The sequence below is a fragment of the Mustela putorius genome, unplaced genomic scaffold (assembly GCF_011764305.1).
Source record: "Mustela putorius furo isolate JIRA1106 unplaced genomic scaffold, ASM1176430v1.1 tig00003845_pilon_pilon_pilon, whole genome shotgun sequence".
NCBI classification, from domain to species: Eukaryota; Metazoa; Chordata; class Mammalia; order Carnivora; family Mustelidae; genus Mustela; species Mustela putorius.
In genome coordinates this window covers 44,007,085-44,583,800 of record NW_025421998.1, presented here as the reverse complement: position 1 = coordinate 44,583,800, position 576,716 = coordinate 44,007,085, and the positions used below count along the sequence as shown (strand labels likewise).

At 36.5% G+C, this 576,716-nt stretch overlaps 2 protein-coding genes across 4 annotated transcripts; both read left to right on the top strand.

Annotated features, from left to right (window-relative positions):
* The first annotated feature begins 49,121 nt into the window (after positions 1-49,121).
* On the top strand, positions 49,122-51,544 carry LOC101693987 (Golgi SNAP receptor complex member 1). The gene has a single exon (XM_004743429.2). The coding sequence runs from the start codon at positions 49,130-49,132 to the stop codon at positions 49,880-49,882; it is 753 nt and encodes a 250-aa protein (XP_004743486.1). The 5' UTR covers positions 49,122-49,129; the 3' UTR covers positions 49,883-51,544.
* Positions 51,545-109,364: 57,820 nt separating this feature from the next.
* Positions 109,365-574,642, top strand: THSD7A (thrombospondin type 1 domain containing 7A). 3 transcript variants are annotated; one of them, XM_004743430.3, is made up of 29 exons: positions 109,365-110,003; positions 309,161-309,992; positions 366,017-366,265; positions 368,999-369,180; positions 373,333-373,401; positions 404,882-405,037; positions 406,310-406,522; positions 469,728-469,922; positions 480,138-480,372; positions 484,728-484,843; positions 494,366-494,498; positions 495,771-495,874; positions 512,141-512,335; positions 513,766-514,029; positions 531,783-531,961; positions 534,839-534,844; positions 536,446-536,579; positions 540,979-541,132; positions 542,682-542,826; positions 544,200-544,315; positions 547,673-547,790; positions 548,237-548,382; positions 548,802-548,976; positions 553,249-553,422; positions 562,393-562,488; positions 565,399-565,481; positions 565,831-566,041; positions 568,521-568,608; positions 569,302-574,642. In XM_004743430.3, exons 1-29 carry the CDS (start codon positions 109,835-109,837, stop codon positions 569,384-569,386), a joined length of 5,022 nt encoding a protein of 1,673 aa, XP_004743487.1. In that variant the 5' UTR covers positions 109,365-109,834; the 3' UTR covers positions 569,387-574,642. The 3 variants fall into 3 exon arrangements, with proteins under 3 accessions (XP_004743487.1, XP_004743488.1, XP_004743489.1); XM_004743431.3 differs by lacking the exon at positions 373,333-373,401; XM_004743432.3 differs by lacking the exon at positions 568,521-568,608.
* Positions 574,643-576,716: the final 2,074 nt, after the last annotated feature.

Here is a 576,716-nt window from a genome sequence, read left to right as displayed (position 1 = left end):
TTTATTCTTTTAATATCTATGATTTAAAAATAATTATTCAGCACTTTAATCCATCTGGACTTTATTGTAGGATGCTATGAGAGCTGAAAACCCAAATCAATTCTTTTCCTTAACCACCTTTTATTTCCCTATTAGTGTTTACTAAACAACCTATTTTTTTAATTGACTTACACCTATAATATGTTATATTTTTTAAAACCTGCATTTCCAAGTTATATCTTGCCTTCTGTTTGTATTGATATGCTTCAATACTTACTGCACTATTACAATTTGCATGTTTTTAATTTAAATGTGACAATACAGTTCCTTTGTAATTAATTCTTATAGAATATTCTTGACTATTTATGTTAACTTTTCTGGTTGAACTTCTCTGTAATTTCACTGGATTTATTTTAAACCCCAGTCCTACTGGGGTGTTATTCTCAAAAAAATAAACATCTTTACAATTTGTTCTCATTCAATAATAGGGTATTTTTTTTTGTCTCTGTTTAATTAGGTTTTCTACTTGCATTTCCATAAAAATGTGTAGTTATCTACTTAGAAGCAGATTCCAAGCTAGCTATTATTTGCTTTTCTTTGGTTACTATTGTTAATAGTTTGGTTAATGATTTTCTTATCTGTTAAATAATCTGTTACTTTGGTACTTAAAAGCAGGCAGGCATTTAGCAAACTTACTAATAATTATGTAAATATTTTTCAGTTAATTCTCATCTGCTTTTACTTTCTAACTGAATTAAAGAAAATTTTTTTTATAAACATATAATGTATTATTAGCCCCAGGGGTACAGGTCTGTGAATCACCAGGTTTACACAATTCACAGCACTCATCATAGCACATACCCTCCCCAATGTCCATAACCCAGCTACCCTCTCCCTACCCTCCTCCCCCTGGTCATCCTCAGTTTGTTTTGTGACAGTAAGAGTCTCTCATGGTTTGTCACCCTCCCGATCCCATCTTGTTTCATTTATTCTTTTCCTACCCCCAAACCCCCCACGTTGCATCTCCACTTCCTCATATCAGGGAGATCATGTGATAGTTGTCTTTCTCTGACTGACTTATTGCACTAAGCATAATACCCTCTAGTTCTATCCATGTCACAAATGGCAAGATTTCATTTCTTTTGATGGCTTCATAGTATTCTATTCTATATATATACCACATCTTCTTTATCCATTAACTGAATATTTTATTGTGTTGTTTACTAATGATATAAATATTTTTCAGTTAGTTCTCTTCTGCTTTTACTTTCTAACTGAATTTTTTTTATTGTGTTGTTAGTCACAGTACTTCAATACTGTAGAAATTAAGTAGATCATCATTTGTATATTTTAGGACTTGGAGAGTCTTTGTATATGAGCCATTTCAGAAAAATATGAGGGAACCAGTAGTTCCTAAAGGAAATTTTCATAACACCTTCTACCTCATTTCTTTGCTGTGCCTGAGGTCATCTCTCCTTTGGAACATTTTTCATTTTTTAAATCCAAAATAGTCCAGTAGAGAGAGAGAGAGTGAGAGAGAGAGTGTGTGTATGAACCTGGAGGGCATTATACTAAGTGAAGTAAAGCAGGTGAAGACAAATACTGTATGATCTCGCTTATGTGGAGTATAAAAAAAAAAAAAATCAAACTTGGGGCACCTAGGTTGTTCAGTTGGTTAAGTGTCTGACTTTTGAGTTTGGCTCAGGTCATGACCTCAGGGTACTGGGATCAAGCCCTGAGCCTGGGCTCCCCACTCAGTGGAGAGTCTGCTTGTCTCTCTCTCCATTTGCCCCTTCCCATGCTCTCTCTCTTTCTCTAATAAATAAATGAATGTTTTTAAAAAATCAAACTCACAGAAACAAAGTAGAATTTAGGTTGCCAGGGGCTGGCGGTGGGGTAAATGGGGAAGATACTGGTCAAAGTGTACAAGCTTTCATTTATAGATGACCTAGTTCTGAGCATGTTAGGTATAGCATGGTGACTATTCTAATACTGCATTGTGTAATTGAAATTTGGTAAGGAAGAGATGCAAAGTATTCTTACAACACACACAGTAACTATGTGAGATGAGGGATGTGTTAATTAGCTTGCTTGTGGTAATCTATTAAAAATGTATACAAATATTAAATCATGTTTGTACTTCTGAAATATATTTTATTTTTGTCAGTTATGCCTAATAAGGCTGGGTGGGGGGCGAACCCACATCACCTAATTGAAGAGTTCTAAAGGAATAAAAACAAAAACAATGAACCGTAGCTTTTTCTTCAATGTAATAGAAGTAACCCACAGGAGCAGTAATAGGTCGACACAGTATCTGGGATTTTGTCTTGAGATTTGAAGATGGTGGTATAAGTTTTATGCCATGCTTGCTTTTCCTTGGCTAACTGTAAAGATGGTCATGCCTTTTTGATGGTTCTTTCTCCTTAAGGAGAAACTTGATAAAATGATACGATATCTAAAATAGTGGGGATGCCAGGGTACATCAATTGGTTAAGCCTCTGACTCTTGATGTCAGCTCATGTCTTGATCTCAGTCTGTCTGGGTCATGAGTTCAAGCCCCACATTGGGCTCCATGCTGGGCATGGAGCCTACTTTAAAAAAAGAGAGAGAGAGAGAGAGAAAGCCATCGAACATGTGATGTTTGTTTAATTTTTTAAACAGTCCTTCAGACATTTAAACAAATTTTTTAAGTGCTTTAGACTTGCATACCAATCAGATTATGGTAGAGTCCACTCTTATAATATTCTAGAGAAAGATATTATAACCTCTGCACTGAAATATAAGGGTCTCTTATAAAAAGAGAGAGTTCTGATGTCCTCATGCTAAAAGGAAATAGAGTAAGAGATTGAGTCAAACAAATGACAAAAAACTTGCTTGATCCCACAAACCAGAAGGTACTTATTGATGTGATCAAGAGTTGAACATGTTCCAAAGGTACCTAAATAGTACACACATATAATTATTTCAAGGTCATTCTTTTTTTTTTTTTTAAGATTTTATTTATTTGACAGAAATCACAAGTAGGCAGAGAGAAAGAAGGGGAAGCAGGCTCCCTGCTGAACAGAGAGCCCAGTGTGAGGCTCAATCCCAGAACCCTTAGATCATGACCTGAGCCGAGGGCAGAGGCTCAACACACTGAGCCATCCAGGTACCCCTCAACGTTTTTCTAACTTACTGTTGTGACTGGCCCAGAATCATCTTTTTAATTTCTGCACTTCCATAGTTAATAAACAGAATATGTCTATGACATGTTTTTATCCTTTGTGTGAGCGGGCATTGTGAAAGTGGAAAGAGATAAAAGCAGCTTGCAGGACACTGTCACAAAATAGGATTTTCCTAATATTAATGGTCTTTACACTGGCCCCCCAGTTATAGCACAGTAAGCTAGGAGGGACTAAATATCGTCAGTTTCTTTTTAAAGTGTGGCACTTGTCATATGTCTAATTTAGGCATTGGGATTGTTGCTTTCTTTTATAAGATAACAATTAGTGCAATAATGAATCACATTAGTGCCTCACCCAGGACCCTGGGACCATGACCTGAGCTGAAGGCAGAGGCTTTAACCCACTGAGCCACCCTGGTGCCCCCAAGAAACTGATATTAGATGAAAGGTAGGAGGTCTGCCTAAGAAGGGCTTTCCCATTGGGTATCCCAGGGAATAAGGCAGATTAAACAATGGAGAATTTTAACTGAGATGGAGTTGAGAAAAGTGGTTTTGCTCATATTATATATACCATTACCTCTTCATATTTTTTTAATTAAATTTTTAATGAACATGTAATGTATTATTTGTTTCAGGGGTACAGTGTAAGACTGATTCATCAACACCCAGTGCTCAACCCAATACATATTCTCCCCAATGTCCATCACCCAGCCTTCCCATCCCCCCACTCTCTTCCCCTCCAGCAACCCTCAGTTTGTTTCCCAAGATTAGGAGTCTCACATGGTTTGTTTCCTTCTCTGGCCTCAATTTGTTTCATTTTTCCTCTCTTCCCCTATGATCCTCTGCCTTGTTTCCTAAATTCTGTATATCAGTGAGATCATATGATAATTGTCTTTCTCTGATTGGCATATTTTGCTTAGCATGAGGCCCTCTAGTTCCATCCACATCATTGCAAATAGCAAATTTTCTTTTTTAATGGCTGCATTATATTCCACTGTGTGTGTGTGTGTGTGTGTGTGTGTGTGTATATATATATATATATACATATCTATATGTATATGTATATCTATATATACATATATAGATATGTATATATATATATATACCACATACCACATCTTTATCCATTCATCTGTCGATGGACATCTGGGTTCTTTCCAAAGTTTGGCTATTGTGGACATGAATTTTACCGCTAGTGACTCATTTCTAAATACTTGTGTTGCTTTGATATAAAAAGTCAGGACTTCTCTTAATAGTATTTTGACTGTGGTTAATTTGTTTTAAGCTTTCAAGCCGTTATTGTTTCATATGTAAAATGAGGATTAAAATATCTTTGTGTATTTAAAAGGCTATGAATGTGAAGTTAGGTGATGTAATAGAAGTGTTTTATAGACCGAAAGGCACTGTACATGTGTTAAGTCATAGGGTTCATGTGTAGCCAAAAGGATTTAAGCATACCATACTTCTTAAAATCTCTATCCAAATGTGATGTAGGGAATGATGATTCTACCTCCATTTGAAACTTGTCTGTGAACTTAGATTAAAATCAACAGTAGTTACTTGTCATGTGATTCTCTGCCTAAGAAGCCACAGTAAGTGGGAAGAATCACAGTTTTGTAGGTGGCCCCCAAGCCCTGTGTGTGCATCTGTCCACACTCATTTTCTGTCTTGTGGCTATCGACCACTGCCGGTAAGCCACACTGGCCTTTGTCTAGGTAGTCACAACTAGGTCGTTCCCACTTCAGAAAGGGTTTTTAGTTGGAACGTCCTCATGACTTGCCGGATTGTCACATGACTTGCTCTTCACTTGATTTACAACCTTTATGAAATGCCACCTCTTTGGACAAGTCTTCCATTGTCATTCAGCTTAAGTTTTCCCCTCCCAACCCATGCACTTCACTCTCTTTTCTTGCTCTGCTGTATCTTACTCATAACCTGTATCCTTATCAGGCATCACATCTATTTCTTAAACCTTAAGCATTGTTTTGTTTTGTTTTGGACTTCTTGAGGGTCCTTTTCCTCTCTAGAAGGGAGTCATTAGAAGCCACCCCCTGCCATTTTCAGAATGTATCCCAGGATCCTGAACAGGGCATAGCACAAAGAAGGGGCATGATAAGTGTTGAAAGAAAGCAATAAAGAAGAAGAAGGGAAAAAGGGAGGGCAGGAGAAAGGGATGGACAGATTCCAGCTACACAACTTAGTCATCATTGCTAGTATTTCCCTGTAGCCTGAAATACTGCTTTAGTATTTGGATACTATTTTTGGAGAATCTAAAGCTCATAAATATACTCTGATTTTGAAGATTGCCTTACATATACCTATTTACCCAGACCTCTAAAAATATAGATTTATAGAGATATATAATGTTTTTCTGTTATATATGACTTCATGTTTGTGGTAGCTATCTTTTATTTATTTTTATTGAAAAATAATTTTGGTGAAATTATTTTATATTTTCATTGCACATCAATAAGAGCCAAAAAAAATTGTCAACAGTACAACAAAAAGCTGTACTCTATTGGGCATTTTCCCCTCAGTATGTTAGTGATGGGTGATTTTTATTGCTGGCACTGCTGCTTTTCTACATATCCTTTGGTAGGACTAGCAGGCAGCATTATTTTAGCTGCCTATAGAAGCTGATTGTGATATTGATGGTAATGTGCACCTTAGTGAAACAATCAATGGAGATCCATTTCTATTAAATTTACTGGATATGTTCCATTGCAAATACATTTTTATAGTGAATTAATAAGTTGGCAACTAATAGATAGATTATTAGCATTGCTATTTAGGTTTAAAATAATTAGCCTGGAAACCACAGTGGTAATTATTGCCAGCCAATGTTCCCATAGCTCTGTTCTTCTCTAGAGATAAAGATTTCATTTGTGAGGATCAATCACTAGACTTATCTACTGCAGTCTAATGCAGTAAGTATTAAATAATTACAATATCTCATCATTTGCTGAGGTTGAGAGCTGGTTTGGAGTTGAAAGTACTTTCCAATTTGCACTAAGCATTGGTCTCAGTTATGGGAGAGTTGAAATCTCATTATCCCTTGCTGCATAAAAGGAAACACGTCTTAGCACTTACTCTTCTTTTCTTGTGGCATATGTTAACCTGTCATGCATCTTGTTTGTGTGCCATGCTTCCCCTGCCTTCATACCCCTTGAGTCACTTCATTAAAAAATAAAAATCTTATTTTCTAGACGTCTCCCCAATACCATATTGAAAACTTGAATCCACTTGAAAATTTTAAAACAAATGATACGAGTCTTGAATTTTTGTTAGCTTTCTACTGTTAAAAGAAAATTCAGAGAGCTTTACTTGATATGAATGTTTTATTGAGTGAGTGAGAAACTACTCAAGAGCCAGGATCCTTCAGACTCCAAACTGGTATGAAGCTCAGGCATGATGTTACTGGATAGCTTATAAAGTGGAAATGAGGAAGGTGTTTAACCTTTACAAGGATTTGTTGTTGCAGTGGTGGTTTCCAGACAGCAGGGTATTGGTTAAAAGTGATTATCTTGTACCACTTTGGGAAGATGACTTGTTACGTTTATGATTATCAGAGGCATTTATTATTTTTTTATTCTATTTTTTTATTAACATATAATGTATTATTAGCCCTAGGGGTACAGGTCTGTGAATCTCCAGGTTTACACACTTCACAGCAGTCATCATAGCACATACCCCCCTCCCCAATGTCCATAACCCCACCCCCCTCTCCCGACCCGCCCCCACCCCAGCAACCCTCCCTCGGTTTCATGAGATTCACGGTCTCTCATGGTTTGTCTCCCTCCTCATCCCACCTTGTTTCATTTATTATCAGAGGCATTTATAAGAAATAACATAAGTTTTCCTTAGATTCCTAAAATAAGCTGGACTTAATTTTGCTTACATGGCTTAAATGTTCTGTCTGCTTGGTGGATTGTCAAGCCTGGTTTCCATTTTATTTTAAAACTACTAAATGTGTATTTTTGTTTCCTCACTTATCTGTAAGATCTACAGTAAAACAATTTTGTTAAGTCAAGCGACATAGGTTTTCTTTTCTTTTTTTTTTTTTTTAAGGATTTTATTTGACAGAGTCACAATGAGAGAGGGAACACAAGCAGGGGGAGTGGGAGCTGGTGAAGCAGGCTTCCCGCTGAGCAGAGAGCCCGATGCAGGGCTCGATCCCAGGACCCTGGGATCATGAGCTGAGCTGAACGGTTAATGACTAAGCCACCCAGGGGCCCGTTTTTCTGAATTATATTGTTGTAAAGATCAAAGCAATACTTGAAATTACTCAGTCTAAGTTTTCACATTAGATGTAAAATTCTAAGTATAAATTTCTTATTTTTTTTAAGGATGTTGTTTTACTAATGCTGTGATGTTAATGATTCTCTAGTGATTTTTGTAGGGAAAGTGTTTCTTATGTATGTCTACTAGCACAAGTAATGAATTTTTATTTGTAAACTTTTTAATTTACTGAGAAGCATTTGAAGTACCAATATTTTCCACTGGGGTTCATTTTGTGTCAAAGTGGAACAATTTGATCCACATATGAAGGTACTTTAAAAGTTTTCTTTAGATCTTAGAGCTTAAATTTAGTATTCTCTTTCCACAGAAATATATTGCCAAAGTAAATCCATGGAATTAGATGATACTGAAATATAACTAACAGAAGTAATATTTTCTTAGCTGAAACCCCATTCTGATTTATGAGAATATGCTGTTTTAATATTTTTCTATTCCTCCTCAAGTGTTATGATGTGTGCTCTCTCTTTTATCTGTTTTATCCTGGGATAACATTTCCAACTGAAAGCAAGGCAATGAAGTCCATCTATACTAGAGAAAATTTATGTGCCTGTCCATGGATTTCATCACCCTCTCAGAGTATCATGACTCCACAAAATGTAAAAGCCATCACTTTAGATGGTATATAGGATTTGGTGTATGATTTAGGGGTTTACTTATTTGCCAGAGCCCATTTATATTTAGGTATATTTTTATTTGATCATATGAAATTTTTCAGTGTTATGTCATCCATATAAAAACTCAAGATTATAACATAATTTTTCTTGCTGACTGGAAAGAAGATTGCATTTAACTTCAGTTTAGAATCCCACTTTTGTTCTACACAGCTATTGATTATTAATACCTTGTCATTCCTCCAAAAACGGCAAGCTCACTATTGGGCAACAAGAGAGTTCATGTAATTTCTAAAGTTATCAGTTGTGGGTCTTTTTCTTGAATATCTCAAAATAATGTAGTAAAACATAAGTCATCAACAAGATAATGATACTAACAAAACTTTAGTTGAAAACACTTCCATATGAAGCTATAAAAAAGCAGGTTCCCTCTGATGCCAGACCTCTTTCCTAGTGGAAATTAATTTTTTTTTGAATTATTAATTTTTTATTTTTTATAAACATATATTTTTATCCCCAGGGGTACAGGTCTGTGAATCACCAGGTTTACACACTTCACAGCACTCACCAAAGCACATACCCTCCCCAATGTCCATAATCCCACCCCCTTCTCCCAAACCCCCTCCCCCCAGCAACCCTCAGTTTGTTTTGTGAGATTAAGAGTCACTTATGGTTTGTCTCCCTCCCATAATGGACATTTGTTTATTTTTATTCTGATAGGCTGTGCTACAAAAATGTTTGTTGATTTCTCTATTCTTATGGTCCCAGTGGAAGAGAATCTCTCGTTGTCCACCTCTAAAAAGGCACCCTGAGCCCAATCCTCTGACTCTTGCTGGAAGACTTTGTTTCCTTGATTATCTCCACCTTCTCTGTATCCTACTCCTCTTACTTTTTTTTTTTTTTTTTTGGATTATAAAATGCTTTTCTTCTATCATTAAAATGTATATTCATTCTGTAGCCCCACATTCTCTCTAGTTCTCAGCCATCATCTCCTCACACTTGAGTTTCTGGAAGATGTAATTTATTATCTTTAATTTTTCATCTGAATTCACTCCTCACATTAACGAACCAGGAGAGCCTTAAAGATCCTCTCATCTTAACTAAACTGCACACAGGTTTCTTCCTGACTCTAGGACCCTAACTTCCCTTTTCTTAGAACATTTACTTCAGAAAAATTGTAATTGTAATTATCTCCCCTTTGAGATGTGAATATTTTCTTTCTTTTTTTTTTTAAAGCTCTCACTTTACAACCCAGGATTCTCTGGGAGCCATCCCTCTGAAATTTAATCATAAAGGATGATAGAACTCCTGTCCACCAATTTCTGCAGAAGAATGGGAAACCAGCTTTGGTAGGTTCCTTGCTACAAGTTGTAAAACTTGGAGAGGAGAAAATTTACTTTTTCTTTGGGCAAAGCCAGTTGGCAAACACAGGTGGCCTAAGATCACTGACCCTACCTCTTAAAACTCTTCAGTCCTTAGTTTCAGGGGAACTGAACTTGGACTGCGTGTGGCCCTTCTTTCCTTAATGCAATAGCATTGAATAAAGTCTTTCTTATCTGTTTAACTTTGCCCAGTATGATTTTTGTTTTGATGTAGTATAATTTATTTTCTTCTCCAAGCAACTCTCTTTACCTTCTTTCACTAAGATTACAAATTTTCTCTTAATGAAGACGCTTTTTTAAACCTTTCATTGACTGATGTCTCCAGAACTATTGACTATTGATAGCCATGACTTCTTTCTTAAAATTAGATCAAAGCTCTTTCACCTGTCCCAATGCTGTTACTGATTTGGTAGCTCTTCACCGACCTCATGGCTGTGGGTAATCCCTGTGTATTAATCTTCCATTCTCTGTACATCTCTCTTTGGTTGATGTCAAGCGTATTTTAGCTTCCAAATACAAACTTGTGATTCTGCAGTGTAATTCTTCAGAGCATACTCCTCTTGAGTTGTTACACTATATTTAAGCTGCTTTCATGTATCTCCACCTCATGCCTCATAAGTATCATAGAACCTTAATTCATGTTGAAACTTCACTTCATAGCCTTCTTAATGTTCTTTTGCTGGATGAATGCACAGCTCTGCACACAACTGGCTAAGCCTGTAACCTGGGTGTTGACCTAGAGGACATTAATTAATTTATTCAAGTATAGAGGAGATGGCTAATACATTCGGTTGACTAAAACAATGTGTGGGTACTATTTTATAAAGTCTTGCAGGTTTTTTATCTGATTTCATATATTCCCTCTGAATGATTGGTCAGGAAGTAAGATAGAACCAGATGAGCACAACTTTAAAAAAATTTTGCCTGGGGAGGAGAAACTTGGTGATGATCAGTTGGTTTTTGAACTATGAAGAGTTTAGCTCAAAATATGACAGTGATTATAACATTTTAATTTATTAACTGGTATAGTATACTCAGTATTAGGACAAACATTTTCTGTAAAGAGACAGATAATAAATATTTTAGGTTTTGTATGCCAAGAGGCAACACTGAAAATATGATGTTGGTCCTTCTATCATTATTTAAAATGTAATCATATAACAATGTAAAAAAATACTTTAATCCCACCAATCATGTAAAAACAGGAATCAGATTCATCCCATAAGCCATAGCTTGCAAACCCGTACTCTGTAACATTATGAATTAGAAAATCAAATTCATGGGGCAGTGAGCCTGACTAAACTTAAAAAAAATTAATTCCCAAATTATATGCCAAGTAACCACCAATTGTGTGTGTGTGTGTGTGTATTATTTGCTGTGTTTAGAATTTTTCCTTGGGACCTAATAGTTTGAGTGTCTAACTTCATTTTTAGTCCTTTCAGTGTTATAGTTTCTTGGTAGATGTAATTGGTAAGGGACTAAGTAAATTATTTAATTGCATTTTCCCTGTAATTACATGTGAGCAGCTGATCATTAGATGGAAATGAGATGACTTATATTTATTTCTTGTCATTTAGAGAGAAGGTAGTGCAGTCTGATTGGTAGATGGTAGGAAAAATGGCTATATTTGCATTTACCACATCATTTTATTTATAATATAAGTGTCATTCAGAAGAGGTGTTTCCAAATCATCTGTGTTTCTTTTTAGTTGTAAGGAACTCAGGCATGCATAATTTTTAAAATTTTTTAGTTAATGGTTCTTTATTGTAAGGATACCTTGGGAAACAGGAAAAGGGGAACTTTGTTTATCCTTGTAGAGGATAAATCAGTAGTTCTTTTTTTTTAAATTTTGTTTTAAAAGATTTTATTTATTTGCTTGACAGAGATTACAAGTGGGTAGAGAGGCAGGCTGAGACAGAGAGAGGGGGAAGCAGGGAGCCAGATGCTGGTCTCTATCCCAAGACCCCAGGATCATGACCTGAGCTGAAGGCAGAGGCTTTAGCCCACTGAGCCACCCAGGCACCCCTAAATCAGTAGTTCTTGAAGTCTGTCATGAAACTCTACATTCTCTGGTCAGTGTTGTGACTTTCATTCCAAAGAGATTTTGCTTTTTTCTTTGTTTTTAATTAAAGAGTTTGCTTGTCAGAGAAAGAGTACACAAGCTGGAGGAGCAGCAGGCAGACAGAGAAGCAGGAGCCAAGCTGAGCAAGGAGCCCGATGCAGGACTCAATCCCAACACCCTGGGATCATGACCTGAGCTGAAGACAGACACTTAACCAACTGAGCCATGAAGGCATCCTGCTTGATTACTTCTTAATGTATATGTGTGTTTGGTGGCTTTAGTTTTATTTTTCAGTTGCTAGACATACCAGCCTCTAAAGGGTGTTTCATCAAAAAGGTAGACATACCTTCCAGGTGCTAAGGAATTGGGGTATGGTTAAAGAGTCTGACCCATTTCCTCTCTTCCAAGCCACGTGTGTTGAATTGACTTCTTTCATTTTAGAGGAAGTCAGAATCAGATTTGACAGTCTGAAACCCTGTCATTTAAACAAGAGAATAGGCAAACCTTAACTGGACACATTATGATTTGAATATCATCCTCATCGAGAGAAAATTAAGTCTGATTTGTGGGCATGATAGAGAATCACAGATTGCCCCAGAATGTCTTTTTTGACTACTGTTTGGTTGATGCACAACTACCATTTGGCCAAAAAACAAAGAGTAAAGCTGGGTTCCTAATTTTTGATTCCATGACTTCAACCAATTTCTTTATATCCATTTTACTATTTTGAGTAGTCACTCAAAATGGCTTTTGGCTACATAGTAGTTCAGTCCAGGCATATTACATGGTTAATCCAATAAGCACACATAAAAGGAAGATAACTGGATACAGCAAGCATGGGATTAAACTGCTGCCATCCAGCAGAGGTGGCACCAGTAGCACTTATATCCTTCAAAGAACAGAAAGGCGAAAAATACATGTTGATATTCATAAATTTGCAGATGACAAGCATTACAGCAGGGATCCAATATGACTGTTGTCCTTCTAAAAAGGGAAATTTGGGCATAGAGGTATACATAGAAAAAAAGAGGCTGTCTCTGAGATAAGAAGAGAAGCCTGGAACAAATCCTTCCTCACAGCCCTCAGAAGGAGGAGCTAACCCTGCCAAAACCGAGATTCTAGACTCCTAACCTTATTTCTGACCCAGTAAATTTCAGTTGTTAAAGACATTGAGTTTGTGATACTTTGTTATGAGGGTCCTTTCAAGCTAACACAAAAGAGTCTTCCTGGTGACAAATATTGGTAAACCAATGAATTTAAAAAACTGAAACCAAATCTTACCTTCTTCCTTAATCTCTTTTGACTCAGTTGCAGTCTGTTTTTAAATGATTTTCCCATCAAAGGCAAAGGGCCTAGATATGTTCTAGATATGTAAAATGATAGTTGGATGTTTGACTATATGCATATATTTTGGGGCATTTGTTTGAAACACTATTGCTGGACAAGAAGCCTTGCTAATGATTTCTAGTTCTTCCTTTATATCTCAAATTCAGTTAATCCAAGAGAGGATCCATTCAGTTGGTTGAAAAATCATCATATTGGATCAAATATTTTTATTAAAGTTTAACCCTCCTCTTCTTTAAAAAAAAAAAAAAAAGATCAGGGGCGCCTGGGTGGCTCAGTGGGTTAAAGCCTTTGCCTTCGGCTTGGGTCATGATCCCAGGGTCCTGGGGTCGAGCCCCACGTCAGGCTCTCTGCTCTGTGGGGAGCCTGCTTCCTCCTTTCTCTCTCTCTGCCTGCCTCCCTGCCTACTTGTGATTTCTCTCTCGCTGTCAAATAAATAAAATCCTTAAAAAAAAAAAATCATCCCCCAAATCTAATGCTGGCTCTAGTCCAGCATTTATAATCAGGGGCAGGTCCTGACTGATCACTGTTCATAACTACCCACCAGTGGTTGTTAGTGTAGCAGGTATTTAGGCTTTTGTAGTTCAGATCAGTGAAAAATACACAGAAGATTTGGCCCAAATAAGGCTTGTCCGCAAGCCTCACTGAGTTATTGAAGAGAGAGAAATGAAACTCACTGAGGTATTGAAGAGAGAAATGAAACTCAATCTTTATGATTGTTCAAGTCTTAAAACAACTGTGTTCATTAAAAATTCATCCAAATCTGGTGCAATAATCAGGAGAGTTGTAGATACAGAACCGAATGATTCAGAAATAGGCCATCACTTAACATAATATCACTCTCAACTTGGCTTAATTTTGGTTTGAATTCCAAATCATTTAACAACATAGTCTTGTTGGTTCTCTTACTTGAGTGCAAACTGAGACCCACTGATCCATGCTGCTAACAATTTTAAATATTTCATATTCACACATGAACCTCTTGGTTAAAAAGTTGTTTTTTCTTCCTATTTTAGACTGAACGGACTCTTAAATCAGCATATATATGCTGATAATATATATGCTATAATAATATAATAAAATTTAGAAAATCAAGAATGTATGTGTTTCATATGCAAAGAAAGTTTCTTTTTGCATCAGTTATTTTGAGGAGAGGTGACCAAGTTAAGTAGATAAAACATTATTTCAGATGCCTACCTCGTTTTCTTAATCTACAAAATCAGGAAGTTGAACTATATGAATTAGAAGTTTCATTCTAATAAACAAAAATGGAAAGGGGTACAGTTTGCTCCCCCCAGCTGTCCAAAATAAATTTTATTTGATAGAAAAAAGAAATATTATGGAAATTAACATGAATACCAGTGTTCTTTGGTATAGGTTTGTTCTTTTCCCCCCTTCTTTATGGCCTTTTTGCTAATGGAAAAATTGTCTAGGGCATACATTAAAAGAAGTTACTGCCTGTTTTTCCCTTTATTTTGGATTAATGACCTGTATGGAGGAATTTTTTTTTGGTAAAGAAAACTGCCAGCCAACTTCAGTCACTCAGAAGACGCTGGTGTCAGGGCAAGGATATGCCACTTGCAAAACAAAGCCTTCTAACTTTACTATTTTTATCCATTGATAAAAGAGGGACATCCTCAAATACACATAACTCATGACACAGGCATTAGGAAGTTGTATGAGGATATGAGAGGGCAGTACAAAATTTATTCTGATTTGAAAACGTTGAAACTCAGGAAATGCATGAAGCAAATATGACTTTGGGGATACAAACATAAACGTTTTAGTTACAATTATCTAGACTGAAAGCACTCAGACTTCTTTTTTAACAGTTTATTTTTTATTAACATATGTATTATTAGCCCCAGGGGTACAGGTCTGTGAATCGCCAGGTATACACACTTCACAGCACTCACCATAGCACATACCTTTCCCAGTATCCATAACCCTGCTACCCTCTCCCAACCCTCCTCCTCCTGGCAACCCTCAGTTTGTTTTGGGAGATTAAGAGTCTCTTATTGTTTGTTGGATCCCATCTTACTTCATCTATTCCTTCATTTATTCTTACTTCATCCCATCTTACTTCATCTTACTTCATTTATTCCTTTCCTACCCTCCAAATCCCCATGTTGCCTCTCAACTTCCTCATATCAGGGTGATCATATGATAATTGTCTTTCTCTGATTGACTTATTTCCCTCAACATAATACCCTCTAGTTCCATCCAAGTCCTTGCAAATGACAAGATTTTATTTCTTTTGATGGCTGCATAGTATTCCATTGTGTATATATACCACCTCTTCTTGATCCATTCATCTGTTGATGGACATCTAGGTTCTTTCCATAGTTTAGCTATTGTGGACATTGCTGCTATAAACTTTTTGGTGCACATGCCCCTTCGGATCACTACATTTGCATCTTTAGGGTAAATACCCAGTAGTGCGATTGCTGGGTCATTAGGTAGCTCTATTTTCAGCATTTTGAGGAACCTCCATGCTGTTTTCCAGAGCAGTTGCACCAGCTTGCATTCCCACCAAGTCTGTAGGAAAGTTCCCCTTTCTCCACATCCTCGCCAGCATCTGTGATTCCCTGACTTGTTAATATTAGCCATTCTGACTGGTGAGAGGCGGTATCTCATTGTGGTTTTTATTTGTATTTCCCTGATATTGAGTGATGTGGAGCAATTTTTCATGGGTCCGTTGGCCATCTGGATGTCTTCTTTGCAGAAATGTCTGTTCATGTCCTCTGCCCATTTCTTGATTGGATGATTTGTTCTTTGGGTGTTGGGTTTGCTAAGCTCTTTCTAGATTTTGGATACTAGCCCTTCATCTGATATGTTGTTTGCAAATATATTCTCCCATTCTGTCAGTTGTCTTTTGGTTTTGTTGACTGTTTCCTTTGCCGTGTAAAAGCTTTTGATCTTGATGAAGTCCCAGTAGTTCATTTTGCCCATGCTTCCCTTGCCTTTTGTGATGTTCCTAGGAAGACGTTGCTATGGCTGAAGTCGAAGAGGTTAACACTCTGACTTTTAAAGAAAGATGCCCCTCAAGTTTTCTAGATAGTTCCTGCAAATGGCTGCCATATCCATGGCAACCCATGGAGAGTTATGTTCTGCTGGGTAGAACTCCTGGTGACAGACTCATGGTTTTTCTCTCAGTGCCACCTGGTATGGACTTTAAACAATATATAACTTCAAATTCTAAGCTGTATATTTGCCGTTAACTTTATAGGATGAACATATATCAGAACAAGGAGAAGAAACAGGGGTTTAGACAGCATGATTTATTTGTGAGTTTTGCAACTCAGTTGTGATTAATATATGTGCAGCAGCTGGCTTTTAATGTAAAATACAATTTAAACTTTAGAGATCTATTAACCAAAGAGCCATGATTGGCATTAAATATAGTTAGTCCATTCCAGGAAATGAAGTCATGGTTACAGAATACAACAGATCACTTCTGAATGTATGTTGTAAACTTCTGGTCAACATATTAAGGTTACCCATTTTTTATAAGCCACTTTGATGCCCATTGTCATGGTACTGTTTATCTTCAAATGATAAATTAGTTGAAAATAAATATGAACTCTGTTATAGAATTGCTTCATCTCATTTACAGAGTGCTCTTAACAACTGGATTGTAGAAGTCCCAAGTCATTCTCACAATATGGCAGGTTACAGCCCCAGGAATTTCAGAAGTATCCTGAGTAATGACAGCCTTAACCAACACTTATAACCGTCAAGGGTATTAAGCTCTAATTATGGGGAGTTCATCTTTCCAAGTGCAACATAAACTACTTAATACTTTGCCAGATGATCAGATCAGTGATGGTTGAGTTTTATTGTGATCTACAATATGTATTGACACTGTGAACTTTGTTTTCTCATATTAATTTTTGAAACATATTTGTTTTTGGTTTTTTTTTTTTTTGAGTGTGTTAGTCATGAAGAGATGATGTCAGCTGTGCTGATTTTTTTTTTGCACAGAGAAACACTTGGTAAAAAAAATAGTAAAACTCCAGGAAGAGTAATTTGTTACTGTGCCTTTTTTTTTTTTTTTGACTGTCAAACCTCCATCTTATTTTTGAGATCTTTTGCTTCTGTGACTCAGACAGTAAAAGATGGAAAGAAAAGTTGTTTTCTGGGATTTATAACTTGCAGGAAAAAAGTCTCTAATTTTTTCCAGAAGAGTTACACATAAGAGTTTCTTTAGAACCTTTTAAAAAGGTAACCTGGGAAAGCTCATCCATAGATACTCAGTTTTAGTGGATCTAGCTGAAGTGAACCCAAGAAGCTGACCAGTGACATCTTTTTTCCTCAGAGTGATTCTAATGAAAATGTGACTGAGGGGGAAAAATGTGCAAAATTCTAGAAGCAATAATACTTAATCTAATCAAATAATTCAGTCATTAATTTATTCTTCCAACCATTAATTTAGTAGATATTTATTAAATGCCGGGGGATCAGTAGCCTAGTATAAGTTTATATCATCTTTATCTTGGAAGATATCAAAGGGTACAATCTCCTTATTCTTTGATTCAAGGGTAAGATGAAGTGGACTTAACTGAAATACACTAGTTAGCCCCAAACCCTCAAAGGCAAATTTAGTTAATAAATGTCTGCCTTTACTCCAAATTTAGTGGTTATAAAACACAAATTTTCCTCCCACACCCATAGATATATCCTAAGACCCAGAATATTAAATTAAGCATTAGACTCAATAAACCTTGAAGGTACATTGTTTAGCTTTGGCCTGAGATACAGGTCTTGTTATTATAAGGAAGCCTCTTTCACTCAGGAGAACAGGTGGTAAACACCAGAGATTTGCATATTCTTAGGAGTTCTTTTTCAGCCTTTTCCGTATTTTGAAAAACTTTAAATTTTTAGATCTCATTTTTAAAGTTCTAACTATGGTCCCCATGATAGACTAGGAAAGTCAATATGATTTTCTTTATACAAGTAGAGTAATATCCTGAAGAACAGAAGGGAAAGACTTGGGTTGTTTTTGCAGGCAAGCAAGCAAACAAAAATAGACAAAAACAAAAACCCAAATTTTGTACCTGTTCTAACTATGTTAAGTAAGTAAATTCTAAAGTGGCCAGTTAGCTCAGTTGGTTAGAGTGTGGTGCTAGTAAGTAAATTCTATTAATCTTCTGTTTAATAAAAGTTCACTTAGTAAGTCTAATCACAAGAAATGTATGCAAAAGTCATGTGTCTTGTTAAGCAATCATAGTTTCCTTTACTGTGACATTCAGAAAACTGTTCTCTCCCACCTATAACAGGACCATTTCTGTTGTTTTTGATCTTAACATTGTAAGAATTTTCTGGTTTCAGGCCAGTTGATCATTTTTTTTAAACAACCAGTTTAATACATTATTTCTTGTCAGAGCATCAGAAGATAATATGTATATGTGCAGATACATGGAATTATCCAACCGATAATGTTTATCAAAGATGTAAAAGCACAGGTGGGAGCTAATTGAATACATGCTGAGTAATTATCAGTGGAAATGAATTTGACCATTTTCTTTTTGCACTGGGAAATTTAAACAGTATTGTTGAGTAAATATTAATACTGTATTTGTGCATTCATTAAAGTGCAAAAGCTTCTCATTTTAATTCTGAGGGCATGGATTAGAAGGAAGGGATTAGATAGAAGCACCCTGCAGCATAAATGTGTTCATGGGTTGAATAAACTTTTTAAGATGGATCTGATTTGCAAAGGAATCCCTATATACTCTTCTTGAACCTAAGATGATTTGACTATCTGGGGATGAGAAAACCAATCCCTGGTTGAATATGAGTAGAAATAACATCAGCTAGTAATTTTTTTAATAAATGGAACTTTTTCACGCATTATTTGCAGATGATGACTTGTCAATTGATTATTTGTCTTTTAGATAGATAGCTACAATAATTACCCATTCTTATATTGATAGCCATTGTAAGTTTTGCTCTAGGTCTTAAAAATAGTAATTGCTCTTCAAATCTAAAACTACAGTATTACAGTTGCTTTGCAAAATGTGGCCCTCTACTAGCACGAAATCTTACAGTACATTGTTAATATTGCATGAGCATATTTAGATTTATTTTAAAATATATTTGAAATAAAATGCATAATACATTTCTCTTTTTAGAGGAAAAGGTAGGTACTGCCAAAGATAGGGTTCAACAAAGAGCACCTTTCTCAGAAAATTGTTTTGAAGTGCATCAATAAAGACAATATCACAATGAGGAAAATTATGTGCTTAGAATAATATATCCTAAACCGACTGTTACCTTCAAAATGAATGGGACTGCAGAGATGGCAGTCTTTTTTTTTTTTTTAAGGGGAGATGTTTTAATATTTGCAAAGTGAGCAAGGTGACATAAGGATTATTAAAATTATGCAAATATTTAAAGAGCTGAAGCAAGGACAGGAAACATACAAAGAAATTGATAGTATGGTTATTACTTATGTACTTGGTTTTCCATCATTCAGTGGCTTGGGCCCTGGACTATGGTATCAGACATGATTCCCCATGCTATATTTTACCTCTGCCTGTGCCAAAGATTCATTTCCATATCTAGCCTTGTTAGAAGAGCTAGGGTAAAGTGTTTCTCAGTGAGAAGTAGCAGCGTACATGAATTTATTCCCTGTACCATCACCTGTCAGTGCAGATTTGGGGGTCAGGTCCAGGTTGTTTGGTTGGCACTACCCTTTTCTGAAGTTGAGTCTACAAGGTGACCACACATCTTGGGGAAGTATATTGCTCTTCTTGACAAACAAATGAAGAAAAAGAATCTTAATGTTTGAGGGCAAATGTGAGCAGTAGGTGGGTTCATGAGCAAATAATAAAGGAGGCAAAAGAAGGATTCTGAACATCTTCACTTTCAAGGATCTTTCCAAGTCTCATCACTTTGTAATACTTTTTTATGAAGGGAAACCTTTCTTTCTGTGGGTATCATCTCTTTATTTTTCAGTGTAAAGGTTCTAGGCACATACCTTTGTAAAACCAGCTCTAGTTCACAAATGACCAGCAGTATCACTCCTCTCTTTCCCTTTACATATCTCATATAAATGGTTAAATTCTAGTCTTAAATTGCAGCCACATAAGTTGTCACTGTGATTCAGTTTTAATTCAGCTAACATTTACCACTTGCCAGCTAATTTGTCAAGTTCTGTATTGGACCCAAGCAGAAAATTTTCCTCTTCAAGGCTTTTGTAGCCCCAAATAGGGCTATAAGACAAGTCCTAAGTAACCGTAACAAAAATGAAAATGTAATCAGCCATTCCCCAAACATATTGGAAATACAAAGGTGCAGAGCTTTGAGTCTATGGGGGAAAGTATACTTAGAACCAAAGACAATAACCTAACTGCCTTGGGGCCAAAGCATTATTATAAAACAAGGATTTTTAATGAAATTTTATACATAATATAAAAGAAATATAACTATTTGAACAGAATCTTGAAGGATAGAAAGGATATGGGCAGGATGTTATAAAATGGGGGAGCCTTGGAGGAGGAGTCAAGATGGCGGAGAAGTAGCAGGCCGAGACTACTTCAGCTAGCCGGAGATCAGCTAGATAGCTTATCTAAAGATTGCAAACACCTGAAAATCCATCGGCAGATCGAAGAGAAGAAGAACAGCAATTCTGGAAACAGAAAAACAACCACTTTCTGAAAGGTAGGACCGGCGGAGAAGTGAATCCAAAGCGACGGGAAGATAGACCCCAAGGGGAGGGGCCGGCTCCCGGCAAGCGGCGGAGCAACCGCGCACAAAATCAGGACTTTTAAAAGTCTGTTCCGCTGAGGGACATCGCTCCAGAGGCTAAACCGGGGTGAAGCCCACGCGGGGTCAGCGTGGCCTCAGGTCCCGCAGGGTCACAGAAGGATCGGGGGTGTCTGAGTGTCGCAGAGCTTGCGGGTATTGGAATGGGAAAGCCGGCTACAGAGACAGAGCCGACAGTAAGCTCGCAGCTCGGGGTGACCTTGAACCGGTCGCAGGCTCGGTGAGCTCGGAGCGCGGCCGGAGGTCAGGCAGACGGGAGTAACTGGGCGCGGTTCTCTGAGCGCGCACTGAGGAGTGCGGCCCTGGGCTCTCAGCTCCTCCGGGCCGGAGACCAGGAGGCCGCCATTTGTATTCCCGTCCTCCGGAACTCTACAGAAAGCGCTTAGGGAACAAAAGCTCCTGAAAGCAAACCCGAGCGGATTACTCACCCCGGCCCCGGGTAAGGGCGGTGCAATTCCGCCTGGGGCAAAGACACTTGAGAATCACTACAACAGGCCCCTCCCCAGAAGATCAACAAGAAATCCAGCCAAGACCAAGTTCACCTACCAAAGAGTGCGGTTTCAATACCAAGGAGAGCAGCAGAATTCTAGAGGAGGAGAAAGCAAAGCACGGAACTCATGGCTTTTGCCCTGTGATTTTTTTTAGTCTTGCGGTTAATTTAATTTTTTTCTTTTTCATTTTTTGTTTTTTTTTTCTCGCCTTCGGGTAAAATTTTTTTTTTAACTGTTGCCTTTTTCTTTTTTAACGATTTTTTACTAGTTTATCTAATACATATATTTTTTCTTTTTTATATTTTTCTTAGGTGTTTTCTTTTTTTTTAAATTCTTTTCTTTTTTTTTCTTTCTTTTTTCTTTTTTTTTTTCTTTTTTTTCTTTCTTCCTTTTTGAACCTCTTTTTATCCCCTTTCTCCCCCCTCACGATTTGGGATCTCTTCTAATTTGGTTAAAGCATATTTTCCTGGGGTTGTTGCCACCCTTTTAGTATTTTACTTGCCCCCTCATATACTCTTCTCTGGACAAAATGACAAGACGGAAAAATTCAACACAAAAAAAAGAACAAGAGGCAGTACCGAAGGCTAGGGACCTAATCAATACAGACATTGGTAATATGTCAGATCTAGACTTCAGAATGACAATTCTCAAGGTTCTAGCCGGGCTCGAAAAAGGCATGGAAGATATGAGAGAAACCCTCTCGAGAGATATAAAAGCCCTTTCTGGAGAAATAAAAGAACTAAAATCTAACCAAGTTGAAATCAAAAAAGCTATTAATGAGGTGCAATAAAAAATGGAGGCTCTCACTGCTAGGATAAATTAGGCAGAAGAAAGAATTAGTGATATAGAAGACCAAATGACAGAGAATAAAGAAGCTGAGCAAAAGAGGGACAAACAGATACTGGACCACGAGGGGAGAATTCGAGAGATAAGTGACACCATAAGACAAAACAACATTAGAATAATTGGGATTCCAGAAGAAGAAGAAAGAGAGAGGGGAGCAGAAGGTATACTAGAGAGAATTATTGGGGAGAATTTCCCCAATATGGCAAAGGGAACGAGCATCAAAATTCAGGAGGTTCAGAGAACACCTCTCAAAATCAATAAGAATAGGCCCACACCCCGTCACCTAATAGTAAAATTTACAAGTCTCAGTGACAAAGAGAAAATCCTGAAAGCAGCCCGGGAAAAGAAGTCTGTAACATACAATGGTAAAAATATTAGATTGGCAGCTGACTTATCCACAGAGACCTGGCAGGCCAGAAAGAGCTGGCATGATATTTTCAGAGCACTAAATGAGAAAAACATGCAGCCCAGAATACTGTATCCAGCTAGGCTATCATTGAAAATAGAAGGAGAGATTAAAAGCTTTCAGGACAAACAACAACTGGAAGAATTTGCAAACACCAAACCAGCTCTACAGGAAATCTTGAAAGGGGTCCTCTAAGCAAAGAGAGAGCCTACAAGTGGTAGATCAGAAAGGAACAGAGACCATATACAGTAACAGTCACCTTACAGGCAAAACAATGGCACTAAATTCATATCTCTCAATAGTTACCCTGAATGTTAATGGGCTAAATGCCCCTGTCAAAAGACACAGGGTATCAGAATGGATAAAAAAACAAAACCCATCTATATGTTGCCTCCAAGAAACTCATTTTAAACCCGAAGACACCTCCAGATTTAAAGTGAGGGGGTGGAAAAGAATTTACCATGCTAATGGACATCAGAAGAAAGCAGGAGTGGCAATCCTTATATCAGATCAATTAGATTTTAAGCCAAAGACTATAATAAGAGATGAGGAAGGACACTATATCATACTCAAAGGGTCTGTCCAAGAAGAAGATTTAACAATTTTAAATATCTATGCCCCCAACGTGGGAGCAGCCAACTATATAAACCAATTAATAACAAAATCAAAGAAACACATCAACAATAATACAATAATAGTAGGGGACTTTAACACTCCCCTCACTGAAATGGACAGATCATCCAAGCAAAAGATCAGCAAGGAAATAAAGGCCTTAAATGACACTCTGGACCAGATGGACATTACAGATATATTCAGAACATTTCATCCCAAAGCAACAGAATACACATTCTTCTCTAGTGCACATGGAACATTCTCCAGAATAGATCACATCCTCGGTCCTAAATCAGGACTCAACCGGTATCAAAAGATTGGGATCATTCCCTGCATATTTTCAGACCACAATGCTCTAAAGCTAGAACTCAACCACAAAAGGAAGTTTGAAAAGAACCAAAATACATGGAGACTAAACAGTATCCTTCTAAAGAATGAATGGGTCAACCGGAAATTAAAGAAGAATTGAAAAAAATCATGGAAACAAATGATAATGAAAATACAACGGTTCAAAATCTGTGGGACACAACAAAGGCAGTCCTGAGAGGAAAATATATAGCGGTACAAGCCTTTCTCAAGAAACAAGAAAGGTCTCAGGTACACAATCTAACCCTACACCTAAAGGAGCTGGAGAAAGAACAAGAAAGAAACCCTAAGCCCAGCAGGAGAAGAGAAATCATAAAGATCAGAGCAGAAATCAATGAAATAGAAACCAAAAAAACAATAGAACAAATCAACGAAAGTAGGAGCTGGTTCTTTGAAAGAATTAATAAAATTGATAAACCCCTGGCCAGACTTATCAAAAAGAAAAGAGAAAGGACCCAAATAAATAAAATCATGAATGAAAGAGGAGAGATCACAACTAACACCAAAGAAATACAAACTATTATAAGAACATACTATGAGCAACTCTATGGCAATAAATTTGACAATCTGGAAGAAATGGATGCATTCCTAGAAACATATAAACTACCACAACTGAACCAGGAAGAAATAGAAAGCCTGAACAGACCCATAACCAGTAAGGAGATTGAAACAGTCATTAAAAATCTCCAAACAAACAAAAGCCCAGGGCCAGACGGCTTCCCGGGGGAATTCTACCAAACATTTAAAGAAGAACTAATTCCTATTCTCCTAAAACTGTTCCAAAAAATAGAAATGGAAGGAAAACTTCCAAACTCATTTTATGAGGCCAGCATCACCGGGATCCCCAAACCAGACAAGGATCCCACCAAAAAAGAGAGCTATAGACCAATATCCTTGATGAACACAGATGCGAAAATACTCAACAAAATACTAGCCAATAGGATTCAACAGTACATTAAAAAGATTATTCACCACGACCAAGTGGGATTTATTCCAGGGCTGCAAGGTTGGTTCAACATCCGCAAATCAGTCAATGTGATACAACACATCAATAAAAGTAAGAACAAGAACCATATGATACTCTCAATAGATGCTGAAAAAGCATTTGACAAAGTACAGCATCCCTTCCTGATCAAAACTCTTCAAAGTGTAGGGATAGAGGGCACATACCTCAATATCATCAAAGCCATCTATGAAAAACCCACCGCAAATATCATTCTCAATGGAGAAAAACTGAAAGCTTTTTCACTAAGGTTAGGAACACGGCAGGGATGTCCATTATCACCACTGCTATTCAACATAGTACTAGAGGTCCTAGCCTCAGCAATCAGACAACAAAAGGAAATTAAAGGCATCCAAATCGGCAAAGAAGAAGTCAAATTATCACTCTTCGCAGATGATATGATACTATATGTGGAAAACCCAAAAGTCTCCAGTCCAAAACTGCTAGAACTTATACAGGAATTCAGTAAAGTGTCAGGATATAAAATCAATGCACAGAAATCAGTTGCATTTCTCTACACCAACAGCAAGACAGAAGAAACAGAAATTAATGAGTCAATCCCATTTACAATTGCACCCAAAACCATAAGATACCTAGGAATAAACCTAACCAAAGAGACACAGAATCTATACTCAGAAAACTATAAAGTACTCATGAAAGAAATTGAGGAAGACACAAAGAAATGGAAAAATGTTCCATGCTCCTGGATTGGAAGAATAAATATTGTGAAAATGTCTATGCTACCTAAAGCAATCTACACATTTGATGCAATTCCTATCAAAGTACCATCCATCTTTTTCAAAGAAATGGAACAAATAATTCTAAAATTTATATGGAACCAGAAAAGACCTCGAATAGCTAAAGGGATATTGAAAAAGAAAGCCAACGTTGGTGGCATCACAATCCCGGACTTCAAGCTCTATTACAAAGCTGTCATCATCAAGACAGCATGGTACTGGCACAAAAACAGACACATAGATCAATGGAACAGAATAGAGAGCCCAGAAATAGACTCTCAACTCTATGGTCAACTAATCTTCGACAAAGCAGGAAAGAATGTCCAATGGAAAAAAGACAGCCTCTTCAATAAATGGTGCTGGGAAAATTGGACAGCCACATGCAGAAAAATGAAATTGGACCATTTCCTTACACCACACACAAAAATAGACTCAAAATGGATGAAGGACCTCAATGTGAGAAAGGAATCCATCAAAATCCTTGAGGAGAACACAGGCAGCAACCTCTTTGACCTCAGCCGCAGCAACATCTTCCTAGGAACAACGCCAAAGGCAAGGGAAGCAAGGGCAAAAATGAACTATTGGGATTTCATCAAGATCAAAAGCTTTTGCCCAGCAAAGGAAACAGTTAACAAAATCAAAAGACAACTGACAGAATGGGAGAAGATATTTGCAAACGACATATCAGATAAAGGACTAGTGTCCAGAATCTATAAAGAACTTAGCAAACTCAACACCCAAAGAACAAATAATCCAATCAAGAAATGGGCGGAGGACATGAGCAGACATTTCTGCAAAGAAGACATCCAGATGGCCAACAGACACATGAAAAAGTGCTCCATATCACTCGGCATCAGGGAAATACAAATCAAAACCACAATGCGATATCACCTCACACCAGTCAGAATGGCTAAAATCAACAAGTCAGGAAATGACAGATGCTGGCGAGGATGCGGAGAAAGGGGAACCCTCCTACACTGTTGGTGGGAATGCAAGCTGGTGCAACCTCTCTGGAAAACAGCATGGAGGTTCCTCAAAATGTTGAAAATAGAACTGCCCTATGACCCAGCAATTGCACTATTGGGCATTTACCCTAAAGATACAAACGTAGTGATCCAAAGGGGCACGTGTACTCGTTTGTTTATAGCAGCAATGTCCACAATAGCCAAACTATGGAAAGAACCTAGATGTCCATCAACAGATGAATGGATCAAGAAGATGTGGTATATATACACAATGGAATACTATGCAGCCATCAAAAGAAATGAAATCTTGTCATTTGCGACAACATGGATGGAACTAGAGCGTATCATGCTTAGTGAAATAAGTCAAGAAGAGAAAGACAACTATCATATGATCTCCCTGATATGAGGAAGTGGTGATGCAACATGGGGGCTTAAGTGGGTACGAGAAGAATAAATGAAAGAAGATGGGATTGGGAGGGAGACAAACCATAAGTGACTCTTAATCTCACAAAACAAACTGAGGGTTGCTGGGGGGAGGGGGTTTGGGAGAAGGGGGTGGTATTATGGACATTGGGGAGGGTATGTGTTTTGGTGAGTGCTGTGAAGTGTGTAAACCTGGTGATTCACAGACCTGTACCCCTGGGGATAAAAATATATGTTTATAAAAAATAAAAAATTATATTAAAAAAAATAATAATAAAAATAAAAATAGTGAAACCCAATGCATAAAAAAAAAATGGGGGAGCCTCTTCCTGATGAAGTGAAGCACATTGATAGTGTAGAATTCCAAATAATAAGGAACTATCAGACAAAATAATTTTCTGGCAGTGTGAACAAGGAGTATAAATCTAATAGATAGTAGATAATATCTAACGGTTATTGGGTATTTGCTGTGTGCAGTTAAGTGTGCCAAGAACTTCTATGGCTATTAGATTATTTTATCCTCATATGAATATTATGAACTAAGTATTACAGAAATTTTACTGTTGAAGTTGACAAACAAGCTGAGAGGGGTTGGATACGGCAAGCGTTTAATGCCATTTTAAGGATCTGCTACTTTTTTCTTTAGACAGTGTCATTTTTTCCCAAGATTTTATTTTTTAAAATTATTTTTAAATTTAAATTCAGTTAATTAACAGTGCATTCCTAGAAACATATAAACTACCAAAACTGAAACAGGAAAAACAGAAAACCTAAACAGACCCATAACCTGGAAGGAAACTGAAACAGATTGCTGGTCATCCCAACCACAGTTACGAAATAAGCCACTCTTTTCCCATTCAGTTGAATGTACATTAATTTACTCAATTAATTGTACATTAATTTACTTTAGATACTTAGATCTGTTTTCTGACCTTTTTCCCCCCCTCATCTGGTATCATTCTATTTTGTTTTTGCAGTAATGTTTCTGATTGTGGTATCAACATTTAAAGTGATTCTCTGGTAACTCTCACCCTTATGTAACACCCTCCCTTTGCGTATGGATGTAATCTGTGAAGATGCTGACATATTATTCTGTAACTATCTCACCTTACACAGCACAGTTGATTTTAAGAAAGGGACCTTATTCAGATGAACATAACCTTATCAAATGAGACTGTTAAAAGCAAAGTTTTCTCTGTTAGGAAAAAAAAAAAATCATGAGAATGTTTGCACTCCATTACTTAGATAGGCTAAGAGCCCAAGAGAGGCCTGTAGGAATTGAAAGTGGTTCCCTGGCTGGCAGTCAGCAAACAAAGGGGCATTTCAGTTCTCTATATAACTATAAAAACTGGTTTCTGCCAATAACAGGAATGCGTTTGGAAAAAACCCAGTCTCCAGATGAGAATCCAGCCAGCTGACTCTTTGATTTTAGCCTTGTAGTACTCTGAGCAGAGAACCCGCCAATGCAGTGCTGAATTTCTAACTTAAGGAGGTATAAGATAATAAATGGGCACTGTATTAAGCAGCTAATTTTGTGATAATTTGTAGCACAGTGGTAGTAAACTACTACACTGGCAGAACAAGTTTCCTTTGTGCTATGGATTTTTTTTTTCAGAAATTTGTCAGCTTTTTTTTGGAATGTGTTCTTCTGTACTCATTTTAAAATTTTCTGACGCCCAAAACAAATGCAATAAAAAATGCCACGTGTTAACATTTCATCATGTATTTATTTTCAGTTATATGCCTTTATTATAATAATTTCAAGAAAATAGGATTTATCTCCACTTACTCAGATCTTTTTATGTTATTGATTTTGATTTTCTCATGGTGTTATTTAAGTTTGTATACTTCATTTTTGTGTACTTCATTTACATTTCTTTTCTTTTTTCCCTGCTGCCCCCCCAGCTGCAAGTTTCTTTTCTTTTTTTTTTTTGACTTTTTTATTTTATTTTATTTTATTTTTCAATATAATTTTTTATTTTTTTTATAAACATATATTTTTAGCCCCAGGGGTACAGGTCTGTGAATCGCCAGGTTTACACACTTCACAGCACTCACCAAAACACATACCCTCCCCAATGTCCATAATCCCACCCCTCTCTCCCAAACCCCCTCCCCCCAGCAACCCTCAGTTTGTTTTGTGAGATTAAGAGTCACTTATGGTTTATCTCCCTCCCAATCCCATCTTCTTTCATTTATTCTTCTACCCACTTAAGCCCCCATGTTACATCACCACTTCCTCATATCAGGGAGATCATATGATAGTTGTCTTTCTCCGCTTGACTTATTTCGCTAAGCATGATACGCTCTAGTTCCATCCATGTCCCTAAAACTGTTCCAAAAAATAGAAATGGAAGGAAAACTTCCAAACTCATTTTATGAGGCCAGCATCACCTTGATCCCCAAACCAGACAAGGATCCCACCAAAAAACAAGTTTATTTTCATTAAAAAATCTTTTTTTATGATTATCAGGTACTCAATAAGTTTGCAAATTATACTACTAAGAATGGGATATATTGTTTTAAAAATATGCCCCCCAAATATATTGTGTCTTTTTCAATATGTATTTTCAAATATTTACTTTTCTTGACTAATTGTATTAGCTAAACACTTCAAAATGTGTTCAGGGGCATTGAAACTTTATTTTACCATTGCAGTGGCTTGGCTAACATTATACTTCATGAAGTTGTGTTTGTCAATGTGTATAGTATACATTGGATGAGGAATGAGTTTAATGGCAGTAGGAACAACAGGATCTTATTTCAAAAGTCCAGTATATAGTAAAATGGAACGAAGAGGCACCACAGAAGTAAAATTGATAAAACCTGGGGAATAAGTGAACTCCTAGATAAAAGTGGATGGAGGCAGATAAATTCAAGCTGACTCTGAGGTTTTAAATCTAGACAGTTGTGTCATTGGCTATTTAATTAACAGATACTGGTAAGAGCATGTAAGGTAGGAAATATTGAGAAGTTCATTAATTTGGATCTGACTCTGTTTAGTTTATAATATCAGAGGAACATCCATGTGGAAGTAAATTGACTAAAATTAAGAGTCTCTGGAGCACCTGGGGGACTCAATTGGTTATGTGTCTCACGCTTGATTTTGGCTCGACTCAGGATCGCAGGGTCATGAGATGAAGCCCTATGTTGGGGCTCTCCACTCAGGATGGAGTCTGCTGGAGATTCTCTTCCTCTCCTACTGCCCTTCTCCTCCCACTTGTGCTTACTCTTGCTCTTAAAAAAAAATCATATATATATATATATACACATAAAAGAATCCCATAGTATGTAAAATAGTAAAATTAAGAATCCCATAGTATGTTTGAAAAAGAGGTAGCCTGAAAATTTCATCTTGGAGTGACTCTGACTTTGCCCTGACCTGGTTCTTTTATTCCGGATAAACATGTAAACTATTCTGAGTTTCTGTTTTCTCATATACTGAAGCAAGAGAGTTGGTTTAAATTTATGCATCTGATTCTTGCATCTGATTCTTGATTTCATCTCAGGTCATGATCGCATGGTCGGAGATCAAGCCTGTGTTGGGCTCTGTGCTCAGCAGGGATTCTGCTAAAGATTCCTTCTCTCACTAACCCTCTACCCCTCACCCTGTCCCCATCTCTCTTAAAAAATAAATAAATACATCTTAAAAAAAATACCAAATTTTTATTGAGAGTCTACCATGTGGAAGATATTGTTCTAGGAATTAACAGAGGATAAAACAGAGGAAGTATTCTGAAAGGCATTAAAAAAGAACTGTAATTAATTTTTCTGGATAAAGATGAGTGAAAAGTTTAGGAGACATGGATATGGGAAAGATCAGATTTCTTTTTTTTAAGATTTTATTTATTTATTTATTTATTTGAGAGAGAGAGAGAGAGAGTGTTCAAATGGGGAAGGGGGAGAAGAAGGCTTCCCACTGAGCAGGGAGTGCAACACAAGGCTGATCCCAGGACTCTAGGATCATGACCTGAGCCAAAGGCAGCAGCTTAACTGTCTGAGTAACCCAGGTGGCCCCAGATCTTATTTTTGAACAGTGATCTAGTCCAGTGTATTGAAATGGAGTTGGTATGGGAACAGAGATGGAAATAAGCTAATAATTTAAAAAGTAAGAAAATTGCTTCAAATTTATGAAAAACTTGGAGCTCAGAATAAGAGGTCTGACTTCATTTAGGGTCAGTGAAGAGACATAGATTTGCCTAGTAAGGAAATGGCCTCCATTCTCAATGCATTATTTCAAATAGTCACCTTTTCTCATTTGGATGACTTCAGTGTCTTAACAACCATAGCTCCAGTGAATTCACCTTCTCTTTCATTCTCAGTACAGTGAAATGAGGGAATTTTACATTACTAATATGAAAAATCCAACACATGTTCCTCCACCTCTCAAAAAAATTTAAGTGGATTTCCTTTGTTTAAAGGCTATTATATGAGCTCCATAGCGTAGTGTATGGTGTCCATGATATCCCTTGTCTTTCACCCTACACTGTTGCTTCTCTTTTCCACCTTGTATTTCACTCACTCCATACCTATTTACTATGCTTCTTCAACTACCTGACCTTAAACAGAATATTCCTTCTGACTAGACTACTTCCCCCTACTAGTATACTGCGTACTCCGTGAACGTCTCTTGAGACCACTTTGATCATCAACATCTTTTTTTTTTTTTAAGATTTATTTAGTTATTTATTTATTTGACAGAGGTCACAAGTAGGCAGAGAGGCAGGCAGAGAGAGAAGGAGAGGAGAAAGCAGGCTCCCCACTGAGCAGAGAGACCTATTCAGGGCTCTATCTCAGGTCCCTGGGATCATGACCTGAGCTGAAGGCAGAGGCTTTAACCCACTGAGCCACCCAGGTGCCTTGATCATCAACTTCTTGATGGAGAGTTTCTCTGATGCTCTGCCTTGCTCATCATGGTGTTACTTATCTGTGCTACTGTTGTTTCTTGAATACTCTTCACTTGTTGTGGTTGAAATATTGTTACTTGGTCAAATCTGTATTCCTCATTAGGTGAACATTTTTGAGGACAGGACTTGTATCCTATTTTTATGTTTACATTAAATTTTTGGTTGGAAATTTTGCATCTTGGTATTTACCAGTAGTTCTAGGTTCAAACAGGTCCTCATCTAAATCACTGTAGGCAGATCAGTGTCAATGGTCTGAATTGCTTTTACTCTAGGTTTTAAGCACTGTTCTGAATTGGAAAAAAACACATTCTCCTGCAAGGATAGAGATGAAAGAACTTATATAAAACAAAAAAATAAGCATAGTGATCAGTCCACTCTTTTGAGGTTATAGGATATTTTCATATCTTTCATCATCATTTTGCTTGATGTCTACAGAAATTTTTAGGAAAAAAGCGTCATTTCTATAATCCAGTGTTCACTTGTAGGATTGCATCATAATTTGTTTTAATCTCAATTTAGGACCTTCCTCTATGAGCACATTTATAAAACTGGGACATCTGCTACTGTTGGACACTCGGGCCTATGTAAGAGCCAGCTGCGGCATACATTATTTATCTGAACAGCTGGTTGATTTGTTAAGTCTTTAAAAATTTTCCCTGCAAAGGCGTAATAGGATGGGTTTTTTTGTTTTATATTCTCCTTTTTTTTGGTAATTGATTTCCTATGTATACAAGTTTCTATGAAAAAGACCTGGATAATTAAAACAGTAACAGTAAGAAATCTGAGAAACAATGATATCCCTGCTAAACATAAATTGAATAAAGGAAAGGCATAGCATTGTTTTATGTTCCAGAAGACATTTATTAAAATATTTAATTTAGAGATAAACAAAAAAACCTTGGAATATTTTTATTCACAAAAGTCTTAAAACTGATATACTAAAAATATGCATAGCCAAATAGCAAGCAAAATTTTAACAGGTAAGCTTTGAACATTTATTATTATTTTTTATTTTTTAATGGGTTTCTCCACATTTTACCAAAAACTGGATCATTCTTAAATCCTACATATTTTAAATCCTAAAATTCAAGGAACTCTAGAATCAACAATGTTTTTCAAACTGGATATATTCCTCTTTCTGAAATGGTCATTTTTTTCTTTGTTTGGAGGTAAAGGATAATGTTAAAAACAAATTTCTAGTAAAGTGGTTTGTGTACATATTTATCCTGCATAATTTTTCAGAATGTTCATTGAGACACAGAAGATGAGAAAAGCTTTTGGAGAATTTCTTCTAAAAATTCACACACAAAAAACAAACCACATAAAAAGCACTAGTAAGGGCTTTCACTACACTGTATTGTCATATAAACAGTTATTTATGGCACATTTATTAATATTATTAATTAGCTGAAGCTTAGATCCTCAAACAGTGGCCTTGATGGTTGATTTATGTGGATCACACACCAAAATTATGGGTTATTTTATTAGAGTAAGTGTCATATTGGAACACCTGAGTGGCTCAGTCTGTTGAGCATCTGAATCTCAGTTTTGGCTCAGTTTGTGTTCTCAGGGTTGTGAGGTCAAGCCCCGTGTCCAGCTCCGTGCTCATCGCCGAGTCACTTGAGATTCTCTGCCTCTCCCTTTGTCCTTCTACCCACTCTGTTTCTCTCAAAGTTTTTTAAACCATGGACTTCTGATTATATGCACAAAATGGAAATTTTATTAACATTAATACTGTTTACTCAGTGGCATATACTGTATAGTCAAATTATGGATTATTCTATTTTGTAATTATCTCCTAAGAGCAACACATGATTATTATAGATTTAGAAAATAGGGAATTCTTAAATGAAAACACCGTCACTTTTTGTCTTGTGATCTATGTGTCTTTAATAAAGTATCATGCTGTATGCTCTTAAGAAGACTTTCATTTAACATATATCAAGCATTTTCCCATACCACTGATAACTTCCTATAATATATTTCTAATGTGTGCGTAGTATTGGATCATAAAAATAATCAGGCTACTTAGATACGTATATTTAAATAGTTACTGTTTATAGACACGTGCTGTTATAAATAACAGTAGAAACATTGTTAAAAATCTCTCCTTCCATGATAAAATCCTCATACATTGCTGTAAAGGACAAAGGGAACATCCATTTTAATGAGAACCACAAATTATCACATACTTTTGTAATTCCTTTAGTAAACGAATATATGTTGACAGCATAACAATTTTCTCAAGAATAGAAATCACATAAACATAAAAACCAGAACTCCCCAAGTCTCACTACTTCGGTATATAAACAAGAAACTCATGAGTAGTTAAAGACCCTACTAGAGGTATAAGGTAGTATTTTGTTCCCAGACTCCCTCATACCTTGAAGTGTTGTTTTTTCCCCTGGTCTTTTTTTTTTTTTTTTTTTTTTTTTTTATTAATTGAATATACTTTCCCATTCATTCCTTCTTTCCCCTCAGGTAACTTTGAAGGTCCATACTTTATTTTTGCTCCTTTAATGTTTGCTGCTGAAACATGTATTACTAATCTGAGTCTACATTCGATTAACAACTTGACTGGTTTCCCAAAGAATGCAGGTATTCTACAGGACAGTAAAACTGATTACCCCTCTTCTGACACAAATGTTTTTGTCCAGCATTTTATTTTCAGTGTTCCACATGGCAAAAATTGATTTAGGTTTGCATATATATTTTCCATTTTTCTCAATATTTTGCTTGCATCTCCAACATTTCTTTTCCTCATTCTTGAAATTTCCATTTCAAATATGCATGTATTCTGTGTCTTTTAAGTACTACTCCTGACGCCTATATTCTGCAAGTATTGCAGGATTTCCTTTGGCATAGCTATATTTTTTCAGTGGCTTTATCATTCTCTACAAGGTAAGAGCTGTGCAGACCCAGTGTTTCTCAGAAAGTATGGTTAATTAATTGTCAGTGTCCCTCAGTTTCAGCCTATTTTTGTGAAGGTCATATCTTTTCAGCTATCCAGAGGGGATAAGCTTTCTTGACAGAGCTCTCAGTCACATTCTGTCTTTAAGATTTCTTTAGTCCATACTGAATCAACTAAAATCATGTTTTGTTTTGTTTTCTCCCCAGGCCTTAATCTGTCTGCCACCTCTCGCCCCCAGCAAATTATTGAATGGAATACATGTGAAATAAAAATTTCTAGAGTTTAATTCTATCAGAATTCTTTTTTATGTGGCTCATTCTCTTTCAGGCAATAATGGCGTTCTTCAGTGTTTTGTTTTTCCAAATCATAAAACCTGATTCAGAACGTAACAGTATGAAACACCTTTGTGTATTTTCCCATTATTCTTTTTGTTTCACTGGATATTTTCATGATGTTGTGGCGGAATGTAGCAGTAAAGGGAGCAGCTCCCTTGGAAGCTCCAAACTGAAATTCTGTGGATAGCCTCTGAAACATTGTACTAGTGGAGCTTCCAAAATAAATAGCCTTTTGATTTTTATCTCTGTTTTGTCTTCCTCTCTTCTAATCTGGCAGGCTTGTGGATATGGCATTCTTCATAAATCTCCCATTTATGCATTCCATTAACATTTTAAATTCCAGTGCCTACCTCTTTCTGAATAAGACGCTAAGTTTTGTAGTCCACCCATGATATCTATTCTGAAATTCAGTCTTACCTGTCTGGAATTTTGTTGAAGATCTACATCTCCTTATTTTACGGTTTCCCACCCTTGGTATACTCAAATTCTAATTCTCATTTTTCGGGGGCCTATTTCTGTCTTTTTTTTTTAAAGACTTTATTTATTTATTTGACAGAGATTACAAGTAAGCAGAGAGGCAGGCAGAGAGAGAGAGAGGAAGAAGCAGGCTCCCTGCTGAGCAGAGAGCCCAATGTGGGACTCGATCCCAGGACCCTGGGATCATGACCTGAGCGGAAGGCAGAGGCTTAACCCACTGAGCCACCCAGGTGCCCCAAGGGGGCCTATTTCAATTGACTTTCCTTCTTGCCATTTCCAATCTGATAGGTATTCCTTCTTTTGTGCTTTCACAAGGTCACAATACCAGAATCAGTTTTGTAGTGAATTTTGTTTGGGTTCCAAGACCTGCTAATTCTGTATTTTCAATGTCTCCTTTTCTTCTGTACAGTCTGCTTTCCAGATGTCATCACCTCTGTTCCATTTATCACTATATTTAACTTATTAAGGAATAAAAGCCTTCAGTCTAGTTTCCACATACCTGACTGTCCCCTTCAGGTCACCTCCAGACATGCTAAAATAATTCTCTTCTTAATATACACTTTATTTTCCACTTCGAATTTTTATGTGTCTTTAGCCTTAACAAATCCAGCATCTTACATTCTTCGCTGTTAAAACTATGGCCAGATAGATAATAATCACAGCACAGCAAATGTAGTTCCGAACTATCCCAATCCTCCAGGTGGAACACTTTTTACTTTTTTTTTTTTTTTTTTTAATTCCAAGAGCATTTTAGAGTTTTTGGCGCATAAGTATATATTATGCTTTTTATGCATTTAGCTTTATCTGTAAGGTTCTAGAATACTGCTCTCCAGTTTCAGCTTGCCACATTTGTTTTTTGAGCACTTGAAATATAAGTCTGACTTGAGATGTGCTGCAAGTGTAAAATGTGGACCAGACTTTGATGACTTCGTATGGAAAAAAAAAAATGTAAAATCTTAGTAACCTTTTATAGGACCCATAACAGCTTCAAGTATGCTGCAGCCTGTAGCCCGTACATAGAAATGTTTGTAGACATGTTTACTCCATTAATACTGAACCCACTCTGAAGTCACATAATTTCTAGCAAAATGGCCTAGTTGAAAGGATACTTAGGGGCATCTGGGTGGCTCAGTCAGTTAAGTGTCCAACTTTTGATTTTGGCTCAGGTCATGATCTCAGGATTATGAGATTGAACCCCGCATTGGGTTGTGCACTGGGCATGGAGCCTGCTTAAGAATCTCTCTTCCTCCTCAACCTGACCCCTCCCTTCCCTCTCACTCTAAAAAAGAAAAAAAAAAAATATATATATATATATAGATCATCCTGGAAAACAGACACTCTTGTTTACTGTTTTCCCTTCTATGTACACAATACACCAACTGAAGCATACTTCCAAGCCTGAGATCCTCCCTAGTTTCTCATAACCTTTAGAATGGCCTTGAGGTGGAGCAGTATTTAAGAGCAGTGACTAGTTACATCATATTTTGAGGCCTGAGGAAACGGTGCAGCTTCTTACGTAACAGTCAGGAATTAACTGAGACCCCAAGATTATTTAGGTAAGCAAGTGTTATCTGATAATGATCCATTTTGGTTGCTTTGTGCTGCATGAAGTCATGGCTTTAGTTTATGATGCAAGGAATGTTGACAACGGGACAGAGAAGACTTGTGTCTTTTCTGGTATAAATGACCTTGCAGCACAGTTGATAGACTTTTTTCCCTCCTCTAAAGCCGGGAGCACAGCAGTGTCCACTTGAATGGCAAATTGTGATAAAGTAGCAGGAGCAAAATTGCATAGCATAATCACTGCAATTTTTTATTGAATTGAGCCCTTTGCTCTTTCTCTTGACAGAACCGCTTATTGAATGTGTGTGTGGAAAACAAAGGCAGTGAAGAGAAATACCTTTTCCTTTTCCTTTTCTTTCTCTTTTCTTTTTCTGTTCTGTTTTTTGGTGGTTTTTTTTTTTTTTTTTTGCCTGAGAATAGAATAGAAAATATGTCCACTTCCAGTAGTGCATTTCTTAAGTGGAAGAACATTTTCAGGTACAAACAGACTCTTTAGAAATATCATAAAACTGTGCCGCTCAAGGGCAATTCAGTGACTGATGAGTCTTCTTTCTGACAGTCCAGTCAGCTTGAACAATGGAAGTTTCTTGTGTCCTTTATTTCTGTAAAATGGAGAAATTCCACAAACTAATACATTTTTTTCACTAAAGGTAGAAAGATTATTTTAACAGATGGCTAATGTTTTATTTTGTACGTTTAATAATGGAAGGCCTGTCAGCTGTAGGTTTAAGTTTTATAATGAACCTGGTTTAAGAGAAAATCAGTTGTTCAGAATTTAAGATAGAAATGGACGTTGGCAATTTCTGGGTTTGAATCATCACTTCAGCAGGGACAGGATTGAGAATGAGGCTTCCTGACTTTTCTTAGCCCTCTCAAATGTAATAATCTTGGAAAGTAAAATCCTGAGTTGTTTTATTTCCTAGACTCTTCATTTTAAAACAGGGAAATGTTTTGGTGAAATTTATTGATGGAATAAATGCCTCAGTTTTTAGTTACTGAGTTTTAACATTTGGTGTTTGTTACTACCCATTGCAGTAGATGATATATTCTGATATAATTGATATTTTCATTTATATTAAATTTCAGCTCATCCTAATTATGAAGACTAGGCCCCTATTCATTCATTTTAAAACAGGGAAATGTTTTGGTGAAATTTATTGATGGAATAAATGCCTCAGTTTATAGTTACTGAGTTTTAACATTTGGTGTTTGTTACTACCCATTGCAGTAGATGATATATTCTGATATAATTGATATTTTCATTTATATTAAATTTCAGCTCATCCTAATTATGAAGACTAGGCCCCTATTCATATATTTTAAATATTCTTAAAAAGAGTGCAAAATTGAAGTGATTATCAAGGACCTTGGACTTCTACCCTTTTGTAAAATTTTATTTCCTCCTAAGTATGTTTTTTGTTAAGAAAAATTAGAAACATATTTTGGATTTATATATAATGCCCTTTTAACACTAAATACCTCAATCATGATATTAAGTGGTTTTTCAGAAGTTATTTAGCATGAATACCATTTTACAAAGCATCTTATTCTGGAATCTTTTCCGAGGCATAGAGTAGAAATTTTATTACACTTGGCAAAGTCTTAGCAAGTATGTTTTATAGAAAAATCCCTTATTTGGCAGGATATCTTGAAAAGTCTGGCAGATATTTTGTCTTCCTATTCTCTTGGAATTCCCTACTATCCATTTGACCTTCCTTTATTACTGATAAATCTTAAATGCCAGTTGATAAGGTCTTATCTCAAAGGGAGTTGGACTTAGAACAGTTGGAGCTACTAAGAAACTAAAATTGAAATAAACCTAACCAAAGAGGCTAAGAATCTACACTCAGAAAACTATAAAGTACTCATGAAAGAAATTGAGGAAGACACAAAGAAATGGAAAAATGTTCCATGCTCCTGGATTGGAAGAATAAATATTGTGAAAATGTCTATGCTACCTAAAGCAATCTGCACATTTAATGTAATTCCTATCAAAATACCATCCATTTTTTTCAAAGAAATGGAACAAATCATCCTAAAATTTATATGGAACCAGAAAAGACCTCGAATAGCCAAAGGAATATGGAAAAAGAAAGCCAAAGTTGGTGGCATCACAATTCCGGACTTCAAGCTCTATTACAAAGCTGTCATCATCAAGACAGCATGTTACTGGCACAAAAACAGACACATAGATCAATGGAACAGAATAGAGAGCCCAGAAATAGAACCTCAATTCTATGGTCAACTAATCTTCGACAAAGCAGGAATGAATGTCCAATGGAAAAAAGACAGCCCCTCTTCAATAAATGGTGTTGGGAAAATTGGAAGCCATGTGCATAAAAATGAAATTGCACCATTTCCTTACACCACACATGAAAATAGACTCAAAATGGATGAAGGACCTCAATGTGAGAAAGGAATCCATCAAAATCCTTGAGGAGAACACAGGCAGCAACCTCTTCGACCTCAGCTGCAGCAACATCTTCCTAGGAAGATTGCCAAAGGTAAGGGAAGCAAGGGCAAAAATGAACTATTGGGATTTCATCAAGATCAAAAGCTTTTGCACGGCAAAGGAAACAGTCAGCAAAACCAAAAGACAGCTGACAGAATGGGATAAGATATTTGCAAACAACATATCAGATGAAGGGCTAGTATCCAAAATCTATAAAGAACTTAGCAAACTCAACACCCAAAGAACAAATCATCCAATCAAGAAATGGGCAGAAGACATGAACAGACATTTCTGCAAAGAAGACATCCAGATGGCCAACAGACACATGAAAAAATGCTCCATATCATTCGGCGTCAGGGAAATACAAATCAAAACCACAATGAGATATCACCTCACACCAGTCAGAATGGCTAAAATTAACAAGTCAGGAAATGATAGATGCTGGCAACGATGTGGAGAGAGGGGAACCCTCCTACACTGTTGATGGGAATGCAAGCTGGTGCAACCACTGGAAAACAGTATGGAGGTTCCTCAAAATGTTGAAAATAGAACTACCCTATGACCCAGCAATTGCACTACTTGGTATTTACCCCAAAGACACAAACATAGTGATCCAAAGGGGGCACGTGCTCCTGAATGTTTATAGCAGCAATGTCTACAATAGCCAAACTATGGAAAGAACCTAGATGTCCATCAACAGATGAATGGATAAAGAAGATGTGGTATATATACACAGTGGGATACTATGCAGCCATCAAAAGAAATGAAATCTTGCCATTTGCAACGACATGGATGGAACTAGAGGGTATCATGCTTAGTGAAATAAGTCAATCGGAGAAAGACAACTATCATATGATCTCCCTGATATGAGGAAGTGGAGATGCAACATGGGGGGTTAAGGGGGTAGGAGAAGAATAAATGAAACATGATGGGATTGGGAAGGAGACAAACCATAAGTGACTCTTAATCTCACAAAACAAACTGAGGGTTGCTGGGAGGAGGAGGGTTGGGAGAAGGGGGGGTGGGGTTATGGACATTGGGAAGGGTATGTGCTATGTTGAGTGCTGTGAAGTGTGTAAACCTGGCGATTCACAGACCTGTACCCCTGTGGATAAAAATCTATGTTTATAAAAAATAAAAATTAATAAAAGAAACTAAAATTAAACCACTCTTAAAAACCCATTAGCTATCTTCTACATTTCTCTTTTATTGGCCCTCTAATATATACTTGCTAATTATTATTGAGCATTGATATAGAATTAAGAGTTTAAAAGGAAGGATCAGGAGGAAGAGCAAAGGTATGAATTTCACATCTCCCTTTCATTGCATCCCTGAAGCCTTTTGCTTTATATATTTACATATTATATGAAATTATAAGTAATTTCATCTTTCAGTGTTCAGGATGAAGATTTTAGTCGCAGCTAGGAATGCTATAGTAAGTTACAGCATTTTGGAGTATCTTCCTTTGTGTTCTTTAATTCAATTAAGTGAGTAACTTGTAGAGAATAATTGAAAGGTATTAAAAAATTTATCACAAAAATAACATTGCTGAACTTTTGATAGGGTTCACATCATATAGAGAAAAGTTAAAATGCCAACTTATTTTATCTGATTTACTAATGCATAAAGTACCACCAATTTTAATAACTACTGTATTTTATGTTTCTTAGGCTCAAATTTTATTAAGTTATGCATTATCCAAGCAAAATTGTAAACACTTTTTTTTTTAAGATTTTATTTATTTGACAGAGAGAGAGAGACCGCCAGAGGGGGAACACAGCAGGGGGAGGGGGAGAGAGAGAACAGGCTTCCTGCTGAGCAGAGGTCTTAATCCTAGGACCCTGGGACCATGACCCAAGCTGAAGGCAGATGCTTAACAACTGAGCCACCCCGACGCCCCCCAAATCACTTTTTTTTTTAAATGGAAAGTGTATAAATAACTTAAAGTTTTAAATGGGCTATCAAACAAAAAAGTGAAATTAATGTTATTTGAGTTAGTATATCCCTATGTAGCAGTTACTTGTACCTGATTTTGTACCATCTGTTTGGTGTATTAAAACTCCCTACTGGGTTACAAATTCTAATTTGAAGAAGAAATACTAATAGATAATTTCTTCATGATTCTCACCTCTTATAAATCCTGGTGAATGAACAGAAAACCATGTTTTACTGTCCATCTGTGTCTTTTGTATCGAAAGTGCCAGTTCCTGATGGTCCAGATCACAGAGGATTCTTAATCCTCTGGTACTTTGTTTCTCTAGTGCTGTCCTTAAGCTTGCTTCCTTACTGGCTGAAGCATGTTTCCTTTCCTGGAAGCTCAGTTCCATTCCCATCCTGGAAGGATACAGTTGCTGCAGATGCCCCTGCTGCTAATGTTTTGGCACTGGTGGGCTCCTGCTGTTTTGGCATAAATGTTGCACTTACAGGGAGCATAGTTGGCATTTTGGAGAACTGTTATCATGACAATGATGAATCCGTGAACTGGCGTGTGTTTTTGTGCTCTGTCTTCTATTTTTCATTTATTTAGCATCTGTTGTTATGGTGCCTCAAAGAAGCATGATTTATTTTCACACTTTTATTTATAGAGCACAAGGCAGTTTCAGGTATGCATACCAGCAGATTATATTTTCCTGTGTGGTTGTGTTTTGTCTAGTATACATTTGTCGTTTTTCTACCATTTTTGTTCATGTTTAGATTTCTTCTCATTTAGAGGACGTATGTGCAGGTGAAAAGATCATGACCTACCTGGATTTTAAACCGAGTACCATTCTTTTGTCTGTGATATTGGAAAAGTTATTCCATACTTAAAGTCTTATTTTACCATGTAGAAATGAGAATAGTGCTACCTTGTCTTTATAAAAATATTATGATGACTACATTGAATAATGCATTTAATATATACAGCACTAGGAAGCTGTTGAACAGGTTTTAATATCCCTTCTATTCCAGAATTTCATTAAATTTTCCAAATTAATAAGTGATGGGGATAAAATAAAGCCTATCGAAGTTGGTCTTTGGTAGGTTTGGTAAATAAATTCTGCATAGGACTCTCATTTGAAACTGATTCTCTTTGCATTAAAAGATTTTTTTTTTATTATAGTTGACATAAGAGGGTACATTAGTTTTGGATGTACAACAGAATGATGTAACTTCTCTGTATGTAGTACTATGCCTGCCACAAGTATAGCTACCATCTGTCACCATAGAGGGCTATCACAATGCCATCAGCTATATTCTCTATGCTCTGCCTTTCATTCCAGTGAGTTACACATTGAGTAACTGGATGCCTTTATCTCCCTCTCTCCTTCATTCATTTTCCCAAGTTCCACAGCATGAGCTAAGAACCCAGATAAGTGGAAGTTATAAGACTCTGGAATTTGTCTAAAGTAGGGTTAAATTTGACCAAGACAAGTTTGGTATTAAAAAAAAATCTTACAGTGAGCCCTTTGTTTCACAGCATATTTTAAAGGGACCAAGAAATCTGTCCTGTACACAAGATATTCTTTCCAATAAATATGCCTGATTCTCATTCATTTCCCTAAAATTTTTTGTAAGTTGTCCTTGCTTTTATAGGCATATTTTCTCAATAGATGATATTAGGATATTATTAGTAATTCATAGCACAATGTGAATTATTTTATTAGAATGTTCAGTGGGGGGAGATTTGGGTAACAGTTTTGATTAAAGTTCAGGGCAGAGATGAGCCATAACACATTTTGGTGATTTTGTAACTTTTCCTAGCCTCAGAAATAACAGATAAATATGACCCCAATATGACCCCAATTAAGAAAATATACTAAAGTTGATCAGAAGACTGATTCATCCTAAAGCAATTCTAAAGACAGTAGTAGTTGTTGCTGTACCATTTAGCCCCAATCTTACAGATATTTAGTGATATTAAGGGTCCTTTTCTTTGTACATAAGAAGTTGTATCTTTGTTTTCAAAATCTTTATTTTGTGCTCTACCTTTTAGGCAATAGATAATCCTATGAGAACACTGACAATTGGTTAAGGACCCCACTCCATTATATACATGTAAGAGGATGAGGCTTTACTCTTCATTATAGAGGAATAGAGAAAGGCTTTGGAAGTAATGGGGAAGGTCTTTCCTCCAGTCTCAAAACCAGTTTGCAGATTTTGAGAATTGGGTCTATCGAGGCCGAATGGGTGTCTGTCATGGGGTTACTCTCAGCTACCCTAGTACTTTATTAAGATAAAATCTCTCTCTCTCTCTGTGTGTGTGTGTGTGTGTGTGTGTGTGAGAGAGAGAGAGAGAGAGAGAGAGAGAGAGAATGAATGTGTGAGTGTGTAAGCCTAATGAGTTTGACCAGCTTGAATAAGACAAATTATAGTGAAAGGTGATTGGAGCTCTTACACATACACATTTGACACATTTCCATAGTTCTTGGCTGCTTTCAGGAAATATCTTTGATTTTTTTTTCTCAGATTTGACAGATTTACTAGGTGATTAATTCGGGAGGTATTTTATCCATCCTCGCCTTTAGTAAATATCTTGTGCCTTGGACTCTTGCTTTTGGATTAAAAATGAATTTCTAATGTTTGTATGGGTGGAATTACTTGAAAGGAGGAAGATATTTATGAGAGGTGTATAAGTGTCTCCCAGATAAATAGAACATACATATGTGATATATGTGTGTAGATATATGTAAATTTGAATAATATATGGAGATGAGCAGAGGGACAGAGGGAGAGGTGGAAGGGGAAGTGTGGGGCGTAGGAATAGAAAGAGAGAGAGAGAGATAGGGGTAGGGAAAGAGGGAGGAAGAGAGAGAGACTGTATTATGAGGAATTGACTCACACAGCTATGAAGGCTGACAAGTTCCCAAGCAGTTGGAAAACTGGACCAGAGGAGAGCTGATGTGTAGTTCTATTCTGAAGGACTACAGCCTTGAGACCTGGAAGAGCCATTCTTTCAATTCAAGTCCAAAGCCATTGTTTAAATTTGAGCTGGTATTCCCAGCTCAAGGCAGTGAGGCAGGAGGAGTTCCTTGGTACTCTGAGAAGGAGAATAAAAACATAAGCCATAGATTGGAAGAAAATACTTGCAAGTCACATTTCTGGTGATTTGTAACTAGATGTATAAAGAACTTCTAAAACTCAGTAATAAATTTTTTTTTTTAAATAGGCTAGAGGATTTGTATTTATAGACAGGTGGAGGAAACAGTTTTTTAAATTCTTTCTATGCAGTGAAACTAAAAATCCTAGAGATTATATATAGAAAATGTACAGAGAGAAGATAACTGTATATGGTGGAGAGAGCACATACACTCTGAGAATCTCAGGACCCAAGAAACAACATGGTGGTCAATTTCTTGAGTTTTCATTTTTCCTTTTATATCCTGACATAGGACCTAAAGTTGGAAATGTAGAAACACCAGTAGGCACAGACAAAAGAGAAAAAGTATTAACAAAAGCTTGCCCTATCCAGTCAAAGGACCAGATGAGGGCATCCTAGCAAGACAGAAAATAACCACTCCATGCAAGCTATATGTCACAGAAGACAAACGTGGTCCCTTCCCCCATCTCTTCTTCTGACCATGGTGTGGCAAGACACCCACTGCATTGGTGTCACACAAGGTCAAATAGAGAGCCAGGACTTTTATCTCTACCATCCAGTAACTGAACCCCTCTGTAGTCTCAATCAAGGCCAGTTAAAGTGCTTGGATTTACTTGCTGGTGAGGATGAATGAGGTGTCCCACCTTTCCCTCACTGGAATATTGTCAGAGGAGGAACAGTAAGAAAGGGAAATAAAATTACATGATTAGAGTGATATGTAAATCATTGTCCTTGGAAAAAATTGACTAATGCCTGCTAGAACTAGCAAGTATAAAATAGATGGGCATGGGATACTTACATAGTCTCCAAGTGTCCTCCCTCTAAAAATGGATTTAGTAATTAAATAGGGAAAATAGTTAAGCATGGAACACAGAGTCCTAGCAGTACCACTCTAACCAAGCTATCAACATTAACAAGGCAATAATACATATCAGCCTCAAAGACTCCCTAATAAGAAGCACTCACTGAGAAGAACATATCATCTCTGTATGATTCATTAAAGTCATGCAAAATCTAAGCCAAATTGAAAGCAAACATCAGATACTCTAAATTGAAGGATATTCTAAAAAATAACAGTATCATGAAAGACAAGGGAAGACTGAGGAAATCGACAGGAAATGAAAGAAATCCGAGAACCAAATGTCATGTGGAATCCTGAATTGGATCATGGAACATACGAGACAATAGAGGAAAACTAAATGTTGAAGAAGTTCAATATATTAGTTAGAAGTATCCTAATAAAGTTAATTTCTTAGTTTTGATAAGTATTCTGTGGTTAAGCAAAAAACAGAAACTGGTGGACGGATTTTGTTGGTTTATAATCTATAGTATTTTCAAACTCCTACATGTCTAAAATTATCGCAAAAGTCAATTTTAGACACTTGCACCGTAAGCTGGAGAATAGAACATAATGATTGCGTTCAATAAATTATTTTCTCTACTCATGTCCCATTTCACTGTTTGGTCTCTTTTTTCACTGAGTTTTCCTACTCTCTTTATGTCATTATTTCCTAGAAATAGTTTTGCTTCACTCTGTTAACTGTCATAGATGTATACTGGACTCCTGAAGTTTGCAGAGAAGTATTTGAGTGACATTATTCTCAAAGGTCATCCAGTTTTTAAAAAGTGTTCCATCAATACCAAAAGTATGTCATGTAACTTTAATGCTTCTCAAAAGCATTTCGTTTCTAGGAAAATTGCAAAGATACAAAACAATACCTGCCTCAGAGGTGTTTTGTGGGCATTAATTTTAATTCTTTTCATTTATTACTTTGAAGAAATATTTGTATCTTTTCTTCTGTGGCTTCTTTAAGTGAAGTGATGTGAGGTGGACATTTCAGAGAAAAATTAACAGCCATCAAGGGCTGGATTCCATGGTATTAATATAAAAAGAAGTTAACATTTCCCTTGCAGTATAAAAAGTTGTGTTTGTAATATCTGAGAGTTTCTTTTATTTTAAGCAGGTCCAGGAAATGATCAGAGCTCGTCTTGCAGACTCAGCTACAGCTCAGCTTGCCGATGTCATTGGCACAACTAAAGGTAATTTTAAGTGATAACACCGTAGTGACAGTTTCTGGTTTACCTTATATTTTTATATTCACTTCATTTAATTCTCATGGCTCTTCTCTGAGTAGCTTAAAAGTGTGAAAAAATGTGAACCCTCAAGAAAAATCTGGAACCCACAAATGCAGTACCAAGACTGCTATCACTTAAAAAAAATGGAATTTAAAAAATGATATTTATCATATTGGTGTGAAGGTGGGAGAGAAAATACTATCTATTTGCTAGGAAAAGAATCTTTTGACCTCTAAGTAATATCAAGGGAGTAAAGTGAGTCATGTTAAGGAGCTAAGTAAAATGGAGAGTTTGTTTGGAGGTTCTAGCAAGGGAGCACAGATATACTTTTGGCTGAGGAACAGTCCTCCTCTATCAGGTAAGGTCGTTCTGAGATCACAGCTTAGGGAGGGAAGTACCTCTAGCGGTGAGGGAGGAAGTGGATCCGGCCAGCCAGATAAGCTGAATCAACCCTGGCGATCAGTGATGTGACAGATGTCTTAGCCAGATCGCCCTCACATATGGAGCTAAGTAAAATTAAGGAGCAAAGTAAAGATTTTCCTTGAAATTCTTCCTTTGCAATAAAGGGAAGAAAAAAAATAATAATTCAGGTGAAACCTTACTTTTTATACCTTACACCTATTTGTTGATTTACCTTCTTTTTCCTCAGCATTTTGTCTATCACTTTGCACTGTTGTCGGAGTTTTCTATTAGGATGTGGAAAACAACCAGTGCAATTATTTTAAGCCACGAAAAACCTGTGTCAGATTTTGAGTATATTGAGTTAGGCTAGGGAGTTGGTTTTATTATGCTGCTGCCCAGCTGAGGTAAAAATTTAAGGAATTTTGAGGCTTTTTAATTTTAGCCACTCTAATTAGTAGAATCTCATTTGGGGTTTAATTTGCATTTTTCTAATGACCAATGATGTTGAGCAAAATTGCATGTGCTTGTCATTTGTGTCTCTTTGTGAAGGGTCTTATCAGATAGAGTGCCTATTTTTAATGGGTATATTTATTTATTTTTTGAGATCTAAGAGTTCATAATTGCTATATGTTCTTTGACAGTGCATTGCAAATATTTTCTGTTATGTGTGAATTGATTTTTATTTTCTTAGTAGTGTTTTAAAAAGAGCAAAGTTTTAAATTTTGATATGCAGTTTAGACCTTTTGTGTTTTTAGTTTATATTTCTTATTACCTTAGAAACCTTTGCCTACACCGCAGTGGCAAAGATATTTGTTTTCCTTGGGACTTTGTATAAATTTAGCTTTTATTTTTAGTTGTGTAATTCACTTTGAGTTAATTTTGTATGTGGTGGAATTTTGGGGTCAATATTTTTTTTTCCTTACTGGAAAACCTGTTGTTGCAGCATCTTTGTTGATCATTTCTATCACTTAACTGCTTTTTTAGCTCTTCTGAAAGTCAAATAGGCATGCGTATGCGAGTTCATTTCCGGACTTTTCTTTTGATTCCACTGAACTCTTTGTCCAGCCTTTAGCAAATCCCAGACAATGTAGCTGTATAGTCACTTTTACAAGCAAGTAGTGTAAGACCTCTTTATCTTTATTTTTTTTCTTTTAATATTTTATTTATTTATTTGACACAGAGAAAGAGATCACAAGTAGGCAGAACAGTTCACAGAGAGAGAGAGCGAGGGGGAAGAAGGCTCCCCGCTGAGCAGAGATCCAGATGTAGGGTTTGATTCCAGGACCCTGGGATCATGACCTGAGCTGAAGGCAGAGGCTTAACCCACTGAGCCACCCAGGTGCCCCTCTTTATCTTTCTTTTTAAAAGAATTGGTTTATTTTTTCTAGATCCTTTTATTTATATACGTATTTTAGAATTAGCCTTTCAATTTCTAAAAGAACAAAAAAAAAACCCCTAAGCCTATGTTTTTGGATGAGATTGTGTTGAATATACATATCCATTTGTAGACAATTTACATAATTATATTTTCATAATTTCAAGTAACATGTGTACACAAGCATCCATATGTATGTATATGGTATGTATAAATTGACATTGTATATGTATATATTATGCTTATGGTGTATGGTATTTTATATGATTGTGTGTAGTAGCATACTGTATATATATACAATCTCTATTTAGAACTTAAGTTCTTAAAACAAATTTTGAGAAAATAGTTGAGGAAATTTAACTGAAATTCAATAGAGAGCAAATCCACAAGCTATGCCCCATGTCATTGACATTTCATAATTTTTTAAAAGTCGCTTTTGAGGTTTATGATGCCGGTGAGAAAATATGTTCCAAAAAGAAGAAAGAATGCTTTCTTAGTAGAGGCTAGGCCTGAAAAGAATGAGGGAACAAGGAAGATAGGCATTCTCAGAACATGTCCCTAAACTCCATTCTGGCCTTTCATTCCAAGGACTTCCCTACTTCTGTCTTTTGTCAGTAAGTAAAACATACTTTTTGTCAGCAAGTAAAACATGCTGTTTTACTTGAAGTCTTCTGGAAATATTTTTATTTTTCTCCTTCCACATCTTTTTTGTTGCTTTGTGTGACATAGGTGGGCTATCTGGCTGTTTTCAGTCTATTTAAATAGGGCTTCCAGATCCGTACTATGTTTAACCCTTGACCGCTCCATTCTGAAGCTGATCTTTATGTTCCCATAATCATATTTTTGCATTTTCACAGTATCATGAACTGTGAGTTATTTGGCTCAGAGATAGATGTTCATCCATACTAATTTAGTTATTCCATTATATCTTTTCACTTAAGTTTGTTGTACGCTGTCATGTACATATGTTTAAGTGTAAAGACAAAGAAAATAGCAGATCTTTCTATTCTTGTCATTTTTCATTTCTCTCCATGGTAGACCTGTCTTAGGTAGACTTGGTCAGTTAGAAGTGGCTGTCTGGGTTGGACAACAAAGATGGCTGCAGGAACCAGCAATTATTGGGAAGATCTCAGGAAACAGGCTCGACAGCTGGAAAATGAACTTGACCTGAAACTAGTTTCCTTCAGTAAACTATGTACAAGTTACAGTCACAGCAGTGCCCGAGATGGAAGACGCGACAGGTATAGCTCTGACACAACACCCCTTTTAAATGGATCAAGCCAAGACAGAATGTTTGAAACAATGGCAATTGAGATTGAACAGCTTTTGGCAAGGCTTACAGGAGTAAATGATAAAATGGCAGAATATACCAACAGTGCAGGTGTCCCATCTTTGAATGCTGCACTGATGCATACATTACAGAGACATAGAGATATTTTGCAGGATTATACACATGAATTTCATAAAACCAAAGCAAACTTTATGGCAATACGGGAAAGGGAGAATCTCATGGGATCAGTACGAAAGGATATTGAGTCATATAAAAGTGGGTCTGGAGTAAACAACAGAAGAACTGAACTATTTTTGAAAGAACATGATCACCTTCGAAACTCAGATCGTCTGATAGAAGAGACAATAAGCATTGCTATGGCAACAAAAGAAAATATGACTTCCCAAAGAGGAATGTTGAAGTCGATTCAGAGCAAAATGAATACTTTGGCCAATCGTTTTCCTGCTGTGAACAGCCTGATCCAGCGGATCAATCTTAGGAAGCGGCGAGACTCCCTCATCCTGGGTGGGGTCATTGGCATCTGTACCATCCTGTTGCTGCTGTATGCTTTCCATTGATGGAACACCTTGGGGGACTCTTGGCGGCCTCCACTTTCACACCCTGATCTGGAATAAAGAAACGTAGGAAGGAGAAGTTGATTGTCCTGATGATTAGCCTGACCAGCAGGAGTAATTCAGGACTGACAGCGGTGGACTCTGTGTTGTGGTCAGGGTGAGCTGAAGCCACAGTTTCTCTGTGCTGTCTTTTCTAACACACATTTCCTTCTGTTATGAGTTAAAAAAAAAAAAAGTGTCAGTTGCTTTTGTCTTCCCAGGAGGTAAGTAAACCAATCAGAAACAGAGTTTCTGTGCTTCAGTAATAGTATGGAAGGCGGATGACAAGCCAGATCTTACAGCTGGACTCCAGAAAACCAGGTTTCTCTGTATCCAAAGACTGCTTTCCTTTTAGCCCCCAGACTGGCTTGTGAATAAAAATAGTTCTTGTGCTTTTATTTTACACTCATGATGAGAAACCACAAGTCATTTCCTGATAAGCTGTACTATAAATTTCTACTCTGTGTCCCTGTTTTGGTATTCAAGGAAAATTACATTTTTCACAGATTCTTTGAGATGCCAACAGGTCAACTTCCACACAGTTGTGGTTGTCTGAAACAGAAGACAAACAGTGCAAAAAACCTTTTTTTTTTTTCCCTTTCTTTTTGTAAATTGTATGCACACTGGGGTTGACTATATTACTGGAAAAGCATCAAGAATAACAGGCTTTTTTGTCAGTCATTTTTTGATTTTTTTTTATTTCTTTCATTGGATTAATATTTGCTACTACAAGTCAATGAAATTCCAGTTCTACCGTGATAAAAGTAACTAATAGCCAGTGTCTGTCATTGCCCTCACCAGTTCCTCAGAGTGAGCGGACTGCTCAGTTTTCAACTGATTATTCAACAAGCCTCATGTAAAAAGACATTGACTGAGGGGTCACCATCCAAATGATTCCATTTGTAAATGCTCCATGGTCTAGGAGCAGAAGTTTGAGAACTGCTGCCTGATGTACTAGGAATTCTGGGTTTTATGAAAACCTGTTCATTCCAAATCTGTTCATCCAGAGAACGGTTTTACTGTTAAAGGTGTATGTAACAGAATCTGTCTCCGTCTGCACCTGTCTTCTACTACCATCCCTGGACAGTGACAAAATTTTTAAACTACCACCAGAATTCTTTTCAGGTTTAACCATTTCTCCATTTCTGCAAATGTATGACTTGTCTAACTGAACTACCACAGACAGCTTGAAGCTTCAGCATCTGCACTCCTCACCAAGAAAGTTGCTCCTCACCATTTGCAGTTGACTCTGGTATTGATAGTATTGGCTTCAGACTGTGCCACAGGGAATAAAAGGATATTAGTGTGTAGTTCTTAACTGCATCACAGTGCGTGGGTGAGGACATTCAGGTGAACTGAATCACAGGCTGATGTTATGCTAACCCCTGGTCTGGTACAGAAACAAAGGTTTTTCCTTCTGGTGTCAAAGTTTTATTATGTCCTGGGTATGAAAGGCATTTGATACTTTTTTTTTTTTAAACTTACGGGGTTTATTTTTCTAAATATGGGTTGATCGATCAGTTACTTGATTGGGGATGCCCTTAAAAGAAAGTCTGAGTTTTCCCAACATGAACCTTAAAGGATCAGAGAAGTTCATTTATTAAATTCTCTGTTGGGAGAACAAAACTTCTCTCCCCTGACACTTTATTATTATCTTTGATTTTTCAAAGGGCCTTGATTGGTGATTGTGCCTCAGCTAGAATTTATTGGGACTTTCATTGCTATATGGTTGGCATTTATAAAATCTGAAGTATCATAAATAAAGTTATTTATTTAATTATTAAAAAAAAAAAAAAGAAGTGGCTGTCTGGAGTGCTGTATGGGCAAGGATGAGAGAAACCACATCTCTATTTCATAGTTTAAAAGGGGCATAATCAGATAGTGATGTCGATCAGTGGCTTGGGAAGGAGTTGCTTATGTGTTAAACCTACTTTATATTATTTACCCCAAATGTGGGACTATTGCTTTACTTATCTTCCTGTTATAAACATGGTTCAAAAAATAACTGTAGTGTTATTAGCCCTTCTAGGTTTAGCATTCATTATATTCTTAGAGTATGTAACAATGTAGTCATTAATTTTGGTTTCATGTGAGCATGTTTTAATCATGGCATTTCCAAATGATTTAAAACCAAGCTGAATATATGTATTTATATAGTTGGTCTGAAATAGATAGGAAAATAAAAAGATCAATATTTTATCACAGAGAGTTTGGAAAGCCCTGGGCCAAAGAGCTTTGATTAACTTAAATGGTGTCCCACATTTTGAAGAGGGTTATAAGCTGAATATGACATCCCTGAAACAGGATTCTTAGTTAGCACCAATTATATTGTGTTAAATTTTTGATGTTATATGGAAATCGTTGTTAGGGACTTGCTTTTCCCCTTACCTTCTTAATAGCCACATTGTTTCAGGTCTAATGACATTTCTGGATTTGCTCTGTTGTTTCCATGCAAAGATACCTCAATTAGTTTAAGACTTGACTGCAGATTTTAAATGAATTGTTAAAAGAAAATGGTCTGTCCTAAAGCAAAAGCTTTTATCATCAAAGTTTTAGTAGATTACTAGATCCTAGGTATAAAATCGTTGCTACATCATTTAAAAATTAAAAATAAAACTACGGGAGAGCTCTTCAGTGGCTACAGCATATTTATGGTTCATATTTGCCTAGTTAAAAAACATGTTATCTGTCTGAATAATTTTTATGACAGGTGAACTATGTGGCAGGTTTATGAATAGCTTTCAATTGCTTTGGCATATCTGATAATTACTGATTACTAGTTTCATATCTTATACATTGTTTTATCTTTATGTTGTTAAGATGACTGAAAAAGTAAGTATATTTAAACACCCCTAGGGAAATACATTACCACATTTTATTGCTATGCAGGACAGTTTGGGATTAAGCATTTGATGATTTTCTCACTTTAAAACACTGCTGTAATTTGCTATTCAAATAAGTAAGGACAGAGGTTGTACTGCATAGGGCTTTTCTTACTGTCACTTCCATATAAAATTCAGCTATAAAATAAGTGCTGTGTGGAAACTACTTTTTATTTATGAACCCATTTTATTGGGAGCAATGTCCTTTCTATCATGAAGTGCTTTTAGGTGATAGTGTTATTAAATTTTCAATTTTCTAGGTTTCTCACTAAAATATTAAAAAAAAATCTGTCAAATATTTTGATTCATTTCAATCTCAACTGAAGAAAAACTGGGCAAGTTGGTCTGTATGTTCTTACCCCTTTTAAAAATCATATTTAGTGTGATTTAGTTCATTCTAATTTTTTTCTCTTGAATAGAATTTGATCTTTTAGCTACATTTTCTCATTTCGTTCATTAAATAAGACATATTTATCAACTCTTTTTTTAGATTTTCTCTTATCCTACTTGAATTTTCAACTAACATAGATTCCATTTGTTACTCAATTATTAATGTATTAATTACTTTTAAATTCCATAAATGCTTTTAATTCTGTGAATGCTCTCAAGATTAATCTATATTTTTAAAAAAGATTTTATTTATTTATTTATTTAGAGTGTGAATGAGGGGAGGGGCAGAGGGAGAGAGAGAATCTGAAGCAGATTCTGTGCTGAGCATAGAGCCCGACACGGGGATCGATTGCATGACAACAAAATCATGACCTGAGCCAAAATCAAGAGTTGAACACTCAACTGACTGAACCACCCACATGCCCCAGTTCTGCATTTTGAAGTTTAAATTTCTGTGCTATAATTCTTTCTAGTATTGAACATAAATTCTACACTATTCTTAGAGCTTTATGATGATGTATTCCCAAATGTATTTTTCTGAAAATTTTTTGATATGTATATTCAACAAACTTTATGGCATATCTTTTGTATCCCAGTCACTGTTTTCTGCATTGAGGGTTTAAGATGTACTTGGTTACATGTACATAAGATGTACATGTCTGTCTCTTTTCCTTGTATACTTGTATTCTAGATGAGAAAGTGGTTCATGGCAGTTCTCCCCCAATGCAGATTAAGCACTGAAGTAAGAGGAGAGCCACACTGCTTTATTTTGTAGTCTACCTTCCAAACACCGATGATGGTTAATGTGGTTTGATAAGTATTGGCAGAAAGAATGAATTTTCTTTTGTTTGCTCTTTAGGTGACTATACCATGCCCATATTTGGTAATGGTATTTCATTAACTTTCAGCTTTGAAATTAAGAAATAATATTAAAGTAGAAAAAGAGATGACCTAAAATCATCTCTGGTTTTGCTCAGGTTAGAGAAGAGCCTTGCTTTCTTTGGAAAGGAATGGATTTTCCCCTTCTGCTACATGGTAACATAGGAACCATTTTTTGAAGTGTAAACTATTTAGTATCAGTATTCGAGTTTCTTCAGTCATATTTCAAGGAGAAACAGACTCTGAGAAAAGACTACCATATGGGAAATTTATTGGGGAGTGCTCTCAGCAATAACATCTCTTATGAACTGAAGAAAGAGGGATTGGGCACAGGTAGAGGTTGGACTGAAAGTACATTTGTAGCTGATTTGAAAAACTGGATCTGGGATGATCCTTCAGTGGTATAGTAAATTGAGGTAAGGTCATAGGATATATGCTGTTCTTAGGAAGGGACCTACCCTTTGTTAGGCACTTCAGCAGAAAGCTACTTCAGGAGAGAGATTCACCTCTGAGCTATCAGCAAGCCAGCAGGTGGAGGAATGAGTTCATGGATCCTGAACAGGAGTTTTGGATGGTACACCACAATGTTCACTACATCTGTCCTCTTTGTTTAAAGTCTGTTTCTAGTATGTGAACAATGATGAAAGACTTAGAGGTGTTCTTCAGTATTTTTAGCTCTTTTAAGAAAAATGTTGAAATACGTCATGAGTTTTGTTTGCAAATCTAGCTTTGGTCCTTCTTCCTAACCAGCTTAACTTTTTTAGTACAAACTTCTTAAGCTTGTGTGTATGTATATACATATAAATATATGTTGTAGTTATTAAAGCAAGAACTTATGATAGGAATTTATTACAACATAAGGGATAAACTTTAACTTGCTCTTAACCATATAGAAATTACTGGCATCTTACAGTAAAAACTAATTAAAAATAATGTTGCCTGAATTATCCAAATTGAAGCAGAATCTAGCAGACTCCATGAAGTTTTGCTTAACTTCTCAGTGGATTACTTATGAAGATAGAGAGCAGAAGACTGATAACTTTGATAGCAAAGATTGAACAGAAACCTTAATGGCAAATTCTGATTTATTATGAATAAATGGAAGTAATTAAGTAAAGTCTTCCCAGACTCAGAATGTGATATATCTTCGTTTCTTTTTTATGGAACAAAATACCTGAAGAAAATCAAGGATAGGTTTTCTAATTTCTTCCTTTAAAAATCTGTACCTTGTTTCACAAACTTAGAGCACAAATAAAACATAATTTGTCATTTATTCCTTTGTAGCTATTCAGACTACTTCATGAGGCAATTAGAATTCTTGATTTTTTTTTCTCATTTTTTCAGTTATCATCTTTCTTTATCTGGGCAAAGACTGCCACACTCAGAAAACAACTTAAAAATAAAGAAAAGGTTTACTGGTAGAGCTAGAGAAAGTAGCAGGCCAACCAGTGGTATAGATATCTTCCAAGATATATTATCAAGGAGGGGTAAGTTTATAAGATCTTAGAGAAGAGGAAAGTATATGCCTCAGAAGGATTGAAATACTAGGTGATACCTAAGACTAAAGCTCAACTAGTCTACTTTGTAATATCTGGTACCCTAAATCCTTGGAATATTCGAAAGATCCTCTAAACGGAAAGATACTGTCATCCATATCTCAAACATTTTGACTTTTTTGGGTTAATTTTTAGGTTTTTAGGTAATGTGGGAAAATTTTCTCAATTTATTCTTACTGAAAAATTCAATTAAAAACAATGATTTTATTCACTGTCACTATCAGTTCTTCCTTTTATTCACTGTCATATTCTCCCCCTTCTGTTCTATTCATATATATAGTTTATTCTTTTTTTTTTAAGTTTTTTATTTATTTGACATAGAGATCGAGAGTACAAGTAGGCAGAGCAGCAGGCAGAGGAAGAGGGAGAAGCAGGCTTCCCGCTGAGCAGAGCCCAATGTGGGGCTAGATCCCAGGACCCCGAGATCATGACCCGAGCCGAAGGCAGCCACTTAACCGACTGAGCCACCCAGGTGCCCCTAGTTTATTCTTTTTGTTATATTTATTGAATAATTGAATTAGGGACAATTATTAATTTTATTTACTATAACTACTCCTGGGATGAGTGCTCAAGAGACAGGAGTGGGGGAGCTGAGTGTTATCAGCATACAGGTGATAAAAGAAAACTTGAGAAGAACACATTTTTCACAGAAAAAGTGCAGAGGAAGAAACAGATTGAAATAGTCTCTATCCCAGAGAGTGGATTTCTTCCCGAGTCACAAATATATTATGTAGATTGACAGAAGGGTAAATCTATACAGTCTTTTTCAGAAGATCCATCAAAGCCAGTTTGCTAATTTAACTTAAAACTTGTGATGAGCAATCCACCCCAATTTTATCTGGTGTCAGGAGGCCATAAAACAAGTACATTTCTTAATGAAAAGATTGTAAGTTTCAAGGTAATTCCCTGCTGAGGAGCACATATATTCTTTTGAACTTTCATATCGCTTGACTGAATATGACTGTTATTTTCTTATTTTTCCAGATTTCAAATAGCTTATTATAAACTTTAGAAACCATAATAAACCTGCCATTCTGGTGCTACCTCTTTCATTACCTGAGTTTTATGTATGTGGGGGAAACCTATTAATTTCACTATTTCAAATCACTTATTAAACCTTCCTCCCATGATGTGCTCTGTATAATCAAAAAGCCAGTGATGCCACAACAGTTAAGTCAAAGAAATGAGATAAAAGTGGAAAATACAATTCGAATTCCTTATTCTTCTATCGTACTATCAGTTTATGTCTAAAGGTACATTACCCACTAGGGCCTGTTTGTAGAAGCAATTGTGTACTTTATGTTTCCTATTTGGTCATTAAAACTTCTGTTTAAGTACATAAGGATCTTTTGGGAACTGTATTTGTCTCTCTGGCTTCCTTTGACTTTTTTTATTTTCCATGAAAAAATATTGTCGAAGGGAAGCAGCTGTCCAAATTGCCATTGGGGGCTCATTCCCAAAGATTTCTTCCTTGAGCAAAGGAAGCCTCTGCAGGTGTTGTTCACCCTAGGGATTTGTGCCTTGAAGGACTGGTGTCAGATGTGAAATTAACTGACAGGATAAAGTGTAGTGAACTCCAGTAGTACCAGATCAACAAAAATCACAGCATGCTTTTAGGTAAACTTCTTCTTCTTCTTCTTTTTAAATTCAAAACAGAGAAGTTCAAAATTAGTACCCAGGACCCTAAATTTAGAATCCAGTTTTTTTCTGTGAATTTTCTAATAGTTTCACTTGTATTACTCATACTATTTCATTTCAGATACCAGAGTCGAAAAAAAGAAAGGAAAATGATAAACCCAAGCTTTATCAATTTGTTTAGTTTCTTTAGTAATAAAATTTTTATAAAGATCTAAAATCATTATTTCAATGCTACCAACACCTAGTTTCTTTTTATCATATTAGCTAGTTTCATGGTATTTTTTTCCTACAGATCTCTTTATTGCACCTTTTAAACATGACATTTATGTAGAAGTTATGTAAAACATTTAAGCTAGGTTTAAAACAGTCAATATGACTAATACAATAGTTGATTCATTAAAACTAGTAGATCTAACAGTGGCAGACTGGTGGTTCATGCACTGAATTATTGAAGACTATTAATGTTTTGGGATTTCACCTCTGGGTACTTGGTCATATCTCTGTCCAGACAGCAATGTTTGCAAGCTTTCTTAGCCAGATGGTACAACAAAGAATTTCAGAGGGGATAAAACAACAGCAGACACAAGCTTTCTGTTTTATTCTTGTTAATTTAATTAGAAGAATACAAATTACAAACTGTTAAGTACAATTAGATTTACCTGATCTCCACAGATTGCCATTAAAAAAAAAAACCTTGATAAATTAGATTAGATTAGATTAGAATATGTAAGAAAAATTAAAGTATTCATGATTATCTCTTTTTTTTAAGTTAGGTTGTTACTTAGAACATACAAAATAAGATAATGTTTAAATGAGTTTTAGGAGTTGCATCTCAACACTTTACATTGTGTTTTTAAATGAAAGAAATTTAACAATAAATGATAGCTAAGTAAATAGAATCTAGCTTTTTTAGATCACTTACCCTTTAGTCTAGAAAGAGTGCTGAACTGAGAATCAGTTGACCAGTTATGCTCCCAGCTTTGCTTCTGAATTAATCACTTCTTTATCAAGTATATTATCAAATTATTAGGCAGAGATATTAAATCTCTAAAATTTCATAAAGATATACTATGATGCAAAGATTACAAAGTCAAGGCTTTATTTAGCATCTTAGTTTTGAACAGTTGTTACTGGAGTATACTGCAAATACCTTGCTTAAAAAAAAAACCAATGTGGCTTGTTTAAATATAAAATTTATTTTCAGTTGTCAGTATTTAAAACATATTAATTATAAAGTGATGTTTGGAAGGCAGAATTTAATTTTTTAAATTAAAAATGTTATCTATTATAGTAAGCTCTTATTTTAAATAAATTTCTTTGATAAATTGTAATTTCATCTAGAGTTTATGTTTTAAGAAAGATAAATGCAAAGACAAAATGGTAAATTTTATTAAAACTTTGAGATTCTAAAGATGAAGTAATATAAAAATAGAAGCTGACACTACTGGCATAAATTTTCAGTGCTAATTAAGTTGTGGTCTGTTGGTTCCCATATGGTTTGTTTGGCTGCCATGATCTCTGTTCTGTTATCTCCAGGGCTTTGAAGGAGGCATGAAAATAAGTGGAAGCCCATGTGCCGATGGCCTAATTAGAATTGGGCAGTTAGCCTGCGCAAAAATTAAGTACTCTACTTCTGCTTTTTATTTCTCTACATCAGATTATTTTTAAACTCTGTTTTGAGTGAACAGTCAAGTGTTCCTTCTTCAAGCAAATATCTTTGCCTATTGGTAAAAATAATTAAGCTCAGGAAATATTGATAAGGATTTGTTATGTATAATGTACTGTGCAACGTAATGGGGAAACAACTGATATAGTCCCTTTTTTCAGGATGCTCTCATAATGTGGGAAGTATAGGGATCTAAACAGATAATTATTATAGATGTGTATTAGATCATAGTTGTTTTCAAATTGGGGAAAATAATGTTTGCCTAGCAAGTCAAGTAATAAATGGAAAGATTTCAATAGATATGTAATCCATGTCCACTCATTATCTCTTGGGTAATAGGTAAATTGTTAGTCATTGGTAATACACTGTCAGTATTTTGCAGAAGTGAAAAAGCCTTGGAAAATTGTTGGAAAACAAATAAAAATGAGGAAACATCTAGTTATTACTTGAAGTCCTAATAGGAATGCTGTGGTTTCCATATTTGTTAATACTGTTGTCCTATAACCACCATATCAAAGGTATCTATTTTAGAAATGCAACATCATAGATAGTATCACATGAGATTCAGACAAAAAAATAAGATTGGTGATCACTGATATCTAAGTTATAAGATGTAAAATCTATGATGTATTTGTTTTCAAATGCTTACTTTGAAAAGATGCTACATTCCTGCACAGTGTATCATCTTTCTTTGGAGAATCATACTAATTATTTCTGTGACAACTGCTTTGACACTATCAAATATGTATCCTGTTTTCTTTATTGTTTTTTTAAGACTTCTATATTTGTAGTTTTTTTTCAATAATTTTTTTCAATAAATTTGAAAAAGAATGACAAGTATGAATCAGTTTTATATTATAGATTAGTTTTAATATATTTTGTCTTATGTCACTTATGTTTTTGCTTTATAAATGTTGGCCTCATGGGGTGCGTGGGTGGCTCAGTTGGTTAAATGTCTGCCTTCAGCTCATGTCATGTTCCCAGGGTCCTGGGATTGAGGCTCCTGGCTCCATGGGGAGCCTGCTTCTCCCTCTCACTCTGCCTGCCACTCCCCCTGTTTGTGCTCTCTTCTCTCTCTCTCTTTCTGTCAAATGGATAAATAAAACCTTTAAAAAAAAAAAAGGTGGCCTCCTATTTTTAAGCTTTATTTTATTTATGGTATGTTCCCATGCTCTACTAAGACTAATGGTAAAACACCTCTTCTCCCCCATCCCATCTCCTTTCATATATATCCACATATTGTCCATCATATTGTTTCTTAGAATCTGCCTGTAAATTCTTTAATAAGCTTGTATTACTGTTCTTGATTTGTAACCTTTTTATGTATTTATTGATAAATTTTGACTAAGTACAAGTGATACAGCTAATACATTATCTTCATCTTTTTACACTCTTCCCTTTTAACTTTCTACTTTCATAAATTCTGTCGCATTTCTTCTCATCAGAATACCCATTTGCTTCAGATGTATTATGGGAACGTAGTACTGTTAAATAGATTTGATGTTTACCAATAATCCTATTGCTTTACTTTTCCCAGTTATCTTTTCGTTGACTCACATTGTTCCACGCAAAGTTTATGGGAACATTATTCTCAAAGCTTTTACATGTTTAAAACTCTTGTGTGTTGCTTGGGGGCAAATTCTTGGGTCATGCTTTGTTTCATTTAGGTTTTTGAGGAAATTATTCCACTGTTTCTAGATGTTCAAGTTTGAAATGAGTATGTCTTTATCAAAAATTTCCATAATTTGTTGTTTGATCTTTTATGTAGCTGTACAAATGGATTTCTTTTATTTACTGATAATTTTAAGTGGGGCATATTTGCATGTTGCCCATTTTGGCTGTTTTTCCCCAGCATTGAATTTTTCTATCAAAGTTTAGATTTAAATGTACTTGCATTTTAAGACTTTACTTATTTGTAGATCTGTAAATACTAATAATGTTCTATTATTTTCCAACTTAGCAGTTTCCTGTTTGCATGTTTTTGTTTCTGTCAAACTTATTTCAATTTTGCCTTAATTTCTGTGATATTTTAATTTTAGTGTCATATCTTCCCTAACACTACATTTTACCTCTGTCTTCTCACTATCTTTTCCTGTACTTCTGCTCAATTGATGGAAGTAATATCTTTATTCAGTTTTACAAATTCATAGAGAAGTTTTTGAACAAAATTTCTATGTATTCCTTGTATTCTGAATGTAAGGGTTTTTTGGGGAACATCGGTCTTTGCATATGTAATTAGCTAAGATGTGGTCATAAGGAATTAGGGCAAGTCCTAAACCCAACAACTCATGTCCTTACAAGAAGCCACGTAAGACACACTGGGAAAATACACCTGACATGTGGAGGCAGATATGGGAGTCATGGGAATACAAGCCAAAGAACGTAAAAGATTGTTGGTATTGGGAGGAAGAATTTTCCTCTGTCCTTCAAGGTTATTCTGGCTGTAGGAATTAAATTGTTTTGAGAAAGATTAACAGAAGAAAATCACATGTAATTACATACAGATGGGGAAACCAAAGTGATTCCAAAGACAGTTGTCCAAATGTGGTATAAATGTTATTCTGAACTAAGGAGAATGGATTAGGAGTTTGGGCTTGAAAGGGAAGGAAAGCAATTTACAGGAGGATGGAAAAGAGTAAATGTTTGGTAAACAAAAGTTTTTTGAGCCATACAGAAGCAATGAGAGGAATTTTAACAAAGATAGTGCTAGGTTTCCCCTTCTCTAGCATACCTGGTTTATACTATGCTATACTTATCTGTGGTCTTAGCTCCCTTTCTGGAGCAGCTCTTTTATCTAAATCCTTTCAGGCATTGCAGCTGGGGGAAAAGTCAAAGGTTCTTCCTCAGCCTCCTGTTTCTCAAAAAAATACTCAATCTAAAATAATGCACATGGCAAAGAGACACACTTTGGATTGACAAATTTTGCTCACCTGCCTTGGCAGCCACCAGAAGTTAGAGGCAAGGAAGGATTCTTCTTTGGAAACTTCAAAGAGAGCATGGCACTGGTGACAACTTACTTTTAGACTTTTAGAGTCCAGATCTGTGAGAGAATAAATTGACATTGTATTAAGCCAACTGCTTTTTGGTAAATTCTTAGGACAGACCTAGGAAGCTAATGTATTCGGGAACTGTTTTGTAGTGAGTTTTCTTCATCTACCGCTGTTCTTTTTCGCCTTGCAGTATCTTTGTATCTTTACAAAGTGTCTTTAAAGAAGCAGTTTTCTGTTCATTTTTTATTTGTAAATTATGGAGGATCAGGGGAATTTTCCAGCCAAACAGATTTTTTCTGGTGACCTAGGGTTGTATATTTATATTTATCTGTATCTTAAGCCAATGAAGATGTGCAACTGTAGTTGTGCATACAATAAAAGATTTCCTTCATTCCTAGTGCCATAGGGCCATAATAATGCTTTTAGACATGGTTTGCATATATTCTCAGCCTGTGCATACCATTACTGCCACTGTAAACATAGGGTTTTGCACCGTGGTTTGGTTTGTGCCTTTTTACCTGGTCTGTGCTTTTACAGTTATCAAAGCTAGTAGTTACATTTCTGTATATTATTTTTTTTCCTTTTTCATGAGGTGATTTTGAGAAAAATAAAGGGTGATGCTACTATTGTACCACTATTTTCATGTGGGAGGTTCTTTGGTTATTTTGTCTGATGGTTGTCCAAGTTGAATTTGGTTCAAATTATCCTAGTGGGAGAGAGTTTGTATAGGGGGTTGAGCTTACAGAATCCAGAATCTTGTTGCTCAGATGTGAATTTCAGCTGTACTTCTTTTTGTATCTTTGGGACAGTGATTTAACTTTCCCCTGCCTCAGTTTGCTCATCTATAAATTATAGTAATAAATAGTTGTACTTCAGGTATTTAAAGCACAAAGTGAGTTATCTCTGTAAAAGTGCTCAAGATCAGAACCTAACATGTAGTAGGTGATATTCACCATTATTATTTCCCAGCACAAATAAACACAATATTGTAACATTTCTTAAAAAAAAAAAAAAGAATTCATTCAAATGTATAGACTTCATACCATCTTTTGGAATTTCATTTTTATTGAAGATAAAAAATAATTGCTGTATTCTAGATGACTTAAAAGGACGTCAGGCCACTAAATTAACTTTTGTTCATTTTTCATCAGTAATGAAAGTAAAGTGTCAAAATTGGATCCATTTTTTAAAAATAAAAACATGATGTTTTGTCTGTGGGTATGTTAATTTAAAATTGCTTTAGTTTATCTTTTTCATGCAATGAAAGTCTAATTCTTCTAAATTCTATACACTTTGAAGATTTCTTCATGATAAAAAGATTGTGGTTTTAGATTCATAATCAAATGATGTTTTTCACTCAAATGTATATCATTTAGCTCACCATCTAGTGTAATTTTAATTCTTAAGCAGATTTCATTTTTTTAAAAGATTTTATTTATTTACTTGATAGAGAGAGATCACAAGTAGGCAGAGAGGCAGGCAGAGAGAGAGGAGGAAGCAGGCACCCCGCTGAGCAGAGAGCCCGATGTGGGACTCAATCCCAGGACTCTGAGATCACGACCCGAGCCGAAGGCAGCGGCTTAACCCACTGAGCTACCCAGGCGCCCCAGATTTCATTTTTTTTACAGCATCACATCTTTAAAATTTTTAGTGTTTATTAGCTTAATTTCCTATAGTATATTGTTCTTATTCACATATAGGTGTGCTTAGAATTGTTTAGTGGGTTAAGCCTCTGCCTCTGGCTTAGGTCATGATCTCAGGACCTGGGATCGAGCCCTCAGCGGGCTCTCTGCTCAGTGGGGAGCCTGCTTCCCCCTCTCTCTCTGCCTGCCTCTCTGCCTACTTGTGATCTCTGTCAAATAAATAAAGTCTTTAAAAAAATAAACAAAACTTTTCTCTGGAAACCACCCAGGTATTTGGAAAAAAGGTTATAATTTATCTGTCTTCACTCAGTAAATCATACTAGTTTTAATATATTAAGATTACTTGTATGTGATTCCTTTGTTCATTCATTAGGTTCTCTGAATCCTTACAATTATTTTAATCTTTCCATTAAAAAGACACCCTGAGATTATAGAAAAGGGAGAAATAAAATTTGGTAAGTCAAGTAGTGTTTTTATAACTTCCTCGAGGGCAATAAAACATTGTGAAAAGGCTAAAATAGTAAATACTCCGTTATCCCTGCACTTTCAGAGAATGTATTTCAGAGTGTTGAGTCAGGGGAGCCATTGATTGTACCTCACACACCCATACATGTAAGTATAATTGCCAGATATTTTCAAAATCATCAAGCCATTCAAATAATATGTAATTAATTGAAAAAATCTTGGAAAACAATTTTTATTTTGGAAATGTACTGGGAGAATAGTCACTAGTGCAACTTCATTTCTTACTAAAACTGAAGCATGCTTTTGTTTGGGTACTTTACATGACATTTTAAAAATCTAGTGTATTTTTCCTTTTTTTTTTTTTTAAAGGATTTATTTACTTATTTTGAGAGAGACAGAGAGAATGAGTGGGAGGGGCAGAGGGGGAGAGAGAGGTAGAGAGAGAATCTCAAGCTGACTGTACACTGACCACAGTGCAGAGCTCAGTCTCATGACCCTGAGATTGATTCTGAATCTTTAGGCATTTTTTAGCATGAGATTTTGATGTTAAACCCGAATCCTCTTGGTACTAGATGGAAAAAAAATACTACTAAACATTTTAGAAGAAAAAGCAAACTGCTGTGTTGAAATTAGGGTCCCAAACTTGAAGTGAAAATTTAGTAGTATTAGGATTTTTTTTTTTTTTTTAGTATTAGGATTTTTTAAAAAAGATTTTATCTATTTATTTGAGAGATAGAATGAGAGGAGAGAGCATGAGAGGGGAGAGGTCAGAGGGAGAAGCAGACCCCCTGCCGAGCAGGGAGCCTGATGTGGGACTAGATCCTGGGACTCTAGGATCATAACCTGAGCCGAAGGCAGTTGCTTAACCAACTGAGCCACCCAGGCACCCCAGTATTAGGAATTTTTATCTATTTCTCGGACTCACTTCAGACTGAATGTTAAATCTCAACAGACTGTCCTCTCAGAATCAGAATTCTAGAAACACGAACTGTGTTCTGGACAAGAACACTTCTGCTTCCTGGGCAGTCATTCTTCTTTCTAATAAATGAAGGGATAATGTCAGTCTTGATCCCTTTCACTGAATGCATGTATGTTCGACCTGATGAAGGCTAGGTTAATCCTGATAACTTCAAACTGTACTAATGTGATTGAAGAATCTGTATAATGATGATTGAGCAATATTATGCATTGATGCTAATATTAATGTGAGCACTCCAAACATTTTGGCTGATGGCTTATAAATTGGTGTGCTTTAGGGAGAAAATTCGCTATTTTATTGATTCTCTTTAACTTACATATATTGCCTAAACCATATGTATCCATGTGTAAGTGGTTATGCAGTAGTACATTTTAAATTTTCTATTTAATTGATTAGATTCCATATATTTAGGAGAATGCCTTGGGACTTTGCATTTCATTGATGAGAGAATCTATTATTTTAAATATTTCTTTGAAAAGTCTTGAAAATCTGCAAGAGAATCTGGAGGCAAATATAGTACCTAGTTTTAACTTTATCTTGTATATCTTGTTGTCCTTTTACTCGCTTAAATGGTCTGTGATCTAGTTTATCCATGTATCAGTGTGTTTTCCACCACTGTTAAACTTCTAACCTCCTTAAAATAGTTCTTGGAAGTAAATGAACATTGTGGCCCCAGGATGGCTTGGTCAATTGGTGTCCAACTCTTGATTTCAGCCCAGGTAATGATCTCAGGGTTGTACGATCAGGCCATGGTAGGGCTTGGACAGGGTCCATGCTCTGTGTGGATGCTGGTTAAGATTCTTTCCCTCTCCCCCCATTTCCTCCTCTATGGAAAAGGGAAAAAAAAAAAGGAAAAAAAGTAGATGAACATGAATGAATAAAGGATAACCTTGACAAACTTATGTTTTTATGGGACATTCTGTTTAAAATTTTCCTCTGTAAGTATTCTCAACCCTTGCTACATCTTGATTATTCTCGAACTTAGAATAATGAAGTGTTTATGCATGTATGTTAATATAAATGATAACAAATCTTTTGTCCTGACCTACTTAAATTGAATTTTAGTCTCAAAGCGAAACTCACAGGTGAAGTTGTGATTAATGCTTGCATAAATGATGTTTAGCCCTTGAATAAGTGAGTGCTATTGAAGATGCACCCCAAATACTGTAACTTATGTAAGACAGAAGGTTTTTCTTTTTCACATACCGTCCTGGGTTTAGGGGACCACCCACAGGTTTCCAGAATGTCTAGATACAGGTTTTGAAGAAATGTTATCTTTATGTACATCACTTAATTCATTGGTTATCCTCTGGGTTGTCTTCAAACTTCGCTGTATAATGAGCAATGTCATTGAAAAGGAAATAACTCTTTTTTTTTTTTTTAAGATTTTATTTATTTATTTGACAGACAGAGATCACAAGCAGGCAGAGAGGCAGGCAGAGAGAGAGGAGGAAGCAGGCTCTCTGCTGAGCAAAGAGCCCGATGTGGGGCTCAATCCCAGGACCCCAGGATCATGACCTGAGCCGAAGGCAGAGGCTTTAACCCACTGAGCCACCCAGGTACCCCAGAATCCTTGAAGTTTAACTTGACGAATTCTCTTTGACATTTCTTCTAGGAGGTCCAATGGTGATGAACTTCTTAGCTTTTGATTGTCTTGGAATGTCTTTATCTCTCCTTCATTTTGGAAAATCATTTTTGTTGGGTATAGTATTCTTGAATGGCAATATTTTTCTTTCAACACTTTAATATGTCAAACATCTCTCTTCCACTTTGGTAGTATCATATTTTCCTGATTTATTTATTTATTTTTTGATCTGTTTGCCCTTGTTTTGGAGACTGTACATTTGAAGGAGCAAACCAACTCTTAACAGACTGGTTTTTTCTGGTAAAGACATTCTCCTATTGGTTCCCCCAGGCTGATGGAATTACCTCTAGACTTGCAGTTGAGCTAGATTGGAGGCAGGTCACATGGTGCTACTGGGTCTGCTGTGGGATCCACAGTTGACAAACCTATACAAGGGTCTCGGGCAGACTTAGATCCTGTATGGACCCTGGTTGGATGGCAGTGACTCTAATAACTTGTTCAGTAGGGTTAACACTGGGCAAGGGTCAGCTTTAGAGTCCGCAGTTGTGTTCACAGGTATGGAGCCTATTGCCAAATACACAGATGACTGTGTCTCCCACCAGTTACCCTGAGAGATCTCTTCCTGGATCATTTGGTGAGTTGTTAGATAGTCACAGTTGGTCCCCGACTTTGGCTGAGGCTGGAACCAAGTTCCATTGATGTTTTGGGGGTCCATAGCCAGGACTTGAGGTCTTCAGACCTCCTTTCTGAGGCATGTGCACATATGATCCCTCTTAGATTACTTGTATATGATGAGCTAGTGACAGGACCAAGGCCTAACAGGGCTATAGCATGGGGACAGAGCTGTTTCTAGGTTTGAAGCCATGACCGCAGTGTCCAAGTCAGCCACTTGAATTTGGGCCTGACTTCTTAAAACAATCCTACTCAGTCTTGGACTTCACTGAGGTTTCAGTTTCCTGTTTGATCCCAAAGTTCCTGCAGAACACTTTTCCATGGATGGCTGCCAAATTGTTGTTGTTGTTGAGAGGAAATAAAGTGGGGATCTTCTCTTCTGCTCTCTTGCTAGCTATTTTTTTTTTGCTTTTGCAAGACAAGTTATTCTTCATGTTTTTGCTGCCCCCCCCTTCTCTCTTGCCCCTAGAATTTCCCATGTACATAGAAGGAATTTCTTGGAAATAGTTAATTTGTCTCTTACGGTTTCATGTCTTCACTAGTTTCTTTCTGAAACCAGATAATTTCTTGAACTTCATTTTAACTTTATACATTTCATTTTATGTAAATAGTTTAATACATCTGTTTTTCATTCTCTTTACTATAGATTATAACTCAGCAACCATGTGTTAAGTCTCCATTTCTTGATCTCAGGTTTTTCTTTTTTGTGAATGCTCCCTCTGTTTTTACAGAGGCAGTATATTCTCAGATCTTATTAAGATCATAGATATGTTTTTAAGAATTCCTTGGTCTTTTGGGAGAGGGTAATTCTGTTCATTTAGAATTATGTGTTAGAAAACATATGTAATGGCATGTCCCCCCTTTGTTTAATAATTCTAGTGTGTATTATGTTTTCACAGTCTGTTAATTTTTCTTTGTTGATATTTATGGGTAAAGCCTTAATTACAATTGATAAATGAGGTGAGTCCTATTAACAGCTTTTTTGGATTCCTCTTCAAAGTTCAGACGTAAATGACAGACAATAGGTGAGCTTTTTCTGTGGTGGCTTTACTTTGTCTGACTTATGATCCAGCTGTCTGGTCAAAGTAGAAAGAGAATTTAAACAAATGTGGCAGGAAATAGCACAATTTCTCCCTTGTTTTCTGTGTTACTGTCAGAGCAAAATCTCTGTTCTATGTGCTCTACAGAATGTAAGTAGAAAGTAAGTACAATTCAGTGTTACTTCCATTCAGGATTATGTTTGACAGTTTGTGTCAAGAGGATTTGATGAGATGCAGGTGTGTTTCTCCAGGAGCCTTAGTCCTCCAGGTTAGGGGATATCAGTGGGGTTCAGTAGTGATATCTTCTTTTTTTTTCTCCAAGTAGCCTCTTTCATCACTAAAGAATCCATCAAGTCGCTCTTCCTTCATTTTCTGTCCTCACATATGGAGAAAGAATTCTTCAAAGTTTCAAGTATGTTCCTCTTACTCTTCTCTCATTTCCAGGTCTTATGTGAATATTACCTAGTGATAATTTCATTTATCCCTCTAGTTGAAATTTATGAAGAGAGAGAGTTAGAAGTGTTGAATGAAATCTCACTCAGAAATGGAGGTGATTGTTTTTTAATAAAGCCAAAAACTTATTCCCCCTTTAACTGGATCTTATCACATTCATCTGATTTAAGTCTTTTAGTATTTTTGTAATATTTTTGTCTGTAATATAATGTGTGTTTGATATCCCTCCCAGTTTAGTTTTATCAGTGTGATGAACATCTATCCATATATTCATCTGAATTTTTTAAAAGATTTTATTTATTTATTTGACAGTCAGAAATCACAAGTAGGCAGAGAGGCAGGCCGAGAGAGAGGGGGAAGCAGGCTCCCTACTGAGCAGAGAGCCCGAAGTGGGGGCTCTATCCCAGGACCCTGAGATTATGACCTGAGCCGAAGGCAGAGGCTTAACCCACTGAGCCACCCAGGCACGCCATATACATCTAAATTTTTAATAGAAGTATTAAAAGGAATAGATACGCATTTTATCTTTAGAGTCTTTATTGAGCTTGTCAGCTCTCCTATTATTAGTAATTTTCTTAGTCGACTCTGTTCTCACCTCATAATTTACCATATCATTCTTAAGAGCAGGTGGAGGGACAGTGTAACTGTTTTGTTCAGGTTTTAGTACATTATATATACCCCAAATTCCTTAAATTGTAAGACTAAAATCTTTAGAGAGGAAGTGAGGATAGTGTAGGATATACCTAATGAATTCCTGCTATTTTTAATGATTATTTCTTCCTCTTTTAGGTGACCACAATCCATGCTCTTAATTCACTTTTGCTTCTTGACCAAAATTGACATTAGGTTCACCCTTCTGGAGTGTTGAGAATTAAATTATGTACTTTTATGAAAATCCACATGTTTTTTTATATTAAATTGCAAATTAAAAAAATAGGGACACAAATAATCTCTAAAATGCAAATTCAGTCTTAACTGCTTTAGATATTCCTTGAAGGTAGGATTTTAGAATACTAAAGCTGAAATACTGTTTTCATATTTTTAGCTCATATTTGCCATTGTACAAATATATCCATACCCTACAATTATACAGATACCACAGAATTTTATCCCTGATCATATTTATTTCTTTGCATGTTTGAGGAGTTAGGTGGCCCAGAATACTTGTAAGCATCCGGTATGACTATATCATAAACTTTGTGCATGGAATGTTGCCTTAGTTTATGTAAATATCTTACCCTCCTTTTCATTTTGACTCGATTTCCTCAGCCTTCCTTAAAAAAAAAAAAAAATCCTGTTACCCTGACCACCTATATAACTTCAATACATCTCAAATTATTGGTGGAATATGAAGGAAATGACTAGGTAGGTAGGTAGGTAGGTAGATAATATGAGTCATTCATTGTTTTAGGTTTGGAGACCATTTCCCAAGATTCCATGTATACAGAAAAAATTAAGTGAAGATACTAACAAGTACATATACGACATTAGCTTGGAAAAGAGCAATAAAATGAGAAAGAACAAAGGTAGTATTTGGTAACAAAGGACCTATGAATTGTGAACTCAGATTTCATTTACCCATTCATTCTGTTGTCCTTTTTTTGTTGTTGTTTTTAATAGGCAAGCTACCCTCAGTGAGATGGATAAATAGAATTAATTGCAAATATAAGTCCTAGTATGTCTTAAATCTGAAAATACTTTAATACTTTCCACTTTGAGGATGATAAGTCTTGATATGTTTGTTGACATTTCAAACACTCTGCTTAGGATGGACCAGCTAAATAGTTAAGCTTAGACACCGTTTGGACCCTGTGTATGGATCCTCAATCAAATGACTGTCACATAATTACTGCTCTGCTTGAACAAATCAGTGTCTAAAAAGGGATCTATGACTAACCTGGGATAATGACACTGTTTTTTAAGACTGTTTCCTTTGCTCTTTCCTGTTGTTTCCTAGTGTAATTATTTGTTATAAAGACAAAGCCTGACAGATTGCACTCTCAAATATGTATTCATTTTTTAAAGGCACTTTTGAAAATTGTGGAACTGAGGACCTTTGTTATGAAAAATAAATTCATCAGGATTTTAAAAATATCAATTTCAATTTTTATAAAAACTCATAAAAAGATATTAGGTGATTTAGAAATAAGAATAGACCAGTTCTCTAGGCAGTTTGGGTTTGGTGATAAAAAGCTCATCCCCTTCACTTTGTATAAGACGCTAAAACCCGTAGTGCATGCTAACGTGTGTTTTGTTCCCTCTCTGTGCCCAGAAGAATCATTATATTCAGTAACTGAAGTCTCATACACCCTTGCTCCTGTTTACCCCATCTTGTACCACAGATGGAGTAAATGGGCCTGCAATTCCTTAGGGTTTTAAAAAATTCACTATCATAGTCTAGAAATTGTGGCTGCACCATTGACTTCCTACTATAACAGGCTGGTTTAGTGTGTCATCTTAGATGTAAAGCTTGCATAGATTAAACCCGTAGCTTTGCTTAAAATCTCTTTATGGACTGTTAATCACCGTAGCAGAGAATATAATGGATTGCAAATATTTACTAGATTTACACTTCTTTATACAGCTGTGCTAGATAATTTAATCAAGGTTTGCAAGGCAATTTCTCCCAAAGAGTTTTGTAATTCTGAATTTAAATAAGAAAAAAATACATGGAAAACTATGATGCATTAGAATGGTTTGGACGCTGTCCATTAAATGAAAAGTTTTTCATTTATGACATAATAGAAAAAACTGTAAAAACAGACTTAGTATTATCTATTAACTGCATGTCATTGCTTGCTTATTATTATTATTTTTTTAATGTGTGTCTACAAAACTCACTGAAATCCTTCCCGTGGGAAAGCAGGAAATTGACAATTCTCTTCAGAGGGCAGAAGAACAGAATAAAGTGAATGCAGATCGTAGGGAAAGGAATGCCACAGTTTCATTGATAATATTTTACTTGGTTTATGAACAGAATATTCATTTAGAGTGCATATAACATATACCATATCTAGTTAATAAAAACATATCTCCTAGATGAGCTTCTTCTTCCCAAGTATACATTGCTTTATTTAATGTTTTTAAAGTGCTTGGTGAGAATCTTTACACGGGAATATTTAGACAGTTGATGATGTCCTGATTTGTCTTTTTTATTGAATTTGCTTCTTTCTTCAGCTAGTCTGTTTTGAAAATGCACAGCCTCAAACCCTAACCAGCTATGAAAGTGAATCCTATAGGAGAATCCATATGAGGAAGCAAAAGGCTCTAACAATAAGTCACATGTAAAAACATTTACCAGTGATGATGATTAAAATGAAGTCTGTAGGGAGAGGATTATTTTCATAAAATGTCATTAAGATAAAAATCAGTGTTAGCAAACAATTGTTAGAATAAACCCTAAAATCTTCACAGAGGGAAAGAAACTTTGTATTTCAAAGTATAAAAAGCCATATGACTTTTAGGATGAAAATTACAATGTTTGGAATCAAAACAGTGTGAGTGAAGGATTCAAATATAAGGGGAAATAAATTGAAAAGAATACAAACTATTATAGCAGATTTGTGAGACAGTAAATACTGAATGATCCCATTTATATATCTATAGAAGGATCTAAATGTCCAGTTGAAGGTCCTTGTAATGGACATGTCTTGAATAAAATGTAAGAACCAATTACACAACTTTGTGGCATATACACCAATAAATGTGCTAAATCGATAAGAAAAAGTCAGGTTAATTTGAGCTAATAATCTGTTCTTATACTCCAGCTATTTATTTAAAGTATACTTCAGAAGAATAGAGGCATAATAGCTATTTTACAAAGGTTCTTCACATGGAAAGAAAAAAGAGTCTGTATAATTAAGGTCCAAGAGCACTGTTAGGGCCTTGAGGGATGAGATAATCATGGGAGCAGGGAGGCTTTTATGCCATTTCCAAAGGAACAGCATGTGGTGTAGTAAGCCCCCGAGATTACTGGTGGTAAGTACAAAATGAAACCCCCCAGATATTATGGGGAGGGATAGGAAACTGTTTGGGGACTGTTGGATGCTTCTCTAATATTCCTGCACATCTATAAGCCCAGCTTTATTTTATAACCTGTAAATTTACTTTCCCTACCTCTGGGAGAGACACACATTCCTGCTTAAGAAGGCATGGATTTGGAAAAAAAAAAAAAAAAAAAAAAAAAAAAGAAAGAAAGAAAGAAAAATCTCAGAGCATATCTAAAGCAAATTTAAAGCCTGCCTATGAAAAATAAGGAGAGCTTTGAAACAATACCTGAAATCTGGAGAAAAGTATGTTATTTTTAAATGTAGTATGATGCGATTGCAACAGTATTTGGGTGTCTATTTTGAGATCTTGGAAAGCAGTCTTTATTCTGACATATTACCGTGTTAACCATGATTCATAGATTCTCTTGGACAGTCACAGATATCCCATTGTATTTGTGTTTTCATTAGAGTTGTCAAGTCATGTGTCCAATTATTTGGCTGGATATATATCTTATTCTGGGTATTGGTAAGGGGACTTAATTTTTGTTTTCATTATCCCTCTGCAGGTTGCTTTAATCCCAAACTGTTATGCCCATCTAACTTACTCTTGTGTATTTAAGTAGATTAAAGACTATTTAAAACGAGTATTTGGAACAAGGACGTAACACTTTTTTTAGCATTCTAATTAATCTGCCCTTGGCAGTGCTTCCACCAACGTGGTGTGAAACCTCCTTCTGATGGCTGTGAGTAGGGCAGACTACATTGTAACACTAAAAGGATTAAGGCTCATGTTAACTCTTTTGTTCCACTCTTTAAGCTCATGAGAACTTTCTGTTTTTCATACAGCCTATTGATTGTCCTTGAATTAAATCCTGTCTTAGTTTTAACCTTGTTTGTAATACTGAGAAACTTATTTTGCCAAGATTACACATTGTAACAGACACACAACTGTATTGCATCTGTGTTCTCGGGGTGGGGGAAGGGTAATAATTTTAAGGAACACTGGATAATATAAAGATTATCATCCCACTATCAGAAATCAGAAGTGTTATTGTTTAGATAGAATGCAGATGAGGCTATCATTGACTTGCAGCTCTTGTGAGCTTTTCTGAGGATTAAGAGGAACTCACACTGATGAGGCATTTGAAAACAAACATCAAATAGTAGACCCTAAAAGACAGTTGGCTTTCTTCCAGGACTGTAAAAATTGGCAGCCGGGATTCTTTCTTAGCAAATTAACAGGAGAAAAAGAAAAAAGAAAAAAACAAAAACGCTTACCAATAAAAAGATGTGTCAGATCTGGAGGAGACCACCCAAAGAGGGTGAGGTGTGGTAAGTTGTAAAGGCCAAAGAGGCCAGATCCTTGGTTGGGTCCATGTTAAAAAAATGAAACAATCAAGTGCCTTTTTGTTGTTGTTCAGTTGATGAAATTTGAGTATGGGTTGGTAATTAGATGATAACAGAGAATTTAAAAATGTGAGATGTCATACATTTATGTAGGAGATTGTCTTTCTTATTGTTAGGAGTTGAATCCTGAAGTATTTCGGGTTAAGTTCCTGTAAATTACCACATAGTAGTTAAACAAGAAAAAAATAATACATACATATTGCAAGAAATCAGCAGATATGGTAAAATAGTAAAAAATTGTTGAGCTGATTCTCGGCAATGGATAGAGATGTCCATTGTTATTTGTTCAGCAGTCTTGTATGTTTAAGGTTATAATAAAATACTGAATAAACTCTTTAGACTTTAGAAAGAAGCATAGGAGCCAACTGAAAAAGATTCAAAAGGCCAACAACACCAGCACAGTCTGAGAAATAAAGTAATATCAGATTATAATCCAAAGCATAAAATGTGGACACAAATAAATGTTTGGAAATATTAATGAATAGGGGACAAGAGACAAATATCCCATACAGAAGAATTATGAATGATTTATATAGATACTCAACCCTCAAGGTGAAGAAGTAGAACTCCCCACTCCTTAAGAGTGGGCCACACAGGGATTTTCTTAAAAAGAGTACAGTATGTAAAGGGGGAGGAATAAAGTCTGTCCTAGAACCTGAGAAACACTACCTCAACCAGGTGGTCAGGGTCAATATCAGCATTCACAAATTATATGGATGAGAGGTACTCTTGGTGTGATGTAATAAAAATGGTACTTTACCTCTGTGATCTTAATTCAGAAACTACTGCTATGAGAAAAACACCGGGCACATTCTAATAGTGGCACAGCCCACAAAATATGTGATGAAAACAGAAAAACTTTATTAGAACTGAGAAAGTTCATTAAGGAAGAACTAACGGACATTAATAATAATTCAGGAGTGTTGGTCCATTAATTATATAATACTAATATACAACGTTAAAAGGGGAAACTGCATATAGGATAAATGAGAACGCTCTTTACTATCTGCTCAATATTTCTGGACATCTAAAAACTTCTGAAGAGTGATCTTTTTAAAAATTACGATTCATTTGTATGAATTTGCCTTAAGTGCTCGCTTCAGCAGCACATATACTAAAATTGAATTTACCTTAAAATTATACAAATTATTTTAAAAGTGAAATATTAGAAAAAATTAAACATGATAGTTGAATAAATTGCAAGGCAATTATGCTGTGTTGCAATCAAAATGTGGTTGGAGGAGAACTTTAAAATAGTAAAACGTCCATGAGGGAGAAATGGATTGCTTCAACTTGAGTAGTATGATTCCAAATTTCATTAAAGATATTATTTTAAAATTTTGCCTTGAGAAGTTATATAATTAGTTTTCTTCTCTTGCATGCTGTTCCATAAATTTGATCCTGGAACATCAGTTTTTTTTTGTGCTGTTGGCATTATATATTCTTCATGTTCTTTATTTGATGTGGGTGGCTGGATGGAATGTTAAAGACTTTTAAGTATTTGAAAAATTAAAAACAAAATGAGTTTGGATTTTATTTGTATTTTGTCATGATTCACATTTTAAGTGATATTGCTTAAAATTTATTTTGCTTTATGGATACTTTTAATGGAGGTGTGTACTTGTATATGTTTATGTTTTTAAATTTTACGTAAAGTGAATCCTGCTGTTAGTATCCTCTCATGACTTAACCCATTTATTTTTGAGATTTATCCATGTTTGTAAATATAATTGAAATTAATTGAAGTATATTGAATGTATAAATATACTACAATACTTTTTATCCCTATTCTTGTAGAGAAACATAAAATGCATTACCTCATTTAACCTGAAAAATTATAATAAATTCTTCTGTTTTCTAATGTAGCCCTTATCCCATGCTAGAGATAGGAAAACTGAGGCATAAATCATTTAATTGGCCCGCATTTGAGCTCATGAGTGTTGAAGCTGAGGTGTGAACCATGTAGCAACCCAAGGTAATACACTGTTAAGTGACTTATTGCAGTGTCCTCCTTCACTGCTGCTTTGGTTAAGTAAGGTTTGGGATATTCCAGTAACGGGTATTGCTATTTTATGGATTTCAAAGGAGTGAAAAGAGAATTGAGGGTTATAACACAATAGTTTAGGTAAAACTAAGTTAGAAGGTGATTGGAAATAAGTTATAAATGTAGTAACAAACTGGATTCTTTTCCGTATTCAAAATGTTTATTTCCTAACCACGGATTTATCAGCTGAACATTCAAAGTGAAAATCCAAATTCACCTGAGTTCAACAAATACCCAAATACCCAGAGTGCTGCTTCTGTGCAGACCTCTCCCTAGGAGCTGTGAATTGGAATGTGAAAAATCTAACAGCTCCCAGAGTCACAAGTGACAATGGAGACAGATGGTAGAGGTCAGACCTGGACAGCCATGACCTACATGACCTATAGGGGTCATGTAGAGGACCCACCCACTATGGGCATGTAACTCAGCCTAAAGTTTAGGAAGGAACCCCTAGAGGAGAAAAATTGATAGAATTTTACAGTATAAGTAGAGGAAAGCCAGATAAGGAAGTTGAGGTGATAGGATATTTTCAGAAGAGGAGGTGTCATGAACAAAGACAAAGGAGGTCTCAGTTTGACCATTGTGCTTGAGGGACCATAGTGTCTTGAGGGCAGAGTCATTAGTGTTGCAGGGAAGATAAGGGGAATGGTTTTCTACAAGTGGATGAGAATAACATGATAAAGATATTAAAATGTTGAGATATTTCCCTAAAGACAAAAAGAAATTGTGAGGTGTACATGGTTTTGATAGACACATTGACAGTATGTTTTCTGAGGCTACCAAGTCCAAAGTCAAGTTAATGGAAGTTGGCTTGGAGAAGGGAGGACAAGCTTAAGAAATAGAAAATCAATAGCTTCTTTCCTTATTGAACTTTATACTGCATAGGGGAAAAAAATGAGCATGAACTTCTTGAAAATACATTTTTCCAATTTCAAAATCTTTAATTTTCATGTCTATTTTGAATTACAGAGCTGTATATCCAGTTGTCCACTTATGTTATTCTCCCACATTTCTACATTTTATACATAGCCATAATGGCCCTCCTGTCCTTGCTCCTGTTCTTCTTCCTATGTTTTCCATCTTGGATAAACGTAGAGGGAAATGAGTATGATTGAGTCCACAACAAAAGTAATACCACTTTTAGAAAATTTCATTGTCTTGTCTACTGAATGAGGCATAGTCTTATTTAAATTATTTCTGTGTGGAAATTGTATTGACAGAAATTTTAGTAGAAGTGAGAAGAGAAACATTAGTATGAGGGCAGATACACAGTTTGTCTTAATAGTGAGAAAAAAAGGTTTCTCTAAAAATATGACTTACAGATAGATCTAAACCCAAAAGTCTTTTTCTTAAAATGATTTTTCAAAGCTCATTAGCTAAATTGATGAAACCTTCTTTGAATATAATATCTTTCTGTAAGTTATCTTGTTAATTGAAAAATCTAGTTCTCATTCCAAAGTGTAACTTTTTATCAGACTCATCATATTTCTTACATAGAACAATGGTATTCTTTTCTTCCAAGGACTCTCTTTGTCTCTTCCCTCCAAAATATGTCATATGTTAACCAGTTAATTACCACTTAAGGTTTTCCCTCTTTTGGGAGAGAGTGTCTTCCGTAATATATTTGTCTCTTCCTAATAAAGCAATTTGATATTTTAAGATACAAAAGTACAGTTGAAAATTGAAAGGGACCAATGGATAGGATAAAATGTTGTAAATGTTGAAGTGGACAATAGGGGAATGTTTTTATTAGGTTAGAAATATTATATCTTACAAACAAAAATGCAAATTGTGCTGTACCATAATGTCCCTTTTGAGCACACAAGATAAAATTTGCATATCTAAATTGGATCAGGCTGAATGGGTTTCCCTAGTCTCTCTCCCTTGAGCAGCAATCAGCCTGAAAAAGCCTGCAGGTGATCCCAATAGTGAGTTAAAGTCAAGAGTCTTCATGTGTGTGTATGTATACATGTATACACACACAAGCATATGTGCCTATAGGTATGTATGTCTAACTATAAATATTTAATTTTATTTTCACTCTAATTTCTTAGTAGCTGAAAAAATTCTTCAACTCCTTTTGATAATTATTTCCTTACATGTTATTTCATTTTTGTATGTTTTTCAAATTCATCTTTGTATGCAATGTTCACATTGCTGTTCTTTCACTGATATTTTTCTGTTGGTTGACTCAGAGTGTGATAAATATTTGAAACTTTGAGTTCCAAATGAAATTGTGTTTGTGTATTAATAGTCTATCCTCTCTCTTCACTCGTCTGTAAGGAAATACCTGAAGTAGCTAAAGAGGATGAACTATATTTTACTGGGCTATTTATTATCCAAAAGTATCTACATAATATTTTTAAGTTGACATCCTACACTCTTCATTTTTTTTGGTATCTTTATTCATAGATATATGCTTGCAACTAAATTTTGCAAATAATCCACTATTCAACATAGACAAAGTTGATTTAGCAATGGAATATGCTTAAATTTCTGCATTTGCAGATATATTTGTCTTATTTTGATTTTTTGAGTGGAATTAAAATTATATTAGATAAAATGAGTATAATATAGAAGATTTTAGGTTACTAGAACATTACCACATCATCAGAACATGAACAAACATTTCAGATCAAACCGTCTGACTGTAGGTACTAATAAAAATCAGCTCTAGATATATTTTAGGGTTAAAATGAACCCAAAGTCTTCGTAAGCCAATGGCAGTCTTATACCCATTTAGTGGCTTCCCCCCCTCATTTAGTGTTTCTAAAACTTGGATGTTTCTATTATTTATATAATATATAAGATGCATCTCACATCTATTGTATTTGTGTATAGGGATTGTATGTTTTACCCAAATGTCATTGTAATCTTCCTATCATGTCCATTCTTTTTTATTTTTATTTTTTTCTCTTTTTTAAGGGAGCAAGCGAGCAGGAGGAAGGTGAGGGGCAGAGGGAGAGAGAAATCCCAAGCTATGCAGGGAGCCAGACACTTGATTGGCACAACCCCAAAGATCATGACCTGAGCCAAAATCAACAGTTGGACACGGAACTAACTGAGCCACCCAAGTGCCCCTTACCATTCATCCATTCTTGATTATTCGTGGATAAAACATCCAGTTTGTAGGCAGTCCATACCCCAAGTTTCTCAGGTTTCATTCTAGTTTGCCTTTGCCAAACTTACTTTTATGTGGAATATCACTGAAATATTTGAAGATTAGGACTGGATGGAGTATCTGTTTTATTTTATTTTATTTTAATTTTTTTAAAAAGATTTTATTTATTTATCTGACGGAGAGAGAGAGATCACAAGTAGGCAGAGAGGCAGGCGGGGGGCGGAGCAGAGCCCGATGTGGGGCTCGATCCCAGGACCCTGAGATCATGACCTGAGCGGAAGGCAGAGGCTTAACCCACTGAGCCACCCAGGCGCCCCTGTTTTATTTTAAATGGTCATGTGTATATGTGAAGAATAAGTTAATAAAAATATTATCTAAAAACATGTTTTGGAGGGCGCCTGGGTGGCTCAGTTGGTTAAGTGTCTGCCTTCAGCTGAGGTCATGATCCTGGGTTCCTGGGATTGAGCCCAACATCACACTACCTGTTCAGTTTGGAGCCTGCATCTGCTTTTGCCTGCCTCATGCTCTTTTTGACAAATAAATAAAGCCTTTTAAAAGTTTTATTTTTTTTAAACAGGTTTTAGAAAGCAAGAATTTCATAATTTGTAGAAGGTTTCCAGGAAATAAAAAACATGAAATGCAGGACTACACCAGTACTATTGTTAACATTAGTTAAGGTGGAGTTGACCCTGAACAAAGCTTCATGTTTTGTTTTTTGAGTCCATTCACCAGTGTTTTTGTGCCCTTTTATAGTTAATGGTTTTATAGTGCCTTTTACTGCTGCTGCCTACCCTCAAGTTCCTCAGTTTTAGTTCCTTTCTTTTTACACTTCTCTCCCCACTAGTGAGACGCATTAACAGGAGTCTTTTTTTTTTTTATAACCTTCTTAGTTTTCTTTCTTTCTTTCTTTCTTTTTTTAGATTTTGTTTATTTATTTGACAGAGATCACAGGTAGGCAGAGAGGCAGGCAGAGAGAGAAGAGGAAGCAGGCCCCCTGCTGAGCAGAGAGCCTGATGTGGGGCTTCATCCCAGGACCCTGAGATCATGACTTGAGCTGAAGGCAGAGGCTTTAACCCACTGAGCCACCCAGGCGCCCCTAACAAGAGTCTTTACATAAACAAATGAGTCACAATTCGAAGATATTTAGGCCTTTAAAAGAGCAATATTTTGGGAAAATCGAGATTTCAAATCATATTACATACTTGGTTCCCAACTATGAGGCATATTTGGTAGATACTGTTCATGACCAAGGCTTGTAATTTATATAGATACATTGATTGTTGACCGTGACATAGACATACATTCATATATATATATATATATCGCCTTAATTATAGAACATTACTTCATTATACTTAATTATACTACAAAAACTACTTAAATATAATTAAAATAATGTAAGTATGTGTAATTATGAACGTATATTTTTCATATCCATTTGTATGTTTGTATCTATTGATGGGTTTGTAACTATTAATGTGGGTACTTTTTAATTGAGATCTAGGTTTTTTTGGCACACAGAACTCTCTATTTTCTCTACTCTCCAGCTTGGTTCCAAATTCTGAACAAATGGTTAGTATCATTTGCTGATTATTTGGAGAAATATGTAGAAGCAAAATGAAATTGACAAAATTTAAAAATCTTATGAAATCAGCCTTTGCTGAAGTAAGATTTTGTTAAATATTTTGGTGTACAATTTGGTAATATCTGATAAAATGAAGCTATGTATGTTTGTAACTAAGGAATGATACCACATAGGAATGTTTAGTGGAAGAAACTTGCATGTTTGCACAAGGAGGGTATATAAAGTTGTTTATGGTAGCCTTTTAATAGCAAAATAGCTGACTCAGTCTAAACGACCACCAAAAGGAAAACGTAGAAATAAAGTATATGTTTGTTCCGTAGATTTTAAAATGAATAAGCTTTATTTTTCAGCTCTATTAACACACGAAAGCATACCTTGAGACAAAGCTTTTAAAGTGCAGGTAGTTTATTTGGGAGGTGGTCTCAAAGAACATCAAGAGGGGGAATGGAGAAATGAAACAAGAAAAAGTATGTGTTACCAAGTGAACTGTAACTGTGAGTAACTGGGCAGAGTAGCGTCCTGCGGTAGAACTTCTGATATCTCAGTTGAGGGATAAGACATACCAACTTCCATCCATTGCTTGCTAAGGGCTGCTTGCGGGGAGGAAGTGGTGTAGTTCTTGAGACTTCTGGCCAACTGCACAAGGGTAGGTAGGTAGATTCTAGTGGTCAAAGAGAGCCATAGGCAAAGAGATGCAAATGCTGCCAGTTCTGAGTCCTGGCCGTGGTGCGTGTCTGGGGGATATGGGAAGAATCTGATTCCCATTAAATTGATGACAGTACTTGCTGGTAGGGGTTAATGGGTAGAAAGGAATGGAATTGGGTCTGCGAAACAAATTCCATGTATATGATTTTCTTTCTTGCTGAAGTTTTTGATGTAAATATGACATCTTAATTTCATTCTGGTACATATGCACAGCTGTTTGTGATGGCATTTTAAAAATAGTTTCCTAAAATTAAAAAAAATCTGTAAATAAAATAGGATAAAAAAAAAACCATCCAGTTTTTCATTATTCCATACACACTGAAAGGCTGAGAGTACAGATATGAATTATGTACTCCTTGAGATCTGGTAACATACAATTTTGTTTACCAGGAGCTTACACAGAATCTTGGAGGAAGTTTGTAAAATAAATGACAGAATTCATTAATTATGATTCTAGTCGACAAAGCCATGTTTCTGTAGGCATTCTAGGCCAGCAATGAGTCCACCTTTTTTGTTTTAGTCATCATCAGTGTCATTGTCTAATTTTTCTCACATACTTCGGAATTGACTAGTGAGAGATGTAATGTCCAGTCTTAGTATATAATACGCGCACCTAAAACGTATATTCCTGGATCATTACAGACATCTTCTAGTGGGTGTAAATAAACAAGATTGCAGAAGATTTAGGAAGCCAGTTATATGAGAATCTTGTTAGAGCCCCCTGTAGATGACAGTATATCTGTGAAGAGAAATTTTTCATTTTTCACTTCTTTGAGAAAATCGTCTTAGATGCAATTGTGAAGACACTATAATCTCAGTCCTTATGCAAAAATTGGCAACAAACAATAAGATACGCGTCATCTTCCCCTTTATTGCTTGTCTTACCAAGGTAATATCACTGGCAAACATTTCCTCTGAATATTAAAATAGTATGCCAGGAGACAAGTAATGTCTATTTGTCTGATGGCTAGCCCCATTCCAAAATACAACCAGGAGATATCCCAACAACCCATGAAACTCTTTAAAGCCACCCTTGGTGGGGCGCCTGGGTGGCTCAGTCATTAAGCGTCTGCCTTGGGCTCACTCATGAGCAACAGGGTCCTGGGATTGAGCCCCACGTTGGTCTCCCTGATGGCGGGAAGCCTGCTTCTCCCTCTCCCTCTCCCATTCCCCCTGCTTATGTTCCCTCTCTCACTGTCTGTCTGTCAAATAATAAATAAATAAAAATCTTTAAAGCCACCCTTGTCAAACCCTACTTTGGATGAACTGGTCCTTGTTACATTGTCTAACCAGCACGCACTGAGTTTTACCAGCCTTAACGTCTAACTCTTCTCCCAGTAACCAAAGGCTATAACAGTATTTGGTAAATACTATGATAATTGTTTTATTTGTACTTTGGGAGGGAACAAGAGCTGCTAAGGCCAAAATGAAAGAGCAGGAAGTTGGAAATGCTTAATGTTACGTAGATACTTTCATGGAAAACATTGTTGGAACTGAAATTTAGAAATACTGATTGAATAAAAAAAAAAACTGTCTCTTCTTTCACCTGTAATTATGTGAAGAGATGTAGTTTTTCCTCTTTTAGAAAGAAAATTCCTTTGTGGTATTAATACCAGGAGGATTTTTTTTTTTAAGAGTTGTAAAGATTCAGCGCATTTGAAGCTACTCTGCAAATATAAAGTAGAGCAAAATAAAATTTCAAAAGTCCACAAGACCTATAACTATTTTTTTTTTGTTATTTGTATGTCTAGAAATTCACTGGTTGATTTGCTTAGGTCCTAGGCAGCAAGATAGTCTGCAAAAGTAAATGAGCAAATACTAACCCCAGACTTCTTAGGGGTTTAGCTTGTCTTAGGTAGAATGTACTGCCAGTGTGTTCAGATTTTGCTTTTGAAAGTGGATGTTTCAGTGTTGTCCTTCTTCGGCTGTGTATTTTGTGAGTTCTGCCTAATTAGTGACTGTGAGAAATTCTAAAATACAAATGCTGCCTCTTTCTATCATGTACAACTTTACCTCAGAGTCTTTTGATAGGAAAACCCTGATCAAAGGATGGTTTGTATTTGTCAACTGGTGGGGCTTCATTTCTGCCTGTTTGTGATAGGCTTGTAGCACGTGACTTAAAGCTGCTAAAGCATTGGAATAAAGGTATGAATAGAAAAATCTCTTAAAAAAATGTAGAAACTCAGGCTTCATATATTTTATGTGTTTATGTAGGTTGTAACTGCAAGTACCTATTACAAACTCCATTCCAAAGTGTGGAGTTTATCTTGTGCAACATTTTTGGAGTTTAGTAACACTAATGACTTGAGTTTGGAGAACATGACATTGATTGCTATAGCTTAACAGCAAGGGACCTAGACAAAGAGTCACAGAATCCTGTCACATAAAAGCTAAATTTTCTTTAAAAGTTTATTGAGGAGGAATTGTATGATCTCTCAGTAAAACTTTTCATCAGAATTGGAGTTTGATTTTCACATTTTTAAATTTTCTCTGAAAGAGAAATAAAATTCAATGCCTATGTATTTTTTCAACTTCCTAATTTCCATTCTTTCTTTTCAGACATTGTTTTTTGTAGAACTATATGAAATCATCATGCTGTATATCTAAAATTAGTATAATGTATGCAATTATGTCTCAGTAAAACTGGGAAAAATGTTTAGGATGAACATTCAAAAAAAATTTTTTATCCTTACTTGTTAGTTTTTGAGGACTTTTGTACTTGGTAAAACTAATCACAATTTCTTAGACTAAATAAGAACTATCCTATTTAGTAAAGTGCCAGTTACAACCTAAATTTTTCATCTTTATTTTACTTTACTTTTTTGGCAATTCCATAGTCTTGTAAAACTTATGTTGACATTTTTCTTTATTTTTACTACCGTATTCTTAAATTTGAAGTGTTATTTCGTGTGCATTGATTTTTTTTTTCCCGTTTTGTAACCTCTTGTTTCTGTCACAGAAATCCTGTGACACATTTTTCTATCTCTGTTATCGACTTTATTTTTTTGCTTCTTTCATTTTAGCTGCCCCTCCCCCTTTTTATTATGTGTGTATATTTCATTAAAGAGGCTTTCTATGATTTATGTGTTGACATTTAAGAATAAGGTTCTGAAAATCAAACCAGATACTACAGGAACTCTATAAGTGGGGTTCATTAAAAATCTCTTGTTCTTTTCTTTGGCAGGATTCTTCAGAGAAGCGGTATCCTCAAGTCTCCTTCACGCGTGAGTGTATACCCTGTTTTCTAGCATTCCGACAGCTGCTCCGACAGGAAGGTGTTGAATGTTTCCCCATTCGGTATGCAGCTATCTGTTTAACTTCCCTGTTTCAGTACAGTTCCTCACTCCCACACTTCGCTTTGCCTGCCTATCCACCTCTCTGGTTTAACTTCTCTGGAGGGCAGTTTCCTGGAGACTGGGAGAATAGTAATAGGAATATGGTTCTGTCATCAAAACTTGGAATGTATTTCTCAAAAAATATTTTTCTATAGGGTACAAAGTTCACTCCATGGTTAATGAATCTACACTTTATAATCAATATGTGTTGTGTAGTACATTTTCCTTCATTTCAGTGGCAAAGCTGAGAGGGTTGATTTGTTTGTTTTTTCTTCTTGATCTTAATTATGTGTCTGATTTCTGAATGGACCACATTTCAGTAATCATAGAGAAATTATAATTAGACTTTCAATGTGAAGACTCCTTTTTTCAATTATGGGAGATTTTCTTTTCCTTTTTAAAATATGATTTGTTGTTACTGTTCCAGTTATGTATTTCCTCCTTAAGAAAGTTCTACTGGGTCTGTACCATGAAGCTACCATACTTCTCAATTTGTGGTTATTGTATCTCAGGGCACTTTTTGTGGTATTATCTGTATGTTTGTATCATTTGTATCTTTACCACTATTTTTATGTTTTTATTTTAAGTGCTACCTACTGCTCCAATATGAATTTTTCATTCCATTAGTCATTTAGTTTTACATTTTTCTTTTTAATAGATTTTTATCATACAAATAGTATGTACTTATTTTGAAATAAAATTCAAATATCACTGGAGCACAAACAATAAAAAGGAAATGTCCCCTTTATCTTCTGTCTTAAGGATCTTACACCTAAGTCTCTGAAAAGGGTGCTAAAAGATGTATTGTCCTTTTAATTTTGGTAGATATTGTCAAACTGTGAAGAGGGTGTACCTAACCAGGATCTAATCTACGGAGTGTGACAGGACAGGAGGGTCTACAGCATCACATTCAGCAGCTCCTGGAATGGGGGGAAGGTAGAAATAGCTAACTATTTCCTGGGAAGATAGGAGCAGTTAACTATTATATGGGGCAGGCATAATGGTTACTATAAAATGGGAAGAGGGTGCTTCTTCACCAGAAGGATTGCGAGAGGGACACAATGTAGGTACTCTTTTAAATATGAAACACTTGAATTTTGGCTGATATGATAAGTGAATAACTGACTTTTCCTTCCTGCTTTATTTTTTTAATTATAAGGTTGAATTATGTCTCTGGGCCAACTGTCTGTCAGTTTCAGCAAACTGCCTCTTAATGCTTTATCCACATTCTGGTAGTACCATTAACCATTTTCTCTTAATTTGTTAGAGGTTTTATTAAAAATGAAAACGAGTACAGGAAAAGCTTTTTCCAGTTTTTCTTTGTCATGTCATCTTATTTTTGGTGGGTTATTTTATTTTATTTTATTTGCCATTTGAGACAATTAATTATGAGGAAGCCATATGACATCTTTATGGCTTTTGAGTTTTTGACTTTTTAAGAAAAATCTCTTCACCCCAAATATGTAAAAATATTCTCCCACATTCTATTTTTGCACCTATACAGATTCATTTTTATTCACAATATATCCTTGAATCATCTGTAGTTTAAAGTGTGAAGAGAAATAATTATTTGTGATTTCCAAGTGCCCAGTGATTTGTCCCAACAACATCTCCTATTTTCTTCAATGTTTCTTCTTTGATTGGAAATACCCCTTTTATCATACTCTAAACTATCACTTAACTTTTGGTTTCACAACAACTGTCCAGTGATTTGTCTGCAGGTGCACAGTTTGCATGTATCCAATTGCTGCACAGTCATGTTGTTTTCATTTTTATTTATTTATTTTTAATTTTTTAATTTTTCAAATTTTTTTTATAAACATATAATGTATTTTTAGCCCCAGGGGTACAGGTCTGTGAATTGCCAGGTTTACACACTTCACAGCGCTCACCACAGCACACCCCCCACCAATGTCCATAACCCCACCCCCCTCTGCTGACCCCCTCCCCCCAGCAACCCTCAGTTTGTTCTGCAAGATTGAGAGTCTCTTATGGTTTGTCTCCCTCCCAATCCCATCTTGTTTCATTTATTCTTTTTCTATCCCCCATGTTGCATCTCCACTTCCTCATATCAGGGAGATTATATGATAGTTGTCATGTTGTTTTTAAAATGATACATTTATCTAGTAGACGCAGATTCCCTTTTCATTACAATGACTGTTTCACACAGCTGTATATTTCCGTATAAATGCTAGATTCCCTTTGTCGGTTTTAGGAACATCCTGCTGCATATTTTACTATTCAATAATTATATAGATTAAAGTAAAAAGTGATATAAAATTTAGGGAAAATTACATGTTTGCATTTAAGTAGGTAAATAAGTGGGTTTTATTTTGCCTTTTTTTCTTTTTAGGAAACCTCTCAAGAAAATTCAAGTTTTATATATATATTTTTTTAATTTTAAATTTTATCTATTTATTTGACAGAGACACAGTGAGAGAAGGAACATAAGCAGGGGGAGTGGGAGAGGTAGAAGCAGGCTTCCCGCTGATCAGGGACCCCAATGTGGGGCTTGATCTCAGGACCCTGGTACCATGACCGGAGCTGAAGGCAGATGCTTAATGATTGAGCCACCCAGGTGCCCCATCATATTACATTTTTATATACATCCTGTATATCCCTTATTAATTCCTAAATTCTTTTAGCTTCTCTCATTTTATTCTAAATCAGAATCCTTTTTTTTTTTAAGATTTTATTTATTTGACAGACAGAGATCACAAGTAGGTAGAGAGGCAGGCAGAGAGAGAGAGGGGGATACAGGCTCCCCACTGAGCAGAGAGCCCGATGCGGGGCTCAATCCCAGGACCTTGAGATCATGACCTGAGCTGAAAGCAGAGCCTTAACCCACTGAACGACCCAGGCATCCCTAAATGAGAATCCTTTTAGTTATATTTTCTGATTAAACTTTCTTAATTTTCAAAAACTTAATGACCATTTAATATATAAACATTTAATCTTCTGATTTTTCTGACTTTTTTTTAAGATTATTTATTTATTTATTTGACAGAGATCACAAGTAGGCAGAAAGGCAGGCAGAGAGAGAGGAAGGGAAGCAGGCTCCCTGCTGAGGAGAGAGCCCAATGTGGGGCTCAATCCCAGGACCCTGGGATCATGACCTGAGCCGGAGGCAGTGGCTTAATCCACTGAGCCACCCAGGCGCCCCTGATTTTTCTGATTTTTCAAGATTTTTCATTTCTTAACTTTGGATTTCTCTGATATATAATATTGTAGCTTTTAGTTAACCACTTTAACTTTTTTAAATAGTTATCTATTTTTTTCTTTTGTCTAATTATATTTTCTTATGCTACTAGAATAATATAGAACTTTAGTGGTAATAATGGCATTTGTATCTTGTTTACTAATTTAGTGAGAATATATTAAATATTTAATGAAGAATAGAATTGCTTTGTGGTAAGAGCCATGCATGTTTTATCAGGAGAACATTTATCCATTCTTACTTTCTTTTCATAAGAAATTTTATCAGGTTTCTTTTTAGTATATTATGATCACAAAGTATATATCTTTCTCCCTGTGAATATGAAGAAATATAGAATATAAATCCTAATCTTAAACCATTCTTGCATTCTGGACATGACTCTAAGTAATAATACGGTATTCTGTTGCTGTGCCAGGAAACACAATTTGCCGATTTTTATTTATTTTTTATTTTAAGATTCTATTTATTTATTTGAGAGAGAGGGGAGAGAGCATGAAAGTAGAGAGGGTTAGAGGAAGAAGCAGACTCCCTGCTGAGTCGGGACCACCCCCCACTTCAGCCCCCCACCATGCAGGACTCACCCCTTGGGACTGCCTTTGGCTAGTCACTTAACCAACTGAGCACCTAGGTACCCTAATTTGCTGATTTTTAGTTCACAACTTTGCATCAATATTTCTTAGTGAAATTTCCATGCATTTATTGTTGGTTGTATTTTAATTTTTATTGTTATGCCTTTGTATTGTGGTAGGTTCAAAGAAAAAACCATACAATGTTAAGTTACATATTAATAACTGTCAGGCTGTTTTTTGTGGTTAGTATGATTTGTCTGTATTTTATACAGAACAAAACTTCTTTCTTTCTTTTTTTTTCTTAGAATTTTATTTATTAGAGAGAGAGAGAGCGAGAACACAGAGGGAAAGTGAGAGGGATAAGCAGGCTCCTTGCTGAGCAGAGAGCCTGATGTGGGACTTGATCCCAGGACCCTGGGGTCATGACCTGAGCTGAAGGCAAATGCTTAACCAACTGAGCCAACCAGGTACCCCAACAAAACTTATTTCTTTGAGTCAGGTGGACGGGGTGGGAAGAGTATGATTATATAATTTTTGTCGGTTCATTTAATTTCAAATGGTAGAAAGACAGGATACCTTAAAGACTCCATAAAAAGTAAATGAGGTTGGTGATATTTATTGCTTTATAGAGGATAAAATGATAATTCTTAGAATACTGCTGATCCTTGAACAATACAGGGATTAGGTTTGTCAAAGCCCCACCACGGCTGAAAATTTGTGTATAACTTCGACTCCCCCGAAACTTATTTACTAATAGTATACTGTTGACTGGAAGCCTTACCAATGACATGAGTAATTGATTAATATGTATTTGGAATGTTTTCTGTAGGACATACGGTATTCTTACAATAAAGTAGAGAAAAGAAAACATTAAGAAAATGAAAAGGAAGAGAAAATACAGTACTGCCTGCTCTGTATTATCAAAGTCTGTGTGTAAGGAGTCCTGTTTACAGTCCAAACGCATGTTATTCATGGGTCAGTTTACTTTATCCTTTCACTTGTGCACAGTCAGATCTACCTTCTTTACCCACTTAAAACAAAAACAAAAACACAAACAAAAACACAGTCCTTCATTTGTTGTCACGTAAGTACTTCTGAACAGGAGCCATCACCCTTTTGTATGAAACATTAGTAATTTGTCACTGGTTAAACTGTTGAAACACCATGGTACTCTCAGTAAATTTTTTATGGTTTTCTAATTATATTCTTTTTTTTTTGTTGACTCCTTTTTTAATTGACATAAATATTAGTTCTAAGTGTACAACATAGTGACTTGACATTTATGTACATTACAAAATGAGCACATGGTAGGTAAGTCTAGTTATTACTGGTCATCATAAATAGTTGTTATAATATTATTGGCTTTGTTCCCAGTGCTGTGCTTTATTTTTATTTTTTATTTTTTTAAATATTTTATTTATATTTGACAGAGACCCAGGTAGGCAAAGAGGCAGGCAGAGAGAGAGAGAGAGAAAGAGGAGGAAGCAGGCTCTCTATGGAGCAGACAGCCCAATGTGAGGCTCGATCCCAGGACCTTGGGATCATGACCTGAGCCAAAGGCAGAAGCTTTAACCCACTGAGCCACCCAGGTGCCCCCCAGTGCTGTGCTTTATAGCTTCATGACTAATTTATAACTAAAAGTTAGAATTTCCTTCACCTGTTTGGCCCGTCTATCTACTACCCTCACCCCTGGCAATCACCAGATGTTTTTCTGAATTTCTGAGTCTGTTTCTGTTTTGTTGTTGTTGTTGTTCATTTGTTATTTAGATTACACATGTAAGTGAAGTCATAGAGTTTTGGCTTTTTTTTGACTTACTTCACTTAGCGTAATACCCTCTAGTTCCAACCATGTTGTCACAAATGGCAAGATGTTATTCTTTTTATAGCTGAATAGTTTTTCATAGTATATATACACCATGTCTTCTTTATTCCTCTACTGATAGACCCTTAGGTCAGATCTGTATTTTAGATAAAGGAAATATGCTGCAATGAACATTAGGGGTGCATATATTTCCTTGAATTAATGTATTTGGGTTTTCTTTGGGGAGGGCGGTAAACATCCAGAACTGAAATTGCTGGATTGTATGCTATTTCTGTTTTTAGGTTTTTGGGGAAACTCCATACTATTTTCCATAATGGTTGCAACAACTTAGATTCACACCAGTGATGCATAAGGACTCCCTCTTCACACATCCTCCCCAACACTTGTTATTTTTTGTCTCTTTGATACTAGCCATTCTGACTGGTATAAAGTGATAGCTCATTGTGGTTCTGATTTGCATTTCCCCAATAATTAATGACGAACATCTTTTCATATGTTTGTTGGCTGTCTGTATATTATCTTCAGAAAAATATCTATTCAGGTTTTCTGCCCATTTCTTAATTTCTTAATAGCATTTTTGTTGGTGGTAGTATATGAGAGGTGTGTGTGTGTGTATACACACATTTACATTTACATACATACACACACTTGGAATGGTAACCATTTATCAGATACATGATTTGCAAATATCCTCTTTTATTCAGTAGATTGTCTTTGGATTCTGTTGGATAGGTTCCAACACATGCAAAAACTTTTTGCTTTGATATAGTACCAGTTGTTTGTATTCGTTGTTTTTGCTATCTTTGCCTCAGACGGGAGATCCAAAAAATATATTAGTAAGGCCAATGTCCAAGAGCTTACTATTTATGGGATTTGTTTTGTTTTTTAGGAGTTTTATGATTTTAGGTCTTATATGTTGCTCTTGAACCTATTTTGAGTTTATTTTCGTATATAGTGTATAAAAGTGGTCCAGTTTCATTCTTTTCCATGTCGCTGCCCACTTTCCTAACACCACTTATTGAAGAACTTGTCTTTTCCCCATTGTATATTCTTACCTCCTTTGTTGTAGATTAACTGACCATGTAAGTATGGGTTTATTTCTGGGCTATATCCTGTTTTGCACATGTGTGTGTTCTTGTGCCAATACCATATTGTTTTGATCATTATAGCTTTGTAGTGTATTTTGAAATCTAGGGTCACAATATCTCCAGCTTTGTTCATTTTCAAGATTGTTTCAGTTGTTTGGGGTTCTTTGTAGTTCCATACAAATTTTAGAATTGTCTTAGTTTTGTGAAAATGCTGTTGGTATTTTTATAGAGATTGCATTGAATCTATAGATTACTTTGGGTGGTATGGACATTTTAACAATATTAATTCTTCCATTTCATAGAAGAATATGTTTTTGTTAGTTTTATTTATGTAAACAATAGAAAATGTCAATGAAACTAAGAGCTGGTTCTTTGAAAAGATAAACAAAATTGAAAAACCTTAGCCAGACTCATTAAGAAAGAGAGGGGACTCCAGTAAGTAAAAATCAGAAATGAAATAGAAGTTAAAACCAACACCACTGAAATACAAAAGATTTTAAGAGAATACAATGAACAATTATGCCAACAAACTGGATGATCTAGAAGGAATAGATAAATTCCTAGAAACATACAGTCTTCTAAGGCTAAATCAGGAAGAAATAGAAAATCTGAATAGACTGATCACTACTAATGAAATTGAATCAATAATCAAAAAACTCCCAACAACCAATTATATTCTCTTAATAGACTTCAGTTGACTTTTACCTTTTGAAATGAAAGGATTGATAAAGCAACTAAAGTTGAGTTGCAACAAAGATTTATTCTTACTCTAATGGGCATTTCAATAAATACTTTCTGTTTTTGAACCTCTTTTGAATTCACATTTATTAAATAAGTGTGCCTTTGATCCTCATCTAACCGGTATAAGGCAGAGATGGACTTTAGTAAAGGGGGCAAAAAATGTCAAGGTCACATTCTTTTTTTTTTTTTTTGCATTATTAATTTTTTATTTTTTATAAACATATATTTTTATCCCCAGGGGTACAGGTCTGTGAATCACCAGGTTTACACACTTCACAGCACTCACCAAAGCACATACCCTCCCCAATGTCCATAATACCACCCCCTTCTCCCAAACCCCCTCCCCCCAGCAACCCTCAGTTTGTTTTGTGAGATTAAGAGTCACTTATGGTTTGTCTCCCTCCCAATCCCATCTTCTTTCATTTATTCTTCTCGTACCCACTTAAGCCCCCATGTTGCATCACCACTTCCTCATATCAGGGAGATCATATGATAGTTGTCTTTCTCTGCTTGACTTATTTCGCTAAGCATGATACGCTCTAGTTCCATCCATGTTGTCACAAATGGCAAGATTTCATTTCTTTTGATGGCTGCATAGTATTCCATTGTGTATATATACCACATCTTCTTGATCCATTCATCTGTTGATGGACATCTAGGTTCTTTCCATAGTTTGGCTATTGTGGACATTGCTGCTATAAACATTCGGGTACACGTGCCTCAAGGTCACATTCTTGCCAGAAAAAAAGAACTTTACTTGGTAGCTATTACTAGAAGGAAGTAAGTTTTATAGATTTTTTAAGGATTTTACTTTAAAGATTTTATTTATTTATTTGACAGAGATCACAAGTAGGCAGAGAGGCAGGCAGAGAGAGAAGAGGAAGCAGGCTCCCTGCTGAGCAGAGAGCCTGATGTGGGGCTCGATCCAAGGACCCTGAGATCATGACCTGAGCCAAAGGCAGAGGCTTTAACCCACTGAGCCACCCAGGCGCCCCAGTTTTATAGTTTTCTGTGTCTATATCTATATAAACTATGAGTTTTTAAAAATATTCCAAGATAAATCACTTTGACCCTTATCTAAGTCATTTATTGAGAAAAACAATTTAGAAGCCTCCTTAGGTGCTTGAGGGGTGTAAAGAATACACATTATTCGATAAATTGGATTTCTAAAAACTTGAATAAAAATAAAGCAGAATAGCGAAATAAGTCAATCAGAGAAAGACAATTGTCATATGATCTCCCTGATATGAGGAAGTGGAGATGCAATGTGGGGGGTTTAGGGGGTAGGAAAAGAAAAAATGAAAGAAGATGGGATCGGGAGGGAGACAAACCATAAAAGACTCAATCTCAAAAAACAGACTGAAGGTTGCTGGGGGGAGGGGGCATGGGAGAGGGTGGTGGGGTTATGGACATTGGGGAGGGTGTGTGCTATGATGAGTGCTGTGAAATGTATAAACCTGGCGATTCACAGACCTGTACCCCTGGGGATAAAAATACATTATATATTTATTTAAAAATTTAAAAATTAAAAAAAACACAAAACATCAAAAACACGCACACACAAAATAAATCAAAGTTTCTTTGGCAAATTTTTAATACTCTTGGAATTTCATACTCTTTGAATTCAGTTTTGCTTTTGTTAAATTCTCTTTAGTATAGCTTCAATAGTTCTCAAGGAATTTTCATTACCTTTACTGCATTTGCTAACTGGGCTGATCATTATAATTTAATAATGTGTAGATACATGAAGAGCATCTATACAGCAAAGTCAGTTAGCACTTCAGAAACTACATTTAGAATCACAACTCTGAAGATCAAACTCACTTTCCAAGAAGTACTAAACTTTTTGGTGTTTCAGAGTTTCAAAATGAGGAAAGGAGGATATTTCTTATGTTTTAAATACGTTCTTCCTTTTTTAAAAAAAGTCAATAAATTATATAATTTTAGAAAATAAAACACATTAATATGTTGTCATAGTGAAATGTCACTTTTCGGAGTTTTTTGGAATCTTGAAGAATAGGTCTTGGGAATTGAAAATAGGTCTGTAACATTGTTTAGCCAGACTCCTATAAAAAAGAGATTCTTGGGGCAATTAGGTGGCTCAGCCAGTTAAGTGTCTAACTCTTGAGATCATGATCTCGGGGTCCTGGGATCAAGATAGCACAGGGCTCTGCGATCAGTGTGCAGTCTGCTTCAGAGTCTCTCTCCGTCTCCTTCTGCCCCCTGCTTGTGCTCCCTGTCTCTCAAATAAATAAATACATGAATCTTTAAATAAATAAATAAATAAATAAATGAGAGGTTCTCTGTCGCAGACATGACTATCCACTTCTCTTTAAAAGTATTCTTTTCAGGGGACCCGTAAACATGTTCTTCCTATCTCAGTCACACAAATGGCAGAAACCTGTTAACATACAGAATTGAAATTGTAGATATAAAATGGAAGTTAATTTGATAACTTTATTATCTATCAGTGATGTCATAGATATAAATACAGACTGTAAAGTTTAAAACTCTTATGGTTGTCTTTACTGGATTATTCCAGAGACATTTTAGAAAATGAATTTGTTCGTAGCAGTCTTACATGAATTGGACTTGTCAAACCATTGGCGTCTGGAACTGTGAGGTGCTAGATGGTTCTCTGTAAGGCAGCAACATCTTAAGTATCCTCTAGATATGCAGGGATATGAAAGTAAGGCTTAATTTCAGAACAGTATGCACTCATGACCTTTTTGCTGTATAATAAACTGATTAATATTTCCACTCAAGGTGGTGCAATAATCATTACCGCAACAAGATTCTTAAATATTAACAATCGAATGAACATTTTACTACAGATTTTACTGGTTTAAAGATTAGTCCCTTCATTATAAAGATATTGTAGTCTTTTTGTTGTTATTACTAAGTGACTTCTCTTTAGTACAGTTTGGTGGAATTTAATTATCATACTCATAATATCTCAGTAAAAAATGTGGAAGAAATTAATCCGGCTTCTTACAAATATTCCGCTATTAGATTAATAAAAGATCTTTAAAATTTCAATGTGAACAGGGCAGGAAGAACTGTCCACTGCCATTCTCGTAGCGACAGCCAAGAATAAAATGATTTTTCTTAAATTATGATTAGAAACAAGTAATTTTTGAATGAAAAATCAACATACAATAAATATTTTAATGGAAACTGACAAATCAAATGAACCAATTCAAAAAAGAAAGTCAGCCCACCTGCAGATTTCAAAAGCAACATTCCTTATGATAATCTCTGGGTCACTATACTTATTAGGGAATTAAGATTACAGAAATGTTAATTAAACTCAAAGTAACCACTATACAGGAAGACCCCAGATAACTTGGGTATTATGCAATTATCTTTGTTGAAACACAGACTTGGTGTTTTGCAAAGAAATCATTTGTTCTGCCTTAGTGAAGCTAATTATTCTCAGCATGCAACCACTGTTTCAAATTGCAAAAGACACATCAGCCTTTGCTGTATGTTGCAGGAATTAAAACCCAATCAAATGAGATAATGAAGTGCATACAAAGAATATGATTCCACTTTTGCAATGCAATAAAAGTGAAAGCCATTTAAAGAAATGTTGCAAAAATCATAGTTTAGAGAGGAAAAACATGCTGTAAAGCAAATGCTTACTATTAATTTTAATTACTTTGTTGCTTAGAGGTGAACATTAGGTTTATTTATCGTGTGGCTAAGACTTTTCTTTTTAATGACCGAAGAAGATGGTGGCTAACAGTCCAATATGAAGCAACCTAATGCAGGAACTTTTTTAATTTCATGGAATACCAAGGAAATAACCCATGTTATGTTAGAGATGAACTGAGGCTTGTTGGAATTTTATGAGAATATATTACGAAAATATTTATGAGAAGTAGACTAGCATTGGTGCTCCTCTGTACTTGTATGTTCTGAAATAATGAGATATATTAGTGCTCTTATTCATTAAAAAAGTATCATCGGTGCTTTTATCAGCAACACATTACCCATTTAAAATAAAGTCTCTACTTATTCTGTCTTTATCTGTGAATCTATTTTTTCTAAGAACACTAAACCATCAGAAGCCCCTATAATTGCATAATGAGCTAATGAAATGTGATTGGGTCTGGGTCTGTGCTCCATTTCACTACAGAGAAATCTCTTGTGGTTTAAGTCCATTGAGTTAATATTTTTTTATCGTTTGTTTTCTTTCACACTGGCCATTGTCAGTGATGTTTTCTGCTCCCACCAGCGCTGCCTTTTCAATTCACATGGGGTGAAATTAAGATGGATTATGGGTTTTGTTGCTTGCTTGTTATGGGGGAAACCAGAGCAAGGTTTCCTTTCAGCTGCCAAGAAAGCGCAGGCGTCTCAGCAGCCCAGAATGTGAGAACAGCAGGACTCAAACATCAGCAGCGGCAACAGAGAGAGCAGGAAGTTTCTGCTCATTACACACTGTAGGGGCTGCCTGTCTGGAGCAGTTTACTCCGCAAAGTATCGATTGAGGATAATACCCACTGTTAGGTATTTATATGCCAATACTATACCCTGGCTAGTATTATATTAATGGGTTTTTTCCTTGTTTTTTTTTTCTCCATATTACATTTCATTTTTGTTTACATAATGCCAGTCATATCTATTACGTTACTCTAGAGTCAAAAAACGCGACTCTTTAACTTAGCATGTACAAGTCCCTGCTCAATGTCATGGATACATGAAGGCTCAGTGAGTGATGCAAGCTGTTGAAGTCACAGTATTTCCAGAGCTCGCTTGACACAGTGCTCATCACAGGGTAGGCTCTCACTAAACTTTGTCCCTTTTTTTGTTGAATTAAGGGGTGAATTTTCCTTGATTTGGGAGACCTTGCAGAGATTGTGTAAGAGTTGTGGTGAGATGAACGGGGCTCGAAACTTTTCTACCACCACACCTGGGTCATGCCTCAACAGGTGCTGGGAAGAGCTTAGATCTAGAACCTTTGCTTTGTATGATTTTGAGGGTATTGCTCTTAAGTCACTATTATATCCCTATTTTGAATTTGGACTCAAAACGTAAGAATTTCAGAGTATTCAAAGAGCTGCAAAATGTGGTTTCTATCGCTTTTCATTTAGTGAAACTTGTGTTTATAAAGGCAGTTTGCCACAATACCAGCTCTCCTGTGTTGAGGGCTCACAGCAATTTGATAGATGAAATACGTTGTGGCTTATATAGTTTTACTTGCTGGCAGAGTTTTGAAGAACTGCTTTATTCATACCCAGCTTAATTGCTTAGCTTTATCTCTCTTTAGTTGAGTGAAGTAAAATTGGATGGTGAGCTATTGTTCAGCCAAAACTTGACAGCTCTCAACCCATTATTCAAGTTAGAAAAGAAAATAATTAAAAAATAATACTTTTTATCATCTGGGGCCTATTGGAGCATTCTCTGTGCCATCGATTAGCAAATAAAAGAAAAATATTTTCTTTGTAAATTATAAAAGGATGCAATTGTCATACGCTATGACAGGTTAGCATCTGTTTCTCAAGGGAAAAACTTTTGGAAGTAGCAGATCTGCCAGTAGCAATTAATTAGAAGGCTTTTAATACTGTTTTCAGTTACAGATGTGTACCAGCAGCTTGAGAAAATTGGTAGTGACGTCTGCTGTCACCACAGGGTAGTACAATGGGATGGAGCTAATTTAGTGACATTTGCTTTTTTTCCCCCTCAAAGTGTCATCTCTTCATCTTACGCTGAGCTTGATTTTCATTGCCAAATGAATTCAGCATAAGTATCGTTTTTTATTGCATTATAATGCAAGCTGTGAGATGTAAGCTTATCTTAGTCTATAAAAATGAATGCATCTCTACCTAGGAATGCCAAGATGTGTTAAACAGCTGGTCTCTCCTCCCCACCTACTCAGCAGAAGTATAAAATATCAATATCAAAACTAAAAAATTGTCCATTTTTCTAAAAGAACCATAACTATTGTGTTGGAAGTTAGATTTTATCCAAAAGACATGCTTCAGCCTTTTAATTTGTTAATGGTGCTCTTGTGAGCCAAGATTCATTCATTCTTAGCAAAAGTATTGTTCTTGAGTTCATTCTGTAGTTCCAGTCCTGGAACACTTAGGCACAGTTGTTACTCCTCCTTTCTGATTACTAAAACCAACAAAATAGTTCTTTTTAAATTTTAGACATGTGCATTATTTATTTAAATGATTTCCCTCTTGTCATGGATATTGTTGTGCATCCGTTATGAACCTTATACTACTTGGAATGAATTTGGATTAGACATATGTTTGTGCTTTACATTTTTCAGTGCAGGCAGTCTTAATCACTGATTTTTAAAAAGCTGTCTCTCATTCGGACAACACAGTGTATAGGGAAATCATGACATCCTACTACTTTCACCCATACCACTAACTATATGTGAAAATTGTTAAACCTCTGTGTTATTTTTTCTTTGGCCATGTAATAGTATCTTTACCATCTATTTCATCTGATGTGAAAGCTTTAAATGACATTTAACTTGTGAAGGTAATGAGCATCACTCAATTAAATGTTAAGGTCTTGTTTTAATAGCTGATGAGAAAATATAAAGGAAATAGAAACATAGAAAATAAAATAATGATTCCCAGTGAAACTTGAGGGTTGAGCTTACAAGTTTTTCTGCTTCATCCCCAAACCATACAAAAACATCAACAGTAGAACTTAAAATGTATGAATAAGGCCAAGTACGGAAGGAGAGGAGGTAACCCAACAAAATGGGTTGTGTGAGAAAACTTTGAGGAGGGTACCTGGCTGGCTCAATTGGTAGAGCTTACGACTCTTGATCTTGGGGTTGTGAGTTTGAGCCCCCATGATAGGTGTAGAGATTACTTCTAAAAATTTTGAAAAAAAAATCAAGAAAAATTCAGTGAGAAGAAAACTTTAAAAATAACTCCCCTTCATGGAGGAAGTTGATACCTTATTTGTATCAGAGAGTAAAGCAAAAAGTGTTTATCAGCCAAGGTCAGAAGTATCACGTATTCTGAAGGTGAGGTAAAGAAAGGCTGTCATAGGAGAGAGCCCAGAGAGAGCCATTCGCATCACAGTTTATGAGAGTCCTGAGGGACTGTGGAGTTTGATAACCTGTATCAAAATCTGTGCAAATATAGAGCTAAAAGGGGTAGTGCAACATAGGAAACTACTGTCTGTTCACCTCTTTTTATCAAATACAGGGTTTTTTTCCCCTCTCCTATTCTGTTTGGCCTTACGCATTCATATATTTTAAATTCTGCTATTGATTGTTATGTAGGGTTTGGGAAATGAATCAGAGAGACCTTTTCTATTAAACACATTATGGAGTAATCACTCTCAACCTGCCTCCAATGTGAAGTTCTTTTTCTTATTTGATTAGAGCTGAACCCTAAGAGAGGTCTACCAATGCCAACTTAATCACTGCCAGCTCTCTAGAGAACATACTCCAGTCTTTACATTTTAGTGATTATTAATCCACTGTTTGCCATGATGTGCCCAACAGTTTGACCTGAAAATATGTAAGTCAGGATACCTTCGTAGGGAGACAACAACAACAACAACAAAAAATTGCAAGATTTCGAAGTGACACAATTGCCTGATATAGGCATGGAGGAATATGGCATATGTATTGCTATGTACTTACTAAACACATTCTATTTCCTTCGTCTTTGTCATACAGAGAGACATATTTCCCAACTTCCCTTGCAAACAGATTGTGGCTGTATGGTGAAATTTTGCCTAGTGGTATGTAGAGTGTAGTGATATAAACATCTCATAGTACTTTAGAACTCTCTTTCTTTCTTCTTTCCTGCAGAGGCAATCATGTAGGCCACACATTTTGAGACATTGAGTGAAAAGATAGAAGTAGCTTAAGACCCTGGAGAGTTAAACAGTTGAATCACTAAACTTGATCACAGATTAGCAGAAATTACCTGATCTGATGAATAGAGAGAAAAAAATAAAATGAGCAAAGCCTTAAAGACATGTAAACTAAATCAGGCATGCAAACCAATTTTTCCTGGAAGTTCCAGGAAGAAAATGAGAAGGGAGAAGAAAAACAGGTTGAAGAAATAGTGCTCAGAAACTTCCCAAATTTGGTGAGAAACATTAAATGCTTAAGGAATTCAACAAACCCTAAGTATAATAAAATATAAAGCATCAGAGGAAAGAGATTTCCTCAAATACAAAGAAACCACAACAAAATCAATAGCTAACTTTTCATCGGGAACAGTGGCTTCCAGAAGACATTGTAATGCCATCTTCAAAGCATTGAAAGAAAATAAAAGTGTAGACCAAGAAATCTTTATCTGACAAAACCACCCTTCAGAAATGAATATGGAGTAAAGATGGTGACAGATGAACAGACTCTGAGAAGATTGCTTAACAGGCCTGCCTTACAGGAAAACTAATGGAAGGTCATCAGTCTGAAAGAAAATTAACTAGACAGTAACTCCAACCACATAAAGAAATGAAAAGTGTCAGAAATGGTAAACGTATGATTAAATATAAAAGAGTCTATAAATATATTCATATTCTTCTGACCTCTAAAATATATAAAATTTTATACAAGATTTATAACACTGTTCTGTTGGTTTTATAACATATATAGATCACATAAGGAGGATATAGGCAAGATATATTGGAAAATTCTATTTTATAGGAGTAGTTCTGAAGTAGGTGGTGAAAAAGATACTGTAGTCTTAGAGCAACCATTAAATTAAAAAAATTATTTTAAAAAATCCAGAGGGATTAAATAGTATTCTAAAACACACAAAAGAAGGCATAAAGGAAGAACCAAGGAATAGAGAGAAGATGTATGTAAGTAGACATAGCAGTACTATTTTTGATAGCCAAAAGGTGGAAACAATGCAGATGTCCATCAACTGATTAAAAGATAAAAGAAAATGTAGTATATCCACCCAAAATACTATTCAACCATGAAATACAATGGAATAGTGATTCATGATATACCATGAAGGAACCTTGAAAACTTACACTAAGTGAAAGCAACCATTCACAAAAGGCCACGTGCTTTTGATTTCATTAACATGAAATGTCCAGAATAGGTCAACTCATAGATAAGTTAGTGGTTGCCAGAGTCTGGGGGAAGGGAAGAATGGGAGTAATTGACAATGGGGTTGGGATTTCTTTTCGGCTTAATGAGAATATTCTAAAACTACATGACAGTGATAACACTAAAACTGTGTGGACAAACCTGTACATTGTACACTCTAAATGGGCACTTTATATGGCCTATAATCTATGTTTCAAAGCTGTTATTAAAAAATAAAAAATAATAGCAAAATGACAGTGTAAATATAACCATTTGAGTAATTACATTATATGTGAATAAACAAAAAACCTCAATCCCAAGGCAAACATTCATTGGACTAGATTAAAAACAGACTAAGCTTACATTCTATCTGTAAGCGATATTCCCTCAATTGAAATATAAAAATTGAAGGCTATAGGACAGAAAAAAAACATATGCTATGAAAACAACAAAAAAAGGGGAGCTAAAGTAACTATGCTGTCAAAAATAAACAAATAAAAAAACTTCACAATAAGAAAAATTGGTGGAACCAATAAAGGATATCTCCTAATGATAGAAAGGTCAATTCATGAAGAAAATATAATAGTGTATATATGCACACCTACCAACAGAGCTCCCAAATATATAGGAAAAATAGACAATTTAACAGTTGTACCTGGAGATAACAATAATCCACTCTCAATAATTGATAAAACAACTACATAGAAAGACAGCCAGGATATAGAAATTTAAACAGCACTATCAATCAACTTGAATTTAATAGAAAACTCCAATGTCTGAAGGATACATTTTATTCTTAAGTGCTGGTGAAACTTTCTTCAATATAAACCATAAACTGGATCATAAGACAAGGCCAGACAAAGGTTATAAACAAACTAGGAAACAAACAAACAGTAACAACATCGAATGAAACAAAATGTGGAAACCGTGCAAAGTAGGTCTTCTTACTACAAATACATTAGACTTCCACACCATAGATCTGGAAAACCTTCAAATATATGGAAATCATATAGTATGTTTAGAAATAACTTCTAGTTCAAGGAGTAAATCGTAAAGGAAATTAAGACTATATTTGAATTGAATGCAAATAAAACCCAACATATTGAAATGTATGTATTGTAGATAAGCAATGCTTAGGAGGAAATTTTTGGTTTTATGTTTTATATCAAAAAATGTGAAAGGCCTCAGTAACTTACATAAGGAAATGTCCTGGGTAATTACTTTTAAGTAATCCAAGGGCTCAGTAACCTAAGTATCTGCCTTAAGAAATGAGGGAAAAAGAGCGATTAAACCTAAAGCAAGCAGAAGAAAGAAAATTATAAAATTAGAGTGTAAATCAATGAATTAAAACACAAAATCAATAGAGAAAATTAAAAAAAAGAAAACTATGTTCTGTTGAAAGTTAATTTTTTAAAAAGACCTTTAGCTAGACCAAGGAAAAAAGAAGAGACTTGAATTTCCGAAGTCAAGGATGAAAGAGGAGAAATCAGTACTAGCTCTCTATAAATTTAAAGGATTTTAATTGAATATTATAAACAAATTTTGCCATTGACTTTAACAGCTTGGATAACATGAATAAATTCCTAGAACACAAGTAACCAAAACTTAGGGAAGAAGAAACTGAAAACCTGAGGAGATCTATAACAAGTAAAGAAATTGAAACTGTAATGAAATATTTTTTTCATAGAGACAATGTCCAGGCCCAGCTGGTGTCAAGTGGTAAATACTAAGTGTTTCAAGGAGAAGTCATACAGTCCTTCACAAACTTTGAAAATAGAAGAGGAAGGAACACACCTCAATGTATTAGTGTGAGCTACCCTGATACCAAAGCCAGCTAGCATCACAAGGAACAGCAACAACAAAAAATAAATTCAAAATCAGTGTTCTTAATGAGTAGCAGGAGAAACCTAAACTGAATCTGAAAATCAAATTCAGTGACATACATAAAGGATTTACACCCTGACCAAGTGTGATTTATTCCAAGAACACAAGGTTGATTTAGCATGAGAAAATCAATTAATACACTATATCGATCATTTAAATAAAATGAAACAGTTAAAGCATGTAGAACAATCATTCAGGAAAATCCAACACCCATTCATGATAAAAACTTTCAATAGTCTGAGAATTAATGTCAATTTCCCAATTTAGGCGTGGAAATGGCATTTTTGAAAAAAATCTACTGCTCACATCATACTTCATAGTGAAAGACTGTGTATTTTCTTTTTAAGATCAGTCACAAAGCCAGGATTCCACTTGTATTTAACATCATGCTGGAAGTCTTAGCCCTGATAATAGGCAAGATAATAATTATAATAACATCATAATAACAAGGCTTTCAGTTTAAAAAGGCAGGAACAAAGAATGTCTACCTGCAGTTAACTTATATACTGAAAAATTTGAAATTTAGAAAATATTTATTAGAAGTTAGAGAAGAGTTAAGCAAGATTGTAGGGTATAAAATCGATATGTAAAAAATCAACTTGACTTCTTTGTCTTGGCAATGAACAATCTGAAATGAAGTTCAGAAAATGATTCTGCTCACAAGTACATCAAAACCAGTAAAACTCTTGTCAAAGTTTAGCAAAATAAGTGCAGTCTGTGCCCTAGAAAGTATAATATATTCTTTTTTTTTTTTTTAAGATTTTATTTATTTACTTGACAGAGGGAGCACAAGTAGGCAGAGAAGCAGGCAGAGGGAGAGGGAAAAGCAGGCTTCTGCTGAGCAAGGAGCCCGATGCGGGGCTTAATCCCAGAACCCTGAGATCATGACCCTAGCTGAAGGCAGACATCTAACTGAATGAGCCAGAGAGGCACCCCAAAATTGAAAATAATTTATGAAGAGCTAAGTAAAAGAAGAGATGTTCCATGTTCATGAGTTGGAAGACAGTACCCCTTCACACTGATAAATAGATTGATTGCAATGTCTGTGGAAATCTCAGCAGAACTGACAACTGCAAAGATCACTGATAAACCCAGGCAAGTTTGTTATGCTGAGATCAGGGTTCTGCTTGAGAACACCTAAAACCTGATGGGAGGCAGGGGTCTGTCAGGGATGGACATCTCAAAATCTTTGTCTCCAGACTCCTCTGAGTTCCCAAAGCCTTCCCAGCTGGAACACCACTCCCCCGCCCCCATGAAAAGCAAGCGCATCACATCATCTTTCTAGAAGTACATCTCCACTTGTAGAAATGGAGAGGTTGATTCTTAAATAAGGGTGGTTATGCAAAGGACTGTGAATACGCAAAGTGTTCTTGAGAAAGAAAAAAGTTGCTGGTCTTAAGATTTTTAAATTTCAAAATTTATAAGCTGTGGTAATCAAGATAGGCCTGTCTTTATGCTCATATGACATAATCTATCAATAGGGCAGAGATAAACCTTTTCATTTAGGGTCAAATGATTTTTGGTAAAAAGCCTCGACACAATTCAGTAAGAAAAATAATCCTTTAAATGGTGGTGGGACAATTGGATATCAGTGTGGGAAATATTAAATTTAGAACCTTATTTCATAACCAGGTACACACATTAACCCCAACAGATCAGAGACTTAAACCTTTGTGGCCGCCTCTCCTTCAGTGGCGTGCAAAGACCCACCAAGGAATTTTATGACACTGTTGTCTCTCTCACCAGCACATTCCTGATGTTTTTGGTGATTCGTGTGCCCTCTGCATGTCCCCTTGGAGGAGCATGATCCACTCTTGGGTCTTCCTTGTCCTTTCATGATGTTTTGTCCTGGCCTGTCCCTTCCTTCACTGTCTGCCTTGATAATTCAGGTGTTTCAGTTTCTGTCAGGAACCACTGGTTTGCACTGCCCTTTCAGTTCGTGGCAGGGTGTCAAATTCCATCTCCTTGAAGTGTTCTATAAGTTAATAAACTCCTTCTTACCCTATCTTAAGTTCTGGCCTCTCATCAGATATTTTCAAAATCTAGGCCTGTGAACATTCTTTTGGCTCCTACCAGTACATGCTGACTAATTCTTGTAGCTTCTTTTATACTCTGAACAAGCCCAGCATATTCTATGGTGACTTAATGTAACCCTAGTGAGTTATCAGCCTCCAGACTAGCAGAGGGGGTCGAGCCCGGAACACGGAAGTCTTGCAGGGAAGAGGATGTGCTCGCTTTTCAGGGGGGGGGAGGGGGAGGGGGTTCCGGTTGGAAAAGCTTTGGGAACTCAGAGGAGTCTGGAGACAAAGATTTTGAGACATCGATCCCCGACAGACCCCTCCCCCTCATCAGGTTTTAGGTGTTCTCAAGCAGAAAACCCTGATCTCAGCATAACAAACTTGCCTGTTTATCAGTCATCTTTGCAGTTGTCAGCTCTTAACTGTTAAATTTCCAGTTTGAACTTTGGCTTTTTTTCTACTGTACTGCAACAGGAGACAGGAGTCTCTCTTTAAGGACTCTTGACTTTCATGTTTAGTTTTCAGTAGTTTGTTTAAGGCCAGTACCTTTTAATTATCTGTAGGACATCAGCCCAATTGGTGATAACTAGTCAATTCTATTGCTTTAAATATGTTGTTCCTCTGTACTTTTCAAATGCCTGAATCACTGTATTGGCCAGGTTGTTCTATACAGAAACATCTTCTTAAGTCACTCTCACTGGTGAATTTTTTTAAACAATTTGGGTACTACCTTGTGTCCAGGACTATTGATGTTCACAGATGGCTTAGGATGGGATCCTGAGAAGGATGCAAACCAAATTTTGTACATTGTCCACCTGATATTCAAAACAAAGGATCTCACTATTTGTGGCATATCCATATTGTTTCCAAACAGGTTTAGTTTTGAGTAAAATGGAGAAACTATGGGACTAATTATCTTTCTGTAAAACTAGCTGAAATTTAGAATCTGCCTCCCTCCACACAAACCAGCAAAAACCAATCAACCAAGCAACAAGTGAAATAAAAGAGGTTATGAAGAAAAGGTGAATGCTAGGGTCAGCATTGGTAAAGAAAGCAAAATCTGTGGCTCCTTATTACAAAAATCAAAAGTGAAATGGTGGGTGTGGCAAAGAGGGAATTGAAAGAAGCCCAAAATTAATTTTGTCTACCCCAAATCTTGGTCTAGTATGACACCTAGAGGCCACAGGAACAGAATTCCTTTGGGTGATTTTTTTTTTTTAAATATGGCAAGATGCGTTTATATAAAAAAAATTATTTAAAGTTTTTATTTCACAGTGGATACTCCTAGATACTTCCCTGTAACCCCCAATCAGTGAGCAGTTTCGTGAATATTCCTTCATTTACACGTGTAGATATGTACTCATCCTCACTCTCTGGAGTTTGGAAATGGCAACAGAAATAATAAAGACAGACGAAAGGACACCACTTGAGGGGGGATAGGTTCAGCATTGTCTCATTTCTAAACATTAAAAAAACATGCTTTTCATTTTTCATCCACTGGTTTGGAAAACTTTTGTAGCCCTGGCTCATTAATACTTGAACGGTTCTTCATGAAAAATGATGAATGAGTTACTTCATGGCAGGCTGTACAGATGGTCAATTTAATCTGCATCCCTGAGACTTCTCATGACTAAATTTTGACATCATGTCATTAAACATTTGTGTATTATTTATATCATATTCTAGAAAACAAAGATTGCTATGTCTTGCTATGTTTTGCCGTCCATCAGTTTTATTGATAGGATTTATCCAACTGGACATGATAGCTCTCACGAAGGAACATGTATCTGAATATATATTTCACATTTGTCTCCTCGGAGACCCATATTTTTTTGTCCTCAAGTGCAATAATGGCCTTGTTACAGAACAGATATGTGGCAGTTGTGGAGACAAATGCTTGTGTGACTCAGTTTCTGTAACCTTGTCCAGAGATGTCTTTGCCGCTAACAGATGGGGCATATGTATGTGTTTGTGTGTGACCCTTAAGCCTCGTATAAATTGAAATTAGAGGAGGAAACAAATTGTTGGCTATTTTCAAACACCGCTGCAGAACACTCACCTTAGTCGTGTATTTTAAATTGCAGTAAATTTTTGACTTCAAAGTGGTTCCTGGCTCTTAATACATAATGCTTGAACTTGTAGCTATAATGTTTAAACTCTTGACCAGATGAGTAATTACTATACAATCATGGTTGAATATAAACATCAGACTCTTAAATTTTCTTTTGACAGTAAGCTATTAAGTATAGCATCTGATGGCTTCTTGAAGGGCTAATTACCTTGCACATTAAATTGTGCTAACTTGACTCTTTAGATTCTCTGTCTTCTATTATATAATGAGTTTCTACTTGGTGAATTGGTTTGGGACTCCCTAAGAATGCTTAAATTGGGCTGTTATGAACACAGCACTTCAGTTTGAAATCTTCCTTGCGCTGGAGTTCGAGGGTTTCAGGGCAAACTGGAAAGGTCCTAACTGAAAAAGAAACACAGGCAGGATAGGAAAGCAGTGCCATTGCGGAGGGATCCTTAGGAGTTTGCCCTAAAAAGACAGAACTGAGGAAACCATGGCAGGTTCTATGTTCTTCTTTGGTCTAACTGCTGAAACATGCTCCTTTAGGGAACCATACATTTGTTAAGATCAGGCTTCCTTTGTATGCCTTATCAATCTGTAATCTTTTCATTGTTGCCCCCCTTTTTTTAAAACCAGTAAAGGAATAGTAATCCACACTAGTTTATCTCTCTTAATCACAGACTCACAGAGCTAGGACTCTCTGAGCTTTTAATTCCCTCTTAGAGGCCTAACAGAGTGGAAAGTAAACAAAGACCAAATTTACAACCTTAAACATTGCTAATTTCCTCTGATGTCAGAATACTTAAACAGGCAGGACCTGGGAATTATTTGATCAAACCTGCTTTTAATCTAATGCATGCAGAAGGGCTATGTCTGGAATGATCTATAAAACGGCAGACGTCCCCAGAGAGCTTTATGGAAGATTTCCTCTTTCAGAAACAGTAGTTTCCTCATTTTAAGCTCTTGAGTTGGCTGTGCTGTTGGAGTAAGTCATGAAGAGCAGTTTTCCTGCTTTGTAAATTTTATTTGGCCAAGTATTGCTGACCGGATGTGGATAGTTTTCTTTGGCTTTCTGTTTGCTGACTTTTTAATTGGCTACATGCCTTATTATTTTAGCTTCACTAGAAAATGAATTAATAAAAGGTTATTATTGAGGGAAAGAGAGAAAGGGCAAAAAGCATTATCTGATTTCTCACACATTCTTTTATTGTGTATGGTTTAAGAAAGTAAAAACACAAAGAACAAAAGACCCCTAAACATTAGATTATTTAGATTCTGAAAGGCATTTTTCTACAGCAGGAGTTCATAGAAATTAGTGTCCAGGATTTTTAAGTAAAGAGTGTACTAATTTGGAGATACCCAAATTATGAAAACTCATTTTCCCCTTTAATTTTACTCACAACTGTGTGGGTATTTAAAGGAGCATATTTTTTTGACGGAAGTAGATAAAGGGATAGCACTTTTATTTACTGCGTGTTTGAAATAAAATTCTACGGTTAGTTTTTGTAAAATTTTATCCACCTAACTAGCTAATAAAGTCCCATTTCAATTTTAAAGACCTTAAAAGACAATGTACTTCGATTTGTCCCAGTAGGATCCGTACTGTGCATATTTCTATTGAGAACAGATTATGTTAAAAAGAAACCCAACATTTAGGAAAGTGTTCAAATGCATTTCAACAGCAAGTAAACAACTCCACTCCTCTCCTATGTTTTTCACAACCTGATCATAAATACTGCTCCCCACATAAAGTCATTCGGAAGCCATCGCTTAAAAATAAATGATAAACACTGATGCTTTGTGTAAATACACACTAAGAACAGCATGCCTCTAGATCCAGCGCGTGACTCCTTGGATGACGATGAATTTCAATGCCTGTTATTTGTCATGCCGAAGCCTGTCGGGTGATGATTCTTTATTGGTGTATCCTTCCAAACATATTTCATCGCACCATGTGCAAGGGAGTTCTTTGGGCGGGCGTGTTGGATCGAGGTGCCCCCTCTCCCCTCCGCTCCTTCCTTTCTTGCCCTGGCGCGCTCGCCCGCCTCCTGCCTCCAGCCCCCTTCGCTCCTTTTCGGCTCACGCCCCCCTCCTCTCCCTCCAGCTGGCGACGGCAGGGTTGCGCTGCCTCCCAGACCTCGAGGACCTGCTCAGTCAGCTGGGGCCCCCTGCGGACGGCTGCCTCCCTCTCCGCTAGGACCTGCCACTCTGCGCGGAATGGCAGCCGCAGCAGCATCCCCGCCAGCGGCGGCGGCGGCTGCAGCCACGGCCACCGCGGACGCTATTGTTCCCTGGTGTTAAACGCGCTTTCCCTCCTTTTCATCTGAAACGAACAATAGCAGGAAAGAGCTTTGCTTTCTGGACTCCTTGGGAAGACGGTGTGAGGGCAAAGAGAAATTCCCTGCCAACCGCGTTCCGGATCCGGACCCTGGAGCGGCTGCGGGCGGCATGGGGCTGCCAGCGAGGCGCTCTGCGTCCGGGAGCCCGGGCGCTGCGGGCCGGCGCCGGGGGGTCCTGCAGCTGCTGCCGCTGCTCCTGCTGCTGCTGCGCCCGGGAGCCTGCGGGGCTGCGGCTCAGGGCGAGGCGGAGGCGCCCACCTTGTATCTCTGGAAGACGGGTAAGTGGGACAGAGTTGGCCCTTCTTCGCAGCTTCGCGTCCGGGTCCGTGTTACAAAACTGCTGGGCTTCAGGAGGGACCCCTGCACCCCTTGAGAGCCTGGGTGTCCTGGGACCTTAAGGGGAAAAGTATGATTACTAGGAAGCAAATTAGGTCATGTCCGATGCTATTAGGAAAGAAAAACCTAACAATTGAGAGGCATTAGTGAGTCACCGGAATGATATTTCTCTCGCAGCTCTGTGGTTAATGAGGACAACCAACACCGCACTTTCATAACGAAGTGCATTTTTGACCTCTGGATTTTTGTTCTACTAGGAGTTTCTTGAATATATTTCCAGCAAAGAGTGGGCACACAGCTTAGAGCCGGTCTTTATTCCGTCTTGCAGTTTGCTCAATGCCATGATATATGTGGGTATGGAGTTGAATTTGTTAAGTATAGCTTTGTGATATGTGGGACACGTGGAAACAAGCCAAGCCAGGGTAGTTCTAACAGTTAAAGGCGAATGGGGCTCCACTGAGCTCGGGAGAGGGTGCAAAGACCACTTCTTAATGAGTGAATTGCGCGATTTTTTTTCAAAGTGCACAATTGTAAGGATGTTTAGGTTTAAACTTTTCCTGCCTTGAGAATTGTCCTGCTTTGTTTCCAACCAACTAACAAAAGCAGCAACTAATAGTGCCTCAGAACCTCCAGGCAAAGTGCTGACTAGAGGTCCTGGTGGGACAGTGACAGGCAGGAAAACAATACCAAGTGAGGAATTACTCCCTTTTCTCCAATGGCTCTTCTCCAACCACCCCCGCCTCCACCCCACAAAGGATGAGGAGAATTCTTCAGCAGACCTGAAACTTGACATGTTCATAGGAATGAAGTAAGAAGAATTATTCCTGTTGCTTAGGGGTAAGGATATATTAAGAGTTTCTTGGCAATGCCTAAACATTAAGAGAAGGCTGCAATAGAAGGGAGAGAAAAGATGTATTTGTTATGGGATTGCAAACAAGTTACAGAATGGATATCTTTCCTGGCTTCAACTGTCTGTAGCCCCCTGCTGCAGACAGATTATAGTTTGCTCTACAATTACACTGATATTCTGAAATTTTAAAGAAGTAGCATCTATCTGGCAACTTAGCAGCTTGAACAGCAATTTATTACAAGCCAAAGTACCTAATTTGTCCCCAAATGTTGCAAGAAAAATCACACACACTTTTAGAAAAGCCATTTGCAATGTTAGCATTAGCCATTCTTGTTAACACTTGGAGTTTAAATATTAGTTGATTGGTGGATGCAGATGAAATCATATTAATTTGTTTCAGCTTAAAACAAAGAGTTGAAGACCTGCTCTGATTTAGCTAAACCCATGATCTTACTTTTCAAAAGCTTGGTCATAACAACAAGCAGTAATCAAACTGTAATTTACCATTAAATGGTATTATTTAAATGCTTGGTAAGAGCTTCTTAGGTAAGTGTTGGGAGAAATAGTACTTGGCTTGGTTGAAATTTGTGCTATTAAAGTAAGAAAAGCCAAGCAGTAATTCAGATCAAAAAAGAGTCTAGGCAGCATTCACTGTGCAGCATCTGAGGTGCCAATATATGTCAACATAAATGTCATGGTGGGAACACAAGCCAATAAACTGTTTAAAATAGTGGAAAACTCTCAGGAGCAAGGGTATGGAGACCTTGGTTCTGGTGCCAGTTCCAGCTCTTGCTAGCTTTAGGAATGTTGGCAGTTCACTTAACTTTTGACCCCTAGTTTTCTCAGCAGCATATAAATGTGATGATACTTTCTTCAGACTATTCACAGTATTAAGAAGATTGAATGAGTGAGTTATAAGAAAGTGATCTGTACATTTCAAAGTCATGTGCGTGTGCAGATATCAACTAGCATGGTGAGGATGATAATGACAGTCTTCTGATGGTGGTCCTTGGTTTGGTGGGAAAAAATGAAATAAGTTGGAGAGAAAAATAACGACCTCTTTATTTTTTTTTTCTGGGGATGAAGGAAAATCTCTTTATTTGTATAAAGGGATTGAGAGTTGTTATCAGAAGAACAAGGGAATATTTAAAGGAGAGGGATATACTGGAAATGAAAATGTAGAGATGAAAGAATCATAAGCATGTATCACTTGATGAAAATAAAGAGTCAGGAAGAGAATTGGGAGAGAAAATGAGGTGAGACCATCCAGGATGTCTATTTCAGTGGAATACACTTGGTCTTCGTATAGCAGATTATAGGGAGTCACACTATTGGTCAGATCATTGAATTGAAGGGAAGTAGTAAAAGGTTTACTGGAAGAGGAGCTAGAGTTCCTAGACAGTTCTTAACACTGTGTCTATCGCTAACAAACTACAGAGCATTGGCAAAGTCATTTAATGTCTTTGGTTCTTCGCTTCAGATTTTGTAATATTCATTGGTTAGAAAAGATGATATCTAAGGGCCTTTCATTGATTTTGATATGTTTAATATGTATGTATACATCTGCACATACCTACACCATAAATACACATATGCATATGTATATATAGTTTATTAACCAGTATGTATTCATGTAATATATATGTATATGATACATAAGGTCTATAATACATGATATGTGATATCTGATGTATAGAATATGAAAATTTGAAGTGTATATTATATGAAAGTTTTTTCAAGTCAACTCAAAACAAGGAGTTATGAGGACTCATTGTGTGCGTTACAGGAAGTCAGTGAGGTAGAGGCTGCCTAGGATATTGTCATCCTTTCCTTCAAGAAATTCACAACTGGGGACGCCTGGGTGGCTCAGTTGGTTAAGCGGCTGCCTTTGGCTCAGGTCATGATCCCAGCATCCTTGGATCAAGTCTCACATCGGGCTCCTTGCTCGGCAGGGAGCCTCCTTCTCCCTATGCCTCTGCTTGCCACTCTGTCTGCCTGTGCTTGCTCTCTCCCCCTCTCTCTCTGACAAATAAATAAATAAATCTTTAAAAAAAAAAAAAGAAATTCACAACTGAACAATACTGTAAATACCCAACAATTACAACCTGGTGTACCATACTCATGAACAAAACACTAGGACAACAGGGATGTCGTGTAGCTGATAAAGGGGGTTGTGGAGAGTTTTAAAGAGGAGTTAATGTTGATTGGGGTTTTGAAGGGCGAGAGCTGAATTTTTTTTCTCTGGGAGTCATGGAGGTACATTGCAAACAGAAGGAAGAGAGAAAATGAAAATGAAAGGCATTTTCAAGTCAACTCAACAACAACATTCTTAGGTTTTCAAAGTACTGCAATTCAGGTCTAGGATCTTTGGTGGGAATGAATGCCAATTTGATGGGTTGGGAAAGATTGTAAGAAAGATTGTAAGAAAACCTTCAAACTTTGGTAAAGAGTCTGGAGCTTAACCTCTAAGCAAGTGGAAGCTGTTGGAAGCTTTGCGTCTCTGTCCAGGACGGAGAGAGAAGTGAAGAGGCTGGGAGGTCGGTAAGGAGAGGGGCTGAAGGGCAAAGGGGAATAGATGTGAAGAGTGAGTAGAGGCGGGCTGGGGGTCCCACGACAGGAAGGATTATTCTGCTTTAGGGTGTAGGGAGCTCTTCGCCAAGGAGAGGAGGAACTCATCCCATGAAGATCTCCATCATATCTGCACCCAGTTACTTAAAACCAAGAATGTGAAAGATGAGCAGGTTTCCTGGGGTTAGAGAAGAATATCAATTTAATTTAGCTATGCTAAACTTGAGGTAAGAATCCATTCAGATGAATAAATCTAATGGGAAAACTAGTGATTGGATGGGTTGCTTAGGAGAAAGAGGCTGAAAGTATAGGCTTGGAACTGAGCATGGTAGTTGGAGGGATCCTTAAAAGAAGAAAAATACTGAAAAGAAGGGCCAGGATACTTCACAGAGAATATTGAAATTGTTAGTGGGAGACGAGTGGAAGAGTCAGAGAAAGTATGGTCAGAAAAGGTCTGAGTAAAGTGGCAATATGCGCTAATGGAACATGTTTTATGAAGGGGATGGTGGCAAAAAGAGAAACACTTCTGAAAGACTGGAAAGGTATTAAGAAATATTTCAGAAATGATCAAGTAGAAGGGAGAATTGATAAGATACCTAACAGTGTTTTGGGAAAGGATGTTTTAACTGGATTGGTGGAGCTATAAACCTATTTGAATAATAAACAAGGTAATGGAAAATGTATAATATTGATAAAGTGAAATAACTCAGGGATATTTAAATCAGTACTCTACTGTTTTTTAATAGTTTAAACCCCAGAATATCAGATATTTAAAATATTTATTTAAATACGAAAGTTAAATGTTTTAACACTTCTTTGTCACATTTATTTGAAAGGTAACTTGTCTTTGTGTGAATAGTTGAAAAACTTATTTCATACACCCAGAGGTAAAGCACTTATTATTGGAAGATAGTTACTGATAAGTGCTTTTCATTCTTTAATATTCTAGAGTATGGAATTTTTCAATAATAATTATGGCTAATAATATTCACCTGGCAATTCTAAATTGAGATTATCAATGCACTGAATAAAATGTGATTGACTAACAGGAGTAGGACAGAAAATTGTGAATACCTCCACTTCTATCAATTTCTGTCACAGACATATTTTCAGAAAGGTCTTAATGAAGTAATTGAATTTATTATTTTTTAATTGATGTATAGTTGATGTATAGTGTTACATTAGTTTCAGGTATATAATATTAGTGATTTGACAGATTTATACATTAAGCTATGCTCACCACAAGTGTAGCTACCATCTGTACCATACGCCATTACGATACCATTGACTCTACTTCCTATGCTGTACCTTTTATTCTTGTGATGTTTTCATTCCAGAACTAGAAGCTTGTATCTCCCACTCTCCTTCACCATTTTGTCCATACATTTACCCCCTCCCTTCTGGCAACCATCATTTTGTTCTCTGTATTTATGGGTATTTATGTTTTTGCTTTCTGTTTTTGTTTATTCACTTGTTTTGTTTTTTTAAGATTTCACATATAAGTGAAATCATAGGGTATTTGTCTTTCTCTGTCTGACTTATTTCACTTAGCATATTACCTTCTAGGTCCATCCATGTTTTGGCATATGGCAAGATCTCATCCTTTTTTTTTTTGGCTCAGTAATATTCCATTATGTGTGTGTCTATGTACACATACATATTACATACACACCTACACACACCTTCTTTACTTATAGACACTTGAGTTGCTTCCATCTTTTGGGTATTGTAAATAATGCTGCAGTAAACACAGGGATTCCTATCTGATTTAATGTTACTGTATTCTTTGGGTAAATACCCAGTAGGGGAGTTGCCAGATCATGTGGTAGTTCTATTTTTAATTTTTTGAAGAATCTCCATACTGTTTTCCATAGTAGCTACACCAATTTAGATTTCTATCAGCAGTGCATAAGGGTTCCTTTTTATCTCCCTTCTCACTACTACTCATTTTTTCTTGTCTTTTTGATTCTGGCCAATCTGTCAGGTATAAAATGGCATCTCATTGTAGTTTTGATTTGCATTTCCTTGATGATTAGTGGTTTTGAGCATCTTTTCATGTGTCTGTTTGCCATCTTGATAAGTCTTTGGAAAAATCTTTATTCAGATTGTCTGCCCATTTCAATCAGTTATTTGTGGGTTTTTGGTGTTGAGTTATGTAAGTTCTTTATGTATTTTGGTTATTAACTTCTTATCAGATGTATCATTTGCAAATATCTTCTGTGATTCAAAGTTTGGCTTTTCATTTTGCTGATGATTTCCTTCACTATGCAAAAGATTTTAACTTTGGTTTAGTCCCTAATTGAGTTAATTTTTATAACAGAGAAATTACATTGAAATGCAAGAAACAAGTATACATTAGCCCTTGTTCAGAATTCAGGGGATTAGGATATTTATAGTTGTGTGTTTTTCCTCAAGGAGATTACTTCTCACATTAATCACTTTTGAAATAAGTTCATCCAATACAAGGCAATACTTTAAATCACTGTGTCCTTTACATAGTTAATTGTATGTAAAATAATCCCTTACTTCTTCAATATAAAATAAAAATAAGTATTATCCTTTTATTTTCTTTCATGTACTTGTCCTAATATAAAATATTCTGTAATGCATATGAAAATATATTAATCCTAATCCTACCATTCATTAAATAAGAAAGGAGAGAGGGATGTCATTCCAGGTAGTAGTAACATGAGGGTTGCATTATCCTAGTAAGTGTTCTTTACTTCAGTTGTACTTAATTTGGAATGTAGTTTGCTCATTAAATGAAAGATAGGGATGGAGCAGAGTGGACAGAGTATGGGCATCAGTGTCAACCCAGAGTCACATGGATCACAGTGTTGTATTTTATCAATATAATCAAATTAGTTCATCTCCCTGAATCTTTTTCTTTCATCTCTAACATGGATAAATAATATGTATTATATAGAGGTTTTCTGAGGTTTAATTAAATATGGTAGCATATGGAATGTTCTAGTGCAGTGTTTGATATATATGGGAACTTCGGTAAATGACAGTTTTTATTATTGCTGTTATTCTGTTGTGTAACACAATGGTTATTTAATTATAATGACTGGAGCAAGTCCAGTAATATGCTTTCTTGAAATCATTTTTTTTTGTAAATACAATAGAAATTACAAATTGATACATTTATAATGCTAGATACTCCAACAAATTATAAGGGAGGCAGCATTGGGGAATGGAAGGAACACAGACTTTGGAATCAGAAACTGTTGTTTAAATCTGCCTCTACCTAACTGGTCAAGTTACTTAAACTCTGATTTTGTTTTTTCACCTTTGAAATGGTGGCAGAAATTCTGAAGTATGAAGCCATTTGCAAAGTTTTAACAGGTAGGATGTAGAAAGGGTCTAGTACACTGTCCTAAATATAGTAGATACTCAGAAAATGTTCTCCTCCCATTCTTTTATCTTTCCTGCCCTAAAAATGACATAACAAGCAGGAATTTTATAGATTCAGCACATTTATCTGTCTTTTCCAACCAAGGGGCTCCATGAAAAACGAATAAAACAAGTCCAGGAAGAGAAGTTGTTTTATAACAGTCTCATCTTTCTTATTAGTTTGACACTTAAATGTAGACAGCATGGACCAAATACCATAAAAATATTTTGAGCAGCAAGTTCATACTGAATTATATAAATAGAATTTTTATACTTTATTTTGTGCTGTATTTCAGGGGATTTCTCAAGAATCTGAAATTTTAGGTTCTTGAAATTGTCTTGTCAGCAGTGCTTTCCAAATTAAATGTTTCATAGAATTGTTTTTATATAATTTTTAATTTTACATATTAGATGATTATTTAAATATATTTTTAAAAACTACTGTGTATATCGTGTTCCCCTGCCCTTCTTTCTTAGCATATATAACACAGTGTTCAAAATTCATTAAGAGCATATTGATTATTTGCATCAAAAAATGAAACGCCCAGGTGGTTTTTTGAAGCTTTAATATCTTAACAGACTGTGGTAACTCAGGTCACTCGTTATGCAAATTATAGTTAGCAACCTGGTTTGCAAAATAAGAGAAGCCCCAGTCAGGGCTGAGGTTGAGTGCTATGGAGTATAGCACATACTCAGACTCTTCCCTGCCTATGACTACAATATAAAAAACCAGCCTAATGGCAGTCGGATGAGATGCTGATATTCTAACTAGATTATTGGGGAAGCATGGTGTGCTTGAGCTCCTTTTCTAAGGAAATGAAACCTCTTAACCTCTCATGTAAGTCAGATTGGTGACAGTGGACACTGAGTTGTCTCTGGGAAGAGGAGAGCAAAGGCCTCTGTCTGGTAAATATATAGAACAGGCTCTCTTAGAATTTCAAGAGAGCCTTGGAATTCATAGAAAATCACATTAGAATGGTCCTTAATGAAAGAAAGACTGGGGAAGTGGCATCTGGAAAATATCACAAGAACATCATAGAGTGTGAGTTAGAGGTGCCAATGAGTCATAAGGTAGAGATTTTTTTTTCCATTTTTTTTAAAATCAGCACTTTATATTTGACACTTTAGAATTCATTGAAATGATGAAAAATAAAGGAATTTGCATTTAATCCTAGGGTACACAAGCAATAAGAAAAACAATATTTAGGGGAAGTGATAGAACAATTAAAAACATGTTAGGAAAGAACAGAGGCAACATGGCAGGACTGAAAACAGTGACACTAAAAAGTAATCCATCTACTGCTTCTGATATATAACTGGACCTAACCAAAAGGATGTCCTTTCATCTTCCAGAAGTACTAGGGAGCTAACTGATATTTTGCATAGTCTACCAGGTAAAATCATGAACTCTAGGGTATCATTTTTGCTGTACCAAAGTTATGCTATGAGGAAATAAATGAAATAAGGAGATATGGGGGAAAGGCACAAATGGGCTTCTTTATATAGATAGTAATTTTCAAATGTCCATGTATGTGCGTAATATTGGAGAGAGGACTCTATAAAGGCCGTCAGAGAGAGAGAGTCCATATAGAACTTACTGAGTGATGTCTCTAACTTCAGAAGAAGCTATGCATGGCTATAAAGGCATGGGGAGGATGTAAGACATAAGAGAGAGCAGCACAGCAAGGGAAGAAAGGTAAAACAGGCAAGTCATCTTTTAAGAATTAGTTTTGATAGGCTTGACTTTTTAACAGTTGTAGGTTTATAAAAAATTAAGCACAAAGCACAGAGTTGCCATGTATCTCTCATTCTTCCTCCCATTTCTCCCTAATACTGACATTTTGCATCAGTGTGGCACATGTGTATCATTGATGAGCTGATATTGATACACTGTTGTACTTAAAATCCATAGTTTATATTAGGCTTCAACTACTCTCATACATTCTATTGTTTTGGACAAATACACAAAGGTATATATACACTAATACGTGTATCTGCCATCACAGTATTATACAGAGTAGTTTCACAGCCCTAAAAATCCTCTGTGCTTCACCTGTTTGTCCCTCACCCCATTCCTTGATCCTTCCAAATCTCTGGTAACCTCTCATCTTTTTACCTTATGTCTCCATGCTTGTTCTGTTTTTGGAACCTCCTATAGTTGGAACCATATAGTATGTAGCCTTTTCTTCCACTTAATAATTGTGAGTTTAAGTTTCTTCTGTGTCTTTTCATGGCTTGCAATCTCATTTCTTTTTATCAGTGAATAATAAACTGATTGATGGACATAAAGTTGTTTTATCCATTTACATATTGAAGGACATCTCAGTTGCTTCCAAGATGTAAACATCTGTGTGCCGGTTTTTGTGTGGATGTGTTTTTGTCTCCGTTGTGTAAATTCCAAGGAGTGCAGTTGCTGGATCATATGGTAAAGAGAATGTTTAATTTTGGGAGGAAACCATCTTTCAGAGCGGCTGTACCATTTGCATTCCCACCACGAATGAAGGAGAGTGGCTGTTGCTCTAGGTCTCTGCTGGTGATGTCAGTATTTTGAATTCTAGGCATTTTAATGTGTGTAGTTGTATCTCACTGTTGTTTGTGTTTCCTTCTCTCTGATGACCTATGATGTTGAACATCATCTTTTCATCTGCTTGTCATCTGTATGTTTTCTCCAGTAAGGGATCCGCAGTCTTTCCATCCTATGAGTCGCAGCAAGCGCAGGCAGAACCCTCAGGTGACAGTTCGCAGCCTCAGTCTAACCTGTGCTGCATGTGTTCCACTACTTGTTGACCTGATGAAAGGATTCCTACTCAAAACAAGTATTTTATGAAGAGAAAGTACACATGGAAATGGAGTAGATAATAAGCCATAGGTGAAGATGGGTCTACACTTTGTCTTTTGTTCCACCTAGAGGGGAACACCTTGGGACCAAGTTTGGAAGTGATAACAGTCTCTTGAAGAGGAAGACAATGGTATAATATATTCAAGGTTCAACGGAGCCGTCCAGCTTCTGAGATTTTCAGGTGCGCTCTACATGTACAGGGTCTCTGGCTGACTTGGGTCTAGTGAAGCATGTAGTTGCATATCTGCTTTTCCTTGCTCTTCCCTGGAGGCTAGCGGAAAATTGATGTGCAGTATCCTCCTGAACTTCTGGGAAACGGTGCAAGTCTCGTATTCTGAATTCCTGCTAAGTTGACCAAGTTGTCAAGGCAGCCTCCTGTTTATTAGCTTGCCCCCCCCACCAAACCGTTCCACCGACAGTGTTGAGCATCCCCAGGATGGGAGGAATAGAAGAGTGGCTCAAAAGTGGATAGTGTGTGTGTACATAAATACAGTATACTACCCGGTAGTTAACCTAGCACTCTCTAGAGAGCTTGATGGAAAATTAATTTACCAAGCAAATGTATGGAGCATGGGCATTGATGTGGGACCCATGGGCATTAGTGGGACTCATTTAACTCATGGTGTATGGTGAATGCAGGACTTTCTAATTGTGCCACACTGTCTGGATAAAAAGTTATCCCTTGGGTTGTAATAGTGGTAGCAATAACAGTACATACTGAGTATTATAGATGGGAGTGTTTGCAAGTATGTGCTGTAATATGCCTGCTGAAGAATGGCATTGAACACTTATATTGCCTCTTTGGTTGCTGATTATTTTTCTTTTCTTTCTCAAATTTGGGTTGTACTATTTAAAGATGATTTTTGTTTACTCTGTCCAAACTACAGAGTGTAACTAAGCACATCAGAGGGGTCAATTACTTCCCCGTGATGGTGAATGAGATTAGTTGAATTGAAGCTGTAGCTCGAAATGGAAGTAGTACTGGTTGCTAAGTAGTAAAATGTTTATTTATGCACATTTGTGTGTGTAATAAATAAATGTTCCAAAATGAACTTGTGAGCCACATATGAAACTTGACCTCATTTTGTAATTTACTGAGAGAGTGAACTCTAATCTCAGCGTCTTTAGTTATCTCCTGTTTACGTGATTTTCAAGGGATCTTGAGACAAAACTGCAGAGCCCTTCGATGGTGTCTGGCTGGTGTCAGTACTCAGTAGCTGTCATCTTTTACTATAGGTGTGAACCACAAAGGCCTTCTCGCAGAGCTGGTTTGTCTCTGGATCTGAGTCTTTTTTTCTCTTCATTTTCACTCTTCTTCCTTGGATCCACACACGCATATCAAGCTTCTCGGTATCCGGCCTTGTTCTCCTTGCCCCTGCTGTCCGGACCAAGCCCTCAGCTCTGCTGCCTGCCGAGTTGTTCAAAGTCTAGTTTTAAGATACACAGACATTTTGCCTCAGTGTTTTATTTTTACTTGTGATTGTGCATATTTTTGCCATGCAGGAAGTGCAGAAGGTGTGACTCTTTAAGTGGGTCTGTGCGTCCCAAAATTCCTTTGTGTGGAAACACCTGAGATTATTCTTGGCAAGACTTCCTTGTTCTGTGATGGTGTGAGTGAGAGGGTGTAGGAAGTGTACAGTGAGTGCTGAGGTATCCTCTCTCACAGTCCTCTTTCCTCTCCCAAAGTACATATGCTGGTGTGTGTGTGTGTGTGTGTGTGTGTGTGTGTGTGTGTGACTGATGTATATGCTCTGCATATGTATATGCATATATGTAAATATCCTACTTATACAACTCCAGATTTCAGTATCCTCTGTAAGAAACTAAAATGTTTCTCAGCTTGGAGGAGTGCTATTCAACTCTCCTATGCCCATTACAACCTGTTTTAAGTGTACATTTTCTAAAGTTTGTGAGCTTCTGATAGGATTGCAATAATGATTCAGTGCATCATTCCAGGCGTACTCGTGCACACACATGCATCCATGCCTAGATGCATAAATAGCTGCAGCGTAGCATGCACGTGCTGGTGGCACAGTCCTGCATGGCTGAATGACTACACAGGACTTCATAACGTGCCCAGCACTATGGATGTTATTAGACTACCTCAAATGTTATAGGCATACCAAAGTGACGATATTTAAAAAATGTGCACAATTAGGGATACTTTTTGCTAAATATTAATTATAAGTAAAGTTATGTTAACATTTTTATTTTGGAAAATTTCATTTCAAGCTTTATGTGCATCGAGATCTCGCTCATATAAAATGCCTTTTAATATTTAAGTCCTTGTATTACCTTCCACCAATTTGCAACTTCAGTTTAAGATCCTTTTATGTCTAACTGTCTTCCTGTGTTTGCCACTTTGGTGCCTAAACAATATCCTCAAACTGCAGTGCCTGCACAAATTTCCAAGAAGTACTTTTCTTCTAAGAGCATCTGTGTGCCAGCATATCTGCGAACATCATTTTTATAAAATACTCATTGTGGATTGTTTACATTGATTATACTGTCATTAAGGCAGTGCTGGTAACAGACCCAGATGGAATAATGGTATGAACTGTTGTTTTTTTTCTATATATGTGGGTTCAGTGTATTGGATGTGGTTTCAACTTATAGTATTTTCAACTTAGGATAGATTTTTTGAGGTGTAACCCCATCATAAAGGGAGGAAGATCTTTATATACATGTGTTTGTGCATAGATTATGCACACTTATGTAAGCCATATATTTTGTACTGTCGATATTGTATTATATATAATGTATATATTTTTTTCCTGTGGGAAATGTAGTTCACTCAGAGCCACTCCGTCATTGCCACGTCAGGGACTCCAGTCACAGAGTTAGTTACTTTTTTCTTCATGTTTGTGACGATCAATTCACTTATGCAAAACTCTAAGCCCTTAGTGCTTTTTTTGCCACCAAACTTGGTGCTGGGGAGTAAATGTGAATATCACACGGACCCCACTCCTGAAGTTCTCTGTCACGCGTAAATAAGTAATTCTTGTCTAGGTAATGTATTGCAAAAATAAGAAACATATATATGCAGAACAGAAAAAGGGATTACTATTTTGCAGAAGGAGCCTGGAAAGGGAAGATTTCCTAAAACATGAGTTTGACAAATAAACAGCTTATGGAATGGACAAAGGCTGTAGCGAGGTGGAATTCTAGACTGAGTGGAGCTGGTATGAAGAAATTAAATGGAATGTGGTTCAGAGTCAGTAAGAAGTTCTGAGGCATAGAAAACGGGATGAGGTAGGATAGGAAGAAGGGTGTGTGTATGGAGAGCCCATAGGAGCCCATAGGAGAACAGCACTGACTGGGACACAGTAAGGAGCCTGTTTGATGTATGAAATCTAGGAGCCCAAGTCTGTTTAGTTGGATAAAACGATGCAACATATTTGCAAATGTTAAGTCATATGCGAATTGATAAATTTTAGAAGATTGTTAGTTTTGTAAATGAATTATTATAATTCTTGAAAATTTTCTATTAGAAAGCTGTCTTTAGGTAATGATAGTTAAACAGAATTATTTCAAAGGTAGAGTTTCCTTTCAGGTGTACATATAAGGGTGAGTTGATGTATTTTTTTTTTCTCTACTGTTTTGATTAGGCCAATGTGTGAAGAAGTAAACCTTACATCTGTGTAGTATGTCTCTGGCAGGGTGAGTGACAGAGAACGTGCATGACTGAAGTGGATGAGGCAGGGTGTAGAGGCTGGTTGTGCTCACTCTTCTTTATGTAGGTTTGGCTCACCAAAGACGCAACACCACTCCTTTGCCCTTCTCTGGGGCTGTTATTTGCCGTCATTTAGAGACGGGATTCACTTTTTGAAAAATGTCGTTAGGGACAACCCTCTGGACCACATAGAAGATCCAGTGAGTCCCAGTCAGATTGTGGGGCCCTAGTTTACAGCCTTTCCTTTGGCAATCCTACGAGGTTTCCCAAAAGCTGATGCTTAAATAGAGGGATGGAAAATATTAAAAAGAGACTTTTTTTGAGGTTTAGAGAATGACTGCATGAGAAAATATGGAATGCCAAAATGAAACGGAAGTGTCTGAACAGTCCTGTTTCCGGACAACATTGACATTTCCCTCCACTTCCTCCATGCTGTGCTTCGCTAGTTCTCATTAGTTACGGGGCCTTGTGGAATGAGCATAGCCAGCAGAGAGAGGCATCTGCTGCCCTGGGCTGGTGCAGGTAATCACAGAAGTGCAGCAAAAGATCATAGGGCTCAATCGCTCTATAAAACAGCTTCTGACACTTTGCAGTGGTGACTACACGTCTCTAATGGGAGAGTCATCAAAATGGATCTGGATCTATGGCATCAAATAATCCATAAGGAAAGCTTTGACTGTTGCTAAGATCCATTTCACTTCCTGTCTCTCACTGCAAGATGTAATGTAACTTCTTCAGTTCCCTTGGTTTGTTTTATAAAAGGATGGGCTTGGAACTGCTTCCGCTGTGAAAATTCCACAAGAAGAGCATACATGGTATGAAGCGGTCATGGTGGGTTTTCCAACTTCGTTGATCAAGCACTGTGGCACCATGAACATCATGATGTCTCAGATCATGATGGGAGTTCTCAGAGATTTCAAGAACATTCTTTAAATAATATTCTGTCCTGATTGAATCATCCAGAAGCTAAATTAATTTAATGAAAAATGTGGAAATTAAAGAAGCAATTCTTGCACTCTCATTGTAAGTAAGATTAAGTTTTGTTGGCCATATGCCGAATATTGGAATTGCTATCACAGAGCCATGTGTTTAGCAGCTTGATTGGTTTTAAGACTTGTGTGTCCATCATCACAGTCAATTTAGAACATTCTCATTACCCCCAGAATATTCCAAACCCTATAGTCTCTCACACTTGAATTCTCCAATTCTTCCCTATCAGGCCTAGTCCTAGGCAGGTACTGATCTGATCTACTTACGGTCTTTACAGATTAGCCTATTCTGGACATTCCTTGCAAATGGAATTAAACCTTGTTTGGTTTTTTGTTACTGGTTCATTTTACTTACCATGTTTTCAGGGTTCATCTGTGTGGTATTGTGTGTCAGTATTTCCTTTCCTTTTACTGGTGAATAATATTCCATTTTGTAGATATGCCACATTTTATTCATCACTTGATGGATATTTGGGCTGTTTCCTCTCTTTTGGCTATAATGTGTAATGCTGCTGTGAATACTCATGTACACGTTTCTATGTAGGCATGTATTTTCATTTCCCTTAAATATATACTTAGGAATGGAATTGCTAGGTCTTATGGTAGCTTTATATTTTATGATTTGAGGAACCACTAGACTGATCCATATTTTTTTTTAAGTTCAGGACAGTACAATGCACATTGTGTTTTCCAGTAACTTCAATTACGATGTAATTGCTATTCAAGAAACCCATTGAATGTACAATGCACATTGTGTTTTCCAGTAACTTCAATTATGATGTAATTGTCATTCAAGAAACCCATTGAAGTTTCCATAAAGATATCATTGTGCAATTAGAAGGTAAGTAGTTAGAAAATAGAGGAAAGTAATTTCAGGGACCCAGTTTATAGGAATAAAAGCACATTTAGGAGGAAAATATGCTGACATAGTCCTGAGCATACTTCTTAGGATACCTACAAGGGGCTCATTTTGTTTTTGTTTTTGTTTTGTTTTGTTTTTTAAATATTTATCTATTTATTTTAGAGAGGGAGAGCACGCAAGCACACCAGCGGGGAAGGGGAGGGAAAGAGAGAGAAAAGCAGACTCCCCACTGAGCGCAAAGCCTGAGGTAGGACTCCATCTCATAACTCATAACTCATCTCAGCTCATGACTTGAGCTGAACTCAAGAGTCAGATGCTTAACTGACTGAGCCACCCATGTGCCCTCCTTTTGGGTTTTCAGTCTGATCATACAGTGAAATTTTTAGTAAAAGGAATACAGGTAGTAAGGATGAAGGAGGTGTGATGACTTAGGCTGATTTAATCATTTAACATGCACAGAGAAATCAAAGTGATACTAATGAAAAATTCAGACATTAATGCATTCAGCAGTTGCCCATTTGGTTTCTACAGCTTAGTGGATATAGTAACAATACCTGCTTATGTTTCTGTGGTACTCTACAGTTCTCCAAGCACTCAGATCTCATGTTCTTTTACTAAATTCTCACAAGTTCTTAAATATAGGATAAGAAGTAATGCACTTTTTGTTTAATGGAAGAGTAAACTCAGGTACCTAAAGCTAAGGGATTTGACCTCAACCACACTCTTATTGTAAGACTAGCAGCCAGGACAAACATCTTAGTATCCTAAGTATATTAGTATACTTAGTATATTTATACTAGTATTTTAACTGAAGAGGGTAAAATAGGGAAAGCTCAGAGAAATTAATCTTTGGTTGTATAGATTAAGGTTCAGATATTTCAATTAGCATTATATGGAAGAGATAATAGGTAATAAAAGAAATTTTGTTTTAATACTTTCAGACAAACATAGGTAGATAAAAATTACATATTTTTGTTTTGATAAATATTTTGACTCTGGTATCTTGACTGAGCATTTGACAGTGGTTTTGAGATTTTAACATTGATTTTCATAGCTTTCTTCAATTTTGTGACATAGAATAACATTTTATCTAAACAATTTATGGCCTATAATCAAATAAAAATACATTTTCATATTCCATGATGCAATGAATCTTAACATTGAAAACTATAAAGAGCTGCTTCAAGTCTTAACTCACTATTTAGTTTCAGTATAATGATATTCTTCTTTTTCACCCCTTTAAAAAAAAAAGTGTTATATAGATTTAAACTGTGGATTATCATGGCAGTGTAATACAGGAGTTTATACTGAACACTGCATAACAAACATCATAAATCTTTCTTTACTATTCCCAAAATATCCTACTCCCGTGCTTTCTCTGTCTTGCACGCACACTTACACATCTCATTTATTTCTCCTATGTAGCCTCAAATTTCTTTTTCACTCTCAAAGTTCTCTTTGCTCCACTCTTTCCCACCTTCCAGGCCTGGCTATCTGTGCTGTGCTAACTGCAACATTGCAGTTTACCTTTAATTTCAAGGGATCATTTTCCAAGTTTATAAACTGACAAAATTTCTCAAATAGGAGTATTATCGACAGTAGAAGTGCTGACTTTTGCAGTGTCCTGGACAGGGAGACTTGCATTCCAGCTGTAGTTTTCCCTGAAAGAGACAAAGTAAACACCTGCTGACATCATTATATTTGTCTACAGGCAGCGAAACTATGATATATTCAGTGTGGACTGCTGTAAGGGATACAGCTGTGAAATGAGCTAAAATTTATTATTGAAAGTAAAAGAACTAGTGTAAATTTATTCTAATGAGATTCTTTGCAAACATTACAGTAAATAGGTTCTGGAAACATTTTCATTCTGTCTCTTGTCCTTTAAAAATGACTTTTCTGAAGATACTATATATCTTAGGGCACATGGTGAAAGAGATGAAAATTAGGACTGTCAGTGTTCAGAGATTTATGTGGCTAAGTTTTTTCTACCATGGATGTGATAAGATTTTTAATCTGAGTTCAGATCTAAGTTCATTTCTTCCTAAATATTGGGCCTATATCAAAAGTCCCTCTTGACAAGTTACTCTTAAAGTCACAAAGGGGATGACAAGTTACTCCTAAATGCATCATGAAAGCATTATAGAACCATTTTGCGCTGTAAGTATGCAGTATACCAGCAGACAGCAATTTTACCCCTGAGGAGAACTGGGGTAATTTTTTTAAAGTTTTTTTTTTAAGTTTTCCTATAACTGTTATATACAGTGCATGCCCTTATTTTAAATCGCCACGTGTGTATGTTTGTGTGTATGCACGTGTGTGTGCATGTGTACATGCACATGTGCACATTTGTGATTAATGTGCACAGGAAATTTGGCATCTTAACCAAAGTCTGCTTAATGGACAGAAGAGACATTACACAAAGTTTTAAAATCTTATAAACCAATAAAATGTACTTAATACTAACATCATACTGCACATAATTTAATCTGTAGTTTATCATGACGTGTAAATGTCTTCAAAACGTTGAAGTGCACCAGGGTCTTGATTATGAACAAAAACATATTGCTGTAATAGAGCTATGAGGAAGTACTGCAAGAAATTTTATTTGGTAGGATGCTGAATTAAACCATATTTGTTGAGTGTTCTAGTCTTTCTCATTTAATTTTGCACTTCTAAGGTATATTTAAAAATATTTTTCTGAATGACTTTCTATATTCAAAAGTTTACAGAGGCTCATATATCCTTCTCACATTCACACTTTTGAGAGTTGGAATTAAACCATTCTAGGGGTATGCTAATATCTTCAGTGATTTTGCCTTCATGTACATGTATTTGGTATATATCTTATTTTTTATGTCATATTAATGGGTCTAGAATGGAAAGATAAATTTGAGGTGGAGATAAAGTATGATATCATCTTTCCAGCAAAGCTTTTCTCCTCCCTTCTTTTCCATTCTATTTTTTTAAAAGATTTATTTATTTTAGAGAGAGAGCTCGAACAGGGGGAGGGGCAGAAGCAGAGAGAGAATCCTAAGCAGACTCCACACTGAGTGGGAAGCCTGATGCAGAGCTCAAGTTCACGACCCATGAGATTATGATCTTGAGCTGAAACCAAGAGTCAGATGCTTAACTGACTGAGCCACCCAGGCGACCCTCCTCATTCCCATTTTAGAAGACATCTTAGTGACATCAGCATAAGACGTGGTATGCCTTAGATCCTCTTCTGCTATAAGGAAACATAGACACATATGACTGGGTCCTTCAGTCACTCACAAGCTCCTATCTTTGAAAGAGGTACACATATGTAACTGTAAGTCAGTGTGATTGGGGCTACTAAGCAGGTGTGTTTGAAGTGCTCTAAGGACACTGAAGATGAACAGATCCATTCATCTGGGCTGGAGAAGGAGAGGGACCAGGAAAGGCCTGCCAGAAGTATGGACAATTGAGTTAGTCTGGAAAGCATGAGTAAAACTGTAAGAGATGAGAGATGATGGGATGCACATGGTTAAGCCACAAAACTGTGAATTAACAACCTAAATGTCTTTTAGAATCTAAAAAGCTCTCTCCATATCTATGAAGACTACAACAGCTCCCTATTGGTATTCTCCCCAATTTCCATGATTGCTTTCAGTTTTAACTCTTGTCCTCTGTCAGGTGAACGTTAACAGAGAGTGACCTGCTGGGACCAACCCTTAGGTGTTATACATCTTTTCTTGAAAAATAAAAAGCATACTGTATTAATCCTTTTCATAAAGTAATGTGAATAATTCAAATCACATTTAAAATGGTTTATTCAAAATAAATTTGTGTTTGGGTGGGGCTAAAAATTATAATATTTAATGTTATTCCAAGTTGTTTTATAGTATTATAAATCTTCAAATGTTAAAAGTGGTAAAATTGATAACTTGCTTCAGACTTTTACCTTCTTTTATTATTTCTTTCCATATCTATATATGTAAGAAAGCAGACTTCTACTTGATAAAAAATGTAGCAAATAATTATGGTCCTCTTGATAGCCAAAATAAGCAGTATGTGGGAATAGCTTTCCCTCAGACACTTATTTGAGGCTATAATCTTGATCCATAGCTGAAGGCCAACCTGAAATATTTATGTACATAAGTTCCTGGTTTGCTCTTTCGCCAGCTCACCCCCGCATACTTCCTAAACCAGGCTTGTGGCATGTGATGAGTGTGGCATCTACCCACGTCACTACAGCCAGCTACCATGTGCAATTTAGAAGGCTTGAGGGTGTAGCACAGAGATCTCACACATCCAGCTTAGAAAAAATGTAAAAGTTGGGGGGTGCCTGTGTGGCTTAGTTGGTTAAGCTTTGGACTTTTGATTTTGGCTCAGGTCACAATCTTGGGGGTCATGAGTTCGAGCCCTATGCTGAGCTCTGCACTGGGCGTGGAGCCTATTTAAGATTCTCTCTTGCCCTCTTCCTCTGTCTACACCCCCCTCCCCCTTAAAGAAAAGTGAGAGATACATCTAAGAAGCATTGCTTTTATTAAAACACTTCAGAATAAAAAGGCATTTTGTAGTGGTCGCTTGGGTTTATATCATGTCAACATAAAACCTTGAAGAAAACAAATTTGAAGAAGGTGTCTTTTTAATGTGTGTTCGAGGGAGAGGAAAAGCGGGGGAGAGAGCGTGCAAGCGAGCAACAGCGCTTGAGCTCACACCTGAGAAAGTGTGAATGGAACTAAGACCAAGAGAGACAGACTGAGGGGGATGAAGCGGGGAGGAGGAACAGAGAGAGAGAGAGAGGGAAGGAGGGACACTACTTGATTTCAGTCTTTTAAAAATAATACCGCATTGAGTATTAGTGCTGGTGAAGACTTACGGCAGAGGCCTTAGATTGGCCGTTGAAAGGACATATAAAGACCCAAGGCGATTGGAATGGAAAAGTAGAAAATGTAAGATGCAAATAGACAGCTGGAAGAAGAGTACTTGGGGGTGGCACCTGCATTCTCCTAGCTGCATCCTGGGCACCTCTTCTCTGCCAGCTCTCCAGTCACCACCTCATGCCCATGTGCCTTTCAGCTTGCTTACCTTCAGGTTCTGAATGCTGTTCTGTTCGTCCTGAATGACCAGTGGTGAGCTGATCACGAAGAACCGTTTGGCAGATCCCTTCTTTTTTTTTTTTTTTTTGGCAGATCCCTTCTGTAGCAGCACTCCACCTCTCACTCAGTCATGCAGCCCTAGTCTTTATATAAGAAACCCCACTGTGCCCTCTAATTTATTTTTTTAAAAATGATTATACAAATAAAAAAGTGATTATATATTGATAACCATTTGTAAACCCTTTGGACTAAAATTGAAGTTCTCTATTTATAAATCCTAATATATTTCTTTTTGGCCCTTTCTTTGGAAAGGTGAACTGTATAGTCTGTGTTCCAGAAGCTCTATATTTTGCATATGGAGTGTTTTAAATTCCTGGTGACTTCTAATACAAAGTGAGATTTAGGTTTAACGTACCCTTTGAAATTGAGGTAAGGTTTTTTACTGTTTAGGCATTTTTGAGTTATTTTCCTGAAATTAAAACAAAATGCATTTGTGGAATTTACTGCATGAATTGACGTTTGAACATAATTAAAAATAAATGTCTTGAAGATGTGGAGTGCTGCCACAGTTCTTGACCTGCAGAGTGCTGGTCAGCACTGTAAGGAAGACATGCATGAGCATTCAGGTGATCATAGAGTGTTATTAGATTCATTTTTTTTTTCTTAAAAAAATTAAATGCGCTCTAGTTATCACAAAGGAAACCTAAATAGCTGGTGTTGTGGATCACTAAAGTGTGACAGTTAGCACTACTTTTGATTTTTGAATGAAGGTCATAATAAAAATAGTGACTGAATAGTTGGCCATTTTACCCTTGCAACCATGTGAAATCATCCTGTAAGGCAACTGTAATTCATATTAACCTTTTACAAAATAAATTATTAATTACAGTCTAAACAAGTGAAATTTTCAGACCTATACATTTTATAAGTGCACCATATTTTAAAAATAGCAATATATAAATGATGACAAATGTAAGCAGATAACTATTTATGAATAAAATGATTATAGCTTTTGAAATTTTAAATAGTTTAAAATTGCATATGACTTTAAATTTGTCTTAAGCTTGAAATCACAATGATTTATTTTGCATTATAAATTGCTAGTTCTCATTGAATACTACATCAAAAACTAATGATGTAGTATATGTTGGCTAACTGAACATAATAAAAAAACAAGAAAGTAAAAATACATAGTTAAATTACTAGTTCACATTTTCAAACCACACACTCAAATGTGAATTGGTAAAAGTTATCAACAAATCTTTTCAGCTATGCATGATACAAGGAAATTGTGTTCTCTAAAGACCCTTTAGAGAGGTGTGTAAAGACTTTCCAAATGAGAATATTAGTCACAATATAGAGAACACTAGAAGTCTTTGGAGATTTTTGTTCATATAAATATTTTGTCTGAAAACATTGCATTAACCAGATAAAGAATTGTAGCCACCAGTGAAATACCAAGTATATACACTTTTATTGAGTAAATGAAGGTAATATTATATCATTACTTTATGGTGGTGCTTCTGTTGGTGCTAGTAATAATAAATACAACATAATGTTTCAGTTAATATTTTGATAACTGTAGGTTGGTTCAGTTAAAGGAATACAGAAAAAAAAAAAAGACCATCTCCATTTTCTTCAAATCCCTTTTGGAATGAGAAGGGATCTGTCTATTCTTGAGTTGGGAACATGAATGGAGAAGGCTTCGGCAGTAAATAAGAGGAAAAAGTCGGTATATATGGGCAAAGGTTAGGAGACTTGAGGACGTGAGTAGAAGTGCAGACAAGTAGTAGAAGAAGATGCGATGACTAAGAGAGAGGCGTTGGCTTATTTATAGAAATCTATGACAGAAAACCACTGTGGGGTTTCAACTCTTTACCTAATTCCCAGGCCTGGGAAAAAGAGGAGGGCTTGAAGATAGTGAACAATGAAAATGTCATTACTGGAATTAATGCTGACTCTTTATGGAGTCACTAAATGTAGGTAGATCTTCTGACTCTTCTTTTTCCACCATCCTAGGCAAATGGTTCTATTAATAGAGTGGGCTCAGCCTGCAGATGGGGACTTACAAGTACCTAGCAGTTAATTAAGCAAACAATGGAAGTGTTTAAAATTCAGTCACAATATTTAAGGCGTTAAAGGTGGTACAATCTTGGTTTCTCTTTCCTTTGGGAGAGAGAGAGATTAATTTTAATCATGAAGAACTAGAGATCACGTGATATCATAAAAGTATAATTTATCAGCTTATAAGCATTATTTTGGTCAATTTAATTGGTGAATTTTTGTAAAAGATGTATTTATTTGAGAGAGAGAGAGTCGGGGGAGGGGTAGATGAAGAGGGAGAGAATCTCAAGCAGACTCTGTGCTAAGCACAGAGCCCCATGTGGGGCTTGATCTTACCACCCTGAGATCATGACCTGAACAGAAACCAAAAGTCAGGTGCTTAACCTACTAAACCATCCAGGCTTAAAACCCAGATGCCCTTAATCCATGCATATTGAAACACTATATGTATCCCTTTGTGTAGCGTGTTTAACAAATCTCCAGGAGCATTTTAAGTAACCTACATTTCAGTCATGTTGGGTTTATAGTTTATACTTAGGTCTATGTTTATTTGTTCACTTTTGCATCCATGGATGTGAGGAAGCTTGTTTTTCATGTGGTTGTTTACAGAAAACTACTAATTTTGAAATATACTAAATCTAGCTGAACATGTTTTCTGAAAAATAGAAATCTTTTTCTTAATACTTAGTGTTTAAACCCAAGAACCCATAAAAAGAGAACTCTCTTAATACAATACTGTGCCTAAAGATCTTGTTTAAAAGAAAGAATACTCAAACATATATTTTTATAATTTAATTTAACTAATTTAAACTTATGAGTGATAATAAAATGATAATTTCAAATAAATTGTATTTAATAATAGAACATTCTTGGGGCACCTGGGTGGCTCAGGGGGTTAAAGCCTCTGCCTTCGGCTCAGGTCATGTTGGGATCGAGCCCCACATTGGGCTCTCTGCTCAGCAGGGAGCCTGCTTCCCTTCCTCTCCCTCTGCCTGTCTCTCTGCCTGCTTGTGATCTCTGTCTTTCAAATAAATAAATATAATCTTAAAAAAAATAGAAAATTCTTAAATGGCAAAGAGATGTGTTGTAAAAAGTCATTATATATTCATTTAGATTTCTGAAATAGAAAATGTAAACCAAAATAATTTTAATAATTTTCAGTATCTTTAATTGCGTCCTGGATAAGATAATTATCCCCCAGTTGCTCTGCATACAATATCTCTAAACTGAAACTGTCATCTTGGTATTATTGATATTTAAAAAGCCATATTCCACTTCATTCCTATCTCCCAGTGTAATGGACCTAGTCCCTTTCTGATATCTAATTTACCTTCCGTTAATTCTACAGAGGCATTTTTGCATCTTCTACACTTTGAAATACATTTAAGCCAAAATGGAGATAGGATTCATAGACTTTGAAACCAAGCTGATTAGAATTTCTACTTTTAGGTATCTTACTTGCTGTAGTTCATGTGACTTTGCTTAAGTAATTAATCTTTTAAGGTTCACTTTTCTCAGCTAAAAAAACATTGATCAAAATCCTTGATGTAAAGAGTGGTAATGATTTAAGATACAGTACCTATCCAACAGGGCCACCAAAATGAATAGGCATTTATTGTAGACCCAAGATCAATTTGCCTCTTCTAAAATGTACCCCCATCCCTAGTCTCTTGATTTCTACTTTTCCTCAGATTTCTGAGGAAAACACTTACTGCACTCTCTGTAGGTTATCTTTATTATGTATTCTTTTAGCTCCATCGAATTATCCTTTTCTAGATTTATAATAGTTGTTTAATATCTGAGCAATTAATATATGTGTTCTTCACAATACTAAAGTTTCTAAAGGGAGAGAGAGGTCACCTCTCGATTTTCTCTTTACTTTTTTATAGCATAGTACAGAGCTTAGCACATTTTAGGAGGCAGATAGTAATCAAATAGATGGAGGAATGAATGAATGAATGAATGAATGAGTGAATGAATGAATGAATGATTGAATACATACTGTTGGAAATACTTAATAAACATAATCGTAGAAAGGTTGACTACCTTACCGAAGTGTACATAGATTGGGAGAAGCAGAACTGGAAAAAATAAACTCCCACTCCAGTCTTAACTGAGCTTCTTTCCCTCTATTCTTCTCGATTATATTTTATTCACTACTCAATCCAAATAGGCTTTCTCACTATTAACACAAGTACTGGACCCAGAGAACCCTTTTACTCTGTCCCTGCTTGGCTTCTCCCACAGTGTAGGGATCGCACAGTCAAGATACCAGGTTGACTAGTCTCAAGACCTCCAACACACATGTGGTGTTTGTCAAACTTCTGTTTCTGCATCAGAAGCACATGAGAAAATGTTCAAAATGCACATCCCCTTTCCCTCCTCCAAGATTTTAATTCAACAATACAGTGGTAAGGTCAAATAGGTCCATTTATTTGAAATCCCCAAGTGATGATAATGCTGACTCCATGTCTGTATCAGTGTTGGAGAAGGTTAAGCCCAACAAATTCTGATTTGGGGAAGGATATGTGTTTTGAAGGGCTCTTTAGGGATAGAGCAAGAAACTGCTACAGTTGAGAAGGTTCCTCTACTCAAAAATAAGGTGTTTCAGGCTTGGAAAAATGAACTGTTATATCGGAGACAAAAAGTTTTGCAAAAAAACATAGCTCTGTGGTTAGAGAGAACTACATCATGCTTGGTAGATAGCAAAAGCAGTATTTAAATTACTTTTAAAAATCATACTGAAATACTGTCTTTGAAATGAGAAATCTTTATTTTGTAAAAATAACACTAGAATCATTTATGTGAACTGATTTAAATGTATTCCTATTAGCTATGCAGTATAAGAGTATGCATGTATATTCTGAAATATGTGTCATTATAATTTTGTAAGTTTTGCCTAATTAGAATAATATACTGTGTGCATAATATCACAGACTTTTGAAATGCTTGCTCTTGAGCAAATTAGAACAGCATGATTATAACCTACAGATTTTTGTGGTTATTTTTGTCACTGCTTTTGTTGTCATTTGATTTTTTTTTTTTCTGGTACAAAAGAAAAATCTTATTGCTACTCACTTGTCCAAATCTAAACAGAATTTATACCTTCCTTCCCACCCCACCCCTGAGTTCTTTAGGAAAATCTTTTTACCTATTTGAAGTTATATGTGTTAAACTTTTATATGAATAGACATGACTATTTAAAATTATAATTCACTCAGTAATGTAGACTGCATTAATTTAGAATCTGTGATACTTTGAGGGGTGATGAAAGTTCTGAACTCAAATGCAGCTGGTTTAAAATCTGCTTTGGCACTTTCTAGCATTGTTACCAGACAGTCTTCTTTTTCTTTTTCTTTTTTCTTTCTTTCTTTCTTTTTTTTTTTTTTTTTAGATTTTATTTATTTATTTAAGAGAGAGGGGATGAGAGGTCAGAGGTCAGAGGGAGAAGCAGACTCCCTGCTGAGCAGGGAGCCCCATGTGGGACTGGATCCCAGGACCCCAGGATCATAACCTGAACGGAAGGCAGTTATTTAACCAACTGAGCCACCCAGGCGCCCACCAGACAGTTTTCTTACTTCATTATGCCTCAGTTCACTCATCTATACCTCATAGATTTTCTGTCAGCATTATGCGAAATAATGTATGTGAAAGATTAGTTCTGGTTCTTAAAAAGAGTAGATCTCAGTAAAAAAGGAAAGGCGGTGGGTGATGACTCAGTATACAGACTATCACTTCCAGCAACATAACTTCTTTCTTCTTTTTTGAGTTTTTATTTAAATTCCTGGTAGTTAACACTTACTGTAATATTAGTTTCAGTAGTAGAATTTTGTGATTCATCACTTACATACAATACACAGTGCTCCTCACAGCAAGTACCTTCCTTAATCCACGTCACCATGTAACCATTCCCTTTACAAGCCTCCCCTCCAGGAGCCCTCAGTTTGTTCTCTATAGTTAAGAGTCTGTTTTATGGTTTGCTTCTCTCTATTTTTTCCCCATGTTCATCTGTTTTTTGTTTCTTAAATTCCACATATGAGTGAAATCATATGGTACTTGTCTTTCTCTGACTTTTTTAGCTTAGCATAATACACTCACTCCATTCACACCATTGCAAATAGCAAGATTTCATTCTTTTTTTATGGCTGAGTAATATTCCATCATATATCAGAATCATAACTTTTTGAACCTCTGCAGGACAGTGTCCTCTTTTGATACCTTTTCTGTCTTTACTCCTAAGTCAGTCACATGTACTCCTCACTCCTCTCCCACTGGGATTCCAGCTCTCCTATGTGTGGTCTAGACACTTAGTGGAACTAGTATCTTACACTCTTATGGGTAATTAGCCATCTTCAAAAGGTTTTCATATTTCAAAATAAGCCCATGACAGCTTCACTCAATGTTATTTCTATATTGTATGCTATAGTATCAAAATTTTTAATTCTGCTAATTCTCTATTGTGTAGTCTTCAGCTCCAAACAGTTGTAACAAGTGAATTGTATATTTCTCTATACTCATACCCAGCTTTTAAAATCTCTGATTCTGTAATGTTCCCTTAGGTAACAAGCACTATTCCTATATTGAACCAATTTGGATCTCATTTTGTATAAAACAACTGATTATTAAATGAAAAGTAATTGTTTTTAGTATGCATAGGAACTTAGAATATGTGAAAGAAAACCCATAGGTAAGCTTGTTTCTTCTACTTCCAATCATAATGCAGTTGAATGTTTTAGGATGACAACAAGGAATATGATCTAAGGTATGAGTGCATTTATACTGTAGACATGCTTAAGATTGGTGATGCCTCTTAGAATAAAAAGTTATTTTCTAATTAAACACATTATTAGTTTCTCTTGTTATTCAAAATGGAATAGCTTTATTAACTGAGTGCTAATATTTTCCTGATGCACTTACAATGTAGTTTAAAAGCAGTGTAAATAAAAACAACTTAGTCATGTATCATACTAAGTCATTTCAAATAAAAAGGACATCTGTGCTGTAGAATTTTTTCCATGCAAAACTAAAGAACTTACCTGGTTAAATCCATATGCCTATTCTAACCATTCTTACAGCTTAAAAAAAAAAATGATCCTTTTTTGACTGTGATCATAACAGTTGTTCAATTAGGATCTCAAATTTAGACCAGAATATAGATGTATACTAAATAGAGAAATGGGAAGGGTGGTTTTTTTTAATATCATTTGCTGATATGTTTAGTATTATTTATTTCATATAGCATTATTTCCCTAAATTACAGATGTCATAATATGTGTACGTAGTGTTCTTGATTTGCTACAATGAATGATTTTAAGAGGATCATCTGATTTTTCAGTTGTATACTGACTTCACACGTTGATAATATAAATATATATTCATATTTGTCAGTCCCATCCTTGTTGTATTAAAAAAAAACATGAAAATTTACTCAAATCACCTAAATAATGGTGATACAGGTGTGCTCAGTTAATAAATATTTAAGAACACATGGTTTATATACATTTTTGTATGTGTTTTAGTTCTACAAAGCCAAGAAAATATAACAGATATTTCTATGTTAGTAGTAACATGATGGTGCTAATACTTAAACCCTCTTTGTTTATCTTAATAAGACAAAAAAGGTTAAATGAATATTATGCAAATTTTTAATCATAATTTTGCATTTGATCTGATAAATGTCTCTGCTGTTAGCAGATATTTGGTTTAAGAAGGAGGTCTAGATGGTTGAATTAAATTTTCTCTGATAAGTTATTAAAAATACTATTAGTCTCTTCAGCAACATTATAAATTAAATACAAGTGGATTACAGTATGTTAATTGAGTTTAATTTTAAATTACATTAAAAGTTATTTTTCAGCATTATTCAGAGAGTGATACATGCTTAAGTATTGAGATGATGTACTATTTTTATTTATAAAGTAATTTAGTATTTTAATTAAAGTGAAATTCCACAAGCATCTGCTATTAGTAAAGTTGAGAAAGCACAATGAATGATGTGGAAATGAGATTGCCACAGATAACATGTGATTTAATTGCGTCACCATAAATAATGTCAACGTGCATTATTAAAAATGAGCCAGTTAAACTTCAGAGCAGAATTTTGTTCTCCTGGAGAAAAAAGTAAGAAAATAAAAATAAAAACATATATGAGGTATAAATATTTAGTCAGAGAGTTGCTGTGACTGGCACAAAAGTTCCAACTGAGGTTTCCAAGTTGTCTTTGAAGTTTAACTAGAGTTTTCCTTAAACAGTTTGCCACCACTAATGTCACTTATTAGATGGTTCCTTCTGGATATGTTTTTAGACTCTGAAGTTAAAAAAAAAAAAATTCTGCCATTCATTGGAGTTGTTACTTACATTGAAATAACATCTTGTGTGGAAACTCAGCAGTGTTGTTTCAGGATACATTTTAAACCATATTACAAGTGCTTTGACTATATACTTGCATAACCTAACATAGTTTAGCAAAATATTAACATTAATGGGAAAGTTTACTAAGTACCTAGATGCAAGATAAATATATACAAATTAATAATTATTTTTTAAAGTAGCAGGGCAAACCTAGAAAAGGGAAAAATGCCTTTTTATGTATGAAGATAACAAAATAACAATAACAACAAACACATCAAATATATATGGATAAATTTAACAAGGAGAAAGCAAGACCTAATGAAAAAAATGTGATTATGTGATTACATTCCATTGAAAACCATTAAGCACAACTTGAATAAGTAGGAAAATATACCATATATATTTTTAAAGATTTTATTTATTTATTTGACAGAGAGAGAGGTCACAGGTAGGCAGAGAGGCAGGCAGGGGGTGGGGAAGCAGGCTCCCCAGTGAGCAGAGAGCCTGATGCGGGGCTTGATCCCAGAACCCTGAGATCATGACCTGAGCCAAAAGCAGAGGCTTAACCCACTGAGCCACCCAGTTGACATATAAAACTTTGAATTTGAAGTCTTGGTTATCTGGTTGCTGACTCTTCTTTTCAGTTTGTTTTTTACTTTTCTCTCCTTCTCAAATGAATTTCGTATTTCCTAGAGCTTCTCATTCCATCAGGTCATTGCATACTCTAGGAAGGAAACAAGGAAGGAAAGTAGAGAACACTTTAACAAATTTATTATTTATTGTATTTATTTGTAAATTAGATAGCCATTCTTTCTGTAATAATAGGACATATTTTGGAATTATAAATATAACCATATTCAAGTCCAAGTTTCTAAAACAAACCTATGGACTAAGAAGATGTGCTATAATGGCTAGAGCTTATACATTGTGTTAGATTTATTTCCTTTTTTTCCTTTTTTTAAATCAGGACACTTCCAGAAATGTAATGAAGGCCATCTGGGATTTGTAAAGCATGAATTTAATTATGATTTCTTATGTATAGAGTAGCATCATTTTCCGGCAAATTGTAAATGACTTGTTAATGATAATGGGGTTTGAGTTTAGGATTTTTAGAATATTACTGTGGCTCTTGAACATTTACTATTATTTTTTTTCTTTCCTTCCTAGGGACAAAAATTTTGTGGATGTGCATGTATGTGGATGTGCATGTGTGTGTATGCAAACATTTAAATATATTTTTAAAATTTAAAGTGTAATTTCTTGAAACTATTTTAATTCCTTAATTATCTTTATGATGTTTTGCAAAACTCAAGGTTGGGCATTGCAGCAGTAAGAACAAACAATGAAAAACCCTTGCAACATTTTGTTGACGTATAATCTATTTAAAAAACAGCACACTGCGGGAAGGCTCCTGGCTCAGTTGGTTGGCATCAGCCTCCCCCCCCCACCCTCCAGGTCATGATCCCAGATTGTTGGGATGGAGTCCCATATTGGTCTCCTTGCTCAGTGGGGAGCCTGCTTCTCACTGTGCCTGCTGTTCCCTCCGCCTGTGCTCTCTCTGTCTCTGGCAAATAAATAAATGAAATTAAAACAAACAAACAAACAACAAAAAACCCCCAGCACACTGCTAAATCCTCTCACTTCTAGATATAACAATGATTTACTTGTGGTGTACCTATTTGAAACTGTTCTAAAGGACAGAGAACTCCAAAGGCAGTGATAGTATTCATGAAGTATATAATTCACTTCATTATTCTTGATACACAGAAAAGTGAAATCCTGTTTCTATTCCATTTCTGTTTTATTGTCCCTAAATATAACATTTTTTTAAAAGTAAACTTCTAGGGCACAGTGCTCTGACATAAAGAATTTGCTTCTGTTTCGAAGAAGTCAGAGATGTCGTTTGTGTTTTTATGTGATAGTAGAGTGAGTGGGATGGATATTGAAAAATATCTCCCTGGTAGAGACTTATGTTTCAAGTGATTTTATGAAGATGAGCCCCTCATTATTGATTCTTAGGTCTTAAGCAATGATCTTAAAGCTTACTGGAAAATTAAGCAAGCTTAAATACTGGTACAGACCCCTTAGCAATGCTGCTTTTCAGTTCATGCTGTGGATTAGTAAGAGATTGACCTGAATTAAATCCTTATTTAGTATTGCCTGATATAAAAGAAGCAGGCAGGAAAGAAGCAAGTGAATATGTACAAGAGAAGTGATTTTCACCTTTCTTTTTATCTGGTCTGAAAGACATCACTAATGATCATTAGTTCCTGAGCAAAAGTTCAGTAGGTATATGATTCTAGGCCAAGAGGATGCCATTCCATTTGACGTCATAAGAAATTATCAAATTATTCTGGGCAACAATGACAAGTGACTGGATAAGCTCTGAAGTGATGACTGTAATTTTTCAGGTTCTGAGTAAAATTGTTTTTTATGCACCTGTGTAGTATATCCGTTATATTGAAGAAGAAAATGGTAGGAGTTATACCCGTGTATCTTGATCTCACAGGCTTCTTTATCGTTTACTCTCTGTGTTTTACTGGTTTTATGGAAGTGATGTATGTTAGAATTTAGTTAAGTAAATGAAAACGTAACTTAAATCTTCATACACTTGAAAATTCCTGTTTCTTCCAGTTCCCTTCTTTTTCTACCGTATTTCATACTGGTTTTTGAAACCAAAATCTAAAATTCATTGTGTTTTTCTTCAGGAACTTTCAAAATTTGAAGTCATTGTTCATTGGATAATATCATCACCAGATTGAAAAATTATCTGCATGTTTTGTTAGTTTTCATTTATTTCAGTTCTTCAAAAATTTGAAAAAGAAAGGAATACATAATGAAAAAAACAACAAACCTGTATTAGAAATTCAAGGCAATCTGGTTAACATTAAGTGTGAGTCTTTTCACACTTTGGGTTTTTTGTTTTTGTTTTTGTTTTTGAAGTGGGCTTTGTGCTGAGCATGCAGCCCCGTGTGGGGCTTGAACTCATGACCCTGAGATCAAGACTCTGAGATCAAGACCTCAGCTGAGATTGAGAGTCGGATACCTAATTGACTGAGCCACCCCGGCATCCCTTGATTCTGTTTTATTTAAAATGAATAAATGAAGAAAAATAGTTGGAATTTTCTTTTTATGAATTTTTATGTCTAATTTTTTTACTCAAAACGTGCAGTGTAGCCTCGTTGTCTTATTTAACAACTATGTAATATTCCCTTTTGATTTTTATAATTATTGACATTTTTCTTTATTTTTAATGTTAAAATATTTTTATCTTTGATTTTATTTTATCAGACGATTTCATTAGGTTTCTAGAAAGAAGAAAATGGAGTCCACAGTCTTATCACGATTTCTGTGTTCTTCAGTTTTCACTTATTTATTTTTTTAAATCTAAATTGCATTTTTGTGGAACTTTTTCTGATTTGTTCCTCAGAGGCAGAAATTTTTTTCAAAATAATTTTTTTTTAACAAACTAGTAAGATATTTTTAATGTAGCTATACTGTGTTTTTTTTTTTAATATAATTTTTTATTTTTTATAAACATATATTTTTATCCCCAGGGGTACAGGTCTGTGAATCACCAGGTTTACACACTTCACAGCACTCACCAAAGCACATACCCTCCCCAATGTCCATAATACCACCCCCTTCTCACAAACCCCCTCCCCCCAGCAACCCTCAGTTTGTTTTGTGAGATTAAGAGTCACTTATGGTTTGTCTCCCTCCCAATCCCATCTTCTTTCATTTATTCTTCTCATACCCACTTAAGCCCCCATGTTGCAACACCACTTCTCATATCAGGGAGATCATATGATAGTTGTCTTTCTCCGCCTGACTTATTTCGCTAAGCATGATACGCTCTAGTTCCATCCATGTTGTCGCAAATGGCAAGATTTCATTTCTTTTGATGGCTGCATAGTATTCCATTGTGTATATATACCACATCTTCTTGATCCATTTATCTGTTGATGGACATCTAGGTTCTTTCCATAGTTTGGCTATTGTGGACATTGCTGCTATAAACATTCGGGTGCACGTGCCCCTTTGGATCACTACGTTTGTATCTTTAGGGTAAATACCCAATAGTGCAGTTGCTGGGTCATAGGGCAGTTCTATTTTCAACATTTTGAGGAACCTCCATGCTGTTTTCCAGAGAGGTTGCACCAGCTTGCATTCCCACCAACAGTGTAGGAGGGTTCCCCTTTCTCCGCATCCTCGCCAGCATCTGTCATTTCCTGACTTGTTGATTTTAGCCATTCTGACTGGTGTGAGGTGATATCGCATTGTGGTTTTGATTTGTATTTCCCTGATGCCGAGTGATATGGAGCACTTTTTCATGTGTCTGTTGGCCATCTGGATGTCTTCTTTGCAGAAATGTCTGTTCATGTCCTCTGCCCATTTCTTGATTGGATTATTTGTTCTTTGGGTGTTGAGTTTGCTAAGTTCTTTATAGATTCTGGACACTAGTCCTTTATCTGATATGTCGTTTGCAAATATCTTCTCCCATTCTGTCAGTTGTCTTTTGATTTTGTTAACTGTTTCCTTTGCTGTGCAAAAGCTTTTGATCTTGATGAAATCCCAATAGTTCATTTTTGCCCTTGCTTCCCTTGCCTTTTGCGTTGTTCCTAGGAAGATGTTGCTGGGGCTGAGGTCGAAGAGGTTGCTGCCTGTGTTCTCCTCAAGGATTTTGATGGATTCCTTTCTCACATTGAGGTCCTTCATCCATTTTGAGTCTATTTTCGTGTGTGGTGTAAGGAAATGGTCCAATTTCATTTTTCTGCATGTGGCTGTCCAATTTTCCCAGCACCATTTATTGAAGAGGCTGTCTTTTTTCCATTGGACATTCTTTCCTGCTTTGTCGAAGATGAGTTGACCATAGAGTTGAGAGTCTATTTCTGGGCTCTCTATTCTGTTCCATTGATCTATGGGTCTGTTTTTGTGCCAGTACCATGCTGTCTTGATGATGACAGCTTTGTAATAGAGCTTGAAGTCCGGGATTGTGATGCCACCAACGTTGGCTTTCTTTTTCAATATCCCTTTGGCTATTCGAGGTCTTTTCTGGTTCCATATAAATTTTAGAATTATTTGTTCCATTTCTTTGAAAAAGATGGATGGTACTTTGATAGGAATTGCATTAAATGTGTAGATTGCTTTAGGTAGCATAGACATTTTCACAATATTTATTCTTCCAATCCAGGAACATGGAACATTTTTCCATTTCTTTGTGTCTTCCTCAATTTCTTTCTTGAGTACTTTATAGTTTTCTGAGTATAGATTCTGTGTCTCTTTGGTTAGATTTATTCCTATGTATCTTATAGTTTTGGGTGCAATTGTAAATGGGATTGACTCCTTAATTTCCCTTTCTTCTGTCTTGCTGTTGGTGTAGAGAAATGCAACTGATTTCTGTGCATTGATTTTATATCCTGACACTTTACTGAATTCCTGTATAAGTTCTAGCAGTTTTGGAGTGGAGTCTTTTGGGTTTTCCACATATAGTATCATATCATCTGCGAAGAGTGATAATTTGACTTCTTCTTTGCCTATTTGGATGCCTTTAATTTCCTTTTGTTGTCTGATTGCTGAGGCTAGGACCTCTAGTACTATGTTGAATAGCAGTGGTGATAATGGACATCTCTGCCGTGTTCCTGACCTTAGCGGAAAAGCTTTCAGTTTTTCTCCATTGAGAATGATATTTGCGGTGGGTTTTTCATAGATGGCTTTGATGATATTGAGGTATGTGCCCTCTATCCCTACACTTTGAAGAGTTTTGATCAGGAAGGGATGCTGTACTTTGTCAAATGCTTTTTCAGCATCTATTGAGAGTATCATATGGTTCTTGTTCTTACTTTTATTGATGTGTTGTATCACATTGACTGATTTGCGGATGTTGAACCAACCTTGCAGCCCTGGAATAAATCCCACTTGGTCGTGGTGAATAATCTTTTTAATGTACTGTTGAATCCTATTGGCTAGTATTTTGTTGAGTATTTTCGCATCTGTGTTCATCAAGGATATCGGTCTATAGCTCTCTTTTTTGGTGGGATCCTTGTCTGGTTTTGGGATCAAGGTGATGCTGGCCTCATAAAATGAGTTTGGAAGTTTTCCTTCCATTTCTATTTTTTGGAACAGTTTTAGGAGAATAGGAATTAGTTCTTCTTTAAATGTTTGGTAGAATTCCCCTGGGAAGCCGTCTGGCCCTGGGCTTTTGTTTGTTTGGAGATTTTTAATGACTGTTTCAATCTCCTTACTGGTTATGGGTCTGTTCAGGCTTTCTATTTCTTCCTGGTTCAGTTGTGGTAGTTTATATGTTTCTAGGAATGCATCCATTTCTTCCAGATTGTCAAATTTATTGCCGTAGATTTGCTCATAGTATGTTCTTATAATAGTTTGTATTTCTTTGGTGTTAGTTGTGATCTAGATCATCCTCTTTCATTCATGATTTTATTTATTTGGGTCCTTTCTCTTTTCTTTTTGATAAGTCGGGCCAGGGGTTTATCAATTTTATTAATTCTTTCAAAGAACCAGCTCCTAGATTCGTTGATTTGTTCTATTGTTTTTTTGGTTTCGATTTCATTGATTTCTGCTCTGATCTTTATGATTTCTCTTCTCCTGCTAGGCTTAGGGTTTCTTTCTTGTTCTTTCTCCAGCTCCTTTAGGTGTAGGGTTAGATTGTGTACCTGAGACCTTTCTTGTTTCTTGAGAAAGGCTTGTACCGCTATATATTTTCCTCTCAGGACTGCCTTTGTTGTGTCCCACAGATTTTGAACCGTTGTATTTTCATTATCATTTGTTTCCATGATTTTTTTCAATTCTTCTTTAATTTCCCGGTTGACCCATTCATTCTTTAGAAGGATGCTGTTTAGTCTCCATGTATTTTGGTTCTTTTCAAACTTCCTTTTGTGGTTGAGTTCTAGCTTTAGAGCATTGTGGTCTGAAAATATGCAGGGAATGATCCCAATCTTTTGATACCGGTTGAGTCCTGATTTAGGACCGAGGATGTGATCTATTCTGGAGAATTTTCCATGTGCACTAGAGAAGAATGTGTATTCTGTTGCTTTGGGATGAAATATTCTGAATATATCTGTGATGTCCATCTGGTCCAATGTGTCGTTTAAGGCCTTTATTTCCTTGCTGATCTTTTGCTTGGATGATCTGTCCATTTCAGTGAGGGGAGTGTTAAAGTCCCCTACTATTATTGTATTATTGTTGATGTGTTTCTTTGATTTTGTTATTAATTGGTTTATATAGTTGGCTGCTCCCACGTTGGGGGCATAGATATTTAAAATTGTTAAATCTTCTTGTTGGACAGAACCTTTGAGTATGATATAGTGTCCTTCCTCATCTCTTATTATAGTCTTTGGCTTAAAATCGAATTGATCTGATATAAGGATTGCCACTCCTGCTTTCTTCTGATGTCCATTAGCATGGTAAATTCTTTTCCACCCCCTCACTTTAAATCTGGAGGTGTCTTCGGGCTTAAAATGAGTTTCTTGGAGGCAACATATAGATGGGTTTTGTTTTTTTATCCATTCTGATACCCTGTGTCTTTTGACAGGGGCATTTAGCCCATTAACATTCAGGGTAACTATTGAGAGATATGAATTTAGTGCCATTGTTTTGCCTGTAAGGTGACTGTTACTGTATATGGTCTCTGATCCTTTCTGATCTACCACTTGTAGGCTCTCTCTTTGCTTAGAGGACCCCTTTCAAGATTTCCTGTAGAGCTGGTTTGGTGTTTGCAAATTCTTTCAGTTGTTGTTTGTCCTGGAAGCTTTTAATCTCTCCTTCTATTTTCAATGATAGCCTAGCTGGATATAGTATTCTGGGCTGCATGTTTTTCTCATTTAGTGCTCTGAAAATATCATGCCAGCTCTTTCTGGCCTGCCAGGTCTCTGTGGATAAGTCAGCTGCCAATCTAATATTTTTACCATTGTATGTTACAGACTTCTTTTTCCGGGCTGCTTTCAGGATTTTCTCTTTGTCACTGAGACTTGTAAATTTTACTATTATGTGACGGGGTGTGGGCCTATTTTGAGGGGCGTTCTCTGAACCTCCTGAATTTTGATGCTCGTTCCCTTTGCCATATTGGGGAAATTCTCCCCAATAATTCTCTCTAGTATACCTTCTGCTCCCCTCTCTCTTTCTTCTTCTGGAATCCCAATTATTCTAATGTTGTTTCGTCTTATGGTGTCACTTATCTCTCGAATTCTCCCCTCGTGGTCCAGTAGCTGTTTGTCCCTCTTTTGCTCAGCTTCTTTATTCTCTGTCATTTGGTCTTCTATATCACTAATTCTTTCTTCTGCCTCATTTATCCTAGCAGTGAGAGCTTCCATTTTTTATTGCACCTCATTAATAGCTTTTTTGATTTCAACTTGGTTAGATTTTAGTTCTTTTATTTCTCCAGAAAGGGCTTTTATATCTCTCGAGAGGGTTTCTCTCATATCTTCCATGCCTTTTTCGAGCCCGGCTAGAACCTTGAGAATTGTCATTCTGAACTCTAGATCTGACATATTACCAATGTCTGTATTGATTAGGTCCCTAGCCTTCGGTACTGCCTCTTGTTCTTTTTTTTGTGTTGAATTTTTCCGTCTTGTCATTTTGTCCTGAGAAGAGTATATGAAGGGGCAAGTAAAATACTAAAAGGGTGGCAACAACCCCAGAAAAGTATGCTTTAACCAAATTAGAAGAGATCCCAAATCATGACGGGGGAGAAAGGGGATAAAAAGAGGTTCAAAAAGGAAGAAAGAAAAAAAAAAAAAAGAAAAAAGAGAAAAAAAAAAAGAAAGTAATGAATTAAAAAAAAAAGAAAACACCTAAGAAAAATATAAAAAAGAAAAAATATATATATTAGATAAACTAGTAAAAAATCGTTAAAAAAGAAAAAGGTAACATTAAAAACAAAAATTTTACCTGAAGGCGAGAAAAAAAAACAAAAAATGAAAAAGAAAAAAATTAAATTAACCGCAAGACTAAAAAAAATCACAGGGAAAAAGACATGAGTTCTGTGCTTTGCTTTCTCCTCCTCTAGAATTCTGCTGCTCTCCTTGGTATTGAAACCGCACTCTTTGGTAGGTGAACTTGGTCTCGGCTGGATTTCTTGTTGCTCTTCTGGGGGAGGGGCCTGTTGTAGTGATTCTCAAGTGTCTTTGCCCCAGGCGGAATTGCATCGCCCTTACCTGGGGCCCGGGTGAGTAATCCGCTTGGGTTTGCTTTCAGGAGCTTTTGTTCCCTGAGCGCTTTCGGTAGAGTTCCGGAGGACGGGAATACAAATGGCGGCCTCCTGGTCTCCGGCCAGTAGGAGCCAGAGAGCCCAGGGCCGCACTCCTCAGTGCGTGCTCAGAGAACCGCGCCCAGTTACTCCTGTCTGCCTGACCTCCGGCCGGGCTCCGAGCTCACCGAGCCTGCGACCGGTTCAAGGTCACCCCGAGCTGCGAGCTTACTGTCGGCTCTGTCTCTGTAGCCGGCTTTCCCGTTCCAATACCCGCAAGCTCTGCGACAGACACCCCCGATCCTTCTGTGACCCTGTGGGACCTGAGGCCACGCTGACCCCGTGTGGGCTTTGCCCCGGGTAGCCTCTGGAGTGATGTCCCTCAGCGGAACAGACTTTTAAAAGTCCTGATTTTGTGCGCAGTTGCTCCGCCGCTTGCCGGGAGCCGGCCCCTCCCCCCGGGGTCTATCTTCCCGTCGCTTTGGATTCACTTCTCCGCCGGTCCTACCTTTCAGAAAGTGGTTGTTTTTCTGTTTCCAGAATTGCTGTTCTTCTTCTCTTCGATCTCCGATGGATTTTCAGGTGTTTGCAATCTTTAGATAAGCTATCTAGCTGATCTCTGGCTAGCTGAAGTAGTCTCAGGCTGCTACTTCTCCGCCATCTTGACTCCTCCCCTCTCAAAATAATTTTTTAAAAGATTTTATTTATTTATTTGAGAGGACAGAATGGGGAAGCAAATAGAGCATGAGAGCACAAGGAGAGGGAGTGAAGACAAGGTAGAGGCAGCCCGCCTGCTGAGCAGGGAACCTGATGATGGTGATAGGGTGAGCCTTGGGATCGTGACCTGAGCCCAAGGCAGACACTTAACTGACTGAACCACCCGGGCGCCCCAGAAGGTTTTTTTCCAAATCTAAATTTCATTCTCTGTGTGTGATGGCTCTCTTTGTCACTTCTCTATGTTTTTTCTATTACAAACTTGAAGAATTGTTTGCAGTTTTTCTCATATGGCGGATGGTTTTGGCATAGTTAATCATATTTTGATTATTTTGATATATAAATATTCATATTTTCTTGCTTGTTTTGCTTGAGAAATAGTCTGCCAGTAAGTTTGATGACCTGAAATATTTCTTCCTTCTCAGTTTCTTCATTTTTTTCTTCCTGTTGTTTTCCCATCTTATCCTCTCAGCTCATTTCTCCTGTGGTTGTCCCTTTCTGTTGCCTAAAGACTGGCATTCTTTTATTCATTTGGAGACACCACACAGTTTTATGTTACTTTTTTTTTCTCTTGCTTCTAATGACAACTTACTAAACACAACAAAACCTTAACTGGCCGATAGCTGTCTTACTTTGGAGTCAGGATGCTATGATGAATTGCAGAGATGAAAAAACTACAGCCCACAGGCAAGATCTTGTCCACAGTTTTGCTTCTGTAAGTACAGTTTTATGGCACACAGTCACGTCCGTTTCTTTGCTTATGGTCTGTGGCTGCCTCTGCACTGCAAAGGGGAAGTGAATAGCTACAACAAAGACTATATACACTAAAACCATAAACTGTTTACTATTTGGCCCTTTACAGAAAGTGTTTCCTGATCTATGGTATAGTGGAAATTTAAAAAAAAATTGTTTTATGTATTTTTGAGTGCCTATCCATTTTCCCTTTCCATGAACTTAGAGTATCTTTTATTGGAATTACAGCTTTCTCATTGGATACAGGTAGGAGATGTAGCATTTACTCCATGCTGAGCAAATAACCTTGGCTAGTTTATTCAGATGCACCATTCCTGGAATTTGTATTTGGATGGGTTGCATCATGTTATGAGACCCGGATTAGATTGTTCCTACTATAAGGCTTGCCCCACATGTATTAAGGAAGAGCAGGATTAATAACAAACTCAGGAAGATAGAGTTTGGAGTTAGGAATCAGGTTATTCATACACCATGAAGACTATTTTGAAATAGGCAATGGGCATGGTGCAATGGGCAACCGTCAAGAACTTTTCAGCAGGAAAATCACACCCAGGTATGTGGTTTAGGGCAGACAGATCACGTTGCTGACTGTGACCCGGCTCTCTTTTGTTAAGTCAAAAAACGGTTCCATTACCAGCAGAATGATGAGCTATGACTCAGTATACTCCAAAGCAGAAGGGTAAGAAACTTTAGTCAAGTAATAATGAGGGAGTGGTAACAGAATGATGTTTAGAGAGTAAAAGCAATGACAGATAAATGGAAAGAGTGAAAATGGAGGGAGGAAGAAAGACAATTCTAAGGGTTCTAGTCTGGGAACTGTGTTTACAATAGGAAATGCACAGAGAAGAGTGGCTTCCTGACCAGAAGGTAATGGTTCACATTAATGGTTAGATACATGGGGCTGGAGGTGTCTGTGGGACACTTAGGTGCAGTTATAAAATGGATAGGCCACCAGTGAGAAATAAAATTAAGAAAAAACCTCAGGGGAAATGGCCCCCAAATGAGGGTTAGGCAGCGAAAGGAAGGCAGCAAACGGGAACATGATGAGGCACCCAGAGAAAAGAAATGGTGTAATGCACCATTACCTTATATACTCCACTCATTTCATGTGGTCCCCTGTGACCTTAGAGTGTAGCAACTATTTTTCATTTGCTTATATGAAAGAAAAAAATAGCTCTTAACACCAAAATTTGAGATTTAAAGTGCTAGACTAAATAGGTCATTCCCGCTTTTTGTCTAAATATATTCTTAAAGGGGGGGGGACAGGAAATACCTAGGGTGCTGTAAGTTACTAAGGAATTTTCTCTGTGAAACTTTTGTTCCTCTCAGCAGATAAAGCCTCACCTTGCAATACACTTGACAGAAAATCTTCCACTGTCACAATCAAGTCATATTTGGGAAACTACAATGTTTCCCTTATTCTTAACAGAGGGTAAACAGGTCTGATCTTCCTGCTTATACTCCAGAATTTGCTAGGAAAAGGAAGTGATGGGGTGGCAAAGAATAACATGTTTATTGCTGTGAGAGAGAAACAGTCAAACAAAATTTCCATAGCTATCTATAATAAGAGATAACTAATACTAGTTTCCAAGTAAATTGGATGGAGTGCTGTCAGTGATAATCAGAGCAAGCTGCTGAGACAGGCAAAGTTCAAAATTTTAGGCTATAATCAAAAACTGTATTTACGTATCGACTAATCTGTGTCCTAGCAGGCCAATTAAGTATGTGTTACTAAAATTGTCCTCAAAAGTAAAAGGTTCAAGTGTAGGTTTATTTTGAGCTTAAAAATGTGTAGTAGTAAGAAAATTATGCAAGTCTTGATTACCAACCTTTCTCACTATATTTCATTTTTCATAATGTTATAAGCATGATTTCAGATTATGGTAGAATACAGAGGGATGTCTATAATTGGTTGTGCTCTTTCAAAACAATGATAAAAGCAGGAAGGTGTTTGTGAGTAGTCAACCAAGTGAAAAAAAATGTTTGAAATTTTTTCTATAGAAATTTTAAAAAACACCTATTGCTTCTCTGACATGTCAGAGTAACCATTGTTTACTGGTTATTCTGTGTATTATATTTTTATAAATGTATGATAGAGTGTCATTTTTATGTATATCTACATATATCTGTACATTTGAATCTTAAAATTTTGAAATGCAGATTATTCAGTAAAAGCTTTTCTAGACTATTAAATATATCATATTTTTATCAATATTTGTCAGCCTAGTATTCCTCAGCAGAATTTTTTACAATTTTAGGAAAATTTTAAGTAGAAAAAAAATCCCATGTTTTTAATGTAATTTAGAATTGTCTCATGCAGAAATGTTCCTTTGTTCTATCACTAAGAAGGCTTTATTTTATAAACTTTTATTCTACTTTCTATGCTTAAGCACTTAGTGAACCAACTTATAAAAATTTGAAGGACTTGAGTATGAAACCATTCTACTGCAAAGGAAGGAGCTAGCTGTTCTTTTCTCAACAAGACTTTCCCAGATCTCTCCAATGGCTTTTTACTATTTCTTCTTTGTACATGTTGCCAGTCAGAGGATTTCAATTACAACCCAGTTCCCTTAAGTAGTGTGTTATTATTTTATTTTTTTCAACAATATTGGTTATTTTATAAGATACCACCATCCCTTTTCTGTTTTTGTTTATTTTTATTTTCTGTATAGTATACGTATATGAGCTGCTCAGTTTGATTTTCAACCCCAATTTGGTTACCCTTGTAAAACACTCAGCAGTTTTGGCTCAACCACGTATGCTTTTGTTTTGACTCTGAGAAGTCAGTATTTAATTTGCTTCTTTCAGACTTCAAAAACTATCTTCAAGTATAATTTCCATCTCAATACACATTTTGTGTCTCCTTGCCTCCTCTCATTTTATCTCCATAAATGGAGATAAATATTAAAGGAAATAAATATTGAAGGAATATTTCAAATAAATATTGAAGGAAAATATCAATGCAGTACAAATTTTATTCATATTTTATAACATTTTAGTATGTGATTCTAGATAGGAAAACTTAGACATACAGAGTTATTTTCTCAAACACCTATGATGCAGAATTGGACACCCAGAAGTCCATATCACATAATTCCTGCCCATAAAGAGCTCAGAGAATACTTAGGAAGACTTGCACACAAATGAATAGTTGTACAGCACTTGCCATGAAGGAAGCAGAGGTAACTGGCAATTTACTTATTTATTTATTTATTTTTAAAGATTTATTTATTTATTTGACAGACAGAGATCACAAGTAGGCAGAGTGGCAGGCAGAGAGAGAGGAGAAAGCAGGCTCCCTGCTGAGCAGAGAGCCTGATGCGGGGCTTGATCCCAGTACCCTGGGATCATGACCTGAGCCAAAGGCAGAGGCTTTAACCCACTGAGCCACCCAGGAGCCCCTAACTGGCAATTTAAAGGAGGATCAGGAGAGTCTCTAAAACAAAGGTATTTTTTGAGTTGATTCTTAAAAGATGAAGATTTATCTATTTCAAAAAGGAAACGAGGTGGTATAATCTCTTGCCTGGTGGACTCCAGGGAACTCCTAACTGGGCTTGCCTCTTCCATTCTTGGCCTCCACAGAGCAGTCAGAGGGATCATACATGCCCTTGCTTACAATCCTCTAAGGGCCTCCTTTCCCTTTAGAATAAAAGCGTATGCCCTTACAGTGGCCTGCAGCGCCTTACATAATTGGTGAATCATCCGTCTTTCTGATCTGATGTCTTGTCTCTTTCTCCTTTGCTCAACAAAGTTCCAGGTACACTGGCCTTTGTTTGTTCAAACACACCACTTTGGGCCTTTGCACTTTGCTGTTTTCTCTGCTTAGAAGAAACGTGCTTTTGGATCTGTGGGGAGCTGGGAATGCTTGGTAATTCGTGTCAGTGCTCTGTGTCACCCATTCAGAGAGACTTTCCCTGACCGTCCAATCTGTCTCCTCACCCTGAATTACTGTCTATTGCATAACTCAGTTTAATATGCCTCATAGCACTTATTGCTCTTTGAAAATCATTCTACTTATATAATACCTTGTTGCTTGCCTGATTTTTCTCATTAGACTATAGTAATAATAGCTAACATTCATTGCCAACTTACTATTTTCCTGGTACTTTGTCTGTGCTTAGTATTAATGTAGTTGGATTTCAGAACACCGGCGTTTGGTTATATTATTATCCCCATTTTATAGATGATGAAATCGAGTCACAGAAAGATTTAAAAATTCACCTGAGTGAATGAATTGTGATCTGAATAAAGGCAAGTTGGTTTCGCACCCTGTGAGTTGATCCAAAGCTCCATTATAGTCCAGAATCTTCACACTAAATGCCCTCTCTGCCAGTGTCTAGGTAAAAGCATGCCTTGTAGTCTGAACTTAAGTAATTAATAACAGTTTCAGAAGATAATCTGGGCCCTGAATGGTGTGTATGAACATTTGCAGCTTGTGTAAACCCTGAAGGGAAAACATTTCCCCAGCGACAGATAATACCAAGACGCTCTTGGAAACCCAGAGACAGGCAGAGGTGTGCATGGGAAATAATTGAATTGCTCTGAAATAAAATCTTTTTGTGTTACGATGAGCCTAGAAATCCAAAAAAGCTACCATTTTCCAATGCTAAAGTATTGGTAATTCACTTAAAATTTGTAAAAACTATTTAGAGGCAAGTTCAGTAGTTTTCATAGGTATATTCTGAGGTATCCTGATTTGCATGAGTGGTTGATGACAAAAATAAGGAGAGAAAACATGTATAATTTGTTAAATGTTTCAGTTTCTGTCAGTTGGTATTGGGGGAGGGGAGATCACAGAATACTAAATAATAGACTGGCTTGCAGGTAATAAAAATCAAACTACACTAGCTTTTATTTAACTGATAGTTGGTTATTTCATTACTAAGAAGTCTGGAATGAGGAATCTAGAGATTTCTATACCTGAAAAATAAATCAAGTTCTCAGGTGCTTTCTGCTTTTATTGTGTGTGTGTGTGTGTGTGTGTGTGTGTGTGTGTGTGTGTGACCTTTCTTAGCTTTTTCTGTAAGATTATGGTTTAGGATTGCAAGGCAGCTGGCTGTTATACTTCTAGACTTACCTATTGCATTCTAGGCTAAAAGAGTAGTGGAGGCACAGAAAGCAGAATTCTTTCTTCTGACAAGCCTTGTCTTTTTTTTTTTTTTTTTTAAAGATTTTATTTATTTATCTGACAGAGTGAGAGATCACAAGTAGGCAGAGAGGCAGACGGAGGGTGGGGTGCGGGGAGGCAGGCTCCCCGCCAAGCAGAGAGCCCAATGCAGGGCTCCATCCCAGGACCCCGGGATCATGACCTGAGCTGAAGGTAGAGGCTTTAACCCACTGAGCCACCCAGGCACCCCAAGCCTTGCCTTTTTAATGGGGAATCTCTTTGTCACCGTTTTCTTGCTTCAGTTATTTGTCCAGAACCATACAGCATGGCTACCTACGATGGCAAGGGAGCATGCATAATTGAGGAATTTGGTTTGCTTGTCTCTGCTGTAGAATAAAATGAGAGAGAATAGGATTTATTAGGGCTTTTGTGTGGTGGTCTAGGGTCTGTCACAGGAGATGAATGAGTATAAAAATTAGAATACTCTAGAACAGAAGGAAGAATCTGTTGGAGAAAGAACACTTAAAGATTTGGAAGAAAGTGAAATAAAAAGTAATGCAAATTATTCTTTGAGAAGGAAGAATGACATTAATTAATATGCAGAGATATTCCATAATGGATAAACCAGTAAAAAGGAAATCACTTCAGATTGGAAGGGAAAAAGGGATGGAGGGATAGCAGAGAAATGTTGCGATGATTTAGTGAAAGATGAATTAGAGATTACAAATTAGCCCTAAGAGCCCATTTGAGTCTTGAGAGAGTTATTTTGTAGCACAAAATAACTTAATGCATTAAAGCTTGGCAAACTGGTAGCAACTGTTTGTTAAGTTCAGTTGAGGGTAGGAAATATTCAGCGTTTGTGATTGAAAAAGCATATACGGTGTGAAATATGTGAATAATTATTCAGAGTGCTTATTGGAAGATTGTTTTAATAATAGATCTTGGATTCTGTGAATATGGAGAAAATAAAAGCATAATGGGGGCACATAATGTGTAAGGGACCAGAGCCATTTGAGGACAGGAACAATGAAGATTAAGAACAGGTAAAAATGGGAATGACCAGATGAAATAAGATAATATTTCACACAGTGTGAAACATTGTGTGTCATGAAAACCTCCCTTTACAAACCATAAATGCTGAATAAAATGTAGTCTAATTTTGAAACTAAGGGTGAGCTCAAAAGAATGAAAAGGAAATTTGAAAGGTAAAAAATAAAATGACGCTGAAATCCAGAGTTGTTAACTGTACAATGAAGTCAGGATGACCCAGAGTGCTTACAAAATGAGTGATCTGCGCATTTGGATTTTTGTAAGACACTAAGGGCAAGAGAAAAAGCTATTGGGGGGTGGGGGAGTAGGAGGCAGCTAGAGTGAGTTAAGACCTCCCACATAAAACTGAGACATGCAAAGAGTTATAATCCCTGCATAAAGAGGGATCTGATCACAGGTCTCCATCTCATATGTATAAGGTTCAAAATTGTACTAAATGAACAAAATGAGAAATTAATTAATAGCGCTCCCATTTGAAGCCCTTACAAAACATGGTAAAAGCCCCCAAACCCCCAGAATTTACAGTATTCCTGTATTCTGAATATTTGCCCACAGCCTAAAATTGCAATACACACAAATAAATATCCCTTTTGACTAACATTCAAGAGAAGCTACTGACAGCATTATTAGAACTCCAAGAATTTCAGTGCTTGAAATTATTGGCCTCCGTCTATGACATAAGTATGTTTGGAATGATTAAAAAATTAAATATGGAATGAAAACATCTGAGAGGAGAAAAAGATACTATCCGAAAACAACAAATGTATTTGAAAAGAAAATAAGCCTAGAAACAAAGGAAAATTAGTAATCATTGAAAATAAGAGTTCAGGGGATCTATTAACAGCAGATTAGATATGGGTGAATATAGAAACTGGAGTTAACTGGGAGAAGATGAAGAAATTAAGTTTAATGCAGCAGAGAGATTTGGGAATTATGAAAGAGGTCATCCTTGGATATGAAGTGCTATGGAACAGATCAAAAAATGGCTACTTGCTGATGAAAGTATTTTTCCAGTTAATACTTATATATTGCATTCCATCCTTGTATCTGTAACAGCGGTCCTTAGAGAAGGCTGATTTGGCCCCCAGGCAACATATGTTGATGCCTGTAACCATTTTTATTACCATGACTTGGAGCAGGGAAGAGAAAGGTGCTGATGGCATCTGGTGAGCTGAGGCCAAAATTGCTAAGTATACTACAATAGAAAGGAAAACCTCATGCAGCACAGAATGTGTTAGAGAGCTTGGGAAACTCTGGTCTCTGTTCCAAGAATTTGCACATTAATTTAATATGTTATTTAAAATATTCAGATATAATTTTTGCAGTAAATTTTTGGAGATGGTTACCTTTAACAACTAGATTTCAAGATAGAAAGGAGGAATTGTACAAGGTGCCTGGGTGGCTCAGTGGTTTAAGCATCTGCCTTCAGCTCGAGTCATGATCCTAGAGTCCCGGGATCAATCCCTGCCTTGGGCTTCCTGCTCAGAGGGGTCTGCTTCTCCATCTTCCCTCACCCCTCTTGTTCTCTCTCTCTCTCTCTCTCAAATAAATAAATAAATAAAATCTTTTTTAAAAAGGGAATTGTGTTATCAGTATAGAGCCAAATCCTACCTTACCTTTTGTTGTTTGTTAGTATCTCAAGTAGATATCGAATAAATATACAAAGAAGAAACATGTAGCTTGGCAGATACTTCTAATTTAGGATCAAGCTAGGTTTTGATAATATCTCCTTAATTTGTAGCAAACACACGTGGAATAAAAGGACTCTGGGGAAAGCTGTTAAATTGGATTGTTACGTGGGATTACAGGTTGCAGAATGACCTTCCCTTTCTTTATCTCCTGACCTTGTAGGATGTTTTATATAACATGTGCTTCTCCTATCTCATACCTGATACCCATGTTTTGATTCTCTGTCCTGGATTTTTTATTCTTAAATAATAATGCCCATAAAATTAAAGCTCCCACTGTATTTTCCATTGCTGTATAAAAAAATACTCTAAAATTTAGTAGATTAAAACAATAAACATTTATTATTTGACACAGTTTCTGTAGGTCAGCAATCCCAGGAGTAAATTCACAGGATGATTCTGGCACAGGATCTCTCATGAGATGAAGTCGTGATTTTTGGTAGAACTGCAGTTATCTGAAGGCCTGACTAGAGCTGGAGGATCCTCTTCCAAGGTGGATCGGTCACACACCCAGCCCGTTAGAGTTGGCTGTTGTCTGGAGACCTCCATTTCTCACCACATGGGTTTCTGTATAAGGCAGCTTGAGTATCATCATAAATGGCAGCTGGCTTTCAGCAGAGCCACGGATATAAGAGAGAGCAAGGCAGACACCAGACTGCTTTCTACAGTCTAGCCACAAAAGTCACATCCTGTCATTTACACAGTACTTAATTAGTTGGATAGGTCAGCCTTGTTCAGTGTCGGAGGAAACTACGGAAGACGCAGTAACCTGAGGGTAACAGATCATTAGGGCATCTGTGATTCTGGTCCCCACACTTACTGTTTTTCAACAGGATATTTTATCATAGTTAGCCAAAGTTTTTAACTTCTTTCTGTATGTCACAGAGTAAGATCATAAATTATATAGTTGTTTTATATTAATTCTGTAACCCATTGATTGATGACGTGAAAGAGGCTAGAAGTAGGGAAATCAATAAACAAGTTAATAAAATGATTCATTCAAAGGAGGATGAGGACCAGGCTTATGGGGTCAGAAGTAAATACTGGTGGGAGAAGAACGAGGACCTGCGAGGTTGAATAAATAAACCTTGAATGTAAATTAGAGACATCAAGAGCAGATGATTCTGAGAATTTTTACCTCCATTTCTAGAAAGAACATGACCTTAAGTAAGATTCTGAAACACACAGGTAAAGACTACTTTTAGATAATGAATCTGGTTTTGATCCTCATGATTTTTATATATCAGACCAAGAAATTCTCATAAAAATATCCAGACAGGAGTTAACAAACTTGAATTTGTTGTATGGGGGAGGGTACCTAACTAGAGATCTCGTTTGGGAATTAAGTGCTAATAGGAATAGTTAAGGTGGATGAAGTTGAGGTATCCATGGACATTTCTTAAAAGATGGATCCCATACTTCCTGGTAATGCATTATAGAAGTGAGGGAGTAAATGCTCTTTTGCAGTTATAGTAACTTGGTATAGTGGAAAGGGCATTACATCAGGTGTCAATCCTGTCTGTGGTACTAAATAGCAAGATTGGTCTTCAGCAAATCATTTAACTTCACTTATCCTTATTTTAACACCCATTAGACACTTAACCTAGGAAATCTCTACAGTACATTAAGATCAAAAAGTTAATTATGCTAATTAGGTTTACACTTGTGTGTGAATATTAATATTCTGATCATAGGATTGGTAGAAGAACAAAACGAGATAATGTATGGGGAAGTGCTTTATAAATTATTAGTGCAGAATCTGCATGGTGTTTAAAAATTAATAAAGATATGATATATTTTGTTTGTATACATGTTTATAGAATCATTGGCATATTTCTCAGTATATGATTTCAGCGTGATGTATTTCTGGTCAGATGGGAATAGTTTCTAAGAAAGAAAATATCGTGTGTAATTATTTTCTTTTAATCATCCCTGTAGGCATAAAGGTTAAATTATGATCTCTGAATAGAACTGTCATTTTTAATGATTCTAAAAGTACTAGTTTTTAAAGATAACTTTATTTTTAAGCTGGTAGATAATCTAAGAAACTTATTTCACTATTCTTTCATCTTCCTTTCTCAATTCCCATTTGGTTCCATCTCAGAAACAGAGATTCAATACATTGAGCTTTATTTTTGTTGATGCTATTAACCAAGAATGACTCTTTAAAAACAGATGTGAAACTATCATTACCCATTATGTAGGTGTTACAGTTTGGTAAGTCATAACTAAAACCTAATCTGGTGAGGAAAAATGAATGGTTTTATGCTCAAATCAAGTGTTGAAATGTGCGAGGGAGGAATTTTTTATCTTTTAGGAACAGAAATCTACCTAGTGGATTATCTTTTCCGAATCAAGAAATGGATACCCTAGGTCTATTACTGTATCTACTATATATATATTTTAAAGATTTTATTTATTTATTTGAGAGAGGGACAGTGAGAGAGAGCATGAAAGGGGAGAAGGTCAGAGGGAGCAGACTCCCCATGGAGCAGGGAACCCGATGCGGAACTCGATTCCAGGACTCTGGGATCATGACCTGAGCTAAAGGCAGTCGCTTAACCATCTGAGCACCCAGGAACCCTACTGTATCTACTATATAGAGAATGATTTTCTTGTAAGAGCAGATAAAGTTTTAAGAGCTTCTATTGTATGACACTCAGGATTATATTAAATATACATAAATTACACATATATATGTTATATATACATATATGATAATATATGAGCTAAGGTATCAATGCCTGCCTTAAAACCATGGGCTTTAAGTGGTTGGGAATTTTGCAGTTGGACTGCTGACTGTAGATGAACATTGGAAATTTAGGAGACACACAAATAGGTAAGATTGAGGAAACATCTCTGTCCCTACTCTGAGCTGCTAGTAAGGGGGATAATATGCCCATATAGGTAGAGGCTTGAAATAATAATAAAATACACTATGCCATAGATGCTGGCCATATTTGTCTCAAGGCTACAAACGAAATTGTGTGTGTGTGTATACACATGTGTGAGAGAGAATTTAATTTATATTTGAAATATAACTTCTGTTTCACCATTATGGCAGAATTGTGGTCTTTCCTGTCAGTTTGCTTGTTCTTTGGGTTCTCAGTTTTCTCTGTGTTGTTGGACATGTGAACATTATCATTACTGTATTTTGGTCTCCTTTGGGGAAAAAAAAAGTGTAGTGAACCTCTTGAAAATGTTACCAAATGGCACTGAATATCCCCTTCTATTGGTAGACACAACTATGAATTTGCATCCTGTAAAGGAAATGGGTTTTTCAGAAATTGAGCTGAACTATTTATATTCCTTCTTTGCATTTTTCCCTGGCACATTATTATCTCCGGTGATCTGCTGTCATGCAAAATAAGAATCACTTTCTATTCTCAAAAATGATAAAATTTTTAATGCTTTAGAACTGCTGAGAATATACACACAGAATGAAGCCTAAATGAACAAATGGTAGGTGGTTAAAGGTTTTGATGTTAAATCTGCTGCAAAATCTATCGCAGTGTTTCAAAAGCTAATAGTGGTTGTCATGATGGCTGAGATACCTTAAATTCAAGCTGGGCCTGATGTGAGAGAACCACTGGTGATTGGCATGTCACAATTTTAAATAGCCTTGGAATACTTTTAAACTCTTCATGTTAGGACCTCTATATGAAAACAATTTTATTAATTTTCAAGTTGTGTCTGGCTCTTGTAGAATACTTGAATAATGCTTCATCAGTTCACTCAGTAGATAAAATGACTATATTGTCAGAAGCTGATTTTTTAAAGAAACTGTAAATTGGGTATGAAGAATGGAATGATAAAATCCCAGGTTTTTATACAACATTACAAACATTAACACAGAAGAATCCAAAGAGACAAACATGATGTGGTGCCCCATCCAGTATAATATAAATTTAAAGTAGTTTCTCTATAAAGTAAAAAAATTGAAAATGAGATCTGATTATAATGGACCACCCTCCCTATTAGAAAATGAGATTGTGAAGAGTGCCCAGATAATAAAGAAAGGGATTTTTTTTAATTTTCTTTTTTTTTTACTCTAGGGAATTCTGAAAATTATAAAGCCTTCAACATTTTCCTCCCAGGCATTGTAGTTACAGCAGCTTGATGTGTTCCATTATTGGGACTGATTTTTCATATGCAGATTCGGTCTCTGGGGCAAAATTTCATATGTGAGGTTAGAACAGCTTCTTCTACAAATTTGTTAGCTCCCCAGGAGGAGAAAATGAAACATATGCCCTAACTTTCGTGTTTCAGATCTTTAGTGGTCTGGAAAGAGGCATATTTTCTCCCTAGTAGAAGCTATCCAGAGATTCATTTTCAGTTTGCTTCATTGAAATGACAACTCCCTTGGGCCAACCGTGTCTTAGGAAACATCTGCTTCACTTTTGGAAGAGGTCTCCCCAGGAAGTCTGCTCCACGATCAACTCACCTTTTCAAGGAATACCCAGTAGCATTTATTTTACTTACCAAATGTACTTTTACAATCACAGTAGTGAGGGCATTCTGGGGGAAAATTAGGAAAATACGTAACTATCTGAATGCTCATAGGTATTTTTAATTAATTATTGGGACATTTAGTTTGATTCCTTTTTCACTTTTTAGAACTATGGTAAAATATGCAATGTAACTTTTACCATTTTCACTATTTTTAAGTGCACATTTCTGAGACAGTATATTCACGTTTGTGCAGTGAATACCATCCTCCAACTCCAGAACATTTTTTGTCTTGCAAAATGGAACTCTTTACGCATTTAATAGTAACCCTCCTTTCCCAGGCTCTGGCAGCCACCGTGCTACTTTCTTTGTTCTTTTGACTACTTTGGATATCTACTATAAGTAGAATTCTAGTCATTGTCCTTTCATGGCTGCCTTATTCTACTTAGCATAATGTCTTCAAGATTCATCCACATTGCAGCATGTGTCAGAATTGCCTTTTTTTTATTTTAAGGGTGAATAACATTCCATCTTGTGTATACATTACTCTTTATCTATTCGTCCATTAATGGACACTCAGGTTGCTTCCACCTTTTGGCTATTGTGAATAATGCTGCTGTGAACGTGTGTATGCAAATATCCGCCAAGACTCTGCTTTCCTTTAGGGTATATACCCAGAAATGAAATTGCTAGATCAATTCTAGTCATTTCTAGTAATTCTATTTTTTAATTTTTTGTGTAAGCACTATACGGTTTTCTTCAGTGAGTGTATCAGTGAGTGATTTAACATTCCCATCAACAGTACACAAGGGTTTCAATTTTTCCACACCCTTGCCAACACTTGTTATTTTCTCCTTTTTTAGAAATAATAGCCATCCTAATAGATGTGTTAATCTCATTTCTTTATTACAAATAATAGTGCAGTAAACAATCTTTTACTTAATTTTTTTTTAGATTGCATTTCTAGATAGAGATTTACTGGCATAAAAACAAGGCTAATTATGTGATTCTTCACAAAGAATATTTTACTAATTATTATTCTAATGTATATTCCTGCTAGCCACATATAAGTGACATTTTCAGCAAATACTTGCCAATGCTAATGATGAAGATGATAACTTAAATTTGGGTAATTTTATTGTTAAAACACTATATTATTTTAATTTTCAGATTATCATTAGGTAGAGTTGGATTATTTATAATTTCTGACAAGTTACTTGTGTCTTGAGAATGGTCTCTTTATGCCATTTGTTCATTTTTCTCTGGATTTTTTTCCATTAATAATAGGCTTTTTATTAACCACCTTATATACAGTTTTTATTCTTAATATATATTTTAATTTTTAAAATAATTTTACCATGTTGAAATTCAAAGTCATGCAATCAAATGAGTTTGACTTTTCTTTTTTGTGTAGTAATTCATTGGTTTTATATTTAGAAGAACATTTCCCACTGTCTGTATGATTGTTAAGTAGTGGTCCTAATGCTGTAATTGTTTAGTATTGATTTTACATTTAACAGCTACATTTATGTGAAATTTATTTTATGTTACCATGGACTCTAAGGGGGTGTCTTTTGATGTCTTAAAAATATTCATCCTTTCATTCTCAACAAATATGTGATAGTGTCTTGTTACATACCAAATTCTTAGAGTCTTATTTAGGTTCTTTGGTTTACTATTTTTTTTTAAGATTTTATTTATTTACTTGACAGACAGAGATCCCCGCTGAGCAGAGAGCCCAATGTTGGGCTTGATTCCAGGACCCTGGGATCATGACCTAAACCGAAGGTAGAGGCTTAACCCACTGAGCCACCCAGGCGCCCCAAGTTTGCTAATATTATTGTTGATTTTTCATGACTAGTATCAGTGTTAATTGTAATTTTAAAAAATGTATTTCTTAAACAATATATGGCCTCTCTTGGCTGTTGTTGGTCTCTTGTTCCAGGTGAACTTTGGCGTCTTTTCCAAACGTCCGGAAAAAATATCACTGGAATTTTTATTGGATTGCATAGAATAGTTGCTATCTTTATAATATCAATTCAATATAGATAGAAATTTGATGACTATCACTTCATTCATCAATGTTTTAAATAAGCTCTTTTGCATTGGCTATATTTATTTTCTGTTTCTGTACTGAATTATTGTAAGTATACACTAAATTTCACATCAGACTTTTCTGTCTGTATTATAGCATCCTCAGTGGCTTCGTCTTCTGTCCTTTTAAAATATTTTTTTCTTGTGAGCATTAAATTGGTACTCTTTGTTATTCATCTTTATTGTTAGAAATGCTTAGAGTACAATTAGGACCCAGTTTCTACCAAGTTGAAAATGCCATTGTTGATTTTTATGTTTAAGGAGAAATAATTATAAATATATTTATGGGATTTTAAAGTACAGATCCTAAAGATGTTTCATAATATTGTGATGAAGACTCTTTTGGTGGTCATTGTTATTGTATGTATTTTTTCCAGCGTTGATAAATTAGTCTGGGGGAAAAATTAAAAAAGAAAGGTATTATGGGTATCTGTATGAAGAAATGATCTCTTCTTTTTAGCTTTCTATATCTTAAAAAGAAAAATACAAACATTTACATGTTCATATATGTGTTAGGCATACTTACAGATATAAATGTATTTCTTCCTTTCACATATAATTATTTTTGTTTATTAAAAAATAAAAATAATACAAAAACTGAACTTTTATATGCCATAAATAGTTTTATCTAACCAAGAACTCTTGACATATTTCATTATATTCACTAGATTTGGTGATAAAAAGTATTAACCCATAAATATTGACCTTGCCTTGGTATTATTATGTTTTACAAAGTGTATGTAAATATTATTTTTTAAAAAGGAATTGATGTGTACATTTTTCTCAAAATATCAGAAGTTTAAAACAGATCACTTAAACCAAACAATCTAGAATTATCTGTGATAATCCTATTTAAGATTCATTTTTCATACTATACTTAGTCCTTGGAGCAGAATATAGAAGAGTTAAGTAATGACAAAGTTCAGAAATTAGAATGAAACTGATTTGTTAATTTCTAACTAATAATATTAGTCCCTTTCCCGGAGAAAACTGGTAAAATGCATGTAACCGGGGAGATTAACCTTGATCTTTAAAGTACATTCTTGACTTTAGAAAAGCAGAATATATATTCCATAATTTTATGTATAGAATGATTTCATTAGTATCAGATATAAAGCACACATAAGATTAAACCAGATTATTGCATTTACAGTTAAAATATACATCTTGGAATATTATTATTCCCCTTAGCAAAATAAATATTTAGTTTTTCTGCCAAGTGCAACATTAATTATTTAAGCACTAATGACTTAAAATTAACTTTGATCTAATCTTGATCCTTAATTAAATAAGTTGTTTGAACATGATGAAGTAGGGTTCCAATAAGTGATTGACAATAATTTTATAAAAATATTTGTGATAACAATTTAATGTATTTTTTCTTCAAGTATTTTTAAATTCTTAGTTTTTGAAATTTACATACAGATCACAGAATTGTTCATTCAGAATGTAAAAGAAGAATGAACACATATGGAATAGGGATATGAATGTTTACTCACTACTATTCGTCGTCAGCTTCCAACAGATCTTTCGACATATTTCCTTATATTTCATATTAGCATTAAGTGCAGTAGTGGCAATGAAGTGCAATATAAAATTAGAATAATATAAATGAAATAATCCAGGTTTTAAAAATGTTGCTTGTTTACATTATTTATTTTTTAATATGCTTGAAATTAATAATTGCTGAATATGGTAAGCAGTCATAAAGATATTTTTAGATTAAAATTAGGAGGAAGAATCATTGAAGTATTTCTAATTTAGAACTAAACTGCTAGCAATTAAAACTAAACATGCAAATATTTATTGGGGATAAATACAGTAGATAGAAGTGAAGAGATAAATAGAAATACTTGATATAAATCAATAGAAAACTGCAGGTAGTACTCTGTAAATAGTAGAGACTCAAGATCTTTTGCCAAAATTAAAAAAATCAGGTGAGAAAGGATTATATAGGAGTAGTGAATGCCTAGATATAAATACCAGAAGTGGTTCTAGCTAAACATATTCAGTAGAATTTTGTTTGGACAAATGAGTTTCCCTAAGGACCATTTCTTAGGGGATAGGATCCTGAACAGAAAAGATAAATGTCTAGTTAAACTCATTTATTATCACAAGTTAAGGTTAAATGGCAGTCTAGTGATAACCTTATGAACTCGGTTTCTTACGTTCCAACCGAGGGACCACCACAATTGATTATTTAATAATTAACTATTGTTTGGTTACAAATATGTTTGAAATGACTTTTTCCAGACTAGGCTGCTATACAAGTGATTATTTTAAAATCCATTGAAAGCATTATGATAGGCCATGTATTTGAAAGCAGAAGGGATTATATTCTGGAAAACTTGTAAACCACATGATTGTAGTTCATAAAAACATATTTCATTTAAATATTATGTTCTTAGATAAAGCTTCAAAAGCAAAATATTCTGTATTATAAATTAACAATACATAGTGGCTTATCCTTAATTTTATCTGTAAAATAAAAAACCCTAAGATACACATAATAACCATGTGGAAAATCTCTCAACATTTTTTACATGAAACTATGATCTCATTGTCTCTGTTCAAGAAATCTGTCCCTTACCTCAGAATCATATGGTAAAGTGTAAATCACTTATCTATCGCCTTACCCATCACTAATCTCCTAAATACCACTAGTACCCAGGAAGAGCAAAGTGACGATGTAATGCATATCCCGAAAAGAGGCTTTTGAGTTTATGCCTTTCAACATCAAGATTCTTTTTCTTTTTCTTTTTTTTTTAATTTGACAAAGAGGTAGCACAAATAAAGAGAGAGGCAGGCAGAGGGAGAGAGAGAAGCAGGCTCTCTGCTAAGCAGGGAGCCTGATGTGTGGCTCGATCCTAGGACCCTGGCTATGGCAATCGCTTAACCAACTGAGCCACCCAGGCGCCCCTCAACGTCAAGATTCTTTTTTTTTTTTTTAATTTTTTTTTTAAGATTTTATTTATTTATTTGTCAGGGATAGAGGGAGAGAGAGCGAGCACAGGCAGACAGAGAGGCATGCAGAGGCAGAGGGAGAAGCAGGCTCCCTGCCAAGCAAGGAGCCCAATGTGGGACTCGATCCCAAGACACTGGGATCATGACCTGAGCCGAAGGCAGCTGCTTAACCAACTGAGCCACCCAGGCGTCCCATCAAAGTCAAGATTCTTAATCATCTCTCTCCCATCTCTGTTTAAGTGACTCCATATTGCTACAAATATGCATTGTATGTCATTGGTTATATATTTCCTGTGGTGTCAAGGTTATTTATAATTGCACAGATGATGCTAGTACTTTTGAATAATACAGAGAACTTACTTTACTAGGTAGTTTTGCCTCATGGCAAGAATATGGTTCCATTTGCCAATATCCCTTGATATATTGTAGGACAATTGGTATTGATAGAGGTCTGTGCCTGCAGATGATATTTGAAGACAGGGAGTATGTATCAACATTAACATAAGTATTATCATTGGGTTAGGATGCTAAATAGTCTGACAAGTATGGTCTTTTTATTTAAATTCTGATCATTTCTGGTTCATTACTTCTTTTTTTTTTTTTAAGATTTTATCCATTTATTTAACAGACAGAGATCACAAGTAGGCAGAGAGGCAGGCAGAGAGAGAGGAGGAAGCAGGCTCCCTGCTGAGCAAAGAGCCCGGTGTGGGACTCGATCCCAGGACCCTGAGATCATGACCTGAGCTGAAGGCAGAGGCTTTAACCCACTGAGCCACCCAGGTGCCCCTCGTTGGATTATATTCTAAATGTTCTGATTGCAAATGAGCTTTCTCATGTTACAAAATATTTAGAAGTTGGTTCATATATTTACTTCACTCCCTTCTCAATTCCTCATTCCTATTGTAAAAGTGACCCAATATCTCAGGTCATCTTGAGGTCATCTCTCATTCCAGCTTCTTATTTCTTGGATCTCCTCCCAGATTCTCTCTAGACTGAGCTGTTTCCTCTTTGGGCTTTTATCTGCCCCAGCTCATTGCATTCCCCCGCAGAACTGCGCTCAGAGCTTTCATTTTCTAACTTCCAAGAAAGCCATAAAAACCATTCTTCATTCATTAAGCTTTCAATAAGAATTATTTAGGAATCTATTATGTGCCAGGGACTCTTCTAAGTAATTTAGTGAATTAAAAAAAAATCCAAAGATCATCCCTCCTGGAGCTCCCTTTGGGGTAGTATATACAATAAAAGAATGCAGTGTAATTATATGTATCACAATTTGAGAAATGATATAAAAAATGAGGTAGGAGCACCTGGGTGGCTCAGTCAGTTGAGTGTTCGACCCTTGATTTTGGCTCAGGTCATTAGTCTCGGGGCCCTTGCATGTGGCTCTCTTCTTAGCAGAGGGTCCGCCTGAGAGTCTCTCCCTCTTTAGCTCTGCCCCTCTCCTGGCTCACACATGCTCTTTCTCTCTATATATAGAATAATCTTTAAAAAATGTATGGGGGTTTAACATGTGTGCATCTTAGTAACAATTTAAAAAAAAAATGGAGGTAGATTAGGTTCTGCTGAGGTGTCCTTAAGGAATTAGTACATGTAGGCAGATGATGTTTCAGGCTGAGGGAACTGGCCGTGCAAAGGCACGCCTGTTTGAGAAACAACAGAAATGCCAGTGTGGCTGGAGTAAACCAACCAGAGGGAAACAACTGTGGGCGAAATGAACAGAGATATGGTGAGGAACTATGTCATTTTGGGTCTTGCAGCTCACTGTAAAGAATGGTCTAGTTCTGAATAAAATGGATACCTTTAGAGATTTTGAGCATAGGAATACATTGGATTTTTTAAAATTAAGTTGTGTTCAATCCCCAGAAAAGTTGAAATAATCTGCAATATATACCAGTACACTCTTCCCCTAGATTCACGAACTGTCTTTCTTTCCACAGTTGCTCAGTCTGCACACACCCCATCACACGCACGCATACACAGTTCCGTCTTGCCAAGTTATGAAAAGTTGTGTATAAACCTCATGACCACATTTGTTTCCATTTTCCAGAAATAAAAACCTCCTCCTACAAAGCCACATTACATTACCATTACCACAACTAAGACAATAAACTGCCATTTCAGATTTCTCACATTTTCAGATTTCCCAAATTTTCCTTAAAATGTTCTTTTTAGCTATGTGGTGGTTCTTTCCTGAATAAACCGAGGCCCAGTCATTGCATTGGTTGAGCTGTCTCTTTATTTTCCCTCCATCGAAGCTCCTCTGCCTTATTTCGTGGCATTAAATCTCCAGAAGAATTCAGGTCAGTTGTCCCTCATTCTGGATCTGTGCACTAGGCTCCTCATTTTTAGATTCAGGTCACAATATCGTAATATACATTGCTTCTCTCATATATTCATTGCTTGGCTAGTTTGACAGAGAAAGTTAAACTTACATCTACAAAGTGCACATGACATTCACTTGTTTAATCTTTATAAGGACAAACGAACCAACAGTGTCATTTCTAAAAGTCATATTTAGTTTAAATGATAAATGAGATGTCTGGGAGACTATAATCCCAAGTTCAATACCCTGTGAGTTTCCTTTGGAAAATTGTGTCTTATTTACCTACTTCATTTTTCCACTTAGGGCAGGCAGTTGATTTCTAAATTTTGGAACATTCTAGTTAGATGTGTTATTGATGAAATCACTGTTCAGATCTGATGACAATTTAATATAGAACAAAACTGGATTGAGTGACCTTTGCTGCAATTGATGTTGGCCTCTCTTCTTGTTAAGTGACTGGACAATTTATCTAACTTATAGGAAATATTGTGATTGCTAAATGGACTGTCATAGATAAAGATATACACCATTCATCTTGAAAAGGTTCACCAGGCAATAGTAATAAGAGAAGGTCAAGGGGCATGGGACTTCATAAACCTTTTTTTAAAATTCATTGTCCTTCCACACATAAGTAGTTTATTTATTTATTTATTTATTTTACTTTTAACTCTTAACTCAGAGTCCAGTATCACTGAATAGGCGCTGGGTGTCTATTCTACCTACCCAGTGGGTAGAATGTTTTGCTAGATTATTAGGAAGCCAGATTGTTTTGATTCCCCTCTAAGATAAAAATAATCTTTGTTTATTCTTTGAGATGGGTGCTCAGGCTCAGGTAATTATTATTCACTTGTGTTGCTCAGATTCTGGCCTTTTTCTAAGGGAAATTGAATTTATTTCCTTATGGTGCCGTACATATTCAGTATATGTGCAGACCAGAAGGGATAGAACCATAGTCATGACCGGGTTAGGGATAAAGTAGTAGACTGCTCCTTTGTCATTGTATGAAGGGTACCAGTCTTTCTTCAGGAGAGTCAAAGCAAATGAAATATATAGTATTCTCACTTGGTGACAGAATGTATGACTAAAATACATGAAGAAAATGTAGTTCAAAACCAAAATTTAGGGTGGCGGGTAGCTGGAATTCTTTCTATAGAAATGATTATACAGACCATGTATATTTTAGCTATTCATTAACTTAAGTAACTCCCAAGTGGTACAACATTTGTTAGGTCTGACCTGGTATAATTTGCCATTATTCATAGGCAGCTGGTTGCCTCTACGACTGACAAGAAGTTCTGTTCATACTGCAGTTGACTGGTTTGTTTCACACATGCCAAAGCTGGGCTAGTCTTTTCTGGGTCTTTATAATTTTAAAGCATATTCATAATTCTATGAGGAATTGTCCTAAGGTAAGAAAATATATTTATATGGATATCAAAAGTTCTTATCTGTATGGGCTAAAAAAATGATAAAATAAAGTTTATCTTTCTCCTTTATAGTGAACTTCTAGTGATTAAGTCCCTGAACTACTTTCTGTTAATGAGTCTATATTTTTCTATGCCTTATTTACCCATTTTCAAATACAGTTATTGCAAAATGGGTTTTTTGTTCTGGGTGGATTTTTCCCATTATCCACTTCAGATAAAATGATTACATAATCACATATTTCTGTACAATATATTTACATGGTGTGTATGGTCTCTCAGTCTTATCATTCAGATAATTTCCATATAGCTGCATACATTCAAACCATTTATTCCTATATTAGGGTGTGACATATTAGACTTTTGAAATTTTTGTTCCATTTTTCAAATTGTTTCTAACATTAGATTTTTTATGAACTATATATCCAGGGAAACTTACTTAGATTTTCTGATATTGAGTGGCTTTATTAGAAATACTGTATTTGCCAGAGGTTGGAGTTGAATAAACTGACGTCTTGAATTCTCTTTTAAGTACTATGATCTACTAGTTTACTATGTTGATTCACCCATAATTGCTCAAAATTGTATTGAAATCAAGATTTAGATTTTAAGGGGTGTCTGGGTGGCTCAGCTGGTTAAGCACCTGCCTTTGGCTCAGGTCATGATCTCAGGGTCCTGGGATATTGAGTCCTGCATCAGGCTCCCTGCTCAGTGGGGAGTCTGCTTCTCCATCTCCCTATGCCCCTCCCCAGGCTTATGCTCTCTTTCCCTCACTCCCTCTCTCAAATAAACGAATAAATAAAATCTTAAAAAAAAAAAGGATTTAGGGGCACCTGGGTGGCTCAGTGGGTTAAGCCTCTGCCTTCAGCTTGGGTCATGATCCCAGGGTCCTAGGATCGAACCCCGAGTAGGGCTCTCTGCTCCGCCGGGAGCCTGCTTCCTATTCTCTCTCTGCCTGCCTCTCTGCCTACTTGTGATCTCGGTCAAATAAATAAATAAAATCTTTAAAAAAATAAATAAAAGATTTAGATTTTAATACAGTTTCAGGATATTGAAAGGATTCTTTTTAGTGTTTTCATGAGAAACTGCTTAAGATTACTGTAATTTCATTCCTTTCCCTTTATTTTCTTATTTATCCATTTTTTATAGTGTAAGTTATAAATATCATTTAATTTCAAATGGTACTTGATAACAAAGATAACCATACTGTCAAATACTGACCACGTAGGTCCATAACTTTTTTACTTAGTGTAAAACATTCAATTTCAGAGATTTAAGATAGGATTGAGTAATCATATTGTACTAAATTAAATCTCTTAGAATAATAAATTAGTAATCAGGTGTTTAAAACAAGGATCTGCAGGGTTTATCTATATTCTTTTTCTGATTTTCAATTGCAAAGAAGAAAGAAAAAATAGAAAAGGGAGGAAAAAATGCAGTGAGTGACTGATCATATGGTTTAAGTTCTTTTCAGGGTTTTGCAAAGTTTGGGGGCCCCGGGGTTGCTGAGTCCAGTAAGCGTCTGCCTTTGGCTCAGGTCATGATCCTCGGCTCCTGGGATCCAGCCTGCACTGGGCTCCCTGCTCAACAGGAAGCCTGCTTCTCCCTCTCCCCCTGCTTGTGCCTCTCTATCTGTCAAATAAATAAATAAAATCTTTAAAAAGAAGGTTTTGCAAAACCTGATTTATCCCTACTTCATACTAATCTTAGTCTTAATGTAAATACTCCACAAAGCAAATTTTATGTAACTCTTCCATCTCACGTTTTTATAAAATGTATCATCTTTAAATTCTGATAAAATAAGCAATAACTTTGAGAAATAAACTTTGAGAGAAGCTAAAGCAATTATTGAAACATCTTTTTCCCAGAAAGGCAGGAACAATATTTAATGACCAGCCATAAATATTGCTATACTCATTAAGGGAAATTATGTTCTAAGGATGAGTCAAGGTGGTAAAAACTAACTGATTTTTTATTGTTAAACTAAATTATAAGAGCTAACAAGCCTTATTAATCCATCTACTTGACTTTTTGTAGATTATTTTTAGGCACTACGTTATATGTTAGGTTTTATTTATATTAAAAATATACAGGGGGGCCTGGGTGGCTGGGTGGGTTAAGCCTCTGCCTTTGGCTCAGGTCATGATTTCAGGATCCTGGGCTCGAGCTCCGCATCAGTCTCTCTGCTCAGTAGGGAGCCTGCTTCCCCCTTTCTCTCTGCCTGCCTCTCTGCTTGTGATCTCTCTCTCTCTTTCAGATAAATTAAAAAAAAAAAATCTAAAAAATATACAAAGACACATATATATGTAAAGATCCATGTATATATGAATGTGTGCAAATACATATCTATCTGTATATGTGCATAAACCTGCATATGCATGCATATTTATGTATGTACACATATGCAAATTATAAAAATATTTTTAATTCTGGGGCTCCTGGATGGCTCAGTCACTTAAATGTCTGACTTTTGATCTCAGTTGTGAGTTTAAGCTCCATGCTGGGCTCCATGTTGGGTGTGTAGCTACTTAAAAAATAAAGTTCCTATGAGCAAGAAGAAAGAAACACCTTGCAGTGTAGTAGCAGATAAGAGCAGCCATTAATTGCCCCAAAGAGCGATATTTTAGCTGAAATATGGAAGTGGAATAGAGTTGGTCAGATAGATGGGGATGGAGGTGGGAGAAGGCACCTGAGGTAGAGAAAGCAGTATGTGCCTGTATCGGGCTGTGGGATGACTTGGTCACCAGGAGGGTAGGAATATTCAGCTGACCCTGGAATTATAATGGTCAAACGCATTGTATCTTTTTCAACTTGAAATGAGCATATTTTAGATTTCCCCATGGAAGAAGTATTAATATTTTTTAAGAATTATTAATTTTTATACCTTATTTAGCCACAATGAAATATGCTTCATTAATGAAAGCTCAGGGCAACTTTTGTATTCAGAAATGGGTTTACCTTGTAAGAATTGAGTATAAAGGTGTCTGCTTTTTTTTTTTTTTTTTGAATTGAGTATAAAGGTCTTAAATACTGTGTGATGTGATTAAATTTTCCTCAGATTTTAAGAACAGCAATTAAACCTTCAGGCTTGCCCAAAGAATTTTTGTTTCTTTGACATATTTATAATTTTGTGTTAGATGTGTTTGTAGCTTATCACCATTTTAACTGTGTGACAAGTTTTTATTAGAATTATAAATGAGAATGCTATAGTTCAGTAGTTTTTGTATTCCAAAATATGTAAAGTTAGTAGATAATTAACATTTAAGTAAATTTTAAAAATGAGTAATATTATGTTAGAACAACTTTAAACCTTGTGAACTATTACCAGTTAAAAGTAATCATTTTTATCATCTGGTTTTTAATTGGTTGTTATTATTAGCACAGGATGTGCTAAAACCTCTGGTACAACATGAAAGCTGTAATAAAATCTACTGTAAACCATCCATGAAGGGGGCTTTTACAGATGTTGTGATTATGTGAGCCTGGAGGCTACATTGCTGTAATTGGCCTCCTGTGAGGCTGGTGTTCTGCAATTGTTTCTAGAAGCTCAGCGAACAAGAAGATTGTATTTCACAATGTTTACATTTGTTGACTCATACTTTGAGTTAGTAGCCCACATAATGATGAACAGTAATGCAAGTTGTGTCACTATTCTTTGGATATGAAATGCAAAGTTTATCATGTCTTGTCTTTTTTTTGCACTTCATGTTCAGCTTTTTAAAAAGATTTTAAAATGATATTTTAACAATGATCATCCCATAAATATTACTAGATGTTCTTATTTTCCAAATGTTTTATTTATCCCTGCCTACGCTCAAAGGTACTTATCCTTACCTATAATCCTCTAAATCTCCCCAAACCTCATTCAATTTTTTTTTTGATACTCTAGTGTATAAACCCAAAACTCTTGGGTTTTACATTTTACCACTATTTAGTGGTCATAGTACTTTATCAGAAATATTAAATTAGGAGATTATAAAGTTAATTACCCTTTTCTTCATTCCCCAAAGTATAAGTACCTTTGAATGTTTTAAATCTAAGCAACCTTCTTAGTTTTTATGATTCTTTTTAAAATTATTATTTATTTATTTGACAGATCACAAGTAGGCAGAGAGGCAGGCGGTGGGGGTGGGGGGGAGTAGGCTCCCCGCCGAGCAGAGAGACCAATGTGGGCCTCGATTCCAGGACCCTGAGATCATGACCTGAGCCGAAGGCAGAGGCTTAACCTACTGAGCCACCCAGGCACCCTATGATACTGTTTATCACATTTAGTCTTTGCATTTTTTATTTCTTATATACTAGCTATTTTTATTAATTCCTTATATGGTAAATACTGGCTTAAATCACCCCCATACATGTTCTGTTTTTCAGATGTGTGGATTCAATGACTTCTTTGTGAAGTACATTCTTTAGAAGTTCTGTTAGTAAGACTGTGTAGTTGATGAATTGTCCTAATTGTTGGGTACGCGAAGATTTGTTTAGTTCACCGTTATTATGAAATGATGCTTTTCATAGTACACAATTCTAGATTAAGAGATATTTTATCTCAGCCCTTTGAGAAAATTTAATAGGTTCCTTTGTTTTTGGTGTTGTGCTTCTCAGTGTGATCTTTTAAAAATTATATTTCAAAGATTTGCTAGACTCCTTCAACCTGAGAACTGGCATCTTTTATCAACTCTGAAAAATTCTTAGTCATTATTGCTTCTCATACTACCTTCCCTCATTCTCAGTACACTGATTAGATATGTTAGGACTTATTATTTCTCCTTGTACATTTCACTTATCTCTGTCACAATGTGGATGTTCTCTAAAGATGAGTATTTCACTTCCTTAATTCCCTCTTCTGCTATATCTAATCATCTTTTTAACATTCTCACTGAATTTCTCATTTTAAGCATATCTTTTATTAGGATTATTTTAATGATTTCATTCTATGAGTTCACTTTTATAGCCTCTTTCTTTCAGCAACTTTTACTACATGCTGTTACTCTTAAATAAATAAGCATTCCTATATTGTTATTTCATTATCTGCTGTCTTTGCACAGATTAACTGTAATGTGTTAGATTTATTGACTTTTGCTTATGGTTATTCCTTTCCTACTGAACTCTTATTCCTTGGAACATTATTTGTGGGAATTCTTTGAAGCTTAGGTTTGAAATATTTTCTCCAAAAATGATTTGTGTTTTCTTCTGCCAGGTCTCTGTATTATTACTAGAATGGGATCACTTAAAACTCATTTTTCATTTAAAGTACACTTTTGGTCAGGGGTCAGTAAATTAGAGCTTGCAGAACAAATTAAGCCTGCTGCCTGATTTGATGAATAAAGTTTTATTGGAGCATAGCCATAGTTATTTTTGTCCTTGAGTGATTTTCCTACTGTAATGGCGAAACCGAATGGCTCCAACAGAGATCATATGGTTCACAAAATCTGAAATATTTACTATCAAACTCTTTACAGAAGAACTTTATCAACTACTATTTTTGACCATACAGGTAGTATGAATTCCACTCTGACCCTTTAATGGAAGATTTGTGGTTATGAATTCTCATAAGATACATTTTTCCTTATTCCTTTCCAAACAAACAATGATGTGATGGAAAGCTATCTTGGAAAAGAAAAGGAAAAAAAAAAGGAAGGAAAGGAGAGAGAGAAAAAGGAGAGAAGAAGGGAGGGAGAAAAAAAAAAGAAACTATCTTCACTCTCTGTCTTTAGTTTAACAACTGTTGGATTCACCTGGTGGGAGTCCTGACATCCTGTATAGATCTTTAATTTGTCTCCCCATTTTAAGTTGCTTTAGGATTTTGCTAAATATCCAGTACATCTTTAACTTTGAAAGCCAAAAATGAATGAAAAGATACTTCTGCCAAGTATAAATTTCACATCTTCTTGTCTCATTATAATCATGTTTTCTCATCACTTTTGCATCTGAGAATTAACCTTTACTATTAGTGCAGTTGTGCATCAAAAAGAAAAGAGAAAGGACCCAAATAAATAAAATAAATCTGGAGGTGTCTTCGGGCTTAAAATGTGTTTCTTGGAGGCAACATATAGATGGGTTTTGTTTTTTTATCCATTCTGATACCCTGTGTCTTTTGACAGGGGCATTTAGCCCATTCACATTCAGGGTAACTATTGAGAGATATGAATTTAGTGCCATTGTATTGCCTGTAAGGTAACTGTTACTGTATATGGTCTCTGTTCCTTTCTGATCTACCACTTGTAGGCTCTCTCTTTGCTTAGAGGACCCCTTTCAAGATTTCCTGTAGAGCTGGTTTGGTATTTGCAAATTCTTTCAGTTGTTGTTTGTCCTGGAAGCTTTTAATCTCTCCTTCTATTTTCAATGATAGCCTAGCTGGATATAGTATTCTTGGCTGCATGTTTTTCTCGTTTAGTGCTCTGAAAATATCATGCCAGCTCTTTCTGGCCTGCCAGGTCTCTGTGGATAAGTCAGCTGCCAATCTAATATTTTTACCATTGTATGTTACAGACTTCTTTTCCCGGGCTGCTTTCAGGATTTTCTCTTTGTCACTGAGACTTGTAAATTTTACTATTATGTGACGGGGTGAAGTGTGTAAACCTGGTGATTCACAGACCTGTACCCCTGGGGATAAAAATATATGTCTATAAAAAATAAAAAATTAAAAAAAAAAAAAAAGATGCTTGGATGACCTGTCCATTTCAGTGAGGGGAGTGTTAAAGTCCCCTACTATCATTGTATTATTGTTGATGTGTTTCTTTGATTTTGTTATTAATTGGTTTATATAGTTGGCTGCTCCCACATTGGGGGCATAGATATTTAAAATTGTTAAATCTTCTTGTTGGACAGACCCTTTGAGTATGATATAGTGTCCTTCCTCATCTCTTATTATAGTCTTTGGCTTAAAATCTAATTGATCAGATATAAGGATTGCCACTCCTGCTTTCTTCTGATGTCCATTAGCATGGTAAATTCTTTTCCACCCCCTCACTTTAAATCTAAAATCATGAATGAAAGAGGAGAGATCACAACTAACACCAAAGAAATACAAACTATTATAAGAACATACTATGAGCAACTCTACGGCAATAAATTTGACAATCTGGAAGAAATGGATGCGTTCCTAGAAACATATAAACTACCACAACTGAACCAGGAAGAAATAGAAAGCCTGAACAGACCCATAACCAGTAAGGAGATTGAAACAGTCATTAAAAATCTCCAAACAAACAAAAGCCCAGGGCCAGACGGCTTCCCGGGGGAATTCTACCAAACATTTAAAGAAGAACTAATTCCTATTCTCCTGAAACTGTTCCAAAAAATAGAAATGGAAGGAAAACTTCCAAACTCGTTTTATGAGGCCAGCATCACCTTGATCCCCAAACCAGACAAGGATCCCACCAAAAAAGAGAGCTATAGACCGATATCCTTGATGAACACAGATGCGAAAATACTCAACAAAATACTAGCCAATAGGATTCAACAGTACATTAAAAAGATTTTAAAATAAAGATTATTCACCACGACCAAGTGGGATTTATTCCAGGGCTGCAAGGTTGGTTCAACATCCGCAAATCAGTCAATGTGATACAACACATCAATAAAAGAAAGAACAAGAACCATATGATACTCTCAATAGATGCTGAAAAAGCATTTGACAAAGTACAACATCCCTTCCTGATCAAAACTCTTCAAAGTGTAGGGATAGAGGGCACATACCTCAATATCATCAAAGCCATCTATGAAAAACCCACCGCAAATATCATTCTCAATGGAGAAAAACTGAAAGCTTTTCCGCTAAGGTCAGGAACACGGCAGGGATGTCCATTATCACCACTGCTATTCAACATCGTACTAGAGGTCCTAGCCTCAGCAATCAGACAACAAAAGGAAATTAAAGGCATCCAAATCGGCAAAGAAGAAGTCAAATTATCACTCTTCGCAGATGATATGATACTATATGTGGAAAACCCAAAAGACTCCACTCCAAAACTGCTAGAACTTATACAGGAATTCAGTAAAGTGTCAGGATATAAAATCAATGCACAGAAATCAGTTGCATTTCTCTACACCAACAGCAAGACAGAAGAAAGAGATATTAAGGAGTCAATCCCATTTACAATTGCATCCAAAACCATAAGATACCTAGGAATAAACCTAACCAAAGAAACACAGAATCTATACTCAGAAAACTATAAAGTACTCATGAAAGAAATTGAGGAAGACACAAAGAAATGGAAAAATGTTCCATGCTCCTGGATTGGAAGAATAAATATTGTGAAAATGTCTATGCTACCTAAAGCAATCTACACATTTAATGCAATTCCTATCAAAGTACCATCCACCTTTTTCAAAGAAATGGAACAAATAATTCTAAAATTTATATGGAACCAGAAAAGACCTCGAATAGCCAAAGGGATATTGAAAAAGAAAGCCAACGTTGGTGGCATCACAATTCCGGACTTCAAGCTCTATTACAAAGCTGTCATCATCAAGACAACATGGTACTGGCACAAAAACAGACTCATAGATCAATGGAACAGAATAGAGAGCCCAGAAATAGACCCTCAAATCTATGGTCAACTAATCTTCGACAAAGCAGGAAAGAATGTCCAATGGAAAAAAGACAGCCTTTTCAATAAATGGTGCTGGGAAAATTGGACAGCCACATGCAGAAAAATGAAATTGGACCATTTCCTTACACCACACACAAAAATAGACTCAAAATGGATGAAGGACCTCAATGTACGAAAGGAATCCATCAAAATCCTTGAGGAGAACACGGGCAGCAACCTCTTCGACCTCTGCCGCAGCAATATCTTCCTAGGAACAACGCAAAAGGCAAGGGAAGCAAGGGAAAAAATGAACTACTGGGATTTCATCAAGATCAAAAGCTTTTGCACAGCAAAGGAAACAGTTAACAAAATCAAAAGACAACTGACAGAATGGGAGAAGATATTTGCAAACGACATATCAGATAAAGGACTAGTGTCCAGAATCTATAAAGAACTTAGCAAACTCAACACCCAAAGAACAAATAATCCAATCAAGAAATGGGCAGAAGACATGAACAGACATTTCTGCAAAGAAGACATCCAGATGGCGAACAGACACATGAAAAAGTGCTCCATATCACTCGGCATCAGGGAAATACAAATCAAAACCACAATGCGATATCACCTCACACCAGTCAGAATGGCTAAAATCAACAAGTCAGGAAATGACAGATGCTGGCGAGGATGCGGAGAAAGGGGAACCCTCCTACACTGTTGGTGGGAATGCAAGCTGGTGCAGCCACTCTGGAAAACAGCATGGAGGTTCCTCAAAATGTTGAAAATAGAACTGCCCTATGACCCAGCAATTGCACTATTGGGTATTTACCCTAAAGATACAAATGTAGTGATCCAAAGGGACACATGCACCCGAATGTTTATAGCAGCAATGTCCACAATAGCCAAACTATGGAAAGAACCTAGATGTCCATCAACAGATGAATGGATCAAGAAGATGTGGTATATATACACAATGGAATACTATGCAGCCATCAAAAGAAATGAAATCTTGCCATTTGCAACAACATGGATGGAACTAGAGCGTATCATGCTTAGCGAAATAAGTCAAGCAGAGAAAGACAACTATCATATGATCTCCCTGATATGAGGAAGTGGTGATGCAACATGGAGGCTTAAGTGGGTAGAAGAAGAATAAATGAAACAAGATGGGATTGGGAGGGAGACAAACCATAAGTGACTCTTAATCTCACAAAACAAACTGAGGGTTGCCGGGGGGAGGGGGTTTGGGAGAAGGGGGGGGGGATTATGGACATTGGGGAGGGTATGTGCTTTGGTGAGTGCTGTGAAGTGTGTAAACCTGGTGATTCACAGACCTGTACCCCTGGGGATAAAAATATATGTCTATAAAAAATAAAAAATTAAAAAAAAAAAAAAGATGCAAAACAAAAAAAAAATATATGGTTATTGTTATTGTTGTTGTTGTTATATTGACCTCTTCCACATATTCTAAAATCTAACAATTAGTATCGAACACTTTACTACCCTCTGGATATCATAGAATAAGTGCTAAATATTCACATATCACACCTACTTTATAAAAGCCCATCAAAGACATTTGCTCTAAGTCATAAGAAATGTTATGATGGACATAGGGAATATGAATACTAACATTCTGGAGGATCAAAAGACACAGCTTCTAATATACCAATTAAAAAAATACCTCTAATCTTGAGCTACTTATTTTTGGAGTTTTACATAGTAATTATTTAGAGCAAAAGAAAAATATAGGAAGTAAAAGCTTAGATTTCTGTAAAGCCTCTCTTTCTCCTGCCCCAGAATTTATTATCAATAAAGAAATAGATATAGTTATTTAAAAATTAGATTGTCCTCATCAATTTTTAGTGGTTTCCCATCTAAGAAAACAATTCAGATTCCTTACTGCAATGGTTTAAACCATGTGTGATTTGACCAGTACATGATTTGACCTACATGATCTGATTCCCTGATCTTATCTTTCCATGTATTTCAATCTTTAGTCATATCTGCCTCAAAATATTTACACCTCCTGTATCCTTGTTTTTGTCATTTCATGTTACTCTATCAGGGGCGTCTTCAGGGGCCACCCTACTTAAAATTGCACCTTGTACCATCGCTTTCTACACTATGACTCTGCTTTGTATTTTTTCCTCTTTCCTATGTCTGTTAATATATGACTGTTCATTCATCTGTATGTGCAGTGTCTTTCTCTCCCCACTAAAAGAAAGTTCCATGAGACTGGGACATTACTTGTTCATTATAATACAGAGGGAGAAAAGGGAAGTGCTTGGGCAAGTTCTTGGCATATTCAAGGAGCTCAATATTGTTTGAACAAAGGATTAATTCAAATCCAGGCTAACACAGACTAAAACACAAAACACGAAAATTTGCTCTTCTTATTTGCATCACACCTTAGTTTTTACTTCTGATTCTATGTTTTCTTTTTGTTTAAAGCCTTCCTCTCCTTTCAGTCTGATGGTTAATAGCTATATGATTTCAACTATATTCTTATTTCATAAGCACTATTTTAAATTTTACCTTGACTACCATCCAAGCCTAAAAGCATCCTTCCTCCTACTCCACATCATGTTGTTTTTTTTTTCCTTGAACTCATGAGTAAGATCCAGACATTCAGTGTGTATTAAATCTAAACTTCAGAAACTGGCAATCTGTAATCTCTAGATTCTAATATCAAAGTTATAGAATCTAGGGGCTGGGTGTCCAAAACAGGAATGGGGATTGGCAAGTAAGAAAGTAAAGGAGCTATGCTGTTAGTTTGAGGGACAGGTACATAAAATGCTGTGCTTACATTGCTTTTTTTACAGATTTTCCTCAGAGTCTAATATATGCTGCAGAAGTACAGGAATTTTTGACTCTGTATCCTATATACTTAAAACATTATCTACTACATAGAAGGAGTTGGATACTTACTTTTCAGAAATTTAAAGTGATACAGTTTGAAGATAAATCTGATAACCACGTGGTAAGATAGGATGCAATAAAGTGAGAAAGAAGTCAGTGACTGAGAGGATGAAATTTATATTAGAGAGAAAAAAGGCTTTATGGGTGAAATAAAGGGTCATGTTAAATTGGGGTTGTGTATGAGATATCCAAGTGGAGATACTGAGTGGATAGTGGATACACGATTCAGGAATTAAGAGAAAAGATTATAGATGGAGATATCAATTTGGAAGTCATCCATGTATGGCTGGCTAATGGTTGCACTGGACAGTAAAAGGATTCTCTGAAGGGCAATCGCAAGGGATAAAATATGCTTTCAGATGATTATTTTGGCAGTGGTACAAAGAATGAAAGAGAAATGTAGAAGAAACTACTTGAAATGGGAAATTAATATTTTATGTAAAATAAATGCAAAAGGTAAAGAGAGCCTAACAAAAATAGGGGCAAGAGGAAAAGAAAGGCGGAAATGCTTTTATGAATAATTAAGAAGGTGGGATCTTTCGGTTTTAGTAACATACTAGATATAGAGGGGAGACAAGGGAAGGACTCAAGGGAGCCTGCGTGAATCACCTGGTACACTGACTATGTAAATAAACAAACTAGAATATGACCTATATAATGATAAAGTTGCCTTGAGACAGGTTGAGTAAAGTATCTTTTAACGATCAGTAAGTAGATTTTTAGCTGAAATGTGAAAATATAAGTGCATGTGCAAAATTTTATTTTGAGCATGGCATCTATTCAGGACTGCTTTCAAAAATGTATCTCACATTTTTTTTTTTAGTTCTGTAAAAGTTGTTATAAATACACAATTGCAGAGTGACCCTTTCCTATTTTATTTCAAGTTATTTAACTGAAGATGCCTATATATATATTTTCAAAAAGTATTTCTTTGAAACTTATATTAAAAAGTTTGTCTAACTTGTTGTAACAGCTGTGCTACACAACCCATATGCCTTTAGTACATGGGTTTGTTAACCCAGAAATATTAAATCTGCTGATCAAACCTCAAAGTGAATAACACAGCTAGTTTCCTAAACTTAACCGTCTCTTTTCATTTTGCTATTAAGTAATATTCTTTGAACTGTGTTGGTGAAGCTGGTAGACAAACAGGCAAAAAGATTTTCTGCTGAATGATTTTCAAATAACTATTTTGGTGGTTGTGGAAGTCTGTTGCTCCGATCTCTGAGAGAACTTGCTGCAGGAAGCTTGTATCAACTATAGTGTCAATGCCAAGACCACACTTCTCTTGAGCTTTACCCAGTCAGTGACTGTGCACAGCAGGGATATTGGAGCCAAGATACTCTGCTCCACATGGGATTCTTCTAATTGGTATTTTTGGTCCAAACACTTTCCATCAGTCTAACTGAGACTGCCTTAGAATTGTACAGTGGTTTAGGCTTTTCCTACTGAATCCTTTGTTCAATATCTCCATCATAGGTGAGAGAACTGCATCAGAGTCTGAAAGTCCTTCTATGACTGCTGTTCCTCCCCTTAATTAGCATTTTAGTTAATTAAAAAGCATTTTAAATTAATAATTAATGATTAATTAATAATTAATTTCAATATTTTAATAATAAACAAATAATTAATTAATAAGCATTAATGAGCATTTTTCTCTCTGAATATCTTGCATGTTGATCCCATCCCGGTATCTGCCTTATGGAGAATCCCCCGCTGACACACCTATATCATGGAGTTCTTGGATTTAAGATTTTTGGCTATGACCACATAGTTTTCATATCTAAGATTTTAGTTGGAACTATAACTAAATGTGGATGCTTGCTAGTTTTAGAAGTAACTTTATTCCGGATTCATGTGAATCATCCGCCTGTTATATATTAGGTACCTAAACCATAGTTTCTTAATCTTGACACTAGCAGTATTTTCGGCTGGATAATTCTTTGTTTGGGCGGGCTTTGTTTTGCATTGTATGAAGCCCAGCATCATCTCTGCCCCTCTACCCACTGGATGCTGGAAGCACAGTTCCCCAGTCTGCAACATTGTCAGATGTCTCCACATATTGCCAAATAGCCCTTCATAGGCAAGATCATTCCCAGTTGTAGGAATACAGTATCGGGTAGAATCAGTCATGCTCTAAGAAATACAAGCATCTACGACTATCATGGCTGAAATAGCAAGAAAGGTTTTAGGTTATGGGCATTGAAACAAGTCTTGAAAAATCCCCAGGATTTGCTGACTTTTCAAGCACGATTAATTGCATGGCATGAAATAAAGAAGCAGAGATAAAAATACATTTTAAAAAGCCCTTTTGGGGGCACCTGGGTGGCTCAGCCAAGCGTCTGCCTTCAGCTGTAGTCATGATCCTGGGGTCCTGGGATCGAGCCCGGCATTGGAGTCCCTGCTTGGTGGGAAGCCTGCTTTTCCTTCTCCCACTCCCCCTGCTTGTGTTCCCTCTCTCTGTGTCAAATAAATAAATAAATAAAAACCTTTTAAAAAAACCCAAAACCCAAAAAGCCTTTTCTGAGAAGAGAGAGCCATACTGGGAAGTGGTACAGTAGTAAATATGTAACTTCTCCAATCATAATATTCTCTAAGTCTTAAAGCTATGTGTTTCCTCCACTTCATTGCCTTTAATCTGTCAGTTGCTAACTGAATCCTCTGTGTGACTCCATCATGTCCCTCAAGTGTGTCTTTCTTCCATTGTCGTGCAGGCTACTAAACCCAGGGTCTTTATACCACCATAACATTCCCTTACCTGGAATCCCTAGTTCCAGTAACTCCCTACATTTTATAAATTCATTCTCCTTACTGACACTTTCTGTTTTATGAGACGACATTATCATACTTTCCTGTAGTCCTTTAGCCATGGTTTCCTTTTTTTCTTTAAACATATTTATAATTGATTTCAAAGCTTTGTCCAGTAAGTTCAACATCCAGGCTTCTTCAAGGATAGTTTCTACTGATTGCTCTTTTCTCTCTGTGGGCCAAACTGTCCAGTTTGTTTATAAAACTTCTAATAATTTTTTTTCAAAACTGGAAATTTAATATATTGTGGTGAGTCTGGAAATTATAGTCTTTTCTCTCCGCGGAGTTGCTGTTTGTGGCTATTGATTGCTATTGGTCACGTTGCTGTGTTTGTTTAGTGATATTCATGAACTAATTCTGTAAATTCTGGATCTGATTCCCTTAAAATCTGTAGTGATACCTCTTGATCCTTGATATTGGTCATTTGTGTTCCCTCTCTCTTTCTCTCATCAATTTTACTGAGAGTTTGTAAGCATATTCATCTTTTCCAAGAGGTACTTTCTTGAGTTTTTTTACATATGTAGTCTCGTGCCTTATGGCAGTCCAGAATGTGGTGCAGCTCAAAGATGAGCCCCTCCTTCATCTGGAAACTAGGCCCAGACTGACAGTGGTGACAGGGCCAGCTACAGCATTAACAATGATGGCAACACTGACTGAACCCTTAGCAGAGAGAAAGGACTCCATACGCTGTCAGGCTGAGACTCCTGCGGAGCCTGTTCGTTATTCCAGTTCCATACCTACAGCATCTGCAAATATGAACTCTCTGTCCTCAGGGCTGGAACAGGTGGTCAGGCAGTAAACTTTGTCAATAAGTTATTTAAAAAATAATAGTTTATAAGTGGACATTGCAATAAAGCATATCAGGGAGTTAACAGAATTCTTAGAAAAGTTTAGAATTTCTAATTCTGAAAACACCGTATCACTGCCAAACTAATACAGGTTTAGAAATACAAATTAAATTTAAAGGCCATCACATTCAGTGTAAAAGAATGCAGTTTTCATATGGCCTTCGATGAGCTGGTTAAAGAGAAAGACAGTATTTAAAATGTTTTTTTTTCTATAATTGAAGAACCAAGGAAAGATTACATAAATAGGCATTTTGAGTTATGTACACATTATAAACCCACACCATACACAACTTCTACATCTTATAGGAAATGTCAGAGGAAACAATCAAATTCTATTGTATAAATTTACAGTTAAACTAAAACTGATACTACACTGATTTTTATGGAGTTCAATCTTTCTAGAAATTTTTTGCATGTTTAATCACTAGTTCTAGTTGTTTTAAAATGTATATTTCAAAATAATCAGAGTTTATCCTAACGTTGCATCTTATAAAATACTCTTAACTTCAATACCAGTTGCATCAGAAGAAAGATCTTTCTGAGAATTAAAAATCATCAAAAGTTACTTGTGATTTAACATTGTCCAAGAGCAACCAACATTGTTTTCAGTTTTATTGATGAATAATGAAGTATATAAAAGTACAAACTATGCTGATCTAATAAATGAGTTTTTATATCAATAAAGATGTTATTAATAAAATATTATATAACATTGCGACATAACAATATTTTTATAATTTATAAGTTCATGTTATTCAGTCATCATGATTGCCCCAGTTATATTTTATAAATAATAAAATATTTTTAGAATAGAAGGCTTTATATTTTAGTACTTTTAGCAGCACTTGAAAACTTTTTCAGAGCAGTTTTAGGTTCATAGCAAAACAGATGAAAATATAGAGATTTCCCATATATCCCTGCCCCTACACATGCATAGCCTCCCCATTATCAACATTACTCATCAGAATGGTATGTTTGTTAACAAGACTGAACCTACACTGACACATCATAAGCCCCCAGAAGTCCAGAATTTACTAGGGTTTACACCTGATGTACATTCTGTGTGCTTGATCTCTATAATTAAGAGTGTTGCTTGGTTTATCTTTAATCTCTTTTATCTCCTGTGCTCATTTGTTTTGTTTCTTCAATTACGTATTTGAGTGAAATCATACGGTACTCGTCTTCCTCTGACTGATATTTCACTTACCTTAATACTCTCTAGCTCCATCCATGTTCTTGCAAATAGCAAGATTTCATCCTTTTTCGTGGTTAATATTCCATATTATATATGTGTATATGTGTGTGTGGCATATATATGTGTGTGTGGTATATATATACCACATCTTTATCCATTCATCTGTTGATGGATACTTGGGCTGTTTCCATAATTTGGCCATCGTAGATAATGCTGCTGTAAACATAGGTGTGCATATCTCCCTTTGAATTTGTGCTTTTGTATTCTTTGGGTAAATTACACTACCAAGTAGTGTAATTGCTGGATCCAAAGGTAGTTGTGTTTTTAGCTTTCTGGGGGAAAGGAACTTCCCCAGTGTGGAGGAACTTCCACACTGTTTTCCAGAGTGACTACACCAGTTTGCATTCCCACGAGCAGTGCAAGAGGGCTCCTCTTTCTCCACATCCTCACCAGCACCTGTTGTTTCTTGTGTTGTTGATTTTAACCATTCTGATGGATGATATTGAGCATTTTTTCATGTGTCTGTTTGCCATCTGTGTGTCTTGTTTGCAGAAATGTCCATTAATGTCTTCTGCCCATTTTTTAATTGAATTCTTTCGGGTGTCAAGTTTTATAAGTTTTTAAATATATTCTGGATACTAACCTTTTATCAGATATGTCATTTGCAAATGTCTTTTCTCATTCAGTTGGTTGTCTTCTAGTTTTGTTGGTTGTTTCCTTAACTGTGCCAAAGGTTTTTATTTTGATGTAGTTCCAGTAGTTTATTTTTGCTTTTGTTTCCCTCAGGAGACCTCTAGAAAGAAGTTGCTATGGTTAAAGTAAAAAAAGTCACTACCTACAAATCATCATCTAGGATTTTTATGGTTTGAGGTCTCACATTTAGGTCTTTCATCCATTTTGAATTTTGTGTGTGTGTGTGTGTGTGTATGGTATAGGACAGTGGTCCAGTTTCATTCTTCTGCATGTCACCCTCTAGTTTTCCACACTATTTGTTGAAGAGACTGTCTTTTACCATTGGATATTCTTCCCTGCTTTGTCAAAGGTTAACTTACCAGATAGTTATGAGTTCAGTTCTGGGTTTTCTGCTATGTTCTATTTATCTATGTATCCATTTTTATCCCTGTATCTTACTATACTGATGATTACAGCTTTATAATATAGCTTGAAATCTGGAATTGGGATGCCTGCAGCTTAGCTTTTCTTTTCCAAGGTTGTTTTGGCTATTTGGTGTCTTTTGTGGTTCCATACAAATTTTAGGATTGTTTATTTCTGTGAAAAATGCTGTTGGTATTTTGATAGTGATTACATTAAATGTGTATATTGCTTTGGGTAGTAATAGACATTTTAACAAAATTAGTTCTTCCAACCCCTGAGCATGAAATGTCTTTCCAGTCCTTTGTGTCCTCTATGATTTCTTTCATCAGTGTTTTACAGCATTCGGAGTACAGGTCTTTCCCTTCTTTTGTTAGGTTTATTCCTAGGTATCTTATTGCTTTCAATATTGCAATTGTAAATAGGATTGATTCCTTAATTTCTCCTTCTGCTGCTTCATTATAAGTGTATAGAAATGCAACCAATTTCTGCATATTGATTTTGTATCCTGCAGTTTCACTGAATTCGTGTATCAGTTCTAGCACTTTTTTGGTGGAGTCTTTCAGCTTTTCTGTATAGAATATCCTGTCATCTACAAATAGTGAAAGTTTACTTGTTCCTTGTCAGTCTGGATACCTTTTGTTTCTTTTTGTTATCTGATTGCTTTGGCTAAGACTTCCAATCCTATGTTAAATAACAGTGGTGAGCATGGATATCCTTCTTTTGTTTCTGACCACAGAAGGAAAGCTCTATTTTTTCCCTCTATTGAGGATGGTATTAACTATGGGTTTTCCATATATGGCCTTTATTATCTGGAGGTATGTTCCCTCTAAACCTTCTTTGTTGAGGGTTTTTATCATGAATGGATATTATACTTCGTCACATGCTTTTTCAGCATCTATTGAAATGATCATATGGTTCTTATCCTTTTTTATTAATGTATATCACATTGATTTGTGAATATTGAACCACTTTTGCAACTGATGAATAAATCCCATATGATCATAGTAAATTATTTTTTAATGTATTGTTGGATTCAGTTTGCTAGTATTTTATTGAGAATTTTTGCATCCATGTCCATCAGGAATATTGGCCTATAATTCTCTTTTCTTGTGAAGGCTTAATCTGGTTTTGGTATCAGGGTATTGCTTGCATCATAGAATGAATTTGGAAGCTTTCCTCTTTTTCTATTTTTTTGGAGTAGTTTGAGAAGACTAGGTATTAACTCTTCTGTAAATGTTTGGTAGAATTTGCCTGTGAAGCCAGCTAGTCCTGGACTTTTGTTTGTTGGGATTTTTTTTTTCTTTCTTTAAAGATTTTATTTATTTATTTATTTGACAGACAAATCACAAGGAAGCAGAGAGGCAGGCAGAGAGAGAGAGAGAGGGAAGCAGTCTCCCTGCTGAGCAGAGAACCCGATGTGGGGCTCGATCCCAGGACCCTGAGATCATGACCTGAGCTGAAGGCAGAGGCACCAACCCACTGAGCCACCCAGGCGCCCCTGTTGGGATTTTTTTGATTACTGATTTAGTTTGTTCAAGTTTTTTATTTTTTTTTCTGTTTCAGATTTGATAGTTTATATGTTTCTAGGAATTAGCCCATTTCTTCCAGGTTGTCCAATTTGTTGGCACACAGTTTTTCATAAAATTCTCTTTTCTTTTTGATAGGTCTGGCTACATGCATATAGTTATATTTACTTATTTTTATTTCTTTTTTTTTTTTAATTTTACTTCTTCCTTCCTTCTTTCCTTCCTTCCTTCCTTGGTTCCCTTGTTGGCCCATTCATTGTTTTCCAGCATGTTGTTTAACCTCCATGTATTTGTAGTGTTTCCAGAGTATTTCTTGTGGTTGACTTCTAGTTTCATAGTGTTGTGGTCAGAAAAGGTACATGGTATGATTTCATTTATTTTGTATTTGTTAAGGCCTGATTTGTGACCTAGTATGTGATTTATTCTGGAGAATATTCTATGTCACTTGAAAAGAATGTGTATTCTGCTGTTTAGGATAGGATATTTTGAACGTACCTGTTAAGTCCTGTCAGTTCACTGTGGCATTCAAAGTCGTTGTTTCCTTGTTTATTTTCTGTTTATATGATCTGTCTGTTGATGTAAGTGGGCTGGTAAAGTCCCTGACTATTATCATATTATTATCAATTAGTTCCTTTATTTTTCCCATTGTTTTATATATCAGGATGCTTCCATGTTGGGTGCATAAATCTTTAGAAATGTTAGATCTTGTTAGAGTTTCCCCTTTATGATTATATAATGCTTTTCTTTGTCTCTTGTTACAGTATTTGTTTTTAAGTCGTAATGGTCTAATATAAATATTGCTACTCTAACTTTCTTTTGGCATACATTTGCATGCTAAATGTTTCTCCATCTCCTCACTTTCAATCTTCAGGTATCTTTAGATCTAAATGTATTATGCTAAGAGAAATAAATCAGAGAACTACAAATACCATATGATTTCACTCATATGTGGAATTTAGGAAACAAAACAGATGAACTTTTGGGAAGGGAGGGGAAGAGAAGAGAAAGGGGGTGGCAAATCACAAGAGACTGTTATCCATAGAGTGCAAGCTGAGGGTTGGTGGAGGGGGATGGTGGGAGGGGCTACATGGGTGATGTATATTAAGGAGAGCACCCTTTGTGATGAACACTGAGTGTTGTATGTAAGTGATGAATCACTAAATTCTACTCCTGAAACTGATATCATACTGAGTATTAATTAACTAGAATTTAAATAAAAATTTGGAAAAAAATAAAATTTCAAAAAAATAAAATCAGTCTTTTGTAGGCAACATATAGACAGTTCTTGTTCTTTCTTTTTTTTTTTAATTGATTTGGACACCGCTGTCTTTTGATTGGAGCATTTAGTCCATTTACATTCAAAGTAATTATTGATATGTATTTATTGCCATTTTATTACTTGTTTATTACTTGCTTTGTTGTTGTTTCTGGAGAATTTTTCTGATTCTTTGTGACTTTTGATCTCTCCTTTCCACCTAATATTTCTCTTGCAGGACTGGTTTAGTGGTCATGAACTCCTCTAGTTTTTGTTCAGGGAACTTTCTCTCCTTCTATTGAAGGATAGCCTTGCTGAATTCAGTATTCTTGGCTGCAGATTTTTCCCATTCAGCACTTTGAAAATATCATGCCACTGTCTGGCTTACCAATTTTCTCTTGAAGTATCTGGTTAGCTAGCCTTATGGGTTCTCCCTTGTAAGTCAATGGCTTCTTTTGTCTTGCTCCTTTTAAGATTTTTTTTTAATCACTATATTTTTCAAATTTAATTATAGTATATCTTGGTGTTGACCTGCTTTTGTTGATTTTGTTGTAACTTTTCTGTGCCTCCTTGATCTGGATCTCTGTTTCCTTCTCCAGATTAGGAAAGTTTTCAACTACTATTTCTTCAAATAAATTTTCTGCCCCCTTCTCTCTCACTTCTTCTTCTGCGACTCCTATAATAAGAATGTTATTACATTTGATGGAGTCACTGAGATTCCTAAGTCTCTTCTCATGTTGTGCAATTCTTTCTCTCTTTTGTTCAGCTTCATTACTCCCTTATTTTGTCTTCTAGGTCACTGATCTGTTCCTTTGCTTCCTCCATCCTGTTCATTGCCTCAAGCCTGTTTCCAATCTCATTTATTGCATTCTTCACCTCTGATTGATTTTTTTAAACTCCTTTATCTCTGTGGTAAGGGTCTCTCTGATGTCCTCTATTCTTACCTCAAGCCCGGGGAGTCTCCTTATGATATTGCTTTAAATTCTCCATCAAGCATGTTACTTATATCTGTTTCACTTGATTTCCTACCCATGGCCTTATCTTATTCTTTCATTTGGGATAAATTCCTCCATTTTGAAATTTTGTACAAGTCTCTGCCTTCTTCTTTGTGTTGGAAAAGACAGCTATGTCTCCTGCTCCTGAAAGTAAAGGCATTTTATGAAGAGATCATTTAGTATCCAGGGCCTGGTACTTCAGGGATGTCTCCAGTATGTGCTGTGTGTGTTCTGCTGTTGTATTTTGGTTGCTCTGTCAGCCTAGTCATCTGCATAGGCTTGCTGTAGGCAATGTTTGGCCCCTGGCTTGAATGTGAAAGTTTAAATGAGGAGTGCTCTGGTCTGCTTGTGAAATGAGACCTGTCACCACCTCCAACAGAACTGAGGCCCTGTGGAACTGTGCTCAGGAGACATGGTGTGGGCAGGGTTTATGCTGGTCTTCTGGGAAGGGACCCACTGCCCTGGGATAGAAGCAAGCATGACTGAGAAGGACAATTCCACTAGAGCCCAGATGGGTGGGGCTAGGTGTAAGCAAGTTAGGTAGCCAGTGTCTACACTGCACTGCTTCCCCACCTGTGGTGGGAGTTGGGGGGGTGCCCTACGTTTATGCTGAGGAGTTGGGGAGGGAAATGGTGCCAACCAACTCCATTGTTCTCTGAGAAGTATTTCATGAAAGCTGCCTCTCCGAGATGTGCTGGGCTCCAAGAAGAGTGCCTAGAATTTTTGTTTGTTTTTTATACCTACAGAAGAACATCTTAGTTGCTTCCCACTTTGGCAATTATGAATAAGGCTACTTACAAACATCCATGTAGAAATTTTTGTGTGGGTATAATACTATTGGGTAAATGCCAAGGAGCACATTTACTAGATCACATGATAAAAACATGATTAATTATGTAACAATCAAACTGTCTTCCAAAGTTGTGGGAGCATTTTGCATTCTCACCAACAATGTCTGAGAGTTACCCTTGATTCACATCCTCACCTGCATTTGGTGTGGTAGGTGTTTTAGATTTTGGCCATTCTAATAGGTATGTAGTGGTATCCTCATTATTTTTTTATTTTGCATTTTTCTTATGTCATATGATGTGAAGCATCATTCCATATTCTTATTTGTCATATGTATATCTTCTTTTTTGAGATACCTGGTAAGGTCTTGTGCATATCAAGTTGTTTTCTTATTACTGAGTTTTGTTTTTTTTGTTGTTGTTGGTTATTTTAGATAACAGTTATTTATCTGATGTATTTTGCAAATATTTTCTCCCTCTTTGTGGGTTGTATTCTCATCTTCTTGACCTTGTCCTTTACAGAGGAAACAGGAGACATTTTAATTTTAATGGTGTACAGTTTATCATTTTTAATGGATTTTTGCCATTGGTGTTATATCTAAAGTGATCACCCTCAAGGTCATCTAAGTTTTCTCATATGTTATCTTCTAAGAGTTTTATAGTTCTTTGTTTTACACTTGGGTCTTGATCCACTTTGAAGTAATTTTTGAGAAAGGTGTAAGATTAGTATCTAGATTATTATTATTATTATTATTATTTTATTAGTATTTTTCTGTATGTGGATATCTAGTTGTTCCTAGGTCATATGTTGAAGAGACTCTATTTGCTCCACTGAATTGCTTGTGCTCCTTTGTCAAATATCAGTTGACTGCATTTCTCGGATTCTTTTTCTGGGCTATCATGTTTTATTGATCTGTCTTTCACAAATACCATACCATCTTGATAACTGTAAGTCTTGCAATTGGGTAGCATCAGTCCTCTAACTTTATTCTTTTTGAATTTTGTGTAGACTCATCTGTGTCTTTTGTTTTTCTATAAAAGTTTTTGAATCACTTTGTAGATACTCATAAAATGCTTATTTTGATAGAGAATGCATCAAAATCTATATATCAAGATGGGAAAAACTAGCATCTTGTTAATATTGAGTCTTCCTATCCATGAACATGCAATATTTCTCCATTTATTTAATTCTTTGATAGGGTTCATTAGAGTTTGATATTTTCCTTATATAGATCTTGCATATTTTGTTAGATTTATAACTAAATATTTCATTTTGCAGGGGGTACTAGTATAAACAGTGTTTTGTTTATAATTTCAGATTCCACTTTTTCTTTGTTGGTATATTGAGCAGCAATTGAATTTTCTATATTGTAATCCTGTACCCTGCAACCTTGCTGTAATTGCTTATTAGTTTCAGTATATTTTTGTCTATTTTTTTCAAATTTTCTCCTTAGATGATTATATCATCTGCAATCAAAGACAGTTTTATGTCTGTCTTCTGAACCCATATACTTTTTTCCCTTGCTTTATTGCATTATCAAGGACTTCCAATATGATATGTAAAAAAGCTGTTATGGGGATACCCTTCCTTGTACCTTTTCTTAGAGAGGAAAGCTTCCACTTTCTCACCATTAAATATGATGTTAACTGTAGGTTTTTATAGATAGCCTTTATCAAGTTTAGAAAATTTCCTATATAGCTAGTTCCCTGAAAGTTTTTCTTGAATGTGTGCTGAATTTTTGTTTAGTACTTTTCATGGAATTATTGATATGATCATGTGGCTTTCTTTTTTAGTTGTTAATGTGATAGATTACATTACTTGATTTTCCAGTGTAGAACCAGCCTTGCATATTAGGGATAAGTCCTTCTTAATTGTAGTATGTAAATCTGTTTATACTTTTTGGATTTGATTTACCGACATTTTATTGAGCATTTTTGCATGTGTATTCATGAGCAATATTTGCCTCTACTTTTTTGTTCTTGTAATAACTTTGTCTGATTTTGGTATTCGAATATACCAAATACTCATAATGGACTCATTATGAGTTAGGAAGTGTCACTTCTGCTCTCTTCCACTGAATGCGATTGCATCAAATTGGCATAATTTTGGGGCACCTGGGTGGCTCATTTGGTTAAGCAACTGCCTTCAGCTCAGGTCATATACTGGAGTCCTGGGATCAAGTCCCACATCAGGCTCCCTGCTTGATGGGAAGTCTGCTTCTCCCTCTGACCCACCCCCTTCTCATGCTCTGTCTCTCTCTCTCTCATTCTCTCTCTCAAATAAATAGGTTAAAGTCTTAAAAAAATTAAAAAAAAAGAATTGGCATAATTTCTTTCTTAAATATTTGGTTGATTTCATCTGTGAACTCATCTATCTGGGTCTGTGCTTTCTCTTTTGAGAAGTTTTTACTTGTTCATTCAGTTTCTTTAATGTGTAAATATCATTCAGGTCATTTCTTTTGTGTGTGTTTTGCAGATTGTGTTTTTCAGATAATTGGTTGGTTTCAACTACATTATTAAATGTGTTGGCATAGAGTTGTTCATAGTATTCTTTTATTATTACTTTAACTTTTCATGGGATCTGTATGATGTCCCCTCTTTTATTTCTGTTAGTTAGCAGTTACTTCTTGCTGTTTGCAAAAGAGGTCTAAATTTTTATTTTGCACTAGACCTTGAAAATTATGTGTTCATCCATACCTCTAAAGATATGCATCATTTACATGCCTTTCAATGATTTCTCTGGGTTTGTTGAGTTTTATTATGGAAGGGGAGAGATTCAAGATTAAAATACTGAGATAATGAGAATATATATCTGCTTTTCCTAACTAACTGTTTGTGTGTTAACAATTAGATAGCAAATACTTTTTAAAGTTTTTCTGACACTTTGCCCTAAAAAAATGTTTTCATGAGCAAATTACCTGTTATACATCTGGGGAAAGCTTCATCTCCTGTCACCCACTAGTAATATTCACGAATAGCTGTAACAGTCAGCTCCGTTCTCTGAAAAAACCTTCATCTCATTCTCCTTCTACCCAACCTTTTCCTAAAGAGAAACCTGATCTTCACTATTGAAATTTAATCAGTTCACCAAGTCCTGTCCATTTTGTCTTCTAAACAGCTTGACTAATAACTCTCCTTCCTCCATGTCTACCACTATAATCAGGCCCTCCTACTATCTGTACTGTGGTTACATTCTACCTGGATTCTCTGTCTCAATACTATGCTAGACTGTTTTTAAAAATACAAATTATATAAAACTCTCCAGGTGTCTGGGTGTCTCAGTTAAACATTTGTCTTTGCCTCAGGTCATGATCTTGGGCTCCTGGGATCAAGCTCTGCATCAGGCTCCCTGGTCACTGGAGTCTGCTTCTCCTTCTCCCTCTGCCTCTTGTCCCCTGCCCCACTCATGCTCATGCTCTGTCTGCCTCCCTCTGTCTCTCTTAACTAACTAACTAACTAAATAAATAAATAAAAGCATAACCCCCCCCAAACAAACAAACAAAACTTACCCTGCTTAGAATTTCTTAGCCTTTAAGCTTAAGTATAAATTCCTTCACCTAGCATAAGTCCATTTATGATTTGGCCACTGGTCATTTCTTCAGCTCTCTTATCTCCAACTGCCACACACAAGCTGTCATCTAAAAACTATCTGTATTGCCCTAAAAGTGACCTGTTCTGCAGATATCATTGTGATTTCATACATACTTTTCTGTACTTTGCCTAGAATCTCTACTTGTCCATTATTCTCCCAGTTAATGCCCCCCTTAAGGCTCCCAAGTATATGTCACTTTCTCCAACATGTTTTTGACAGCCTGACAGAGGCATTAAGCTGTCCTGTCTTTAGCCACATGAGCTCCCCTTTTCTGTTTTTAACAGCAGCATGTATTCACTGTAAGATTATTGTTCATTTACTGCATCTATCTGCCTATACTAGGTGATCATTTCCTTACAGGTAGAGATCATCTTTTCTCTATGTATCTCTAGCACGTAGGTTGGCATGTGTTAGACTTAAGACTTACAGAATGAAAGAATACATAAATAAATGTAAGAAGCCAAATTGACATAATTAATTTAGATTCTAATAATAAGTATATTTGTGTCTGAATTTCTCTGTATTTCAGTATTGCTAAATACTCTTTATTTTTAATTTAAAGTTAAGGGAGAGGGAGAGAGGTTTAAAATCGTAAGTAAACTCATCTTGACTTAAAGAAGCAGGTCAAGTGCACATCTTTGTATTCATCACTAGGTGTACCTCATATGGTTTCTTTAAAGGAAGAAAAATTAATGAAAGTGATTGTAAGAATTGCTAAAGGTATAAGAAACTATAAAATATTTAATAAGTATAATGTGATTTTCTCATTGGAAATAATCATGTCTACTAAAAGTATTTTAGATTCTCACTTTTAGGTAGAATTTCTTTTCATTAAAATATGAAAACTAGTCATTTCAGAAGGAGAAAATACATTTCCTTGCTCATATGGAAAGCTAAAGGAACCAATAATTAGTAATGCCATCAAAAATTTTTTGCTTCAGATTACTTTGTAATTAGATACATTCATATATTAGTGAATGAAAATCACCTCTGGAAAGTAGAGACTATGACATGAGGCAGTGGTGATACATAATTTAAATATAAGGGCAAGAGAGAAAGGACAAATATTCTTTATGACTTACTAGATTGCTACTCCCCTCTTCCAGAAGGTAGAGTTTAACCTGGAGATTATGGGGTGAATTTATTTATTATTTATTTATTTGTTTGTTTGTTTTAAAAGGTTTTATTTATTTATTTAACAGAGAGTATAAGCAGCAAGAGCAGCAGAGGGACAGCTGGCCCCCTGCTGTGCCAAAAGCAAATGCTTAAACCAACTGAGCCACCCAGACACCCCTGTGGGGTGAATTTAGAGATTCATTTCCAAATAATGGAGTAAGGATAAGGAGAAATAGTCACTTTACTGTGGAGGATCCCGGTAGATATTACTGTAGCCAAATGACCAAATTGGACATCCCTAATGATGTTATGTTGAGATTACGTTTTGGAATGTGTAGGCACTACAACCCAAAGAACTGTCGTGGTCTAGAGTATCCTAAGGAGACATGACGTCTAAATGCAGTGAGGGAATCCTAGATTGGATCTTGAAACAGTAAAATGGCAGTAGTGGAAAAACTGGTGACATCCAAGTGAAGCCTGCAGTTCAGTTAATAAGAATATAATTAAATCTTAAAAAAAAAAAAAAAAAAGGGACGCCTGGGTGGCTCAGTTGGTTGGACGACTGCCTTCGGCTCAGGTCATGATCCTGGAGTCCCGGGATCGAGTCCCGCATCGGGCTCTCAGCTCCACGGGGAGTCTGCTCCTCTCTCTGGCCTTCTCCTCGCTCATGCTCTCTCTCACTGTCTCTCTCTCAAGTAAATAAATAAAATCTTAAAAAAAAAAAAAAGAATATAATTATGTTGGTTTCTTAGTTTTGTGTTTTGTTTTGTTTTGTTTTTGTTTTTGTTTGTTTTTTAATTTTTTATTTCTTTTCAGCATAACAGTATTCATTGTTTTTGCACCACACCCACTGCTCCATGCAATCTGTGCCCTAATACCTACCACCTAGTTCCCCCAACCTCCCACCTCCTACCCCTAGGAGTCCATAGTGTCTCATGGTTCACCTCCCCTTCCAATTTCCCTCAACTCCCTTCTCCTCTCCATCTCCCCTTGTCCTCCATGTTATTTGTTATGCTCCAGAAATAAGTGAAACCATATGATAATTGACTCTCTCTGCCTGACTTATTTCACTCAGCATAATCTCTTCCAGTCCCATCCATGTTGATACAAAAGTTGTGTATTCATCCTTTCTGATGGAGGCATAATACTCCATAGTGTATATGGACCACATCTTCCTTATCCATTCATCCATTGAGGGCATCTTGGTTCTTTTTACAGTTTGGCGACCATGGCCATTGCTGCTATAAACATTGGGGTACAGATGGCCCTTCTTTTCACTACATCTGTATGTTTGGGGTAAATACCCAGTAGTGCAATTGCAGGGTCATTGGTTTCTTAGTTTTAACAAATGTGCCATTATATTGTAAGATATTAACTGCATAAAGATTGTATCAGAGATCTCAATAAATCTTTGCAACTTTTCTATAATTCTGTAATTAATTCAAAATAAATATTTATGTACAAAATATAAGAACAAACACAACAATTGAATATATTAAGTGAGTTCACTTTTCAGTTTATTAAAAGGTTAAGTTTTAAAAAAAGGTCAAGCAGATATGGTATCATAAATATTGATACAAATACCTAGCAGTTTATTTTAAATGAAAACAAACCATAATCATTGATGAGACAATCTTTGGGTGTTAAAGCAGACTTACTTTATAAGTTTGTTGCCACATGCCTTGGTACATGAGTCAGTATAAATGTAGGGCTTAATTTTAATTTAACAGGTCAGGTATATTAAGGACAAAAAAACTCCTCCTCTCCTTCTAGACTATCATTAACAGGACATTTTTTTAAATATAATTTTTTATTTTTTATAAACATATATTTTTATCCCCAGGGGTACAGGTCTGTGAATCACCAGGTTTACACACTTCACAGCACTCACCAAAACACATACCCTCCCCAATGTCCATAATACCACCCCTTTCTCCCAAACCCCCTCCCCCCAGCAACCCTCTTAATCTCACAAAACAGGACATTTTTGTATTAAAAATGTTTATCCTCAGTTCCCAACATAGCATGTGAAAACTTAGGAGATCTTAAATTTCTGTGAAATCTGTGTGAATTAATTTTGGTTTGTTAAAAATCAAGGTGTCTCTAGAAGGAAATAGCCTAAGAACTTCCAAAGTGCTATATTAGCATCAGGCCATGTCAGTCTCATCTCTATTAAATGTCTGACGACTGGCTTACATTTCAGATGGTTGCATGGGGAAGAATGTAGTAGGTACCGTCAAAAGTTAGCAATATGCTCAAAGTTTATTTACTTAGGAAATATTCTGTCATTTGTTCTTTTTATCTAAAACTTGAATTGTTAGAAGTTTTTTTTATTATTTTCAGAGGCAGAATTTAGTGATTCATTTGGTGCGTATTACACAAGTGCTCATTATATCAAGTGCCTTCCTTAATGCCCATTACCCAATTATCCCTCCCCCCATCTCCTCTCCAGCAACCCTCAATTTGTTTCCTAGAGTTCAGTGTCTCTTATAATTTGTTCCCTCTTAAGTTTTGTCTTATTTTATTTTTCCTTCTCTTCCTCTGTGTTCATGTGTTTTGTTTCTTAAATTTCATATATGAGTGAAATCATGATACTTGTCTTTCTCTGACTAATTTTGCTTAGCAGAGTACCTTCTTGTTCCATCCACGTCCTTGCAAATGGCAAGACTTCATTCTTTTTGATGGCTGAGTAATATCCTATTGTAGTATATATTTACCACATCATCTTTATCCATTCATCTGTTGAAGGACATCTGGGCTCTTTCCATAGTTTGGCTATTGTAGACACTGATGCTATAAACACTGGAGTGCAATTACTATTGCCCTTCTGAATCACTATATTTGTATCTTTTGAATAAATACCTACTAGTGCAATTGCTGGGTCATGGGGTAGCTCTATTTTCAACTGTTTGAAGAACCTCCATATTGTTTTTCAGAGTGGCTGCACCTGTTTGCATTCCGACCAACAGTGTGAGAGGGTTCCCCTTTCTCTGCATCCTCGCTAACATGAGTTGTTTCCTGAGTTGTTAATTTTAGCCATTCTGACTGGGGTGATGTGGTATCTGATTGTGGTTTTGATTTTTATTTCCCCGATGCCTAGGGATGTGGAACATTTTTTCATGTGTCTTTTGGCCATGTGTATATCTTCTTTGAAAAAAAATGTCTATTCATGTCTTCTGCCCATTTCTTGACTGAATTTTTTGGTTTTTTTGGTGTTGAGTTTTGTAAGTTCTTTATAGATTTTGGATACTAGCCCTTTATCTGTGAGATGTTTGCAACTCTCTTCTCCCATTCCATCAGTTGCCTTTTAGTTTTGTTGACTCTTTCCTTTACTGTGCAAAAGCTTTTTATCCTGATGAAGTCCCAGTAGTTCATTTTTGCTTTCACTTCTCCTCCCTTGGGAGATGTGTCTAACAAGAAGTTTCTGTGGCCGAGGTCAAAGAGGTTGTTGCTTGTGTTCTCCTCTAGGGTTTTGATGGATTCTTGTCTCACATTTAGGTCTTTCATCCATTTTGAGTTTATTTTTGTGCATGGTGTAAAGAAGAGGTCAAATTTCATTCTTATGCATGTGACTGTCTAATTTCCCCAATGCCATTTGTTGAAAAGACTATCTTTTTTCCATTGGATATTCTTTCTTTGTTGAAGATTAGTTGACCCTAGAATTGAGGTTCCATTTCTGGGTTTTCAATTCTGTTCCATTGATCTGTGTATTTTTTAAAGTTTCTATTTAAATTCCAGTTAGTTAACATACAGTGAAATATTAATTTCAGGTGTACAGTTTAGTGTTTCAGTACTTCCATACCACACTGCAGTGCTTATCACAAGGACACTCCTTAATCCCCATCACCTATTTAACCCATCCTCCCCCAGCTTCTCTCTGGTAACCATCAGTTTGTTCTCTATAGTTAAGAGTCTATGTCTTGGTAAAACTTGAATTTTTAAAAAAACAAGACCCTTGTACTTCTTTATGGGAAGCTTGAATATCACAAATGATAGAGATACTGGTTGGTGACCATAGCATAGCTTTAAACAGATCTCTATCTATTAAGAATCTGAGTGTTTTACAGATAGTAAGTGAGTTTTCACAACACCTTCTACTTAGTCTTCATGTGACCTTGTTATAGTTTGTCTTGAATGAAATGCAGTTTCCAGGACAAACTATATAATCAAAAACAAAGCAAAACAAAACAAAAAACTATACTAAAAGGAATACATTAAAATGTAGTAACTGGAAATAAATTCAGAAACCAGCACAGATGATACTAGATTACAAAAGGGAGGGCAATGTTTATTTTTAATTATTGATAGTCTCAAGGAAGCATTGTTCTCCTTTGAACCCATCCCCAAATTGATGAGATACTTAGAGAACATAGAGAATATAAATTTAATCTCTCAGACCTAGATGAATATTCCCAGTGGATGATAAATTTATTTCTAGTTGCTATAAATTTCAGGTTTAAGAGATCGGGAAACACAGTACCAGTAAAAGTAGGTCTGGTGTTACATTCTGAACACCTCAACTATTTATTATTGAGCTGCCTTGTAAAGATAATGAAAGTCAATAAAGCATTGCTAAGTATCTCATCTATTAGGGCTATAAAATATTTGTATGCTTTCATAAATGTTAATGAAAGAATAGGTAAACAAATGTCACTGACTATAAATTAGAATTTGGAAAGGCAATCATACATAGCACAGTGTTTTAAATCATAAAATTTCTTGGCCTTTATCCTTTGAACAAATCTTGACATAGTAGCTGATCTCTTCAGTAGGGGAAAGGAGTCAAGACTTCTCACTGCAAAAGTACACTTCTAACCTTAATGATAATATTGAAGAATTATATTAGAAAGTAGCAGTTTGTATTGCAAGCCTAAATGAACAAAATCATGAGACAAAGGACAGCCATTAATTAAGTATGAATTACTGTTTTAAAGCACTGGCTGTGGAAGGAGAAAAGCCACCTTTGGATGAATGGCTTCCTCTGTCTGATCTGACCTCCTCCCGCTTAGATGTGATGGAGATAAATCATGAAGTGCAGTAACAGCAGGGATCCGTATTAATAGCAACATCCAAGTCTCCTGGCAATCACTGCAAGTGCAAGTGACATGCACAGAGGTTTTCCTTTTCTGCTGAAAGGATGTGAATTTTCTCTGAGAATAAAAAAAATAACACCAGGTAACAAATGCTGGTGTGGTTGTGGAGAAGAGACAATCCTTCTACACTGTTGGTGATGTGATAAATGGTACAGTCACTATGGAAAGTAGTATGAAGGACCCTCAAAAATTAAAAATAGAACTACTGTTTCATCCAGCAGTTCCACTTCCGGGTATTTATCCACGGCTAACAGAGAAACTAGCTTGAAACTATATCTGCACTCGCATGAAAAGAGCAGCAGAATTACGATGGCCGAGACATGGAAACAATTTAAGTGTTCACCAACAGATGAAAGGGTAAAGCGCACACACAATGAATTATTATTTAGTCATAAAAAAACCCCGAGGAAATCCTAACATATGCGAAAGTATGGATGGACCTTGAAGGCATTATGCTAAGTATGAAATAAGAGAAAGACAAATACTGTATTATTTTACTGGTAAGTGGATTCTAAACACACACACACACACACACACACCAAAACAAAAAAAAACTCAGAAGGAAAAGATCAGACTTCGTGTTACCAGAGACAGGGGTAGGAGAGGAATTGGAGGAAGATGGTCAAAAGGTACAAACTTCCAGTTATAAGATAAATATCAAAGATGTAGTGTACAACATGATGACTATAACTAACACTGCTGTATGATATTTAGGAAAAATGCTAAAAGAGAAAATCATAAGAGTTCTCATCACAAGGAGAAAAAACATTTTTCCTTTTCTTTTTACTGTGTCTATATGGGAAGATAGATATTAGCTGGGTCTGTTATAAAAATTGTCCAGTATATGTAAATAAAGCCACCATGCTGTTTATCTTAAACTTATTCAGGGATAGAGATCAATTATTTTTCAGTAAAACTGTAAAAGAAAGTAAAAAAGAAGTGAATATAGAATTTCTAGGTGATGCCATAGAGACCTTCATCTATTGGACTGTGAATTCTTAGAGTGTGCGCTCTCAACACATCAAGCTTTGTATAGTGATTTGGTTTGAGAATTTTGTTAATAGGTATGTATGTATTCTTGAAAAAAGTCATTATTCAATTTACATCTCTTTAATGAAAATAAAATTGAAGCAGTACACAAAGAAAATCTGATTTTTGCTTATTTAATCACTTAGAAGAGGAGTCAAATTTTTAAAGAATAATTAAAAAACAAAGGAATTTGTTTTTCTCTCTCCATCCTGCTTGTTAGGGTCAAAGACTGTTGAATCTGATCATATTTCTTTTTAATTATATATATATATATATTTTAAGTGTCTTTATGTCTCTTGTTCTTACGCTTCCTCTGACTTTGACAGCTTCCTCTGAAAATCGCAACCAGCAAGAAGCAGTTCAATTTTGATTTTACAACTTTTTGGTACTCCTAGAGTTAAAAGTTAAAGACTTGTTTTGAAGAAATAGAATGAATATGAATTTAGGTGGCTTGTGTTTAAGTCCTACATATAAGCCTTGTTTGACCTTGGCCATGTCATTTGTCCTTAAGAATTAGCACTTAGGGGCACCTGGGTGGCTCAGTGGGTTAAAGCCTCTGCCTTCGGCTCAGGTCATGATCCCAGGGTCTTGGGATCGAGCTCCACGTCGGGCTCTCTGCTCGGCGGGGAGACTGCTTCCTCCTCTCTCTCTCTGCCTGCCTCTCTGCCTACTTGTGATCTCTGTCTATCAAATCAGTAAATAAAATCTTAAAAAAAAAAAGAATTACCACCTAAATCTATAAAATAAGAATGACTACACTGCATTATAGAAAATAAGGATATTTTTGGTTTATGAGAACCATATGAAATAATGTATGTACATGGAGCTTTGAAAAAAGTAAACATATACAGGGGTGCCTGGGTGGCTCAGTGGGTTAAAGCCTCTGCCTTCGGCTCAGGTCATGGTCCCAGGGTCCTGGGATCAAACCCCGCATCAGGCTCTCTGCTCAAGCAGGGAGCCTGCTTCCTCCTCTCTCTCTGCCTGCCTCTCTGCCTACTTGTGATCTTGTCTGTCAAATAAATAAATAAAATCTTTAAAAAAAAAAAAAGAAAAAAGTAAACATATGCAGATTAAAGGTAATTTTATCAATATCATTGCCCAAGGAAAGCACAAAATTAATTGAAGTTTGGGAATGATATGAAAACTTTATTCTTTGTTTCTGTCACCAACATAGTTACTCAAAAATTTGTTTAGTTACTATATACATATTACTTTACTTTTTACTTTTCTTTTCCCATCCTAGGGGTTTTGGTTTTATAATTTAAAAATAATTATTATCCCAAATTTACTTTAACCAATGAATGCTTACAGCTTAGAAATTTAATGAAATCAGTATTTCATCTCTACCAATCCAATATGTCCTCTATTATTATTATTATTTTTAAAAGATTTTATTAATTTATTTGTCAAGAAAGAGCACAAGTAGGGGCAGTGGCAGGCAGAGGGAGAAAGGGACTCCCTTTGAGCAAGGAGCTGGATGCAGGACTCATTCTCAAGTCCTGGGATCATAGCCTGAGCTGAAGGTAGATGCTTAACCACCTCAGCCACCCAGGCATCCCCAATATTTCATCTATTATAAAGATGTTATAGTATTAGGGAATTTGACTAAAAAATAACTCATGTGCTTATTGCAAGTAATTACTTTTTCATTGCATAAATAGTATATATATCCCGATAAAATTAAAGTATATTTCAATATTTTACTGGTGGGGGATGGGTGGGGCACAGGATAATGAACAAAGATACACACAGAACTTGACATGGCATGAATGTTTTTAGATGAAGAGGAATCTGTTTTTCTCTTACATCTCTTAAGCATGGATTAACTTTCCCACCAAAGGTGAATTAAAATGGTCTTTCCTGAGTCAAGACCACAAAGCAAGCTAATCTTACAAAGAAAAAAAATATATTGTATACATCAAGAGGAAAAGCACCTGGCAGAGTATTTAGGACGCAAAGGCAACTGTATGCCTACTATTATGGTATAATTATTAATAGTACCTCTATACACTTTCCCAAATTGGACAAGGAATTATATGACTAATTACATAATAGGTACTTAGTAAATGTTAACATTCTCTTCAGTATCCCAACTTGAGTAATAATTTATATAGTGTCCATTTAATAAATAGCAATTCCTTTTCTTCTACTGGGATTTTTTTTAATAACTTAAAAAAAAACAGTATTCATTCATCTAGCAAGTATTTATTAAGTGCTGGTAAAATAGCAGGGAACAAGACAAACTTTCTGACTTTATGGAGTTTACATTCCAGTGGAGAAAAGCAGACTCTAGAGTAGTAAATAATTGTATGCATACTCTCCTCTCAGGTATTGATTAGTATTTTAACATGAGCTAAAGATAGGTATGTGAAAATAAAATGCTGTGGAAGAGGTAGGTACATTGAAATAGAAGGAAGGTGTCTCTCAGATGACATTGGGAAAACACCAAATGAGCCAAGAGTGCCGTTTGAGTCCTTAAGAGAAGGCTATTTCTGGCAAAGGGAACACCTTTCTGAGCTGTCCAACTGCTGAATGGCATGTTTTATTAACAGCAAGAAGACCAGCACAGCAGGAGCAAAGTAGACAAAGAAGAGATGAGGTTAGAGAGCTGCTGGGTGTCATGGTTGAGAGTGTGAGTTGTCTTAAAAATGCAGTGGGGAACTATTGGAGGTTGACGCAGGTGAATTTAGCTTTTAAACTGATCATTCCGTGTGCTCTGTGAACACTGCTGAGAAGTGTATCACATTCCTCTAATGTGCCTCAGCAGAGATTCTTCAGCTACACCTATCTTGGAGGCTGCTGACCACTAGTTTACCCCCGCCACCACGGCTTCCATCGTAATGTGGACATGACCCGGTAATGCCTCTTGTGATGCTGGTGCTGTGTGCCTCTCACCTTCCATTCTAGGGCTTCACTGAAGCCATGGAGGCATAAGATGTGTAGGAACCTACTGCTGTCCATGGAACGTGATCTGGAGTTGTAGTGGCATTAACAGTCTAGGATGATTCTTTACCATGAGGATAAGAGAGCGTGTGGACAGATTTTTCTCTCTATTTTCAAGACAGATTGTCTTGAGACAGAGGAGCTCCTGTGGGTCTCTTAAATGGTGATCTTGAAAGAGTGGGAAATCCGTTGCGATGCGTATCAGTCCAAAGCCAGCATTTGTAATGCACCCTGCTGTTGGTTCTTCCTCCTTCCTGCCTCACCTACCTTTTCCTTCTTTCCTCCTTCCTTGGGATTTCTCTTCCTAATTCAAGGGAAACACATAAACTTTTATCCTACCTTCACTTTCTAGGAAATCCCAGTTAAGATAGGGAGAAGAAGAGAGATACACCAGTTAGGGAAATAAGAGATAATGGTGGATTGGAAGTTACTGACTGCTAATGAATGGTATTTGGTAATCAAGAGTGTGATTTAATTATTCTATTTCTTCTTTCTTCATCACCAAGCTACCTTCCTTATTTTTTTTTACCTGCCAGAATGAAATGGTCTCCAAAATGATTTCCATTATTTTCATTTCTTTCCCTTCCTCCTCCAAATTTTCCATCTTTTCTAAATACGTCATTCCAGTGCTCAAAAGCTTTTATCCTTCATTTTACCACCATATTAAGTTTGAATTCCTTTGTATTTCAAGGCCCTCCATTTATTGGCCCCATTAAAGCAATCCATATTTATGTCATGTCTCTTGAAACACTGTAATCTCCTTGCTGCTCAAATTGTGTTTTTATTCTTGGGATTTTCCTTATATTGTTACATTATCCACAGCCAAATTATGTCCATTTATCAAGGCTGACTTTCTTCATGAAGCATATACCATTTTAACCTGGGCCACTCAGTAATAACAATGGGTCCAAGCCCTGTTATTTATGCTTTACATATATTATTCCTCAATTCTAATGATGTACCGATTACTGTTGCACTATTTTCCTATTGCTGTTGTAACAAATTACCAGAAAATCACTGATTTAAAATAGCACAAAGTTATGATCTTATAATTCTGGAGGTCAGAAGTCTAAAAAGGGTCTCATTATGCTCTGGTCAAGGTGACCACAGGACTTTGTTCACTATTGAGCTCTGGGGAATAATACATTTCTTTGCCTTTTTTAGCTTCTAGAGACCACTCACATTCCTCAGTTCATGACCCCATCTTGGTCTTTCAAAGCCAACAGTAAAGCATATTCAAATCTCTTTGACTCACCTCTCCTTCTATTTTTCTCTTCCACATAAAGATCCTTGTCATTATATTAGCCCCACCTGGATATTCCAAGATAATCTCTCTTTTAAGGTCAGCTGATTGGCACCTTAATTCCCCTTTGCTATGTAACATAAGCTATTTACTGGTTCCACAAATTGGGACAAGGACGTCCTCAGAGATTGGGGTGGGGGGGGAATCATTCTGCCTACCACAAATATCAGCAGTTAGTGAGGACTCTGAAGCACAGAGAAATGAGGAATTTGGCAAAGAAAACGAAGCTAGTAAGTAAGTGGAGAAGGCCATCAATTCTAAAACCAAATGCCTAACCATCAAATTATACTGCCATCTCTAAAGCAGGGAAAGGCATCGCTAATGCTTACATTCCTTTGATTACATGGCATTAACAAGTGCTTGTTGAGACGCTGTTTTGTTGCATATGTCTGAAAATAATATGTTGAGTGTTCTTATGGTATCCAGCACACATGAAACTGGAAATCTAATGGAGGAGATAAGAATGTATCACACTATACCATTATTATATCTAAATACCATAAGTGAGATACATTCATTTAAATTTCTAAAATAATTGAGAAAAATGAGATAGTCATGCAGCTTTGTCCATTTCACCAGCTCCATTGCTGTGCTCTTGTTGAGTCATGGCTGTGTTTCTTCAGTTGTCTGTTTGCTATTAAATACATGGTCATACTCGATAATCATACTGGCTGCCTTTATTGGTACAAGGTCTTTGAAAATCATTTTTATTTCCTATTTTATAGGATTTGAAATGCTTGAAATAACTTCTGTGCTTTCATCTGTGGAGATCTTTTGAAGTATCTTTTATTTTTAAAATTAGGTTTTGATTTAAACATAGAAAATGAAGAAATTATAGTCTGTATCCAGTCCAAATGCTCCTATAGAAACTTATTCCTTGGAAAATATGATATATTTGGCCCAAAGCTCTAGTTTTGTGGCCTATGAAAGTATGGAGCTTTCTCCATGATTTGTGAGTTTGTGAACTACTTCCTCAGGTGTTCTTCAGCTTTGGACTTATCTGTACACAAAGTGGTATCTTTTCACAGATTTTTCTGGAATGTATCCATTGATGGCAACTACTGAGTATTGTAAATTTAGCCTTGTGAAGTCTTGGGAAAAACCAGGCCCGTAATCACACCCACCTTGCATGGACCACAGCCTTCTCCCTTACTCTAGCCCCCATGCTTGCTGACCCACAAGTCATCAGGTGGCCAAACCCCTGCTTATCTTCTCAACGAGGCAATTTCTTTCCTTTTCAGGATCCTGTCCCTGAAGAAAAAACTTTCTGGGAATTGGTATTTCATGTGACACTCATGCCATTAGGAGCAGCTGAAACACAGGAGTGGCATATCTCTGTTGTACTGTTGGTGTGAGTTACCCATCCCCACTTAGGCAGAGACACAAGGACGGGTAACCAGTTCCATCCCCATCACCACTGCATATCAAACAGCTGCTGTCTTCAGAAGCAGCCACTATTCCCCCTCTGATATGACTTTTCCAGTGTGCTCAGATTGTGCCTTATAAAATCTTCTCCTCATTATGTCAGAAAAATAAACAAAGACCAGAATATTTTCAGGTAGATTTTTTAGCCTTCTTTGCGGGCCAGGAATGCCTTTTTTTCTTCAGGATTTAGTGCTACTTCTTTTCCACTTGTACATAGGATTTTCAGTATATTTAACCCTTTTCTTTTCGGTATCAAGAAAAATAGTGGCTTTCCTATATGATTTTGGCACGAAAAGAATAAAAACAATATTTAGAACTGTCCTATTGCACTCCTACCATAGCTTTGAACAACCCAAGCAATGAAGTCCTAATTGAATTATATGCTATGTCAGATGTATTAAATATTATGAAAGATGAAGAACTTTGCTCTAACTCCCATCACAAGTGGGCCTAGTTTATCATTATATTCATCATTATATTCAAAATATCTTAGATGTATCTATGACTTTAACCAAATGATATCTTTATTTTCTCTGTGTGTTTATCATTAGAAAAGACCCAGCAATGGAAAGAAATTGCTTTGTGGAGAAGATGAGATGTGTTTATTAGTTGGTGATGATAGAAATGTCAGAGATTCTTAGTATATCCTCATAAAAGTTTATTCAATTATGGTTCTGAGTAACATTAGTTAATACTGTTGGATATTTATGTCCAAGGGGCTATGTTTACTAAAAATTATACTTATATAGGATAGTTTGATGTTCTTAAATATATATAGGGTCATCCCAATGTACGTGTGTCTTTGAAATTACATTCTTTGAAGGCATTTTTAAAAAATCTATGTGAGGAGTAGAGGTTATAAACTTTGAAAATGTTTCATCTGAAGAAATGGGCTTTCAGCTATGGTTCATATGCCCTCACCTCCATTTGATAATCTTACAATAAGGTCACTGCCATAGGCCTCTTATATGTACTTTCAAAGCCATGAAGATAATTAACTCTGGGTCCGAGGTTGGGCAGTGCTCCACGGATGAAGGTGAAAGAACGTTTACTCATACCATTGTTGTTGTTGTTGTTGCTTTTTAAATAACTGTAAAGTCTTAGCTCCCTATGTGCTTTGCATTTCACACATCACTATATAATGTAGGCATAGTGTAAAATATCTTTGACTTGAAATGTCCTGAAAATATTTTGATAGAAGAAAGAATTCTGATATATGAGCTTGGAAGAGTAATCCTTTTAGGGTTAAAGTCATGAATAAGAATTAATTTCATGTTTAACATGATTTCACTCACTTCACATTGTGTGTCCTGCAGGGTGCCACATGGCTGACTGCCCTGGTTTCCACGGTTTTACTTTACATTTCTGGATCGTGGTTTATCTACATACACTTTAAGATTACAGGTTATCACACTTGAAGTGGTGCTTGGTAAAATTTTCATAATATCACTTTAAAGGGATTGTCAAAAAATGTTGTGCAGATCTTCTATTAAAATGAAAATATGTGGTCATGTTTTTTTTAAAAAAATATGGGCCAATATATTTGATGCTCAATAAACAACAGTATCCCCTTTTTGTGGCTACAAGTGTATGTCTGCAGTGAGGATTGTTTTTCCCAGAGGGACACTTTGTAAAATCCCTAAGTAACAAGTGATATTGTTCTTAATATATGTCTAATTGTGTGAGTACTTACTTATTAATTTTATGAAAATTCCTGGAAGGCATAGTAACATACCATAAAACATTAGTGTCCTTTAATTCTAACACTAAAATAAGCTGGACCTAGGGTACCATTACTTGTACTAATGATTAGGGTGATCAAGTATATAATACTTTTTAATAGCATTTTTGAAGAAGAACGGAATGCCATATGTCATAATTCTTTTCTCAATAGAATTTCTCTGTTTCCATGAACATAATTAGATTCCCTTGCAAAGGCTGTCTGAGATTTAGTTTACAGCATGATTTCTTCTGTCATTTCAACCATATTACATTTCTGTTTTTACTGGTGCATTGATTGCTGCCTAGCTAATTGCTTGTGTTACTTGTTCAGATCAGGCAGTTGAACTTACTCTAACTCCAAAAATGAAATAAAGTAGACAACGAGCTGAAAGAATAATAGAAAAAATGATCTTGAGGTATCAGAAATAAGATCAATTTCTGAACTCAAGCCTTTAACTCGAAAAATTCACCACAACCAAGTTACTTCTGTTAATAACTCTGAGGCATTATGGAAGTTAGTTAGAACTCTTAGTTTTATGAATTATACAAAAACATATGCATTCTATGTACTTGATACATCTTTCCCAAATTAATAAGACTTATTAGGATGCATGTACTCTGTCTTCAGCATGGTAGGAACTCTTAGTTCTCTCCACTCAAGGACATTCAAACCTCTTGGGTACAGAGCTGATTTTTGTAAAAGTCAACAAAATAATTAAATAGTAAAATGCACCAGTGTGCATAATAGAGCAACAATACAATATGGTAATGTATATAGAACAAAGTAGTAAGTACGATGTCAAGTTATCTGCATAGGGAAGGAATATTGTAAGATTTCAGGAAGATAGATAAGTTCATTGGAAAAGGACAAAGCTAAATAGGAACTGTTTTGAAGAAAATGTAGTGGTTAGGCAGAGAGGCCGAAAAAAAAAAAAAAAGGCAGAAAAACCCAAAACATTTTTAGGGCTATGGAATGGTCAAAGCAAATTGCAAAATGAGACTATCTATGTACGGTATATCCTGGGGCAGGTGGAGAGGCTGTTTTTACTGGACTAGAGAGCTGGTGTAGGAGAAAGAAAGAAAAATGTACATCAACTGGTCAGTTGAGATTGCCTTGCGGGGGGCAGTGGGTGCACTAAAAGATGAATGGCTGAAGAGCTCTCCGTGGATTGAGGGATTCTCAGGAGACAGAAAAGAAAATATAAAAGGGATATTCAGCAAAATATATGGCTCAAAATGAGTGATCAACAGGCTGCAAGAGATGAGTAGCATATTGATTCAAAGATTAGGTAACGGAGCATGAGTTATAGCTACCAATGAGTGTGCAAGAGGTTAAATATTTACTTAGCTGAAATGTTTGCATGAGGAGGATAAGTCATTGAAAGAAATATCCTGTACCTAGTTCTTATTTTGAACCAAAGGTGAGGAACTAAGAAAGGAAAAATATAATAGTCAGATGGTAATTTTAGAATATTTGTATCACAATAAAATACACTATAAGGTATTATGTAACATAACATGTATTTTAACACATTAACCTTATAGTACAAAAAAATAAGTTAAAAAGGAAAAATTAGAGATTGAGAAATTTAGAGTACATCTGATAGCTTCCAGGGGTTCCATTAATTTTTATTTTATTTACTTTATGCATCCTAAACACAAAAATGGGAATTAAAAGAATGTGACTCAATTTCATTAATCACTAATTTAAATAGTTTTCATTAATTTAAAAAATCCTTCATTATTCAATTTAATTCCAGTTAAATACTTGGTAATAAAAAGTTTCTAATGCAGATGCCTGGGTGGTTCCGTTGGTTAAGTGTCTTGGCTGGAGTCTGCATCAGGCTCCTTGCTCAGCAGGGAGCCTGTTTGTGTGTGCTCAATCTCTCTCTCTCTGACAAATAAATAACATCTTTTTAAAAAAAGTTTCAAATGCTGGTTCTGCACTAATATATGATGCAATCTGTCCTTGGAATATGATTCTGCAACAAAAGGTAAATCTCAAAGGAAAAAGTATATCATTGTTTACTTTTACTAAATAATGATCATTTCAAATATACTCAGTAGTTATAGAAAGTATGCTGATGTTGAAAATTTCAACATTCACTAGCTGGTTTTATCTCTATCTTCACTAACATCAGTCAGTTGTTTGACCAAGTAATTGGAAGGCTTTTTTTTTTTTTTTCTGTACTTGAAAAAATAGGGCTCAAGCCTACTGAAATTGTTTATTTTGAACATTTTTTAAAAAGTGAGCAAATTATTTTTACAAATACAGTTGTGCATAATGTCCTTTGGAACTTCATTCGTTTAAGCCATTGCCTTGGAAAGACAGATTAAAAATGTTTATATCTTTTCCAAACCATCTAGTAGGTAACAGTCTACTGGAAGATACTAAGTTAAGATTTCTTTCTTTAATGGGAGAAGAGTTTTCAGTGTACTTTTGAATCTGATTCTTTTAATTATTTTACATGAGAAAACCAGCAAAACATTCTGTAGTGTGAACAATATTCATTATCACTGTACCACAGAGTATTATTAAGAATTTACTAAGATCTTGTTTTTATTTGTTTGTTTGCTTGCTTGCTTCTAAAACATCCTGTGGCTCTTTGGGTCTTTGGTGCTTTAAGTTTTCTTTTGCATTCCATTTTCCAGGATGGATACAGTAAAAGAAATTCACATGCAGTGCTATCTCTTAGTAACCTTATCCTAGAATCTATTTCATTACCACTTACACTTAAAGGTAGTGGTCCCTGACTGCAAAACACCACTTTTATTTAACATTCATCTGTCGCTCAGAACATAACTTTATATACCTTCTTATTTGCAATCTCAAACTATGCTTTTCACAAAGTAACATAGGATAGAAACTTTCATATTTGTATCCCACCATGAACAGCTTTTCCAAATTAACTAATTTGACATGCCTGTTCGTTCAACTTGTCAGCAATGTTGTCTGTGTGAATTTACCAGGAAAAAATAAAGTTTGCTAACAGAGGAATTTAAGTTCTCACCCAATTGTTTTCCATATATTGTCATTTTCTTTGACAGAGCAGAAGGAATCTATCTTTCCCTAGTGCTATAATTTCATTTATTTATTTAAGTATTTCATTATTAAGTCAGAAATTAAAAAGGTACTTAAAATATTAAATTTAGGACATTTATGGTTGATTATCAGTCATGGTGGTTTATTGCAACTTTTAACATTGCTGAAAAAGAGGCAGAGGTTTGTCTTTATTAATAAAAATCTTCAGTTTTAGAATATCTTGCTCACCATGAAACCTGAACATACTAGAAAATACCTGAACATACTAGAAAATAAATACTATTGGTGTGCAGATTGATACTGAAAGATTCAGTCTACTCAGTACATATAATATTTTGAGGGAAGATTAAGATTTGTTCAATGTGGGGCGCCTGGGTTGCTCAGTGGGTTAAGCCTCTGCTTCAGCTCAAGTCATGATCCCGAGGTTCTGGGATCAAGCCCCGCATCAGGCGCTCTGCTCAGCGGGGAGCCTGCTTCTCCCTCTCTTTGCCTGCCTCTCTGCCTACCTGTGATCTCTCTGTCAAATAAATAAAATCTTTAAAAAAAAAGTTTTGTTCAATGCAATCCTTAAGGTACAAAATACACTTATACCAGCTAATATTAGCTTAGATGAATCAATTCTAATAATAATCTCAGTAATTTCTTGTTGGGTCAATTTCTTATCAGACATGACTAAATTGTTATCTCCCTTACACCACAATATGAATGAAACTCATAATAGGAAAAGTAAAATGAGCTTTGCCAGTTTCTTGTTCACTTGTGTTTTCATACTTTGTCTTGTTGTCAGTTTATGCCTATACTTTGCAAGCCATGTATTTTTTGAAGTTTGATTTATGCTACTGTAGACTATATAATCTCTCAAGCTACATATCAGTATATTGTATAATCTTTCAATCTCCAATATGTTGAACAAGTGAAAATGAAGGAAAGACCAAGCTTAATAAAATTCTGACCTTCTTTCAAAATAGCATGTGCATCAAATGGTCTGAAGGAGGCTGCCAGTATCAATCTATACACAAAATATTAGTAAAACTTAAAGTGTTTCTTAATTTATAAGTTAAAAATATGGAGAGTAAAACTTAAACTCCTGGAGAACATTCTGTAAGTTCTGATGAAACGGTCTGGGGTGGAACTTAAGAGTTTGCATTTAACAAGGTCCTGAGTGACTCAGTCTGAATGACACTTGGTCCCTGAATGACACTTGGAATAACGAGATGCTACACACTTGTGTCAGTCTTACAAACACCTTAGGAAGCTTGTTTCCAGTCTGAAGATAGCTGTTGACAATGGAGGGTCACTTAAGGGTTTTCTAAGAGAGTCAGAAAAAATCAAGTTTATTTGAAGGGCCAACAAAGGAGATACCCCTTAGTATGCTATTGGAATAGTGAGGTGAGAAGGGTTATCATTGTTCATGAAAATAAAAAATTAAAGAATATTCTAAGAGAAATATTCTAAGAGAAATATAAATTTCAGTATTATGAATGAACACATATTAATCTTGAAATATTTTGAGCATAATTTTGAGATGCTTTTCTATCATTTATTTAAAAGACTTGAAATGTCCAGTGGTGTTCTAAAAAAACCAGAAAAAAATACAAAATAGTGTAGACTATATTGATGGTTTTTATATTTTTAAGCATGAAACTCCTTTTGGTGTTGCACATCTATCCATTGTGCCAAATTGATAATGCGTCAATTATTTTAACATTCTGGCCTCCAAACGAATTCATAAAAAGTAGTAAATGAAGGTATTCCTTTTAATAGGTGTTTCTATGGGTGATCTGTTTATTAACTTATTCCCCCATTGGATCATTGTGGTGAATTGCTCCTATGACATATTATGGGTGTTAACCATTCTGAGATTTCATACTCTCTCAGTAGGGTAAAAGAGAACAGGAAGGGGACTTGCTACAATTAGGAAGATAATATGATGGCATAGAAAAGATCAATGAGAGGAGTAAAGGCCAGGGGATTTAGGGAAAACAATGAATCATGTTTAAGAGTTGAAAATTAATGTCGGGTGATGTTGGTAATAACCCAGCAATTGCACTACTGGGTATTTACCCTAAAGATACAAACGTAGTGATCCAAAGGGGCACGTGCACCCGAATGTTTATAGCAGCAATGTCCACAATAGCCAAACTATGGAAAGAACCTAGATGTCCATCAACAGATGAATGGATCAAGAAGATGTGGTATATATACACAATGGAATACTATGCAGCCATCAAAAGAAATGAAATCTTGCCATTTGCGACAACATGGATGGAACTAGAGCGTATCATGCTTAGCGAAATAAGTCAAGCAGAGAAAGACAACTATCATATGATCTCCCTGATATGAGGAAGTGGTGATGCAACATGGGGGCTTAAGTGGGTAGGAGAAGAATCAATGAAACAAGATGGAATTGGGAGGGAGACAAACTATAAGTGACTCAATCTCACAAAACAAACTGAGGGTTGCTGGGGGGAGGGGGGTTGGGAGAAGGGGGTGGGAATATGGACATTGGGGAGGGTGTGTGCTTTGGTGAGTGCTGTGAAGTGTGTAAATCTGGCGATTCACAGACCTGTACCCCTGGGGATAAAAATATATGTTTATAAAAAAAAATAAAAAATTAACAGTACATCTAAAAAAAATAATAATAATCTCGATGACTCAACTTCACTAATATGTACTCATTGCCTGCTGCTTTCCTAGTATAATGACAGAGTACAGTCTTCTGGTCAGCTGTCACCAACATTTTTATTAGAAAGAACCTATAATCTGATGTAAATCCAAAAGTAGTGTTGATGCCTTTGAAGTCCTTGTCATCCGGCCAGTGGTTGGTGTGTCCTGTAGCTCTTGTCAGAGCCTCAGAAGGCCTTGGCAAGAGCATTGCTGCACACCTCTGGAGTTCGTTACAAGAGAGGAATGCTGAGATGGACGTGAGGAATTATTCTTACATGACTGAAAAGGTAATCTAGAAAACATGAGGCTCACTAGGCATGGGGTATTTTATGACTCCCAAGTCAGTGCTACTTTCTTCAAACTATAGAAGATGATATCAGGGGGAAATAAGTTAATTTCAGTGCTACTCCTACACTGGTCAGGATTCCTGGGGCACTCACAGAAAAAAACAGGCAACATGGAAAAAAATATTAGTCCAAATTGCATTTCTCCTTGACTCACGTGTGCCATGTGGGAGCCACAATCCATTTAGAATATCAGCACAGTCATTGTCCACCTCAATCAATTTAATGCAAAGAGGGAAAAGGCAGTCATTAGGGTGCAGAAAAATCAATTCTGGGCATCTGTCTGCATGCAGACCTCAGGCCAAAACAGATTGAGTACCAAAAAGTAGACAAAAGGGAAATACCAGATTTCATTGTGCCGTTCTTTGGTGCTGGTCTTATTATGTGACTAATGAACCTTTCATTTTGAATCAGTGTGTTTTACAGCTGCACCTAATCATTATTTCTAAGACCTAAGACGATGATGTGTGGCAGAAGCTTTAGATGAGGTGAGGCACGATGGATTGTCATTGTCAAATTATTAATAGGAAGGTTCGTTTTATATTGGAAATATAAAATATATTTTATCCACATCTCCCTTTTGAGCTCTGGTAGCAGCTGCTTAAAATGGACTATATCACTGAATACTGCACAACTTTGCCAAGAGATATAGGGTATTTGGCAGTACATATATTAAATTCGATTTTACTTGAGTTCCTCCTGAAAACTGCTTTAGATCATCTTGTTTCTCCACAAAGGACAAGTAATTTTTTTCTTTCTAAATAAGGTTAAACTGTGAGCAAGTAAGATAACCACAGTGAAAGAAGAATAATTTAAATGATTGAGTCTTGTTTCTCTTGAAATATTTTTTTGAAGTTACTTTCAACATATTTATACATGTATTGTAAAATTTAATATTATAACACTATTAATTATTATCTTCTATGGATGAAAAAACAGAGACTCACAAGGATAAATAATTCACTTGAGTAGTCCCATCAATTAAGTACTAAACCTACAATTTGAACTACTGTAAATCTAAACCTTGCTGTAGGGTCAAAGAAAACAAAAAAATTGGGGGCCCAAAGTCACGCAAATGCTTTTAGATGTTTAGGTAAATATATTGTGTATATATATATGCCTTTCTATTTCCTGCATATATATAAACATGGAAAAATACCATGAAGTTCTGAACATACACAAAGTCTATTTCAAATATATGACGTAGCTTGTTTTAAAAACTAACCCCACAAAATTCAACCTAAAAATTATGAAGCATTTTCCTTTTTTATGACCCTATTCATATTTCATTTTCCAAGCTGGATTCTACACTAATGTAAAACTACTTTACAGAACTTTGAAGAAAGTCATGAACTTTAATAAAAACACTGCTCTTCAAAGCTAAACAAGCTAAATAGGTCTTTCAGAACTTTAACAACAAAACATTCCAGAAAACAGTATCTTGAAAACTATTTGGTAGAAGACTTTATCATAGAAACTGTGTTCCCTGTAAGGTCAGTCTGCCTGTAGTTTCTGGTGAGGACTTACCAGGTTTAAGAATATCAACTTCTCGGGTGCCTGGGTGGATTATTGTAGTAGCTTCCTAACTGGTTTCCTTAACTCTGCCCTTGCTACTTTTAGTTCTACTTTCAGTTCCAGCAGCGAGAGGGCACACAACCCTCCAACAGTTCCCTGCTTCACTCAGAGTAAAATCTAAAGCCTTCACCATGTTTTAATAACTCTATGGTCTGGCCTAGTTATCTCCTATCTGGGCCATATTTCCTTTTTTTTGAAGACTGTATTTATTTGACAGAGACCACAAGTAGGCAGAGCAGCAGGCAGAGAGGGATGGGGAAGCAGGCTCCCCACTGAGCAGAGAGCCCAATTTGGGGCTTGATCCCAGGACCTGAGATCAGGACCTGAGCTGAAGGCAGAGGCTTTAACCCACTGAGCCACCCAGGTGCCCCTGGACCATATTTTCTAAAAATCTTGCTCATCTTGTTCCAGACCTACCAGCCTTCTTGTTATGATTGGAATACCTTAGTCATCCTTATTCCTCAGATCCTTTGAACTTCCTATCAGTTCTGCTGAAATACTCTTTTCCCACATATGCATGGCCAGCTGTCTGGTCTCTTTCATCTTCACTCAGATGAGAACCCTCTGGTCAGAGCTCTAAATAAAACTGCCAAACCAGGGGTGCCTGGGTGGCTCAGTGGGTTAAAGCCTCTGCCTTCGACTCAGGTCATGATCCCAGGGCCCTGGGATCAAGCCCCGCATCTGGCTCTCTGCTCAGCAGGGAGCCTGCTTTCCCCTCTCTCTCTGCCTACTTGTGATTTCTGTCTGTCAAATAAATAAATAAAATCTTTAAAAAAAAAAAAAACTGCCAAACCAGTCACCAGCCTACAAATAAAAGTGGCATTTCTGATTTGCCTTATCTGATTTATCTTCTTAGTACTTATTACTGTTTAACATGGCATCTATTTTGCTTGTTTATTTAGTTTTTTGTTGTTGTTTTTGTTTTTTAATCTCAACTAGAGTGTAAGTTCAGTAAGGGCAGGGACTTTTTCTTTTCTTATTTTCCATATGCCGAGCACTTTGGGGCCTTCCGAAAACCTGGTATGCAATCAATCAGTATTTGTTGAAGGAATAAATAAAAATCTTTCAAGAAAATAGCTCATGGGGTTGGAAAATGTGCAGGTTTCATTGCTTCATTTGTTTTGTACATAATAAAAAATGTTACCAGGATGTTTCAGAGGGATGATAAAAATAACAATTACATGGATATTAGAAGGGAGGTTTGGCATATTTAAGATATTTTAAAGACACATATTTGTTTTTGTGGGGCTGGTTTTTGGGGACAGAAGATATTAGCATTCCATGTACTATTTTACCAAAAAATACATGTATTGAATTTCTCTTGTGCATGAACAGAGTTGCAAAGAAAATCTGTGAAGACAGGCATGTTATCTGACATCAGTGAGTTTGCAGTGTGACTAAGAAAACAGATTAGTATGAAAAAGAAAACTATGTAAATAAACCTCATTAATGGTCTGATGAGCCTGTATACTGATGTGGTCCTCTTTGGTGGAAGACCTAAATGGATTTTGAGGATCCCGTAAGTTCTTCTGGAACAAAACGTAATTTAAGCCATGAGGAGAAACCAGCCAAAGAGAAAGTTTTTGAAGCAGAGAAAAGAGTGTGTTAAAGGATCCTAGGAACAAAAGATAGTAAGAGTTTAGTAGGTATGGAGCACAGAGAGTAACAGGGAGATTCCAGATAAAGCTGAAGAGCTGTAGTGGGGTAAGATATCAGAAGACCTGGAATATCATGCAGATTTTACATTTTTACTTCAGATCATTGGGGAATCATTAAAGGGTTTTAAATAAAAATGCAGGGGCATCTGGGTGGCTCAGTAGGTTAAGCATCTGACTCTGGATTTCAGCTCAGGTTATGACCTTAGGGTCATGAGATTGGGCTCTACGTAAAGCTCCATGTCTAGTTTAAGATTTTCTGTCTGCTGGGATGCCTGGGTGGCTTAGTCGGTTCAGCAACTGCCTTGGACTCAGGTCATGATCCCGGCATCCTGGGATTGAGTCTCGCATCGGGCTCCCTGCTCAGCAAGGAGCCTGCTTCTCCATCTCCCTCTCCCTCTGCCAATTCCCCTACTTGTGTTCTATCTCTGACAAATAAATAAATGTTTAAAAAATCTAAAAAAAAAATTTTCTGTCTCCCTCTCCATCTGCCCCCTCCCATAAGTAAAATAAAATTTGAAAATGCAAAAATCAGTTTTCCAGTACAGAAAGATCACTAGGGCTGCAACTTGGGGAGTAAATTAAAGAGATTAGGTGTGAGGAAGCATTAGAGGCTCTGTTAGTATATGAGAGACACCTGTGGCTGCTTTATGGCAGTGTAGTAGGAATGAGGAGAGATGGCCTAATTCAGGATTCTTTTGGACTTTTCAAAGAATCAGATTCTTGGGATAAGGTGAGTTTTGTTTTGCATATGTTGATTAAAAGTTGAAAATGGAGGAGTGCCTGGGTGGCTCGGTCAGTTAATTGTTCTACTCTCAGTTTCAGTTCAGGTCGTGATCTTGTAGTTGTGGGACTGAGCCCTGTGTTGGGCTCTGCACTTATTGCGGAGTCTGCTTAAGGTTCTTTCTTTGAGTCTCCCCCTCTGTCCTCCCTGCTCTCTCTCTCTCTCTCTCAAATAAATAAAATCTTTAAAGAAAAAGTTGAAAGTGAAGTTTTTCTAACAGTGTCGTATATTTGTTAGAAGCCCAAGATAAATGTCTTACCTTAACAAAAATATTTGCAATTCATAAACATATGCATGATAATTGGAGGCACAAGATTAGATGTAATCCCCTAAAGGGAGAACATACAGAACAAGAATGGGGAAGGCCCTAAATAATGCCATCAGTTAGGGGATAGGTGGAGTAGAAGGAGCTAGCAAAAGGGAGGAAAAAGGAGAAGTCAGACTAGTAAATCAGAACACTAAGAATCTAACATGCGGGGAATATAATGTTTGGAGAAGAGAAAGTTGTCAAGATGGTCAAATGCTGCCGAGCATCCCCCAAGTGAAGACTGAGAAGTGTCCGTTGGATTTTTCAGTGTAGATGTCTGTGATGACCCTGATTCTGCGAACAGTTTCAGGAGAGTGATGGAGGTGGGGAACCACTGGCCATAGGTTGCTTATCGAGAGGAGCAAGGAAATGAAAAATAGCAATTTTGGATGAGTTGAAACTGCCATAAATATGTTAGACGTACGGCAGATACTAAAATGCAACATGGGATTTAGAGAGTTCCGGTTTTTGTTTAGTTTTGCTTCATTAAGTTGAAAGAATCTCGAACATATTGAAAGGCTGATGAAATTAGGATACTGGAATGGGTGATAATCAATAGAATTAAATCCTCCAGAAATCAGGGATGGGATCCAGAAAATAAGACAGGTCATTCTTGTAGAGAAGGCACATTGCAGAAAATGAGATTGACAGTGACAAACCTGGTTTCAGTTATGGCAGGAAGATGGAAAGAACCTACAAAAAGGTCGAGGGAGTAAAGCAGCTTGTTAATACAGGTTTTATATAAGTGACCAAAAGGCTTCCCTTTCCTGGAGAATGAACGATGTGACATTTGTTCTTATGTGAAATTAGGAAGAATACACACAAAGATATGTTTGAAGAGATAAAATCCAACTCTTATTTTGGTTCAGTAACAGCTACAGAGTTCCTCAGTGAGTTCAAGGTAATAAGTGTGATGCCTTTTTTTTTTTTTTTTTTTTTTTTTTTTTTTTTTTTTTTTTTTTTTTTTTTTTTTTTTATAAACATATATTTTTATCCCCAGGGGTACAGGTCTGTGAATCACCAGGTTTACACACTTCACAGCACTCACCAAATCACATACCCTCCCCAATGTCCATAATCCCACCCCCTTCTCCCAAACCCCCTCCCCCCGGCAACCCTCAGTTTGTTGTGAGATTAAGAGTCACTTATGGTTTGTCTCCCTCCCAATCCCATCTTGTTTCATTTATTCTTCTACCCACTTAAGCCTCCATGTTGCATCACCACTTCCTCATATCAGGGAGATCATATGATAGTTGTCTTTCTCTGCTTGACTTATTTCGCTAAGCATGATACGCTCTAGTTCCATCCATGTTGTTGCAAATGGCAAGATTTCATTTCTTTTGATGGCTGCATAGTATTCCATTGTGTATATATACCACATCTTCTTGATCCATTCATCTGTTGATGGACATCTAGGTTCTTTCCATAGTTTGGCTATTGTGGACATTGCTGCTATAAACATTCGGGTGCATGTGTGATGCCTTTTTGACACTCTTTTTGCTATTCATAATTCCCCCATTTCAATATCCGTACCTATGTTTAGAACCTGTTGAGGCGGAAAAGGAATCTTGCAATGAAATTTCAAGTTTTACATGCCCACCCATACTTTACTTTGTCTTAAATTATTTGAACAAAATGAGGACCAAAATATACCTTTGGGATATATTTGTTTTGTTTTAATTTGCTTAGGAGCTATATAAATTACTCTTTAAAAGGACTGTGGGTCATGGGAAGATTTCTTATCAGCTAATTCCTTAATCAATTTCTATCCTCAACAAATGCACTCAGTAAACTAATACTGTATCAGGAACTATTGATTAAAGCAATTTAGGCACAAATTGGTGATTCATTTAAAGGGAAAGAATGTGGATAGTTGTCACAATTGTGCACTTTGTTTACTTGTAGATCCTGGCTTGAATGTATTACCAGTTAGTTCCACACAATATAGTCTTTTAAACTATTCATAAAAACTGTAGAATGTACCAGCATTTAAACTGCAGGTATTTTAGTAGATCCATATAAAATATGAGAATATTTTGACTATTGTATCAGACTAGACATAACAAAGGAAACAACTATAGTTTAATCATTTATTTATATATAGTTATTTATTATTTGTATAGTAAGTTAGGCAATTTTGATGGAAGGAACAAAGTTTTAAATATATAAAGTTGTTTATAGCATCCCTATAATCAAAAGGGCTCTTATACAAAGAGGCATACAGATTTTGTTGCATAAACACGAACTTGCTAATATGTATATAACTTTGCATTTGGTAAGCTGTATATAAAAAAAATTAAAGTACTCTCAAGTGAGGATGGAAACTGCTATTTGCAAATTTGTGTTTAGGCTCTGGTCTAAAAACTTACATTTCCTCTTATGTAAACTACTTCTGTAATGATTGCAGATACATTGTTCATAATCTTTGACAATATACAGAGATAGACAAAATCTTGAGAAAGATAGTTGTCTTGAATTTTATGGAGAGAATCTGTGGATTTTAGAAGGTTCACAGTGGGCAAAGACCGTAAAAGAAATTATCCAAAAGGTACTTATAATTGCAATCGCTTCACAAAATAAGTGTAATAGGAATCATATGAAGATATGTATCTGGGGCCATAGGCACATAAGTGTTAGTTAACAACATGAAAGTTGGAGGCAGCTAGATGAACAAAAAATATACTTCATATTCACTCTTTAGATTGGAACCAAATAAGAGACAAGAGTTGGACAGATGGAGATAGAAATGACAGCTTTGTGGATCAAGAGAAATATGGCCACAGTGGGCTCCCTAATACTTTGCTGTGGAATTAGACAAACATTTCCTCCTAGTAACATTCACAGCTGGACAGTGGATAGACTTCTCCATAGAGGCAGGCTTAATGTCAGAGAACAAATCAGAATTTACCATCTTACTGAAAGGCTGATTCCAAGAAAGAATAAAAAATGTCATGCAAATCCTTAAATTCACTCTTTCCTCCATGGGGGAGAGTAAATGAAGGGTGAGGTACTAGTAGGAATAGTAAGGAGAGGCAGCAATATTATTAAAGTTCCTCCACATGGATGCAGGAGGATAGGAAATAAAGGCTTGCTGAAATAAGACTGGAGGTGCTCCTTAAGAATAGAAGAAATGGGGGCGCCTGGGTGGCTCAGTGGGTTAAGCCTCTGCCTTCTGCTCAGGTCATGATCTCAAGATCCTGGGATCCAGCCCTGCATCTGGCTCTCTGCTCGGCATGCAGCCTGCTTCCTCTTCTCTCTCTGCCTGCCTCTCTGCCTATTTGTGATCTCTCTCTGTCAAATACATAAATAAAATCTTAAAAAAAAAATAGAAGAAATGAAGATGGCTTAGCGGAGACTCAGGTGAATGTGGATATTTAAAAGACGGTCTAGAATATTGCCTCAGCTAGGAGGCCATCTTTAACATTTCCACCTCTAGCTGAGAGATACCACCTGTAAGGCTGTAAAAAATCAGAACTTTTGAATCAAGTCCAGTTTGTGTCTTAGGTTAGGACTGTTAATATGAGCAAATGATTAATGTTTAATAAGTGCTAGTTTCTCCCTGTCTTTTTCATGTATAAGAAAAATTATGAGCAAATGGTGGCCATCAGGAAGAATGCTGTCTTTCCGGGGAAGAGAGTTGAAGAGTTCTTGATAATAATAGAATATAAGATGAGAACGTGATTCCATTTCATGAATGGTCTTCATTCCTACTGAGGTTTTTCGTGTGTTTTTGCTTTTGGGGTTCTATGTTTATGTGTTTTATGTTTGTATTATAATTATTGTGTTTGTTATTAGTATCGTTATTATTATAGGAGCAATATAAGAGTTTTGTTTTCCAGAAAGACAGAGCAGCCATATACATAAAGTAGATTGGATTGAGTGAAAAAAAAAGAGAAGGGAGAATGTAAGAGTTCTCCTGAGAAACAGAAAAAAAAAACCATGTATGTATATGTGCGTGTGTGTGTGTGTGTGTGTGTGTGTATGATGTACGTCATGTTTTTATAATGAGGAATTGACTCATGTGATTATGTGATCATGGAGGCTGGGAAGTCTCATGATCTGCCATCTGCAGACTAGAGACTGGGGAAACCTGGTAGTATAAATTCAGTCATGTTCAACGGCCTGAGAGCCAGATTTACAGGTGGTATAAATTCCAATCTGAGGGCCAGAGAAGACTGATGTTCCAACTCAAGGAGGCAGGCAAGAAGGGAACAAGTCTCCTTTCCTCTGCTCTGTGTTCTAGTCAGGCCCTCAACAGACTGAATGACGTCTGTCCACACTGGGGAGGGCAATCTGCTTTACTGAGTCCACCAGTTCAAATGTTTATCTCATCCAGCATATAGAAAAACCCAGAAATAGTACTTATCATGGGCACTCCCATAACCCAATCAAGTTCATGCCATAAAATTAACCATCAGAGATATAAAAACCAGTTTGAAGAATGTTACAGGAAAGTCTCAATATAGGCTTAAATATGATTATAGGCAACAAGAAAAGGAGGAATTAAATAATATGAAGCATATAATGAGTTGGAAGATACCTACTAAATAGATTCTGTGATTGTTTCATTGAACTTCGAGTTAGAAGTTTTATAGGATCCTAGCTCAGTTCCGAGATCCTAAAGCCCAGAAACCTGATACTGGGGAAGAAAGTCAGGAGAGCAGGAATCTCTGGCCTGAGAGAGCACGGATGTCTGTAGAGGCCACAGAGCAGCATTAGCTGCCTCTGTTTTGTTCCTCATGGCATTCTGCACATCCACGTCACCCTCCCCGAAACCCAGTATTGTGATTTCATGTTCACCTGTTAGCCCCTCCTTCATTTTATCATCTTCTGTGAACTGAGTAGAGAGGTGAATTAGATGTGGAACCTCAGGACTGTTAGAGTCACAGAACCTTTGAGAGGAGTGAGCTGGGGGAAGGGTGTTGTAGGAAGAGCAAACCACACGTGTAAATCCCTGCCTATGGAAGCCATGGTATGTTGTAGGATGGCAAGAATTTTAGAGAAGAAATTGGAAAGGCAAAAGGCATGGCTAGAGAGAGGGATAAAGTAGAATCTGTGTTAGCTGGCCATGTTGCTTGAGGGCCGTAGACAGGCAGAGGTGTTCTCTGGGTTCCTTCCCAGGATTGTTACCACATCCTGCTGGGTTCTCCTTCTAGAATCTCAGTAACTCCACTTCAGCTACTCTAGGATACATAAGTTTCCCCCAGTTTATTTTCTATTTAATGAAAATGTTACATGTTACTCTATTCATAGAAGTACAAAACAAACAAATTTGATTTAAATATTTACAGATGTTATAACGTGTCATGTTATAAAGTGTCCATCAGTGGCTGTTTTTCATCCCTCTGGAGGGTTTAGGGATGAGGAAGCAGGCGGTAAATTAGACCCTACAGAGCACCTTGTGCTGTTTCATAGCCAGTGAAATAAGGATAGCAGGCCTAGACTTCTGCAGAAATTTAAATCCACACGTCCTACGTTCAGATAACCCTGTAGCTTGGGTTAGCAGCAAAGTAAGAATTTCTTTTGTTAATGGCGCTCTGCATTTTAAACGAGAGACTGTATAATATGACATAATAATTCTAAAAGCAACCTTTTATTGCTTTGAGAGAGGGAAAAGAGAAAAAATCTGAACAGCAGGTTGTATGCACATGAGTTCTGTTTCATACACATGTGTTTCTAACCAGTTCTTTTTTCTCTTTCTACTGGAATTGGTATTATACTACTTAATCAGCAAGTATTAAACCGAATGTGCGTTTCTTTGGAGTGTTCTTCTAGAATAAGCTTTGTTGTATAAACTGGGAGTCTCCCCTTCTTCATAAATGGAACTTCATTGTGATTTAACGAGGGGTTTCTTTGCTTTCCAAAGAAAATAATATGATTTTCCACACAAAATTTAATTTTCATAATTTTCATAAGTGTCATTGTCTACTTCTTTGAGACACAGTTTTTTCTTTAACAATGTATATCTCCAATTTCTGACCCAATTTTTATTGATCTGGAAGAGTCAAGTTATTTCGTCACATCTTCTTTTGCTGTAAAGAATGCGAGAACCTTAGAATCCCTTGGCCATCCTTGCCCAGCCTAACATGGGGGAAGATGAGAATAGTGTGCTCACCTGGCCCGCTTCTTCATAGGATTATTCCTGGATTTTCTCAGCTAACCTGGATGTGCCTCTTGCAGTAAACAAGCCAAACCAGCTGTTGTGGTTTGCAAAGCTTGCAATTCTATAAATTTGTCTGAGAAGATCCAGTGGGGAGAAGGGCAACAAATAGAATAATGATACAGAGTACTCTGGATATACTGTTTTCTGGCAAATTTAGTCATTATTAGGCTGTAATTCTGGACATATTTTTTTTCTGTGGTATTTTAAAATTAAGAGAATGCTTTCATGTATTTGCTTAAAAGTGGGGGCGGGGAGGGTTGTCTTTAATTCTACCATTGCTATTCCCTAATAGAAGTAGAGTCAGCATCTTTTATTCACTTAAAAACACATTACTTGATAGTAATTCAATCAATTCTTATTACAGGAACACCTGATGTCTCAGTAGCTCAAAGTATACAAAGTTGAATATAAAAGTACCTACCTCATAAAGTTAATGTGAGGATTAACTGAGAAAATGTAGCTGACCCTTGAACAACACAAGAATTAGGGTGCTGACCCCCTACACAATGAAATATCCATGTATAACATTGGACTCCCCAAAACCTTAACTACTAATAGCCTAATCTTTTTTTAAGAGAGGGAGATAGAGAAGGGGGCAGAGGGGCAGAGGGAAAGTGAGAGAATCTGAAGCAGGCTCCATGCTCAGTGCAGAGCCAATGCAGGGCTCTCTGTCACAACCTAAGATCATGATCTGAGCCGAAATTCAGGGTGGGATGCTTTAGCCAACTGAGCTAGCCAGGGGCCTACTCTTGATTGGAAGCCTTCCAATAACATAAACAGTCGATTAACATTTTCTGTTATATGCATTATATGCTGTACTTTTGCAACAAGGTGAGCTAGAATAAATAAAATATCATTAAGAAAATCATATGAGAAAATATATTTATAGTACTGTACTGTATCCAAAAAAAATCTGTGTATAAGTAGATACACACAGTTCAAATATGTCCTGTTATTCAAGGCTCAACTATACATAAATTATTATGAATGTTGCCTGGCACAAAGCACATGCTTTAAATATTATTGTTATTGTTAATGTACTTGGAGATTATAATACTGCAGGATTTATTATATCAGTGCTCTTAAAACTTTTTTGATTGTGACCCTCATTAAAAGATACTTTGCATTAAAAAATTTTGCTCAGTATACACACATATGGATAATTTAAAAGTTTCAAGAAATAAAACACTTATCATATATGATGCATTTTCATTTTTCCCCTTTTTAATAGCTAACATACAGTTTTATATTAGATTCAGGTATGGAACATAGTGATTCAGCAATTACTCAGTGTTCATATGATAAGTGTACTCTTAATCCTCTTTACCTATTACCTATCCCCCCATCCACCTGCCCTCTGATAACCATCAGTTTCCTCTCTATAGTTAAGAGTTTTGGTTTGTCTCTATTTCTTTGTTCATTTGTTTTGTTTCTTAAATTCCACATATGAGTGCAATCATATGATATTTGTCTTTCTCTGAGTTATTTCACTTAGCATCATAGTCTCTTGCTCCATTTGTGTTTCTGTAAATGGAAAAATTTCATTCTTTTTTATAGCTGTGTAATATTCTGGGGTGTGTGTGTGTGTGTGTGTGTGTGTGTGTGTGTCTGTCTGAGTGATCACTTTTATCCGTTCATCTGTTGATGGACACTTGGGCTGCTTCCATAACTTGGCTTTTTCGTTAATGCTCCAATAAACATATGGGTGCATATATACTCTTAAACTACTATTTTCATATTCTTTGGGTAAATACCCAGCATAGAATTACTGGATAATTTGATAGTTTTATCTTTAATTTTTTAAGGAACTTCCATACTGTTTTTTGCAGTGGCTACACCAGTTTACATTCCCACCAGCAGTTCAAGAGGGTTCTTTTTTCTCCACATCCTCACCAATACTCACTGTTGCTTGTATTTTTTATCTTAGCTATTCTGACAACTATGAGGTGACATCTCATTGTGGTTTTGAGTTGCATTTTCATCTGTTGACCTTCTGTATGTCTTTAGACAAATGTCTGTTTATATGCCTATTTTAACTGGATTATTTATTTTGTTGGTGTTGAATTGCATAAGTACTTTATATATTTTAGATACTATTTCTTTATCCTATATGTCATTTGCAAATATCTTCTCCCATTCAGTGGGTTGTCTTTTAGTTTTGTCGATTACTTCTTTTGCTGTGTAGATTTTTATTTTGATAGTTTATCTTTATTTTTCTTTCCCTTGCCTAAGCAAAGATATCTAGAAAAGGGTTTTTATGACCCATGTCACAGAAATTGCTGCTCTTGCTCCCTTCTGGGATTTTTATGACCTCAGGTCTCATGTTTAGGTTTTTAATCCTTTTGAGTTTATTTTTATATTTGGAATAGGAAAGTGGTCCAGTTTTATTCTTTTGCATGTAGTCATTCAGTTTTCCCAATACCATTTGTTGAAGAAACTATCTTTTCCCCATTGTATAATCTTGCTCCTTTGTCAAAAGTTTATGTCTGTATTCTCTGGTTTTTTTTTTTAATTTTTAATTTTTTATAAACATATATTCTTATCCCCAGGGGTACAGGTCTGTGAATCGCCAGGTTTACACACTTCACAGCACTCACCAAAGCACATACCATCCCCAATGTCCATAACCCCACTCCTCTTCTCCCAACCCCCTCCCCCCAGCAACCCTCAGTTTGTTTTGTGAGATTAAGATTCACTTATGGTTTGTCTCCCTCCAAATCCCATCTTGTTTCATTGATTCTTCTCCTACCCACTTAAGCCCCCATGTTGCATCACCACTTCCTCATATCAGGGAGATCATATGATAGTTGTCTTTCTCCGCTTGACTTATTTCGCTAAGCATGATACGCTCTAGTTCCATCCATGTTGTCGCAAATGGCAAGATTCCATTTCTTTTGATGGCTGCATAGTATTCCATTGTGTATATATACACCACATCTTATTTATCCATTCATCTGTTGATGGACTGTATTCTCTGGGTTTTAAATGTGGGTTTATGTCTGTATTCTCTGGCCTGTTGATCTGTGTATCCATTCTTTGTGCCAGCACCATACTGTTTTGATTACTACAGCTTTGTAGTGTTATCTTGAAATCTGGAATTGTGACACCTTCAGCTTTGTTTTTCTTTGTCAAGATTTCTTTGGCTATTCAGGGTCTTTTGTGGTTCCATACAAATATTAGGATCATTTGTTCTATTTATGTGAAAAATGCTGTTGGTGTTTCGATAGGGATCGCATTAAATCTGTAGATTGCTTTGGGTAGTATGGGCATTTTAGCAATATTCTCTCAATCCATGTGCATGGCATATCATTTCATTTCTTTGTGTCATCGTCAGTTTCTTTCATTTGTGTGTTAACAGTTATTTTTACAGTATAGATCTTTCCTTGGTTAAGTTTATTCCTAGATACTTATTTTTTGGTGAAACTATATATGGGATTCTTTTCTTAATTTTTCTTTCTTGTTGCTTCATTATTTGTGTGTAGAAATGCAGTGGATTTCTGTATATCGATTTTGTATCCTGTGACCTTACTGAATTCATTTATGAGTTCTAGTAAGTTTTTGGTGGAGTCTTTTAAGTTTTCTATATATATAGTATTATGTCCTCTTCAAATGGTAGAAGTCTTAATTCTTCTTTACCAATTTGGACACCTTTTATTCCTTTTTCTTGTCTGATTGTTGCAGCTAAGACTTCCAGTACTATGTTGAATGAAATTGGTGAGAGTGGACATCTTCGTCTTGTTCCTGATTTTAGGGGAAGGTCTCTCAGTTTATTTTTTTGAATTGAGTATGATGTTAGCTATAGTTATTCCATATGTAGCCTTTATTATGTTGAGGTTTGTTCCACCTAAACCTACCTTGTTGAGAGCCTTTGTCATGAATGGATGTTGTACGTTGTCAAATGCTTTTTCTGTATTCATTGAAATGATTTTATGGTCCTTTTTTCTCCTGTTGATGTGATGCACCAAGTTGATTGGTTAGCAACTAATCAATTGTACTTGCATCCCTGGAATAAATCCCATTTGATTGAGGTGAATGATTTTTTTTTTTAATGTATTGTTGGATTTGGTTTGCTAATACTTCAGCGAGGACTCTTACATCTATGTTCATTAGAGGTAGTGCTCTCTTTTGAGGGTCTTAATCTGGTTTTAGTATCAGGGTAATACTGGTCTCATAGAATAAATTTGAAAGTTTTCCTTTCTCTTCTATTTTTTGGAATAGTTTGAGAAAAATAGGTATTCACTCTTCTTTAAATGTTTGGTAGAATTCACCGAATTCTACAGAACAGAACAGCCATCTGTTCTGGAATTTTTTGTTTGTTGGGAGTTTTTTGATTACGGATTCAATTTTTTTGCTGGTAATTGACCTGTTCAACTTCTCTGTTTCTTCCTGATTTAGTTCTTAGAGGCTATATGTTTCTAGAAATTTATCCATTTGATCTAGGTTGTCCATTTGTTGGCCTAGAGTTTTTCATAATATTCTCTTATAATCTTTTTTTTTTTAAGATTTTATTTATTTCTTTGACAAACAGAGATCACAAGTAGACAGAGAGGCAGGCAGAGAGATGAAGGGAAGCAGGCTCCTCGCTGGGTGGAGAGCCCAATGCATGGCTTAGTCTCAGGACCCTGGGATCATGACGTGAGAGCCAAGGCAGAGGCTTTAAACCACTGAGCCACCCAGGCACCCTCTCTTATAATCCTTTATATTTCTATGGCATTGCTTGTAATTCCTCCTCTTTCATTCAGTTCTGATTTTGTTCATTTGCGTCTTCTCTGTCTCTCGATGACTCTATCTAAAGGTTTATCAATTTTTTTTAAATTTTTTTTATAAACATATATTTTTATCCCCAGGGGTACAGGTCTGTGAATCACCAGGTTTACACACTTCACAGCACTCACCAAAGCACATACCCTCCCCAATGTCCATAATCCTACCCCCTTCTCCCAAACCCCCTCCCCCCAGCAACCCTCAGTTTGTTTTGTGAGATTAAGATTCACTTATGGTTTGTCTCCCTCCCAATCCCATCTTGTTTCATTGATTCTTCTCCTACCCACTTAAGCCCCCATGTTGCATCACCACTTGCTCATATCAGGGAGATCATATGATAGTTGTCTTTCTCTGCTTGACTTATTTCGCTAAGCATGATACACTCAAGTTCCATCCATGTTGTCACAAATGGCAAGATTTCATTTCTTTTGATGGCTGCATAGTATTCCATTGTGTATATATACCAAATCTTCTTGATCCATTCATCTGTTGATGGACATCTAGGTTCTTTCCATAGTTTGGCTATTGTGGACATTGCTGCTATAAACATTCGGGTGCACGTGCCCCTTTGGATCACTACATTTGTATCTTTAGGGTAAATACCCAGTAGTGCAATTGCTGGGTCATAGGGCAGTTCTATTATCAACATTTTGAGGAACCTCCATGCTGTTTTCCAGAGTGGCTGCACCAGCTTGCATTCCCACCAACAGTGTAGGAGGGTTCCCCTTTCTCCGCATCCTCGCCAGCATCTGTCATTTCCTGACTTGTTGATTTTAGCCATTCTGACTGGTGTGAGGTGATATCTCATTGTGGTTTTGATTTGTATTTCCCTGATGCCGAGTGATATGGAGCACTTTTTCATGTGTCTGTTGGCCATCTGGATGTCTTCTTTGCAGAAATGTCTGCTCATGTCCTCTGCCCATTTCTTGATTGGATTATTTGTTCTTTGGGTGTTGAGTTTGCTAAGTTCTTTATAGATTCTGGACAGTAGTCCTTTATCTGATATGTCGTTTGCAAATATCTTCTCCCATTCTGTCAGTTTTCTTTGGATTTTGTTAACTGTTTCCTTTGCTGTGCAAAAGCTTTTGATCTTGATGAAATCCCAATAGTTCATTTTTGCCCTTGCTTCCCTTGCCTTTGGCGTTGTTCCTAGGAAGATGTTGCTGCGGCTGAGGTCGAAGAGGTTGCTGCCTGTGTTCTCCTCAAGGATTTTGATGGATTCCTTTCACACATTGAGGTCCTTCATCCATTTTGAGTCTATTTTTGTGTGTGGTGTAAGGAAATGGTCCAATTTCATTTTTCTGCATGTGGCTGTCCAATTTTCCCAGCACCATTTATTGGAGAGGCTGTCTTTCTTCCACTGGACATTCTTTCCTGCTTTGTCGAAGATGAGTTGACCATAGAGTTGAGGGTCTATTTCTGGGCTCTCTATTCTGTTCCATTGATCTATGGGTCTGTTTTTGTGCCAGTACCATGCTGTCTTGATGATGACAGCTTTGTAATAGAGCTTGAAGTTCGGAATTGTGATGCCACCAACGTTGGCTTTCTTTTTCAATATCCCTTTGGCTATTGGAGCTCTTTTCTGGTTCCATATAAATTTTAGAATTATTTGTTCCATTTCTTTGAAAAAGATGGATGGTACTTTGATAGGAATTGCATTAAATGTGTAGATTGCTTTAGGTAGCATAGACATTTTCACAATATTTATTCTTCCAATCCAGGAGCATGGAACATTTTTCCATTTCTTTGTGTCTTCCTCAATTTCTTTCATGAGTACTTTATAGTTTTCTGAGTATAGATTCTGTGTCTCTTTGATTAGGTTTATTCCTAGGTATCTTATGGTTTTGGGTGCAATTGTAAATGGGATTGACTCCTTAATTTCCCTTTCTTCTGTCTTGCTGTTGGTGTAGAGAAATGCAACTGATTTCTGTGCATTGATTTTATATCCTGATACTTTACTGAATTTCTGTATAAGTTCTAGCAGTTCTGGAATGGAGTCTTTTGGGTTTTCCACATATAGTATCATATCATCTGCAAAGAGTGATAATTTGACTTCTTCTTTGCCGATTTGGATGCCTTTAATTTCCTTTTGTTGTCTGATTGCTGAGGCTAGGACCTCTAGTACTATGTTGAATAGCAGTGGTGATAATGGACATCCCTGCCGTGTTCCTGACCTTAGCGGAAAAGCTTTGTTTTTCTCCATTGAGAATGATATTTGCAGTGGGTTTTTCATAGATGGCTTTGATGATATTGAGGTATGTGCCCTCTATCCCTACACTTTGAAGAGTTTTGATCAGGAAGGGATGCTGTACTTTGTCAAATGCTTTTTCAGCATCTATTGAGAGTATCATATGGTTCTTGTTCTTTCTTTTATTGATGTGTTGTATCACATTGACTGATTTGCGGATGTTGAACCAACCTTGCAGCCCTGGAATAAATCCCACTTGGTCGTGGTGAATAATCCTTTTAATGTACTGTTGAATCCTATTGGCTAGTATTTTGTTGAGTATTTTCGCATCTGTGTTCATCAAGGATATTGGTCTATAGCTCTCTTTTTTGGTGGGATCCTTGTCTGGTTTTGGGATCAAGGTGATGCTGGCCTCATAAAACGAGTTTGGAAGTTTTCCTTCCATTTCTATTTTTTGGAACTGTTTCAGGAGAATAGGAATTAGTTCTTTTTTAAATGTTTGGTAGAAATCCCCCGGGAAGCCATCTGGCCCTGGGCTTTTGTTTGTTTGGAGATTTTTCATGACTGTTTCAATCTCCTTACTGGTTATGGGTCTGTTCAGGCTTTCTATTTCTTCCTGGTGCAGTTGTGGTAGTTTATATGTTTCTAGGAATGCATCCATTTCTTCCAGATTGTCAAATTTATTGCCGTAGAGTTGCTCATAGTATGTTCTTATAATAGTTTGTATTTCTTTGGTGTTAGTTGTGATCTCTCCTCTTTCATTCATGATTTTATTTATTTGGGTCCTTTCTCTTTTCTTTTTGATAAGTCGGGCCAGGGGTTTATCAATTTTATTAATTCTTTCAAAGAACCAGCTCCTAGTTTCGTTGATTTGTTCTATTGTTTTTTTGGTTTCTATTTCATTGATTTCTGCTCTGATCTTTATGATTTCTCTTCTCCTGCTGGGCTTAGGGTTTCTTTCTTGTTCTTTCTCCAGCTCCTTTAGGTGTAGGGTTAGGTTGTGTACCTGAGACCTTTCTTGTTTCTTGAGAAAGGCTTGTACCGCTATATATTTTCCTCTCAGGACTGCCTTTGTTGTGTCCCACAGATTTTGAACCGTTGTATTTTCATTGTCATTTGTTTCCATGATTTTTTTCAATTCTTCTTTAATTTCCCGGTTGACCCATTCATTCTTTAGAAGGATGCTGTTTAGTCTCCATGTATTTGGGTTCTTTCCAAACTTCCTTTTGTGGTTGAGTTCTAGCTTTAGAGCATTGTGGTCTGAAAATATGCAGGGAATGATCCCAATCTTTTGATACCGGTTGAGTCCTGATTTAGGACCGAGGATGTGATCTATTCTGGAGAATGTTCCATGTGCACTAGAGAAGAATGTGTATTCTATTGCTTTGGGATGAAATGTTCTGAATATATCTGTGATGTCCATCTGGTCCAGTGTGTCGTTTAATGCCTTTATTTCCTTGCTGATCTTTTGCTTGGATGATCTGTCCATTTCAGTGAGGGGAGTGTTAAAGTCCCCTACTATTATTGTATTATTGTTGATGTGTTTCTTTGATTTTGTTATTAATTGGTTTATGTAGTTGGCTGCTCCCACGTTGGGGGCATAGATATTTAAAATTGTTAAATCTTCTTGTAGGACAGACCCTTTGAGTAATATATAGTGTCCTTCCTCATCTCTTATTATAGTCTTTGGCTTAAAATCTAATTGATCTGATATAAGGATTGCCACTCCTGCTTTCTTCTGATATCCATTAGCATGGTAAATTCTTTTCCACCCCCTCACTTTAAATCTGGAGGTGTCTTCAGGCTTAAAATGAGTTTCTTGGAGGCAACATATAGATGGGTTTTGTTTTTTTATCCATTCTGATACCCTGTGCCTTTTGACAGGGGCATTTAGCCCATTAACATTCAGGGTAACTATTGAGAGATATGAATTTAGTGCCATTGTATTGCCTGTAAGGTGACTGTTACTGTATATGTTCTCTGATCCTTTCTGATCTACCACTTGTAGGCTCTCTCTAGGCTTAGAGGACCCCTTTCAATATTTCCTGTAGAGCTGGTTTGGTGTTTGCAAATTCTTTCAGTTTTTGTTTGTCCTGGAAGCTTTTAATCTCTCCTTCTATTTTCAATGATAGCCTCGCTGGATATAGTATTCTTGGCTGCATGTTTTTCTCGTTTAGTGCTCTGAAAATATCATGCCAGCTCTTTCTGGCCTGCCAGGTCTCTGTGGATAAGTTAGCTGGCAATCTATTATTTTTACCATTGTATGTTACAGACTTATTTTCCTGTGATGCTTTCAGGATTTTCTCTTTGTCACTGAGACTTGTAAATTTTACTATTAGGTGACGGGGTGTGGGCCTATTCTTATTGATTTTGAGGGGCGTTCTCTGAACCTCCTGAATTTTGATGCTTGTTCCCTTTGCCATATTGGGGAAATTCTCCCCAATAATTCTCTCCAGTATACCTTCTGCTCCCCTCTCTCTTTCTTCTTCTTCTGGAATCCCAATTATTCTAATGTTGTTTCGTCTTATGGTGTCACTTATCTCTCGAATTCTCCCCTCGTGGTCCAGTAGCTGTTTGTCCCTCTTTTGCTCAGCTTCTTTATTCTCTATCATTTGGTCTTCTATATCACTAATTCTTTCTTCGCCTCATTTATCCTAGCAGTGAGAGCCTCCATTTTTGATTCCACCTCATTAATAGCTTTTTTGATTTCAACTTGGTTAGATTTTAGTTCTTTTATTTCTCCAGAAAGGGCTTTTATATCTCTCGAGAGGGTTTCTCTAATATCTTCCATGCCTTTTTCGAGCCCGGCTAGAACCTTGAGAATTGTCATTCTGAACTCTAGATCTGACATATTACCAATGTCTGTATTGATTAGGTCACTAGCCTTCAGTACTGCCTCTTGTTCTTTTTTTTGTGTTGAATTTTTCCATCTTGTCATTTTGTCCAGATAAGAGTATATGAAGAAGCAGGTAAAATACCTGGCAACAACCCCAGGAAAATATGCTTTAACCAAATTAGAAGAGATCCCAAATCGTGATGGGGGTGAAGGGGATAAAAAGAGGTTCAAAAAGGAAGAAAGAAAAAAAAAAAAGAAAAAAGAAAAAAAAGAAAAGAAAGGAATTAAAAAAAAAGAAAACAAATAAGAATAATATAAAAAAGAAAAAAAATATATATTAGATAAACTAGTTAAAAAACGTTAAAAGAGAAAAAGGTAAAAGTTAAAAAACAAATAATTTAACCATAAGGCGAGAAAAAAAACAAAAAATGAAAAAGAAAAAAATTAAATTAACTGCAAGACTAAAAAAAAATCACAGGGAGAAAGCCATGAGTTCCGTTCTTTGCTTTCTCCTTCTCTGGAATTCTGCTGCTCTCCTTGGTATTGAAACCGCACTCCTTGGTAGGTGAACTTGGTCTCGGCTGGATTTCTTGTTGATCTTCTGGGGGAGGGCCTGTTGTAGTGATTCTTAAGTGTCTTTGCCCCAGGCGGAATTGCACCGCCCTTACCCGGGGCCGGGGTGAGTAATCCGCTCGGGTTTGCTTTCAGGAGCTTTTGTTCCCTGAGCGCTTTCCGTAGAGTTCCGGAGGACGGGATTACAAATGGCGGGATTACAAATGGCGGCCTCCTGGTCTCCGGCCCGGAGGAGCCGAGAGCCCAGGGCCCCACTCCTCAGTGCGCCCTCAGAGAACAGCGCCCAGTTACTCTCATCTGCCTGACCTCCGGCCGCGCTCCGAGCTCACCGAGCCTGCGACCGATTCAAGGTAACACCGAGCTGAGAGCTCACTGTCGGCTCTGTCTGTGTAGCCGGCTTTCCCGTTCCAATACCCGCAAGCTCTGCGACACTCACACACCCCTGATCCTTCTGTGACCCTGCGGGACCTGAGGCCACGCTGACCCCGCATGGGCTTCGCCCCGGTTTAGCCTCTGGAGCGATGTCCCTCAGCGGAACAGACTTTTAAAAGTCCTGATTTTGTGCGCCGTTGCTCCGCCACTTGGCGGGAGCCGGCCCCTCCCCCCGGGGTCTATCTTCCCGTCGCTTTGGATTCACTTCTCCGCCGGTCCTACCTTTCAGAAAGTGGTTGTTTTTCTGTTTCCAGAATTGCTGTTCTTCTTCTCTTCGATCTGCCGATGGATTTTCAGGTGTTTGCAATCTTTAGATAAGCTCTCTAGCTGATCTCCGGCTAGCTGAAGTAGTCTCGGCCTGCTACTTCTCCGCCATCTTGACTCCTCCAGTCAATTTTTTTTTTTTTTAATCTTTTGAAAGATTCAGCTTCTGGTTTCATTCATCCATTCTATTGTTTTGGGTTTTTTTTTTTTTTTTTAGTTTTTATTTTATTTTATTTTTTATTTCTGCTCTAATCTTTATTATTTCCTTCCTTCTACTGGTTTTCGTTTGTTCTTGTTTTTCTAGCTCCTTTAGGTATAAGGTTGGGTTGTTTATTTGAGATTGTTCTTGCTTCTCGAGGTAGACCCATATAGATATAAGCTTTCCCCTTAGAACTGCTTTTGTGGCATCCCAAAGATTTGGGACTAAAATGTTTTCATTTTCATTTGTCTCCGTGTACTTTTTTATTTCCTCTTTGATTTCTTGATTGACACATTCATTGTTTAATAGCATGTTACTGAACCCCTATGTATTTGTGTTTTTTCCAGACTCTGTGTGTGTGTGGTTGATTTCTAGTTTCATAGTGTTTTGGTCAGAAAAAAATGCAGGGTATGACTTTGATCTTTTTGAATTTGCTGAGGCCTAATATGCCATGTGTTCTGGAGAATGTTCCACGTGCACTTGAAAAGAATGTGCATTTTGCTATTTTAGGATGGAATGTCCTGAGCATATCTATTAGATTGATCTGGTCTAATGTGTCATGCAAAGCCACTGTTTTCTTGATTTTTCTGTTTGGATAATCTGTCCAGTGATGTAAATAGGGTGTTAAAACCCGCTATTATTATTGCATTACTGTCAGTTACTTCCTTTATTTATTATTATTAGTTTTAGCTTCTTTATGTATTTGAGTGCTTCCATATTGAGTGCATAAATATTAACAATTGTTTTATCTTCTTGTTGGATTGTCCTCTTTTTGGCTATAAAGTTTGCATCTCTGTCTCTTGTTAGAGTCTTTTTTTTTTTTTAAGTCTGCTTTGTTTTATGTAAGTATTGTAAGTATTGCTACCCTGTGTTTCTTTTCTTTTTTTTTTTCATATTTTATTATTTATTTGACAGACAGAGATCACAGGTAGGCAGAGAGGCAGGCAGAGAGAGGAGGAGAAGCAGGCTCCTTGCTGAGCAGAGAGCCTGATGCGGTGCTCGATTCCAAGGACCCTGGGATCATGACCTGAGCCGAAGGCAGAGGCCTTAACCCACTGAGCCACCCAGGCACCCCTCTTTTTACTTCTATTTGTATGGTAGATACTTTTCAGTCCCCATCTCTTTCAATCTACATGTGTCTTAGGTCTGAAATGAGCACTTATAGGTAGCAAATAGATGGGTCTTGATTTTTTAAGTGTTCTGTCACCTTATGTCTTTTGATGGTAATGTTTAATCCATTTATATTCAAAATAATTATTGATAGGTATGTAATTATTGTCATTTTGTTATTTTGTGGTTCTTTTTATAGTTCTTCTCTGTTGTGTTCTTCTCTTGCTCTCTCATGATTTGCATGCTTATTTTTTAGGGATATACTTGCATTTCTTTCTCTTTATTTTTTTGTATATATTTACTGGTTTTTAATTTATGGTTACCATTAGGTTTGTGCATAACATTTTATGCATATAGCAGCTTATGTTAAGTTGGTGGTCTCTTAAGTTTGAACCATTCTTTATTCTTCCCCCCATTTTAGGTATATGGTGTCATACTTTACAACATTTCATTTTGTGACTCATTTAACTTATTTTTATAGATATACATATATTTAAGTTGTGGAGAGTCCAATCTGCCATCTTCAGGTTGTTTTCTGGGTTATTTACACTGATATGGGTATTATTTTATTATATTTGTAGGATGAGGTGAGCTGAGCTTAGTATACTCTGACTCTGCCATCTTCCCTGGAAGTCTTTTTTTTTTTTTTTTTCCCCTGTTTTGTTCTATTCACTTTTCTAGGCAGACTGACCTTGATCCACCTAGTGGATGTCACTGTTTGAAGGACTGTATTACCAGCATTCTCTTTAATGTAATCTGAAGCATGTTAAGAGTTCAGGACCCACTAATAAGAATTACAAAGTTTAAATGACAAGGGAATGCCTGGCTTCAGTTGAATTTTTAGGAGGTTGCCAACTAGACTGAGAAATGTGATCATTTGACCTCTAAAATATATTGAAGTCCATTTTCTCCTTTATCCTGAATAAAAAACTTGGAATTTCCCATGCATACAATGTTCTTAAAATCACTTCCTGATACCTGTAATAAGATTTTATCAATTACTTTGTCCAGGAATTTTGCCCATATTCTGCATAGACTTACTTAGGACCTCATGAGTAATGGTGAAGGAGCATAATGAAGTATGCTGAAGAAGCATGATGATAGTAAATTCAGACCTCATTCTCAGAACTTGGGAGAGTGTTATTTATGACAAAGAGTTTAGCAATCTTTCTTTCTTTTTTTTTTTTTTAGAGAGAGAGTGCGCACATACCCACCTTTGTTGCCTGTGAGGGACTGAGGGAGAGGGAAAGAGAATCTCAAGCAGACTCCTGCTCATCTTGGAGCCCAACTCAGGGCTCAATCCCATGACCCTCAGATCATGACCTGAGTGGAAATCCAAAGTCTGACACCTAACAAACTGATCCACCTGGATGCCCCAGCCATCAATTTATTTAGTAAACAAAAAACAAACACCTGGCAGTTACTACTATAACATGGTGTCTCTTAGGCAAGCAGAAAAAGTCTTTTGGAAAGGAAAGGAATATAAGTGTAAACGTGAGCTTTAAAAAGTGAGAGAATGCTCTGGTTTCTCTTCAGATCGTATAAATCTTTCGCCTTTTACTAAAAAGTGAGAGAAGTTTTTTTTTTTTTTTTTCCCTCTTCACTCTCTCTCCCCCCAACCTCCACCCTTTGAGGAATGGAAGGGAAACACAAAATGCCTGTCTCAGGAATTGAGTTTTGTGTGACTATGACTTTACCTGACCGCTCACTGGCTCAGGAGCAAAGTGCTATGCACACTGTGTTAAGATGAGCCAAACGTCATTTTAGAGATACAGAAGAAGGCATTCCGTGTTTGGAGGAGTTAAGAAGATTATCTGTCTGTTCAGTCACTCTCTAGATTTGCATGGGCGCACAAAGATGAATAATTGATCAGGGGCAAGTAGAGATGTAATGCTATGGAACTTCAAAGGAAAGAGGAATTTGAAACTTATTCCTAGGCTTAGAATGTTCAAGTTTGAAAGGGACTTAAATTCATCTAGGTTCTGGGATTACCATTTACTTTGTGTGTGAATTATGTCCTTTGCCTTGACTTACATGTTAAGAAACTTAGAAGGAAACTGATGATTTTACTTGGGAAACAAAAGGTTTTATTTCTAAAATAACATACAGTCAGAAACTTCTATCATTTATTTCCTCTTGGTCATGGGACTTGATGTTAAGATTAAATAGAAGACACTTGGAAGTAATAGATGTAGAGTCTAATGTTCATGCAGCCAGTCTGAGTCTCTGCTTCCACCATCGTGGCATCAGGTTCACCTGGGTCATGGATACCTGAGATCTGGCCAAATAGCTGTGCTTATAGGAAATGAAAATAGTGATATTTCAGAGCAACGGGAACACCTAAAGTCTGATACCTAGATTAATGATCATATTTGTGTCATATCAAAATATTGACCTTTTTGAGAAGCAAATGATTTCAGTAAAGGTTAGGTGACATCTGTATAATCTATTAACTCTGAAGTGAAATGGCATTTTGTATGATGAGAGGAAGAAACCGCTTCTTTTCCCTCATTCATGATTACATGTTTATGATTTACAAGTCCAAGCACAAGCTAGTAATGAATAATTTCTAGCTACAGTAGTACACTGTGGATTGTAATATTAGTGTTTAATACATCCGATCAGCCCATCACCCAGGGACGTAAATGGACCTGTCATTTTGTATGAGGCTGTCATCATTCTCTCTGGTTAAATGTACCATTTATAATAGTCTCAGTAATCAGCAGCAGGGTAATCTGGAAACATACCACAGACACAAGTTTCTCCCCATCCATATTTACATGGTTTCCTGTATAAGGGTTTCTTTTGAACATTTTTCTTCATGTATTGACTTCTTAACTGAAAAGAAGATTCCAGCTGAGCATTTTGTTTGTTTCTTTTTTCTTTTTCTTTTTTCTATCTTTTCTTCTCTCTCTCTCTCTCTCTTTTTTTTTTTTCCCTAGCTAGAGGAATTAAAAATAGATAGCTTCTGGTGACCAAAAAGAGAAATCCAAATAAGTGAACCCCTCACAAATAGTCTTGAGGCTTTTACTGGTGTGAATACAAAGGTGGTTAAGTAAATAGTTCTTCTCTCAACTGGGGTATTCACATATTACTTGGCCTTTGACCATGTTTTTCTTGCTTGGATTTGTTACCCATGGAATAAACTTAGAGTGTGACAGAGTTGTCAGCCAGTCATTGGAGTCACAGGCCTCTGCAGATTCTTACTGGGTTATAACCAACTAGTGTATTGTTTTGTTTTGCATTTTTCCTTAACAAAAATTACCATGTATAGGACCTACACTGTGCCATGTGTTAGAGCTTTACATTCATTATTTCACATAATCCTAATCATTGTCTTACCTGGTAGCCAGACAAAGTACACTTTCCCTTCCCTGATGAGGAATTTGAGAGTGTTAAAACATGACAGCATAAGTGTGAATTTAATATAAAAAATATAAGAATAGAGAGAGTCTTATAAACAAGTAACATCATACTTAAGATTGAAGCAGCATTTTAGAACCTTTACTTGGGTCATATGAATGTCATGTTCACCTGGGGTGTTGACACAACTCATCAGTAGGATTCCTTTGAACTTTGGGGTGTGTGATTCAAGAGTAGGCCCTTTATGTTCTTCTGTAAATGCCTTCATTTATAGTAAGTACATGGAGTAGAGGACAGACCCATGGTTTGAAATGACTGAAAAAATCATCAAGAATTCTTTGCCTGTGTGTTTGAATACTTGGAACACATTTGCTTCTCTGATTGATTTATATTCTTTCAACTTTCCAGTAATTTTTAGCAGTCATTGGAGAATAAAAGAAGACAGTCTTCTGTCTTCTAGAATATTCCTAAAGCTTTTCTACATAGAAAGTAAACTGAAGAATCTTTGTTGAATTAAAACTATTTAACACACACATTACTTAATAAGCATATTTATGACCATTTAATGCATACTGCATACATTTTGTTTTCTATCTTAAAATTGTTTAATAAATATTTTATCAAATAAAGTAACAATCACCATTAACATTTGAATAGCCAACATGAGGCAATTAGAAACCAGAACTTACATTCAGCTATACATTGTCCTCTCTTCCCATTTTTTTATATGACCTACATAATACCCTGATGATTTAAAGTGGATGATAGTCTACAAATAGGGGCATGTAACAACAAGTTTAATAACACAAATACATATTTTGGTTTCTTAGGTGAAATAATAAAGCACTTATCCTCAGACCATTTTGGGAACTTGATCAGTCATGCTTTCTCGCGAAGTAGGTCAGCATACAATCTTTTCTGCATTAGAACTAAAGAAGTGTTTTTTAATTCTGCATTCAAGAGTTCAGCAGGGAATATCTATCCTGGATTTTATAGCTACCCTCGAATAATTCAAGTAATTCTGGCCTCCACCTGCTTCAGACTTGCAGGTTAAAATTTTTGCGTGTTTCTGTAGATGAAGATTTATACTACCCATTGCTGAATTTCATCTCTGAGACTTAGCTTTGATGAGTGGATGAAACAAAATCAGAGTAACTTGGAAATCCAATTCAGGTTCCCCCAATGGTCTACAAGATGAGTTGTGGGAAGTACATGTATTTGAAATTAAAATGTCCCTGAGCAATAATTCCATCAAAATTTTCTTTCTTTTTTCTTGTAAAATGTATTTAATTTTTCATTGATGCAGTAGTTCTCAAGTCCTGTTCCATGGCCTACCAGCATCAGTAGCACCTAGGAACTTGTTAGAAATACAAATTCTCAGGCCTCATCCTGGACCTACTAAATCAAAAAATCTTGGGGTGGGGGGCGCCTGGTTGGCTCAGTGGGTTAAAGCCTCTGCCTTCTGCTCAGGTCATGATCCCAGGGTCCTGGGATCGAGCCCCACCCACATTAGGTTCTCCGCTCCTTGGAGAGCCTGCTTCTCCTCTCTCTCTCTACCTGCCTCTCTGCCTATTTGTGATCTCTGTCTGTCAAATAAATAAATAAAATCTGTAAAAAAAAAAAAAAAAAAAAAACCTTGGGGTAAAGCCAACCAATATATGTTTTAACAAGCTTCCAGGGAATTCTGATGCTTGCTAAAGTTTTGAAACCAACCCTTTGATGCATATAACAGACCCTTCACTTTTCTAAACTGTGCTTATTCAATTATTTGTGTTTTCAGTAGAGTCAAATTACAAAACTAAACTTGTACTGAAAATTCACAACGCTTTAGGTAACAGTGACACTAAAGAAGTTTGTAGATTGCACATATATTTTATTTGCCATTTTAATAATTAGTGGCCAGCAAGCCTGGGTGTAGGAAGTTGTGTCCAAATAAAAAAGCACATTTGCTTTGATCCTGTTCAGAAGCCAAGATACTTTCAGCTTTCATCTCACATGAAAAGTTAGCAGGATTTAATTAGCAGAATAGTGCATTTCCTGACAAATGAACTTGCTGTCTTGTCTGTGACTTTCCAGTCATGATTTACTTTCTCAATCTAAGTGTTTATTCCCCTGTTGATTAAAAAAAGAGCCATTTTCTGCAGCCTCCATGTATTGAAGGTATTTAATATACCAAATTTGAAGTTATTTAATACACCATATTCAAGTTAAATTAGGTCAAGGTATTTAATATACCATACTCAAAATTAAGTTAAATTACTTCCTATGCATCAAGGCCTTGTTCTTTTTTATATATCAGGTTCAGAGTGAAATATAGACCAAAGAGCCAGCAGTTGAAGATGGTTAGAGAAGAGAGCCCTTCTGGTTTCTTCCATATGTATGAGTTATGGCCATAAAATCAAACTAGTATCACGAGTGACTCAATTCACCATAACTCAATGACCAGACCAAATCATTAGACTGGTAAGTTAGAAAGCGCAGCAGCCCTGACACTCGGGTGGTGTATAAATCATACCAGCAGATTTTGATTATCTACGGCTGATCTGGCTATAGTAGGGCATTTGTGGGTATAAATTCATGTGGTAAAGAGAATCAATCATTTTTCCATTGAGTGCCTACTGTGTACAGGGCGCTTTGGGGAATATAAAGATACATGTCACACTGAACCCATGCAGCCTGAACAGGGAGCCTGCAACAAAGCAAAGACTTAAATATTCTGAACAAAGACTTAAATACTCAGAAACCCTATAGCCTTGTCTTTGCCATAGACTAGCTCAGGTTGTACTAGTGATTTCCATGACAACAGGTCATATTTTATTCATTCATTTTCCCAGACTTAATACAGATTTTAGTATATAAGATAAAGCAAGGCTAAATAAAGCAAGGTTAAAATTTCTTCTTTTTCTGAATTTTCCTTATAATAAGTTTCTTAATTATTCACGGGCCATTGATCTTGTATTGCTCAGATTTCCATTATGTTTCCTATGTTGATGTGTTTTATCTGCTCACATACAATGTCTAGCCATCTAATAGTCATATAACTCCTTAAAAACTATGCTTAGTTGACCCATGGTAACTATTTGTTAATGACTGTGTAACTAGCATATTAGAATACAACATGTTAGACCGTAATACAAGAGATGATGCTTAATAGACCACTGTCAGCTGAGTGATCCAAAACTTTTGAATTCAGAGAAGGCATAAGTCCCTGTATTAGAGTAAGTAGAGAAAATATAATGGCTCAAGAGTTAAGAGCTAGAGTGAAATTTGAAGATATCTACAAAAGTTTCGCTGTAATATCAGCCAAAAGACCTAGTTTCTGAAAAATGATTGATTTATTTTAAAGGTCATGTGGCTTTATATTCATTTATACTTTATTATCACAAGTTGATTTTTGATTGTTTTTATTAGTTGTTTCCTACATCCCAGGGATGTTGTTCTTTTGTACCCTCAATAGAATATAATACACCCATAGACACATATGCTAGGAAGCAAACAGTACATGTTTATAGTTTCTGGTTGTTGTTAGTTATTTTGTTTTTTCAAACCTATGAAAACATTCTCAAATCTGTAGAAAATGTGAGCAAAATCATTTATGTTTTTTAAAAAATGAAATATGTTTTAATGGTACCTATGATTATAAAGTACCACTGATTTATACCAGATATATCTACATAAGTTACAGGAATGATCATAAATGTTTAATTCTGAGTACTAAATTATAGCATTGTCCCTATGATATCTCTGTAATGAATCAAATATCTTGTTTGTTAGCTTAAGTCCAGGCTTTAAGCCAGGTGTTTTGAAGATTAATAAATTGCGATTAGGCAAAGAAGCTGGAATTCTCTTACAGAAATGGGGTAAAAAAGAATACAATATGGGGTAAATTGGAAGGGATATTTCAGTGACCCCTTGATTCAGCTTCGTGCTGTTTTCTTAACCAACTTATGGGCACCATTTTTAGGTTTAAGAAATCATGGTGGAGGGGAAGAAATGAAATATGCATAGTCAAACATTTGACAGTCTATTAGGAAAAAATAAGTAGAAAACAAAAAGTTCCTTGAATAAAGTATTTTATTTATATGAGCTTCTTTCACTTTCAAGAATTCTTGTGGCCCAAGCCAAATGAATTTCAAAGAAAAATCTAATAAGCATTGAAGAATGCAGACATGGAAATGAGAGTGTATCACATGCTGCTGAAGGCTTTAGAACAGACTCCTTTGGGTCTTGAAGCCTCTGGTTTCGATGTGCATTTTATATTAATTAAAAATAAAAATGAGATCTCTCTACAGCTAGGGAAGATCTTAGTCTCTCTGATGGTTTTTCCTGCCAGGCACACACAATCCGAGGTTTTGCAGAGATTATGATGATAGAATGTATTGATTTTAGCTAGCAAATGGCAAAACAAAAATCAGTTGGGCCTTCCCTTAATAATAAATGCCCACACTTTTATGATTCCTAAACCCAACAGAATTGCATGTACCCGTTCAGCAAGCAGCCAGCATACTTGGCATATGAAGCAAGGTGTGGCAGTAAACAGAAGGTCTGTAAAAAATTAATAGCTTCATAACTGAGAGGCAACATTCAAACCAGGAGGGCTAAAAACTCTTTTAAAGACAAATGCTCTTATTACCTTCCGACTGTGGTTCCACCGTGACTTACAGCTACTTGGGCATGAATTCAAAGGAAAGCAGTGGAAGGAAGCAGAAACACTAACAATGTCATGGCTAGAGATGAGAATTCAGAGGTCTCTTTCAAAGTGGTTGCCCTGCCTCAGGGACAGAAAGAATGACCTCATTTTCTAAGCTCAGTGTAACTCCCTTAGCTCAGTGGTTCAATTATTTTGGAAACTCCTTCCATTTTATTCTTAAACCAGGTGCGTGTTCGGTGGACAGAGTTTTCTCTAGACTACTGTAGACTACCTGTTTGGTTCATGTTTTTAAAAATAAAGAAAGAGAAATCACATCAGTGATAAACTCTTCTTGCATACAAAGAACACGCTGAAAAGCCCTGAATTAGAGCTGAGTGGATTGCCTGGTATCTGCTGTGTTCAGATAGTGACAAGAAGATGACTGATCACTCATTTACCAATAAGTTATTAGTTCTTTAGGCTCTGATAAATGTATTTTAATGATTTTCTCTTAAGCTTTAATCTTTAAGGTTTAATCTTTGAAAGTGATTAGAACACGTTTCCTCTCTTTTATATTGTTTCACCTGGTTTTTGATGAGCCTTGTTTTAAGAAGCAAATATGTTCCTGCTAAGTGGTTGATATTTTTGTTTTTAAATAGCATCCTTTAAAATTTATACAAAACCAAAGTGATAGGAATTTTTATAAAGAGTAACCTAAATGAAGAAAGTTTAAGATGTTAATGAACTACTGAACCCAAACAAAATACGTGTGTCCTGTCTTAATCAACTGACCTTGTAAATGAAAGAAGGTTGTGTAGTGACCGTAAGACAAAGGGTATTTTTGCAAATTAGTGCAACTTCTTAAATTCCTGAGTAATTGCAGCCTCTAAAATCTCTTTGTGTGCTTTTCCACAAGTTCATTGCGCAATTGCTGCTTTTAAATGGTCATCTGTACCCCCACTGAAAGTAGCATATAGTTTTATAAATATTTAGTCTGCATTTATATTCAAAACTGTAGCATTTGGGTTGACACTGGGATGAAACACAGTGGCTCTAGCTATAACATAAAGAGATGTGTGTATAAATTGCAGTGTGGTGCCTTGTTACTAGCACATTTTAATGTAAATATGGTGTCTGATGGTACTATGTGTAGATACTGTCTACATAAGAACCTTCTTAGATAGATTGTCAAGCGTAAAATACGGTAATTCTGAAATTTTTTAGAACCAGATCAGTGTGGCTTCAGAGTATTGTTAGTAACACGCATAACCTGGCCATTTGTAGAGTATGGAGATCGTAATAATAGAAATGCTATTGTTGATAATTGGGTAATTGTGTGCATTCTTATGTTGTAACGTGTGCTCGCTCATTTTATTCACACAGTCTATATTAAGGGCCAGCTTGAAGTCTTACTGTGTGATAGGTGTTTGGAACACCGAATAATAATAATTTTGTAATACAGATGAGGTTTTTGAACCATGAAAGATAAAGTATTAATTTGTCATGGGTGGTTGTATTCCAGAAACATTTAGGAGAAAATGAGTATTTGCTCACTAAACCAAGTCCAATGACATGTACCTCAAATGGAGAACACATTTTATTATAAAAATAAATGAGAATGTAAAGGGTAATAAACCTCCTGCATCTCTCAGTTCCACCCTGAGAGTGTGTCTCCTCTTATTTTTTGTTTTAATGTGGAAGGGATATAAGGAAGTGGGGGCACGGTGTAAGCTGAGGCTGACTGAAAGGCAAGTGAAGAGAAGATCAAAGTCCCGTGCGCCTCTGAAAGGAAAATAGGATTGCTGGCATCACCACAACACCCAATCAATGTGGCTATCACAGTATCGTCTTTCAGAAGTAGACGGATGATGTACTGAGGCCTGGCTGATTTAAAATTGGAAGCACTTTTATATTAGATTTTTAAAAATTACAGGAGTGACTTTTTGAGCTTTGTATATGCTATTTACTCACCTCAGCAGCCTAAACATGCTTTTACGTTAACTAGATCTGTGATTCTTAGTAAGCAAATAAAATCATCTCGAGGCTTTCTATTTTACTTAGTGCACTATATCTATAGGTTTAAGCAGTTAATTTCCCAATATTTGATGATATCTCAAACTGTCAGTGTGGCAATGACAAATACTTTCAAATTATGTGCAGTAACTCAACAGTGCTTTTATTCTTCCCTTCCCTGCATGGGGAATTAATCACTTCCTTAAATCAGTCATAGTACTTGAGTATATTTTTTAAAGTCACTTCATTCTGAAATGTCAATTAATGATTAGCATTTAAAATATGGCTCAGCCATTAAACTTAGCTTAGGTAAAGTACCCACTGACAGTATGTTTTTTCTGGGGAGAGCTATTTTAAATGAAGCATGTTAAATTATTTGACTTTCTTTATGGTGCCATATAATAGAGTTCCCAAACTACCACAAATCTTGGCAAATTATGCCTCCACAGGTCTCGAAGCTATGGAACAATAGTTTTTTAACCTTTTCTCGTTCATGAGCCATGACTAGACTAAGCGGTCAGCCTTTTCCCTAGGAAGAGAGTGGAAGGAGAAACAGCACATCCAAAGTTCACCTATGATTCATGGACCCAAGCTAGCCTCGGCATCCCCACTCTGGGGAGGCAGGATTGGTAGAAATGTTTCCAACGGTTGGTAAAGACTGCCCTTTATGAAAACCTTTCACAATGAATGATTGCTTAACACTGAACACAGTTCACAAAAGTGAAAGCAGGTGGATAGAGTTAGAATATGTGTGGAAGCTTTGGCCTTTGGGTGGGTGAGAAACTTTGTCTACTGAAAGAAACAGAAGTTAAGGGAATGAGAGTCATTTCACAAAATAATAATAATAACAATAATTTAATTATTTATTGAAACTTGTCATGTGCCACTCTCCATATGAAGCACTTTACATGATTAATCATTGTAACATCTCAGTAAAATAGAAACCATTCAATTCCAATTTTGTAGATGAAGGAACTGAGTCTTACAGAAAATAACAGGCCTAATGCATCCATTAATAAGTGGAGGAGCCCATCTTCAAAGCCCAGGTTCTTAATCACTATGCAAAAATTGAAGCAGTGACAGGTTGGTAGGTTGGTAGCAGAAAAGTGAAATTTGTGCCATGGTGTTCCGTTCTGCTGTGAAGTATGAGACAAGTTGATATCCTGGAACTAAAGGGTAAGTTTGATGAGAGTTTGGAGAATATTTAAAATGCTTTGCATCTTTTTGGGATATTTGTCCCAGGATTGACTAGAGAAAACGTTATGATTTGCACAATTGATACAAAGATAATGAGCATGAATTTATAATGAAAGCAATCTGGTTGGTGAGTGGTTGTTTGTTGTTGTTTTGTGTGTGTGTGTGTGTTTGTGTTTTTTTTCCCTCCCAGCAATTCTGGGAAGCTCCAGTGTAGGTGTGGAGAAAATGCACAACAAAAAGATACCACGGTATTGGCAGGGCCACTAATGAAATCTTAGGGTGCTATATTAAAAAAAGTTGAGGAAAAATGTGAGAAAATCAAAGCAGTAATTCTACTAAGCATTCTAATGAAGTTGAAAGTAGTTTTGTAATGGGGAAGGTTGAACAATCCAGCTGGAGGATAATGAAATCATATTTAGAAAGCATAACCCTGGAATTGGTGATTTTGTATGAAAATTGGCGTTTAACTCCAGGGCATGACTTTGGAGTGACTGGATGATGAAGGTGATGGAATTCTAGGTGCAAGTGAGGAAAGCTCAACTGAAACAAGCAAATTGGCAAAAACAGGTGGAGGGTGAGGAAACTGTACAAAGTTAGAGGCAGAACCAGCCTTGTAGTCATCTTTCTGAGGATCCGGACGCCACTGAGACGCCTAAAGGTCCCTATCCCTCCTCCTCTTCGCCTTGTCCATCAAACACCTTCTGCAAAGAGACATTGCTCTAGTGCAGATAGTCCACCTGTATCCCTGTTCCCCTCAAGGTTAAGTCACTTTAATTATATCTTGTGCATGATCTGGGAAGAGAACATTGGAATTCCATTAACAGTAAGCTCTATTTAGGTATCTCAAGGTGTGCTATTATGTACTGTTACTTTCTATGTCTTAAAAGTATTGTATTTCTTATTTTATCCCCATGTTCAACTTGAAAATGCTGAGGATTTTGGATTTCAGGCAGCCTTGTGTTATTAGGAGTAATGGTGTACCCATGATTCATTGCTTGCAGTTTGGCTTTAAAGTTGATTAAAAGTTTAAATAACTTAGTGTAGGTGGAAACTATGTTTTTCCCACTTGTATTAGGGACCCTAATGAGGGTTTCCAGTGCTTTGTTCCTCTCAATTAAATACTTGTTCTGTGTATAGAATTAATGTAAAGATTGGTTTATAGTTCAAAGATACCACTAATTAAGTGATAATCTAATGATTCTGAAGCCTGTTTTGTTTTCAGCTCAAGTCAGTATCTGTTGCCAATTATACTCCAATTAATTCCAGTTTCAGTGTGAGAAATTCTTCTTCCTTCACTGCACTAAATAGAGGGGGATGGCTTTAACTGAAGCTTCTCAGATCTGACAGCTTTGCTCCTCTCTCAAAAATGATATGCTATATGAAGCATGTTAATTGCTTCAGTGTATTTCCAGAGGTCTTATTGTCCATCAGAGTCTATTTCATCAGAGCATTAGGACAACATAATAGGTATATGTGAAATCAAAGGGAGGGAGAAAGTCCAAATACGATCAGACTTCACAATGTATATTTAATTTTAATATTTTCTGAACAAAAATTTATTAAATGCCAACTGCATATAAGGCATTAAGCCACCTACTATCCTAGTACGTAGTAGGACATCGTGTGTTAAGAAATCTGTATTCCTTCAGATAATGGCAAATATGAATTTCAGAAGAATAGCAACTGGTCTGTTGCGATTAACGAGAGAGGCAGTGACATGACAGGAAAAGCCAGGGACGTTGACTCTCCAGTGGCCGGGTTTTCCTTCTGGGGCTGCCATGTATTGGGCATAGCAAAATAAAGTTTCTATAGCAAAATAAAATCTTATTCTGACATAAATCTCTTGGATCCTAAAGTTTCTAAGCTGCAGAGCAGGAATAATGATAATAAGCACAGGTGTGTGTATGTGCGTGTGTGTTCATTTGAAGCCTTGTCTCATCATTCGCAGATGTGCTCCTCTGTAATTAGGCATTTTAAGACCGTCTGGGAAGGGGTTTCTAGCCTCTTCAGCACCAGAGTTCAAACACTGCCTGAAAGTGTGAATGCTTGTGTGTGCAGAACACACACTCGCTCACATGGAGGAAACTGAGCCATTCAGACTGCTGCTTCTTCGGAGTTTCCAGAAAGCAGAGCAGACACAGTTCCAAGTTTCCATCTCAAAAAGCTAATAAAAATTACACGGAGCTAATCTAGTACCAGAGACGGGAGTAAGTTTAAAGAAGCAAGAGATGTCAATGACCATAATATTGATAATAGTAATTGTAGGTAATAGGTATTGAGTACCTGGCATAAAACAGCTAGTGATTTAATATTTGATTGTCACAGAGATTTTGTAAGATATTCATTTTATCCTCCTTTACAGATGAAGGAACTGAAACACAAAGAATTTTTTAACTTGGTCGGGCAGAATTTTAAAACGGCTCCTCCAGATTCTCAGTCATGGGTTATTCAATCAAACCCTAATGTAGGTACTGCTGTGAAGAGATTTTGCAGATATAATTAAAATTCAAATTCAACTGACTTTAAAATATGGAGATTTACCCAGGTGGGTCTGCCTGACAAAATCACATGAACCTTTTAAAGGCAGAGGGCTTTCTCAGGCTGGTGGCCGAAGTCAGAGATTCAAACCACAGGAAGCTTTTAAGGTGCCATTACTGCCTTGAAGATAGAGGGAAAGACGGGAAAAGACCTGAGAGTGATCTCCTACCCAGAGCCAGCAAGAAAGTAAGGACCGGCAGCAGTGGGAACCTTGATTCTGTAATAACTGGAATGAGCCTAGTAGTGGATTCTCCCCAGACCCTTGATTTCAGTCTCCTGATACCCTGAGCAGAGAACCCAGCCATGCCATGCTTGACTTCAGGTTTATGGAAGTGTGAACAAACAGATGGGTGTTGTTTGACGGTGCTGTCGTTGTGGTGATTTGCTCTATGGCGGTGGAGAGCGAATACAGTCCTATATATTTACTGACTGTAGTGATCTTAACTGCTTCGCTCTGTAGAGCTAGAACATAGAAGCATGAAACAGACCTCAGACCTGGAAAGTGAGTCTGCGCTACGGTCAGAGTTGAAGCCTGGAGGTGACTGGGTATAGCCAAGAGCATGGCATGAGAAGACCTCTCCTGGGAGGCATGTGATCTCAGGTGTGCTTCAGGCCTGAGCGGCAGAGGGAGAGATTGAGAGAGAGAGAGGGAAGGGGGGATTGGTTCAGAAAGTGGATCCCTCCCCAGCCCACCTATTACCATGTGAACCAGCTATCAGAAATGAAGTTGAGACAGCTCTTCTGGGCAAGCAGGCCGAAAGAGTATAAACGTTGTCACCGAGAGCCTTGAAACTCAAAATGTGGTTGGAAATGCTGAATGTCCATTCCAGCCCTAGACCTAGTCGGTCAGTCTGCATTCTGACCAGATCCCACATGATTTCCTTTGCACAGTAAAGTCCTTAAAACACTTCACTCGAAAACAGTTTCTATAGAACAGTTTCTTCCGTTTCCAAGTGGAGTATAGCTGAGATAAAGACCTTTATGGAATTTGAAATATTTTTCCTTATTTCCTATTTTTAATATCCTTCTAGTAACTTGTCATGATGTACATGGCTCAGAAAAACTGTTTGGAAAATTCAGAGAATGAAATGTATGGATTGCAGAACCCAGAAGGAAAAATAAATAACCCGTATCCATGAATCTTCAGATGATGTGTACACATCTTTAAAGAAAGATCTGCATATTGAAAATCTGGATGAATTGTATATGAAAGCCCTGTGAATACATTTACTGTATGCCGCATGCATGATCTGATTTATCTTGGTCTGAAACATCCTACCTTAAAAAACACAGTGTGTGTTTTCTAACAGTTCAAGTGATGTGCCCATCTTGACACATGCAGCTGGGACCTGTAAACATTTTATAATGTTTTCAAGTTTTAGGACAGACATCACTATTTTAAATTATAGAAACCCATTTTTAACACTAATAAAAATGACAAAAACAGTTCACAAACTGGAATATGAAAAGGGAAGATATTTTTCATGTTCTTGTAAAATACCATTAATAATAAAATTAAGGATTCCATTTCTTTAAAGAGAACAATGCAACAACCTATGCATATGCATTTAAATACAAACAGTTCTTTAAAATTGCCAATTTTTTTTTTTCCCAATGAGAAACTAGAATTACTTATAGACGAAGTCTGTTATTTTCCCCTGGGCTGTGAAGCAATCATGAGTACAGGAATATTTTATTAGGTAGATAAGGCAGGGAGAGCAAACAGCCATGAAATCCAGGCCATAACAACCTCAACATGAGATTGCCATTAAGATCAAAATAAATTATTACAATTTTCAGAAATGGTTGTGAGAGACAATTTAGTCCTTCATCTGCTTTCAGGAAGGGCTGTGTAAACAGGAAGGACATGAAAACTTTCCAGCTACAGTTTTAGCTACAAGGTAATTTTTAGAGACTTTGGATGTGAAGTTCCTGCCGTTTGGGTTATAAATTGAGCTGTTAATTTTTTTCCCACGGAAGCCAACATATATATATATAAATTGTGAATTTGAAATAATCTTCATCTTAAATTTGACTATCTTTATGTGGATTTCTAAAAAAAGATTTTATTTATTTATTTGAGAGAAAGACTGTGAGAGAGAGCATGAGAGGGAAGAGGGTCAGAGAAGCAGACTCCGTGTTAGGCAGGGAGCCCAATGCAGGACTCGATCCCATGACTCCGAGGACCATGACCTGAGCCAAAAGCAGAGACTCAACCAACTGAGCCACACAGGCATCCCGTGGATTTTTAATAGAGGAAAAACAGAATTACACAAAACTCATCTACTTTCCAACAGTTATGACATTTCCAGTATCATATGGTGCATTTGTAGGTGAAATGAGTGCCATTAAGTATGTTCCTGCACTATTACTGTAGAAAAAGAGAGTACATTATTTAATCAATCTCTCATCTGTTATCTCATAAGTTGGAAGCCTGCCAACAATTGATCTAACAAGTGGTATCTATTTGACCTGTTCTACAACTGGAAGACCTCCTGTAAAACAGAGTCCATGTTTTTATCATGTATGCCTTGTGGCTCTCAGAAAGTAGTTACTTTATTAAAATAGTACATCTCCAATTATTACAAATAATTAAAATGAATATAACTGTTCATAAAATACTTAATTAATAGATATTGTCTCCGTATAATTTTAAGAATGCTCTCCCTCTCTAGTGTTCTGATTCTGCTCCTGATTGAGATTTTTAGATTTTTATCTAGGGCAACACAAGGCATATTTGGAATAAAACAACCATCTCTGTGTTCACCTTTAGTGCCTTTCCTGATGTATTCCTTGGTACCAACTACAATCATTTTATAACATTCTATTTACATGAGACCCAAGAAGTCAGTTAGGTGATAACTGTCACACTTTAGAAACATAGGTGGAAAGCTGCAGATTTCACCCAGAAGTACTGTCACCAAAAAACAAAACTAGTATATTTGAAAATTAAGAGTGAGTTTGAAGGGGAATTAAAAAAAATAAATCTGCATGCAACATTTATTTATTTGGGACACATTTTTATCACTGTAATTAACTTTTAGGATAACTCATGTACTCAATTTTAAAGAATTCTTTCTGCATTATGCAAGATTCACTTTTACTTTAAGTATATCAAACTAAGTCTTTGTAGGCATGAAATAAAAAAACCTAAAACAAACTGATACGTAAATTAAGAATCGGTACTAAAAGCTAGACGTTCTGAAAGATACCAGGCTTAAATGAGTACTTTTTATGGAAAGGTTTTTTCTAGAAAGTGGATTTTCACCTGTTTTTTCTCAGGAAAGAATAAAAAGCATTATTTCAGTATAACAATATTAGCACAATATGGTTTAATTTTACTTTATACTATATCCTTATCTCAATTTTCTCTTCTTTATGGCCATCGGAAATTATTTGGGGTGGGGGGAAGCTAATGCCTTTTAAAGACTGAGGCTGTGGTGCTTAGATTTAGATAGAACTTGGAATTCCATGCCTCAAGGTCAGCATCTAGCTCACCCAAATGCAGAAGTCATGCTCTCTTATTAGTATGACTCAGGTTCATTTATTTTCTTGCTGCAAATTTGCTGTATTGGGCTTTTCTGGCTCTTAATTAGCTATCTGCCTCTTAGCAATGTTAAGGTATCCTGGCATTGTAAATGCAGAAAACAAAATGATCAGTAGCATTTCAAGGACCTACATATAGATGTGCTTCTTTTTGAAAAGCCATGTTTTTATATAAAACAAAAAATAAACTTGGGGTATCTAGCTAACTCAAAACCTGATTTGATTCTCCAGTTTTAGGTACCTATTTAAAAAGATTAGAACGGTTAGTTTCTATAATTAACATTGCTCTCTTTTCACATTACCATTTCCAAAATCAGCAAATTCCTTAATCTTTGTACTTCCTTTCAATGTTGGATGATTTCCAATTTGAAGTGTTGTTGTGAACCTAAATAGAATCAGCCCAGAACAGCTCTGTGATGCATTGAGAAATAAAGGTGTCTTTGGAGAGAGAACTTCAAGTGCAAATTAACTTGAAATAATTTAACCTGAGTGTGGAATCATTTGCAGTTTTTCTTGTGTGCAGCTGTGGGAATTGCTTCTCTTGGCCCAGTTGGGGGAGATGCCCAGCTACTTGCAATTTTGTCACATCTGTCAGCTGGATAGCTAAATGGAACATGGAGTAAGAGGTAACATTACATAGATTTGGGACATTCCCTAGAGGGTCTTGTCTCCTCGCAGCAGTGAATAAATTACGTGAAGACCAAAATGAAATGCAGTATTGTTGATTTGCCAACTCGTGCAATTTAAGGGAATGGAGAAAAAAAAATCACTTCTTAGATTTGCCTTTTAAATTCTTTACAGCCAGAGGCTCCTATCTGTCATGATCATATTTTCTGATCCCCAAATCAGACCAATGTTATCTATGCAGGTTGTGTTTTTTTCTGATTTATAAGTTTTTATGAAAATATTTCATAGATAATCATTATATCACATTTAGATACATATTTTCCACAAGTTTTCATTTTTGAAAAAAATGTTAAGTGGAATCAGACATGCCAGTTGACGTAAATATTAAGTGTCAGAGTCCATCAAAAGCTAATGGTTAAGATTATATGGTAAACACAGTTAACAGCTTCCAGATCAATGGGGGGCATTTGCACAGCTAATACCTAGATGCAACAACAGATATCAGAGAGACCGTAGTTTACTAAAAGATGCCAGTATGCATTGCCTATTTACATATATTTAATTGGTGTGATTTTATGTAGAGGAACACTGTTATTTCAGTTCCAAGGAAGGCACCTAAGTCTAGAAATGAGGTGACCTTCAATTTAGTCATCTTACTAAATGGGTTCCTATGTTTTCTACACAGATATCTTTAACTAGGTGGGAGGTTAGTCACAATAACTTCCGCTCTCATCTTGAAGAGTTCTTGTGAAGATTAATGAGAAGAAATTTGAAAGGAATTTATAAACCGTAAAGGATCAATAGCAATGATTATTATTATCATTGAGGGTTCAAGAAACATCTCAAGAACAGGTATTGTGGGACGCCTGGGTGGCTCAGTTGGTTGAGCAGCTGTCTTCGGCTCAGGTCATGATCCCAGCCTCCTGGGATCGAGTCCCACATCGGGCTCCTTGCTCGGCGGGGAGCCTGCTTCTCCCTCTGCCTCTGCCTGCCATTCTGTCTGCCTGTGCTTGCTCTCTCCCCCCATCTCTCTCTGATAAATAAATAAAATCTTAAAAAAAAAAAAAGAACAGGTATTGTACATGTCCCTTGCTTGAGTCTTGACATAAAATGTTTACCTTGCTGCGTTATCTTTCAAGATTTGCCTTGGTGTTCATGAAAGAAATATTTACTAATCGTTAAACTTACTCAGAATACCACTTAAAATATTAAATCACATAAGTCACCAGTATCCTCAAGGAGTTTGTAGTTCAAAAATATAGCCACATGTAGCAAGCCTGAAAATAATTGTTAGCTGACTTAAGGAAAATGAAAATTCTGTTCTTCCTGAGGTTATCTGGGAAAACTTTGGGGCATGAGTTGGGCCTTAAAGAGTTACAGGGCTCTCAGCAGTCCGAGCAGAGTGGGGACGTTATTCCAAGTATAGAGAGTGTAATGCAGTAAGGTTTTGGAAGATTCAATTCAAAGGGTAGGTTAGTCACTGGCAAATACTACAGTCCAATAAAAATATAAGAGAACATTAAACTGTTAATATATTAAAACACCGAGAAGTACAGTATTTCTTTTGAGATCATAGGTTGAAAGAACCCTAAGTCTCATAGCAGGATCTGTCCAACTCCATTGTCAAATCCACAGAAAGGACAATTTGGCCTCACCACGTTCAAAATGCTGACTAAACTGCCAGTATTTAAAAGCTGGATATCTCCCGCAAAATTCTTATTTCTAGTTTTCTTGAATATCTGATCAGAAACTACAGAGGGGTGTGCATTTTCTCTTGTGGCTTTAATCAGAACAGAATTCACCTTCCATTATAGATAGGACACATGCGGCACATATTATATTACTTCTGGACACGCTTCGGTTATTTGTGCTACTTGCCTAGGATATGAGTTTGCAAACCCTGATCTGCAAGATGCTGGAACTCTCTGTTTGACATTCATGATAGTTCTTTCTTCCCTCTCTTTGAGCACTACCCAGAGTTTCCCTTCTAGGGTAGCTTCTTCTTGTTTCAGAACGTGTTTTTGAAGTTCATCCTTACACTGAGTTAAAATTTATTTTCTTGAATATTATAGCTATTTGTTTTAAATATGCTGAAAAAACTAACGTAAAATATTCAGGGACTCCCGGGTGGCTCAGTCAGGCACCCGACTCTTGGTTTCGGCTCAGGTTGTGATATCATGGGACCTGTGGTCAAACCCCATGTTGGGGGAACCTTCCTGGAAAGTCTCTCCTTCTGTCCCTCCCCACAAAGTCTCTTTCGTACATTCAGTTTTCCATATCATCTATCAATTAACTGCTCTCCCAACATCCTTTTCCACCTCATCTGAGCCTTAATTCCCTAGGGTCTTGCAATAGGGGTTCAGTTAATGCGTCCTTGGTCAAGCCATTCTGTTTCACCCCATTTGAGATGAATTAGGTCCCAATTTTGTTTTTCCATGGCACATTTTGCATATAACTAGCACTGCATGGATATCAGCATTTATTTTTTTTTTCTCTCCCTTTAATTCTAAGTAGGTTGTTGAGGATATGGATTATATCTTAATAATTTTCTGGATCCTTAGCATCTAGCCCAGAGACTGGTTCACATTTAGTATTCAGTAAGTGTTAATTGAATAAATGAATTAATAACTAAGTTATTAATTATAGGCTAAATATCCTCAGGTTTTCATACTCAGACTCTTCATTTGCCTATTTTTGGTGTATTCTCTGTTTTGTCAATACTTTCCTTTAATTGAGGCACTTTGTAATCAGTGAGAGATGAACAGGCAGACCTAATTCTGTGATGAAAGACATGTGAACTTTAAAATCAGATAATCCCAGTGTAACATCTCATTTCACCCAGATGCCACCTATGTGATCGTGGAAATTTATTAACCTCACTGAGTCTCAGTTTCCTCATCCATAAAATATGAATGATAAAAACTGGCCACAGGATTTTTACTAAAATTAAAAGATACAGTCTAGGTAAGGCATGTAGCAGGTTCATATTTGATTCTTCACATTAGGTTTATATTCCAGAACTCATCACATCATTGCAATATGTAACCGTTATGTTAAAATTTTTGTGAAATAGTCCTGCAGAATTAGATTTTGAATCCCCACTCTTTGAGTAGATATATAAATCCGATTAAGAGATTAATACCGTTAGGTCCAAAAATTGGGATGGGAAATATATTATATATTTCATTTCAACTATTGTGGCTGCTCAGAGAAACATTACTAAAATAGAAACCCATTTGTCTCTGTTTTAATTGCTATGAACAAACTTCAGGAGCAGTGTGATGAACAATCCCTCAAAATTATGAAAGCTTCACTAGCTCCTTTTCAGTTGGTGGGATCACGCTACCCTCTCTGCAAGGCAACATCTGTCATTTAAGCCCTCTCATTGATATTTTGCCGTGTGTCTGAGTACTCTCAGTTTAACTGGAAAACTACAATAGAGATGGAATACAGCTTGAATTTGGTGGGAGTGGAGGGTGACAGGGAATAGGCATAAAAAATAGGATACTGTTTCTGAATCCTGTTCTTTTCCAGTGGATGTTGAGCTAATTGTGGTTTCTCATGGCCTGGGAAGAGCAGAGAGCTGGTCTACTTTTTGCCCTTGCTTGAAATGTGTGGAGGCAAACAGTGATTACTAGAAATGATGTACCAACAGTGACACTGTACAACTCCAAAATAAAGTCATGGATCAACGGAATCAGTTTTAGGAAGATAGCCAGGAGGTGCCGCGGAATGAGATCATGGCAAGAGTGAATGATGAAGCAGGTAGTTAAGAGTGGCAAAACTCCCTAGGTGTACTCATTTATCATTTTATATGCCTGTATATTTTACAATCTCAAAGGGCAAACTTCTTTGAGTACTCATAAAGCCTGAGTTATTTAAATGTTGGAAAAAATAAGTGAAAGAATTAGCCTGAGTTTTATGAAAGAAATTATTAAAAAACATATTCATTAAACTTTCCTGAGAGAAGTAAAATAAAGAGGTCTTAATTAGTTGCAAGTTTCGGGTGCCTGGGTGGCTCAGTGGGTTAGGCCACTGCCTTCGGCTCGGGTCATGATCTCAGGGTCCTGGGATCGAGTCCAGCATCGGGCTCTCTGCTCAGCAGGGAGCCTGCTTCCTCCTCTCTCTCTCTCTGCCTGCCTCTCTGCCTACTTGTGATCTCTCTCTGTCAAATAAATAAATAAATAATCTTAAAAAAAAATTAGTTGCAAGTCTCATGTATTGCAGAATTTTTTTTCAAAAAATATACATGAAATAATAAAAATATAAATCATATAGCAACTATTGTTTATCATGGTACACAAACCTGATTTGTGTACATGTATATTTTCTAATTTGCTCCAACTGTAACCCGGTTAAGTAATTCTGTCCTTCCTTTCAAGATGAACAGAAACCCAAGATGAGTAAAGTTAGTCAATAGCAAAGCTACTACTCTTTTATTATGGAAACAAGGTGGTGCCTAATTATGGGTAAACTTAACTTCAGTGTTTTGAGTAGGTAAGTCAACAGAACTTATTTTGAATTTGTGACTAAATGTCAGTCTCACCTCAACCATTTTCTAGCTGACTTTGAGCATGTCACTTCAAAGTTTGAGTTTATTTTAAAATTACAGTATGTGGAGAATGTATGTTATTACTAACTTTACTAAATTATGATGATCCATCTGGTTAGTATATAAATGTATCCTATGAACCATCAAAGGGAATACTTGTTTCTGATAGCACTCCAGATCAATAAATTTACTAGATTAAAATAGTTGTATATCTTCAAGGTGATAACATTTTACAGAACTGTATATATCTTTTTAAAGACATGTTTCTTACATGGAAAGTTTGTGTATCTACATCAAGTACAATTCTATTTTTCCTGTTTTTAAATTGTCTTTACAGTGTTTCCTACAAACTTTGACCAGTTTAGAGTTTTGAAAATTCATGGTTTAGGCTTAAGCACAAAGACCAAGAATTATAATGAGTACATGTAATATTTCAACAGCATATGCTCTTAGAAAAATTATAATAGCTTAAGATTCCCTCTAGTTACAAGGTATAAGATAGTATCTGAGGAAGTGATGCAAATAGAGACTTGAGGGGTATTGGCATGTGGGGGGGGGGACACAAGTTTGATCAGAGAATCTTCCCCTGAAGAATTTCAACAGTTGGGCTTAAATTATTTTCAGTAAGATGCTATACATCCCACAGTATCCTTTATTTGCAAAGTTCAATATTTTTGTCTGGGAATTTATAATGAAAAATTAGTTCCAGGGTTCATACTTCATATGTTTAAAAGTTTACATCAAGATCATTTTAAGGAAAGTTGTCTTTATTACTTTTTAAAGATTTGATTTAATTTAATTTAATTATTAGAGAACACAAGTAGGGGAAGGGGCAGAGGCAAAAGTAGAGAATCTCAAACAGACCCCCCAATGATCACAGAACCCGACACAGGGCTTGATTCCATGACCAAGATCATGAACTGAGCCGAAGTCAAGCCTGGGCCACTTAACTGACTGAGCCACCCAAGTGCCCCAAGTTATTGTCTTTAAATTGAGCTAAAGAAGTGATTTTCAAACTATTTTTGTAAGAATACTGAGGTACTAAAAAAAAAAAAATACTGAGGTCCTTGGATATGAGGCAGAATGGGAGAGATGAGTGGGTGGAGCTAGCTAAAGCCCATGTCTTATCTTCTTCAAACAGTCCAGCTTTGTTTTTTGTTTGTTACGTACATTGAACACCTGTCTGATAGTTTAGCCTTTAGAAGACATATTCAGCTACTAAAACCAAACAGCACTTTTAAAACCAATGGCCTAGAATAAAGCTGTCCTATTTTCCCACAGGGGATAACACAGAATTGCTCTTGAAATAATATACTCTTCATTTAACCATGGAGACTCATCATCTTATCCATTCCATTTACATAAATTATTAGCCTCTTATTTAGATATTATCAAAACCACTGTAAGCACATGCTTCAATTAAAAATATGTGAAGCCATTACACTAGGTCTATAATTATGCCCAATCCAAGCATTCCATTGTTGTCAGATTTCAAATTTTGTAACCATCTTCTCTACTACTACCTTCTTACTCCAACAGATTTTGGTTGTCATTCTTGGTCCCGTCAGGTTCTATTGAGCTAGAACTTTTGGATTTATTTTGCTGTCCCCAAACAGCCTTTCATAACTTCACATGTTACTCCACCTGACACATGTGAGATAATCATTCAGGAGACTTTTGTGTAATTGGGCTTTTGTTCATAGAAATTTTTGAGTTTTTCTGGCTGCTGATTGGCAGAGTATTACTGTAGCCATGTGTGATTTTCAGATATTCAGTTATTTGTTTTTTAATTATTTCATGTCTGAATGATAAATATCATTTCATGAGAACAGTATTTCCCGTTTTATAGTATGCTGCTAAGCTTTGGAGAAACATGAATGTTTTTTTCTCTTGATATCATTTTTTTTTAAGATTTTATTTATTTATTTGACAGAGAGAGAGATCACAAGTCGGCGGAGAGTCAGGCAGAGAGAGAGAGAGAAAAGTAGGCTCCCGCTGAGCAAAGAGCCCGATGCGGGGCTCAATCCCAGGACACTGAGATCATGACCTGAGCCGAAGGCAGCGGCCTAATCCACTGAGCCACCCAGGCGCCCCTTGATATCATTTTTTATGCCAAAACCTTTATTCATATCCAGAATTTCAAAGCCACCAAAATTATCTAAATCCTTCAAAGTCAATAATATGAGAAATTAAACCTATTTACTTACCCAAATACTTTGTTACTTACCCGAAAACTTTACTGTTTTCATGTAATGTTATACGTATGGAATTATAACATTTGTAAATCACTCTTGCAAAAGGACTTGTAGAAAATCAACTTTGGAAGGATTCCAGAGTCAACTGTAATTGGTGGAAAGGGAGCCATCGTTTTGCCAGGTTCTTTTCTCTTCAGCCTTTTCCCTTATTCTGTGAGGAGGCTTCCACTGACCCCTTGGACCAGGTGAAATACCTCTGTTGCACTGTTTTTGTAGTACCATATACCTCTCTTTGATAGTATTTGTTACAATTTAAATTTTCCATGCATTTTACTAGGAATATTTGATTAATGTCTGCCTTCCTCTTTGTGAGTTCTTTGTTCTTTGAGGGCCAAGACAAACATTCTTTTTGCTGCTCTTTGTATCCTCAGTGCCTACCCTAGTGCTGGACCTAACAGGTTCAAACAATAGTGTTGAATAAGTTTGACTAATGCATGCATGTAAATTATTTCCTTTGTTTGCAATTACATTCACCCCAAACCTTAAAGGATATGAAAACCTAACACATAGATGTTTTCATTCATATATAAATCATGTCCCTTCCTTCATTTCTTCCAAAAATTAGATGTAATTGTCACCTTTTTTAAGTGAAGAATTGCTTTAGAAGTCTGACTTTATGACTTCAATATTCCACCTAAATTTATCACTGATCCATATCTACTTTAGGGTAACACTTGGTTTTTAGAAAATACCACTAAGAATTTCAAAGAAAACTAAAGATTGATAAAGAAAGCATCATCAAAGTATCCCACTATATGAACACAATCATATACAACTCAGCTGACATTTTATTTTTTTTAAAGGTTTATCTTTTTGTTTTAGAGGGAGTGTTTGTGTGTGAGAGCCAGGGTAGGGGCAAAGGGTGAGGGAGACAAACAGACACCCTCACTGACCAGGGATTCCCTACGACCCAGGGCTCGATTCCAGTACCCTGAGATTATGACCTGAGCTGAAGTTGAAAGTCAGACACTTAACTGACTGAGCCACCAATATACCCTTGAACAACATTTTAAAAGGGTGTATTTCAGCAAAGTAGGGGATTTAGAAGTATCAGCACAAACATGAATATAGTTTTAGTCTGTAGGTATTTGTTTTAAAAAAGATTCTTGTAAAGAAACTGTTGACTTGGGGCACCTGGGTCGCTCAGTGGGTTAAGCCTCTGCCTTCAGCTCAGGACATGATCTTAGGGTCCTGGGATCGAGGCCCGTGTCAGTCTCTCTGCTCAGCGGGGAGCCTGCTCTCCCCTCTCTCTCTCTGTCTACCTCTCTGGCTACTTGTGATCTCTGTCAAATAAATAAATAAAATTAAAAAAAAAATGGCTCCTACTTTAAAAAAAAAAGAAAGAAAGAAAGAAACTGTTGACTTGTTTTCCCCAAGGAGGAGATTTGAGAAAGCATAAATTATTTTGGGAGTGGCATAAATTAGCCTTCAGGATACAAATCTCTGAAAGGACTCTTAGCATGGGTCTGCATACCTACAAGAGTCCTCAGGGAAACAAATTTGTCTCAAAAACTTCCATCTTCTGAAATGCTGGGTAACTTGCTTAAATAATAGGTCTAAAGAGAAAGCACAAACACCAGGCTTAGCACAGATTTCATGATAGGAAATAAAATACCAGAGAACCAGTGGAATAAATTGTTGCCACCAGTCAGACCTAGGTTTCAGGAAATACAGTTTGGGAACAAGAGAGATAACTGATTGATTTGCCTTTGTCATGCTGAGGACTTTTCTCTTGCTTTCATTACAGTATATTTTTGCTTTCCATATAATATCAATTTGTCATGTAAGTTTTATTTTGAGAAAAAGCAAACACTTTCAAAATATACAGCCACTTTCCACATTCTGAACCAAAGTGAATACATGTGCTGCTTCTCGTGTATTCACCAAGTTTGGTTACTTTTTGGGCCCTGAAAAGTCATGTAGAAAAATACATAGTTATAAGAGGAAATTATATATAAGATATATTATAAGAGTTATAAGAGGAAAACAATTTATCCTTTGAAACAATGACTAAAGAAACACTTAGATCTTTAAGAATTTCTGGAGAATGTGGAATGCTGTCTGTTTTCTTCATTCTGGGAAGAATCTATAGCAGTGGTGACTATTTGCTTCACATTTGATGTTTAACATGAACTCTTTATTTGATGTGACCTAAGCTAGTCTCATATTATTCTCCTTGAAATAAAATGAAATTTGGAGTTTGGCAGCATTTTAATCACGGCCATAGCTCTGAATGTAGTGCAGGCAGATACAAATCTCTGGAGCCCAGCTTGGCAGGAATGCTTAGTGGTCTTTGTCCAGAGCTCACCTTTTCTCTTTCATTCCAAATGGGTGAGAGCTTTCTTAATTGAAGTAGATTCCGTACATAAAGAGCCATCTTCACTTCATTTACTATTGATTTCTAAAGGTTTGACCTCTTATATCTTTCAAAATTGTGGGTTAACCTTTTCGCCTGAAGGAGAATGGCACCTGGGAATGACATTTCCATTTTCTAAAGTAATGTGACCATAGAAGCAGGACTAAAAATGGCCTGTGACATAACCTATGGCTTTTAAGAGGATAGCCTCATTTACTTGGTTTGATAAAAGGGAATTAAAAAAAACCCCACCCCAAATTATTTTATTTTCAGTTGACCAAAAAGGAGTTATGGACTCTTTCAAAAAAACTTGTCAAAACCCTTTCTCAATATGATATGACAAGGCCAAGGTCACAGAAGTCACATCTGCTCTCTGCACTGTCCATTCAAAATCAGAACCCAGTTCCAGTAAAAGGTACTACTTTATTTCAATCAAATTAGGGAAAATGACAGTTAAGAGAAAAGCATTTTATGGCACACTGTGATATCAAGGCAGTCATTGAACCAGCAAGTGTTTTGACCTGACATAATAGTTATCATTTTAGCAGCTTTAACCAATTTGGTTGTAATTGCTGGCCAGATAATTTGTCAAATAAAGAATTCTTTAGCTCAGACTCCATAGCTTTATCTGTTGTGGAATAGCCCTATCATAGCCACAGCTTACATTGTCATATCTTAAATGCTTTCTCTATATTATATAAAATTCAGTAATTCTTATCCACATATTAACCCTAAAAAGTAGGAAAGCCTACTAAAGTTTACTACCACTTGAAAGAACAAATAGAGGAGAAAGGTGAGGGAACTTACTTTAAAAAAATAAATTTACATTCTACCTACATGAATTTCAGTGAAGTCTGAAGTCATTATAGTTTGAACAATTGCACTTACCTTTATACAAATCTCAAAGGGCTGCAGTGTGAATTAACTGGGCTAATGCAAGGCAAGGGCTGAGTAGTGGGCTTGATGAAGGACAGGTACCCCAAATGCTTCTTTCCTTCCTGATCATTTCCCTCCTCCACTCACCCCATGTTGCTTGGCAATATTGCACACTCACCTCTTCCTTTTCCTATTCAAACACTGGTCATGTTTTTCTTTTCTACCTGAAATGTCTTATTCTTGTCCCTTCTGTAGCTGGTGACTTATCCTTTCGATTCCTCTTTAATTTTTACCTCTCAGGAAGGTCCTGCGTAGACCTTTTCTCTTCCTTTCTAAAACAGCATCCTTTTTCTGCCATGGCATCATCTCACTTTGAAGATAAGGGTGAACAATTGTATGCGATGTAGGTTTTCTCTCCATTAGACTGTAAGTCACTGAGTTTCAATCCAGGCTGCACTTTAAAATATCTGCGGAGCTTTTAAAGAGTACTGATGCTGGGGCTCCAGGAGGTTTGTGGTAATTGGCTTTGTGTAAGGCCCAAGAATCAGTATTGTTACAAGTTTTCCAGATGATTGCAACTCACGGGCAGAGGTGGGAAGGCTGCCTTGAGCCCCAGGAACACTGATCAGCTTCCTTGGCTGCTAGCACAGGGCTTGGCAGGACTGACACCCATTCTGACCATCTACCGGCTATGAATGTTTGAATTACTGTCTGGCTTATCACTGGCATTCTAGTTTTCTATGTTTGCCAAAATCTTCCCTAGAGATCAGAGAAACAGTCTCAAGCAGTGTTACTCTGAAAGTTGAAATGAAAAAGACACTTGTTAAGTGTAAGGAACTCTCCTGAGCTTCAGAATAAAAGCTAATCTTGTTTTCCCCTTTCAGTGATGAAAAGAAGATACTCTCTCTCAGTTTTTTTGTTTTTTGTTGTTTTTGTTTTCATTTAAATGACAACAATGTTTTGAGAATATCTGCCATAAATGGCTTAGTAGGTTGAACAGCCAAGTCTTGATTTTGGCTCAGTTCATGATCTTGGGGTCCTGGGATCAAGCCCCGTATCAGGCTCTGTGCACACCAGAGAGTCTGCTTAAGGTTCTCTCTCTCCCTCTGCCTCTCCCCTGACTCACATATTCACTCTCTTATCCTAAATTAAATAAATCTTTTTTAAAAAGTCTGCCACAAATTTGTGGTTATAGGCTGTTTGCAAGTATATTTCTTATTTCTTAACCATTAGAATTAATCTATAGATCACTAAAGTCATATAGCAGTATTCCCACCATAGGACCATCATTTCTGCTTATTGCAACCAAAATAATACTGAAATTAAATATACAAAATTCTTCTCTGCTTCCTAGCAAAATGGATTTTTTTTAATCATTAACCTGCATATTAGTGCACATTTTTTCACATCTGGTGATTTTATTATATATCAGGCTAGAGCTAGGTCGAAGCAAGCAAGACATTTGTCTCAGTGCAGAATTTAAGTGAGGAGGTCAAAAGAAAACTCAGTAATCAAAATAATAACATTTGGTATAATATTTTTAGAAATAAAAATTAATGTAAAAAGTTAACCATGAACAAAATATCAAAATTTTTAAATAAAGAATACCATAGAAGAACCTGAGGCAAAAAAAAAAGTAAACCACTAGATATGTTTTTATGTATTTTTAATTAGTAATTTTTTCACAATCTTATAATTGACAAATGTTTAAGCAATATTTTATGTTAAAAATTGGCACAAAACAATTTATTATCATTTTAATATGAATGAACCTAATTAAGATTATTTTAGATTGTGTCTTGGTTGAGAGAAATCATCAAATATGTCAGTTTTCTCAAAAATATGATGAGCAAAGAAGTAGATTTTGAAAAGAAAAAAAGATTGATGAGTTTGTTTCCGTTAAAACCAGAGTTTGCATATTTTCTTTTGCCTCAGGCTGCAATATGGCTCTACACAGCACTGTGATGTATATAATGACTTTATTTATAAAGTAATTTAACCATATCCCCAGAAGTAAATGTGTGCACTATTAAATTAAAATTGTTGGCAGAAATTAAAAGTGAGACAGAAATGGTTATTATATGTTGGTAATTAAGATTTAACATTTGTGCCCTTGGACGTGTCACATAGTACAAATGTAAATATGCAAAATGTCTTCAGATGGAAGAATAACAGAATGATCCATAACTTTATGATTAAAACCTCAATGTTAATCTAAGATAGAACATAATCCAATGGGAGAAGTTTAATAATAGGGTGAAAGGTATATTTAATGGCTAGATATCAGATTAGCCAAAAATGTATTTTATGTATTTTTTAAAGATGTTATTTATTTGACAGAGAGAGACCACAAGCAGAGGAGTGGCAGGCAGAGAGAGAGGGGGAGAAGCAAACACCCTCCTGAGCCAGAAGCCTGAGATCATGACTCGAGCAGAAGGCAGACACTTAACTGACTGAGCCATCCAGGAATCCCACTCCCCACAAATTTTTAAATACAGTAAATTTAAATAAAAAGTGTTGTACTAGCTATCCTCTGATGAGAAACAGTAAGAACAAAAAAGAGCAAAAAGAAAAATCAGAAATTACATCCTGAGTTTGAGAAAAAAAAAAAAAAAGGAAAATCCTTTTAGGGATTTTAATGGTTCCCCCATGGGACTTTCTGGGGGAAAAAAGAAGCGTAATGATTCTGTAATTAGAAATACAGCCAGGAAATAAGCAAACCTTCACAGTTGTTGTATCAAGTATGCCATAAATTCTGTAATATTTTATAACCACTAACTAGAATAAGTTTGTAAAAGTTAGGAATTAGATGTCCCGAATTATTACTGAATTCCATTATTCATAATAATTGGCATTATTTTATTTTAAAAAGGGCTCCTGGGCGGCTCAGTTAGTTAAGTGCCTACCTTCAGCTCAGGTCATAATCCTGGAGTCCCAGGATCAAGTCCTGCCTTGGGCTCCCTGATCAGCAGGGAGTCTGCTTCTCCCTCTGACCCTCCCTCCTCTTGTGCTCTCTCTCTCTCCTTCTCTCATTCTCTCAAAAAAAAAAAAAAACCCAAACTGAAACAAACAGACAAAACAAAAAACAAACAAAAAAAACACAAAAAAAAACCTTTAAGAAAAATTAAAAGTGAGAGAAAAAAAATGAAGCCAAGAGAACAAAGAGAAAGAACAGTAAATATTTTCTTAAAATCCCTTAATCATCAGACCATCTATATACTACTGATGATAAACTCTCCTACTCCCGTAGGAATCTGTTAGACAACCACAGAATGAGAAAATTGAAATTACTGTGAAAAGTTTCAGTCATCCTTCTTTGGATTACATGTATTACAGATGAAATAAGTAGGTGTCACGTTGTCCTAGTAAGATTTCATCATAACCCAAAGTGTGTTCTTTTTTTTTTTTTTAATTAACATATAATGTATTATTAGCCCCAGGGGTACAGGTCTGTGAATCGCCAGGTTTACACACTTCACAGCACTCACCATAGCACATACCCTCCCCAACGTCCATAACCCTACCACCCTCTCCCTACCCCCCTCCCCCCAGCAACCCTCAGTTTGTTTTGTGAGATTAAGAGTCTCTAATGTTTTGTCTCCCTCCGATCCCATCTTGTTTCATTTATTCTTTTCCTACCCCCAAACCCCCTACATGGACTCTCAACTTCCTCATATCAGGGAGATCATATGATAATTGTCTTTCTTTGATTGACTTATTTTGCTAAGCATGATACCCTCTACATGATACCCCTTCCACATCGTCACAATTTTTTTTTCTTCAAATTTTTAATTTAAATTCTGGTTAGTCTGGGCACCTGGGTGGTTCAGTCGTTGAGCATCCGACTCTTGATTTTGGCCCAGGTCATGATCTCAGGGCCCTGGGATCAAGCCCGGTGTGGGGTTTCATGCTCAGCAGGGAGTCTGCTTGAAGATTCTCCCCCTCCCCCTCCGCCTCGCCCTTCACTTGGGTGCACTCATGCATGCTCTCTCCTCTCTCTCAAATAAAAAAATAGGTCTTTTTTTTTTTTTTTAAATTCCAGTTAACATACAATGAAATATGGGTTTCAGGAGTCAAATTCAGTGATTCATCACTTCATACAATACCCAGTGCTCATCATAACAAGTGTCCTCCTAATACCCATCACCCACTTAGCCCATTCCCCACCCATTGCCCTCTATCAACCCTCAGATTGTTCTCTATCCCAAAGTGCTTTCTTAATTGGACCTTCTGTAAATCTGCTTTGTAATACATTATATGCATTGTATCTTTCTAGTCATTTACCTGCAAATAAAGCTAAGCATTGCAATTTAGAAAATAACAACAACAAGGGTTTTATGTGACCATCTTTTAAAAGGATGTGTAAAGCTGTAAATGGACTTCACAGCAATTCAGCAAGCTACAAATTATGATGAATAATAAATGAACACAAGGCCAGCTCTATAGGATGTTTCTCAGCAAGAGGAATATCTTATAGACTCCATGCCTATAAAATCATTTTACTGTTGTTTCTGCAATTTAAAGAATGGGGTATTTGATTATTACTAATAAGCAGTTTGTAGCTCTGAGTCATGTTTGGAACTAAAAAGTAAACTGCTTTATCCTAGGATTTTTTGTAATGTCTTACAAATAAAACCATGCAGAGCCAGGGGCACAATGAGAGGCTATCAAAGGGGCTGGCCATTAAGTTTCCCTCTCATTTTGAAGATTGATTTCTCTAGTGCTGGGAGCATCAGAAAAGCAACTAAAAGCATTTGCTACTTTCCATTCCCACTGTTTACCATGGAAGGTCTATTAATGTTACTTTGTAGCTTTGAGGTGTTCCGGGGACATGATAGGAGGACACTTCACTCTCTGTTTTTCATCTCTAGGGTTGCACACTTGCAAACTTCCCATCAAACTTGAAACATCCATGAACTTGTTAAATCTTACAGAGAAGAGCATTATTTTATAAAGTCAGGGAGACTCGTCTTCTAAGACCAGTTGCTATGCTGGCTGCCACTCTCTTTTTTTTTTTTTTAATTTTTTATTTTTTATAAACATATATTTTTATCCCCAGGGGTACAGGTCTGTGAATCACCAGGTTTACACACGTCACAGCACTCACCAAAGCACACTCTCTTAAGAAAAAGTGAGCATCTGGCAAGAGGTGTTTGTTAACCATCACAGCGCCAAAGAGGTAGAGATATTTGGGGATAGTTTGAGTGTCAGGACCCAGTTTTCTTAGGATTGGGACCCTGCCAGCATCTTCAAACGATGGGACCACATATCTGGAAATAACAGATTTATACCAAGGACTTCGAAATATATAAAGTCCCATGCTTTTTTTGCTGAATAAGTGAATACTGTCTGCAGTGCTTTGCTATGGGGCCCCTCCACCGTAATGGATCACATTACTGAACTCTCAGCCATTCCGCAAATGTGCATTTTAGCCATCATCTCTGGTAAAAGTCAGTTTGTTAAAAAAAAAAAAAAAGTCCGTTTGTTGCCACCTACATGTTAGTACAGAGTGTATCATCCTCTTTTCATCCATTAACCCTGGATTGAATTTATCAGTTTCTTTTTCAGCTGCCTAGCAGGACCCTAAGGCAAACTCTTGAATACAAATATTTGCCATCTAGATATATGCAAATTAAGAATTCAAACTCATGTTGTCCCCTGCTGAATGCTTGGATCATCTGTCTTCCAGTTCTCCAGCCGCAGGGCCTTAGGCGTTTGGCCACTGTCTGCTCATTGAAGGTTTCGGTGTGGCAATGGCTCTCTGCTGTCTGCTTTGCAAAGCCAGAAGCTTTGAGTGTAAATTCCTTACCCCAGCATTCAAAGCTCTCTAGATGAAAACAAGCTTTCCAGCCCGTGTCCCACTTCCTATATCCTGCATTGTAGCTAAACTGGGCTCTTTGGTGACATGTAAATCCCAGGATTTTCTGCTATTTGCCTCTCTTTTAGGTTGTTTGCTCTGCTTAGGGTGGTTTCTTCTTTTCTTTTTTACTTATTTATTTTTTTGACAGATCCATCAAATATCACACATGGCAATTTATGTTGTTGATATTTGTAACACACACACACACACAAATATAACAGTACTCAAATACAGAAAGTTTGGGAAGGTTGTCATTGGGAATGAAGGTGGCTCATATATTTTCAATATGGCAACAGAGGTTTAGAAGCCCAAGGAGTCTTTAACGGCAGTGGAACCTCAGATGGAAGATGATATTTGTGGGATGAGACAATGTCTCTTTCTTAATTTCTGCAGAACTATAATGATAGCAAATAAATTTAAAGGTATTGTGTCTCTGAAGCCAGATCTTTAGAGTCTGGTTATGACCCACTTATTTATATTAATTATTAACTAACTTGTTAATAATTAATGTATATTCATTTATATTCCTAAAATTTCCAGATGTAAGACTTTTTAAAAACCAAAGTTTTATTTTTATTTATTTATTTATTTTTTTAAGAACCAATGGCTTATCTAGTATTAGGGAAGCTACAGCCATAAAATCAGTTGGTTTCTGATTTTTCTCCAATTTCCTGAATTGTGTTGGTCATTTATTTATTTGGGGTCACTTGACACTTGTGCATTTCTTAAGTTACAGCATTTTTCAGCTTGCCGAGGGGTTTAAAAAGCTTAGTTACTCAAGGGCAGGCAAAGCATCTTATTCTTTGTATCTCTGCACATGATACAGTAACTGAAAGAAAATCTTAATTTTATGACTTAAAAATAACAACTTTTGAAAACTCTATGTTTTTTGAAGAATTTATTTATTTATCAGAGAGTGGGAGTGAGAGAGAGAACACAAACACGGGGAGTGGCCGGCAGAGGAAGAAACGGGCTTCCGGCTGAGCAGGGAGCCCCAGGTGGGACTCCTTTCCAGGACCTTTGGGTCATGACCTGAGCTGAATGCAGGTATTTAACCAACTGAGCCATCCAGGCATCCCTGAAAACCATATTTTTAGGTGTTATGTTTCTATTATAATAAATATTTCCTGTTGGAAGTGACTGGTGGGTTTTATTTTTCTCCTCAGGTAAAGAATGTTTTCTATGCATATTAACTATAAAATTAATTATTTAAGTTATAACTGAATGAATTCATATTTTATTCTGCCCTTTCACATTCCATGTGAAACGTTTCTATAGCAGATATTCTTTATATACATAATGGTATGTAGGTTAGGGAAATAGAAATATTGAATTCCAAATAGTTTGTACTGGGGAGAACGTCAAATCCTGACTCTGGGCAAACTGGTGAGAGCTATGCTGTAGACATAGCTCATAGCCACTGATCTAAAAATACTATTCCAACCACCTTTTTGAAACTGGAGTTTGATTAGGTAGAGAACTCAATACATTGGGGGAAAATCTACACACTTACACTATGTATTTAATAATCAGCAATGCCTAGGCTCATTATTTGACTTCAAATAAATCAGGTGAACTTAAAGAAATGATTACAAACCTTTCAAGATAGAAGGTAGATGACATGTGTCCTGCTCTCCATTCCTACTTTCCTCCAGCCTTACCTCTCTACTTTAGGACTTAATTTTACTGATGCCATAAAATTCTGAGTCTGTCAAGGGCAGGCTCTTTAACCCCTAGTTGAGGCTTACAAGTGTTCACTCTGTTTGATTCATTTACTCTTGTTTGATTATGCTGATAACATTGTGAGGTTGAAAATCACAATATTTTTGTTTCTTAGGAGAAAAGTAAGAGCACTGCACCAGCTTCAGAGACCTATTGTTTCTTGGCACCCCTTGTTATCATGACTCCGAACTTGACCTTAGAAATAGCACTTCAGGATTCTGGTTTCAGTGTCCATGCAATGAAGCATTGGAGCTCAATGGTCTCTGAATTCTCTTCTAACTCTAGAAGAGTATGCTTTGGTTTAACTGTTATTAAAACTGTGCATGTTATTTTTTCCCCCAACTCATACTTTTAATGTATGGCCTGGGAGTTTTTTCCTAGTGTTTTCAAGGTTGCTTTATATAAATTTTTGTGGCTGTTTAGTACATTTTTTTTTATTTAAAAGTACTGTCAGATTTATAGAAAATTTACAAAGATAGTGGATTTCACAAACAGACCAGGTCAAGTTCTTACCTCATGAAGATCTCATGTCATTATAGTACATTGTTACAATTAGCGATCCAATGATGATCCATTGTTATTAACTACAGTCCATTCTTTTTTCAGATTTTCTTCTCTCTTCTCTGCTATAAGATCCCTTCCAGAAATCTCATTACATTTAGCAGTCATAGCTCCTTAGGACACTCTTGGTGGTGAGAGTTTCCGAAACGTTCCTTGTGGATGACCCTGACAGTTTTCAAGAGTACTTGTCAGGAATTTTGTAGAATTGTCTCCAATTGTGTTGTACCCAGTGTTTCTCTTGTCGTTAGCCTAGGGTCGTGTGTTACTGGGAGGAAGACTACAGAGGGCAGTGTCATTCAGAGCACTTTGTATCATATATTAAGAGCACATGGTCTGAAGATGCCTTACTGCTGTTGATGTTAAAAAGTCACAGGGGGTTATCAAAATGGTGATTGTAGATTACTCTTAATTTCATACATTGATATTCATTTATATTTTCATGGTAACATATCTGTATAGATGTATAGGTGATGGCAAAATACCAGCTTAACCCTTAACATTTATTGGCATTTAAACTGTGGGCCCAAAAAGGACAACTACATTTTCAGGACTATGTTTATTGCCATGTGGCTATCTATAATCCACAACCACTGCAGTTGTCCTGCAGAACAGAAATACTTTTCTCTGCACCTTGCCTTACTTTTTAAATATGAATTTAATATTTACTATATCTGTTGCTGATTGGAGGATAAGCTTTTTTTTTTTTTTTAAGATTTTGTTTATTTACTTGAGAGAGAGAGAGTGAGAGCATGAGTGGGAAGAGGGTCAGAGGGAGAAGCGGATTCCCTGTTGAGCAGGGAGTCTGATGCAGGACTCCATGATCATGACCTGAGTTGAAGGCAGTCGCTTAACCAACTGAGCCATCCAGGCGCCCTGGAGGCTAAGTTTTTGATAGAAAAGAGTACGTGATTGATAATGACTATTAAGAAGAAAGAGAGCATAAGAAGGAATACAAACACTTGTGATTTAAGTTGAAGTAGTATTGCAAAAGAATTGATGACAAAGCTAAGAATGCTTCCCTGTAACATTCAGTGACTACACCTCTCACCCTTCATAGAATTAACACATATATAAAACATGTTTAAAAAAAACAAACATGATGGTACTATCTGGATTCCACAGGATGTGAGTAGACATTTTAGTTTTTCTGAATTGTTTTAATATATTTGCATTAAGTTGAAAAAAATTAATGCAGTGAGCAGTAATGAAATTTCAGATGTTTTAATTCCTTCTTTTCCTAAATCATTAGCTGATTGTTACTATAAAATGGAATGTCAGTCTTAATATTTATAAAAATAAATATTTTAAATTGATTTTGATGTTTTATAAAACATTTTCTAATAACATGTTGCACTATAACATAATATTTTAAAGGAATACAAGAAAACTGTTTCATTACCACTAGACAGTCAAATGTAGTACGTGTCCCTTAATAATAATTTGTTAAAGGATATTATTTAAAGTGTTGGGTGGTCTCCAATACATATCAGTCACTGTAATAGGCAGTGTGTAATAGAATATAAATTATAGGGGTGCCTGGGTGGCTCAGTCAGTTAAGCATCTGACTTTGGCTGAGGTTATGTTGTCAGGGTCCTGGGATCAAGCCCCACATCAGGTTCCCCATTCAGCAGGGAGTCTTACTTGTCCCTCTGCCCCTCCCACAATCCGTGTGCATACTCCCTCTCTCAAATGAAGTCTTTTAAAAAAAAAGAATGTAATTTATATTAATTATCACTTGCCATTTATGGAACACCTACAGGAACCGCCCAGGACAATTTCTAAATGTATTATTTTAAAAATGTTTTCTTATAAACTTTTAAGGTCCAAATAATTAATTGAGAGTCAATGAAGTAGATAACCAGTCATCTTTATCTGGCTAATTAGAGGAGAGTTTTCCTTGAAGAGAATAAAGCCCCTCACTTGTGCAGATACCTTTTAAAGTCCCAAGTGAGGAAAGGCTCTGGTGACATTTCCATGTGGTCATATACTTTTATATTTGTTCTTTTTTAAAAATCTGCAGTTTGTGACTATTCCATTTTCTCATTCTCTTTATAAATCCACTGTCAGACCTTACTTTCAGTCTGTAACTTTGTATTCTTTTTTTCTTAGAGAGGGCCCCCAAGTTGTACAGATTTGGAATCCCACAAAACCAGAATTGGCCATGCAGCTACAAAGTGTCTGACCTGAGTGGCTCCTGTCTTTGCAACTGTCAGGACTCTGCTTTCTTTGCTGTGCCTCCCAATCTTCGAGAGCTCTCATGCTAGTAAAGGGACTTGTACATGTGAAAACACCCAGAGTTTACAAAAGGAGATAAGTTCTTCAAACCACTTAAATCGCAATACTGTGAACGGTTTGTTATTGTCACAGTAGAGAGAGTTTTCTTGAGAAGGGATGAGAATGGCTTTTGAGCGTGGGCTTATATGGCCAGCAGATCAAGAAGTGTTCAGTTAAGGACACAATACAAACCCGATTCACATTTACCTTATTTTTCTCTGGGGTTTTAGGTTTCCACCTTACCACTTATGAGTTCTATTCATACCATATTTATTGAATTTATATGCCTGCAAAACCGTTCTGGCTGCCAGGGTCTGAAAATTATTGGTAATTAACATTAATGGGCAGAAACCTTTTCAGTGGAAATTAGAAAATCCTTTGGCGTCATGGCATAATAACTAGTTCAGAGGGTTGGCTCTTCCAACATTCACATTTGCTCCTTAGAAGTAAGCTTTGCCTCATGACCTTATAAATGCAGAGAAGTAGGGATTTTCCCTTCCTTTCTTTGGGATCTGAACATGCTTTAAGAAGCAGCCACATAAACTGTGCTTGACATCACTGACAAAGCCTTTGGTGCTGCTTTCCCTGTGAGTTGGTATCTATAGCTCCTGAATGGTGAAATTGTGCTACAAGTTAACAGACCCGTCAGTTTAATACTTGTCACCCTTTCCCTTTTCCTTGATTTGCATCCATCTTATTTGAAAGTGACACTCTCTTATTGATTCCATTCAGTGCTTGAAAGGGGAGATAAGGAAGAGGAAAATGTGACAGAGATAAGAAGCTCTCAAGGTGATCCATGGATAGAGTCTAAAGAGAAAGATTGTTTCCAAGGAAAACTGGAGTCTTAGTAAATGCTATTAAGGGGGACAGCATTCAGAGGTTAGAAAAAGCATTTTCAGGTTACCATCATGTACTTCAAAATCTGTCCTGCAACTCTGTCCTTGGTAGTAATTTAAGTGCTTTGTAAAAAGCCCCTATCTCTTATCTTCTGTTTCTCCCTGCAAAGTAGTTTACAGTATTAGAGCTGATAGCCCTATACTACCTTGTATCAGTTTCAGGGCCTGTTTGCTCTTTATTACTGAGTAACTAAAATTTCAAAATATATTTCTGAACCTTAGGCATATGTGATTTCTGATCTCTAGGCTTTTCCCTTTCAACAACCTATTACTAAATGTGTGATCTATTTGATATCCGCAGCATTCCTGTAAGATGTGTTCTGTTATTATCCTCCATAGGAAAATGAGGAAATAGATGTAAAAGTGTTTACAAATGTTAAATGATCCAGAGAAATATAAGTTAAAGACCAGCATCTCCACAAACTCAAATTCATCTGAGAACTCAAATTCATCACTCTGAGAGCTCTGTTATTTGAATTGTCATAGACTGTGTTTTGTTGTAAGTAGGAACAAAATACCTATGCTTTGAGTACTTCAAACCCCTCTTTATTGTTCTGACATCTAACTTATTGGCCTTCTTGAGATATCTTGTATTAAAAAAAATACATTGAATTTCTCATAAAAGACCGTGGGTGTTGGAGACTGAAAGCAATGAAAGATGAATAGTAAGATTTTATGCTACAGACAAAGCCAGAGAGAACCAACATAACAAAAGGCATAGATAAAAAGGCATTTTTTAATCCTAATGGCATCTAGAATAAGAGGCCAGAAAGTAGGATGACTTGTATTTTTACCATAACATGTTATATTTATTTTTAAAGGAAATTTATCAGGTTTAAAATCAAGGGAAAATATCAAAATGGAAGATAAAATTGAAATCCATTGTCTTAGAAGGCAAAAAAATTTCACCAATTATGTTTTTGTCCAACAAAATTGATATCCTTATATTTTAGTCTAACATCCTGTACCTAATATACATTGAAAAATTCTCATCTCATTACACTGATTGATTTTATTTTTTTTTTTAAGATTTTATTTTATTTATTCACCAGACAGAGATCACAAGTAGGCAGAGAGGCAGGCAGAGAGAGAGGAGGAAGCAGGTTCCCCACTGAGCAGAGAGCCCGATGCAGGGCTTGATCCCAGGACCCTGGGATCATGACCCAAGCCAAAGGCAGAGGCTTTAACTCACTGAGCCACCCAGGTGCCGCTACACTGATTGATTTTAAACACTAAAAACGATCTACATTTTTGGAAGTATCTCCAGTTGGTCTTGATATATTATCCTTTTGATATATTATTAGATTGCTCTTGTGAATTTTTTTTTCTAATTTTTACATCTATGTTCATTAGAGATACCGGCCTGTAATTTTCCTCTCCTCTAATGAATGCCCTTGTCAGATGTTGGGATCAAGGCTATTCTGATTCTACAAAATGAGCTGATGATCATTCCCCTTTTCTCTCTATTCTGGAATATTTTAGGGGTCAAATTATCACAGCATTTTTTAAGATTTTATTTATTTATTAAAAGAGAGATACACAGCGAGAAAGAAGTTGCGGGGGGGAGGGAGAAGCAGGCTTCCCACTGAGCCGGAAGCCTGATGCGGGACTCAGTCCGGGACCATGGAATCGTGACCTGAGCCAAAGGCAGACACTTAACAACTGAGCCACCCAGGTGCCCCTGTCACATTTTTTATGTTTTTCTTTGGATGTTTGGATGCATTCACCAGTGAAGCCATTAGGGCCTTGAAGTTTCTTTGTGAACACTTTTTCACTGTGGGTTGAACAGAGCAATATTTAAATATTCTGTGTCTAATGTCAGTTTTGATAAGCTTTGTGTTTGTCTAGGAAGTTATTTAATTTTTGTAGTATTCTATTTCTTTTTAATGTCCGCAGAATCTGTAAGGATGTCTCCTCCTTTTTTTATTTTTAATAGTCATTTGCAAATGCTCTCTTTGAATACATTGGTGTTGGTTGAGATTTATCAGTATTATCAGTCTTTTAAAAAATGACTTTTCTCGGGGTGCCTGGGTAGCTCAGTGTGTTAAAGCCTCTGCCTTCAGTTCAGGTCATGATCCCAGGGTCCTGGGATTGAGCCCCACATTGGGCTCTCTGCTCGGAGGGGAGCCTGCTTCCCCCATTTTCTCTGCCTACTTGTGATCTCTGTCTGTCAAATAAATAAATAAAATCTTAAAAAAAATGACTTTTCTCTGTGGAACATTTGATTTATATTTCATTAATGTCTGCTCTTACCCTTATTATTTCCTTTTCTGTCTTTGTGTTTACTTTATTGCTCTTTTCTAACTTCTTCATTTTTTCAACCTTTCTCCATAATTACTTACAACTTAAGCACTTAAAGGTATAAGTTTCTCTAAGAATTACTTTACTTTTATCTCGCAAATTTTGAATGTCACAGTTTTATTCTCATTTGTCACAAATTACTTTTTTTAAATATCCGTGTGATTCCTTCATTGACTCATGTTCATCAGTGTGTATCATTAATTTTCAAGTATTGCAGGAATTTCTATTTATCTTCTTTTTTAAATTGATTTGAAACTTACTTCCATTATGTCAGAAAATATACTCTCTCTGATCTCAGTTCTTTGAGATCTATTGAAATTTGCTTTAAAGTCAACAGATAAACAGTTATGGTCAGTGTTTTATGTGTATTCAAAAGAAAGCGTATTTATTTTGCAGCTCTGGACATAACACTATGTGATGTCAATTATGTTGCTTTTGTTAACCGTGTTGTCTAAATCTTTTAAAGAGCTAGTGGCACTTTCTTTAATACTTCTATCAGTTAATAAGAGATGTGTCTTAAAGTCTTTTATTATGATTCTGTATTTGTATTTCTTATAATTCCATCCATTTTTCACTTTATAGATTTGGAGGCCAGATGTTATTAGGTACATACAAATTTTAAAATGTTTTGTCATTTTGGTAGATTGATACTTTTACTATTAAATGCCTTTAATGTTTCTTTTCTCAAAATACACTGTGTGTTATTAGTATAGCTATACCAGATTTCTTTTGATTAATGTTTGCATGCCATAATTTCCTTCATCTTTTAAGAAAAATTTAATTCTAGTATAATTAGTGTACAGTATTATATTAGTTTCACTTGTACCATATAGAGAGTCAACAATTCTATTCATTACTTGGTGCTCATCAGGGTAAGTATACTCTTAATCCCCTTCAACTACTTCACCCATCCCCCCCCCATTCATCTCTTTGGTAATCATTTGTTTGTTCTCTATAGCTAAGAATCTGTTTTTTTGTCTCTTGATTTTTCTTTGTAATTTTGTTTCTTAAATTCCACATAGGAGTGAAATGATACGGTATTTGACTTTCTCTGATTTATTTCACTTAACATTATTTCCTCTAGAATCTATCCATGTTGCTGCAAATGGCAAGATTTCATTCTCTTTTTTAAATGGGTGAGTAGTATTCTATGATGTTTGGCCAGCAAACCCTGAGACAGCAAATGAAAAGATTACTACAGACAGGCTAGTAAGAGAAAGAAGAGGGTCTGGGGACCAGACGTTCTAGTGGCAAAAGGCCCCAAGCCAAGCTTTGTCTCCACTTTTATTGTTTTATCAATACACTAAGCATAAGCGCAAAACAGAGAATGTAGCTTTAATGATCAGGGTAATAATTTGTGGGGCAACTGTGTGATGGGGCAAGCAGTGTTGGTGACATGCGTGCAAGGAAAGGAGTTCGTGAAGTGTATGACCACCAAGGGTGCTGTTTTTCTTCAAAGTTTATAAATATTTACTCCCTAGATGAGAACCTTGAGCTGGAGTAAGAATCTGGTTGCTTTCAGCCAAGAAACTTCAAAGGAGGCCCAGTGCTCCAAGCACTTGTCCTTTGCTTTTCAATTAGTCTCATCCAGGGAGGCAAATGGAAGCCAGATTTTATCTATCCACACACTGTGAATCCCCACAATATTCCACTGTGTGTGCGTGTGTGTGTGTGTGGACATGGGTTGCTTCCATAATCAGACTGTTGTAGATAGTACCGTAGTAAACATAAAGTTACCTTTATCTTTTGTGCTTTTGTATTCTTTGGAATACCCAGTAGTGGAATTAAAGGATCATATGGTGATTCTATTTTTAATTTTTTGAAGAATCTCTGTATTCTTTACCATTGTGGCTTAATCAATATGCATTCCCACTAATGGAGCACAAGGATTCCTTTTTCTTCACATCCTTATCAACATTTGTTGTTTGTGTTTTTGCTTTTAGCCATTCTGACAGGTTTAAGTGATGTTTCATTGTAGTTTGATTTGCATTTCCCTGATGTTGAGCATCTTTTCATGTGTCTCGTCTTTTATATATCTTCTTTGGAGAAATGTCTATTCATGTCTTTTGCCCATTTTTTCAGTTGGATTATTTGGAGGTTTTGATGTTTAGCTGTATATATGATCTTTATATATTTTGGATACTAACCCTTTATTGGATATGTCATTTGCAAGTATCTTCTCCCATTTAGTAGATTGTCTTTAGTTCTGTTGGTTGTTTCCTTTGCTGTGCAGAAGGTTTTTATTGTGATGTAGTCCCAGTAGTTTATTTTTGTTTTTGTTTCCCTTGCCTTAGGACACAAAGCTAAGAAAATATTGCTATGGTCAGTGTCAAAGAAGTTACTACCTATGCTCTTTTCTGGGATTTTTATGGTTTCAGGATTCACATAGGTCCATAATCACTTTTGAATTTATTTTTGTGTATGGTGTAAGAAAGTAGTCCAGTTCATTATATTGTTTGTAGCTGTCCAGATTTCCACACTGTTTGTTGAAGAGACTAAGTCCCATTGTATAGTCTTGCCTCCTTTGTCAGAGATTAATTGACCATATAATTGTGGTTCATCTTTTGGCTATAAGTCAATTTCCTTTTATCTAAGGTGTTACTCTTATAAGCAGCAAGAGTTGGGTTTTGGTTTTTATCCCATCTGACCACTTCTGAGATACTTTGCATTTGATGAAGACTATACTTTCAAAAATTATTTCTATAGTTTATTAATTTGCATTTAATGGAACTTTGTGCATTTTGAATAAATTTGCCTTATATAATTCTGTATAGTTTTGTTGTTTTCTGTTGTCCCATTTTTTTCTACATATTTTTCTTTCTTTTCTTTTAGTAATTATTTTTATCACTCTTGTTCCCCTAATGCCCCATTAATTATATATTCTTTGGCTAATCTTTTGGTGCCTCACACTTACTGTTGCTTTATACATTCAGTATTCATTTGGATTTACATTTTCATTTTGTTTTAATTAATTTATGAATTTTTTTTGGACATTTTTTCTCTGTTCTCCTACTAACTGAAATGTTAAAGATTTCTTTCATGTTCCCTGTGTTCTTTTTTTCTATTTTTGCATCATTCTATATATTACTGAGTTATCTTCTAGTCATTAGTCCTCTTGCTGCTAAATCTATTTATTAAGCTCTTAATTCAGTTGCTGTATTTTTCAGTTCTAGATTTTGCATTTGACAATTTAAAAATAGATTTCTGGTCTCTGTCGAAATTCTCCATCATGTTTTCTGTTTTCTAGAAAATATTGATCACGGTTACTATAATGTGTAATTCTAATGATTCTGATATATTATTCTCTTATATTTTGGTATTCTAAACAATGTTTTGTTGAATACCAGCCATTGCAATTTTAAGAATGTATGTGTGGGTGTTTGGGAGTGGTGCTCTATGTAATTGATATATTCTTCCAGATGAGACTTGTGTGTATTGTGTCTGTGTCTAAAACATTAGGCTACAAAAAGATTACCTTCACCTAATCTGGAATTTAGCTGATTAGAAGCTGAATTTAGCTTTCTTAAAAAATTATTATTTTTCCCCTTTTTTGTATGTCTATAGGTATAGCCTTTTGAAAATCATAACTAACAGATATGTTGTTATTCTTCTTCCTGGTCAACCCTAGACATCATATTTTCTTCCCAGATCCCTAAAACTGCTTAAAGTTCTGCTCATCTTCTCCTCTTGGCCATAGTTTAAGAATTGTAAAATGGCTCAAGGATACAAACTAAGACAAATGTCAGACTACTTATACTGTACTTCATTTTTGTCTCAGAACTTGGTTCTTCAAGTTCATTCTGTTTGTCTTTGATGTCTCCAAACAATTTTTTTTTTAAGTTTAGCCAACTTTTCTACTTGTTCTCATTAAATGATTGGTCTGACACAAGCTATTATGTTAAGGTCAGAAACAGAAGACTTCTTCTCTTGTTTTAAAAATGCTTTCGCACACATTTTTCTTAATTTTGGTAACACATTTTTAATATTTACTTCTTTTATACCTAATGCGGTTTATTTTGATGCATGTTTCCAGGTGTATGGATTTAACTTCTTTTGTTAAAGAGTTAATTAGTAATTCAGTGTTATTTATTATTTATTTTGTATTTGGTTTCATTTTATTATTAATGTAAAATACCACTTTTATCATATTTTACTTACATAATATGTTTTCAAATATTTTATTAGGTCCTGCTGAGGTATTCTTCTCCTTCTTACTTGGCCATCATATTTCTATTTTTTATGATATTAGAACATAGCTTAATGTTAAAGTAGGACAAGTCCCAATATTATTGTTTTTATTCATAATGTTTATATTAGATATAGTTGATTTTAACATGAGCTGAAATTTGGAATCATTTCTCTTCTAAAATTATTTTATTAAAAGAATTTTTTAAAAATTTCACTTATTCATTTGGCAGAGAGAGAGAGCACAAGCAGGGGGAGTGGCAGGGAGAGGGAGAAGCAGGCTCCCCACTGAGCAGGGAGTCTGATGCAAGGCTCGATCCCAGAACCCTGGGATCAGGGCTCAAAATGAAGGCAGTTGCTTAACTGACTAAACCACCCAGGCACCCCTTATTAAAATTTTGATCTGACTTATATTAACTTGAATTTTCTGTTAGACTTTGCTTCAATTATGAGTGTAATAGTTTTTATTTCCTTTTTTAATGTTAGTCTTATGAACAGGTAAAACACTGCACTAGGGAAGGAACTACATTACTTTGAAGCATCATGGTCTGTCCAGTGCCTCACACAGTTCTTGGCAGACATTTGCTACCCATGATCTGTTTGTTGAAAACATAATTTATAAATTATTCTAGGAGAAATTGGCTCTCTCCTCATTAATTAATATATTAGGAGCATATGCCTCTGTATCTACTCTAATATAAAGCTCTTTAATAAATCAGTGTCAGTGCTCTATACTTCTGAAACTTAAATACACACACAAATTATCCAGGAGTCTTATTTAAAAAAAAAAAAAAAATGTAGGAATGCCTGGGTGGCTCAGTTGGTCAAGCCACTGCCTTCAGCTCAGGTCATGATCCCAGGGTCCTGGGATCAAGTCCCACATCTGGCCCCTTGCTCAGTGGGGAGTCTGCTTTTCTCTCTGCCTCTGCCTGCCACTCTGCCTGTTTGTGCACTCGCTTGCTCGCTCTCTCTCTCTCTGACAAATAAATAAATAAATAAATAAATAAATGTTTTAAAAAAATAAAAAAGCAGATTCTATATAAGTAGTTTTGGGGTTGGGCCTGAGATTCTACAACTCTGATAAGTTCCCAAGCACCATTAATGTTGCTGGTTCCTGTATAACTTTGAGTATAAAAGATACACATTCTTACATAGGACTTGTATGAAAATTTATGTTTTAACTGAATTAAGGTATTGTGCTCTTTTGGGGTGTTTTTCCTCACTGATGGATTAGCAGTGATAAATTTTTCTAATTAGGGAGCTGGAATTTTTATTCATGTAAATGTATTCATTAAACAAGTATTTTGTAGTAGCAGTTAATATGTGATATGCATTATCCTAATCATTGGTGGTAGGAAAATAACAAGGCAGTACCCTTGAAGGTACTAATAAGCTATAGGAAAGAAAGACAAGTAACTGCAGCATACTAAGTGCTATAACAGGGATCTCTTTGGGGGAAATGGAGTACAGGTGCATGCGTGGCTAAAGCATGGTTATCAAGAGCAAGCAAAATACAAGAAAATCTTGGAGAGGGAGGTGCAGGTCAAATCCTTGTAGAATTTATAGATCATACCAAAAAGATTTGCTTTAGCATAAGAGTAACAGGGAGGTAGTGAATAGATCTCAGCAAAATGGTGACATAAACATATTTTTGTGTGGGAAAGGTCCCTTTGGCTGTTCACAGCAGAGAACAGATTTGAGGTAGGCAGAAAACAGATGAGTGGCCTGCAGTTTTTGAATTCTAGGTGTGAATATAGATCTAGGTGTGAATATAGTGCCTTTTAGCAAATTAATAAGCTACTGTAAAAAATGAATACCTACCATAATCAAACAGGACCCTTGTTACTCATGATCAAGCATTTATGCAATTAGGAAATCAGTGACAAGTGGGTCATAACTAGAAGAGCTGGAGATTAATAAAAGATGAGTTTTGTTTTTTAATTTGAATGAGTTCAAAACCCAAAATATGACATATATTTTCCCTTTGGAAATACCTCCAAAATGTGCACTTTCAGTGCTAAGAAACATATATATTCATACTTGATAATTTTCCTTTTTAACCCACTCATTGTTTTAGGCACATAGCATTCTATTGGGTTGTGCTAAGAATCTTGAAATAAAAAGTAGTACATCTTATGTGTGCTTATTTTCTCTTCAAGAGAAGCAAAAATTACCATGTTTACCAGGAGCTACAGAAAAGTCAGAGATAAAGGAATTCCACCACCAGTAGTCCCTGCTTTATAATTCCCTATGTCATGAAAACTGTAAGCTATCAAAGAACATATGACTGGAATTTTCTTTATGTACAAAATTCTGAAAACTGCTTATCTACAGATAAAAAACTCAGCCTTTGGCAAAATGAGTAAAAAACCCTCTGAGAGACTGAGATTTCCTGTGAGAGCCGTGAATCTCAAATCTTAGGGGCCGTGCTTGTCACTGGAGAAATTGGGATGCTTCAGGACGATAGCAATTATAAAAATGAAACATACCCTCAGAGAGACATCGTGACATTGAAGAAAATGCCATTGAAATAATGAGTCAACCATTAGCACCATCAGAATGAAAGAAGGCCTATATGGTGAAAATAATCTGAATTCCATCACTTCTTACAGTCATCTTAAACATATTGGCAAGCATATTAGCAGGTGACCAAAAACAAAAGATCTAAATTAAAAAATTGTCATAAACATGCATCCTTCTGAGGACAACCTCAGGGAAAAAAGAAAATAAACCAGAAGGTTAAAAATATTAAGGTTTGCAGAGTTAAATCTTTTCTTTAACAATCTTAAAAAGAAAGAGCTATACTTTATATTTTAATTGTATAATGCCCTTGAGCAGCTGGTTGAGTCTTGGATTAATTTTTAGGCACAAATTTCTTTAAGCTATAAGTTCATTTTTCTTACCAATTAGCCCTGCGATTGATGCCTTTTTGATGTTGTACTCCCTGAGTGCTGGCCCCTTATTGATACTGACACGGTGGTCATTGCTATCTAGTGCTTGACTTTCATTGCTGTCACTTTTTGAGTATAATATAACCTTGACCTCCATAGCTAAGTACTCTATTTTCTAGTCTCTTGATAGTCTCTTGGTAATTCATACAGGATGTCAAACTATTTTATTTTAAATTCAGAACCTATCCTTTGAAAGTTTCTGGGAACAGCCATCTTCTGCTATCTCTTGTAGCTCACCAAGTATTTATTAAGGAGCAACACCAGTTATAGCTTAAATGTACTCTAGAAAGGACTTTCATAATTACTTTTATCAGCAGTCTGTTTCCACATTAGGAACTACAGGAGGAATATAACAAAGCTTCTATCCCAGAATGGTTTTTCTTACTCAAGAAATAGGTTTGCATACACAAAATACTGGGTGAACAGTATTGAATGCAGTTTTGTTTTTTTTTTTAAGATTTTGTTTATTTATTTGACAGGCAGAGATCACAAGTAGGCAGAGAGGCAGGCAGAGAGAGAAGAGGAAGCAGGCTCCCTGCTGAGCCGAGAGCCCTATGTGGGGCTCGATCCTGGGACTCCAAGATCATGACCCGAGCCGAAGGCAGAGGCTTTAACCCACTGAGCCACCCAGGTGTCCCTAGAATGCAGTTTAACAATGTCAAAACATGTAGGATAGATGCAAGAAATCTTAAACCTGCATAATATGGAAAGAGACGGACTGAGTACAACTAAAGCCAATTATTGGAAGTTAGGATTTGCCTACAGTAAGGTATTATAACATAGTAAGTAAGGAGTCTCCTACAGTTTCCAAGACCGTCCCTGACCTGTCTCCAAGCACTTTTTCCTTTTCATATCTATGCTTCTCGTGTCTATTAATACATTCAGTCTGCATTTCCTCTTTTTGTTTATGCCGTTCCCTATTCCTGGGATTCTCTATTCCGACGCTTCTACCTGTCCAACCGTAAGTTCCTTTCCATTTCCATTTGTAGCCATCCAGCTCAAATTACATTATTTCCATCAGGCTCTGAGTTCCCCAATAAAAACATACTGTTTTCCTTCTCTAGGTTCTCATCGCACTTATTTCCCCCTCTCTGACTAGAAATCCCAAAGCTCACTCTACTATTTGTAATTATTACATGTCAGTTCGTGATACATGGCAAGGAGCTGTGATTTAAAGCATATTATTATTTTTTTTAAAGATTTTATTTATTTATTTGACAGACAGAGATCACAAGTAGGCAGAGAGGCAGGCAGAGAGAGGAGGAAGCAGGCTTCCCGCTGAGCAGAGAGCCTGATGCGGGGCTCCATCCCAGGACCCTGAGATCATGACCTGAGCCGAAGGCAGAGGCTTTAACCCACTGAGCCACCCAGGCGCCCCTAAAGCATATTATTAAGGCTGCGTTGCTCAACTGTAAGTCTTCTCATTTCCACTCTTCAAACTAATGCCAAGACAATACTTCATAAAATTTACCACATAGCAGGTTTGACAATTGGGTCACACAGAATTTACCTCACAACTTCTTGTGAATAATCAGTAGTTAATTATTCTTTTCTCTGTCATTTTAAAAAAGAAGATAACAGCGCTCATCCTTTGTTATTCTGTATCAAAAACTTGAATTTTCCAATTATCACTTTTCAATAAGATGGAAGAAAATTCTACCTACTTCTCATTTTAGGTATTTTTCACATTGAGAAGTTCATGGGTAAATAAGGAGAGAAATAATTTTAACTGATTCCTGGATGGGCAAATACATCTATGTGCTTAAAATTATAAGCACTCACAATATTTATTAAGTTAAATTGAATGGAATTCTTCAATTAACCAGATACTGATAGGAATGGGGTCATAGGTATTAGATAATTAGATAGATTGGCACACTTATTTTAAGAATAGATGATCTACACTGGAGCCAAAGTCAATGCATCAGAAAGATTATCATTAAAAATAACATCTGCTGATACACTTTTGAGATTCTTATTTCACTTTTTTTTAAAAAATAAATACCCAGAATTGGGATTGCTGAATCATATGGCAATTTATTTTTTAATTTTTTGAGGAAACTTTATACTGTTTACCATTGCACCTGACCATTTTGCATTCCCACTAACAGTGTGTATTGGTTCAATTTTTTCCACATCCCCACCACATGTATTGTCCTTTTTTTTTTTTTTTTTTTGACAGTAACCTTCCTGAAAGGTATGAGGTGATAACTCATTATGGCTTTGATTTGCATTTGCCTGGTGGATGGTGACATTGAACATTTTTTCATGTGCCTGCTGGCCATTTGTATGTCTTCTTTGGAGGAATGATGGTACTATTCATAGTAGCCAAAATTTTGAAAAAACCTAAATGTCTATCAACAGAAGAATGGATAAAGAAAATGTATTATTAGAATGGAAATATCTAAAATAGTCAAATTCCCAGAAGCAGAGAGTTGAATGGTGGTTGCCAGGGGCTGGGGAAGGGGAAAATAGGGTGCTATGAATCAGTGGGCACAAAACTTCTGTTAAGATGAGTAAGTTCTAGAGATCTGTTGTACAACTTTGTACCTAGAGTCAAGAGTAACGTATTATACACTTAAAATTTGTTAAGAGAGATATCTCACATTTGGTGTTTTTACCACAATAAAACACAATTTTTTAAAATAAAAATTAAATTCTGGTAGGGAACACAAGCTAGGTAATCGAAATGCAAGTTTTCCCTATCCCTCTGGTCTGTCCTATTTAGCCTACAGACCATCTGTGAACTGTGAGCCACTATGACCTTTGTACTCTAGCAAATAATGAGCATTCAGGATAAAATGCTCAGAACATTTTTAGCACTGGAATTGCTTCAAAATCTACAAGAGTAATTTGGATTTAAATAATTCTCATTTCTTTCCACCAGAAGAATACTAAATTGATGCATATAGATGTGTAAAGCATTTGTTGTGCATTCACTGTTATTCCTTCATAGCACTGTATACAAATCATGTCAAAGAATACAGATACATATTATGAACATTTATCTTCAAATGTAACCTAAAAGTTACCAATTCTGGACCATGCCATGGAATTGCAGCCTTCTGAGATAAAAGATTTTGGGGGTGATATCTGAAAGCATGGCATCTCAAAAACCTGGGTCAGTGCGGGTTGCTGATTAAGGCATCTGGAAGAGCTCAGAGATGAGACACATATGTTTACTTCCTCCACTCACCCTCTAGGTAGGATTTATCAAAGAAATAGGTATTTTGGGGCACAGGATTTTCAGTACGTGCCTTTGTCCTTATGGGGCTGAGTTGGCCAAGCAGTTACCAAAGAATAGCCATAGCAAGTAACACAACTCAGCATAAATCAAGAAAGCCTGAACCTTGGGGTACCTGGGTGACTCAGTTGGTTAAGTGTCTGCCTTGAGCTCAGGTCATGATCCTAGGACCCTGGGTTTGAGCCCCAAATAAGGCTCCCTGCTCAGTGAGGAGCCTGCTTTTTCCTCTCCTCCTGTACGTACTCTGTCTCTCTGTCTCCATCTCTCTCTCTCTCTCAAATAAATAAATTAAATCCTGAAAAAAAAAAAAAAAGCCTGAAGCTTGACAGAATGTGTGTGAGATGAGTTAACAGTATTTAAAGAACCGTACAGTGAGACTCAATCATGTCGAAATGGATACCAAGTTCTTTGCCCTTTTTGTTTTATCTCAATAAGCAAAACGATATGTGGTCAGATATTTCACTTATTATTTGTCTACTCTTTTATATTATTTACTAGTTCCAAGATTATTCTGTAATATTCTGTATTACTGTATAATTAACAGTGTCACAAAAAAGCAACATGTATAGTGATCAGACCAAAAGTATTATTTGGAATAAGAAAAAAAATTAGCATGGAGTTTAAATATTTGAAAAGCTATCAGGAAGAAGTTAGATTAGAATTCTAAAAGAGGAAGGTTTTATAGGCATATAGGGGGAAAATGTCAAGCTAAATCTGTCCCTTACCAGAATGGGCGACTTTAATGAACAGTAACCTCTTATCACCAGAAGTGTTCCATCCGAGGCTGAAAGGGCATACGGGGAAGAAAGATTGCATTAACGTGGTTTCTGTGTATCCTTACAAATCACAGGTGCAAAGACAATGACAAATTTTCTTTGTGATTTAGTAAATTACTTATGAAGCCTAGGATCACTTTGATAACTTACTAACTGGCATTTGAGAAATACAGTTCCACGGTGAGCTACTCATCTGAACCAGTGTCCTAAGGTAGAATGTGAGAGTACTGAGCTGGGAAGTCAGGATACCCCGTTTCCTCTGGCTTGTTAGTAACTGTATAACCTGCATTTAACGTCTAATGGCCTCAAGATATTGGCTATAAAATGTGGCACTATTTATCACTATGGTGTCCGTCAGTTTTAAATTTTACAATTTCCATGAATGTGCAGTTATCAGCCTCCCTGTTCCTCATCTAACCATCTGCTTTAGCTGATTTGCTATCATACTCTTGGAATCATTTACTTGGTGAGACCATGTGCATTGATGCCCTGAGGTAATTTCAATTGATAGATGTTTTTAAAATGCATCCTTACTGTGATTTTTAATCAAGCAAAAGAAATATTACATCAACACGTGTCTTCAAAGAAACTAATGATGTGTCTTGAAGTAGAGATTGGCTTCATAAACTGCCATTAGTATAATATGATTTTTAAGTTATGGCTATTTAATACTTGTGAAATTTGTCAGCCATGGAAAATTAGTATCCAAGGAGAAATTTATACCCAAACACAGAACAAATGTGCATAGAAACAGAAATCCAAAAATTGATGTTCATTTCTGACTCCATAATTTTGAGTAAGACCTTAGTGTTTCAAACTAAAAGGCAATTTTATTAAAGATGTACTTTCCACAGCTTTTTAAAAAAAATAATTGACAGAATTGCATGTACCCTCAACACTGCTTTATTGATGACATTTCTTTAAAGAGAAAACTGATTGCCTGATTTTCCTAAAAGAGGACATGTCTTTTCGGTAGAGTTAGAAATGCTCACCATTGATCAAATCCAGTTACAGCTTTGCATTTTATGAGCTAATTTAGGGCTTTCTTAAATATGCTGTATTTCCCAAAGTAAATTACTATATGAAAAATGCCAGTCAAATAATCTATTTCTTTTTGTTGTTGTTAAAGATTTTATTCATTTATTTGACAGAGAGAGACAGAGAGGGAAGACAAACAAGGAGAGTGAGAGAGGGAGAAGCAGGCTTCACAGGGGCCTGATGGGGGGCTCAATGAGGGGCTCAACCCCAGGACCCTGGGGTCATGACCTGAGCCAAAGGCACACACTTAACGACTGAGCCTCCCAGGTGCCCCAAATAATCTATTTCTTAAGAAGGTTGTGAAGTTTGTGGGTTATGTTTTATTATCAAAACTGGGCAGATCCTACTGAGAAATTAAGATATTCTTCGTGACTTTTTGAGAAATTGAAACAATTTACATTTGTATCTTTTTTTTTTTAAAGACTTTATTTATTTATTTGACAGAGAGAGGTAGGGACCACAAGTAGGCAGAGAGGCAGGCAGATAGGGAGAAGCAGGCTCCCTGCGGAGCAGAGAGCCCAGTGGGGGCTTGACCCTAGGACCCTGGGATCATGACCTGAGCTGAAGACAGAGGCTTTAACCCACTGAGCCACCCAGGTGCCCCTGTATCTTTTTTTTTTTTTAAGATTTTATTTATTTATTTGACAGAGAGAGAGAGAGAGAGCGTGAGCGCCCAAGTAGGCAGAGCAGCAGGCAAAGGGAGAAGCAGGTTCTCTACTGAGCTCAGAGCCATATGCAGGGCTTGATCCCAGGACCTTGGGATCATGACCTGAGCTGAAGGCAGCAGCTTAATCAACTGACCCTGAGCCACCCCGGTGACCCTACATTCATATCTTTAACTCATTACCTGCTGGTTGTTTTTCTTAGCATCTTATAATTTTTTTTTTTAAGATTTTATTTATTTATTTTACAGAGATAGATCACAAGTAGTCAGAGAGGCAGGCAGAGAGAGAGAGGGAAGCAGGCTCCCTGCTGAGCAGAGAGCCCGACGCGGGACTCGATCCCAGGACCCTGAGATCATGACCCGAGCCGAAGGCAGCGGCTTAACCCACTGAGCCACCCAGGTGCCCCAGCATCTTATAATTTTGAGTTTATGTTTAACTTGACAAAACTCAGTTGATGTTTACCCATTATGGAAATAACAGTCTAAGATTTAATATGCATTTCTGAGTCACTAATATTGCTAGTGACTACCTTTAGCCATAAACTCAAGATCCTTGGACTCACAAAAGTTGGAAAGATCAACTTGGCTTCAGATGAAATATTCATTTTCAGATGAAGTATTTTGGTAGCAAAAACCATTTGTATTTAAAATGAATATTTACATATACTTTGCATCTACATTTACATTCATATGCATACCAATTAGTGTGCTGGAAATTTAATGTTTGAGGTATTTGAATTTCTTCTTTTCTAACTCTATATAATTACATCATTTAGTGGGTTAGAAATGATATGGAGATTATAAAAATATACAACCATACATATGGCTCTTGATTTAGGGTAACCATGAAGGAAGGCTTACACTCTCTTGTGAAGAAGTTGTACTTCTCAGTTTCCTAACTCTGTAACATCAGTCTTTTTAAGTAAGAAGGTTAAAAAAAAAAAAAAAAAAGAGAGAGAGAGAGAGAATAAAAAGAAGAATTTGTTGTCCTTAAAAATTACCTGTAATGAAGCCACTTGAGTCACTCCAGTACCCAGGAGTGGTTTATTATCAAGAGAATACTAAAATGTAATACCTGAAAATGAACTTTAAAAGTAATAAAAAGTAATAGACACATATATATCTGTTGGTCAGAGTATGGGTAAAAATGTTCTAAAGACTCAGAGAATGAAATGTTTCTAGATGTGTAATGAGAACAGTACAAACTTCAAAAGGTTATTACTTTCACTTCATTTTTATTTTTCCATTTTGTGTGGATCGTATCCACAATCTCACATTATTGGTCCAGTTGTTGAGGTATGCAGTTATATGCAGTTAACAATGTAACATCATCAGAAAAAAGCTTGGAATATATTATTTCTAACGGTGACTACCTATTGGATACGTGAAACACAAGACCCAAGATGATGGTGACAGGCCTCTCTGAGCTACTTTTTTTGTTGTTTAATAAAACAAGGAAAAGTCTATTACATCTATAATTGACCCTTCTGTTTTTTGCCTGAAGAGCTCAAATAAATTGCTTCTAAGCCTAAGGAATTTAAGAATTCCCCCAAGGCTTTGAACTTGGCAATAACTTTATAGAACCTTAGAACCATATTGTTATATCTAGAAAGTTTCTCTACATTTCAGAGGATTGTAGATGTGAATATAAAAAATTGTTGTATAGAATTTTTTGTCCTGTGACACATGACATACACATAAAATTGGCCATTTTACCACTTTCAAGAGAACAATTCTGTGACACTAAGTATAGTCACATTATTGTGCAACCGTCCCATGATCCATCTCCAGAACGTTTTTGTCATCCTAAACTGAAACTCTTTACCTATCAAATAGTAATCCCCTCTTCGCAGCCCCCCTCAGCCCCGGGTAGCATGCTGCCTTTTGTTTCTATTAAACATTCTAGGTACCTCATATAAGTGGGTCATACAATATTTGTCCTTTTGTGTCTGGCATATTTTACTTAGTGTAAGTTCTCCTTTTTTTTTTTTTTTTTAAAGATTTTACTTATTTGTCAGAGGGAGAGTGTGTGTGAGCACAAACAGGGGGAGGGGCAAAGGGAAGAGGGAGAAGCAGGCCCCCCGCTGAGATCATGCCTGGCACTGAAGGCAGACACTTAACTGACTGAGCTACTCAGGCATCCCACTGGCATTAGTTTTCAAGGCTCCTGCATGTTATAGTCTGTATCAGAATTTCCTTTTCTTCTAAGGCTGAGTAATAGTATGGATATGCCACATTTTGTTTATCCATCTACCCATCGATGGATATTTGGGTTGTTTCTACCTTTTGTAGTGCTTTCTTATTTGAATACGTTCTCTCTTCCTTGCCGATCACATCACCTAGCACGTTGTATGCCCATACTAAGTATCTGTTGAGTGAATAAATGAACGTGACAAAAACTCGAACGTTTTCTGCCTTGAGCAATTTAGTCCTAAAGGTGTATTGTTTGTGGAAAAATAGATGCCTTTGGTTTGGCATTTTTAGAAGGAGAACAGAACGAGACCCTTTACGATTTGCTAGGCATGGGATGCTACCATGTGCCATTTCAGATCCTCTTGGCTCCATCCCCACTTTTGGTCTGTCCTGTGACTTCATCTTGCAGACGTCTAGCCAGCTTCACACAGGTGCAGACTTGGCCCTGGCTGAGCAGCCTGCTTTCCCAGAGCTGCATTGAGGTAATAGTGCAGGACGCCCGCAGAAACCCTCTCCACAGTCGTTCATGTGCAACTTAAAATTGTGAAGAACTTAATGATCATGGGGCATTTGTGATTGGTGAGGAAGAGGGGCTAGTGAATAAATCTTTGCCTTTCTCATCGCTAGGTTGGCATAACATAGTTTACTATCGAGAGTTACTAAGACTTGACTTTTTGGTACATGGAGGTGAATTGTTGATGGTGAGGCATTTTCTGGTAGGGTCTAGCATAGTGTCCTTGGCTGAATTTCAGAAATGAGTGCCACATCAAACATTCGAAAAGATGTGGGAGAGGTGGTTTCATTCCACATTCCTGTCCAGTTGACCTACATGGCCCCTGAAAGAAAAGGAACACAAAACTGGGTGAATCTTGGAAGCTGCAAGCAAGCTGCTGTACACTTAACCAAGGGTTTGATCCAACTAAAGCTGTTATGGAAGATGTGGTATCTAAACTAGGACAAATCAACACCATTTTTGACATTTGGTATGGAGATACTGACCTAGCAAAGGCATTTTTTTCCTCAAATGCCATTAGCAAAAGGAACTAAAAGCTGGGGTTTTGTTTGTTTTGTTTTATTTTTTGTGTTTTTGTATTTTTTTTTTTTTTTTTTTTTTTTTTTACCTGAGAATGCACAGCAGATGCATTCACTCCCTCATTCGGAGCCAAATTAACACTTCTGCCTTTTGTCAAAATTTAGTTGGCAGGCACCTTGATGGTCTTAACATTCCTCAGACTCTCACACTGGTGCCCTGCGTCCATGACAAGTGTGTTGGATTGGATGAGCAAAAAGCAGCAAGTATTAGAGATTCCCTAATGAGAAAGACCAGGTGGCACCCTCCGTACACTGACTAGAAATCTTAGATCATCCAGTTCCTTAGACATATCTTCTACTTTACTCATTACTCTAGGTGACAGTTCTGCTGATCTTTCTGCCATGCTGTAACAAGAACTCCTCTCAGTTTCCAATAATTCTCTCCTCACTTCTTTCTAAGCCCTTCCTGGCAGTCACCCGAAGCTGCCTTTTAACTGTCTCTGCAGTGAACCTTTGGCTTTTACTAACATTTCCCTTACTGTCCTTCTAGCTTTGTCCCGCGCTGCTCCAGCATACCCCTCCCGTATTTTAGATTTTTGCTGTGGCAATATACCTCTTCCAGGTTCTAGTCTGTAAGGTAATTGTTGCTATAAAACAAATTGCCTGAAAATGGTGATTATAACGAATAAACATTTATTGTCTCACCATTGCCGTGTGCCAGAAGTTTGGAAGCAGTTTAGCTGGATAGTTCTAAGTCTAGGTCTTTCATGAGGCTACCGTTAAGACATTGGCCAGCCCTGCGGTCTTCTGACGGCTTGGCCTCTGCTGATGGATCTGCTTCTCAGGCATTTATGGCTTCAACTCACATGACTGTTGGCAGGACAGCACAGTTCTTTTATAAAATGCTGCTCAGCTGTCCTCCTGCTTTCATAGATGCCTTCTCCCAGAATTAATCAAAAGAAAGCAAGTCAAAAGCCATAATATCTTTTTCTGACCTAGACTTGTACATCATCCACCAGTATTCCTGCAATATGTTTGTGGTTCCACAAGCCATCCCTATGCAGTATTAGAGGGGACGATAGAAGGCACAAATACCAAAATAGAAAAAAAAAAAAAATTGAAAAGCAAAAAAAAAAAAAAGAAGAAGGCGGCACGAATACCGAGAAGCAGGGATCATTGGGGCTATCTTTGGAGGCTGGCTCCTACAGCCTCTTTGCATTCTGAAAGCAGCATATATCATAACTGGGAATACTGCCACAGTCTATTTAATGGTTGGGGATGGCCAGTTTTGAATGGATCTTACAGTAGAGACCTCTGTGCAGCAGGTCCAGGCTGTGGTACAAGCTGCTAAACTTAGCTTAGCATAATGGCCCAGAAGATCTGATGTTATTAGTCCAATTTCTGATAGAATGACAGTGTGAAATCTCTGGCTAGCCCTAACTGGAAAATTGCAGCATAGATACCTAAGGTTTGGGAGTTAAGACCATGCTTTCTACAGAGAGCTACCTTCTGGAGAAAAAAAAAAAAAAGTTACATAACACACACACCCAGATCCTGGCTTGCTGTTGTGTCCTAGTAGACATTGTGTGTTGGACACAAGTTGACTCCGACTGAAGTTGTCCATCCTGAGCTGGCTGTCCTAAAACTCATCACATAAACTGGTTGGGTGTGCATAGTAGAAATCCCATGTACAACAGAAATGAAGTATTTGGGATCAGGCCCATATGGATCCAGAAGACTGAGTAAATTATATAAACATGTTGCCTAGGCTTCTCTTGCAACTATCTCTTCTATATGGACTTCTCTGTGGAATCACTTCTAAAATAAATGACTTGCATACAAGCTTTTGTTTTACATTCTAGTTTTGGAGATAATCTAAGACAAGACAGCAGGCTTTTAAATTTGATTGACCGTATGAAGACTTCGTTTACTATTTATATCAGACTTCTCTGAGATGAATTAAGAAATTTAAAAGATGGGATCCCTTATCTCCAAAAAGCCTTATTGACTTAGCTCCCTTGGACAATGTGGAATATACACATTGTCCAAAGGTAGCTGATTTTAAGACAATTGTAACCAAACATCTATAGTTCGGTATGTTAGAAGGTTTTGTGCATTTCACATTTTTGAGGTTATCATTATATAGCTCGCATTGCCATGCTTTGATATCAGTGATAAGGTGGAGCCTATTTCTTTCTTTTTCTTCTTTTTTTGGGGGGGGGCAGCAAAACCTATTTCACACAATGAGAGCATATACTCTGAGTAAATTTGATGTTGCTCCCTTCAATCCATTCTCTCTAAAGCAAGGTGTGAATGACTACATTAATGAGTTAGCATAGCTTCAAGGGTGTTGAGTTTACATATTTCTAAACTATACAAAATTGTATATTATACAATTTCTATCTGTATATTGTAAATATTTTGTTGCCAATTACATGTGTAACAGAATGTAACACAAATCTCAAGGTTGCTTTTGTTATCTTGGGGACGTGGGGAGTGGAGTTAAATATTGTTTTGTAGGGTCACCTGGGTGGCTCAGTGGGTTAAAGCCTCTGCTTTTGCCTCAGGTCATGGTTTCAGGGTCCTGGGATCGAGCCCCACATTGGGCTCTCTGTTCAGCGGGGAGCCTGCTTCCCCCTCTCTCTCTGCCTGCCTCTCTGCCTACTTGTAATCTCTGTCTCTCAAATAAATAAATAAAATCTCTTAAAAAATATTTTTTTGTAGAGTGGCAGTACAACAGAGCAAATTCCTTTAATTTGGATATATAGTAATGCTGTTGGTGCAACATCTTGTTGTGTCGCAGTGGAAGTTCTAACAAATTTTATAAGCTTGAAAGGGAAATACTGACTTTGAAGTTTATAATCTTCAAGAATACTTTTCTCTAAAAAAGTTAGTTTGGGCATATCAATATTTGAATGTGATATTATTCAAAAATTAGGGACTTTTCATTATGGCGACATGAATTCCCTATCTGGATTGTTCACATTTAGCTAATACAACTTTTCTTTTTTGGAATGTTTACCTGTCCTATAACACAGTAGAAATGTTTGGGACATTTAGGGATTTATATTTTTCTCTAGTCTTAAGAGATTGAGCCTACTATATAGTACAACAAACTATTCATATCTAACACAATGTGAAAATCAACAGAGATCATATGTGTAAGTACACTGTATACTGTACAAATAAACTATAGCAATAAAATAAAGTACAGCAATAAAATGAAATATAACATTAAAATCTGGGGGCGCAATATTGAAGCAGTTCGTATTTCCATGTTTCAATGGTAGTGAGTACCTCAAAGTAATAGTTTTGTGTATTCTTGCTAAAATTACCTGACTATGGAGAAAATAAAATGTTCAGTAGTTTGCCTTTAAACATACTAAAAAAAATTCCTAATGAGCTTGTGTGTGTGTGTATATATTTAAATATATAAATATATATATTTATATATATATATAAAGAGAATGAAATTTTTATCAAATCTTATGGATAATGTTTATATCTCTGTACTTGAAGATACTTCTCAGCCTAACCCACTGAGCCATCCAGGTGCCCGAAGATACTTCCCAGCCTAAAAGCAATGGAAGAAACATAAGATTGTGTTAGTGAAAAGCTTGCATACTAAAAATACAGAAAACATTGTAAATAAACAAATATGAAAGAGAACAGTTCTACATTTTTAAAGGGCATAGAAGATGTTAATGTCATCAACAAAATGTATCAAGATCAAAAGTAAAGTCCACAATACCACTGCAAAATAAACTAATTGGATGAGTTAAAGAGGAAAAAATTATGCTTAAGGTCATATGTAATAAGAATTCAATTAAAACAACAACAGATTTGTATTTGTTAAAGTACCACAAAAATAGTAACAGTGCTGATAAGGGTGTTGTGATAGGATTTAGATTTCTGCACGTTTCTCTGAAAAATCAATTGGGCAACATGTATTTAAAAACCTTAAAATTCTCAGTACCTTTGACCCAGTTATCCAATTTAATGGAGTCTAGCCTAAAGAAACCATCACTGATGAATGCAGACTTAAAAATATTAAGTCACATAAAAATGAAAGTCTTTTTGTGGGAGGAAAAAGCACTTCACAACTTTATCACGAATACTCATCATAATATTGATAACTTATTCTGTGTTTCACGTAGAGTTACAAGATGATGAAAGTTAATGACGTGGTTTATACTGTATTTTACAAATGAAGGAAACCAGGATCCAAAGAGGCAAGTAATTTTCTTGAGAGAGATCAAACATGATAGGGGCTGAATATAGATTACTATATTTGGCAACTGTAAAATCAGCTGTCCTATCGCTGATTCCTCATTCATTGTCTCATCAGATTTAGAGAGCTTGTTCTAATTTTGTACATTTAATTTTATATTCTTATATAATTTCTTATTAAAATTTAATTACTTATTGAAGATGAAAGCTCAGCTTGACTTCACACTGATCTCTTCTTATCCACCAAACTGACTTGTCATTTGAGAGTTATATTTTAAATTAAAATTAAATGAAATTAAATTAAAACTCAAGTCAAAGAAGCTATGAGCTCTCTTTTTGTTTTCCTTTAAAAAGGAAATTTTCACCTTTTTTAGGTCAGCAAATTCTTAAAAAAATTAAACTGGTTCTGTGTTCATAATCTATATACAAAGGGGTCTCCTAGGCAGAAAGCATATTTATAATTAAATAGTATGATATTGAATGGCACAGTATGCCAGGAATTTGGATTACCAATCTATGAAACTATTTGAAGACACTTAAGTCCATGTGTTTACTGTTATCCACAATGAAAAGTCTTTGAAATGACCAAATGAGTACAAAATAAGCAGAATTGTATTTCTGTGCCGAAAAAGGGGAAGGATATCAATTGTCCAAAAGCTGTGAGATCTTTCTGGAAACCACAGGACTCAGATGATTAGATTTAAAGGACACTATCTTTAGAGTTTAAAGAGTCAAAGGATGGAACCTCTGAGGAAATAAGTATGTAAGATTCGCCCAGTTGAAGTCCAAATGTGGAAAAACTGTAGACTGTAGACTTCCCTGTATCAGGAACAAGAAACACTCATTAATTGCTGGTGAGAAGGTAAATAGATACATTTGGTAGGCACTTCTGCAATAATAGGTGTATCAAAAACTTGCACATTTGCAAAACTGACTGAATTGCCTGACTGGTACCTGATTACAACAATAGATGTTTACCATAACATTCTTTATAGCATTTGAAACAATTGGAAAAAAGTTCTAAATTTCCACAAATAGAATATGTTAGATAAATCACAGTACACTGTGCAACCATAGTGTAAGTGTGTAAATATGAGAAACAAGCAAGATTAATTAGTAGGTTCAGTCTGTGTGTGTGTGTGTGCGTGTGTGTGTATCTGAGACCTCCCTCACATCTATTGAAATGGAATTATTTATATAACATATAGTGAAGTAAAAGCACAGAATATAAAATAACATAGCAAGAGCCCAGTTTATTTAAATAGGTCTTTAATTGCCTAGTAAGATAGTAGCAAATACGTGACTAGTTACCTCTACTTCATGGAATTTATGAGAAATTATCTTTACTATTAGCAGTAATTTCTAAGTTTTTCTATATCAATCTGCTTGAGTAAGAACAAATAGAATTTTTAAGAATTCTGTGAATTATGAACATCCATGACCTTGAATCCAGTATGTTACTAAGCTGGGCGTGCATTTCTTGATCTTGGTAAACTAGGGCATGCTGTTCCATCACCAAATCCGGAAGGGAAAATACACTATCTCATTTGAAGGATGCAAACATATTTAGTCAAACAAGAAACTGCCTCATTTGAGAGTTTTATAGCAACAAGGGCAGAAAGTAGTTTGCATAATTTTCTCATGCTCCTTTTATAATGTTTATCTTTTATAAGGCTCTTTGGAGCAATTGCTCAACCACCTGTCAATAATGTGTCCTTTTATAGACTCAACCTTTATTGCTCTCATGCCCTTGATATATAGTAGTTTTAGAAGTAGTATTGAATATGGGGGGCCAAACACTGACTTTAACTTTAAAAGGCCTTTTTTTGCAGACTAAAATAGAGGGGTTTGAATGACATGAAGAAAATAAACATGTCATAAAATCCTGCTTAGGGACACCTGGGTAACTCAGCGGGTTAAGCATCAGATTCTTGATTTTGGCACATGCCATGATCTGACGGTCCTGAGGTTGAGCCCCATTTTCACTTCACCCTCAATGAGGAGTCTGCTTCTCTCCTCTACCCCTCCCCCTGCTGGTGGAGGACACTCTCTTTGTCTCTCTCTCTCTCTCTCTCTCTCTCAAATAAATATTTTTTAAAAAAGATTTTGGTTTTTTGACAGACAGTGGGAGAGAAAGAGAGAGCACAAGAGTGGGGAGGGTCTGAGGGAGAAGCAAATTGTCCGCTGAGTGGGTGCCTGATGCAGGATTCCATCCTGGGACTCCGGGATCATGATCTGAGCCAAAGATAGACGCTTAACCTAGTGAACCACACATGCACCCTTAAAAGAAGTGAATGTTTTTTAAAATGTGAAGTAAAATAAAATCCTAGGGCACCTGGGTGGCTCAGTTGGTTAAGCATCTGCCTTTGGATCAGGTCATGATCCCGGGGTTCCAAGATGGAGTCATGCCTTGTGCTCCCTACTCAGCGGGGAGCCTGCTTCTCCCTCTGCCTGTGGCTCCCCCTGCTTGTGCTCTCTCTCTTGCACTCCCTCTCTCTGTCAAATAAATAAATAAAATCTTTAAAAATAAAACCTACTTAGCAGGAATAAAAATAAATTCATTGTTTTATCAACATTTTTGGAAAGTTAGTTAACAATTTTATTTAAAGCACTATCCTATGAAAAACTAAGCCAAGTAACATTCATTTAAATTTGTTTTTACAGAACATAATTCTGCATCAGTTTCAAGTGAAAATATTTGTATTGTGAGTCTATCAATTACATAAATATTTTGAGCATGCAAACAGTTGCTTTAACTTTTTTTTAGTGGAATACGATATCTAGTATTTCTCAATTTACATAAAATCTCTCAAGCTAAGTGTTCTACATATATTTATTGACCTACATCCTAGCAGTGTTTTGCATGATACTGAACACAAATCCTACAAATCTGTATGCAGGAATGCATTTCCATTCATAAAGAGATATTATCTAAGACCTTAAGTAGAAAGCTACCCATCCTTTGTTTTGTGCAATTATGTTCCAAGTTCCCTTTATATAATCATGAGCAAGAACAATAAACGAAGTAAGAGAAATTCTTTTCTTGTTAAAAAGCAAACATCCTTACACACACACACACACACACACACACACAAAACACCTTTCCAACACCACCCCTTCCCACTCCTAGTAATTTGAGATGCGGAGCTAAAATTTAACACTCATGCCAAGGCATAAGAGTTAAATATCACATTCTCCTATTGTGCTTGGGAGAGGACTTCATAGTTTGCTTGATACAGTTTGCACACTGTGCTTTCGAATCAAACGTTGAAACATTTGTTTTCTTTGAAACATGGTAGCTAATTGGGCTAACAATTCTTAGCTATCAAGAGCAGTTTTAGATGTATCCCCTTTGTGTTCAGTGGGTGATTATTTTAAGAATGCTCAGAGGACGGAAGTAGACAGCCCTTCATCAGGTGTACAATGGTAAAGATCTGCTTTATTTTTTTCAAGAGGTCTGTTAATTGGACACACATGCAATACCCAAGGTGCAGTGAAAAGATAAGACAGCAGTTAAAGTCTGCAAAGTGAGGGTTTTTTTAGGTTCAATTGTGATTATATTGCCACCTCTACTTTCACTGGTGCCTTCATGCATTTTATTTTGCCTTACCTAGTGAGTATTTTTGTCAATCTCCATGGAATTTTCTTGGGATGTCTTATCTTCTGGTTCTCATTGTAAATATACTTGAAATAAAATAACTACTGTGTTATCTATGAATAGCTGGTTAATAGGGAATCTATGATAATATTTTTGGAATGGAATGGAATTGTATTTGTTCTTAGAATGTATGTTTTTACCAGTTGTCTAAACTTTAGAAATGTATGCTCATTGTTATTGTATATGAAATAGTATAGGAGTTTTCTTGAACTCAGTTTCTTTTTCTACTGGCATTGATATCAATTATCTAATGTTTTGAATATTAAGATCTAGAAATTAAATTTTCTCTTTTCTGAGCAGAATAGTTGTGAGGGGCGCCTGGGTGGCTCAGTGGGTTAAGCCTCGGCCTTCGGCTCAGGTCATGATCTCAGGGTCCTGGGATCGAGCCCTGCATTGGGCTCTCTGCTCGGCAGAGAGCCTGCTTTCCCCTTTCTCTCTGCCTGCTTCTCTGCCTGCTTGTGATCTGTCTGTCAAATAAATAAGTAAAATCTTTAAAAAAAGAATAGATGGTGAAATTCGTTCAAAAGCCAGCCATGAAAATTAAGACAGGATCAAACAGGTAGCAGAAGACAGGCAAAGTTCTGTACATCAGGGGCCAGAAAGTCAGTCTAATATGATAGGCAAACAGTTATTCAATCAGTTAGTTGAAATTGTGAAAACTATAATGTGAGAAACAAAAGGATATTCTGAAAATGTATAAAATGGGACATTTCCCTAATTTGGTGTTGGCAAACCATGGGTTTTCAAGTAACTATCATAACTTTTTTTTTTTAATAAACTTAGATATAAGCCCGGAGTTTGGGCTAAAGTTTGGTTTATAAGAGCTTAATATCTTTATCACTTCTTTTCTAAGGTAATTTCCAAACTTAATAGTTATGTAGTGTTAAGTTCCTCAAAGTTGTGGGGGATTGGTTTTGGTATGTGTCTTTTCCTTACTCAGCAATAACAGGCAGACTTGAAATAATTTGACACTTTGTTTCTAAGATTTCTGTAATAAAATATTAGTTTTCATCAATTAGTTAAAATATACACATTTACAGTAGTACCTAAATCTGTATAAAAAGTCCAATAAAATATTTTAAGTGCCAAATTTATAACTGTTGTAATTTTTTGTTGTTTTTAGTTTGAGGATAAAACCCCAGCTTCATGTATCATTGATATTAGCCATTCTGACAGGTGTGAGATGATATCTCATTGTAGTTTTGATTTGCCTTTCCCTGATGCTGAATGATGTTGAGCATCTTTTCATGTGTCTGTTGGCCAACTGGATGTCTTCTTTGGAGAAAATTGTGTTCATTTCTTTGGCCCATTTTTTTGACTGGATTATTCATTTTTGGGGTGTTGAGTTTTTTAAGTTCTTTATATATTTTGGATACTAGCCCTTTATAAGGTATGTCATTTGCATAACTCTTCTCCCATTTTGTAGGTTACCTTTTACTTTTGGTAATTATTTCCTTTGCTGTGCAGAAGCTTTTTATCTTGATGAACTCCTAGTAGTTTATCTTTGTTTTCCTTTCCTTTGCCTCATGAGACCTCTCTAGTAATAAGTTGCTATGGCCATTGTCAAAGAAGTTACTCTCTGTGTTCTCCTCTAGGGCTTTTATGGTTTCAAGTCTCACATTTAGGTCTCAATCCTTTTTGAGTTTATTTTTGTGTGTGGTGTAAGAAAATGGTGCAGTTTCATTTTTTTGTCTGGTTTTCCCAACACTGTTTGTCAAAGACTGGTTCTCCACCCTCCCCTGCCCCCCATTGGATATTTTTCCCTACTTTGTCAAAGATTAACTGACCATATAATTGTGGGTTCATTTCTAAGCTTTCTGTTCTGTTCCAGTGATCTATGTGTATGTACCATGTTGTTTTTTATCACTACAGCTGTGGAATATAACTTGAAGTCTGGAATTGTGATGCCTCCAACTTTGCTTTGCTTTTTCAACTTTGCTTTGCTTTGTTATTTACGGTCTTTTGTGGTTCCATACAAATTTTAGGATTATTTGCTCTAGTTCTGTGAAGAATGCTGGCAGTATTTTGATGAGGATTATATTAAATATGCAGATTGTTTTGGGTAGTAAAGACATTTTAACAATATTTGTTCTTCAAGGCCATGTGTATGGAATGCCTTTTCATTTCTTTCTGTCATCTTCAATTTCTTTCATCAATGTTTTACACTTTTCAGAATACAGGTCTTTCACCTATTTGGTTAGGTTGATGCCTAGGTATCTTGTGTTTTTTGGTACAATTGTAAATGGATTGATTCCTTAATTTCTTTTTCTGCTGCTTCTATACATTATTGATGTATAGAAATTTCTATATGTTGATTCATATCCTGCAACTTTACTGAGTTCATGTATCAGTTCTAGTGGTTTTTTGGTGGAGTCTTTTGGGTTTTCTCTATGGGGTATTCTGTCATTTGCAGATAGGGAATGTTTGATGTCTTCCTTGCTGGTTTGGATGACTTTCATTTCTTTTTGTTGTTTGACTGCTGTGGCTACGACTTCCAGAGCTATGTTAAGTAGCAGTGGTGAGAGTGGACATCACTGTCTTGTTCCTGACTGTAGAGAAAAGGCTCTCAGTTTTTCCCCATTGAGGGTGACACTAGCTATGTTATTTCCTATATGACCTTTATTTTGTTGAGGTATGTTCCCTCTAAACTTACTTCAAAAATGTGGAGTAAGGGGAGCTCTCTTGCACTGTTGGTGGGAATGCCACTCTGGAAAACAGTGTATAGGTTCCTCAAGAAGTTGAAAATAGAACTGCACTGCAAAGCGGCAATGGAACTACTAGATATTTGCCCAACAAATACAAAAATACCAATGTGAAGGGATACATGAACCCCAGTGTTTATAGCAGCATTATCTACAGTAGCCAGTTTATGCCAAGAGCCCAAATGGCCATTGTCTGATGAATGGGTGAAGATGTGGTGTATATCTACAATGTAATATTATTTAGCCATAAAAAAGAATGAAACTTGCCATTGGCAGCAACATGGATGGAGCTAGAGAATATTATGCTAAGTGAAATAAGTCAGAAAAGGACAAATACTGTATTATTTCATTCATATGTGGAATTAAGAAACAAAACAAATGAGCATAAGGAAAAGGAGAGAGAGAGAGAGAGAGGCAAACCAAGAAACAGATTCTTAACTCTAGAGAACAAACTGATGCTTACCACAAAGGGGGTCGATGGGGGGGGATGGGTTAAACAGGTGATAAGGATTAAGGAGTGTACTTGTTGTGATGATCACCAAGTATTATATGTAAGTATTGAATCACTAAACTGCACTCCTGAAACTAATATTACACTCTATATTAACTAAATGGAATTTAAATAAAAACTTTAAAAAGCCTAGTTTCTTAATAGTCCTAATCTGATTCATTAGTCAGCTCTCATAATTAGTATCAAATACTGGAAAAACAATAAAATATTAAGGAATTCTCCTGAATTGCATCTGGGATTTAGACTCTGAAAGACACTTGTATTTTGAAATTTAGACCTAATGGCATTTAGCTTGCTGCTAACTTGATGATCCAATATAAATGTACCTTTATATTCTGTGCCTAGAGTGGGAAATGAAGATTGTGGTTTTGTTTAAGCACAGTAGCCATGGGCTACAGAGTACTTAAGACTCTGCTGTCCTAAGTCCGGAGACTCGTATGTGCACAGTCTCCATGCCCAGGGGGCCACTCCGTTAGCCTGCTGCTGACATGGATTCGATGCTTACAAGGCGGGGGTCCTGTGTTTTCACTGCTGCTGATTTCTGGTGTCCTTTATGAGCAAGGGTTCTCTATTTAAAATTAATTAAGAAAAGACCCAAAAGGACCCAAAATGAACTTGTCCCAGTGGTTACCTTATATAGACTCTCTGACACACTTCTCCTTTTGCAAAAATACTGAGTGCACATCATTACTTTCCGACACTCGTGTGCAGAGACCTACTTTATAACACTTCAGGGAAGTTAATGTACTAGATCTTGAGATGCCTTTCTGGAAAGTGAAATAACTTATGGCTTTCTTCCAATGGCACTGTTGACTCTTGTCTCATTTTTCAGGACCGTGGGGCCGGTGCATGGGAGATGAATGTGGGCCAGGAGGCATTCAGACCCGGGCCGTGTGGTGTGCTCACGTGGAAGGCTGGACGACGTTACATACTAACTGTAAGCCGGCCGAGAGACCCAGTAACCAGCAGATCTGTTTCAAAGTATGTGACTGGCACAAAGAGTTGTATGACTGGAGCCTGGGACCCTGGAATCAGTGTCAGCCCGTGATTTCCAAAAGCCTAGAGAAACCCCTTGAGTGCATTAAGGGGGAGGAAGGCATTCAGGTGAGAGAGATAATGTGCATCCAGAAAGAGAAGGACATCCCTGCAGAGGATATCATTTGTGAGTACTTCGAGCCCAAACCTCTCCTGGAACAGGCCTGCCTCATCCCCTGCCAGCAAGACTGCATCGTGTCAGAGTTTTCTGCCTGGTCTGAGTGCTCCAAGACGTGCGGCAGTGGGCTCCAGCACCGGACGCGTCACGTGGTAGCACCCCCCCAGTTTGGAGGTTCTGGCTGCCCAAACTTGACAGAGTTTCAGGTGTGCCAGTCCAGCCCCTGTGAAGAGGAAGAGAACATGTACAGCTTGCACGTGGGTCCCTGGAGCTCGTGCTCGATGCCCCACTCAAGACAAGTGAGACAAGCAAGGAGACGTGGAAAGAATAAAGAGCGGGAAAAGGACCGAGGCAAAGGAGTGAAGGATCCAGAAGCCCGTGAACTTATTAAGAAAAAGAGAAACAGAAATAGACAGAACCGGCAAGAGAACAAATACTGGGACATCCAGATTGGATATCAGACCAGAGAGGTTATGTGTACTAACAAGACGGGGAAAGCTGCTGATTTGAGGTAACGTTTTATAGCCATTTAACTGGGGTATCTCTCTGTAAAGGCGTGGGCTACAGAGTACTTAAGACTCTGCTGTCCTAATTCTGGAGACTCATATGTGCATAATCTAGAATGAGCTACCCCCAAGTGTAACGTGATCTACTTTAAGACACTTAAGCTTTCGTGGGTTTCCTGACCTCGTTTCTGTTCTGCTCCTGGTTAGACATTGTACTCCTAGAGTTCATTTAAATGTTCCTGTCAAAGATCTATAGCATGAGCTCTTCTCCACGAGATGGTACTACTTCTTTAGGTCAGTCGTGCTGTTTCCACCTACAATGGGGGAAAAAGAAAACCTACTTAGAAGCTAGAGTTTCCACCTACAATGGGGGAAAAAGAATCCCTACTTAGAAGCTAGGGATTTTGATGTCAGATACTTATTTTAGTGAGAATGAAGCACATCTCCAAGTTTATAGCATTTTCAACGTTACCCTATAAACAAAATCTAAACAACAACCCAGGGAGCTATACCTAAGAATAATTCTCTTTCACGTTTTTATAAAATGGAATAAATCTCCCTAGAGGAAAAAAAAGGAGGGGGGGGGAACCAGAAGAAACTAAGGTAAGTAGACATTATTTAATCATGAGTAGTCTGGTTTAGAAAACATGTAATTAATTGGCTGCATGTTCTACACAGAAATTATTTGTCAAGTGATCTCTGGGTAAATAATGACTATATTATGAAAGACTTTCTCATGTGTGATTTACTTGTTGTGAAAATATTCAGTGAGGATTATTCATTGAGGATTATCTAAAGGATATGATGTTCTCTGGATATTCTAAATTTTGCTCTTGGATAAGCCAGACCATCTGGGAGTGTCTTATCTGGATCATTTGCATAATTGGTTTTTCTGAACTATTTATGCAGTTACGATTTGGACTGAACTGAGTGAAATTATGGTAACATCACTCAGAATTTTATATCATCTTTATTGTAGAAATGACATTGAAAGTGTCATCTACTCCATCACACAGTCTGTTCTCTTGATTAAAAACACATAAGATAAATTTCACTGAAGGCCCAACCCGTGTGCTGCTGGTGAGCAGCTGGATTGCTTTCCTTATGGGCCTGGAAATGTTGAAACAGATCACATGTGCCTGTTTGGTTTGGCTCCTGGGAGCATGACTAGACTGTGTGGCAAGTAGGTTGCTTACTAACATACCCCACTGCTTCATCTTTTTTGCACCATGATTTTCCTTCACTCATTCTTGCCTAGTGATTTTGCCATCTGATTTTGAAAGCTCGTTGAAAGCCTTTTTAGTGAAGAATATAGTTTAAAGAAATAAGTAAACAAATAAACAATTGATTGGTCTAGACAATAATTTCTCTCAGCATAGTGTTGCTCCGGTCACCATTTTTAGGTTATGTGCTAGTCCCTCCTCTCTTTGTACTTACACAGTTGTATTTTCTCTCAGCCACACAATAATCTGCTTTTTCTTCACGTAGTAACATCAGTCCAACTCTTTTCTTGGTCTCATTGTTGGTTACTTGATCTCCTGCCTTCACCCTCCAGGTTCCCTACAACTCCTTAAGCTTTCATGTCTGTGTGTATGTTCACCGTGATTGTGTATCATGTGTGTTTTCATTTCAATTCCTGTTTTATTCTTTTCTGACTATCCTCATCCTGGTGATTTCCTCATCTCTTTTCCTCAAGTATTATGATTATATTAGTTACTTGGCTCCCACCAAGTAATTAAAGGAGCCTCCAAGGCAACTTGAGTTGTTTCCTGTTGTCACTGAGTTAACATGCTGTAGACATTTAATTTAATGTTGACCACTCAATTAAAAGTGTAATTAGGATAGTACCTACCACTGCATAGAGCCATAGAGCCTAATATTCCCATTTGGTTGTTTGAAATAAGCAAACACATTTAAAGATTTGTAGATCTTCTGTCACGTGCTTATATTCTATTCAAAATAAACCTAATATAACTTATTAGAGTATAGATTAAAATTTAAGTTGGTTGCTAATATTTCTTGCATTTAAGAATTATATATAATAATATATATGGATAAATACATATGATTAAGACAGTTAAAGGCTTAGTGAAGAGAGGTAAGAATCAGGTATTTTGACATAGGTGTTGCTCAAACATTGTACCATGTCAGTGAAGCTAGTGAAATAAAGAGTAAATGGTTAACACCAGCAAAGAAGAGAGCCACAGATCACAGACTTGATGATCAAATTTAGTCTTTCCCCTTATATCAGATTTAGAAGCAATTTTGTCATGTCAGTGGGTAAAAAAAAAAAAAAATCATTTAATAGGGCTAAAAACATCTGTTAGAGTGACTGAATCAATTTAGCTAAATAAACCTAAGAATCTTAGAGAAGCAGTTCACAGGCAAATAAATATAACTGTTGCAGAATTACTGCGAGAACTTCCAAGTTTCAGATGATAGATCTGGCCTGCTTTTTTGCTTTCGAACAGACTGAAATCAATAATAATGAAAAACACAAATGAAAAGTCTGTTCTTTCTTGACAATAGGAAATAGAGTCTCAAACCACAAATGACAGAGATTTAGAGAATGTGGTGAAATTAAACCTAACCGAAGGAAGAAACTTAGGAGGTTGTTATATCTTTGCAACTTCTGCAAATGCTCAAACTCTCTGAGTAGCCTGGACTTCGTGAGGGCCAAGGCAATGATGTCTCTTTGTATGGCATGGTCTGTGTTAAAAGAAAGGGATATTGAAGCATCTTTGAGTTGGAAAACAGATGGCATGATGGGCAAGATTGAACAAGAAACTCTCTATGCCATTACTGCCAAGAAATGGATTGATGGGTTGAGGGATTAAAATTTGATGACCAGCAGACGAGAATTCTTAATCCCTACATGTAACATGCCATGACACATAGGACTCTTCTATGAAGCTGTAAGTTTCAGCCAAACTTAGGTAGAATATTGCCCCAGGCCAAGAGTTGATATGAAAGCAATGACAAGCAGTTCTCCAAGAAACCAGAGATGGTAAAGGAAATATGGCATTTCTGAGCCAAAAACAGAAAGAAGAGCTAAGAAAATTGAATGATCTTAACTCATTAATCAAATGCGTGATTTGCCTGAGCTCCTAAAAGAAATGGGGAGGAATGAGAAACAAGAAAAAGAAATGAAATTACATTAGAAGCAATAAAATGTGGGGAAATATCTTGTGAAGAGGAGTCAGTGATACAGAGAACAATTTGAGAACATCCAAGTAAATCGTCATTTTTAAAAAAATGATGGATATGGAAACAAGCAAGGGAGATCATTATATGAAACTGATGTTCTTGAAGATAGGACCAGAAAAATTATAACAGAAAAGGCAAATAACAACAACCCCCCCAACAAACATGTAATAGAAGACTTTCCTGAAATTAATACTTTAACCCATAGATTGAAATGGCACATGGGTCATATTCTTCTAGAAGAGGTTGCAATCATGTCCTCATGGAAGAGATGGTGTAGAATAATTATTATAAGGAAAGACATAGAGACCTCAGACTGAAAACCAGAGCAATACTGAAACTGTGAAACTCTAAAAGCATTAGTGTTGTTGTCAAAAATTAGAGAGGACAACACATTAACTCCACTCTTGGCTAACGCTAATGTCTAAGTACTAGTTAATGTAATTGAAAGAGAAAGAAATGAAAATTGGAAAGCAGGTAGATAACTTAAGATTTTTTTCCCAATATTATAACTGTACACTGGAAAACTCAAGAGAATCAATTGAAAATAAAAACATTAAAATAACCCATGGGGGGGCAGTGGATGGACACAAAAATAATATCAAACAATCAAGATATTTCCTAGATGCTTAATAATTAGTTAAACATTAATGGTGGAAACAGAAGATTAAAATATTACACTTACAAAAGTTAAAAAGACCGTAGACCATAAGAGACCCTTAACCATAGGGAACAAACTGAGGGTTGCTGGAGAGGGATGGGGTAACTGGGTGATGGGCATTAAGGAGGGCACTTGATGTAATGAGCCCTGGGTGTTGTATGCAACTGATGAATCACTAAATTCTACCCCTGAAAGTAATAAAACACTATATGTTAACTAACTTGAATTTAAATAAAATTTTTAAAATACTTTTTAAAAAACTAAAAAAGACAAAGAAATCTATAAATACACCTAACTATAGAAGTTCTGCACAGAACACCAGACTTAGAAACATAAAAATGATGTATGTCTGTACCAGTTGTCCCAATATTGTTACTGTAAAATTTATAAGGGAAAAATAAGCATATCAGAAAGACCACAAAATTTTTGAAAAATAAAAATAGAAAGCACTAATGTCCCAAGATAAATGTATTTTATTCTATAAAAATAGTAATAACAAATTCATGTTCTTACATGAATAATCAGATCAAGCGAAATGGGGTCTAGAAATAAGATCTGCAAAATCCTATAAAATGTTGTTTATGGTGAAGGAACATTTCCAATTTGGAGGGAAATTAATTAATTTGCTTTTTCAGGGGGCAGTTGTTTTGCCATGTAAAGGAATGAGAAGATACAGATATATATATAACTATATCTGTATCTATATATCTATATCTATCTATCTATCTATCTATCTATCTCTAATTATATGCCTTTGACACTTGTTATACCAAAGCAAAGCCCTGGTGTATATTCATTACTTAAATTTTGTTTCTATAATATTAAAAGAAAAGGTAAAATTTTTAAAACCTTAAATAAGGACCCTTTAGGGTACAGAATGCAGAGATCATGTAGTAATTATATTTTGTTTGTAAATTTTGCTCAAGAAAAATATGAGTGAAGTTAAAACCCAAGTTAGCAAACTGAGAAAAAATATTTGGGCATATAATTGGCAAAGAGCTCATTTTCTTAATACATAAGCAGTCATAATATTGAGAAAAAGATCAAAATCTAATTGAAAATAAACAGAGGATCAAGAAAAATGAAAAGGTTAGTCACACTCTGGTAGAAAATATTTGTGATAAAGGACTGGCATTCAAAACAAAGAAAGAACTCTTAAAACTCAACAATAAGAAAACAACCTGATTAGAGCGATAAAGGACTGGAATCTAAATTATACAAGGACTGGTATCCAAAATATACTGAAAACTTAAAACTCAGTGATTAAAAAAAAAAAAAAAAGCCTGATTTTTAATTCCATCAAAGACCTTCACACCTCACCAAAGAGGATCTACAAATGGCAAATAAGCATATGAAAATATACTTTATATCATAGGTCATCAGGGAAATACACATTAAAACAACAGAGAGATACTATTACACACCTGTTAGAGTTACCAAAATCTAAAACACTGGCAACACTGAATTCTGGGGAGAATGAAACAGGAACGCTTGTTCATTGCTGGTGGGAAAGCAGAGTAAGAGGTTATAGCCGTTTTGTAAGCTAGCTTGGCAGTTTCTTACAACACTAAATGCACTGCTTACCATATGAGCAATTGTGCTCAGTGATATTTACCTAAAGGAACTGAAAACTTATATCCACACAAATATCTACACAGAGACGTTTACATAACAGCTTTATTCCTAATTGCCAAAACTTGAAGGCAACCAAGAGGTCCTTCAAAAGATGAATCAATAAACTGTAGCACATTCAGATAATGGAATATTATTCAGTGTTAAAAAAAAAAAAACAGTGACCTATCAAGCCATGGAAAAATATGGAAGAAATTAAATGCTAAGTGAAAGAAAAGGCTACATCCTGTATGATTCCAACTGTATGGCATTCTGGAAAAGGCAAAACCCTGGAGACAGTGAAAAGAATAGTAGCGTTGACAGGGCTTAGGTAGTGGGAGAGATGAACAGAGGGAACACAAAGGATTTTTTTTTAGGGCAATGAAACGACTCTGTATGTTATTGTGATAGATATATGCCCTTGTACTTTTGCTCAGAGCCATAGAATTTCAAATGCCAAGAGTTAACTGTGGTGTCAACTAAGGTCTCTGAGTAATAATGATGTATTAACGTGGGTCCCATCTAGCGAGTGATGTTGATGATCGGGAGGCTCTGAATATACAAAGGTAGGGGTTTTATAGGAACTCTCTGTACTTTGCCCTCAGTTTTGCTGTGAACCTATAACTGCTCTAAAAATTAAAATCGATTAAAATCAGCAAAGGATAGTTTCAGTTCACGGAAAATATGCTAATCCTCAATCATAATTAAATACAAAAAAAGTTTAATCCCACTTTCACCTATCAGATTAGTAAATAAAAATGTTTAATAATGTGTCAGGGATCACTAAGATAGCCTCCAGTTTTGATAATTCACTAGAGGGACTCACAGGATTCAGCATATAGTTAGAGTTATGGCTGAGATTCATCACAGTGAAAGGATATAAAGCAAAAGCATAAAGAAACATGTGTAGCCAGAGAAGTCTGGAGGAAATGGTATGAGGTTCCCCTGGAAATTTGGAGCTTCCAGGGTACTCACCAGGTGGAAATTCATAGCCTAGACTTAATCCTTCCAATGAAGAGTTGCAGCAAATTGTGCAACGCATTATCTGCTAGGGTAGTTTATTAGAGTCTCAGGGTTCCAAACTTTTATTGGGGGAGAGGGTTGATCACATAGGAACCCTATGCCTAGGGTTTTGCATATGCCTAGCATATGCAAAAATCCCAAACTCCCAGAAGGAAAGCAAATATTCACTGTAAACCACATTGTTTATACAAACAAATTAAGCATAATGAACTGCTTTATCATTTAGAGCAGTTTTCTCATTTAGAGAACATTTTTTTTCTTTCTTTTTTTTTTCTTTCATTTAGAGAACATTTTTTAAAAATATTTTATTTATTTATTGGGCAGAGATCACAAGAAGGCAGAGAGGCTGGCAGAGAGAGAGGAGGAAGCAGGCTCCCTACTGAACCGAGAGCCCGATGTGGGGCTCGATCCCAAGACCCTGGGATCATGACCTGAGCTGAAGAGAGGCTTAACCCACTGAGCCACCCAGGTGCCCCTAGAGAACATTTTTTATCAGTGTAGAGAACTGTTTACCAGTTAAGTTCCCAGATGCTGCCAAGGGCCAACCCTAAAAGCAGGTCCTTCTAAGGATAGAAGTCTGAGACTTGGTATTTTACTAATAATAGTATTTCATATTGGGGTGCCTGGGTGGCTCAGTGGGTTAAAGCTTCTCCCTTCGGCTCAGGTCATGTTCTCAGGGTCCTGGGATCGAGCCCTGTATCGGGCTCTATGCTCAGCTTGGACTCTCTGCTCAGCGGGGAGCTTGCTTCCCCCTCTCTGTCTGCCTAACTCAGCCTACTTGTGATCTCTCTCTCTGTGTCAAATAAATAAATAAAATCTTTTAAAAAAAAGTAATAGTATTTAATATTAAAGAATTGAAAGCAGACATATTCTTGGGGGGCAAAAATTAATACAACCTATTTGAAAAATAATTTTGCAATATGTATCAAAATGTCAAAAGGACATTACCTTTGTTAGTGATATTATGAATTTCTTCTAGATAATATGTACAACTCTCACAGTAGCATGATTTAATATAGCAAAACAATCTAAATTCCACCAATAAAAGGACTAGTTAAATCATGGTACTTCCCTGTATGGAATGTGTAGTTATTAGCCAGTGAAGTGTGCATCAGGGCTTTTATAACAAATTACCATTGAATAGTGACTTAAAAACAACAGTTATTTATTTCTCATTGTCCCAAAGGCTTAGAAGTCCAAGATCAAGGCGCCAGCAGATTCGCTGTCTGCTGAAAACTCTATTCTGTGTTGTAGACTCCTGGCTTTTCCTTGTACCCTTGCATGGCACAGAGTGCGAGAGAGCTCTCTAGGGTTCCTTTATGAGGGTACTAATCCATACATGAGGGCTTACCTTGTGACCTGATCCCCCCTCAAAGGCTCTACCTTCTCATACTATCACATTAGGGGTTCAGATTTCAAAATATGAATTTTGGGGGGACACACACATTCAGCCCAATCCAGTAATCGATTTCTAAACGAACATGAAAGAGTAAAGGTAGTTTTATTCCACTGTCTTGCCCTCACCAGAAATGCCATTAAAAGAAGCACATCTATGTATGGTTTAAAAAAAACGAAAGGGGAAGAAATCTAGGACTTGAGGCATGACAGAGATTCCTTTATAGTAATTGGGCTACAATCCTGAAAGGCTCATTCAAGGCCATCGGGGATGGGTGGGAGGAAAGCGCAGACGTACTACGGGGAATGTGGAGGAAGGTCCTTTAAGAGCCAGTTCCTCACCCCAGAATCACAGCGGAAGTGTAGCCGGAGAGTAATTCAGCCAGAATGTAACTTCCCAGGTCTCCTGACTGAGAGAAGCTGTCAAAGGTGAGGTGAAGAAGAAAGGGGGTAGAGGAGGCAGATGTCTCTAAATTGCAACAGCGTAAGCCTGAGATTTAATGCTTTACTATGAGCCTCCCTCACCTCTGGAAAGTTTAGCTGTCCCAGATCACCTCTTCCTGAAATGAAGTCCTGCATCTGCATATCAAAGACATAACATGTTTCAGGAAGAACTATAAAATCTGCTGTAAATAATGCAAGAAACATTTAGTGAAAGTCATGCCTACTTTGGAAAGTATCTTCCATTTGAATATGCCTTGTTTTGTTGTGTTGCTTAACAAAGGCAATTAATTGTAACTATAAATCCAGTGGAAACACTGCCAGGAAGTATGGGAAATTCCACTTGGTACATTCCTGAGGGAATAAGACAGAATTGGGATCTAAAACAGATTTCTGTTGGCTAAGCCAAAACAAAAAACAAACAGAAAAAAAAAAAAAAACCACACATCTACCTATGCAGTTTCTAGATAACTCAATAAAGCAGACATTTATTTTAGGCACAAATATATAAGGGCAAAAAACAACTAGGTCTCGTAAAAACAGTCAACTGACCTTTGACAAAGGAACAAAGACAATATAATTTTGCAACGAGAGTGTCTTCCACAAACAGTGCTGAAATAAGTGAATACATGCACATACACAAGTCTAGACACAGACCTAAATAACCTTCAAAAAATGAACTCAAAATACATCATAGACCTAATACAAAAGGCAAAACTACCGTAAAACTTATAGAAGGTAACATAAGAGAAAATGTAGATGACCTTGGGCATGATGATACCTTTTTAGATACAACACAAAAGATGATCTGTGAAAGAAATAATTGATAAATTGTGCTTCATTAAAATTAAATGCTTCTGCTCTGCAAAAGACAATGTCAAGAGAATGACAAGCCACAGACTGAGAATATATTTGCAGAAGACTCATCTGATTAAAGACTGTTATCCAAAATATACAAACAACTCTTAAAACAGAACAATAAAACAACCTGATTAAAAAGTGGATCAAGGACTGTAACCTCACCAAAGACAAAATTCAGCTGCTAAATAAGCATATGAAGAAATGCTCCACATTGTAGGTCATCAGGGAAATACATATTAAAACAATGTGATACCAAAACACACCTGGTAGAATAGCAAAAATGCAGAACACTGGCAATACCAGATCCTGGTGAGGTTGTGAAGCCACAAGAATGAATATTGCTGGTAAGAATGCAAAATGGTACAGCCACTTCAGTTTGGAGGCTTCTTATAAAACCAAACATACTTCCATATCATCCAGCAATTACACCCCTACACATTTACCCAAAGGAACTGAAAACTTTCATCCACCCAATATCGACACAGTGTTACCAGGTGTTAGGAGAGAGAAATGAATAGGGGGTGCATGGATGGCTTTAGGGGAGTAAAAATAGTCTGAAGGATATTATCATGACGGATATATGCCATTATATATTTATGCAAACTGGTAGAATATACAACCCCAAAGTTAACTATAATCTAAATCATAGATTTTGATTGATTATGGTGTTTAAGTGTAGCTGCATCCTCGGTAAAAAATGTACCTTTCAAATGAGTGATGATTTCAAATGTGAAATGGGAAAGTTCTGCAAGTGGGACAGAGAGTGTGTGGGAAATCTCTATACCTTCCTCTTAATTTTGTTGTAAATCTAAAACTGTTCTTTAAAAAAAAAAAAAAAAAACCTCTTAAAAGGCAACTGGCTAAAATATGAAGAGAAGAATAGTCTAGTATCCCAAGAAAAATGGACACATTGGAGTGTTTTTCTATCATTTTGCTATCAATTATGTCTTTTCTTCTTAAGTCTTTCTATAAATTCAGTCTTAGTACTTCAGATAGTAGTGAGTAATGCTCGGAAGGCTCTCTGCATTTTTTTTTCTAAACTCATACTTTTCTGGCATACCCTTTCATCTTCAAAATTATATCTGTTAAGATAAAATTGTATTTCCTCTCGACACATTCTCTTTGTGCCTAACTCCTAGTTTACTTTAGAATACGAGCTGTCAACTACTCCATCTTTCCCTTTAAGGTGAACATAAAGCTACTAACTTTATAATAGTAAAATAAATAAATAAAACAGTACAACCCCTAAAAACCTGGCTGATTCCACAAGAGATAATTCAACAAGTAATAGATAATTAAGAGAAATAAGTAATAAAATATGAAAACCTTTATATCCATGGCTTCATGATGTTGAACAAGAAATCTAAACTTTATTATCATGAATAAATATGTGTAAAGCGAGTCAGTGATGAGTGGTGGTAGGAGGGAGTCAAAATATCTCTGAAAGCCTTACACGTTTTGTGATTCCTAAGAACTCTGAACCAAAACCATACCTAGAATTGTGGATATGAAATCCCATGTATCTTTCTTGGCAGAAATTTAATTAATTTTGACATGTTCTAGAAATCTGGTCAAATGGAAGCATCAGAGCGAATATATAACAGGACAGCTCTCAGTCTTGAAAGTAATGGCACAGTATTTTCTCCAAGCATGTACTGCGGAGTTCCTGGGGCCCGTTCCCAGAGGACGACCCAGGGAATCATTGAGCTTGCAAATCTTAATTCTAACCTTACCAAAAAGAAGGGAGTAAATTGCCCACTATTTAAAGTAATACTGATTACTTTTAGGTTATTCAGAATCCATTTATAAAATTACTACTTCTCTTGCATAAATAACAGGCTTTTAGATTAAAAGACTTTCTGTAACATTGAAAGTGTCGATTTGCCTGCCAGAGGCTCACCATCGTTTTTCATAAGCTCACCCCAGCTTCCTGCTGGCGGTGGCTGGCTGAAGAAATAGAGTCCATGTGCCCACCTTCTTTTGTAGATGGTATATAGCTATCAGAGGTTTATGGCTTTGCTCATCTCAAACTGAATTGCTGGCTGGGCACTGGTAATACATTTGTGCTTAGAGAGCCACTCAGCCCTTCTAGATGCTGCTGTGTGCCTTCTAGATGTGCTGTGTCTAGATGAGGCTCGTCCCAGAGTGGTACCTTAAAAAAGCTTCCTGCTTCTCTTCTTTCTGGTTGGATGCTACCCATAGGAGGCAGCAACAGGTTATAAGAAAGTGGGAAGAGAGGAGTTGAGTATATATTCCTGTCTTTTTGGGTCAACTGGTGACCGAGTTCTTCTCACAAAAGGCTACGGCCCCTCTCAAGCAGCTCTGCCCTGCAACTCTAGGTGTGTATCACATTTCGGTAAAATCTTTTTCCTTGGTCCCTTACCACTTTGGGGTTATAATCTTCCCAGACTTGCTAGCCCCAGGGTGCTCCACCGTCTGTCGGTAATTTCTCTGAACACTACCCATACTTGTTAATAATCCTTTTATTAAACTCTTCTCATTTAACCCTTGTGACTTTGCAATCTGTTTTCTGCTGACCCTGATGGATGTAACAGCTATACTAGAGTACAGTGTCAAGAGTCAGAGAATGACTTCTATGTCTGTCACTGCTATTATGTATTAACAAATTAATTAGGCATTTCTTTAGTTATTTACTTTTCTGCTCAACAAAGTATAAGACATCAAGACTTTCTGCGTACTGGAATATATAGATTGAAAGAATATAAAAGCAGAGACCCTAATCTCAAGGACCTGTACTTTGCTATGGAAAGAGTGACACAAAAAAGCAATAAATTATTACATGTGTGATCTTATGTCTATAGAGAGGGTTTGTACAAGTGATAACCTAGGCAAGTTCTTCCTGGAAGGAGGCTGATAGGATCAGAAATGGCCTCGTGGAGGAAATGCTGCTAAGTTTAAGGATCAGTAGATATGCCTGAGAGAGGGGAGGATAATGGAAGAGAAATAGGAACAGCAAGAACAAAGGCCCTGAGGCTTGCATCAGTAGTGATTCATTGAGTGTTGGTGTGATGTACACAGATCAATCACATGTTGAGAGACTTTCCTGTAAGGAATGAGAAGCTAGATGTAGCTAAGAAAAGCCAGGCCAATCTTGGAGGTCCAGCTTAAGTGTTTAGATTTTATGTCTTATGGATTTCCACAGTTATTAGAAACAGTGCTTTCAGTGCATTTCTATATAGGTAACATTTATTTATAAATTCCTGCATGGTTAAAAAAGTATATATACAACTAAAAATCATAATAATTAAAACTAAGTATAAGAAAAAGAAATAAAGAAACAATAAACAATACTAATATTTTGTTAATCATTATGGCTTTGCATTATCTTTACCTAAAATCTTAAGGGAAACCATGAAGAGTTGCATTATTAGCAGTAGTGATTTTTAGTCTAATATACACTTTTTATAAAAATATATTTTATATAAATATATTTTATATATGTTATATGGTATACTAATACAAAATATGAACATATTTATAAATATATGTAGTTTTATATATAAATAAAATATACTTTTTATATTGGTCAGTGGAGTTTCATGAATAGGATTACCATGTTATATGCATATTATAATTAACCAATAAACAGTGATTAACTAGGCAGTTACTACATGTCCAACATTGGCCAGGTACACAATTAACTTTGCACTTAAATAAAACATAATTTTTATATGGAAATATTTTGAAAAGATCACTGTATATAAAATAAAGCAGGTATTATTATTCCTGTTTTATAGATAGCAAAGTTGAGCATCAGAGGTTTTAAGTAACTTGCCCAAGACAAGACCCAAAGCAGAGGGCAACAAAGAAGACTTGAGCAGCGTGGCCTGGCTGTTGTGTACACGAGCACCATGTGCTGTCCTGCATGCTTTGGCAGAAGGCGGTTCACACGAAAACATTTCTAGTAGGAAGTTTAGGCTCAGTCTCAGCAGATAAGGACATATTTCAGAAATTAAGGTACATCCATTTTTGAAATAGGCTTCTTTCCAACTTTTGTTTTAGGAGAGACTACTTCTTTGGATCTGATCTGATTATCATCTCAAATACCCCCCCCCACACACACACACCTTTTTATAATAAGGCTGATTCATAGCAGACATGTCAGTCTTCCCTTTTAATTTTTTTTTTTTTTTGCATCTTCCCAGGAAGTGCCCCATTTAGATTACAAAGCAAAGAGAAGCAAAGCATACAGTTCCCTGAAATCAGTAAAAAGGGAGCACATATATTTTCATGCTCCTACCAGAAGTGTTCCCATTCACTTCACAATAGTAGAGCAATGGGACTGTCAGAGCAGATGCCAATAACTCTATGTGCAGTCTCACTAAACCAGCATTACAATCTGAGATGCTGCTCTCATCAAAATTTTATAAAGCAGAGAAAGCTTGTCTTCTGCACTTTATTCAGCATCCCACACTGACTGCATGACATTTTTCTATTCACACTTGGGTTTATGCACGCCTCCCATTCTGATCTGTTTACCTACGGTAGTACCTAAGTTTATTTATATTTCCTCCTGCTCTTTGCCTCAACCTAATTTCATTCCTTGAATAGAAGATTTCTTTTCAGTGCTGCACTTAAAACCACAAAACTGATTATTTATATTAGGGCAGGCCTCACATTTCATTTAAAAACTACATTTTGTTGTATTTGGAAAGTTTTCTCGGAAGTTATGGTATCTACTATGTCAGGAAATACTGTGTATATATATATATATATATACACACACACACATATATATGACATAGTGTATATATATATATATATGACATAGTGTGTATATATATATATATCCTATCTAACAACAGTAGGTGATTGCTACATAAGCTACTTCATCAAAGACAGACACAATATTAGCCATTCTGTCTCCCACTCAACTAAGACAATTTTTGGCTACCATCAGTTCCCAGTAAATGTTTGTTCAAGTATGAAAAGTGAGTCTTTCCATTTTAGAAATTGAGCCTTTTGGTGAATAATGGAGGCTACTGGGAAAACGGATACTTAGGCAGGTTATGAAGAATGCAACTGAAACATGCTAGGACAGATAAATCCTATTTACCTAAGAGAATATAGGATATGGATATTAGCTCCATTCATGAGATAAAGTTGAAAATGTATTTTACTATTACTGTGCCTGGTTAGCACTGAACAATAGTTACTAGGTAATTAAATAAAATATATTTTCTATATAAAATCATAAAATGTATAATTTTTGTTAAGGTTCTATTTATTTATTTGACAGAGATCACAAGTAGGCAGAGAGGCAGGCAGAGAGAGAGAGGGGGAAGCAGGCTTCCCGCTGAGCAGAGAGCCCGATGCAGGGCTCGATCCCAGGACTGTGAGATCATGACCTGAGCCAAAGGCAGAGGCTTAACCCACTGAGCCACCCAGCTGCCCCTAAAATGTGTAACTTTTTAAGGAGAAATCACATCTATCTTCCTTGTTATCGTAAATGCACTCCAGTAGTTTCTGAGCATTCGTCTGTTTAGTTTAACCTTTGGTACGTTTATAAACATCTTTATTTACGTTGTCCCTTACTCCTGTTTTTATGTCTTGAAGCCACTAAACTGTTTAGTCACAACTATCAAGTAACTGCCACCAAAGATGGCAAACTAAAGGCTACTATTGTCAATGTTTACCTATAAACTTCTAACACATTCTCTTTTTTTTTTTTTTTAATTTTATTTTAACACATTCTCTTGAATATCCTGTCACTCTGACCACCAGAGTCACTTCCTACATCCTATGGCACATTGGTCTCTCTCATCGTGCCTGGGCTCTCTTCACCTCTCCTGTAGCTCTCTGTCTCACCCACAGGAGTATTTTTGGTTTAAATGATGGCCTGCCATTCAGCAAGTGAACAAAAGGAAGCTCTTAGGTAGTGTTTTAAAACTTGAAATTAAAGGAACATATTGGGGACCAGGGACCAATCGTAAGTCAAATTGTAGATACCACCGTTTAGTCTTCCTTCACATAAAGTTTAAATAGAGTCCTTCCCAATTTCCTCACTTTTCCTCTGAGCCTTATTAATATCTTCCATTTGATTGTTCTAAGTTTAACTTTCTTTCTTGGGCCTGTGTGAGAGCAGATTTCCGTGAGCTGGCACTCCCTTGAGCAGCCTGGGTACTATTTGGGGCAGTGACCTTGCATCTCCCTAATAGCAATTGTGATCTCACCCATTGTTCTCATGTATTTGCTGGAATTCTACCACTTCTTTGTGGATAGTACTGAGACTCCCTCAGACTGGAATATAACAAGAAGGGATTTAAATAGGAGGAAATGCTTTCAAAGGGAAAAAAAGCCCACGTAGGATAAGGAATTGAATAGATTATTAATGCAGTATTTGTACAACCTAATTAAGAATATGCTCACTCATTTAGCATCTACTAATATATTGTATTGGTCATTGTGTGTGTTTTATTACTTTCTTAAAATTATTGCTAACATATTAGGCATGATTTTAACCCTCTACTCATACTTGGACTTTGCTATTTCTTTATTTTCCTAATCTTGTATCATCTTATTATAGGGTGATTACCTGCTGTTTCCCCCACAGTGTCTTTGAGAGGTATTTTCTTCCCTATATAGAATAAATATGTGGTCAGTGATACTAGATTTTAAAAGTTGTGACCAGGGAAATTTTGACTAGTGGTGGCATTTATCAGGACAGCAAATGAATTGTGAATGAGCCAAGTAACTGTGCCGTGCCTCATACAAGAAGCCATTGTACTGAAAAGATCTTGCAATGTTGATACAATCATGTACAGTGTAGTGCAGTGGAAAAAACAAGCAGATTTTTGAAGAAGAAAAATCAGTTGTGACTACTGATAGCTAAGATTACATTAATTTTCTTCTTTGGTTTAAGAAAGGAAGCTTTCAAAAAGCTGCTCCTAGCCATAAATCAGACCACTAACTGACTTGTTTATGAATATGCATGTCTTCCTTTTGGTAGGTGAATAGGAGTAGAGACAGGAAAAGACATATATTGTAAGTCAAGAATAATAACTATGAATTTCTCAGAAATTATTTTCGGCAGTATGATATTTGAATACTTTTGGATTCCATCCAAGATACGGTATACTAATACATTTTGGATATCATACAGATTTTCAAAGTTTTTATTAAAAATGCAGCTTTCTGGCATGTAAAATTGCTGTGTAAATTGAGAATGGCTGAGCAAAATGGGAAATTTTTTAGTGTTTTTTCAATTTTTTTTTTAAGTTCTTATTTTAATCCAGTATGGTTAAAGTGTTATTTTAGCTTCAGATGTATAATATAGAGATTCAGCAACTCTATACATTACTTAGTGCTGATCATAACAAGTGTACTCTTTAATCCCTATCACCTATTTCATGCTGGCCCCCTACCCGCTGTAACCATCAGTTTGTTCTCTATAGTTTAGAGTCTAAAAATGCATAAAGTCTGTTTTGGGGTTGTCTCTCTGTCTCTCTGTCTCTCTCTCTTTTTCTTTGTTTTGTTCTGAAATTTCACATATGAGTGAAATAGTGAAATCATGTGTCATTTGTCTTTCTGTGAACCACTTATTTCATTTAGCATGATACTGTCTGGTTCCATCCATGTTGTTGCAAATGGCAAGGTACCATTCTTTTTAATGACTGAACAGTATTCCCCCCCATATGTGTGTGTGTGTGTGTGTGTCTGTGTGTGTGTGTGTGTGTGTGTGTGTCTGTGTGTGTGTATAGGCATATATACATGTGTATATATATGTGTGTGTGTATTCCACATATTCTTTATCCATTTATTGATTCACACTTTGGCTACTTCCATAATTTCGCTATGATAAATAATGTTACTATAGACATAGGTGTACATATATCTTTTCAAATTAGCGTTTTTTAATTCTTTGGTTAAATACGCAGTAATAGAACTAATGTATCATACAGTACTTCTATTTTTAATTGTTTTGAGGAAACTCCATACTGCTTTTCACAATGGCTGCCCTAGTTTGCATTCTCATCAATAAGGCAAGAGGGTTCCCTTTTCTCCACATCCTTGCCAACACTTGTTGTTTCTTATGTTTTTTGTTTTAACTTATTTTTTTTTATTTTATTTGAGAGAGAGAGAGAAAGAGAGAGAGCAGAAGCAGGGGGAGCAGCAGCAAGAGAGGGAGAAGTAGACTCCCTGCTGTGCAGGGAGCCTGATGTAGCCCTCCATCCCAGGACCCTAGGATCACAACCCAAGCCGAAGGCAGATGCCTAACTGACTAAGCCACCCAAGCACCCTTCTTGTGTTTTTTATTTTACCCATTCTGATTGGTGTGAGGTGACATCTCATTGTAGTTTTGCTTAGCATTTCCCTGATGATGAATGATATTGAGCATCTTTTCATGAGTCTGTTGGCCATCTGGATGTCTTTGGAAAAGTGTCCGTTCATGTCTTCTGCCCATTTTTAAATTGGAATTTGGGAGGTGTTGAGTCTTATAAGTTCCTTATGTATTTTGGATACTAACCCTTTATCAAGTATGTCATTGGCAAATATCCTTTCTCATCCAGTATGTTGTTTTTAGTTTTGTTGGTTGTTGCCTTACTGTTCCAAAGCTTTTTGTTTTGATGTAGTCCCAATAGTTAATTTACACTTTCTATTCTTTTCTTTCTTTTTCTTTTTTTTTTATTAACGTATAATGTCTTATTACCCCAGGGGTACAGGTCTGTGAATTGTCAAGCTTACATACTTCACAGTAGTCACCATAGTATATATCCTCCTCAATGTCCATACCCCAACCACCCTATCCCTACCCCCCAGCAACCCTCAGCTTTAGGGGGTTATTTTGTGAGATTAAGAGTCTCTTATGGTTTGTCTCCCTCCCAATCCCATCTTGTTTCATTTTTTCCTTCCCTAACCCCCCAATCCACCCACATTGCCTCTCAAATTCCTCATATCGGGGAGATCAAATGATAATTTTCTTTCTCTAATTGACTTATTTCACTCAGCATAATACCCTCTAGTTCCATCCACGTTGTTGCAAGTGGCAAGATTTCATTTCTTTGATGGCTGCACAGTATTCCATTGTATATATATACCACATCTTCTTTATCCATTCACCTGTTGGTGGACATCTAGGTTCTTTCCATAGTTTGGCTATTGTGGACATTGCTGTTATAAACATTTGGGTGCACATTCCCCTTCGGATCACTACATTTGTATCTTTAGAGTAAATACCCAGTAGTGCAATTGCTGGGTCATAGTGTAGCTCTATTTTCAACTTTTTGAGGAACCTCCATGCTGTTTTCCAGAGTGTCTGCTCCAACTTGCATTCCCACCAACAGTGTAGGAGGGTTCCCCTTTCTCTGCATCCTCTCCAACATCTCTCATTTCCTGACTTGTTAATTTTAGCCATCCGGACTGGTGTGAGGGAGTATCTCATTGTAGTTTTGATTTGTATTTCCCTGTTGCCCAGTGATGTGGAGCATTTTTTCATGTGTCTTTGGCCATCTGGGTGTCTTCATTGCAGAAATGTCTGTTCATTTCTTGATTGGATTATTTGTTCTTTGGGTGTTGAGTTTGATAAGTTCTTTATAGATTTTGGATACTAGCCCTTTATCTGATATGTCATTTGCAAATACCTTCTCCCATTCTTTCAGTTGACTTTTGGTTTTATTGACTATTTCCTTTGCTGTGCAAAAGCTTTTGATCTTGATAAAGTCCCAATACATCATTTTTGCCCTTGCTTCCCTTGCCTTTGGCGATGTTTCTAGGAAGAAGTTGATGCAGCTGAAGTCAAAGAGGTTGCTGCCTATGTTCTCCTCAAGGATTTTGATGAATTCCTGTCTCACATAGAGGTCTTTCATCTATTTTTAGTCTATTTTTGTTTGTAGTGTAAGGAAGTGGTCCAGTTTCATTCTTCTGCATGTGGCTGTCCAGTGTTCCCAACACCATTTGTTGAAGAGACTGTCTTTTTCCCTCTGGACATTCTTTCCTGCTTTGTCAAAGATTAGTTGACCATAGGCTTGAGAGTCCATTTCTGGGCTCTCTATTCTGTTCCATTGATCTATGTGTCTGTTTTTGTGCCAGTACCATACTGTCTTGATGATGACAGCTTTGTAATAGAGCTTGAAGTCTAGAATTATGATGGCACCAACTTTGGCTTTCTTTTTCCACATTCCTCTGGCTATTCAGCGTCTTTTCTGGTTCCATATAAATTTTAGGATTATTTGTTCCATTTTTTTAAAAGATTTTATTTATTTATTTGACAGAGAGATCACAGAGAGGTAGGCAGAGAGAGGGGGGGGAAGGAAACAGGCTTCCTGCTGAACAGAGAGCTCGATGCAGGACTCAATCCCAGGACCCTGGGATCATGACCTGAGCCGAAGGCTTAACCCACTGAGCCACCTAGGTGCCCCTATTTGTTCCATTTCTATGAAAAAACCTGATGGTATTTTGATAGGGATTTCATTAAATGTGTAGATTGCTTTAGGTATCATAGACATTTTCATGATATTTGTTGTTCCAATCCATGAGCATGGAATGTTTTTCCATTTCTTTGTGTCTTCCTCAATTTCTTTCATGAGTACTTGATAGTTTTCTGAGTACAGATTCTTTGCCTCTTTTGTTAGGTTTATTCCTAGATATCTTATGGTTTTGGGTGCCATTATAAATAGGATTGACTCCTTAATTTTCCATTCTTCTGTATTGCTTTTGTTGTATAGAAATGCAACTGATTTCTGTGCATTGCTTTTATATCCTGACACTTTACTGAATTCCTGTGTGAATTCTAGCAGTTCTGGAGTGGTGTTATTTGGGTTTTCCACATAATGTATCATATTATCTACAAAAAGTGATAGTTTGACTTCTTTGCCACTTCGGATGCCTTTAATTTCTTTTTGTTGTCTGATTGCTGAAGCTAGGACTTCTAGTACTATGTTGAATAGCAGTGGTGATAGTGGACAGCCCTGCCATGTTCCTGACCTTAGGGGAAAAGCTCTCAGTTTTTCCACATTGAGAATGATATTCACTGTGGGTTTTTCATAGATGGCTTTGATGAAACTGAGGTATGAACCCTCTATCCCCACACTTGGAAGAGTTTTGATCAAGAAAGTATGCTGTACTTTGTCAAATGCTTTTTCAGCATCTATTGAGAGTATCATGTGGTTCCTGTTCTTTTATTAATGTATTGTACCAGATTGATATGCAGATGTTGAACCAACCAGGAATAAATCCCACTTGGTTGTTGTGAATAATCCTTTTAATGTACTGTTGGAGCCTATTGGCTAGTATTTTGGTGAGAATTTTCACATCTGTGTTCTCAAAGATATTGGTCTGTAATTCTCTTTTTTGATGGGGTCTTTGGTTTTGGGAGCAAGGTAATGCTGTCATCATAAAATGAGTTTGGAAGTTTTCCTTCCATTTCTATTTTTTGTAACAGTTTCAGGAGAATAGGTATTAATTCTTCTTTAAATGTTTGGTAGAATTCCCTGGGAAGCCATCTGGCCCTGGGCTCTTGTTAGTTGGGAGATTTTTGATGATTGCTTCAATCTCCTTACTGGTTATGGGTTTGTTTAGGTTTTCCATTTCTTACTGGTTCAGTTTTGGTAGTTTATATGTCTTTAGAAATCCATCCATTTCTTCTAGATTGTCAAATTTGCTGGCGTATAGTTGCTCATAATGTGTTCTTACAATTGTTTATATTCCTTTGGTATTGGTTTTGATCTCTCCTTTTACATTCATGATTTTATTTATTTGGGTCCTTTCTATTTTCTTTTTGGTAAGTCTGGCCAGGGGGTTATCAATCTCATTAATTATTTCAAAGGACCAACTCCTAGTTTTGTGATTTGTTCTACTGTATTTTTGGTTTCAATTTCATTGGTTTCTGATCTGATCTTTATGATTTCTCTTCTCCTTCTGGGTTTAGGCTTTCTTTGTTGTTCTTTCTCTAGCTCCTTTAGGTGTAGGTTTAGGTTGTGTATTTCAGTCCTTTCTTGTTTCTTGAGAAAGGCTTGTACCACTATATATTTTCCTCTCAGGACTGACTGCCTTTGCTTTGTCCCACAGATTTTGAACCGTTGTGTTTTCATTATTATTTGTTTCCATGAAATTTTTCAATTCTTCCTTAATTTCTTGGTTGACGCATTCATTCTTTAGAAGGATGCTCTTTAGTCTCCATGTATTTGGGTTCTTTCCAAATTTCCTCTTGTGATTGAGTTCTAGCTTCAGAGCATTGTGGTCTGAAAATATGCAGGGAATGATCCCAATCTTTTGGTACCAGCTGAAACATGATTTGTGACCCAGGATGTGATCTATTCTAGAGAATGTTCCATGTGCACTAGAGAAGAATGTGTATTCTGTTGCTTTGGGATGGAATGTTCTGAATATATCTGTTATGTCCATTAGGCCCTTTGTGTCATTTAAGACCTTTATCTCCTTGTTGATCTTTTGCTTGGATGATCTGTCCATTTCAGTGAGGGGGGTGTTAAAGTCCCCTACTATTATTGTATTATTGTCAATGTGTCTCTTTGATTTTGTTATTAATTGATTTATATAATTGGCTGCTCCCATGTTAGGGGCATAGATATTTAAAATTGTTAGATCTTCTTGTTGGACACATTCTTTGATTATGATATGGTATTCCTCATCTCTTATTATAGTCTTTGGCTTGAAATCTAATTGATCTGATATAAGGATTGCCACCCCAGCTTTCTTTGGATGCCTATTAACATTGTAAATTATTTTCCACTCCCTCACTTTAAATCTTTGGGTCTAAAATGAGTTTCTTGTGGACAGCATATTGATGGGTGTTGTTGTTGTTGTTGCTGTTGTTGTTGTTGTTGTTTAATTCATTTTGATACCCTGTATCTTTTGATTGGGGCATTTAGCCCATTTATATTCAGGTTTACTATTGAACGATATGAATTTAGAGCCATTGTATTGCCTGTAAGGTGATAGTTACTGTATATTTTCACTGTTCCTTTCTGGTCTGTTACTTTTAGGCTCTCTCTTTGCTGAGAGGACCCCTTTCAATAATATTTCCTGTAAGGATGGTTTGGTGTTTACAAATTCTTTTAGTTTTTATTTGTCCTGGAAGCTTTTTATCTCTCCTCCTATTTTCAATGATAGCCTAGCTGGATATAGTGCTTTTGGCTGCGTGTTTTTCTCATTGAGTTCTCTGAATATATCATGCCAGTTCTTTCTGGCCTGCCAGGTCTCTGTGGATAAGTCTGCTGCCAACCTAATATATTTACCATTGTATGTTACAGACTTCTTTTCCCGGGCTGCTTTCAGGATTTTCTCTTCGTCATTAAGACTTGTAAGTTTTACTATTAGATGACAGGGTGTGGACCTATTTTTATTGATTTTTGAGGGGGTTTCTCTGTGACTCCGGGATTTTGATGCTTGTTCCCTTTGCTATATTAGAGAAATTCTCTACTATAATTCACTCCAATATTCCTTCTGCCCTCCTCTGTCTTCTTCTGGAATCCCAATTATTCTATTATTGTTTCGTGTTACGGTATCACTTATCTCTCTAGTTCTCCCCTTATGGTCCAGTAGTTGCTTATGTCTGTTTTGCTCAGGTTCTTTATTCAGTCATTTGGTCTTCTATATCATTGGTTCTCTCTTCTGCCTCATTTATCCTAGCAGTAAGAGCCTCAATTTTTTATTATACCTCATTAATAGCTTTTTAAATTTCAGCTTAGTTAGATTTTATTTTTTTTTTATTTCTCCAGAAAGACCTTTTATTTATCCAGACAGGGTTTCTATAATATCTTCCATGCCTTTTCCAAGCCCAGCTAGCACCTCAAAAATCATCATTCTAAACTGTAGATCTGACATATTACCAATGTGTGTATTGATTAGGTACCTAGCCTTTGGTACTGCCTCTCGTTCTTTTTGTGTGTGCGTGTGGTGAGTTTATCAGCCTTGTCATTCTATCCAGATACTAATATATGAATGAGGAATAAAATACTAAAAGGGTGGCAAAGACCCCAGAAAAATGTAAGCTAACCAAGTCAGAAGAGACTCCGAATCAGGGAAAGAAGAAAAGGGGTAAAAAGAAATTTTAAAAAAATTAAATAGGGGCACCTGGGTGGCTCAGTGGGTTAAAGCTTATGCCTTCAGCTCAGATCATGATCCCAGGGTCCTGGGATCAAACCCTGCATTGGGCCCTCTGCTCTCTGAGGAGCTGTTTCCCTTCCTCCTCTCTCTCTGCCTGCCTCTCTGCCTACTCGTGATCTTTCTGTCAAAAAACATTATATATATATATATATTTATATACATAAAAAATATATATTATTTGTATATCAGACTGGTGAATAGAACAAAGTCACCCTCTTAATTTTGGGTGTATTTTGGTCTCAGAAGAAATTACCTCCCAAAATTTTAAAGAAAGAAAAGCTTATATATATGCAAAAATAATAGTAAACACGATGAAAGGATATAATGTGACTGTAAAGATGAAAATTTTTTAAAAATTCTAAAAAAGGAATTGATGAGTTAGTTGGGAAAAGAAGAAAAAGATAGTGGAGATAATCTACTTAGTCTGGAGACTAGAGCAAAGCCCTGTGCTAGATTTAGGGAGTATTTTGATCTATTAGAAGAAATTGTATTCCAACAATTTTTAGAAGAAAAAAACCATATATGTATAGAAAAAAATAAACTTGTATATAATGAAGGATAAAATATGACTATAATAATAAGGTTTTAAAAGATTTTTTTTTAATAATTTTTTATTTTTTATAAACATATATTTTTATCCCCAGGGGTACAGGTCTGTGAATCACCAGGTTTACACACTTCACAGCACTCACCAAAAGATTTTTTTAGAAAGGTATTGTTAAGATAAACTAGTTAAAAAATTAAAGGAGGAAAGAAGAAACATTAAAATTATTAGAATTAGAAAAAAATAAAATTAAAAAAACTTAATTAACTTTGAAAGACTAAAGAATCGTGGGGAGAAAGCCATTAATTCCATGCTTTACTTTCCCCTCCTCTGAAATTCCCTTGTTCTCCTTGATCAGTGAGCTTGGTCTTAGCTGGATGTTCTTGCTGATCTTCTGGGGGAGGGGCCTATTGCCTTGATTCTCAAATGTTTTTGCTTGAAGTGGAATTGCACCGCCCTTGCCAGGGGCTGGGCTAAGAAATCTGCTCAGGTTTGCTCTCAGGAGCTTTTGTTCCCTGAATGCTTTCCATAGAGCTCTGGAGGATGGGAGTGAAAATGGCGGCCTCCCAATCTCTGGCCCAGAGGAGCCAAGAGCTCAGAGCCCCACTCCTCAGTGCACCTTCAGAGAAAAGCAGTCAGTCACTCCCATCTCTCTGTCTCCAGCCACACTATGAGCTCACCTGGCCTGTGACAGAGCATTTCTGTCCCTGGCACACACCCCCATTTGGAGTCTGCAACCCCTGCAGATTCCTGCTACACTGCTCTTCTGGCAGAGGATGGTGGGTTTCCCTGGATCTGCCACTTGTGGGGTCCCTGCTCAACGTGAAGTGGTCCCACTGTGCTGCAGATCACAGTTAAGGTAACCCCAAGCTGAGAGCTCACTCCTTGGCTCTGCCTCTGTAGTCGCCTTCCCCACTCTGATACCTCTGAGCTCTGCTATACTCAGGTACCCCCAATCCATCTGTGACCCCACAAGACCTGAGACCACACTGTCCTTATGAGGGCTCCAACTCAGCTTAGCCTCTGGAGCGATGTCCCTCAGTGGAGTAGACTTCTAAAAGTTCAGATTTTGTGCTCCGTTGCTCCACCGCCTGCCCATAGCTGGCCCCTCCCCCCACGGTCTAACTTCCCGATGCTTTGGATTAACTTCTCCTCACGTCCTACCTTTCAGAAAGTGGTCAATTTTCTGTTTCTAGAATTGCTTCTTCTTTTTCTCTTCAGTTGCCTGTTGAATTTGTAGGTGTTTAGAATGGTTTAATAACTATCTATCTGAATTTCTGTGACCTAATGTCATCTCAGTCTGCTACTCCTCCGCCATCTTGACTCTCTCAAAACCCCAGTAATTAATTTTTACTTTTGCTTCCCTTGCCTTAGGAGACAAATCTAGAAAAATATTGCTATGGCTAATGTCAGAGAAATTACCATTTCTGCTCTCTTCCAGGAGTTTTATGGTTTTAGGTCCCACATTTAAGTCTTTTAATCTATTTTGAGTTTGTTTTTGTGTATGGTGTAAGGAAGTAGTCTGATTTAAGTCTTTTGCATAGCTTTCCAAGTTTCCAGTGTTATTTGTTGAAGAGACTGTCTTTTTACCACTGCATATTCTTACCTCTTTATCAAAGATTAATTGTCCATATAATCGTAAGTCATATACAGCTTTGTTGTATAACTTGAAATCTGAAATTGTGTTACCTCCAGCTTTGATTTTCTTTTTCAAGATTGCTTTGGCTATTTGGGGTCTTTTGTAGTTCCATACAAATTTTAAAATATTTATTCTGGTTCTGTGAAAAATGCTGTTGAATTTTGAGAGGGATTACATTAAATCTAAGAGTGCTTTCTGTAGTATGGATATTTTAACAGTGTTTTTTTTTTTTTTTCATTCATCATCATGGAATATCTTTCCATTTGCTTGTGTCATCTTCAGTTCCTTTCATCAGTGTTTTATAATTTTCAGAGTAAAGGTCTTTTGGCTCCTTGCTTAAGTTTATTCCTAAGTACTTTATTATTTTTTGGTGCAACTATAACTGGAATTGCTTACTAATTTCTCTTCATTTTTAAGTGTATAGAAATGCAGCAGATCTCTGTACATTGATTTTGAATCCTGCAACCTTACTGAATTTGCTTATCAGTTCTAGTAGTTTTTTGGTAGAATCTTTAAGGTTTTCTAGATTTAACATCCTGTTAACTGAAAATAGTGGAAGTTTTACTACTTTTACCAGTTTGGATGCCTTTTATTCCCTTTTCTGCCTGATTGATTTAACCAGAACTTCTATTGCTTATGTTGAATTAAACTGATGAGTGGACATTGTTATCTTGTTCATGATCTTAGCGGTAAAGCTTTCAGTACTTCATTATTGAGGATAATGTCAGCTGTATATTTTTTACATATGGCTTTTATTACATTGAGGTATGTTCCCTCTAGAACTATTTGTTAAGGTTTTTTGTTTTTTGTTTTGTTTTGTTTTTTATCGTGAATGGATGTTATACTTTGTCAGATGCTTTTTTTGCATCTATTGAAATGAACATATGGCTTTTATCCTTTCTTTTATTGATGTGCTGTATCCAATTGACTGATTTGCAAATATTGAACCACCCTTGAGTCCCAGGAATAAATCTCACTTGATTGCAGTGAATGATTTTTAAGTGGATTGTTGGATTCAGTGTGCTAATATTTTGGTGGGGATTTTTGCATCTATGTTTATCTGAAATATTGGACTATATTTTTGGATTTTTTTGGTAGTGTCTTTGTCTGGTTTTGGTATCAGGGTAATGCAGACCCCCAAAGGATAAATTTGGAAGTTTTCCTTTCTCTTCTATTGTTTCAAATAGTTTAAGAAGAATGGGTATTCATACTTTCTCAAAGGTTTGGTAGAATTCATCTGTGAAGCCATTTGGTCCTGGACTCTGTTTGTTTGGAGTTTTTTGATTACCGATTCAATTTCATTGTCGGTAATTGGCTTGTTCAAATTTTTATTTCTTTGTGGTTTAGTTTTGGGAGGTTGTATGTTCCTTGGAATTCATCCGTTTCTTCTAGGTTGTCCAATTTGTTGGCATATAAGTTTTCATAGTATTTTGTAATGTTTTGCATTTCTGTGATATCATTTGTGATTTCTTCTCTTTCATTTCTGATTTTGTTTAGAGTTTTTTTTTTTTTTTTTTAAGTGGGTCTGGCTTAAAGGCTTATTAATTTTGTTGAACTTTTCAAAGAACCAGCTCCTGGTTTCATTGATCTGTTTTATTGTTTGTTTCATTTCTTGTACTTTATTCCTGCTCTCCTCTTTACGATTTTCTTCTTTCTACCAGTTTTGGGTTTCGTTTGTTCTTTTTCTCACTTCCTTAGGTGTAAGGTTGAGTTGTCTGAAAATTTTCTTACTTCTTAGGGTAAACTTCCCTCTTAGAACTTCCCTCTTTTGCTGCATCCCAGAGATTTTGTACCATTGTATTTTCACTTTCATTTGTGCCCATGTATTTTTTTATGTCCTCTTTAACATCTTGGTTGTCTCATTCTTTGTTTGGCAATGTGTTAGTTAACCTCCAGGTATTTCTACTCTTTCTAGATTTTTTCTTGTAGTTGATCTCTAGTTTCATAGCATTGTGGTCAGAAAAGATGCATGGTATGACTTCAGTCTTTTTGTATTTGTTGAGACTTGTTTTTTGGCCTGGTGTGTGACCTATTGTGGACAATTTTCCATATGCGCTTAAAAAATGTGATTTCTCCTGATTGAGGATGGAATGTTCTGAACATACTAAATTCATTTCGTCCAGGGTGTCATTCAAAGCCAGTGTTTCCTTGTTGATTTTCTGTTTGGAGGATCTGTTCCTTGATATAAGTGGGTGTTAAAGTCCCCTGCTATTATTCTGTTACTATCAATTACTTTCTTTTTATTTGTTATTAACTACTTTAAGTATTTGAGGGCTCCCACATTGGGTACAAAAGTATTTATAATGTTTAAATATTCTTATATGTTCTTGTTGGATTGACCCCTGAATGATGATATAGTATCTTTCTTTGTCTTTTGTACAGTCTTCGTTTTAAAGTCTATTTTCTCCAATGTAAGTATTGCTACCTTGGCTTTCTTTTGACATGATTAATGCTTCTCTGTCCCTTCACTTTCAATCTGCAGGTGTCTTTAGGTCTGAAGCGAATCTCTTGTAGGCAGCATATAGATGGGTCTTGTTTTTTTATCCATTCTGTCACCCTGTGTTTTTGATTGGAGCACTTAGTCCATTTTTATTCAAAGTGATTATTGATAGGTATGTATTTATTGCTAATTTTTCTTGTTTTATGGTTGTTTTTGAAGTTCTTCTCTTACTCTCTTCTTTCCTGACTAGTTAGTGATATACTTGAGTTCTTTCTTCTTTAATTTATGCATATGTATTACTGGATTTTGATTTGTCATTACCATTCAGTTTGTATATAACACCTTTGGTATATAGAAGTCTATATTAGGTTGATGGTCACTTAAGTTTGGACCCGTTCTTTACTTCTCTCCTCCACCCATTTTAGGTATATCGTATCATATATAACGTTCTTTTTTTTTTTTTAAGATTTTATTTATTTTTTTGACAGAAAGAGACACAGCAAGAGAGGGAACACAAGCAGGGGAGTGGGAGAGGGAGAAGCAGGCTTCCCTCTGAGCAGGGAGCCTGACGCAGGGCTCAATCCCAGGACCCTGGGTTCATGACCTGAGCTGAAGGCAGATGCTTAATGACTGAGCCACCCAGGCACCACCTCATATATAACATTCCTTTATTTTGTGAGTCCCTTGACTGATTTTTACAGATATATTTACTTTTGGTAATCTTCCTACTTTTTTTTAAAAACTCTCATTTATGGTCTTTCCTTTCCTCTCAGAGTCCCCCTTAACATGTAGGGCTGGTTTACTGGTCATGAATTCACTTAACTTTTTTGTGTATCTTGGAAATTCTTTGTCTCCCCTACTCTATTTGGTAGCTTTGGTGCATAGAGTATTTTTTTTTTTTTTTTAAAGATTTTATTTATTTATTTGACAGAGAGAAATCACAAGTAGATGGAGAGGCAGGCAGAGAGAGAGAGAGGGAAGCAGGCTCCCTGCCCAGCAGAGAGCCCGATGCGGGACTCGATCCCAGGACCCTGAGATCATGACCTGAGCCGAAGGCAGTGGCTTAACCCACTGAGCCACCCAGGCGCCCCGGTGCATAGAGTATTTTTGACTGCAGATTTTTTTTTCTCTTTTAGCATTTTGAATATATCATTCTACTTCTTTCTGGTCTACAAAGTTTCTGCTGAAAATTCAGTTGATAACCTCATGGGATTTCCCCTGTTGTGTAACTGCTTTCTTTTCTCTTGCCACTTTAAAAATTCCCTTTATCACTACTTTTTGACATCTTAATTACTATGTGTCTTGGTATGGACCTCCCTGGTTGATTTTGTTGGGGGATATCTGTGTCTCCTGTATCTAGATTTCTGTTTCCTTTCCTGAATTTGGGAAGATTTCAGCTATTATTTTGTCAAATAAATTTTCTTGTACCTTTTCTTTGTCTTCTCCTTTTGGGATCCCTATAATGAGAATGTTATTTCACTTGATGGTTTGCTGATTTCCCTAAGTCTATTCTCATTTTGCCCATTTTTTCCCTCTCACCTCAGCTTGTTTACTTTCTATACTTCTTTCCTCCAGGTTGCTGATTTGTTCTTCTGTTTCATCTTGTCTGTTATTTTTTCCATCTAGTGTATTTTTAACTTCCTTTATTATGTTTTTCATCTCTGACTGGTTTTTTTTTTTATTTAAGATTTTGATTTATGAGAGAGAGAGAGAAAGTGCACAAGCATGGACAGCAGCAAGGCGAAGGAGAAACAGACTCCCTGCTGAGCAAGGAGCCCAATGCAGTACTTGATCCTGGGATCCTGGGATCATGACATGAACAAAAAGCAGATGCTTAAGCAACTGAGTCACCCTGGCATCCCTCCTCCTCCCTGCCCCTTCCCCTCCTCCTCCATCTCATTGTTAAGTGTCTCACTGATGTCCTTCACTCATTTCTCAAGTTCAGTGAGTATTTTTATGATCATTGCTTGTACTTTTATAATTATTACTTTAAATTCTCCACCAGACATGTTGCTTATCTCCATTTTACTTAGGTCTCTTGTCCTTTTCTTTGATTTGGGACACATTCCTCTTTCTCCTTATTTTGTCTAATTCTCTAGTTTATTCCTGTATGTTAGGAAAGATAGCTACATCCTCTGCAATTGAAAGTAAGGAATGGCCTTATGAACAAGAGGTCCTGTAGTGCCCTGCTCTGTAGTGTCCTGTGTTCACCTGAACCTGGCTCTTCAGGCATGCCTCCTGTATGTGATATGTATGCTCTGCTGTTGTGTCTGAGCCACCTTTTCCTTCAGTCCAATCACCTGAAATGGCTCTCTTTGCCTGGGCAGTGTTTGCTTCTTCTAATATTAGTGGGCCATTCTGGAGATACTTGAATTGAGTCAGACCAGGCATTTGCCAGAGATGCTGTGACCAAACTGCAGGACACTTTACTTTTGTTGTCCCCTTTAGTCAGTCTAGTTATCTGCCTCTAGCCCATTGCTGGAACCTCCATATAACTGGTATGTGTGTGATTATCTTTTCTTCTCTCTGGGGCAAGAGCCACTTAGAGTACTGCTGGCCACCGTAAGGGCTGTTTGCGTACTGTCAGGTCTCTACTGTCATCCTGTATGGGCTCTGGTCAAGAGTATATTGGAAAGGGTGGATCTGTGGAAACAGCACAGAGGGTGGGCAGGGTGGTGAGGCAGCAGTGCTATCCAGCTCTGTGCATGCCCCCTTCTCTATGGAAGGAGCCCTGCAGTGCTGTGACTGAGGCAGGCAGGCTGTCAGGAGGGGTGGATTGGCAAAAGCACAGCTCAGGCAAGGATGGTGGTGCTGGCAAGTTACGTAACAAGTCCTGCAGGTAAGCCCTGTGTTTATGCTGGGGGACCAGGGCAGAAGATGGAGCCAGTCAATTCCTTTGTTCCTGGAAGAGTTCCCCAGAGATTTCTGTCCCCTTGGCTGTGCTCTGAGGTAGGTAGATAACTCCTTCTCATATACCCCAGGGGCCTTTCACACTGCTGCTTCTGGACTGTTGTTGTGCTCTCTCTTTAAGGGTGGGGACTCATTTTCTTCACCTTCCAGGTCTCCCAGCTCTGAATCTGCTGATTTTTTAAAATTCCAGACTTTATGTCTTGGTGGTTATAAGAACTTAGGAAATTCAGCCCCTCTGGTTTTCAAAGGCAGATGTTATGGGGATTCATCTTCTTCAGGGTAGCGGTCTGCTTGTCTCCTCTCTCCTCAGCAGCCACATCTTTTCCTTCTGCAGATAGTCCTATGAGGTCCCCTAATTCCTGACTGTGTCTCTGCCCTTCCTACCCTCTACATTTACTTGTGGAATTTATTCTGTCAGTCTTTGGGTCATTTTCTGGGTATTTTGCACTAATGAAAGTGTTATCGAAGTTTTTCTGTGGGGTGGAGGTGAGCCTAGGGTCCTCTTTCCCCACCATCTTCCCTGGAAGAGGGAGGTAATAGTTAGGTGGTAAAGATCATTGAAAACAAAAGGAGAAAAGAACACAAACTTTATCTTACTATTAGGTTCTTTAAAAATTTTTCAAAAGGACAGCTATATTCCTTAGGTAGAAAAAAATCAATATATGTTTGATTTTACAATGAAAATAAACATTTTTTTTTTGCCTCTATGTACTTTTAATATAGTAGGATGACACCAGTGTTAAGAAGTGTTTATTCTCTATAACATTTCACTGTGAATATGTCTTTCTGCTAAGCTCATAGAATCTTGGATTCTACTCATACTAGTCAGGGAAGGTCTTTTAAATTACAGAAACATCCAAAATATCATTAATAGGATATTATTCTTAAATATATCCTACTAAGCACAAAACAAAATTCTCTTTGTGTCAAAGTTTACTTTTTTTTTTTTTTTTTTTGAGAGAGGGAGAGCATGTGAGCCAGGTGGGGGGAGCAGAGGGAGAGACCCTTAAGCAGACTCAATGCTCAGTGGAGAGCTGGACTCAGGGCTCGATCTCACAACACTTGAGATCATGACCTGAGTAGAAATCAAGAGTCAGGTGATTAATCAACTGAGCCACCCAAGTATCCCAAAAGTTTACTATTGTGATAAGGATATTTAAAAATAATTTTGCATGATTTATGACATGCAGTAAAACCAATACAAATATGTGACAACCAACATCATTAAATATTTTGATCTTCAAATGCATCATAGAGTTTCTTGAAGAATTAGTGCATCATAGATTTTTTTTGCAAAATCATTTATTACCAGCATTTCTTAATTGTTTCATCATTGTTTCCTGACTTGTAAGATACTGCATTTGAAATAATGGTGGATTCAGAGAGAGTTTATTTATGTTTTTTTATCTTTAAATATCAGAGGATTATGTCTACAACCACCCCTCCATGACAGAATCCTGTGACTTACTTCAGAAAAATGTAGGGTTTTCTATGTAATAAAGGAAATTAACCAAAGAAAGGAAAGTGAGATAAACCAAATCTGTGATTAAAAATAAAAATATGGAAAAAAGATTATGTTGGAAATTACGAAGAAACTATCATTAAAAAGATGTCATATATGGGTCATATAAGATTTATAAGATACCTTGGCAGAAAGAAAGGAAAGAGTAGAAAGTAGCTAAAAAATGGAAGAGTTGAAATGAATTGAAATTAGTTTTAATTGCATTTGTTGTGATTTGGCTATTACAGCGTTGAGCAAAACGCTTAATGGATCATGTCATGTAATGTTAATTTTGACAACTGTAAATCAGGCGAGGGAACACTATGAAATCATCATGAATGATGCATATGCTCTGCTGTGTCATCTTAATTTTAGACTTGCAAATTTGATTTCTGAAGCTGTTTGCATTTGAACAACCAAAACAAAGTGTTGTGAAATAAATCAATTTGAAAAGAAAACATTTCCTAATGTGATTTGTGGAGCTCCTTGGTAAGAGCGCACTGGTGACATATTTTTGCGTAGTTTCATTTTACTACCTACTTTCATTATGAAGCTGACAGTGTGGAGCCCAGGGGAGTCAGAGGAACAAATAAAGCTGAGACTGTGTAGGAAGTGGGGGCAGTTGTCCTATTTTGTTGCTGTGAACATCGCTGAACAGTCCATAGTGAGCTTTTATTGCTTGCCAGGGACATTTTCTGAGAATGGTTGATGGAAAAGTTGAACAAACAGTAATAATGGAAAAGATCTAGGTCTGTCTTCTTGGGCCTAAATGAAGTGCTTCGGTTTCGCTAGATTAATTTGCCTTTGATAATAAGCACAGGTTCTATCATTTGTGTTCAGTGTTTTGTCAGCTGGACTGTGAACTACTCCTTGGGAATATCTCTCAGATCCTCATCCCCTGTCCTGCGGTGAGAGGACTTTGAGGAGGTGCCCAGCACTGGTGCTGCCAAAGGATGAGGCGGGTTTTGTCGTTAACACCTAGTAAACATGGCACCTGAAACTGCCCCTGTTGTTTTGCACTGAGCATTCTTTACAAAGGACCACATTGACAGTGTCAATTTTTAAAGTGACGATTTCAGTTATGTCTTTATGTGGATAATCTCTTTATAAATATTGTATTTATTATTTCATTTGTACCCAAATGTGTGATAGTTCTTGTATAGGTAAATCAAATTAATCTGGGACAATAACCTTCAGTGCCATAGGTCTACTAGCAACTTGAAAAAAAATCTAGTGAATTTTGTACAGCAACTTCTTAAGTGGCAAGATGAATAAAAATATTTTAGACTCCTAAAAATAACGGCTAAAACAAAAAACTAATAGTGGAATATACTTCAACAAAAGAAAATGATTATTGAACGTTCATTGGAATTACAACTTTAGAGCATCTGAAGGAGAAGAAAGGTATAAAGTAAAAACATAATTATCAATTACTTAGATGACTAGTTTTTAATTAAGGAAAATCATCACACAAATGATCAGATATTAGTCAACCCCTTGGTTTGCCATTACCAACTTAGTTTCAGGACCTGAGAGAGGAGTATATAACCACAGGCTGGAGTCTTTTTTTAGGTCAGAGATGAGCAGTGCTTGTTGGGGACAGTTCTTTCAGCATTTTCCACTTACACAAAGGTGGAAATGAGGTGAGATAGGCACAAAAAGAGTAGTTATAAAATAGACACATTATTCTAGGACAACAGCAGAGTTAAATATCAGTTATACAATCAGAAAATCATAAGTATTTAAACTGACTCAGATATTAGGATCACTTGATACTTATATTTCTGTGTGTCTCTCTCCATGTTTCCTATCTTCCTAAAAGTACAAAAAGGAAAGAAACAGTCCTTGATTTAGCTGCCTACTTTAAATTAAAAGCTTAGATAAATTCATAAATCATATCAAAATTTATCTCTGAAAAACCATTGTTTGTAACTCGCTATGGCGACAAAGATCGTGATTCAACTGTTTGTTGTACTACTTTTTGTAGTCATAAGTATTACAAAATTACACTGAAATTGGTATCTGAAAGCTTTGAAAATCCAGTGTATTTCAGTAACAATAAATGAAACCAGTTTATTTTTTCAGTATTTCTTGATCATATTTCTGTGGTCGTGGGTTCTCTAGTTTACATGTAAATATTGCATAATATAATTATTTAAAAATATTTTATTATTCTTCATACATAGTGGGAATAGATTTATTTTACTGTTTATATAAATAATAATATCTTTAAACTGAGAGCACAATGTTAAAATATAAAGCAAAGGGAAAACATACCTAGAATCCAGCCACCCTGAAGTAACCACTATGAATATTTGGGCGGCTGTGTATCATATTAAATATCTGTAATGTATCATACAGTTTTACATAAGTTGGATTGTGTCATGCATGCTGAATTTGCTACCCCCTTTTTTGCATCATATTAATATATCAAGCTCATCTCCTTTCCCTGTGGGGTATATTATATTAATAAGATGTATTCATATAAGCCTACACATATTGATTATAATTATGCATGCATATAACTAACTTACTTTGTTCATTGTTTTTTAATGGATCATATTGTACATACTTCATTTAATAAATAAAACCCTGTGGAGGCCTTTCCAGTTTATAAGAAATAACTCTAATCCATTTTTCTTTAGTTCTTAAATTCCCTGCTGATGGAGATTAACTTTATTTCTGGTTTATGACTACCAGGAACCAACCATCATGCAGAATCCTATCTTATATATATGTCTATGTGAATTGGTATCTTTGTTTTCATAGCACATATTCCCAGGCATGGGATTGCTGGGTCAAATTTAATTTTGAAAGATTTTTCTAGGTGCTCTCTGAAGAGGTGCTAACACCTAACATTCCCCTTACCAGTGTTGAGGAGTACCGTTTTTCTTTAATTCCTCTGAACAAAAGCTCTTGTCACCAATCTTCTGCAAACTGAAGTTATATGACATTGTTACTTGATTTTTCATTTCCCTGGGTAACAGACCTGAGCATTTTATCGTTTGTATATGGATTTTTGAGTTTCTGCTGTCGTGCATCTATATATAAAATGAACAGAATACACGTTCATTTCTCTTCTGTTTGTGTTTCACTTATCAATTTGTAATAGATTGTGTCCCAGTAATTCAGCCTTGGTAATATTCATTTTAGATTTTGCACATTTATCAATCTACTGACTAGCACAAGTTCTGAGTTTTTAAAACATCAAGTGTCTTTTTTCCTACTTCTGCATGTTACTTTGAGGTTAAGGTGACCTTCCTAGTCATAGATCGCGTAGTCTCCTAGATCTTTTTAAAAAGATTTACATTGTGTTGTTTTAATTCTAAATTTATATCTTCTCTTTCTGGACTTTATCTTGTGTACATACAAGATAGGGCTTTAGTTTTATGTTTGTTTATTTGTTTTAATTTACTTTGGCTGTCTGCTAAATAGGTTTTAAATAGGTCATATCTTCCTCATCTGTCGAGCTATCAGTATCTCACGTTTTTTTAGAATCTGATTCTGGATTCTCTATACTATATTACTGATTTTTTTAATCTTTTTCTATATGATACCATTTGGACTTTTCTAAAATGAATGTATAATGCATTTGAAATAGCAAATACTCCCCTTTCTGCCCTCTTTTCACGGTTTTCTATCTATTCTAATACTGAAGTCTTTAAATCTAATTCTAAGATGAACCATGTAATTTTTACTGGAATGATTTATATTTGAATATAACCATGAGATACTATGAAGACTGCAGTTTTCTGTTTCTTCTACTTCTGTGTCATGCTTTTAAATAATATATTGGAATTTTTATATAGATCCTGGATATTTCTTGCTGCAGTTGTTCCTATTTTGTATGTGATATTTTTCTTGCTAACATAGAATTTTTTTTAACCTTTCTGTGTCTGGGTGCATTTACAAGGGTAAAACTATTTGATTTGTATATATTTAGCTTACATCCATCTACATTGCCAATTTTTTTTTAATTCCAAAAGTGTTTTATTGAAGTCTCTTGAATTTTCTGATTACATAATAATAGGATTAAGAGAAGAAATTTCTCTCTCATCTTTTCCAGTATTTATGTCAATTATTTCATTTGCTTTATATCTTTAGTTGGATGAACTAAGCAGTTGCAACTAGGACAATAATCAATACAAATTTTGTTCCTAGGGGATGTATTTAAGTTTATCAAATAATTATTTCTAATTATTAGTACAGAAAAAAATATCTCATCAATATTGAGTCACTTAACAGGTGGCATTTGAGTTCTCTTTAATCTTTGGAAGTTCTGCAAATAGTTCAAAAACCTTGAATTTATTCTATGTTGTGTTTTGCTTTTTGTTTTTTGTTTTTTTAAGATTTTATTTATTTATTTGACAGAGAGAGATCACAAGTAGGCAGAGAGGCAGGCAAAGAGGGAGGGAGAAGCAGGCTCCCTGCGGAGCAGAGAGCCCAATGTGGGGGTTGATCCCAGGACCCTAGGATCATGACCTGAGCTGAAGGCAGAAGCTTTAACCCACTGAGCCACCCAGGCGCCCATATTCTATGTTTTAATCCAAGATTGATCTGTCATAAAAATAAATAAAGATGAGAGACTTTAGAACATTGAGTATTATGGAATTTACCCAAATTGAAACCTGTTTAAGGAAGTACAAAGTGTTAGTAGAGTTTCTGTTAAATCCCACTGGAGCTCAAGAGCTGGCAATGAGATCTGTGGTCTTCAAATGCAGTAATATGTATTCTTTCTCTCTGATTGCTAATTGAAAAGAGACTCTTGATAATGGCAATTTTCAATTAACTCTAGATCTCTTAAATAGCCTATTACTTAAAGAAGAATCATTTAAGCATTGAAACAAAACATTGTGGTTAATTTTCTTTTATCCTAGTTCACTTCCTAATTAGACCAGACATTACCATTCAACAAAAGGTATTTAATGTAACAACAAAGAAATTGGTGATTGTTGATAATCTGTGCTAAGTAGAATGCTGAAGTGTGAAGTATCGGTGTAGTTTGTCAACAATAAAAATGCTAGAGATTTGTATATTTACTTCAGGACTATGTTAGTATTCATATATAGTGATTATAATGTCTACTTCTGATAAGGACTTGGAGGTGATTTACAGTAAAAAAGCTAAGTGAATGAATGAATGAGTGAATGAATGATCTATGTGTATTTACATGCATTAATGCAATTAGTGAAAGAAGAGGGGAAGGAAGATTTCAGATGAAGTTTTGGAATCACATTGGAAGTTGGTGACAGTGATTGAAAACAGAAGTTAGATTGAGATACCTGCACAGCTAATAGAAGAAAATGAAACATGATTTTTTTTTTTAAATATGTCTGTGTGCACTTATGTATGCCTGTGTGTGTGTTGTGCGTACTCTGGTTTCTTCTCTCAGTTGCTGGTAAATATTGAGAGCACATGTGCATACAGTCTTTCTATAAAGCAATTTAAGAGACATCAAAGTACTATGGATCCGATAGAAAATTTGTTTGGGCTAGAGGAAGTCTTGAGCTCATGGAATGTCTTGTTTACATAGAGCTGCATAAAATTCTCATAGTTACTTTACAAAGCACTATTATAGCATCACTGCGAAATTCTAAAAATATTGCTTATGTTATTTATTCAGCAACTTTTTCCCAAGTCTCCTTGAAGAGTAAGATGGTAATTACCTTTAAAAAATTAAATCAATGGGTAACTTTAGAAAATAAATATCAATAATTTGTGAGAACTCATAGCCCTCTCCTTTTCTTCTTACTATTTAAAGCTTTCCCCTTTGTCTTCTTTTTTACCTCTGAGGTTAAATAGGAAAAAAGCTGCAGGAGAGTGTCCTCTCAAGAAAAACAAGTTAGAGCAACAAAAGAACTAGACTTTTGTGGGGTCTGTGGGTTGTGGGGAAACAAAATATTGGAGAGAGCTGCAAGTGGTTTGCCCATAAAGCACAAGTATGTACTAGGAGCCAAGAGGGAAAGGTTGAAAGAACTGAAGAGTGAGCCCTTTCCTGGGCTTTAAGTGAGTAAGAGAATGAGCAACTTCATCAGTGCTGATAGAAACCGCATTTTCTGGACTCCCTTTAATGTGTGAGAAAAAGTGAGAAAAGACTGAAATTTCAACTTTGGCGATGCTTCTTAAGTAACACATCATTCTTGGATGAGATAAAGCAGTGCTCTCCAAAATTTACTTCGGTTTCTCGAGATAGCCTTGGATCACAGTTGTCAGACCATATTGTTATGATAGGACACGTGCCTTACTGGTGTTCCCGCATGTGTCCCCATGAGTTGATTTTATTGTGTGTCTCACTTAGCGAGAGGAGAGAGGTGAAATCATAACACCATGCTGAACTGAATTCTAGGACCATTTTTTTTTTAATTTTATTTATTTTAAAGAGAGAGAGAGATCACAACTAGAGAGGCAGGCAGAGAGAGGAGGAAGCAGGCTCCCCGCTGAGCAGAGAGTCTGACGTGGGGCTTGATCCCAGGACCCCGAGATTATGACCCAAGCTGAAGGCAGAGGCTTAACCCACTGAGCCACTCAGGCTGAATTTCCCTCTGAAAAGCAGAGATACTGAGAACTGTGATGACTTCAAGAAGGAAGGAGTAGCAAATGGGTCAAAAGTTACTGAGATTAGCAGTGTGCTTATACTGGTGCAGAGAAACATAAAAAAAATATGGGATTAAGGTTTTTTTTTTTAATTATAGTGTATTACAAAAGAAGTATCACATCAGTGGATAAAGGAAACTTTATTCAATAAATAGTACTGTGATATAAGTAATATGTAAGAATTTAGTGACAGAATTGTTTTTTAAAATACTAATACTAGCATTGATAACAATGTAAATACCGGTAAGATATTTTTTCAATGTTAAATAATAGAGCAAAATAGAAGAAAATATAAACAAGTATCTAATTTGTAGATGGACTTCCTCCATTAAGGTAATTAAAGTAATGGAGAAAATCACAGACTTCAAAATTATATAATGCAGTGGATGAAATACACTGTGCAATGCCAGACAAATCTGGATTAAATCAATGTTCTTCCATTCATTTCCGACAGACTACATTTACTGTAATTGCATATTACAGTTAGAACTGTTAACTAAAAGATAGCCAAAAGAAATATATGTACTTGGACTAAAAAGGAGATAAAACTAAAGAATTGAAAACCGATAATTACAAGTAATAGAAAATGAGTACACTATATATGGAAATATATAGTGTGGTAGTTGGCTAAAGTAGTAATTGCAGACTTAAGTGAATTTATTAGATAACCAGTGTACAGGTCAGTTTTCTTATCTGCCAATAATAAAAGACCAAACAGAGAGCAGGAAATTAAAAGCAGAAAGGAGTTTATTATTGGCAGTAGGGAGAGTGCAAAATTCCTGGAAGGGCCAGAAAAGCAAGCTTGGATGTCACATAGTTGGAAGAAGTATGGGAGAATGACCCAGGCCCACTGGAGGACAGCCCCAGCAGTGGCCCCCTGCCTCTACTCATTGTTCACTACTCCACATCCCTAAAGCGAGAATGCCTAGCCTACCTTTGGGTTCCCAGAAATATTTATTTTGGCTCTGGGAAGAATAGCACCATATATTTGCTGCTGGTTCAGATAAAACCTCCCAACGTCACCAACTATTTCTTCCCCAATGGCACCTGAGCTAAAACTTCTTTTGACTCTCCTCTTTCATGGGCCAATTACTGCTGGGTGGTGAGGTATGTGTTAAGACTAGTAGACTTCATTATGGTCATTCCATTGCCTTCATTCATTTCCTGCAAAACAATCTTCCTGGGCAGAAGCAGTAGGCTGCCATGACTAAGGATAAGGCATCAAGTTAATCTCTAGAAGGTGGTGCTGGCAGGAACGTGGTGAACAAGGGAGGCAAATCTGTAGCCAGAAGAATTGTCTGTACCAGTGAGGTCAGACTGTCCCCTCTTCCAGGATTAAAGTCTTAATCTGTCTCCAATCACAGATTCTCCCAGTATGGTGCCATCCCAGGGCTCAGGAGTATTCACTGCCAGTGGTAGAATAGACACTTAGAATGGTAGCATCCAGTTAACTTGGTGAAGGGAAGTACATGCTTTGAATTCATCCAAACCCTCATCTTTGCCAACCTGTCTACCTTTTCCATGAACAAGCGCTGAGGAGACTGGAGGAAGAAAATGGCTGACATTCACAGGGGTAGTGTTCAGGTATAAAGGAAAAGCATGACATTCCATTGTGGTTTCCATGACTGTTGGTTCTACTGAGCATTAACAGCCTAGCTCCGAGCTACTGGTGTAAAAGCCTGAATGAACTGGCAGTGCTTGGTTTGTTTTGGTTTGGGCCTCACTCAAGACTGCCAAATTTATTTGGTTTTCCTAGTAAATGCATCAGATCCAAAGAGCTGAGTGTTATATATGTTTCCTCTGTAGTCCAAGGAGTTCCACCAAACGTGGTGCATTTTCCTTTGTGTAAGTAGAAGCAGGGTCCAGCAACTAGCCTTTCACTTTGGAGGTCATCTGCCCAAGGTTTTGGACCCTCAGAAAACTCACTGTAGTGGAATCCTCTGAATTTATGTCTCTGGTGTTTCCTACTTCTAATGCTCAATGTTTAATCAGTGACTCTCAGGGACTTGCTACTCTCTGATAGCAAACACTGAGCCACCCAGGTGCCCCATCTGTTCAGTTTTAAAGACTGTATATGAAAATTTTATAATATCAAGTTTGGGTTAGGATTTGATGAAATGGAACTCATATACTGCTAATCAACATATAAATTAAGATTGTATATTGTAGTATTTGATAATACTACCAAAGTGTTCTATTACAATCATTTCTGATACTTTAATGATAGATTGCATACGTGTATTTACATGAGCGTGAATGTATGTTTAAGGATGCTTATGTTTGCAAGCATGCAGGGTATCTCTAAAAAACACACATGTGATTCTAAAGTGAATATACATAAATACTGAGGCGCCGGGGTGGCTCAGTGGGTTAAGCCTCTGCCTTCAGCTCAGGTCATGATCTCGGGGTCCTGGAATAAAGTCCCTTATCAGGCTCTCTGCTCATTGGGGAGCCTGCCTCCCCCCTCCCCCACCGCCTGCCTCTCTGCCTAGTTGTGATCTGTCTGTTAAATAAATAAGTAAAAATCTTGGGGCGCCTGGGTGGCTCAGTGGGTTAAAGCCTCTGCCTTCGGCTCCGGTCATGATCCCAGGGTCCTGGGATCGAGCCCCGCATTGGGCTCTCTGCTCAGCAGGGAGCCTGCTTCCTCCTCTCTCTCTGCCTGCTTCTCTGACCACTTGTGATCTCTGTCTGTCAAATAAATAAAATCTTTAAAAAAAAAAAAAAGAAACTTAAAAAAAATAATAAATAAATAAATAAATAAAAATCTTAAAATATATATATATATACATAAATACTTTTTGACAGTTTTCAATTCTCAAAAGCACTTAACAAATATAAAAAAGAGTTGAAGTAATTAGAAGGTTTTATTCGTGAAGTTACTTCTTTGAAAAGTGGAGCTACTCTTTTTACCTCACACCTAAAAAGAGGCTTTTCCTTGAGACCTCTCCATTTCCTGGGGTTGGTAATCTGTTTAGGTTGGGCTGACTGACTAGTTTAGAGTGGGAGTGCTAAGAGAATATTCCTATGCCCTCAGGGGCATTTGGGGTAAGTCCTAAATTCTTTGAGGAACTGTGGCAAAGGCTGCATCCTACAGCCTCCACGAAGACCATGCTGCAGAGAGGGAGAACAGCTTGGGTTCCTCTTGAATGCTGCTTATTAGTAAAGCCACCTGGAGGGGCATGGAACCCCAGCAGCAAGAATCTAGTACCTTTCCCTTCAGTCGTTCAGGATATGATAGCTTGGGACTGGGGTGCTGTTGTGAAGGACCCAGAGTTTCTCAGCAGGCTCTAAGATGGCAGCACATATAAAAGTAGTGGGCTAGCGACAGCAATTCTGCAAATTCAGCAAATTGCTTCTCAGTTTTGGGTCACAGTTACCTTACCTATAAAAATCGAAAATCAGTTGGGGATATCATCCTAGGTTTATATATATATATAAAGCACACACACACAAATATCTATGTACACTTTTATTATGTATTATTACTACTATTATGATACCTTTATGAAACTTATGGCTAGTCTTAGCAATGCATCCTGGATTAACCTACCACCTTCAACACCCTCCTATGTTTTTGTATATTGCTTTGAGTCAGGAAATTTAAAGCCCAGTAAATTATGTTATAACTTTATTAAATCTATAAATTTATTGCCTTTGATTACAAATACAGTATGCATAACAGCTTCTCTGAACAAATAATGAGATATAATGCCTAGCAAATCATTAAATCAATAATGATGGTTATTATTAATATTAATGAAATTGATCATGAATATTTATTACCCTGTAAACATTTAATGTGCAGTAATTATTTTTATAAGTAATATAATAGGTCTCCTGTCTGAGTACACAGTTATCCATTAATATTAGAATTAATATACTCTGAAGACTAGGCTTATTAATCAGTTATCATAGAATATGTAGCACAATAAAATAACATTGTAGTCAATCCTCCCTTCCCAAAATGAAAATCTATATATTTAAAAGTGCCATCTGCGTGTAGTTAATGCATTGCCTTCCTCCTCTAAAATAAAAATTGGATTCATTTCTTTTATTACACATTAAATGTTGATTTAGTTAGATCTTCCCTAATGCTTAAAATAGACTTGCAATTAAAAAAAAAAACCTTGCATTTTAACTGAAAAATATCTTTCCAAATTCTCATAGTTATGACAAATTCTTACAATTGAAATTGAAACATGAGATTCTTTCACTTTGTTTATTAGAGGCCAGATCAGACTTCAATTTACAACTTGAAACCTTCTATGTATTATAGCACATCAAATAGGTATTTAAACAGGGAATGTGCCTTCTCCTTTTTATTAATCTCTCTTAAGCATCCTCTTCCCTGTAACTTTAATTCAACAAAAGAGATTTCTACCACTACAGAGAAATAACTTTGAGATTATAACATATATATATTGGAACGTGGTGAAAAAAAAATGATGAGATAAAAATGAAGCCAATAATAGGTACTTTTCCATTAAGTTGAACAAATATTCTAGCAGGAATTCCCATATACTTATAATGACTTTTCATTTTTCCTGTTTATTGCAATTTATCTAAAGATGTTGATTTTTAAGTCCTATTTCTGAAAGCCTTGGTTTTTTTCCCTGAGCCTTTGGGAGCCTTTGGGAATGCATTATGGAATGGAAAATAGAATTATCTTCTTTTAAATGATTTAGCTTTCCCATTTCTCTCAGTGTTGAAAGAACTGAGCAAACTGTATTCTTCACCGTACAGACTGCATATTTAAAGCATTTATTAAAGAGTTTTTGAGTAGTGGGTAGGATGTTTTAAAGTACTATTTCTCAAGAACTCTTTATATCTTCCAATGTAAAACCTCTTTTCTAGATTTAGTACGTTTAAAATCCCCATTATTCCCTACACCCACTGCGGTGACGATGATTTCTTCCTGTTTGGTTATCTGCATCATGTGGTTCATGAATTGAGTATATGTCACTATTTCTTCCCCAGCACTGAGGCAAAATAAACAAATGAATAAATAAAATAAAGCTGCATTTAAGGAATTTAAGGAAACTAAAGTTCAGTACAGCAGACTATAGACTATAGTATCACACACCCAGAAATTAGAGGTGAACCAGATGGAAATCATCACATATCCATTTCTGTGCCAGCAGAGAGAACAGTTTTAGGATGACTTGAGGTAGCTTCCGGAGAGGGAAGTTAATACGGAAGTTAGATTCAAATACGTAACTCTATTTGCCTCGTCTTTGCCATCATCTTCATACCTCACATTTGTAGGAATTAACTATTTTCAAGTAGTTTTCATGTCCGTTATTCCGATGATTCTCACAACTGTCCTGCCAAATAGAAAAGCCAAATGCTGCGATCTCTACTTTAGAGACTTGGGGAAAATCATGGATTTGCTCAAGATCATGTTATGAAGAAGGACAAGTAGGCAGGTCTTTCCACTCTGTCCAGGCCAAATTCTCTTTTTTCCTTCGTAAAAAGAGAAAAATAAAATGGCACCAGACATCTAATTGAGCAAAACTTAACATTGGCTCCAATATTTTAAAAAAGAAGAAGAAAAGACTAAATAGGCATGTCTGGATGAACATGGGGTGAGGGTCCAAGGGTACCTGTCACTAAAATCCCTTTAGCCTCCTTCTCTAAGGCCACACTGCCCCATCCTAATGGATGTTCACATAGACCCTGCTTCCAGTCTCCCAGACCTCATCTCTCTCTCTCTTTTTTTTTAAGATTTTATTTATTTATCTGACAGAGATTACAAGTAGGCAGAGCAGCAGGCAGAGAGAGAGGAGGAAGCAGGCTCCCCGCTGAGCAGAGAGCCCAGAACCCTGGGATCATGACCTGAGCCGAAAGCAGAGACTTAACCCACTGAGACACCTGACCTCATCTCTTTTTAGGCAGCTCTTTGCACGTGGGGCAACAATATTTATAATCCTTCCCCTATGTGAAGCGGAATTCCTGCTGCTGAACTGAATCAGTTCACCCTCTCAATCCTGATGGTCCACTGTTCCTAGGGAGCAGCTCTGTCTCTTTGTCACAGGAATTTTTATTCACATAGGTCTCCTCAATTCTAGATGTATCATTTGTTAATTTAAGTTCATTGTTCTAGGTTTTCTGCTGTTAAATTCAGTATAATAAAAATGTCATGGGCTCGAGCAGGTCTTTGAAAGATTAAGATAGCCAAAAGAAATGAGAAAGAAACAGGAGCTGTGAAGAGCTGGGTGCATGGAATCAGCACCCCACATTTTCATATCCTTGAGAAGGTGATAGAGATGGTATGAAGACCCTTGAAAGTCTGGGGAACGGTTCCCACTGAACGATGTGAGCTCTAAGCCAGCCATTGTGAGATCTTGAACAGGTCATAAATTAGATAAATAAAAATTTGTCAGGAAAGTCATTCTGATAGGGCAGTGCAGGACAGTTAATACAGGAGTGGCAGGGGTGGGGTTGACAATGAATCAGAAGGAATGGGAAATGCAGCAAGCCAGTTTGAGGGGGAAATGTTGAATTTTCTTTGGGGGCTGTTGGATTTGAGGGAAATAGAAATGTATCCACAGTCATTTTATTTTTTTATTTTTATTTATTTATTTATTTATTTTATTTGACAGATGGAGACCAGAAGTGGGCAGAGAGGCAGGCGGGGGCAGGGGGGGGGGGCCAGGGGAGCAGGCTCCTGCGAGCAGAGAGCCCGATGCGGGGCTCGATCCCAGGACCCTGAGATCATGACCTGAGCTGAAGGCAGAGGCCTTAACCCACTGAGCCACCCAGGTGCCCCTCCACAGTCATTTTAGTTGGAAGTCATGCTTATGGATGTTTATCTAAAAGTGGAAGTTCAGAGAAAAGAGAAAGAGAGCAGGGAAATATTCTAGAATTGGCGATCAAAAGCAGGAGTTGGCATTCTACTAGAATAATTTCATTGGTTTTCTTACATTTCTATGAATTATGAATTACATTTTAAGTGCTATACTAGTTTCAGTAATCACTTGGACCACGAGATTATCGAAGCAATGGAGAAATGAAGAATTGGGCGGGTTAGGTGAACGTTTATAGGATTTTTGTGACTTAGTCAACATAGAAAAATTTTCCAGGGGTGCCTGGGTGGCTCAGTTAAGCATCTGCCTTTGGCTGAGTTTATGATCCCAGGATTCTGGGATTGATTCCTGTGTCCTTGTCGGGCTCTCTGCTTAGCAGGGAGTCTGCTTCTCTCACTCCTTCTCCCTCTGCCCCTCCTCCCTGCTTGTGCATTCTCATTCATGCTCTTGACCTCTCAAAAAATTAAATAAAATCTTTTAAGAAAATCTTTTTTTCAGTCATTTTCACTGCCCCAAAGCTTTCTTGCCTTTAACTTCTGCCCCTTAACTTGGATATATTTGACCTGATTTCTCTCTTCCATTTGTCATGAAAATTATGACAGTTAACATCTGAATTGGTACTTGATAATTCTTTCAAATAATTCTTATGGAATATTGTGATGTATAAGAAAAATATATACTTGTTCTTCATCTGCATTTTCTGGCTCACAGATCCCAAAACACTCGGAATTTCATAAATATTGAGAATGAGAAAGGTGCCTTTTTTTATGTTAATAAGGTGACTTTGGGAAAGCCCCTAGAGAAGAAGGCTGATTGCCATTGGAGCCAACCCTGTGATTAGAGGGTCAGAACTTTCAGGAGGGGAGGAGGCATGCCATTAGATCACTGGCTGTTGCTAATGGCCAGTGATTTAATCAGTTGTACCTATGTAATGACATCTCCACAAAAACCCTAAGGGATGGGGTTTGGAGAGCTTCCAGGCTGGCGAACATGTGGATGTGCTGGGGGAATGAGGGTGGTGGGCCTAGGAGGGACATGGAAGCTCTGTGCCCCTCTTCTATGCCTTTTCCTCTGCAGCTCTTCCATCTGGCTATTTCTGAGTTCTGTCCTTTTATAATAAACTGGTAATCTAGGAAGTAAAATGTTTCTCCCAAGTTCTGCCAAACCTAAGAGGTGGCTCTTGGGAACTTCTGGTCTACAGCTTGTTGGTCAGAAGCACAGATGACAACCGGGGCTTGGAACTGGCATGGGAAGGTGCTGGGGACATTCACGGGCCACTGAACCAGGTAGCTAATGTCGGCATGGAGCGGAATTCTCAGAAGCCTTGCTCATGTCCAGGAACAAGCGGCTCATTGGTACTCCTCGAATACCCTCAATTCCACACGTTGCAATTGGGTGCAGAACCCACAATAATACCTAAAATACCTGCCTGGTTATGTTTTCCTCCTCTTTTTGCTTAGTTTGAGTTTTAAAAAACAGAGGCAAATACTCTTTCGTGTTAAAGAACGACTTTGATGAGAAGAATTGCCAAAATCAATCCTGCCCTGTAACATCATTTTAGAAGTCTGGTAGATGGGGGTGCCTGGGTGGCTCAGTCAGTTAAGTGGCTGCCTTCGGCTCAGGTCATGATCCCAGGGTCCTGGGATCGAGCCCCACATCGGGCTCCCAGCTCAGCAGAAAGCCTGTTTCTCCTTCTCCCTCTGCTTACTGCTCTGTCTACTTGTGTTCTCTCTCTATCTGTCAAATAAATAAATAATTTTTAAAAAAAGAAGAAGTAGAAGAAGTCTGGTTGATGGTTTTTACCGTGCCTCATCCATCTACGTAGAGTTTTCACTTGCGATGGCTTTGGGATCGTGCCATGAAGCGGCACTGTGGTTCGCCACCAGGAACAGCGCGGGTGACGAGGAAGCAGCTGCCTGGAAGCCTTCGCGGTGTGAGAGGATGGAAAATATATGTACTGGCCCTTCCAGGGAGGCCTGGTTGCTGTAGCAGTTTATCCCGTTACTAAATACGTGCTGCGCCGACAGCCTCACATTCAGCTGCTGACCAGCAGCGTGGCCCTCAGCTTTAATAGGGAGCATATGATCACTCCAGCTGGCAGGTGACACCCTTTGGCAACATTCCCCAGCAGCTCAACAAAAGACTTTCAAACATCAAAGCAAGGGGAAAGATCTCTGCCTTTATAAGGAAAGTGGTTTGACTGTGCATGCATTTTTGCTTCCATGAGAATTACTGCTTCTAGCTTGCTGCATTCTTTAAAGGAAAGGGCACCCTGAGAGAATGAAATTAGCTCAGAAAATTTGCAAACTCTTCATTCAAATTGATAAATAAATGGTAAATTACGGGAAATTTGGTTTCGTGTTTAAAAAAGGAATGCAGCTTGAATATAGTTAAAGATGGGAGAAGTGTTTTTTTTAAAGATTCAGTCTGAAAACACAAGCCGGTAAGAATTTAGATTGGTTAAGCTATGAAAACTTAAGAGTCTTCAATTCTATTGAAGAAAGAGACCTGAGAGGTCTTTCAGGAAAATGCAATTTCACTACATGGGAAATTTGTGAAGCAGAGTAATCTCTACCTGATCAGGCAGGCAATTGAAAGGAGCAATTCAGGAATATCTTGGGTCTCTTAATTATGAGCGACAGCATCATTTTCTGTCTTGCTGCAAACTGGGGACCCAGAAAAACTGGGCATTCTTCTTGATCCATTCATTTTTTTTTTCATTGAAAAAGCAAACAATAGATAGGAAAAATAAATATATCTGCACATTCTGTTCTTATATGCATCTATGAATATAATTTTAAGATTAAATCTGTTTGTATGTAAGCATAACGATGGCACTATAGGCATGACTGTCAGTTGGCTGATGGCTATCTTAGCACATGTGAGAAATGCCTCTACCTCAGAAAGCATGTCCTTTTATCCTCAGGTACTCAGTAGAGTTACAGTAATACTTTGTAAGTGGTTTAAGCCCCATCAGTCTTAACATTTTTGTGGCCAGCATTGGAATAAACACTTTCCTTCTTGGGGGGAAAACAAACTAATAAAATTAAGATACCCTGGGGGTGCCTGGGTGGTTCAGTGGGTTGAACCAATGCCTTCTGCTCAGGTCATGATCTCAGGGGCCTGGGATGGAGACCCATATCAGTCTCTCTGCTCAGCGGGGAGCCTGCTCCCCTCCCCCCCCTCCATCTGCCTCTCCTCCTGCTTGTGATCTCTCCCTGTCAAATAAATAAATGAAATCTTAAAAAAAAATTAAGATACTCTGTTATAGTATACAAGCCTACACATATGATTTCTTTTATACAAGGTGATATTCGAATCTACTGTGAACACCAAATTGTAATTTTTCATATTACAAAATTTGGAGATGCTTGTTAATATTACAAGACTGTAAGGTAAAATCCATTATATAGAAAATTCTCCTGTAATGTGAATAGTGTTATTTAATGTGTTTGTATCTTTACAGAAAGAAAACATGTTCTTTAAGTGCTTAAGATTGATTCTACAAGAACTAAAAATGATACAGTACTGTGAATCGTATTTACAGATAATATGTTCTTAAGTGCCAAAATAATTTATGTTTCTGAAAAGTCCCATGAGCTCATCACCTTGTCCAGGCCTCATGGAGAAGTAGGCATTGGGCAGGGTTCAGGGGCTGCCAGACACGGGCTGTGTCATCCGTCATCCCATCGCACTCCCCCATTTCAGTGCTTCTCCAGCTTTCTACAGCAAAGCATCAGATGTTGGTTGCTGGTTTTCATTTTTGTTTTTGCTTTATTTCTTACTGATCAAATAACACAGTTCTATTGTATATGTTTAGGATATAGATGGCTCATGCTCTATGCTTCTCTCCGCGGAAGTCTGCATTAACAAAACTGGGCTGTATACCCTGGTCATCGAATTGCATCCAGAGATCACATGCTTGGGTCTTGCAAACTTCAAGATGTTTTAAAAATGCCTCAGTACTTGGCACTCCTGGGCTTAGCTCCTTGCATCCCCTTAACAAACAGTTGCCCTCATCTGTGGACCATGTTTTGACTATAGCTGTTCTTACAGGATTTTCTGTGCTACAGAAGCAGAAAAGTATATTGTATTTTTTGAAGTTGCTTGGAGCCTGGTTGTGATTTAGATTCCAATAATGAATTAGAGCTGGGCTTGGAATCGGAGCTGAGATCCTTAGGAGGAGAGAGAAGTATCCTTTTCATGGGGGAGTTTGTGCCAGAAAAGTGGAGTTTGTGCCAGAAGCCACAAAAGCAGCTTTCTGGATTAGAGAAATAGCCATGTGATTCTGAGGGCTAGAATTTGTCCTGAAGGCTTGGCATAGATGCCTTCTCCTCCAGCCTATCCAATTATTTTACAAACCATCTCCTATCTGGTAATATATCTTATTGTGTGATCTACTCAGTTTCTGTTACCTAAGAAGGGCTAATACTGATAAAGTTTATTTGCCAACAATAAATATGGAGTGGCTTATGTTTTTGGAGTGGTTGGGAGTTACCTTGAGACCAGTGTTCTCACATTTTATTGTGCTAATAGAACAGCAGAGAATATTGTTAAAATATTGACTATGATTCCAGAGTGCAGCCCAGGGACCGGAGATTCCGCATATCTAATAAGCTCCCAGTTAATTATAACGGTTAGTCCACAGACCTAACATTGAGTAGCAAAACTCCAGATTACTCTAAGCCTTCAGGAACAATTTCCATCTCCTGGGCCCCAGACTGCAAATGTTAGGCTGAAACATGATGATGAGAAGCCTTTCTGACCACTTTATTACTTTCCCTGGATTAAGAAACAAAGTACCATGGTGACATCCAACTATAACTTTTTCTTTTTTTCTCTGTCCTTGTGTTTTTTCCCTTATTAGGAACAGAAGAAGAAGAAGAAGGTTGTTTTTTATTTGTTTGTTTTTATCTATCAGGAGAGAAGGAGAGAGTGGGGTGCCTGGGTGGCTTAGTGGTTAAGCGTCTGCCTTCAGCTCAGGTCATGATCCCAGGGTCCCAGGATCAAGCCCTGCATCAGGCTCCCTGCTCAGTGGGGAGTCTGCTGCTCCATTCCCCCTTTCCCCCCATTCATGCTCTCTCTCTCAAATAAATGAATAAAATCTTTAAAAAGAGTGGGAGAAAGTGAGAGAGTAGAAGATTAAAAGAGGATTTAAACAAAGAGGCTTCAGAGGGGGTTATAAGGTGCCATCTTTTTGCCTCATCTATGTATTGAGCCTACCTATTAAGGGACATTCTTACTAAGAGCTTATGATGCCATGCTTTCAGTCTCAAATTTCATCTGTTTCCCATGAAAAGGAACTATTTTCCCAATGTGCTGTTCAGGGTGGGGGGCGCTTCAGACCCTATTTGGAGACTTCCTGAGCGTGAGGGACGTGCTATAAAGATTTGGAGAGAGTTTGCTTCAGAGAAGCAAATAGCAAATCGTATAGACAAAAGTGAGTAGAAGAACTGAGCCACTAGAAGGGTGGCAGTGAGGTTTCAGTGAGGAGAGCGGCCAGAGCTGCCAGCTACTGGGGAGCAGGACCAAAAGTTAATTCTGGCTAAGTGACAAGCTGAGAGAGGGCAATGGAAAAAGTGACAGCTTATGGAGAGCTTTCATTACCAGAAAGGAAAGTTGGGACTAGCTCCCAAGAAAATGAGGGTGTTTAGAAGTTTCTATTTAAGAAGCTAAAGAATGATAATGGTATTTTAGGAGATGAATGAGACTACCTTTAGAAAGAAAGTATTTTTTCACAGATGTGATGATCATTAAATGGACTACAGAAATAATTCTAGGAAGAAAGAGATTTGAACTCAGTTGCATTCTTTCTGTGTGTGTGTATCTTGAATAACTCAAATGATCGAAAATGAAAATTATAATTTATCAGTTTTAATCTTGACCTGAAATTTAAAATGTTAAAGATGTGGATAATCAGAGCTTAAAAGTAACTGTCAAAAGTATCTGTGCTCTGCTGTATCTTAGTGAAGTCTCTTTAAAGACAGGTATTGAACTCTGCTCTCCACTTTTTCTTTTTCTTTTTCTTTTCTTTTCAATATATATCTAATTACTTTCTATCTGATATAAGGTGTACTATGTAACATCTGCTTCGTTCTCAAAGCCAAGCTGTTTTTCAATTAAAGTCCTGGGAATCTGGGCTATTCTGAATATGCCATGTAAAGGAAAAGGAAACTGTCACAGTGACCATCTCATCTTCTGCCAGGCCACCCTTGCCACGGCATAGGCCATGCTTTGGACTTTCTGACAGGGGCATGTTCTCCAGAAAACCATAATGAACCAGAATGTGTAGTGCCCCTAAGCTCTTAGAGTCAACTTTCTGCATGGCCCGAATAAAGGAGAGACTGGTACAGGGGCAGCTGAATAATTTAGTAACCTTGGGTCATTTGGTGACCCTATTTAGTCTCACTAACAATCACAAAATTGGCTTACCAAGGCCTAAAATGTACCCCAGTGTGTGAGCCTTTAGACACTCCTGTTGCCTTGGTTTTCAACTCTGATGTGCTCATGATTATTGAAAGTAAACAAGCCATCCAGAGCTTTCAACTAAAGTTTGACTTTTAATTCTGGACCTCCCCACTGAACGTTAGCCTGTTGGATATGTCATGGATATGTCCACATCAAATCAAGACATTAATGTTAGACTCATTTATCAACTGCCAGAAACTTGTTTCTCATTCCATGCTCTCCATTTCAAAGAAATGCAGTGTTGCTCACGAGATTGCCAAAGTTAAAAAAGTCCAAGTTATTTAATGAGTCCTTCTCTTTTAACCCTTTCAACTATCCATCAGGTTGCATGGTTTCTAACTCCTCTTTTCTTACAGTTGGTAACTCCTTTTAATTCCAATTGCAATCATCTTGGCACCTTCACAAACCTCATAAACGGAAAGATTTAGTTGGAATCCCAGTTCTGTTATTTGCTAGACTTAGAGTAGATATTTAGATTGCATTTCCTTATCTTAAACAAACAAACAAACAAATGACCTTCCACCTTACAGAGTAGTTATGAGGATTACAATGAGATATTCTAGGTAAAACTCAACACAGTACATGGCTCACAGTAGACATTCATTGAAAGTTAATCTCATGTTCATGCCTTTTGTCTTGAGCATTGCCTGGCACTTGGTAAGCATTCAAATATGTTTCTATTCGTATGTGCATCATATTATGTCAGTGACATCATAATAACCATCGTCAAAGTCTCCCGGCCTCCAATCTTGTGTCCTAATATTCCACCCTCTACCTCACCATCACATCTCGTGATGTATCTCATCTAATTCTTGTAGGATCTCAGTACAAATCTTGGGAGATCTCACGTACATCTCATGAGATCTCATCTAAATCTTGCCAAATCTCTGTCCATATCTTGTGAGATGTCCTCTGAATCTTCGAGATCTCCATCCCAATCTTGAGAGAAACAAATATCGTTGTGCCCTTTTTGCTGCACAGAAGGTGCTTTTCTGGATTGACATAATTGCCCTTGATCTGACCTATGCTTCAGTTCCACTCCTATTTCTACTGTACAACACAAACTCCTTACATTGAGGTCAAGGAAAAATCTGTGTTTTCCCCAACCTGTATTTATCTTAATCTGACAAATTCTAGTACATTGTTTAACATTCACCACAGTGACCTCCTACTTCATATAATCTTTTGTGCCTCCCCCTAGTTTAAATATGCTTGCCACCTAATTACTCTACTCTTGACTTTGTGCACCCAAAGCCCGATATTAAGTAGAGGTAACACATTTGTTGAAATAATTGTTGGGGTATTGGAAAATCATAAGAAAGAAAATAGATTGATGGATAAATAATACATATGTCACATATTAATATAACAATACTGTTTTTGTGTCTATGCCACTAATTCTCATATGTAGGACCTGCTCTGAAAATTAACATTTATCAAGGAAATATTTTTTTTTTGGCTTTTCCATAATCACCAATTCTTCCTTAGGACAAGCAGCCCATTTAAAAGTGCACAGATGGTACAAATCCTGGGGCAGTGAAATAACAATACTAGTAGATTGACAATTAGCCAGTAACTTTGGCTTTGGCCTCAGCTAAAGCATTTGTCCTAATATACCAAGATTTACAGTTTAAATTCTGACAAGTAGGGAAGACTGGTTGAGAAAATGGGCTCTGATTTTTAAAAATCCTAATTCAAATTCCAATCTAGTACTAACTAGCTATATGATCTTGAACATGTTTCCTAACCTTTTGGAGACTCCTTCCCCATAAAATGGAAATAATAATGGTAAATATTTAAAAGGATTATTGGGGGTCTCAAATGAGGTTTTAAACCTAGTTGCATATACACAAGACACATGACTAGCCTAGGCTGCATTTGGCATCAGGTCTGCCTAGAAGTATATAGAATAGGAACTTGGCATGATAGTAGTTTCAGATGTTCATCATCTGGTAGGAACACTCATAGAAATCCATGCAGCATAGTTCAACTGGAAGAAGAGTTCTACATCAGACAGATCTAAAAGCTGCCCTGACTTAAAAATCTCATGATCCACAGAAACTGGTATCTCTTGAAGCCACCTATGGTCACAGCCTGCAAGGTCCCTATAAAAACAAGCCCCGTTCCTAGAGTTGCCACATTCAGGGAAGCCCAAAGATGTGGCTATTTACCATGTATTTGTAGCTTCCCCAGTACAGGCGGTATATCCAAAGGGGCCATTTTATCACAGTACGATGTAGTAACAGAGTTGACTTTCTGACTTTTATCAGATATCCAGGGTAACTAACTAGAGGTAATTAACTAGAGGAAACATGATGGTCACATTCTCTACAAAAGATTAAAAGGAATTGCCAATCCCTCTGCCTGTACTTGGAACATGAACTGAATAAGTATTACACAGAGGATAATATATGCATTTTTATATGAAGACAGTCTCATGAAAGATAAGAAATGTATCTAAGAAGAAATTAAATATGGAAAAATTTTTAAAGAGAGGCACTGTGGAGTTAATGATTTGGTCATTATTTTTCCTGATTTTTGTGAATGAACTCATAAGTGTTAGAATGAAAACTTACTCATTACAGAGGAAGTTTTGCTCTGTAGTTAGTGTTGTACCTAATATATTATTAATGCTCAATATATGCCATTTGAGTAAAAATTGGGTTTTGATCCTTTCTTTCGTTCTAAGAAGAACAGGGCTGACTCACAGGGCCCTTTTACCACAATTCTTGGATGATTCTTCTTCCCAGACCTCTCAATTCAGACAAACTGACTTTGATGCTTTGAGCTCTAATTGTCTCCTAGAAATGCAATTTTCCTACACATGCCAGTAGAATTAAGAAGATTGAATGTGAGTTGTTGCATTAGAATGGACCTGCCTCTCCTATGGTTAATTACCATAGTTAAATATAGCACCTGAATGACAAGACAGAATTATCAGTGCCTTCTCCCACTGGAACAGATGGCTCTGTCATGGCGACAGGCTGACTGTGTCTTGTAAACATGCACTATTGGTTATTCAGAATGGGCAGGAGTTCAACTGAGTATCAACACAAGGCCATCCAATTCCAGGAAAACCACTCAAAGTGCATATGCCTGTAGTCATTGACATTCATAACATCATCTTCGTATATATATGTTTCAGTTTAGAATCCAACATCCCTCTAATTCAAGTAGGAGTAGAGAGAGAAAAGTTTGAACATAAATACTTTACTGATAAGCAAATGTGGGAGATTTATTATTGAGAGGGTATTCTTTAAATCATGAATAGACATATTTCTAATGACTCTGATGTATTTGAGTTACCTATATGTATATTGTATATTAAAGTGTGAACTAGAAAATTTGATCTATTTGAATAAGCATACATTATCATAGTAAGCGGCAGCTGAAGTTTCAAATGGTATTAAAAATAATATTAAACTTATATTTTCTATTTAAAACACTATTGTATTAAGTAAGCCAGGCATGTTTATTTAAATCACTCAACAATGAAAAGTACATGTTAACGGCTCTTGGTTTCACTTTTTCTAAATTAAAACAAATCTGGAATGAGTGAAATGAACAATATGGTGAACTTAGTTTCAGTTAATTTTGCTTCGTCCCTTTATTTTCTATTTCCTATGAATAGTTTAACAACTCTTGCAAAATAGGAGGAAATGCAAATGTTAGCTTTGAGTCTAACTGCTTTTACACATCATAAATGTTGATATATTTTCAATGAAATTGGAATTGTATCTCCAAGTAGAAATAAAAATGCCCAAGCTTATTTTACTCTAGAGCATAGAAGACAAAGTTCATAACTGCTTATTAGTCTGTGATGAGAATACCAATGTTCTTTTGCAGCTTCTGCCGGCAAGAGAAGCTGCCAATGACCTTCCAGTCCTGTGTGATCACCAAAGAGTGCCAGGTGTCAGAGTGGTCAGAATGGAGTCCCTGCTCAAAAACGTGCTATGACACGGCATCCCCCAAAGGCACTCGTGTCAGGACGCGGATCATTAGGCAGTTTCCTGTTGGCAGCGAGAAAGAGTGTCCAGAACTAGAAGAAAAAGAACCCTGTGCGTCTCAAGGAGATGCAGTCGTCCCGTGTCCCACGTGAGTACATAAGGACTGCGGCTTCCTCTGCCGTGACGTCTCCCCAACCTGCGTGTCTCCCCACATTCCGCTTACCCAGCTGACGCTAAATGAATAGTATGTTGAGAAGTAGGGATTTTTATTTTTATTTTCTCCCACTTAGAATCTGTAGGAGAAAATAAAATACTGTTTTTACAAGCACTGTCCTTATAGAATTCTGGTTTTACAGAGTAAATGTGTCTTTAGCGACTTATATTTCCAAAACTCTCTGAAGTCTAGATTTTTAGCAGCAATTCTCTGTTGACATATTTCTGTAATAGGGATTGATAACTTTCTTCCGTAAAGGGGAAGATAAGATGTTAGGCTTTGGGCAAAACAGGTGTCTCAGTGGCAGTGACTCAACAGTACTATTGGAGCCGGAGATCATATATAAACGAATGAGTGGATCTGTTCCAATGAGCCATTATTCATAAAAACAGTGGACAGGATGGATTTGGTTGTTGGGTCATAGTTTGTCAACCCCCGTTCTATAACATAAAATAAACTTTCAAACTATAGGTTCCTGTTGCTTATTAAGCAAGGCCTATTAAAATTCAAGATTACAGATAACAATCCTATCCAATAGGATAAAATACTACACCACAGTAATGAGCCTTTAAGCTACTGGAGGACAGGATTGTACTTATTAACTTCCTTTTTTTGTTTTTTGTTTTTTTTTTTATTTGTTTGTTTTTTATCACCAGCATATATCACAGGGCCTGGCACACAGCAAGTGCCCAATAAATGTTTATTGAATTCTGATGAAATAAGGCCAATTCTGAAATATTTAGCGATGTATCCTAATTCTTCTTATCCTTAAAAAAATATTTCCAAGACGTTACTGTGAATTATCTTAGCAATAAATACATTTGAGCCTAGTCATATTTATAAGACAACTTAAAGAATCTTAGTTTCTCAGAGATATGCACAAGCTTTATTGAGAGCTTTTCTGGAATATTCCAAACATTTAAAGAACCTGCATACAACGCAAACTTCACGAGCCACTGAGGAGGAAAATTAATCCTACCACTACCACTTCAAACAATAATAACAAGTAATAGCAAAGATGGTGATGATTTACATGAGACCTTCAGTTACACAGCACTTTGGAATCGTCTGTTCTCTCCTGATATAACAAGGGGCTGAAAACTGCAGGGAGTTCCCTTCCAAACTTCTCTGCTTATCCCACTGACCCTGTGTTCCTCTCTATGTAACAGGCTGGAGGAAGTTGTCAAGATCTCCTGTGTTTTATCTCCTATGAGTTTCTTCCTTTTTTGATTCAAGCTAGGTGTTTTATTCTTTATCCTCTCAGATATTTGAAGACCACTGACAAAATAAATTGATGTTCTGAATCTCTTTGTCCTCTCTCTTTTTGGAGGGTAGCATTTTTATAGCATGCGTGACCAATTTACATCAGAAAAAGTGTAGTCCTAGGATGGCCTACATTCAGACTCCATTCTATAAAAAGTGAAATTTTTATTTTAACTCAACTTATGAATAATTTATTTGGTTTGACATTCCTTGTCACCCCCCCCACCCCGTGGTCTTACTCAAGACATTAATTATGCGTGTTTTCTTTTCTTTTCTTTCTTTCTTTTTTTTTTTTTTTTAATTTACCTGAATGCTCTACTTCCTTTATAAACATAATGTCGGGAATGTTGTTCCTTGATGGCCCAGTCCTGCACCTGTGTTGAGCCATTTATAAAAATGAGAGAATGGATGTGAAGGTCAGGTTGACTGTCTGGAAACTTCACCATTGACAAAGCAAAGCACCTAGATTGGACATCTGAAGGCCCATTTAACTCTTTTGTCTAATTGAGATGAACATTAGCACCTCCATTTGTACCTGTGTTGGCTGTTAATCTGATTACTGAAGAAGCTTCTTGGGTAGAGTGACACAAAGTGCTACATGAGCCATTTTCATTGTGCTTTTAGAATATCCATTTTCCTCGAGGTAGAGAAATGCCATCACTCTCTATCTTTAGTGGCATCAGGAAATAGTTCCCTGGCCATCTCCTTAAAGCACGTGTTGGGCTGACAAACCCCGACATTTCTTTCACATCATAATGTTGATTGGAGCTTTAATTTAGAACCACAGATCGTCTTTCCTGTGTTCCGCTGATTAGAAACGTCAGCTCTTTTCAACATTCATCAGGCACTCATCAGGGATTCTCAGTGCTACAGAAAAACATTCATTCTTGACAATAAGGAGAAAACTCGGAATTGTTATATTTTTTAATCCTAACACACAATTATAATTTTGATCCAGTACGAAGTAGCAATTTTCATGCGTTTTATTAAAGGCAAAACAAATGTTTGGGTTGGTCGTCATTTAGAATGTTTTCCATTCCCAGAGTCACTCCTCCTTTGTTTATAAGCATCCAGAAAGGGCAAGCCCGAGTTCAGCTTAATTGAACATAAAATTTTATGTTTTCAGCATGATGCTCTCTTTTCATAAAATATTTATAAGTAACTTCCAGTAATTGCAATTAAAACAGGATCATCCTAAATTTAACCCCTCTTTAAGTGGAGCACTGCTAAGGATGAAAGAGAGGAAATTGAAACTGAGTCCGCACCACAGATGTAGTAGCCTGTGGTTGATTCGAGAGGAAAGTGTTTTTTAGATTAATCTTCTTCAGAAAAAAAAATTGGAAGAGCAGAGCAAAGTTTTACTCAATAAACATGGTTGTCATTGCCAGCTTTTACTTTTTTTAGGTACGGCTGGAGAACTACAGAGTGGACCGAGTGCTGTGTGGACCCTTTGCTCAGTCAGCAGGACAAGAGGCGGGGCAACCAGACAGCCCTCTGTGGGGGAGGGGTCCAGACACGAGAGGTATACTGCGTGCAAGCCAATGAAGACCTCCTCTCACACTTAAACACCCACAAGGACAAAGAAGGTAAACTGTCTTCTTCTTCTTAAGGACTTAAGCATGGAGATTGAGCATGGAATCACCTTGCAGGAAGATAGATATAGATATAGTTATAGATATAGATATAAATATAGATATACTTATAGATATTTGGAACATGAATAGTCATGATTCTATTCACATCATGGTTGATATCCACTATGGTGAACACTAATTTAAATTTTCATTAAAAAAAAAAACAATTCAATTCTGTCTCTGGTCAATTCTAATTTACTGACAAGTCTCTAAATTTTCTTAATGCAAACTCTAAGTCAAAATTTAGCAGGCATAATTAATTATAAAAATAGAACAAAATGTAAATATACACATAGAATGCTCATACATATTCTAAAGTCGGGAATTTCCTTGAATGTGATGTAAAACCTGCTTGTGAAAGAACAGCCCCTTTTGCTGTTTGTAATATGGTTGAAAGATAAATATATTGAAGAAATAATGATGTATTTATTGAGTGAAATTTTCAATGTGAATTTAAATGAGATAAATATGGAAAAAGTGCAGAATACAACTACAGTAAAAAAAAAAAAAACAACTGAAAGGCATGACATTTTTTAAAAACCGTCTGTTTAAACCCTTGACCTGGCAGACATATCTTAGACATTTTTTTGGTCTGAATCTCAATGTGAGGACCAGACTCGGTAAGTGTGCCAAGGATAAGTGAGTGCAACATGGCCCATGCTTAAAGTATATATTAGTATTTATTAATATTACTCTAAAATTCTAATCATTATTGGATCAAGTTTGTATTTAGTTAGTTACTCTTAAGTGCCAACAAATAGGAATATTTTTAAACAATGTTAGAAGCATACCTTCTTACCTTCCCTTGATTTGAAGGATAGCAGGGTTTTTATCATTAGACAGTTTAATAAATATCTGTTAGTTGCCAGCAGAGTTCCAAAAATTGTGTAAGGTAGTGAGGATGGAAATATCAGTACAAATTCCGTGACAAGAAAGTGCTCCTGGTTAGCGTGAGGGCACACAAACAAATATAATACAATATGAACTACAATATGAATATAACTTGAGTTTCAGAATAGCGGTAGGAGTATCATAGAAACAGAAACAGAAAGGAAGTGGCCTACAGCTGAGTGATAACACACACATTCCATACAGTAAGTGGGTAAGGAATGCAAGAGGAAGTTTATTACAGGCAGGGGGGACAGCATGTATTAAAGCACACCATTAGGGGCTCCTGAGTGGCACATTCGTTAAGTGTCTGCCTTCAGCTCAAGTCATGATCCAAGGTCCTGGGATCAAGCCCCACATCAGGCCCCCTGCTCATTGGGAAGCCTGCTTCTTCTTTTCCCCTGCTTGTGTTCCCTTTCTCGCTGCATCTCTCTCTGTCAATAAGTAAATAAAATCTTTAAAAATACAAATAAAAAATATATATATAAATAGAGCACACCGTTAAAGAAAAGCAAAAACAAAAGAGAAATTTTGCTAAGAAAGATGAGAATGTGGTATTTGGCAAGTTGAAATAGGATAGAATAGTACTTCCCAGCAGATATGTTCGTTGGTAAAGGAAAAAAATAAGAATAAAACCCCCAAAATGAGAATATTCAGAGAAGCATTCTGATGGAGGACCAGAAGAGAAGGGAAAGAACCAAGAGAAATGGGTGTTTCAAAAAATAGGAGATGACTCCTCTGCCTCTCCCAAAATGAGCAGTACCAGTGACCAGCAGTTCATAGAAACAGACACTGAAGTTATGCATTTGCATCTTGCAAAATTTAATTGTTTTGTAGCTGTTAACTTTACATAGCATGTCAACTCATTTAGGAATCTAGCCTCAGGATACATTTTGCTACTAATGTATCTTGAGGTTGTAAGGAAGTAGCATAAAACATGTAATGTTAGTACATTAATATTTTCTTGGCCATTTTAATGGCTACATTTTTAACACTCTTAGGTGGATTTATTATAGCAGTCCTTTCAGAGTAGTATAATTTCATTGCTAGAGGTAGATCAGATTTTAGTTTCTGAATGTCAATTATGTCCTGTGGGTTATTACTTTCAAAAGATCCTTCAGAATTCTGAATTGCAACTGCGTATTTCTTTTTTAATCATTTTGCCACAGTCTCCCTACCACTGTCAAAGCATGGAAGAGCACCAAAAATAAAAGTCACAGTGTAAAAGGAAAACAAAAAGAGTATCATTGTTAAGCTGTGTCTCTTGGACAAAAGCAAATGCCAAAACAAAACCCATGGATATGGAAATAATTGATATGGCAAAAAATAATGTTTACCAATAAGTATATAGGAACTTATGTCCTTTCATTTCAAATAAAAGCAAGAGTACTAGTAAGATTTATGTAGTCTTTGTAAAAATAGTTAATTCTCCCTAAAAGTTGCAGCCTTTTTTTTTTTTTTTTTTTGGTCAGAACTGAGGCTATATGAACTTCCTCCCAGAAGCACTTAACATTTCCCAAAGGTATATTATTCAATATGCCAGGATCCCAAGGGTGACATGTAAAGACTATAAATTTGTGTGAATGGAGAATAATTAGGCTGTGGGCTGTGGGGATTGTGCACATTCTGTTTTCCTTCAGTAAAAAGGAAAGAATGAAAGCTTACTTTATAAAGAGAGGAAAAGTTCTCAAAATAACTTCTTCAATCAATCCTAATAAGAAGGTACTGATCTCAAGTAATCCTGATCGTGTAACTATGAACAGCCTACCCCAAGAACAATTCATATTGTTGTTAATAAGAAGAACAAAGTCTATGCTGTTGCTTATGTCGATTCTCACTATGTGTTCCACGAATAAATGTCTTGTTTTTACATGTAACCTAGCTATTAAAAAATACCTTAACCCAAAATAAAATACTTTAACTCAAAATAAAATTTCCCGATACAGAAATACTGAAAACAAGTGATAGGAAGTTCACATAAAATTCCTTTATTGTCTTGGCACATCACATTACACAGAAGAATGGTAATGACCACCTAAGTACAAGGGCAGAGCCATGTTAAATCACTTTATTCATTGGTGTATTCACTACTCTTCATAGAGTCAAACCACACCACAAAAATTCTCCTCCCTGGAGCTAATATATTTAATTTCCAGAAAATCAAAATATGTATTATTAAAGTAGTCACAAAGTATAATGTATTATATTTACAACCTAGTATCCTACCTGTGTTGGTTGAATTATATCATTAGAATATTCAATAAATTGGTGATTATGTCTATTGACAATAGGAAAAATGTATCTACTTGATATTGGAGAGTATCCACATTTTATTCATGGACTGCTGCAGGCCGTAGGTATCCCTTCCAATCCTGACAAACTTTGCCCTACAATATTCAGGTGAGCAAAATTCCCACTTCTTTAGAAGAAAATTTTGACAGGTTTCTACTGAGAGGAGTTAGTAGTAAGACCCTGGACAATTTCTGTTCAGCTGGCTGATCAGAATTCCACCAGACTGTGAAGAATGTTTAGTTTATGAAAGCTACCCTTATCAGAATATGACAGGAAGAAGCCTTGCCCCTGGGGAGGTTAGCAGTAGCTAGAAAGCTGATGAAAATGTTGCTGATCATTGGATGCATGAACATGAATTGATTGTTGAAAGAGCTCAAAGTGAAATGAAAGTAGATTTTAGCTATGGTAATTCAAGAAATTCTTTCTTTTGATACAGATTGAACATGTTTCTAAATGAGGGGAACCAAGAGCATTGGTTATAAAGCACCATGAAATTTTCCGTGATATGTATTTTAGGAAAATTTGGAGCATTCTTTTGTAGAAAACATATCAAAAAATCCACACTGAAATCTGGATAAGGTGTTTGGAATTTGAGGTTATTAAGAAAAACAGCCTGGATAGTGAGGCTATATGATGACATAAAATAAACCAGCAGGAAGTTTGGAGGATCAGTGGAAAGATGGCTGGAAGGAAGGATGGTTGAACTGTGAATGGGTAGAGCAAGAGATGAATAAAGAATTCTTATTTTCCCATGTTCTGCCAAGAAACAGGGAAATAAAATAGTCACCATCTCTAAATGGAATGCAAATTATTTATAATTACAGTCGTTTATCTATAGTTTCCATAAATAGCCCACTTTAGTCAAGCTATTTGGGGGGAGGAAAAAAAGGCTATGCTTATGGTGCTGTTTCCCTGTTATTTCAGAAAGTAAATATCAGAGTACGTCGAAGTCTAGTGCTGCACCTTTCCTATCCATCACTTTTGAAATAACAGGTAGGTGAGAACATTTTACATGCCATTTAAATCAGAAATGCATATCAAAGATTCTCTGTACATTTCCTGAGGTAAACCATCCAGGAAAGATAGAAGTTTACTTTTACTTTCTACTTTTCTAGAAATGTATCGAAGATACATTTTGAGATGGAAGTGCTTTACTGTTTCTTGACTTTCTGCAGTATCATTATATAGATGTAAATTTTAGAAAAACATAAAAAGATTTTAAAATTTGCTGGCTTAAAAATGTCAGTAGGATAACATAATTATATATACAGATATATAACATTTGGTTATGAACACTTCTGTTGAAATAAATTAATGAGAATATGAGCACTTTTCACAATGTATCATATTTCTAAGTACACCACTTTGTGCTCTACTAATTTTAATAAAGTAAATGAAAAAGGAACTAAATCATACCATGGCTGCCTTTTGGAGACAGTCTACAAGGATGCAGTTGGATGTAAAAAACACTGTGATACAATTATAGAATAATTAAAACATAGGGTATCCCTGAAAAAGTCAGATATTTCTTGGAAATTACTTCTCAGGATATTTTGTGGGAGAGAAAGACTGTTAACTCTATCAAATTTGTGGTGAGTAGATTACAAAATAGAAAGTAAGATGCCAAGAGGTGTCAGCTGCTGGGAAAGAAGCTAATAAAAACTTAACATGCTGGGAATTAGATTAAGCTGGTCAGTGGTCTACCCTCAAGGTAACTTAGAATTTTTAGTAGAGGAAGAGCTTACTAACGAGATATCAAGAAGTACTCAACCAAAAAAGCAATCAAAAGAATATATATATATATATATATATATATATATATATATATATATATATATATAAAGTGAGACAGCTTGGAAATCACACAGGCGTGAAAAAGGTCTTATGATACCTTTGACTAGTTGACATTTAATAAACATTTCTTGTTTGACATGTTAACTCTCCCCTTTGTAAAATGCTATAATTTTTAAAATTTGTCTAAAAATTATTTTTTTTTAACATTTCAAATGCACTTAAAAAATTCCTGATTTCAGCAAGGGGTTATAATCAAGCAGACCCTTCATTCCTGAATAAACAGTTACTCACACTTCTGACTTTGAATACGGGAAACATGATCTAGTTGGAGCAAATGAGGAAAGTCAAAATTCAGGCACTGTGCCTCAATTTGGCCAGTCAGTTAAGAGAACATGTTTTATGTATCTTATTTCTCTTTTCTAGTTACATAACAGCTTAAAAACCTCTTTTGGTGAATTTTCATCTTAAGGCTATTTTCCAAAGAACCTAGACAGATAATCAGGAAACCTCGTTTTCATTTCTGCCTGGCCCTGTGTCCTTATGTGCATTATTTAACTTTATTTGCCTAAAAATACCTATTAAATGATTCCTCTGTTCCATTTCCAGTAATATGGCAGATTAGAATAGCTGAAAACCTTTCCTTACAAAACAGGATACAGTATTATTTTAAATGCTTTTAAGTGCAGAACTGAGGTCTTGATTAACCAAATGATTTCTCAAAACAAATCAAGAAGGTTGAGGTTTCCATGGTCGCCCTCAGGCAGTAACTGTACGTACAGAGGGAGGGTTACCCATTACAGGGATTTTGGGCGGATGACGCAGATAAGGGGAATGACATATAACTTAGAGCTCCCCCCCGCAAAAAAAAAGTGTACAAGCAGAAGTACTGCTTTATTTCATCAACCTTAAAGGGTTATTGTACCAGCAAATGAGTAGAGAAACTCAGTTAACTTATAAAGGAAAAGTTTTGGCAAGGAAGCAGGTCAGTCTCAACCTCAGTGTGAATAAACCTCTCCTAAGAGTTCCAACTATGGGCTTGGACTCACCACTAATTAGTTACGTTTCTAATTTATGGTACTTCCATGAGTCCAAAGACCACAAAGCTGAGAAATTAGTATAAGAAATGGCATCAGGCCAATGGTACTCCAGATTGCCTGACATAAGGAAAAGCCAAAACTCTAAAGATGCAAATACCTTAACCTAAGCCACAGCATTTCCCCAGATAAACTGTGCCATCAAAACTGCAAACTACGTGAGGAATAATAATCCATTTTATACAGGGTTTAAAATACCTAACAAATATTAAGATGAGACTTGCAGTGTTGGAAATATTGGAAATAGCAGTTAGAGACCATAAAGATATGTGCTAGAACTTACTATAAAGGGAAAAATTAAAACATTAAATATAATGAGTCACAGTAAAAAAAGACCAGATTTTAAAAAAAGAAAGAAAGAAAGTAAAAGATGTTCTAGAACTGAAAAGTGCTTTTATTGGAAATAAATAAATGGGTTGATGAGATGGACTGAGTTTAACAGTTATTAGTAAGCTCAAGACAAATGTAAGGAAATTATTCAAAATGCAACATTGAAAATAGGAGTTAAGAATAAAAATGAAGTAAGTCATGCAGAATTAAACAAGAAGGTTCAGAATAAGAGAATGTATGAAAAAGATGAGAGAATTTTGTAGATTTGATGAAAGATAAGAATGTACAAAATCAAGAGTTTCCAAGCAGTATGATAATATATACATGCTTTGATATAGTGAGTGAGATTTCAGTTCATCAGCTATATAAGGACAAAGTAAAAGGAATAAAGAAAAGGCACAAATTAACTAAAAAGGAATTAACAGTTTATAGTGAAATTCTCAAAAGCTGCAAAAAGCAAAATAACAACAATGATATGTTGAAAGTGCTGAGAGGAAAATAAATGTCAACTTGGATTTATTTATCCAGCTACCTACCATTAAAAACTATGGACAAAGTGAAAGGGTTTTGCCTCTATGAAGCTCTCACTGAAAGAGCTCCTAAATGATAATGTTTAAGATGAAGGAAACTGAAACCAAGAACAGAAGAATTCAAGATGCACAAAGAATTTGATAACCATCTGTGTGATCTAAGTAAGTCTAGATATGATGACGCTGTATGAATACATGACTAAAACACTCTGGTAATCTATGGCAGAAGGAAATGATAAGGAGTATGTTTCAGGGGAGATATTGAGCTCCCTTATATTGTATTAAGTCAGTATGTATTTTAAAAATGTAAGAATAATGATCAAAGTAGAAATTATTAATATTATAATTACATAATCATATAAAATAGATATATATCTATAGATATATATACACTCTCCAGTCCAACAAAGGAAATAAACAGGACTAAATAAAGTTCAATCAACTCAATGAGAATAAGATGTTAAATAAGAGAAAACTTGTTTTTTTCTTACAGAGATGATCTAATTAAGACCAAATAAAGAGAAAAAAAATCTAGAAATATGACTTTTATATAAGTCATATTTAGTCAGAGGTTATTACAGAAAATTATTTTGTTTTAATTATTACTGCATCTATGAGACCAATCAACTAAATTATAAAGTATTCACAGTGATCAAATTAAGAATGTGGATTAATCAGTCCACCATTCACCATTGCTGGCAAATATGTAAACACACAGACTACACATGGTGTATTTCCAGGCAATAATGCAATCTGTACATATAAAGTACAGTTGAAATTTTTATTTTCTCTAGGAAATAATGTAGATTGACTTAAATTATGCAGCATCAAAACTCTTCAGAAGATTAAATGCTTTATCAATTAAATGGATAATTTTATTATTCAGAAAACTGAAGGAGAGAAACCCCCAAAAGTTCATGTTTCAAACCTTTCTCCCTTTCTGTCATTCATTTTTCCCAGTTTGCTAATGGGAAAGATACATGATATGGGCATTATTACCTAGGCAAAGACAATCATATCAAAGGAATTATTACCTAGAAAAGATAAAAGTTATTACCTATGTTGGAGTCTTGAATGAAGTCATAGATGGTATGCTGATAAAATATGTGAGTACTATTATGCTAACCAGGATAAAACATTGGAAAATAGTTTTTATGACACAAAGAGAGGTTAATAGGCCAGAAACAATGGAATTTCTCCAGCAGCATGAAGTCTAATGAGATCGTTAAAATACCTAATCTTAAGTCCCAAGTGTTGAGTCCACAAGAAAACAATAGAAATAACAATGGTGATAACAGCAACAGTATTGATTGAATTTATTAAGACACTATGTTAATTGTTTGGTTGCTGCAAAGACTAAAAGCTTAATGTGGGAAACAAACAGTTGGAATCAGGGACTTAATATTAAACTCATTCGTGTCCATTCTCCACAGTGTTACTCTTCTCAACGTCCATCCCCATCTGACTGATGAAGTGCTACAAGTCTGGATATCTCACTTGATAGTCCTTCATTCACACAGTAAATACTTATTGAACAATTATTAAGTTTCATCACTGATTTAGATGTTGAAGACAGAATGTTTAAAACAAGCGGACTTGATCCCTATCTTCAGGGTACCTATAGCCTAATCGTAACCTTGTAACTATAGTTTCATTTACTGGGGTTTCAGAACTGACCCTTCGCTAGGCTGACATGAAGAGGCCCCACAGATTGAGATTCTTCATTTAAGCCCTGAAAGAACACTACAGCCATGGTTTATCCTTAGTAAAGAAACCTTCAGCGTATTCACTGGGTGAATTATTTTTCTGAAAAGTATATATCCTCAGAATGTAGTTTAAGTATCACCTGGATGCTTTAAGAAAATGCAAAAATTCCCAGATGTTGTCCACTGAGATTGTGATTCCATTAAGTCTGGAATGGGTTTAGGAATCTCTGTCTTTTTTATAAACACCATTGTGATTATAATCAGGACATGATTTTACCACAAAGCTCTTGAGAGCCCTTTTTTAGAAGCCTTTCCAAAACTGTGGGAGAGACTGGGACAGGGGTAGGGAAGCTCCAGGTTTACTAAGGCTCAAAGCTTATACAATTTAAGGGACGCTTATTATTATTATTGGTGGTGTTGTTGTTATTTTTATTTATTTTTATTTTTGTTGTTGTTGTTGTTGTTGTTATTTTTAAAAGCAGAATTCCAAATACAAAATCACTAAGATCTCTGCCAGAGTCTTCTCAGAAAGGGACTGTGCATGACAAGGGCCCTGAACCTTAAGCTTCTGGGGTTTCTCCATAAATCTGTCCCAAATCCTAAAACAGATTTTTGGACTCTATTAGATCCAAAAGAGAATCACTGCCCTTAGATGACACACAGAAACAAAGGCATACATGTCCAGAAAACAGGTTTTCTGCAGTTCTGGAGGTCAGCCTGGGGAGGCTGGGATGTCTGGGAGTCACTGTATGCCCTCAGAAGGGAAATAGAACTTTGAATTCTAAGTGAAGTAGAACTTTGAATTCTAACACTGGTCTTATTTTCACTCATCAAGCCTAGTTTTAGCTTCCTGAGCGGCAAATCTTTAGAAAACCACGAAACCTTGCTAGTTGTTAAGCTAGGATATTGGAGAGGAAGAACACGTAATGCTCTCAGATACTGTTTCATCTTCCTTCATACCTGTAACTCCAGATGGAACAAAGCCATGGCTGTTCGTGAAGGACCTTCCTTTAATGAAAGAAAGATGGTGGATAGAATGTCACGTAACCTGACACTGTCAAGTGACTGTAGTACATGTGCTTTTTGTAACCCTTAAGCACTTATTTCTCTGAGTCCGTTGTAGATGAATGATAGCACCAGAAGGAATTTTGAAATGAGCACTCAGGGATGCGCGGTGGTGAATGAATAGCATTTTTTTTTTTTTTTCAGAAGCACAGTCCTGCTCTCTAAGAATGTAAAAGAAATGGTTTGTGGCTGACTGTTGCCTGCCTTGCTGATGATTGCTCAATAGGGAGTAGCTACTCTCACCAGTGTTAACAGAGGAGTACAAACTACATGGTGGAACTCATTAATATTTATTCCTTCTAAAAGCAATGGGCAATAAAAAGGGAAATAAACCAGGGAGAATAGCAGTGGGAAAAGGAAGCCATGACAACAGATTCATCTTGGAAAGGTTTCACCATTTATTGCCCACAAAAATACACTCAAAATACACACTCCGTATTGTCATATTATTAAACTGGAATCCACTAAGAATACCTCTTATGGGGTGAAGTCATTTATGAAAAAAAATTGTATACTGAACATAATTAAGGAATTCAGAGTAGTCATCCATATTCTTAAAATTATATGCATTTGATGTACTTCTTTACAATTTAGTATTTTTTATGTTCAACAAAGCTACATGTCCTCAATGTTAGAGTCTGGGCTCTATGTGCTAATATACAAGGACTTTCTTGAAGCTAAGGATTACCTATCAGTTGCAACAGTGACAGTTGGGATCTCTGTCATTTTTTTTTCTTGATGCTTCTCTACTCTCTGCAGTAAAAGCCCTCCAGCCATTGTCCCCAAACTATCCAAGTAACTCCTCCTATTTCAAATAATCTTTTTCACACTGTAAGGCCTCAGTGATCTATCTCTCTTCACCCAAAGCCGAAAGCCCTCTCATACTATATTACACAATTTACCACTTGATTACATAGAATTCTATTATTTTACAATTCTCTCATGAATACTTATGCCAGCCCCCCAATATTTCAAGTTTCCGAGGAGGGCACTGTGTTTTTCCTTCCGAAATGTTAACAGTAATATCCACCATTCTTACCGGAGGTCTCGGTACATTTGCTATTGTGTCATTTAGAAATATTTTAAGACCGAGGAAACCCTTCAGTCAGAGGATCTTGATTTGCTGGGCATCTGATTCATCGAGTTTCATTTTAGATTCATCTCTGTGTCTCACCAACTTCATTTTTTTCCTCCTTTGTTTTCCTGTCCTCTGCGGAGGCCTAATGAGAACATATGTAAAACACATCCTAGCATAAGGCCTTGCACTTACTACTTGCCAAAATGAATATTCATTGCTTTTGTTTTTATCTTTACTTTTCTGGTTAATTTGAGAAAAAGGGAGGGATATTTTAAATAGTTTTACTTTAAACCTTTTACATGTAGTAAAGACTTAATAGCATACCAGCCTTGGTAGCTGAGAAACATAACAGGATGTATAATTCATGGAGTCTCTTTACGATATGTCCCAAGGTCCTGCTGCTTTCTTACCTTATATATGAAATTGCTCCTTTCTTGGAAAGTGTAGACTTTATTTATATTAGTCCAAACTAAAAAGAAATATAACTAATTTTACTGCTAGAGTTATGAGAGGCAGATTAATTACAGCTTCCTTTACTTTGTGACCGCGAATCCCTGAGAAGTTTAACCGACACTCTGTGGTTCAAGGATTCTGAAGGAAATGCTCACAGGAAATCTGGGATTGTTTGGTTGCTCTACAAAGAACACTTTCACCATTGCTCAACCTGAGAAGGCCACTCTGGTCCGTCTGCCCCTTACATTACACAGGATTCCTAGGTATCTAAAACCACATTGATCAGGTAGCATTATGCCTTGGAGTACTTAACTCTTCTTGTCCAAATAATAATAATGATAATATGGAGATGAAGAAAAAAGAACTTTTAGAAAAATAATTGTTTTACATGTTCTCAGCCAGGTCTGATTAGAAAGTCTTGGATCAATTAAGTACCTACTTCCTGAGAAATTTCTAGAAGTATTTTGAAATAAAATCCTGTTTTTCACTAGGAAAGCTGTTGATCCATTTCTCACTGTCTTCCAAAAATATATCCACAGCAAAGGGGTAAGAAAAAGAACTAACATGTTGTGATAGAAAATATCTTTCCATCAATACATGACTAAGTGGATAATTGGAGAATAATTTTCCTGACAAACAAAGGTAGTAAGTAATAGTGGATGGATTCAAAGCCATTTTGCTTGTTTGTTTGTTTGGTTGGTTTTGTTATTTTGTTCTTTCTAAACTGCAATAACAGTTCTCTGCCCTTTGAATTTGCTTCAGAGTAAATGGCTGGATATAATTACTTTCCACAACTTTATCAAAAACACAGAAGTAAGTGGATTGTATTATCTGATATTATCTCTATTACAAAAATAAATAAACCTGCCTCCAATAACAGAAAAATTGAAGGAAAAATAAACCTAATTTAAGCCTTTTTAGGATTCATCTCAGAGTTTATTCCTGAGATGGTTCTGTAAGGTCATGCAGATTCCTGTCAATGATTATGTGAACCAGCATTCTATTGAATCATATGAAATTGCTAACTCTGTAGGTCAAGATCTATAGTCTAGTGGCAATTTCATATGACTCAACTGAGTAAGTACCCTTATGGTTTTGTATCTGCTCTTTGTCCCAGACTTTCCATTGTCAGAATCAAGCCTGCAGCTACTGGCTATGAATTATAGTCAATGTTTTCACATGAACAGTATGCATTTGTGCTGTATGTAGTATGCTTTAGAGAGAGTAATGATTCTCTTCTATAAATATATGTAGATTTCCCCATAGTAGATATTCTTTATGGGAAAATAACTCATATTGTTGGTTTGGGAGTGACTTGAATTTATCAAGTAGCTTTTATTCTGTGCATAGTTAGAAAAGAATCTCCTGCATTCGGTGGTGTTATTTTTAATACTTATCTATGCCTCGGTGTTTTTTTATGTAAGTATATAACAGTAAAAGGACATAAACTGATTTTAGGGATAAATTGTTGAGTAATGTGGGGCTAAAGAAAAATACTAATAGGTGAATGCCAGTAACAAATGTAATAAAGAAGATGTACAAAATACATGCCATAAGATCCTGTGATTCTCTTAAAGTAAGACCACAGGTTTTGGCTCTAAGCTTATAGTAGCCGATGCAAACAGGAATGCTATGTTAATAGTGAAATTCACAGTGTCCATTGAACAATAGAAAGCATTTTCAAAGGAAAAGCAGAACAATTTCTGTGTTAGAAAGAAAATTCACGTAGGCCTTCATAAAGAAGACACTGTAACTATATTAAATTATATCCTCATTAACATTTTTATAAGAAACATCACAATGAGTTTTATTTATTTTCTTTTTAAAAAGATTTTATTTATTTTTTTGACAGAAAGAGACAGAGCAAGAGAGGAAATGCAAGCAGGGGGAGTGAGAGAAGGAGAAGCGGGCTCCCCACTGAGCAGGAACCCTCCCCAATGCAGGACTCGATCCCAGGGCCCTGGGATCATGACTTGAGCTGAAGGCAGATGCTTAATGACTGAGCCATCCAGGCACCCCCACAATGAGTTTTATACAGAAGCTTTTTCTTAAAGCAGTTTTCCTCAATGTAGGCCATTACATTAAATATGGAAGTTAATTCAGGAAAAAGAAATCAATGTGGGTTGTGTAATGTTATAAAATTTATAGGTCTCTGCTAAGCGAGATAACACAGGTACAGAGTTGAGAATATCTAAATGAAAGGATGTACAGCTATTCCCTCGGGCAACCCTTCTTAGAGCTTTGATAGATACTGGGAAGCAGAGAGTTCCTTATATCCCCTGACACAAGGATCTGGAGTACTGCTATTCTGGTTTCTGTTTAGGTGCAGTTAAATGCAGAGACACATTTTCCAGTCATCATCTAGGAGAGGATAGGATTAGCGTCCTTAAAGGAAAATCAAAAGGCTTGACAAAGACCTAAACTTGAATAAAATATTATGTCACTTCAAAAAGAAGGATGAATCCACAGTTAAACTAGATGCAGGGCAAAGAAAAACTTTAGGCACAGATAAAGAAAAATCCAAGGTCATAAATCTATTCCATAGCTCATAAACCATAGCAAAACTCTGAAACACATGCAAGTGAGACTACCGTCAACAATAATTCCATCTCTTAGAAGAAGTAATTTACCTTTCCATTATCTTCTTTAAGATAAAATGACTCCCACGAATAAATCTATGGACTTAAAGGAGTTAACTTGCAGTAATAATGATAATATCCTATAAAAATTATGTGAGACATTGTTCTCTTTTATATTTATTTGCTTATTAGACCCTCACCACAGGTCTATGAAGTAAGTACTATATTTATATAATGTTGAGATAAAGAGAAATTAAATGATTTTATCAAGACATTTATCTAGTAAATATCATAATGAGGATTGTAGATCAAAATGGCTGGCTCCTAAACCTGTGATCTTAACTCGTTGTGCCCTTGAGTTAGGGTTATTAATTGTAAGCCAGTTGCCAGTTTAATTTTGGACAAAAAGTGAACTCTTCTCCAAGTGATGCTGGTTTTAGAATGTGTGCCTTCTTTTAAATATCAGTTAGGTCTCAGAGCCAGTGGTCTAGTAAGGTTATTCTTTTTTTTTTTTTTCAAGATTTTATTTATTTATTTGACAGAGAGAAATCACAAGTAGGCAGAGAGTCAGGCAGAGAGAGAGGAAGGGAAGCAGGCCCCCTGCTGAGCAGAGAGCCCGATGTGGGACTCGATCCCAGGACCCTGAGATCATGACCCGAGCCGAAGGCAGCGGCCTAACCCACTGAGCCACCCAGGCGCCCCAAGATTATTCTTATTTAATGATAATAAAACTACAAATGTATGAAAATGCCTGTGTTCCAATTTTATATGGCAGAAAATCACTCATCCATTAGACCAATATTTACTGAGTGCTTTCTATGTGTAAGCACTGTTTAAATACTAAAAATTGAGAAGTGACTAACACAGAATTCCTTCTGTCACAGAGTTTACATTTTACAAGAAGAATAAGCAAAGAAATTAAATAAATAAGAAATTATCAGGCAGCAATAAGTATCATGCAGAGGACTAAAATAGGATGATGTGAGAGAAAGTGACTGCGGAGTGATATTATTTGGAACTCCAGGGTATTTACCTCCCCAAATTTGTATATCTAGCCCAAAATTCTCCCCTGAGGAGCAAACTCATATATTCATCTTTCTCTTTGACATCTTGAATCATAACACTCAGATATGCTTATCTCCCCTCCACACACTCTTGTAATGGCAAAATAAATAAAAGTTTGAGAACAACATCAGAGTGCATATATCTAAATAGTTCAAGCTGCATGATCTTTTGAATAGATGTGTTAATACAAATCCCTTAAAACTACTTAGGGGAAAAAATATCACTCACAAAATAGGCAATATGTAATAAGTGTTCACTGAATAAATGAATAAATGGACTTAGTAATGACCCCTAAGAGCTGATACATACGATTACCAATTACTGTTTCTCTAGTAAAATTTCTTCTTCTAATAGCCAGAGATGAAAATTCTAAGTCATGTATTTAGAAACTCATCACAAAACCTGTAAATAATCAGCCTAAGTAAATACTTTAAATCTTCAGAAAACCAAAGATGTTAGGCTTTTGCTTCCAGCCATAATCAAGTAACTGGAACTCTCTCAATAAGAAAAACTATACAGTTGAACAAAATATGCAAAGCAAATATTTTTAGACATGAAACAACAAGCAGTAGTAGACTGTGATCACAGTTGTGAGGTAATCAATCACCCTGGTCTTCTGCTGGAGGCTCTTTCCTGACACAGAGAAGGAAAAATGAAAAGCAAGCATGGTATCAAGACTTGCTGAACCAAGAATCCAACATATAATTTCTGGACTGCTAAAGGGACTGGAAATTTCAGGGCAGGGTAGAGTGAAGGGGATTCTGCATCGGAGGGAGTTGGGCAGAGTCCGGGAGTCTGTGTGGGGATACACTATATACACTTGGCCCCAGGCTAGGCTGCGCATGTGCAGAATTACACTCCGTAAAGTGTAGCAGAAGACCTGAGCTGCAAGGCAGGGGCTGAAAGGTGATAGTATAGCTAGTGCCATTCTGGGAGATGTCAGAGTTCCAGCCCCACCAGGGTGAAGAATTTTCACTAAGAACCTTGAGCCCTAAAAGACCATGGCTTCAGAGTAAGGATCACACTGTTACAACCAAGCTCAAATCTGAACCAGACAAGCTTTAATCCAAATGAAACCAAACCTGTAAGGATGAAGAGGATTTTTTTTTTAATCGAGTTAACTGTATGACATAACAAAACTTAGAAAAGAATATGTAAAATAGAAAAAAATAGAAAGGAAGATGACATAATCCAGACTGTACAACATTCATGAAGTCCAGTAATTAAAAAGTTATCTCATGTGCAAAGAAATACAATAAAGAGAACAGATAAAGAAAAGACAAAAATAAAGAAATACAATAAAAGAAAAAATCAGTCAATAGAAAAATATCTTAAAATGACCCAGATGTTAGAGTTAGCAAGCGAGGACTGTTTAAAAAAAAAAAAAAAAGCTATTATACATTGAAGGATTTAAAGGATAAGACTATCTTGGAACATGAACAGATGGAAGTTTGAGGAGATAGACATTATAAAAATATAGAACTTCAAGAATAGAAAAAAAATCTATAATAAAAAATCTACTGACTTGGCTTAACAGTTGGATGTTGCAAAAGAAAGGCCAAATGAACTTGAAGACATTATTAGAAGTTATTGGATCTGAAGAACAAAAAGGAAGGAGACTAAAAGGTGGAAAAGGCAAACAAACTCAGTGACTGGTGAAACAATATTAAGGTATTAATGATATTAGAAGAGGGAGTCTAATCTAACGGAAAACCTATTTGAAGAAATAATGACCAAAAATGTCTCAAATTTACTAAAAAAGAAACCAACAAGTTACAGATTTAAGAAGCTCAGCAAGCCCCAAGCAGGATAAATACAAAGAAACAACAAAAATACATTAGGTCAAATTGTTGTAAATTAAGATGGACTATTTTTAAAGCAGCAAAAGGAAACAACACATGATGCATACGTGTGAAAAAAAGATAACAGATTGGTGTTAAAATCTCATCAGAGACAATGATTAGGGCTTAAAACAAACATGTCTTTGCTGGAAAACAACTGTCCAATTTCTATAGCTGGCTTCTATATATGTCAAAGCCAGGCATGACAGACTAACATCTTCAGAAGAATAAAAGCTGAGAGAATTGATTACCAAGTACTTTAGAATATAGGTTGAGAAGATAGAATGCCTGAGGCTGGTGATACTGAACAGATTATCTAAACTCTTTGTGAACCTGTTCCCTTCTCTATAAAATGGAAATAACAAAACTTTTCAAAATTTTAAATGAAAGAATCCATGTACCCTTAGAACCATGCTAGGCATATATTAAGGCCTCAATCAATATGATCTAAAATATTAAATAAGGCCTATGACTCAAAAGAAATTTTTCTTCATCAAGAAGTGTACAATTCAGTACTAGTTCTGTGAGGGAAAACCATTCCCACAGTTGTAGCTTAGACCTTGGGAACTGAGTGTGGGCTTTCAGGTCCAGTTCTCTACCTTCCTCCAGAATTACATCCCAGTTTCCATTTGGGTGATAAGGATCTGTGGAGCCTCTACCATTTACTCAGATCTAAAGAGCTTTATCCAGTAAAACCAAAGACAAGCTTCTTCCCTTTCTTATATTTGTGTTCTCAGATCTGTTTGCTGCCCACCAATCTCATATCAGTCTTCACAAATCAGTGTGGTTTCTCAGCTGAAACTCAGCTGAGCCCATAGGGAAACTCTGCTCTGACCAGAGAAGGGAGCTGAGAAAAGCCTCTGCCAAGAGGGTCCTTCGATGAATCTGTCAAGAACAGAGAAATTATCTGGACATGAGAACACAAGAACCAAGCTAAATACGTGTGAGACCAGATATCTAGTTTTGGATCTGCTCCCAAATATCTTTTCAAAAGTTCTTTCCAGCTTGTATGCCACCTGGTCTCTCGTCACAAGGTGAAGCCGGAAGCTTAAAACCCTCCCACACCCCTTTGCCGACAGTCTCTCCTTGCTGAGGTTGTAATACTGACATGTTTTTCCTCTACATTCAGTGATTCTCCGTGTCAGACTCAGTGAATTTTAAAACAAGTAGCTCTCCGTGTAAACTCTGAGTGATGCGTAATGTGAAAAAACCACCCATTCCATTTTCTGAAAACACTCAGAGATGCTCTGGGAATATACAGAAAGTCAGCAAAGTGAAAGAAGACCTTACCCCACACACATTGCTGTAGGTTCTCTCATTTTTGCTGTCCAGAGGAAATAAGTCTGAAATCTATGAGAACAAGAAACTTAAAAATAATAGTAGGAGAGATTAGGAGTAGAGTTTTTAAATTGCAAGAAAAGATTTAGAGAAAAAGTAATGAGGTAATAAATTTGATACTTAAAATTCCATTAAAATAAAAAATGAAAATGAAAAAGAATAAAATGAATAAATTTGGGGTGACTGAAGAAGGCTAGAAGTCGGCAAAAACATAAATGTAAAAGACATAAAGCTGAGATTAAAAAGTTGAAACCTGTGAGATGAAATGTAAAAAGGGCTCATTAATAACTAATAAAAATTCAGCTCAAAATGAATTAAAGACTTTAATGTTAAGACCTGAAACCATAAAACTCCCAGAGGAAAACAGAGGGGGTAACTCCTTGAAATGAATCTTGGTGATGATTTTTTGGATTTGGCACTAAAAGCAGAGGCAACAAAAGCAAAAGTAAATGAGTGGGATTGCATCAAACTAGGACACTTCTGTGCAGCAGAGGAAACCCTCAGCAAACTGAAAAGGAGGCTTACAGAATGGGAGAGGATATTTGCAAACCACACATTTGGTAAGAGTTTAATATCTAAAATATACAAGCCAACCTGGTTTAAGAATCTTTCCCAGTCAGTGCCCCCCTCTGATTCTTCCATGGTTCAACCCTTTTCCCTAAGACACAGATTTATCAGCTCACAAAAGCGAGTTGGGAAGATCACCGGTATTAAACCCCTAGAGAGATTTCCTAGTGAGATTTGAGATCTACAATGGCAGATGTTTTTGAATCTCCAGTGTCATTCTTCCAAGCAGCTTTATTCAAAAAGAATACAAGGTATGCTTGGGGAAACATAGCCAAACTTAGTTTATATACTGCCATAAATAAAAATGTGGATTTAGGCTTAGAAAAATGTCCAAGAAGAAATAGATCACCAATAGTAAAAATAAAATACCACCGGAGAAATAATTCTTGATATTCTTATGGCCAAAAACAATAGCAAGCAATTCTTCACCAAAGTCTATAGCTGTGTTCTGGAAAGAGCATAACATTTTCTTAAAAAGTGAGCATTTAGTGCCATGGTGCTATGGCGTTTTGTGATTAACTTCAGCTCTAATCCTGCATAGTTATGTTTCTAGAAGGGTGGTGCCAGCATCACTTCCATCAGAATCACTGAAGTGCCTATTGAAAATGTATATTCCTAGGTTATTCCTGCGTTGCAGTCCAAATGTAGTGAATTAGAATATGTGGGGATAGTATCCAAGGAATCTGCTTCCTGAAAACAACCCTTGTCAAAAACAAAACAAAACAAAACCTTGTTATCATCTCCCATCCCTACCAGTAATTGTTGCATGCCCTGAAAATCAGAAAGTCACTGTCATGAGGTTAAGCATGGATCATAAAAATCATTATTTCTGTTCCACCAACTGAGAAACTAGTAACTTTGTCACATTCCAGAAAGCTCTAAGGGTACATTGTTGACATTTTCCAACAGATGATGTTGCAACCCATTCATGTTTGACCTTTTATGTTTGTTTTTTGAGAAACACATGCTAAACTTTTAAAAATCCCAGAAATGCTACAGCTATTTTTTTCAAGGAGTCTTAACATTGACTTCATGTGTCTTACCATGAGTGAGGTGAACAGTAGCAGTCCTCACGCTATAGCCTACAGGGAGAGACCCTAGAAGTGGCAGAAACTCTGCTGTTGAAATGTCAAAACAGTTAGTCCACACCTGCTGGGTCAGCCGGCAGCTACAGGAATATGTAGATTAATTGGAGATGGAGTGGATTGGGGCAAGAACAGGAGGTACAGGGAGAAGGAATGGAGGGGATTTCTGTCGATGGAAATGCAGAGAGCACAGGGCCCTGATCTTCTGAGCGAACAGTTTGAGAGAACAGCGTGATCATAGTTTAAGTGGCCAAGAACAAGAAGAAACAATGCAGTGGAAACCCAGGGCTGGACATTGGTTGCTTTGCCCAAAATCTTTAGGGTCATTTCTGGTTCTTCTCTCTTTCATTCTCAAGACTGACTTGTCAGGAGGGTCTTCTGGCTCTCCGTTCAATATTTATCTGACCACTTCATCTCCATTTCCACCCCCTGGTCCAGACCATGATCTCTTGCCTGAATTATTTCAGTAGCTTCCTAATAGATATCCCTGTGTCCCATGTCACTCGCACAATTGATTCTTCACACAGAAGCAGAGTAGTCTCTTTTTTTTTTTTTTTAAAGATTTTATTTATTTTAAAGAGAGAGAGATCACAAGTAGACAGAGAGGCAGGCAGAGAGAGAAGGGGAAGCAGGCTTCCCGCTGAGCAGAGAGCCTGATGCAGGGCTCGATCCCAGGACCCTGAGATCATGACCTGAGCTGAAGGCAGAGGCTTAACCCACTGAGCCACCCTGGGGCCCCCAGAGTAGTCTCTTAAATCTTAAATCAGTTTTGTCATTCTTTTGCTCAAAGCCCTGCCTCAGTGCTGCAGTTCACTCCTAGTAAAAGTCCATCTCCCTGCCCTATTTCTTGTCTGCCAGACCCCATCTTTGACTCCTCTGCCTCTTGTTCCTTTTGCTCCAGTCACACCCACTTCCTTTGCTGTCCTGGAATCCTTCCACAGACATTTGCTTGGCTAGCTCCATGCCCTCCTTTCAACCTTGTCTCAAATATTGCTCTCTCAAAGAGGCTAAATGGGACTCTTCCATTTAAAATTGCATCACACCTCCTACACACATACTCCCAGAGCCCTGCTCTTCTTTTTCCTTTTTTCATAGACTTTATTATTTTTTTAAATATTTTATTTATGTATTTATTTGAGAAGGAGCAACAACAGTGGGGGCGGGGCAAAGGGAGAGGGAGAAGCCGCCTCCCTGCTGAGCAGGGAACCCAATTTGGGGTTTGATTCCAGGACCTTGAAATCATGATCTGAGCCGAAGGCAGATGCCTAACTGACTAGGCCATTCAGACACCCCTCTTTTTTCATAGAACTTTTTGCCTTATACATACTGAGTCAGTTATTAGTTATTAAGCTTCCAGTTCGTGTTCTGTTTCCCCACTCCCTTTATGAGAATGCCAACTGTAGGAAAGCAAATACCTTTGTCTTTTTTGTTGTCCACTAAATCCTAAACACCCAGATTTAGAGTATGTGCCTGGTGTATAGTAGATGCTCAATTAAATTGTTGGGTAAATTAATTAAGTAAGTATTCATGAAGTACACCTGATCCTGAAATTGTAGAGAGAGAAATTGAAAAATAATTATAAAGGACTGAATAGAGAGCATTAACTAGAATTAGAATCAAATCTGAGACAGGCAAAAATAACTGGATGGGCCAGAAAATCTGAGTGGGCCTGGAACCAAGTAACTCATTACAACAATACTTCATTTGTAGGGATAAGTAGTTCTGATGTTATGATTCAGAGCTATCCACACGTTGTGCTTTTAGCCATTGCCTCTGTGTTCCAGGATATATTTTATTTTTTAACTCTAAGACATTAGAAGAAAAAACCATAAAACCTCTCCATATCTTTCAGGAAGTTCATCTTCTGTCCACACAATGATCAGGAAATAGGATTTTATACCTAGAGTTCTATCAATGGAGATTTTGAAAAAATAATGGAAAATTTCAGAAAAAAATAAAATCTCCCACTGGAGATATTTACTTCTGCTTCTAAATAAGGTGTGGTACACTAGTAACAGGAGCAACAATCCTCTGTGGAGAAACTTGAATGAGTACGAGTTTAGCATAGATTTTTTCCCCCCAGAAGAACAAGGAAGAGTTGATTAAAATATGTCAGTGAATTATGGTCACACACGGACTACACTTAAGTCATTATTCATGGATTATTTCTGTCTTCAGTATCCCGTCAAGCTCAGTGTTCTGCACCGAACTATGTCCCACCTCTCCCAGATCACATGTTGAAGCCCTAATCCTCCTTGTGACATTTTTTGGAGATCCCTTTAAAGAGGTAATTAAGGTTAAGTGATGTCAGAAGAGTGGGACCTGACTCCACTGGGACTGGTGTCCTGCAGGTAGAGGAAGACACACCAGAGATGTGTGCGCCCAAAGAAAGGGCCAGGTGAAGGCACAGAGACAAGGCAGTTGTCTGTAATTCTTGCCAGACCTCTACTCTGGCAATATCTTGATCTTCGATGCCAAGCCTCCAGCATTGTGAGAATATAAGTTTCTGCTATTTAAGCCACCTAGGCTGTGGTATTTGGTTATGACAGCCCTAGCTGACTAATACACTTGATCCTCAGAATAATATTTATAGCAAGTATGTGGAGATGGTTGTAGACTTGTTGATTAGATATTTTGATTCTTTTTCATTACTCACTTTGAGAAGTTTGACATGGATGGTGCTGCAATGTATACTGTTTTTTTAAAAGGAAGGGGAACCCGACTCCATATTTGCAGCATTGCAACAGATGGTGCGCCACTGCCCCCCCCCCACTCCCACCATAGTAGGAGAGTGATGTCCTCATCAAGCTCTTGGTATAGTTTGTGAAATTTAAATCTTTATGTGATTGGGACTGCTATGAAGATGGATATTTTGAACAATCCCACATTTAAAAAAAAATTCTTGTCTCATGTGAATCAGGGTCACTGAGAAAAACTATGACATATGTTTATTCCTATAAATACTTTAAAAAGATAGCATCATTCTGTTTTATTTGAGTCAAGACATAAGGATAATTTTTTTTCTAGGCAATATGGCATTGTGAGCAGAGGCATATGGACCTCTCTTTGTAAGTCCCTAAAATGACCAGTGGGATATACAAATAGAGAAGAAAATGCATCAGTCCTTGAAACAGAGGTAGAGCCCATCTAGAAGCTAGACCCTTAAAGGAGTTTCTATTTGCTAAGATGATACTGATATAAGATCGAAGGAACCGAGGCATCAAGGCAGAGGAATAGCCCCTGTGACATCGAGTAGAGTCTCTGAAAGAAGTAGGTAGAGATGCTGACAGTGCTCTGCCTCATACCCCAACCCAGCAAAGGCTTGAGGCAAGAGCAATAAGACAGACCACCACTCAGTGCCCTTCTGACTCTGCCAACAGGCAGCATGCAGACAGCAAACCAGCTGGAGTGTGTGTTCAGTCCTTTACAGAGAAGGCGGTTTTCTCAGAAGACTGTTGTATATTTCACCACACAGCTAGTGTTCATGTGCTAGCCTCTTCCCCACCATCAGTCTCAACACCCATACTTGAGAAGTTGAAACTAGAAAATACAATTGAGAAATAAGAAAGAGGAATACTCTCTTCTTATTTTAATCTGGACTTAAATATCCTTGATTGGAATATCTGGGAAGAACTCATCTAAACTTAGGAAATGAATCTGTTGTAACTTCCATTTGACTATAAACCAAAATGGAGCAAGCTTACACCTTCTTTCCCTCTCAAAGAATAAACAGAAAAGTCAAGAGGCCTATGTCAAAGTATTGCAATTCCAAACACAGGGACCACTCTAGCAGCTTAGCTCTGAAACAGTCTAAAATAAGAAAAAAAATTTTTTTTCGATGTTTTGTGACCTCACTCAAGTGTTTTGATTTGCGATCTCAATGCAGTTTAAGAGGTTATCCAAGCAACAAGCATAAGCAAAGAGTAAGCAAAATGTGATCGACTAGGAAAGCCTGGGAATGAAAATCAAGGCTATTGATTTAAGACTTGCACAGAAGTAATGAGTCTGTTGGATACGCACTTTAATTATGATGTAGAAAATGAGCTCATGGACACCTGGATGGCTCAGTCAGTTAAGTGTCTGCCTTCAGCTCAGGTCATGATCCCCTGGTCCTGGAGTTGAGTCCCACATCAGGCTTCCAGCTTGGTGGGGAGTTTGCTTCTCCCTCTGACCCTTCCCACCACTATGCTCATGTGCTTTCTCTCTCTCTCAAAAGTAAATAAAATCTTAAAAAAAAAAAAAGAAAAAGAAAAAAAATGAGCTCAAGAACTATCCTATGTGCTTCTGAAAACTGTACAGACAGTCCTTGGGGTGTTTCAATTTAGAATTTTTTGACCTTATAGTGGTGTGAAAGTGATATACATCCAGTAGAAAATGTACTTTAAACGTAGAATTTTGATTTTTTTTTCAGGGCGAGCAGTATGTGCTATGATATTGTCTCATGATGCTGGGCAGTAGCAGCGAGCTGCAGCTCCCAGTCAGCCACATGACCATGAAGGTCAACAAGCAGTACACCTACAACCATTCTGTACCCATTCAACCATTCCGTTTTTCACTTTCAGTATTCAGTAAATTACATGAGATATTCAGCACTCTTATTATAAAATAAATGATAAGCTTATGTAAATTTTGTGAGAATGTTGAAGGTAGGCCAGGCTAAGTAAGCTATGATGTTTGATAGGTTATATGTATTATGACTTAATGATCATTGCAACTTATTTTGGATTTTTTGGGCACATAACACCATACATCAAAGAAGATCTGTGTAATGTCTTGGGTTAATATAAAGAAAAGATCAATTAAAAACAACAGCTCAGTCTGAGTTCATCCTAGCCAGAAAGGACTGCCAGGGAGTTTTGAAGCACATTAAATATTGAGAGGTAATTCTCAACCATTGTTTTGAATATAGTCACAAAATTGATTAAAGAATATTATTTTAAAAACAATGGCCTATATTACTAAAAGGAGCTTGATGGAGTTTATGTCCCCATAAACATATCAACCTAAAAAAGATAAAAGAAACTTCTGTGAATAATATACAAGAACATCTTCAGAAAACTTTAAGCAAGCACTATTACTTGTAGACCTTCATTAATTTTAAGAATAAAGCCTTTCTTTGCTTGACATCAATTCTTGAGAGTAAATTTGTGGTGCCTCTAGGTGACATGTAAGTGGGTGTTGAGTAAACCATCAATATAGCCTTCTTGGAATTAAAACTGCTTTGGTTAAATATACCTTAAATTACTACCACACATTTGTAATAATTAAGAAAAACAAACAAAAAAGTCACTCTTGACACTGTCATTGGCCCTACAGCAGCACCCTTTGGCATATGTTTCCTAACACAATGGTAGGGCTTTACACAAAGACCTTTAATATTTATTTAACTGACTGAACAACAGAAAAACAAAGAAAAGGAAAGCAATTTATAACTGATTTTGATTTTAAGTCTTTGGGATCTTTTTTGTCAGTCCCTATGCAGAAATTAAGATTGAAATCCAAGAGAATTTCTTTGTAATAGTGAATTAGCCCTCAAATGATCTTGGTTAAAGAAACAATGCTATTTCAAGAAAAAGGTGGGTTTTCAGGGAAGACAACGGACAATAAATGCAACATCAGGAGGTTTTGAATGCCTAAAATGCTCAGCTGTTTTGATAAATGGATGAATGAATTATTCAACTATTGCATTTTTTTCAACCTTTAACCTTAATGTATCTTTGGAATGACTACAGAAAAGGCATATTATTTTACAAATAGGTCTAAAAAATTAGACTGAGCATGAGGATCTCTGATTTAAAGTATTTTGAGAATCCAAATGTACATTTCCATGGTGAGAAACAGTTAAAAATACATGTGTGGCATATTTTTTGACATTGGAACAAAAATTATTTAATTCTTAAAATTCAGTGTTAAAAATGGATGATAATCTAAACTGTTTCTTATTAAAATACTGAGGATTTATTTTCCATATGAATATTCCCACTTCCTTCTGTCACCCCTCACAATAATAACCAAATAGGCTATTTGAAGAACTTATGTGTTCTAGTCAAACCACCCTTCATATTATAGACTTCTGGGAATTGAAGTAAGAAATGGAGGAAGAACATGGCTTCTGCTAATCACCAAAATGTTGTACGGCAGAGTGGCTAAGAGCATGGTCTCTGAAATCTAATGCCAGCTGCCATTAGTTAGCTGTGTGATCTTAGGCAGGTTACTTAATCTTTCTGTTCCTCAGTTTCCTCATCTCCAAATTTGGGATTACGATTATAGCCTTGTCATGGGATAGCTGTGAGAATTAATGAACTTTGGTAAATTCAATAGAAGTATCTGTTCTTGTTATTATCAGCATAACTACAAAACCTTTCCCTTTAATAGTAATTTCATTGGACAGGATATTCTTGATAGAAATTTAGTCTTCATTCCCACGTGACACACACAAGTCAGAATAATTTTCACTGATAGACTACCAGGGTTGATTTATTACTTTGACAGCCTCATTACATTATTACATTAAAATGACACACACCATATTAATAATCTCCATTAACTATATTTTTAATTTGTTATGATCTATTTCAAATGTATTTGCATGTGTGTGTGTCTGTATTTATATAGGTTTATTACATATTATTGAAACTCCCTCATGTATCCTTCCAAGTAGTAGTTAGAAATATAACCTGTAGGAGGCAGATCACCTAGATTTAAATCCAAAAGCTATAGTTTTCTTACTTAGTGACTTAGGGGAAGTTACTTAATCTCTCCTCTCCTTATGTAGTTTCCCCATTTGGGGGATAATTATTCCTTATCTCCAAATGGGGATAGCTGAAATCTCTACCGCCATGGGGTTTTGTGAGAATTAAATAAATTAGTATTTGTTAATTACTTGGAATACTGTAACATTGCTTGGCACATAGTAAATATCAATAAGCATTTGTTATCAAATGAATACATCCCACTCTATCCACAAGCGGAACTCCTATTCTAATTTTATATTTAATATTCTTTGCTTTTCTTTATATATTGACATATCTATGCTCTTTAACCAAAGACCACCAGAAACACACCTGATTTTGAACAAGTTGGATTTATTACTCATTGAGCAAGAGAGAACCCATACCATGGGTGGCCATGGGCATCTCAGTAAGGGTGTCAGAAAGCACTTGCAGGATTTAGGTTTCCGTGAAGTATTTTTTAGGAGAATTTAAATACGTGGGCTTTGTTCTGGATTGAATACTGTAAGGAAGGAAGGATAATTCTATGGTGGAGTATCTTGATAAACATTATTGGGAAGAAGGAAGGTCTGAAGGGAGGCTAAAGCTCTAATTGATAAAAAAAAAAAAAGCAGAACTCATTCATATTAGCTGGGAGAGGGAGATGCATGATATTTCTTATGGTTCTTGTAGCGTCCTTGTTTTTACTTAGACAAATGAAGTAGTCTTATTTTTTATCTTACTCCATCATAGTCTAGAATGATCCTATCTTATGTGAGGCTCTAGGAAATTGTTTATGTCCAACAGGAGAGCACCACGGCATAGCTCTGAGTGCCAGACCAGCTCCTGAAACAATAAAGACCTAGTTGAAAGTGTCGAGCCAATTCTCAGACAAAAGTGGACGCTCTCCTCTTTCCCAGACTTCGGTGTTTGTCCCAAACCAGGACACTGTTGCTTGTTGTTTATAACTATATACGGACGGTGTCATTTAGTATATATTCTTCTTGAACTTACATTCTTCATTCTTTTGATATATTTGTATGCTGAATCGTATTGATAATTGTGCTCTAGTTCATTTATTTCCACCTCTCTATAGCATTATATAGTATGGACAAGCATAATTTAGTATTCCTTCTCTTTTTTTTTGGACATCTGAGTTGTTTCTGAATGTTTACAATTATAAACAATCCTTCAGTGATAATTCCTATCAATATCTACTGAGGTAAATGGCTGATAGTTTTTCCGAGGTATATACCTAATAGTGTTCATATCTTCAACCATAGTTTAAAATTCCAAGTTATTTTCCAGAATGGCTAAAACAACATAGAGTTTTTCCAGCAATGTTTAACTGTTCTAGCAGCTTTACATCTCCTCCAGTATTTGGGATTATCAAACTTTCGAATTTTTGATAAACTAGTGGTTATAAAATGTTATTTCAGATTTTATTTTTCTATTCAGTCTGGTAGTCTTTGGCTTTTAGTGGTTAAAAGTTTAGTCTTTTGTAGTCATTTCTTCCATCTTATTTTATTCTCCTGGTTCCCCCTTTTATATGTTTTGTTTTGTTTTTCCTTTCTTGACTCCATGTGAATTTATTACCACACTTAATATTATTGCATTGCTTCCCTCAGTTCAGAAGTTATACATCCCTATCCTATTTATAAAAAGAGATTACTTTAAAATATGAAGGTAAAGACTCGAATGAATACAATCTGTAATTAATGTATTTATTTTTCTAAGGACTTTAGGTCACCTCTGATTACCCTTCATCAACCTTCATATTATGTAGTCTAATATTTTAGTTCTGTCTTGTGATTCATAACTAACTCTCTGTATTAGTTTTCTGTTGCTACCATAGCAAATGACCACAAGCTTAACACCTTATCTTATAGTTCTGTAAATCACAACTCTGACATGGGTCTCTCCAGGCCAAAATTAAGGGCTTAGGGGAGCTGCAATCCTTTCTGGAGGCTGTAGGGGAAGACCTGTTTCCTTTTTCATTTCAGGTTGTTGGCATAATTCAGTTCCTTGCAACTGGACTACCAAGATTTCCATTTCCTTGCTGGTTGTCTATCTGGGAGTGGTTCTTAGCTTCTACATGACACCCATATTTCTTGCCTCTCCCCCCGATGACTTTCTTTGCTTTGGGTCTCTTCTCTTCCTTCCATCTTATTTATATGACCCATCTGATGAAGGCTCTCTGCTTTTAAGGACTCATGTGGCTATATTAGTCCCGCCTGAATAATTCAGAATGATTTCTGCATCTCAGGGTTTGAAACCTGAATCACATCCTTTTTTCCATTAAGATATATGCACGGGGCGCCTGGGTTGCTCAGTAGGTTAAGTGTCTGCCTTCAGCTCAGGTCCTATCACAGGGTTCTGGGATCAAGCCTCCATGTTGGGCTCCCTGCTCAGCGGGGAGCCTGCTTTCCTTTCCCACCTATTTGTGTTCTCTCTCGCTATCTCTTACTATCTCTCTCTCTCTCTCTCAGATAAATAAGTAAAATTTTTTTTCAATTTTTTAATTTTTTATAAACATATAATGTATTATTAGCCCCAGGAGTACAGGTCTGTGAATCGTCAGGTTTACACACTTCACAGCACTCACCATAGCACATACCCTCCCCAATGTCCATAACCCCACCACCCTCTCCCTATCCCCCTCCCCCAAGCAACCCTCAGTTTGTTTTGTGAGATTAAAAGTCTCTTATGGTTTGTCTCCCTCCTGATCCCATCTTGTTTCATTTATTCTTTTCCTACCCCCCAAACCCCCCACATTGCATCTCCACTTCCTCATATCAGGGAGATCATATAATAGTTGTCTTTCTCTGATTGACTTAAATAAGTAAAATCGTAAAATAATAATAATATATTCACCAATTCCAAAGATTAAGACATGGAGTCTTTGGAGGACCATTATTCTACCTACCACACTCCCCTATTTAATCATTATAATTATACTTTTACATTCAACATTTATTTTTACTCACATGGAATGTTTTCTTTGCCATTCCATCTGGCATCTTAGACCCTGCTTCTGTGTTCGCATTCCTTTTTAGGAGAAATAAGCTCTTTGGAAATTTCCTTAATAGTGACGGTCTTCTATAGATAAGTTTTCATTTCTGTCTTAAAATACCTGCCTTTGTCCCTGATATTAAAGAACTCTAAATAAGCAATTCTAGGTCTCCCACCAGGCCATTAAACTGGAAGTTACGTGACCTGGGATCAATAATGCCCCCAAAGAAGAGGACAGTGTTAGGACTCTAATGCCATATCCAGTGCATGCTGTGTATTTGGAGATTCTTTTGAGGATTTTCCTTTCTTGTAATTCCAGTTGTAAAATTGGAATGCTTTATTTTTAAAATAACATATAGACTTCTGCTTCCAGGAAGATAGAAGAAATGCCATTTTTCCTAATGCTTTTGCTAGATTAATAATATGTATATCCTGATAATTCCTAGCAAACAAACCATAAGATGCCTCTGAAAGTTGGAGAGAAGGAAGGCAAGCTAGAGCTCTTAATACTCAAGAAACAACAAGGCCGTAAGTTCCCTCGGTTGCTGTCTGCCTCCTGTATCTCGGATTTGGTGTGAAAGAAGCCAGCAACCCAGAAACACTGGCAGGTGGAGATTTTTTAAAAAGTCCTAACAAATGCCTACTCAGGCAATGTTATAAATTGCTTCTAATGCAATATTAAGATTGAAATCTATTTTGTATCTAGAATAAAACCTAAACTCCTAAGGAGAAAAAAGACACAAAGTGGTAGAGTGTATTACAAAATATGACCCAACTATACATGTTTTGCAAGAAACTCACCTCAGCTATAATTAACAATATACCCAGGTTGAAAATAAAAAATGGAAGTCAAGCTATCATGAAAATATTATCCAGAGAAAAGCAGGAGTAGTTGTATTAAAATCAGGTAAATTAGCTATCAAAACAAAAAAATTATAGAAACTGAGAAAGACATTATATAATAATAATTTGTCTCCCACCAAGAAGACAAATCCTAAATTTGTATGTCCTAAACAATATACTATAAAATATGTGAACAAAAACTGATAGAACTAAAAGGAGAAATACAAAACTTCACAATTAAAATCAGAGATGACTACATTCTACTTCCAACACTTAATAAAACAACTAGGCAGAAAATGAACAAGGATTTCAAAGAAATGAACACCATCTCATTGAATAGAATCCGGTAGGCATTTGTAGAGCAGGCTATCCAACAAGAATAGAATACATCTTCTTTTCAGGTGTCTGTAGAACATATACAAAGATAGACCATATTCTGATTCATAAACCTTAACAAATTTAAAAGAATTTAAATCATACAGAGTGTGTTCTATGAGCACAATTGGAATCAAATTAGAATTCTGTCACAGAACGATAACATTTCTTCAAATCTTCAAACACTTAGAAAATAGAGGACATACTTTTAAATAATCCATGCATGAAAAAGGAATTCTCAAGGAAAATCAAAATACTTTGAACTAAATGAAAATGGAAATATATCAAAATCTGTGTAACATAACCAAAGCAGTGCTGAGATGGAAATTCGTAACACTAAATGCTTACATTAAAAAAGATGATAAGACAGAAATCAATATAATCTGAGCTCCCAGTTCAAGAACCATGGAAAAAGAGAGCAAAAGAAGATGACAGCCAGCAGAAGGAAGGAAATAATAACAGTAAGAACAGACAGAAATCAATGAAATTGAAAACAGAAAAACAATAGAGAAAATCAGTGAAACAAAGAGCTGATTCTTTGAACAGACCATTAAAATTGAAGCTTCTAGCAAGGCTGATAAAGTAAAAAGAGAAAAGACACAAATCACCAACATCAGGGAATGTCAGTTTAACAGGGGATGTCATGTAGACCCTACAGCCAGCAAAAAAATAATAAGGGGACACCACAACTTTATACACATAAATTTGACAATGTAGCTAAATGGAAGGAATCAAAAAATCAAAGTGGAAAAACACAACCTATTGTAATTTGCTCAATCTGAAATGGATTAGTTTTATCCAGAAAATAGGAGAAGAGGGGACAAAGACAGTACAACAAAAATTCACCATTTTTATAGGCTAAAAAAAAAAAAAATCAAGTGGTAATATTAGTCAATGGAGAAGAAGTATTTGACAAAATTCAACACCTACTGATAATAAAAACCCTTAGAAACATCCTCAGTTTGATAAAAGGCATCTACAAAAACGTATAGCTATCATTATACTTAGTAGTGCAAGCTTGAGCTATTCTTTCCCTAAGATTAGTAACCAAGTGGCTCTATGTCTTTCTTCTCTGTATGTCTTCCCATGGCCACCTTATAAGGACATCAGTAGCTGGATTTAAAGCTCATTCTAATCCAGTGGGACCCCACCAGCTAAATACGTTTGCAATGGGGCGCCCAGGTTAAAGCCTCAGCCTTCAGCTCAAGTCATGATCCCAGGATCCTGGGATCTAGCCCCGCATCGCATCAGGCTTTCTGCTCTGCAGGGAGCTTGCTTCCCTTCCTCTCTCTCTGCCTGCCTCTCTGCCTACTTGTGATCTCTGTCTGTCAAATAAATAAATAAAACATTTTTAAAAATTAAATTAAAATAATAATGATAAATAAATAAATACATTTGCAATGACCTTATATCCAAATCGAGTCATACTGTAAAATTCTAGTAGACTGAATTTGAGTGGGGGAGGGAGGCATGGGGAGACACTAGTCAACCCAATACTGTACCCTGGTTGTTTCAGTGTCAGGATTCTGGTTGTGACATTATACTACAGGTTTGCAAGATCTGACTATTGGGGGAAGCTGGGTAGAGGATACATAGGATCTCTGTGAAGTTACAGTGTCATGAGAATCTATAATTATCTCAGAATAAAACACTAAATTTTAAAAATCATATATTTACTATTCTCAAGGGTATGTATTCAGAATATCTCACTGGGCACGCTGCTGGAAACAAATACCTGGTTTACTTTCTATACTTTTTTTTCCCATTGTAATGCTGTAAACATAAAAATACAAAAATATTTCAAACCTACAAAAATGTACCAGTCTCATTTTTTGTTTGTTTCATTAAGTCCAGAAAAGTTTGTACATTCTTTTATGGCCTCATAAAGAATGCAATGCACAAATAATTTATACCATTTAAATCATATGCAAACAATAAAACAATAAAATGTGCCCTTTATTTTTAAGAGATCAATAATAAGACTTTAAAAAAATTTAATAGAAGTTCTGTGAAACTTGTACTGGGTGAATAATTTCTTAAGTAATAAAATTATATAAAAGTAATGACTGGATCATTCTAAGAATTTCAAATCTCAACATTTGAGAATATGGGTAAACACTGCATTCTGTAATATAGTAGTACAGGAATTCTGTCTCACAGATTAAACTAGAATCCAGTAAATTTTCCTTGAACTGTCCTTTATTTCATTTATTGAATCAACAGTGATTCCAAATAATTCATGGGCAAAAATAGAATTGACTTAGGGTTTTTGAGGAGCTCAGCTAGTATCTGTGATTTACCTCAGTCAATATATACTGTATTTACCAACAACAACAAAACTAAAATGAAAATCACCAAAGGAATAGATCATATACAACAAATATATATATTCAAATATGTATTTTTATAAAAACATCTATAAAGTTGAGGTTATTTTTCAATAACTATTATCTCACTATTGACTTGGTTAGCTTAGCAGAAGATCTGAAGAGTATTTTGCTTCAGGCAGTATTTTCTCAAGACTTTATTCATCACATTTATCTTTTGATAGCTCAAGAAGATTCTTTTGACTGGTTATTCTATTTGATTCATTCAAAATATACCAAAAGCTAAAAGCTTATTTTTAAAAAAATGACCAGATATTAGAATGTTTTAACCTGTTTCCTTGATAAAACCGGTTTCCCTCCTAACGTTTTCAACCTCATATATTCCTCACAATTGCATGGTCAAGACAGACTTTGTAAGAGTAGACTTCTCTTTGTAGTAACTGTAATTTCCAAAACAATGTAACAACACTAAATTTTAAGTTAATTTTAATCTATTGAAAGAAAAAAATGGAGACTTTTCAGGTAATAAAACATACAATTGTTAATTAAAATGTTAGTGTGAAAGACTCTACAAGTGAAGAAATTACATTTGTTAATTTGCAGTTATAGGAGATTTTCTACATATTGTACCCTACATCAGTAAAGGTTCTCCAGAGAAACAGACCATTAGGATATATGTTTAGATCTATAAGAAGAGACTTATTATAGGAATTGGCTTGCAGAATTATGGAAATGGTCACTAGTGTAATTCCTAGTTTTCCAGAACCAGGAACTCTAATGTCCAAGAGCAGGGGAAGATGCATTCCACAGCTCAAAAATAGAGAAAGAGATTTTACCCTTCGTTCACCTTTTATCTCTACCTGGGTTCTCAATGGATTGGATAGTGTTTCCCCCCACCCCCATTGGTGAAAGCTGTCTTCTTTACTCAATCTGCTGATTCAAATGCTACTCTCTCTCAGAAACATCCTCACAGACACACCTAGAAACGTTTTAGCAGCTTTGTGGGCATCCCTTAGCCAGACAAGTTGACATATAAATTAACCACCACAAGACTCATAAGCCTATAAGGATATTAAAAATTGTTTTCATTTTATGTGAAATATATATCACTGACATCATTTTCTTTTTTACATTTAAAGAGGTGAAGCATTTATTTCTGAATTTTCTGTCATTAGTGTGCCAAATACTTTCGCTGTTGAAAGCAACAAAATTAATCATTTTTGGCTATGGCTGATATTACGATGCACAATAGCAACAATTCCAGTAAACTTAAGTGAGAATGCTGGTAGTGTCCAGAGTAACCAAACTAGGAGTGCCCATTTATTTTCACTACAGTGGCTGGCATGGGGGGTGGGAGGGAGAAGAGAGAGATTAAGTCATGTACTCCTAGGAGAAAAAGAAAAAAAATTTGCAGAATATTTTTCAGAACTGAGAAACTATTTTAGGAAGAGGGGTTAATGTAATAGCCTTCAGGTAACGCTTATGATTGTGTGTGTGTGCATGCAGAAAATTGAGAGATGCATGATACCTACAGTTTGCCTTAGAGTTTAAACTATAAGCAAATATATTGAGTACATTTATATAAAGTTAGGATCATTTAGCCTAAAATATCTTAATTTCTCTATGAGCTTCTACGTGTAACCCATGTGATTGGAATTTGATAGTTCTTCACATAAAGAGAATGAGAATTATCTAAGACCTCTATTATTTCAGTCATTTATGTACAAGGGTCAGCCTTCCAAATTATCAGATGAAAACAGCAGCTAGCTTTTATTAAAGGAAGTGGCAAAGACATTTGCTTCTTAAAATCTTTAAAACAAAAGCAACTATAGCTTTATATTATATAATATACTGCTAAACTTGATTCTCTTCTGCTTTCCATACAGCTTCAAATAGCTCTCCTAGTCATTTTTATCCAGAACTTTGGATGCATTTGACATTAAGTGTCAAATGTGGGTTCCACACAAACTAGCTGAACTTCAGGCATCGAAACAGAAGGGAAGCAAGGGCAAGCAATATTTATTCACAGATCATTGGTCAACATATGAAGAAACGTGGATAATTCTAAATTAGTCACCTTAGCAGTTCTGAGATTTGGATCACATATGCAGATAATATATTCTGTAAAAGTTCTAGAAAGTATCTGGTGAGTCATGTAGCTGGGGTAGAGAGAGATGCACCATTGGTGGCATGCGCTCTTCGTTATATCTACTGCTTGCCCTTCTGTAGACCAAAAGAAAAGGGAGACTACTCCACCAGAAGCCACCCAGTAGAGACTTTTTCCATATATGTTATAGCGGTAGGCCCTCTCCCACTGCGCTCAATCCTCTGAAGTGGATTCCATTTATTTAGAATCCAAATATAGAATTGTAGAGATAAAATTAACCTTAAGGCTTGTTACACCATTTAGGAAAGTTAATCTCGGCATTATTAAATCACCAGGCTAGTAAGTGATAAAGCTGCTGATCAAACAGTCTCCGAGATTTCTAGTCCCACTTCCTTGAACTACACTATTCTGCTTTTTCCCCACTCCCTCTCCTTCTTTTCTAGGATGTAACTAAGAAGCCATGGAATAATATCTTGGTGGCACTTGTCCTTCTCTGTACACACAGAAAAATCGTATTGTTGACCATGGCATTTTGTTTAATTCTTAAGGGATCTCTGTATTTTTTTCTAAACAGCCTCAAAACCAGTGGACTTGAACTCATGCACTGGCCCTGTCCCTAATACTACACAGCTCTGCCACATTCCCTGTCCTGTTGAATGTGAGGTGTCACCTTGGTCGGCTTGGGGACCTTGTACTTTCGAAAACTGTAATGACCAGCAAGGCAAAAAAGGTATGTGCTAGTAACATGGCATGCTTAAAACTCCCATCAGTTGAGTCAGACACGAGTTATTTTAAATAATACCATCAGTGTGCCAAATACTTTCGCGGCCACTATTACTCTCTGTTACTTGTGCTTATTCATTAATCTGTGGTATTTTCCAGAACGGCTAAAGAGTATTGAATGCAAAAGATGAATAAACCTATTCTGAGGTTGGTATCAGAACATTAAAACTGAAGTTAATGATCTAAATCTTTGTCCCCTTATCTGTAAAAGGGATGTAATATCTGCTACTGAAGTTTTCTCTAAAGATTCAATGAGATAATAAGCATAAAGCACTCAATTCAGTGCCTGATCCATAGCTAGTCCTCAAAAAACAAAAACAAACAAACAAACAAACAAACAAAAAAACACTGTATTACTCTGAAGGTAAGAAAGGAAAAAATAACTATTGCTCTTATGATGCAAATGATATATCTAAGAGGAGTAGATGAAATGTAGTGGTTTCCTTTGTGGTGGTATGATGGGGTAGTTCTCACAGGACCTACTAATGAAAAACATTTTCTCCCAAAGACAGTTTTCTAGTGATTCTAATATGTTCACATAGCAATAAACAGACTTATTAATTTTGGTACACCCTGTCCAGAAGGACAACACGTAGGTGCTATTAAAGCACAGAGCACGACTCTGAAGAGACCTCATTAGCGCCCAGACGCTTTATATCATCACTGGTTCATATTTCTAGGGCTTCGAAAATCAACTTAAGGCTCAAAGAGACACTTTATCTGGGACCATCCAACTTCTCAGAGGTTTCTTTTCAAATTTAATTATGTGATAGTGCTGAAAAATTCAAAGTAATAGCACTTTCTCTGGTCATGAATATTTCTAAATAGCTTGAGATTTCATTGTCTCTTTGAATATTTTATAACTACAGACTTTTCCAGATCAACCGAAATCATTTTCTGTTTGCGTCTTTGTCTGTCTGTCTGTCTGTCTTTCCTTCTCTGCTTCTGCCTCTCTACCCCTCTCCAGTCCTGTGAAGGAGATAAGAGATATATGATTTTTCTTGCCTTCCCTCCTTGGCCATTCTGTTCATTCATTTATTCACTTAATAAATGATTAACGGGCTCACATAAACTAGAGTTTGGGGATATACAACTGATTAAAGCAAATATGAATTTTACCCTCTGCCCTCATCTAGCTTTCCCTCAAGTTTTCATTCAGCCTTTGGAAATATTCAGCCCAGGGCAGTAACAATAAGTATGTCCTTCCCCAATCATTCAGGTTTCAAACTGAGGAAGCGGCGTATCACCAATGAGCCCACTGGAGGCTCTGGGGGCACTGGGAACTGCCCTCACTTACTGGAAGCCATTCCCTGTGAAGAGCCATCCTGCTATGACTGGAAAGCAGTGAGGCTTGGAGACTGTGAACCAGACAATGGAAAAGAGTGTGGCCCAGGCACCCAAGTTCAGGAGGTGGTGTGCATCAACAGTGATGGTGAGTCGGGCAGGTGCCTCTACCCTGTTGGCAAATGTCTTTTCAACCTTGGCGCTATGCCTTCACTTAGTTAAAATCTCCTGTCCCTTCATCAAAATGCGCTCCCCGTACAAATGCAGAAATAGCTGCTTCTTTCTTTCTTCTTTCCTCCCTTCTTCCTTTTTGCTTTCCCTCTCTCTGTTCTTCCTTCTCTCTTTCCCTTTTTCTCTTTCTTTCCTTTTTTCTTTTCTTCCTTCTTTTTTTTTTTTTGTTTCTTTTTCTTTTCTTACCCCCTATTTCTTAGCCTCTCAATCTCTCTCTCTCTCTCTTTCCAATGGTGGCAATGAGGAGGTTCTTTGAACAATCACAGGGTATTTTTTAATTTGAAAGCAGGTAACATAGAATAAAAATTAAATCCTCATCAAGGCAATGAATTTTAAATTGCCATTTAAAAATAGCATGGAGGAGCACCTGGGTGGCTCAGTTAGTTAAACATCCAACTCTTGATCTCGGCTCAGGTCTTGATTTCTGGGTGGTGAGTTCAAATCCTGTGTCAGTCTCCACCCTGGGCATGGAACCTACTTTAAAAAAAAATTAGCCTGGAAAGGTAACATTTTCTAAGTGGGCATTTTTAATTTGCCAAAATATTTAAACAAAGAAGGATTGCAAGAATTCGTTGACTTGACTCAAGATGCCTTTATTTTCTGCTCTGATATTGTGTCTTAGGATGTAATTTAATTTCCAGACAACTAAGCCACATGGCCTATTGTGGTCTAGGTTCCTGAATCAACCTCTGACTCCTGCCCCACTCCCACCCCACACCTCCCCAGCCCCACCCAGGAATGTCCTAGAAGTACTGTGATGGTGATTTTCCACAAGATTCCTTTCCTAAACCATAAGAATTGCCATAAAAAATCATAATAATAAAATTTTTTTTAATTACCTTAGACTTTCATAACTGATTTTTGTTTGATAAAATATACTGTCTTGTTGTTACTCTGATGTAAGATTTTTTTATATTCTTTCCATGAATGCTGCTACTATTTTGGGGAGATCCCCTTACGCTTCAGTAATCTCTGAGTCACACTTAGGAAACATAGAGCTCCTCACAACATAGTTTAAAACCTTTGACTAAGATCATCTTTAAGGGTCCTTTCAACTCTCGAATGCTGTGACTCTGCACATCAGAGCAGCATGAGCACCAAGCCCCAGGGTCCCATGATTTGACAGTTTATGCGGTTTACAGCATATGCAGAAACATTCTGGTGCCCCCTCAGGGGCAGTGGAACATCTGGTAACCGTCATATTTCCTTCCATCCTATTTTCTTCCAGCAAGCAGAATTGTTTCCTCCTGTGACTCAGTCACTGTTCAGTAGAGAAAGATACTCTCTGGGGTAAGACATGGACAGACCCTGCTAGTACTGAGAAATTAGCCTTTCGACTTTGAGACGTACAGTGTTGTCTTTGTCCAGGGACCAACATCATCAAGCAGGACAGCATTGGGTAAAATCCAGACCGGCACTTGAGGTGGAAAGGCAGAAAAGGGGATTATTGCTTCAGATATTTTAGGATGAATTTTATGTTTTTTTCTAGATTTACTGCTTTTCATAGATAATTACCCATGATACATCCTCTCTTTAGCTCTTACCCAGTTCTACTCTAAAGGGAAAGAAAAGAAGGACATTGACTTCTAATGGGGAAAAGAAGCAAAAGAATTGCATTTATCCATCTACTTCAAATCTTTGTGTGGATTAGATGGCAATCTATGTTTTCTTCTTTCTGAGTTGCTTTGAAAATAATGAGTCATGTTTATTTCAGCATCACTGGTATCTCCCTTACTGATACTTCTTACTAATTTTTTTCCTAAATTCAAAATTTTTTCATGTCCTTCTCTAGACCTGGGGATCCCACACTTTGTATAAGGTGTATGGGAGTAAACTAAGATGACCAAAAAAAAAAAAAACTCCAATAAGATAGAAAAGTTCCTTGTGCATGGAACTTCTGCCTAAATATTATTAAATGAAAAATCAGAAGATCAATGATCTTCTTGGGTGTTTGTACAAATTCAGTGTATTTTAAATACACAGAGGAACTGGCTATCTTAAAAATATCCATAGTTGATTTTTATTTTGTCAGCTAAAAAATATTTCATGACACAAGTAATCACCCCCTAAATTATCTTATGGAACGCTAAAACACGAAAATACAGGCAGAGGAAGGAGTTACGTATGTCTTGTTATTTTGAGAAATAATGTACCTTATATCCTAAAACACGCATTGGTAGTTCCCAGGATGCCTCAGCTGGTCTCACTTTGCCTATATCCCAGAAAGAGTGAATTAAGGAAAAGAAGTATGCTATTGATATTCAATTTGTTGTTATTGTCCTTTATCAGGACATGTCTTTCCTCATTAAATTTTACTTTCTGACATGAATTTGTTATGGTGCAACTCAGTATTTTAACTGGCTTAACTACGGAACTGCATAAAATCAGGGCAGTTCTTCATCATTATAAATTCTCGAGGCTGCTCAAACTTGTATATGCTGAAACCTAATTGTGCTGATAGAACAGAGCAAAAGCTGGAGACTTGTAAATACTACTCCAGTATTATCATGTGGTCACCTGGTAAGTGTTTAGCAGCTGCACCAAATGTTGTTTTGTAATTAAATCGAACCCAGGGAATTAAAGTTGATTAGTTGTACAGACTCTACCCCTAGGCCTGGCTGCAGCTATAGATTTTGTTTTATAATTAAGTTAAAGCTCAACTAGGGAAATGAAAAAATTAGAGCCTGTGAATGTTAGCAAATAATAAAAAGGCTTTTTTTTTCTCTCCCACGTTCCTCACAAAATTCACAACTTTGTTAGCGACCTCAAAGCATTTGAAGCCTCTTTTCTTTTTCCTGAAATATCCTCTGCCCAGGCTTCCTGAGATCATTAGTATTTGTTGCTGGTTATTATTCACTTTTCCAATTGTCTTTCAAGAAGCAGGATTGGGGAAGGGTTTTGAGAATACTCAGGAGGAATTTTACATAGATTCTCTGACAGACAGAAGGTATAAACAGAAATGTGAGACAAAAGAGAACTCAGAAGACAATTAGACTCCACAAAAAGAGATAAATATGTGATGTGTAGTAGAAAAAATATCGCTCATAATTTAAGGATCGTCAGAAAAGCAGTTCCCAATCTCTGAGCACAAATATAGGAATTATTCCAAACGTCTGATGGTGACATTGTGGTTGGGAAGAGGAGTGATCCTGGAGTTTTGTGGACTTTTAAGAAAAACTAAAAGCTGCCCTATTTCTATTTTTGTGAAATTTGTGTGTTTTATTTAAAGGCATAAATTTGGTGGGACAAGAGTACTTTTAGGACTCTTGGTTGGTATAGTAACTAATTGGTTGTTTAGAGATAGAACAAAGCAAGACTTTTTAGGCTGAGAGTGGAAGAGAAAAATCCATTGTCTTATTGATTACTTAAGGAGACTATAAACCAAATATTGTTTGCACATAGCCCTCTTCTCTGTTGAAAAAAAATGATGCCACCCATATCACATTACTATGTGCTCTATTTCAGATATGAGAATGTCAAAGCCACAGTTTTGTATTTTGTTTTGGTATTACAGTATAAGCAGTGAACTTCAGCAGTTTCAAAATGCCTACCACTCTTACGCTACACTTCTTAGTCTTTCCACATCAGCAAAAGCTAACATGTAACCACTGACATTGACGTGTGTGACTCACATTCATACCTGACAGATTTTTATGAAAACAAAATACAATATTTCTGTGGAAGTAAATCAATACAATTCATCATTACATTGCTCCTAAAGGCACAGTAGAAATAGCAGTGACCAGCCAGGGCCCTCAAAGTATACCATGTTATTCACAGAGCACTGTGGTTCTGGCTCACCTTCTTCCTCTTCCATTGGGTAAGACAAGTCATGTCAACATTTAAATAAATGAAAATGCCATTATTATATGGATAACCTGTAATCACTCTGATTTGTTAAAATCAGCTGACTTGAAATGTCACTAACAACAAATAATTTCCGTACACCCAAAACTTGATTGTAACACACCATTGGATGATGCCACTCTGGTTAAAAATTATTGAATTATTAAGAACGTATGCCAACAGATGCCTCATGTACAAATGGAAGTACTACATCAATAATGTAAATGGATATAAGATACATTATGTATATATTCATTTTACTCGGCTATTTTTTCAGTTTACCCTGTGAGATGCTAGATCCATTCTTGCAAAGAGTGTTCTGGATCCCCCAGTATCAGAATCTCCTTAAGTATGCTATGAACTCAGAATCCTCAGTCTTCTTTTCTACAGACCCAATGAATGCAGTCTGTGCAGGCAAGTCCCAGAAAGTGCATTTTTATGCAGCTCCCTAGATTGTTGCCATGTACAATGAAGTTTATGAACCAGTCTACTACAATAAGAAAAGGATTGTTTCAGTGGAGCAAGGCTCAACTCTGTTACCCAAACACTGTCAGCACCAGAGCAAACTGATTTGATTTGGAAAATGCTTTAAAAGACCTGTGAATAAGAATACATTGAGATTAGTAGTGAGGCATGCCTTTACAGTAAGTTTTTCTGCCTCTTTTGGAACCACTTCTGTATCTCATCAGAAGTGCCAAAAGAGCCAGCTGTAAAAAACAGGAGATGATGATATTAATGTTCAGGGCCCTGGCTTGTCACGTGACTGCGTATTCTTTCTGAAATATTATAGTCCGAATTTCTTCCTTCTGGAATGAGCTGTGCATCCATACTTGAGTAGAGGGAAGGAAAGACTTGAATACTATTTCTTTCCTAAGTACTTCATGCCATACTTCTTTTTTCCCACATGTTCAGTATTAAGAGGAATATAAGGAAGGGGCTATCGTTTCAATATCTTGAGGTAAACACAGGAGTAAACATCTAGAAAACATTGAAAATCTTAAAACCTTTGGAAGGCAAGACTCAGTGTAGGGAAAGATGGAGTGAGGTACTGCTCTATTTTATTTTAAACCTTGTAGTATATTTGTGTCCAATTTATAAATTGTATAAACATGGAATTATTTTGTCCAAATATGTATTTATTAAGAAAACAGTGTGGAGGGGGACAGAGGTATGTGGAATGAGAAGTTAAAGAATGGGGAGCAGTTGGGGCCCCTGGGTGGCTCAGTGGGTTAAGCTTCTGCCTTCGGCTCGGGTCATGATCCCAGGGTCCTGGGATAGAGCCCCGCATCGGGCTCTCTGCTCAGCAGGGAGCCTGCTTCCCTTCCCCTCTCTCTGCCTGCCTCTCTGCCTGCTTGTGATCTCTGTCAAATAAATAAATAAAATCTTAAAAAAAAAAAAAAAGAATAGAGAGCAGAGTATTCCAAGAATAGGAAGAGAGATTATAATAGTTTATAGTTGAGACTAATATTTTGACTAATTGAGAGTATTCATAAGCTCTCTTGGAAGCATAAGCCAGGTTATGATGCACACAGTTTATTAAGGATATGCTCCCAGGAGAAACCAGTAAGAGGAGCGGGAGTAAAGAAGCAAAATCGAGAAGAGGAAATGTGTGTTGGGTTCCCAAGACTGCAATATGGTCCTGCAATTCACTAGAAGGACTCATAGAACTCAACACAGAGTCATACCCAGAAATATGATCTTTTACAGTGAGAAAATACAAAGTGTGAGAAAATACAAAGTAGAATCAGCAAAGGGAAAAGGCACATGGGGCAAAGTCTAGAGGAAACCAAGCACAAGTTTCCAAGGGTCCTCTCCCCATGGCATCACCAATGCATTGCGACAGACCACGTGCAGCATTGTCTTCAGGGAAGCTCATCTGAGTCTAGGTGTTCAGGTTTATGTTGGGGGTCAGCCATGTAGTCACTCTCTGCTAAGCTCATAAAAAATATTCTAGACTCTTAGAAGGAAAGTACATGACCGGCCTAAACCACATTGCTTGTGCAAATACTTTAAGTACAGTGATCAACACTTCTCATTTTGAGAATAGTGGAAGTCTCCAGGAACTTAAGTTCCCAGATGCAAGCCAGGGGTCAGCCTAGTGAACAAGACTGTCTAAGGGTGACACTCTTGGGCCTGCTGGGTTAACTGTTTTGCACAGGAAAACAGCGAAGTTGCAGACTCACTGATACTCTGGAGTTTAAATTAAACCACAAAGGTTGTGATTTTAGGAAAAAAGAAGCTGGGCTTTTTAAACTTGCACTGGTCACCCGTTGGCTCACAGCTGCTGCAGGAAGGAGGAAGATGGGGCCCAGAAACTTCTAGTTCTCTCTATTAGTCAGACGACTCTAGTGCCCAGGGTAATTCGCCTGAAGGTCAATATGAGATATTAGCCCCAGAATCTGAGAGATGGGTGCAAAGATCCAGGAGTAAAAAGGGTCCCAGGAGTTCCAAGCTCTGCAACAATATTGTCCAGGAAGAGATTCAGTTATGGTGGGGAAGGTTTATAAATGTTATGTGTACTAAGCAAACCTAAAACCTTATGATTGTGTCTTTAGTACCACTACAGAGGAATATCCATGAGGATACGCATTTTCCAATTTAGGAAAATGATTTGGTGGGACATTTTGGTTGACAGATATATGTACTCTTTATATTGCCTGATTAATAACAAGAGAAGAGCTGAGTTCTGCAAAATAAAATAGAATATTTAAGCTACCTGTAGCAGTATGGAGAGAGATGTATGGAGCTTGGGGATTGATAAAAAGATGTGAGGAGGGTCTGAAAGAAGTGAGAGAAATGATCTCAATGAAGACAAAGTTTGAGGAGGGTCACAGCTAACTAGAAACACCCTTTAGTATGAAATAGGTTTCTTTAGGATGGTACAATTTTCTTGAGGTCATTATTAATAACCACCCCCGTTGTTCTACTAAGTATCCTGCTTTGAAAAGCAAATGATCACCCTAGGAATGACTGATGGAGGCAAAAATTTGGAATGAGAAGTTTTAGGAGAAATATTAGCTTCGTGAAAACCCCAACAGAAAATGAAGACAGGGAGGATCTACAGCCACTTAAGAGGCTGCTGAATTCCCCAGCCAAATTCAAGTAATTCTATTTGAATTTTAATGGAAAAATGAAACTTCAAAAGGCTGAAAAAAAGCAACAGATACTGAGATTGTTTAATATTTGAAGATGTTAGACTATTTTTTTGAGAACATAAAGAGCCTAGTCATAAATATTTTTGTTCCTTTCCACCAGGAGAATAAATTTTGTGCTGTATTTTGTCATAATTATTTATCAATGACGGACGAGAAGTGAGAGTTAGGGAAACTTAAGTTACAATTTGTGTAATTTTAGAAGAGAAACTAACCTAAGTCAGATTGACTTCTAAAACTTTGGTGAGAATTCCAGGTTCAGATCAATTCAAATGTCTGTAGACCTAGATGAGAACACAATTTCAAAAGCAGGATCACTATCTGGAACTGGAATCTGCTTCTTAACACAAATTACACAGCCATTACATGGAAAAGCCGATCTTTTAAATGCAAGAATATGTCCTATAACTGAATTGTTTTTCCATAATTTAAGCAATAAATCAACTAAGAAGTTCCCCTTCCTGGAGAATGCCATGCCATTTAATGTGTTTGGAATATAATTAGGTTGGATGTTTGTACTAACCACAATTTTATTTTGGCTTAAAAAATCTAGCATAGGATAACCTGATCTGTCTACCGTGGTGTGCGTGTGTGTGTGTGTGTGTGTGTGCGTGTGCGTGTGCACACGCACGTATGTATTATATTTTAATACACTGCTTTTTTTCTTGTTTTTTTTTTAAGATTTTATTTATTTGTGAGAGAGAGACAGATATAGGTACAGAGATAGTGAGGGAGCATGAGCCAGGAGGAGAGGGGGAAATAGGTTCCCCACTGAGCAGGGAGCCCAATGCAGTGCTCGAACCCAGGACCCTGGGATCATGACCTGAGCCAAAGGCAGACACTTAACCAGCCAAGCCACCCAGATGCCCCTATTTTGATATATTGTTAATAAAAATTATTTTTTGTTTTTAAGGAAACCATCTGGATTGAGCCAGTGTTCTTTTGCACTTAAATGTCTTAGTGAAGAATAGGGCTTTATAAAGAATTTTCTTTTTTTTAAAAGTAAGGGAGAATTAGTGGAAGCCTCAGATGAGGCTAAATAAGTTAAATAAGCAATAGTTTACTTACCACTTTATAAGATACAACATAAATTTCCCACTAAGTGCTACCTATCACTTCAAATAGGAAATATAAGAAAAAAAATAAAGACAAAAAGCCTTTCACTTTATCATAGGTAGTCAAGCACCTTTACAAAACCCAAGGCAGTCAGTTTACTTATAGCTGCATCAGTAAAGACCAGTATGGGTGGAAGGGACACTTTCAGTCAAATTAGACAGAAGCTGAATTTTTAAACCCAACAGCTGCATCTCTTTCCTTACATTATCCTTTGTTTGCTTCTTCATCTCTGCTTATCTCTTATCGCCTGTCAGACTTTGTCTTCCCATGACCTCATGGATTTTACTTTCTTCTGATTCCTTTCCTACCTCTCAGGCCATGTATCACTTAACTCTTACCGGCTAACATATCACCTTAAAACTCACTGGCTGAAAACAAAACCAATTCAGATTTTCCATGATTCTGGGACTTTCCAGTTCAGGTTTCATCTGGGCTCATTTATGGAGGTTTGGCTATGACTAGAAGGTCCAAGATGGCCTCCCTCATGTATTTCGGAATTGGTACTGTGTGCCGAGGCACATTGGTGCTTCTCCACTTGGACTTTCTTCCTCCTATAACCTAGACCAGCTTTCTTAAACGGCAGTTTGGGGGCATTGCTCTGACAGGACAAAAACAAGCTGGCAGACTCTCGAGCTGCACGTTGTCACTTCTGCAACATTCTCTTGGTCAAAGCAAGTCACAGTGATGACTCAGATTTCATGGGTAGAGAAATAGACTCCATCTCCTGATGAGATACAAAGAATTATGGTAAAAAATTTAATTTGTTACAGTCCACCATCTTGTCTCAATTGTTTTCATTCCTCCCACAGGCAAAGTACAGCCCGTCCTAACCCAAGAACACCAAGATTCCCATACAGTTATATCAGTCACCATTTCATGACCTGCATCTGATTCAGATATAGAAGACTCTTGTCAGATACAGCAGTTGGGTGTGGCTATTCTTTTATCTTCATTGATTGATCAATTGCACATGTGATTTTTTCCCCCACAAGGAAACTTATCATAAAGTCTCTTCTGTATACTTCAAAATAACTTAATATTGTCCATTAGTCATAGATTTTTTTAGGAAAAAATATACAATATAAAAAATACATAAAATATTTTAATGTAATCTTGTTTGATTAACTTAGAATTATAGAATTTGCCATCTTAAACAGAATTGTGGTTTGTATTTTCCACATCGTACCATACACGTACACCAAAAACCATTATTATTTTAGAAAATGAGACTAGAGTACTAACCTTTAAAATTCTTTTGACCAGTTAGGGCTTTTGTCCCTAACTGGTATATTTCCAGTCCTTTCTGTTTTCTAAAACTGTATTTTATCATGATGCTTAAATTTTCTTCCTACTAATTAAATCCTATATCCAGAAACCTTCCCTGTGAGCTTACAAAGGTCTTTCGATATTGTTTTTCTTTCTTTTTATTTTCTCTTGAAAATAATCCAATCTTACAGAACCTTTGAGTTTAACTGAATGTCTGCAGAATTTTTTAAGGTGCCAAAAAATGGAAAATATGACTTTCATTTTAAAAGACACTTTAATTTCCGGAGACCATAAAAATTTGAACCATTCAGGTAATTTATTAAAAAAAAAAATAGAACCCTTATGTCCTTAATTGAAGGCACACATGTTTTCAAGATCTTATTCTGTACTAGTGTGGTGCTTTACACAAAGTAAAACAGTTCCCTCTGAGATAAAGACTTCATATAATCAGTTCATGTTACCTATCACAAATAACCCGATTTCATATTAAAATTGGAACTCTTTTGTGTCTAGGGTGTGATCTATTAACTAGGATCCAAGGCCTCTTAACTAGAAAGATATCTCCCCCTCATTCTGTCCACATATACAACATATAGTGATATAACAGAGAACAGAAAATCAGAATGGATTCTCCCATTCAAAAATGAGAAAAATCAGAAGCATTCGGAAGTGTCCAGTCTTCATCAGTTCTGAAATCCAGCCTGTTGCCTCTTTACCAGGGACAGGGGAATTCCTTGATCCTAGCCTGTGTTTGTTCTCTGAAAGTCGTTCTCCAGTCCGACATTCTCCTTGCCTCTTTGGTCTTCACTCTGGGTTCTTGTATTTTCCATAAATGTCTTACCCTTTTTATAAGATATGGCTTCTATTTGAAGCTGATGAGCTTTCTCAGTCTGACTCCCACTCATATAAATCAGAGCCCAGGAGCCTTTCTTTCATTTTGAGTTGTTTCAATTTCTCGAAGACTAAGTTGGCAGTGTTTTAACAATACAACACTTAATGCTTTGGGTTTCTTATGAATCTCATTGGAGATCACTCCATGTCCCAAAAGCCATTTCCATAATTTACTTAATTTGTTTTTGAGAAAAGCCTCTCTTTAGTTTGGACCATGGATGAGGCTACTTTAAGATTTTTAGAAGCCTTTTGTATAACTGAGAGAGTCTTCTAGGAATCACTTAACTATTTCTGAGGTATTATCAAAGAACTTTTAGCTACATCCTTAAATTGATTTTTACCTTAGGCCATTTATTACTCTGAAAATCTTTTGCCAAATGACTAGAGGTGAAAAACCATTCTATTTTCCATTTCAGCCACTATGGCAGCATATAAATTCCATTTGCACACAGAATTTTTCCTTCTTAGTTTATTTCTCTCCTTATAGCATATCATCCTCTAGAGGAAAAATTAAATGGACATTTTTAACATTTTTCCTGAAAATATCCTTATCTGTATCCACAGGTTCATTAGACACATTTTCCACCTTTACAAGTTTCCTTAAGTAATTAATTGTTTTGCCACTTTTTCATCAGTATGTGACACGAGATTCTCTGTCTCCATCCTCCATTAAACATCTTCTCACCAACTTTCAGCTTTTACCCCCCCAAAGTCTCAAAGTCATTGCTTCATGTTTTAGGTTTTTGTTAAAGCAGCACCCCATTTCTAGGTACTAAGGTTTTTGTCAGATATATATGCTGTGTAATATACCACCCTACACTTAATGATTTAAAATTTTTTTTTCTCTCTCAATTCTATTGCTTGGCGGGGCAGTTCTGGAATCATTGGTGCAGCTATGTTCAGCCAGAAGGATGGTGTAACTGGGACGTCTAAGTTGGCCTCCTTAATATCAATGAAGTTACCTCATTTTTTTCTCCATGTGTTCTGTCATCTGGTAGTGCACAGTGGCTTCTCTTCAAGGTGATCTCAGGACACTGTTCCAATAGGGCAAAACAGATGAATGATCTCTTCATTTTTGGGTTCTGGGATAATCATAAAATCACTTCTACCATGTTCTTTGGGTCAAAGTACGTTGGAAGGCCAGCCAGATTCAAGGTATAGTAGAATCAGTTATATGTTTTGATGGGAGGTTCTCAGAATTTGTAGATATATTTAATCTATGCAGGCTACTTATTCTGTTTGATATATATTCACATATATATATCTCTGTGTGTGTGTGTGTATTTTTAAAATTTTTTCCCCCTCTGCTTCTTCCTTAAATGATAACATTCCCTTTCGACCTTCTGCTATAAAGCTCTATTCAGAAGCCCCAACTGCAACCTGCTGATATTTCAAAGGCAGTATGTACCAAAGTCAGATCCATCATCTTTCCTTCAAAGTTGGTTTCTCCTCCAGTGTTTCTAACCTAGTTCACAGCACCACAATTTGCTCAGTCCTGATAGAGTGGCATCTGTGAAGAGACACGAAAGTAGGAAAATCCTATGAAAATCTGGGAGGATAATGTTCTAGGCCTAAGGAGCACCAAATGCAAGACCTTGAGGTAGGAACGTCTTTGAATCTGAGAACAAGGCAGCCAGTGTGTTTGCAGTAGTGTGGATTAGAGAAAGCATAGTAAGGGATGAGGTCAGAGAGGATAAACGGAGTTATATCCTTTGTCTTTGTCTTTTACTCTCAGATGAGAATCTGTTAGAGGATGTGAACTAACAAGTGTCAGAAGTGACTTGTGTTTTTAAAGAATAACTCATGTTGCTTTTGTATCAGGTTTTTCTTCTTCTGGAATTACAAGTCTACTACCATAAATCCTCTCTTGATTATGCCATTTACATGCTTAAAATCTCTTGTTGGCTGCCATGGTGTTGCTTTTTTACATAAAGTTCAAAGCCCTTTGGGAATGACGGAATGTCTCCTCAGTTTCATCCTGCTCTTTTACCAGTTGCCTTTTCTGCCCTTCTGTTGGTTACACCATTGTACATTTTACAGAATTCGGTGATTTATACTTTATTGTTGCCTACTATCCCTTCTATACTGGTACTTACTATGGGGTAGGGATCAGCCCTTATTTTTTTTTTATACAGATTTCCTAGTGCTGTTTCACATTGCAGATTGTCAATAAATCTCTGATTCATGGCTAATTTCTAGCTTTCTTTTATCCATAAACATCATATCTTTTCAGGAAATGCCTCACAGTTTCTCCTTAAGTAAATTTTTGTTATTGCTCCCACCACAAATTCAAACTTTGCCTACCAGATGTCAGGCAAAGCACGACACCGAATTGCACACTCTATTACCATCTCAATATGCCTTCAAATTCTATTACGCTTAAGTCCCAGAACACCAGAGCAAAACAGCTACTGCATTTGCATAAGAGAAAAAAACCCAGAATGTTCATAAAATCTTATAATCTTGAGGATCCCTCTCACAGCATGTTATCATTTGACTGATTTTTGTTGAGATTCAATTATCTGAAACCCAGTCACTGAAGTACTGAGTATAGGTTCAAATGCTAACTTTATTACTCTTTTTGTCAGGTAATTTAAATCCCCTGTGACTAAGTTTTCTCATCTGTAAGATACAAATAGTACAATTACCTACTCATAGTATTGTTGTAGAGTACACATGAGTTAATATAGGTTAAGTGCTAAGAAGTGTGCCTGACACATAATAAAAACTGTTTTAAGTATTCACTGTTACCTATCATTCATCTGAGATGAGTTCAGTAGCAAAAAAGTTAACCAAGCACAAAGATCCTTCTTTTTTCTTTGTTTGGCTAAGTATAAGAATTTTATTACTTACCTATATTGATCAAATGATTTAAAGTCCATCTCACTTATTTTCATAACACCCTCACTAAATTAGGGTACTTATTTTCAAAGCATACATATGTATGTATGTATCTGTATATTGACTTAAAGAAATGGATGCCTAATTTTTATTCTCTTAGATATCAAAAAATAATAATGGTAAATTCCATAATAGAAAATCATATCATCTATTTCACTTGTTAAATTCCATAATAGAAAATCTTTTTACCCACTTCCTAGATTAAGGACATAGACCTCTGAATTGATGTTTCTTTTTTTTCCACTTGACACATATTATTGATTCAGACTAGTATTGAGCTAGTAATGTTTCCTGAAGAGAACCAAGATTATTTCAGTGCTATCAAACTTTGAAAATTAATTCTTATAACAATTTGATATTAACTTTAAAGTAGATTATACCTGTGCATTTGTTATTTGTATGATGTTAAAAATGCACTAAATATGTCACACAGAGAAAGTTGTAGTTTTTCTTTCCTTAGCAAGATAACAAGCTACTGACTGTAGCCAGAAATTGGACTTTACTTATATAACATCAGACAAGATTTTCATGGAATGGCAATTAAATATAATGAGAAAAGAACTCTGTAGTAATCTTTGAACGTCAAAACTACTGGTACTTAGCACTGCATTATGTGGGAGCTGGAGAAAATATATCTTCCCCCCAAAGTCACCAAAATCCATACAAGGAAGTGAAAGAGAAGATGCTACTTAGCTGTGATAAATCTGAGATATATTATCTTAGGGACACCTATTTTGAAACAGGGAATGAAGTATGAAAAACCTAACATTGTAGTGCTTTTTTTTGACTTTCAATTTTGCCAATACACTGAAACAGCATAAAGAATTTTAAGTAAATTAGTAAAAATTTTAAATCTTATATCTTAAAATTTTAAATATTTGAGCAAAAGAAATTGCTGAATTGATAGAAAAATCTTAAAAGGTATATATTAATCATGTGTTGTTTGCCTTGTCAACATTCATTCATTCTCTTCTCTCATCAGCTGTGTCTTCAGATTTTTTGGGGGGGGGATTCATCTACTCCCTAAACCTATTCACAAGGCATGCTAGGATTGATCACATCTCCCAGCCAAAGTTGGATCCCATCTACCTGGCTATAGTGATCATTAAAGATGAATATGAGCCAGTCTGGGCTAGGGCGAGCAAGAGAGAAAATACCCAAGAACTTGTGCAGAAATAACCAAAAGAAACATTGGCGCAGGCCAGTGTCACTACATAACATTGATAATATAAAAGGCAGAGAGGAGAGATGAAGGCGTTTATTGGTATGTTTTGAGCTATTGGCTCTACTTTCACCGCAGGCCATTTTTAATCCTTACCCAAACCATTTTTTAAACCAGGAAAGTCTCGTCATTATTTTTAACCCAAAGAGCTCTAACTGATACGGAAAAAAGACTGGGAAGACAGTCCTTGCTTTGATTGAGTGACTAGCTGGCTTGTACTCCCAGATGTATCCAAAATTCACCACCAAACAAGTATTCACTCCACTTTTTCCTTAAGAATATATCTAAGAAAACATTTGCAAAATCCCTAGAGTATACTAAAAAGGGTCTAATGAAGCTCTTCCATATGAGTTTTTACAGAAGATTTCTCATTAGAAAGAATTCAGGTAATAGTCTGGTTGGAAGAGAAAATTGTTTTGTTTCTGCAGAGCATTTGATGTTAGATTAAAGAAACATCAATTGTCCTTACCAGAACAGAAGTAGGCCAAGAGAAGTAGTGGAGTGTCTAAAGTGCCACAAGTCATCTTTTTTTTTTTTTTTTTGGTTACTATTTTTATAAAAGCTTTTTTCATTCCTATTCTCTTCCACCCTTTTTTTAAATTGGTAGTAATACATTTTTTAATTGAAGCATAGTTGACTCAATGTTACATTAGTTTCATCTTTTAATTGAAGCATAATTGAGACAATCTTACATTAGTTTTAGGTGTACAGCGTAGTGATTCTGTAACTCTGTTATACAATGTTCACCACAACTGTAGCTATCATCTGTCACCAAACAACACTGTCACCAAACAACATTCCCTATGCTGTTCCATTCATCCCCATGACTTAATTCATTCCATAACTGGAAGCCTGTATCTGCCACTCCTTTCACCTGTTTTGCTCATCCCCGACCACTCCCCACTCTGGCAACCATCAGAAAGTTCTCTGTATTTATTGTTTTGGGTTCATTTCTGGTTTTTTGTTTGTGTGCTTATTTGCTTTAGGGTTATTTTAGAATATACACACAATATACACAATACACACACACACACACACGCACGCACACACACACACACACAAACACATATATATATATCAATAAAGTCATTTATTTTTCTTTCCTTGGCACATTTCACATAGCGTAACACCCTCTGAGTCCATCCATGTGGTCACAAATGGCAAGATCTCATTCTTTCAATGGCAGAGTAACATTCCTGTGTGTGTGTGTGTATCAGTCACACCTTTTTTTAATCCACTCATCTTGGTAGACACTTAGATTGCTTCCATGTCTTAGCTCTTGTGAATAATGCTGCAATACCCATAGGGGTGCATATATTTTTTTCAAATTAGTATTTTCAATTTGGGATGTAAATAACCGGTTGTGGAATTACTGCATCATATGGCAGTCCTATTTTTTTAATTTTCTGAGGACCCTCCATACTGTTTTCCACAGTGACTGTGCCCAGTTCATGAGGTTTCCCTCTTTCCACATTCTCACCAAGACTTTCTGTTCTCATCTTTCTGATGCTTGCCATTCTGACAGGTGTAAAGTGATATCTCATTGTTTTGATTTGGAATTCTCATAATTAGTAATGAGCATTTCTTCACGTCTCTTGGCCATCTCTATCTTTTTTGGACACATGTCTTTTTAGGTCCTCTGTATATTTTTAACTGGATTATTTGTTTTTGGGGGGTGAAAAGTTGTATAAATTCTTCAGATATCTTGGATATTAACCCTTTAGCAGTTGTATCATTTGCAAATATCTTCTATTCAGTAGGTTGCCTTGTTGTTTTGTTAATGGTTTCCTTTACTGTTGTTAAAGCTTTTTATTTTGGTGTCATCCCAATAGTTTATTTTTACTTTCGTTTCTCTTGTCAGAAAAGACTACCCAGAAAAACGGTGTTAAGATCAACATCCAGGAGATTACTGCCTATGTTTTCTCTAAAGAGTTTTATGGTTTTAAGTCTCACATGTTTAATCCATTTTGAGTTTATTTTTGTGTATGGTATAAGAAAGTGGTCCAGTTTCATTCTTTTGCATGTAGCTGTCCAGTTTTCCCAACACCATTTGTTAATCTTTTTCTCATTGCATATTCTTGACTCCTTTGTCGAAGATTAATTGACCAGGTAATCATGGGTTTATTTCTGGACTTTCTATTCTGTTCCATTGATCTGTTTGTCTGCTTGTACCACACTGTTTTGATTACTGTAACTTTGTAACATATCTTGGAATTTGGGATTGTGCTACTTCCAGCTTTATTTTCTTTTTTCAAGATTGTTTTGGCTATTCAGGGTCTTTTGTGGTTCCAGACAAATTTTAGTATTATTTGTTCTAGCTCTGTGAAAAATGCTATTGGCATTAGTATTGATAGGGATTCACTGAATCTGTAGATTGCTTAGGACAGTATGAACATTTAAATAACATTAATTATTTGACTCCATGGGCATAGTATACCTTTCCAGTTATTTGTGTCATCTTTAATTACTTTTATCAGTGTTTTTTTAGTTTTCAGGGTACAGATGTTCACCTCCTTGATTAAGTTTATTCCCTGATATTTTTCTTTTATTTGGTGCAACTGTAAATGAGATTGTTTTTTCTCTTCTACCCCTTTGACATTAGAACATAGTTTTGCAGGAAATTGTTGCTGAGATGATGATAGAAGTGACATGTCACAAAATGTCTTCTTGATTTTTTAAAATAAGATTCCAAAATACCAGCTTTGATTCAGAGCTGTATCATGATCTTTAAGCAAAAAATTTATGCAGGAAGCCTTATAAATATTTAGTCTGGGCTTTTGAAGGCACCATAACCCAGGAAATGGCTGTATTTGAAGAGAGAGCTAGAACCCTCAAGAGGAGTTCTGATTTCATCAAGAGCAATTTGACTTGGTTTGAACATACATTAGATTTTCAAGTTTGCTACCTAGCCTGACTCATTCATTGCTTTCATAACATTTATTATATCTGCTCTCTTTCAGACATTATAATATGTGCTAGTGAGATTCATATTAATAATGACAGCCTTAGAGATGGGAAAAATGTATAATCAAAATGTTTAAACAGTGCCATAATTTTTAAACTAGAAATATGTTCAGGTGCTCATGTCAACAGCGCATACACTAATATTGAAATATATTCGGGAAAAAAAAAAGAAATCTATTCAGGGCACTGAGGAGCAGAGCAAGTAGTTTGCTGTCTGTGTTAGAGGGGTACTGAAGGCTTTAGAAAAAAGAGATGAGTTATGATGTTAACTCTAAGGATAAATAAAAATTGTTAAGGTCACTATATTTTAGGTTAAAAGCACAGCTTTACAAGAACAGAGAAATGTGAAAGAACTTGAGATACCTGGGATCTAGAAAGATTTGGGCTCGTCACTGTGGAGTTTGTATTTGGAAAGTTAAGAGACGAGTCTTTATGGCTGATACCAGACATAAAAGAAGCCTAGTTAAAGAGGCTCTGTTACAGCCATTGGAATCAAAAGTGTTCCGCTAGGGAAGTGGTATAATCAGACCATTTAGAAATAGAACTGTAACCACAGAAGGGAGGAAGGAACGGGGAGACAGACACTCTTGTTCTCTTTTAAACTAAACCAAGAAGTCTGTTTGGCTATAAAACAAAATTTGATCTAAGCATAACCCTGCAGATTTTATTGCAGTGAAATTTGTTTTTAATCCGTGATGTTGATGTTCTCTTGTTCCCTGTCACCCATTAAATTTAGAAAGTGGGAAAATAAATCCATATGTTTTAAATTTATGTTTTATGTGAAAGACTTTTTATGGGTTGTCATAATGCTTATGAAAAGAAGGAGTGTTCCAAATGAGTATAATCTAGCAAGTAAATGAAAAAAGAAGTTATATTGAGCACTTTATTATTTATTTATTTTAAAGATCCCTGATAGTGTAGCTATAAGACTATCTTTCATAATTATTGGATAAATCTGTTTTTGAACTTTATGCATTCACACCTCTGACATCTACCTAAGAGTATGAAAGGTTGATATAATAATATTGGTGAATGCTGTAATTTTAAATATATATTTTATGTGTTGGGAATTCTTGAAAAAATAATACAATTGTATTAATTCTGTTACTTACACATTGTAGGTTTCTTAAGCTTTCCGTTCCCGAAATTCATCTAAAATCTTATTAACAATGGTGAAAATGTGATTGTTCTTATCTCTTTTATTTAAAAAGCTCATTTTTATGTATTTTCAATTTGATATGAAGAATATTACATTTATTTTATAGTTTGCTAATACATGCATGTAATGATATTTATTAGCAGGTGGATTTAAATTAAGTGATATTAGTGCTGTTTGGATGGACTATACTCTGGCATGATCTATTGATTACAGTTGGGGGGGGAAACAAAGTTGCATCTAAGTCATAAAAGAATCCTTTATCTTTGTTCACAGAGTAATAATTTGGTAAAAGCATTTCAAAATAGACTTACTGATGGTTTAAAGTATAGCTTCTGTCAATAGAAAGGCTAAGTGTGAGAAAGAGGACCCTGTGTATGAGGAAAGTATCTTGTATCCCCAGAAAGTGGAAGTGCTTATCTTCCACTAAAATTGAGAAAGGCAAGGCTGATTCCCTGCCGTTTGTTAAAGATAATCCCACAATCATTTTGTCAAATTCAGGAAAAGGAACATTTCTTTTTTCGAACTCTTCTTTTATAACATTCTGTTTCATGTTGATTTGGAATATGCATTAACCAGACGTTCTGAATCAGGTATATCTTGATTTCTTTCCACCTTCATCCTTTCTCGTTGAAGAGAACGGCAGTCATTGTTTTAAAGTAGAGTGGCCTGTTACTCTGATATGTACAAGGAGGAAATAGAGTTTGGGGGCCATTCAGCGCAACCCTGGAGAGCTCAGACTGTATGGACCTGTGCTTTTGGCTGGATGGGCACATGTGAAATATAAAGATTGAAAAACATCTTCACAACCAAATCACCTTTCTACTTAGCTTAAATATCCATTTGTCTTGTAAAGTTCTTAAATCTGTTCAAAGATTATTCCACTGAGCTCCAGTAATTCTCCACTAAATTCCACTAAAGTTAACTCCACAGTTAACTCCTCTAAAACACTAAAAAGTGTTTCTCTAAATGAGTGGGGTTCATGCTTTTTATAAAACAGTACATTTCTCAAATCTGTACCAGCTGAGTGGTCTAGAAGATCATGAGTGCTCTTATACTAGGAATGGGCAACATGGCACAAACCTAGGAGCCCCAGCCCGTCTGGGAAGTTCTGTAGGCAGACTGTCATTATCTAGAATGTAAGGTGAGAGGTGCCCTTCTAGAGCCCTCCACTCCACCGTAAAACCAGGAACCAATTCATATAAACACTTCTACAAAAAGATGCAAATTGACAAGACAATATCTCTTTTTCTTTGTGTGTTGTAAAGCCAATAGAAAGGGCACCCAGTCCCATGAAATAAAACTCTTAGGAGAGAAACTGTAAATCATTATATCTATAGAATGTTGTTTAACGGTGATATTCTAAACCTCAAATATGTTTGTCTATACCACTTCTAGTAATCTACTGTAAGGATTATTACCCCTAATGTGAATTTTTCTTTTTTCTTTTTAAGATTTTATTTATTTATTTATTTATTTATTTATTTATTTATTTGGCAGACAGAGATCACAAGTAGGCCGGGCGGGGTGGATGCAGGGGTAGGAAACAAGCTCCCTGCTGAGCAGAGAGCCTGCTGCAGAGCTTGATCCCAGGACCCTGAGACCATGACCTGAGCCGAAGGCAGAGGCTTAACCCACTGAGCCATCTAGGTGCCCCCTAAATGTGGATTCTTAAAGAAAAAATTATATACAACATTTACTAAAGAAGTAAGAAAGAAGTAGCCAATAAAGAAGACCTAAAAGGATTGCAAGAAAGAGTAGAGAAATATAAAAATATCTTTGTGTAGAAAAAATGCATTAGTTTTACTAATCTTTTACATAGTAGGACTATACAGTTTATTCTGGTCCGTGATCTTCCCATTTATTATTTTGGTCTATTCCTTTCTTTCACTAGGACTAAACTACTTTTTCATAGGCTGATCATTTAAATATTTAGGAAAGCCATTCTTCCTTCTCTTTCTTAAACTTTTAAAAATTCAATGATTAGTCATTTCTCCAAAATAGAAATCACTTTTTTTTTTTTTGCAGTCTTTTGACTGGTATTCTGTAATTCTTTTTTTTTTTAATTAAATTAATTTATTTATTTTCAGAAAAACAGTATTCATTATTTTTTCACCACACCCAGTGCTCCATGCAACCCATGCCCTCTATAATACTCACCACCTGGTACCCCAACCTCCCACCCCCTGCCACTTTAAACCCCTCAGATTGTTTTTCAGAGTCCATAGTCTCTCATGATTCACCTCCCCTTCCAATTTACCCCAACTCCCTTCTCCTCTCTAACATCCTGTGTCCTCCATGCTATTTGTTATGCTCCACAAATAAGTGAAACCATATGATAATTGACTCTCTCTGCTTGACTTATTTCACTCAGCATAATCTCTTCCAGTCCTGTCCATATTGCTACAAAAGTTGGGTATTCATCCTTTCTGATGGAGGCATAATACTCCATAGTGTATATGGACCACATCTTCCTTATCCATTCGTCCGTTGAATGGCATCTTGGTTCTTTCCATAGTTTGGCTGGTATTCTGTAATTCTTGAACGAATTTAAGAAAATCTGATCTTTTTATCATATTCATCCTCTCCATCCAAGAAGCTTGGTGTAATTCTCCATGATTTGTCAAGTTTTCCTTTATTTTTCTTGGTAGAGATTTGAGTTTTGTTATGTAGAACAAAGATACTCCCAAAGGAAGAGATGGGGTTATATGATTATTGTATTGATTATTACTTCATTCCATAGTACCTATGTCTCTCATTTCTAAAAGCAGAAGTCAATTTACTAAAGACTTAAGCCATATTTTTTTTAAAGATTTTACTTATTTATTTGACAGAGAGCACAAGCAAGGGGAGCAGCAGGCAGAGGGAGAGGGAGAAGCAGGCTCCCCACTGATGCAGGACTCGATCCCATGACCCTGGGATCGTGACCTGAGCTGAAGGCAGCTGCTTAACCACTTAAGCCACTCAGGTGTCCCTAAGCATATTTTTTTAGAGATGAAGGAGCAGAAAGCTACATTTTTTATTATGACTCTGCAGCTGAGTAGTTTTTAATAAATGTATTGAATTTCGTGAACTTTCCAGTCACCAAAGTACAAAATCAACATAGAGTTAAAAATGGTGTGTTGCATATTTTTAAATCTTAAGAAAGTAACTTTGTATTAAAATTTATGTTGCTACTAGCAAAGCACCATTATCCTGTAACTTTTCTTTCTAGTTTGGGCTTTGAGAGAATTGATCTGAGTTTGTCAACTATAATAATTCTTTTATTTCCTTGGCATTCAAAGTCTACAGAAATATATAAAATGCCTTAATAGACCTAGTGAAGATTATCCTGAAAGGGACAGGGTATGTTTAACAAAAGGAAAATACAGTTGACCCTTGAACAACATGGGTTTAAAATAAGCAGTTTCACTTATAGGAGGATTTTTTTTAACAAATATATTGGAAAATGTTTTGGAGGTTTGTAGCAAATTGAAGAAACTTGCAGAGAAATCACATAGCCTAGAAATACCAAAACTGTTAAGAAAGAGGTATTATTGTAAGAGTACAGTTTATAATACATATACAAAATATGTGTTAAGCTGTGGCTTATGTTATCGGTAAGACTCCTTTCTGGTCAACAGTAGGGTATTAGTAGTTAAAAGTTACTTGTCAATAGTTACATGTGGATTTTCAACTGCGAAGGGGGTTAGTACCCCTAAACACTATGTTGTTCAAGGGTCAGCTGAACAACATACAGCTGTACATACAGCTGAACTGTATGTACATGTCGATAGTTTTGACTTAATGTGTACCATACATTGATATTTTTATTTTCCAAGTACTTTCACATTATGGTGGAAACCAAATGAGCATTAACCACACAAAATATCTTCCCATAAGAAAAGTGAGAGCAATGAGCTATTAGAAACTTTAAAAAAACACTTATATTATTGTTTCTGCAGCCTTGATATGGTTCTTATATTCAGTATTTTACCATTGATCTGATCGTTATTTTATCCTGTCTTTATAATTTATTTTAATAATGCAGGATATCCTTATTGGAATAAAATTATTTTTAAACTGTCAACAAGAGATTTTTATCTCAAATTATCTGATATAGTAGTGACCAAAAATTAAAGAAACAAAAAAGCCCATGGATAAATGAGCAAAATACTGAAATATAGCATATAAGTATTCAATGTCATCTATAAACACGAGAGTATGTGAAAGAAAACTGGTTTAAATCAATATGATGAAATATTTATCCAAAGAACATTTTAAATAGTATTGATTTCTACTAGTTCCTATTTAGGCAAAGTGACCTACTTCAACTAGGCATTTGCCTAGTGGCCTGTGGGGAAACATGCACTTTTAAAAGGAACTGGGGAAGCAGGCTCTGAGTCTTGGACTTCTAAATAGTAGTAATTTTGTCCTAAGAATAACAGCATTATGAACATCCTCACTCTGGCAAATAGTGCCATTTCCTTACCACTCTCCCAGTCAAGTTTTTCCCAGACAGTTTCATGGAAGACCCTCTTATCAAAATCTTTATGAAGCCCTAATTTTCCTCTCCTTTATTTCAGTCACACCTTGCTTGCATTTAGGAGCTAAAGAAGCTTAGAAACTCTAAAAGTTTCCAGGCTAAGAACAGAAATCTAACTCAACCCTGTATCAGGAAGGGTTTATGAAATCCTTGTTGAAAATAATTATTAGGTATAATATTTTTTTCATCAGAAAATATATTTTGAGTTTCTCTATACAGTTGCCTTTTCATTCAATTTTTTTTTTTTTACTTAATAGTGTCTATATTGACAGCACTATCACAAAACCCATGTTGAAGTTATTATAACATTTATTCATTAAATTAGGTAATACCTCTTTTTAAAAACTGTAGGAAGAGATTCGCTGGTTTAAAAAATCAAAAACAATTTTACATCTCCTGAAAATTCTGGATAAATTTTATAATTAGTCCTCCTTTGTGTAGATTGCTAAAAATGATTATGAAGAACTTGTAACCAAGGTATGGGATTTCATTTACGCAAACACTTATATTAACCTCATCTCTCTAGTGTCTCTCTCTACTTTCTAAATACATTTCTCATTTTTAAAAATTACTATTAGCTAAGTCATAGGTGTTGCAAACCATATTAAAACTTTTGAGGGAGGTCAAGATAACGTAAGAGTAATGTAGGGCTAGTAAAGCGTCTGACTCTTGATTTTGGCTCAGGTCATGATCTCAGGATTGTGAGATCAAGCCCCGTATTGTGCTCCATCCTGGGTGTGGATCCTAGTTAAGATTCTCTTCCTTTCTGCCCCTCCCCACTGTGCATAAGCACATGTACCCTGTTTCTAAAATAAATCAATCTTTTAAAAAAATTAATAAGAATTCCCATTTCTAGACATTTGCCTTACAATTTTTAAAGTAAACCACTCAGAAGGCAGGGGCTGCCTGTACCTGGTGTGTGGCAGTCCTCTTTTCCTCCCACCTCCCAACCAGTCATTTGAAGGCAAAGTCCAGAGAAGACATTGTGCTCTAAAAAGTTGTAAGCATGTGGCTCCACCTCACCATTTAAGCTTATAACTTCAGTGTCTCTAGAGAGCTCTGTCTTAGAGATCACACATGCCAATTAACAAATGAATTTTTCAGAATAGTGAATATACCTGCACAGCTTTTAGAAATAACAAGGCTATGCATATGTACTTGACATGTTTAACTCTTTAAATTTCAAAGAGACTAGAAGGTGACCTACATTTTGTAACTGTAAAGTATTGCTAATGGGATGGCTCAAGTTGGGTACTTTTCCTGTATTTGTGTGCCTGTGTGTGTGGGTGCTCTGATGTATGAAATGTCTGAGTGTGTAGTATGTGTATTATCACTGTGTTCCTTACATGATCACCAATCGTGATGGGTGAAGTTCTGAAAATTCCCTAATAAATGTACAGAAATTCTAAATGATTACATTTTGGAGAGCAGTATTTGTAGGCTTAAAAAAAAAAAAATCACAGTCATCATTCTGATTTCCCATAAAAACTTAAGTGTATTTGTGGACTGGTGGTCTGAATATTTATACCCCTGCTTCCATGACTAAAATTGATTTTCCCCTCCACATTTGAGACATTTGTCTGTCATCAAACTTACTTTTTTCTCGTGCCAAATGACATTTGATTGGATTATTCAACAGAAGGCAGCTTTACATTGTTGAGCACAATCAATATGTTGAGCACAATCAATATGTTCACTGATTTTATAGACTTTTCAGTGCCTGCCTTCCTAAGTGAAAGCTACACTGGCTCAGGCTCTAGTCACATTATACCAAAACTTGAAGATGTTTTACAACTGTAACATCTTTTATCAACCTAAAATAATACTCATCAAGTCTCTTCCTAAAAGTATGTACTCATATGTAGATAATCAACAAAAATTTTAAGCACTTATTATTTGCAAGATATGCAAAGGGACATACATGGTACTTCTCCTAAAGAAATTTACAAACCAGTAGCATATATGAAATATTTGCATAAAAGGTAATTGACAATAAAAATAGCACATAATTAATTTTATATGAGTCATACTGTCAGTAATGATAGAGGTAATATCTCCCATTTATTTTAACAGCTATTGCATACCAGGCTCTTTATACTGTGTTCAGCTATTATATCATTCCTGTATAATTTTTATAACCGCTCTCCAGAAGAGACAGTATTAACTCTTCATCCATTTAGCAGACAAGTACTTCATAAGTTACTCAAGATTGTGCATCTGGAAAAGAGTTTAAAATCCAGTTGCATTTGACTCTAATGTCTGCCGTCTTTTGAAGCACCACATTGCATCCCCACAGATGTTACAGATTTTCAGAAGAAGTTAGAGATTGTCCTCAGCAACGTGGACAGGAAGATTTTACAGAGATGGTACAAATTCATTTAGCATTTCTTTTTCTTTTTTTAAGATTTTATTTATTTATTTGATAGAGAGAGACACAGAGAAAGAGGGAACACAAGCAGGGGGAGCAGGAGAGGGAGAAGCAGGCTTCCTGCTGAGCAGGGAGCCTGACACACGGGGCTCAGTCCCAGGACCCTGGGATCATGACCTGAGCCAAAGGTAGCCACTTAATGACTGAGCCACCCAGCGCCCCTCATTTAGCATTTAATGGTATGAAGGACTCTAAAAAGTTGAAAGAAGGACAAAAGGGCTTTAAGTTGGTGAGTAAAGACAGAAATATACTGATATGTACAGAAATTGCATCTGAAAGTCACTTGGAAATAAATCTGAAGGGAGAGTCAATAACGTAAGATTATAGAAAGGGTTGTATGCCCCCTAATGGCTTGTGATTTATTCTTGAATGCACCAGACTTAGTTGAAGCCTTTTGAGGAAAAGTATAAAACTATCAACTGCTATATGGAAACTACTGTATTAACTGACAGGACTGCAGGATAGAAGGAATGCATGGGCATCTGGAAATAAAGAGAAGAGCTAGGAAATATTTAAACTAGTCCAAAGACAGAGGGGCTAGGTTTCAGAATACTCATGCACTGGAACTAAGATTATAGGTGAGAGATTTTTTTTTTAAGATTTATTGATTTATTTGAGAAATTGTGTGCATAAATGGGGGAAGGGCTGAGGGAGAGAGAGAGAGAGGGCAGGGGAAGAGGAGAGAAGCAGACTCCTTGTTGAGTGGGAAGCCTGATGAAGGACTTGAGGGCAGGATGCTGAGATCATGACCTGAGCCAAAACAAGAGTCAGATGCTTAGCTGACTGAGCCACCCAGGTGCCCCATAGATGAGAGAGAGTTTTAAGAACTCATGAAATTTTTATGAGTGAAAAATTCAAGTAGAATGTTTATTCAAATACGTCTTCAAGATTTGGGGGCTAAATAACTCAAAAAACAATGTTACCATGAAGAGATTTATCTAAATTTATGGGAGCAAATGCCTTTGAGAAAAGGGGTTATTTAGGTGGATTTGTTCTATATATGAGATACTGGCAGCATAAGCAAATTAAAAGCAAATGATGAGTACAGGATAGAACATCAAGAGATGTCAGGAAATGAAATACAACTTGTCAAATGTATAATGACATATAAAGCCAGCAGACTAGATCAGATCTTTCAGTAAAGAAAGTATAGTTGAAGCCAAGTATAATTCTTGTCTGAATTACTACACCATGCAAAGTAAGTCCTAGAAAATTTTAAAGGTAATAATATATTTCTGTTGCATAGAAAAGTGAACCAAGACTCAGGTTAAGGCAGCTTACTAATGTCATACCTAGCAACACTTCCACCATGGGTGGTAGAAGAGTAATCATTAGGACTAATGGTATTTCTAAAAAAGAGGTTGGGGGAGGACACGTTGGCAGAACGTTTGAAAGCACTGGGGAGCCAAGAAGGTCGTAAAGAATGACAGTCAAAGATCTGAGAGAAGGGACGCCTGGGTGGCTCAGTTGGTTGAGCAGCTGCCTTCGGCTCAGGTCATGATCCCAGCGTCCTGGGATTGAGTCCCACATCGGGCTTCTTGCTCAGCAGGGAGCCTGCTTCTCCCTCTGCCTCTGCCTGCCACTCTGTCTGCCTGTGCTCGCTCTCTCCCCCCCTCTCTCTCTGATAAATAAATAAAATCTTTAAAAAAAAATCTGAGAAAAATATAAAATGACATGGAATATAGTAATTCTTTACAATGCTTTGAATATACTGTTTTAAACCTGGCGATTCACAGACCTGTACCCCTGGGGATAAAAATATACGTTTATAAAAAAATAAAAAAATTAAAAACTTAAAAAAAAAAAAAAGATCTGAGAGAAGAATGACCAAAATAGAAGTCCGATATTTGGATAGTTGGAGCTGTGGCGATATCTGCAACTCCAGGAGAGAAGGCTGAGAAGATTCACAGAGCTTTTAATAGTTTCAGAGTGCTGTGGAGACAAAAATTAGAATCCAGAGGCCACTAAACAAGGAAGGCCTTAGTAAACTCATCTGTTTCTGGTGTGGGACCTTTAAAGCGCTCTGCCTTGTGATAAAGCAGAAGGATAAATGAAATATAGACCAATGCACAAAGATTCTAAAGCCTACCTTCAGATCACTTCAGTCATGAAAATTGGATTATGTTGTCCAGGATTACAAGATATAAGTACATAAATTTTTTTTTAAAGATTTTATTTATTTATTTGAGAGAGAGAGAAAGAGGGAACATGAGATGGGAAGAGGCAGAGGGAGAAGCAGACTCCCCGCTCCGGAGCGGGGAGCTTGATGTGGGACTCGATCCCGGGACTCTGGGATCATGATCTGAACTGAAGGCAGTTGCTTAACCAACTAAGCCACCCAGGTGCCTGATACATAAATATTATATGAGATTTTAATAGACTGTTCTCAAAAACTGAGAAAATTCAGATTTGAAAAGCACAATTAGTAAATTTGAACTAAAAGAATACTACAACAATTACAGAGTACTCTTTTCAATAAATGTGTGGTCTTTAAATATCATGGGACATAAAGCAAGTCTCAGTATATTTAAAAGATAAATCTTCTAGAGTACGTTTTCTTTCTTTCTTTGTTTCTTTCTTTTAATTAACCCGGATTTTTTTTTTTTAAGATTTTATTTATTTATTTGACAGAGAGATGGCCAGAGAGGAAACATAGCAGGGGGAGTGGGAGAAGGAGAAGCAGGCTTCTGGGCAAGCAGGGAGCCTAACGTGGGGCTCAACCCCAGGACCTGGGGATCATGACTCGAGCCGAAGGCAGATGCATAATGACTAAGCTACCCAGGTGCTCCCATAGAACTAATCATAGAACTGTTAAGTTAGAATTTGTTTTTTTATTAATTCTTTGTATGTGTGGAAGTTAAGAAATCATTTCCCAAGGAACACAAAAGGAAAGTAGTATATATTTTGAATTGATTTATAATGTCAAAACTTATGAGATCAGCTAAAGCCATGTGTAGAGAGAAATATATAATCTTTAAAGACAAATATATTAGAAGTAAAGAATACTGAAAGAATCAGTGAACTAAGTATCCTTCCCATGCACTTAAACAAATAAAATAGAGGGGTGCCGTTGTGGCTCGGTCGGTTAAGCCTCCTATTAACCTTGAATTTTGCTCAGGTCATGATCTCAGGGTTGTAAGATCAAGCCTCACATTGGGCTCCACTGCTGGGCATGGACCCTGCTTGAGATTCTTTCTCTCTCTCTCTCCCTGACCCTCCCCTACCTCATGTTCTCTAAATAAATAAATAAAATAGAAATATAAACTCAAAATAATAGGAAGGAAAAAAATTTTAAAGAGCAAAAAATTTATGAAGACAAGGAAGTATACACTGGATAGGGTAGATGAACACAAATGTGGTTTTCTGAAGGAAATAATGGCATTTATAAACCCATACGGAGACTAATGAAGAAAAAGAAATGAAAGCACAGATTACTGGTTTCAGGGTGAAAAGTGGGACATCATTATAGATCCTAGACATCAAAAAATAGTAAAAGGATATGATAAATGAATTCATGCTGATACACTTTAAAATTTAGATGAACAGAGTCCCAGAAAAATACAACTCACCAAAACTGAATCCAAAATAAATGTCTTCCCATAAGGATAATCACAGACCCAGATGGCTTTACTAGTAAATACTGCCAAAATATTAAGGAAAAAAACAATGCCAATCTTATAAAAAATTTTTGAAAGAATCAAATATGATGAACATTTCCTGAGTTATTGAATGGTACCAAACATAATATTAATACCAAAGTTAAGTCAAAATTAGATATCAGAATTAGATACAAAAATTCTAAGTAAAAATTAGCAAATAATATCCAATTATACATAAAAAGGGTAATACCTAGTAACCAGATGTCCATTTCCAAGAATATGAGTTCAGTTTATCATTCAAAAATTAAACAGTTGATTTAATTAATTACACAGTGGATGAAAAAAACCATACAATTATCTCAGTAGACTCAGGAAAAATATTTGATAAAATTTAACTTTCATTCATGTTTAAAAAAATAAAAAACCCTGTAACAATCTAGGCATAAAAGGAAACTCCTTAACTTCATAATAATATAATAAAAACATATACATCATACTTAATGGTGAAATATTAAACCTTTCTCTCCTATAAATAACAATGAAGATACATTATCACCACTCATATTAATTAATTATCAAATCAAGTCATTTTGTATATTAAACATATCCAGCAACTATAAGATTGTAATAAAAATTACAGCCTATTTACTTGTTTAGTCACCCTTCAGTAGGAAATCTAGAGCAAGTCTAAAATTCATATGGAAATTCAGAGGGCCAAGAATAAGCAATACACTCTCAAAACAGAAAGCTGGAAATATATACTGTATCAGAGAGCAAGACTTTTCATTAACCTAAGTAAGACCTAGTGGTATTGTGACAAGGTATGGGATTAGGTCAGTTGATCAAGAGAACCACATGTTTGTGGACACAATATATGATAAAACTGGCAAAGCATGGGTGGATATCTTTGTTTTTTTTTTCAATAAATGATACCAGATCAATGGGATAACAAGAAAAAAAAAAGAAAGAAACTTGATCCTTCTCTCAAGCAATACACATGAATCAATTGCAACTGGATTATAAATCAAAAGGTAAAAGATAAAACAATACAGTTTCTAATCTAGGAGATAATGTAGGAAATTAACTTTATAAGCTGTATAAATTGTCTTTAATAACATCTGAAGGAAAAAAGATTCATAAGCTAAAGCCAATAAATTCTATTAATCATAAAGTATTATGATCACAGAAAGGCAAGGGAAAGAATGCGAGAACATATTTGCTGACAGAGCTTTTGTATTCAGAATATGTAAAGAACCACTGCTCTTCAATAAGAAAAATGCATTAAAAAAAACACAGTCATATCAGTAGGAAAAAAAGTTCAGGAGACTTGAACAGATTTTTTTTTTTTCCAAAAGAGACACCCTAAACCAATAAATATATTAAAGCATAACTCTTACTAGTAACTGGGAAATTCTAACTAAAACCAAAATGATATACCACCAAACAGTCACCAGAATGGCTAAAATTAAAAGGTTAGACAACCTTGCAGCCCTGGAATAAATCCCACTTGGTCGTGGTGAATAATCCTTTTAATGTACTGTTGAATCCTATTGGCTAGTATTTTGTTGAGTATTTTCGCATCTGTGTTCATCAAGGATATTGGTCTATAGCTCTCTTTTTTTGATGGGATCCTTGTCTGGTTTGGGGACCAAGGTGATGCTGGCCTCATAAAATGAGTTTGGAAGTTTTCCTTCCATTTCTATTTTTTGGAACAGTTTCAGGAGAATAGGAATTAGTTCTTCTTTAAATGTTTGGTAGAAATCCCCCGGGAAGCCATCTGGCCCTGGGCTTTAGTTTGTTTGGAGATTTTTAATGACTGTTTCAATCTCCTTACTGGTTATGGGTCTGTTCAGGCTTTCTATTTCTTCCTGGTGCAGTTGTGGTAGTTTATATGTTTCTAGGAATGCATCCATTTCTTCCAGATTGTCAAATTTATTGGCATAGAGTTGCTCATAGTATGTTCTTATAATACTTTGTATTTGTTTGGTGCTAGTTGTGATCTCTCCTCTTTCATTCATGATTTTATTTATTTGGGTCCTTTCTCTTTTCTTTTTGATAAGTCGGGCCAGGGGTTTATCAATTTTATTAATTCTTTCAAAGAACCAGCTCCTAGTTTCGTTGATTTGTTCTATTGTTTTTTTGGTTTCTATTTCATTGATTTCTGCTCTGATCTTTATGATTTCTCTTCTCCTGCTGGGCTTAGGGTTTCTTTCTCGTTCTTTCTCCAGCTCCTTTAGGTGTAGGGTTAGGTTGTGTACCTGAGACCTTTCTTGTTTCTTGAGAAAGGCTTGGACCATTTCCTTACACCACACACAAAAATAGTCTCAAAATGGATGAAGGACCTCAATGTGCAAAAGGAATCCATCAAAATCCTTGAGGAGAACACAGGCAGCAACCTCTTGACGAAGCAAGCAACACAGCCGCAGCAACATCTTCCTAGGAACAACGCCAAAGGCAAGGGAAGCAAGGGCAAAAATGAACTATTGGGATTTCATCAAGATCAAAAGCTTTTGCACAGCAAAGGAAACAGTTAACAAAATCAAAAGACAACTGACAGAATGGGAGAAGATATTTGCAAACGACATATCAGATAAAGGACTACTGTCCAGAATCTATAAAGAACTTAGCAAACTCAACACCCGAAGAACAAATAATCCAATCAAGAAATGGGCAGAGGACATGAACAGACATTTCTGCAAAGAAGACATCCAGATGGCCAACAGACACATGAAAAAGTGCTCCATATCACTCGGCATCAGGGAAATACAAATCAAAACCACAATGAGATATCACCTCACGCCAGTCAGAATGGCTAAAATCAACAAGTCAGGAAATGACAGATGCTGGCGAGGATGCGGAGAAAGGGGAACCCTCCTACACTGTTGGTGGGAATGCAAGCTGGTGCAGCCACTCTGGAAAACAGCATGGAGGTTCCTCAAAATGTTGAAAATAGAACTGCCCTATGACCCAGCAATTGCACTATTGGGTATTTACCCTAAAGATACAAACGTAGTGATCCAAAGGGGCACGTGCACCCGAATGTTTATAGCAGCAATGTCCACAATAGCCAAACTATGGAAAGAACCTAGATGTCCATCAACAGATGAATGGATCCAGAAGATGTGGTTATATATACACAATGGGATACTATGCAGCCATCAAAAGAAATGAAATCTTGCCATTTGCGACAACATGGATGGAACTAGAACGTATCATGCTTAGCGAAATAAGTCAAGCAGAGAAAGACAACTATCATATGATCTCCCTGATATGAGGAAGTGGTGATGCAACATGGGGGCTTAAGTGGGTAGGAGAAGAATCAATGAAACAAGATGGGATTGGGAGGGAGACAAACCATAAGTGACTCTTGATCTCACAAAACAAACTGAGGGTTGCTGGGGGGAAGGGGTTTGGGGGAAGGGGGTGGGATTATGGACATTGGGGAGGGTATGTGCTTTGGTGAGTGCTGTGAAGTGTGTAAACCTGGTGATTCACAGACCTGTACCCCTGGGGATAAAAATATATGTTTATAAAAAATAAAAAATTAAAAAAAAATAAAAGGTTAGACAATACCAAGAGTTCATGAAGATAGAGAGCAAGAGAATTCTCAAATACAGCTGGAGAAAAGTGATAGTTTGCCCATTACCTAGCCAAAAAGAATGCACACAACACCAGTGACTTAGGAATCCCACCCCCAAGTATATACCAAAAAGAGATGTATGTATAAACACATGAAAATATGTAAAGAATGTTAGTAAATTATTCATATGACTTTCAAAACTAAGCAAAACTAAAAAACTGAGCCAAAAATCACGTTAGTGCTTCCTTGGGGTGCCTGGGTGAATCAGTCATTAAGAATCTGCCTTCAGCTCAGATCATGATCCTGGGGTCCTGGGACTGAGTCCCGTGTCGGGCTTCCTCATCAGTGAGCCTGCTTCTCCCTCTCCCTCTGCCACTCCCCCTGCTGTGCTATCTCTCTCCATCAAATAAATAAATAAAATCTTAAAAAAAAAATAAGAAGAAGAAGAAGAGGTGGGAAAGAAGGGGAAATAGTTGGCAAGGTCACAAGGCAGTAGAGGTTCTTTGGGGCTGCTAACACAGCTCTATTTTGTGATCCGGAGGATGATAACCCAGATGTTTGCTTTGTCATAATGACAGAGTACTTTTTTTGAGAATGTTGTATGTGTATTTCAATAAAAGTATTAGGAGTAAAACCAAAATGTTTTGAAAAATGAGTCTTTTTCCATTGTTGGAAAATGGAAGTAAAGGATTCAAATTCAGATCTACCTAACCTCAAAGCCTAAGAAGGATTTATCCTCATTTGGGAGAACAGATATTAGTAAAACCCTGGGGCATATTCAGATTTGGTAAACAGATCCCTCAGGAAGTCTATATTAGTGAACAGTAAAAATGGAAGCTTCAGAGAATACCTGTGAATGAAATACGTTCCTACGTCCTCTGCCATTCTTAACTGTGATTCCATTTACAGTCAGTGCTGCAAAGTGTGGTTTACTATTTCACATGAGTTCATTTTGTTCACTGGCCTTGATTGTGTATTTCTGGAAACCACAAGTCATATTTAATTGGCTTTTAATTTTCCACAACATAGTTCCGAGTACATAGCACAGATAGGGTGAATATGTCTTGTGTAATACAATTTCAGGGGAAAACATCTGATACGTATTTTTGTGGGTTTTTATTTTTTTCTACTTCCTCTTCCTTGCTTCTATTAAGATAATTGATTGATTCACTTTGTCAGGGAAAGAATGTTTGTTTGTCTTATCCTCTTCACTGGTGCACCCACTGTACCTAAAATGGTGCCAGCACATTCATGAGTGATGCTTGGCGGTTACCAAACCATTCAGTCCTAAAAGCACTCTCGTGCTTCTCTGTCAGCTTAGGATACACTCTCCTACCAATTTCTTTGTACTGAAATTCTACTCATTTCTCACAAGTCCACTTGAGCAATTGCCACAATTTTCCTTTTTCCATCCAGTCAGAACCAAATGCTTTCCCCTGGGATTCCAGTTGTGATTTCTTTGTATCCCTGTAATAGCTTGTATGATGTTCCTCCTGCATTGCTCTTAGTTGTGCGTATGTCTGCCTCTCCAACGCGAGTTGTAAGAAGATAGACTATGTGAGGGAAGCAAGAGGCAAATGGACACTAATATGGCTTAAGAAGCTGTTCTAGACTCTGAGCAGAGTGCCTCATCGGCTCTGAGAAGTTAGATGTCATGGCCAACATGATACATGCAGTCAAGCTTGGATTTGAATGCAAGTCCCCGTGGTCCAAAGTCAGTTCTCTTTTCACCTCTCCATGCTGCCTCCAGAGCACTGTGTCTGTTCCTGTCTGCCTGTGGCTCTTAGAGCTCCTATCCCAGTGTCCTCCATGGGGTGGTCCAGAAGGATCTGTGAATCTGAATAGTCTCTTGGTTCTTCAGTTATAAATGTTGAATTTCCCTGAAGAACACCTGATTCTGGATGGGAAGTAGGTAGATTAGCATATAGAAATGATATATCTGTCTGTTTTCATAAAGATTCAGAAAAATAAACCAACTGTAAGATTTTCTTCTCTGTGTTTCAGTGTATGCATCTTTAAAATGTGCTTTCTATACAAGACATTTACAAAATTATATTTAAAATAGTGTAGTTGTTGACAGCTCGGATGGATAGAAGGCCCTTAAAAGAACTTGAGGTAAAATGACAATCAAAAGCTCACTCCAAAATCTTTTAGTATGTTGTGATTTTCTTTCTTTTTCTCTTCTCTGATTCCCTTGTGCTTATTTTTTACTTTACGGCCTGTACTTGTTATATTCCGTGCATCTATTTTTAATGACATAGCTGTGTTTCAGGAGGGAAAATTTCTTTTTTTACTATCTCAGTATAAGTATGTTTTGAAGTGTGGTTTTCTGATTTTTTTTTAATTATATGGAAATATTCCTACCTTGCCCTCCTCAAACTGATGACTCTATGAATGTGACAGATGGCAATATATTTTATATTTAAAAATAATTATTGGGATGGGGAAAACATACTGTTGCTTTCTCCCGTCCCTTTGCATCACAGAAAGGCTTTATGTACATGACCATTACTACAATTATGATAGAAAACAGCAATGTAAATAAGGATCCATATGTCCTCCTCTTATCAAAGTGCTAATGAGATTACAGTACCATCAGCACCATATCCCCTAATCCAATTTCATTGTTAAATGTACAGGGAATTACTTAAGAATAGGCTGATTTCAATTTAAAATTAATATTTAATCTTTCAAAGATGCTATTTTCATTCGGCTTATCTGTCCTGTAAAGAATAAATCATTATATGGAGATTTATATTGTCAGTAAATAGCCTACTTTTTCTTAAGAAAAACAAGTTTTTCAGACAATTAAGAATTTAAAGCCAAAATATTATTTATAGCAATTTAAACTGAAGCCAGACATTGGCCTAAGCACTTAGACAAGGTCATCTCTGCACACCAGCAAGGTTGACTTGCCGGTGGTAGCTTCATTCTATGGGAAGATGGGTTGGGCAGCTCTGTTATATCAGCAATGTACACTTTAGTAATTTCTCTTCTGGCAGAGCCACCAAATCAGTAGTAGGTCATCTAGAGCCAGGAATCAATTCTTACAGAGTTATTTCTAGGGTTCAGGAACGTTAACCAGACTTAATTAACCTCCCTACTTATCTTGGATTCTGCCTTTCCTATTTCAAGAAATGGGTCCATGCATTACTTTAAAATTTCTGACTTTATGAGTATATTTTATGTTAGGTATGTATTTTATGAGTGCAGTCAGCTTAACTTTGGGATTTGAATTTCTTTTCAGTAGGTTTCCTAAATTGCTGATTAGATATTAAACTTTATTTTAGCTAAAATAGAGCCTAAAATAAAAATGCATAGCAACAGTAGCCCCTAGAAATCCTTAAGGAGGGGAATTGACAAATGACTTTAAAAAAGATGACCACGACCAAAATTTCTCACATTTATATAGTTTAAACAATTTTCATCTGTTATTCATTCACTAACAGTATACTCTTCAGTCATGAATGATACTGCTACTTGAAATATTTTGATAGCCTTTTAATGGGGCTTGGTCAGACACAGTTTTGAAGTCTCAGTTCACCCCAAGCAATATTCCTTCTTTTTTCTCAGTTCCTTGTAAGATACTCTCCCTGGATAGTATAACCAAGATATCATGCATGCAAGTCAACACCAGAGATGTATTAGAAAGGTTACTTAAATATAATTACAGAGAACTGAATTCTGATCCTTATTCTGGTACTTACTGTAAAACACTGGACAAGTCTTTTATCTCATCCCAAGCTCGGTTTGTTTGTCTCTTAAAAAAATTTTTTTAAATCATGGATAAGATCCTTGAGGCTTTGTCTGTAACAGTAACTCTGTGTGTGGTAATGAATCCAGTTCAATGCAACAGCAATATCTTACTTTCGTGATCATAGATAATGAAATTTTCATATTAAGTAGGTACATCACATTTGATTGTTGCTATTTATGCTTATTTGTAGCACTCTGAATTATTAAATTGTCTGCCTTGAACATTTACAGGGTCAAAGAGGAATTCTCTCTTTTCATCTAAAAGTAGATGTGCATAGTGTGAAGTGAAGTAGAAATTGTGAGAGGTCAACCAGAGATATATCAACTAAATAATAGGTTGAAAAATAAAATCAACTTGCCATCATCCTCTCCTGTGATTACTCAATACCAGTCTTGTTGGAGTTGTGGACATTAAGTTAAAATATTGCATGCCCAGCAACTAACTATAATGTTCAGAGGCCGATAGTGGCTGATCCATAGTCCAGCAAGCAAATCCCATTATTAGAACAGAGACTAAAATCATGGCAACATTTTTCCATTTGCAATTGAAGCCATGTGTTTTAATATTTTCTAATGGGCTTTCTGATGTGATTCTTGATTATATGTAAAAGCTTTTCTCTATTACTAGGGTTTCTACAAATTCATTTATCACCTTTTTTTTGCCATTCAAAGCAAAAGAAAACAATTTTAAATGAATATAAATATGAAGCAGCTGGTGTCTTGTTCAGGATTGCATGAAACCCTCCTTCCGGTATGTTAGGATGGAGTAACAGTACTGAAGGCTTAGTTCCCCCGCAAATGTTAGTAATTATTAGTTTCTGAGCCTCCATGTGGTCTTAGCCCTATGTCCTTATATTCTTCTAAAGGTATAATAATATTCTTGAAAGGAGAAAGTGAGTAACTTATTTTAAGTACACTTAGTATTTTTAAATGTTACTAAATAATTATACTGTTGACCTGTTTAAAATTTTTGTTTTTGATATATATAGAAGATCACAGGTAGTGTTCTCTGTCATAAGATCCAATCAGCGGCTGTCTCCTTGCTCAGCAGGAAGCCTGCTTCTCCTTCCACCTGCCACTTCCCCTACCTTTGCATTCTCTCTCTCTGACAAATAAATAATTGAAATCTTAAAAAAAATAAAATAAATATCATTTTGTGGAGTTCAGGTGAAATGCACATAATGTGAAAGTAAACATTTTAAAATACATAAATTAGTGAAATTTAGTACGTTCACAGTGTTGTGCAACCACCATTTCTGCCTATCTCTAAAAGTTTTCATCACCCCAAGAAAATAACCTGTAGCCATTAAGCAGGAACTCCCTATTTCTTTGTCTACCCACCAACCCCCACCCCCTGCCCAGCCCATGGTAACCACCAATATGCCTTCTGTCTCTATGGGTTTACCTATTCTGGATATTTCAATGAGTGGAATCATATAATATGTGACCAGTGTGTGGCTTTTTTCACTTATCATGACATTTTCAAGATTCATCTTCATTGCAGCACATGTTAGTACTTCATTCCTTTTTTAATGTACAAGTAATATTCCCCACCCCCCACTCACCTGCTGATGGGTATTTGAGATGTTTCTACCTGACTGTTGTGAATAGTGCTGCTGTGAACATTAGTGTGCAAGTTTTTGTGTGGGCGTATGTTCTCGATTCTCTTGAGAATATACCAAGGAGTGGAATTGCTGGGCCATATAGTAGTTCTAGTTAAACACTTTGAGGAGTAGCCAAACTGTTTTGCATAGTTCTGTGGAGTTTTCACAGACTGCACCATTTTGCATTTCTTCTTGCAGTTAGTGTATCTACAGCCTCAGCAATGCCTCTTCTTCTCCTCCTCCCCCCTGGCTTCTGGCTTCTTCCTCCCCCTCCCCATCATCATCTTTGTCCTCTTGTCTATTTGCATCTTTTTTGGGAAAAATAATTTTTTAGTTATTAAAATTTAAATTTTTAAAATTTTTTAATTAGGTTGTCTTTTTATTCTTTATTATAACTGCCTTGTGTCTAGGTATCGTAGTCATATGTATACTCAGCAAATACTTAATAAGCTTGTACTTTGTGCCCAATCCTTTTTTGATCCTTGGGGATACAGCAGTGAGAGGGGAAACAGGTAATATCCCTGACTTGGTAGTATTGCATTCTAAAGGAGAGAGACAGAACATAAACAAAAGATTTAATGCATCAAGGTATGCTAACAATCATAAAAAAAAGTCTGAAAACAAAACAAAGAACAAAGAAGGTGTAGTGATGGAAAGCTGTGCATGGGGAGAAGAGTATTTTTGTCAGAATGGTCAGGCAAGGCCTTTCTCAGGGAAGGGTCAGAGACTTGTCATGAAGGAGCAAAGAAAGTATCCGAGAGAAAAGTATTATATTCAGAGGAAGGGCCCGGCCAGGAGAGAGTGTTGCAGGAGTATGGATCACAAAGGCCAATATGGCTGAAGCAGAGAGAGCCGGCAGAGGAAGCATGGTGGGAGCCAAGAACGAGATCATGGGGGGCCTTTTGGGAGTTGGGGAAGAGTTCCATGTTAATGGGAAGCCACTGGAAGATTTCAGTAGAGGAATGATGTAATCTGAATTATGTTTTAAAAGGATCGTTCCAGCTGCTGAGTGGAGAAGAGCAACAGTAGAAGCTGGAACCTAGAAAGGAGCCAAATCTGTAATGACATAATCAGGATACAAATGAGCCAAATGCAATTTATAACCACATAAATCAAGCAGAGTCCTTATAATTAGTAGGAATGTGCATTCTCTGTGCTAAGAAAATAACTAGTTCATAGAAAAACTTTATTTTTTTAAATCAAAACATTGAAACATTTGGATTTTATAGTGCCTCTTGGGGAAGTTAAATTATTTTTACATACTGCTATCTCTGCTTCAGTCCTGCTTCAGGAACTGTGCCTTCACTCCAGGACCTTCTTAGGTCTGTACTGTTCTCATAAAATTTTATTTAGTTTGTTTCAGAGGTACTTTTAAAAACAGGTACTTTTTGTAAAGCACACTTAGATTCTCTGTCCTGTAATTCTAGAATTTCATCAAGCCAAGTCACTACCAAAGGAGAAGAAACTAGATCATAAGTCCCACAGATAGACGACTCTGAAGCTGTAATGCACGTCCTATTAATGCAATAATTGCACAAATGGCATTCATTTAGCATGCTTGATTTCCTAATTATTCTGAATCCTTACTTCACTTTTTTTTAAGCTTTTTATTTTTATTTATTTGACGGAGAGACACAGCAAGAGAGAAAACACAAGCAGGAAGAGTGGGAGAGGGAGAAGCAGGCTTCCCACTCAGCAGAGAGCCCAATTCGGGGCTCAGTCCCAGGATTCTGGGATCATGACCTGAGCTGAAGGCAGACGCTTAAGGGCTGAGCCATCCAGGTGTCCAATACTTCACTTTTAAACATGCAAAATTTTCCATAACCCAATTCCTGGTTTTTAAAATCTGATGGGAAAAGACAATTCTTTCTAAATCTTAAGTCTTTCTATTTTTTTTTTATTATTTTTTTTAGATTTTACTTATTTATGAGAGAGAGAGAGTGAGTAAGCAGGGGAAGGAACAGAGGGAGAGGGGCAAGCCGGTTCCCCACTGGCTGAGTGCAGAGCCCTATGAGGGGCCCAGTCTCAGGACCAAGAGATCATGATCTGAGCCCAAACCAAGAGTCAGACATTAAGCCTTTTTATTTTATAAATTATCTAGTGTATTTAATTTTTTGCAATAAATGTATGTTCAGATTACCCACTTTTATTTTTGAGACTTCTATCCATGGCAGAGCTTCTTATTCCAACTCAAGTGCGAGGAAAACTTTGCCTTCTACCCTGTAGGTCTTCTACTCAACTCTTTTGAATTGGAAAAAAAAGAAACAAAAGAAAAAATTTCTTTTACAATGTAATGTTAGTTTCCAAAAATGCAAATTGTAGCTGAGTCCTTTTGAATACTTAAATCATTGCTACTTTAAATTGAAAAGGCAAAAGGAAATTAGACTCTCATATCAAATATTAGAAATGGATGTTTGGAATTAGTGACCGTTTATTTGTAAGACAATTTAAGGAGAAGAATTAGGATAACTGATGAAATAAGCCCCAGAATTTTAATTATTATTCTCTTTTATCAAAGTATTTTAATCCACTGGCATTGAAGATACTCAATTCTACTTCCTTTCAAAGCATAATTGAATTTTGTTATCCTCTAAAGCTTCATAAATTCAAGACTTTTCCTAAGCAATTATATGCCCATCAAATCCACTTAGCTGCCCATTGAACCGAATGAGCCTGGGGGACCCCCAGTCAGGAGTTCGGAAACATACCTGCATCTGTGACAGTCTGACTCTTGGCCTCCCACATAAAACAAAGGTAAACATTTTCTGAGTAGAAGATGCGAGTACGTATTAGAAATTATTGAAAGCACATCACACTACAAAGATGTATTTACCAAAAGGATGCTGTTAATTTTGAAACAATGCTGGATTGGACACAGAATTTCTCTGAACTGCATTCTTGGGAACTACCTTCTTTCTAATGTCTCCTGATGAATGGAATGGGGTGATTTGTTAACAATACCATTAATTTAATTTTATTTTTTTAAGATTTTATTTACTTATTTGTCAGAGAGAGAGAGTGCTCAAGCAGGGGACGGAGGAAGGAAGTGAGGGAGGGAGGAACAGCCTCCCTGCTGAGCAAGGAGCCCTGTGCCAGACTTGATCCAGGACCCTGGGATCATGACCAGATGCTTAACTGACTGAGCCCCGCAGGTGTCCCTCAATACTATTATTTTTAAATTGAGGAGGTATACTGAACCATCTTGCCTATCTCAGCAGATATGTACACCTTAAAATTATTTATTTTGGGGGACACCTGGGTGGCTCAGTTGGTTGAGGATCTTGCCTTCGGCTCAGGTCATGATTCTAGGGTCCTGGGATGGAGCCCCGCATGGGGCTCCCTGCTCAGAAGAGAGCCTGCTTCTCTCTCTCTCTGCCTGCTGCTCTGCTTACTGTGCTCTTTCTCTCTCGGTCAAATAAATTATAAAAAATTTTTTAAAAATTATTTATTTTGGGGCGCCTGGGTGGCTCAGTGGGTTAAGCCACTGCCTTCGGCTCAGGTCATGATCTCGGGGTCCTGGGATCGAGTCCCCCATCGGGTTCTCTGCTCAGCAGGGAGACTGCTTCTCTCTCTCTTTCTGCCTGCCTCTCTGCCTCCTTGTGATCTCTGCCTGTCAAATAAATAAATAAATAAAATATTTTTAAAAATTATTTATTTTGGATACTTAATTTCTGGATTCATGGCACCTCTGCTGTCTTCTGTCACGAAGTCTCACAATTATAGCTTCAGTCCCTTTATTTTCATCGATTTCAAGGATTGTTACAAGGCCTATAACATTGTATCTTTTCCACCCCCAACTTGTTGACTTCAGTTTAGCTCTTGACTGGCTAAATTTCTTGGTTTTGTGTTGTTTTCACGAAAAATTCCATTGTATGTTTGTAATTTGTTGCATATTTTAGTGAGATTTTCTGCTTTTATATTTGACCCATACTGTTTCTCTACTTGTAAAAATAAGATAAAATTCTGTGCTTCTCAATTCTCAACTGCTATTATAAGCAGTTGACCTAGCACAGGTATCTGGCCCTTGGAAGAAGCATGTCATTTATTTGAGTTTTCTTGTTGCATCAGATAATCGAGCACAATGCTGTGAGGTAATATCTTTCTAATGGCCTTATGCACGAGAAAATAACAGATTTTGCATCCCTAGACAGCAGCTCCATCGGTCCCTGGATAAATCCTAGAAACCCAGCTCTATCGTTAGCTTACAGTTGACTTGAGTGAGTCTTGTCTTTTCTGTGGGACTCATTTCCTTATCTTTCGACCAGATCTCCCCCACAGCTGTGCTTTCCACATTGCTCTGATGATACGCACAGAACAGTGTTCCACTGGAGAATCACACAAAAGAGTAGTTAAATCAGTCAGGTCACTCCCACTAGTAAGAAAGGCAGCACAGTGTAACCTTTGCCACATTACTCAACTTCCGTGCCTTAGTTGCCTTCTCTGGAATGTGGGTATAGTAATCACATCTACCTCATAGGATTGCTGGAGAATCGGATCAGTTAAAACCTGTAAAGCAGTGCCTAAAAAACATAGCGATGCTCTTAAATGTCAGCAATTATGAGTTCCAGATTGTGATTTTATGTCCATGTTTTTTAGACTGAAAATCAGAAGTGTGATATTCACATAAGAGCATAGCATTTCTTTATACTTCTGACTCATTGTAGAATTTTATCACTTGAAAAATTTATGATCTTAGAAGAATAACTGACAAGATGCTCCTGTTTGGGTGTCTTTTGTTATTCTTTGCACTGATTTTCCAGTAACTTACCCTGTCTGAAAATCTGAACTCCCCAAATCCTCTATTATTTTGATTCTGTCTATTTCATCTCATCCATTTCCCCCCGGCTTTGTAAGTCCATCCAAACCCAAGCACAGTAGCTTATTATTCGTACCCTCAGGGTAGAGACTTCAAAAGTCTTAGCACATTAGCCATGGAATTCATTCTGCCTGCATCTCTTCTCCTTGTTTGATCAAATAGGCAGCCTCCGTTCCGTCTTTCGAATGTACACATAAGCCAAGCACTTTTTAAGATTTCTCTAATTCAATAACGGTTTTTATATTTTTTTAATGGCTTCTAGAGAGCTTTATCTTGTCATACAATGGGAGAAGATACAGTTCCACAATAGGTAGGATTCAAACTGATTTTTATGCTGTCTTCATTGATACTGTTTAACAGCTCCTGGAGAACTGGGGACCAAAAGAGCTGCTGGTTTGTAAGTGATTGTGATCATGGTTTCCCTAGTCCTCAAGCTGATTTCTAGAAAAGAGTTCACATGTATAAGTGCTATTTATTTCTTTTCTTTCTTCTCTTGATTTTTCAGTTGCTATATTTAACATTTATTTTTATGAGTTTTTATGGCCAATGTCTCCCTGAAGCTTACCTAGTTATTGCCTAGTATATGTTCTGAACCACAGATTATGGAGGTACAAGGTAAAGCAGCATACACACGGAGGGTGTTCAAAAGAAATCAAAATGAATTCAGAGTAAAAAAAAAATCCAATGAAATTTCATCTGAAAAAGCATTGTTTTGTAAGCCAGAGTTATCTGGGTTGTTTTATTTTATTTTTTTAACTCTCTTCCTGAATGTAATGTTTCTGGCAGTTTATCAAGCTACAAACTTGAAAAATGTATCAAAGGTCAAGTCGCTCATAAATGCATTGCTGAAATGACAGAAACAATTACACTATGTAGAAGAAGAAAGCCCCGAAGAAATTAAATATCCATTTCTGAAAAGTTTTCTCTCTACTGTTATTCCCTTTCCCAAATATATACTATTGATAACTTGCAGATTGTAGATCTGCTACACACAACCGGTATGCTTTAAGAGTAGATTATGTTCTAAAAGACCGCCCCCCCCAAAAAAAAAGTGTGTTGTGGAAACCTTTGGAAAATGTAGATGTAGGTAAAATGCAAGCTTACTTATTTTACCGGTTTTTAATCAAGTACCTGCTAGATGCTTGTGCCTGAAATACATCATGTTATGATGGAGAGAACATGAGCTTTGAAGTCTAGGAAAATGGGCTTGAAATCCTGCTTCTGCCACTAAGAAGCAGATGACTTGGAGCAAGAAGGGACAGAGAGCCATTTGATTCTCTATTTCATATGCTGCAAATATGATTTCAAAAAAATATTCACCTCTTGACTTGCTATGATAATCGTTTGCTTGGTACACAGTAGGTACTTACAGATGTTTCCTTTTTTTTAAAAAATCCAGGATATAACAATCAGTGTGGAATTATTATAGATTTTTAAACAAAAAGGATCATCAAAGAAATATATTAGGTCAGCTTACCTTGATGTGCACTTGTAGGTAGTTTTAGACTGGGAAGAAGTTTAAGACTCTTGAGTTCAAATATGGGGAGAAGTTATTTGTTTTACTGTCTTCTTCTAAGTTACAATGAGAACACTGAAAATTAAGAGGACAGGACTTGTAAATCAGTCATTGATTGTACCCAGGGATTTTATTTATAATATTTAACATACACTCCAAGCACAAGGTACAAGACCTGACCCACCCATCTGAACAGATGCCTTGACCAGTTGGTTTGTCTTTAAACATCAGTGCGCCATTATCTGTTCAAGCTAACACATGTCAACTGAACAGGAACACCATAGTTACATGAGAAAATTGTGTATCTTTAGCCTAATCTAGTTACTTTCTAATTTTAGAAAATATTTACTCTCTCCTATAAGAGCAACATTCCCACTAATGTATACCTATTCTTGCTTTTACATTTTGTATCAAATTATATTTATGTATATACCGATTTGTGTGTGTGTGTGTGTTCTTCACACAGCAGTTGTATTTTATTGATTCATGATTAAATAATCCTCCTAACACTCATCAAAGAACATTATTAACTAGAAGATATTACCCCCAAAAGTCCCTCTTAGGAAACCACTACTATAAAACTTCACTGTTTTGTTCATAGAAGACTATGAAGTATAAATGCTCCCACTCTGATTTACTTTTCTCTCCTTAAAATACCTAAATCATTGCTTCAACTAAGGCTCAAGATGAACAACAAAAAGTATTTTGAGATAAATCAAGATGGTACAATGGGCCAAAATTTTTCTTTTTTAATTAAATATGTGCATATAAATTCTAGTTGCAAATAAGACTATGAGAATTTGGTTCCATTAACTCTTTCTTCCAACATTTTGGAATTTAATCAGAAATAAGTAGAAAACCTCCTGCACACTGGATGTGTCAGAATCATTTGGGGATCTTTTATCCCCCCTCCTCCTATGTCCATATATAATTGACATATAGCATTTTGTAACTTTAAGGTACATAAGGTATTTATGTGATTCACTTACATATTGCAATGTAATTACCCCCTGGTGTTATCTTAAGTGAAGTAAGACAGAGAAAGACAAATACTGTATGATCTCACTTACATGTGGAATCTAAAGAAGCTGAACTTGTAGAAACAGAGAATAGAACGGTGGTTACTAGAAACTGGGGGTGGCGGAAATAGAGAGTTATTAGGCAAAAGGTCTGAACTTCCAGTGTGAAGGTGATTAAGTTCTATAATCATAACCATTATGATTACAAATAGTCTATCTGTGTGAATTGCTGAGAGAGTAGATCTTACATATTCTCACCAAAAAAAGAGAGAGAGAGAGATGATAATTATGTAACATGATGGAGGTGTTAGAATATGTGATGGGGGTGTTTAGAGGTTTTTTTCATAACTAAGGAAATAGTTGACATGTAACAAATTAGTTTCAGTTATACAACATAATGTTGGGATATTTGTAACACTGTGAAACAGAACAATAAGTCTAGATGCCATTCAACTTATACATAGTTAAAAATCTTTTTCTTGTCATGAGAACTTTTAAGACTTATGCTCTTAGCAGCTTTCAAATATACAATACAATATTATTAATTTGAATCCTGCTATAATTATATTCCCATGACTTATTTATTTTCTAACTAGAAATTTATACATCTGGACCCCTTTCGCCCATTTTGCCCACCCCAAACCCCTCTTCTCTGGCAGCCACCAATCTGTTCTCTGTATTGCTGAGCTTGGTTTTTGGTTTTTTGTGGGGGCTTTTTAAAATGTATTTATTCTATTTTTAGAGTCTACATGTAAGTGAAATCATACGGTATCTGTCTTTCTCTGTCTGACTAATGTCACTTAGTATAATGTCCTCAAGGTCTACCCATGTTGTTGCATATGACAAGATCTTACTCTCTTGTCACTGACTAATATTTCCATTGTTTCATGTACCGCATCTTCTTTACCCTTTCATCTGTGAGTGAACTCTTAGGTTGTTTCCATGTCTTGGCTATTGCATATAATGCTCCAGTGAACATAAGCATGCATATGTCTTTTTGAATTATTATTCTTGTTTTGGTTAAATACCCAGTACTGGAACTACTGCATCATATAGAGGTCCTAATTTTTTTTATTTTTTGAGGAATCTCCATGCTGTTTCCACAGTGGTTATACCAATTTATATTCACCACAACAGTGCACGAGGGTTCCTTTTTCTCTACACTTGTTATTTCTTGTCTTTAAGATTTTAGCCATTCTGAGTGATGCAAGGAGATAATTTATTTGTGGTTTTGAATTGTATTTCCCTGATGATGAGTGATGTTGAGCATCTTTTCATGCATCTGTTAGCCATCTCTCTTCTTTGGAAAATGAAGTCCTATCCAAAAAATTATTGTCAAGAACACTATCAAGAAGCTAACTGATTATGTTTTCTTCTAGGAGTTTTATGGTTTCAGATCTTACACTGAAGTTTTTAATCTATTTTGAGTCAATGTTTGTATAGGATATAAGAAAGTAGTCTAATTTCATTCTTTCATATGTGCCAATCCAGTTTTCCCAACAAGATTGAAAAAAACTTTCCTTCCCCATTTTGTTGTAAATGAATTGACCATATATGTGTGGGTCTATTTCAGGGGTCTCTGTTCTCTTCCATTGATCTATGTGTCTGTTTTTATACCAATACCATATTGTTTTGATTATTTTAGCTCTGGATACAGTTTGCTACCAGGGGGGCCCCTACCTCCAACTTTATCCTTAAGATTGCTTTAGCTATTCATGGCCCTCTGTGGTTCCATACACATTTAGGATTGTTAGTTCTATTTCTGTGGAAAATGCCTTTGAAATTTTGATTGTGTTAAATCTGTAGATTGCTTCAGCTTATATGCACATGTTAACAATATTCATTCTTCTATTCCATAAGCATGGAACATCTTTTATTTATTTTTGTCTCTTTCAGTTTCTTCCATGAATGTCTTACAGTTTTCAGAGTATAGGTCTTTCATCTCTTTCGTTAAATTTATTCCTAGATATTTTATTCTTTTTGATGTAATTATAAATGGGATTTTTTAAAAAATTTCTGTTTCTGACAGTTTTTTGCTGATGTGTAGAAGAAATGTAACAGATTTTTGTGTCTTGATTTTGTATCCTGCAACTACTGAATTTTTTTATTAGCTCTAACAGTTTTTTGGCGAACCCTTTAAGAATTTTCCATATGTAAAATGATGTCATCCATGAATACTGACACTTTCACTTCTTCCTTTCCAATTTTGATGCTTATTATTTATTCTTACTATCTTATTGGTCTGGCTAGGGCTTCCAATACTGTGTTGAATGCAAGTGGCAAGGTGGCATCTTTGGTCCCTGATCCTAGAGGAAAGGATTTTAGCTTTTCATCATTAAGTACGATGCTAGATGTGGGCTTGTCATATATGACATTTATTATGCTGATGTTTGTTCCCTCTATACCCAATTTGTTGAGAGTTTTTATCATTAATGGATTTTGAATTTTGTCAGATGCTGATCCTACATCTTTTGAGATGATCTTGTGATTTTTTCCCCCTTCATTTTATTATTATTCTATGTCATGTAGACTTAATTACAGGTATTGAAGCTTCCTTTCATCACCGGAATAAATTCCTCAGGATCATAGTGTATGATCTTTTTAATGTATTGCTGATTTTGGTTTACTAATATTTTGTTGAGAATTTTTGCATCTATGTTCATCAGGGAAATTGGCCTGTTATTTCCTTTTATGTGTGTGGTATCCTTGTTTGGTTTTGGTGTCAGTAATGCTGGCCTCATAAAATGAGTTTGGAGACATTCCCTGTTTTTCATTTTTGTGGAAGGGTTTGAAAAGGATTGGTATTACTTTTTAAAATGTTTGACAGAATGCAGCGAAGCATCTGGTCCTGGACTTTTTCTTGTAGGGAGGTTTTGATGACTGATTCAATCTCCTTAAAGTCACTGGTCTATTCATATATTTCCTATTTCTTCACAGTTCAGTCTTGGAAGATTGTATATGTTGAAGAACGTGCCCATTTCTTCTAGGTTGTTCAGTTGGTTGGCACATAATCATTCTTAACAGTCTCTCAGGATCCTGGGTAATTCTGTATTGTCAGTTGAAGCACCTCTTTCATTTCTTATTTGATCTTTTTCTCTTGGTCATTCTAGCTAAAGATATGTCCGTTCTGTCCTTGTCAAAGAACCAGCTCCTAGTTCCATTAATTTTGTTCTGTTGTCTTTTTTGTCCCTATTTCATTTATTTCCTCTCTTATCTTTGTTGTTTCCTCTCTTCTACAAACATTGTGCTTCATTTGTTCTTTCTATAGTTGCTTGAGGTGTGGAGTTAGATTGATATTTTCTTCTTTTTCTTGGGGTAGACTTTATTTCTGCGAATTTCCCTTTCAGAACTGCTTTTGCTGCATCCCTTAAATTTTGGTATCTTATTTTTTCACTTCATTGTCTCATGATATTTTTTGATTTCTCATTTGATTTCTTAATGGAACCACTGTTTGATCAGTAAGATGTTGTTTAATTTCCATCTATTTGTGATTTTTCCAGGTTTTTTTCTTGTAGTTGATTTCAGTTTCATATGATTGTACTCAGAAATGATGTCTGGGGGCACCTGGGTGGGTTAAAGCCTCTGCCTTCTGCTCAGGTCATGATCCCAGGGTTCTGGGATCGAGCCCCACATTCGGCTCTCTGCTCAGCAGGGAGCCTGCCTCCCCTACTCTCTCTGCTTGCCTCTCTGCCTACTCATGATCTCTGTCAAATAAATAAATAAAATCTTAAAAAAAAAAAAGACTTGTTTTGTGTTCTAACATACCATCTATCCTTGAGGATGTTCTACGTGCACATGAGAAGAATGTGTATTCTGCTGGTTTAGGACGGATAGTTCTGTATATATTAAGTCCATCTGGTCTGATGTGTCATTTAAGGCCAATGTTTCCTTATTGATTATTTTGTGTGGATGATTTATCTATTGATGTAAGTGGGATATTAAGATCCCCTGTAATTTTTGTATTGCTGTGTGTCTTTTCCTTTAGGTCTGTGAATATTTGTTTTATATATTAGGTGCTCCTATGTCCAGTGCATAGATATTTATGAATTTTTTATCTTCTTGTTGGACTGACAACTTTATCATTATGTAATACTCTTTTTGTTTTCTGTACAGTCTTTGTTTCAAAGTTTATTTTGTCTGATGTAAGTATAGCTCCCCCAGCTTTCCTTTGGCTTTTATTTACATGGAACATCTTTTTCCATCCCTTCGTTTTTAGTCAGTGCTTGTCCTCACATCTGACTGGGTCTCCTATAGACAGTGTATACCTGGCCAGCTTTAAAACGCAGAGGAAGAATACAGAACACTTGCTCCCAGCTTTCGTAAGGCAGAGGGAGAGGACAAAATGGTGCCGCCAGATCTCTCATCTCTGGAGAGAATCCCACCAGGCCCCTGCTCCTCCAGTAGATGCTTTGGGATTAGTAAGTGAATCTCCTTTGTATATAGGCTGGGTGCTTTCCAAACTGCAGCTTCTGCACTGGGCTCTAGGGCAATTGAGTCTTCCTGAAGCCCTTCAGTAGCAATCTTGAAGTTCTTGGCAGCCTCAGGTCTCATGGACACAAAGCCCTACTGGTTTTCAAAGCCAAAAGTTTCAGGGTCTGGCTTAGGGGTTGGGATATCTGATGTAGAGGTACAAGATTTAATAGTTGGGGAATCTGAGGTAGAGTACAAACTCATTGCTCTTCAGGGAAAGGTTTCAGATTTGTGAGATCCCTCCTAATTGTGGGTTGCTTGTGCTGGGTGGAATTTTTTATGAGACTCTACCTCTCCTACCTACCTTGATGTGCCCCCTGCCTTTTTGTTTTTTTGCTTGATGTGAAGCATCTGTTTAACTAGCTTTCAAGTCATTCTCAGAATTTTTTCTACATATAGCTGTAGATTCAGGGTATCTGTGGGAGGAAGTCGGTTCAGGATCTTCTTATGTTGCTGTCTTGGACTGCCTGGCTTAAGGATCATTTTTAAGTGAAAATTTCTAAGACCTTGCTTTGTAGATCCAGTTGAGTAGTTGTCTGGTGGCAGCTGACATTTAGAAAACCTCTGCCACATTTGGAAATCTGAGCTAGGATATTTTTTCTGTCTTTTCCCAATGCCTCTTCTCACTGTCCTCTGATTTTAACGTATATTGACTGGCTCCTAGATACCATTTTGACCCATCTTAGATCAACCAACTTCTTCTTTATCAATACAATATGAATCTTTTCTAAAATTCTCAAGCTTTCTTCTTGCAGATACTCACTAATCATTATGTACTTTCATTTGATTTTAGTAGAGACTTTCTATCTCAATTGTTGAACTGATGGTGCTCTTTATTGGGTGCATTTATTTAAAAAAACAAAAAACAAAAAACTCTTCTGATTACTATTAACTCCAAAAAGGCCCTCAGCAACATTTTATAAATGTTAACAGTCAGTAAAATAAGCTGGGAGTTCCTAATTTGTCTGTGGCTTTCAATATGGAAGCAAATAGCCTGCAGACCAATTAATAGGCTAACACTTTCCCCATCATTGAAACTTCATTTTCTCTGAAATTATTTTCCTGTGATTTGCTGGCAGACATTCCACTACAACCGTGAAGATTAAAGGGGCAAATTTTGATTTAGTCTCCTATAGCTCTCAGCCTCCTATTTGTTTATGGTCCAAATTTACAGTGTTTCTACATGGGGTCATCAGAGGACAGAGCAGATCTTGGAAAAGTTTAATGGTGATGATTAATTCTTTGAATTAGTTTCTGCTTCAAAGCCTTCCCACATAGACCAAACTCCTACATTTTTTACTGCATCTCTTCCTCATTTCCAATTCAGCTTTTATTCCCTCAAATTCTGTTCAAATTTCACTGCCTTCAAAAATGTGTCCTTTTGTAAACTGTGCCATGTCTAATCATCTCATCAATCCACAGTCTCTATTGGCAACCAAAATTTTACATTATGATTATGGTGCATATTTCATGAGAGAAACATGGCGTCTCTAAGTCTTATGGTCTTCTTAATCCTGGAAACATTCTAAGCTCCAAATATATATCTGTTTACATTGGTTTCCTTATTTGTAGTTTTGTCATTATTCTGTAGGCTTACTTGCATATTGTAATCTTTAAATAACTATCTATAGAATGACTATACTTACTTTCTTTTTATTTATGTGAGTATATAAGAGATCCCAAAATGTAGGAGTGCAAGAGAGGTCGTAAGAATTGCTTTAAATGAGAAAATTTATGAATTGAAATTGGTGGGGGTTTTTTGTTTGTTTTTAGATTTTATTTATTTATTTGGGAGAGAGAGAGATCACAAGTAGGCAAAGAGGCAGGCAGAGAGAGGGGGAACAGGCTCCCCGCTGAGCAGAGAGCCCAATGTGGGGCTCGGTCCCAGGACCCTGAGATCATGACCTGAGCCGAAGGCAGAGACTTAACCCACTGAGCCACCCAGGCGTCCCTTGAAACTGGTTTTTAACCTAGGCCTAAAACGTTGAAAATGTGCAGTCATCCTCTTCTAGGCAATAAGGTCTTCAGAGCCTAGTCTTATTGCAACTATCCCCAGAGCATGGCAAATGAACTTGCTAGACAAGGTACGTCAAGTGAGGAGAGTTGGTGGAATATCTTTAAATAAAACAGACACAAAGCCATGCTTGATCTGGAGAACTACAGGGGGTGAGTTGGGGGTATAATGTAGTCACAGCAGTATGGCTGGCAGACTAGTTGGCTGATACTTTGAGGACTGATTGGAAATGTAAGACTCTCTCAGAGAAAGGTCTGAAACCAAGACCTGGGGTTGGGGATGGGGTGGGGGTGTGGGAGAGGAGTAAAACTAAAGGGAAATCTTTCCAAGAGCCCTCATTCAGAGAAAGTCCTGCAAGGTTCCATGAGGAACTGACTGGGATAGAACCCACAAGACACGTTAGTGTGATGGAAGATGAGCCTGGAGAGATCAAAACAGGAGCTGTATTTCATCATAGAACAAATGGAATTCTATTGAAATACTTGATATGGAACTATGTATTTACATAAGTTTTTAAAGTTAAATTAGTTGGAGCTCCTGGTTGGCTCAGTCTTTTGCATGGCCAACTCTTGATTTTAGTTCAGGTCATGATCTTAGGGTCCTTGGGTTGAGCCCCATGTTGGCCATGCTCAGTGGGGAGTCTGCTTGAGGATTCCTCTCCCTTTCCCTCTGCCCTGCTACCACTCCCTTGCTCTCCAAAATAAATTAATAAATCTGTAAAAAAAAAAAAAAGAGAGAGAGAGTTAAATTAATTAAACTGATAATTATAATAAATGTGACTATTTTGTTGATTGTATTCATAACTCTTCAAAATGACCCTACTATATAATTTCTTTCATTTAGAAGCATAATTACTTTCATTTAATACTGTAATGTAGTTCAGTGTAACCTCATCATAGTACTTCCAGAAGCAAGCTTTTTTTCTTCTTGTCTAGAAGACATTGACTGAATGTAATTGGGTGCAGCTGTTTAACTCAGAGTTTTTCAGAGTCAAATGATTTAATCCATGCAGAGAAAGGGAACTAAAGAAGGATTAAATGATGCCACATGTCTTAGTACTTCTTTATGTCACTGTAAGCTCAATATTCTGTAGTATAACTTTTAATTAAAAATTTCATTGAAGCCCAAAAGTATTTATAACACAACTCTAAATAATTTTCAAAATATGAACTATAACATTTACCAGTTATGATTACATGAATGGGCTTTTCCTGAGTTTTCTGTATTTTCTCACAATCTTAGCACTTCAACAAAAAGAAAAGTGTACAACTACTGAAAGATGAAGCTTATACTATCAGACCAGTGGAATGGTTTTTACTAATACCTTTCTGTGAGCACACTTATAAGCAGAATTAGGAAAACATGATTAAGCACATTAATTCAAGTTGACTGAAACACACTGGTGCACCTCCATTCCTGTAATGATGAGGGAGGGACGGTCAGCTCCTCCACTGACAGGAAGTGATGAAAGTAGGCATGGTATTGTTATACTAGATGGTGTTTTTCAACTATGCACCAGACACTGAGCTAGGCACTTAATTTTTTAAAAAAATATCATTTAATATGCATAATAGTACCATAAAATAAGTACTATTATTAGCTTCCACTTTGTAGTTTAGGAAACTACAAAATTTGAACCAAGGCTGTTTGACTTCTCATTACTAAAAAAGTAAATTTGTAGAAGAAATTAACAGTTGATAAGTTCAAACTCAAAAAAATAATGAAGTCACAAGAAAGAATTGTTCAAGAATAAAAATATGAAATAAAAATAAAAATCTGGGGGAAATAAGGACAAATAAAATTGTGTTTAATCCCAAATAATGCCAGAGGTAAAGTTATTATTTGAATTTCTGGATTTCCCATAATGCTTTTTTTTTTTTAAAGATTTTATTTATTTATTTGACAGACAGATCACAAGTAGGCAGAGAGGCAGGTGGGGAGAGAGAGGAGGAAGCAGGCTCCCCGCTGAGCAGAGAGTCTGATGCGGGGCTCAATCCCAGGACCCTGAGATCATGACCTGAGCTGAAGGCAGAGGCTTTAACCCACTGAGCCACCCAGGCGCCCTCCCATAATGCTTTTAAAACCATGAGTCATTTTACTTTTTAGTCACTGAAAATAAACAAAGCCAGGTAGTTTGGGACTTTCAGATAAACAAATAGTTAATAGGAAGGGACATAAAAATGAAGTACTGTTTTCAGCTAAATGAAGTTAAGTTATTACATCTCACATCTTTATTCCAAATCACATATGCATAACTTATTATTATATGCATAAATATATGCATATATACATGCACATATTATATGTGTAACATATTACACACATAGAGAACTTGCATAAAAATGTGCCATGATAGGGGTGCCTGGGTGGCTCAGTTGGTTAAGCATCAGACTCTTGATTTTTGTTCAGGTTATGATCTCAGGGTTATAACACTGAGCCCCACATCAGTCTCTATATGCAGTAAGGAACCCGCTTGGCATTCTCATTCTCCCTCTCCCCCTCTCCGCCCCTACCTCTCTTAAAAAAGGTGCTATGATAATTGACATTAAATAGGGATGCCAGTCATGGGCCTGATGTCAGACTTTGCAGGGTATAAACATGCCCTTTTTTTCTGCCCAACCCCAAGTGAAATCCTCATCCCAATTTATTAGGAAAGGAAGTCATGGATGTAGTGATTAGAGAGTTGTCTGCCTACATGTGCAGTTTCAACCAGGAGTACCTTAAATTCAATGAAGCACAGAAATGCAGAGTTATGGTTGGATTCAGCCCTTAATCTTCATTATTTATTTATAATAAATCATTTTATTTATTATACTTTGTTAAAATGGGATTCATCTTAAAAATAAAGTAAAAGTTTGTGTTAGTGACCACATCAGTACCTGGTGTTGGAAGGTGGATTCTGCTGGGAAGAGGAAAGCACATTTTTTTACCTCAGGTTCGCCCAGTTCATTTTGTTGCTCCACAAAGGAATGAAAACATAGAGACTTGAGGTAACACAACAAAGGTGAGAAGGAAGATAATATAGTGAGACCATAAGAGATATACTTACTGGGAATGGAAAGATTTTGAAGAAGTTGATGAAAAAGCAGGGAAATCCTGAAAGTAATTATAGTATGAAGATTCTAGATTACCCAAAGATATTTAAAAGTCAATAGGTAAATGTATAGATTTTTTTTAAGGAAAGAAAGAGAAGGTTAAGCTAAAGGTGATTAATTAGATAGGAGTTTGTTTCAAGAATGGCACCAAACTGAGTTCCACAAGTAAGGAAGACTTTATTCTAGACTATTACAATAGACACTGAAATTAACTCCATGGAAACAAAAGGCAGGAATAGTTCTAAGTATTGGTTGAATTAGTGAGAAAGCAGTGGAGGACGTTAGGGGTGAGATTGATCAATGTGATGTGTAGAATACATTGAGTTACTCCTGAGTTTGCAAATATTTTTCTCAGTAGTTAAGTCATGTATGTTTGCTAACCATTATCAGTTGAAGAAATTGGAGACCTACCATCCTACGTAGACTGAGGTGTCAGGGCACTATCTCCTTTGATGTTTCCATGTCAAAGAAATGGTTCCCAACTACTTGAGAAAGATATTTCCTAGGTTCGAAGACTAAGAAGTGACTAGGAGAAATTTACATAAGTTTCAAAGGAACAGAAAAATAATTTACAGTTTTAAGTTTTTCAAATAAATGCTTTAAGAAAAGGGAGGCCAGGAGCCTAAAGACAGGAAGAAACCTGTCAAGTTTGGTCAAACTAAGGGTAATGTCAAGGCTATCTTGATCAGGTTTTAGTAAATGAACAGTTGGAAATATATAAATAGAGGTAGCCTTTTTCAGAAAAGCAAGGCATGTCCTGGGATTTCTAATCCAATTTTTTCCCATCATCCATCTAAAATTTACTGCAAAATTCTTAAGTTCTGACAGTAACTGAACCAAAGACTTTAGCTACGAAGATATTGAATGAGACAAAAATCTCTGGCCAGAAGGTTCTCATAGGCTAATGGAGGTAAAGGTGAGTGGGTCAACAGACAATTATCAGAAGTCTTTACAGTGATGTGACTGCAGTGTTTGGGAACAGAGAACGTATAGCACAGCTCCATTTGGGGGATCTGAAAGTCAGAGAAGGTTCACAGAGGAAGAAAACACAGTCCTAAATAGTACTTAGGAAGCAGGTAGGGCAACCAGACATGGAGAACAGTGTACACCAAATAGCAGAGGGGTAAGAAAGCAGCATTTCAGTTCATAGAAAAACAAATGGTTTTCTGTGGAGAGAATGTAGGGAAATCATGGGCAATGACAGACAATGAGGATTTCCTTATTGTTGTATCCTGATAAAGGCTCCAGCCCTCAACTAGTAGGTATTAAGGACACTGCGATGCTTCCATTTGTACTTTAGAAACACACTTTTGGGGATCAGGGTGGATGAGGGCTGCAGGAGAAATGAGAGATAGCAGGGGATAGGAGAAACGTGCACAAAAGCCTGGAAGAAAACATGGAGGCGGCAGGTTGTACATTGAATAAATCAGATTCACTACCTGGATGTCATAGCTGAGGGAGTGCAGGGATTAAAAAATTATTGGGAAACTTGCCATTTATGAAGAAGAGATACGAAGCTTCTCTTCGAAAAGAGGAGGGAAGAAAGAGTTATAAGACTCAATCCGTGGGTCTTTTACCTCAATAAGCTGAGAGTGATTCCAGACTTACTATCTTACAGTTTTATAAAGTTCAGATAGGATGGTTATATGAAAATGCTCTCTGGAAAGATCCAGGTGAATATGAGACTTCATTCTTCTCCCATCTCAATTCTTTTTTGAATTTATATTGGCTATCAGTCAATAAATAAATATATAAGTGGCTTCCACTATCAGAGTCAGTGTGAAATTTTAAGGCAATTTCTGAAGAATACAAAAGACATCAACAATAATTCTCAGGATTGCTACAGAGTTTGTTTAGGTCTGGGGAGGGAGATCTGTTCCAAAAATGCAGTACTAGGGGCTTTCTAAATAGTGTGATTCTTAAAAATCTTGGCTCTGTATCTGGTTTCTCTTTGCTTTAATTTCTCCTTTCTCTTTACCTCCCTCTCAATTCCATTACACGGATGTGCTTCAATTGCCTTCTGGAGGTACATTGCACATACTACTACTACTGTGACTGTTAAAAATCACCCATAGCAATCTGCACATTTCTATGACTAAAAAGAAATTAGAATAATGCAAGGAACATTTAGGGAATAGTGCTAAGCATGTATATCCCTGACATTAAATACAATTAATTATATTTTTACTGTATTAATGTTGTGTTCTTTGCTCATCTCCTAAGCTATAAAAACCTTGAAACTATAAAAACCTTCATAAACCAAGATTTATCTTTTATATTACATTTAAGCTCCAGTACGATGAATGCAATAAACTTTCAGCATATACTTTTACCAAGAAAAAGAAATCTATCCTCTGATCACACTTCTCATTTTGTTTTATTTTTATGGAAATTGACATGAATTTTTAGTGTAATTACTTCAAACAGATGTTCAATTCTCTTATCCTGATAATAGGAAACACAGTACAATGAAAGGAGATATTTTGGAAGAGTGCATGAAAGAGTTTGGTGAAGTTCATGAAATAGACCAAATAGGGAAATTGGAGGGTTGCTTTAAAGATGTCAAAATACATGTTTAAACTGATTAAATGATGAATTATTAAAAACGTATTTTTAAAATTGTATATGTGAAGACAGAGATCAGAACATACCAACTTAAACTGATTCAAATCTTGTTTTGAGTTTATAAAAATAAATCAAACATTTTCATTTTATTTCTCAACCTTTTATATGGAGTGTCACAAACAGGTTTAAGCTAGATATGCTTTAGTTAAGGCTTCACAGTAAGATAGAAGTTGTAATATGTAGACAATGGTTCATTCATTTCTTTCTGTGTTACATATTTCATGTAAAATGTACATTTTTGTAGGTTTGCTTAAGATGCCTAGAGCTTTATGGGGGAAAAATAAAAGTCATAAAGCAGTCCTTTGAAAATTTTATGTTAGAACATGTATGCCAAAAAAAGGTATATTTAATATACAATGACAAGTGTGTAGATTCTGAATGTTTATGATCTCATGTCCAGGATCTAACTAAGAAATTGTCCTCAGAAAGACTAAAGAAAAAAAAGAAAGAAAGAAAAAAACAAGTTGCATTAGCTGTTGCTAAATGAGTTGTAGAACCACATCATTCACTATAATGATAATTAGATTTATCAGCCCAGGTTTATTTGGATGCAAATTCAGATAATCAAAGTCTTAAAAGGTTCTATATTGGGGACATATGGTAGTTGAAAATATCCTAACAGTCAGGTAATAGATATGGAAAAATGGAATTTCCAAATGTTCAGCAGCTAAATTTTCATTCCTCTATATGGAAAGACTATAAATTAACCTGATATTTGGATTTGTACATGTTTAACTTACTATCATACATTTTCTGAAATAATGTCATGCAAAACAGTTCTTATCTAATTAAAATAATGTTTATCAATCAAAAACAACTTTCAATGTGAAGAAGAGGGATGAAATTATTTTCTGAAGCACATATAGGTAAAGACTTTATTTCCAGGGTCACTTTTTATATTAAAAATAAGATAGGAGTTGCACTTCTAGAATGTGGTTGAAAATCACAAATTATGGAATTAACCTGTGATAGCCGTAAACCCAGCCTTTCTTTCTCTCCTGTTTCCCTGATGACTCGTGCCTGGGGTGCTCCTGAACATTTAGCTTAAAAGCGCACACTGGGGGCTTAAGTGGGTACGAGAAGAATAAATGAAACAAGATGGGATTGGGAGGGAGACAAACCATAAGTGACTCTTAATCTCACAAAACAAACTGAGGGTTGCTGGGGGGAGGGGGTTTGGGAGAAGGGGGTGGGATTATGGACATTGGGAAGGGTATGTGCTTTGGTGAGTGCTGTGAAGTGTGTAAACCTGGTGATTCACAGACCTGTACTCCTGGGGATAAAAATATATGTTTATAAAAAATAAAAAATTAAAAATTAAAAAAAAAAAGCGCACACTTGGGGGCTTAAGTGGGTAGGAGAAGAATAAATGAAACAAGATGGGATTGGGAGGGAGACAAACCATAAGTGACTCTTAATCTCACAAAACAAACTGAGGGTTGCTGGGGGGAGGGGGTTTGGGAGAAGGGGGGTGGGATTATGGACATTGGGAAGGGTATGTGCTTTGGTGAGTGCTGTGAAGTGTGTAAACCTGGTGATTCACAGACCTGTACTCCTGGGGATAAAAATATATGTTTATAAAAAATAAAAAATTAAAAATTAAAAAAAAAAAGCGCACACTTCCTAAGGATTCCAGGTAGTGGTCAATGCATTGAGTTGATTAAAGCACCCGTTAAAAGCAAAGTCAAAGATCTTAACGATTTCATGTTTTCATGAACCGTTGCCATTTTTCCAATGGCTGTAAGCAAAAACATGTAACCTTGGACACGTCAACATGCCTAGTCTTTGTATCTGAGACAGTATACGCCACCACTATGCTTCACTGTGTCCCAAGGAACATCTTAGAGGGACTTCTGGGCTTTTCAGTTTCTGGACTTTTCGTAGGCGAAGTTTCATCCATTATTAACTCTCTTGGCATCCCGCATTCTCCCTATCACCATGCCAATTAAAAATAGATTGGGAATTGGTTAAAACTCAGTTCAAATCTTAGCTTCTTTACTTAAATTTCTGCTTTTTGAGACCGTAAACTTCAACTTGTTGAGCTTCAGTTTTCTTTAAAGTAAAAATCAGATGTTAGTACCTATGTCAAAAAGTTGTAGAAGGTACAAACTTCCAGTTATAAAATAAACGAGTCATGGGGATGTAAGGTAAGGCATGGTGGCTATAGTTGACTATTCTATAATGTATATTTGAAAGTTGCTAGGAGAGTAAGTTTTAAGTCTCTATCAGTCGAAAAAAATTGTAACTCTGTATGGGAACAAATGTTAGTTGGATGTATTATGATTATTTCACAATGTATGCAAATATCAAAGCATTATGTTGTACACCTGAAACTAATGTTATCTTTCAGTCATACCTCAAAAAATTGCTGCAGTGACAATTACCTGAGGTGAGGTATACAATATTCATAGCACAGTGCTTGACAAAAGATGTGCAATCAGTAACTGCTCATCGATTGTTTTCATCTAGGTATACCCTGTATAAAGAGAAGTCTAAAGGGAAGTCCCACAGAGAAACGATTGATATCTGTATGGAGTCCAGATGAATCTGTAGCTACTCATTCAAGAAGCAGTCTTGTCCAATTCAAAACACAAGAAAAGAAAGGCAGAAAAATTCTAGAGGAATGATTCTCAGATTTTATGTGTGTGGAGATCACCTGGGGATCTTTATAAAAGGCAAATAATGATTTAGTGGATGGAATCTGAGAGACTGCATTTCTAGCAAACTCCAGCTGGTGCATATGCTGCCTGCCCACTGGATACACAGTAACAAGTCCTAGAGCACTTGAGTGCATGGCAACTTATGAAATACTGTACTCAAATCCATATATGTCTAATCCAGCATTCTGTTTCCTGATACAAAAGGTTAAAATTAATTGATTCCTTTGTTCATTTAATGAAAGATTATTTAGTGTCTTTTATATGCCAGGCAGTGTTTTAGGTTATAAGTATAAAATAACAAGAGAGAGAAAGATCATGCCCTCATTGGGTTTTTAATCTAGTAGTAGGGTTAGAAGATAAACTTATAAACAATTCATTAGGTTCCAGTGGTGAGTAAAGCTGTAATGAAAATAAAATGTAGTTATTTTGAGATTATGTATGGTCAATAAAGCCTCCTCCAGGAAGGGGACAATTGAACCAAAACCTGAATATAGAAAAGTAGTCTGCCATGAGATCTAAAATTGTCATACAAAGGGAAGGGAGAATGCCAAGTCCCTGAGGCAGTGATAAGATTATTCTGTAGGAGAAAAGGGGGAAAAAATCATTATGGCTAGAACATAATGCCATTATGTGGATGCAGAACAACGCTGAGCAGTCCAGAGCCATCAGAGCCAGGGACTTACCTGGCCACGTTGGGAGGAGTGCAGTAAGGGCTGACATCTAAGGGAATTTAGAGGTTGAATCCAAGGTGGGTTTTAATAGCTCCACAGAGGATTAAGATGTGTTCTAGAACAAACGTACCTACCGGAAAATGCACCTGGCTAAGCGGAACAAGATGAGTGAAAAGAGCTCACGTAAGATACGGGACACAGGCTGAAAAAAAGAAAGAAAGAAAGAAAGGAGGAGGAGGAGGAGGAGGAGGGGGAGGGGGAGGGGGAGGAGGAGGTCGAAGTCATAAAGCAAGAAAGGTTGAAATTGTACATCCCTTCGGTTTACGAGAAAGAGAAATCTACCACTTTTGCTTTGAAAATTAATTTTATAATAGCACCCACATAGCATACTTTCAGTTGCTGCAGAATGAGTTAAATTTTTCTGAGTAGAAATGATTAAGTAACTATGAGAAGAAATAAAACTGTAATTCCTGGTTGATTAAAGGCTGGAGCACCAAACTTGCCTTCCTTTTCACAGGATATTAGAAATGAAAGTGAAAGAGAGTAGATAGAACATTAAAAGTAGCAGCAAAGAACTAAGACATATGCGAGTCCCCTCTTGCCCTCAGAAAAAAGTTTAGTAGGAAGAAGAGTCATTATTACGTAAATTGTAAAATATTAAATACTTTTTACTGTAATGATTTTCATATTCTACCTTCAGTATCTATAAATCTACAATCTATCTCCATATTGTTTTCCTGGGATGTAAGCCAAAGCCTAAAGCCAATAAAAGCAGAATTAAAAGAGATCCCACAGATCACAGTAACTAAAGACTGAATGGTACAATGATGAGTCCATCATCATTTCAGTGAGTCTGACTTACTAGTAAGCAAATCTAATCATTTAAAGCCTTGCAGACTGGTGGCTTATTAATGTTCCACTTGACTTCTGATTGTGTCTAATGATACAAGGCCCTGCAAACTAGTAACTATTAACCTGTTAGAGCATTTCCAATTGACTTCTGATTTTCTATCTTGTTTTTCAAATGTATGAATAAAGGACCATACATTAACACGATGCTCCTAGCCTTCCATCAGTGAGAAACAGCTCTGCGTTGCTTTTCTAATAGCAGTGAAAAGTAGCATAATTAGTCACTCTTTCTCAACTGAAGGTGTAATGGCCCAAGGCACACGTTTGTGATATATTTATCCAGAATTATGGTCATGTTTTCTGGCAAAATAATAGATCAGCTTTTGCTTGTTTTTGGATTGTTTTTGCTCTGTTCCATTGATGTCATTGATACCCTACATTAACCAGCGATGCCTGTAGAGTTCATTTCATATTCTATTTTGGTCATTTGTAATCCTTTTAGCTGTCTTTGGCATTCATTAATCACAAAGACATTTTCTTCCTCATTGGCCTTTTGTACATCTCATTGTATTCATTCAACAAATACTAAAGGCATGCCAATCTCTGGAGCTCGCAAGGTGAGGGAGTGGGGTCAGATGAAGCTGGGAAGAGAATCCGGAGCCAGGTCATTATAGGTCTTGTAAACATTTAAGAACTTTCATCTCTGTCTTAAGAGCAACAGGAAACTACTGATGAGTTTTAAGTGCTGGAGCGACACCATCTTTTGCGATTTGCTTACCTTGTCACTTTTCTCCCCCTCTTCCAATGGGACCACGTAGACAGTTTTATGTTTTAGCCTATTATTTGCATATCTTGGCTATTTCCAACTAACACAGTAATTTTTATGAAAAAGAAAAAAAAAAGGTTGCCAGTCATACAAAAATAAATTCTCTGGGAGACAATTTGCAGAGATGCCTGAGTTAGTTCATGAAAATATATGGTACATGCTGTGGGTAGAGGTGTTATTTGTAAATGATGATGTAAATGGTACATCTCCAATAATGCAATAAAAAGGGGAATATAATTCATTGATGTTCTTTATTGCAAGGTTAATATTATAAATAGAAAAGTCACTAACTGGGCAGCTATCTGTAGTAAAAAATACTTTTAGCACTGTGCTTGATCTATACACCTAAGCTTCTAATAATAAAAGAAGCTTCAGTTAAGGGTATATATTTATTCCTCGTGTTCTTTTAACATCTGGCTGTCGTGGGCATTGTTTTAGCTTTGTTTTTAACTAAGAACCAAATAACCTAATTTATCTTGGTGCCCATCTGGTTACAATGGCTCATTTTACATTTATTTAAAACTGATAGATTGTTTGTGACGATGTCTTCCCCAGGAGAAGAAGTTGACAGACAGCTGTGCAGAGATGCCATCTTCCCCATCCCTGTTGCCTGTTACGCCCCATGCCCAAAGGACTGTGTGCTCAGCATGTGGTCTTTGTGGTCCTCCTGCTCACACACCTGCTCTGGGAAAACCACAGAAGGGAAGCAGATACGGGCACGGTCAATTCTGGCCTATGCCGGTGAGGAAGGTAAGGCTGGTCCCCAGCTTCAGAAGTGGATTCACATTCCTTTCTGAAGTTGGCTTCCTTTTCTTTCTTTCTTTCTTTTTTTTTTTTTTTTTTTGTCTTTCGTGGTTAAGGTGATGCTACACAAAAATCTACTTCCAGAATCCCAGCAATTCAAGGAAATTTAATATCTGTTGACATATGGAACAACTTCTTTTCCCCAAAATTAATCTTGAAAATAGATCTTTAATAAAAGAAGAAAGACTTTAAAAAGTAGTTGCTTTGCCTTAACTCTCTCTTAATAACTGCTTTCTAGTTTGAATGCTAAACCTGTGCAAAAGTATGAAAATGGCTTCCCAAACTCCAGATATGTCAGGTTTGATTATTTTTTTCTCTATTGCAGTAGTCAGTTTTTCCCTTTGAGATGACATTCTGCCTTCTCATAAACATGCATATATGTTCAATAAAGAAATGTTTTCTTTTTAAAGAAACACCAGCATGATTATTACTTGAAGGAAAATTACATGGCTTCTCTGCCACTCGGGTTTTTGAACATAGGCTCTAAGATCCAGAAGTCTCATCCATACATTGTGTTCATTTTTCAAATATGCTGCTCCTTAATCACCTCATCCTGTTGGGGGAATAAAGCATGCTTTGTCATTTATTCATACCTCACTTGTGTAAGCTTTATTGTCGAGAAATATAAGGCTCTTGGTAATTATCTCTCAAGCTTACATACAAATGCTAATTTGGCCTCTGTGTGACTGGGTGATATAACGTCATACTTAATCTTGTCATTCTTGAGAATACCACAGGACTAAGAAAAACATAGAAGTCATCAAGCTCTATCACATTAAGGCATGTTCTGTCTCAAGAATATAGGTGTATATTATTTAAACCTTACCAAGCTGAATGACTCTTCTCCTCATTCACAGTTAGCACTAGTAAGTAATGATTTCTGTTTGTAATTTGCATGTGTTTCTCTGTGTATATCCCCAAAAAATAAATTGTGGAGGAGTTTTTAAGCTGCCAGTTTTATTTTTCTACTTCTGAAATATTTTGGTGGTAGAAACCTGATAGTGTTTTTATTTCATCAAACATGCTATCTATAATATAATAGCCATGCAAAAATGTAATTACCTTAGTCTTAAGACCTGAGAGAAAAATTTAGCTTATTTGACACAGTCAACCAATAGGAAAATTTAGAATTTTGTTTTAAAGTGTCCCAAGGGGCACCTGGGTGGCTCAGTGGGTTAAGCCTCTGCCTTCGGCTCGGGTCATGATCCCAGGGTCCTGGAATTGAGCCCCGAGTCGGGCTCTTTGCTCAGCAGAGAGCCTGCTTCCCTTCCTTTCTCTCTGCCTGCCTCTGTGCCTACTTGTGATCTCTGTCAAATAAATAAATAAAATTTTTAAAAATAAATAAAAAAATTTTTTAAAAAGTGTCCCAAAATATTTTTCTGGTTACCTTAATATAAATTGAACCATTTGGTACCCCTGCCCCAAAAAAGTATATCTGGGAACCAAATAGAGAACTAGAACATTTTAGAAAGTTATATTCCTTGTCTTGTCAAACAGTAACTCTAACCTTGCATAGATTATATTCAGACTTCAAACTCTATCAGCTCAGATTATGTCTTGGACTTCATTAAAATTAGATCTGTGGTCACCCTGCTTCCTATAAATCTATTATACTCTGCAGACACTTGCTGTGTGACTAGTAATGAGTGACTTTTCGCCCCGTGAGTCACATGGCAGAGATTTTTGCCATGCTTGCAGAACCCACCAGATCATTATTTCTCTAGACATGATGCTTCACACTGAAAGGTCAGGAAATGCTTTAAAGGCAGAAATTTATGATTGATCTTTGATGTGTATCACCCACTTAGTTTGAAAGGGTGAGACTTCGATAATTTTTAATTAAGTCTAGTAGCTGCATCATAAGCAGGCCATGCTGGAAAATTATAGATGTTTATATAGTAAATCATAAAGGCATGAATTCAAAACATAATTTTAAACAGAAACCATATAGGAAGCTGTCAGTGGAGAATCTGCTGCTGCTTGTCTCTGTTAATAACAGTTATAAAAACTGGTATAATTATAGAAGATATTTAAAGAGGAATCTGTGTTTCAAAAACTATTTAGTACCCATTATTCGCTGGACATGGAAACATTTTCTTGCTCACAAAATAAGTCTTGTAATTTTGAACTCTTCTTAAAATTACTCAAAAAGTTCATTTGCAGGATGTTTTAAAATGTGGCCCCCTGATAATTAGATGACACTTTATAATTCTGCACCAAAGTAGGTCTTTCTAGTATTCCCCGAGAATTAATGTTTGTATGTATCAAACATGTTCTGAATTTTCTAAATCAGAAAATTACTGTGATAACCTTAAGGGGAAAGTTAACATTATTAAAATTAAGTATTGAGTGTTTAGACGTACAACTTTCTGGTGAAATAAGTTACAAATCCATGTGCAAAGTACTAATCTGGATTTACAAAGTCAATGCTGCTTCACAAAATAAAAGATAACCTTTTGTTTATCTCAGGCATAACTTCACTGTTGAACAGTATACTGAATATTATATGACCTCTTGTATTAATAAGAGCAAATTGAGTTGTTTTGTAGTAACTAACAGCTCAGCAGCTTAAAAACTTTTAAAAAAGAGAAACTATTGCTTCGTTATGGGAACATTGCCATGGCATTGGGTGGCTTTCCAAGGCAGTCTCAGCTTGCACCTCCAAATGAAGACCCACTCCCCAGTGCCAATGGAAGAAGTTAGTTGGAAAGTCTGGTGATTTCTAACCATCAGCATTAAGTTCTTCCATACAGAAGGGACTTAAGTCATTCCTACTGACATTTCATTGACCAAGCAAAATCATACAATCATGGCTTGAAGTTGAACCTAACTTGAGTCATGGTGCAGGGTGGGAGAGATGTAATCCTAGTGTGTGCTAGAGAAGAGGAGTGCTAGCTCCTGGTCTTACCCCTGATATGCTTAGTTTTCTTATGGTTTGTGTGTCTGCGTGTGTGTGTCTCCATCTATCTCTATGTCTGTCTCTGTAGATGTATGATAAAAGATGATTCTCTATGCCCCCAATTCAGGAGATAAACCAAGCTTCTCCAGTTGTTGAAATGTTAGGACTTTTATCAATGATTTCTTTGTTCCTACTATGTGAATGATAGAGTACAGAATAATACGTCCTCTTCCCCATACTACTTTTTCTTTCTTTCCCTTTCCTTCTTCACTTTCTTTCTGGGCTCTCTCTGCTCCTGAACAATTTTCTCTAAAAAGTCATTTGGTGGAGTCGAGTGGTTGAGCATCTGTCTCAGCAGGTGGGGGTCTGCAGGCTTCAGAGTGGGTTATCAAAGCCCACAATGTAAATGCCAAAATAATATTAATAACAGAATATAACCTATTACATGAAATAGGAAACCATGGATCCATATTTCATATAAATAAATGAATGTATTAACTGAGCATCTAACCAAGAGCGTTTTATTTAGTCTCAAGTATCTCTGTAATGGAGAAGTATTACAGACACCACCTTAACCCAAGGATCAAAATTTAAATTAGTGGTAGTGGAGCAAAGAAACTTCATGTGTTCCTGGTATGATGCAATGATAAAATGGCATCAGGTCTGTGACGTCCCTGTCAAAGATGCATATTGTAGAATATAATCATGAGGAAATGTCCCAATTAAAACACCGAAAAACAATAACTGATCTTTAATATCCTGAAGAGCCAAGGAGCACTTAATCATGAAAATTAAGAAAAAACTGGGGGTGCCTGGGTGGCTCAGTGGGTTAAAGCCTCTGCTTTCAGCTCAGGTCATGATCCCAGGGTCCTGGGATCAAGCCCCACATCGGGCTCTCTGCCCATCAGGGAGCCTGCTTCCTTCTCTCTCTCTCTCTCTCTCTCTCTCTCTCTGCCTCTCTGCCTACTTGTGATCTCTGTGATCTCAAATAAATGGATAAAATTGTAAAAAAAAAATTAAGAAAAAACTGAGGGATCTATTCCAGATTGAAGGAGATTACCAAAACATGGTACTTAAATGCAAAACTTGGTTATAGATTTTTCCACTGTAAAAAGGGTATTTTGAGACAGTTGGAAAATCTGAATAGGTATGAGGAGTAGATAGTAATAATGTGTCAATGATTGTTTCCTAGTTTCCTGATCTCAAATATTGAATGTGTTTATGTAGGAAAATGCCCTTGACTATAAGAAATAAACATTTAAGTATTTAGGGTAGTGAGGTATCATTTCAACAACTTTGTCCAAATGATCCAGGGAGGAAAATTATTGATAATATATTTTGAATTTTCCTACAATTTTAAGCTTGGTTAAAAATTTAAACATAAAAAATTAATTAAAAAACAGCTTGAATATAATTGCTTTTCATGCAGTCTTAAGGAATACTTTATAACCTATTGTTAGCAACAAACAAATTATCACAAAAGGATTCTTATCCAAATGTCATTTGGAAAGCAAATACAAATGGTAGCAACTAGAGATAGTAAATATGCTGGAGAAAGCAAAAATACATCTTTTAAACTTAAAAAAACAAAAGGGGGAGTGTGCGTGTATGTTTAAATAAAATTGGTATTTCACTCTTTGGCATTGTATAACTCAAGGTAAAAATCTTCCTTGTTTTGGGTAAACTATGGGGTGGGTCCCAAAATACTTTAAAAAATATTTGAGGAGGAGGATGCAGAGATCATGCCCAGATTTTTGTAGTTTTCTATAGCCTCTGAGACTCACATAACCATCCAGGCCTTCAGTGGTCCCTGGTTTGCTGGCCGCAAATTGGTGGCTCAGGTGTATGACCAGGAGCATTTTTGCAACAGTGACCTTTCTGTGCGACCTTGACCCTATTCCTTGGACTTGCAATTGCCTCTTGTTTCCTCTCGGTTTTATAGAATGATTCGTTAGTGTCTCAGGCCTAGCCACACAGTGCGGGGATAAGTGTGCAGATGTTATTGGCCCTGAACAAAAATTGTGTTGGGAAGATATGAAAGGAAGCAATCTTTTAACACTTCAGCCTGGCATATTTTTAATATATAAATAGTAGTATGTTGAATTTGAATAAGAAATTAAAAATTAATGTTAGATTTATAGCCATCTGAATTTTTTGAAACCATGTTTAAAAAGAAAAATTGATTTTCAAAATATTTTCCACTAAGCATAATGACAACTTCTGTTAGCTCTCATTACATAGTTAATTATCCTTACAGGAGCAAGAAATGAGAGGATTTTTTTTTTGGGGGGGGGGGAAAGTTCAAAATGACCTGATACTATAACTTCATCAGCCAATTTTATCATGTCTTTGCACCTGCTTTATAAATACAGAAAATAGATGCAAAGTGAAATAGAATTTTGCCAATTTTTCTCACATAATTAGCAGTCTTCAAAAATCATATTTTAAAATATAAAACATTGAAGAGGTAATATTGATATTTTAACTTTGGGTTTTCACAGATAAAGAGCCTAAGGATTCCTTTTATTCCTCGACAGATTTGAAGAATCCAGAATCCATTACATGTACAGACTGGTGGATTCTGTCTTCCAAGTAAAAGTACTGTCACTTCCTCACCCTCCATTCTTGACTTTGAAAACGAAGTTCTGTTTCAGTCTGTCCCTGCATGACCACAACCGCCACACCAGATTTATGCAGACCCCACAGTGGAATGTCTTCTTCCTCTCTCTGCATGGGATAACAAAGGAGGGGAATAGAGATGGTGTGCGACAGCGAAATCTTCTGAGGTTCTCCGTGGCTAACGTTCATCCCTTCAGCTCCCCGAAATCATGCCATTGCCAGTGTGTTTCTTTGTCCAGGGGTGGTCTGCTGTCAGGGGGATCCGGGCTGCAATAAGCAGGCAAAATTACAAGCATTTTAAAAACTGTAATTCATAGTACACTGATAGCCACTTCTTAGCATGAGCCCCGTCCACTTTTTTACCCAAATTGCCTGTTGTTTCTCTGTGTGAACTTGGGACTCCAGTGGACTGCATCTGTATTGCTAATTCCCGCATCACGTCTGCCTGCCATGCCTTGGCTTTTAGTAGCTCTTCTGCTTAAGGAAAATGTTCCCTTCTTTCTCTCCCTTCCCAGAACGCTACTTCTCAAAATCCCACTCCTTCAAAACTCACCTCAGCACCTCCTACTGAGAGGCATTCTTCAGCTGCCCCAAAATGAACAGAATCTTAACACTTTTGAATCTCAATGGTGCTACCTCTTTTAACGTGATTACTGTATTCCGCCTAAAATTATACCCATCTGTATGCTTGCCCATCCCTACTACTTTTCCCCACTGCTTTATAAATAAGATCCCTGAGAACAGCAAAAACTATTTCTAACCCTTGTAGGTATCTGTCTCTTGAAGTATTGGCCGTAAACATCACGTACTATAGAACTCAGTACACATGTTTCCACTTAATGTTTTGAACACGGTTCTTTTATCTTTTCAGTCTTTTCATTTAAATTATAAGGACTTCAGTGCCGGAAACAGAAACACTACAGCTCTGTTCAAATGTATGTTCACACAGACAGCATTTATAGGCTTGAGGTGAAGAGGAAAAGTCACTTTTTCATTTTTATAAGAAAAGTTTCACATTATAATAGTTGGTATTTTAATAGAAGTGTGGACGTTAAGTTATACAGTAGAATTTCATCGAAGGATTATGAAGTCTTTCCACTTCACAGAATGAAACCTATATAGTCACATTAGTATGAAGCATATGTTTTTATGGGTCCAAGAATTTTTTTAAAATGCCATTTATCATAAATTTTGTCATAGATGACATTTTATAATTTCCCCAGTACTATGGAAATATTCCCACGTCTCTGGAATTAGATCTTCCCATAAATAATAAATAAATTCAATATTATATCTATCAATTTTTCTACCGTAAAATTATTCCCCAAACAACAGGACGATGCTGCAATGACTGATTACCCAAGCCATGCTTTTGAAATTGCCATATCGTTGTTATAATTAAGACCACTTTGGGGCTTATCTGCACGAGTATCCTGACATCAGACCAAAACTGCTGATGTGGCTTTAATGTGGATTGGGGCAAGAAAATAAATAGCCTTTCTGTCTGTAAACTTAACTGCCATCTTGCAGTTCCTTGACACCCTATGCTGATGCCGTAGAAGTTTTTTTTTCCTATCACATGTTCTAAAGCCAACGAGTCAATTCCAATGTCAAAAACAATTATAAGAGTTTAGAATCACAGTTAAAACAACATACATACGCCCACAGTGAAAATGAGGTAAATAAATGCTTTTTTCATAGAAGATCAACAATTTTACTATTAAATAAATATAAAGGTAGGGTTAAAATGATTAAAGTGTATACGTTTCACGCCTATAATTAGGTGTTTGTCTTAGAGATAAGATTGGGTAAATCTAGAGCCTCAGGGAATGGGTTATAAGAGCTATAAGAGCGCTCATTTACTTCTCCCCGATCCAATTAGTGTTTTAGAATCCCTTCCTATTCAAATCCTAAACTTCTTTTCAGAGGCTGCCAGCGTCACTGATCTGCGTGATGGAGGACGGTCTGTGATCTGCGACTGTTTTCACCACCATGAAGCAGGGACTTTAATGAAATGCTGCTTAATGCAGGTTATTCTGATGTTGATCCCCTGCTCAACACGGTATAAATGATTCTGAATTGCAGTTAAATTCTCACAGACACTGCCTACCGATGTATTTGCTGAGTTAGAGGGTGTATTAATAGTAAGTGAAACAGTAAATGAAGACCATCTCGGGGGGTAGTTTGTCTATGACTTTTACTCATATCTCAAAGTTGGGGGCCCACTTCTGTCTGAGGATCACTAGCTGTCGAATCACCTTTTCTTGTTTAACAACCAGGTATTTTCTTCTTTTTCTTCTTCTTCTTCTTCTTCTTCTTCTTCTTCTTCTTCTTCTTGGGGGCCCACTTCTGTCTGAGGATCACTAGCTGTCGAATCACCTTTTCTTGTTTAACAACCAGGTATTATTTTTTTCTTCTTCTTCTTCTTCTTCTTCTTCCTTCTTCTTCCTTCTTCTTCCTTCTTCTTCCTTCTTCTTTCTTCTTCTCTTCATTTTTGATTGTATGTATTTATTTGAGAAAGAGTAAGGAGAGGGGCAGAGGGAAAGAGAGAGAGAGAGAGTCCCTGCTGAACATGGAGACTGATACGGTGCTCCAAGATCGTGGACCCCGAGATCATGACCGGAGCCAAAATCAAGAGTCTGCTGCCCAGCTGACTGAGGCACCCAGGTGCTCCAACAATCAAGTATTTTCTGTTCCTAAAATCCAGAAGACTACATAAATTCAGATAGATTAAGTCCAAGGGCTACATAAGTTAAAATAGATTAAATTATCAATAGAATAAGCAATAAATTCCTCCTATACTCTGCTTGTAACAATATAAAGCTTCTCATTTTTATAATTGGCATTATACATAGCATAGGGGTAAGAAACTGAGCTCCAGGGGCGCCTGGGTGGCTCAGTGGGTTAAGCCGCTGGCTTCGGCTCAGGTCATGATCTCAGAGTCCTGGGATCGAGTCCCGCATCGGGCTCTCTGCTCAGCAGGGAGCCTGCTTCCCTCTCTCTCTCTGCCTGCCTCTCCATCTACTTGTGATTTCTCTCTGTCAAATAAATAAATAAAATCTTTAAAAAAAAAAAAAACTGAGCTCCATAAATTCTGACCTGTTACCATTATATCATTTAAGTTATATTGGCTCATCTACTTTATAATTTTTAACTTGTAATGAAGTTTGGGGTATAAAATGAGATCCCCCTACAAAGTATATATAACAGGGCTAGCCCATAAAAAATGGTTCCATAGTGACAACTTCACACTATATTCGTTTGATTAAAAGATACAGCCCTTTTACCTTTTATCATCTCTGTAATTATGGCATCTTAAAATGGCTGTATTTTAATACCACAGCAGCTAGACAGCAATTAAAATGTAGCTATCTTTGCTAGTACCTGAATTTTATTGTTATTCCTGGTGTCAATAGTGATTCCATGATATTTCTGCCCAAAATAAACAAAAACAGCTAAGAACTGTTACTCAGTTGCTTGCTTAAATCTTTTATTGACATCTTCTGGTACAATTAAAAATGTGCCAACATCAAAACTTAGAAATGAATACCAGTACCTTGGCAGAAAGCCCTGGAGAGAGCTCTTAAAAAGAAAAAAAAAATCCTGCATCATCAACACTTTTGATACCACAGGGATGATTCTGTATAGGAGGGCAAACTTTGATGAGTGTGAGTTAAAATGCGACTCAAAAGATTTGGACTCTGGGGGCACTTCGGTGGCTCAGTGGGTTAAAGCCTCTGCCTTCAGCTCAGGTTATGGTCCCAGGGTCCTGGTAGCAAGCCCCGAATCGGGCTCTCTGCTTGGCAGAGAGCCTGCTTCCTCTTCTCTCTCTTCCTGCCTCTCTGCCGACTTGCGATCTTTGTCTGCCTAATAAATAAAATCTAAAAAAGATTTGGACTTTGAATGTAAAGGATATTTAGGAATGTCTTCCCTTTGTATGTGTGCAATTGAGTGATATATTTTTTAAAAACCATGTAAATGAATCCTACAAATCTATTTCAGTAAGTGTACAGTAAAAATTAGGGTTGATCAAGAAACAGTGTAGCATCATTTAACTTGTAGCCATCGCTCTTTCTTTGACATACAAAATGATAATATATCTTCCAGCCAATGACATCCTAGATTTGAAGAAACATGGTACACTATCATTACTACATGGCTTTTCCGGTAACACTGGGGAAGATCAGACAGCATCAGTTGATTTTAAGCCCCCGTTTCACATCACCCTAAAGCCCAATACATTAAAATAAGCGGTACTTTAAACCATGTATTTAAGATTTTCAGTTTGGGGAATAACATGTGAAAACACAATGGGTTTTCTCCATCTACAGAATCTCAATCCCCGTGTTTCCCTTCGTCATTTGTACCTCATTTTCTGCTTCTCTGGAGCATAATGCCTCTTTGAGGTCCTCCATAGTCCCCCAAAACAAAAATCATGCATATTACATTGCTTAAAATTGAAGCCAGAAGATGCCAAGTGGTATTAGATTACTATGTAATTTGCCTTCCCAGCAGCGTGCTGGCCACTTAGTATGCGCGAACAAATGACAGGTATCATTGTTACTCTTAATTTCGAAGAAGAGAGAATGGTGAGCTTCCTGTCAGCACCGTAGCTAATCCTCTTCTGTTGTTCATTTCTGTAGGTGGAGCTCACTGTCCAAACAGCAGTGCTTTGCAGGAGGTGCGCGGCTGTAACGAGCACGCCTGCACCGTGTACCACTGGCAAACCGGTCCCTGGGGCCAGTGCATCGAGGACACTTCAGTGTCGTCCTTCAACACGACCACAACTTGGAACGGGGAGGCCTCTTGCTCCGTTGGCATGCAGACAAGGAAAGTCATCTGTGTGCGGGTCAACGTGGGCCAAGTAGGACCCAAAAAGTAAGGGCTTTAGAATGCTGAGGGTAAATCCTGTGGCCAGCCATGCAGAGGATTGGCTCAGGCTTCGCTTGCCTTTTGATGCTTGTCACACCTGTCCTCAAGAGCAGGATGTGTTTGATTTGAATGTCAGCGGCTGATCAAGTTCTAACAGCGAAGGAGTCTTGTACCTGGGATCTGTAAACCCCATAGAAATATTTCTGTGTGGCGCCCACTTTCAGTTTTACGGCAGCACTTTTCTCCTTTTATTAGGCTAGTGAGGCTGTGAAAGGAGGGCTTGCTCTGGGCCTGGCTGATCAATAACGACAGTGGATGAAGTCCTAGCAGCGCAGGTCGTCTGTGACCTCCTGTGTACCCATAGGCTATGGACTCTGCCTCTCTGGTTTAATTGGGCTCTAGCCTTCTATAATCTGCCTTTCATTTTCCCTAGAAAATACTGTATCAAAAATACTGAAGCCAAACTTATTACATCTTTTAATGGTTAAATGAATAAGCCATTTACTTCTGAAAGAGAGCCTTGGGATAGGATGAGTGCTATGGTAAGTAGAAAAACCATCAGTTTCTCACTGGGGTTACAAATAGTGTAATAACAAGGCAAACGATTTGCTGGAGGGGAGGACAAAGAACCGGAAGAGTTGGCATATTATATGTGCCCTGTGAGAAATATAAACGAAAACATGTCACAGCATAACTGAGCTAATCAGTTATTTGAGAAAATTAATAAATCAACTCCAAAAACGTATTCTTTTAAGGGTGGGGGCACTTTTATCTTTTGAGATAAAAGACAGCATAAATCTTTGAGAATTCAAATCTCTTTAGCCATGTAAGACAGGGAAAGTCAAACCAGTCAGTTTTGCTCTGGTATGAAAACAGCCTCGAAATTTCCAAACACTTGGCCAGGTGCTTCAGTATAATGTGTGACCTTAAGCATGCTCCTTAACCGATTCTGGCCTTAGTTTTCGAAGTTAATTGAAAGGATTTGATTAAAAAAGTAGTAATATAAGCACTCAATAAATCTGGGAAAATATTATTTTCCCTTAAAAATTTGAGATCCTTTCTAATGTTTTGGGGAAATGATAATAATGTAGCTGATGTGTGGAAAACTTCAGGGGATAAATAATAATCCCATTAAGAGTTGTTATTATGTGGCCAGGGTTCCAGGCATTGAGGATATTTTGCCCCAATACTTCATTTGATTATATAATTTGAAATTCTGAAACATTAGGAAATACATGCCAGGAAGACTGGAATAAATTGAGAAACTATTCCACATCCTTAATAGGTAGCCCCAAACCACTATTTTAATAGATATAATGCTGAAGTTGTAAACAATGTAACACAGGGAGTTAATGGGCAGTGTATTAAAATTCTCTGGCACTAACAGCAGGGGCAGAAGTGCCAAGCCCTGGAAGATTCTGGGTCTTGCTGGGATGAGCATACAGGTAGATATACTTGCTGCAGAGGGCTGTGACCTGACCAACCTGGCACAGGATTATGGGTTATTATGCTGAGCTGCTACAAGTGAGCTCGCTCCGTTCCTGTTCCACAGTTCATCACCTGCAAATAGCGCTGCTGATGTTTTCCTCACTTACCCACGTTACAGTCTGTTTTTGCTAAGCAGTAGATATACATGTGTATAAACCTATGTGTGAAAGAGCCTGATGGATGAATGTCATTAAATCATTCAATAGGAAGGCTATCCTGAAGCCCCATGTCCAGCCACCACAATAATCCATTAAAAATTTCCTTTGCCCTTGCAGCCTTTATCCAATGACCTGGATGCGTGTATAGATTTGTCAAGTTAAATGGATTTACTTTGCCATTAAAGTTCTGAAAAATTAAGCAAATACTGTGAATCCAGGAGACAATGATACTGCCCTTATCCCTAACAGCTAGGTTAAATTCAGTGAATGCTTTTCAGTGGTAGGCATTTGAAACAAAAATGCAAATAGAAACATTGTTTTAAACTCCTCTTAATAAAACAGATTACTGTGCAATGGTAAAATCAATGTTATTGATCTTATCTATCCTCCGAGTAACAAACTTCAACTCCTATCACATCTGTTTAATTTGACCTTGAATAAGATTTGGGGGGAAATCAATTCCTTGATTTAAACCACAAATACTAAATACAAACAGTACAAAGGAGAAAAGAAGCATGTTGACTGAACCAATTGCTTCACCAAAGGAAGTCTGAATTCATTTTATTGGATGTAATCTAGCCTGTATAATTTATCTTTGTGTGTTCATTTAACGGCTTTGTTGTTAGTAATTTTATTCTCCACAGTCAGCCAAGTATCTTGCTGTGGATATTTCAAAACTAAAACTGAATTTTGGAGGTTGTCAATGATAACACTGTAAATTCCATTGATTTATAAAGGGCTAAAATTTGAAGAGTTTGCTATGAATGCTCTTCCATTATTAAAATTGTAAAATTGCTTCATTGATAAGGAGTGCCTCCAGTAATAATTATTAATCAATAATTCCATAATTCCAAAATAATTAACAGTATTATATGTGGGGTTTTGCCATACAGTGTTTTCTAGCTAATGGTTACATTATAATTCTAGATATTTATAATTTTATTTCTAACAATTCATTAACTTCTGTGACTCCCATCTGAATTTCTTTGTTGTCCCAGCAATTAGGAAAATCCAAGATTATCCTCAACATAAACCAGGGAGATTATTTCTTTTTGAAATCTTGAGTCCAATATATTTTTCAAATATACTTCCAAATAAACCCTAGTGTTATAGAGTGAAAGAGGAAAGCATGTATCTGTATAATTGAATAGAACATAATATTTATGTATGAGATGGAACATATAGATAAATAAGTGTAATACAAATTATATAAAAAGTGAAGTGTCAGCAAAGTGCTATAAAGATATTATGGAAAGGAGATTAATGATGTTGTTGTGGTTTTTTTCCACTCATAGTTCAGTTGTGAAAATCTGATTAATCTATTTGTTAAAAAGCAATTTATCCTGAGCTACAGAAAATTTGACTTCTGCCATCAGGAGTGTTTTTAAATCCCATTTTTCACTAATTTGCCAAGTTATTCCAGCAACTAGTAATACTAGCGGTTGTTGGTTTATTTCTTCGCTGCCTCTTAGCTTCTTTGTCAGAGATTTATATGACCTCAAAAGAGAACTCCTTAGGAATCAGAACAATAAGTTACTTTTAGTCATATGAATTATGCTGTTATGTTTTATTGTCCTTAAGATACATCCTCTTCTAGTGTAAATGCTAGTGGTCAATATTTGACCAGTAGAAATGGTAGAATCAGATCTTGAAGATACAGAGAAGAATTGGGAAAGTTAAAAAAAAAAATCACTTGAATATACAATCAGTAAGACAGTGTACTCAAAGCTCATACATCAGCTTCCTAAAGTTATCTTTTAAAAAGTGAAAACTCTTATATAAATTAAGACATTTCAGTGTTTTCTCATTTTCTTTCTCTTGTGTTCCTAATAAATGTTTGCTGTATTTTTTTAAATAATTTAATTAATTTTACTATAATTTGTCAAAATCACAGTGTTTTACTTTTCTTTGAATTATTAGTTGACTGTTTTTGTTTTATCTGTATTTACTCTTTTTGTCCCCAATATTTATAATTTTAATATATAAATATATTTAATTTATTTATTTAATAATTTAATTTTTAAATATATTTAATTTTAATTTATAAATATATTTAAAATCCCATAATTAGGATAAATTGAAACTGGGGACAATGGAAGACAAAATAAGAATAGAGACACTAAATGAAATCAGGAATAAAGCAAAAAACTGCTTATCATAATACTCTATATACATTTATTATTTTGTTATTATATAATATATAGCTATAAATATCCTCTTGAAGCATGTCCTGTATATTGAATATATTGCATTACAAATTTTATGTTATGCCACGCATATTTTATAGAAATAAACTGTAGAATAACCTGGAAACTTATAATCAGCAATAAGCCTATTATACAAAGATGCAGAATTAGTCCTTAAATTAGTGATTTGAATTTCCACAAATTTCTTTTAGAGCATGTTAGAAAATATGTATTTATTAATGGAGAGATTTTTATAAGGAGTTACAGTATAATTAATTTATTTTGTTCTAGTAACACAATTACTGTTATTAAATCTATACATCCTGCCTTGCGAAGCTTTACTGAGGCCCAGTTTGGAAGAATCATGTAGTTGTATAGTTCTTAGAAAAAATGAACAGGCTCCTAGAAGTTAAATAATACAAGTTGATGACTGTTTAGCCATTTTAGTAATGAAAAATTTAAGGATACTAAATTACCTGGTTTTCTGGGTTACCAAAGAGGCTAAGTAATTTCGCTTTGCGTTTCCTAGGTGTCCTGAAAGCCTTCGACCTGAAACAGTGAGGCCCTGTCTCCTTCCTTGCAGGAAGGACTGTCTTGTGACGCCATATAGTGACTGGACATCATGTCCCACCTCATGTAAAGAAGGTATGAGCTCCAGAGTTCTGCAGATCACTCACCTAGAAAACACACTCACCAGGCAGGACCTCCAGGTTCTTCTGGCTGAGCAGTGTTTGTGCTTCTCACACGGGACTGTGTAATCCTGGTTTGTCGTGCATGCCATAACTATATGATGTAGATCGAAATGAGTGGATTTTAGGCTTTATTCTATTAATAAGGTTTCCTTTAACGTTATTCTAAAAGAATGTGTAGTGTCCCTGTGTATTTCAGAAAGAACATACAACAATCTTATCCATCCTCATGGCTTCCAGCCCTCTCACTGGCAAGAAATAGATAGCCATGGGCCCAGATTCACCATAAAATTAAATTATGCAGCCCCCAAGGCTGCAAATAAAGGAAAGAGAACAATGGCCAGATTAGACCTCTTCTAACACTTAACTGCCATGAGGCATTTGCAAGATGAGGATTTCCTCCCAGTTTGGTTTGTTTTTTTTATTTCTCACAAAGACTAATATGATGGCAGACACTTTGATAACCGAGTGTCTTTTTCTCAGAAAGTGTCCTTTCTCATTGCTGCTGAGAAGGATATAGATATCCTCCAGGTGACTTACGGAATATTCGAACAAATTTTCTCTGTGTCCTGGGTGACACTCTATTTTTTTTTTTTTTAATTTTACTCTCCCAGCAAATACTGATAGTTTTTCTTAAATTTATTTTGTGTTTTTATTTTATTTAAGCTTCTGGACTCTTACTAAAGAGATTCAGTTAAGAGTCAACTTCTTGAAGGGCCTGGGTGGTTCAGCTGGTTAAGCATTTGACTCTTGATTTCAGCTCAGGTCATGATCCCAGCGTGGTGAGGTCTAGCCCCACGTCCATGTTCCACATTCAGTGCAGAGTCTGAGATTCTCTCTCCCTCCCCCTCTGTCTTTTCCCGCTGTTTATTCTTTTTCTCTCTAAGCAAATGAAATAATTAAAAAGAAAAAGATGTATCAACTTCTAGATTAACCACTATTTTAAATTGCCAAAAATTATTTAAATCATTAAGATGTTATATGAGATCATAAATTTAATAATGGATTGTTTTTACAGAGTGATTATCATTTTATACAGTTAAAACATGGGTTCCTTTTTACGCTTTCTAAAAAATTTTAGGTACCTTTGAAACATCAAATAAAATTAAACCATAAAGTGAGCAAGAATATAAAATTTTTATTTTAAAAGTCTTTTAAGACACCTAAGCCGGTTTTGGTGTAAAAAGATTTAAGCATTAACATTTTCAAAACAATGTTAATGGCATTAAACTTAATCATAAACCAGTGTCACTGACAATTTTTCCATTTTCTTCTTTTATTTGCTTAAAAACTAAATAACAGATGAGATCATCTGGCTTGGTCATAATCAGCAACAGAATGATATTTTATCAGTCAACATTTCTGTGGTAAATATTAGTTATTCATCACTACAGTAAAAAAGCTTATTGATTACATGGAATTCATGTGCTTTCAAAATTTATTCTTAATGTTTTTATATGTAATGTTCATGTTAGTATAAGGCAATTATTTAATAATTCCAAAAATGTGCAGTTACACTTATAATCATGTAATTAATAAACTAACACAAATATAATATTTTTAATGAAAATGAAAGGCAAGAAAAGACCTTTGCCTTTTTCTTATATTAAATACTTCCTTGTACTGCGTAAAGTATTTTAAAATAAAATTTGAAATGCTCTAAAGTATTTCAAGGAAATAAAGTTGAAGAACACAAAATATTCCATTAAACTGATTCTAGGATAGTCACAAAAGTGAGGAATCAGGTAAGTTTTTCTCATTTCTTTAGGTCTTCATTTGAAATTAGTTTGGGATATTAGGATATATCCAGGAATTAGAAACTATTCTAGTAGCCTATGAATTTTCTAGTGTAGGAAGAAGGAACAAAAGATATATGCCTGGAAAAGAAACAAAAGATGTAATTAATTATAAAAATACTGTAGTTTAAAATTGAGTAATATAATTTTTATTTTGATTTCTGCTGAATTTTATAGTACCAAGAAAGTGATTTGCTCTTCTCTGTTTTGACCATTTATAATTTATTAAAATTATGTGACAAACTATGATTACTTGTATTAGGCCTTTTAATTAAATTTAGCAGGCAGATGAAGAAATAAACTGTAAATACTATGTACATGTTAATTACATTAATACTTATTGGTGTATATATATGCATAAATACTTACTGAATTTCTTACTTAATGATTCCTATATAAAACTGGTACATTACTGGCCCTGTAGAGAAGACACAGTCCCTGACTTCAGTGAGATTTTGATTTCATTTAAAATACAAAATAGCATGAGTTCTAAAATGTAAAACTCTTCAATATAAACCAGATAATGTTAAGACTTGTTTCAATAAGATTTAGTTGTAAAACAGAGCTCTAAGGAAGGGAAGGGGGGAAATATTGTGGAAAAAAATAGTAGGGAAAACCTTGTTGAAGGTGGAAGCAATCGTTTTGAAAGCAGGAGCATAAAAAAGAATCCCAAGGGAGGATCAAAAGCACCAGGAAGACTCTTAGGTGACCATGTGAAGGTATGTTATTTAAGAGGAAAGAGACAACTAGCCCATTGGAGCCCAGAGAATAGGGAGAAAAATCAAGATGTGATGTTGGTAAGAAGAATAGAGACAAGTTATGGAAGACCAAGTTGGGCTTATGTCTAGCAGGACACAATTTTTAGTTTTTGAGCATACGTATAAGTAGTGGGTTTTATGATATAATGGAATGAATGAACTTTAAGTCAGCAAATCTTTGAACACCTGTCTTGGCCACTTAGCAGCCCTGTAAGCTTATGCAAGAAACTTAAGCTCACCAGGCCTTGCTTATAACATCTATGGTGGTTCTGTAGCACCAATGAGATAATGTATGTTACGGTACTCTATGCTTTGTGAACCATGATCCAACTGACATATAATTTATTGGTTAGCTTATTATTGATTTGATGATTGATTGACTGACCTATCTATCCATCCATCTATCCATCCATCCCGTATTTTCTTTTTATTTAAGTTCCTGTAGGAAATAACCTTCATGCTGCATATGGTTAATTTCTGGTGAATGCAGTCTAAATGTTGTCTTTCTTAGAAGTTTGTGTATCAGTGTGAGAAAAGTATTTAGATCGTGATGAAGAAAAAAATGATCATTATTAAGTATTTGTTGACATGTTTACTGATACTTGTTTTTAAATACTCATTATGTCATTAAACATCATGAATATTATTTTAAGCAATTATCTATTTTTTCCTTTCAGTGGAGATGTCTCAAATAAATTTAATATTTTAAATTTTAAATATAAATGATATAGCAGTAAACAAGGAAATCAGTGTTCCTTGCTCTCAAGAAGCTTATAGTCTGGTGGTATGAGGCAGACTGGGCATTTAATGATTGTTCTAATCTCTCAATGAGTATGAAGGATCAAGGCATGGGTGAAGGGGGTCTTGAGAGAAGAAAAGTTGTGCCATCATTTTGGAGAACGCAGAAGCAGACAAGCTAATAACATAGAATTTCTAGGCAACATGGAGACCCCACTTAGTTATGTGTTTAAAAAGGGATTCCTCAGAGCAGTTGTCATTGTTTCTCCAGGGATGTTCAGCTGCCTGAGTGCAGAAAAAGTATAACCAAATAATTGGTTTTGACTAGAATTGGGGTTTTTCTAGGAGAGTACCAGGGAAAAAGAGAGGAGCAGGGAATCAAGGGTGTTCTCAAGGGAGTCTCCATTGTAATAATGAAGGTGGAATCTCAGTTGGGTTGGGATGTAAGTGAGGTCATGAAAGGAATGATAGATAATGAAGAAGTAATAAGGACAGTGGACTGGCAGTCTCAACTGAGTTTGAAGAACTTTAGTAAAATGAGAACCGAATCTGTTGAACTGGAAGTTTAGGAGGAATGACGGGAAAGTAAGATGTTTTAAGATGAGAGTGTGCAAGTACTAATGATAATAGCATCAAGGGCTGAACAGAGGGCGCTAGTAATGGATTTGAAACAGAGGAAAAGGTCATTGAAGATGAGGAGGTACAGTAATTCAGAGCCCAGCACCTTGCCTGGAATAACCATGTGGTTGCCAAAGCCAGCAGAGTGGTGGCTGGGGTAGGAAGAGAAAGGATTGCATTGAGGGACATTCTAAAGTGGTTAATTAATGAAATGCTAGTAGCTGGCTGCTGCGAGGTGGGTATCTGAAGGAATGCTGGTGACAGAGGAGCTGGAGATTTTTAAAGATAAAAGGAGAAGAAAAGTCTAGGAAATGTGTAGAATCAGCTTCACTGGCAAAAAGTGTGAAGGAAACTTTCCAAGAAGAGATAGGAGATGAGAGACCGTGTGTTCTAATGGGGGTCTGGGTGGGAGGATTAGAAGATGGAATAAAATGAGAAATCGAAGATCAGGTTACACACGTAGGGAGTGCTGTGGGACCAAATGGTGATGGAAGATGTGGGGGTGTCGGGAGAGGGTCGTGGCAGTGGTGCTAGTTTTTTGTGGTGAGTGACAGACATGTGAGGTATAGAATGAGTTTAGTTGGCTGTCTCTTGAAGGATTTAGTAACCACTGTGAATTAAAATGCACGGTGCCACTAGGATACTATTCTCGCCCCTGGAGCTCCTGGGTGGTGGTGGCCAAGGAGTCCAAGAATGCCAGCTCAGAAACCTGCTGTCCTGTGACAGGCTCTCTGAGAGCAGGGCTGTGTTTGGTTAAACCAGGTCATCTCAGCAGGAGCAGAAGACCAGCCCTGCTTATTCTATGTGGAAGCTTTGTATTGAGTCTCACATAACAAAAGGCTTTCAGAAACCCTAAACCTAGGCACTCAGACTTAAAAAGAATAACTCTAATTGTGTATTGAGGAAATAAAGCCAAGGGAATGAGAGAAGGGTTTGCTGTTGGACAACAGTGCCAAGATGCATTGTATACCCAGAGAAGCCTTTCCTGTTTTTGCCTGTAGACTGCTTTAACTGATAATAACAATACAGTGGTGTTATAGAAAACTAGCTTATTGTTGTAAGGGGGGAAAAAAAAGCAATGACATGTGGTTAGGTTTTTTTTTTTCTTTTCATTATTTGGTATGAAATGGGAATAATCCAGGCTTCATTGAAATAACACTGACTTCCGCACACAATTAAAAATAGTAAATGGAGTTCTATGTTCAAGGACAGATAATAGCAACAGAAAATTAACTCAAGGATGGAGTGCTTATTTAATTCTTCAGGTAAAGTCTAAATCTTATTAGAGCTTTAAACTTAAGAAGAGGTGGGGCCACCCTCCCTTTAAAAATCATTTTCAGAAGTAAGATTACACTGTAGTATTGCAGAAGATGGACTAGAATAACTTAGCATGCCAGGAAAAACAAAAAGAATTATTTGAAATGTCATTCAGCCCTCTCTCAAGATGTGTCTTGAAAAATCAATGCCGTTAAGGATCAGTATTGAGTAGAGGGTAGTTTTAATCCTCAAACCAGTTCACTTGTTATCTTTTTCCAGATTTTTATAAATTTTTATGCGGGACTCTTCTAAAAAATAGGAAACATTTATGCCTATAAGTACTTGTAACTATAATCTTAAAAATATCAGTACTTTTGATTAAATAATACATTTTACTCTTCAAATTCTGTCCACTCCTTTTTTCTAATACATTTATTGACTTGAAAACTAGAAGGGATATCGCAGAGAAGTCTAGTCTACCTTGATGCCCTGAAGCAATACGGCACTAGAATTACCCCCAAAGATATGAAAACTCCCTTTACATTTTGCTTCTTGCATGAAACATTTCCCTTTCAATTTCCTAGCACTCCAGTGCTCAATCTGCCATCCATCCTATGTCTAGCTTAACAAATCTTGGTTTTGCCTGCCCTTTAAATCCTTCCATCAAGTAAATTATCTGGTGAAATTTATCTTGACTATCATAAGATAATCTGTAAAATGCTATAATATAACTACATGAGAGACTGCATATCCTCTGAGTCTGTGTGCCTCATTATCACGTAATTGTTTTTGAGTATCTAACTCCTTTTTCTGTTTCTATCCTAGATAGATATTTTCACTATTAGCACAATAGGTATATTTCTTTATTTTCCCCATGTTTATTATTTCCAATGAACAAAACAATCCCTTATTTTTTATTAATTTTCAGTGCACAGACTTTGTACCCAGGTGCTTCCTACTATAAGGAAGTGGATAAAAAGAAAGAGAAGGTGCTACCTAACAATCCACTTGAGAAGTGAAATAAATGTGTCTGCTCACCCAGCAAATATTTATTAAATCCTTACCATATGTGACTGGTGTTCTGTGTCCTAAGACACAAAGATAAATGGAAAACTAAGGATGTCTATTAACCACATGCAATAACTGAGTGCGAATATATACAGGAAACTATGAAGGTTGTAAAACTCCAGGTTTGCCCGCTCAAGTTATTAGTGAGAAACCTTCCACTTTTCTTTCTAAATATGTGCCATAGCTCTCTCTTTGTCTGTATTCTGATCTGAGGGCTCTCTAACCTGGCTGAGCTCCACAGTGCTGTTTCTTTGAGTATACAAGTAATTTCGTAACTGAGATCTGAGAGTCAGCGCACCTCCCTGTGGATAGAAACACGGATATCGTGACACTTCCTGTGTAACCCCATTAAACTTCCTCTGTAGGTGTTACAGCTTTGGATTGTTCTGCTTTCATCAGCTCACAGTCACTGTTCTGTGGGCCACACGAGGTCAAGGTATTTGAACCTTTTTTAAGAATAAGTGGATTGCCAGTGTGGAATCAATTATGGAAGTGAAAAGAGTTATCGTGATCTTATATATCAAATACAAGCTCGTGGACGTTGCGATGAAAAGACACTAGAATGTTTCAGAGTTGTACCTGAGGTGAAATTTTTGCTTTGAGGTTGAAAAATGAAGTAGGATTGAGACACTGTCTGCTGCTTCTATCACAGGAACTAACTCTCACAGGAGCAGCACTGCCTGTGTCCCTTGTGACAGTTAGTGATGCAGAGCTTTTAGTGTATAAGGTGCCACTGAGGCTGAACTAATTGTCTCCTCCAGGTTCCAGATCCCTGGGTCTCAATTCCATGTCTGTTGTCTACCTGCATGTAGACAACATGGTTGGTGAGTTACTCACTCTGAGAACCTTGACCGTCCTGGAAACAAAGACCCACTCCTCCATGCTCTTATGTTCTTTCTTTCTTTCCCTATTAAACAAACAACCACCTCCTTCCTTCCCCCAATGCTAACCAAATAATAAGAATGAATATGCAGTTTGTATACTCTTTTAAAAAGATGAAAGACCATAATGTTAAAAAACAAAAAAAAAAAAGAAAGAAAAGAAAAATAGTAGAAAGTGTAAAAGAAAGATGGAATCAGGTAGTGCATGGAGTTGGGGAAACGGGACAGGAAGAGAAAAATCACACTGTGAAGTCAAAGTTAAGGTAAACTTCAGAAGGAAATTAGCCCTGAGATTCTGGTGAACAAAGCAAAAAATAGAAGCCTTAAGAGTCTTAACAGATTGTCAAGGGAAACAAAATTTTCCTAGCTCTAAATTATTAGAGGAATTTATCACCTGGACCTTAAAATAGGGGCCACTGGAACAACATAATGGATGGAGGCAGCATTAGCAATTTTATTAGAAGTCCCTTTGGTGTTTCTTAGATCTTTCCTAGATAGATGATATTTAATATGTAAAAGTTGCAACTGGTATTCAAACTGCTATTGTTACAATTTTTTTAAAAAAGTCTTTGACAGTATTTTCACATTCTTTTTTTTTTTTTAACTTGACAGAGATCACAAGTAGGCAGAGCAGCAGGCAGAGAGAGAGGGGGGAAGCAGTCTCCTCACTGAGCAGAGAGCCCAATGCGAGGCTTGATTCCAGGACTCTGGGGTCATGACCTGAGCTGAAGGCAGAGGCCTAACCCACTGAGCCACCCAGGCACCCCAGTATTTTCACATTCTTTAATTCTCTGCTACTCACTACCTCCAGCCCCTAACCTCCTACTTTCTTACCTGTCGTATTCTAATTATTCACTGAAATAGTTAATATAATCACTAGTAGTAGAGGTTTTCACCACAATGGGAATAATCCTAAAAACTTACATGTGAACCCTAGAATCTTAAATTGGGATAAAATACGCAAGGTCATCTATGCCAGTCGATCTCAAACCTGGCTCTTCATTCACAGTTCCCTGGCAAGCTTTGTAAAAATCTGATTCCCAAATCCAGCTCTTAGAGATTCTGACTTAGTAGTTATGGGTAAAGGGTGAGAAATCTCTATTAACTTTTATTTTCAGGTTTTGAAAGAAATTTTCCTATACAGTCAGACATTTAGGAATCCTTAATATGCTTCTTTCTCCCTGCTCTTATGGAAATCTTCAGTCCACATTGCTGGGAGTCACTTGCCCAGACCATTTTAAGGGATACCCCGACTTCATGAGGGACAATGTCCTTTATTAGAAAGTTGTGATTGTCAAATCACGTTTTTCTACTAACACAATAACTTTAAGAGAGTCTCATTTAATTGTTTATTAGACATCCATTGTTAGGGACAGCTAACCTTTCTAAATTTCTCTGTTCTTGTATCTGCATATCAAATATTTAATGATCTTGCAAAAAATGTAAATGCATCATGCAAACTATTAAAATAATTCTCTAGGGAATTCTAAGGTAAGTAAAATCATGTCATGTGATTGTGCCTTGGTCCTTAAAGGGTATATATTTCAAATTAGAATATTTTTTAGTAAAGTTGGCAAGTCTTCTATTCTACATTGTCTCTTTCAAATACGAAAATATTTGGACATCTTTAGATGAGTAATACTGTTAAGTTGGTATCTTCATTGACGGTAAATCTTAATTATTTCCATTGTTTTTTTTAAAGCATAATTTGGAGTTATTTACTTACAGTAATTGCTACTCTGAATGTTTCTGTAAAAATTCTGCCTCTAGGAAACCACTTTCGTTTCACTACTTACAGCCTTGATGTTTAGAATGTGACCTGAATTGAAGATCTTAGGCTGTTTAACATGAATAATAAATGACTAGAATAATTTATGAGGTGTGCATTTCAAATTAAGTGAATAACAAAGAAATAAAATTTCACATTAAAGCATTGAATATAGTCTCCTAAGAAAGATTCATTAGAACTGTATGAGTCCCATGTGGTAAACAGGACTATGTGAAATGGCATAAAAATAAGCGTAAGGTAGAGGAAAATAAATTAATTAGATCTGTCATATTTCTCAAGGGGAAAGAAATATACAAAAGAGCAATTACTTTGTATCTGTACATTAGCAAGGCTAGTTGATACGGAACTGTTTTCTCTGTTCTTCACATTTTTTAATATAAATTGGTTGGGTTCTCAATATAAGGGTCTGGAGAATTTGGAAATTTGGGAAATGATGAGACTAGATGAGGCCTCTCATTCAAGGATGTCAAAGCACATGTAGCTGGAAGCAAGGTAATTTCTTCACAAGGGCTGGCATGTGGACATTGTTTTATCAGTGCAGGGTACAGCAGTTAAAAAGCTGCCTCATTCCAGGGGACTCCGGAGTCAGAAAGCAGTCTCGGCACAGGGTCATCATTCAGCTGCCAGCCAACGGAGGCAGAGACTGCCCGGACCCACTCTATGAAGAGAAAGTCTGTGAGGCCCCTCCAGTGTGCCAAAGCTACAGGTAATGGGGTAAAAGAAAAACCATTGTAAGCCATGCACTGAGCAAATACTCCAAGACCATTTTCTTTCCCATGATGAGAAAAGAAAGCCAAGGACGGACCCACAGGCTCGGTGGAAATTTGCACAGGTTGTGGCTGTGTGTGCCATTGCTTGCCTCTTTAGGGGAGCTGCCCCCTACTGGAATTATCTCCAGGGAGGCAAATACTTGTGTAAATTTCCAAACTGTGTCACTAGCTCCAGGGATTGGGGGAAGTGTTTTATGATGATCTAAACTATAAGAAACTCAGAGAGGTGGTTAATAATTATGAAACACCTAAGTGATTCTCTTCCTGGTCGAGGAGTACCCTAAGCATTCCTCCCCTGGCTCCAAAGAGCACCTGTTCCTCATAAATGCTGGCATTCCGGTTCACAAAATGACATCTTTACTTCAGTGTTGCTAATAAGTTGTCTGTGCTATTCATTTGTGGCCACCTCGAGGAAAATTCAGGTTATTCAAGCTATATAACATCATCTTGATGATTATTAGGGAAATTTTTCCTCATAACTATTAAAAGAAAGCACCTACTTAAAACGATGCAGTACATAATTGCAGTCTGCTGACAGATGATGTATTATGGCATTAATTGATAGAATGTGTGATCACAAAATAAGATAAATCTGATGAATACGATGGCATATTTGTCATCTTATTTTCTCTGTATTTAATTCCGACATGACAAACAGTATAAATGCATGTTTCCTCTGAACAGTGACTGACAACTGTCAGCCCCAGACTTACTTATTTGAGAGATTTGTTTTTGTAAAATGTATTTTAATTGCAGTTTCTGAGTTACCCCTGTGATGCTACCCAAAAGATACCATACCAAAGGTTCATGACTTGAATACAGTTTTATAACTTGAATATAAAATAAACATACCTTATTTAAATGGGATGCATCACTTGTAGTACTATCTGCATAGTAGATGTGATTTAAAAATGTGACAAGTATTAACTATACTTCAGTATTTTTTAAAAAGGTTAAATACATCTATAGAGTTCATTTCGATAGAAGCTGACAATGATGAACTCTTGTCTCCACAGCCGTAGAAACTGTCTGTATATTTAATGCTGCTTTTTACAATGTCTTGATAGAGATCTAAATTACATTTGGATAGGACTGAGCCTTGGGAAATAAATTCCCACTTGCCGTGTTCAAAGTCATGTTTCCATCTCTCTGTGGTTTGCCTGGCATTTTTGCTTCCTCTCTGTGGGGCTTCCGTTCTTTCCTTGCAGGTGGAAGACTCACAAATGGCGCAGGTGCCAGCTGGTTCCCTGGAGTGTGCGACAGGACAGCCCTGGAGCACAGGAAGGCTGCGGGCCTGGACGCCAGGCAAGAGGTGGGAAGCTCCGTTCCACACTTAATTCACTTTTCATTCCTCCATCATATCACTCACTTAACCATTAGCTTGAGGAGTCTGTTGCTTTGAAGACATGCTCGGTGACCAGAGCAGCAGACGTCCGTCCACTTCTGCCCAGTCCACCTGACATGGCTACATGGAAACATCCTTTTAAACTATGTCCTTCATTCTTTGAGCAGAGCCTGTAACTCCTCTGGTTGAATTTTTCCTCCATTCGTATTTAGAAGGTAATCAGAGCAAACTCTCAAGGAGGCTATGACTGTACTGTACCCTGCAGCTTGTTTGGGATTTTTTGGTTAGTTTTTCTTTCATGGCATTCCAGAGCAGTTAGCTTGTCACCCTAACACTCAATGAGATCCATACGTCCTTGCCTATAGGAACTCTCTATGTGCATGTGTACAGCATACTATGGTTGGTTAACTTTCCAAAAATGCTCAGCAACGACATTCCTAATGTTGCCATGGCTATGCCCATTCCTGTTCATATTCAGTACTGATTTTTAAATGACAGATTTATTTACTCAAATTTACTGCCATATGCGGACTGCAATCTGTCTGCACTACTAGATAACATGTGATCTTGCAGAAATGAGTGACGGGAAATGTTTCCAACATTTACTGGGTAGTGTGGTTATTTACTAGGTATTGTGGATGATACATTCCATGCTTTGGAACATGTTGTTTATACTTGTAGCAACTTCGGCCTTTAGAGAACATGATTGTCTTTACTTACATTGAATTTGAGCGTGTAGTTCCTGCTATATTCTTAAAATGTAGCTATGTATTTAATTTAATTCATAAAAACCTGTTTTCCCCCTCATTGGTAGTTATGTATGTGGTGATGATGCAAAAGTCTGAACACATAAAATTCCAATTTTTGTTGATTTTGATCCTTGACAGTGAAAAGGTTGCTTTTCTAACTTGAGAAAAATAGCTTCTTTTTGGTAAACATCTTCTGTTTTTATCATCATCTTTTTAGACACCTTTATTTAAAACCTAAAATTTAGTTTATAAAGAATATTAACAATCTAGCGATGTTTAGAATTTTATTTCGTATACTTAATTTTCCTTATCTGTCCTCCACCATCAGCTACGGCGAGAACATAATTATCTCCTGTTACTGTTAGAGAGACTTAGGTATTTAGAACTGAAAGTCATTCTCCCCATTGCAAACCATTCATCAAGAAATTGAGTGTTGGGGCACCTGGGTGGCTCAGTGGGTTAAAGCCTCTGCCTTCGGCTCAGGTCATGATCTCAGGGTCCTGGGATCGAGCCCTGCATGGGGCTCTCTGCTCAGTCAGGAGCTTGCTTCCCTTCCTCTCTCTCTGCCTGCCTCTCTGCCTACATGTGATCTCTGTCTGTCAAATGAATAAATAAAAATTAAAAAAAAAAAAAAGAGAAAGAAAGAAATTGACTGCTAAAAGAGCTTCTTGTTCACCTTCCTCATTCCTCCTGAGTCAAGCATACGGTTGCATACAGCTCTAGCCCTACACGGAGTTTATAACGCAACAGGCTTGAGTTTGGGAATCAGGAAATAGGAGTTTAGTCTAGTTTTTTCACTAACACAGGGTGAGGCTTGCTCATCCCTCCTCCTTCCTGGGTCTCAGTTAATTTAAATGAAGAAATGAAAAGAGGGTTGGACCAAATGATCTTGCAGGTTTTTTCCAATTTTCGTATTCTACAATCTATGCGCAGATAATGCCCAGGGATCAAAGTGTGAAATGAAGTTTAGGTAAAACAGAGGAAAGCCGTATTTTTATAAAATAGCATGGGAGGAAACCTGAGATATGGTAACAGCAGCACAAGTGTGAAAAGAGCTTCAGTTCCAAATTATTCCTTAACCACTGTGCAACTGTGGTTCATTCATTTCCTCCCTCAGAGGCTGAGAACCTAATGATCCCCACAGTGCTTTGTACATATTAAGTATTTCTTCAGAGTTAATTCCTTCCCCCTTCCTGTTAGATCATGGCCCCAGGGAATGTACACAGAGGTCACAGTAGGCATAAAAGCTACAATATTAACACGGGTGTTTTTGTTTTCGACACATAATCTGCATAAAAACGGTTCTTTCTGTGATTACTGGCAACCATCTCATTTCCAAATCTGAAAACCTCTGTTCATCCCTCCTCCTGGGTGTCTACTTCAAAGTATCTAATACTGTGACCCACTCCCAGCACGAAAAGGGGAACTTCCTCTTGCTTCCTCAAGGCTACTTTCTCCTGCCTTTCTCACTGTTCCTTTCGTAGTTTCCAGTTACTGGTGCCACTTCCTCAGCCTGTACTTAAATAATGTTTTCTTGTCTTGGTATTTAACTCTACCTTGTCAGTCTCCTCTAGTCTCAGAATATCTGGGAAGAGAAAGTTGCATTTTAACAAATAATTTCTACATAAATATAATCAAAAGAACCCCTTCAACTTCCATATGAAGATAGCCTTTTTCTTTGTTGCCTTGGGAGATTAAAGATGCTTCTTCTTAGAGCCTGTATTCCTACAGAAACATGAAATAAGGAGAATTAAGAGGATAGAAATATCTTTTGCTAGTGGCAAAAAGAATTTTCTTCCTTTGAGGGTCCTGGCTGTTTTCAGAACTCTGTGTGATTGACCTGTCAGATTCTTGCTATTTTCATCTTTGTTCTTATCTGATCAGAGACTAAAATGCCAACTGGTTCTGGTTTTTTTTTTTTTTTTTTTTTGGATGATGATTAAAATTATTATATGGTAAGGATTAGGATCAATCAGCAAAGATTATAGAGAAGCTACCCCCTGTCCTCTCTTATACCTCAGACTTTCTCGTTCCAGTCACTCATTCAGCTGTGACTGAATTCAGAAGACTCTGTAGAAGCCACGGATGTCAGCAAAGGATGCATATGTTCAAGCCAGGGAGCTTACATTCGATTAGGGAAATGAGATCACTGGTAACATCATCCAACGAGTGGGAGGTAAAGACTAAAACTGATTCTTTGCAAAAGCAACCATTTGAAGCCAAAGCACTGAAGAAAGACCTAAAGGAAGGGCTGGGACTTGACTTGTACCATAACATTAGAGTGAGTAGGAAGGAGAGAAAATAAGATCAGTTATACAAGGTCAGTATTTGGAGAAAGAAAAACAAAAACATTAAAAGTGTTCACGGGAAATTGGGTAGGTTCAAGCTCCAGAGATGTGAGCTAGAGCTAGAGGTGATTTTGTAGAAGGAATATACATGTCAGGATCAGTATTTTCAGCCTTGTTCAATAAGTGGTAGGAGCAAGGACCTGAAAAAAGCACTCTTCTATCTGTCAGCATGTACAGAATAAGCTAGGAAGATAAGACACGTGGGTCGGATGCCAGCTAGCACTGGGCTGTTGCAATATGAGGCTGAAGTAATAGGGGCTCAGACTTGAACCACAGTAGGGGGAATGGGCAAAAGAAGTGGTTTTTCAACATGCAGTAGAGGAAAGTAATTTGAAGACTTAGTGGCAAATTGTAGAAGCAGAGATAGAAATAAGTGACTCAAAGATGATTATATGGTCCTTTAAGTCCAGCATTTTCTGCTTGAGAGTAGTTGTAATATTGGTGAAAAGTCTTTGGTCTGAAAGAACTAATTTTAGAAATTATATTTTTTTATATTGTGCAGTAGAGATGATGGCATGGGAGCCAACTGGAAATATCCAGGTATGTGTTGAAATAGAGAAATGTCACTCTAGAGATGCCTTAGGACAGCAGATAGAAATGTGGGCAGCATTTCCATAAAAGGATTTGATGAAGCCAAGGGAGCAATTGTAAATGGGATTGACTCCTTAATTTCTCTTTCTTCTGTCTTGTTGGTGTAGAGAAATGCAACTGATTTCTGTGCATTGATTTTATATCCTGACACTTTACTGAATTCCTGTATAAGTTCTAGCAGTTTTGGAGTGGAGTCTTTTGGGTTTTCCACATATAGTATCAATTAGATTTTAAGCCAAAGACTATAATAAGAGATGAGGAAGGACACTATATCATACTCAAAGGGTCTGTCCAACAAGAAGATTTAACAATTTTAAATATCTATGCCCCCAACATGGGAGCAGCCAACTATATAAACCAATTAATAACAAAATCAAAGAAACACATCAACAATAATACAATAATAGTAGGGGACTTTAACACTCCCCTCACTGAAATGGACAGATCATCCAAGCAAAAGATCAGCAAGGAAATAAAGGCCTTAAACGACACACTGGACCAGATGGACATCACAGATATATTCAGAACATTTCATCCCAAAGCAACAGAATACACATTCTTCTCTAGTGCACATGGAACATTCTCCAGAATAGATCACATCCTCGGTCCTAAATCAGGACTCAACCGGTATCAAAAGATTGGGATCATTCCCTGCATATTTTCAGACCACAATGCTCTAAAGCTAGAACTCAACCACAAAGGAAGTTTGGAAAGAACCCAAATACATGGAGACTAAACAGCATCCTTCTAAAGAATGAATGGGTCAACCGGGAAATTAAAGAAGAATTGAAAAAAATCATGGAAACAAATGACAATGAAAATACAACGGTTCAAAATCTGTGGGACACAACAAAGGCAGTCCTGAGAGGAAAATATATAGCGGTACAAGCCTTTCTCAAGAAACAAGAAAGGTCTCAGGTACACAACCTAACCCTACACCTAAAGGAGCTGGAGAAAGAACAAGAAAGAAACCCTAAGCCAAGCAGGAGAAGAGAAATCATAAAGATCAGAGCAGAAATCAATGAAATAGAAACCAAAAAACCAATAGAACAAATCAACGAAACTAGGAGCTGGTTCTTTGAAAGAATTAATAAAATTGATAACCCCCTGGCCCGACTTATCAAAGAGAAAAGAGAAAGGACCCAAATAAATAAAATCATGAATGAAAGAGGAGAGATCACAACTAACTCCAAAGAAATACAAACTATTATAAGAACATACTATGAGCAACTCTACGCCAATAAATTTGACAATCTGGAAGAAATGGATGCATTCCTAGAAACATATAAACTACCACAACTGCACCAGGAAGAAATAGAAAGCCTGAACAGACCCATAACCAGTAAGGAGATTGAAACAGTCATTAAAAATCTCCAAACAAACTAAAGCCCAGGGCCAGATGGCTTCCCGGGGGATTTCTACCAAACATTTAAAGAAGAACTAATTCCTATTCTCCTGAAACTGTTCCAAAAAATAGAAATGGAAGGAAAACTTCCAAACTCATTTTATGAGGCCAGCATCACCTTGGTCCCCAAACCAGACAAGGATCCCATCAAAAAAAGAGAGCTATAGACCAATATCCTTGATGAACACAGATGCGAAAATACTCAACAAAATACTAGCCAATAGGATTCAACAGTACATTAAAAGGATTATTCACCACGACCAAGTGGGATTTATTCCAGGGCTGCAAGGTTGGTTCAACATCCGCAAATCAGTCAATGTGATACAACACATCAATAAAAGAAAGAACAAGAACCATATGATACTCTCCATAGATGCTGAAAAAGCATTTGACAAAGTACAGCATCCCTTCCTGATCAAAACTCTTCAAAGTGTAGGGATAGAGGGCACATACCTCAATATCATCAAAGCCATCTATGAAAAACCCACTGCAAATATCATTCTCAATGGAGAAAAACTGAAAGCTTTTCCGCTAAGGTCAGGAACACGGCAGGGATGTCCATTATCACCACTGCTATTCAACATAGTACTAGAGGTCCTAGCCTCAGCAATCAGACAACAAAAGGAAATTAAAGGCATCCAAATCGGCAAAGAAGAAGTCAAATTATCACTCTTACAGGCAATACAATGGCCCTAAATTCATATCTCTCAATAGTTACCCTGAATGTTAATGGGCTAAATGCCCCTGTCAAAAGACACAGTGTATCAGAATGGATAAAAAAACAAAACCCATCTATATGTTGCCTCCAAGAAACTCATTTTAAGCCCGAAGACACCTCCAGATTTAAAGTGAGGGGGTGGAAAAGAATTTACCATGCTAATGGACATCAGAAGAAAGCAGGAGTGGCAATCCTTTTATCTGATGAAGCCAAGGGAGAAGCTAAGATCTCTATGATATAGTGTACATAGGAGGAGAAATGCTTATTGTACGTTCCCATTAGTAGGTTTCTTTTTCCAGTAACCTGTTTGCATGTGTGTAGTCTTTAAGCCTTTTTTTTTTTAACCTAAAGAACTTTAATCGTATTAGCTTTAAATTACTATTAACCCTTGCTTGGGTTGGAAATGACACCATATGAACTAAAATATGAGATTGCTAACTTTACCACTCTGTGATTCTAAAGATAAATATGTTGATCACATGGCTTTTATCAAACTCTTGTTCTAGACCAGCTATCAGCACACAGTGGCCTGTGCACCCAATCTCACCCACAGCTTGCGTATTTTTTGATTTTTGTTTTTGTTTTTGCATCCAAAGGTTATTGGAATACAGGTGCACCCTTTTCTTTACCTATGGTTGATGGCTGCTTCCATGAGAAGGAGGCAAAGTTAAGCAGGTTGTGACAGAAACCATATAACCCACAGAGTCAAAAATATTTACTATCTGGTCCTTTACACAAGAAGTTTGCTGACCCGCAGTCTAAACTCTGAAGCCAGGTAATCAATTATAGAATCACAACTTCTAATAGTACTGAGTAGTCATTACTTGGTAGGATCAGAGAACCTCTGAAGTTCATCTGGTCCCTTGGGAAGAAGTTTTTCCATTCAATTCAACATTAAAGTAACTATTTTAGTTTTTTAAGAGCACTGGATTTTAAACACTGTCACAGCAGTAAAATATACACTGTTAGGATGAAATTGCAGTACTGTTTTTTTTTTTTTTCAGGGGGTGTGAGAAGTAAAATTTTGACCCTAAAACTTTATTAGTAAAAAATTTTTTTAAAAAAAGCACTAAAGGTAAAAAGCAGATACTACATGGGATGGAAGACAAGCGAGAAGACCCTCATAATTCTCCTGTCCAGCAGCTGATAAATCATACCCAAGTGGACAGTAAGAGTTCATTTACTAAGTATGCAGATAAAGGACAGAACTTGTGTGTCTCATATAGCATGTGCCACTCAGCGGAACATTGACAAGATCACCTATTATGATTCAGATTTTCTCAAATGACTCGAACCTTACACAGTCGAGGAAAAATAGAACTCTGAATTTCCCTTTTATCAGATTACTAGCCAGCGGCCCTAAGTTTCCTAGTTTCGAGTCACCTACACCTACTTTTAGCAAACTGTTAATAATAAAGTGGCTGTTATGGACAGACTTTCATTTTTACTATTAATAGCATCATTGGTCCAATCATTAAGTATTGTCTGTGTTGATACACTGCAGAGGATATGGGAAGCAATTATGGTCCCAGAGTCTCTTTAACAAGTAACTGCAACTGCTTCCTATCCCAGCATTGACATTCCCTATAAAGCAAATTGGTGAGAAGCAACCTTACTCAGAAATGAGTTAGAATGACATGGATAGAAGAATATAGGAATATTCTGTCCCAATCAAGGAAATGGAGTTTTGACCAAGGCTACGTTCTCTATATTTCAGAACTATGTGAAAATGCTCTCAGAACTCTTACATCAGAACATAAAGAGCTTTAAAAGAAAATTGATATGCTGAACATATCAAACTGAAACTTTGAACATGTTTATTTACGACCCAATCCCATTATATTTTGAAGGAAAAGTAAAATAATGGTGAAGGGAAATTTTGTATCAAGCATTTGCAGAACCACATAATTTTTGCCCAGTCTTCTCTAAATTGAATTAGCTGCTGTGGTACAAAACAGGATAGTTTCCTGAAGTTTATCAAGTGTGTCTATACAAACATTAGAAATCCTCTATAAGATAAGTGCTTAAGACTTCATGTTGATAGCTTTATCAGTCTTCCTAGGCTGCTGTAACAAAACTCTACTGACTGGCAACAGAGGAATTTATGTCTGACAGTCTGGAGTCTAGGCAGTCCAAATCCGGATGCTGGCTAATTCCAGTTCAGCTAAGATCTCTCTTTCTGACTCACCCATGATTGTTTTCCTGCTTTTCCTCACATGGCAGAGAGAGGGAGAGAGCAAGCTCTCTGGTTTCTCCTTCTAAGAGCACTAACCTCATTGTGAGGACCCTAGCCTCATGATCTCATCTCTGCCGATTACTTCCCGAAAGCTACATCTCAAAATGCTATCACATTGGGGGTTCGGACCTCAACGTATGAATTTCCAGGGACACAGTTCAACCCATAGCAATAACAAAGGGCCAGTGTCTTGAAAAATGTTCCTATTCTACTGTACATGCTGTAAGTTTGTGGATACTAGCTCTCTCAGAAAGCTGTGAGAATAGGTTAACACCAGTCCCTAAAAGCCAGATTAAACTTCCTGAATATCATTCAGCACAATTTATTCTTTCATAAAACAGATATTCGTTGAATATATGCCCCATGTTGCCTCTTGCCTTCATGGTGGTAGGTCCAGACTGTCGAGAGAATAACAGTATATAATAAGTAATTTTCACTCATTTCTTATGGTAGGTCATATTCTATGGGTATATGTGATCCAGGTGTTAAGCATATTAAATAATACATTAGTAATAGTATACATAATAACCACTAAAAATTAAGAAAAGATCAAAAGAGGTAACCACTTGATTGGCCATAGTGACAGAGGAAATGACATTTAAATCTAGGATGACAAAAGCAAAAAGGCACAAAATAAAATCCGGACATGTAGGGAACAGAGCAGGTTGCCTATAATTCCTATGAGTAAGTTGGAGGCAAAGGACCACGCTCAGGAGGTTTGAAATACTAGAGGGGGGTCCAGGAGAGGAGGAGGAGAGAGAAGGAATATTGTTGCAATAGGAAATGAGACACAAAGAAGAATTTTAGTAAGGCTTTGAATATTGAGGATGATATCGTCCAAGAAACTTCATGCAATGATTTAAAAAATAAAGAAAGGAGAGATACTTTAAAGAAGGATTTGAACAGATTTGCCAACTTTAAGCCTGGAATCATTCTTAAATATCATAGGGGAATTTTAGAGAGCCTTTGAAAAAGGCATCTTTTCTATAATATTGTCAATAAAAGAAATGGAAATAACATGAAAGTACTTTCACATTCTGTGTAATTTTTAGGTGAATAGACACTCATATTTACTTCATACTGTTTGAGTCACTCGTATATAAATTTTTAATAGAACAGTAATTGCTGCTGTCTTTTCTCTCTGCTCACATGTCTACAGCTTCGTTGGCATTGGAAGGCTAACTTATGGCATATGAGTCAGTGACTGTGTCATTGAAACCTGGCCATAATAGCTACATCCAGACTTTCCATGAGAGCTGTATTCCAAATTAAATATATAGCTCATGATAATGACAGTTTTCGACAATTTACATATTTTTTCTTTATGTCTGTCCTAAGGGGCAATGTCAGTCACTACTATTTAAAATATATATGTATTATTCCAGTGTTTATTACCTTATGACACATTTATGCCATGAGTATGAGGTAAACATATCACAGGTTAAATGCTGAGTTTCACAAAATAACTTCAGATCGGCTCTTGTTCAGGTTCCTTTTTGGTCTTCATGCTGTCTCCTGCCAAGCGTACTTCCTGTGAATTCGATGGATCTATGGCTAATGATTCCCAGGGTCAACCCTGCCTATCCTAATCCCCCATTCCCTCTATATACTTGCATGCCAAAAAATGTCTGTTAGAATGTTGACCTGTCACTAAGTTCTGACATCAGTCTCTTTATGTGGAAGCTAGTACGATTCTGATGTATTCTCAAATAGATCGCAAAAAGAGGAAAAAAAAAATCATAACTTTAATGCCAAGCTCATATGACTAAGACCCCCCTGGTCCCACAAGTATTCACTCTGTATCATCTGTTTGGTTGAAAAGTTTACAAAAGGAAAGTCTAGGGGGAAAAAGGAAGTTCTAATTCTCCTTCTACCAGAATTAAATCTAAATGATGTGCAAAGTATTTAAGGCTAACTTACGTATTTATTTATTTATTTATTTATTTATTTGGGAGCAAATATGCTTAGATCTTGTGCTTAAATTACGTGCCTTCATCTCTACTGGTGCTCTTGGCATCATCCCTTTCCTTAAACTCTGGCCCATTTTGTTCTTTTTTAAGAAATTGCATTTTGGAAGCATTATCAAGGTTAGGCCCAGAATATCTGGGTTAACTTTGGTCATTCACACGAATGTGCTGATTTTCAGAGATTACTATGCAATGAGAAAGAAAAGAAGGAAAGTGGAAAAAGAACGAGGTAGGAAAGAGCTACACTCAGCATAACTCAAAGAGCAAAGGTACTTGCTTTGAAGAGATTTTTCAGAGACATGATTTTAACACTTTTTGGATGGAATACATATTAGTTACCACCCAATATTGTTATACATTTACAATGCTCCTTTTTAGTTACAAAGCTATTTTTTAAAAATTTCCAGAATGATTTCTAAATATAAATGGTTCGCTCTAATTGCCTGTGAATATGAGCATCCTAGGTGATTGGGAGATTTTGGTCTTGTTTTTGTATTTCTGCGAGGGCCCTGTCATGAAATTATTATTAGAATGTGCTATTTTTGAAATAGCTCATAAAATAAGCTTGACACTGTGCTGTGTCCAGGTTGGTTTCTCAGTGATGCAGTCAGGTAGCCCTTCTCTGGTGGCTCGTCTGAGCTACTCCCCTGGGAGTTGATTATTACTTCCTAGTATATCCTCATCCAAGAACCTTCACATAGATTCACATATATTATCAGCCTCAATGAGACTGGGGAGTCATTGGTAACTTTTAGGATCAATAAAAGAAAAGTACATTTCTTTCCATTCTGCCAGAGCTACACTCACAAGTTGTAATTAGAAAGTCATCTGGCAAACTTGTCAGTGAAAATCTCTTTCACACAGAGCAGGCCGGGGATCATTACGTCTGCCTAGTAAACAACTGGGGCCCTCTTGCATTATTTATGGGTTGGGTCTTATTTCTAAGCACAATTAGGTCTCTTGGTAACTAGCTTTCACTCACATTAAGCTTTTTCTTCTTCATTTCTACGTGATTTGTTCTCACTTTTGCCATTTTTTTCATTAACATCATAGGAAAAAAATCACTCCTCCAAGCATTCAGTCCGCCGAACACATACCCAGACGCTGTTGCTGTGAGGTAAACCGTGTTAATATTACTCAGCTTAATAAATAATGTCTCAGAGCTCCTTGAACTCTTTGTTTACATACAGTCCAGCAGCTTTCACTGCATTGGGGCGTTCATCTTCTCCTGTTTCCTGTAATGAACTTCTATGTGCACATTTTAGATCTAGTCATTTATTTCACTGATTATTCAAACGAAATGACATGTTCTTGCATGCTGAAGGGTAATCTGCAGACTGAGAGAACTCCTTCTTCTTTTGTGCATCCTGAATAATAAGGGAGTTTCATTCCTCTTCAAGAAAATGAAGATGAGCAACTGCATTTGGAATTCTATTAGATTTACTTCAGGGCTGCGTCGGTAACGTTCCATTTACATAGTCATATATGCATAACACAGATACCCGTGTCCTTTTAGCTCAAACCAATGTTATCTATTCCCTTTCATTCCTGGAACCTTGATTATGCTCCTCTTTAAAACATAGCTCAAAATTCAACCATCATGAAAACATTCTAAAATTGACTTTATTCAACTGATTAATTTTTTTATTTAAATTTATGGGAAGCTTCAAAGAGACACGGAAATAGGAAGACTAATGTAATGAGCACTGGTAGCATGGTCTTCCTTTCCACGGCTTCGACAGGCTTTTAGCAGGTTGCCATTCTTGGTCATCTGCCACTTTTCACACTCTTACAAAGATTTTGCTGGGATCTTTTAAAGCAACTCCCAGATAAGATGTCTATCATCCATAAATACTTTATTGTTTCAAATGTACCAGTAGTACTACTATAACACTAAACACAATTAACAATAATTCTTGAATATCATCTATATTCACACCATGTCTAATTTCCCCCCATCATCTCAAAAATGTCCACAGTTAGTTTGTTCAAACCAGGGTTCATAAAGGTCTCTGCACTGCATTTGGTTAGAATACTTGTTGAGTCACTTTTAATCTAACAGTTCTAGCTCCCTTTTCCAGAGCATTTATTTGTTCAGGACACTTGCTCTCTTACTTACCTTACCGTCATTCCCTCAATGTTGATGGGCCCAGCATGCCTTCCCTAATTCAGACATAACCCACAAGGCAGCCACATGGGTGTCCCTCAGGCTTTGAGTCTGCTGGAAGCAGCCCGTCTGTGACACAGAAATAAAAATTGCTGTGCCTCATGTAAGTAAAATAAGATTATAAACAAACAGGATATAATCAACGTGGAGTTAAAGAATTTTGCCTTAAAATAATTCTTCTGAGGGGCGCCTGGGTGGCTCCGTGGTTAAGCCGCTGCCTTCAGCTCGGGTCATGATCTCGGGGTCCTGGGATCGAGCCCCGTGTCGGGCTCTCTGCTCAGCAGAGAGCCTGCTTCCTCCTCTTTCTCTGCCTGCCTCTGCCTGCTTGTGATCTCTCTCTGTCAAATAAATAAATAAAATCTTTAAAAAAATAATAATAATTCTTCTGATATTTGCTGACCTCACTAAGATGATTTCATGGTGAATGAAGCAGATGGACCGCATGGGTTTTGGCCCATCTTGTGCGTGAGACCTCTGCCCAAAGGAGAACTTGCATAATCATCACACACCCTCCACCTGAAAATACAGAGACAGCTGTCTGGGTGTATGTAGCTCTCTGGTGTGCTAGGAAATCATGCTTTGTCTGATGCATCTTTTCTACAGTTAAAACTACCCTGTTTTCAGTATCTTAGAGGTGACATTTAGGGTTTATAAAGTTTAAAGACCAGATGGTTTCCTTTTCAAAGATTTTTATTTTCCTCACCCTAATAGCAGGAAGTTCATTTCAGATTGCATTTCTGTGCTTGAATTGTTGTGTTTCCTCTAAGTCAGAACAGAAACAAGTTGAGATGTATGATAAATTTTCAATATATTGTGCAAATATTGCTGTTGTTACGTGTTTAGATAACATTACATGAGTAATTCATTCAAAGTACACTGTCTAAAATCTTAGATAAGAGCAGCAGAATGCTGCGTGGGTTTCTGAGAACAGATATGGAAAATTTCCATTTTTTTTTCTTTTCCACTAATTGAAATACTTAAGGTATACATACAAGGAAGACGGCTTCACATTTATGCAAATAATACAGATCTGCACAAAATAAGCTAGCTCATTTCTGGAACTGTGCTGTTAGTGGTTTCCTTTTATATTGGTTTTTTGGCGTCACATAATGTGATGAGAGAGCAATTCTGAAACAAAACTTGTGAGAGAACCTTAGAAAGTGAGCCTTAATGGAGAACCCAAGGCAATTTCATTTAGTTTCTCAAAAGATTTCTATTCAGTTCTCTGTTTCAGAGAGTCGGATTGGATGAGTAGATAAAAGTAGTCTTATGTCAAAGAACCCAAATTTAGTTTTATAATTTTTGTTATTTTCTTTTATTATAAACAGTGGGACCCTCTTCATAGCCTAGAGTTCTGATATGGTCAAATCTCATATTTTCCAAATTAATCATTCTTCAGATTCCTACATATCCCAACAAACAAATCCTGTAATAGCTCCCTCTTTGTCAGTCCTTCCTCTTGAGCTTCCTTGGGACAGCTCAGCTCACAAACCATCAGAGATTACTAAATTTACAGTGTTTAAGGAACCCGCTCTGCCTCTACGTGGCAGCAGACTGCAGAACCACATCATTAGCACCCACTCCAGCACTGATCCATGGATAACATCCTCCCAAGCTATGTCGGTGCTCCCTTGGTTCACTGCTGAGCAAGTCCCCTTGAGTCCCACTTTTCGAGCTCTCTTAGCTCATCAGCATTGTTTCCCAACCTTGGCGCATTGCCAAGGGTGGTTGAGCACCAAGGTACTTTCCGCTCTTAGTCCCAGATCTCAGCCAGACCCTTCCCGGTGCCTTGACTACTCAAGTGAATGGGTCTCAAACTTTAATGTGAATAAGGAACATCTGAGCAGCTTGGAGGGGAGACACATAATCTCTGACTCCACCCACAGAAATCTCATTCAGGAGTTCTGGAGTGAATCCAAGAATCTTCCACTTTCACAATATTCTAGGTGTTTCTGTTGCGAGTGAAAAAATATCACTGGCCAGAGCAGTGGTCTGAATCCACTGCTGTGCATTTGAATCATGAAGGGGTTTTAAAAAGATGCTGATGCCCAGGACCCTGTCCTCAACCCATAAATCAGAATGTTTGAGTTGGGCAAGGGGACGGACATCTCTCAGAAACTCTCCAGGTGATGGTAGTCCGCAGCCTGCTATGAGAACTGCGAGTAGACCAGGAGGATAAACACAGTGCCGCAGACAGCGGCTCTCCTGGGTGGTGAATATCTCTTCAGGGCACTTGTTGCTGTCTCCTGTCACGAAACTTCCATAACCACCACCACTGTTCACTCTACCGGGTTTTTATATATTTAAAATTCAGGGAGCCCTGTCTCCTCTTAATACAAATTGTCCCTTTCAGTGTGGTGCACCTTAAATGAAAAGTATCTTCAGCTCAAAACTAAATGAATACTGACCTACCTTTGCACAATTAGGTAACTTTTCTTGCACCAGCTGTGACGAGCTGTATTCACCTACACAGAGAAAGTCTTCCCTTGCGAAAACTGTTACATCCTCTTAGACACTCCGTCACACAGCCCTGCTGCTGGGTGTTAAGTTACACTATACAGATCTGGAGAGTGTTGTCTAACCCGGGCTCCCGGGTTCCCTAACTATAACTTAGGATTACAATGTCAGGCTCCTTCACTTAGTTTCATGATGAATAGAATCTTGAGCAGGAAAGCGATCAAGTTCCAGCCTAAGCCATAAACCTGACGGGCCACGTAAATCAGTGTGCCTGGGGCCGTGTAAGCTAGTTCAAGGAAGACACTTTTAGGACCAAGGTCTAAATGTTTCATCTTCTTCCTCAAGAAATGAATAAGTTATTTTTAAAACCATAGGAGAAAATTGCAGGGAAAGGGGACTTTAAAACATCACTTGCTCTTTTTCTTTGAGACATGATACCTTAAAGCAATTTTATGACTGCATTCAATAAGCAATAAAAATATGACATGATTTTAAAAAATCCAGTAGAACAATATCTTGGGGGAACTCATATATATATGTGTGTGTATATATATATATATATATATATATATATATATATATAATTGACCATTTTTTAGGGCTTATATATAATTGGGGAAATGTCGGTTATGATACAATAAAGATTGCTAAAATTTTTGTTTTTATTTTTAAATTCATGGTTGATATTTGTGCTTGTGAAGAACTTGTAGACAGAGCTGAATGGGGAACTTGGACACAGGCCCTCCTCCCCATTAACCACTCCACAGCCATCCCAACAAGCTTCCAATGTAAAATAACATATTTTCCATACAAATGTAGCTACAAGATGGATTCCATAAGCATCCCCTCCTCACCCAAACCTTCCAGTTTGTTGCTAATAAGACCCCTCTGTATAGAAATCCTAGAGCAGCCAATGATATATAAATATTATTAGAGGAATGTGGTGTCTCCCAGAACCTCTATGAATAGTCTTTGTTCAGCATAAACTATTCTCAGAACCCATGTGTTGTCTCTTAAATAATTAATTTCTAAATAAGGACTTGAAATCCTTAATAGCATGTAATAAAAATGGCTAAATGCTGTGCCTGTGCCTGTGTGTGTGTGTGTGTGTGTGTGTGCGTGCGTGTGTGTGTGTGTGCTTTTCTGTGTCACAAAAATCGCTGAGGGTTATCCATTATTTTAAAAAACCCATGGGATCAGGACACCTGGGTGGCTCAGTTGATTAATCCACTGCCTTCAGCTCAGGTCATGATCCCACGATCCTGGGATCGAGTCCCACATGGGGCTCCTTGCTCGGCTGGGAGCCTGCCTCTCCCTCTGCCTTCTCTGCCTGTTTCTCCCCCTGCATGTGTGCGTTCTCTCGCTCTCTCTGACAAAAAATAAATAAAATCTTAAAAAAAAAACCAAAAAACTACAGGATCAATTTAATGACTACTATGATTATTAGAAACATTCCTCCCAGATTTCCGCTGCAAATAAAGAATTAAAAGAGGATTCCTCTGATTGCGTAAGAAAATGTTGGTGAATTCCGAAATTGTGGAATAATTATAGACATTCAAATTTGTTTTAAACAGCTCTATATGCTTTTCCTTTAGCTATTACTTGTCGAAAGCAAGATGGAGGACAGGCTGGCATCCACGAGTGCCTTTGGTACGCAGGCCCCGTGCCAGCCCTCACCCAGCCCTGCCAGATCCCCTGCCAAGATGACTGTCAGTTTACCAGCTGGTCCAAGTTTTCTTCTTGCAACGGAGACTGTGGTGCAGTTAGGACCAGAAAGCGCACTATTGTTGGTAAGAATAATTGCGATGTGAAAGCCAATACTGTCAACTTAGAAAACATGTTAAAAGTTAGACCAACAGAGTTCTGACAACGTATTTGGAAAATATATAGATATGCCTTATTGCTGGTGTACTGATACTACGCCAGGGGATTCGCATGTGTATTTTCATGTAAGTTGACAGTGACAGACGTGCTATATACTTTTAGTAGAAAGGAAAAGTAACCCTGAAAATTGAGCTCGCTCCCCATACAATAGGTAGATTATTTTTTTGGTTTAAGCATACACTTCTGGCAGATTGCCGACAGACTGTGAGGTGTTTAGAGAACAAAAGGAAATGTTGCCACTTCATTTTCTTAACCCATTCTCACTGTCACAGCCTCGGATTATTTTTCATAGCCTAGAAGAGGAATATGACACTAATTTTGTATCTGAAAAATGCATTTTAAAAGGCAGTCACAATGACAAAAAGTGGCGATATAATGAGCAAGAACAGGAGCTATCATACTGAGCTAAACCTGGTGCATTCAAAAATATTATCAGTGGCAAAAAGAAAGCTAAAAGAAAAAAAAATAGCCAGTAGACTATACAGAATTTAAAAGTTATACAATGAACCACCCGTCATAAAGAAGTCTGTTGAAGGCCAAATAAGGCACATTCTGAAAGTTAGAAATAAATATATGCAATTAATTGTGTGTGATATAACTAATAGTATGATATATATTTAACATAACATAATAGAAATGTGATTAAATTAAAATAATGATACATTAATTTTCAAGCACATATTACTGTTCGTTTTTTATTTTAAAAGGGAATTTATTTAGATTTGCATACAGACCATTCCTAGCACTTTCTTCTGACACTCAATATCTTCACTGTGGATATTATTTACTACACTAATCACCAAGTATGTCAAAATGATGACTCTTCAGAAATAATGAAAGATGCAAACTCATAATCAGAAAAGTAAATATAAAAATCTCATTTTCTGAAATATAATCCTATATAACCATGCCATCTATTTGGAATAAACAGAAAGCTGTACAGTCCAGTACAGTGACTGACTCTCTCTCTTTTATATTTTTGCACATGTTATAAAGGAGAGATTTATGCAATTACCTTAAACTCCCCTAATCAGTGAAAGCCCATGATCATTTGAAAGGATTTTAATCATTCAAGGAGTATAAAATGCAGCACAACAGTGAACACCTTTTGCAAAATGGTGATTTTAAAATGAGAAAATAAGAAAAATTTCACTGTTGCAAGGCACCTAGTATTAATAAGAGCCTCCAGAGAAAGCACTGTGGAGTGAGAAAATAGCATTTATTTGTAAGCTAATGTTGAATATGGTTAAAAATGGAGGAAGGAAGTTAGGAAAGGAAGAAAATTAGGGATGCTTGAAATGAGTAACAATATTTTCCAATTTAAATTTCTCCACAGGAAAAAGTAAAAAGAAGGAAAAATGTAAAAATTCTCAGTTGTACCCCCTGATTGAGACTCAGTACTGTCCTTGTGACAAGTATAATGCACAGCCTGTGGGGAACTGGTCAGACTGCATTTTACCAGAGGGGAAAGCGGAATTGTTGCTGGGAGTGAAAACACAAGGAGATACCAAGGAATGTGGTCAAGGATATCGTTACCAAGCAATGGCATGCTACGACCAGAATGGCCAGCTCGTGGAAACGTCCAGATGTAACAGCCATGGTAATCCAATTTTTGTTCACTGTTACATGTTTGCTTTCTCTGGGGGTGGAGTTTAAATGAACATGGGTCAGAACGGAGGGAAGTGAAGGTTTACAGATAATGCCATAATGGAGCATTTGGGGGGCACCAGATAGGACACACAGGGACATTTGTCTTGTCCAGAAGTTGGCAACTAAATCCCAGAATTGGTGGCAAGAAAGCCTTATGGGCAGACAAAAATGGTGCAAGAAACTTCCTTTGGTACAGATGAAGATATAGGCCCAACAAATAGGCCCAACAAGGCCACAAGAGAGGGCAGAGGGGAGGAGATTTGAATTTAATCTGCAAATAACTAGACAGTCTTCTAATAACCAAACTGGAAAGATTTGAAATATGCCTGAAATGTCGCTAAGTGGCAGAGAAGAAAGACTGAAAGTCATAACTGGTGTGAAGTCAAATATCTCTTGTTTATTCCTCATTGTGTTAAGATTAGCAAAAAAAATGGTGGCGGGGAGAAAAAAAAAATGTACATACTCTTAGTTAACTGTGCCCTCTTTAGTTTTCTAAACCAAACACAGTAATAATAATTAAATTGCCAGATGTTTGTGAAGAGTGGCCATCTTTGATCAGAGTATGTTGTAAACTCTTTGGTTCTAAATCTTAATATGGTAGTCCTTAAGCAATATTTTCCATTATTCTTTTATTTTAATACATCTGTCTTTTTGTACTGGACTGAGATTAGGTTACAGTGGGTCAGCCTGAATCATATAGATGCCATATATTTGCAAACACTGGGCAGTGGTCCTCCTACCTTTCTCGTGGAGGTGACCTCAGAAAGATGAGCTACGTTGCCAGGAGGGAGGGACATAGCAGTTACCTTCGAACCTTGCTGGAATAGCTTCTGCTATTGGAACAGTGCTCCTCCAGTTTCAGTATATGGTTCAGAAAACAACAGGAACTAATAGGACCATCTCTATTTATAAACCATCGAAGTATCATCAGTGACACATTTATTGGAATCTCTTAAACCTCCCCCCACAAAGAAATTTCCAAAATTCATTTCCCTTTTTTCACCTTATCTCATAATTCCTTTTTTATCAAAGTCTAGTAAAAATAGCCCCAGAGACTCCATTATATTGAAGCTCTAGATATAAGTATTTTCAGATTAATATATTTAGTTTACTACATTCCTAACTTAAAGATAGTCAATGCATTTAGAACAATAACTACAAAAGAAAAAAGAATTTGATATTTATAATAGGTGTGCTTTGAGAAACAGGTGCAAGAATAACTGATATTTTATTTTCTGTATCAATAATATCTGTGCTATAGATTAGAGACCAGGAAAAATGTAAATGCACTTGCCATTCTGAGATATATGATAATGTAGAAGATCATAATTAGTCATTAAAATGTAAAATTGAAGATCACTTTTAAAAATATGTTTCTCCTAGAATATAGCTTGTAAGGGTTTGCTCACATTTTAAATTGTTATGCCTAGTGAATCACCAAGATAATCATTTGTAACATAACCTTTGAGTTTTCAGAATGACTTTTGTATATTCTCACTTTTATCCTGATCTGTTAATTAGATGCAGGAGAGTGTCAGTAAGCCACTTAACAGTCAATTGTATTTTTAGGGGGAAAAAAAAAAACCTTAAAAATATCCCATGAATCTCATAAAGATGTTTAATCACTTAACAAGTCAAAGTACAAAAATAATAGAAATTGAACAAAGGCAGTAAACTTAATACTGTAGGATTGTTGACTCAAAGCATGAAGAAGACAGTACTGTACTCTAGAACAAAAGCAGAAAAGATAGATTCCCGACAGCACTGAGCTTTGTGGAGCTTGTGGAAGGATCTAAGACCCTTAACTAAGTAAGTGACTCTACTTCGTTCCTTGTGTCTGTCCAGCATCAATTCTTTCTCATTAAATCTAATCTATGGTAGATGTCCAGTGGTATATTTTAGTATTTACCAATACATTTACTCAAAGTGACATCCAAGGAAATTGAATCTCTGTGGCCTGATTTCTTTGGAAATTGCTTGTTTGCTTATATATGTTCTATCACTTCTGATGGTGTTGGTGGGAGACTCTAACTTCGGTGTTCTATGCAAGGCACACTCTACATTACAATCTCAGTGACCACTGCCTTCTTTCAGCCAAACTGGTTTTCCACATGGATGGTGGAAAAAGAGGCTTTCACGAACAAGTCTCTTTCTGCTTTCAGATTAAACATAGAATTGATCCACGTGTATGCAGTGCAAAGACGCAACTCTTCCCTGTTCGATAGTGGCCTTAGGGCGTTTCTATTTTATCTGTGCTGTCCATCTTTGGATCATATTATCAGTTATTCTACTGATAAAATAGTTGGACTTTCACCAGTTTAATTATATTATTTTAGGCCATTTCTCATGTTGTCACCATTATTTTAATATCCTCTCCTTAAGGCACAGTTATGTCTGGAATTCTTTGTAGTGGTAAAGTTAAAGATGATATACCTGTTACTGGGCTCAGGTTCTCAGACCCAGAGACAGGAGAAACAAGGCTGGACCCCAAATTTGAAGGCACAGGCAAGGCTTTATTGGGGCAGCACCTGCAGGCAAAGGGAGACACCATCTTAACGAAAGTGTCAGACTGGCTCTCAGAACGACAGCCAGGGAATGTTTTAAAGGGGTCATACTTAAGCACAGAGGGGCTGGGGCTCCCAGGCAAGTGGGCACATGGTGCAGTTGACAGAACATGGTTCTTCATACATCAGAGGTTTCATTTGTATAGTAAGTCTCCACCTCTGGGCATGTTTTCTGGAATTAAAATGAGAGGAAAAGCTGATAAAAGGTCAAATTTGGTGGCCATCTTATCACCAGATGTTTTCCTAAATCTCTAGCTAGCAAATACTTTAGGCTCTGTGGACCAAAAGTTCCCTGTACAAGTAAAGACACAAGTGGTCTACAGATCAGCAGCATCAACCTCACAGAGAAACCTTGGAAATGTGAAAATTCAACCCACATTACAGACCCCTTCTGAGTCAGAATCTGCATTTTGACAAGATCCCCAGGAAGCTTTATTGCATGTTTTTAAAAATTTGCATTTATTCATTCATTCATTCATTCATTTACAAGTAAGCTGCATGCCCATCATGGGTCTTGAGCTCACAACACTGAGATTAAGACTTACATGCTCTAAGAACTGAACCAGCCAGGTACCCCACACATTTAAAATTTAAGGATTACTTTTCTGGATTACGCATATCCTCACAGGTTTTGGTAGGAATGTGAACTTAAATCTTTGTAGGAAAGGCGTGTGGAGATCACCCCCTACAGAAGCACAATATGCTAACTTAGGCAAAATAATCAATACTCCCATGTCATAGTTTACTTGTTCACTTGATTACCACTTATTAAGAAAAGAATATTAGGAATTTTTTTTTAATTTACAAGGGTGGGTCTTCATAAGGTGAATGTCTATTTAGGTATGATTCTCAAACTGAACGAGTCTACAGGGCTCTGTATAAAGGATACTGGCAATTTAATGATTATCAGTACTCAACTTATAAATAGATTTTAGTTCAAGAGCATGTACTTTTAAGATATTGTGTGGAATTCAGGGTACATCTGATAAAAATTAGTATGAATATGGGGACAGTAGATTCTGAGGATAACCTACATAACCACTCAACCATAGTATAACTAGAATGTATTACTTTTGTAATCGGATTCTATAGAAGGTTATATAAGTTTAATATTAGAGGTTAATTAGAAACAAAATTGAATGAGAAACTTTTCCTTATCATCATGGTTGGTGGTATTTGAGGAAGAGCATGTTTAATTAAACCAGGCAGAAAAGGCAATAAATAGAGTCTTGTAAACAAGCTGAAAGGGAGTGCTAAGTTCTGTGAAAACCTTTTTTTAGTTGGTCGTATTTGTTTAATGTCTAATTCATTTCAGAATTTAAATCTTGCATTTGACAACACAGGTACAGCTAGTATGACTTTTGCAGTTGTCATTCACAACTGAGATCTTTTTCTTTTTAAGTGTAAAAGAGAGGCAGGGTTTGAGGGACACACTTTTCCTGAGGTAATCGTTGCAAGTTTAAAGAGCCAGGGAAAGAAGGAAGGGGCCACTGTGGATACTGAGTACAAAAGGAAAGCAGTAGCCTAGGGTCAAATTTAAATAAGGTATGGAGACCAGCATTATTCTCCAACAGGCTCCCTGAAGGACTATAGAGGTGATGAGGGAGAAACTTTCATTGGAAAATTTCCTGCAGCTACCATTCCTGTTGTGTGTGACAGAAAAACATCTGGCGTTATTATTTAATTCTATGTGCTCCATGTCCTGGAGACCTCAACTCATCTATTACTTAATAACATGGTTTTCAGACTGGGCTCCACGGAGCCCCTCAAGCCAGGCTGTCAAACATAGCTTCCAATAAATCCCATAAATGTACTGGACTTTCTTTTCAGCTTTTTAGAAAGAAAGTGCTCTGTGGCTTAAAGTAAATTTAACTGCTAAAAATAGTTCATTATCTGTAACAATTAAAAAAAAGAATTTTGATCTTCGCCTTAATCAACAACATCTGCCATTGTATTTTTTTTCACATCCTTTCTTTAGGCCTGTGGCCCCTCATCCCCCCTAATTCTTTAGAGAAGTTATAACACTAATTTTCAGCGAAATGATTACAGAGTGGTAATCTTGCCGATATCTGTGGCAATTTCGTTGATTTAACCATAGAATTGTTCATTCTTTACATTGTCACAAGGTTCATAATTCATAAAGATACTAAATGACCTGTGTGAATCTACATATAGGTTCTTATTATAATAGTAAAACCCTGCAAATCTAAAATAGTATTTAAGTTCCATAACCCAATAGTCTGGTCTCATTCCTTCAATGTAGGTCTTTTTCTTCTTCAAAACATCATCAAAAGAGTTATGTAGTGAACAAGGCTTATGCATAAGGAATTTTTTATGCGTACATGAAGAAGGTATTATATGTTAGACATAAACCCTATCTGTGGGCTCAAAAAGCAACCCAAGAGCACACGAACAAATTTATGGGCATTTTAAATTTAAATGTTGAAGAAAAATCTTTACTTCTTTTTTTTTTTTTTAAGATTTTATTTATTTATTTGACAGAGAGAGATCACAGTAGACAGAGAGGCAGGCAGAGAGAGAGGAGGAAGCAGGCTCCCTGCTGAGCAGAGAGCCCGATGCAGGACTCGATCCCAGGACCCTGAGATCATGACCTGAGCCGAAGGCAGCGGCTTAACCCACTGAGCCACCCAGGCGCCCAAGAAAAATCTTTACTTCTATTTACTTTCCATGTTTATTCCATTTCTTCATAGCTGCATTAAAATTCACTATATCTCTTATAGGAAATTTTAGTTAACTTGCATAAAAACAAACTTGATTCCTCTTTGGGTCTTTTTAAATGGCCATTTAAAAAAAAAAAAAAGCCTCAAGGTATTTATTCACATAACAGTTTCCCCCTCCCTTGGCCATTAGCTTGACCTTTAGAGCCTTAGAACTTTAAAGTAAATATAATTTAAGAAAAAGAAAATTTCTTAATTTTGGGAGAGTTAGAAGTTTTTTATTTGTTTATCCACTTTTGCATTTTTTTCCATATCTGGAAATGGACATGAAAAATCCTACTTTTTACATATTAAAACTCTATACACCTTAAAACATGAATCCAAGGCTATTTATTTATTTATTTATTTAAGTGTTTCAAGATTCACTGTTTACATATAACACTCAGTGTTCCGTACAATATGTGCCCTCCTTAATACCCTCTACCAGGCTCATATGAATCCAAGTCTAATGCATTGTAATTACAACCTATCTGAATGATCTGTTTCTTACTGGTCCAGGAGATGCTATAGAATAAAGTCAATATAGGAATGCACCAAACAAATCATTCTAGAGATTCCCAGTTCATATTAGCAAAAAAAAGGAAAGCCCAGGGTAAAGAGACCTACTTAATTTAAATGCAGTGATTTTTTAACTTGACCACAGAATTTTTTTTTTTTTTTTGGTTAAAATTATACTTAATGCTTATTAAAATCCAGCAAACTAATGTTTAAAGATCATCCTTTGGAAATACTTCTAAGACAATATATGGTTTTCACTGATTGAAAGAAAAATGTCCTACATTGGATCAAGTTAAAAATAAGTCACTGTAATAAGTTTTAGAATAAATTTTATTCTAAATTTATTTAGAATTTATTTCCCATTACTTTATGGTCTCAACATTCCACCAAATACGTTTACATTTCTGACAAAGCCTTATTCCCAAAGTGAGCTTTTTAGTACTAATGTCTTGTTTTTAATACAGTATTAGTTAAAATTATAAATGTTAAATATGGAGAGAAGGTCCATAAATGCTTTAATGTATGTAATTATTTCCAAGGCTTTATTTTTGTTGAATAAGTGAACTGTAGATGCAGGGTCTTATATAAATAAGTTTATTTACTTTTTAGATTAAAAGGTATGTCTGAAAGTGAAGTGTAACTCTGCCGTTAACTACCTGGAGTTAGGCCAAGTGCCACCAGTTAAGGGCTTAGTCTTCAACCAGACTGCTTGGCCCTTCAGACACCAGCGGCAGGTTCAGGGCTCCCCAGGCCACCCTTACTACTGACATACTGGCTACAGATTTAGAGGTTCCAGCCACCCCTCAGGTTTACTGGAACACCTCAGAGAACTTAGGAAACCACTATACAGTTGACCCTTGAACAACACGACTTTAACTGTGTGGGTTCACTTGAACACAGATTTGTTTCTGTAAGTATAGTACAGGACTGTAAGTGTATTTTCTCTTCCTTAAGATTTTCTTAATGTTTTCTTTTGATCCAGCTTACTTTGTTTTAAGAAAACAGCATATAGTATATACAATATACAAAATGCATGTTATTCAGCTCCTTATGTATTCCATAAGACTTGTGGTCAACAGTAGATGATTAGTAGTTAGGTTTTGGGGGAGTCAAAGTTGTATAAGGATTTTCAGCTGCACAGGGAGTCATTTCCCATAACCCCCAAGGACTTATAATTAGAGTCTTATTATAGCAAAAGAATACAAATCAGAAGTACTCAGGGGGGCCTGAGTGACTCAGTTAAGTACCTGACTCTTGATTTTGGCTCAGGTCACAATCTCAGGGATGTGAGATCAAGCCCCACTTGATCGGGCTCTGCACTGGGCATGGAACCTGCTTAAGATCATCTCTCTCCCTCTCTTAAAAAAAAAAAAAAGAAAAAGAAAAAGAAAAAGAAAGAAAGAAAGGGAAGAAAAGAACAGAACAACAACAAGAACAAGAACAAGAAGAAACAGCTACCAAAACAAGAGACAAATGGGCAAGGTCTGCGAAGGCATGGCCCTCTCTACATATCAGTGTGTATTATCTGCCAGAAAGCTCACCTGAGCTTTGCTATGCAGAGTTTTCACTGGGGCCTCATTGCATAGACATGATTAATTGATTCATTGGGCACATAGTTGAACTCACTCTTTCCCCCAACCTGCACACAGAGATTGGGTGGATATCATATGGCTTAAAACCCAAACCCTCTAAACTTGTTGTTTCTTTGTGGTATGACCCACCCCACCTCTTCAGGCATCTCTTTTAACATAAACTCACCTGTAGTCCAAGAAGCCACCATGAATAAGAAAGAGTCAGGAAATTTTAGGACTTCAATGCTACCTCCCAGGAATCAAGACAAAGAACAGCCAAATCCCTTATTATACAACGGGAGGTTTTAGAGTTGGCAATAAGAAATGGCCTTGGTAATAAACTTGTACATAGCTGTACCTAAGTGAATCTGAATGTGCCTCATCGGGTAACTTCCAGCATTGGAATAATAACAGCAACAGAATCCCATAGCCATGAATACTGATGCTGAAAATTCCTGAGAAAATCTTTAAGGACCCAGCAGATATGAAGAGATAGGCTTTCATATGTATATAAAAACAATAAATATAAAATTAAAATAGCATTTCATTGTAATTACATTTTCCTGAACACTTCACTATGAAAAACATGATTGCCCAAGGTTGATCATAACTTTTCATACATTGAATATATGAATTTGGATAGAACATTCGATGATAAGAATTTGGCTATAAATAGGAATTTGGTTTTCCTGAATTGAGTTATCAGTCCTCAATATGCAATTATAAAAGAATATTCTATTTGAGAATTTTTTAACAATATTTTTAGCATTTTTAAACCCATGAGGACAGTAATAAAGTTCTAGCTAATTTTTCTCATTCCTGATTGCAGTCATGTACATAGAATATATATTAAAGTAGGAGAGATTTTTTGAGTTTTCTTTTGAGATTAATCCAAAAGTTTCACACAAGAGTGCCACAGAGTTGCTTATTCAAACAGCTGTAAATCAGAATCAACCAATATTTTCCATGTGCTTTGAAAATGAATTCTTTATCAGCAGTGCACCTTTCAACAACACAATATAGTCACTGTGAAGATTGTAGAAAGCTGCTTTATCTGTGCATTCATAATTCAAATGAATGGGGTGATTGGATGTCTCTCAAAAGCAGTATGTCCTCCAGTTGCCACTTTAAGCCTGCTAGTGTTTTGTTTTTATTTCAACCTGGAAGAGTGGTCAGAATAGATACGGGATACATAAAACATGATCAGAAGTCAGGAGGTTGATTTTTCCACGTGTCAAATTCAGTGTTAAACTGCTAAAAGTTTTAACACGCTAATTGTGAAGTCATTTGTTTTATTCCCGCATTCTTCAGAAGGCATAAATTGCTACAAGATGCCAGCAGTTTATTTAGCCTTAAAACGCATGAAATGTTTCTGTCTTTCCATCCGCTGTGATTGTTTGGTGTTAATTGCCCTCAAAAATGATCTTAGCAGAGAAGGCAAGGGAATGCTTATCTAGCAATTTACTAGTAGCATTAAGGATTTTAATTGCGCTAGATAAACATGACAGACAATTATTGAGTGTTGTTACACATTGGAAAATAAAAATGGAATGCTGAGCATTACACTCTTTTGCAGTTTGTCTTTATGTCAGTGCCTAATTTATATCTTTTAACAATTTAATAGGTTGAATTTTATTTGAGAGATGTTTTCTGGAATATGCTGTTGGAAGATAAGAAATAAAAGTTTTATATCTGCTTACTTAAGTAATATAATGTGAATCAGTCTGAAGTCATACATGTCAACTCTCCCTAATGCTATAATCTCCCAACAGATAAAATGGAAAGAAAGAATATCCATTTATCTGTTACTTTGTGAAGTAGTGACGGGAATGATCCTGTGATTCTACTTTCAACTAGGAGTACAAAATAACAAAAGGTTAAAAGTTTACTTTTGTGGTCATTTTGAAGGTGGGAAAATGCAATTCTTCTAGAAATATTTCAATAATTTATTACCTTTGTAACAAAAGATAAAGAAGGCACTATATCATAATAAATGGGACAATCCAAAAAGAAAATCTAACAATTATAGATATTTATGCACCCAACATGGGGGCACCCAAGCACAAAAGAACTTATTGATAATAAAACAATAACCATAGGGGACTTTAAGACCCACTTACATCAATGGACAGATCATCGGAACAGAAAATAAACAAGAAAACATCGACTTTGAATGACACACTGGACCAGATGGACTTAACAGATTTAGTCAGAACATTCCATCCTAAAACAGCACAATACACATTCTTTTCAAGTGCACATGAAGCATTCTCCAGAATAGCTCACATATTCATTCACAAAGCAGGCCACAACAAATACAAAAAGGTTGAAATCATACCATGCACTGTTTCTGACTATAGTGCTATGAAACTAGAGATCAACCTCAAGAGAAAATCTGGAAAGAACACAAATACATGGAGGTTAAACAACATGCTACTAAACAATGAATGGGTCAACCAGAAAACCAAAGAAGAAATTTAAAAACAAAAAACAATAAACAATAAACATAGAAACAAGTGAAAATGAAAACACAGTGGTTCAAAACCTTTGGGGTGCAGCAAAAGTGGTCCTGATAAGGAGGTATATAGCAATACAGGTCTACCTTAAAAAACAAGAAAAATCTCAACAACCTGACCTTATACTCAAAGGAGCGAGAAAAAGAACAAAGCCTAAAGCCAGCAGAAAGAAGGAAATAATAAGGATTAGAGCAGAAATAAATGATATAGAAATTTTAAAAAAATAGATGAATGAAACCAGGAGCTGGTTCTTTGAAAAAATTACAAAAACAGATACACTTGTAGTCAGACACATCAAAAAGAAAAGAGAAAGGACTCAAATAAATAAAATCACAAATGAGAGAGAACTAACACTAACAACTAACAACCAATACCACAGAAGTACAGTTATAAGAGAATAACACTAACACTAACAACCAATACCACAGAAGTACAGTTATAAGAGAATATTATGAAAAACTAATATGTCGTTTGCAAATATCTTCTCCCATTCTGTCAGTTGTCTTTTGATTTTGTTAACTGTTTCCTTTGCTGTGCAAAAGCTTTTGATCTTGATGAAATCCCAGTAGTTCATTTTTTCCCTTGCTTCCCTTGCCTTTTGCGTTGTTCCTAGGAAGATGTTGCTGCGGCAGAGGTCGAAGAGGTTGCTGCCCGTGTTCTCCTCAAGGATTTTGATGGATTCCTTTCGTACATTGAGGTCCTTCATCCATTTTGAGTCTATTTTTGTGTGTGGTGTAAGGAAATGGTCCAATTTCATTTTTCTGCATGTGGCTGTCCAATTTTCCCAGCACCATTTATTGAAAAGGCTGTCTTTTTTCCATTGGACATTCTTTCCTGCTTTGTCGAAGATTAGTTGACCATAGATTTGAGGGTCTATTTCTGGGCTCTCTATTCTGTTCCATTGATCTATGTGTCTGTTTTTGTGCCAGTACCATGCTGTCTTGATGATGACAGCTTTGTAATAGAGCTTGAAGTCCGGAATTGTGATGCCACCAACGTTGGCTTTCTTTTTCAATATCCCTTTGGCTATTCGAGGTCTTTTCTGGTTCCATATAAATTTTAGAATTATTTGTTCCATTTCTTTGAAAAAGATGGATGGTACTTTGATAGGAATTGCATTAAATGTGTAGATTGCTTTAGGTAGCATAGACATTTTCACAATATTTATTCTTCCAATCCAGGAGCATGGAACATTTTTCCATTTCTTTGTGTCTTCCTCAATTTCTTTCATGAGTACTTTATAGTTTTCTGAGTATAGATTCTGTGTCTCTTTGGTTAGGTTTATTCCTAGGTATCTTATGGTTTTGGATGCAATTGTAAATGGGATTGACTCCTTAATATCTCTTTCTTCTGTCTTGCTGTTGGTGTAGAGAAATGCAACTGATTTCTGTGCATTGATTTTATATCCTGACACTTTACTGAATTCCTGTATAAGTTCTAGCAGTTTTGGAGTGGAGTCTTTTGGGTTTTCCACATATAGTATCATAGTAGGACTAGTGTCCAGAATCTATAAAGAACTTAGCAAACTCAACACCCAAAGAACAAATAATCCAATCAAGAAATGGGCAGAAGACATGAACAGACATTTCTGCAAAGAAGACATCCAGATGGCCAACAGACACATGAAAAAGTGCTCCATATCACTCGGCATCAGGGAAATACAAATCAAAACCACAATGAGATATCACCTCACACCAGTCAGAATGGCTAAAATCAACAAGTCAGGAAATGACAGATGCTGGCGAGGATGCGGAGAAAGGGGAACCCTCCTCCACTGTTGGTGGGAATGCAAGCTTGTGCAGCCACTCTGGAAAACAGCATGGAGGTTCCTCAAAATGTTGAAAATAGAACTGCCCTATGACCCAGCAATTGCACTATTGGGTATTTACCCTAAAGATACAAATGTAGTGATCCAAAGGGACACATGCACCCGAATGTTTATAGCAGCAATGTCCACAATAGCCAAACTATGGAAAGAACCTAGATGTCCATCAACAGATGAATGGATCAAGAAGATGTGGTATATATACACAATGGAATACTATGCAGCCATCAAAAGAAATGAAATCTTGCCATTTGCGACAACATGGATGGAACTAGAGCGTATCATGCTCAGCGAAATAAGTCAAGCAGAGAAAGACAACTATCATATGATCTCCCTGATATGAGGAAGTGGTGATGCAACATGGAGGCTTAAGTGGGTAGAAGAATAAATGAAACAAGATGGGATTGGGAGGGAGACAAACCATAAGTGACTCTTAATCTCACAAAACAAACTGAGGGTTGCCGGGGGGAGGGGGGTTGGGAGAAGGGGGTGGGATTATGGACATTGGGGAGGGTATGTGATTTGGTGAGTGCTGTGAAGTGTGTAAACCTGGTGATTCACAGACCTGTACCCCTGGGGATAAAAATATATGTTTATAAAAAATAAAAAATTTAAAAAAAGAAAAAAAAAAAAAAAAAAAAAAAAGAAAAACTATCAGTCAACAAATTGGACAACCTGGAAGAAATGGATAAATTCCTAGAAACACATAAACTACCAAAAGTGAAACGGGAAGAAATAGAAAACTTGAACAGATCAATAACCAGAAAAAAAAAAATCAATAATTAAAAACTCCCCAAAAACAAAACCCAGGCCCAGCTGGCTTCACAAATTCTACCAAAATTTAAAGAAGAGATAGTCCCCATTCTTCTCAAACTATTCCAAAAAATAGAGAAGGAAGGAAAACTTCCAAACTCATTCTATGAGGCCAGCGTTGCCCTGATACCCAAACCAGATAAAGACTCCTCTGAAAAAGAAAACCATAGGCCAGGATTGCTGATGAATATAGATTCAAAAATTCTCAGTAAAATACTAACAAACAAAATTCAACAATACAGACAAAAAAAAAAAATCATTCACTATGCTCAAGTGGGATTTATTCCTGAGATGCAAGGGTGGTTCAGTATTTGCAAATGAACGTGATACACTGCATTAATAAAGGATGAGAGTAATATGATCTTCTCAATAGATACATAAAAAGCATTGACCAAGTACAACACCAATTGATGATCAAAAAAAAAAACCCAACTCAACAAAGTAGGAATAGAGGGAACATAGCACAACATAATAAAGGTCATATGTGAAAAACCCACAGTTTAATATCATCCTCAATGGAGAAAAACTGAGAATTTTCCTCTATGGTCAGAAATGACAGGGATGTCTGCTCTCACCACTTGTTATGTAACACAGTACTGGAAGATCTAGCCTCAGCAATCAGACAACACAAAGAACTAAAAGGCATCCACATTGGCAAGGAACAAGTCAAACTTTCACTGTTTGCAGATGTCACTATACTCTATATAGAAAACCCAAAACTTCATCAAAAATTGCTTGAACTGATACACCAATTGAGTAATGTTGTGGGATACAAAATGAATGCACAGAAATCTATTGCATTTCTATACATCAATAATGAAGCAGTAGGAAGAGAAATTAAGGAACTGATCCAATTTACAGTTGCACCAAAAACCGTAAGATACTTAGGAATAAATCTGACCAAAGAGTCAAACAACAGGTACTCTGAAAACTATAAAACACTGGGGGGGGGAGAAACTGAAGATGATACAAACAAGTGGGAAGACATTCCCTGCTCAGGGATTGGAAGAACAAATATTATTAAAATGTCTATACCAACCAAAGCAGTCTACACACTTAATGCAATGCCTATCAAAATACCGATAGTATTCTGTGAAAAGTAGAACAGATAATACTATAATTTAGATGGCACCACAAAGACCCTGAGGGTCAAAACAATTGAAAAAGAAAAGTGAAACTGGAAGCATTATAATTCTGAACTTCAAATTATATTGCAAAGCTATCATGATCAAAACAATATGGTACTGGCACAAAAGCAGACACATAGATCAATGAAACAGAATAGAAAACTCAGAAATTAACTAAGTATATGGTCAATTAATCTTCAACAAAGCAAGAAAGAATATCCAATGGGAAAAAGACAGCCTCTTCAAACAGTATTGGAAAAACTGGACAGCGACATGCAAAAGAATGAAACTGGACTTTCTTATACCATACACGAAAATAAGTTCAAAATGGTTTGAAGACCTAAGGTGAGACCTAAAACCATACAAATCTTAGAGGAGAACACAGACAGGAACTTAATTTGTTATGGGATCCAGCTCCACATCGGGGTCCATGCTGGGCATGGAGCCTGATTGGGATTCTCTCTTCCTCTCCCTCTGCCCTTTCTCCCTGCAAAAAGTGGGCAGAAGCCATGAATAGACATTTTTCAAAAGAAGACATACATATAGGTGGCCAACAGACACATGAAAAGATGCTCAATATCACTGATTAGGGAAATACACATCAAAACTACAGCGAGATTTCATCTCACACCCGTCAGAATGGCTACAGTCAACAACACAAGCAACAAGTGTTGGCAAGGATATAGAGAAAAAGGACCCCTGTGCCCTGTTTGTGGGGATGCAAATTGGTGCAGCCACTCTGAAAAACAGTGTAGAGGTTCCTCAAAAACTTAAAAATAAAACTACCTTACAATCCAACAATTGTACCACTAGGTATTTACCCAAAGAATACAAAAATACTAATTCAAAGAGATATATGCACTCCATTGTTTATAGCAGAATTATTTACAATAGCCAAGTTTTGAAAACATCCAAGTGTCTGTATTCATCAACTGGTGAATAGATAAAGAAAATGTGTTACACACACACACACACACACACACACTGGAATATTAGTCAATTAAAAAAAAATTAAAAAAAAATTAGATCTTGTAAAAGCCTGGATGAAGCCTAGAGAGTAAAATGCCAAATGAAATTAGTCAGTGAAGACAAACAACATATGATTTCAGTTATATGTAAAACTTAAGAAATGAAATTAATGAACAAAGGAAAAGAAGAGAGAGATGCAAACCAAGGAAGAGACCCTCAACTATAAAGAACAAACTTATATTTACCAGAGGGGACGTGCATGGGGGAGACTAGTTAAATGGGCCATGGGGATCCAGGAGTACACTTGATGATGTACTGGGTGTTGTATAAAGGTGTTGAATCACTACATTGTATACTTGAATTAATATCACACTGTATGTTAATGAACTGGAATTTAAATAAAAACTTAAATTATTACCTTTGAAATTCTAGTGTCCTTTTACCAAAGCTATTGATAACATTTGAAAATAATTGGGATTTTTTTTAAAAAATCATACTTTTGCAAACATTAAACAATTTGGTCACAGAATGCCATTGATTTGGAAATTTTAGACATTTCTAGTTTGTTTCTATTTCATAAACTATTACTTTGAAATACAAAACAATTTTTTTGAAGATTTTTATTTAGTTGACACAGAGAGAGAGAGAGCACGAGCACAAGTAGGCAGAGCAGCAGACAGAGAGAGAGGGGGAAGCAGGCTCTCCGCCAAGCAGGGAGCCTGATGTGGGGCTCCATCCCAGGACCCTGGGATCATGACCAGAGCCCAAGGCAGAGGCTCAGCCAAATGAGCCACCCAGGCGCCCCAAAAAGCAAATAACTCTTAATCTTAGCTGCCTTTTGGGGCAGAAATTGACAAGCTGATTCCAAGATGCATATGGAAATGTAAGGGACCCAAAAAAGCCAAAACTATCTTGAAAAATAAGAACATAGTAGGAGAACTCACAAATCCTGACTTTGAAACTTACTACAGTTACAGTAATCAAGATGGTGTGGTATAGGCACAGAGATCAATAGAATGATATTTAGAATCCAGACATAAACCCTTAACATTTATGGTCAACTGATTTCAACAAAATAATTCAATGTAGAAAAAAAAAATAGTCTTTTCAACAAATAGGCCTGGAATAACTTGATAAACACATACAAAAGAATGAAGTTGTACCCCACCACCACCTTTTAACATATACGAAAATTAAGTGAATCATATACCTAAATATGAGAGCTAGAACTATAAAACTCTTAGAAGAAAAACATAAGTGAATATCTTAATTACCTCAGATTAGGTAATAGTTTTCTAGATGTGACGTCAAAGCTCAAGCAACCAAAGAAAAAATAGATAAACTAGACTCAATTGACAGTTAAAGCTTTTGTTCTTCAAAGGACACTAAAATAAGAAAGACAAGTTTTGACAAATGTAAAAATTGGAACAGTATACCTTACTAGTGGTGTTGTAAAATGGTGTGCTTTGGAAAACAGTTTAGCATTCCTCAAAATTTAAATGTAGAGTTACCATATGACCCAGCAATTCCACTCCTAGATATACATACGTGAGAATTAAAAACATGTTCACACAGAAGCTGATACGTAAATGTTCACAACAGCATTATTCATAAAAATAGGGAAACAGCTAAAATATCCATCAGCTGATTCATGGATTAACAAAATATGATCTATCTATAAATGGAACACTATTCAGTCATAAAAAGGAATGAGATACTAACACATGTTATAACATAGGTGGACCCTGAAAACATTATATTAAGCCAATCAAAAAAGACCACATAATGTTTAATTTCATTTTATGAAATGTCCAGAATAGGTGCATTCTTAAGGACGGAAAGTAGATGAGTGTTTGCCAGATGATGGGGGAGGGGGAAATGGGAGGTGACTGCTAATGGACATAGGGTTTCTTTTTGTGGTGATGAAAATATTCTAAAATTAGATAGTGGTGATGATTGTATGACTCAATGAATATATTAAAAAACAAAACATGAGCTGACTTTTACTGTGTAGGAATTGTATCTTAATTTTTAAAAAAGTTATAAACCACCCTAGAATTTCCTAGTTGCTTATATATTATCACTTTCAAAACAGAATCCTTGATGCTGATGTAAAATGCTACAAGAGCAAACCCTCTGCACATCAGAGTATTACACAGAACAACCATGCATTTGACTCTCAACCAAAGGAAATTTTGCCTTTTCCACATAGTTGCCTGGAGAATACTGGTGATGAATTGATGTTGTAAGATGCCAACTTGGTAATAAGGGACTGTTCCAAGAAAATGCACCCATTTCTCAAATCACATCTGTAGACTAATAAGTTAATTAGCTGTGTGATTCGATGGAACGAGCCCTGGACCAGACCCCATCTCTTGCTGTGTGATCCTGCACTTGCCAGTTATCTTTCTGCGTTTGTTTTCCTATCTGTCCAGCAGACGGTCAGTACCTGCCCACAACATGTGGAAGATTTTCGAGAGAATCGACTGAATGCAAGATGGGAAACTGTTTCGAAACTGATAGCACTAAAAATGCTGACATTTTTTACGTAACATCTTCATTTTTCTTCTCTAGATTTGATTTGCTAAGAAGGGGAAATATAAGGTGCTAAGTTAAACCGTTCCTGCTGGATGTTGACTGAGAGTGTCTGGCTTTCTCCTTGAGGAAGAACATTGCACGGACTCAAACACTTGAGACTTGTGTGACATTAACAGGGAATTTGAGAGAAAGCTGTTATCCTTTTCTTAATGTATCACTCTGACAGCATGAGAACGATACAGCAGCAGACAGGTTATTGTCAATTAAACACGAGCTGTCAGAGAGGCAGAGATGTTGAAATATGGAGAGCGTGAATCCTAAGCAGATCATACGGCGGCTGCTCAGCTGTTATTTTACCAGAGCCGCCGTATGTATGTGTCATTTTCCTGCAGAATTTAATTTGGGTCCTTAACAACGCAGACGTCTTTGCATTTGCCTGGGGCTGTCAAGTTGAACTTGGACCTTTGAATGAGCTGAATGATGGGTGGAAGTGGGCAAGTGGCATGCGGAGAAGGTGGCTTTCATCTGGTTTGTCTCTGTTCAGGTTACATCGAAGAGGCCTGCATCATCCCGTGTCCCTCCGACTGCAAGCTCAGCGAGTGGTCCAACTGGTCCCGCTGCAGTAAATCCTGTGGGAGCGGTGTGAAGGTTCGGTCCAAGTGGTTGCGTGAAAAACCATATAATGGAGGGAGGCCTTGCCCCAAACTGGACCATGTCAACCAGGTACTTTCTACCATTGATTCTAATACTGAGAATATGAAGATATTCTTTAGATTCCCAATGATCTATTTTTTCCCTCCAAAATGGAGAAGAATAAATAATAGCTCTGAATAAGAAATCTGATCCATTTTATCCTTAGAATGCCTGAGTAAATATATGTATATATGTTCTTAAAATCCCAGATGAGATATATTATCTTTGCAATAGGTGATTTAGTAAGCTGCATGTATATGCATATGAAAAATGGAAATTAAAATGACACCTACATTTAAAATAATATCATAAAATTGTATCTAGCTGTGTGCTGAGAGCAAGATTGTCCCATTATCATAATTCCCCTAGACTCTCAGAAAAGATACCTCAGGTACCAACTACTTGAAACTAGGAAATCTCTCTCTCTCTCTCTCTCTTTCTCTCTCTTTCTCCCTCTCCATCTCTAAAAAAAGGTTGTGGAGGGTCTCCTGGGTGACTCAGTTGTTTGAGTGTCTTGATACCAGCTCAAGTCATGATCTCAGGGTTGTGAGTTCTAGCCCCTTGACAGGTTTGTGTGGATTTCAAGACTGATTAAGATTCTCTCTCTCCCTCTCTCCCTTCATATTCTTTCTCACTCTCTCTCTCCCTCCCTCTCTAAAAAAAATCAAAAAATAAAACTAAGAAATATGTATTGACTGTTCATTTAAATATGTTTGATGTAAAATTTTAAAAGAAAAAAATATAAAGATTACTTCAGAATCAGTTTAACCATGTTATAGTCTTTGACCTTTTAAATTTTATTTGGAACCTTCTTTGATTTTTGTACGCTCACTTCATTAATAGTGGTTCCTTGTGTTCTATTAGAGATATAAAGTAAAAAGACTAATAGAGGGAATCATGACTAATCCAAATGTAATAGAAGATGCAGGCAATTATTATCATGTTTGACCTACATGTGAATTAATAAAGAATAAATTTAATATAGTATGTGTAGATGTTAAGAAGTGTATTTATATTGTTACAAATGAACCAAAACATACATATGAACCAACCTTAAATATGCAGGTAGGTTTCATGCGTACATAGACTAATTTTAATGTCCAAACACTTACTCTCCAAACTGCTTACCAGTACACATACTTTACTTCACAAATTAACTTAAATTGTTAATGATAATAAAGATACACTCTAGGTTGCTCCTAATCTCCCTGCTAAATGGGATGCCACCCAATTCATGAATCACATGAGAAAGCCAATTAAAGCTTCAAAAATAGTAAAGAAAAATAAAGGTACAGTCTAGAAAAAATAAAAATAAATTTTGAATAAAGACAGTAAGGACAAAGAAGGTGGAGAATTAAGCATCATAGGAAGTACTACTCTAAAAAAATCTTGATGTTTTCCCTGAGAGACGTTGCTGAAGGTGCCCTTAAATTCAATCATCGGTGACTAATGTGCTGCACTGCTGCCATCTACTGGCGAATGGGTTTTCCTGCCAGAGTGAATATTTGCAGAGAAAATTCAGTTAATGTAACACTAATGAAACACAATAACTGAAATGCAAGGTTTTTAATACAAAGAAATATTTTTCTACAAGTTGTGAAGTCTTAAATTTTCACCAGTAGATTTAAATCACAATAACTTCTGATCCATGGTCCTAATAAAGAGAAATTCTCCGTGAGTGTATGGGGTGTGTGTGTGTGTGTAGTGTGTGTGTGTGTGTGTGTGTGTGTGTGTATGGCCAGTCAGTCTTTCAATTAAAATAAGCTGTGTTTGCCTCAGCATTTTTTTTTTACTAGTGAATTTTCAAAGGTTTAGGACCTTCTGACAAGTTGCCTTTGCTATGAAAAGTCTTTTACCTAAGCCATTTCTCTGTCACTCTCAACTCTGATAAAATTTAATGCAGAGTTTGATGTGGACATTTAGGAACTCGTTAATCATCTTACTGGTGGGATATTAAGGCATTAAAAACTAAAAATTAAAGCTAAAACAAGAAATAATAGATTCCTGACTATCTGAATACAAATATTCTACATCTAAAAATAGAAATTTCTAGGACCTTATTAGTAAAACATTAAGAAAGAATATGCAAAGGTTTCTGTTAACTTTGAAAATTGTAAATCACAAGGATTTCTTTTACCACAATTATACATTCCTCAATAAAATAATTACTGGCCCATTGACTTGGAAATGGTCTTTTAAGTACCATTTTCTAATTGAGGAAGCAAATTCTCATTTCCCAAGAAATCTAGATGGATAGATGGATGGATTAAAATCTAATAGATTGGGGCGCCTGGGTGGCTCAGTGGGTTGAAGCCTCTGCCTTCGGCTTAGGTCATGATCCCAGGGTCCTGAGATCGAGCCCCACATTGGGCTCTCTGCTTAGCAGGGAGCCTGCTTCTTCCTCTCTCTCTCTCTCTCTGCCTGCCTCTCTGCCTACTTATGATCTCTGCCTGTCAAATAAATAAACAAAATTTTAAAAAAAGATTTAAAATCAAATAGATTAAATTAAAATCAATAGATTAATCAATCAATCTATGGATAGATTTCACTCACAGTTTGGATCACAAAATAGTTGCAGTCATTTATCAATCCCCCATGACATGTATTTTGAGGTCTACTCAGTTTTTTAAGATTTCTTCATCCTGCCCATCTAATCTTTTCCTTGACTGTGTTGTTTACAATACTCATTTGTGTATCTTAACTTTAAAGAATAATAACTTGCTTTTTCTCTCCAAAGGCTTAATAAAGATACTCTAATAATTTAACAAAAAAAGAGAAAAGTAGGCTCTTATGTGTGGATAAAATAATATTTTAACTTAGAACATGAATTTTTTCATTCAGTATACTGACATTTTTCCTTATCTTTTTTCTCTCCCTTTTCTTCACTCCTGTTGAACACTACTCCAGGCACAGGTAAGAACTTCGAAACCTCCCAGTTCGTACTGTACTGCTTGTTTTCTTTTTACTCCTGATGTCAGAGAATGTATTTCTTTTCCTGCTATGGTCTTTTATCTTTTACAGGGAGAAAAATACCACATTTTCCATAAAATTTTTGTTCCGCAGCTGTTTCCTCTCCCCTCCACCCCCTGCCCCTGCCCCAGCATGCTACCTGTGTTTTCTCACTTTAATATCAGGGCTGAGGAGCAGGGATGGGGAGAACAAGCTTCACTTCACCAGCCTTGAAAAGGCAGTGACATCTCTTGTTAATGCTGTCATGCTTCTCGGAGGGAGAGGTAAAGGTGCAGGTGGGCTGAAGGTGGGTGGCAGGAAGTTGCTCTGAACTGATTTGTATTCAGTCCAGTGTAGAAGATTAAAATAAAAGCCATTGAAAGATTAGGGGAAATGGCATTTCTCCTTCAATTTTTCCCTTCCCCACAAGTGGTAGGGTAATGGTTTACTTGGTAGTACTTTGTACTATTTTAATGCAGTACCCAATGTGGAGGTGATCATGGATAACAATAATGATAGATTCTTATTCCAACGGTGCATATTCTTTATTCTTACTCAGAATAGGTCAACTTTATTCACTAAAATTTGTACAGAAGAATAGCTCCAAAGGACTATTTATATATTTTCTGGAATTAGTTCACACAAAATATACGTGTGTGTGTGTGTGTGTGTGTGTGTGTAGAAAATAGAGTCAAATTACCATAGATTTTGAAATTATTTTAGAATACATTTCTTTAATGGTTGAGTCAGCTGTGTGCATTGGATTATGGTTTATTTATTTCCTTGGCTTAGTCATTCTTCTCATTGAGAAAAAGGCATAATTGGTTCATTGTTCTAAAAATCCTGAAACCAAACACCCCTGCCTAACTGTGGGGCTGTCTGCCTTTGTGGGCACCGGAGCAAGACAGTTGGCATTGTGTCATGTGATCCTCCCTGCTTTGGGCTATGACTGTGTAATATAAAGCCAATTTCAGACCTTGCTTCCAAGCCCTAAATGCTTAAGGGTTAGTTTTAAAATGGATTTATTTCTTCTTATTTATTGTTTAGTTCAGTTTCACATATGGAATGCAAAAAATATATAAATTCTTATGCGATATACATTCGTTTGGAAAACAAGCCAAATTGTATTTCTTTGAAAACAGCTACTTTATATGCTTACTTAATTCTCTAATTCACTTATTCATTCATTCACCTATTCAGCAAATCTCTATAGAATGCCTTACATTGGAGCACTGTGGCCTAAGAATTGAAGACCCACAACATTGTGAACAAGACAGATGGCCCATGAAATTACAGTGCTGTGCGGTGAGGGGCAGTGTGGGACAGTGTGCGATGTGTCCAGGGCACTTCTTCAGGTCACATGCGCAACTGTAATGTCACATAGGATCAAGAATCGAGAGAATACAGCACAGCTGGTCCTGCCCATTACAGCTAGAACTCTGAAGAGGTTTTCTGTATTCCTCTCCTAGAATAGTGAACCATAAAGGAGAGGAGTGAAGATAACCGAACAAGAATACGGTGTGTGTTGTGGTGTGAAGGGCTCCCATTCGCTGTGTGTGTTTCAGGTGTATGAGGTGGTCCCTTGCCACAGTGACTGCAGCCAGTACATATGGGTCTCAGAGCCATGGAGCATCTGCAAAGTGACCTTTGTCAACATGCGAGATAACTGCGGAGAAGGCGTGCAAACCCGGAAAGTGAGGTAAGGCCCTCACTCCTCCTGAGTCTCCTGCCTAAAACTGTCTTAAGTTTTATTTCTAGGGAATATACCCTCATGGAATACTCCAAGGGGACCTGCTTCAAGCAGCAGGTGGTCACGGGGGCGGGGAGAGGGGGGGCTTCTGACAGGAAGCCTCACTTCAAGGTGCCCCTGAGTAGAAAGATCTGCATATTGAATGCAAGCTGAGCTAATGCAGGTTTTTCAACCCCAGGGACTTTGTTCTTAAAGGCCAAAAATATTTCCAGCTGCTTTTTAGTGGTAAACTGTTCTAAACTCTTGCTGCTTGGTTTCCTCAAACTGGCTAACTTTTGACTACTCTATTCTCCTACAGGAAGCCCTTCCTAATACCTAGTGCTGCTCATTTGTTCTTTGGGTGCACTGACCCGTAGGGTAACCACTAGCCACGTGAGGCTATTTCATTTTAAATTTAAACTAAAGTTAAATTAAATTAAAAATACATTTCCTCAGCCACACGAGACATATTTCAAGTGCTTATGCCATAGCCACAAGTAGATAATTCTGTCAGACAGCAGAGGTATAGACCCTCTCCACATCACAGAAAGTTCTGTTGAGGAGTGTTTCTCTTAGTACCCCATATACCTCTCACTGTTTTTGGAAAGATCCATTTACTGTCTGTCATTCTTATTAAATTCTAGAACTTTCTCCAAACCAAAATCCTGTCATAGTCATAGAAATTCCCTAACACCTAATACAGTTTGGATACTCATTAAATTTTCCCTATAGTACCTACATATGACTCTTAAGGGTTCTGGAACTCTATAGAACAAGTGTATGAGGTTTTATTTTCTCCACTTTATAGAGTGGATTCAGAAGTATTAAGTAATTTATCAGGATCACCCATCTAGTAAAGTGATAGATTTGTCACTCTTTATACCAGTTTCTTCTAACCCTGCTGAGTGACACAAAGTAAAGACAGGTGTCAAAACATCCAGAACTCAACGATTCATGTTGTGGGCAAGCTCTGACCTAACTTTTCATGAATTTAAGGTTTATATTTCTCAATAGAAAAGTAGGGTGAATTAACATTTGTATTATAAAACTTTGGCCCACTCTGTATAACTTTGTTTCCAATACAGATAGTCTCTATTTCTTTTTTCACAAGCCCTCTGAACTCTCAAGCTATTTTTCTGAGGAACTTAATAAAGGTGGATAAGGAGTCAGGAGGTAATAAGTTGGATAGGGAAACATAAACAAAAGACAGTGATTCCATTTTCCACCATTCCCTTCCAAATTTAAAATTTCTCCTTCAAATTTAAAAATACTTTCCCTATTAAAAGGTTTGATCAAGTTGGCTTTTTGTAAGAAAAATTATAATAAAGAACTATTCTTTCAGCTTTCCCTTCAATGATCTTTGTAGATGTTGCTGTTTCTTGCTTCATAAGTACTCTCAACATTTCCAAGTACATCTAAAGCAAAGTAACTTTGGAGATCAATTTATTTTTTCAGTAAACATCTTTAATGTCAATAGAGAAAAGAGAAGGTCAGTATCGATTGTGATCTCTGATCATGTAATAATGTTCCTATTTGTTACTGATTGAGTAGTAAGCCTCTCTAACCTTATCCTCTGCTAATTAAGGTCAGAACGTCCTGCTTATATGCAAGCATTGGGTGGCATTCCAGGATAGATGGGTCTGTGAGAGGGCAGTACCAATTTATCCAAAGTTGTTCTTTCTCTTTTAGGATGGTATGTACCTCAGAGGCTGGTGGCAGAAGTGATTTTCCCTGAGGGGAAGGGATATTTTTCACAGATTTTTTTTTTTTAAGAGTTTCTAGTGCCTGATGGTAATAAAAAGGAGACAATAAAAAGCAACATATTTGGTTACTTTTATTGTTGCTTTTGAATTCTCTGCAGAGAGTGTACCCCCTTATTGTCATACCTATGGCTGGCCTCTGGTCCCACCCTTTGCCTCCAGCTTGGTTCTGCACTATGTATTTATAACACAGTGCAGTTTTCTCACAGCATAATTCCTTGTCCTATGGAAAGGGAAAAGGCCAAGAATTTGAAGAAAGGAAATGAACTTAAAGTGCCTTCCTTTGTGCTTAAAACTTGATCCAAATATTTATTCTGTATTCTGGAGTGATTTTAAAAACTGATTAATGCCAAATAAAATAAATATAAATAATCTTAGTATCAACAATAAGGGCATTTTTAGCAGTTGTGGCACATTGAAATGATGTCATTCAAATACAGTCATTAAAAATGATATCTTCACTGGAACGCCCTGGGTGATGCAGTTGGTTAAGCATCTGAATCTTGGTTTCAGGCCTCGGGCTCCCAAGATCAAGCCCCATGTGGGCTCTGTGCTGAGAGAAGAGTTGGCTTGGGTTCTCTCGCCCTCAGCCCCTCCCCCCTCAAATAAATAAATCTTAAAAAAAATTATATCTTAGAAAAATAGTTAATGATATGAAGAGATATTCATAATGTATCATTGATTTCTTAATGGTACAAATAGTCGATAAAATTTGCTCTATTTAATGAAATGAAATATATGCTTATATAGAATCATTTGTAAAGAGTGTTTTTCCCTCAGTGATAGAATCATATTTTTTTTGTTTCTTCTGATTTTCCTAAAGTGAATAAATTAGCTCTATAGTAAAAAAAATGAAAGGAGAAAAGCCTGTGAAAATGTAGCTTTATGTACATAATTCTTAATAGAGTATTGAACATCTGTCTTTAACTCCGGATCAATAGGTAATTTTGCAAGTTAATCCTTGTACACTGTGTCAGTGCCTACCATGAATATAATCTTATCTTACCAGCAAACCTAACTTTTCAGTTGGGTTTAAACTCTGCTGCATGTTGTTTCAAAGCTGCTCCATGTCCTCTCAAAGCTGCTGTCAGCACAATATTTTTATTTTATTTTATTTTTTCAATGCTCCAGTAGTCATTGTTTATGTACCACACCCAGTGCTCCATGCAATACGTGCCCTCCTTAGCCTGGTGGTGTGTATTAAACACAATATTTTTAAAATGCCATTGAAGACAGAACTCTTTTCTGAGAGACTAAAATTCTCCCAAAGAAATTTACAATTTTTTCTTCAGTGATGAAATCAAGCAAATACTCCCTGTGCATATTCGTGTGTTTGCTCTTTTCTGTTTTTATCCAGTTCACACCACACACAACAAAATGCAGAGGCGAGTATTCATAGACGTATTTTTTCAGACTCCAAACCCAATTAAGACATGACCAGCAGCACAGTTTTCCAGTCATTAGATGCATCCCACAGGAAAATGACATTCCTCTTAAATTGGGGAGCACCATATAGAAAGGAATTTCTGCAGAGTAGATTTGTGAAAATGCAGTGTCCCCACTGATTGTAAATCCCTGGGAAAGGTGAGATTCCAGGTATAATGGATAATGTAATGTAACTGACAGTTTAAAACAGTGCCATGAGTTTGAGAGGCTCAGGAACACAAGGCTGCCTTTTTAGCGCCAACGTATGTTCTTCCCCAACCCATTACTTTGGTTGACCTTCTCTGAGTTATAGACGAGGGATAAAGTTTTTCTCCTCCACTAGGAAAGTGCCTGGAGAGATTATTAACTACTCTAAGAGTGAAGTCTGGTACTAGCTACATTAATTAGACCCCCAAGAGATGAGTAAACGAGCCGTCCATGACTGCTTACAAAAGAATGAAACATAATAAAATGTTTGATTTTATTCTATTAGAAAGAAAACTAACAATAAAAAAGGTCAAGATAGAGGATGATTCAAACAACTACATTTAGAGAATTTGTGCTATTATTACTAATGTAAGTGTGTTTTCACTTCTGGCTTTCTTTTAAAGTTATCAGCATATAGGAGGCTAAAATTACTTTTTTAAATGACAAGATAACTTGGTAAATGCCATCAGTTACTTTTGAAAATTCTTAATGAAACCTCTCACCAGAAAAGTTCAGTGTGTCTCATCCTCCCTCATGTATGAATCTACTTTTCCTGGAATCCGCCATTTCCTTCTAAAGAAAAAAAAGTGCATTAGATTCCCAAATTCCCAGAAGCAGCCCCTCCATGAATCTCTCTGGACCATTCCTCATTAGTTGCTGCATCATCCATGAGGGTAAAAGACCCTCTTCTTTCAGAGGAAGACATACAGAGTTTATAACCCACACAGGGGCTATAATTTTAAAAGATTATGATGATACAAGCAAAGGTACATTTTATGTCATGCTGAACCTCTGCAAGTATTTGTGGGAGGTAGAGATCCTTTTATGTCTTCATGTTTGGAGAATTTTTGTTATTAAATGCAAACCTTCCCACCTCCCAACCCCATAATGATGCCTTAGGAAGAACCATCTATCGATGGGTCAGCCCGTGTTCTAAGTGTCCTGGTTCCTTCGCTGAAGAGTGTGTTTTCTTCTAGATGCATGCAGAACACAGCAGATGGCCCTTCTGACCATGTAGAAGATTACCTCTGTGATCCAGAAGAAATGCCCCTGGGCTCTAGAGAGTGCAAATTACCGTGTCCCGAGGATTGTGTGATATCTGAATGGGGCCCGTGGACCCGATGCACTTTGGTGAGATGATTAACTGTTTATAAGTAGTGTTTACTTAATTCCTTACCACTAAAGCTTTAAAGCTATTATTAAGAAAATAGTAATTACTAAAAAAAAAAAAAGAAAAAGAAAAAAAATAGTAATTACTAAATTAGTTACCAAATTAGTTATCATGGCAAGGGTGTTTTCTTGGTACCTCATTCTGTGTCCAGGCCATTTACAGTCAGCAGTGTTTTGACCCACATGAGAACAGCTCAACCTCTTGCAAGTTCTGTGTTCTTCCATCCTCCTCCTGGGCCCACACAAAATGCCTTCAGATTGGCCTATAAATACACAGCATGTTAAAACTGCACTGGTGATAATGAGTCCCTCCAGGTAAAGAGAAAAAAGGAGGAAGCTCTCGTAAAGGTACTTTAATGGTGTCATCCCTTGCTTTTTTGCCCAGTCCGTTTTATTTAAATTGAAGGAATCATCTTCCACACAGTGGGCATACTGCAGCCAGAGTATTGACACTAAAACCCAAAGGAGGCTGGCAAAAAAGGGAATCGAAAGAAGAAAGCTGTGTGTCAGTGAATCTCTTTGCACTCACGGACTCTGTCTCTGTGGGGCTGCAAAGCCAGCTGAGAGTTTCAAATCACACAGAGCTTCTAGATTTCAACAGCCCGTAGGCGCTCTTCCACGGGACCCTGGGAAGGCTTGTTTGAAACAGAACTGGCTGTTTAGGATTTAGGAAATTTGCCTTGGCCCGGGCATCTTTGTAAAGCTGCACATTTCAAAATGGCATCAAAAAGCATGGGAAGAATACATCTAATGTGGAATTAATATGCTGAAATATGATATAAGACAGTTTCAAAGAATTTATGATGCATGTTTTCAAGGCGAAGTTAATTTTCTGTCTCCATGTTAACGTGATTAAAGGTGCGACTGGCAGCCAGCTGACTGAGCAGAGCAGAACAGAGATGCCAGTTGACTTGGATACAAGTTAAAGAGCAACAAAGAGTCAACTGTTGGACAAGGCTGTGCAAATGAGTTTCTGTTCTAACTTTATAGCATCCGATTTGAAGCTCCTGTTCTTAGAAACCAGAGGTTTTCAGAACAAGACGGTGCCAGTAGCAAGTGGCAGGCTCATCTTCCTTACCTGCTGAGTTGTGTTCCTGTGCATGTGTGTGTGCCCATTAGGAAACTCAAGGAGGTCACTAAAATCTAGTTTTTTAAAGTCACCCTTAAAATGGTTTTTCAGGTCCAAGAAACTGTACTGGATAGATTGACAGATTATGGATTCTATAGTAGTGATCTGCAATAATTAATAGGATCATGTGTGTGTGTTTATAGCTGAGTGTCTGACACACAGACCCTTGAGCATCTTACAGCTGGATGGGACATCGGAAACTCATCTAGCACCTTGATTTCATAGATGATGAAACCTAGTTGTAATGGGATTGTTCATGTTAGCCAGCGGCCCCAACAGTCTCCCTCCTGCTCCAGTGCTCTCCCTAATATATCAGCCCTTGTGTGGCTGCGTATTCATTCACCTTTCTGAGGAAGAGTAATTATCTTTCTTCTTTGTCAGCCTTGCAGTCAAAGTAGTTTCCGGCAAAGGTCAGCTGATCCCATCAGACAACCCGCTGATGAAGGAAGAGCCTGCCCTAATGCTGTTGAGAAGGAACCTTGTAACCTGAACAAAAACTGCTTCCACTACGATTATAATGTAACAGGTATGTGCATAGTCTCCTCATCCCCGAGATGTAAGCCAGATCGCACGTCTTCCAGCCCAGCAGCAACCACGTAAATACTGTTCATCCCCATCTGTGGCCCTCTTGGACATGATGCTTACTTTCCAAGAGATAATTCTTTATTTAAAGACAGAAATAGTTTTTAATAAACATCAAGATGTAGAGGATGCCTGCAAATATTGTGAAGAGAAATATTGTGAAGAGATGCGGGGATTAAGGCAGATTGTGAAGAGTCTAAGTGATCCTGTTCAAGACATCCTCCCACTTTGGGAAGGTGCAAGTAAAAGATATATCTTTCCCATAATTATCAGGTTTACTTAAAGGTAAACATTCTCTTCAGGAGATGTTTAATAGCTATATCATCCTGGGACAATTCTTTGTGTGGAGATAGTTTATGAGCATAATTAGTCTGATGTAAAAATGTCGGTAATCTTGAGCTACCAAAAAGTATATGACAAAGATACTAATATTTCTGTATTATCAAAGGTACAGATGAAAAAGGATACATGGGTTGTTCATTCAGAAAAAAAGATTTATTAGGAATTCCCTTTTTTCCTATAACCCTTCCATACCATCAAGGCAGAGAGTCTAGGAAAGAAGAAAATGTGTTGGTTTACATGATGCATGGCAATACTGAAGCTTATCTGGGAATTCTTCCCGAGTAATTCTCACACCAAAATAAACTCCAAACCTCGTACCATAGCACACAGTAGTCAGATTGGCTTTTTGCTTCCTTAGGTTTTTCTCTTCAGTTTCCTTTGATGATATAAAGAAGTCACAGTTCTCCAGGATATGCTATGCTACTCTGGAAAGATGAAAAAATCATTTTGCAAAAGACATGAAATAAAAGTACTAAATAGATCTGGCCAAAAGTGATTTTGAAATAAATAAGTATATATTTTAAAATATTCTAAGAATGAACAGTAAGCCAAATGGTATATTTGACTAAAGCGACACAGTTAAAGTGGAACCCATTAAAATTATGATGATTTTGCTAAAATAAAACTAATGTTGAGTTTTAAATTTCTCCTTTTATTAGGGAAAAAAAATTTTAAGTGACATTTGATCTGCAGGCCAAAGCCAGTTTCACAATGTCACCAAACGGCTAGCTGTCGAAGATTGTCAAGTAGACATCTGCCTTCAAGAATAATCCCTGTAGCTTTGTGCAACCCCAGCAATTCCATTTGACTTTTGATATGTTCAAAGCCGGGACCCATATGCTCTGCATGTGGGATGATTGATTGTGGGGCTTAGGAAGCAGTTGTGAATTAAATATGGGATTCAGGTCATCAGAGTTTCATTTGAAATCTGTTTCCTACGTAGCCTTCTGTTCTGATGGGCTCCCTTCCTTTCAGACTGGAGTACATGTCAGCTGAGTGAGAAGGCAGTTTGTGGAAATGGCATTAAAACCAGGATGTTGGATTGTGTTCGAAGTGATGGCAAGTCGGTTGACCTGAAATATTGTGAAGAGGTGAGGGGATACTGTGTTATATCTGTGAGTAAATTCTTCCCTAATAATTTCGATTCATGCTGAGCCAAGTGACCTGTGCTCAGTGCAGCTCATTGCCAGCAGATGTTTCTCTGCACTATTCAGAGACTGCTAAGCACCCTCTTGTAAAGAAACAGTGTCCAAGTACTGATTTCTACACATAATTTCCTGTATTTTGTTCTGCTTGGAGCCCAAAGGTATGCTAATTAGCCTATTTTGAAAGAAATGCTTGGGGAACAATAAGTAATCAAGGTGAATAAAGGCAATAAATCTTAATCAGACTACTCATCATCTTTTGTAATTTCATGTGAATTTTGTGTTGCCTGGGACACCTGCCAAGAGCCATCATTTATTCTCTCTGTTGCTAAACATTGATCGCATGTGGTTTGGTAGCAGATTTTGATATTAGGATCTAATATCCAGCTGTGAGAGTCTAAGTACTCAGGTCTGGATGAGAGCTTGAAATTCAGACAAAGGAGTGAAGTCTGCCACTGTAACTCGGAGGTAGCTATTAACTTCCCAGTTTATAAAGTAGCTATTAACTTCCCAGTTTATAAAGTGATGTCGTCATTTCTAAGTATGACCTTATGAAATGTGGGAAACATAGTTGTTGGTCTTTCTTAGCTTTCATGAAGCTACACTTCATGTTGTAATGATTTTGTCTGACTCCCATACCAAATGTGTACTCACGTTCCTGACAGGTTTTAACCTCTCCTGCATGTAAGCCCCACTGGGTTAAACATGAAACAAGATAAGCAGGAGCTTCAATAGATCTTGGACAGAGAGAGAGGAGCTTATGACTCCATTAGGGTTCAATAAACATGGTGACCATAACTTCTATCTAAACATCCCAGGGGTTATATAAGCCCATAGTAAATTGTTCCAGCTCCTGAAAAACCTTGAGATGGAAATATCTTAATCCATTTGATATCTTTGTCATGTTGGCCCTAACAACTTCGTTATATCTTCCATGGGAACGGAGTTCCCGAGTGTGCTGAAACCAAGTTGTTTACTTAATAAATTCCACTCACCACCATCTTATAACATAATTTAGTGTATTCACACTTTAATTGTAAATTTTATACCTGAATTAATTTGGTTTTGAAACTAGTAACATCAAAGTAATGTAATCATTATAAAAATAACATTAGTATTAATGAACATTATTATAGTCATATATTGGCTGGAGAGCTTTGATCTACTTCTAGTTAATTAATGTTATCTCCTTTTTTTGCAAATGTACATATAAATGTCATCCTGGATTAGAATGAAATCTACCATGAATAGCTGAGAGCTTTGTGAAAGCTAAACCCAAATCATACAAAACCAATTTAAAAACATGACTATAGGACAGAGGGATACCCAGACTCCTTTATGTCTTTAGTGAAATATGAGTAAACCCTGAGAAATAACTAATTTCAATTATCCAGGAGTCTAGATAAACTTACTCCTATGCACTAATATTATAATGTTCAAATGCTGTGGTGACAATTAGGGATTCAAATTATAACGTTCTAGTAAACACTGTCTTTAGGGAGAACAGTGCTCTCTCTGCAGGAATTGGAATAAACAACTCCTATCCCATTTTATCCATCCCCATGGATGCAGTAGTATTAAATAATAGCCCTGAGAAAAGCTGGCTATCTTTTTTAATAATGGATTGATTGCCTCCCTACTAATACATGTGCAAACCCTGCATTCAGCATAACAGCAGTAGCTAACTCTTGCTGTGTCCCTAACAGCCAAAAAGAAAAAAAAATGCCATTCCTACCCAACAAAAAGGACAATTAGGGTTAAACCCATCTAGCATGTATATAGCATTTTTCCTTTGATGTTTTCTTTATTCACCCAATATCTAGTAATTGGTTTCTCCTTTCCTATTCTTTGATCCCTGAACAGATTCCATTTACTTAGACACATAGGTTTAGACAGATGAGAGAGTAAGAGAGAGGGGGGAAAAAGGACACAATAAATAGAAGGAAAAAAGGAGCAGAGGGTTAAAATGTCTTACTACTGGATGCCCAGGGCATCTATACACAGACATTCTTTTCAATTCTGTAGTGAAATGAGTCAGTAACAGTTGAATTCTGTGATTCAGATCTTCTTTCCTGAAAACAATGGTCTACCTTAAATGTTACACATCATTTTTTGCATATAATCACTGTAAGTCTTTCTTCGACCTCCCATGGCTTTAAGTGACTTTATGAGACTTCAATGGATATGGTAAAAATAGTAAAAAAAACTTTTTTACTGAATGCTCAGCTTTGTCAAGTATTACTGGTGGAGAATATAATGGCAGTGCCTGCAGAGGTATGGAGCCTGCAGTCATGACCTGATCCTCTCTCAGCGGATAACCTAGAGCCACAAGCTATACTTGGGCCACAACACAAGATTTCAGAAAAATTTTCTTTTGCCAGCTTTTGTTATGTACATTAGACACTTGAACTTCCTTTCCATACAGAAATGAAACAAAATCTTGCAAATTCCCAAGGATTACTCCCGCCCCCAAAATTGTACTCTTCTAACAAGCTCTTAAATATTTCTATGTTCATGCTACTTTGAACCTTGGACTTTTTAACTGTTAGTGTATACAGACAATGAGTTTGAAATCTCTGATTTTAAAAGTAGAATGCTTAAGTAAGGAACTCAATGCCAACAGATTGTCACAATATTAGTATCTGATGAGAGGCTAACCAGAATAAGGGAGTTATCCTACAGTTAGCTGCTGAGATCAGTTTTAGAAAATAAAATCTTTGTAAAAAAAAATAATAAATGCGTATGAAATAGTCATAATAAAAAGTTCTATTGAACAATATTTCCTTTTGAAAGAGATAGTGTACTTAACAACTAATATTTTGTATTATTTCAGTGTGTTATAATAATAGTTTCGAATGGTGATTTGTCTTTCAAACCTTTTGCTTTTCAGTTTAACATGCACGTGAAAAAATAAGTTATATCCCAGAGATACCACTATAGATCTACGTATTGGTGATATTCTTGTTTTTTAACTAATGGAAAGGAATTGTGCTTACACCTCTTCATTCCTTGTTTAGGGAAGTTAAGCCAATTTTTTTCATGACTTATTTAAACAGTTCAACAGCATTGAGTAAATGGGCTCCAGCACTCATCCTGTGCCCTTTGCTCCCACTCTTCTGGATTGATTGAGCCACTTTCTATTTTTAAGTGTGGGTGTTTGACCTCCAGGTGCCTTTTTATTCTGTTATACTTCTTGCTTTCTCTTCCTCTCCTCTCCACTACTCTACTTCTCTTCCTCCCTTCTTCTAAGCACTGAGCCGTGCTTCCAGCTCAGGACAAACAGATCTGCCTCTCTCCTTGCAGCTTGGCCTGGAGAAGAACTGGCCAATGAACACATCCTGCATGGTGGAATGCCCGGTCAACTGTCAACTTTCCGACTGGTCTCCTTGGTCAGAATGTTCTCAAACATGTGGCCTCACAGGTTTGTACCTTCATTAACATTAGACCCAAGGTCGAGGAAAAGGAAATAGGGCGCCTGGATAGCTCAGTGGGTTAAGCCGCTGCCTTCAGCTCGGGTCATGATCTCAGGGTCCTGGGATTGAGTCCTGCGTCAGGCTATCTGCTCAGCAGGGAGCCTGCTTTCCTCTCTCTCTCTCTCTCTGCCTGTCTCTCTGCCTACTTATGATCTCTCTCTGTCAAATAAATAAATAAAATCTTTAAAAAAAAAAAGGAAATAAAATATCCTTCTTGCTTTAAGTCTTACCAGATAATCTTCAGAAAGGTTGAGTCAGTGTCTTTCTCTCCAAAACGTCTGAGCCTTACTCATCCCTTAGGTCTCCTCAGCAGAAATGTCTGTGATGCCCTCTCTCAAGATACATGCTTGCACAAATATGTCACTAGAGCTGCATCCCTTTGTATCTCTTTAAGGAAAAATGGTCCGAAGACGCACAGTGACCCAGCCCTTTCAGGGTGATGGGCGGCCATGCCCTGCCCTGATGGAACAGTCCAAGCCTTGCCCAGTGAAACCCTGTTACCAGTGGCAGTATGGCCAGTGGTCTCTATGCCAAGTGCAGGTAATCAGATCTCAAGAAGTTATATGGAAATGTGTGTCCTTTATCCGCAGAGACTTGTTTTCAGAAGTATTTTTCAGAGCTGACAGCATGTTTCCTCCTGAAGATTTTAGATGCTTTGCCATTTTGTAACTGTTTAATTAGTTTTGATAATAAGCAGTCCCTGTCCTGTGTTTTTTAAATCATTTGGAGACTGATTCATTTTAATGAAAATTTATTTGCCTGTCTTTGGCTAGAAAACAAATAGATTGTTCATTGTCTACTTTATAGCTAGTGTCCTATAGGACTTCTTCCCTAGGGTTACAAATGGTTCTTTAACTGCTCATAAATCAAAATCAGTGGTGTAGAGATGACTGTAAGTGATGAGCTCGCTAATGAATTATTTTTCTTTTCCTAATTAGTTATTTCTTCCTGCATTTCAGGATGCCCAGTGTGGCGAAGGGACCAGAACAAGGAACATTTCTTGTGTAGTGACTGATGGATCAGCTGATGATTTCAGCAAAGTGGTGGATGAAGAATTCTGTACTGACATTGAACCCATCATAGATGGTAATAAAAAAATGGTTCTCGAGGAGACCTGCACCCAGCCTTGCCCAGGTAACAATACCAAAACAGAATTCATAGTTTGGTCATTTCCTGTTAGCACCAGGGTTGAGAAAGGGGTATAGTCTAAGTTGTATAGATACTCAAGTCCTGTCAGCAAGTTCTTCTCATTCAGTAGTATCTGTGCCAATAACTGGATACTGTAGTGTGGGTGAAGGGGGTACTGCCTTATTACCCAGTGAAGGGTGAAGTCTGGGTCTCCCATGTGGCCTCTGCGGACATCCACCCACCTGGAGTTTTAACACCTGCAGGGAATGGTAGTTAAGACCTTAGGCTCATGCTTGACAGGACAAGTATGACAGAATTTCCATTTAGGAAATTTAGGACTTCCAGGAGAAAGAGAAGCAGGATCTAAACTCATAATGGCTAAAGAAAGATTAAGTCCTTATAACGAAAGCTTACTCTAGGTCCTGAATAGAGTCAATAATAAATTTGCACATTGGTATATTGTAAATAAAACATAAAATGTAGAGAAATAACAAGAAAGCATCAAGAAAAAAACCAGATTACTTGCAACTGAAGGCAATCATTTAAAATTATAAAAGAATTCTTCTTAGTTACAATGAAAGCCAAAAGACAATGGAATGTATGCAAAGTGTGATAGCAAATGGTCATGAACCTCAAGTGCTATCCCCAGCTACATCATCAAGAGAAAAAAATATATGGAAGAAAATATTGAAAGAAATTATTCCAATTCAAAGTTAGACACAAGGGGTTCATGCAGTAAAATGTGGAAAGCAAATATTATATATCAGATAGTTTAGAGATAATTGGCAAACAGTGAGAAGCTAATATTTAGGAATTTGGGCTTGAGGCAGAGAACTTGAGGGTAGATAGAAGTCAAAGTAAGTTCAATGTCAAACATGAGCCAAAGGCTTTGAGAAAGATGGGGGAAACACTTTATTAGTAGTAGGCCAGGAAAGAAGAAGATTGGAAATAAACTGCCTATACTTCACCCTCAGTGGAAAGTGCTTATTCTCTCAATTTGCATATAAGAAAAATATTAATATCTTTAAGAAATGTGTTATTTCACAACAAGATCCCCCCAAGATAAAAAGTATTTGGCAAACAAATATTGGAGACAAAAATAAATCCTACCTTTTTTACTTAGGTAGTCAAAGAAAATTTTAAAGATGGAGAACATATTTTCAAAAGTTTATTCTAATGGAATTAAGTGTCTAAACACTGTAAAAAGCTGACAATAGAGGTGGTTCACTCATTCTCATTAATTTGCTTATTCTTCAGCAGGTAAATTATTTGAGGTGATTATATTGGCAGTTTCTATAGTTTATCAAGATGAACTGAATAAAATTAAACAGAGCAGTAGATAAAACCCAATCCTTTGAACTAAATGCTAGAGTTTGAGAGCATCTTCTCACTGTGCATATTCAACTGTAATGGTTTTGTGTGTACAGATGGGTTCCTCTACTTCAGGAGAAGAAAGAGCTTTTCAAAAATCTTACTTTCTAGGCATAGGCTAAGTATTGTTTCTTGGGCATTCCAACACTTGCTAATAACAGCCTGATCCAGCAATTCCCCTGTTCCATTTCCTGCCCCCCCCCAATACTGGCCCGATCTCAGTCCAGATCTCACACACAATTAAATTTCATAAAATCATTTTGCTTCACAACAGACTGAGGTTCAGGCGGTGGCAGCAGGTAAGGGCTCTGAGAAGAGCCAAGGACTGAACCTTTGGGCTTCGATGTGCTGAATGGTCACATAGTCCCTGAAAGGTGACCGAACCTAAAAGTTGGTAAGGCCCATCTCTTCCAAAGCCAATTCTCCAGGGCCATTAATACGATTATTGTGATACCCACAACACTGACCTCCTCGCCAGGCATTGGTGTCTACTTCCTTGTGGAGTTTCTCCTACTTGTTTTCATTATACTTCCTGCAGCCCAATCACCCATTCATTTGATTATTATCAAGTGTTATTGGGGGCCCTGCCGAGGGCTCAAGATTGGAGATACAGCGAGAGACAAATATACCCTGTCCACATTGAGTTTACCTTCTAATGGAAGAGAGAGTTGCAAATCTAATACTAATATAAGTAAATACAAGATTGAACTTTGTCCTAAGTGACCCAGAGGAAAGGAAGATCCCATAATACCCAACAGGGAAAACACACCATTCTAATTAAATTAATTATATATCCAGGAGGAGGCTGTTCTTTTTTGGTAAATTACAATCTATGCATCTCAGTACCTCTCTTGGCTGGTTTTCTCCAATAATGGGTTTTGAAAATTGGCAATACAAGAGCTACCAAACTTTAAAGAACAAAATACTAAAGTAGGGATGTGCATTTCATACACTTGTCCTGTCTTTTACAGGCATAGTGTAGTTTATTATTATGCTTTGTATGGTCACAGTCACAATATGAAAGTATGTTTAGTACAAGCTAATGTCTCATTCTCATTTGTTGTTATTAAATCTCTGAAGCCTGAACTGGATTCTTTGGGGGTGAGGAATATATAAATCACAGTCAATTACTAAAAGATGTTTTGAATTCTATTGTAAAATACACTATTTCAAGTGCTATAAGCAGAGAGATAAAACCTACTTTTTTACTAGTAGGCTTTATTTCCATGTAGTCTGCAATAACTGAGGTAGAGTTATATTACCTTTATCTTGAGAGGAGTGTTTAAAATTTTAATAGTTTCCCCTGCGTAATTAAAAACTGGGGGACCAAAAAGTATTTAAACATGCTTGTAACACTTGTAAAATTTACTAGAATTTTCTGCACTTCAGGAGGACATTGAATATTAATGATATACTATTATAAAGATCTACAAAAATCACTCCACTTTACTATTATACATCTATTAGTCAATAATTCATGCCTGACCAAGATTTCTTAATTATAACACAAGACATGTTTTCATTAATCAGATCTCCAGGCAACTTTGTGCTAATATTAGACATCTGCAGCATAATGTAAGGCAATATGAATTATGCATGTGGTATGGCTAGAATAATTAACATGATAAGAATCCCTATGGATTTGTGTCTATCATAATACTGTATCCTCTGAACAGTATCATCAGTCAGTCCTGAAGAATGGATGGGTATATGGGAAAGATATTTCATTAACTCTTCCCTGTTCTTAAAATGGTTGAAGAGGTTGAACACATGATACACCAGGGTCCAGCAACTCCACTGCTAGGTATGAACCCAATAGAAATGCACATAAAAGTTCAAAGACTCATACTAAAATGTTCAAAACAGCAGTATTCCTAATAGAAAAAGTTTACAACTCTCCACCTACCACCACTAAAATGGATATCGTGATATCTTCATATGGTGGAACAAAGTACAGCAGTAAGAATGATCAAACTAGGGGCGCCTGGGTGGCTCAGTGGGTTAAGCCTCTGCCTTCGGCTCAGGTCATGATCTCAGGGTCCTGGGATCGAGTCCCGCATCAGGCTCTCTGCTTGGCAGGGAGCCTGCTTCCCTCTCTCTCTCTTTCTGCCTGCCTCTCCATCTACTTGTGATTTCTCTCTGTCAAATAAATAAATAAAATCTTAAAAAAAAAAAGAATGATCAAACTAAAACTACATAAATATATGTGGATCTTGCAAACATAAAGGAGTGAAATATTTGTTGAAGATATGTACAGTGTAATTCCAGATATAACCCAAGAAGAGCTTCTGAAATTCCGAGAATGCCCCATTGCTTGATATGAGTATTGGTTGCATGGTTTTGTAATCACGTTGAGAAAATTCCAACATTTTTTCATGTGTATTATTCTTCAGTAAATGATTGAAAAAAAGGAGAAGTGGATTGAGCTGTAGATCAGGTAAAATTACAAGCATTATTGTCACTACTCCAGTTATTCAATTGGCTTTCTCACCTCCACACCTCTGGTAAGCAATAGGAGAGAAAAAAAGTATACATGCCAGTTTTCTCAGCCTCGGAGTTCAAATTCTTTTGAAATTATAAGTACCTACAAGATGATATACCCTTTTATAATAATGACAAGAGTAGTGGTGGTAGGTTTTAAATCAACTATTTTTGTCTCTTCAGAGGAGGTGAATCACAAGGAACAAGCTCCTTCAATCCATAGTCCATACCCAATAACATCCACTCCAAAAGTAACATCGATACACACTTACAAATTCACAAATATTAAATAGTCTTCTAAATCTTACAAATATCATGGTTTTTTTGGTATGCTAGTCCTACATTTTCCAGTGAGGTTAAGAAGTAAAATTACTATGGGCCACTGTTTATTGGTATGGGTATAAACCAAAAACCTGTGTTTTGCAGGTGACTGTTATCTGAAGGACTGGTCTTCGTGGAGCCTGTGTCAGCTAACCTGTGTGAATGGTGAAGACCTAGGCTTTGGTGGAATACAGGTCCGTTCTAGAGCTGTGATTATACAGGAACTAGAAAATCAGCATCTGTGCCCAGAGCAAATGTTAGAAACAAAATCATGTAATGGTGAGTGCTGCAAATCATGAAATCTTTTTAATTCATTTTTACATTGATAGACAAAAGCACAAGATATGGACTTTTCTGTTCAATAAGTAATTTGCTAAGATCTTGCTTAAGACTGAGAATTAGGAGTATGATCCTGAATTTTAAAGCTTATAGGAAGAAAAATCTTTCTACCTTTCATAAATTAGATAAGAGATATTTTTTTACATCTATTTATGAGCTACAATAACTGAGAGCACATTATTTGTACACCCAGGACAACCCTTGTCACAACAGTATCCTTTATTTAAATCAGTGGAAACAAAAATCCACAGCAAAGTGAGAGGTTTCACTGTATTCTTAGAAATTGATAAAGTGTTGATAAGAATTTGACATAACACATGAACATACATGTTTATAGGTTTATATGTGTATGTATATGTACATATAGAGCCACGAAATTCATAACATTTCCAAGAACCACTGCACATTAAAATGTCATAGTTTGGGAACACAGAGGCAGTCTAGATGAAAACCTAAGAATTTATAGGGTCAACGAACAACCCATTCCTTCCTGCTTGTGTTTTGAAACAATTAGGGAGTTTAACATTTAATAGCAAATAGAAGTCAAAATATTACTGTTATTACTGAAAAGTTGGAGGAGAGAGCTTAGAATGTGAAGGAACAATGCTTAGAATAAAAACCAAATGTGCTAGATGACTTAAGAAGTAGGTAGAATCATCCCCTTGTCAGTTGAATCTTCCCAAATTCACCAACCAGATAAATTATTCCTTATGTCCTAGGACAATGTAGTAATGAAAGTGAAATAAATCCCAGGGAAAGATTTTCTCAAACCAAAAGGACAAACAAAATTAGAAGTCACTAATGAAAATTACAAAAGAAATCTCCCCATGCACACACATGGGTAAAAACTAAAAACCACACTTCCAGGGCATTACATACCAAATGGCCTGTGGGAGGCAGCACAAAAGTTCTTAGGAGAGAACTTCAAGCCTTAAATGCCTAAATGGGAAGGAGAAAAGTTTAAAATGAGCTAAGCATTAAACTCAAGAGAATTTTTTTTTTTAAACAAAAAGTAGAATGTAACTAATACAGATAAATATAAATTTCATGAGATAGAAAACAAGATAATCAACAACCAATAGTTGACCAAAACTAAATAGACCACCTCAAGGTAAAAATCAAGGGGGAAAAAAAAAAGCAAAATCTATACTGCAAAATGGGGGAAAAAATAAAAATCAATATTACAACAAATAGAATGGAGTTTGAAAATATATTTTTGAATAAATTTTGCTAATATAAATACTTCAAGGTAATCTAGAATGTTGTTGTAATTTATACCAAGAATAATTGAGAATCTACACCATGGAGTCTGTAACTATTTAAAACTCAGATTTATTGGGACGCCTGGATGGCTCACTGGGTTAAGCCACTGCCTTCAACTTAGGTCATGATCCCGGGGTCCTGGGGCTTCTTGCTCAGCAGGGAGTCTGCCTCTGCCTGCCTCTCTGCCTGCTTGTTGCTTTCTCTCTCTCTCTTCCTGTAAAATAAATAAATAAAATCTTTAAAAATTAAAAAAAACTCAGATATATCAAATATTTGAGTTTTACCAATATTTAAAGAAACAAACCACTCCCTTTTATGTGAAATCTTAAAAAATAAAGTTGTGTGGGGAAAAAAGATGAGGAAAATCTCTCCAGCTCCATGAGAGCACAACCCTGTCAGTAAAATCAGTTAATAAATTCACCAATGAAAATAGATGTCAAATCATGAAAGAGTATTATCTAACCAAACCATTAATATCTTATGATTTTGAAAGTACAAAGATGCCTAAATATTAGGAAAAACTAACGTAAGTCCTCACAGCAACAGAAAAAATGGCATATAATTTTTAAATATGCGTTGAAAGGGTGTTCATATAATGCAAAATTAATTTACAATAAAAATTTCCCAATAAAACTTGAACTAGAAGGAAATCATTTTACCTGATAAATGTTATGTACCAAAACTAACAGCATACATACAATATTAGGGGAAACATAAGAGACATTCCCTTGCAATCAGTAACAAAGCAAGGATGCTCACTGTGGCTACTTCTTTTCAACCTAGTAAAGAAGATTCTAGCCAAAACACAACCAGAAGCTTAATACTTGAAAACAAAGAAATAACCATTCAGATTACTATATGATTTTCACCTTAAAAATTGTAACAAAACAAAAAAATAATAGAACATCGCTCATGATAAAAACTCAACAGGTGGTTCTCAGCATAGCAAAGGCCATCTTTGACAAACCCACAGCTAACATTATTACACTTCATAGACCAGCTCGTAATTGTTCATCATTAAGAACAGAAGTACAACAAGGATATTATCCTCCCTCACCACTTGTAGTCAGTGTACTACTGGAAATCCGAGCTACAGCAATCAGATAATAAAAAGACATGAGAAGCATCCAAGTTGGTAAGGAAGAAGTAAAACTGTCACTGCTTACAGATGATGTAATATTATACACAGAAGACCCTCCCCCCAAAAACTATTAGAATAAAATGAATCACGTTAAGTTGCAGGATACAAAATTGATATATAGAAACCCATTGCATTTCTATAGACTAATAACAAAACAGAAGAAAAAGAAACTTCATTTACAATTGTACCAAAAAGAATACAATATCTAGAAATAAACTTAACTGAGGAAGTAAAAGACTGTACACTGAAAATCATAAGGCATTGATGAGGGAAATTAGAGACCACATATATAAATGGAAAGAGAGATCATGCTCATGGATTCGAAGAATTAGTATAACCCCTACCAAAGTACCAGTAGGTTTGGTTTGTTTTTGTTGTTGTTGTTGTTGTTTTTTAATAGAACTAGCACAAATAATCATAAGATTTATATGGAATCAAAAACCTGAACAGCCAAAGCAATCTTGAGAAAGAGCAACAAAGCTGAAAAGTAGCACAGATGCAGATGTCAAACTTACTACAAAGCTATAGTAATCAAAACAGTATGGAATTGGCATAAAAATGGGCCCCTATTGTTGTCGCAAATGGCAAGATTTCATTTCTTTTGATGGCTGCATAGTATTCCATTGTGTATATATACCACATCTTCTGGATCCATTCATCTGTTGATGGACATCTAGGTTCTTTCCATAGTTTGGCTATTGTGGACATTGCTGCTATAAACATTCGGGTGCACGTGCCCCTTTGGATCACTACATTTGTATCTTTAGGGTAAATACCCAATAGTGCAATTGCTGGGTCATAGGGCAGTTCTATTTTCAACATTTTGAGGAACCTCCATGCTGTTTTCCAGAGTGGCTGCACCAGCTTGCATTCCCACCAACAGTATAGGAGGGTTCCCCTTTCTCCGCATCTTCGCCAGCATCTGTCATTTCCTGACTTGTTTATTTTAGCCATTCTGATTGGTGTGAGGTGATATCTCATTGTGATTTTGATTTGTATTTCCCTGATGCCGAGTGATATAGAGCACTTTTTCATGTGTCTGTTGGCCATCTGGATGTCTTCTTTGCAGAAATGTCTGTTCATGTCCTCTGCCCATTTCTTGATTGGATTATTTGTTCTTTGGGTGTTGAGTTTGCTAAGTTCTTTATAGATTCTAGACACTAGTCCTTTATCTGATATGTCATTTGCAAATATCTTCTCCCATTCTGTCAGTTGTCTTTTGATTTTGATAACTGTTTCCTTTGCTGTGCAAAAGCTTTTGATTTTGATGAAATCCCAATAGTTCATTTTTGCCCTTGCTTCCCTTGCCTTTGGCGTTGTTCCTAGGAAGATGTTGCTGAGGCTGAGGTCGAAGAGGTTGCTGCCTGTGTTCTCCTCAAGGATTTTGATGGATTCCTTTCGCACATTGAGGTCCTTCATCCATTTTGAGTCTATTTTTGTGTGTGGTGTAAGGAAATGGTCCAATTTCATTTTTCTGCATGTGGCTGTCCAATTTTCCCAGCACCATTTATTGAAGAGGCTGTCTTTTTTCCATTGGACATTCTTTCCTGCTTTGTCGAAGATTAGTTGACCGTAGAGTTGAGGGTCTATTTCTGGGCTCTCTATTCTGTTCCATTGATCTATATGTCTGTTTTTGTGCCAGTAACATGCTGTCTTGATGATGACAGCTTTGTAATAGAGCTTGAAGTCCGGAATTGTGATGCCACCAACGTTGGCTTTCTTTTTCAATATCCCTTTGGCTATTCGAGGTCTTTTCTGGTTCCATATAAATTTTAAAATTATTTGTTCCATTTCTTCGAAAAAGATGGATGGTACTTTGATAGGAATTGCATTAAATGTGTAGATTGCTTTAGGTAGCATAGACATTTTCACAATATTTATTCTTCCAATCCAGGAGCATGGAACATTTTTCCATTTCTTTGTGTCTTCCTCAATTTCTTTCATGAGTACTTTATAGTTTTATGAGTATAGATTCTGTGCCTCTTTGGTTAGGTTTATTCCTAGGTATCTTATGGTTTTGGGCGACAACATGGATGGAACTAGAGCATATCATGCTTAGCGAAATAAGTCAAGCAGAGAAAGACAACTATCATATGATCTCCCTGATATGAGGAAGTGGTGATGCAATATGGGGGCTTAAGTGGGTAGGAGAAGAATTAATGAAACAAGATGGGATTGGGAGGGAGACAAACCATAAGTGACTCTTAATCTCACAAAACAAACTGAGGGTTGCTGGGGGGAGGGTGTTTGGGAGAAGGGGGTGGGATTATGGACATTGGGGAGGGTACGTGCTTTGGTGAGTGCTGTGAAGTGGGTAAACCTGGTGATTCACAGACCTGTACCCCTGGGGATAAAAATATATGTTTATAAAAAATAAAAAATTATTAAAAAAAAAAATAGGCCCCTAGATCAGTAGACCATAAAGCCCAGAAACAAACCCACACTTACATGGTCAATTAATTCACCCCAAGGAAGGCAAGAAGATACAGCAGGGAAAAGACAGTCTCTTCAATAAATGGTACTGGGAAAACTGGATAGCTACATGTGAAAGAATAAAACTGGATCACTTTCTTATGCCACACATAAAAATAAGCCCCAAATCAATTAAGGACCTAAATATAATACCTGACACCATAAAACTCCGAGAAGAAAACATAGGCAGTAATTTCTTTGACATTGGCCTTAGCAACATTTGTTTAGATAGGTCTCCTCAGGCCAGAGAAACAAAAGCAGAAGTAAAACTATCGGGACTACACCAAAATTAAAAGCTTGTACAGAGAAAGAAACCAACAACAAGGCAACCTACTGAATGGGAGAAGATATTTGCAAATGATTTTTCCAATAATGGGTTAATCTCCAGACTATATAAAGAACTTACACAACTCAGTACAAACAAAATCTAATGGAAAAAATGGGCAGAGGACCTGTATAGATATTTTTTCGAGAAAGGTAACGGATGGCCAGAAAACAAATGAAAAGATGCTCAACATCACTAATCATCAGGGGAATGCAAGTCAAGACCACAGTGAGAATTTCCTCATACCAGTCAGATGGCTAGTTTCAAAAAGACAAGTGTTGGCAAGGATGTGGACTATGGGAAGCCTCGTGCATTCTTGGCAGGAACCTCAAAGGGTCCAGCCACTATAGTGACCAGTATGGAGGTTCCTCAAAAAATTAAAACTACTTTATGACCCAGTAATTCTACTTCTGGGTATTTACCCAAATAAAAGAAAAAAAAAACCCACTAATTTAAAAAAATATATGCACCCCATGTTTATTACAGTATTATTAGCCAAGATACAAAAGCAAGCTAAATGTCCAATAAATGGCTCAAAATGTTATATATGAATATACAATATTCCATTACTCAGCCATACGAAAGCATGTGATCTTGCCATTTGAGACAACATGGAGGAACCTAGGGGCATTATGCTAGGTGAAACAGGTCAGACAAAGACAAATACCTCATGATTTCCCTTAGATATGAAACCTAAAAAACAAAATGAACGAACGAAACAAACACAGAAACAGAAGCATAAGTACAGCGAACTAACTAGGCTGCCAGACTGGGGGTAGGTGAAATAGATGAAGGGAACCAAAGAGGTGCAAATTTCCAGTTACAGTGTAATTAAGTCACAGGGATAAAAAGTATAATAACATCACAGGGCATGTGGACAGTAAAATTGTAATAACTTTGTGTGGTGACAGATGGTAACTAAACTTATTATGGTGAGTGTTTTATAATGTATGTAATTGTTGAAACACTGGTTATATATCTGAAATGAATACTCTGTCAACTATACTTGAATAAAAAAAAATCTTTTACCAGTAAGACTCAGTTACAAAATTTAATTAGAAAAAAATTGAATCAAAATAAAACTACAAGTAGAAATATATTTAATAGAAATGATATAAGAATAGTAGTGATGAAATCTTATTGAAGCATATAAACAATGAAAACATTAGTAAAATAGGCATGTTCATGGGTAGGCCTCAATATCATTACATTTCAATTTTATACTAACTTATCTATAAATTCCCTGTAATTTAAAAAGATTTTCAAGTAATCTGAGAAATTGATCTGAGAAGTTGAAGACCAAGAAGATTCAGAATTATTAAAGTCCAGAATTTCAAGAAGAGAAAATGGAAGAGGTCAAAGAGCTTTAATGGCTTTATTCAAGATTTATTCTATAGCACTAAGAATTGAAAAAAAAATGACCAGTGAACAATAAAGCAATTAGACTAATAAAACAGAGGATCCCAGGAATGAATTTTAATATATAGGTACATAACAGAACTGAAACTCAGTAGGATAATGGTAGGTAAATGTTGAAATACTTTTTTATCTACAGAATGTTTTTAAAATAATCTGTAAGCTCACACATATACAAAACTGATAAATTAATAAACTAAATAAATTATAAACCCAAAAGGTGAAAAGCATAACTGTCAAACACTTGAAGGAAATATAGGAGAATATCATTATGAACTCAAGGTAGAGAAGAATTTCCTAAATGACAGGACAAACACAAAAATGGGAAAGATGAAAAATTAAATCTTCTACATAGTAATAGATCCTAAACAAGGTTAGCAGAGAAGCCAAAGACTTAGAAAAGGTATTTGTGAAGTCAGTTAATTTCCAAGGATTAGTATCTAGAACAACAGTTTTATAACTTTTTGGTCTAATTTTATATTCTTAAAATTGTATGAGGACCCCAAATTTTCTTTTGTGAGTTATATATACACAAAAGTTTATATTAAAAATGAGATTTAAATAACCAAAAACCAATTTTATGTAACAATAATACTTCCTGAAAAATAGCTACTTTGCAAAATAAAAACAATAACTTTGATAAACATGGTCTTGTTTTACATATTTGCAAATATATAATGTCTGCCTTAGAGGAAGACAGCTGGATTCTCATCTCTGTTTCTAGACTCAATCTCTTGTAATCTTAGTTTAGTTTATGTATACGAAGAAAATCCAGCTCTACTCACACAGATGTGTAGTTGAAAAAAAGGGAAATACACACACACACACACACACACACACACAGTCTGAAAGAATGTCTAAGTCTCCCAGGTTCTCTGGACCCTACTTTGAGAACTGCTATTCTAGAGTAATTTCCACAATTCAATAAGAAAAGGCATAGATTTCAGGAGGATAAAAAAATGGCCACAAGATATAAAGAAGCAACACTCATAAGAAGTCGTCTAAATACCCCCAAACATTTGTTACTCTTTAATAGCATTAATAAAGAACTACAATTTAAAATGATGATAGAGCTTCCACACCCACTAGACTAACCAAAAATTTTAAATCTGGCTATTATAAATGTTCGTGAAGGCTCAAACAATGATAACCTTTATTTGCTGCTGGTGGATATGCGGATTGTCACTTTTTAGAGGAAAAAATAAAGATTTAGTAAAGTTTCAGCCATCCCTATAGTGATACCCAGAAATTTGTCTTCTAGACATTTACCTTAAAGGAGAATGAAGAGAGGAAGAGAGTTGCACAAGATTGACCACAGAGGCATTGCTCTAACAGCAAAAGTTGAAAACAACCTAAAAGGCCATTCAGAGGAAATACCTTAAAAGGAAAAAAAAAAAAAGTGGCATTTAGTACAGTGGAATTCTATATAGCAGTTAAAATAAATGTACTATAGCTACATTAAAAAAAACAAATATTTCATCTGTATAATTCAGAATGATACATAGAGTAATGATACTTCTTAAAACTTTTAATAATACAGTTGACCCTTGAACTGAAGATTTGAATTGCCCAGATCCACTTACATGAGAGGTTTTTTTTTAAATATAAATAGAATACAGGGACTCCTGGGTGCCTCAGTAGGTTAAACATCTGCCTTCAGCTCAGGTCATGATCCCAGGGTCCTGGGATCAAGTCCTGCATCAGGCTCCTTGCTCAGCAGGGAGCTTCTCCCTCTGCAATGCCCTCCCTTCCTGGTGCACTCTCTCTCTCTGACAAATAAAATCTTTTAAAAAATAATAAATACAGTATAAAATATTTTCCATTCCTTATGGTTTTCTTAGTAACATTTTTTTCTAGCTTACATTATTATAAGCATATAGTATGTAACATATAACACAATTAACTCAGATTTTGTGTTATCAATAGGGCTTCTAGTCAACAGTAGGATATTAGTAGTTAAGTTTTGGGAGAGTCAAAAGTTATGCACAGATTTTAGACTGCATAGGGGTACATGCCCCAAATCCCCATGTTGTTCAAGGATCAACTGTACTGTATTATCATTAAAAGAATAAAAACCATGGCAAAAAAAAAAAAGATTTAGGAATAGATCAGGAATTTTTATAACAATTTTATAACATCTATATGGCAATTCCAAGAAAATAACATTTGAATAATTTTGGAGATGAACTTACCACTTTTACAATTGTTTATAAATATTTCTTAATATTCTTTCCCCATGATTGTCCTTCTAGACAGCAGAATGCTTCTGTTCATGTTTATTGTGTCCCTGCAGATGGACAGTGTTATGAGTATAAATGGATGGCCAGTGCCTGGAAGGGTTCTTCCCGAACAGTCTGGTGTCAAAGGTCAGATGGTATAAATGTAACAGGTAAACTTCCAATTTCTCTGTTTTTTAAAAGTCTTCCTGTAACACACATACAGTTGGTTCAACAAAATAATGTAACAGGTAAACTTCCAATTTCTCTGTTTTTTAAAAGTCTTCCTGTAACACACATTCAGTTAGTTCAACAAAATAGTGAAAGATATTCTTTCACTATTTAGCACATGGTTGGGATTCAGTTTCTAGTCTGTACTAATGTAACCAGTTATGGTTTTATTTTTTATTATTTCAATTAAATTCTCCCTCATCCAGCCATTTTAGACAATGTAGCTAGAACTTAGTTAACATACTCTGTAATTCCAATAAATTATCCTCAAATTGCCTTCCCTAAAAATTTTATGTGAATAACTCACCATGTTTTCAAAAAAAAAAAAAATCAGTATTTTGTTGACTATATCTCTTTCTGTACCTCAAAAACAATACAGATGAAGACCAAAAATATTATCAAGGGAATGTAATTATACAAAGCTAAATGTCTTGAATTATCTTGCTTGAATTCAGAAATCTATAATTCAGGTTTTTTTTAAATTAATTAATAGGTAAGAGTATTAGCAGATCTCAAGCCGAGAGTATCTGGGTAGTTAACCTACTCTATCCCCACTCAAAAATTATATAGTCAAGAAACCCAAATGAGAAATTTTTCTGAAATTGACCCAAATATACCAAAGAGCTTCTCTAATCTGTGATTACTGAAGGTTTCCTTACCTAAATTCAGTAAATGCCAGAGTTCTTAAGGACCCTGTGAAGTGGAGAGAAACTTGGTTCCAGATATGTACCTTGTAAATTTCCTAGGAAGAAATCAAGGTCAGAACAAGAAGCTCAACCTTAAGCACATGACCCAAAGATCTAATGTCTCTCCTTTAACATTTTTGTAGATCTAATCTATAGGAATCTTCATAGTGTACCAGTAGCAAAAATTTTGAGAGCGACTCTTCAGGGGGACCTGCTGACTTACTGCCATTGTTTTGGCCCTCTGGCAGAGATAAAAAGTAATGTGCATCTGGGTGCCTGTTAGTAATGTCCATTTATAAATTTAGCTGTAATATATACAGTAAGATAACAGGAACAGAGATCAATATGCTTTTTGGAAAGCATCAATTTTTATATTAGATTTTAAATTACCTGGATTTATTTAAACCTAATTTACTTATTTCCTATGAAAGCTGGAACAGGATATCAAATTATATTCTTGGGAAGGTAAGATTGTATACATGAGAAATCTATATCAAGAAACCATTGATAACAGCAATTCCCAGTGGACACATATATAAGAAAGAAGAGACACCTACCAGGAAACTTTTCTCTCTCACAATATTATTTACGGCGGTGGGGGGAGCGGATCTCTTCCAGCCACACCACTGTAAGAGGTCTAAGGGGGGAAAGCACCCTAGGAAGGGAAGCATAGTTTTTCTGAATTTGAAGGCACTTATAGAGATGGTCCATTCAACTCAAGTGTTGAAAATGAAGGTCTACCTTCTTCTTGAAGCTATTCAGAGGGAACACTGGAGTTTTCCCAGAGGGTCCTATTACTTTTCATGGTTTTTTTTTTTTTTCTTCCCCAAATATGGGTGCAAGTAATATTCATCTGCTGTTTATTCTACATGTTAAAATTTCTTTTTCCACTAAATTTGGGGATACTCCTCAATGCAATACAAAGGTAAGTCCGGTTTTAAAAGGCTTACCTGTAGACATCATGTGTTCACCTTCTTTTTAATCCATTGAAGTACCCAGTGTATTTCTTTCTGATACTCTGAAACCAAAAAGGGCAGTGTGTAAATGATATGTAATAAACTCTATATGTAATAAACTCTTCTTCCATCTTTTAGGAGAAATGGGATTCTTTATGAGAAATACACAAGCATGTAAAGTATATTACCTATCTTGATCGATTGCTTTAGTTTTATGAAATCGTCCTTATTAGAAATCAAGATGTTGTCTTCCTTTTTCTTCATATGTTTCATGATGATAACCTTAATAATGGCCTTTTAACTGCAATTGCGTTTCAGTGACTAACTGCTTTCCCATCACAATTTTTTGATGAATAAGTTATATTATTGATAGAGAAAGCAAAGAATTAACAGTAGGTATCTGTGATTAAATTCCAAAGGATCATCAATTCAATAAGTAAAGGAAAAACTTCACTTTCTTAAAATTCTATTCAACTGAGCAAATATGGTTTGAAACTCAAGTTCCCTCCACATCACCAATATTGTTTCTCTAGGACACCAATTCTTATCTTGAAACCTCACTTGTAACAACTTAGGCACACTTGGTACTACACTTAAAAAGAAGAAAAAGAAGGAAGGAAAACCAGAGAGCTGCAATATCAAGTTAAACAAGAAGGGACTACATCACTTAGTAGCTACAAATGTTTTCTTTCTTATACCCACAAAAATCCTGAACTGGTAGGAATTGTGATTGTTCTCTAAGAACTATGCATTATTAAAAAAAAAACACACATATATATGATAGTCACATAAATTATGTGACTCAAGGGACATGAAAATTGTTTCTCTGACTAGCCAAGAAAGAAATTTAACTTTAAAGAAAAATTCAATCTGCTTTTTAATGTTGGACTGGACCAATAGGGGGAACTGGGGACAAGGACAGAAATAGCTGGTGTGCGATTAGCATGTTCGAAGGAGCAACTAAACAAGTAAGTGCTTGTGGAGCTCCTGCTGCGTGCCGGGCACTGTGCTATCTCCTCTGAATAAGAAGGGCCTCAAGTTCCTGTACGAAGTAGTCCAGGCTAACCAAATAGTTCACAGTTAGTCACCCCCAGAAGAATCCACGGGGGTTCCCAAAGTGGCTCAGGATTCAAAGACAAGTCTATACAACAGTGTGTTTCTCTCACTGCAAGAGATGCTACTTGTCAATGTATGATTTTCTGTTCTGCAGGGGGCTGCTTGGTGGTGCGCCAGCCTGATGCTGACAGGTCTTGTAACCCACCGTGTAGTCAACCCCACTCATACTGTAGTGAGGTAGGTGTGACTTCATTAGGAAGGACAAGCCAACTTCATTATTTGTCATCTCACCACCTCTTAAAAGTCCATTCGCCCACCCCCAGAAAAAGCATGTCTTGGGGCCTTAAAGCCTTATTTCTAGATCTCTCCTTTTATCACTATGAATATTCAGAATGTTTTTACTGTTTCTACTGTTAAAATAATTTGTATACAGTACAAAAAGTGTGTTTTTATGCAGTTGAGACAGAAATTACACATAGTAAATTCCCCAAACAGCATTCCTTAAAGCCTTCTCTTCAAGTTAGATCTATTATGCTCTCAAAGATTCCCTTCTATGTACAGTAGAAATCCTCTTGTTCTTCTGCAGATGAGGACATGCAGTTGTGAAGAAGGGTACACTGAAGTCATGTCTTCTAATGGTACACTTGAGCAGTGCACACTTATCCCTGTGGTGGTGATACCCACTGTGGAGGACAAAAGAGGAGATGTGAAAACCAGCCGGGCAGTACATCCCACCCAATCCTCCAGTAACCCAACAGGACGGGGAAGGACCTGGTTTCTACAGCCATTTGGGCCAGGTGAAGTGACTAGACAGTGTTAATGTAGAATCCTTTAGTTATACATTTAACCAATGTCAAAGGGTTAAAAAAAATAAGCAAGCATTTTCTCAGGAGTTATCATTTCATCTGTACTCATTTATTCTGATATTGCCATACAGCATAATGTTTTTGTTATTAGAGAAAAGGCACTCATGCTCAAAGTTCAGAGAAATGAAATTACTTTCTTCTGGAAAAAAAATTAGGATATTAGTTATTTTGATCTCAGACTTAAATTTACAAGTACAATTATATTCACATTGAACAAAGAAATCTAACAATGAAATATTAATTAGGAATAAAGTATATTGTCACTCAGAACTGAAGCAAGTAAAACTCTAAAGGCATTCAAGAATTTTTCATTTGACCACAGACCGGTAATAATTTGAACTTAAAAGTAGGAATATCAGTAATGCAGTGCTATGCCAGGACAGGACTGGGGGAGGGGCAGTCCTTGGTAGCCAGCCCTTTTTCTATCAGCCCCTAGATTTTGTAAGTTCAGATAATCAGAATCTGTACTAGCGCCAGATACAGCAGGGCAAGGATGGAGCCTTCCTGTCTAAATGGGATGATTTAAGTTTGGAGACTTACCAGATCCTTGTCATATTAAACAGACACCCTTAATGTGTCTAGTAATGGACTTGAAGCCAACACAGGCAATAGTTTGAAGGCCTAATCCAGTGCTGGCCCTACCCTCTTCACACAGTCTCCCCAGGTGGAATGAACTGTATGCTTAGTCCTGGAACTAAAGCTGGTGCTTAAAATCGTGCTGCAAGGGCTGTAAGGTAGTGCAGATCATGGTGTTTTTCCCCACACCAAGAGGGATTACTAGTTAATGGCCAAAGGAAATATCCAGGCAAAGCCAGGCATAGTCTACTTTACTATTGTTAGAAATATAAGAAAGGAGGGAATCTGCACAGCACATCTCTATTTCTAATGCATTAAGTCAAAACACTTTCCCTTATTAGAGAATCACTAAAAGGATTTTAAGTATCTTCAGTATTTGGATGATTTAACCAAAACACTGTGATTTAACCACATTGTTCCTACCTTCATATGGCTGTTAGCTGAAAATATAATTTATTTTGCAAAGTTGACTTGTTTGTGCAAACCTGGCAAACTCCTCTCAGTGTTCAAGATAGTGGAGCTGCAAATGACTATTAGCAATCTTGACTTCAGCTAAGAATCCAAGAAGACCTTTTCACATCAAAACTAAAAAAAAAAAAAAAAAAAAAAAAAGTTTAAAAAGAGAATATTGTCATTTTAAGTATATACCCTCCCTAAAATGAATATTTTAATATATTAAAAAGATTTATGTTCTAAAAAAGTACATTTAGACTTTGTTCTTGGTTTTTTAAAAACTCCAAGAATATTTGTTGAAAAACAACTCTCAAGGCAGATGAACCCAAGAATGGTTGATTTTAAACCCAGTCTCTAATTTTTAAAATCCATAGAATTGAAAAGAATTATATTTAGAATATTAAATGGACCCCTAAGTTGATTGAGCTCTAAGCAGAAAAACTTTCACAGTACCGATTTGTTTTCGATGCCTTCCAAATATTGAATAAAACAGTGTCTATGGAGTCAATTTGCCCAGTCTATAATTTTAGCAGTAATCTAAAAATTTTGCAGTAATTTTAGAAGTAATATAATGTATTTATGCAAAAGAAAATACAAGTTGATGTAATGATCAAGTTAGGCAAAGTCATTAATACTATCATCTAATTGAAGTTTATTCTGAACACAAAACTAAGAACCTCAAAGAAAATGAGACTAGAAAATAAAATTAGAAAAGTTCTTACCCTGCCTAATTCCATATAATAAAAAGTTAGAAAAATGTTATTTGGAGCTAAAAAGTTATTATCAAACTTGACTATTTTTACAAAGGATATTGTTGACTGAACTCTAAAGGACAGGGTTAAGTGTAAATCAGATAAAAGATTAATTCCCCCCCAAAGTTAAATATATTCACTTTAATTCATCTCGGAAAAAAAGGTTAAAATAACAAAATTTATGTTCATAAACCTGTCTGCATTAATGCTAAGATGTAGGACTTTATTGAAATTGCATTACTTTTCTTCTTATAATTGCCATTCTCAGAATAAAAATAAGAAAATGCTTAGTTAGCATTACACATACACTGAATTTGAAGTAAAATTTAGATAAGAAGCTACAAAAATTTAGGAATATGAACTTGAAATCTGAATGCAAATTGAAAATATTATTTCTTTCCCATTAATTCTCATTGATAATTTACCTTTAATGAAGCAGCATCTAACTCATAATAGCAGCTTTGCATTAATCATTAACTGTGCCTAAGCAATAACTCTTTGTTTTGAAAGGATTTGGCCGTAGGTGACTGGTCATTGGTCATAGTTAAAGACTGTCATATATATATATATATATACACACACACACACCAGACTAATGTAAATTAATAACTAATATCCATTCTTCTTAGATGGGAGACTAAAGACCTGGGTTTACGGTGTAGCAGCTGGGGCATTTGTGTTACTCATCTTTATTGTCTCCATGATTTATCTAGCTTGGTGAGTGATTAAATATTTCAAAATCTAAGGGGATACATATCTATTTCAGCAAAAACACTGTCAGTTGACTATAATACAGAAACAGTAATTTGTCTCAAATAAGAATTCCACACTTATTTAATATGCTTATCTGAAATTAGAAATCAAAATAGCTTTAGTCATAAATATTCTAAGAACTACCAAATCTGAGCCATTTACTATCTGATGATGAGCCAGAGCTGCTCCAGGTCATCTCAAGTATGTTGTCCTTGGTTATACAAGATAAACTTCTTTGTATGCTTATCGTGAACTATGAAGTTTGATACTGAATTACTACTGGAGAAAGATATTATGGTGATACCTAATTTTACTCCTCTATCTTTTTAAACATGTATTATAAATTGTGTATTATTTACAAAGATTTCTGGTCAAATATTAATGATTTTACTATAGTATTATTAACATTGTTAGTGAGAAATTTCCTTTGATAATTCTTTTGCAGGATAATAAAATATTTGATGGGTTCTATTTCAGGTTTATTCAGAGCATTAAGTAAGAAATTCAAAGATACCAGAAAATCAAACTTTAAGGTTGAATTTAGGTCATTAGGCAGTTAGGCAACTTTATCAATATAGCTTGCATTTTTCATTTAAGACAGTAAAATCTACAATGAGAGATTGATTTTCCTTCTCCAATTTTTTTTATTATCTACAGCAAAAAGCCAAAGAAACCCCAAAGAAGGCAAAACAACCGACTGAAACCTTTAACCTTAGCCTACGATGGAGATGCAGATATGTAGAATAGAACTTACCCGGGCAACAACCAGTTTCAGCTTTCTGACTTTGCAGTAGACATCCAGCAGCCACAAAGCTCTTCATACTGTGTGAATTCAAATGCATTGTAACTTTTTAAAAGAGCATCAAAGAGTGAAAATCAGTGCCAATGGAGATATCAAGATAGTACCACTTATATAAAAATTAAAAATCAGCGATGAGAATTCTAGGAGATTCAGTTGACTACAGGCTGCATTCTGAGAGTTTTTTTGTGATCTTTTCAGAAATCTACCAACTGACCATTCACTTTCATCTCTAAAATACGGTTGTGGAATTGGTCAGTTAGAACACCTGATGCAAGCCTCTGTCGGCAGTGTTAACCCATAGTAACATTTTAGCATGAAGAGTTTATACCAAGATCTCTACAATATTATAGTCAACATAACAACACGTATACTCAATTGAATGATACACATTACTATGTCAGACTATGTACTTGTTAATAAGCAGTTTTAATGGTGAATAAGAGATAAGCTCTAAGCTGAGCAGAGAATCCATTGAGTAAGTTCAGCATCTTGGTGGTTGATGGTAGCTTTCATTAACCTGCATTTCAGAGGCAAAGACTCTTTTATAAGACTTAACTCTTGTCTTTCTCCAAAGTACGAATGCTGGACATGTACTAGTATCTTAGAGAAAAAAAAAAGTCCTCAAGTTCAGTATTTTATAGTGGTTATTGTCTGGAAAACTAATTTGCTTGTGTTAATACATTTCTACTTTCCCTAATTTTCGAACTGGTTGACTGCATCTCTTTTGCTCTATGGAAGGCACATTTTTGCACTATATTAGTGCAGCATGATAGGCACTTAACCAGGATTGCCATAGAAACTGCTTCTTTTCATATGGGATGAAGACACCTGTGCTAAGAGTGTCATGGAGCCATTTTCAAGTTCTTACATCCAGAAGAGATTAAAGTTCAGTTTGAATGGCTACAGGATGGAAATAGCTATTACACCTGCTGTCTATGCTCTTCCTCATTGCTGCAGCCATTGTGAAATCGACAACGTGGCGGTGATTTCAATGTTCTAATCCCGAACTCATTAACCCTTCAAAAGATGGATCCCTCTAGTTGGTTTTTAATTGTACTTTGAAGGCGGTTTACGACTAGATTTTTATATTTGTTACCTTTGTTAAAAAAAGAAAAGAAAAGAAAAAAAGGAGCCAGTTGTCTTTTTAATTTTGAGCAGATGGAGAAAATAACATCCTGATCATTTTTTTAACTAAAACAACTCAAAATCCTGTGATTTTTCTTTTTCCCAGATTTGTGTTTCCTACTTTCGCATCAAATGTATCCATCATTTGGTCTTTCTCACTGGTAAAATTTGAAGCAGACTTTGTAGGATTTTAAAACTTTAAATGTTCAAAAAAGAGTAAATAGTGTGCATGGGGCTTCATTAACTATCTAGACCAAGGGTCGCGAACTTTTTCCGTGAAGGGCCAGATAGTAGGTATTTTCCGCCAGGTCTGTGTTGCACCTGCTCAGTTCCATCATCGTAAGGAGGCAAGTGTAGACAATACACGATACAAAGAAGAATGAGCATGGCTGTTTTCCAGTGAACCTCGGTGACAACAGTCAGCATGCTACATTTGCAGGTTGTGCTTTGCAAACCACTGGTCTAGTAGTTTTCTCAGTGCTTACCTCTCTGTTGTATCTTTTGCTTTCATTCATTCACCCTTAGAATGCCATCAGTGTTTAATTTCAAAGGTGAAAAATTGTCATTAAACTTTATCACTGTTTTTTAAGTAGTTATATTTTTCACACATGTAGCCCTGGGAATGGCACAGTGAAATACTATCTAATTTGGCAAACTTCATGGAAAAAAAAAAAAAAATCAAATGGTGCCATTAAAAAGCAATTCCATTTTTCAGGCAACATTTACTGCAACAAGCTTTGGTAGAGGGGAGGACATTAAGTTTTCAGGTCCTTTAAAAAATAATGTAATAAGCTACTCTATCTTAAACAGCTGTGTTGCTATAAAACTGGTTTAGACTAGAGGGTGTTTTACCTTCAAGTAGAGTTTGGACTCCCCCTGCTGTTCATTAAAGTATTTGCAAAGATTACAAAAAGGCATCTGATTAGGATAGGTCTTTGTCCCCAAAACGAACAGATTTCTCCCTGAATTAATTAATATGAATTAAATGTGGAAAGCATGCATGCCTTACTCACTGTATTAGGCAAAGCAATCATTTCAAAGCAAACAGGTGGTCACAAAGAGGAGAATTTTACTTTAAACCAAGGATTTAAACAAGGCGAAGCATAAAAGCAAACTCCATTGCATCAGTCTTATTGAAGAGGAAGACAAAAATAATACCGTTGCTCTAAAACTGTGATTGCTAGTCTATGTACTCAGGGGTCTTTCAGATATCCTCAAGTTGGTCTCTGTGAATAAAATGAACTCCATTTGTCCAAAATAGTTGAGAAAGAATCTTTTGTAATTACTTGAAGAATTTAGCTAACAGTATGTAAAACCTAATAACTTTGAAATTACTGAATAATATATTGTTGCTACAAAAGCTATACTTAGGATACTGTAAAATGTAATTCAGAAGGCAGATCAGTATCATCCAACCCGTCCCGTAAGAATGAATTGATCAAAATAAAATTTTATGAAAATACATGTTTTGTTCATAAGTGAATTAAATTTTATAATACTACATACCCAGAGGAAACTAGGTTCAATGGGACCTAAAACTAGGGAACATACTGGAAGTTCACCACTAGGATAAATACCAGGTACCCTCTTATTAGAAAAATAAAAGGAAGGGCATGTAGCCAGCTAGCTATTTTGGACAAATGAAGGTTACTTTATTCATGTTTAGAACATGATAATAGCCTTATTTTTGTTCCTGGCATCAGTCAATAATAAGTATGTTACTGGAATTTCATCAAAACCTTATTCCTCCTGTTCATTCTGACAATTCAGGAGGGGAATATAGTAGTAACTGGTCTGTTGACACTTTTGCCTTATCAAAATGGCCTGCAAGCCCAAAAAGATTTAGAACTACTGCTCTATAAATATGAAGGTTGACTTGGTTAAAAAAAGAAGAAAAGGAAAATAATGACACAGTTTATACGCTATTTTGTTGGACTATTTCAGTATAAACCACATAGAATTGGCACAACTGATCTCTCTTGAAAGGAGTTGATTTATCAGTACCTAATCTAAGATATGGACCATAATTCTTATTTGAAAGCCTTTTTGAGGACACTACCATGTACCTTAAAGCAGATTTGAAAAGCAGTGCATAAACGCATGTTCTTAATTACTTATAACAAAGCACAAGTTACTCATAACATGACATATTTCTTGGAATTATCATATGTAAGACCCTCTGCTGGGCACTGTAATACAGTTACTCATGGCTTTTGTATACCTACATATCTCAGATACTCAGAAGAAGGGAAAATGTTTCATCAGTAAAGAAAGCACTTAAATCACTCTTCACTCTGGATTTGCTTCCAGTGTGGTATTTTTCCTGATGGAACGTCCGTGTCTCAGGCTATGCTCTTAGGCTTTGCTGTAATCCTCCTCCACCCAAGGGAGGTAGCAACGTTCACTGTGGCTGAACCAGAACCCTGCTATGTTCCCGGACTTTAAGATAAAGTCACTTACCCAGAACTTCTTACAGGGATTAACACCTCTCAGTTTCGTTTATTTCTTTTACCTCCTCCAAATCATACTTTTGCTTCTTTATAATGATGTCCTCTGGTCTCTAGTCTGCTTACAACTTAATCTTACGGACTTCTCTCAGAACTAGCTTCTACTAAACACGCTCAAATTTTTAAATAAGGTGGTGGGGGGCGGGGAAGATGAAGGTCTATATTACTTACCTTTAGTAAAGTGTCACTAGGAGTGTGAACATCTTGATTTAAACTAAATGTACTGCTTACAGACATGATTAAAAAGGTAAGGAAAGATGTAAAAGACATGCCCCCCTCAAAAAAAGACCTTCTGTAAATATGCCCATTTTTATACTCTATTTAATAGGACTCCGTATGCTCCTACCTCCACCTTGCTTCTGTATTCATGACCCACCCTAAAGGACAGTAAGGTAGGCCTGTACCTTGTAGGAAGGACAGCCTGTTCCCAGACTTATTTGGAGTTTGAATAGATTCCCAAGAATCATGCCTCCAAAATGATCTGAGATCTATTTGTAAAATATTACCAAATTCAAATATGTTTCGTGTGATATTTTCCCCACTGAGACTGAGGGTGTTGAAAGGAGAGCAGGATAGGAACAAATCTGTGAAGCATCTTGTCAAAAAGGGAGTTTGCCTGGGGCTAATGTGAGAACAAAAACACCTGCCTGTCCCACTCCCTCCTTCCCTTCAGGTGGCCATGACTGAAGAGGATTTCAGGGTCTGAAGCTGGAGTGTGGGCCTAGCAAACCTGACTCTTTAGAAAAAGGATGTTTTGCAGTGTGATTAACGGTAATTCTGTATCAGCAGAACACTGGAAATGGTTAGGTCTACATTATTAAATGAGTAAAACAAATCCTAAGTGGCTAGAGTTAACTTTGTAGTTTTAGGTTTTCATGCTTCTTCTACCAAGCCAGGTCTTAAAACGGGCAGTATATGAAGACTTTTAGTTTGTGGCAGTCACGTTTTCAGCGGTCAAAATCTCTAGTCTATTTAGAATATAAATGTCAGTCTTATTGTGTTTCGGAGACTTTTTTTTTTTTTAAGTCAGTAGTTTCTAGAGCATCTACTTTGAACCCTCAATGAAATTTTCACAACTATTTTTCAGCAGTCTATCTAGGTTTATTTTTAAAAATTAAACATTATGATTCCCTTTCTGGTACTTTTTCCTGACTCTTTGTAGCACAGAGATTTGAAGAGATCAGTATCGGTCATTGTAAAATATAACTTTATTAAATTTGCAATATGTCTTTATATAAATTATAATCCCCTAAATGTGGTTTTTTAATTTAATTACCTGAATATTTATTTTGTTTAAGTTAGGAGGCAGCTGTCTAAGAAGTTTTTGTTAATATTACTTTGTAAATTGTGTAATGTAATTTATTTTAAATTATGTACATTTCTTTTTTAACGCACAAAATGTCTATGTACAATTAACTACAGATTTGAAAATGTCACTAAGCTTTATTCAGTTAATACAGATGGCATGTGAAGATGTAATATGCTTTTTTTACATTTTCATATGGGTTATTTGTAAATAACTATGTTGCTGACAAACATAAACATGGAAGTCATTTTCATTCTATTCATGTGTACTTTTTAAATTTGCATTATTTGCTGTTCATACATGGGTTTAAAAAAAAAAAAAAAAAACTTCAGTGAATATCCAAACCTTTTTCTACTGTATTGCCTGTTCCTTAGTCTTTTTCTTTTCTTTTTTTTCTTTTATTTTTTTAAACAACTTCAACTGAGAAAGTTTGAGAGATGCAAACCTTAACTTTACAAGTCTGCTGAGGCCACCACATTAATCATTATGGACAAAAGATCTCTTGGTTCCCAGTCAAAAGAGCACCAGCAGAGGATAGTAAGACACCCTGGAACAGAGCCCAGCTCTTCTTGCCCCCTCAGTCAGAAGGCAGGCCTCTTCCTGTCCCTTCTCCCTACTTTCTGCTGACCAATGAAAGAGCAAACCTAAAAACGAGGTAGGAGCTCACACATTAAGAAATTAAGATTCCCTCAATTCCCCATAATTAAGATGCACAAATTCAGAAAGGGATGCACAAATTAGATAAATTACTGCCCGTGTAGCTTGGGCTTAGCGCATTTTCTGAAATAGCTGTTTGCTGAAATATAACTAAGCAGAGAACCCTTTAAACACTTAGTATATGAACCTCCTCAAAATGTGCAGCTAGCCATAAATGCTGGATGAAAAATGCATTCCATATTGTTCATTACAAGTGAATCTAGATGAACAAATGTTTAAAATATATCACCCAAATTATTCCTTATATATCTGTAGATACTCAAATTACCTACTTTAATTACTAATTAAAAACTTCAGTTTTTATTTTGCAACTGCCAATTTATGTCCTGCAAACCCAAATAGGAACATGACCAATCTATATTCTATATTTGCTTCTTCTAAGTTTCTAGGGATCTCTGTCCTGAAACTCTGAACATATTGAAAGAAAAGCCGACATACACTTCAATGTACAGTTCTCATCAGTGTCAATTAGTCTCAAAAGAAAGGAAATACATACAAAACATGTAAATGCAGTCAGGCTTTCCAATATTGCAGGGTTTTTTGTTTTTGTTTTTGTTTTTGTTTTCAGATGACTTCCCTTTCCCCTCTCTACCTTACCCCACAGCTTCTCTCTGTCAAGGCAGCTCAGTTTAACAGTCTCCGTTGAGATCTCAGTTTAAAATCTCAGTTTAACAAGGATGTTAACAAGGATATTTTTCTCCATGATCATATGATCTTATAAACATACTGGGGATGGGGAGGGGGGAGAGGAAAAGAGAAAAATCGGCTGAATTACTAGATACACCAGAAAATTGTTGTTGTTGTTGTTGTTGTTGTTGTTGTTTGTGTGTGTATGGCTGTTTTCAAACAAGTAAAATGGCCTTTGCCCCTATCCCAAACCTCAGTAATACCTAAGGCAAATCCCACAGCATTTTGGTCACAACTGGAGTTTTGAAAAGTCCCAATCCCATAGAAAACACTAAAAATGCCAAAACTATTAGAAATTATAAATGAATTCAGTAAAGTTGCAGGATACAAAATATACAGAAATCCGTTGTGTTTCTATACACAAAATAACTGAGAAATTAAGAAAATAATTCCATTTATAATTTCACCACAAAGAATAAAATACCTAAAAATAAACCAAGGAAGTGAAAAGACCTACATTCTGAAGACCAAAAAACATTGATAAAAGAAATTGAAGGTGATACAAATGGATATTCAATACTCACAGGTCAGAAAAATTAATGTTGATAAAATGTCCATATTACTTAAAGCAATCTACAGATTGCATGCAATTTCTATCAAAATATCAACAGCATTTTCCACAGAACTAGAACAAACAATCCTAAAATGTGTATGGAACCACAAAAGACCTCAAATAGCCCAAGCAATCCTGAGAAAGAACAAAGTTGGAGGTTTCAAAATCCCAGATTTAAGATGTACTACAAACTGTAATCAAAATAATATGGTACTGGCACAAGAACAGATCTGTAGATCAATGAAACAGAATAGAGAACCCAGAAATAAGCCCACACTTAAATGACCAATTAATCATGACAAAGGAGGCAAGAAGATACAATGGGCAAAAGACAGTCCCTTCAATATATGTATGGGGGAAAACTGGACAGGAAGG

What these genes read in the sequence shown, in the direction of transcription:
- LOC101693987 (XM_004743429.2), top strand. Translation starts at nt 49,130, where the DNA reads ATGGCTGCAGGAACCAGCAATTATTGGGAAGATCTCAGGAAACAGGCT.
- THSD7A (XM_004743430.3), top strand. Translation starts at nt 109,835, where the DNA reads ATGGGGCTGCCAGCGAGGCGCTCTGCGTCCGGGAGCCCGGGCGCTGCG. An exon ending in GGTCTCTATGCCAAGTGCAG is followed by an intron (nt 548,383 to 548,801) that starts GTAATCAGATCT and finishes CCTGCATTTCAG; the next exon opens with GATGCCCAGTGTGGCGAAGG. An exon ending in AGATGGTATAAATGTAACAG is followed by an intron (nt 562,489 to 565,398) that starts GTAAACTTCCAA and finishes TCTGTTCTGCAG; the next exon opens with GGGGCTGCTTGGTGGTGCGC.